Here is a 503,629-nt window from a genome sequence, read left to right on the forward strand (position 1 = left end):
AAAAATAATAATAATTATTATTATTTAAGAGAAGTCGTCGGTGCAAGGGACGACAAGAGGAAAAGAGTCGAGTGCCAGAGAGAGGTCGCGAGCGAAAAAGGAGCTGGAAAAGTTGTAGAGAGGGGAGAGAAGTCGCCGAAAGTCGTCGGTACTGGGGGACGACGAGAGGAACAGAGTCGAGCGCAAGAGACAGGTCGCACAAAGGGCGATTGAAATCGCCGAAGATCAATTGCGAGCAAGAGAGAAATTTTTTGTTTTCCAAATCCCGACAACCTGAAACCGATGTAATTGAGAGAGGGAAAATGAATTCAGAGCTCGACCCCCTCTTAATTCACTTTTTCTCTCTTTATGCCTAAAATGGGAGAAAATAAAATATATTTGTATTTTACTTTCCCCCCTTGTACGTAGGCTGCGCAGTTTTGGCATATTTTACCCAACGTAAAAAGAAAATCCTCGTGTGAAAATCTAATGTGACCACGAGGAAGAGGCGCATATTTAAAAGAAGGTAGTCAGTGTACATTACTGTGAGCCACTTGTGATCTGGATCTGTGGATCTTTGCTTTCCCGATCGGCCTGCTCCATTCCCGATGTCTAATTTTGTCTTCGAAAGAATCGAAACGGTAAAAAACGAGGGAAAGTTGGGAAATACTTACCCGCCGTCAGTTACCGAGTGTTCTTCGGGCCCCGTTTTCTCTTTAAATTCCAGAACGAGCTCCATATCCCCTTAGTCTCGGTCAAATCTTCCTCGCTTCCTGTCCTCTTCCATGTAACTTTCCCCTGCCTCTCCCTCTCTTTGTTTCCCAGGAACCCACAACATGTGCGCCTTGGTGTCGTCCCTGAAGAGATCCTCACCGTCTCTCGTCCGGAACTGCGAAATTCACCGCCTTAATTCTCACATTCGATTTTTCTCCGATCTGCCCAGATCCTCTTCTTCCTCGCTCTTCGAAGAATCCACGCAGTGCGAAGATTCGACTAAAGGACTGTCGTTTCTCAGAGCTCTTTCTGGAGTGGTGGTGGTCTCCGGTATTGGAGTTTGGTTGTCGTACTCTTCCTCCTCCATATACGCTGATTCCATGGAGGTCGTCGGAGCTGTTCAGCCCAACCAAGAAAAGAAGACGAGATATCTTTTTGCAGGTAACTTTATATCCCTCTTCCCGCCATTGCTGTCTCTCTTTGATTTCAAGTTACTTTGGAAAATCGTTTCAACGGTAAGTTACAGTTTTCGTCCGACATGGTTACTCTGAAAAATGCAAACTTCCAAGGGATATCGTGGGTGCCCTTTTAGACATATGCTTACCTTCTTGTCGTACTGCTTATAAATGATTTCTTTGTCTTTATTTGTTTTCTTTGCTTTGTTCCTCAATTGATGTTTGTTTTGGTCAAATCCTCTGCTTAGTTTTTAGGTTGATATATTTGTTATTAGATTGCCGGTGCAAGAAAAATGAAACTCTTAGATTGAGATGTCTCTTAAGATGAGTTTTCCTATTGCGTTTGCTCCAATCGATAACCCAAAATTTCCTCCCTGAAAGAAACTTACGACCAATTATAGTATACGGAAAAATCCATTATCTGGATGGTGAAAGAAAGATGAATTTTTGTATTGAGATACTCTTTGAAAAAATCCATTTGGTCTTCTGAGTTAGCCTATTTGTTATTAAACTGGATGGAGAAAGAAAGATGAAATTCTTATAATTGAGATGCTCTTGAAAAGATTCTTTGATTTGCTCCAATTGGGTGGGACTTTCCATTCCACGTTTCATTAGATTAAAATTTTGAAGGAGTTGTAATCTTGTTCTTTTGAGCTTTTGATTTAATAAAATTAAGCATCATTTAAAAAAAAAATTGAAGGAGCTTCTTTAGAAACCCATATCGGCAGCTTGCAGACACAAGCCTTCAACTTGGAAGCAGTGACCATTCTCTCACTTTTTAGTCTTGTTGGTGGGGTTCATACTTTATAATATGGGTCCACATGTGGATTGAGCTTTTGGGCCACATTAAGAGATCCATTAACGTGACATTTCTCGTTCATCCTTTTGGGTATTTTGGGTACCGTAGGGGTGTGTGTATGTTAAAAGATGCTTGAAAATCGGAAAGCAGAATTAGTGGGCTTCTTGTAGTAGGAAGAGATTCCAGAATGTTTTTCAATGGGCTGCTATGCCTAATATCTGGCATAGAAGCTTGTATGCATGTTCCAGCAGATTTAAGATAATATATATATATATATATATATATATATATATATATATATATGCGGAATTGAATACTTAATATGTTTCTACAAAGCCTAAAGTGCAAGGAAGAATCTCTCCAAAAAAAGAAAAAAAGAAAAGTCAACAGGAGAGCAAATTCACATACTAAGGAAGTGCTTCAACAAATTTCTTGTTTTCCAACTGTAATTTGTTTTAGCACATCTTTCCCCCTTTTTTCCTCACATGCTTTGTACAGTTCTGTATCTCTTTTTATTACGGATACAATGTGTACATATACTCCTCCATGAGTTGGTCTGATTGTGATTTACTTGTTTTTAATATTATGCATTGTATTTTGTGTTAAATTTCATGAAGTGGCATGCTTGATAAAGAGGAGCACATGAGAGAGGAGAAAGCATGTTTGAACACAATGAGAGGAGAGAAAGAACATGTGTTGCGTGTTCTTCCTCATCTACATAGCATTATATTAAAAAAAAGAAGTTATGCAATTACAATCTAACTTAACTCTCGCAGTCCCCCAATTACTCCCAAATATAACTTGCTGTATTGAACATAAAAGAGACAAAACACAACCTCTTAATTCCAAATTTTTTCTTTGAGATTTCTCCTCTTGTGAAACTTATATTGCATTAGATTTACCTTGTACACGGAAATTGTGAGATAATCTCTGCATGAGACTCATCTTAGACTTTTTGATATGACTTCTTCAACATTACCCTATAACTTCAGCTTATAAATAAAGATTTCCAGCAAATTGGCAAATTGTATTCAATCTTCAATTCTTCCTTCAATACTTTGGTGCTTCAGTCTTCAATTTTCCCCTTGGATACTTTTTACCACAATTCGTGAAATTTTTCATTGTCGGTCACATAAAAATTTTCTTCATATTAAGACCTCATTCTTTGTATTTTTTTTCTACTTCTCCCCCTCAAGCTGGGGATCAAAAGGACAAACAAAACCCAACTTGGACAAAACAAATATGGGAGAAGAAAAATTACTCCTAGCCAAACGATAAAACTTCATACACCAGTCAAGATAATCTAATTCTTAAAAAAAAAAACTCAGCTCAATTTCAAATGTGGAAAAGAAACCCAATTTCAGGGCATGAAAAAGAGAGTACTCACTGTTGAAACGCTAAAAAAATACCACTTGGGTGAATAAAAGGATTTCATGCTGGATGTTGGGCTCTCTTCTATTCTTTGTAGGTAGTGGGTCTATAGGTATTGCTCCAACGTAATGAAAAATAATGACAAATTTGAAGAAATACTAGAGGTTTTATATGAACTCAAGAATGTAACTAAAAAATAGCAGCACTCATACTTCAGATGGAAGGAGACACACAATGCAGTACTCATAACCAAATACGGAGGTGTTTATCAAATCAATAGATTATAATGAGAATGACCAGTCTTGACACTTAAAGGGGAATAAGCAACTCAGTATTTTACTGAATTTGAGAAACAATATGTGATATTCAGAGTCCTAATTGAACTTAATAATCTAGAATAGAAACTCAGAAATTAAATTGAAAACCAAAATTTAATTTAAGACATAAGGGAGTTGCTTCTTGTTGTAGAGACAAAGCTTCAAAGAAGAGTTGCTGCTTGTTGTAAGAGGTATAATTGGGTAAGAACTCTGAGGTAGGACTAGAGATAAGGAGGAAGCCAGGTTCAGCTGAAAGCCGTGATGATAACCCTAGTTCTACTTGGAGAAAAAGATGCAAAGGAAGATGTGAGAAACAGGCTGCTAGCAACTTAGAAACTTACATAAAAAACTTAAGAAATTCAACAACTAGAAAGTGATATTAAGTAGGACAGTTTCAGAAATAATAGACACTTTGCATGACTTGTTTTGAAAATAGAAAGTCTCTCTTAGTAGCCCTCTTCACTCACATAAGAGGAAACTTGCACAAATAAGAAACTTGAAAAAAAAAGAAACTCTTGGAAATAAAAAGGAACTAACTTTGTTAGAGATTAGCACTAGAGTTTGAAATCCAATAGGAGACTTGGCAAAGCAAGATAGCAACTCAAAAAAGAGAAGGAAAAATCGGCTTAAAATTCTCATTTTTGCATGCAATAAGCTTCCAAAATAACTTTTCATTCTTCCCATATTGATATCTCTCTCCGGAAACATCAAATTGGAAAACGATTTGTGGAAAAATAGATTCACAAAGCTGTCTTTTGACATATAATACTCTTATATAATTCTCATTTTTATGGCACAAGCCATCCTGCAAATTGAAGCTTTCACTTTGTAGAAAACTTTGATTGCTAAAATTCTTTTTGCTTTGGAGACTAGACTTAAAAGTTCTGTCCTTTAATATATAATTTGTAATATGAAAAGTGTTGTATAATAGTTCAAACTCTAAGGGAAAAGGGGGGTGCTATAAAGGGTAGAGCGAAACACTTCTCATTTTCTTTTCCTTCTCCATCTCAGAACATTGCTTGTTGTGATAGTATGCTAAACTTCATTAAGTGGGCATAATTGAGGCAGAAGAGAATGTGAAAGAGAGAAAGGAGAGAGAGAGAGAGAGCTCGTTTGGACACAATTAGAGGAGGAGAGAAAAGACGTGTCTTGTGTGTTCTTCCTCCTCTAGACAATGTTATATTAATAAAAAGATGTTACCTAATTAAGATCTAACTTAACTTTTCAAATCACCCTATTACATGCAAATATAACTTGCAAATATAACTTGCTAAAATAAACATCAAAGAGACAAAACACATCCTCTTAAATTCCAATTTTTTCCTTTGAGTTTACTTCTTTTGTGAGACTTGTCTTGCAAGAGATTCACCTTAAACTTCATGAAACTTGTGAAATATGCTCTGCGTGAGGTTCGCCTGAAACTCTTTGATGTGGCTTCTTCAACATTTTGTATTCTGAATATCGTACCATTCTTATTGTTTTGTTTCCCTTTATTATAATGATAAATATTATTGAATACAAAACGTTGTGTACAATTTATCTTGTTTTTGCACTAGAACGTATTTAAAATGTACATATGAATCAAACATAATGAGTAGAACATGCTCATCAAATCATTAAATGGTTCTGGATGGTTAATGTTCCACGCCCCTGTTGAACATATACCAGCCTACTACAAACTTCGTTGTCGTACTCGACGCGAGATAAATAATTCTGCCGTATCCGTATACGCAGTAAAACCCATTGAAGCCTTTGCCATTTCTGGCAATGGAGAAGTCCTCCACCAAGTCTTCAAAAAACATAGCAAGCGTGGCGATGAGGGTCCCCCCCCCCCCCCCCCCCCCCCCCCCCTGGAATCTTCTGGATTCCACTTGTTCTGAGAAACCCTTAGAATGGTGGAATAAATAAAAACCATATGCTGACCTCAAACTTCTTGACCCTGAAAAAGAGATTCGAGAAAAATCTATGGTTTACACGCCAACTGATGTTGAAGAATTCTCAACTCAGATAAATGACTTGCTAACCCAAGGGTTAATTCAAGCAAGTTATTCTCCACACTGCCTAATTTGTTGGCACTTCGATGAAGAAATAACATTAAGGAACGGTATAGAATTCTACTCTTCAAATAAAACCTTTAGTTATTTCAAGAAAGCATCACAAGTGAGCCTTTAACATAGCTTCTGATAATAGAAAATCATGATATGTCTCTTTAATTTCCCTCAAACTGTATCATCAATCACAAAACTTGATGAACCATACAATTAGAGATTTGACCCACAAACACAATTACCAAATATTTGATATGAGACTAAGCACTGAATCTAAATCAACTTCCTCCCTTGGGAGATTTCTTAGTGGAATCTCCTTTTTTTATAAAAAAAAAATAAAAAATTTGAAAGGATAAGATTGAAAACAGTATTTGCTAAATATTTCATATGAGACTAAGTTGTGAATCCAAATCAAGTCTTTGATAGCTGTGAAACTGTTATGAAAATGATCTTCATTGAATAAAAACTATTCAATTTGAGTTACTTTCCAGAAAAAAAAAAACAAAAATCTTAAATCAGGTATGTAACTTAGGCGGATAAGGTTCTGCTAAGCCGAAAATTCAGGAATACAATTTAAGATGTGGCTTAAAAAATAAATAATTCTGTTGTTGTGGAGAGCATCATATCTTTACTGTGCTTTTATAAATATGGTAAGACTAGTTTTATCATGAAATTATGAAAGAAACTCCATTTTGGCAGCACTGCTCTCATACCTCATGCATTTCATATTAATTAGCTCAGAAGTCTTTCCTTATGAGAGTGAGAATCTTTTTTTCTTTTTTTTTAGGAGTTGCGGGGGGGGGGGGGGGGGGGGGGGGGGGTGTGTGTGGTCGTGGTAGCTGAAAAATAGCTTCTTTACAAGTTTATGAAGGTTCACCTATTTATTTGGCCCAACCACCGAGTAAATTAAAAAAAAATCTTTCAGTATTATTGACAATGGCCTTTATTCATTAGTGTTTTTTTGTCATGTGCAGATTCATATAGGAGAAGGGTTTTCTTTAATTATGAGAAACGGATTAGGACACAAAGTCCTCCTGAAAAGGTACTCATAGAACCTCTTTTAAAAGTCAAATATTATCAAGCCAACAAACTGGAAGGATCTAGCTTTTTTTGAAACATAACTTGACACCATTGCCATTTATGCAAGAAGTGATGTGAAATGCCCATGTTTGTATATTCATCCCATTAGTCATTTTAAGAGGTGAATTATCTAATGTATCAACTTTGCCCCCTCCCCCCGAAAATATCTAATGTATCACAGACACTGGCTGGGCCACGATGGATGCATATGCAATTTCATTAAGCCTGAAGGCAACAACAAACAACACAATCAAAGAGGGGGGGCCTCTTACAATGAGGGATTGGAGTGTAATCCCCTCTTTAGCAAGAGAATGAGCAACTCTATTTGTTTATCTAGGAATAAGAGAGCAACTACAAATGACATCTTTGGACAAAGTCTTGAATTTCAGAAAAACAAAAAAACATGATGCCAAGGGAGGGTCCTTCCACATGAATCTTACCTGAAAATGCTCATGAAAAATTTACCACAGCGGTTGTGGAGTAGGCCCGACATAGGATTCAAGGGTTTCCCGTTTGAATTTCTGAAACCTCCACTGAAGTCGGAAGGGCCAGGGTTACCTAAGGAAGAACAATCAAAAGTTTAATTTAATGAATTCATCCTCGAGTGGCTTCTAATCATCATAGGAGGATGCTTGGGCAGAGAAATTCTTGCCACAGACTTCCAATTACTCTAATAAGACCACCATAAATATCCTCAAAAGCATTGAGAGTGCAAAGCCAGAATATAACATTAGCGAGAATCTTTTCAGCAATGATAATCTAGGCTATTATTATTGTTATTATTATTATTATTATTATTATTATTATTATTATCATCTTTATCATTATTATGTTCTTCTTCTTCTTATTTACTGTGTTATTATTGTTATTTACGGTATTAGTTTTATCTTCTTACTATTACCAATTTTATTGTAGTTATAGTTGCTGTTGTTGATATTATGTCACTATTGATATTATGTCACTATCACAACTACCTTGTACTATCTCCTTTTCAACTTTCACTAAAATGGGGCTTTAGCTATTGTTAATTTTAAATAAATGACACCGTGCATGTTGGGTTAGTAAAATTGAAGTGTAGGAGATGTTCACCTGTATAGAGTTTTTATGTCTGTATCTTCTTCTCTTTTTCTCCTTGAAGTGGATTGATATTAATTTTCATTTCTGTTAATGAGGATCTGATCTGGTTGACTTTGCATCTTTCCCGGAAAATTTCTTCATGACATCATTTGCTTCCAGGTTTTTGAATACTTTGCATCTCAACGGGCTTCAGATGGAGAGGCGTTCATGACCCCAGCAGACTTAATGCGTGCAGTGGTTACTGTTTTCCCTCCTTCTGAATCAGACATTGTTAGGGATGGAAACCTGAGAGGGGAGCGGCGTCCTGGAGATTTGAACTGCACTCCGTCAAGTTTTTTTATGCTTTTTGATACCAACAATGATGGACTTATATCTTTCCCAGAGTAAGTCACCAAAACTACGTTTTTTTTTAGAACAGTAAGAATTGGGAAACACAAGAAGGTAATCAATCAATGCCACACAGAGCAAAGGACAAAGCAGAAAAAGGAAAAATCATAGTGGGAGGAAGTTGCCAAAAGCAAGCTGCTGGCTGGTTACTCCCTCCCTTGCTATTCTATTTGCTACTCCATTGGCACCCCTGAGAACATGCCATCATCTAAACGGTCTGGATCTAGCAATATCTTCTATCTTGTCAAATTACTCAAAGAAATAACCACTGCCCTGTTCCGTTGACCACTAGAGAGCTGGAAAACCTCTCAACATAGAGCTTGAGCCCCTGAAGAAAGGCCCTGAACTCTGTCTTTATGTTTTCCGATCTTATGAGATTGTTGCTGACCTGGACTTCCTCAGTCATGAAAAAACTTATTTTATGTATTTTTTATGATGATGAGCATGGCAGATTTTAAAAAATCCTACATAACATTGGTGTAGTATATAGAATCTTCAAACAATTCAGCACCATTCAGAAGCTCTTTATCTTCAATACTGCACCTATATATGTATATCTCTATATGATCTTCATGCAGTTGTACATGAAGATTATGATTGTAACTTCTCATGTCTCATGTTGAAGCGCAACTTAAGTAGGTTAGCCATGACGCATAGGGTGAAATTCTGGTTCAACCAGTTCAACAGGCCTTGATTATCCATAGCCCAAAGATATCGACTTTTTAGCCACCTCATTTTACCATTTTCTTTGTCAACTGTCAAGATTTCATCCTTAATCTAGTGTTATTGATGACAACCTACTATGAAGATGCTTGCACTATCGTCCATCTTGGTGATCCATGCCTAAATTTCTAGGGCTGATATCCATCTTACTTTGCAACAGGTACATTTTTTTTGTCACCCTTCTTAGCATCCCTGAAAAAAGCTTCTCCGTTGCATTTAAGATGTTTGACCTTGACCGCAATGGGTATGTGTAAACTGCTTTCTAACATTAATCTCATTAGTTTTTTTTTGTCAAAACACGGTCATAATTCCATAAAAGTTAGAACTATATCATTGCTATGTTAATTTTCTTGGGCTTGCCCTTTTTTCTTTTAAATTTTGCTCTTTATTTTAATGGAATCTAATATTTTTAAAGTAGATGCAAACTATGGAAGAAGAATTAGATAAAAGAAATCTTGCATACATCTAGCATTTGACATAGTTCATTGTTTGATCAGTGGCCATACTGTGCGTTTTAAAGTGGGAGGTATTGGGGTCAAAATCTTGCAGAGTGTGTGTGTGTGTGTGTCTAGAGAGCATAGAGCAGAATCGAGCGGTGACTCTCTTCATAGTTAACATTATGATGATGTCATGGTCCTGGGTTAAGTACCTATGCCTTCCGCTCCTCACAGGCCGGTCTTTTGGGTAGTATTAGCTAGGTCCATAACATTTGGTATCAGAGCAGGCGCTATGTCGCAAGTTCGAATCCCGGCGAGAGTCCTGCGTGGAGGGGGCGACCTAGCAGAAACTAGAGTGGGCCACTGTGGACGTCGGCTCGTGAAGGTGGGTCTGATGTTATGGTCCTGGGTTAAGTACCTACGTCTTCCGCTCCTGATAGGCTGGTCTTTTGGGTAGTATTGGCTAGGTACTCAACAGATGATCAAGATGAGGTTTCTTTAGAGGGGGGGTTAATTCCTTATAATATTTGCTGCCAAAGTAGATCCACTTAGACTTGTGGACAAATTGATATTATGAAATTTTAGTAGTATTTTTTGACATTTCCTTTGTATCATAAGCCACAAATAATAGTTTCGATGCCTAAACAAAGCTCCATAAATTGATATTATTTCTATCATATATTGTTAAGGTCACTCTTGCTTCTTTGCCTTGTAAGGATTGTTTCCAAATTAGTTTGTAGATTTAATCAATTATATCTTTTCCAGGGAGATAGCACTGGAAGAGTTTAATAAAGTGATGGCTTTGATGCGGTCTTTTAATAGGCAAGGAGCTCTTCATAAGAATGGAAGGCGTCACGGTTTAAAAGTGCAAAAATCTGTGGAGAATAGCAGTCTGATAGAGTACTTCTTTGGAAAAGATGGCAATGGAATCCTCCAACACGAGAAATTTGTTCAATTTCTGAAAGAATTGAGGGATGAAGTATGTCCTCATTGCTTTGAAATTGATTTGTGTTGTTCTATTAGGTTATTTTTTGTGACTAGCATCCTACATCTCACCCTGTTAATTTTTAGTAGCAAATACATCCTTAGTTATGGTATTTTGTGATCCCTTTGTAGTTAGATGAGAGATATTTGCCACTTGTGGCTGAACTGTGTATGATAGCTGCACTATGTATTTTAAACAAATGTGTAGTTTGATTGTTCTGTGATGGGTTGCGCTATATAAGGTTGTATCTTCTGTTTTTTCCTTGGGAATAGAACATCTTAGCCCCCAAATGTCACCAAAAAAGCCTCAGGGATCACCTTCCCAGTTTGGGGTCCCTTTTTGGTTGAGATATTTGTAGTTTCTGTTTGTGCTGACACAGAAAGCTGAAGCCAAACACTTGGAGGAGTATGACGTGTTTTAGAGATATTTTGACGTGTCAACTAACTTTGTTATCTTGCTCCCAGGAGGATTTCAAATTCGTCATGCTAAGATGACTTTGCCATGAAATGGACCAAATTTGTTGTCTGAAAGGAAATTTTCAACATTTACCACATTCAAGTAAAATATTGATTTTAGAAACCATCTGTAAGGTTTTAAGTGCTCTTTATTATTTGTGATCCCTCTGAGTCGACCATTTTGTGTTCTGAGGGCATAAGATGCAATTTTAGTGAATTTTGCATTCATGTCAAAAGCTTATATGGGTGCCACTGAAAATGATTTCTTTTAAAGTTTTCCGTAAACAAGGAAATGAAAAGTACTCAAAATGATGCAAAGATAACTGTTATTTTCTCAATAATAGTTACTTTTTTGTTAGGATAATGACCATCATTTTACCTGGAAACCGTGATTCAACACTTGCCATCTCTGATGTCTCATTTACTGTACTTAGTTTATCATAGATAACATTGGGTCTTTTGTTGTGCTCTCCTTGCTTGTCTTCCAATGTTTGGTGATTTAATCTTTCTTTCTTTTACTAGACGCTCTTCTTGTCTTTGGAAATTGTTGTCTTCATTCATGTTGTGATTGTTTGACTATGGTCTCTTTGATTTTGATAGATTTTGCGCTTGGAGTTTAGTCATTATGACTATAAATCTCGTCGAACAATATCAGCCAAGGACTTTGCAGTGTCAATGGTTGCTTCCGCTGATATGAACCACATCAACAGGTTTCTTGATCGAGTTGATGAACTAAATGATGATCCACATCTCCAAGAAGTGCGGATCACCTTTGAGGTGATGCAGGTCCCACATTTCTTTCTTCATTCCTGTAGGCTTTCTAGTTACTAATTTCCCTTTGTACTCTGTATTGGTAATATAGGAGTTCAAGGCCTTTGCAGAGTTGCGTCAAAGATTAAAGTCATTAGCTCTAGCTATATTTGGTTATGACAAAGTTAATGGATTGCTGACAAAGGAGGACTTCCAACATGCGGTATCCCATGTACGTGTTAGTTTTTGAAGCTTTTGTTTCTGTTGGCAGAATACTATGCTTACTCACCTGCTCCATTTTTTAAGCCTCTCAACTTCTTGGCCACGTGGTTGATATTTGGTGAGATGGTCATCAGGTATCTGGTGGACCATCTTGCCATTTTCTCCTGGTCCAGAGTATATAAACTGCCTATTCTTGTTGGCTTGCACACTACTTATAGAAAATATGCAATTAGACCATAGGCCATGTGTTTTCTAGTTCTCTCTGTGGGTTCATGAAATCATTCCAATTACGGTTCACATGCCACTTGTGGTCTGTGGAGTGGGGAAGCTTAAAAAATCCAAAATGCAGCAGCAGTATTAGTTGGCTCCCTTTTTTCTACGTTATAACCTAACTGCCCATTCTGTTGATGCTAGGTATGCGGGATTGACCTGACCGATAATGTGGTTGATGTTGTATTCCATGTCTTTGATCGTAACAACAATGGAAGTATAAGTTCGGAGGAGTTCCTGCATGTTCTGCAGAAACGTCAGTGGGATTTGGCACACCCAGTAGGGAGTGGTTTCGCTGCTGTTTTCTCGTGCTGGTTAAATTGTTCAAAATCATGCTCTGTTCCACAGATGCTTTATGAATAGGATCTCTCACCCATGACCCTCCGTTTGTGTAAATATTGGGAATCGGGACAGGTATAATTGACCGGAATGTTGTACAGTTTTACGGCCGGGAGTTTATGGTTTCGGTACTCACTTGGATATCCTTTAGATCGACCATTTCAGAAGCTCCTTCAAAAATGTATAGCAGGTACTGGTTAAAATTTTCATATCAGACTTGACTTTTTACTATGACATAGCAGTTTTGATATTAATATCATGTTTTTATGTGTAGTTGCAGGGGGACTACCAGATACTTGGTCATCCACCTGTACAGCAGCAGGTAGACTCCAATCTATATATTTTAGATTTTTTCTTAGTTTTGTGACCTTGTATGCTCTCTTGGTCTCTTTTTGGCTACCCTTTGTATGCTTAAACAGTGAAAATCGTTCATATCAGTCATAGTTGGTGTACCTGAGTGTATGAAACTCAATTGAGTGACACAAACAGAAGATTTCTTGCTTCTTTTATCATTAAATAAAAAAAAAGGCAGTTGAGACTTGAGAGTGAGAGTCTGAAACTCTTCAACTGCAAGTTTCTGGTCCCTTGGGTTGATGAAACAAATGATGATTTATAATGCGGATCAGGTGTTATTGCATAGATCGCTTGAGTTGAGAGATGCTCAAGCGCAAGTTTTCTTTCCTTTTTTATTCCAAGTGGTTGGCTCGAATCTGGTTCCCAAAAACGAATTTTTCGATAATGGCGGTCACCTTATCCAATGAAAAACAATTGGGTTCGTTAATCGTTTACGTAGCAGAGCCAAAGACTTTGCTCCTCGATGCTGAAACACAGACAATTGTTCAGTTCTTTATATGAAAATGCACAGAAGAAATCAACAAAGAAACGAATCGTGTCAACGAAGAGAGCTTACTGTTTCATTTAAATTTGAGCAAAAAGTTGGTCGTCGTCATCGTACTTCCCATGCATAAACGTCGAGAGAATTGGTACAGATTGAGAATTTTAGTTCCAAATCGACCAAGTCAAGTCCAGCCATTAAAAAACCAGGCATTCACTTCGCTCATCTCCTATGTACCTTTCGATCTAATAAACCAAAGCGTTATAATTCGGCCAACTGGGAATTAAATAACTCCGTCCTGCTCCGTTCATTTATCTTATCACGCGTCAGAGCTCAGAGGACTGAGAAGATCGGCAGTTAGTGGAGCTGAGCTACTTCATTTACGCGCGGAAAATCGGACAAAAAAGGAAAAGGGTACCTTGGAAACGAAGGTCTGTGGGTCTACTGAGTTCCGACCCAAAAATGAAGTCGGGTTCTTATTGTCGTCTTTCTTCTTCCAACTTGTCTTTTCCATTCGAGCTTCATCAATCTCTCTTTAGTACTCTCGTTGGCACGGAGATTGTCAGCTTCCTTATCGATAATCCCTCTCTATTAACACTCGTCGATGCCCGGTCCCAAAAAGAGGAACTTGCAAGAAATTTTATTCTCTACTTTATACTAAAAATTTTATTTTGTACACTAATACAAGAAAATATTTTACACTATACTTTTCATTGAATACACTAACAAAAAAAAATTAATTTACTTTTACTTTCAACTACACTTTCAAAGTGTACTAACTCAGGAAAATCTTTTGGTAGTTCTCCCACTCATCAGCTGCTGTGGTCCTAGGCTAAGTACTTATATCTTTCGTTCCTAACAGGCCAGTCTTTTGGGTAGTATTGGCTAGGTGTTTAACATTTAGTATTAGAGCGGACTCTACGTCGCTAGTTTGAATCCTAACGCTCGAAGAGTCCTAAGCGGCGCTTGAAAAGTCCTACGCGGAGGGGGCGACCTAGCAGAAACTAGAGTGGGCCGCCGTGGACGTCAACTCGTGAAGGTGGGTGTGATGTTGTAGTCCTGGGCTAAGTACCTATGTCTTCCGCTCCTAACAGGCCGGTCTTTTGGGTAGTATTGGCTACCCAATTACATTAAAGCTTTGTTTTCTTGTTTCCCTTTTTCCAGTCTTTCGTATTAGCCACCGGGCGCCTATCTATTGAGATACATCAAATTAATATGATCTTGAGTTTTGGTAAATTGAATGCAAAAATGTAAATTATAATTTTTTTAAATATAGACAAAAAATTTCAGCTAAGGTTTTTTTTATTAAAGAGAGGATAATTAAGATTTTTGACGAAGTCATTGTGGAAAAAAGAAAATAAGAATTCAACCATTATTATTTTCCAAAAAAATCAATAAATTCTTTTTTTATCATTATCTATTTTTATTAACTATTTTTTAAATAATAATAATCAAAATTTTCTTTTTTTTTTTATCAAATAACTGCAAGCTAAGACCTGACAGGGGGCCCACCTGTACACTCCCTTTGATTGCGCTTGTACACTCCCTTTGATTGCCCACTTTCCATCATCTTCCAATCTCTAATACAGACATAAAGGCGCGGGATCGCGGGCCAATGCATTAACGACTTCACCAGCGAGGACTGAGACAAAGCCTTTCTGCTCCATGTTTCTACAGTCGGTCTCCATTTTCATGGGACCCTCCTTTTGTCACCTTCACCCTTCAACAACTACTCTCTCCCCATTGTTCAACTGTAGAAACAAACCCAGAAAAATCAAGCGTCCAACCACTTCGAGGCGAGTCCATCCTCTTTTTCTTCTTCACTAACCTTATAAAATCTCTTGAGCTCCTTTATTCCCCTCAAACGATCCTCCTCCCTGCATGCTTTGAGGTCATGGACTGGTTTTCCTGGCTCTCCGAGACCAATCTCGAGCCGTCGCTTATCTACGAATACGGCCTGGCCTTGGCGCACAATGAGCTCGAGGAAGAAGACATCGGTTTCTTTAACCATGAGTTCCTCCAGAGCATGGGCATTTCTATCGCCAAACACAGATTGGAGATACTGAAGCTCGCTAAAAAGGAGGTGGGTAGAGGGCCTCCTCCCGTTAAGAGGCTGTTGGGGGTGATCAAGAAGACCAAGAGGTGTATTGCGGAGTATCTTCACGCCTGGATTCGTCGGGAGGAGTCGGCGATTATCGTCCTGCCGACGAAGAATAGTACTCTTGGAAGCCGATGGAGGAGCGCTTTGTTGAAGAGGAATAGGACGTTAATGGGGGTCAAGCAGGGGGGGTTGATGATCACTGATGGGAGTGCCAGAGTCGCTAATGGTGGGAGTCCCATGGTTTACGATCAGTTCCAAGACGATGAACAAGACGACGTTGCTGATGAAGTCGATCCGTCCAAAACCGGAGCGGAGGAGATCCGGTGGGCTTCTCTCTTTCAAGATCTGAAACCCACTTGAATTCCGTGAATATTTCTCACTTTTCGTCACTCCTGCCCTTTTTTTAGCTAGCTTGGCAGGGGAGACCGGAGAGGTCAGAGATGATTCCTGCTTTTGGTTCTGGGTCTGTTCTTCCACTAATCATTATTTGCTTGAAACTTGATGTGCTTCTATTTTTTTTCTTGCCTCAATAAAAAAAAATTAACAAGGATCCCTGGCTAACGCTCCAATATTATCACTTCCTGCACAAAAAAAAACGAGCTCCTATGTGCGATGGATCATCTCGAGGCATCCGCTGCTTCAAAGTCTAGAAAGATTGAAAACTGAGTTTTTTCACCCCAAATGGCACTGGGCTTCATATTACCACGGTTTTTTTCCCAGAGCTCTTGGGGTTTAGTAATAATCGTTCAAGAAGGAAGAGCAGCGACAAGGCAAAACAATATTTAAACGTATGTCCATTGGCCAAACTCTCGAATAAAGTTCATGCAAGAAAATTTGGCGTCTTCTTCTTCTGAAAGACCAAGCGTCCGAACTCCAAAAGGGAGAGGCCATTGAAGAAATTTTGTATTCATAGAAGATACAATTCACCAGAAATAAAGAAGGAAGACTTGTATGAAATCGTACTATATTGTGAATCAAATTCATGGAGAATAACAGATTGGATGAAACAGTGCTCACCACCAGCCAGTAAGGCATGGATGCAACAATCATACTCACGGCAAACCAACGCCGTAGCCCAGAAAGCAGGCGAGACCACCGGTCAAGAACATGATCCATGGAGGAAATTTACGGCCAACCATCCCAGGAAGAAATCCCACGTCCTCTCCGATGTTGTTTGCGACGCCCAGAACGGTTAACTGCTGCTGGTCGTGAAACTATTTGAATCTACAGTGAAGCTCCCAGCCCCCATGTACTCGGTTCACCTCCTTCACTTGCCCAATTCCGTTGTGATTTTAACTAACAAAAATTCGCAGTTGATCAGGCATTAGCAAGGCTTTCTGGATGCCTCGGTTGCTTTGTAGCCTGCAGAGAGTAGATTCCAACTCATTCCTTAATTCCCATATCCACATTAGCTTCAGAATCTATATTTAGTGATGGTGGTTGAGTAATAAACTCGTATCATTCTTCCTTGCACCAAATATAGTTTGTGGCAGTGATTAGGTTCGGGCTCTTTACAGTTTAAAGAAAAATCAAAAGGTGAATTTCTTTGATTAATTATTTATTATGATATTTTTTAGTATATTTTTAGTTTATTTATTAAAATTTTATTTTATGATTATAGCCTGGGAAGAAGAGTGTAGAGATAATACTACCAGCTACATGATTTTTCGTGTTTTTCTCATTATGATAATTTTAATATTTTTAACGACATTAAGTAACTAGTAGTGGAAGAGTATTTTTTTATCTGAAAATAACTAATTTATTTTTTTATTTTTTTCATAGGTGGAGATTTTGCTCATGTAGGGACGTATATTATTTTCTAGCATGAAGATAAACAACTATAGTTTGTAAAGTTATAATAGATTTATAGTTTTTATTTGGGTGATTGTAAATTGATAGTGATAATTCATTTAATTTTGTTCTGTTTGATTATTGTATGGAGTTTATTCATAATGTTATGCAGTATATGGAGTGTTTAGACTATTTTGTGGAGTGTATGGAATATATAAACAATTTCATGGAGTGTTTATGGAATGTAAAGATTTTTTATGGAGTGTTTATGCAGGTATTATGTATATTGATTATGTCCAATTTTAAGTAAAGGTCATGCCAAATTTTATACAGGTATTATATACATAGATTATTCTCATTTTTAAGTAGATGTCATAACCAATCTTATATATGTATTATATATATAGATTATGTCCAATTTTATGTATACAATGTATGCATAATTTTATTTATAATTTATTTGATATATATTTTTTAAAAAATTTTAAATGTATGTTGAAACTCGAGTTCGACTCGAACTCGGTTAAAATTTTTGGACTCAAAATCGATAACAATTTTAAGCTCGAGACAAGGCTCGACTCGAACTCAATTAAAATTTTTGGGCTCAAACTCGATAACAATTTTAGGCTCGAGACGAGGTTCGACTCGAAATATTTAAATCAGGCTCGGCTTGAGCATAGGCAGGTTCGGGCTCCGCTCGGGTCGATGCCACCACTATAAGAACACAAGCAAAATAAATAAAATAAATATAGAATCTGTATTACCTCAAACCCTAAACCTAAACCCTCACAACAAAGAACACAGGATTTTTTATAATTTTAATTTTAGTATTATTTTAAAAGTTGATTTTCTTCATTTTACTCTATCACCATTAGATAATCGAGTAAGTAAACAGATAACAAAGCACTTCTTATGCGTCTTTCCAGCTCACAGAATCTCTTTATTTCTGAGTTTTATTTTTCTCTTTCTTTCCTATCTTTTGAAAAGCTGAAGAACCATAAAATAATCCGTTACGCTGAACCTTATCGGATGACAGTTGTGATTTTTCAAAAAGTTGTAAAAGCAGGGTCCCACCTTCTATCCTTAAAGCAGTAGTGGAAGAAACGCACAACTGCCATTTTTGGGCGGTGGCCTATTGGGTCCCTCTTCTTTTGTTTTTTTCTTAATTCTCAGCTTTGGGTGGTTCAACGTCCTCGCACCAGATGCCCCCGCCGGTGGTCATTGGATGAGGAGAATATCCTCTCACTCACAGAGTAAGTTCTCCTTCTGTGAAGTTTCTATTCTTCTCCACATCATCTCTTTCTCCCATTTTTAACAATTTTTTATATTTAGATTTAATAAAGGATTTTAATTTTTTTTACGTTATCTTCCCGAGCTCAGGGGAATCACCAGCTTCTCCTGAATTCACGCCGCCGGTTGATGTTCGACGATCTACAGTCGCAGAACCAGTCCGATTCCCACGACGAGAACAATATCTTTGATCGTGTCTCTGAACAGCGCATCCAATACACCCATTACTGATCCTTCAGTCTTTCAGTTTCCACCTAATTTACTACTCTGCACCGTTTCCTTCCAAATAAATCTGTATGGATCCTTTTCCACTTCACGGAGGGTTCTCGTCCAAATTTAATTCTGGAAGACAAGCAATACAACAACAATCACCAGCCGCTGTCGTCTGCACAAGAAAAAAAACACAAAACACCAAACCAAAGCAGCCAAAACTACAAACAAAAGTCATAGAAACAAGCAAAAACAAAAATCAAATACTTCACCTCCACGAAACGTAACAAACCTTTACGGCATACGAATACTTACCAGGACGACGAAACGCACCACAGAACGGACGGAGAACATCAATGCACCACCGCATCACCGACGGGAAACGTAACGGTACACCGAACGGAACGAATCAATGACACTGCAAATATGACTGGATGTGTTACTTGTTAACGGAAATGGTGCTGAGATGCAAAAATTTCCAAATTAGTGAAGTTGAGCCTTGCCAATTTTAGGTTAATTAGCCCTTTAGACCAATTTAATCTGAAGAAATGAATTCAATCTCTTAAGAGTTCTCCTTCAATAGCCACTACTGGCTCCAAAAGATATGTACAAGAGGGGTATCTGGTATCTGTGTCCGTCTTGAGTGCTGCAGGGGGGCTGTTTCGGTCTCCAAAGTACAAAAAACATATCTACTCTGGAGATCGGTGGAAGGTCTTTCCGTCTCCTTTCAGATCTAACGCCTTAGGGAGATCCGACTTCTTCAGTGCAGCAAAACCGCTTTCCGTCAAAAAAGCTGTGAGACAGAGAGATCGAAAATATGAAAACGAACCTGCAGGAGATTCTGACGTTCAGCCATCGGCCTTGGACATCACCGACAGCCGACTCGGCCGTGGCCGGAACGCCGCTCTCCTCTTTTGCTGATGGGAAGAGGGACGAATCAAGGCAGCAAGAGCTCTTCTAACCCAATCTCCTTCCACAGTGCCAATCCGCACAAGAGAGTTGGTCATCGCCGATCGCCGGGCATTGAGCCGATTAGAAGAGGAGGAGACCGCGTGACTACTACCGAAACCCTTATGCAGGCTGCATCTAAAAGAACCGGGATGCGTCGTCGGAGAGCACATACACGTTCTCTTCTGCGGAGCAGATAAAGGCTTGGGCTGATTTTTCACCACCTGGCGGTCGCGAGGAGACACAGCAAACGATCGGCGAGGAGAAGGGGCCCGATCGATCGAGAATCGCACCGAGGAAGCGGACGGAATAGGCCCACAGAGATTGACTCGGGTCGGTGAGGCAGATCTGTGAAGGAAACTAGAAGAAGGAGAAGAAAAGGTAGCCGAAAAGCTGGCGGAAGAGGAGGCAAAGGCCGAAGATGAACGGGTGTACGAGGAACAAAATTTTCCAGAAGGGGAAGTAGAACGTCGGAGTCCACCGAGAGGAAGTACCGGTCCACAGGATCTGCTTCTAGAAGAAGTCGCCATAGAGGTTGCCGACGGAAAGTAGAAGAAGACGGCTGGGCAGAGAAGAAAAACACTAAAGGAAAGGGAAGAAGATTAAAACCAAAGAGGGCTTTCGGCTCTCTATTTCGGCAAACCTAGTTAGCCTCCACCGCTTCATTTATAGGAGAAGGGGAAGGGGAGGCAGTGAGGTTAACCAAACCCGGCCGTCGAGTGGTTTCGTCGGAACCCTGGTTAAGAGTGATCCCTCAGAAGCCGTGGGCTAGAGTCCGACGTTTTGCGGCGACAACTTCTGGGGCCCCCAAACATCCGCCACGTATGCCCTCCCCCGTCCCCACAAATGACACTCCACATTGCACAATTTACAAGATTGTAACTCAATGGTAGGCGAAATTACCAGAATACCAAGACGAAGGTTTTGAATATTCGAACAGGACTTTTTCGTCAGGAAGGTGGGCCCGAAGCCGCCTCAGACCTCGCACGCAGTTTCTACGCAATATGTGAAGTCCAGAATGGTAGCCACGAATTTGGAAGATCCCCAGAGATTTTTCGGCGACTCAGGCAGAAATGGAAGGGTAATTTCTCAGAATTGACGCCTTCGGTCGGCTCAGTCCACTCTCCTCGGAAAAACTTGATTTGGTCATAGATAACCCAGAAAAATTGACTTAACCACCATCTAATCTCATAGTCTAATCCATGTTAACAGATGGGATCAGATATGGGCATTTGTGATTCGACTGCTGGTGATAAGGAAGAATGGATTATATCCTTCAATTATGTATATTTAGAAGAGGAAATGGGATGGTGGTTGAACAAATCGCTTGCTTCTTGTCTCTAATAATTTAGTTAGGTGCCGGCCAGTTGCTACACTCAACCAACTTGTCAATTTCAACTTAATATTAAATCAATCAAGTTCTCTTTTCCCTCCCTCTGCTTAAATTAATGGAGGCTGTTTTAGCCTAATCCGCTGCTCAAATCCTTGTATTCTGGTAACAATAATTGACAGCCACTGGAATGAAGATAAGTTTAGCATTATCTTCGACTGGAAGCATCTCACGTTAGTTTTATAATAACTAGGCATAAAAATAAGATTGAAAGGGGCCAAAGGTGTCTTCCTCAAAGTTAGCCACCACACCTTCCATCATTTGCTTCTTTTGACCCCAAAAACAAAAAAGCTCTTCTGAAATGAACCATTTTGTGCTTATTTTTTGGTATCAGTCACACCATCTTTTAGTTAACATATTATAGAGCTCAGCCACAACAAGTTATTATCTTTGTTGATACCAATGTGTGGTTCTTTTTCTTTTTCTTTTTCTTTTCATCCTCATCTTTTACTTAATTTAAAGCTACACTTGTTGTCACTTGACATAGCACTTGAGTTACTATTATCTATATTGATTGTTAACTACAAGAAAATCCAATTCGTGTTCTTCCTTCTCCCTCTTTCCTTCTAGAGAATTTCTCAATTTTGTTGGGAGAAATCTAATTCCAAATTTGATGGGAGAGGTTCTTCCTTTTTTTTCTCCTTTTCGTGTTCTTCCTTCTCCTTCTTTCCTTTATCCCTTTTTCTCTTTTCCCTCTATTTTTGTTCTTTTGTTCTTTCCTCTTTTCTTTTTTCTCCTTTTTCCTTATAGAAAAGGAGAGAAAGATTGGGAAATTGGAGTTCTATTAGCGAAATTGCAAAATTAACTAGGAGAGGGTACTTTCTCACAAGCAAATTTCCCAATTTCGTAGGGAGAGGTTCTTCATTTTTTTCTATTTTTTTCCATTTCTTCTTCCTCCTCCTTCTTTTCCTTTTATTCTTTCATTCTTTACTTCCTCTCCTTTTTCCTATTCTTCTTTCTTCTTTTCCTTCTTCTCATTTTTCCTTGTACAAGAGGAAAGAAAAATTGGAAAATTGGGAGAGAGGTTTTTCCTTTTTTTTCTTCTTTTGTTAAAGTAGTTAACGACATATCTTATAATTAAGGGTTGAGTGGCCCATCTTGTAATTAAGATGGGCCACTACTTTCATGGGATTTCTAGCAAAATTTATCTCCTTCAATTGTTGTTAAGTGTCTTACTAATCCATTCTAGCTCATGCTTGTTGGGTTACTTAAAAGTTTGTTGTATAAGCCATACACAAGAGTATGTTTTTTTTAACACTTGTTTACAAACTATTAAACTAGTATTGATTCCTACTTCTTGTCTTCAAAAATTGTTGTTTGATCCAAAACTCTCTCAACTATAAAAAAAAAAAAGTTGTCCTTTTTGGTTGTTTAAGATGTTGGAAAGTTCTTCGTATTCCTCTTCATATGTTGATTTTAGCAAACATAATCCTTTGAGAATCACCACTATTCCACTCAAAGATATGAGTAGTTATTCCTCTTGGTCACAATCAGTTAAATGATTCTTGATTACAAGAGACCTAGCTAATTACTTAACATAGCCACCAATTACTAAAGTTGAGTTGTTGAAGAAAGAAACTTTGGTTATGAGCGGGTTGATAAACAATATGGACGAGTCAGTTGCAAATAACTTTGTGCACTTAGATACAACCAAGGTTATTCAGGAGACATGTTTCAAGTTATATTCCACTCCTGATAGGTTACAAAAGATTTATAATATTTTTTAAAAGATGTACATGACAAAGCAAAGTCATAATTTTCATGAATACTTTGCAAGATTCAAAGGTTTGCTACGAGTGAAAGTTACTCAACCATAATTAATTGATATAGAAACTTAAGAAAAACAAAGAAAGACCCTTGTATCTGTGATTTATCTTGCCGATTTAAACCATATTTGGATGTTGCCAAATCTCAAGTACTTAGCTCCTAAATTAAACCTTCTTTTTATGATGTTTGTTATATCATGCATAGGATTTCAGTCAAAGCCTATAGAAAATTCAGCCATGTTCTCCCAAACAGGGAGCAACAACTATGGTTGAGGAAGAAGAAGAGGATGAAGTAGTGCTGACCCGGTCCCTGTAGCTGTGTTAAGGCTGCTGTGTTTGTCGGCTCGGGAGGGCGAGGTGTACTGTTATGGTCTTGGGGTTAAGTACAGTACTTATGTCTTCCACTCCTAACAGACTGGTCTTTTGGGTAATATTGGCTAGGTGTTTAACATGAAATCAACAAAGAAATCACTTCAAATTTTTCAAAAGGGAAGGCCATAATAGAAGAAGATTTTTTTTAGAAAATTAGAACTTTGATGGTTTACCCTATGGTTTACCCTCAAAGTAAACCTATGGTTATGGTTACTACTACTAGTGAGTACTCTCTCGATTCATGTTCTAGTTCTTCAATTTGGATTACTGACTTTTGAAGCTAATGAATTTTTTGAAAAGAGATATATTTCATTAACTAGAGGTAATTTGAGTACAATGAGGTTCTATTTATAATAGAAAAAATAAGTAGAATTCAATTAAAATTAAACTACCCATGCCCGAGGTACACCTAAAGTCTAACACCCAAAGATATATCTTAGAACAATTAAACAACTAAACATAAATAGAAGACTAACATAACTAAAACACATTTAAATAAACTATTTTGTGTGGCTTCCTCCTTTGAGACTCTTCTTAAACTCCACCATATTAATTATAACTCGTGTGAGACTTCTTGTTGTAAAAGTCATGGAAGACCATTTCATACTTGTTCTTTAAGATCCTCCCTCAAATTAAAGTTTATAACTTCATCTTACAATGAAAAAAAATTTGGTCTTCAATTTTAGTCATCAATCTTCATTGGCTAAATTCGTTTCATAGATGCCAATTCATCATCTTATGTTCTCCCATTTCTTGAATATTTTGGTCACACAAAAATTACCACAATATGTGGAATAAAGTACATGTTTCTATTCATCTTCTATTTCTCACCCTCAAGTTAAGGATAAAAGGGACAGAGACCCAACTTGGACAAAACATAATATGGGAGAAAAAGTCAATCCTAACCGTACCCAAAGCTCCTTACACTAGTCAAAATAGTCATAGTTTGAAACACACTCCGCTCAATTTCAAAGATGGAAAAATGACCCGACTTTAGGATACGACAAAAAGACTACTCAATTTTGGGAAGTTCAAACACAAATAACCTTTTGGGTGAAAAACGACAAAAAATTGATTCAAGTTGGACATTGGCCACATTCTTATACTTTTAGGTAGTGGGTCTAGGTATTGTTCTGAAGTTATGAAAACACAACATGATTAAGAAAAGAAATACAAGAGGGAGGCGCCTATGCAACACTCATATTTCCAAAAAAAATCTAGAAAGGGACCTTTTTTTTTTTTTGAAATACTAGGGGATACTATAATTGTAGAACTTGAAAAATAACTTAATAAACTAGTTTGACCAAGTATGACCTCAATGAAATTTTCTACGAGATGAGTTAAAATTTTAGGAGTTGATAACGGGGAGGATATGCAATTGATGTAAACAAGTAAACCAACACAAGAGAAGGCATCCCAAGCCAAATCGACTCGTGCATTCGCCTCTCAAACCAAAAATAGTAATTATATTAGAGATGGGTATGAGGATACATAGACCGAACTTACACTATCGGTTTGAACCATGTAATTCAAGTGAGACCCAGTTATGGACCCAGAGTCGAACCCGATTTCAGACCTGGAGTCAGACCCGATTTCTTATTCCGTGTCGTGAATTAGCGTTTTAATTGCTGGCATCTCCCTTTCTCTCTGGTGCCTCATCTGATTAAACCTTCCATTGCATTAGCAGATGCCGACGAAGCAAAGAGAAAACTCGACCCAGATAATGACGCCAAATCTGGAAATAGAGAAGAAAGGAAATGGCGTTGGAGGAAGTCAAAATTTCTTTAAAAGCATATTCAAAAATCGTATTTCAGAAACTCGTTGGTGTTGAGGCTCTCCCCTCTATGAACAAACCATACCGAGTCATAGCAGCTAACCAAGCTCTCATCATCGTCTACCGAAGAGTCCAAGAAGTCATAACCGCTGATTAAAGAAGTGAACGAGAGCAACAATGGTGAATAATCAACTTATACCAATGAGAAACATTAATGTACTCCGTTGGTGGGCCTTGAGAAAGACCTGAATAATCGACGAGATCATCTTTTGAAGCTCAATACCGAGTAATGCAATCATTTCTAGTTTCCTGTCTTGTAAATAGAAGGATGGCTGTTGTGAGAAGACACAGAGGAGCCAGTGCAAACTGCTACAACAATAGTAACGTTGGTGCTGTTTGCTGAGATACAACTTTGTTTCTAAACCGAGAAAGTGACCTTGATAAGATTAATTACAAAATATCTTACCCTTGTCTTTTAATACCCCCCCTCAAACAATCAGTGCAAACACATTATGCACTCCCAACTTGGAGCACGTAGTAGTCAAGTTCGTCGAAGCAACCAGTTTTGTAAGCATATCGGCAACTTGTACATCTAAAGCTTGTGACTCTTGGATGTAGCTTATCCCTGACAAAGTAACAAAGGACCTCAATATGCTACCTGCTCATTGAAGACCTTACATGGAGTTTCATTGGAGTAAATCTATTGAATCTCAATTCGGTGAGGAGTGATTTTATCCATATTAGTTCACTGACCACATGTGTTATAGCTTTGATCTCAACTTCTGCAATGGATATAATAACAATATTTTACCAATGGCAAAAAATGCAGTTTTGCATAAGAACAATGTGTTTTACTTCAAACTTCAGTCCACATTTTATTATATAATCATCAAAACTTTCGGTGAGTTTGTCCACGGTTTTTTTCCGTGTAGGGGAGTGTTGGAATATTTATTTGTATCGATCGGGCCAGTCCTTGTATGAGATCTGTGTGAATGTTTTCCTAAAAGGTTCGAGCCTTTTAGCCCACTAGTTTCAACATAGTATCAGAGCAGGTTGGTCCCCAGTTCGAGTCACGCTCCCACCAAATTTGTCCCAGTTATTTCTGGTGAATTTGTCCCGGGTTTTTCTGGTGAGTTTGTCCACGGGTTTTTCCCGTGCGGGGGAGTATTGAAATATTTATTTGTATTGACCGAGCCAGTCCTTGTATAAGATCCGTGAGGATACTTTCTTAAAAGGTTCAAACCTTTTAACCCACTAGTTTCAACAACAATTTTAACTAAACTCCAAAAGTGTTAGGGGGGGTTAGTCAACTTGAAGGACAAGATGATCTTCAACCACATAATGCCCTTCTCCACTTGAAGTCGTTAGTGGAGCGCAGATGAAGCTTCATCTCGATGCAGGGGATGAAGGGGCCCTTCATCTCCACGGTTTAATTTCAATCATGTGGAAGAAGGCCCATTTTGATCTTCTTCCAATTGAAGGGCGGGCGACGCCCTCGGCCTCGCTCTCTCTCCTCGCACCCCCCCCATCGCGCGTCGTTTTTTCTTTTTTCTTCCTCTCGCCCGCACTCCCTTCCCTCTCTCGTCTCCCTGCGCCCCCGACATTGTTCTCGGCCTTCGTCTCCCTGCGTCCCCGACGTTGATCTCGGCCACTATCTCAGTTCCCTCTCGTCTCCGGCTTCAACTCTCGGTCTTCTCTCGGCCTCGCCCTCTCTGTCGCACCCCCTCTCTCGTCTCCGTGACTCCCTCTCTTCTCTCGGACAAGCTCTCTCTCGCTTCTCTCTCTCTATTCCCTCCCGACCTCCCTTTCTTCTCTGTCTTCTCCCTCTCTTCTCCCTTTCGGCCTCCCACTCTCTTATCTCTCTGGCTAGTCTCGATTAGACATCGATTAGGCATCGATTTCACCCTTCGGCTTCGGATTTCCCCCTTTGGCTTCACCCTTCGCCTTCGGATTTCCCCTTCGATTTCACCCTTCGGCTTCGAATTTCCCCAAATTTCAGAAGGTATGCCTAAACCTGAATTTTTTTTCATTAAATTAGTGTTTTATTTGATTTAAATTTATTTTCAGTGCGTAATTGGGGGTTATTTGTGCATTATTTTGGGATTTAGGGTTACGGTTTAGGGTTTATGGTATTTTAGGGATTAGGGTTTAGGGTTTAGTGCGTAATTAGGGTTTATGGTTAAGGGTATTTTAGGGATTAGGGTTTTAAAGGTTTAGGGGGTTTAGGGTTTTTAAGCTATAAGGTTTTTTGGGTTTAGGGTTTGGAATTAGGGTGTAGGGTTTAGGGCTTTTAATGTATTAAGTCCTGGAATTAGTGTTTAGGGTTTAGAGTTTAGTAGGTGATAGGGTTTAGGGTTTGATGGTTTAGTTTTTTGTTTTATGGTTTGTGTTTCGGGTAAGGTTTAGGCTAGGGGTTTATGGTATTTTAGGGATTATAATTTTTAAGGTTTAGGGGGGTTTATGGTTTTTAAGGTTTATGGGGGGTTTATGGTTTTTAAGGTTTAGTGGGGTTTATGATTTTTAAGGTTTAGTGGGGTTTATGGTTTTTAAGGTTTTGGGGGTTTTGTGTTTTTAAGCTCTAGGGATTTTTAGGTTTTTTTTTTTGGGGGGGGGGGGGGTGGGGGGTGGGGTTGGGGTTTAGGGTTTTGGGCTTTTAAGGTATTAAGTTCTGGAATTAGTGTTTAGGGGTTTTTAGTCCAATTCAAACAAGGTTGAGTCGCCTACACGGGCGTCCATTAGCCAACGAAACCCGACCCCCATCACTGACGAGGTACAGTTCATAGTGACTGCGAAGTTATATGGGGCTCTACCAGGGGTCTTCGGTGAATTTGGATTTGATGTGTGTGTGTGTTTTCATTGTTTAGTGCATATGCATTAGTGAAAATAATTTAATTAATTTTGAAATGTGTGAGAATGTTGTTGAGAATTTTTTGAAGTGCTATGAAATATTTTTGCCATGTGGTGAGGAGATTTGGGTATTATACATATCCACCACATGGTATTTTTTTTATGGTTTGTGTTTCGGGTTTACGGTTTAGGCTAAGGGTTTAGGGTATTTTAGGGATTAAGATTTTTAAGGTTTAGGGGGTTTATGGTTTTTAAGATTTTGGGGGTTTTGTGTTTTTAAGCTCTAGGGTTTTTTAGGTTTTGGGGAGGGGGGGGGGGGGGGGGGTGGTGGTTTTGGGCTTTTAAGGTATTAAGTTCTGGAATTAGTGTTTAGGGGTTTTTAGTCCAATTCAAACAAGGTTGAGTCGCCTACACGGGCGTCCATTAGCCAACGAAACCCGACACCCATCACTGACGAGGTACAGTTCATAGTGACTGTGAAGTTATATGGGGCTCTACCAGGGGTCTTCGGTGAATTTGGATTTGATGTGTGTGTGTTTTCTTTGTTTAGTGCATATGCATTAGTGAAAATTATTTAATTAATTTTGAAATGTGTGAGAATGTTGTTGAGAATTTTTGAAGTGCTATGAAATGTTTTTGCCATGGGGTGAGGAGAGTCGGGTATTATACATATCCACCACATGGTATTTTTTTTATGGTTTGTGTTTCTGTGACGAGTAAAGGTTGTCTAATAAAGTTTTTTCCGTGAGGACCGTATCGGATTTAGATTATACATGGCTGCAAGAAGACAACCAAGTGGTCGAACATATGATATTTGGACATTCGATGATGATAGCAAAATGCTCGATCTCTTGGTCGAGCAGGTCAATCTAGGGAACAAGTTGCCTAACGGGGTGTGGAAGCATGAGGTATACATGGACTGTGTAAATAAGTTCAATGAAGACACAGTCATGAAAAAAACTGTTGAGCAGGTGAAGAATCGAACAAGAGCATGGAAGAAAACATACCAAACGGTAACGAGCTGTATCAACACTAGTGGGTTTGGTTGGGATGCAACCACACAACGAGTTACTACATATAATTCTGTATGGCTTGATTACATAAAGGTCAGTAAATCTGTATGGCTCGACTATATGATGTACTATAAAATATTTTTTATGTTTTTCGCGTTAGTATAACTCTATTCCAAGACGTCTAAATGGTGTTTTATTCTTGTAGGAGCATAAAGATGCTGAGAAGTACAGACGTGAAGGCTGCCCCCTATACGACAAATTAGCTGTGGTGGTGGGAAACACAATAGCGGTAGGGTCAGGAGCTGCAAACTTTGTAGATCAGGGCGATGAGGTGATCCGTGAATCGGAACATGTCCCGATGGATGAGCCAGCGGATGTTGATATAGTTAGGGATACTCCATCACCATTATTAAGCATGGATGAGTCTCTAGGTAATCAATCTGAAAGAAGTAAACGGTCATCTTCAAGTCGTCGTAGAAAGAGAACCGAAATGCCCGATAACGACACTAGTAGCAGAATTTTTGATGCAATAGATCGAATTGCTCAGACATTTCAGAATTTCATGATGAAAGACGATATTGTAAGAGGTTGCGTCAACGCCCTCAGGGAAATCCCGGACTTGCCTACAGAATTGAAGTATCGTGCTCCTTCATGGTTGGATACACCAACTAAGAAGGTCATGTTTATGGAAATGACAGTGGAAGAGCGGGTTGAGTGGCTTAAATTTTGTTTTGAAAACTAATTGTAATGCGTTATAAATACACTATTTTTTTGGAATATTTTTATGTAGTAGACATGATCTTTGAATTATGATGTTGCAAAACTTATTAGTATGGTTTGTATTTAAATTTGATATGTTGTTGTGTTTATATATTGCATAGATAAATATGGTGTTTTGAGTATGGATGTGGAATGTGATTGAATGTAGGATGTGGATGTGATTGAATGTAGGATGTGGAATGTGGATGAATGTAGGATGTGTGAATGTGGATGAATGTAGGATGTGGGAATGTGGATGAATATGGTTGTTTATAGGTGTGATTGCAAATAGGTTATGATTGAAGATTGATGTTTACTCGTGTTTATGAATTTTAGGCGATTGAATTTGTGGATTTCCATGGATACTATGACAGACGATGAAAAGGTTGCAATTATGGTTGCATTCACAACTTTGATGATCGCCATGGAAAGATACTATATGTACCATTGCAACAAACGTGTACCACGTTCTTGTGGGATGAATGGTCCATTGTATTTGCAAAAGGCACTAGACAAATCTCCAGTTAAATTTCGTAAAGTGTACAGGATGAACCAACTGGTATTTCACAAATTCGCAGATATACTTTCTAGTAAAGGGTTTTTATCAGCCACAAAGACCATTTCAGTTGAAGAACAACTTGCATATTTCCTCCTAACTGTTGGTCAAGGACAAGTGTATAGTGTCACAGCAGAGATGTTTGATAGATCAAACTGGACGATAAGTAAGTATTTCAACAAGGTGTTGGATGCAATCCTCAAACTTCACTCTGATTACGTCAAACGGCCTTCGGAACGCACACACTCGAAGATTTTAACAAATTCAATGTTTTATCCCTACTTCAAGGTAACATCACTTCCTATAACTAAATAATTTTACATTAATATACAAAGTTAGTAAATATTAATTGAAAATGTATAATTAGGATTGTATTGGAGCTATTGATAGAACTCATATCAAAGCCAACATTCCACTTGAAGATCAACCAAGGTTTTGGAATAGAAAAGGTTATCTCTCACAAAATGTGATGGCTGCATGTTCATTTGATATGCAATTCACTTATGTACTTGCTGGATGGGAGGGGTCAGCAGCCGATTCCCGTGTATTGAAGGATGCATTGACTCGTCAAGATAAAATCTTTGTACCTGAAGGTAAGTAATATATTTTTATGCAGTACTTTTTTATCTATTTTATCTTCAATTATTTTATGTGGTATATAATTTTTATTATAGGAAAATATTATCTAGTCGATGCTGGTTATGCAAATCTTCCAGGATTTTTGGCTCCATATCGAGGAACCCGATATCATCTGCAAGAATTTGGAGATAATATTCCTAGAAATGAAAAAGAATTATTCAACCGAAGACATTCATCTTTACGGAATATTATTGAGCGAACTTTTGGTGTTTTAAAAGCTCGATTTCAAATATTAAAAGGCACTCCTCCATTTTCTTTTAAGATCCAGGTGAAAATTGTACATGCTTGTTGCATATTGCACAATTATATACGTGCAGAAGATTATGATGATATATTTGAAGATGAAGATGATGATTCGGGTGGCGAGCTCGGTGGAGGAGGTGATGCGGTCCAATTAGGTGCAATGGATGATACAGACAGTGACGATTGCGATGATCTTGAGGATGTGGGTAGCCAAGTAACAAGCATTCGGAGGCAGAGTGCATTAGAATCCACAAGAGCCGCACAATTTCGAGATGCCATATCGACATCCATGTGGAACGATAAATGATAGTTTACTCTTATTACTTTTGAACATGCGTAATTTATATGTACTAAACTTGTAACTCGTTGATTGTAATATTAAAGGCACGAACTCGTTATTTGAATAATTTTTTTTAGGTTATTTTAAAAGTTGTATATGTATTTATTTATTATTTTATTTTATTTTATTACTATATTAAACTTCATATTTAAGTCTCTGGTAAATAAAATATAATTAAAGTATGCATTTGATTAATATATCATCATTAATTATGTCAAAATATATTATTAATTAATACAATACAAATCTATCTTATGTTAATAAAATATTTTTTATTCATTAATCAGAATTTTTTTTATTCACTCTATTGTATTAGTGATTTAATAGTGGTAATTAAAATATTGTTAACTCAGACACTTTGGTTTAATTAGTTCATTTTTATAATTATTAAAATCAATAATTTTAAATTTCTATAAGATGAAGATGAAGATGAAGTTGTCTTGACTAACACCCTATTTCAAAGATTTCGAAGATGAAGTGTCTTGACTAACACCCATTTCGAAAATGAAGATCATGTAGATACATAAGATGAAGATGAAGATGAAGATCAAATTTTCATTTTGTTGACTAACCCCCCCCTTAGTCCGTGACTTCTCACTCAACACATGAACAATGTCAAAGATTTATATAATTTTTTAACACACACAGACAAAGAGTAATTCTCAATACTGTATTATCCGATTATCGGCGCCTGATCTCTGGGAGAAGCCAAAGAATCTAATTCAATCTTTCCCCAACCATTAAAAACCTCGGGAACACTCGAGCCGACATGATTTTTTTAGTTTTACTGCTCATACACGTGTTCTCTCAAGGAGATGCCTAAACCCTAAACAGTTCAGGTGGTGTGACCTGTCACTGGTGTGGGAGAGGGAACGGATTTTCGGGTAAATGATTTGAAAATGCCATTTTGTTCGACAAGAATCAAGCATCTTAAGGAGTTCTAATAAACTTATACTAATTGCGTTCGGTAGTACTTGAGCTACGGGACTCTCCTCAATCGGAAAAGAAAGAGAGAGAAAGGCATCACAGTTTGAGACTCTGATATGCAGATTTTATCCATTCTAGATCTCAAATTGGTTTCACATAAATAAAAAGGAAAAAGAAAACATCAATCATTTCTATTTTCTACTGCATTATCATTTGTATTTTCTACTTCATTATCATTTCTATTTTGTACAGATCTGAAAATTCTAAACGTACTTAATAAAGATGGCTTCCTGACTTGCTACACAAAGATCAGTAAGTAATACGCCAAAATCGCGTACCGAATTCTTCTCAATGAAAGGATTCAATCGACTGTTACTCCATGATCGTTGCTATTCATCACAAAGAATCTCGACGGCTTTGGATGGAAATTTTTGCGCCTGCGAAGGTTGTGGTTCGACGGTCTAATGATCTGAAGAAGGATGGCCCTCAAAGATCTCTGCAACAACTCCAGCTGGTTGACAGAGCCCGAGTCACCGTGGCTAGCAGGCCGATGACTCGAATTTTTACGTGCGTTTCTGTGCAGGCTGCATCTGAACGAGCCGGGATGAGTCGTAGGAGAGCACGAGCAGGAGCGCAAAGGAATCTGAGGCCTAGCCGGAAAAGAGGACGTAGAAGACGAAGAGGCCATGGCGATGTGCTTGGTTTCGAACTATCTGATTTCCGAAGCTCGGAGAGGAGATACGTGAGGCTCCATTGCGGCCGCAGGGAATTTATATCTGAAAATCGACAAGGGAAATTACGTGGGAGGAGGGACGCGTGTACAAAAGGAGAGGAAATCATTTCAAGTGAGTCCCAGCGATGATGGACAATTTAAAGGAAGACACGGGAAGGAGATAATCCAGCGGGGTGGCTCGATCTTGAAGTCTCAAAAATAAAATGGGCAAAACAATTAGATGTGGTCAATTCAGTGTTAATAAGTTTTTTCAAGATGTATGACTGATAGAGGATCACTGGTATGTGAACCAGATGTTGCCTAGTTATTCCCGATAGACCTTTAATGGTGAGTAAATCGATACCTATAAGGAAACTCTTCAAAGATGAAATTCTATAACATGGACTGATCGTCATATGGGAAATGAAGACTCGGAGTATGCAGATCGGGTTCGAAAAGAAGCGCGATTTTGTGCCCTGGTTCTCCAGTCTCCACCTGAGAATCGTCCGAGAAGTTCATTTTTTCAAGTCTGGGCGTTTCATCGCTGCTCGTTGCAACTTTGAAAAAAAAATCAGTGCCGGGGCCTTCTGGGTAAGCCACCTGCTGCTCTAAAATGGAACTTTCTTTGTCATATTAAACGCTAGAGTGGTGAAAATCTGAAAAAGGTGATCAATTCAACTGCTCGGTCTAATTGGTTCCTTCCAGTTAGATGATGAGAGTGAATAGAACCGACGGGAAATGGTTCTCGTGAGAGAAACAGCCTTGATGCTAGTCCATGAACAAGCTGACGGCCTTTAATGAGAAGCTTGACGTGAAAATCACGGGAAGAAGGACGAACACAGAGAAGCTCCGTGAGACTTTTTAGAACCAAATTTGCAGAGAATGCTTGGATATCGCTTGCAGGTACAGATCAAGCAATTGTTTCAATTTTTAAGAATGCTCCAGTACTTGAAGTAAGCATCTCAAGGACTTCTGATAATCAATCAGAAAAGAGAGAGAGAGAGAGAGAAAGAGAAGGCATAACAGTTTGAGACTCTGAAATGCAGATTTTATCCATTCAAGATCTCAAATTGGTTTCACATAAAGAAAAAGGGAAAAGAAAACATCAATCGTTTCTAATTCCTACTTCGTTATCATCATCAGTGATCGTTGTACGGATCTGAAAATTCTATATGTACATAATAAGATCGCTTCCTGACTTGCTACACAAAGATCAGTAAGTAACTTACCAAGATCGCGTACCGAATTCCTCTCAAAGAATGGATTCAAGCGACTGTTACACCGTGATCGTTGCTATTCCTCACAAAGAATCTCGACGGCTTTGGATGGAAATTTCTGCGCCTGCGAAGGTTGTGGTTCGACGGTCTGATGATCTGAAGAAGGATGGCCCTGAAAGACCTCTGCAACGACTCCAGTCGGTTGACAGAGCCCGAGTCACCGTGGCTAGCACGCCGATGACTCAAATTTCTACGTGCGTTTCTGTGCAGACTGCATCTGAACGAGCCGGGATGAGTCGTAGGAGAGCACAAGCAGGCGCGCGAAGGAATTTGAGGCCTAGCCGGAAAAGAGGACGTAGAAGACGAAGAGGCCATGACAATGTGCTTGGCTTTGAACTATCTGATTTCTGATGCTCGGAGAGGAGACAACTGAGGCTCCATTAATGCTGCGGGGAGATTATATCTGAAAATCGACAGGGGAAATAACTCGGAGCAATGGAGTGGACAGTGGACAGTGGGCACCACACGGACGTAATGCCTAATGGTGACAGTGGGCAAATCACTTTTTAACTAATTTTAGGTGCGTGCACCGTGCACGTATCGTCTTCCCATCTTCTACTCAACGCTGCAAAACCCTAATCTCTTTATGTGTCTCTGTATTCTTGTAACAGTAGAAATCCTTCATATGGGCAGAACAGAAGGAATCCAAATTGCTAAAAAGGTTAGGATCGGATCAGTCTTCGTTTCTTTCTTTCCTAGTAGATGATGCATCCAATTTCGGATTTTAGTACATAACGGAATTAGTTGCGGAGAAGCAAAGAGGTTTTTGAGACTCAGAATTTTAAAAAATCGAACTGGGTATTTCGCTTTGCTGCATGATACATCCAGGAATCGGTACAGGAAGATTTCGGAACGCCATGTGCAATTGAAAGATGAAACAAGACATGCATGACGAAAAAGCCGAAGAACTCCTATTCTGGCGTTATTTACAATTGACGACAGAGGAGTACATAGATGGCGACTGCTTATCTGAAATGGATCGAGTTCATCTTCGATAAGACATTGCTTGGGTCTTTGTTGTTTGATAAGAAAAGATGACGACGACGTTACGGAAAATTATCCTTGAAAATGCAATCGGATAAGAAAAGACGACGACGACGTACAGAATAACAGTACCGGTGCCTCGAAGAAAATTGAGATTCTCCATTAGAATCTTTGAGATTTGTGACCATGGGTAAGTGAAAAATCAAAACGTGTAATAAAATAGCTTGTTTTTTTATTATGTAGCCCACGAAGGAATAGAACCATATCTCAAAAATTTTGACGATCCAATGTTTGTGCAGAAAATCCACGGATTTAGAAGGACAATGATTTCTTGATCCCTACTTTATTGAGATCCAAACAAGCGATTGTCTAAAGGAATCAAATTTCTCAAGGTCTTTTCACAGTTGATGAGAATAACGTACACAGGTAATGGTTAAAATGAACTCAAAGAGCTCCATCTTAATTGAGACATTCTGATAAAGAAGTTCATTGCGTTACAAGCAATAGAACACTGAAGACTCGAGATTTTGTCAAATAAAGCGGCAAAAGAATTAGTAGAAAAGATGTCAAGGCTCATCAAACTTACCAAAAGGAAACACCGGTGGGGGTGTTAGAGACTCGAAGACAAAAACAGTAGTAGAAGATCATTGAAAAGAGATGAATTCTTGATTTAAATATTTCACACCGTAGCCAGATTGCATTCAATACCCATCTCTGTAAATCTCTCTACTGATCATCCTTACGTTAGTACCCAAGAACTGAAAGTTTCAAATAGATAACAGATGAAACGTGAGGGCAGAAACGGTGAGAAGAAACTAAGAGAGTATCAGCTAGAACCTCAACTGACTGGGAGAATGAAGTGTAAGAATAAATCGTAAAATCCTGCAATAGAGACAAGTTGAAGACGGAATGGAATGCACTAAATTGTCCATAAGACATGCAGCTTCGAACACTTCCAGTATTCACAACAACTTTCAATTCCAAACGAAGGCCTACTGAGCTATACACTATTTACCAATGTACAACTGAGCACCAGTTCTCCACCGAATCACCATCATTCTAGATGTCTGAGACCTCTCTTTCATTGTTGGTCTTTTCTCAGAAACTTGTGCTTAATTTTGAATAAACTGTTTGTTGTACTTCCGATGCCGCCTCTCTCTAGCATATACAACCCAAAATATTAAAGAAAGCATTACCGAAACAGAGACCATCACCAAACCGATGTAAATTCGTTTGGTATATCTTCGTAGGCTGGGGCATTTCTGTTTGCTAATGGTTGTGAATGCATCCCGCACAAACGTGCAATCTTCCAGTTGCACAAGGAAGGGGGTGTAGCGATACAAACCGTAGCTCAAAGTCACCGCAGATCTCATCTGATCGTATATCGAAGGAGTTACTCGCCCCACTGTCACACACACTCCTGCTGAGGAGACCTTGCACACGTATTTCTCCCAGACCTGTCAGAAATAAGAACAATGCCTTTCAGAGGGTTTACACTTTTTCTCAGGGGATTAATTTGGTCAACTTCCAAACATAAAATGTCAAAAGATTTGAAATTCTTAAGTATAGTTTGACAACAATATCCAAAAGAAAAAGGAAAATGCAAAAGCTATTGATAACGATTGTATCACAAGATCCTTGGACAGGGTTTAAACCTCCCTACTGTAATTTTTTTAATGAGGATTTCTTCACTTACTTGAGATGCATTGTTGAAGCTCACTTCTCCGGTCTTGCATTCACGATCACTCAGGTCGGCATGCAATGGGTTGCACAGAACAGGCATCAATGGTCCAGACTGGTTGAAATAAAGTGGGATAAATGGAGGGAAATTTTGATTAGAAACATTATTGATGACCTGGTTAACCACATTGATTAGTTGGAAAGTGGATTCCTTGCTCTGATACAAGGACGCATTAGCAGTTGCATTGTCCACACATGGGAGTATATCATCTAAAGCAGTATGCTCAGCAGGGTGCAGGACCCACTCATCCATGGCAACGCAAGCATCTGCAGCCACACTAGAATAACAAAAATCATAGACAAGAGGTTAAACAATTGACTCAATAGAAATCATGAATGAAACTTCAAAATCTTTCAATGTGGTTAGTACAGTGGAACTTGTTACAATTTTTCAAAAAGGGGTCACAAGATTAAGTTCATCATTTCATGCTTACTACAATGACCCAACAATACTCAGTAACTCGTATTCAAAACCAGTAATGCTTGTTGCTTACGCCATTAACCTATGATTTTGATCACATGCGTACAACTCTTGCGGTTGATCAGTTCTGAATACCTGGACAAAAAGCTCAGCAACATAGCTTCCACAGTATTTAGTCCTAACAGCTTTAAAACTGATTGAATATTCCTTAGAAAGGAATGTTAGCACTGTCTGAAAACAGCTTCAAATGATTGAACGTTGCTTAGAGAGAATTGTTAGCATTGTCTGAAAACAGTGTCAGATAATGAAAGCAACACGTGGAAAACACATATCACTCACACATATTAAGATCAGCTTTTCTACTCTCCGCAACCGCTATTGCAAGGTGACTCACTTTTTCACATGTATAATAAACTCAATGCATTTTTGTCCACCTTTTTCTTCTTCTTGTTCTTTTTTCTTTTTTATTTTATGAATTGTTTTTTTTTTAGGGGTGGGGGGCTCAGCTGTTTGGTCCATCTTTTTGTTGCCAACAATAATATTACAAGAACTTTAAGCCACCTCATTTCCTGTTTGCCAACTACACGATGAAACCAGATTCAAAATGTTTTAGAGCAAACTCATCATTATCATCTTCATTGGGGTTTTCCACATCCAAGATCAACTCACAACCAAAATAGCAACCGATGCAAAAGAGTATCAAGACATTGACAAAATAACATTAACAAAAGAGAACACCCTATAGGTACACACTCTTCACGTGGTTCAGTAAAAATTTCCATACATCAATAGAGAAAGCTAGAGAAAATTTCCTCTATTTTGGGCCAAGCATTAACGAGAAAAACAGGTCAAATTAACTTACAACTTGAATAAGACTAGTAATTTTCCCAAAGTTTTCTCTTTCTCTCCTTTCTTTTTTATTTTTATTTTAAAAAATTGCCTTTCTTCTTTCTTCCTGACAAAATTGTACTAATATCCTTCCTTGGTACCTTTCTTAATGGAATCAAATTTCTCTCTTATAAACAAATAAAACAAGATAAAATAAAAGACTTTAGTTTCACCACTTTGGTGGTCACTCCCCATATGAGCGATCCACTTTCCTCATTTTGCGTTATGGTCACTTTTTGTATTTATCTTCTTGTACTATCCTCCCTTGGGACGTTTCTTAATGGAATCAAATTTCTCACTCTTATAAACAAATAAAACAAGATAAAAGAAAAGACAATAGGATATTGCACATCAATTAATAACACTTACTCTCCACCTTGGGTTAGGTTCAGTGAGGAACAAACCTAGAAGCGAGGGGAGGGGTAAATAGGTTCATTAACTTTGCTGCTAATTTGTACTTTCTTTTTAATTAAGTTAATGTGTGTTTATACTTTTAGATGATTAATGTGCAAAATTTATTTTATAATCAAAATTCAAGCACAAGTAATAACTTAAATAGCAAACACACAATAAACACTATGAAATTTATTGTGGTTCACAATCCTCTTCACAGATTGCTAATCCACTGCCATGGTGTTTGCACCTCGGAATTAATTCGCTATGTTTTGGGTTGCCCAACAATACTTATAAAAAATACTCTCAAGGCCAATTACAATGTTGTATACACAAGGACTCACACCACTCAATTGACCACAATTACCTATTTACAAAAGCTCATCCTTACATAGATTATCTGCAGTGTAACAAAACAAGGGAAGAGGACAGATTGAAGAGAAACTAGGATAAGAGGAAGAAGAATGAAGAGAAGAGCAAAAGAGAGAGCCTACACCATGGAGAAACAAATCGACCCCATCTCTCTTTTATTACTTCACTTAAGATAGGTTACAAAAAGACTAATTGGTCCCTTATGTGGGGAAGTGTATATTAGTAACAGAAACTACATTCTAAACAAACTACATTCTTCCTACCCTTGTCAACGCCAATCCCCTCCCGTCCGCTGTTGTGGCAGCCTCCGTCACCGTCCACAGCTGCTCGTCGGCCACCTCAGCCGTTGCTCGGTTCGATTTCTTCCTCCCCTCGCCTGCCTTCGTCGTTGCTTTCGTCGCCGCCGCAGCCGTCAGCGCCGACAACAACTCCTCGCCGGCGCCGCTAGACCCCCCTGATCCCCGCGTCGTCTCGGCGAAAAACAATACACCTAAGTTAGGGGAGAACTAATTTTTCCTCATGTGCGATTTCGCACGTGAGAGATCATAAGCACGTGAAAAAAAAAAAACTATTTCTTGAACTTCGGCTGTCTCTTCCTCATGGCTCTTGAAGAAACTCAAATTGTTTGAGGTACTCTCTTAATGCTAACTCCACTCAAGTTTTTCAAAATAACAAATTCATAGCATTTCAGAACTGTTGATGTATGAATCCATGCTCCGAAGAAAAATATGGAAATGGGCATACAATTAAGTCATCCAAAACCATTTTTCTTAAACTTTTTCTCTGTCTCCATGATCTGGTTTTCTAGTCCTTGAATCAGAACAATCTAATTGAGTACAAATGGACAAAACTAACATTGCTTTTCAAATGAATGTTTTTGTGTTTGACTATTGAATAAAGTTTATGCATAATTATGTAATTTTTATAAATAATTTTATGCAAGGTTAATATATAGAGGTTATGCCCAATTTTATGTAAAATGTGTGCATAATTTTATATATAATTTATTTGACTTGTATTTTATACAAAGTTTTAAATGTAGGTTATTACAATTTTAGGCTCGAGCTCGAGTTCGAAATATATAAATCAGACTCAGCTCGATGCCACCCCTATGACCAACCATGCAGGAGTATCACCGGTTTAGCTCCTAAAAGCCCATATTCACATAGCATGTTAGTGATATATTTCCTTTGCGAAAGAATTATTCCTTGTTTACTCTTAACAACTTCAATCCCCAAAAAATATTTTAGAGAACCAAGATCCTTGGTTTGGAAATGTTTGCTTTGACAGACTCACCTCTTCAATCCCTTGGAAATCACTACCAGACAACATAATGCCATCTACAAACAAGGAATGATTGCAATGGCTCCTGACAAACCCTAACACCATGACAACCTTGCTAAACTTATCAAACCAGGCCCAAGGATTTTGTTTCAAAGAGTGATTTATGCAACTTACAAACTTTTCTACTCTCCCCCTAAGTAACATGCCCAAGAGGTTACTCTATGTACAACCTCCTCCTAAAGATCACCATAGAAAAAAGCATTTTTTTATGTCAAGCTGAAGCAAAGGTCACTTCTCAATGACAGCAACAGAAATTAAAATCCTGAGAGCAATCATAAAGGCAATTGAAGAAAAAAATCAAAGACACCCACATCATATGTTTGGGTGTAATCCTTAGCCACCCGCCGTGCCTTCTTTCAATAGTTCCATCAACATTATATTTGACAGCGTACACCTAACGACTACCCACAATGATAGCATATGTAGGACGTTTAACCAAGGTCTATGTATTCCTAGTCTGCAAGGCATCTATCTTATCATCCATTGCTTTTGTCACTCAGGCGAACACAAGGCATCTTGCACTTTAGTAGGGATAGAAACATTGGACAACGAAGCAACAAAAGACAAGAAGGAAGAAGATAAATTATGGAAAGAAACATACTTTGAAATAGAATGAAGGGTACTTTTTCTTACTGCAATGGGAAGATGAAAATCAGTAATGGCAGGATGTGCAGGTTGGGAGGAAGATAATTCAATCATGTCAGAAAAGGCTATAGAGGAAGATAATTCAGTATAGGGCAATAAAAAGGGTAGGGTAAGGCTTTCACTGAACTGACTTGTGGCTTATGGCTTATAGTGAGGATCAAGCCTTACCCGAACCTTACCACCACACTAGGTAGGTAAGAGCATTAGTGCAATCTTCTTAAAAACAAAAACATATCACGGACAATGTATACAGATTGCAAGCCAGAATTTGTCTTATAGAAACACAAGGTAAAAAGTCAACCAAAGTGATCAGTCACAAATCAAAGGGTGTGCTCAAATAAGTTTAGAAAAACAAGAGGCCAAAGATGAGGAGTGTGATTAATGCTCAATATTCATCCTTTTTGTATTTTTTTAGAGGAGCGTGGCGCGATTTGAACTCGCGACCTGACACACCTAATGTAAACAGAATACCACTAGACCAAACGGCCTTAGGTGCTCAATATTCATCCCTAATGTGTCTTAACCAGTTTTGTTCAAATTTAATAGACACGAGCAATGCAAATGATTGCTTGCACCTCATTGACATGTTGACAACCTATCCAAAGTAGTTTGTGACTATCTGATCTTTAGTCTAGAATTGTCTTATTCCATTCTATAAGAAAATCCAAAACATTTCACTTTCCAACAATCCTTTATACAGTTTGATTTTTCTTGTCATGATTACATAATGGCATAGCAATATCGAACAATCAATAAATGACTGAGCTACAAATAATGTTCATTCAAAGAAACAATTAAGCACCAATTCATGGTCATTGATACTATAATAAAGGCTGAATTGACAAAGGAAGCAAAAGAATTATGGCCCTTACTTGTGTAAAAGAAGAAAAACTCCACACAGAATAAATGTTCCCGCAACAAGAAGCCAACCGACTAGAACAAGTCTGCAACAAGAAAATCAGAAATTATTAACACCCTTAGAAACCAGAAAAAAGCTTCAGTAAGAAAAGTGAGTAATTAACACTAATATCTTACTGTTAAAAGGAAAACTAATATCTTACATATAAACAAGGAATTGAAGACCAAGTACAGAAAACACTGCACATATAACCACAATGAAGTAAGTTAGACATCTAAAAGAGGAATTCACATTCTGTGGCAAAACTTAGTTTTAAACACAAAAAATGAGAACGTCACTTTACTAGAGACAAAAGAAAACTTACAGAAACCAAGAAGTGCCAGAAGGAGCATTACAGCAGCAACAATGATTAAGTCCAATCTCCTGCAAGTGAGAGCAACATTGAACCACATCAAAAACAACACAGAAGAACATAATCTTCATTGCCACTTCAAACTCAAATATATCTGAATAAGAATGTATAAAATCGGATAACCGAGAAAATTAAAGTTTTAGTCTTACACATTATCCAACACGTCCTGTATTTTATCAGAATTATCATCTGCACGATGCGCCAGAGTATCAGCAGATTCATTAACCTTAGTTTGGATTTTGACAATCCTGGCTTGGACATCAGAAGGCATAAAAACTTGATCCACTCCAGCCTGCTTAGCTGCTGACAAAGTTCTTGAGAAATTCCTAAGATTCGCCACAGTGACGTTAGCCTGGCCCACAACATAGTTTAAAGTATCTGTGGTACTTTCATGTGCTTTGGCTTGCCCGTGGTACAAAATTATGCATCCAATGCTGGAAGAGGAAATGGAGCAACAAATTATTACCTACACTTGGAATCAATTTGAAACCAAAGTTTTAACACAGCAGGGTAAGAAAGTTTTCAATGTAGTAGAGTAATGTGGAAATCGTCTCTCTTCACGTGACCATACTTATATCAATCAGGAAACAGAGAGAAGTACTCAATCAACTAGGAAACACGAAAAACATAAAGAAAAAATAAATGCTACATTAAAGCACAGGAAGCCAGTGTGGCCTCAATTGAGTAACCAAAATAACCTAAAAGCTGAAAGAAATAGAGCAGAAACAATCAGAGACAATGAATTTTATGTTGAGAACGGTAACGGGTTTTAACCAGAAAATTTATTTGCAATTATTCCTTAAGAAGAAAATCTAAATGGCTTAGAGACATGACAGACAACAAGGGAAAAGAAAAGGAGGGAGAAAGCTTTGTTATTCCATCAACTAAAACAGGATTTGAGCTTTGACAATAAAGTATGAGTATAAGAACATAAATCACTAATTAGTTAACCAAAAGGCCCTGAGAAATAAAGGTTAACGATAAAAATGGTCCAATTAACAGTTTAGATATTCAAAATGTGTGGAAACACACCCATATGGTTAACAAACATTAGGAATGAATAAAAACATCAAGAAATAACTATTTTGACAGAAAAAGACCTAAAAGGGTAAAAATTGATTATAAAAATTTATAGAACAAGGAAAGCAAAGACAAGAAGAAACTCACATTGCAGCACATGTAAACAGTATGAGTAAAATAAGGGAGAGCGCATAAGCCGTCCTAGAATAGGAGTAAGTTCTTCGACGGCAGCAGCAAAAGTAACAGCACATTGACAATAACACCAAACCAAAGAGGACGAACCATATGGCACCAACAAGGAATGGAGGGGCAACAGTAAAACCAACAGACTGCATGGGAAAAGAAATTAGTTAGAAGGAAACTAAATGTGATAACATTTTTCTCGAGTGTTCATTACACACAGACTACATCTCATGCCCAGGTGAGGCTTGAAACCAAGGCCTCACATTGGACAAACACCCAAGTGGCCACTGAGCCAAAGGTCTAATCTACAAAAATATACTAACATATTGACAGAAACAAATAGATAATGATGCAATTCGTGAAGGAAAATAATTTGGCAGTCGAGGAACTCACAGCCCAGTAATGCTTGTTGCTGATATTCCATCCACCTTCATAATATTTTAAGTTATCCAAAGGGTCTTTCCTGCGTGTTCTCTCCGCAGCTAATACGAAAGAGGAGTTCCCTACACTGCTAGCTGGAGGTGATGCTTCAGCAACAGACCTCCTTGATAAAACCAAGTGATGTATTCCATCTGCAGAATCCCCAAACAAAAGGAAAAAATAAAATTTTGTGAGCATGTTTTAAAAAATTTCATTAAATCATTTCTTCAGTGTTCTAAAGTTGATTTTTAAATTGTAAAAAATCAACCAATACATGATGTAGATAAAGTCTACACTCAGCAGAACCAAAAGTCTTCATCAGACGAACCAGAGGGTAACTCATTTACGATGAGTACAGCTCCTACATAACTATTATGATGAAGAACTCGGCGACTCAGAATTTTCTTTTAGATACAATCCCACACACAAAGAATACAGATGACAGAAGAAGGAAGAAAAGACAAAAAATATAAAAATAATATCCAAACCAAACCATTCAATGCAAAGCGTCAGGACACGAAAGTTGTATGCAGACATCTGAAGACCAACTTACTTTTTAAACTGGAAATAGAGGCCGAGAAGCAAAAATAGATATAGAATCAAACAAGAAAAAATTGGTTCCAGCTTCAAAAGCCAAAACCTGCCTGTTCGGGTCTATAGTCGGGGAAACAACTTTTATCGGCATAGCACCGAACAAGAGCCATTTATAGAATATCGGAGAAGAAAAACAAGTTTCATAAGCCAACTAATCCCAAAATGAACAACCGGAATGACTATCTCCATCTCATATTCTGACGCAGATAGCCTCTCGGACCACAACATCACACAAAAAATCAAGGAAAGTCAGTACAAACAGTCAATGAAAAGAATGTGAGCCCAAGAGAGGAAAACCTTGAATGGGTGTGCTCTGAAAGCGCTCCAGTGTAGAAAGACCGCAAGCACAGATACAAAACGTGGAGAAAACAAGAAGGTAAGCTCTGAGATACATGGTTTCCCCTGTAATCTTCTCCTCTTCCTCTCCGAGACCTCAACAAAAGGACCTACCCGGCTTCCGCCGCAGAGAAAACAGTAGTACAGAAAATAACGTTTCGGACCTTGGGTAATAAAGAAAGGTGACAAGTTTACGCAGAATGATATTTTTTATTTATGTTTTTTTTTCTTCGAATTTCTTTATGGTTCCGGTGAGATCTTTCCTTTTTTTCTGATGCCCACGTCTACTCTATTGAGGGTGATGGTTGAAGACGCGCTTCTGTCCCCTGGCGGTGCTGAGATTACAGGAATGGCCTTCTATTCTATTCAAAACAGCAACGGTAACCACGCCCTTTATTTATACGACGGAAATACCCCTTCTAGGTTAGGGCTTGCACGTGATTCGAAAATGATGGGAAATGTCTTGCTTGGCTTCGAAAGTACTTTGGATTTATTAATTTATATCCATTTAAATATTCCAAATTTAATTATTTATTTTGCACATCGAAAACTTCCATGAGAAATTAAAGAAGGGTAAAAGTGTCAAAGAAAGAAATTCGATTTTCGAATAAAGAAGCCGCATTAAATAAGAAGACAGACCGACTGAGGGCCAATCAGATCCTGGAACAGATCCAACTCCCTCTGGGCCCACTTTAACACGTGTAACGAAGTACTGTGCGCGTGTCACAACTCACATGCTCGTGAAAAGGACCCTGGGGCCTGGGCGTCGTCGTGCTCGACAGGTCAGGGTTTTGCTGTCTTCGTTTCTTTGCGTAAGGGCTTCGTTCTTCGACTCTAGGTAATTAAATAATGTTCGCTGTATCTTGTGGCGATGCTGAAGTCATGACAACTAGCAGCAATCTACGATCTGGAGTCCACGATCATCGGTTTTTTAGTCCTTTAGCGAAGAGGTAATGAGGAAGATCAAGCCATCTGTTTTCTTCGCGTCATTTTTTTTTGTTAGGGTTATCACATGGGCGGATGATCTCCAGAAAAAAGTCGGTAGATTTGCAGCTTCCTCACGTTGCATTTAATTATAAAAAGGGGCGAGCGGTGGAGGAAGAAGGAAAACAATCATTGGCAGTTGGGGCATTGCTTTGAAGCTTCGGTTCAGTGAAATTTATTGAGGAAAGCTTGGTGCAGCATGTGCTGGGGAATAATGAGGATTGAAAAACCGAAACTCTGTTTCTGAGAAGTAATTGCAATTTCGGACAAGAACATCTCCAGGTTGGCGGAAGGAGAAAAAGAAGGCTCCATGTGGAGATATTTGCAGGATTAAGGAATCTTTACTCTGGTGTAGACGGCTTTTGGACGGTTTTGTAAAAAGTCATTCGAGATACAGTTCTTTAGGGTTTTTTTATCTCGATCCCAAGTTAAGATTTTTCCAACAATGCCAAAACCACTGAAGAGAAAAACGAGATTATTTTCTCTTCTTTTTGTTTGTTTTGTTTTTATGATCTTAATTTTTTGTTTAATGAATTCAGAGACGCTCAATTATATGAATCTTCCACTAATGTTTTAATGTCAGTAATTCTGAGTTACTTTCAAAAAGGTGATCATATGAATAACGAAAGAGTAGGAGATAATCCACATTCTGATTATTATGACTCCTCGATCTGGTTTATATCAACTACATTTTGATCCTTTGTTGAAAGCTATCCAAACATTATTGGCAGACAGTATATCACGTCACTGCAGATTGCCGACAACGCAATGCTCCGGCCAAAGAATCCCAAGGTCATACTGTTGGACGCACTCTAAAAGCTTTCTTTCTTTTTTGTTAAATTTTTTAAAACCAGAAATCAGGTATTGAATTTCGAATTATAACATAGTCCATAGTTTTTTCGACTCTACCTTTCAATCACCTTATTTATCTATATCTTTATCATGCCCTTGCGAGATGGAGCTCTTGAGAGTAAAGTTCAATCTTGGTCTTCAAGAAGATAAAGCGAGTTCATGGAAATGGTAATCCAAAACAACTGAAACTAGTAGCGGCTGGGAAAAACAACGGCATTGGAAGCAGTTGGGAAGAGCAGTGACACTAGTAGCGGTTGAGAAAAGTAACAGCACTGGTAGCGGTTGAGAAGAGCAATAGCATCGGTAGTGACTAAGAAAAGCAGTAGCATTGGTAGTAGTTGAGAAGAGCAGTTGCATTAGTAGCGCATGGGAAGAACAACGGCATTGGTAGCGGTTGAGAAGAACAACAGCATTAGTAACAGCTGGGAAGAGCAATAGCAGTGGTAGCGACTGGGAAGAGTAGCGCCACTAGTAGCGGTTGGGCCAGACGGAGTCGAAGAGAACGTATTATCTGGAGAAGAGATTTGGAAGAACAACATCACGGTAGCAGTTTGGGGCTGACAGAATCAGAGAGGAAAGTCCAATCTTGGTCGTCAAGAAGATGAAGCGAGTTCGAGAAAGTGGTAATCCAAAGCAACTGAAACTGGTAGTGGCTGGGAAGAGCAGCGGCATTGGTAGCGACTAGGAAAAGCAACGGCACTAGTAGCGGCAGAGAAGTGCAGTTGCATTGGTAGCAACTGAGAAAAGTAACGGGATTGGTAGCGGCTAAGAAAAACAGCGACATTGGTAGCGGTTGGGAAGAGCAGCAGCACTGGTAGTGGCTTAGAGGACCAGCAGTACTGGTAGTGGCTGGAAAGAGCAACGACATTGGTAGCGGCTAGTAAGAATAGTGACATCGATAGCTGTTGGGAAGAGCAGCGACACTGGTAGCGGTTGGGGCAGATGGAGTTAGCGGGGGGGGGGGCAATAATTTTCATGCTGGACTTGGGTTTCAATTGGTTATGTTGAGACAACATGGTGGGAGTCTAGTGCGGCATAGGCGAGGGTGGTTGCCGGTAGGTGGCAGCGGGGAATAATTTTCCCACTGAACCTACCTATGTTTGAGCTAGGTTTGATTTAAATATTTCGAACTCGAGCTCCAGCCGAGCCCAACCTCGAGCCTAAAATTGTAATCAAGCTCGAGACCAATAATTTTAATCGAGTTTGTGCGCCAACCTACATTTAAAACTTTGCATAAAATACATGTCAAATAAGTTATATAAAGTTATGCATACATTTTACATAAAATTGGGCATGATTTCTACCTAAAATTCTACTTATACCTACCCTTTGATCTAACCTGTAATATGTTATAAACACGGACATAAGGTCTTATTCATTTTGAGAGCATATAGTGGAAAACTATGGTAACAAAACAAAAATCCCATAGACAACCTGGTGTAACGACATGTATGTATGATGCAAGGTATAAAACAATTCTATACATACCTAAACGTAAACCTTTTTTAGCAGTATTCACACCAAGTTAATGTAGAAATCAAAGATGAAACTAAGTTAATGTAGAAATCAAAGATGAAACTAAGTTAATGTAGAAATCAAAGATGAAACTAAAAAAATAAAAAATAAGCAGAAACAATCTTTATGTGAATTTATCAAATTCTAAAACCACCACTATAATTAAAAAAAGATCGTCAATAATTCACAAAAAAATAAGTGATGGGCTGATCTTACCTATGGGTTGCATGTTTGCCTTTCTTTTGTCTCTACAACTTGGTTTTCAAAGAAGGCTTTCACTGGACCAAAGACCTCGAGAACACCTGTCGCGAGAATTCACAGATTCGTTTTTGTACCTTAGCAAGCAAGTTGTCGTGACCTCAGGTCTGCAAGCACCTCTAGCCGAGAGATAAAGGGAAGAGAGGGGGCAAATGAGCTTCCGTAATTTGTTCCTCAGTTACAAAAAACCGATTGACAAGGAAGATCGAAGATCGAAGATGACGAAGAGACTGAGGAAGAAATCGTAGAAAGAGAGGATGAAAAATCAAAATCTACCTAAAGGGGCAGATTGAAGACCTATTTCTTCCCTGTTTGAACTTGGGAAAGATCTGGTTGAGGGAATTTTGCATTGCCATCATCGATTTTCTTCCGATCTTTCTCCGATTTTACCGAGTGTCGAATCCTTAATTCCCCAAAGCCTGAAGAGTCGAAGAGTAAGGCTGCCTAATCTCATTGCATTGCCGAATCTCCTTTTTGCAGATTTTTCTTGGGTCCTCGTTAAGTAAGAGTCAGTTTGTGAACTTTTAAACCTAACCATGGTTCGCTCAAATTCGACTCATTAACTTAAACGAAACCAATCTTAATCTCAAATCCGATTCAAGATCAAGAAAAATCAACCTAGAACCCATCTGAGCTTGAGCTACGCGAACCGAGCATCGATTCCACCCCTAACGGCGACGACAGAGATGAGGAGATTTCTGAGGTTGGTAAGCAGGGACAACAACAGAAGTAAGAATGGTCATCGAAAGTGATTGTCTTCGGCTACATATAGGACTTATGTACTAGTGTGACCCGACCGGGTGAGAAGTGTGATGGCTTGAGGAGAGGGCGACGGTGGAGGTGAAACGACGGCTTTAAGAAAGGATTACCGATGCTTGTATTATAAAATTACAACACATTGGGTAGCTTTTACAACTTTTGAGTCTAGCATCAGGCCCTCTTACCGGTAATCTCAATGGCTTCCGAATCTGTTCAGATATCCCATCCAATGTTCATAGCTTTCCGCTTCAAGACAGTTGAACGCCCTTTCAATTACGTCATCAGCCATTGACGATGACGCGTGTCGTGATTCCTTCACTGTTTGCTTGTCATTTCACTTTGACTGGCATTTAACTTGAAAGTTCGTGCAAGGAAGAACGGCAGGTATACTCGTCGGTCACAAGTATGACTAGTGGAGTAGCAGCAGGAATCAATCGGCAGCCAACCAGTTCATCGTCTCTTCGAAACTCGCTGAAATCCGTTAGTTTCTGTGTCGAAATCCGTTATAAATCCCACCCACTTCGAAGCTCGTCCGTATGAGTGTATTCCTCCATCCGCCATGTATTCTGAAGAGCCGGGAGATCCTTGGGGGCTGCCGCCGCCCCCACCACCAGCGTACGGAGACGAAGGTTGCTGTGGCTGCGGAGAGTGTCTAACAGATCTGTAAGTACCCTTTGGCTCCTTTCTTCCCATTGAAGCTTCAAGTGAATGTTTGCGTTGAGTTGATTGTGTATTTTGAGATTGTTTTCAGGTTGAAGATACTGTGCTGTTGTTGGCTGCTGGAGATGGTATGTGGCGGCTGCTGCCCTCAATTCGGCTATGGACCGCCTGGTCCTCCTTTTTAATCTAACAGCTCCATTTTCGTTTAATCTCACGCTTCATCCTCGATTTTGAATTGAGAAGAAGCTGTCGGGCAATTAATGAGAAGATGAGTTTATCTCGAATCAAATGAACAATGACCAATTACCAACTCCCTCGCTTCTAGCTAATTAGTTATATCATTTACGGCCTAATCGAATGAACTATATAATGTCCGTGAACTTCATTTCGAGTTCATGGTTGACTAACTCCCCCTCGGTATATAACAATCTCACAATCTCAAGTCTCGATGCATCATCTAACAGTCCCCAAACAAGACTCCATTTAATCTACTTGATTGTATAATCTGCTACAAGGAAACTCGGCCAAAAAATTATTTAAAACGAGCGTGGCGGGGAAGATTAAAAAGAAGTTTTTCTTTTGCTTGCGCTGAGTTCACCGTCGAGTTCGAGAAAGCTACCAGTCAAAAGCTTTTAAGCTGACGGCCTCTTCCTGTTGATTTATCATAGATTGCTGACACTCTTCTTATATTTGTTTCCGTATCAATGTACAGAACCAATTTGCTTTCAGACTCGATCTCTCTTGCAACCATCTTATGTCGAAAATGAGATCGAACAACAATATCCAAGCTAAACTGGTGCGTATGTTCTTCCCTTCTCCATTTTTTTTTCGTTCTCTCATCATATGACCAACTAGGTTTCTTTATGAATCAATAAAGGTCATTTTAGATTCAAAATGGCGCCGAGAACTAGGGACCATCATCGGTTCTTCTTCACTGGAAAGATTTTTTTTTCTTCTTCTTTCGAATAGCATAAACGGCTGAAATTAAAACTGGTCCGTGGAGTTGGCATTTGATTTTGTCGTTGTTTTAAGAAGCACGGATCGTAAAAAATTGAAGGATGAGAACAAGCATCGAGCATTGTAAAATCAAGATTTTTTTCTGTTGTGGGGGTTGCATCTCTTGTTTCTCACTGAAGAAACATATAAGTTTGGATCTAGGTTCATCCAGGAATAACTGGTCCAAGATTATCTCAAACATGAAAAAATGAACGGAGGAAGCAAAAATATGTACGTAAAAGCTCAATAAATTATCATCAGAATACGAAACAAATGAATGGTAGAATGTTTACACATTCAAAAGAAGGATATGCAACGAGAAATCATAATTTTGATGAAACCCTAAAAAAAGAAGGCCAGGAACCATAAGAGATGGCTGTGGGCATTAACTAGGTTCACTAAAGATTCTAATGAGAAGTGGAAAGTGGTAAATTTTGTAGAGGGTTACAATCAAGTCTTATTGACTCCTCTGAAAGGCATTTTTTGCCCTTAAATAGGTAAACTACATTTGTGCATAAAAAACTAGTTTTATACATTTAAGAATGTCAATGTTTCTACATCAAAAGTGACTTCTTTTTTTGAGGTATTGTTTAGATTTTTGAAGTTCAAGTTCATGTCCAACATGAAGATTATGTCAGTCATGTACATGAAGATCATCTTCGCACTTGGTGTTAGTGTTGATGACTTCATGTGCACTGGAAAACAGTTTCCAGTGTAAGTGCCCTAACATGAGAAAAACATAAAAAACAAGAGAATCCCTAAACCCTTATAGTACACTTAATTACAACATAATCCTTAAACCCAAAATTAGGTAAAATAACCATTATTACTACACGAATAAGTTATTTAATGTATAACTAAATATATTAATACATGTATTAATTGAATTAGATATTTTATTGTGCATTAATATGGTAATTACATGAGCCAATGAAATATGCACATGATTAATTACAAATAATAAATAAATAACGTTATAAATAACAAAAACAAAAGTAATACATGGAGTTATTAATTTATTAATAACATATGATATAATTTAACCTAAAAATAAATAATTTAAGAGAAAAAAATGATCTAATCATAACTTTAACACACTATATATTTGTACATAATATATTTTATGTATTATTAATTAATAATATATTATCACAAAATTTAAAATCATTGGTTTAATTAACTATAACAATCAGATAATTATGCCAAAATAATTTATCAAATATTTATTTTAACAATATTTTAATTATGACTATTAAATCAGTATTTTAATATAGTAATTATAAAATAAATATATTAAATAAATAAATAATAATTATTTTATAAATAAAATTTATAAATTTATGATTTTTATGTTTAATTTTTCCTAACTTAGGAAAAATTAAACCATTGTCATCTTCCTCAGCGGCGAGCCAGCGGGCAACGACGACGACGACGACGGCGGGCAACACTGATAGAGGTGGCGCTCCGATGGTACACCGAGAGGGAGAAGTGAGGGAGGTCGAGAAGCTCTGCAACAGATGTTTGACCTCCCATGCTTTGCCACGGAGGTTGAGAGGGAGAGGAGAGAGAGGACGACCGACGGGGGGAAGAGAGAGGAACGTCGAGAGAGAAGAGAAGTCGTCGCCGAGGGAGGAAGGCCTCCCTCCCTCTCCTCTCCCTCTCGACCTCCGTCATAGAGCCTCTTGGTTTATCGTACTCTACAACGGAGGTCGAGAGGGTGAGGCCGTAGAGAGGGAGACCAAAGAAGGACGATGGAGACAAGAGAGGGAGCAGAGAGCTCGCAGTTTAGGGAGACAACAGAGGGGCTACGGGAACGAGAGAGGGGTGTGGGATCGAGACGGTGTGCGCCAGAGAGATCCCCGTGTGTGAGTCATGTACATGATTCTCAAAATCAGGCGGAAAGCACTTTCCGCCGTTTACTCTTGGGACATGAACTCCTGAGTCATAGATGATCATGTACATGACAAGAAGTTTGGCACTCCCTAATGACATCGGAACATGAACTAAGTAATGCGCATGAAGATCATGTCCTGAGTCATGTTGACTAACCCCCATTAGGAAATTCTTCATTTTCTATTCGTATGAAATGGATAATGAGAAGAGGTTAACTCATTGTTTTTCAGTAGATGGATAAGCTTGAAAGGCATATTGTCATTTTGGTGAAACAATGGTTTTTTTATACTACTTATGATTCTAACCAATGTAAACTTATACTTGTGCCTTTTACTGGAGTCAACCATGATGGACGGTCTACAAATTTGGTTGTGGGTTGTTAAAGGATGAAAATTGAGATTCATTTATTTGCCTATTTAAACAATTTCTCATTGATATGTCAAGCCAACACCCTCGTGCCATTTTTAATAGATCAAGTTTCCAAAATAGCACATTCAAAATTATATTTCCAAATAGTTTTCACTGGTATTATATGTGGCATATAATAAATAGGGTTGGTGAGAGAGTTGTAACTGTTGCTCATGATGAAAAATTCCAGTAATGGAACTCTAACGTGTCGGAAGAATTTGAAGATAATTGGTTATGTATTAATGAAACATTTCAATTAAACCATAATGATTAGTTGCACAAAATCTTTGGTGAACAAAGTCAATGGGTTCATTTACAAGAGACATTGCAGTCATAACGATGCCATTGGTAGCTCCTATTCTGTCTTGGCATGTCCTTTTATGTTAGATAACAAATGGATGATTGTCATTGTAGCTAATTTTGACACTAACTAAGCTTAAATATAAAATTCAACAAGGAAAATATATAAAGAGTGAAATAGTTCTTACCAACAATACTAGTTCTCAAGAGGAACAAACATTGTTATCATCTAAGATATCATGTTTATATTATTCTTGCAACCACCCTCACATATGACTCTTTATGAACAACATAATAACCACACATTTTTATAAAATGCCAAAATTTATATCGATGAAATACGGTAAGAGAAGATATCAAAAGGGTCCGGATAGGATTAAAATGTTTCCACTTTGGTGTTTAGGAACTCTTATCCTCAAACTGTTTATTTTTCTCCTTAATTGTGGCCTACATGCATATGACACTCAATGTTCTTACATAGCCATGTCTTTTATTTACATCTGACATAATTAGAGAACTATTTACCTCATTTTGATTAAAGGAATCTTGTAAATGTTTAATTTTTCTCCTCTAAGGAAGTTTAACGTCAGTAAAACTATTAGAGAGGTCAATTTTGTCTCTTAGTAACTAAAACTGTGAACGTGACAATGACTTGGTAAGAATATCAACAAATTGGTCAACTGAAGCAATATGAGTAACACAAAGTAAACCAAATTGAACCTGATCATAGATGAAGTGATAATCAACTGCTACATGGCCTTTGGACTTTCCGACTTCGACTTAAATTTGCTTCAAGATGACTGCAATTCATCAAACTTTCTCCGTTACGAAGCTATTCATTCAATCTCATATGGAGTATCGTTACAGACAGATATATTAATCAACCTGTAGCCCTCACTCTTCATATCACTCCGGCGCCCTTCCCACCATAAGAGAAAAGTCACTTTCTGCAAATTAAAGGAACTGTCGGGAATTCGTCTACCTGGTCCCCAACAACTCCCGGTTCCTATTATAGAACAATAAAAGGAATCAGGATCACCCCTTTTACCAATAGTAGATGTGCCGACGGTTGGCGCGGGTCAATGCCGGCGACAGCATGGCTCTCACTTTCCTTCCAACTTGCAAGCTTTCGTTTCACTTCAAAACCGTTGATTCTTTCGTTGTCGCGATCCTCCTCGAGTATTCTTTATTCTGATTCCAAAACATATTTTAATTGGTGCGGTTTAAGAAATATTTTTATTCCTGATAACTCTCGTTTTTTAGTGGTTAAAGGTTCTGAAACGTGAGATGCCCGAGCACAAGAAGCCGAGGCAAGGCACTCTTATATCCGTCACATCACAGAAGTGACACATAAACAACTTTAGCTGCCATGGATTTTCATTGATTTTAGGTGATTTCATTTAGTTCTTATAAATAAAGCAGTAATTTTCTTCTAATCTTGATACGCCAATCCTGACTGTGTAGATGTGGAGCCGTTACGATTTGAAGATCGGGCCATAGGGAGCGCTGGGACTGGCTTTGATGAAGAGTCTCATGGTAGGAGCTTGCCATAGGTGTTTGTCCAGATCAATAATAAGATACTGATAATTAAAGAGTATCGTGATGAAATAGTTGATTATAGTTGTAGATGTCTTAACCCCACTACCTTATGACCGACGTTTTCTTCCTCTCTCCAATGGCGTCCTTTCGGCGATTTCCCCTTCTCTGATACGCCCAAAATAAGACAAGAGAGAAGGTGACCAGAACTACCGTCTCTGCCTCGCGCTTCCTCTCTTTAGCTGCGAATTGGCCAACATGGGAATCAAGTTGGATAGAGATCTGAGTGAGATCCTCTATTTTTGATTTCTCTCTCTTTGTTTATCTATCTTCATTGTAGTCTTGGGTTGTCATGGGTTGGAGATATAAAGCTGGACTGTTCCTAATTATTGCTGTTGTCATCATATGGGTCTCCTCTGCGGAGGTCACGCAGGTGAGTCTTAAGTCATGCTCCTCTCCTTGATCTGTATATTTTTTTCTTTTTGGGTGAAAATTTGCTTGACCCATTGCTGAAGTCTTTTAATGAGAATTTCGGTTTGGTATTGATTACATTTTTTCGCTGAAATTTGCATTCGTGGAATGCTGCTTGCTGTCACTTCCGGTGTCGCTTCTCGGTTTTGAATTTATTTATAATTTTCTATTTATGTTTTCATTCGGTTGTTTTTCTTTTGCCTTGTTTTGTTTACCAGACGCTCACAGGACGACTACTCTTGAACCATTGGTTGATTTTTCTCCTGCACCTAAATTCGAGAAACAAGTTTCTAACTAGATTGAATGTTTAACTGGCTGTGTTCTATTTTAGGTCAATAGCTTATATTCTTTGAAGTTGGCATTTTTTTTTCCTCAAAGTTGGTATGGAGCCATGAGACAATTAACCAATAAAAGGAAGTTATTTCTTCTTTTATCATTTTCTGGATTATTTTTAAACTGAACTCGCCATAATCTTGTTAGTTAGAATCATTAAAAATCCATTGAATTCAGAAGGATATGCAACCTAAAAGTGGTCTATCCTTGAGCTAGCTGGTTAGACCCTGGCTTATGTTCTCTCCCTTATGTTGCTGTATGTTAGAAGATTGCCAACATTGTAAGCGAGAGAAATGTTTTATGTCTTCTTTCAGTAAATGTTATGAAAAATTAAGAAAACTGAAAAATCTAGTCTGTGGGGGGTATACCCACCTTAGCTCTTGTGTGTTTTCAATCTAAACAAATGAACAACATCAATTTTTAAGCATTGAAATTGCTGCCACTATGATGGGTCTTTTTCATTGTTGAAATTGTATTTGCAGTGAAGTTTGCTTTCTGAAACTATATACAGGGAGTGACCGTGTGAGTCACTTTCACTATAGCTCTATAAAAACATGTTCCTTCTTTCCTGAGGACAGTTGATAAGGACACAAAGATGTGATTCAAATATGTCTGTATGGTAGATGGCCAAACTCTTCTTACCTGCTAACTTCCCATAAGAATATTGCTTTTGATTTTTTACTCTGTGATGTCATTTCCTTTAGAAAGGACATCCAAAATATTAATGTGAATGTAACTGCCCACATGTTTATTGTGATGGATATGTAAATCAAAGAACTACCTTTTACTAATGCTATGGCTGACCATTTTGCTAAAGGTGGATGTTTCTCAACATCTTGTTGTAAACTCCATTTTGTTGGCCTTTGACTTTAATAAAAGTTCCTACTTTCAAAGATATGAAGACCAAAGTCTGACCTTTGAGATGAATGGCTTGGCTAAAAAATCGAAGAAGAAAAAGTCCCTTTTACGTGGTTTCTTGACCTTAATGGCCTTCCATAGTGAAGGGATTCCATCCGTCTGCAGATTATCAGTATAGGTTGGTATCTCATGATTCTTAGATATTCCCTTTTCTATTATCCATACATTGTTCATTAGTTTCTATAGTGATACCAATAAAGTTCACTGATTATAAAGTGCTGCTAAATGTGATGCAAATGATGCCACACTGATAATATCTACTACATGTACCTTTTCAGCACAAATAGTGATCTTTTTTTTCTGGCTAATGTATAAATTATTGTATCGATTACTTTGAACAGAATGCTTGCTTGGATTGGGTAAATCTTCCAATCAAGTCAGCTTTATGGACTTTAAGTGTTTTATTTATTTTTGCCAGATTTTGATTCTAGTGAGAACCTCTGATTTGTATTTTTGTGTTAAAAATAAATATGAAATTGTTTAGATCTCTGGCCCATGTTTTAACCATGAACTTTTGATGTTCTTCATACAGGGTATATTTACAGACTACAAGCAGCCATTTGCAGTCACTTATTTAGGAGCCTCTCTTATGGTAGTTTATCTTCCTATAGCATTCATTAAGGACTGGTTATGTAGCTCGTTGAGAAAACACTCTTCTAAAGGTGGTAAAAATGCAGAAACTGATGATAAGTCCTCTGTACTTAATTCTCCGCTAAAATTTAATGGAACGCAAAAAGTCTTGGAAATGGAAATGCATGCCTCCTTAAATAGAAAAGACAGTGAATCAGATCTCTCTGCTCAAGAGGAGGCAAGGCCCTTTATTTCTAAAGATTTGGACTTGATGAAACCAAACAAGGAACTTTCTGCAAGGGAGATAGCTAAATATGGATTTTATATTGCTCCTATTTGGTTTGTAACAGAGGTGAGCTATGATTTTGTTTACATTATTCTTTCTCTACTATTTTTTGTACTTTCAAAAGTTCCAATTTACTGGATTTGATCCGCAAAAAGGATCCCGAATCGGATCCCGAATCTTAAAATATAAAAACAAATGGCTACTCAGAACCTCATGATATGTGTGTTTCAAATTTTCTTTGGGTTTATTCTATTTGGTATGGACTTGGGCCTTTGGTTCAATGGTCACATGTAAATTTTATTTTTTTTATTTGTACACCTATTTGATTTCTTGTAAGCTGAAATTAGTATTTTACTTGAACTTACTTGTGAAAGTTTAAAGACTTGCAGATATCCCTGCTTGAGGAAGAGTTTAAGTCACATGTGTTAAATAATTGAGCAATTGGCTTTTAAAATGCTGCTGTTTTTATTAGTTGAAAAATAGATGTATTTCATCTCACGGAACATGTTTCTTATTTTATCATTCTGAGATAGTTAGCAATTTTGTCTTTTATGTTTTTCATTTGTTGTTTCTTAGGTAAAAATAAAATAAAAAATGCTTCTTACAAAAACAGGCTAGTAGTGAAAATTGCTCCACTTAGATAAGAGTTAAGAATAAAAATCTTTCGGCTAGTCATGATTTTGGGGCTGGACTGGGACCCAATTTTAACATGGTATCAAAGTAGGATGTTTGCCTTGTTATACTCATTTAGTACCCCTTTTGTGTTGTCGACATCTCAGGCCCGTTTTCCGTTTGTATAAGTTTGGACGTAGGAGGAGTGCAGATACGAATAATCCCATACAGATAAGTTGTGAAAAAAGACTTCTTAACTTTGGTGGGTAGTGATGATTTTATGATGGACTTGGATTCAATGTTCAACATAGGCATTACTTTTTCATTTTCTGTAGGGGTGGGGCAAGGCCTTTAATATTTTATAATATGTTAGTAAGTGTAGACCTTGTTTCTCCTAAGAATAGTTTTTAAGTTTGATAGACCTGTTTATGCCATTGCATTTTTCATCCTTGAAACACAGGATTTGAGTTCTAATTTGTTTTGATTTTTTGGCATAATTGCAGTATTTATCAAATGCCGCACTTGCACGCACAAGCGTTGCTAGCACTACTGTGTTGTCTTCAACTTCTGGGCTCTTCACTCTTTTTATTGGGGTTTTGCTGGGACAAGACTCTCTAAACATAGCAAAAGTTCTAGCTGTTTTTGTCAGCATGGCTGGTGTTGTCATGACAACTCTTGGGAAGACTTGGGCTACTGATGAGTCAGAACTAAATTCATCTGGGTATTTTTCTTTCTCACATGACTGACCTTTTTAAAATGCATTATTTGGTTGGGTGGATATCCCTTCTTTTTTTTTCTCTGGAAATGATTAATGCAGTCGCTTCTTTCCTCTAAATGATTAAAAAGCTTTTATCTTTTGTTGTAAACAACGTGAGTAGTGTTTAAGGTGAGTTAATTTTAAGAAAGAAGAGGGAGAAATTTACATGTGCTAAATAGAAAGGCAGTGAACCTTTTTTTTTTTTTTTTTTTGAGAAGTGAGAAAATTTATTTGAAGGCAGAAAAGAGACAATAAACATTGTAGGAGAAATGTACAGCATAACTTTGTAGCTCCATAACTGCTGCTTGTATTAGATGGTCAATGGTTGTGAACTTCTCCAACTTTTCAAGTCTCTTTAAATTCACTCCTTGTTTATATGGTAAGTTGGATCATCTGTACTTCTTCATCTTTAATTTTGTGAGATAAAGCGGCCCAGTAGGTGAAAAAACCATAGTCCCTGCATCCAGATAGCTCTCTAAGTATCCGTTAGATGATTTGTATATAGCGTATCCATATTCTATGTGGACAAGGATCTTTGTCTCAATTGTTTGAAGGTAGCTTTGCTTGTAAAACTTAATGGAGATTGTGAGGGATACATGCCAACCAAGACCAGTTTTATCCAAACCATGATCAGATATGTTCAAACCAATCTTAGGTACTGTATTAAGATACACAAAACTGGAATGTCTTGGATCAGATGCTAAACATCATTAAATTTTTTTTTGAAACTATAAATATAATAGAAAAATTAAAAAATAAACCTTACCTAGATCTTTGCTACATTTATCAAATATATAAGTCTAATTTTAAGAAAAGTAAAATGTGCATATGCAATCTTTGCTTCAATCCATATAGTTTACGTATAATTGAAGCTGTAACCAAGTCTACTGGCTCTAATACTTAAGTTTAAGTCATTTAGTAGGGGCTAAGTTTACCGGATTGATGCTTGGTTTACTTGAACATCCTTTGAATTTTTTCAATAATATTTTTATAATCTTGCACATTGTAACATATAAAAATGTTTGGGGAAGATATATGCTGACGATGAGACGTGTACTAAAACCTTAGTTTTAGTTTATTTAGATGGGGAAATTTTATGATGGCATTATATAATTGTTCATCAAGTTTTTTATTTTTTAAATGTGCAAACCTCCCAATAGATTAATGTCTCTAATATGAGTATATTGATAACTATGAACATCTGTATTGCATTGAGACTTGATTGTCTTGGATCCGAGCCAATCCCTCTTACTCGTCTTGGACTTAGTCAGATGTGAGGTACCTTCGCGAACAGACAACCCTGAACAAGATATTTGCCTAAACTATATAGTGGGCTTGAGATTGCAATAAGGTGACTATAGGGAAGGTTCTTGATAACTCCAACTCGTATTGGTCCTGTTCAAATGCAAGTTCTCTTAATGAATTAAACAACCATGCACAAGATGTTTGTGTGATCTATGTAGTGGGCTAGGGATGGCTACGGGCAGATTCTTGAAAGATCTTGTGCTGGACCTGATCAGATGCGAAGTCTCTGAGCGAATAAAACAACCATGAACAAGATATTTGCTTAAATTGTTTACTAGGCTAATGATGGCAATGGGTGAGATCGAGGTGGGTCCTCAAAAACCTGACATTGCTTCACATTCCCATCATTGCCCTGCCCCTTGCTCATCCCCACCCGAACCTGAAGAGTGGAGCAAAGAGGCCTTCCTTTCTACTTCTTTGCTAATGAAGAGAAGAGCATGCGCATAGAAGAGAGGTTCCTTCCAGAAAAGGTGGGAGAAGAGCTTCCTCAACACCTCTCTCCAAGAGCTCCTCTTTGCATGAGCATGGAGGAGGAACTTCTTTTCTCATGTAGGTGAAGCCTTCTCTTTGCACAAGCATAGTAAAACAAACACGGAGGGAGAACAAGGGTGCAAATGTTCTCTCTTGCACCTTGGAGAGGAAGGTAAAGGGGTAGGTGGGCTCTTCCCCATTTCTTCTTTTCTGTTGGGAGGGATCCATTCACACAAACGGAGTTATCAAAAGCTACCTCCGCCTTGAAACCTTGCTGTGTGTTTTTGGATAACCTTTCCCAGCCCACAGGATAAGAGTAGGATGCCATCCCTGCATGGAGTAGGGTGGTGTGGGATGGGTTGGGTTCCCTGTTTAACTGCTGCCATCTCTAGGTGAGGAAAATCTTTAAGTAATTGAAAAAGAATAAATTATAGAATCCATAATTATAGGGTTGTGTCTAGGTGATTGCATCATGAACACTTACCTAGATTGTATATTGCTCTAATAAGTGTCATTCATGTTTGTTCTCTTTTTTTTTCATAAATTATATATTCCATTAATTATTTTATTTTTTTGTGTAAATCTGTTTATGTGCTTGTATCATTCATTTGTATTTCTCCTGTGCAGAAATGGGGAGCGTTCTCTCGTGGGAGATCTTTTTGGCCTTCTTTCTGCTATGACATATGGTCTTTTCACTGGTCGGATTTCTGGTTTTGTGCTACATTATTCATCTTTGGTTTTTGCATATATTTAGAAAATGTTTTGCTTTTAGATGTTAGTTCCGTTGATGTTTATTTGAAATTAATGATGCTGCAGTGCTTTTGAAAAAGTTTGCGGGGGAAGAAGGAGAAAGGATAGATGTGCAGAAATTGTTTGGATATATAGGACTTTTCACACTTGTTGCTCTTTGGTGGCTTGGTTGGTGCCTATCCCTATTTACAAAGTTTCTCCAAAGTATCACATTTTCTATTGCAAGCTTTAGTGTGATTGAATGATGAAATATTTGCTTTTCAGTGTGGCCATTGACTGCCTTGGGAATTGAAACTGGGTTCAAGATTCCTCGTTCACTTAAAATGGATGAAGTTGTATTGGCTAATGGATTTGTTGGAAGTGTACTTTCAGACTACTTCTGGTTGGTACCAAAAGCTTGTGGACTTTGCACTCTATTGTCTTAAATATTGAATTCAATAGTGACTTGCATGTTTGCTCATGTATAGGGCTTTGTGTGTTGTATGGACTACTCCCTTGGTAGCCACATTAGGCATGTCCCTCACCATACCGCTAGCTATGGTTGCTGATATGGTGATTCATGGACGCCACTATTCTGCTGTCTATATACTTGGTTCGGCTCAGGTACAAAAGCTTCTTTTTTCACTCTTTTTAATGATAGCTTTTGTTATCAACTTCTTTAGTTGCAACTTATATCTGTATAACCTAAACATTATCAGATGAGGTGTGATAGCACAGCATTGAGTGTATCATGACATACATATATGTGCCTGTATCACTGACTTAGGGGGTCTTTCCTGGACCATTTTCGTTAAATTCACATAAGCTGTCACTAAACGCTACTTTTCATTTTTGTACAGAATGTTTGAAAGTTTTATGCATGTGAACAATGTAATTTATTCTTTTGAAAAGATGAAATAAAAATTCAATCAAAAGATGAAACAAAGTATAATTTGTAATTTGTGTAATTGGATATTTTTACAACTTTCATAAAGCCAATATAATTGTAAAATTTGAATATGATTGCTAAAAGAGCTGGAAATTGAGGAGTTTTTGTTGGAAGATGGGCCGAAGCCCACACGTCCAAGTGTGTTATGAGATGACTCTTTATTTACCATCATGTCATCACTTGTCGGCCTGTGGGCCTTTTCCTTGGTCTATGGGTTTGAACCCATCTTCTACCTCTCTTGGATGCGTGGGCCTTCATTGGTCTTATGGGCTTGCGCCCATCTTCTAACACACTTGGAAGTGTGGGCCTTCCTTGGTCGTGTGGGTTTGGGCCCATCTTCCAACAATTTTTTCTTAGTCCATCCATGCTATAACTGAAATTCTTCATGGCTAATCTGTCCAAGATTTTCAAAAGTTAAACTTTTCTATTTCTAACTTCTCTTATTGACAATTTGCTATTGACGCACCACCAACCGCATGTATTTGGGGCTTGGAGTCAGTCAGGTCAACACCTACTCTTCAGGAATTTAATAGATCAACAATCTTGATTATCAATTCTTAGTCATATTTTGGCCATACATTTGAACCTTGTTGACCTGGACTAGCTTTGCGACATGAATTTATGTTAAGGCCCAAGATTTTGGAAAACTCAAAAAGGTAGCATATAAGTTGTTTCAGTTGAGGTGCTCTGTAGCATTCTCTTCAGAAAGTGTTAAATGATATTTTGTTACCAAAGCTAAGAATAGAACTTCTACAGCTCTTATCTGACAACTTATAGTTGTTAAGCTTAGATAATAGTTATATATAAGTGTTGCGAACCACACAACCATGAGAAATTCCCTTAGGGTCTGTTTAGAGCCTCATGGAAAAGAAAATGAGAATTTGACCATTATTATTCCCAAAAATAGTCAGTGAAAAGGAGAATTTGATCATTATCTCATTTTCACTAACTATTTTTGTGAATAATAATGTTCTATTTCTCATTTTCTTTTCTTTTCTAGGGATTCCAAACAGACCCTTAGGGATATTACTAGATTGCCTTGGTTGCCTCGCCGAGAGAATTTGGGCAACATAGATAAGGAGCAGTTGCTTTTATGTCCACAAGTTATTAGCCATATCGGTCAATGGGAGGAGGATTTAAAAACATTTATTGTGAGGAAGCACACGAAAAGAGTGGTTTGCAGAGGATTTTTAAACACTTATTGTGAGGCCTGTTTTCATTCAGAAGAAAGGGGATCTATAAGATAGAATTTGCAGTTTTTGTGTTGTTTAGTCCATGGTTTTACCCTGGAGCAGTGGACTCTCATGAACAGGCTACTGAAAACTGTTTGATACACTCATGCTATGTAACCACATCGAATGAAAGCTGTTGACATTCATGCTAAGCAAATATTTACACTTATTATTTGTCATGCTGCAGGTATTTGCAGGTTTTGTAATTGCTAATCTTTCAGACTGGTTTTCAAAACTATTGGGATTGTAGCACTGTAAAGATTGGTAATATGGAACATGTCATTCTTTTAATGTTTGCATTCTTTACCTTTGGTGATTCTTTCTGTGTATTTTAGGTTTCCAAATTAATGGAGAGAAAAAGGAAGGAAAAAGATTCTTTCAATTGGGTTTTTCCTTCTTCCTTTTAGGCATCATGTAGGAGTAAAAGGCTAGTTTTCCAAATTAATGGAGAAGAAAGGGAAGGAAAAAGATTCTTTCAAGTACTAGTTAGGAGTAAAGAGTAAGCCCAATTTTTTAAAATCAATATCGGTTTTGGATAACATTAAATATTCCTAGATACATTAATAAGCTATACCACTAAGTAACTTAATATGATACTAATTTACTACGAGTACGTTAATTTAATTTGAATATTTATTGATATTTAATATTTGATAATTTCTATTTAATGTTGATATATTACAATATTTTTATAATAATTAATATTATTTTATAAAATAATAATATAATCTTTAATATTTATTATTTACTATTTATCACGTTAATCACAAAATTTTAATAAAATGAGCAATTGAAAATTAATGTTATAATGGGTTATAAAATATAATTTAGTAAAAATAATAAAAAAATTGCATGATTATAAATAATAAAAATAAAAATACAAAGTAAATAATTAAAAATAAAGAATTGTGTTGTGGATCAAAGCAGAGTTGAATGACTAATCAATATCATATGGCCACTGGGCAAATGTTCTGTCAAATGGCTTCTCATAAACAATCAGAAACTTTTGAGTAAACTCCAACAAATTATCTTCCATGCATCCATGAAATGAGAGGTTGCTGAGAGCTTCATATTGAGATAATCGAACTTGTAAGCACTGTGAGGTAGAATTTTTCCCCTATGCAGCCTGTTGCGGTTTGCCATTAACAACCCAAGCTGACTTATCTGCAATCACAAAAGAAACTTCAAAATTGCATCCCTATGACAAACCAAGGGGTGGAAGGATGTCGACTTTCTCTTTTTTCTTTAATTTCTCCTCTACTTTTGACTTATAGTTTGTGACCACTATCACTTCCTGCAAGTTTCGGATTGACTGTAGTTATCAAACTCTTTGTTAAATAAGGAAAGAACAGAACAAAAAAAAAAAAAAAAAATCTCAACCTTGATAATGAAGATTTGATCTGCAGTGTTCAATTTGGTGCACTGCTAACTACATCTTGAAGACGTTGCCGCTTTTTGAAGACCTGTGGGAAAAAGAATGGCCGATAACCCTTGAACTTGCATTCCAAGAATGAATATTACCATTTTAACAGAAAAATCATATAGCTTCCATGATTGAATTTTCATCTGCCGAAGGAGTGCCTCTCAAAAACTTGGGCTCCCATTACCTCAAAATTGAAATGATATTTCGACTCAGACAAACGCATGGGCTCAGAGAGCTTCTTAAGCTTCTCATTGTGAGCACCAATAAATTTGGAAAGAGCTCATGAAAGTTGGCCTCACTGATTATCCCTGTGGAGCAGAACTCAAATGCTTCGTCATTCCTTTGATGATCTAGAGACCACTAATTTCCATTCCTACTATAATGAAGTACCTTCTGCACGTAAAACATCATATAACCCTGAGAGGCCCTCACAATATTTTCACTTACTTGTGTGATCCAGGCATCATCACATTTGTACCATTCATTATTTAACCGTAGGTAGGTCACATAATGGCCTGCATCAAGCCTACCAGTGTGAGTAACCACAGCATATAATTCAAACTCTGAAGACGACTCTGTGGGGCAATCTGACTCATCACAGTCAAATGCGAAGATGCGATTTCCAAACCTACCCCTTAAGATAGAAGATGAGAGGTACGGTGCCATGTCCAAGGAAAACGGAAACTGCAAATACCTATCCACCTTCCGGGACATCTTCTTAGTGGAAGAGTGTTCAAACCTTTTGATATGGAAACAAGAAACCACGGGAAGCTTCCGAATGGACAACTGTTTTAGGGATTCTTGCCTCACTTGACAGTTTTGACAGAAGAGCTTCTGGTCAGACCCCAGCCTCTCAGGCCTTGTGAACCGATCTAAGCATCCCATCAGAGTAGATACACCGCCACCTTGGCTTGACACCATTGACTCCGTCTCCCCATTGCAAGAATGTGGTTTTGTGGTATTGCTCTTCGCAGGGCCATGATTTGGTTCCAAGTCAAGCGAAAAGTCAACGCATGGGTCATATGTGGTGGATGTGAAACCGCAGACGGTGCAGGTGACATCAGACCTTAAAATTCCCGAGAATACTCTGTGGGCAACACAACAGTCTCCACTGCCTGTGCTGCCAACCAAATAGGCTTGTCAAAAGTTTAAAACAGAATAGCAGTGATTTCTAGACCAATGTAACTCGCCAAATGACAGCACATATACATATTACCTAAAGCATGCTATACACAAACCATCACTAAGAAAAAGATATGACTTTTAACATATTTAAATATTTTAAAAGTATATGCACGTGTAAGAGAAAATACTAGTAAAGCAGACAACAGTAGCTAAGTAGGCAAGAATCACCTTGGCTTTTGGGCTTTCCTTTTTCCTGTTCCACCTTTTCATGGATGCCATCAAGCATTGAAATGAAAAACTCATGAGCATCTTGTTGTTCGTAGCTAGCTAGGTTTGCAGCATGTTGCCACCAACTGCACCAAAGCAAATTTCAGATTTCACAAATCTGATTGAAAACAACAACTATCTGAACCAAAAACCTACTTGAGAACTAGTTTTTTGCAGATGAACTAGTAAGAGTAAAAATAGCTCAATAAGTTGTAAATACAAAAGGTTATGCATAAATTTCATAAACATTGAATAATGCAGTTTATGAAGAGCCTGTAATTGGAGCATAGTTAAGAGTTGTGGAATTTCTGAAATACATTATCATATGAGAACTTTTTAATCAATTGGAAAATTAGAGGAACGAGGTTCTAGAGGTCTGGATTGCTTTGAAGATAATTCAATCAATCAAGAGGTGGGACGGTAACAAACCTCTTGGGAAAAGAGGGATCAAGAATCAAAGGATTAGGTTCGGAGGAGAGATTTCCAACAGGAGAAGGTATTGCATTGGCTAAGACCAGGGTTTGAGGGTGCGGATGACATGGGAGTGAATGAATAAGGAATGCCTATAAGTGAGCAGAGTGCCAATTCATTTTCAGTATCAGAGCAAAACTATAGCACGATCCTTGGTAGCATTAGTAAAAGAGCTCACCCTCAGCTTTGAAGTTATCAGGATGATCTAAGATCACCCAAGACTTAAGTACTCTAAAGCAAACTGAACATATTCGTACTATAGGAGTTGTGATGCATGTAGAAGCAGTATATAATGTAGAAAGACTCCATGACCATTGAAGATCCATTCGGAAGCAGCATATTTTCAGTGTAGAAAGACTTCATGACCATTGACATGTGTGATTTGATTAAGGCATATAATGTTAATCTAGAAATGCTCATTTAAAGGCCGAAAGAAAAGTGAACTCTTATAGACAGTGCAACCAATGAAGCCTATTCACTCTTTTGCATCAAATCCACAAACACAAACATGGCCAAGTCAACTTGTCTTCACAAATTTCAAATCAGGTGCGCAAGCTGTAAGTAGACTTGTAGAGTAAGAATGAAACTTTAGTAACGCTCAAAAATATGGTAAACACAGAATTTTGACAAGAAATTGACAAACGAATTTTTTTCTTTTAAATAATTATGTATAAAAGGTTCGGCATTCTCCAGATATTCTGAGAGAGATGAGAATAGCAGGTGATCGAACTGCATATCAATACAAGTTTGATCTGCAAGAACAGGAGAATTCCCTTTCAAGTTTCAACTTCCATCTCGAATATGTATGAAGTTTAAATAATATTCACGTATAATCAGGAGACAACCAGAAGCTCCATATCTTTAACTGAAAAGCATTACTTTTATAAGAAAGAAAAAAGGGAACAAGGAATCAAGATATAGCCTAACAAACCCACCTATATAGAAATTTAGCAGGACTACAAGGCCTTCTGTCCCCTGAAAATACAGCAGAAAACATGGCGTCCAAGTCGCATGCCAGACACAGTCTTGCAGCCATACTCTTGGCATTATCAGTAGCAGTGATTTTCACTCTTTTGCGCTGACAATCATACCGATTGTGCCGATCGCTCAAAAAATAATTTCTCAACGGCGGAGTATGCAACAATGCTTGCAAGACAGAGTTCATAAAACACGTATTTCCGAGGTTGTTCAAACCTCGCAGTCCACAGGTGGAATCGGGGGGCAATGGACTAGACCCTCGAGCTATGCACATCCGTTCGTGCGGGTTTGGGGACCATGGCCGATACTCCACCGCCCTTCGGCGTTTCTTCGTGTCCTTGGGATGCGAAGTGGGTGGAGGGAGAGACCGAAAGATGTGGTTGGCCCTGACGACGACTGTATCGAAATCTGAGTGGTAGACCTGGTCCCGACAGAGGCAGCAGAAGAGCTCGGCTCTGCCGAGGTCGACAGCTATCTCGTGGCCGCCGCCTGCGGCGACAGCGTGGGCGGCAGCGTGTGGAGGGGAGTGGAGGTTGGGGGCCCAGCAGGAAACGGCGGCGCATGCGAGGCAGGCGTAGAGACGTGAGGCGGCGGTGGAGGAGCAGAGGGAGCATCGAGGGACGGCGTCGTTGAGATCCCGGCGGACGGACGTAAGACCGAGGGGCCTGGACTTGAGGCAAGGCTGGAGCGATCGGAAGGGATAGGGTCCGCGGGCCGATCGGAAGGCCGACAGATGAGGACAAGACTGCGGCGGGAACCGCTGGCGATGGTGATCCATCTGGACTATTTGCCCTAGATTTGTAGAACACAAGCTTCATCGATCGAACGAAATTTCTTGGAGTTCTTCTCTACGATCAGGCTATTCAAATCTTCCTTCTTCTTGATTCAGCCGATTTACTTGTGAAGGCGATTTCTTCATTTTTTTTCTATCCTCAAATGCTCATTTTTCTCTCTGCGAGCAAATTCACAAACTTCCCTTCAGCGATTTAATTTGTTCGTTATACTTTCCTTCGTCGTAACAGAGAAGCGACGAAGATGAAGGAAGAGAGACCGCCGTGGCTTTTGCTTCCTTTTACTTCAGGTCTACTTTTCTCTTTTCCGCCGCTCTTTCTTTTCCATTTTTTTTTTTTCCCCTTTTTCCTTCCCTACCGCTGTATCCGATCCAAACAATTTCGGAACATTTCGGGATCCGAACGGTTTCGATCCTCTTAACCCTTAATCTCTTTCGATCATCTTTGTATACATAGGATGAGGTAGCTTGAATTTCTCCGGGAGAACATCTCTCCAAATAAGGGTGTAACTTTTTCTTTTATTTTTATAAAATTATAAAATATTCGTCTAGAACTTGTTAATCTAGATAGAATTGCATAATTAGAGTTAGAATCTAACAACAATCTTTTGGGGAGATTGGTTTGTGTAAAGTTATGTATTGAGCTACACGTAGCCAAAGAGAGCCAGAATCTCTTTTGTAATTGAGTTTTCCTAAGGGTTTTTGGGCGGTGATTACCATTAGGGGAACATCGAGAACAAAAGAATTATTTGTCCATGTGGTGTGTACATGTTATTCTTTCATTTGAATTGATTTTAAGCATGTTTATTTTAATCATACACAAGTTATTTTAAATTTGATTATTTCAATTTACCCCAATCTTGCCTGGGCCAACAATACCCTTGAACATAAGGGCTGAAAATAAGAACTAAAAATAAACACAAATTACAATATGTCATCTTTCTTCTTTTCTTCTAACATACTCTTTTCTTACACTTGGCTACATAAGAAAAAAAATTAATTTCACCCAAAAAGTGTATATTTTTTAGGGAAATTGATTTTGCCAAGAAATGTGACTTTTGTCGATGAAACTAATTTTGCCTCGAAAAATCACATGAGAAAAGTCAAATTTCTTATAGTGCTTAGCCAAGCTCAAGCAGATAGATCAGATTCAAGAACACCAGGCTGAGTTTGAAAGAATTGAAAACAAAGTTCAATGGTTGAAACACATCCAAGCTGGAAGTTTTGCTGGAGGACTTTAACTCAAGTTGGTAGCCGAAGAGAGTATTTCATCCGAGAACTCTTATTGAGGCAATTTACCATACAAGTATTCAAGAAAAAAAATTGTCACTCCTATAATCTCTACCCAAAGGACTTAATTTCCAACCACTCCAATCCCCCACACAATAGCGAACGTAGTTGCCCTAACTATCGGTAGCTTCCTTCAGAGACTATTCAAGTACTTCTCTCTTAAAGAGATGGAAAAGAGACGAAGCAAGGGTTTAAGCTTTTATTGTGACGAGAAGTTTGTTCTAGATCACAAGTGCAAACGACTTCAAATATATCTTTTTTAAGGAGGAGGAGGAATCGTCACCTCAAACCGTTATTATAGAATAAGACTCCTTACAACCATTCCCCAAAGTTTAACTTTGAGGACAATGTTGGTCTTATGGGAAGTAGAATGTTAGAAGTCATATTATTAGTCTCATGTAGACCAAATAAGGGATAAACTAGGGGAAAAAAAAATTGGACAAGCAAGAAAAAGGGTAGGGGTTGCCAGTCCAAGGGTATTTTGGATATTTGATCAAGAAAAGTCAAAGAAAAGGGTAGTCAATGAAGTATTTAGTAATAAGGGTGTGAATCTTAGTTTCCCATTAGGAGTTCTAAATTTCCTAATTAATGGAATCTCTAGAAGTCGAATCTTAGTTAAAGTAGGAGTTTCCTATTTGATGTAACAAAAAAATATAAATAAAGAAGCTTGGCTAGGGTAAGGGATGTCTAAGCCTTATTATTATTTTTTCTTGTTTCTCCCTTCTCTCTCTCTACTCGTGCCCTATCACTAGGGGTGGCTCGAACCGAGCCGGCTCGGTATACCCGAATCTCGAGCCAAGTTTGAAATCCGGGATCAACTTGTTTAAATTAACTAGCCGAGCTTGACTGAATCAAGGTTCGGCTTGAAAGCTCACGAGCGGCACGGGATTCGGGACCGGAGTGCCGAGCGGAACGGGAGCGAGAGCGAGGGGGAAAAAATTCTTCCTCCCCTCGTCACCGTCGAGCCCCTCCGGCAGTTGCTATGGTCGCCTCTGTTGTCGTAGACAACTACCTCGCCGACCTCCTTCTGCCTTTCTATCGCAACTTCTGTGGTTGTCGCTCGATTTCTTCCCCCTTGTCTGCCTTTGCCTTTGTTTCCGTCGCCGCTGCCTTCGTCGTTACCGTTATCCCCAGCGAAAGTTCCTCGCCGTCGCCGCTGGAAGCTTTTCCCTCGGCGTCGTTCTTCGTCTCGACGGAAAACCAAAACCTGTAGAACCCCCCCCCCCCTCGCAAAGATGATTTCGCATGTACGAGATCATAAAGTGAAATAAGTTTCTAGGGACTCATGTTTTTTGTAAACATTTTTCTAACTGAAAATTCTTATTAAAAAAATCATATAATTTTCTAAGTAAGATTTTCCTGCCAAGATGAGATAGAAAACTGTATAGAAAATTTTTGAATAAGTATTTGACTGTTGATGCTGTAATACTTTTAGCATGAGGCAATTTTCATAACAATTTTGTGTTTGACATTTTATGTGATTAAAAATTTATCGATAAGTATAGTAATATATTTGATTGATTATTAATTTTTATTTATTTCCCTAGAAGAGGTAATAAGAGGTCCATTTAACTTTCCTAAGAAAATTTTAAAATATTTTTTGTAATTTTATAATAAGTCACTAATAGTAATAGGATTTTATTTAAATTTTTTTTTTGGAAATATGTATCGTAGGAAAAATATTTCTAGTTTTTCCTATAATATAATTTTTCAACTAGGGGCACTAAAAAGGCCATAGTAAATTTATGGCCAGATTCAAAGATTACAAAATAATCTAGACAACATTTGGAGTAAAAAGATTAATATTGGTGCATTCTAATCCATTATTGAAATTCAATCTTGAATTCCCCTATCATTATTTTTTAAAAATGTATGCATAATTTTATATATAATTTATTTGACATATATTTTATGTAGAGTATTAAATGTAGGTTAAGCTCGAACTTGGCTACAGCTCGAGCTTGAACTCGATTAAAATTATTAGGCTCGAGGCTAGGGTCGGCTCGAGCTCAAGTTCGAAATATTTAAATCAAACTCGGCACAAATATAGGTAGGTTATGGCTTGGGTAGGCTCGATGCCACCCCTACCTATCACCTTCTTTCTCTCCCTTCTCTATTCTCCTCTCTCCACCCGAGCTCGCTCTCTTTCTACCTCTCTTCCCTATTTTTCTCTCCTCGCAAGCCTCTTTCTTTCTGTCTTTTTCTTTCCTTCTCTTATTTTCTCTTTTCCTATTGATTTACCCTTCTCTCTGCTTCTAGTCTTCTAAATCTTCCTCTTTTTATTCTTTCTTTATACTTAGGCTAAAAAAAAAAAAAAAAAAGTGAAATTAAGGGTTCTATCAATCAACTACAACCAATTTTTGATTTAATCATCAAATTTGAATCTAATGACTAAAAACATTTTTTTCTTATTCTATATGTAAAAATGACTAAAAACATTTTTTTCTTATTCATCTAAGCTTAGGTGTATCCGGTTTTAATTTTAATTTAATTAATTTTTAGTTTAATGACTTAAATATTAATTTTCTTATTTTAAAATTCTTAATTATCCATGCACTCATATTAATATTTATAATAAAATAAATAATAGATTTGTAAATAAAACAAAATTTAAAAAATAAATAAAATTGGTGCGACAAGTTTGATGTGCCGGCTGCCCAATCTTCCCTTCGCTCAATATATGCCTAGGTAGGCCACTGAACTTGCCATAACTGTAGAACACCGTGCCCGTGCTTTGGGAAGCCAGCGACCCGCAGCCCGCAGTATTGGTGTTCTCTATTATTCTCTTAATTGTTTGCCAACGGGTAAAACAGTGGACCTCCCAAGCGCCCCGTCCGTTCTCTTCAAGATGTTGCCTAGGATGGAGAAATCGATGGCGCTTCTACACTCACTGCTGTTCCTGCAATTCTGCTTTTGTTTTCTTCCATCAGCCATTGCTATCTCCTCGGGGTGTGTTGTCGTTCATGCCGCTTCACTTGGCTTTAATTTAATTGCTTCTCCCTATTTAAAAAAAAAAAATTGTTTCTCCTGGAATTAGGGTTTCAAAACACGATTAGATTGTTCACGTTCCTTTAGTGTTCCAGGAATGGAGAAGGTTACACTATCAATGGTCGGATCAAGGTCGAAGGTACGCCGTTTTCTTCTATTCCATTAAAAAAAATTTTATTTAGTTTCTTGTTGTTCTAAGGCAAGTTTTCTAATAAAAATGAATTCCACTTGATCCCCAGCAAATTTATCGGTTGTATCATGGTGCGCTCCGGTGGTTAGTTGATTAATTGTTTAACATGTTGGGGTTATGATGGGCATTCCTCTGAAGGCAAAATTTGATTTGAACTAGTTGCACCTGCATTCGTCTTGTTGCACGAAAATAGACAGCCAAACTATCGTCTTCTAGCTTAATCACTGAAATTGCAAATACAAATGAGTCAAATAACTACTCCGTGTGTATTTAGATCTACCTAGGAATAAAAATGGTAAGAAGTCACTTCTAGATCAGGATAATGCGAACTACTTGTGTATAATACTTAACATCTAAACATGAAAGTGGGACTTGAGAATTTCAGTTCTTGGAACTTCACTAGAAAAGTGAAAGTGGAAGCATTTATCTGCTTGGCCATCATATTGGAACTAATGAAATGTGTAAAGCTGGCCTTTATACATGTGCTTGGGTTTCATTGTTGAATCTGGTTGTTCATGATGCTCTTACTGATAATAATATTGACAATTTAAGTGCCAGATATATGATTCAGTGATTCATGAAAATGATAAAGTGGTCAGTTACACCTAAGGTTCACTGCAATTAACTGTTGTGGAGCTAATGTCTGCAATTGTCATCAGTTGGTGAAGTTCAGTAACCAAATATGTTGGTCGAACTGATGTCTCACACCTAAGTGCTGCAAGCTTTATTGGTGCAGTGCAAATACTGCTATCGGAAGGATTTTGTTGTATACTTCAAGGCAATATGGAAACCATTAACAAGGCATCATTTAACAATCTCATTGCTACAAGCTCACTTGGTAGAAAATTTTTTTAGCACAATGATTCTATCTATTATAACATTTCTTCTACATTTAGCACACTTTGCTACTTTTTCTGATTGATTTTGTACATGAAGATTTCGTCTATATCTGAAGGTGCAGATCATATATGAAACTATTCAACTTGTTGATATCTATATCCTGTACATGTAAGAGGAGGTTGATGAACTGGAGTAGTACATGAAGGATTTTGAAGATGAGCAGAGGATACATAAGTGTGGATCATAGTTCATAATAATGGGTCAATCAGGATGGAGTATAACCAGCATTATGGCCATTCATGAATCACAGGTGCCGAATAATAAGTTCATATAATCTAGTAATTATTGATGCCAGAAATTGGTTAAATGTTATGAGAAATTTGACAAATAACAACATTGTTTTACAATCAGCAATATAAGCTATGAATCTGGATTGGACCTTGACCACGTAGGAGGGTTTCTAGTGTGAGGTCTTGGTTTCAAGTCTAACTGGGATATATGGAACAGCATGTCTGTAGAATCATGGCACGTGGGGGTCTCTAGTTTGAGGTCCTAGGCTCAAGTCTTTCCAGGGTAAGGGGTTTTAACATTTAAAAAAAAAGACCAGTTAGACTATGTGTGGTAGAAAATTATGTTGATTTATGATCAAGAAGACCAGAAAGATGAGGTTTAAGAACGGCTACATTTTTCTTGAGTTGTTTAGTTGTTTGGTGTAAATTGGCTATGGAAAGTGCATAGATGATTGTTGTTTCTGGATTGGACAAAGCTTAAAATCAGGAACTTCTTCTTCATTAAATTAATTTTAACTGTTAAGGCGTTTCTCCTTTATCTGTGCTTGGCTTAATTGATATGGAGCATACCCAACTGGGGGTGTCAGACTTTGTGATCTTACATGAAATTAGTACTGGTTAGTAGAGTCGGAATCAGTTACAATTATGCCTATATATTGTCATTCATGGTAATATCCACTTCCCCCTGCTTCCTTCAAGTGCCAGATGTTTAACTGTTTTGCATCATTTGTGATGGGAAGTTGGATTTGGATTTAGATCTTGTTCGTACAAGACAGAAGATGAAAGGATATACAGATGCTCTCAGTTCAAGACAGCCAAATTGACATACCAGTTAGTAAGTAATTTGATTACAGGTGTCTTTGAGCATGAGCACAACACTGATTGGGTGCCACCAGCATGTGGTTGCTGTGGTTTTCACAGAAAAAGTTTGTGACTGAAATTGGGTGGGTCCAGGATACTGTTGACTGATTCTTAAAAAACATCAAATATATCTAATTGATATGATTCATTATGAGGATTCATGTGCGATACTGTAACAATCAAATAATCTTTTGTATGTTATTCCTTCTTGCATACTTTAGTGCGTGAGACTTGGCATCTTCAACCTAAAACTCAAAATGAGGACAAGCCGACAAGTTCAGTTATGTGCATAACAGTCCTGGGTGTCTCGTTATAGAAGATCATGCGTATGTCTAGGGATGCAATCAGGTTGGGTCCCAGCGATTTTTGAAAACCCAACCTCGCTTCTTGAACCAACGTGAAACTTGAGCCAACATGAAACCTATCCCTGTGAAATTTTTTTGACAGGGTTGGGAGACCCAACCCCGTTTGCACTTCCTTGGCTCATGCCCACTCCAACCTTCTTCCCAAAAGCACCCTTATTGAGTTAGTTTATCTTCTTTTAATGGTATATGATTTTTTAACAAAAAATTTCTTTTCCTCAAATACCCTTGTAGAAATTCAGAATATATATTTTTTCTATATGAAAAGCTTTGTATTTTTTTAAACTATATGAAAGTTAATATAATAATGAAACCTTGGGGTTGAGGTCAGGAAAAACTATCCCCACCCTGAACCCGCTTAGGTTTCTTGTCTTGCTCCATCCCTACTTTTCAAATGTAGGTGTGCTTACAGGCCTGTATGTGTCCCTACATGTATCCTTCTTAGCCTAGATGGAGAGTTAAACTTTGCTTACTACTATTTTCCCTCCTTGCACCTTTTAATTTGGAACTTCTCATATTTATTGTCTAGGACTGTAGGTAACTTTCTAGATATGGGAGATTAATAGTTTTGGAGAACTTGATTATGATTTCATTGACAAACTCGTGCTTGATGTTTATATTTCTTCTTCTTCTTCTTTTTTTTTTTGCTGATGCTTATGCTTCTATAACTCCTCTTTTTGGAGAGCAGTTTATGTTTTTTGGTCCACTTCAAGTGTGGTTGTATATTTTAAACTTACTGCTTGCTTTTGCAGCTATGGGAGCAAAAGGCCTTAGTCTTCCTGGGAAATCAACAAATACAAAAATCATACTTAATGGTGGCCAAAGGGTTACTTTTATTAGGCCTGATGGTTATTTTTCTTTGTATCCTTTCCATTTCGATACTCTGCTTTTGAGCATGACATATCTCTCCATTGTTTATGCCTAGTGAATTGTGATTGTCTTGCTTTCCTGAAGAAATTATGCTATATACTTATTTACTAACCCTTTTCTATAATTGGAATTTTTACCTGACTAGCTTAATTAGATTCAATCATGTAGCGGATGCTTTTAATTATTAATTAGAACTTTGTTTTGTGTTTCTGTCATTGAGCTCTTGGATATTTTGGTTTTTTTCTTTTTTCCTTCAATTGACCTAGTCAATCTAATGTCATGTTACTTTGTCGCCTATGGCATCGTGATATCTTTCTTCAATTTAAAAATCTCATGAGGATCTCCAAATGTTGTACATTTTGTAGTACAAACATTTCTTTCAATCAGGAAGAAAAAGGTAGTAACAAGTATTAAGCTATGCTATAGTTCATACAAAGGTTTCTCTTCCTTTGGAAGACAGTTGTTAGCTTTGCAACTCAGGTTTGCTATGGTTTGGGTGTTTGTGAACCTTGACCCAATCTAACGGTATCGGATGGCAACCTAATAGAGGCATGCTAATTGTCTCTACAAATGTCCATGTGCTCTTTATGTTGTATCCTTGAGAATAGTATCACAATGAGACAAACTAGCATAAGAATTTATGTTGGGCCTCTCTACTCTAAGCTTGAAGTTTTGAGTTGTATCTTTTTCTTCATGGTATCTTACATGCCACAAAGAGTGCCTAGACATTAGTGGGGTGCATTGAGAATAGTCCTACACAGATAGTTGTACAGTCCACAACCTTGTATAAGAACTTGGATTGGGCCTTTCTACTCTAAAGTTTGAACTTTTGACTGGGAAGCCTTTCTCACTTGTAATTTCATGTTGGGAAGGGAAAAAACTGATTTTTTGCAGCAAAATTTTGGGTGTCTACTTCAAAGCAAGAGCTGATGAGAATTCAAAATTAAGAAATAAAAAAAATTACAGTTTTCATAATATTCAATATGAGTTTTCAAAGAGAAAAATCAATTTGGCGATCTCATGAGATCTCTCAAATGTTTCTCCTTGTTTTTTCATTGGCATCACATACTGCATGCATATATCTCTGGTTACAAGGCTTGTCTTATCCATTTTCTAATCGATATAAACATATGATTTGATTAGTGGTCTTCTCTTCTTAGGGCTAGTATTGGATAATCTGCAAACACTTGCACTTCTTAAGTGCTTTCTGGTTTTCAATATGAAGGTTGAAACACATGTTTATTCATCTGTGCTGGATAGTGTTACTATTGAGCTTCTTGCTCGTTACATTATACTTTTTTCTTAATTATTTGTGCTATGTAACAGTAGTAGCTGGGAGTATTTCTCCCAACTCTCATTGTGACTGGACCTCCTTAATCTGTAATTTGCTCTCTTGCTTCAGCTTTGAATGAAATTCGCCTCTTGCAAAAAAACAGAAGTAGAAATAGTAGCAGTGACCTTCCGCTCTCTGTTGAAACTGGCCCATATCAAACTCTTGGCTTGAACTTGGTCAATTGGAATTTTTACCCCATCATGATCTTAATGATGTGGAGATCTTAGCTATCAATGAGTTGTCTTAGTGGCCAATGTGAAGAACAACTGGTCTGGAATGGAAGTGTCTCTGGTAATTCCACTTTGTCCTCCTATGCTTTGTACCCTTTTTAGGAAATCCTGCCTTTCTTGAAAACATCCACTTTCTTTGTCTGCTATTAAGGGTAAAATTCATAACAGTTATCAGCTAAATTGATGACAGGCTCTGCAATCTTTGTGCTGATGCTGAGAATGCAATCTATATATCACTTATATCTGCTATTGCTTTCCTGCAACCTTCATTGTTGCCATTCCAACAGTTCTGCAATTGGTTTGCACCCAACTATGGGGAGATCTTCCTGGTCCATTTGGGAGGAAGGAAACTTCCATAACATTTATACAAAAGCTCCAGTACCATTGCTGGGATCTTTGGAAAAACCTTCCCCACATTCTTTTCTGGACAGTTAACTTACTTGAATTCCATTACTTCCCCAGTGCAATTATTTAAGACAACTGGAGATCAGTGGTTGTTTCTTCTCACTCACCTTGGCAAGGCCCATTACTGGACCTCGCTAGATGAGGGGTGGTTGAAATTAAATTTGAAGGAAGCTCTAGAGATTTGGATCCAGCTGGTGGTGGAGGTGCTATTTGTGAGTACATGGGGATGATCAAATTGTGCAAACTCTATTCAGGTGAACTGTGTGTTCCGTGTTCAGGTGTTGAGCCTCTTCCATTTGTTCTTCATCACTTATGGTTGAAGACAGCTTGTTGGTGGTGCTTAGTTTCATTTCCAGCCACTCACCCTTCCTCAAGCCTTCTTTATTACTTTGATGAGATCATGGAAATTGTCTCCCTGGTTGGTAATTTATGGCTTCACACGCACCATGGGGTCAATTAATAGGTTGATTCCCTTGATGTGGAATGGGTTCTCCAACAAGTGGCCTCTCTTTGTTGTTGGAGACATTTTCACGTGACCCTCTTTTTTCAGATGTATATATTTCAGATGTATCTCCTTGTTTCCTTCTTAATGAATCTTTTTTTGCCATCTTCAAGAAAAACTTGGAGGCTTTTACTTGTTTAGAAGAATAACTTAGAGGAGAGAGAATTTTACAGAATGCAAGGTGATCGCTAGGTCAGTTATCAAAAAATAAAAGATAATCCTAGGTTTTGCTTGTCATTGGTCTGATTGGATTCAAATATCTTGATCAAGTGCAATCATTTGTGAACAATTTATGCTTTTATTTTTCCTGTTTCTACCTGCTTGTGCCCTCAATTGGGCTTCAATTTGCGTCCAGCAGAAGGTTTTCTTTTGAAAATATGGTGCTGTAGTCAATGTGTCTGATTTTCCTTAACCCTGTTAAAGCCACAATGTTCCGGCTGGAACTCATTTGATTGAAGTTGCCGCAGTAGGGTACTTCTTTTCTCCGGTGAGATTAATTTCATGGCTATTTCTAGTTTTAGTTTTTTTTAAGATTGATTTCACTTTCGTATTCTGATAATCCTTGTGTCTATCATTCGTACAGGTACGGGTAGATGTGAGTGCTAGAAATCCTGGTAAGGTTCAGGCAGCCTTAACAGAGAACAGAAGAACACTGTCTGAGCTGGTATTAGAGCCTCTGAGAGAAGAGCAATATTATGATGTGAGTCAAATACTAAGTGCTAGCCTCTATGTACTGTTCTTGTCAACAATATTATTTCATTAACTTTCTTTTGGATCCACATTTTCTCTTTCTTTGTTGTCTTATTTCGCAGAAAAGGGAACCATTCTCCCCAATGGCTCTTCTGAAGAGTCCTATGGGTCTGATGATGGGTTTCATGTTGATTGTGGTGTTCCTCATGCCAAAGCTGATGGAGAACATGGGTATATACTCTCTAGACTTTGAGTTCATCTTCCAAAAGTTAACTGAGCACATCCATGATAGGTTTTAAGTGGGTGTGGCAGATGTTCACCCACCTGGACGACAACTGCCTCTTCAGTCTTTCTTAAAAGAGATTGCTTTAGTTGACCAGTTCTGCCGTTCTCTCTCTACCTCATGGCTTTAAATTTGTTTCTTCCGCTTCTCTTTTTATGTTCTACTTATTTGCTATTTTAATTCCTTTGTTTAGGTTCATGTTCTTTTTTCACTATTTGCCTCTCTGAGTCGGTTCCAGTTTTTTGAGACTGGAAACGTTTTACAAGTCATATTAGATAACCTGAGAGTAATCTGTTTCTTTTTCTCTATCAGATCCTGAAGAAATCAAGCGAGCCCAAGAAGAAATGAGAAGCCAAGGGGTCCCTTCCCTCTCCAATTTGTTGCCAAGGAGCTGAGACATTTATTGTTTTTGTAATGGAGCATGACAATGTCATGGCATCCTCATAGCTTAGTTTGGAAACCTAATGCTTCCAAAGTTATCGGCTTGCTAAAGCTACCTGTGGGCAATGGGTTTTGAATTGTTAAAGAAGATCCTCACTTGTTCGTAAGCTTAGTGAAACTCTCTACTTTTTATATGCTGAGTTTGTATGATCTATAAAACTTATTTTCTCTCTAGTTTTGATTTCTTTTCTTTTCTCTCTAAATTTCATGAGAGAAAATTTATTAATTTGATTTTCTTGTTTCTTTTTTTTTCTCATAATGATTTTATGTTGCCAAACAACGAAAAATAATTTTCTCTTCACTTTTGGAGGCATGGAGGTGAGAGGGTTGAAGCACCTCCCTGGATCTCTCCCCCTTTCATTTGACACTAAGAGAGGGGTGAGTTTAGATTCTATAAAATAAAAGTTAAGTTCTTGTGGTCCAATCGAAACCAAATAGATAAATAAAATAAAAACACATGCACACAACCACAAAGAGGCAAAATTATTTTATTATCAATGTTCTACTTGTGGTAATCACCACCCAAGAGCTATTGTTTGGAAAACTTTCACTAATATGTTTTATTAGCGGATATATATAAAGATATTCAAACTCTTTTCAAGCCAAATGTAATTCCCAATTACAACATTTAATCTCTCGCCAAGAGCTTTAATACAAATTAGGTTTCGGCTCTAGTTGGCATTCCCTTTCTAAATTCCAAGCTCCAGAATGCCAATTCTTCTATCTTTAAAGTATTAGAGAACTTCTATCAAAGAAAATTAATATAAAAGAATAAAATCAAACTTACAACTTTCTTTTCGAGGGATAACCCTTCTAGTAAGATCCAAAGCACGTGAAATGAAGTGTATGGGGCTTGATGGAACTTTTAATGCAAAAAATATAAAAAGAAATTGAAAATTTAGGCAAATTTGGAGTTTTGCTCTTCAAAAGAGTAAAAATCAGACTTTGAAGTACAAATTTTTTTCTAGAAGTTTGGTATGGCAATATAAGTTCACTTAATTATCCTCTATGAGTTCAAGAGATTATTTATAAGTTACTCAACCAAACTAGCCATTTTTTTGTCCTTTAAAAAAGTTGCACAAAGTGTTGACCAATTAACCAAAAAGTATAATCAATCAACCATACATAACAACTATATTTTTTTAAGTTCCCCAAGCCTGTTAACCGATCCAGGTATTCAATTCATTGATTATGCTTTATAGAACTGGATATGCAATGTTTTGTTTGACCGATCATGCTATAGAGGATGATCGATCATGCTTTATAACCTTTACTGGCAATATTTTATATGATTGATCATGCCTAAATCAATAATCAATCACACTTTATAAGTTCTATCAGACTGTATTCTAAATGATCGTTCAAGGCTAGACTAAGGGTTTTAGCAATATAAATCGTTTATATGCATTGATAAAATGTGGTTTTAGAAATATTTCATGCCCTAAAGCTCCATTACATACTTATGCTTAATAATTGGAATTTGGTTGGTTATTTACTTATATAGTAGAGTTCATGAGATTTTTCTAATGATTGGTATCTAGTCTTCAAATCTTTAATCTTTTTTTTTGTGTAAGTTTTTTTTCATATCAACAATCTTCAATATGACTTGGCAAATTGATTGATCATTACATCACGTAGCAGTGGAGAAAAGCATATTGCACAAGGAACTGAATATGAAAAAACATCATAAAAGGTAGAAGGCAGCCTAGAACATGCTTGATGAGATCTATAAAGAGAGAGATGGTATGCAAATGGTAAAGTTACAATCTTTCCAACTTGAATTTGAAACCTTGAGAATGTCAATCTTAGCGAGCATTTCTAAGTAAAATCCAATTACAATTAAACACTAACATGATTAAAACACCTTTCGGCATATGGTTTTCAAGAAATGACTGGTCATCACTATCACTGATTTGGGTATCAATAATGGCTCGTAGATAGGCCCGTTTGCCCCCACAAACGAATCATCTTGCTTCTCTCTTACGTTTGGCAGTAGAAATTCTGGAGTACTTTTTAAATCTAGAACGGGCCCCAAGGGTCTCAACCGCTTCGAAACCGTTACTCGCTCTTACATGAGTTCATCTTCTGTTTCATTTCCTATTTTAAACGGAAGATTTCTCGCTTCAAATGGTTCTTTCTTCTTCTCAGTGAGATCCTTTTTATGGAGATTAACTATACGACCTTGGCAAGCACGATGAAGCACGAGGGACGATGGAAATCGAAGTCTTTGCCGTCTAACACGGTTTCCTTAGTCATGGCTTTCTTTTCATCTCTCGCTTGGCTTTACGTTGCGGGCCGGTAAAAGTTCTCATCCTCTGTTCGTCTCAGTTGGCGGTCGTTTAAATCTTTTTCTTCCCTAATATCGTGGCATTGTTGTTTTTTCAAATGCTCAATAGATTATGGCAAGATGCTCAAAACAGAATGCTGCTCACTAAGCTCCTTGAGAAGAATTTAGGCCAGGTCCTCTTTTTTTCTATTCTCTTTTATTTCTTTCTGACACTGGTTTCTTTCCTTGCATTTTTTAAGTTTGGATCTCACCTTCTATGTTTATCTTTGAAACTCCTGCTGATTTTTTAGCAGCAGCCGAAAGTTCTTAGTGTTGAAGATAAGCTAATGATCCTTGGATGCAAGTAAGTTATTTTGAGTTCTTGTTATCGAGAATCGTTTGTCCATGTTGGAATGTAAGTTGTTCAAAAAATATGTTTTGCATTGATTCGTACCGTTAGAGATTTGGAGAGAAACTTGGTGGAAGCGGAGATGGACTTAACATTGGCAAAGAGTCAAGGCTTCCTTCGAAATCGGCAAAATGTATCTTTTTCTGGGCAAAGGCATCTCGCAGTAGTAGGAATTTATACAGGGTTTGGGGGCCTTTTGAAAAGAAATGCATTCAGGGCTTCTTGGATTCCCAGTGGTAGGTTGACTTGACCTTTATCTTTTTCTGTTGATCTTTATTTGTCCCTGGTCAAGTTTTTTTTTTTTTTTTTTCTTCCTCCAATTGTAAGCAAGGCCTTGCATCTGAATATCGAATTTCAGTGTGTTCATGTATGCAGAAGTGTATATGTCCCTTATCTGGAGCTTCACATTGTACTGGATTTTCTGTTTAGGGAGATCAAGAAAAGTGAAGACCAAAATTTGGGTGCAAAATCAATTCTATGGAATATACTAGGCTTGCATTCTGGAAGATTAGTTGTCTTGTTGGAATTGTCCCATCTAACCATAAAGAGTTTGAGGAAAAGCTGCACATTTACATGTTTTGCAGTAGTTATTCTGCCTTTCAGTCTTTGACCAGTCCAACTTTGTGGAAGTTTCCAGAGTTGGATACAATAAGTCATAGGATAATCTGTTGTTAAAAATCTCACAAGGCTATACTGTTAAAACATTTAGAGGGTCAGATTATACTGGATGGACTTAACAATTTGAGAATAGAACTTAAAAGGTCTGTAGAGGCCTTTGGAGGTGTTGAGTTGTTTCATAAGACATAGTGGAGGAAGTATTTTTTCTTAAATGATTGTGGAGGAATTATTTCTGCCACTGACCATACATATTGTGTGAGGGATCAACTCACATACTATCAAACCTTTAATCCCATGAGATGGTTTTGGTGTTGAACTTTCTCTGCCATCGCTCATTTTATTCTCAATTGCCGAAGTACTTTGCTGAATTTTTCAGCTGCGAGTTCATGCTGACCATACAAATTGTGTGAGGGATCAACTCACATACTATCAAACCTTTAATCCCATGAGATGGTTTTGGTGTTGAACTTTCTCTGCCATCGCTCATTTTATTCTCAATTGCTGAAGTACTTTGCTGAATTTTTCAGTTGCGAGTTCATGCTGATAAAGAGTTTCTTCTGGTGTGTACCTAGCATACAAAGGGACTCTATGGTTTCTTGATTAGTAGATGTTGGTGACATGTTTGAATTGCTTGGTTTGCTAATTTAGTTTGCGCTTAGTATCTACAATAACTGTAGCTAGAATGCATGAAGAAGAAACTAGATGGGCACTTTAACATCAATCTCTGGTTCAATATACTAGACATGCTTCTCAACATTTTTTAGAGGTTGGAGTGTTTATTGTATGGGTGTTTATGGGTGCTTTCATAATAGAAAGTACCAATCTACCGATACAGCCAAAAAAATATATATAAATAGGAACAAATAAATCCTTGACACAGCTCTTACACTCTTTCAACCAAATAACCTTGCTTTTGATATGCTTGTGGATCTGCAGGCTTGTCTATGTTTCTCCAAAGCGGTCCATTTATTGAGTCTGTCTTGGTGACTGCTGAGGGATCAGTTAAACTACAGTTCATTGTAAAAAGGGTCTTAGCTTGGTCTTGAATCCAGACAATCAGTTACTTTTTGTAGCCATGCTACTTATACTTTTTGTTTTGCCTGCTACTTATACTTAGTTTTGATATGTAGGTGATGCCTTAAGGAAACTTGAGGAGAGGGGTGTGCTTGTTCGTTTTGTAATTGGTCGGAGGTTATTACAAAAATTCAAATTGTTTGGCTTTTAAACTAGCAGATTTGTCTTCACCAGGCAGACACTTGTATTTTGCCTTTATTTTCAGTTTTTCAACTTGTGTGCTTACTGGTTATTTTGGAGTTGGCAGCCCAAACCGTGGTGACAGCTTGGATCGTACCATTAATGAAGAAAACCATTCAACCAAGGACTTTTTAATTCTTGTAGGTTCTCATAGAAGCTGTTCACATGTTTTGGTTTTTCAGAACTTAATAGAGAAGCTTGATGTCTGCACATCAAGGCATTCTGGAATATTAACTAAAAAAAGCGAGGCACTTAAGGTTTATGTGCTTTCCTCCAATCAATATGCCTTAATAAACATTTTAGCAGCCTTCAGCTTTGAACACAAATCAGAATGTGCAAAGCTTATGGTTTTACTGAAACACAGGATTCCTTCAATTTGCAGGAAGCCCATGAGGAAGCTTCAGAAGAGCTGCCAAAGAAAGCAAAGTTCTTCTTCAGCACAGCTTTTGATACATGGGATGCAGAGTTTTATGTCAAAGTTGATGATGATGTTAAACTTGACCTAGGTGATAACTTTTCTAAATGCTATCATATTTTGTGTCTAAGATTATTATATTATATTATAAAGTAAATAATGGTATTCTTGTGGTTTTTCAGATGGACTTATAGAGATTCTTGAAAGCCATAGAAGTAAATCGAATGTCTATATGGGCTGCATGAAGTCTGGAGATGTTATAAGTGAAGAGTAAGTAGGTTTCACATGTTCTTCCCCCCTTTGTGAATTTAAATCATGTCTCTGCAGTTTTACGTTATTCATTTTTATGTTTCTAAAACGCTGTTCTTAATTTAGTTGTCATCTAACATGCTAAATAAGTTATCTCCTGACTAAAAGAATTGAAAGAAAAGTTGCAAAGAGATAGCTGGTTTTATGGGTTTTGATGTTTTTCTTCAAATTCTTTGACAGGGAAAAATTGTGGTATGAGCCAGAATGGTGGAAATTTGGTGATGAGAAGTTGTAAGTACCATGCAAGTAGATGCATTGGTGGTTCCATTTCTTTTTCCACTTGCCTCATTTTTATAATACTAGTGTCAATCTCATTTGATTTATGTATGTATAACTGTCGAAGCTATTTAAGCTTCTAGAAATGAGCCTTGCGGATTCTAGATCATTTGAGCTATGTTGCTCAGGACTTTGGTTCAATGGTCACATGAGGGGGTTCTAATATGAGCTCTTGGGTTTAAAGTTTTACCAGGGGATTAGGAGACATGCTTGTCTAAATCAACATTCAAAAACACAGACACTAGACCACTTAGTTATGACTGTTTTTTTTGTGAGAGCGTGAAGGTAACCAGGCCTTAGGTTATGGTGGACCGATTTTGCTTGTTTCCTCAAAACATCATTGCTACATTAGTTATATAAACCAAAATTAGTGCAAGAGTTCCATAACTTTTTGTTATTTTGAATCATAGGCATTGAAAGGTTTTTTTGTCTTTGGAATGATGAGAGTATTATATCGAGTAGTCGAGTCAATACATGGCTTTCCGAAGGAAAATGCCATGTGTGGGCCAACAAAAATAGGGAATAGAAAAGCAATAATACGGAAAGAAGATGTTGAACTTGTGCAAACAAGGAATCGGTCAAGTGAGCAACACTACGAGGAGTGTGGGCCGATGAAGTAGTTGATGGTTTATGTAGGTCCACGATATCTTAATAATACTGAAGGAAGTGCCAAGAAGCTTCCTTGTAAGATATCTAGCTTATAGTGACCGCCAAATCACTATTCATACTAAGGGACTCATAAATTATCACAATTCTATTACAATGGTGGACGGCTCTGAGTTTTGTGTCAGTGAGGTGTGGTGACCAAAAAGAACAAATTATAAGTCACCACCACCACAGGCATCCGGGATGCCGTTAGAATTATCATCAATATTGAGGCTAAGCCTACTCAATAGTGGGGGAGACCATTGGAGCTTGTCCTCCAGTTATACCTAAAAAAACTAGGAACCTTACTAGACTGAGGGACTTTTTGTCCCTCAACAAATAAGGTTGAATAACTTGCTATGTAGAATTTCTGGAAAGAAGAAAAACTTCATTGACTTGATGTAATTTGAGTACATAAGCCTCAATTTGTAATAGAGGAAAGTAGTAGAATCCAATTACAATTAAATAACCCTTGTCCCAATTACACCGCAAAGTTAAACACTAAAAGATAAGTCCTAGAACAATTTAACAATTACACATAAATAGAAGACTGACATAACTAAAAAACCTTTAACTGAGACTCTTCTGTGAGACCTCCTCCTATGAAACTCCTGTGAGATTTCTTATTGTAAGAGTCATGTAAAACTCTTCCATACCTGCTCTTCAACACTTTTCTACTATTTGTTTTCTTTCCAAATGCACCAAGGAACAACAGTCAAATGCTGCTTCCAAATAAACATTCCTGATCTACCCATGGTAAAGGAGGCGAAAATGCTTTAAAAAGTCAGACAAGGAAGACAAGAAGCAACAAGAGGTCAAACTTAAGATGTCAATGAGCTATGTAATTCACCCTTTCATTCATCTTGTTGCATAGTTTGCAGGTTTAAATTGCTTTATAAAGCCTCTTTTATAGAGCCGGTCAATAGTTGAGTTCTTAAGCATGCACCGTACATCATATAAAATTAGAAATTTTGAAGAATCTGTAGAAGACCAGGAGATAGTTGCTATGGGACAATGCATGAAATAGAGCTAGATATGCATTCAAAAGATTGTGTTTCACTAAATTTTGCCATGAATCCATATTTTAGTACAAACCTTTTGTACTTAGATGCTGATAATTATTACGTTTGCTGAAATTTGTGTTCAGGTACTTTAGACATGCAGCAGGTTCCCTGTTTGTACTCTCAAGAAGTTTGGCTCGGTACATCCACATAAACAGGTACAAGAAATTCTTTGCCCAGTCTATGCTTTTCCGGTGTTCTTCAACTGTTATGAGGAAAACTATTTCTATTGTGTCATGCACTTGGGAAATTATCAACAGAAGCAGTCGTCTGTGATTACTTCATTCTGCTGTTTACACCAAGCAGATCAATATGTTTCTCTATCTTCAAAGTCAGTTCATTACTAGTTGTTTTCATTAAGTTTCTCTGGGGTAGGTTGTTCTTGCTTCTTCTTTTTTTAAATCTTTTTCTTCATCTCATTTTATTTCCCATGGTTGTGATTCTTATTGCTTATGTGCAGTGGTTTTCTGCAAACTTATGCTCATGATGACATATCAGTGGGTTCTTGGATGATTGGAGTTGAAGCAATCTATGTTGATGAAAATCGTCTTTGTTGTAGTAGCTCCACACAAGGTTGGTCCCCAAAAATACCTTCATTTTCCCAAGATCATTTTTTCTTTCCTGGGCCACGCACATGAAATTGTTGAAATCTTATCCTCTTTAACAACATCGAATGTCTTCATGGATTATGAATTTATAAACTTTTGCATGTTCTTCCTTCTTCCCAGACAAGGCGTGCCCCATTTCTTGATAACAGGTAGACGATCTCCGTAAATGTTGCTTCACTTCCCATAGACAAATACAGTTACCTTCCAAAGCGAACAGGGGACAGAACAGTTTTTGACTTAGATGTATCCAATACAGTAATTTAGACCAAGCTGTCTTGGAGGATCATATTCTCTGGAAGGAACCAAGAGAGGCAACTGCAAGGCGACAGCTCAGAGAAATCCTTGCAAGAGCTAATTAAACCCAAGCTTGTCAAATTTTGTGACAACGTAGCAAGTGTTCTTGCTTGCAAGATGCGATTGTGTTTCTTGCATCATTTGTGACTGGTAATTCATAACATTTACGTACAAGATATGGACAGATAATACTCACAAACTAGCTTTCAAACTCAATGCTCTTTGATGTATACAAAATCAAAAACAGGAATCGGAAATGCGTCTCAAAATGCAAAATTTCTGACTTATAGTAGATGATAGGGACAAAATGATCTTCAAATGGGTGATATACAAAATATTTCATTTAACTTGAATTTTAATTTTAAAAATGTTAGGAGAAATGAAATAAAGGACAGAAATTAATATGTTGCTTTGAGTTCATCAATTTATTTTGGTTTTCTAGTAACAAGCCAAGTCTACATTGTTGCTTATGTTATTTTTTATTTAGATTAGCCTTTTGAATGAATATGGGAGGCTTCATGAGATCCAGTATTTTAAACCCTAAACCCTAAACTCTAAACCCAAAATTTTTGTTATATGTTTATCAATGCTTGTAGTTGTTGCAGGGGAAATTAAGGAAGGAGAATAAGAGGGAGAAGAAAGGGAATAAGAGATGAGAGACAAGGGATGGGAGGAGAGGAGAAAAAACAAAGAAATTGACAGGATACCATATGAATGAGGGAAGAATTTATAAAACTCATCCCTACTATTGGTAGATACTTTTATTATGTGGGAAACTTGGAAGTGAGATTGCTTGAAAAAGGAAATGAATTTACTTCTTGGGGGAAGAATTTATTCTCAAATAATGTATAATGGAGGTGGGGTTGGTTTATATCATCTTACATCTAAGCATTAAATTCATGACAAATGTTCTAAGTATCTCACAATGTTATTTAACTTATCATATTTATGTTAGTATTGTTATCTTTATTTTTCCCTAAGAGGAAAATTTGGCAAGTCACATTGAAACTCATCAAGCCAATTGGAACTGGTCTGTGTAAAGATCTAATTGAAAAACTAAAAATAAAGCTATTTCTTATACATCAATATGGAATTAATATAATTACTATATGTTGAAGAACAGGTATTAAAAAATATTACATGACTCTCACAGCGAGAAGTCTCATGGAGCTAGAATTATTATGTTATATTCTTACAAAAGTCTCACAGAAGAGTCTTAGTTAAAGATATTTTAGTTATATTAGTCTTATTGGCATTCGCACTTCGATACTGAAATTTTCATATTAAAAAATATATATTAACGAAAAGATATTCGAGTCTATTTTCTAACGCAAAAATAATTTTGGAAATCAGAGTTTTCTAAAAAGAGAAATCGACATTTGAAACAGTAAAAATCATATTGCAAGAGAGGTTAGTCCTGCACTTCATTATCAATAGAAAATTCATTTGATGAGAGAGAAAATCATAGCTATGGCACCAAAAAGTTAATTAAACATCTAATAATTTTATATTCCTGTATTTTTAAATTGCTTAAGAATTTCGAATTCGGCACTCAGGGGCAGTATTATCATTGACTCCTCCCTCAAGCAATTGATAAAATGTGGTTTTTCTTTAATCAACAATAATGATCCTTTAAAGATTCAACTTCCATCTGAAAATCAGTTACCTTCCAATAGCAGTCTATCTTTCCTTAACACCAATATTATCACAAAATACCAAGTAAACACCAAGTGTTTTTTTATAACAATGAGAAAAAGGGGAATTCCATAAAAATGACCTTTTTTTTTTTTTGGTTTTTTGAAAGCCACAGGTGTTACAATAAACAAGGAAACATAGAAAAGTACTGAAAATTCTACAAGCTCTATTGGCTATCCTATATTTATCATCAATGACATCACACACTCTTGAAGGCATCAAATGACTGAAATTCTATAATTGGACTTCCAACCAGAAAATCATATGCTTTCACTCATGTCCTTAAACGTTAGCTGACAAAATTGCATTTGCAACTCATCAAGACTATTTCTTGAGGGATTTCAAATCCAATAGTAGATACAACTATCAGTGGAACTACATAACAAACAAAACCAAAAGTGGCTCATTCTAACCTTAGCTTAAGCAAGTAAAATCTTAGTGAATTGTATAACTAATGTCACAAAATTCACATTTATTAAAAAATGCTGATAACCAACTTGAGAAGTAAATGTTATTAGACCTATTCCAACAATAGACCTGGAAAGGTGGCCTGGTCCCATCCAGCCTGTTCAACCAGAAAAATCCATCATTTGAACTAGAATGATGCCATATAATGAATAACAAAAAAATAGTCAGGGGAGGAGCCTCCCCACCTATATGTTTCTTGACAAGAAAAGTAGATGCAGGGAGAAATGGCGCATGATCCGCCCCTCCCTCCTTTTCAGCTTGCAACAGAGGATCCTCCCCCAAGTGAAGAAAGAAAAACCCTTTCCTCTTTTCTTTGCTTCTCCCCATTGTTTTCTAGACGTCTTTGAATTGTATTTCAATTTTTTCCAACATGAAACGGATTTCAGTATCCTGCTGGTGTGAACAATCCCCAACAAGAAATTCATGAACCACACCATCCACTTCAATCATGCTGCATCCGGGCACTTTTGTCATTCCTTTTTCTTTCAGTTCTTTCCTTAGCCTCGTAACCTGATTCCACAAACATGCTTCAGCATATATATTAGATAGCATTATCCTGACCCATAAGTCATCTGGATCCAACTCAAGCATTCTTTCTGCTGCAACTTCACCTAGCTCAACATCTTTGTGAACCCTGCAGGAGCTGAGTAAAGAACCCCATATGACTGCATTGGGCTTCATTGGCATCTTCATAATAAGATCATATGCTTCTCTCAGGTGCCCCATCCGACCCAGAAGGTCAACCATGCAACCATAGTGTTCGATCTTTGGTAAGATATTGTAAACCTTCTCCATTGCTTGAAAGTGTTGATATCCTTGTTCTTGCAACCCAGCATGAGAACAAGCAGTAAGGACCGCCACCAATGTAACATCATCTGGTTGGACACCCTCTTCAATCATTCTGAAGAAGAGATCAAGCGCATCTTTGGCATGTCCATGCATTGCAAGTCCACAAATGATTGAGGTCCATGAAAATAAATCTTCTCTAGGGACTTTTTCAAACACTTGGAGAGCTCTCTCAACACACCCACACTTGGCATACATGTCTATAAGTGCTGGATCTAGGGACCCATCTCTGTTCATCAAATTCTTCTCTGCATAAGCATGAACCCATATGCCTGTATCCAAAGCACCTACATTAGCACAAGCAGAAAGCACACATGATAAGGTCAATGTGCTGGGTTTCACACAAGATGTTTCCATTTCATGAAATAAAGACAGTGCCTCCTTGAATCGACCTGTTCGAGAAAAGCTCCCAATAATTGTATTCCATGATACAACATCTTTCATTGGCATCTTCCTAAATAATTGGATTGCATGTTCTAAATCATTATGTTTGGCAGACTGATGAATCATGGCATTCCAGACCACGACAGTTTTTGCAAAGGGCATATCACTGAATGCAGCCAGAGCAAGATCCAGATGACCACAGTCGCCATACATACACAACAATCCACTGTTTATAAATGGGTCCCTCTTAACACCACTCTTAATGACAAAACCATGCATCTCTTTGGCAGTATCCAAGTTCGACATTTGACCACAAGCGGAAATAGCAACTGCCAATGCAACAGAATCAGGCATTAATCCCTCCTTTCTCATCTCTCCAAAGAGCTCCAGAGCTTCCTTCGGACGGTTTGAGCACATGTAGGCATGAATAATTGCGGTCCATAAAACCAGCCCACGTTGAAGCATTTCATCGAACACTTTGTGGCCACTTTCCAAAATTCCACAAGCAACATAAAAACCTACAAGCACACTAGAAACAAACTGACTACCCCCAAACCCAAATTTCACAACACATGAATGAACCTCTTCTCCTTCTCGTAGTTCCTGTCGAGTTGTTAGACTCTTCATCAAATATACAAATGTATGACCATTAGGTCTTGTACCAAACTGAAGCATCTCTTTATAAAGCAAGAAGGGCCTTGGGATGATAAAATGATCATCTGGGTCTCGGTATTTCCTGATCATAGTGTTCCATACGAAGAGGTTTGGTTCAGGAATTCTCCTAAATATAGAAAAAGCATAGCTAAAATCTGATAGACCTGGAGAGGAGAGCAATTGACTTGCAGCAAATGGGTCATTGACAAAGCCAGAGACAATCATACATGCATGGATTTCACGGAGTTTTCTGATATGAGTAATGGTCTCCAGAAATGCAAGTACATCAACAAACAGCAGCCTCGAGTAGTGAGGACGAGAAACATGGAAGTTACGTACAAGGTAAAAAGGAAGTTGTTGCATGCAAAGCTTCACATTTAACATCTACATAACAACATAAACAGTGTTCGATAGCTGCCAGATTTTATAAGAGACAATTACGATTCTTGGACAAGCACATGGGTATTTCCAGTAATTGTCACCACAAGGGAAGGCCCCAAAGAACTGAAGAAAATAAATAACTAATAATATCTGCAATATCTGAAATTAAGCTTGAACAAACTTTCACCAAAACCCCAAATACTTGAATGATGATTTAAGCTGGTATATTTGGTTTTGTTGGAAATAAATTAGAGAAAAAGCCCATATGTAATGTATTCTTAAAGGTAGTTTATTTCAGCACTTATTTTAGCCCTTCTTTAACAAGGGTATTCTTGTCAATATAATTTTTTAAAATGATTACAAAGAAGATAATGGAGGGGGCATGCACTATGTCTGTGCCCTAATTCCACTTTCCCTCTCCCTTCTTCTCTTCCTATCTCCTTCTCTTCTCACCCACCTTCATCTCCTTTTCTCTCTAAACTCTCTTCTTTTCCCTTTTCTTCTAATTCACACATAAAGAAGGTCATCTCAAGCTTGCAATGACATGAACCCTAGAATCTAACATGGTATCCTTTGGTTCTTTTGTTACTGATCGATACTATAACGTGCTGTTGGCATGACTATCAAGTTGGTGCCTTTTTAGTTTGCTACGCGAACCATGATAAGTTTCTTCATTGCTTGCAATCTTCTCCAAGACCGAAGTCTATTGTTGTCTTAATTGACTAGAATTTATCAATTTGTTGGGATCTCATGCTTGGTAATATTACACCTTTTATTGCTTTTTTTTTTTTAGAATATCTCCGACAAGATTGCATGAAGAAGAGGAAGAGAAAAGGTACCAGGGCGGCGGCAGTGATCTGTGTCGATGAAGGCTGCTTCTGATAAGGATTTCTAGCGACAACAGACTGGTTTTGATTAATCAATTGGGAACTCTAATGCCATGTTGAATATAAGAATAAAGAATAATATTACCGTCATTATCATTGATCAAGTGTAAACTATTTATAGAATTACACAAAGACTGTAAGTGATTAGAATTCTACAATTTGAGTTTATCTCTAATTCAATTACTAGTTATTTTTATTTCTATCATTATCTTTATATTTATCACTATGTTTATATTTATCTCTATCATCTCAAACCCGAGTTCAAGGCATTGGGCTCAACCATCCATGACTATCTCCTAATAATATTTTCTTTGTGCCTCAATTAACTAAGCAACTTAGTTGGCATGTAACATGTTTTTCTTTCAGCTATGGCAACATCAAATCAACATGCTCTACAATGGCATTATAGGCTTCGCCACCCTTCCTTCCCTACGTTGCTGACTTTAGCTCCTTTTGAAGTCTAATTATATTATAATAATTTAAAATAACACAGAGCTCCGCAAGAGCCCTTACCTTTTCATGGAATTACATCGAAACCCTCGGGTGTTTTTAGGACATTGCTGAACCGGAGGGAAGAGGACAAATTTTGCGGGATCTTATCGGTCGCGAATCAGGTAAAAGCCGGGAGGAGCGAAAAGTGTCGTTTTGGATGCTCTAACGGCGTACGGTGACCCGTGACGCTCCGGGTGGACCCGGGGCATCGGATATATACGAGAATAGATACGCCTCCCACTGGGCGCGAACTTTTCTCTCGCGCCGTTTCGCTCGTTCGTCTTCGTGCAGCCCTCTGGGGACTCGGGTCCCCCCTTTTTCAGCCCTGAGTTGCAAGCCGACTCTTGGACGTGAGCTGGGAAAAAGAGGCTGCCTGCTTATTGAACTCCTTTCGCTGTCCCTCGCCGTCTCTGCAAATTGATTTTGTACCAGGTCAAAGTCTTCTGAAACTTCTATTACTTTTACCCTCTTCCCCGTCAGTCCTCTGTTTTTTTCAAACAGAAGCATCTGAATTCTCACCAAAAATTAAAAACAAAACACAGAGCACATCAACTCTCCTCGCTTCTCATGGCTTGCGTATCAGACCAGAAACCTTCCCTTATAAACCATCCTTCTACTTCAACTTCTATCTCGGAGTTCTCTGATTTATGTGAAGTTGATGATCAATCGTCCGTGTCCATGAAGCCGTTCAGTCCCCTCCGCCTCCGATGTTCCGTACAGAATTACGATTGGGGCCAAATTGGAGAAGAATCGCACGTTGCCAAGTTGTTCTCCCGTAACTGTCAGGAGCCCATTGATGCCGGGAAACCATATGCGGAACTTTGGATGGGAACCCACGACTCTGGGCCGTCTTTTGTGATGGACAGCGGAATTCACGACGAAATGGAGAGTACCTTGTCTTTGAAGTCGTGGATTCGTGAAAACCCTAATGCATTGGGCGAGAAAGTGTTGGCGAAGTGGGGGAGCGATTTGCCGTTTTTGTTCAAGGTATGATTGTTGACGAATTTCCAGCATACTCGTAGGTCTGAAAACGAACTTTTATGTAGTTTATCTTCATTTCTCGCTTGCGTGTTTAAATTTTATCTGTTCAAAGTAGCCTTCTAACTTCATTTTTTTTTTTTTTCGTTTTGCTTTGCTTATCTTTTGTTTAAAAAGAATATTTCTACTTTTTTCTCATCCATAGGTCTCTTTGATTTTGAACTTTTCGTTTTTTCGCACACCAAATTACTTGTGTTATCTTTGGTTCTTATTTTTCGTTTTTCGCACACCAAATTATTTTAATCGTGGAAGAGTGACTATTGTTTGACGCTCTGATTTCATTTTCAGAAGTTTGCTCCTCGACGTGTGTTTTTTATAATATTTGTTTAATATACTTTTATCTTTCTATTAGAATTTTGAACATCTTTTCGTTCTTCTTCTTTTTTATGTTAGTTTTTCCCTTCAATTTTTTCAGTGAGCCCTTCTGTTCCGTTTCAAGCACGGACGGTACCATAATTATGCTATATTCTAGATATTACTTCTTTCTGCTGCTTCCGTTTAATTTCGATCTAATTGGCATGATTTTCTTAATATTTTTTTCACCTGTTTTGACAAAGTTTTGGTTTCATTGAGTACATGTGTTATTTTGTAACATAGTCTGAATGTAAAAATAACTATCCAAAGAAAGAATGTCTTGTTGCTGCTTATTTTATTTGCTTTTGTTCAATTTTCATTTTATGGGTGGTAGGTTCTATCAGTTGCAAAAGCTTTATCTATACAAGCTCATCCAGACAAGGAATTGGCTCGGCTTCTGCATAAGTTTCACCCAAGTAATTACAAGGATCCCAATCACAAACCTGAGATGGCTCTAGCCCTCACTGAATTTGAGGCCTTGTGTGGATTTGTCAGCTTCGAGGTAACAACTGATTTTGCTTTGTAATTTACTTGGTTTAGACTCAATATTTCGTTTTCTGTTCAAACCAAATAAGATTGTTTCAGAATCATTATGTTGTGCTGTGAATAAAACCTACTTCCAACATAACATCATATCCGTAGCAGACCAAACGTGCTAGAAGAATTTCTGGGAGTATTGAACATGACCAAAGCGTTTGATGTAATGAACCCTTTAAATGTGAGATTTAAATGATGGGTTCCATTAATCTTCTCACGTGCACAACATGAATGTTCTGTAAAGTTGTTTCTAAAGGAGCAGTTGGTATAAATAATTTCTGATGACTTAGATTGTATTGAAGAGCATTAGTAGTTGTGCAATGAAAAATTGGCTTTGTCTCTGTATATGTTGATTTAGTTTGAAGTTCACGAAGACTTTCATCTTGATTGCTTTTGAAAGATTTCATTGTTTTCAAATGCCACCGTAAACCTTATCTTAATTCTTTTGCTTGATTTTGTTTTATATACTTCTGAGTTTTTTGTTCTCAACCACTTCTATCCATCAAAGAGATGAATATTCCAAAAAAAACAAGCTTTTCCCTGTGTATATTTAATTTTTGTATATTCCAAGTATTTATTCATTGTCTGAAAGCAATTTCTTGATATTGTAGGGTTCAGGTCATTACCATTTTTCTCCCTGTTATTTTTACCCTCCCATTGTTAGGGCATTCAAGCACCCCTTTATGCTGCAATTGATTCCTGATTTTGCGTCTGCTTTATATCATAGTTTTTCTCTTGTCTACTGCCATTCATTTCTTTTCTTCTCACTGCTGCTATTACTGAGTTATATGTCTCCAGAAATTTAATGCATAAGTTTCTGATGTGAATACTGATCAATTTGGAAATGGCCTTCAAATGCATTCTCTGCTGTAGAAAGTATGTTTTGTAGTGTTGATGGACTCCTTTACCATTTTGCTTGGGATTGCTGTGCTGCACAGGAGCTTAAGAGTGTACTTACTACTGTTCCTGAGATCGTGGAACTGGTTGGTAGCTCTGCAGAACAGTTTCTCAATATAAAAGAGCAAGATGAGGTGGATAAAGTCAAATCTGCATTGCAGTTGATTTTCACCCAGCTTATGTCAACAAGTAAAGATACAGTCTTAGAGATGGTCAACAAAATGAAAGCCCGCCTGGACATGCAAACTAAGGTAACAAGATTTTGTAGTGATTTTTTTTCTTGCTGCTAGTAAGCGTTAACAAGTAGAAACTGAACTCTTTTTTATTGGCTGTTTTTTGTGTATTGCATCTCAGGTGAGGGCATTAACTGATAAGGAAAAGCTTGCATTACGCCTTGAAGAGCAATATCCAGCTGATGTTGGAGTACTGGCAGCCTTCTTTCTTAACCATGTGCAACTTGAGCCTGGGGAAGCATTATATCTGGATGCAAATGAACCACATGCCTATATCTATGGCAATTGTGTGGAGTGCATGGCTACCTCTGACAATGTTGTTCGTGCCGGTCTCACCCCGAAGTACCGGGATGTCCAAACTCTTTGTTCCATGCTGACATACAAACAGGTAAATAATATTGACTCTTATCTTTTTCTCAGGAGGTTACCCTCGAACTTTATAATTTTTTCATGAGAAGTAAAGCATAAGATAGGGTTGAGATGCAGATAAATTCTGCAAGATGGTGGAAGGACTTCGTTTGGAGGCAGAATGTAGGATTGAATGTTCTTGCCTTTTTTTCTCTGGATGTACAAGTCCAGCGTTGTTATTGCATGTTTGACGCCATGTCAATCATTGCACTTGCCTGCATATGACTTGTTTAAAGTTCTTAACTCTGTCTTGTTAATATATAAAGCTTTCTGCCCTGCATCCTTCTAGCTCTTGGGTTTCTGCTGAATGGATAAAGTTTCACATGGAACAGTCGTTTTCCCTTCTTTCAAGTGTGCTGCCCCTGTTTTCCTGATACTCTGGAAAGTAGGAGGTTTCTTTCCTTCTTTAAGCTATGCTATCACTATGGTAAGAATCTGATCGTGAGTTAATGCTTCAAATAGTAGTTAATTAGGCAGTGCACCTCTCCCTTTTGATTGATACAAGTTATCTTGAACATTTGAAGCCCTTGCGCTTAAGACCAACTTCTGAAGATGCTGCACCAAATTAATCTACTCAATAAAACTCTTAAATGCAGTCATGTTTTGATGAACCATAGAAAATACGTTGCTTGATTTGGTGAATGGTCCTCTCCTGTGGAACCTTGCCCTTTACGCTGGATGAATTGCCCATGCCTCTTGTGAGTCCTTCCATCTCCCCTGTAGGGATTTGATATATAATGTTATTATGTGGTTAGGTTGAATAGAGCTATCTCGCTTAAGCTTAACAGTGATTTGAAACATCATTCTTCTGCTTGTAGATTATAATATCTTTACATACTACTCCACATGCAGGGTTTCCCTGAGATTTTGCATGGATTTCCGGTGAACGAGTATACAAGAAGGTACTCTCCTCCATTTGATGAGTTTGAAGTAGATCAATGCAACCTACCATTGTCTACGTCTGTTGAGTTTCCATCCACCCCTGGCCCATCTATTTTCGTGGTGGCAGCAGGGGAAGGTTCCATGCGGACAAGTATGGCTGAAGAAATGATTGTACAGGGGGATGTTTTCTTCTTACCTGCCGGGACCGAGATTACCATTGAAGCTTCATTCACAGGATTGCTATTATATAGAGCAGGAGTAAACAGCAAGTTCTTGGTATAACGTCCTTACTTTCAATATATGATAATTTAGCTTGTAATTTAAAGTTGTTTATAGTTTAGGGTTTAATCAAAATGGAATAAGCCAGTCTATTGGTACTTAAGGATACTTGTTGGGTTATTCAAATGGAAATAGATGAATACTACAGGGAGTTTATGGAGACTCAAGCAAACAAATCCAGAAATAAGATGTTTATTTCCAATGTATTTTACCTTGGTCTCACTGAAGGCAAAGAGCATTTATGCGTAGCTTGAGTTGCTTGAGTCCATGTATCGACTCCAAAAATCATGTTTTCTCTTCAATACTTGATACCCATCCATATCTACTTTGGTAAATTCCTCCCCTCCATATTTATCTCTAGAGCTCTTCTTCCATTAATTATTTCTTCCTTCTTGCTTGTTTGCTTCCATCATTGCTCTGTCCTAATCAAGGAACAGAGTCATGTACCATTGACGACATTCAATTGCCGATGAAATCAGAAGGTCATGTCCAGAGGATCAAAGACCGACGAATTGCAAGAATTTGATGCCCTTCCATCATTCCAGATGCAATTTGTTGGCTTACGAATACACTGATAGAGGAAACTTAACTGGAATATTACTGTAGGAACGAGATGCAATTAACACAATTAAAAAGCTGACGAGATCACTCCAACAGTCAGTGCGATCTAGTTGACTTTACCATGAATTATTAAGTTACACTGGTTGGTTCATGATTTTAGGCTTCTGTCACTGGAAATTTCTGCAATTTGTATTCTGTATTAATGCGCTCCTTAGGATCCAAAAACACCTCAAAATTCCAAGTGTCCGACGCTGTCAATCCTGATTATGCTGAGATAACTTCCCAATGTGATTTGGAAGATTAAGAGATGTCTTCGAAAACATCTCTTAGAGCCATCGAGGCGGTACCTGACACGTTTCCCAACAATTTCTGCAGGGTAGACAACATCCTCCAATGTTGCATCATGCAGGGCAGTAAGAGTGCGGCTTCGAGGTCGGACAGCGGCAGAACCCTTCTTGGGTGGCCTCAATATCCTTCGAGTGGCAATAAGGATCACATCCTATAACAACATATACACATTAGACTACAAGGTGGTGAATGAAATATGAAGAAAGAAATAGAAGAGAAATTGCAGTGAAAAGAAAGAAAAGAAGAGAGGAGAAATTAAGGGCACAGCCTGTATGATGAGAAAAGGTTAACCCCCCATCCTCTTTTATTACTCACTTAAGTTCTGAAACAAAAAGACTAATTTGCCCCTACCAAGAGGTCTTATGCATAAATAAAAAAAACACCCTTTGAACTCCTAAAATTTACACAATAACCACAACATTTCTGATAATCTAGACCCTTCTATGAACCAAATTACAGACTTACCCACATAAAAAATTACTAAAAAAACTTTGATTTCTAACACTCTCCCTCAAGCTAGAACATATATGTCAAGCAATCCCAACTTGATACAAAACTATTGAAGTCTCGCTTTCAAGGTTTCATGAATATGTCACCAATTGCTTAGTGATCTATCATAATAGGGTAACTACTTTGCCACTTATCACAACATCCCTCGCAGTGAAGATCAACTTCTATGTACTTTGTTCTCTCATGAAAAATAGGATTACTTACAATAAAGATGATTGCTTGATTGTCATAATTAAGGACCATAGGATCTTCATAAGCAAGTCTTAATTTCTTCAATACTTATTGTATCCACGTGAGCAAACTAATTGTATGAGCCATTGATCGATACTCAGCCTCTGCACTAGAACGTGCCACAACGTTTTGCTTTTTACTCTTCCAAAACTAAAATTCCTCTAACAAAACACAAAAACTTGTGGTGGATTTCTTCTCCAGTTTTGAACCAACATAATTTGCATTTGAGTATCCTTCAACTCTAAGGTGATCCCAAGGAATATATAATAGCCCTTTTACCAAGACTCCCTTCAAATAATACCACTTTTGAGATACTACAAAAAATTACTTAAATATCCTGATTTCTAACAATATGCATTTCTTAACAAATGCAGAACAATAACAACACGTCTTAGACAACGTTAATAGTCAAGGTTAGCAACAACAAAAAAAAGAAAAACTATAAAAGCTAAAAGAAGGATGAACAAGGTAGATATATCAATAAATGCACTGCTATTCAAAGGAAACCTGAATCTATTCTTTCTTGTAAGGAAAGCCTGAACCTACTTTAAATTCCTTTGAATCAAAGAAAAAATAATGTAGTCATGTTATTTTTCAAAAAATAAAATAACAAAAATAAAGTTGTTGGAAGATGGGCACAAAAGTAATCCAGTTCAAGGTGAGGGACATGAATGCTTCATATAAAATCTAATTTCTCCACAAATAAATGAAATTTCAGTTCCAGTGGTGAGACTCAAATCTATGTCCTATCCTAGTGACAGTTCAGTATGAAAATGATGTTTTTCTTAACATCTCAAAAAGTAATTAGCATTAAAAGTGTTGTTTGAATATGAACATTGTCATCAATAAAAAATAAATAAATAAAGCTTTAACGATAAACAACAAAGATGCCAAATGGACAAGCTGAATCAGGTTCATTGAAGAAGGCAATATAACAACTCGATCCTACCTTTCCACTGAATTTCTTCTCCAACTCTCTCACAAGCCTCACATAAATTTTCCGATAACCTTTCCTCAATCTATAAGGCACATGTACAACAACAACTTTCAGATTTCCAGAAATATCAATTTGACTGCATAAAGTAACAGTCATTTTGATAATTCTTTTAAGGCGGCAAGATTTCATAACATAAAAAGGAAATACAAAGAAACTCCCTTTTTTCTTCAGATAGAAAACTTCCAATTTATCTCAAAAGAGAAAAAGAAAACCTTCTTCGGCTCTTTTCCTTTGGAATCAAAATATTCTGTTCTATCCTTCTCTAACTCAGTGATACATTTAAAAAAAAAAAAAAAGGTAGTTAGTACTGTTGTGTTTTAAAAGAGAGCTTTTATTCAATCTTGTTAATTCTACTAACTCAAAAAACAATACTAAAAGATGACATTTCATGATGATGAAGAAAAAATTGCACATAGAGAGGCATTATGCAAATTTAATAAGATTTTTCAAGGATATAAATACGTTTAAACATTGAGACTCAAAAAACAACTAGCAATTCCATATGTCACCTCAAATAATATACGCATTTTCAAATGTTTGCCCACAAAACTGAATGGGTGAGAAAAAATAACACATCATTTAAACATGGTTAGTTGTCACCCTGAGATCATCCAATGAGTTCCACATAAATCAAATAGCTCACATAGGGGGGGTTAAGTCAACAAATTGGAAATTTGATCTTGATCTTCATCTTCATCTTATGCATCTACATGATCTTCATCTTCGAAATAGGTGTTAGTGTGGACAAGTTTATCTTCGAAATCTTCGAAATAGGGTATTAGTGTATACAAGTTCATCTTCATCTTCATCTTCGAAATTTAAAACCATTGATTTTATTAATTATAAAAATAAGTTAATTAAACCAAGTGTTTAAGTTAACAATATTTTAATTACCACTATTAAATCACTAATACAATAGATTAAATAAAAAATAAATATGATTAATGAATAAAAAAGTATTATATTAATAACATAAGATAGATTTTTTTACATGGTATTAATTAATAATATATTTTGACAAAATTAAAATTAATTAATTAATCAAATGCATACTTTAATTGTATTTTATTTACCAGATACTTAAATATGAAGTTTAATATAGTAATAAAATTGAACAAAAATAATAAATAAATACATATACAACTTTATTAATAACCTAAAAAAGATTATTCTAATAATGAGTTTGTGCCTTTAATATTAAAATCATCAAGTTACAAGTTTAGTACATATAAACGACGCATGTTCAAAAGTGATAAGATACAACCATCATTTATCGTTCCACATGGAAGTCGATATGGCATCTCGAAATTGTGCGGCTTTTGTGGATTCTAATGCACTCTGCTTTCGAAAGCATGTTACTTGCCTACCCACATCCTCAAGACCATCGCAATCGTCGTTGTCTGTATACATTTTACATAAAATTGGATATGACCTCTACATAAAATTAGGCATAACCTATATATATAATACATGTATAAGATTGGGCATAACCTCTTCTTAAAATTGAGCATAATCTATGTATATAATACCTGTATAAAATTCGGCATGACCTCTACTTAAAATTGGGCATAATCAATATACATAATACCTGCAAAAACACTCCATAAAATTGTCTATACATTCCATAAGCATTCCATGGAATTGTTTATATACACTCCATACACTGCATAACATTATAAATAAACTCCATACAATAATCAAACACAACAAAATTAAATGAAATATCACTATCAATTTACAATCACCCAAATAAAAACTATAAATCCATTATAAATTTATAAACTATAATTGTTTCTCTTTATGCTAGTTGTTCCTCGCCCATTTCCCCCTATGAACTGATCTCCAAATCTTCCCCTTGATTGATCTTTCTCTTGTAGAGGAGGCAACTCCTTCAATTGTTACATCACCCGCATTGCCCTGACATGCAAGTAAGAACATCCAGAATAAATCCGTGATTATGGTAAAAAAAAAAGGGCCAATTCTTTACTAGTTTACTTTTAACAATTTAAAAATTCTGAATAAGGATATAAATATTGCCCTGATGAGACATTTTCAAGCAAGCCTCCGGATTCAAAAGTCTCCTACTCCAAAAAAATAAGATTGGAAAACAAAATCTTAGAATAATGGTTGAAATGGCATTGGTCAACAAGTTCTCAACAATATCAAAAGTAGGATATATCAATCACAAGTAGTTGTCTATAAGGCAAATCAAATACAACACTAAATTAAAAAAAAAATAGAGTTTAGACTTACCTTATGAAATTTGAGAAAAATCAAAGCCGAAGGGTTAAATCGAAACCACAAAAAAAAGAAAATACCATGTGGTGGATATGTATAATACCCGAATCTACTCATCACATGGCAAAAATATTCTATAGCACTTCAAAAATCCTCAACAACATTCTAAAATATTTCAAAATTAATTAAACTATTTTCACTACTGCATATACACTAAACAATGAGAAAACACACACATCAAGTCCAAATTCACTGAACACCCCTGGTAAAGCCCCATATAACTTCGCAGTCACTACGAACTGTACCTCGTCAGTGATGGGGTCGGGTTTCGTTGGCTAATGGACGCCCGTGTAGGCGACTCAACCTTGTTTGAATTGGACTAAAAAACCCCTAATGAAACCTAAACCATAAACCATCAAACCCTAAAGTCAAACCCTATCACCTACTAAACTCTAAACCCTAAATACTAATTCCATAACACAGTTCCCTAAACCTTAGAAGCCCTAAACCCTAAACCCTACACCATAATTCCAGACCCTAAACCCAAAAAAACCCTAGAGCTTAAAAACACAAAACCCCCAAAACCTTAAAAACCCTATCACCTACTAAACTCTAAACCCTAAACACTAATTCCATAACTTAATACATTAAAAGCCCTAAACCCTAAACCCTACACCCTAATTCCAAACCCTAAACCCAAAAAACCTTATAGCTTAAAAACACAAAACTCCCAAAACCTTAAAAACCCTAAACCCCCTAAAACTTAAAAGTCCTAGTCCCTAAAATACCCTGAATCCTTAACCATAAACCCTAATTACTGGACCCTTAAATACCGAGCAGCAAACCCTAAAAATAATCCATACACGAATAAAGAATTTAGACTATAAACCGTAACCCTAAATCCCAAAATAATGCACAAATAACCCCCAATTACGCACTGAAAATAAATTTAAATAAAATAAAACACTAATTTAATGAAAAAAATTAGGGTTTAGGCATACCTTCTGAAATTTGGGGAAATCCGAAGCCGAAGGGTGAAATCGATGCCTAATTGAAGTAGATATTAAGCAATCGATACCCAAATGTCCAAAATCGAAGAAAATCGAAATGGAAATGGGGAAATCAAACTAAATCGGAAGGTATTTTCGGGGGAAAGGAGACTAGCCAGAGAGAGAAGGGAGTGGGAGGCCGAAAGGGAGAAGAGAGGGAGAAGAAAGAGAAGAAAGGGAGGTCGGGAGGGAATAGAGAGAGAGAAGCGAGTCCGAGAGAAGAGAGGGAGTCACAGAGACGAGAGAGGGGGTGCGAGAGAGAGGGCGAGGCCGAGAGAAGACCAAGAGATGAGGCCGGAGACGAGAGGGAACTGAGATGGTGGCCGGAGACAAAGGACGAGATCGATTTTGGCAGCAGTGACGTCGGGGGCGCAGGGAGACGAGAGAGGGAGTGCGGGAGAGAAAAAAATGAGAAATGATGACGCGCGATGGGGGTGGGGGGGGGGGGGGGGGGTGTGAGAGGAGAGAGAGGGGAAGAATCGAGCGTCGCCCTTCCTTCAATTCAAAGAAGATCAAACAAGGCCTTCTTCCACATGATCGAAATTAAACCGTGGGGATGAAGGACCCCTTCATCCCCTGCATCGAGATGAAGCTTCATCTGCGCTCTACTAACGACTTCAAGTGTTGAAGGGCGTTATGCGGTTGAAGATCATCTCGTCCTTCAAGTTGACTAACCCCCCCCCCCCCCCCCCCCCCCCCCCCCCCTCCGATATGAACTAATGACAAGAGTACATCACTTTTTATCATGACCTAATTCAAACATCAATTTTCGTAATATAGCCAAAAACACGTTGTCAAGGAATCAGATAGAACTATTGTAAAAAAATAAAATTAAAGAATAAGTATTTGTCGTGTTTAAAACATAAACTTCGTAAATCAAGTAAATTCAATTTGAATATTACCACTCCAGTTTGATCTTAATAGCTTTTTCTCTCAATCACATCTTTGCTACGCTATGTGGTGAATAGTCAAAATGGCTGGGATCACATTATGCAATGCTAGATGCAGAAATTCTCAACTGAATGTTAATAACAATTAAAATGATAACAAATATATATAAGACTCCGTGGAAGGTATGGCAAGCCAAGTGTAGGAACTATTTAAGTGCATTTTTTTCTTACGAAGTTAACAATAGAGATAACTCCGATAGGTTAACTTTGACAGCAGAAGGGCAAAATTATTTAACAGAACGAATCGAAAAATCTTCAAGGACAGAGTGAGTTATATACCTCAACCACCCAAGACCAGTAGACAGTATGATGTGGGAGAAAAAAGCACAAACCCTGCCCACCTCCCTCAAAACCTTTGCAGCGGCATCGAGCCGAGTTGAGGCAAGCCCGAAGCTGCCTATATTTGAGCCGAGTCTAATTTAAATATTTCGAGTTAGAGCTCGTGCATAGCTTAGACTAGAGCCTAAAATTGTTTTCGAGCTCGAGCTTAATAATTTTAACCGAGAGTCGAACTCAAACTTCAACGTTCATTTCAAAATTTTCAAAAAATATATGTTAAATAAATTGTATATAAAATTATACATATATTTTACATAAAATTGGGAATGACTTCAACATAAAATTGGGCATAAGGGTGGCATCGAATTCAACTGAGTCCAAACCTTGTTCAAGCTAAACTTGATTTAAATATTTTGAATTTGAGCTCGACCGACCTTAGCCTCGAACTTAAAATTGTAATCGAACTCAAGCCTAATAATTTTAACCGAGTTCGAGCTCAAACTCTAGCTGAGTTCGAGTTTAACCTACATTTAAGACTCTATATAAAATATATGTCAAATAAATTATATATAAAATTATGCATACATCTAAAAAAAATAATGATAGGGGAGGTTCATGATTGAATTTCAATAATGGATTAGAACGCACCAATATTAATTTTTTTACTCCAAATGTTATCTAACTTATTTTGTAATTTTTGAATCTGGCCATAAATTTACTATAGCCTCCTTAGTGCCCCTAGTTAAAAATTTATATTATAGGAAAAACTATAAATATTTTTCCTATGATACATATTTCCAAAAAAAAACTTTAAATAAAATCCTATTACTATTAGTGACTTATTAGAAAATTACAAGAAATATTTTAAAATTTTCTTAGGAAAGTTAAATGGACCTCTTATTGCCTTTTATAGGGAAATTAATAATCAATCTAATATATTACTATACTTATCGATAAATTTTTAATAAAATAAAATGTTAATCACATAATTGCTATGAAAATTGTCTCATGTTAAAAGTATTATAGCATTAACTGTCAAATACTTATTCAAAAATTTTCTATACGGTTTTCTAACTCATCTTGGCAGGAAAATCTTATATAGAAAATTATATGATTTTTTTAATAAGAAATTTCAATTAAAAAATGTTTACAAAAAACATGAGACACTAATAGTCCCTAGAAACTTATTTCTACTAAAATATATTTTCAATTTCAATTTTTTTCAATTTTTTTTTCACTTTATGATCTTGCACGTGCGAAATCATCTTTGAGCGGGGAGGGAGTTTTCTACCGAGACGAGGAACGACAACAAGGGAACCAGCGGCGCCGATGAGGAACTTTCGTTGGGGATAACGGCTGCAACGATAGACGAGGGGGAAGAAATTGAGTGGCGGCCACAAATCGGCCACGATGAAAAGGCAGAAGGTGGCAAGTGAGGCAGCTGTCGACGACGACAGAGGCGGCCACAACAACGGCCGAAGGGGCTCGGCGGTGACAAGGGGAGGAAGAATTTTTCCCCCTTCGCTTCGCTTGGCGCTCCGGTCCTGTTTCCTGGCCCTGACTCCCCCGAGTCCCGTGCCAACTCGTTAAGTTAACGAGCCAACTCGTGAGCTTTCGAGCCAAACCTCGATTCCTTCGAGCTCGCTCGTTAATTTAAACGAGTCAATCCCGGATCTCCGACTCGGCTCAAGATTGGGGTATACCGAATCGAACCGAGCTCGAGCCGCTCACAAATCGGCTCAATTCGAAGCCACCCCTACTAGTAGGGTTGCAAATTACCTTTAAAAGTATAAAGAACGGCAAAGCTACCTTATTAGTAGATATCCTCAACGGCTTAGATTGATCTCTGGAGTCGCTAGAATGACTCGCGAGCAGCGAGCTATGATGCAGCTCTATTAGGAGGAATGTGGAAGAGAATCATTTTAACTCCCTACCTACATAAATCAAGGATGAGCAAATCACTCGATTTTGTGGGGCAAGGTTGTGTTCTCGTGAAAAAAAAACTGGATTTTAGATAATCTTGCGGTTCACGTACTGTCCCATTCCAGTTGACCGTCGCAGATTCCTTTGCTTACCAAGAAAAAAAATTGAAGATTCTTCTTAGCTTCATTGACACTCTCTCTCTAAATATCCCCCAACTGGGAGTTGTTTGTCATCATCACTTTCATCCCCCAATTGGGTTATATCCTCGATTCCCACGGGGCTCCGATTTTATTTTCGTAGATTGGGAGGTTCTTGGAGTATCGAGCCTGTTTTATAAATATGGGAGTTGATGCGGACGTCAATAGAGAAAAAATGGATTTGTTCGTCAAGATAGGTTTGGACGAGAGGACTGCTCGAAATACGCTCGCTAATGCTAAGGTTACAGCTAGTTTAACTGGAGTCATTCGCGAGGTGGGTCCTTCCTACATTGCTCATGTTTTGTGGTATATCACTATGATGCTTTAATTCTTGTTAAGGACTGTCTATCATCAGCGTTATCTGTCTGGATACTTCATCTATTCGGTCAACTTCAAATGCTGGATGAACTTGTTCTCGAGGGGAATTCTTCATTTGGCTTCTTTTCTCCCTGGCTATGGAGATTGCTAGTTCTATTTCAGCTTGCTTTCTTATGTTGGTTCCTGTTGTGGTTTCGATTACTTACTCTTTTCCTTGAGTTTCTTCCTACTCCAACTGCTACTAAACTAACAACCCATTAAGGAACTCCTGCATCGACACCAAAGACTCCTGTTCCTAATAAGAGAAGAAGCACTGCTCCTAAGAGACGAGAGCGAGGTGATCCAGTAACTCAGTCAACTAGTCTTCCCTTCTTTCATTCCCGCTGGAAGGGCCGAGTTGTAGTCTAGCAAGCCCACTCTTGTTATTCTCAACATGAAGTCATTAACATTTCTTGCTATATGAAACCTCACAATCTCATGCTATTTTTTTTCTTATTTATTTATTTTTTTTGGACATATTAATAACCTAATTGATTCGAAGATTTCTGTCATTGATCTTACGCATACCTAGTTGAACATTTATGTGGCTTTTACTCTTGACTAGGAAAGGCGCATCATGTCTGATGAGCCTCCATTAGACATGTTTCTTCGTACTTATGTACTTACATTCCCGTGTCATATGGTATCACTCCAAATACTTTTAGTTAGTTAATTCCACTGTACTTTGACTGTGACTATGCTTGATTTGATCTTCTGGCATCACTACCGTTTTGGACATGTCTTAATCTATGCTCCAATTGCATGAACTCAGTCTTAAGCCATTTCTGATCAAGATGTTTGTTTTTCTCTTTTTCATTCTTTTGTGTCTGAATTTTACAGGCAGGTGTTGTTGATGGATGTGAAAAAATTATTGGGAACCTTCTTTACATGGTATATTACTAATTCCAGAAAATAAATTCAGCAATATCAATATTCGGTGCCCTTTTCAACATGCTTGAACCTCTTTTTCCTTTCAAAACAGGTGGCCACAAAATTTCCAGTTAGTGCACTGAAACATCGGCCAACTATGCTCCAATATGTTGTCTCATCAAAGGTGATAATTTCTTTATTTGTTGCATGTCTTCAATCCTTTTTACTGTTTCGTCAGAGGACAAGTGAAAATGGTATCTTGTGCATTTTCTTGATCTTGAGTTCCTTTAGCTGTTTGTTATATCATACAGATTTGATAGCCCTTGTAGCTCACTCACTGTAAAATATCTTCAATTTTTTTTTTCATGGCAGATAAAGAACCCAACTCAGTTAGAAGCAGCATTATCATTTTTGGGAACTGTTGGTTCAGAAAGTTTTAACTTAAATGATTTTGAAGAAGCTTGTGGTGTTGGTATGCTCCCCTCTAATAAAGTTTCTCTTTAGTCACTGTCACTCACAGACATCAGATGGAATGTGTTGGTCACTCTTTGGAGCAGATTTACTTTTTTTAAGGTGTATGAAACTCCTTGAACTGATATGGTGGCTCAATGGAACCATATCATTGTTTGGTAAAGATTTGCTCGTGTATGTTTGTCATCTATAAAACTGGCACCTGTACTCTTTGAACTCGACATGTAAGATTTGTTTGTGTCTTATCAAGCATAAAACATCGGCAGCTTGCAGCTGGTGGGTCCAGTTGCTTTGTAACTATGTTAAGAAAAAAAATCTGTATAACCATACTTCAAGTTAGTAGCTTTTTGGTTACCAAAATCTAGCTTCAAGTTAATAGAGAACTTTTTCCTTTTTGATGTGTGAGTTAGTCAGTTAGTTGATGTGTAACCCAAATCTTTTTTTTTTCTCCTTTTGTCCCTATTTATTTCATACTCTTTTTCTTGAGCTCCCTTAATGAATTGTCTTTCTCATTGCTTTAAAAAAAAAAAATTGATATGTGGATTAAGCCAAAATGCCACGTGGCATTTGGGGGGGATGTAATCAACATTCAAAGTCAGAAAATTTTTGTTGGGAAATGGACAGGCTGAGAGAAATACACAGATCATCATGAAACGGAGAGTGATATCCCAAAGCATGCCCCATAAAGATTTGTGATTGTGATAGTTTAAATAAAAGAGTTGTGAATTATTGGCTTGAAAAATCACTGCAGTGGTTTACTAAATCAGAGATCTAAACTGATCATCATGAAAACCAGACAGTGATATCCCATAGCATGCCCCATAGAGACTTGTGAATTGTGATAGTTTAAATACAAGAGTTGTAAATTATAGGTTTAAAAAATCACTTAAGTGGCTTACTAAATCAGAGATCTATGGTATGTACAAGTTGTTTCTCTTTTCAGTATGTCTATCCATTAACCATTCCTTTTTGGAAATGGTTCCTCATGTATCCTCGTCCATTTTATCCTTCGTTGATGAACATCTTTTATGGAATACATTTATGACTGACATTGATTGTTCTCAATCAGGGGTAAATGTTTCTGTTGAACAAATTGAGTGTGCAGTTGTGGAGGTTTTGAATGAGAACAAGGAAGACATTTTGGAGCAGCGTTATCGAATAAATGGTCATTATTCTTTTATTTTCAGTGCTTCAGAATTGGGACATGTTTATTTTGTAATAGTATATACTTTTTCTTTAAAATTGTATTTTTCATTATGTTGTGGTTGTCACTTTCTGGTCCTTTTCATTCCTCATTCATGTTTTGATTTATTAGTATCCATCACGGGGTGGATGCACTCATAGTAGACCATCAAAAGACAGCAAATATACTAACAGATGGCTCTGATGTTTGATTTCTGCTCTTTCGGTCCAGTTGGCAATCTCTGTGGACAAGTTCGAAAAAAGCAGCCATGGGCAGATGCAAAAATTGTGAAGGTGATGTGTTGCACTTTGCATTAGTTATATGCAGTAAATGTTTATTCTCTGAATTATTATTTTTCCTTATGTATCCATCGAATGACAAAGTGTAGTGATAAAACTAGCAAATGATAGACAAAGACTAGAGGAGAGGGATTCATGTACTATACCTCACCCTGTTTGGGATGATGCTCTGATAATAATAGTGGTGTAACCTTAGCAGGAAATAGCATAATTATAGTGCTTGTGCTTATGGTTCAACAAGTGGACTTGATTGACAGTAGTGCAATGAGCTTTTTTACCCTCAACTATGTACAGTATTTATTGTATTTACTTGTTTCTAAAGGAAGCACGGCACAGGCACACTAATGAGAGTCTTGTTGTTATTTGTTGAGGGATCAAACAAGTAGAAGAAAGCTGAAAATATATGGATGGAAGTGGTGAAGCTTTCTGATAGAATAAGCTGAGGGTGAAGAGGAATGATAATAATATTTACACATTCGTAATGATGTTGAAAAATTATTTACTCTATGATCAGCTTATGAATAACTTCTATGTAACAAAAACTGCTTGTTGAAGTTCTAGGATTAACTTCTGCATGTAATAAACTGCTTGGTATTATACTTCTGTTGTGCATAAACTATATTTCTTTGTCTATACATGAATGATGTCTAGTGTTACCAAGAGACTTGATTTCGAATTATTTATACTTCATGCCATCTTATTTTATAATTATCTGCTCTTGTTATGTACTCTTTTACAGCATATGATAGATGATAAACTTCACGAATTGCTTGGTGAGAGGACTGCTGCTGATGATGAAAAACCTTCCAGAAAGAAGAAGGAGAAGACTATTAAAGTAGGGGTAGTGCACTTCCCTGCACCTATACTTGTTTTGTCATTTTTCTTTTGATACCAAAGAAGTACTTCTCTTTTCAAATATGTAGGAACAAGTTGTTGCAATCAATAGTTCTTCTGCACAGTCATCTGAAGAGGAATTGAATCCTTTTACCATATTTCCCCAGCCTGAGGAAAATATGAAGGTAGTTTTGCTCTACATTTTTCTTTTAATTTGCATCATGTATCGCTTTCTGTAAAAATTTCTTCTTTGAGCTGTTGAACCTTTTGTGTCTAGTCTGGCGAAGCCTTTCATTTCATTGGCACTTCTTTCCCTTTTTGTTGTTGGGTGTTTAGTGTTGTTTTCTGTTTTAAATGCTTCGCTCTCGACCAATTTACCCTTTTTTCCTATTTGAAGGGGAAACTTAGTACTTGTGTTCATTGTGGCATTATAATCATGTGATTTGTACTAGCAGCTAATATATAGATTTAATCTCATTTTTTCATTATTGTCTTACTTAAAGTATCTGTAAAAAGTAAGAAGAAGAAAGGTTGAAGAGAGAGAGAATCAGAAGGAGAGAGCTTGGAGAAGAGAAATTGAGAAAAGAAAACTCAAAATTCGTGGCTGGACTTCTTCCAACTTCTATTTATAGATTTAGAGTTGAGTAGGTGAGGTCAATTTACAACATTGCCCCTATTTTAAGTGAAAACCCTAATTCTCTATATCTCCTATTCTACGTGTCCCCTTTGCATGAAATTTGGTCCGTAGACATAGTTTGACATGTAGAATAAGATTACATCATGAAAAATAAATAACGACAAGGTAAAATGACCACAATGGCCCTATTTTGTTTTTCAACACTCCCCCTCAAGCTGGAGAATATATGTCAAACAATCACAACTTGCTGTAGAAATTCAGGTTTCACGCTTTCCCAGTGCTTTAGTTAGGATATCGCCGAGTTGATCACCAAACCGAATATACGGAGTAGTTACTTATTTTCTCAGTATCGCATCTTGGATGAAGTGACTATCTACCTCTATATGTTTTTTTATTTAATGAAATACTGGATTATTTGCAATGAAGTTTGTTGCCTGATTATCACAATACATAGTCATAGAATCCTGCCAATCGAGGCCAAATTCTTGGACAATAGATTTTATCCACATTAGCTCACTGATAGTGTGGGCCATTGCTCTATATTTTGCTTCTGCACTAGACCGAGCAACAACATTCTGTTTTTTACTTTTCCAGCTGACTAAACTTCCTCCAAAAAATACATAGTATCCAGTGGTTGATTTCAACTTACCTGCACAGACTTAAATTGTCTCAATATGAATATGCTTTACATCTAGCATTTGTGTGAAGAGTATGACGACTATGATTAATTTACAAAAATGGCCATCACTATCCTCTGGTATCCATGTTAACTTCAATTACATTGTTGGTCTGAACCTTGTTGGTGGATAAATGTCAACATATTATGGGAATGAGTTTACCTTGTCCTCAATATAGTCTTTTTTTTCTTGTTATAAGAAAATACAATGTTATTTCTCATTGTTCAAGTAAAATGTTCACATACTATTGACGTATAAGAAATTGCCCTGTAATTCTTAGAGAACTGAAATCTTTGAATCGATGTTAATCTTATGCTATCTAGACCAGCAGCCAGTAAAGAACCACAGATTTAGTGTCTAGGGGCCAGTACACATCTTTTTTTTTTTTTGAAAAAGATGTATTAATAAAACAAATTTTACAAAATTTGGGGGAGCAAATCCCTTACAACCAACGATTGTAGGTTGGCTCCCTACCTAGCAATCACATCTGCTGCAGAATTAGCGGATCTCGGAATGTGAGTCCAAATACAAGAAACAATTGAGGTAATATCTAAAATTTCCCGAAAGGTATCCCAATGCCACCACGGGGGAGGATAAGCATTCTCACACCAGCCGATAACCACTTTTGAATCACCTTCGATATGAAGAGGGCCGCTGCAATTGTCCCTGAAGACGCGGAGACCGGAGAGGAGGCCATGAAACTCTGCAGACGTAGAGTCAGATATGCCCAAAGGGCCGGCATAAGAGAAGAGCTGATTGCCGGAATGGTCTGAAATAACTCCTCCAAAACCCGAAATCCCTGGATTACCAAGAGACGATCCGTCAAGTTTAACTTAAGGTAACCAGGGGCAGGAGGAGTCCATTCTTGCAAAACTGGGATCTTTGTCCTAGAATGCATCTTAGCCATATTTTTCCAGTTTTCACGGATAGGGGTTCCCAAAAAGGAAGAGAAGGCTTTCTTAGGGGGCCAGTACACATCTGGTTCCTAGATGAGTAACAAGTGTTAATTATATGCACATAGTGCAGTCTTTTGGACAAATAGATTGTGCCAACAAGTAGCAAGTGTACAACAACCTAGATAAAGGTTGTGAATAATTCGTTTTAGTTCTGTTTACCTATCACTATTTTTAAGTGATTATGTTGAACCTTTGAAAAAATTGCAAATCCTGATTAAATACTCATCTGGAGAATATTGTCAGTGTGTAGAAATTGCTCTTTTTCTTTTTTATCTTTCTATTTAAAGTATATATTGCTTATTTTCTGATTCTCTTAATTCTGATTTTCCTTCATGGATAATTGCCTGCTTATACCTGTTCGGCGTCTTTGCTGGGATTTTTAAACTGGATTACACTGGTCCTGTGGGTTGTCAGGTGCATACAGAAATATATTTTAGCAATGGGTCCATTTGGAGGCCTCATAATACAAAACAGAAACTTGAAAGGCATTTGGCTGTAACTGGGGGTAAAGTCTTCACTCGCTTCCCTCCTGAACCAAATGGATATCTACATATTGGTCATGCCAAGGTAAGTGAAATTTTGCTGTTAGAAAACATTAGACAGCATAGATTTTCTTGCAGTTGCATCTCATAAGAATTTTTCAGGCTTTGTTTGTTGACTTTGGCTTGGCTAAAGAGAGGGATGGTTGTTGCTACCTTAGGTATGAGTTGCTCTGTTAAGCACTTTTTTTCTGGTGTCTGCTAATTTTTTTGACTTTCTGTATTTAATAAATCTTTAGAACTTTTTAAATTTATGTAGTGAGCAATAACTTGCAGAAGGCCAACTTTGCAATAAAGATAGCAAATATGTAATAGAAGGAAGATTCATGTGGCCCACATCAACATGGCTGGAATAAAACTATGAGGATGATTTATTTTTTTTGTTTGGAATTTAGTAGATTTATCTGTCATTAGAGGCTGATCTCCTTTTGTAGTGGATGGTTGAACTTTACCATGCAAATGTGTCATTACATACTTGATTAACTGATCTTGGCAGCAATAATCACAATATGAAAAAAATGTTTGGACTGCAAAGGCTTTTTAAGAATTAAAACAAATAAATGTTTTTGACTTATTTCTGTGTATGATATTAAAACTCTCTTAAAGTTACTTTTCATTAAAAATTTCTAGAATATGCAAATTTAATTTCTTTTATTAAACATCTTTAATTTTTCCTCTTTATTAAGGAATTGTTGTTGTTGATTCTAAAAAAAATTGGGAATGAATTTCTTATCTATTATGGAAGTGGGTTTCTCCTGATAACCACTTTCAGAAAACATATATAAGAGGTAAAAGAAAGTGCATTTACAACTTTATATCCAAGTCTGGAAGGTATGGCTGCATTTGAATAGCTCCTTGGAGGGATCTGTTGGACATAGCTCCTGCAATGGGTCATGATTTCTCCAAGAGGCTGTTGGGTACTGAAAAATCTTTCTGGAGCTACGCCATTCACATGATCGAGTATACTGGCCCTGTATTGTTATTTAATGTCACTACCTCCCCGTGTCAGGATTGGGTAATTTGCATGCCTGTTACCTTCCTTGGATGTGGTAGTACTGGTTGAAACATTTTCTGACTAAAGCTTTTTGAAATGTAAAGACCGAGTAGTTTTCTTTTTGAAAAAGCTGAGAAGTTCATTGGTGCTTACGTTTAGTGGTGCTTCACACTAAGTTTTTATGAAGTTGATAATTTGTTTTTCCTGACATTTAGGTTTGATGATACAAATCCTGAAGCTGAGAAAAAAGAGTATATTGATCACATTGAAGAAATTGTCCAGTGGATGGGCTGGAAACCTTTTAAGGTAAGCTAATTGTCCATGATGAAGAGTGTTGATTAATTTTAGCTTTGCCAGACATAAACAGGTTCCTGATAAGCATGTTTGATAGGCATAGTAATATGTTTTAGTGAAATAAGGTAATAAAGGAGATTGAGAGAGAGGAAGAGAAAGAGAAGAGGAGAAGAGACAGCTGCAAGAGAGTAAGAGTGGCTCTCGTGATTAGAGTTCAAGTCCACACTTAATCCTTATATATAGCTTAAGTTAAAAACAAAGGTACAAAGATAAATATATCCTCAGTCACTTAAACCCTTGTAACTCCTACATTATACCTCCTAATAACATGAAACTCGAACTACATAAACTCTCAAACATGCTGAATAAGATAAGGCTATATCTAGGAGGTGTAGACAGTGAGAAATTACCACATTAACCTTCACACTATTTTCTAACAGTATTTCATATGAATCTGTTTGGTTGTTATCATTGTCATTGTTGTTAAACAGTTTTTATCGAGTTCATGAACTTCAACAGATTACTTACACCAGTGACTATTTCCAAGATCTTCATGATCTGGCTGTGGAGCTGATACGAATGGGCCATGCGTATGTTGATCACCAGGTTGTAATCAAATAGAAACAAAAGAATATGTGTTTCTTATACATTTATGTATACCTGTAATCTTCTATACTTGTGGGATAATTTGATGTTAAGAGGCTGAGATATCTATTTGGTTTATTTTGCTTTTACCTTTCAGTTGCCAGAAGAAATAAAAGAGTACAGAGAAAAAAAAATGAACAGTCCTTGGAGAGAGAGGCCAATTGAAGAATCACTGAAACTGTTTGATGATATGAGAAAAGGCAAAATTGATGAGGGCAAAGCAACACTCAGAATGAAACAAGATATGCAGAGTGATAACTACAATATGTATGATTTGATTGCCTATAGAATAAAGGCAAGTCATAATTTCAAAATCTTTGTATGTATCTTGTACTCACTTGCATTACTCATCAATGTTGTTTGGTTGAAGCAGTTTACTCCACATCCACGTGCCGGTGACAAGTGGTGTATTTATCCTAGTTACGATTATGCTCACTGCATAGTGGATTCTCTTGAGAATATCACACACTCAGTGAGTTTTTTATTTTTCCATTCTCATTACCGATCCATGATTTCACATAGTTCTTAAAAAATTTGAGGATATTCTTCCATTGGAATTTAAGAGTTCCTTTTTGTAAGACTGATTTTCGTCATATCACTTCTTTCTCTTTGCTCTTCTTCTTAGGATTGGTGGCAATTGATCTGTTATCTTACATTAATTATTTTTATACTCTGATTTAATTTTTCATATCTTACAGTTACAATTTTACATATTGGTTGTTTTAGTGAAGTTACTCAGTCGTGCTGAAACCTAAGGCAGTCAGTTGGCCAATTTGGGATTGACAGCCTCTTTTGACCATATGAATGGCTTGAACCTGATCCTAACTTCAACTTGCAGCTATGTACCCTTGAATTTGAGACTCGACGGGCATCATACTATTGGTTACTGGAAGTGCTGGATCTCTACCATCCTTATGTTTGGGAGTATTCGCGTCTCAATGTCACCAATACTGTGATGTCAAAGCGTAAGGTGCAACATAAAACTGGAACCTTTACAATATGAGAGATTTTGTTTTTAGAAGTTCTGGTAATATTATTACTTTCTTAAACTGCTGCAGTTAAATCGGCTAGTTACAGAAAAGTGGGTGGATGGTTGGGATGACCCCCGTCTAATGACGCTTGCTGGTTTACGTCGTCGAGGAGTGACTCCAACTTCTATTAATGCCTTTGTTCGAGGAATTGGAATCACTAGAAGGTTCATACAAAATACTTTTTGTTTTGGATCTTGGTTATTTTACCTACACAAGTACCCCATTAGCTTTGGGACTTGAATTCATGACCTTGTAATGGAAACCCTGCCTGTAGTCATTGAGCCAAAGTTTGATGTGAAATATAGATTTAGATCTTTATCATCTGTCTAGTTGTTTTGTGTTTTATATTATCTATGCTATTTATATATTTGCATTATTCTGTGTTAGATGGTTTAATTGAGCCATCATCTCCCATTGTGTGCTAAACTCCCTAGTGTGGCCATTAAACTGAGGCTCCAGCTGCAAATCACTAGTCTTTGTGTCATATGTAAATGTTAATGGGGAAATATATGATAGTGTCAGTAATGTGGCTGCATGGTGCCTTTTTAAGAGGGGCCCATGTGTATGTTGAATTAGAAGTCGAAGTAATTTTCTGTCCTAAGTATGAGGGTGACACTTTATTTTCTTAGTTTTTTCATTGTTGTATTTTTTCTTTAAGGAAAGTGATAGTATACCTTGAAGATATGGTGATGAAACTAATGCTTATTATTCATTAAAAATATATGCATATCTTTGTGTATCAAATCATTCTCACATCCACCTGTATCTGATGTGGCAGTGATAACAGTTTGATCCGTTTAGATCGTCTTGAATATCACATTCGAGAAGAAATGAACCATACGGCAGCTCGCACTATGGTGGTGTTGCATCCCCTTAAAGTACGTCAAGAAGTAGTTCTTTAATGTTGATGTTGATTTTGACTTGTTGTTCATTTATTTCGGATATGTAGTACTTGTAGAGCTAATTGGCTGGAATATTTTTTCAATTTGGAGTATAGAGCCCTTCCATGAATTCTGGATTTCAGAGCCTTTTTCTGTTTATTCTTTGTGCAATTGGCCCAGTTGTGTAGGTTTTTTTATTTTAAAGTCTTTTAGAATAGTTTATTTCTTTTGATTTCATATGGTTTGGCTATATTATGCGGCTTTTCTTTTTGTTCCATATATATTTTTATTAGCTATTATTTTTAGTTTTAAGCCCCTGATTTGTGTAGTTTTATCTTCTGTCAAACATGATCTCACTGATAAAAAAAGACCTTTTTATATTTCACTGTTTTTGGGGTTATTTTTCTATATTTTTTCAGGTTGTTATAACAAATATGGAAGGTGGAACCGTACTTCATCTAGATGCCAAATTGTGGCCGGAAGCAGTGGCAGACGATGCATCAACATCTTATAAGGTGATAAGGATTATAAGCTCTGCAGCTTGAGTGATTTTATATTTTTCAGATGTAGCTGTTTTTGTTCAAGCCAATGATTAATATTTCTATCCCTTCAGGTTCCTTTTACAAATGTTGTTTACATAGAACGCTCAGACTTCCGGATCAAGGATTCAAAAGATTACTATGGACTTGCTCCTGGAAAATCGGTCCTCCTTAGGTTTGTTGTTTTGATCTTTGTTGTCTCTTGTGGATACTCCTAATGTTTCTTTGTCTTGTAATTTGAAGTACATCCATTTTCCTTCTGTCTTTTTGATACACAGATATGCTTTCCCTATAAAATGCACTGAAGTTATATATGGAGATGATAAGGAGGCAATTTTAGAGATCCGGGCAGAGTATGATCCTTCCAAGAAGTCAAAGCCCAAGGTTTAGGGTCTTCTTTCTTGTTTGTTCTATTTTATCTGAGTGCACTATATTTTCTAAAAGTAGTAGCAAAATTGGGATGGTTGAGAGTTATCTGAGCAACTGAATATTGCAGGGTGTTCTTCATTGGGTAGCACAGCCTTCTCCTGGGACCGATCCCCTTAAAGTTGAAGTGCGATTGTTTGACAAACTATTCAAATCAGAGGTGTGTAATTCATTTTTGTTTGTTCTTTCTCATTTTGAGGTTTGGGAACTGTCCCTCAATTGTAATGATTTAACTAGGAGCTGATTATTGCAACTTTTTTCTTTATCTGCACCATACATGCGTGTGCAAAATGTAAGGTTGTTTTAGGGTGTCTTTAGTCTTATCGTACTGGAGTGGCCCGTGCATAAGTCTGTAATGTTAGGATAGGCTACTGCTCTAATCAAAATTGGGCCCAATGCACAGATTTGCATGGATCCTAGAAAGAACTGATCCGGGAAAACAAATACAGATTAATCTGACCTGATTGGTTTGGAGAGACTGAAATGTAACAATCATTCAGTTTGAAAGCGCAAAATAAAATATATCCAGGTTGGCAAAATCTGGGCAAGTCTGGATGATTGAGGTGTATAATACATTCAAGTGTATATGGGTGTTAGAATTAATGCTAGAACTGTTTCACCTTCAAAACTTCTAATGTGAATCAGGCTTCTGTATGCTTCTAGTGCTCTTGCTTCATTACTTAACAGTTTCTTTTATCTTTTGATTTTTTATTTTTTTTTTACTTTGCATCACATAAGAAAAACATGCTTCATTCCACAAGGGAGAATCTGAAAATCTAGAGAGTGATGGGATGATTGAGGTGTATAATGAAATAAAATATATCCAGGTTGGCATAATCTGGGCAAGTCTGGATGGTTGAGGTATATAATAAATTCAAGTGTAAATGGGCGCTGGAACTAATAGTAGAACTATTTATCGACCTTCAAAACTTCTAATGTGAAGCCTGTATGCTTCTAGCGCACTAGCTTCTTCACTTAACAAATTTTTTTATAGTTTTTTAATGACTTCCCTTAGCACACCAAGAGCAACAAGCTTCATTCCACAAGGGAGAGAATATGAAGATCTAGAGAATGATGGGATACCCCATCTTTGCAAGCATATCTGCTGAAATATTTGCAGCTGGTAGTATGGGCTGCCATGCAACCTGAAGATCTTTTCGAGGTCTTGTCCTTCCTTGGGGAGGGAGGGGCATAGTGCACCACTGTAGTATCCCAACTCTGATCCGAATTTAGTTTGTTTAGCAAGAGAGGAGCCTGTTTTGGGGGGGCATTTTTTATCCTGGAGGCATAGCTATTATGTCATACCCTGGTCCTCTCGGCATTGCGGACTCGACCACTGCTGAGCTCTCTGGCCTCCTCCACAGGCTTCGCATTTTCCGTCATCGTTTCGGAGGTCCGCTTATCGTGGAGGGTGACTCCAAAGTTGTCATTGGTTGGTGCTCCACTGCCTCTTTCCCCCCTGTGGCGTCACTGGCAGTTTTTTCTTGATATTATGGATATTGTTTCCACTACCTCTTGTACTTGGTCCCATGTTCTTAAATCAGCCAATTCGACCGCTGATTTCTATGCTGAATTGGGTCCCTCCCAGAAATCTCTTGATGTAAGGGGAGGCCTCCTTTGATGTATTCTTTTGCTTTTCTTCTTAATAAAATCATCACCGTTTCAAAAAAAAAAAAAAAAAAAAAAGAGGAGCCTGTTTTGGATGTTCTAGCTATTTGCTGGCGAGTTTGAAGAGGTTTCCCAAAGGCTCAACGCTTGTGACTGATTGGGGGAATCCATGTTTTTGAAATTGGAAAGGTTTTGCATAGTGTTTATCTGGTGTTTTTGGGGTAATGGAAGCAAGGGAAGGGAGTGGGTCTGCTGCCTGATTCAAAAATGGGTCAAAGGCGGGGCTGGCACAGTGTGTGTGATTGTTATCAGTGGGGTGACATTTGTCAGTTTCAGCCTCGGTTTCTTGGGTGGATGGTTTGTTTTTGTGTGGAGTGGGTGCTTTTAGGGAGGGTGGATTTTTGCCTCGTAGTTCGGTGTGGTCGGTGGGACATGGTTCTACTGAGAAATCCATGCCACTTGGTGAGCTGATCTCCGTTGGGGTAGCGAAGTAGGGGACAGGAACAAGTTTGTGTCAGGTTGATTAGGTTGGTGGGTTGGAATTTCGCTATCAATCTGCGTTGGTGCAAGTTCAGGTTTACGAATTTGGCAACAGGTGTGGGTTCACAAGAGTTGAACTTGGAAGCAACAGCATGTTCTCCTCAAATTTTAACTCTTTCAGCAGTTATCTTGATCTAAAATTTCTCTGTTCTTGCCAGGATCCAGATTGCGTGTAGGTTTGAAATTGGGATGGTTGCGTAATCCAGATTCAGGCATAATCTATTTGACTTCTTTCTTTCGTGTGTGTGTCCAATCCTCTTAGTCCTCTGAATTTTCGGCAATCTTAGAGAAGACTTCCTTGCACCTGAGTTCCGCCAATAATCCCCAGATTTTAATCCATTGCTTTACCTTCTCACCATTTTTAGTTGGTGTCCAGTTCTGATGTGAGGTGATTGGCTGCTGGAGGAGCATTCTGCCATGAGTTTGCACTACCTCCTTGTCTTGAGCATCTTAGAATATGGCAAGCCACTGATTTTCCGTGAGGGAGATCAAAGGTGGGTGTTCTAATCCCTTGTGTTCTTTCATCCAAATTCTAGCTTCAGCTCCTGTTTTAAGTTCTGCTTCTGTTTCCACAATGAAGTTCCTTTCTAGCTTTTTCCTTTATTAGTAAGAAAGGATTCTGGGATGTCGATTTTGTAGGTGGGTCTCATGGTGGTGGTATCTCCGTTTACTTGTCTTATGAAGAAAGACTGGAAATGAGCTCTGGTGATGCTTGTCTAGTTGACATGACTTGCACTAAAAAGAAATGTTGGAAGGAAATTTTGGAAATACCTGAATTAGTTTTTTTGGGTATGGATGATCTAGTCTCAGATGCCACTGTAAGGGTGAGCCTGCTGAGTGTAGCGTATGTAAGGTATTATCTGGTAGGTCGCTCCCTAAATAATATAATCCTCCTCTCTCATGAGCTGAACAATCGTTGTCCTTGCCATGAGATCTTGAAAAATAGTTAAGAAATAGTTTATAACCTTTGCTAATTGACTCATAGGTAGTAAATCCAGAGGAAATTTAGGGACAAGTAAGGCTAATTGAGGTGATATGAAGGACGTTGGCGTGACATTAACCACTCCTTGAATTGGTGAAACAGACCCATCGACAAGATTGACATGTTTTATACTCAAGGTCTCCCTCAAGTCGGAAAATAGAGAAGACATACCTAACAAATGTTTGGTAGCCCCTAAATCGAGAACCCAGGATGGTGACGGGCACACAGGGAAAACAAACATACTTGAATTGGTCCCGGTGGTAGTAGGAACAAAAGCAGTACCATAGATGCAAAAGGGGAAGCAACAGAGATCTGAGCTATACGTTTTGCAATCTGCTGTTGTTGCTGAATTAATTGTTGCATTTCATTAAGGGCTCCAGGTGTGATAGGTGCTCCAACATCTAACTCATTTCCACTGCCATCATGAATAGTGGAGTTGGCCTATGCGGGTTTTCCAAACTTAATCCAGCATCTATCGGAATGGTTAATGTGTCCACAATGAACACACTTCCTTTCTGATTTACCATCCCCATGGCCTCTTTCTCGGCCTAGGTCATCTCTACCTCTACTTTGGCTAGTACCTGTATGTCCTCTAGAAGAATCTGCTGAACCCGATACAATATCTTATGTAGTAAGAGCGGTCGCTTTACCCGTCTTAGCATCTTTCCCCACCTTGGGTATAATTGTTTTTTCTAGTCTCATAACCCTATTAAAGGTTGTGGATAGAGTGGGGATCTCATAAGAGGTGAGGATCTGGGCCTTGATTCCATTGAATTCAGCACTTCAACCGTTGAGGAATTTTGCTACCAACAACCGATTTTGTTGTTTCCTTAACTCATGTTGATCCGTAGTAAATGGATGGTAGACATTAATTTCCTGTCAAATGCCCAAAAAGGAACTATAGTACTCTGTAACTGTCTTGTTTCCCAAAGAGCTGTGTATAGCTCTTACACCCGTGAAAGTTTGCTCTCTTGAGCATATAAAGACTCTAAAGACACCTACATAGCCTTGGCAGTCTCATAATTCATTACATGATTCCGAAGAATAGAACCAATGCTATTGACAATCCAAGTAATAACTTGACTGTCTTCTGCTTCCTAGTCATCATCAGTGGGAATTGGGGGATCATCCCTAATGAACTTCGTCTTCTTTCTGGCCTTCAACTACATTCTAACTGATTTGGCCCAATTAAGATAGTTTGAATCATTCAATTTTTTAGAAGTTATAGTAATAGTATCGTTTCCACTAGATCCTGAAAATTCTCTAGATGGAGTATATGCTTCACTAGAATGAGCCATATTGATTGTATAGAGCCACAAATCTGCCCAATTTCATTTTTCAAACTAATTCTGATAGACTAGCTATGTGGGCCGCATCATGCAAAATTATGGTTATGGCAAACAATGTGACGTGCACACTTCAATCCCCTCTAATCACAACACAGATCTCAATTTCCAAGAAAATAATTTCAAATAAACTTCAATTAGGACTGACATCAGCCTAGATTAAGATGTCACATGCAAAAAAGGAGGGATAGGTGGCGCACATCTCAAGACAAGCATAATAAACCCTTTTAGGGCAATTAAATCATAGAAAACTGCTTTAGGAACAACAGAACCAGTAATCCTAGGGTTATGGCAGAAAAAGGAGATAAAGAGTCAAGTTTTTACCAACCAATAACCAAAAGATTTGAGAAACCCTTCTACTAGGAGATCATCTTCTTCAAAAGATGATGATTGTTGTCAAAGAGCCTTTTCTAGATGTGATCTATTGCTCTGATACCATGAAAAAATCAAAGATTGATAGAGATGTGAAGAGAGAATGAGAGAGAGAGAGAGTGGGAGAAGCTCAAAGAAAGAGCTACATTGGGGGTCGTAAACAACCCCTAATTAAATTAGGGAGGGGGAGGGGTTCGTGCACTTTGAAAGTGAATTACCTAGTGAAAGTGTGCGAAATGGAAAGTATGGTGTAAAGTAATTTTTTGTGTTAGTATGCACAATTTCGTATAGCAAAAAGTTCAGAAAAAATTTATTAATAAATATATAAAAATTAATTAATATTTTTATTTAATTAATAATATAAAATAAAATATATAAATAAGTGCTTACTTTTATAATATCCAAATGCAAGAGTGAGAGCACAGAGTGAGCAGAGCATGAGCGAGTGAGTGTGTGAGTGAAAGTGAATTTACTAGTCTTGGGAAGTGATTTCACTTGCACTTGTTTTTCTTAAGAACGAGTGAAAGTGAAATCCCTAGGCACTTTCACTCGCCACTTACAGTGTACACTAACGGGTTTTGAGTCACTTTCACTTTCAGAGTGCACTAACAGGACCTAAGTGAATTTGGTACAATTACATAAATGCCCTACACTTCAGTTAAACACCGTATCTCCATATATCTCTCATTCTAAATGTCCTATGTACATGTAAATTGAACTATAGACATAATTCAATGTTGGGAACAAGATTACATGGAAATATGAATACACTTATAAGGTAAAATGACCAAAATGCCCATGGACGTGTTTTTCAATAGAAAATTTTCTAATTTTATAGATAAAAGATAGTTCAGTCGACAGGTAACCCTTCTTTAAAGTGTTGAGAGATCTACAAATATTCAAAATTTTAAAGATGATTGTGTGTTTTTGTTAATAGTTTATTATCATTGCAAAACTAAAGTGAGTTTTCACCATGTCTTTGTGCTTACAGAATCCTGCAGAAGTTGATGACTGGCTTGCTGATCTGAATCCACTCTCCAAGGAAGTGATACCAGAAGCATATGCTGTGCCCTCTCTTTTTTCTGCTGTAATGGGAGACAAGTTTCAGTTTGAAAGGCTTGGTATGCTCTTGAAACCTGTTGGACCCTTGTTCTGTTGCTTGTTTTGAAATGCATTTCAAACTGCTTTGGGTTATTCCTTAAGTTTTTGGCATGCTTCTCTATCACCATGGTCAATTGGTAGTTGTCATAGATCAGCCAACTCTGTAGCTGACAGTTTTGCTAGGTAGAGGACCTGTCAGAAATCTCTCATTGTCTTGGGGTCCCTTCAGCCCTTGTAATTATGTTGTTTGGAATTCGTTAAGTTTTTGGCATGCTTCTCAATCACCATGGTCAATTGGTAGTTGTTATAGATCAGCCAACTCTGTAGTTGACAGTTTTGCTAGGCAGAGACCTGTCAGAAATCTCTCGTTGTCTTGGGGTCCCTTCAGCCCTCCTTGCTCAAAAACAAAAAAAATTGATAGTTGTCGTATTTTAAAAAATAGTAATATTCCAAATAGACGTTTACTAATAAAACATATTCAGGAAATAACCTTTTTATTTTTTTTATTTTTTTGGTTTCTCCATTATATCAGCTTTACTCTCAAGCCTAGTGAGACTCAAACTTTAGACCTCAATGTCACAAACCCTACAACAGACCATTGAACTGTTTGCCTTTTGTTTATTGAACACAAGAAAAAGCTGTTTTTATATCATGCCCTTTTTGCAAGATAAAATAAAGGAAAAGGTAAAAAAAAAACCTAAAAGCATTAACTATGCGTCTATGACATGGGCATATGAGCTAATATTTCAATGTCAGACCCACTAATTTGATGTCGGATTGTTGCTCCAATTGGGTACCAATATTTTAATATTGGGTTTGTTTGAGGTTCCCATCTAAGATAGTTGAAATTGTGGGCTCGTAAAAGAAGCAGGGCAGTTACTCTTAGGGGCAACTTTTTTTTTTGTTATTTTGGCAATACAAAGTGTGTATGCTCATGAATTTGGCAGATGTTTTTAAATTGCTTGTCGAAAGTGGGCTGTGTAACACATGCCACTCTCTAGAGGGATTCTGTGAAATAGTTTCACATCATCATTAAATTCTGATTCACAATTTTGTTAAGGTTTGCTACATGCAGCCTTCACCTGCTAGATTTAAAGTCTTTAACACACCACTACTGTCCATGTCATTTTAAGTTTTTATTTTATTTTTTTGAAACTGTGGTCTTTCTTTAATCTCATATTTTGATACACTAGTCTTAATTATTCAAACTTTCTCAAATCATCTGAAGTGAGATTCTCTTATTTACTAATCTAGTCTTAAGTTATTTGTAGGCAATGGTATAAGAACCAGCCTGCACCATAAACCAGAGTCTTCTTTAATTCTGAGTATGTTGGCAATTTGGAAACCATAGGAAAAACGTTTGGCAGAAAAATTTCTGTTTGACCAATTTTTTTGGTGTTTGTATCATTTTTGAATGGAAATTGGTTCCTCTTAATTCCCCTCGTCTTTAAAAAATGTTAAAGAAGATAGGAAAATGACTAAGAACCATTTTCAGTGGTTCTTGATCACTCACCTCTTACTTCTACTTTTTCTTCATTATGTATAAAACCTTTTATTTTGTTTCTAGTATACACAAGCACTAGAATTATTTTTTCCATTGCATTCTATGGCCGCACAAAGTGCTAAGAACTTGGTGAAAGGGAATTTTTCCAATAGAAAAAGTTTCCAATGAGAAAATTGGTTCAACGAAAAATGATTTTTTTTTTTTTTTCATTTTGTTTTCTTGTTGTCTCAAACGGTCCATTTATGTTCTTAGAAACCATTGTTCCCGACAAACAGGCTGCAGCAGTTAGCTGAACTGCCCCAATTGGGTGATTTGTTGGAAAAGGGTAATCTACTGAAAAGTTGATTATCAAGTATGAGTTCATACTTTTGGTGCTTTTGCGTGGTTGAATCAGGTCAGAAGGAAACCAACCATCAAACCCAACTGGTTCCTGTAGCATTGCTTCCAGATTTGCATTCTTTTGGATTTTTTCAATAAACTATCTGTCTACATATTCGTTCTAGGACAATACAGATCTGAATTCAGAGACATTCTGCTGTTTCTGAGATTTCCCAATGATGTGATCTTGTATGTTTATTAGCTAAAATGTGAGTATCTTCAGAAAATGCCTGATATGAAATGAGAGTGTCTGGAGAAGTTTTGCTCAGAAACAGTGCAACACCTGCATGTGACATTGAAGGGTAATGCCATAAGGGAGTTTTCCTTGCTCATGTTAATTCTGAGTAAAACTCTAGTTGCCATGACTGCTATCTAGTAGGAAAATTGTTGCTGTACGAGGGGAAGCAGTCTTCAATTGTCCTGTTGAGGATGGATTGATCTCTCCACACACTGGAGAAATTGATGTAGCCGGTGAGCGGCATATTCAAACAATATTGAATTGAACACTCGATTTTTTATTGTTTCAGGTTACTTCGCCGTGGATCCTGATTCAACCGCGGAGAAACTCGTCTTCAACAGAACAGTCACCCTCAGAGATTCCTATATCAAAGCTGGCAGCAAGTAAGTGCGGCAAGTGCAAGTTTGTGATCTCACAGCTTACGTGCATACCCAAACTTTTGGCTTTCTCACTTCTTTAACGAGTTTTAACGGGTGAGATCACAAACACTGTTATAAATCTTAATATGTCTTTTAGTAAAAAAATTGAACCAATTAGGCTATTTTATGTAATTAAATTATATACATGTATATTAGTAAAAAAAATATTTATATTAGTAAAAGAATAAACTAATAAGGCTATTTTATGTAATTTTGTTATAATGGTATTTTGGTCATTTTAAAATACATTTAAAATTATTTTAATTGGATCATATGAATTCTTTATAATGCAAAATATATATTTATGAAAATTGTAACAATAAGGCTATTATTAGCTACTTTTGATGGAAGGGTATTTAGTAATTTTATTAAATTCAAGAAATTATAATTCAACCTTGAGATGTGCTTTGATCATAGAGACATGTATATAGGTAAAGCATTGAACAAGGGTCTTTTCTAATTTTTAAGTACGAGGATAAGAGCTTGGTTCTAACACTAGCACCAATGCACACTCCATTCGTCCTCCCACCAAGCTCGTCACTCATCGAACGAGTACTGGGCATCCCACCTCCTTTTGATGTAAGGGGAATCCTCGACTAAGGGAGGAGAAAATGCATTTTGTTGCAACGTATTTCTCATTGAAAATGTTTATATAGAACAGTTAATTGGGTACATTGGCCCTTGTTTTCCTTACCATGTTTGTCAATTACAAAAGGCTCTATACGGTCTCAAACAAGCCCCTCGTGTTTGGTTCCAACGTTTCAGCTCTTTTATCACTCAACTTTGTTTTTTACGTAATTGTGTTGATATTTTTTTGTTTGTCTTTCATAAACACTCTAACATTATTTATCTGTTTTTTTATGTTGATGACATCATTGTTATCGGTAACAACTCAACTCTTATAAATTGTTTCACTTGTAAGTTCAATTCAGAGTTTGCCACGAGGCTTTACCAACTACATATGGACTATTTATCAGTCTACTCAAATATGCATGAGATATTTGTACTCAAGCTCTGTTACTTGATAGAAGACCTGTCCATACGTCGATGGTCATTTCCCATCATTTGTTCGCTGATGGTTCTCTATTTTTTTATCCCACTATTTATAGGTCTCTCGTTGACGTACTTCAATACTTAACCATCACGTGCCCTGACATTGCCCATTTGGTCAACTCTGTTAACCAATTCATGCATGTTTCCACTAAAGATCATTTTATTGTTGTTAAGCATATTCTTCCCTATGTTAAATGCACCATTCACTTTGGCCTTACCTTTTACCTATTTGTTATTTTTGGTGCTCTAGTTGTTTACTCTGATACTGACTGGGTAGGCTTTCCTGATACTCGTCATTCTACCTCTAGTTACTCTATTTATCTTACCGATAATTTAATTGTTTGGAGTGTTAAAAAACAACCTACAGTATCACGTTCCAACTGTGAATTTGAGTATTATGCTTTTGCACACATTGCAACTGAACTTTTTTTGCTTACACATCTCCTTTGTGATTTTCATGTTCTTATTCCACAACGACTTATTCTCTTTTGTGACAACAAAAATGCAATCTTCCTGAGTTCCAATCCAGTTTCTCATAAGCGAGTCAAGCATGTTGAATTAGATTATCATTTTTTTCGAGAACTTGTTGTTGCTAACAAACTTCACGTACAGTTTGTGCCATCTCACATGCAGGTAGCCGATATTTCACAAAAAATATTTCATGCCCTCTGTTGAATTTTTTGTACTCCAAGCTTCATGTCTGTTCCAATTTGAGGCTTAGGTTGCGGGGCGGGGGAGAGAGGATAACACGACATAATAGAAGCCCGAAAATCAGTTCCAATTACCGGAATTAGAGGTAGAAGTCCAGTTCGCCGAGAGTTAGAAAAAACCCGATTTTTTGTTGTAAATACTCTTGTAAAATCAGTATAAATTCAATGTAAATCTTCACCATCAATTCATGGTGATTACAAAAATTGAGTTAAATCTTACACTGAACAGGTATATCAACAACACCGGGTACAGAGGAAGAAGGCTACGGCGACAAGCACCACAATAAATCCCACTGCTTGCGGTAGCCGATTTGAGTTGTTGTAGATGGAAAAGAGTCAATGCTAATTACCACGATTTCCCCAGGAAACATGCTCGTAACATTAGAAGGAGATTGTAACGGTAACCTATAAAAATAATAAACAAGTTTGACCAAGAAATTCAACCATAAATTGACCAGAATTAGACAATGAAAGTCAACCAAGAAATTAAACACTGAGGGGAGAAATACCTGGCTTTTCTCCCACTTTGAAATTCCCTGCAGACCTTTTTGCAAGATAAAGAAAAGGCTTCTCAAAATTGCAGTTTCTCTTGGTAAAGATCTCATAGTACTGGAGATTCTTCTTCCTGTAGAAAGTAGCCTGCTTGGCTTTCACTTATCTGTTCTTGACATCAACCTTCTTGTTCCTCAGTCACCAATGATCACGGGCTTGAACCTCGGGTAATCAACCTGTTGCTAGTTCGGCAATGCCATCTATAGAAAATCCGTCGAAGCAAGGGGAGGTCCTTCTTCCGGGTGCAAACAAAACTGTCAGTTCGAATACAGACTTCGAAGAACCAGATTGCTCTCTTCATACGTTCACAGCTCTGTTGGAGTTCTCCTGCAACTAGGACTCTACTTTCGAAAAATCAAAAGAGGCTACTAGTTAGAGCCCTTCTTCATGAAGAACTCGGTTTGACAAATCCTTTAGTATTTTTGAGGGACTTCAATCTTATAAGTGAAGTGGGTTGCACTATCCTAGTTGGATTAGGCAGAGTCCTTCAAGAAATCTTCTGTTTTCTCAGAGCAGCTAGCTTCTTTCTTTTCATCCTGTGCAGCCTTAGGTGCCTCTTCAGTCTAGCTTTTAATTACAGACAACTTGTCAATGAGGTCATCTGCATGATTGGCATTATCTTTCTCATCTTTCTGAACTTGAGAATGATCAATCTCTTCTACCAACTCCATAAAGTTCCTGCAGTTTTCATTAGAACCAAATCTAATACAAAAAGAGCTCCTCTTTCTGTTCACCATCTCCTTATGCTTTAGAAGCTTCGCTGTACGAGCTCCATGTTCCTTCCACTGATCCCCCTCCTTGTCAAATCGGTAAAGCTTTGATTTAAGATCGAGGAGGACATCTTCTTCCTCTTCACCAGTAGTAACAATCACCTCCTCTAGTCTGACAATGGGCACGACCTGAGCCCCAATGTCCTCTTCCTCACCGAGAGCTTGGCCCCAAGTCTCCTCCTCGTTGCACTCCAGATAGGTGTTTGCAGTCAGAGATACGAAGATCTTCCGTTTTGAACCTTATGCAGGCAGAGAAAGATCCTCCATTGTCAGTTTGACCCTTACCGAGATGGAAGAGCTAATTGAGGAGAATCAAGCCGTTTTTCCTTCACTACGTGGGGATTTTTTCCTTTGTTTATAAGGATCAGCTTGAGCCAGGTTGTGCTATTCTCATGCAGAATAAGGTTCTATTCTCACGCAGATATGAAGATCTTCCGTTTTGAACCTTATGCTGGCAAAGAAAGATCCTCCATTGAAGAGATTATATAATTTATGATCTGAGTTTGACCCTTGATCATGCCATTTTGCCTTCACTAGTCGGACCAAAATATTACGTGGGGATTCTTTCCTTTGTTTATAAGGATCAGCTCGAGCCAGGTTGTGTTATTCTCATGGAAAATAAGGTTCTACCCGTGTCATAGTTATACGCATGTCGTATCACCCAAAGTCTTAAAGTAATTAATCAACTGAACATAAATAGAAGACTAACATAATTAAATCTCCTTTAACTGAGTTACTTTTGTGAAACTTCGTCCCATGAGACTCTTATAAGAGTTCACATAAGAATTGTTGGTCTGAGACTTTTTGCTGTGAAAATTATGTAAGACTCTTCCATATCATCAACAATTTGTCAAAAAAAATTAAATTACTTCATTTCAATGGACAAAATTTTGGACCAATGATAATTAGGTTAAACGAACCCACACAAATTGGTTTATCCAAATCGTAATCAAAATTATTGATGCACGAAATATTTTGGCGACTAAATTAGCCTATCCATTTTTGAGTCGTTCTATGACCTTTTCAGTTATAAGAGTTAAAATTAATATTCACATTGTATAATTATAGAACATATACATAACATTGATGTTAAATTGACGGTTTATTTCACCAAATAATTTAACATCACTAATTATATAAATTATGGTTCAAACTTAAATTGTAAGTTCACCCTTATGTAGAATTGACATTCTTCTTTTACCAAAATTTGAACCAAATTAATTTCATAAGAATAAACTTTTGATTCCTCCTCTATCTCAAACTACCCACTCAAACTCCAATAATTGATTTTGATCCCAAACATGACATCTAATAAGCCAGGTCCACTAGGTCCAATTCCCTAAACTTTAAAATAAAATAATTTAAGAAATAATTTTCAAAAAAAAAAAATTATAATAGTTATTCGTAAAACCATTTATGAGAATCAAAATATCCATAATTTTGAGTATAATCAATAATTTCCTAGGTTTATTGATTTGATTCTCAAAATTAAAATTTTACCTTTGGGATGAGTTTCTCTTGGAATAAAATCTCCCAACCATGTAGAAAATACAAATTGTCCACAATGGCTAGGTGCATCAATAAGTTTCATGTGATCATTTCCAAACTAAAAGAATCATGTATCTCACACAAATGTCAGGCCATTTTCTAAGATGAAAGGAAGTGAAATCAAGAGGTGGTTGAGTTCATGGACTCAATGTTCAATTACCTAATCAAGTGGTCACCCATCCTTTGTACTATACAAAACTTTATTGTATGATGATGTGTCATCAAGTCAGTGTATGATTCTATGTCTGCCCATATGTGACCATCTAAACATATAAAGGTCTAAGTGAACTGTCTTAATTTACACCATTATAGGTCTCGACAAAATTTTGAGCACGAGGCTCTTGGCAACCAACAAAGGGATGAAATCCATGAAATTGAATAATCAACCAACTAGGAAAAGCCATTCAACTTAACCCTATACACTATGAAGGTTAAGCATTCTTTGAAAATATAGAAGAGAAGGGGGGTAGAGGGTCCCCTTGTTTGAGTCTTTGCATCCCTTTGAAGTAGCCATAAGTAGTCCCATTGAGTAGAAGGAAAAAAGATGCAAATGATATACATCTCATGATCCATGCCTGCTACTTCTCCTTGAATCCCATTTTTTTCTTAGAGAAAGACCATTCAACTAAGCTTGCCATGACCATTGATATGCACTGGAAGCTCAAATGTTGAATCCCTAGCCAAACGAAAAGATCTTTGGTGTATAAATTTGAAAAAATATCTAATTAGCTCATTGGTAATGAGAGACCTATCCAATTTTACTTCTCCATTGATGTTCAAGGAGGCAATTCAATTAGATATGCATTTGGCAGAGGTGATGGCGTAGAAGAATTTGATGTCATCAACTTCTTGAACTGGCCACTTGAAGCAAATATTAGTTTGGTTTGAAATATTAGAGGGAGAAAGAGACCTACTTTCCTCAGCTTCGTCTAGAATGGTGATTTGAGAAAGGAGGGATTCTCAATGAGTAGTGTCGGACACACAACCTTGTTTAGACCAAGAATTGAGTTCAGACTTTAATGAATTGAGTTTGTTGTTGAGTTGAGAATCACACCCACCCCAACGAGACTATCAAAGCCCTCAACATGAACAAGGTGTTTTAAACAAAAAAGTTGTGCAACACTTTGGTCATGACTATCATCGTGCAAGTGTTAGGAATTAGACGCCCTAATTTTAAACTAATGACAGTAATAATAATAATCGTTGAAGCAATAAAAAAAACAACGAACAATAACAAACAAGATTTATACAAGTTCACCTCAAACTAAGACTACGTCCTGTCTTCCGCCGCTGCAGTAATCCACTATGAAAATGAAATAGTTTACAAGAAAAATCACATACACTTACAGGTGTTTTCTCTAACCTCTCTCGGGTTGCAACTCAAGATATTCCTTAGATGATGACCAAACCCTAATAGCGGTGCCCCAAACATAAAGAGAAAACTAGGGCAACCACGATACAAGAGTAAAATTTCCAAACTACCCTTAATGAAACAACAATTAATATATTGATCCACATACCAACTTAGCGTAGGGCATTGATTAGGCTCCACAACTTAACAACAAGTTTGCTCTAGTTAATGATTTTGCCTTTTTTTTAATTTATAACAAGGATTCATTTTTCATAGTCAATCCATGATGTCTTTCCATGGTTTCTTCATAGAACTCAATATATTCTTGCATTTGGCTGTTACATAAGGGTTTCTACATTGATTTAAGGGCAAAAGAAAGTTTGGGAGGCCAAAGGGAAGCCGGAGATGCTACGACAAGGGCTAAAAGCCGGCAGATGGAACAATGAACTGTTCCTCATATCTTTGGTAAGTTATTGCTTTATTTTTCCTTTTTCATTGTAAGTTACATGAATATTGTATCTTTGATGAATGTTTGTTGATTTGACTCATATCAGACTTCAACATTGAATATTACATTTTCCGGTAAGTTTTCTTCCTTTTTAATATAAGTTGTATGAGTATGTTTATCAAATTACATCAAACTTGATAAACTTGAGTAGGTTGCATGAAGTTGTGATTTTATCTGAAATTTAAATGAAAATTTATGTTGTATTAGTTTTAAATTTTTAATTAATGTTCAGATTAAGAACATATAATTGAGAATACTTAGGTTATATCTCGTTTGGGAGAAACCATGATCACTCCAAGTTTTTACAAAGGTTCTTTCTTTCAAACTGGTAGCTGAATGCGACAAAGATGGCATGGAGATATCAAATCTTTGCTTTCATATGTGTGGAATAAAACTGGGTCATTCTGCTGGTTATTTGAGAGCCGCATGATTCTACAGGACTCGATAATGGTGATGAAAGTGAAGCTAACTGGTCATTGAGAGCTCCCATCAACTCAATCAGCAGACCACCACTCCAATTATGGTCGCACTTGTTCGGCCTTTTCTCGATCCAAGTCCGTAGACTGGAGAAAATTCCGACTGATCATGCAAAAATAAAAACATTCTCCCTGTCAAGAGTCCTGACTGAGGAAGTAATCTCAAAACCAGTTTCCAGTCGCGCGTCTTCTATTATCAAGTCACCAGCGGTGTCAAATAATTATGAGAGTAGATGTCTTTCTCTGCTGCTCTCTTCTCTATCCTCATCATGCAGATGCCAATAATGGCGTAGTGGGACCTAAGAGAGACGACGTACTCAACGGCTTCGCCTTTCTGGGAATGGGAAAGCTCAATCGGTTGATAATTCTTCGGAGTCTTGATAAGCCCTGGCGAATTTGTTTCTGAAAAGATGTAAGAAAGGACCAAAGGTAGACTCGTCGATTCCTACCCACAACCTCAGCACCTTTTTCCGTCTTAAGCTTTCATCTATCTTTCAGGTAAATCGAACAGCTTCTCTGCAATCATCGTTTGGATTCTCAGCTCACAGAAGCTTATTGGCGGAAAAGTCTGACAGTCGGCGGCGTCGTATTATTGATACGCGCATGCTTCCTAGGTTCTTTGTTTCCCACCAGGTTGTTCCTTATTTTGCTCCACCTTTTCCTTTTTTCGCGTTTGTCCTCTCTCGCTCTCTCTCTCTCTCTCGTTGCTGATTGGGAGAAGATAAAGATTGAAAAAGTGAAGTTCCTTGTCTCAGTTAATTAGATGCTTACTACTCCAATATAGGGTTGTTTCTAGGAAATTTTTTAGTCTAATTTTTTGAATAATTATCAGAAACCGGGTTTTTTAGCATATTCGATTCCAATATAGGGTTGTTTCTAGGAAATTTTTTAGTCCAACTTTTTGAATAATTATCAGAAACCGAGTTTTTGAGCATATTGGATTCCAGTATAGGGTTGTTTCTAGGAAATTTTTTAGTCCAATTTTTTGAATAATTATCAGAAACCGGGTTTTTTAGCATATTGGATTCCAATATAGGGTTGTTTCTAGGAAATTTTTTAGTCCAATTTTTTGAATAATTATCAGAAACCTAGTTTTTGAGCATATTGGATTCCAATATAGGGTTGTTTCTAGGAAATTTTTTAGTCCAATTTTTTGAATAATTATCAGAAACCGAGTTTTTGAGCATATTGGATACAAAATCAAGTAAGAGTTTTTGGCTAAGTTTTCTCTCTCAGTTTCCATGGGTATCCAAACAAGAAAAAAAAAAACATCTTTTCTTTTCTTTTCTCTCTCTCTTTTCTTCCTTGTCATTTATGTCCACTTTCTATGTTCCAAACACAACCTTGGAACAGAGAAAATAGAAAGAAAAAAAAGGAAGAAAAGAGAAAGAGAAAGAAAAAGAGAAAGAGAAAAGAAAAGGGTTTTTTTTTCTTGTTTAGATGCCCATTGAAAATGGGAGAGAAATCTACTTTCTCTTGTTTAGATGCACGCGGAAAAAATAAATAATAATATTTTAAAATTTTAATGATTAAAATTTTCTCTCAAGTTTTAAGTCATTTTCTTTTCTCCCCAAATTCTATCATTTTGTGAGAGAAATTTTATTAATTAAGCGAGATTTTCTTTTCTCTCAAAGATTCTCTACTTTTAAACAACAAAAAATAACTTTCTCTCCCTTATTCTGTTTTCTTTTCCATGGGTTCCAAACAAACCCTTAGAGATGTGATTAATCAAACATCCTAAAAATTAAAAGGGGAATGAATTAAATCCAATGGAACAGACATGTACTTTGACACCAATTTAAAATTTAACTCCATATCTATCCTAAAGATGACTGCCAAAATTGTCGATTTTTGTCTAAATAATAACCATATATATATATATATATAAAGGGTTGATCCAATACGAAAAATCATTTAGTGCAAAACATGCGAAACGCTATCTCCATCGTCCCATCAACGGTTATATCAGCCGTTTTGCATGTTTCACACCAAATGTCTTTTCGTATTGGATCAATCGTATATATATATATATATATATATATTTGATCATGCAAGATTATTCTCACTAACAAGTTGTAAGAATATCAATATGTACATTTAACCCTCTTCTCTTGCTATGCAAGGTAGGTTTCTATTCAAATTTGGATATCATCTAAGGGGGGGTTAGTCCACAATGAAGTGAAAAATTGAATTGAAGTGAGATGAATTGCTTCTACTTCAACTCATGTTTGGGTGTTAGTATAGACGAGTTCAAGTGGCTGGAAAACAGATTCCAGTGTTAGTGCCCCTAAATGAAAAATATGATATAAAAAAGAGAATAAGTAACATTTTATAATATACTTAAATAGAACATATACCTAAACATATAATTAACAAAAATAAACGTGGTTACTACACTTATAAGTGATTTAACGTGTAGTATTAGAATATATTAATATCCTAATTAATGAAAAATTATATTATATTACTTAATGATTATAATTTATTATAAATTAAAACAATAATTATGGTTTAATTAATTATAACAATTGGATAATTAAACCAATTAATTATTACAGTTTATTATCAATTAATATACTAATTACGTGTGACTAGAATAAATTATTTAAAATAAATAAATAAAATTAAAAATAACATAAGTGAATATAATAAATAAATAAATTATTCTGTAATAACATAAGATATAGTTTAACATTAAAATTCATTATTTTAATAAAAATAAATAAATACATAATAAATAAATAAATATATTAATTTATCAATAACATAATATACATTTTAAATATTATTATTTAATAATATATTAACAAAAAATAAAAACTAATGGTTTAATTAATTGGATAATTAAACCGACGATGTTTAATTTTTCCTAACTTAGGAAAAATTAAATATCGTCTTCGTCTTCCTCTACAGTGATCTTGGCAACGGCGACGGCAGCGGGCAACGGTGATGGCGGTGGGCAACAGCGACGGAGGCAACGCTCCGACGGTGGGCCGAGAGGGAGAAAATAGGGAGGCCGAGAGAAAAGAGAAGCCAGGAGGCCGAGGGGCTCTGGCCTCCCGTGCTCTGCGACGGAGGTCGAGAGAGGGAGGAAGGAAGGCCGACGGGGGGAGAGGCGGAAAGAGAGGGAGGACGGCCGACGGGGGTGGGGGCAGAGGAAGAAAAAAAATCGCGGAGGAGGGGGGGGAAGAGAGGGAGGTCGAGGGGGCTCTGCGTCTAGAGAGGCTGACGAGAAGGGGGAGGGGAAGAAGCAACGCGCGTCGCGCGTGGAAAGTAGATGATTTGCAAAATAGGTAGGAAACAACTTTCCCTCGTTTTTGCCTCAGCGAATGAAATGGTGTTATCTCACTTCAATTCAAGTCATTCTAAACTAATGCCATAAATGGGATGAACTAAGTAATGTGGGGGTAATTCATTCAACTTCATTGTGGACTAACCCCCCCTAAAGCAAGTTAGAGCTGGACAACCATTTTCCTCTCCTCTCAGATTTATGATATCCTAATTTTTACAAATGGATAGGATTCATTGAATATCATATATCCTATCAGTTTCTAGTTTCTTTACAACCTTATCTCAAATCAAAGAGAGAATTGCTTGCATATGCTTCCCACTGACCAAATGATGGAATGGTTTCTTCTTTTAGTAATGTTCTTTAAGCTAAAAAAACAACCTGCAACTGTCCATAACTTCAATGAGGAAATTTCTTTTCAATGGTGGCAAGTTTTTCTTCTGTCTTTGCAACCATTATTCCATGCATCTGACGTAGTTCTCACTAATTTCTTGATGATCAAGCGCATATTAGTTTACTAATAGTAGAATTCTTAAAAAAAACTGTTAAAGATTGGACATTCTGAGCCATCGTGAGTGGACCTTCCGTTGCTGACAGAGGTCAATTTTTATTCACGAAGGCGACCCACCATCACTGCAGAAGCCATCATTCATTGGTGAGCAGGCGTTCGATTTCCGAGGGGATAACTACTGTTTGGACTGATTAAAAGTATCGTTTCTGATCCAAATGTGACTTTGCCCCGAGCACTGAAAGCAGAGTTCATGCAACGTGGGGTTGGCTTGGTTTTGGTGGGGGAGACGACGAAGGGGGTGGAGGCTCTTTTGAAGAATAACCGTGCCGTGGTGAGAGTTCAGTCTCTTCACGGGTCTCTGTGAAGTGAAAGGCGACCGCCGAAAGCTCAGCTGCTTGTCACTGTGTGACAGACGAAGTGCGATCGTCTTCTGGGATAAGGTTCCTGAAAGTGACCATCTTTTAACTTCAAAATCCCTTTTTAAAGACGAATTTTTTCATGATTCTTTTAATGGCGTTTATGCCAACACTCCACTGCGGAAGGGTATGTCTTAGTGGCTAAGACAGTAGAGACCCACCCCATGAAGCTTGAAAGTTACCTTCCGCATTGTTTCCGCTTTATGATGATGCTCGGTGGAAAATATAGACTTCTTGTGGAAAATTTCTGCTTCTTCGCACACCATGGAACCTCTGGCAGTTGAATGTTTCTTGGCTCCTGTGCTAACAAACTGATCTTTGAATCGCTCATAACTAAAATTTCACCAAATTATTCTTTCCGAAGAGTAGTTGGACGACTGGTTCCCTGGATTAGGCTGCTGAAGGAAGATGATATAAAGCTAATCTTTCAAAGCAATCAACGGACCGGTTCAGGTTCAGTGAAGCCAAATATCTCCTTAAAAGAGATTCTTTGACAAAGGCATACGCAATAACCGCATACATCGGCACCAAATACGTCTGCATGATGAACGCCTCGCGTGGCTCGTGGGGACACGAAGACAATTGCCAAGGGAAAAAGATTACTGAGTTGTGGGTGGCTGATCATCACTAGAGTCCAATCCTCCATGATTGATTCATCATGTAGTAGCGTCATCAGTCGAGAGAATCAAAATCCATTCTTGTGGAATGGAGCATCTTCCGTGAGAGGAAGCATAGCAGCACAGTGGCGACCAGAGCTGGGAACCCTTTGTTTCCTTGTATTAGATCAACAAGTTGCCAGGAATTTTGTGGTCCTGAACGTTAAATGGGGAATAATGTTCCACTGATTCGGAAAGAGAACAGAAAAAAGAAAGCAAAAACAATTAGAGAAGGCTCCACCGATTCCACTTCCAAACAATCACATTCTCTTAAGATTTACATGAAGTGACTTTGTACAGGATCCTCTTAGTTGGCAGAGGAGCATCAGTCAAGCAACCATTGATTCGCAGTTCTCAAGCTCTGCTACTTCAGTCCGAAGAACCTTTTCATTACAGTGACAGCAGACTTTAGGGGAAAAATTAGAAGAAAAGGATTCTAGCTAGGTTTAGCAAACTCTTTTTTACCTGCAACTTGCAGCTTTGCAGACTAAGATGTACAATGGGATTTCTCTATCCTTGAATAGCACTATGATATGGTCCTTATGATTGGCCTTAACTCGTCCATTTCCCACAGATTCTCTGTCATTTCGTGAACCCAGCTGCTCTCGCCCATGGAAGAATCGGTGGCGGCGTAGTCCATTCCTGTTGCTGATGCGCACCCCATGTTTAATGACTCGAAATCGTAGCTGGTGTCTGCATAGTAACCTCTGAGAAATGGGTTGTACAGAATGCTGTCAAAGGCATTGTGAGGACTCGTTGGAAATTCTGGGATTTCTGGGAATTGGGTGAGTTTCTTCGAGTCCGAGGAGATGCTTGGACTGCAGTCATCTCCCGAACTGTTGGAGTTGCTCAGGGTTTTGTTACACTCGCTTGTTGGGGAATCCGGTAGGGATGACTCAGGGGCTACTTTGAGAATGGCGGGCGTGGAGTTCAACGCGTCAGTGGCTGAAGAGGACTGCATCTGAGTTGATTGCATCTGTTGGAGTAGTCTGGGCATCCAGAAGAAACGGATTGCGTCACGGAACTTTGGGCAGTTAGCATCGATCTTTAATTGTCTTGCCTGCTTTTGAACCCTTGTTCTCCAGTAATTCTTGATTTCGTTATCTGTTCGTCCAGGGAGTTCTTGTGCAATTCTAGACCACCTGCAAGATCAAAAGAAACACATCTCTTTCAATAACAACGATCATCTCTTGGGTACCAAAAAAATTGCAGAAAAAAATTGATTAAATCGTGGTGCTGTTACTGAAGTACTTCGAATGCTCTCGCTTTGGTATTTCATATCATGATCAGTAAAAGTGTAAACCATCAAAATCATAAATGCAAGTGTTGCGGTCTTCAGCACGGCGGGTAAAATTAAAAATCTTGCAGCAATAGATGATGATATTACATATTGGTGATGTTTTCCTCAATATTTCTAGCACATGGTTGCCTTCTTCAAAGTTCAAAGTTGGAACTAATTAACATGAACGAAGAAAGAATAAGACTTTCCTAGTACTTCTGAAAACAAACACAAACAACTCGAGCTCCGCATGAAACTGGTTTACACTGGATCAGAGTTTCTGAGTTCATTTGTAAGCCAAAAAGGCAAAAAGAAAGAAAGAAAGAAAAAGAGAGTTTTAAGGAACTGGCAGGTTCAAAAGTTTTTCGTTGGCCTCATGACAATAAATTGATAGCAGGACTAGGTAAATAGAGAGAAAAACAAAAAAAACAAAAATCAACGAACTTTACACAGCTAAACTTCTTACCTGTTCCCCCATTTGGAATGGAGTTCAAGAATTAGAATCTGTTCTTCTGGTGTAAGGTTTCCGCGCTTCACATCAGGTTTCAGGTAATTGAGCCATCTCAATCTGCAACTCTTTCCAGTTCTCTTCAGACCTGTGAAAAGAGTAAAACCAGTAGAACACATGGAACGAAGGGCGGCATCAAGTAATCAAAACACAGATACCCATTCAATGAAACTCGTCTCTACCTGAACATCTTGCGAGAAGGTTCCAACGCCCTTCACCATGAGAAGAAATGTAGTGAATCAGCAAACTGTCCTCTTCGAGAGTCCATGGCCCTTTCCTCAGTTCAGCTTCTCCGGAGGCCATTGCTGCTGCCTTTTTCTATATCCAAAGGGGGACCAAGAAGTGTTATAAAGACGGCCTGTAGATGCTGGAAAGATTTATAGGGACCCAACAGGGAAAGAGTAGCCAAAAGTAAAAGCCTACTGGAGTTTCCACTTTTTCTATCAATTTCCCTGCTTAAAACGATTGGAGTAGAATTTCAAAGACCAAGACCCAAATGCCAAAGTGTTTAGAAGCTTAGTTGTTTTTGTTCTCGGAAAAGAAACCTGACTTTCGTGGGGAATCGACCATTCAACTTCCTTAGTTTCTAGATTCTCTTTAATATAAAACGTGTTTGACTGAACAACAGAACATCGAAATTAAATAACAATGTAATCGAGTAGTCATTTTCTCGTTTTTGCCTGGTTTGTCCGCATTTCAACTTTAACCAGTTAAAAAACTCAGAAACCACCGCACACATTTGCTTGAATTCCAAAAGGATGTCTCAGTGGATATGAGAAAGCAAAGAACACTTCATTTTCCAATGCGGTTTCTTGTTCCTTACAGCCATAGACAGACAAGGAGACGGTAAGTGGAATGGCAATTCGCCAATGTAGTGCATAATTGTGTCAGTGCAGCAAAATTTGACTTGTGTCGCTGTTCTCTGTGGGAGTAGGTCAAGAAGCGGCTCAACATCCAAAAAAAAAACAATTCTAAAGTGACCACAGCAAGTTTAAACACTTTCAGATGATCCAGAACCAGAAAAAATTGAATTTGTAAGTGTAGAACATCTGGAAATGGCGATGCGAACGTTATCCGGGTCAAGATGATCGTGTTCTCTCGTGCCAACCAGTCTTGATCGTCAGGAAAACATCAAGTGATTTGATGAAATAGATGGACGAAAATCTTTTCCAGTTTTATTTGTACAAGCAAACAATTGAAGTTGTCTTCTTGCATTATTGATCGGCGGTAGTCCCGCCAAGGAAGAAGATGACAAATCTCAGTGTATTGAACTGCTAACCTCACCCACAGTTTGGCAAATTGAATTCCGATCAAAATTTTGATTTTTTTAGAGCTCCAGCAAGACCTTTAAGAGTGTTGAATTAGAGCAATCTCTGGGTTGCCGAATGTAGAAGCTTCGATGAAGTGGAGAATCAAAACTTCTTTATTTGCCGTAGATCCACCAAGTCAGCCGCAGTATTAGACAAGTGAGTTGTTTGAATTTAAGCAATTCATTCTAAAATGACAACATTACTCCCACCGAAATGTACAGGTCGTCGTCTTTTGCTGATTGTTGCTGCTTGGTAGGGAGAAAAAGCATACCCTGTACTGGAGAAGCTTGACAGAAGTGGATTGAGTTGGGTGCATGAGAAGCAATTATTGCTGGGGTGACTTTGAAGTCGAATTTCTCGTATGGGGATGGCTGATAACACTTCTGGGGTCACAGGAAGAGAGAGAGAGAGAAAGAACCAAAGACAAACAGCGAGTTTGAACCGTGTGGCACATTCCAACAATAATTGTCATGATTATGACAAGACTGATACCAAAGGTGTGGATTCTTGCGACTGTCAGAGTCGTCGCTCCCAGGGGAGTGGCAAAGAGCAAGAAAATAAACAGAGGAGTTAACTGAAAGTGAGATTCACCAATTCGATCGATATTTTCGTTGAATTTTGATTTTGTCGTGCTTGGTTTCCGACTTTGATTCTGGAGGCGCTTCTGCAGAAAGAGCTGTATAATTCAATGAGCAAGACAAAGAAAGTTGTTAAACCTCCTGCACTGCTTAAGACCAAATCAGCAACTTCTTTAAAAGACCATTAATGGATATCAAAAGGACTAATTTTCAGAATTCTAAATTTGTAAGCAGTGGGTCCTTCCACAGAGAATCCGTAACATCGTTTCTCACGAAGTGAAACGGGCTCTGAATCCACCAGCATTTCATTTTCCCGGCTATCCTTAGGGTTCCTCCGTCACATTAAAGAGAAAATCGTAAAATCGAGTCTCTGTCAAAGAAATGGGCCAAGGGAGGCCGAGGCAGATGGCCAACCTTTGACCATTTTATTAATTTCAATTCTTGACCAGTCTTCTTCAACAAAGATCTACTCCTCTGATACTCTTCAATCCAGTGACAATATACTAACTAGATCAGATGGTGACCAGTAGAGGTCGCCTTGGATTCGTTCATTAATGAAGAAAGAGAAGCAATGGATAGAACAGGAGGAACCAAATAACATAAAGAATTAAGATTGAACTAGTAAAAGATGCTCTCTAACTCTCCTATTTGTCCAGACTATTCAGCCAAGATAAGATTACTTGAGCTCCTTTCTTCCATGAAACATCGAGCATCATATCATGTGCAACCCCGTCTATGCAGACTGGTGGCACCCCATAATGTCTGGCAGTTTCATTCAGTCCCTCTACATCCTAAAATCATGATAGAATTCCCATCACCAACAGCTCATACAAAATGGAAGAGACCAGTTTTTCATGCTCAGTTATCTGCAAATAAGCTATACTCAGGAACTTCTCTTTTGTTTATTTTCACTTAGTTTTTTTTATAGGTTACTTTATATAACCTTCTCAGTAAGTAGAAACACTATATACCGGTTAAGATTATCCAATGAGCTGCTCACAGTTTCAGGAACTTCCAGTAAGAGATTATGTATCGCTATCATGCCTTTGCTAATGTCTTCAAAGGCCCTTTGTTTAGGCAATTCTGATTGGCTCTGTTAGCTCAAATAAACCTTGCTATTGTTTGGGTAATCCTCTGTTATTTCATGCTGTCCTTCACCTAGGCAATTGGGTAACTGTTCAAGTCAAAGAAAGTTTATTTTTATTTTTATTTTCTTATTTATTTTTTCTGGGTCGTCCAGATGACCAACTAAACCACCAATGTCATTCACCAGGCTTGTTAATCTCTACATGTGTACAATGGTCAATGAATTGCATCCTAAATTAAAATAAATTATACCTCAGCACTCACCACTATGAAGTCATCACTTGCCCCTAACACGAGTAATTCTATAAAATCTCCTGGCACTGAAGGAGATGGCAATGACACATTGAGCTTCTTGAGATCAAACAAAGGAACCTTTGAACTTCCCTTCATCAACTCCTGATATCTGTAAGAAAGAAAAAGAAAAAATGAGGAAACTACCACCTAGTTCAAAATTCAGATTCAAGAGAGCTGGAGAAGGATTATCTTTCTGTATAATAAGAAAAAGCATTGTTTACATTGAGAGAAAAAAAAAAAAAAGCATTGACAAGCACATAAAGAAAAGAGAAGCTACCATATTTAGCTAAGCGAGAATTGTTATGAAAGAATAAAAAAAGGGTCAACAGACATGTTCAGTTGTAGCAGGAAGAGCATCCTAACCAGTAATCACAATAGTGCTAACTGAAGGTGACTAAATTTACCCTCAAAATATAACTGTACCGTAAAGAAAAATGTTATAAAAACTTATTATGTGTATAAATGTTGCATTCAGCAAATTAATGACTCCTTTTCTGTTTTACTGTCTCCACCATAACCAAAACATATAATTTTGCATTTATCTACCAATACAAGAAGCTTGTTTTTGGCATTTCAGTTCACTTAATAAGTGATTACATGTCACTCTTTTCACGTTTTTGTTCCTATTCATCTTCAGTAGCCCTATCAGTCATCATGAGTTTGTCTGTATGATTTTCCATAGCCATATTAGATGAAAAAACATTAAACAAAAAGATGCAAGTTTTACAACCAAACTATTCTCACAAACTAAGGCCTCATGTCCTATTGTGCACCAGATTTTTTAAAAGCTAAGTAAAATTATATTTCCAAATGATAGAAAAAGAAAACTAAAAACTTTGACAAACCGTTTCACAATATTGTCTTCCATTCCTGGTGAGAAAAATGTTTCCTTGCAAAGAGGCAAAGAAATTGCAAAGGCTTTTGCAGCCAAGCTGAGAGTCACCTGGTAAGAGAATGAAAAATTAATAAAAGCCATGAATTGATGAACTACACCCTCAATCTCCTGGTACAAGAAGCTGAGTATTTAACAAAAACAAAGTTTATAAACTATACCAAGCAAACTTCACTGCTTGATTTTTTATTTCTGCAATCAGTGGCAATAGCAGGATTGGTTTCTCACCTTGATGGCAGCGACTGGTTTAGACAACAGGTACCGCCAAACTAAGCCACTACATAACAATAGTGCAAGGCATATTTGAGCTCCAGGGAGACTTCATATGCAGGTAAAGAAAATAGATCGATATTAATGCTGAAGAGAATGCTTATATTGCGTCTCACCCATTTCCAGAAGGAGGGACAGAGCAGACAAGCACAGCTCCTGTAAGTGCAGGGTATAAATTATCCTTATCTGCAATTATGCAAAAGAACTTTGAGCCACAATTATCCATTTACCAAAAATTGTACGCAAAAAGTATACATACATAGCAGGTCTATATAGAACGGGAGAGAGAGAGAGAGAGAGAGAGAGAGAGAGAGATGCGTAAGCTCAGGTATTCATGAATTTGAGATGTCACAATTGAGTGAAATACAATAGCTTTAACATAGACAACAGAAGTTTAATCACTAAAAAGTAAAAATTAACATCTACAACAAGATATGAACCTACCATAGCTAAAGTGATTATGAGGTTCATGTGGTGGAATCATATTTGAGATGTAAATCTGAACAATGAGTCCTCCAAATGAATGCCCAATCAACACTGGTGGAGACCTGACTTCTTTGAGAATGAAATCGGCTATATTACTTGCATGTGTCTACTGAAGAGATTGGAAGTAACAACAAGAGATAAATTAAGAACTAAAAATGTCCCAATAAAGGTTTTCAAAGAGATTCAACTGACAAATGTGAATTCAAGACTGCCACAGGAATACCTGAAGTGTACCAGCTGCAGGTCCTTCAGGCACGTTACTTTCACCCTGGGCATATAGCAAAGCAATGTAAACATATTAGGCACTGTTGTCCTCCACAATCTAAATCTAAACAGAAATTTACTCTGACATAAAACCATAATTTTGCATGCAGCAAATTCTTGGGAGAGCCCAAGCTGACCAATTGAAGGATCCTAGTTTCAGGCACCTGAGTCGAATATCATTACCTTTTTGACAGTAATGGTAATTTAATTAAAGTTTTAGCAGTTAAGACAAAAGCTTGTTAAACTAAATCCCTAGAAGTGTTCTCTCAGTAAGATTCTGGACCACAGATTAGCCAACTTAAGTTAAAAATGGATAGTCCCACTTTATGTGCTAGAGAAGTATGCCATCTTCAAGGAACTGCACCAAACACCAAAACCAAGCCTCAAAGATGAGATTCCGGATGAATTAAGAAACTAACAACAACTAATCCTTCATCAAGAACTGCCATCATGTTCCCTTTTTATGCTACTCAGAACATGGTATCCTTGAAGTATTAGTACACAGTTGAACAATACAAAGTTGTATCTTTAGCAGTTTTCAGGTATGTCTATAATATCACTGCTTCAAATAAAACGTAAAATGTGTTGTTAGTAGCTGAGGAATAGGAACAGGGAGAAAGACAGCTGATTGCCGCAAAGTTTTGGGGGTTTTACTTATTAGAGCATCCTTCCTCACATAGTGTTGGCAAAGCTTCAACAAGCCTATTAGAACCCATAAATCCACCCACAGATCACATAAATGACTATGAGATGCCATACTTTGGGGGTCAGGTCAGACTTTTTTTTTTTGTGAAAATGATCACAATAACCCTTTCAGTAAGCGTCTATTTTTAACTGAAACTCATAGGATTCCACTATTCCTTAATCAGTAAGTCATGTGTTGTTGTCGATGGAATACTGAAGCACTTTCAAAGTGATGATTTTTCCATACTTGTTGTTTCATTGAGTGATGAGGAAGTGAAATAGAATTCCAGAAGAGAAAGTTCTCACTCTTCTCCTTCCCATTACTCTATTTCTTTATCCAACATCCTCTCTCTATTGTAAGCAATAGATCCAGAGAAAGATCAACTCCAGCATTACCCATCTGGAAAAGAAAAATATGCAAGAAATCTACAACTCGTTAATAAAATTTCAAAATATGATCAATGAATACAATCCCAAATACAGTGTCTTCAAACGTCAACTTGAACTACGAGAAGGACGTATTTATCCAAAATTCGCACTGACTACTTCTGTAAAAACGAATAACTTTTAAAGCAAAGCTTGGCCAACGACGGTTAGAGCCAAATGACTTCCTTGTTTCACCACTATACACTGAAGAAAAACACCATATAATTTCAAATTTCAAAGGGATCAGTGCCAATTCCCAATGGACGCAGTACGCGTAAAAAGAAAAAAAATTTGAACGTTCAAACAACAAGTACCCAGAGAGGTTACCTGACCCAAGAGGCTGAGGGCATAGCAATCGTACCCAAACTCCGAAAAGAAGGGTAGCCAGTGAGGCGCCCAGCACCAAGCTGCATGAAAGCTTCCATGGACGAAAACCAAGGGTGGTTTACTGAAGGTGCCATTTTTATGACCCTTTTGGGAAATGACCTCCATCTTCAAACCAGATGGCAATTGATGGAAATGGCGGGTCTGGCCCTTGTCAAGCTCGTAAGCAACCTGCATTTTCGTGGCTGAAAAGGGCTTCTTGTGGCGGAGGTCGAAGCCGAGTGAGAGACGGGGTAGATGGTAAGCAGATAGAAGCGCAGGCATGGCTACTTCTCTATCCTGGTCTGGATGTTGCTCCTCTTACGCTTACCTTGGATGTCCAAGAATGGTTTCGTTAAACTAGAACTCTAATGATGCTTCAGACTTTCCTGCCTCCTTATTTGTTCTTCCTTCCCTTTAGAGATTTCATATCCATTTGATGCTCTCTTTTTACTTCTTTTGAGGTAGTTCCACCTCTTCCAACCATCATATTTTAATTTACACATTTATTTATGTTCATGAAACTCTTTGTATAACGCGAATAATGATTTTTTTTAACTCCAATAATTTTGGAGGAATTAAAATCTTGAGAAGAAATGAAAAATCACTTTCTATAGTCGGCTGAGGTAGTTATCGATTGAACGGTTGAGATAGCCTTTCTCATGCTTCGCACTATACACCACCTCATCCCAGATTTTTTTTTCCCGTGCTTCATGTACTTGTGATTCTGATCAAACGGAAGCACACCATCACTCATCTTCAGACACCTCTCCTGCTACATGTCAGGCTCCTGCTCCTGTCATCAGCCTGCAGTTTCGTTAATGGTTTTCCCTGGGCAATGGTTTTCTCCGCACCGATCCACATTTTTTTTTCTGGGTCTACATGAGCTTCTTCTCTTTCCTCGATACCAATCCGACAGAGCAGTTATCCCCATCGATAAATCGTAAATCACCGACCCCAGTGCGACCATCCATGGCCATGCAAATCATCCCCTATTATCACTTATCCACGTAAATACTTGAAAAGGCGTTTTTTTATAAATAAAAAAAACACTACTTTGTCTCGAACATTCTTCCATGCTACAAATATTTCCATAAATTCTCCCATGTGATTCTTATCTTCTACCTCTAACACAGTCGGCAATCTCCAGAACTGCCACCATTGTTTTTTTTTTTTGGATAAATATGTCGTCAAATGAATACGTACGCAGCCCGTAAATACCGCCGTGTTCGCGGATCCATCTCGCTACTCGCGTTATATAAGGCCGTCGGGGGAGTCGGCCCTTGCTTGCGGCTCTCATCGACTGAGACTCACCCAAATCCCTGGCGGAGTTTTCAAACAGTCTGCAGAGTCTGAGACCCGCCTTCCCTTTAATGGAGAACGATTCAAATGTCGAATTGGTGAACCAGTTCTTGGAGCTGAGTGGCGCTGCTGCCACGGAGAATCACTCCTTGAATTTGCAGAATCTGATGGTTTTGTCGAACGTGTTCGATTTTCCTCCCGCCTTCTCCGAGAACGGTTGGGGTGTTTTTGCTTCTGAGTGCCCGAATTCGTCCGTCGTTTCCAACCCCGCGCCTTGTATTGGGGTTGTCGAGAGGGATAACAAGAAGAGGAAGGCCCCAAGTGTGTCGGAAAGTAGCTCCGGGAATTCTTCTGCTCCGGTATCGGAAAATACGTCGAGGCAGGAGGAGAAGACCAGTAAAAGGAGAAATGTATGTTTGTTTCGTTTTGATGAGACGGGTTTTTCCTTTGTCACCCCTTTTTATAATTCAGTATATTCAATCGGGTTCTCTTTCTCTGTTCCGTATTTGCAGAGTTCGGGAAGAGGAAAGAAAAGCAATGAGAAAGTGGTGGAGAAACCAGAGGAGGTTATTCATGTCAGAGCAAGAAGAGGCCAAGCGACTGATAGCCACAGTTTGGCCGAAAGGGTGAGTTAGTCACTTTCTCTAACAGAAACAGCGACTTCAATTTATCTCTAAGATAAGAAATTTAATTCTTTCATAAAATGTTTCAGACAGAAAATTACAAACTGGAGTTTTATACTTTTCTCTGCATCTTTGATCAGGTGAGAAGAGAAAAAATCAACAAACGAATGCGATGCTTGAAGGACCTCGTTCCTGGCTGCTACAAGGTATAATCAATTCTCTCTCTTCTCTCCCTTCTCTTTTTCTGCAAAACAATAATATGATATAGAGCCAATACTAAATGTTTGTTCCCGCAGACAATGGGGATGGCTGTAATGCTTGATGAAATAATCAATTACGTGCAATCGCTTCAGAATCAAGTCGAGGTGCGCTCGGTTCTGCTCCACTCTTCAATCAGTACTTCATTTATTTAAGTTACGATTATCCAAAACTATCAAATCTTGTTTCCGCTTATATCTCTATTCCATCCATCAGTTCCTCTCGATGAAGATATCGGCAGCCAGTTCGTTCTACGACTTCAATTCGGACACAGCGTCCCAAGTACTGTCGCAGTCCAGTTCCCTACACCAGTGTCTGCTTGACCAGCGGCACATGATCGATATGGAGAGAAGAATAGGAATCGACAACCACTGGCCAGGGCCAAATGGCCTCTGACTGCGACGACGCAGACCCCTACTTGTAGCTCACAGCTCCGACAAATGCAGCCATGGAGTACCCATCTCGATTATTACTTCTGAACCTCACCAGAAACAAACGAGACATTTCTCCATCTTCTTCCGGCTAAAAAAAAAAAAAAAAAAAAAAAGATTAAATTCCGTACCCTTTATTTGTATCTAATTCATCGCCGTGAGGAAAGAATATTGTAATCTATTGTGTTGACAATAAATGAAAGAGACGATTTACAGCCATTGTTGCCTGTTGCCGTGGGAGTGGAAATTTTAATGAGGTAAAGAGACAAGCGCATATGGATACAGAGGCTTCACAAGCTTCCACTCAATATTTTCTCCTTTTTGACTCCAGTTTTGGCCCATACTCACATGGATCATTGCCAATGACCGAATTGGACTCATGGACACTCTCTCTCTTCTCTATGGTTGCCGACTCGTGAGGGAAACATGAATATCCTTGCATACACGTTTGTGATTTCATAGCTATGTCCAATCTGGATGTGTACAAGTCTGCATCAAAGAAGCAGATTGCATGTAATGTGACATGTCGGCTTAGATTTGGAATTTGGTTTAGAGGGACACTTTTTGTTCAGGTTGATGGGCCCCATCAACCTTACTTCTCACCGGAGTATCGATCGTTTGAGCTCTAGCCGGATTCGAGTTCAATATATATTTAACGAGTCTTATTTCAAGTTTGAACTCGAGTTGAGCTCAAGTAAAAACTCAAGTGAATTGAGTTTTTTTCGAGCCGAGTTCGAACGGTTTGCAAATTGTTGATCCATCCCATCGGGGGACCGAGGGCTGATATTTTGGACCGACCTATTGGATGTAATAAATTGTTGAACAATGGAGGGAGCGAGAGAAATGGATGGGTCCCTCGTTCCTGGTGTTATGGGACCTGAAGGTGTCACAGGGGCTGGTGGAACAAGAAGAACAACAAATATGAGAGTGATGTGGGCAATTCATCGGGTGAATGATTGAGACGAGGAATTTAGGAAAGGAAAAGGAGATTAGGGAAGGTGCATTGCATCCAAGGATTTGGATCATGTTGCCCTTTGTGAAATAAAGGAGGACAGCTTCGTTGGGTTCCACCACCCCCACAAGAAGATGGGAAGTGCCGGATCTCTCCAACCATGCAATGTATGGTAATGAAGAGCATCGACAAGGAAGCCTAGCTTTTATGTTTGACCCCTTTTTGACCAGGCTTCTTTCGAGTTCCAATCCCGTCTTGCATGCATGCACGAGGCGAGGGGGCGAGTCCCTTAGGATCAGATTAGTCGACTGAGGTTAGAAATGAGGTGTTCTGGGCAAGTTCAAGGATCCAAAAGTGGAGGATCTGCTGCTTTCTCCATTAAAGATCGTTAGAGACTCAGATACCTGAAAACTGGCCACAGAGATAATGAGATGTGTCCTTTTGTTCCTCCTTTTTTTATAAAAAAATCAAAAGAAATCCAAACTAAAAAACAAAAGGGCCTCTTTTTAATCCATTTCTTGTGGATAAACTGGAGGGTTTCGGCGTGGGTAGAACGTGGACAATCCCCCACTTTCGTATCATACAAAAGCGAGAACCATCAGCCACAGAGAGGTGAGAGACGGAGCCTTCTTCCCTGTTTTTCTCTTCATCTGGGTGTTGTGGCACCTCTGGGGCCAATCAACCCCACACTACGGCGACTGTGGCACCTCTGGGGCCAATCAACCCCACACTACGGCGACTGTGGTTGCTTTTCAGGGGCGGAGACACCTTCTTTGTCGATTTACGGGCATTTTTCACTGTAACCAGATGCGGTTTCAGAGTTTCATTCCAACAAGCCCCGAGGTATAGGCGAGCTCCTGTCGAGGAGCAAAAGGGTAATTTTTAAATATTATAATTTCATATGCAATTATGTAAATGTCATTTTATAAATATAACCAAAAATTTTAATATAAGTTATAATATTTGTTAAATAGGGGTAAAAATTAAAATAATTATATAAATTTTTATATATTATTAAAAATATTTGTCTTCTCTATTTAAACTAGGAGAGGAAATGGTCCCCCTTCTTAGGAGGGCGTGACCCCTACAATAATGAGATTAGTATCGTTCCTCGTCTCTGGGCATTACGCTACTTTCTTGGTCGTAAGGTAAATGGTATTGCTCAGTCATAAGAAAAAAACTCCGCCCCACTCCTTCCTCTTACCCCCTCGTTTTTTCCGACATGGTAAAATGATGTCATTACGATTGAGACAAAAAAATAAAATTAATTACACAAAAATAATATAATGTGTAATACTAATTTAAAAATTAAATATCTAGCACAAATACTTAATCACACAAAGAATGCATAGGAATTTATAGTGGCTCACAATTCTATCTTTGCTTGCTATTCCACTCTCATAGAGTTTGTACCTCAAAGTTAATTCGCTATATATGTTCAAGTTGCCAGATGACAATTACATCAAATTGTCTCTACAACCAATTATAATTACTACCCAATTGACCATAACAACAATTTATAATACAAACTAGATTTACAGCAACATAACTGGGATATCAACCTAGATCCACAAAAGAATTTTTTAGTAGGTAACTCTCTTACCTAGACCCACAAATAGATTTACAGTACGCCACTTGGCTACAAAAGTGAGAGTCACAAAGAGATTTTAGCAACATCAGCCCACACAAGGACTTACGATCAATAACAACTAGATATAGTTACCTAAAACCACATAATTTTTATGTGAGTATGGAAAGTGATATTTTCCTTATGCAAATCTCTTTGAAATTTCGATTAAAAATCTCTTTGAAAGTTTCTTCATGAACTGTTAATCATATAGATGGGTCACTTACAGATCTTGGAGACCTATTTTAGCTTAATAAAATCCTTTAATTTTGTTCTATAACTTTTAAGGAACATGTCATTTGGATGGTTGTGGACCAGCCAGATAGTCTTCCATAGGTACCTCTTTGTTCTCTTTAGTCTATTATGAGGAATGGTCAGAAAGTATGTCATAGCGCCTTCTCTCTCAGCTTCTTTGGCCTAGTCATTCAGATGAATTGTTGAATGACTCTTTCCTAAGGTTTTTCTCTTTCATCTCCATGTGGATGGTCTCTGTCCAGTCGAATCTTTAATGCACCTTTGTTCAATGCAACCTGACTAGGCTCAATTGGGCTAACCATCTAAAAACAGTTCTTGGGCCAAGTGTGCTCGAGGGAGTGGCGCAGACTGTGATGGAAGACGAAAAGAGAGAAGATGACTCGAACATCAATCACGTGCGTTAAGGATTTAGTTGACAGAGATTAAGATAAAGCTCAGAAAACTTGAGATTATCTCAAATCGTAACTCTTATGTAAATCTTGGCCACTTCACGTATTTTTAGGTGAGTTAAAATGACTTTAGTTTTATAATTTGAGGCAATCTCAAATTATCTGAGTTTTATGTCTATATCATTAGCATCCTGCTGCGTTAATGGAAGCTGCACTGAAGGCGATAAAGCCGGAAAAGCCGCGAAGACCAAAAACTTCGATTTTTCGTTCTTAGGCAATTTGAAGGTACGCTCCGTATGACTTCGTAGATGGATCTTAGTTTAGTTTAGTTTTTTGTTTTTTTTGTTTAGTGTCGATTCTGTGGGTTTGATTTCTAGGTTTTCCTATTTGTAAATGGATTTTTTGGGTACATGAACTATGAAACTAGTGATCTAGGGTTTAAAACGTTTTCTCGTTTAGTACTGTTTCTTTGATCCTGTTATTTTCTTTGTGAAATCGATCAATTGCTTCTCGGTGTTTTCAATACTTTTTTTCTTTTTTGAGCTGGATTTAATACCAGTAAACTGAAATATTAATATTCTCTCGTTATTGGATGGATGAAATTCGTTTTCGCTGGTGGAGCAGAAATTGCTGTACATTCACCGGAAAATCTAGTCTTTCAGAAAAAACTTTGATGAAGTTGGGATTTATTAGAAATGGGAAAAGTATCTAATGAGGCTTCTTAGTCCTCATTTGCTGGAATATTTGTTTCTGTACTTCCTGGTGCAATGTAAACTAATTTAATATGATAGGTATAAAAATTCATATGGATTGGTCGTTGCATATTTGTCACGACAATGTCAGTCCTGGTCGGCATTCAAAAGAAAAAAAAGCTTGAGGTACTCCAGTTCCATGCCTCCATATTCGAATACATTTTCTAAATAGGATCTTTCGGAGGCCTTGACTATCAATTTCAATCATTACAAAATTGGTGTTTGTTTTCAGCGAGACACAGATCAAAGAAGTGCAAAAAATATTTCCTAATTCACTGGAAAAAATTAATTTTTGGTGATTGCTAATGGATAAAACTAGATTTGGCTACATTATGTTGGCCTTCTTTGTCGACATCAACCAAAGAAAGAGAGATTCTGATAAGGGATGAAAATATTACTTCTTTTCATGAAGATTGCATCTATAATTGTATGTTTTGTACTCTTTGCTGACATTCTGCTACTCATTTGACAGGAATTTGAGTGACTGACAAGCCCTCTCAATGAGCAATGACATTCTATAGCTAGTGACGTTTGGCTTCTCGTCATAAAACTGAAGGACATCAACGGTTAGTTCTGGGGACCCTTCCCATCATTGAATGACGGGAAGTGGCCCACACAGCATTTCTCTGCAAAAATGGACGAGTGTGATCAATCAGGTCCTGGTTGGTACTTCTCAAGAAAGGAGATTGAAGAAAATTCTCCTTCTAGAAGAGATGGCATTGACTTCAAGAAGGAGACTTATTTTCGCAAATCATACTGCACCTATTTGAAAAATTTAGGCATGACTCTTAAAGCGTAAGTTTCATTATAGTTCTTTTGTCTTGTAGGATGTTCTTGTATGATGTCAACTGGTAAACTTTTAAGATTTACGTTGTGTATATATCCTTGCCATGGGTCTTATTATTTCCTAAGAATTTTGACCAAACATCTCACTAAAACTGCAAAAGAAAAGAAGAAAAAGAAGAGGAAAACAAAGAACATGTGTAATGGAAATTGTAAGATTGTTTTGTGTTTTGATTATTGTTCAAACCAATTCATTCTTGTTTTCACTGGTTTCTGAACAAGAATAATACTTATGCTTTTAACCTATTCTGTTTGTCCTTTTTTTACCTTCCCAAATAACTCACATTTTTACTTCTTCTAGTTTATTTTTATTCTGTTGAATGTTTCCATTTCAACATTTCAAAAAACAAAAATGTTTCTTTCCCTTGGATAATTTTTTCAGTGACATTTCCAGTTTTGTTGTTTACCTTCTCTTCTCTGTTGTTTTTTCTTTTCAAGTGCTCCAAATCACTTCCTCGCCTAGTTCCTACAGGGACAAGCGGGATTTTTGGTTTTGCATTGTGTAGTATGTGTTACCTTTAAAATTTTCAAAATTCATGATGTTGTGGGGTTGACCTCTGTCTATGATTTCTTCTGTAACTTGGCCCCGCTTCTTGGCTATGGTACTTTTTCTGTTAAATCTCTTCATTATGTTGATTAAAACTTTTCTTATCTGTGCCTCTGTGATTTCATCTTTTATGGGATTTAGAATGTCCTCTGTTCTTGTTCTATCTAAAATAAAGTATTAAATTGTCACTATCACCTGTTGTAAAAAATCTTCTAAAAACATTGCCAATAACTACTATATCCTTTTTTTTTGCATGTTTGTCATTTATTTCTTTTTTGTTGTGTGCTTGTTGAAGGTGGTTTCGGCCCCTCTCAGGTTTAGTATCTGGTTATTACTTTGAAAGTTTTTATATATGTGGCTTTTTGTTGTTGAAACTCTGGAAAATATTCTGGATTGCATGATGAATACGATTGTTCTTTATGCAGCCCTCAGGTGATGATAGCTACTGCAATAATATTTTGTCACCGATTTTTCCTTCGTCAGTCACATATGAAGAATGATAGATGGGTGAGTATCTTTAGAAATTTTTCTTAAAAGGATATTTGGCAGATATTTTTGTGCAGTCTTTCATCCTCCTTGTGTTGGATTTATGTTTTTTTTTGTGTGTGATTAAAATGATATTGCATCTGTTGCTTTACCTAAATAAGTGCTTTACATAAACCAGTGCAAATATGGTCTGCAATAAATTGGTTGGTTTACTTATAGATTATAACATTGTTCTTCCTGATTAAAATGTAAATCACTATTGCAGTATAAATATAAAGACCATGTCAATGTAGGACCATAAAGAGGTTGAAGTTATGATGACTAAGGTCATGGGAAATAATAAGCTAGCTGGCTATTTGCAAATTTAACAAAGAAGAAAATAATCTAAAAAGAGTAGGTAAATCAACCATAATAGCATCTAGATTCAAAAGAGAAAAAGATATTCTCATGGTTGAGTCTTCCAGACCATTGGTAGAGGATAGCAAAGATATTTTATTGGGAGGGATCACATGGATCAATTAGACAGTGGACATGGAATGGTATTTAAAATATTATTTCAGCATATGAATTTCTTGTTACTCATAAAAACAAATAACTTATTCTGAAAAAAATACACTTAATGTTCATGAACATCTAACAAGGTACTAGAGAAGAAGGAAAATTTTTTATGGTGGAGAATCTTCAGTGCAGATAGAGTTTTGTGATATAATATTATTTTTTTTCCAACGTAGAATAATCCCAAGGGGACCCGAGGGTGTAGGTAGTACAGTACCCTTATGATTTCTAAAAATGCCTCCACAACTGGCTACTTTAGGATTTTCTATGGATGAGCCACCAAAATTAAGCTTGATAGAATTTAAGAGAGGAGAAATCCATACACAAAGAGCAGTATGCTTGTGCTTACCGAGAGCAGCAGTAGGTTTCCAATCTCTACGAATAAATTACACTTGAAAATTTCTTGAATTTTTCCGGCAACTTCTACCAAAAAATAACTGAATGCATCAACTTCTCTACCAAACATCCAAAGGTAGTGTATTAATTTGAAGATATAAGCCAGTTCTCTTCCTTCCAAAGAATGCCTAACACCATGGTTATGCAAATTTTCAACAATAATAGGCCCTGTTTTGGGAAAGGTGGTGAATAATTTTGTGAGTATATTTCGTAAAGAGAATTGGGCAGTTATAAATTCCAGTCAAACAATGAAAGAACAGCGTACTCACAAAGCTGAGCTACTGAACATAAAATGAGTATGTGTAGCCCGAATTCAACCCCATCATACCACAGCTTGCAAACTGAGTTTAAACCTCTCATTCCTCTTCTTACTAAAGTATCAACAGTGAGAATTTTAAACCCTTCATGCAAAGAAAATACTTTGGGGAGCCAGTCAACTCCCAAGACCACACAGCATCCATAGGTTGCATGTGATCAACTTTTTAATAAGATTTTCTAACAAAAAGACAGACTGAACTTTCGATTAGGATACGACTTCCAAATCGGTACATCCCCCCTGTTTTGGTGAAAGTAAAAATCCTTCGAGGGGTTTTGTTAGATAGCTAACATTTTCAATCCCAATTTGGAGAATTGCTCTTGTGAAGTTCAAATTTCCTTTTCAAGAAAAAGTTCAAATTCCAAGATTTGATACTCCAAAGAATCCTTTACCATGGTATATTGGTTTCTACCTGGCTGACATAGACAAGGAAAAGAATGTGTTAGTGCCTTCTCACCTAACCAGACATCCTTCAAAAATGTTGCAAAATCATTGTAAAGCTCACAAATAGCCTTCCAAAGAGGGGAAGACTGCTGATTCATGTGCTTGGAGGCCACCAGCATGTGCTAGTGAATCAGTATTTACAAAATACAATAGATCTCTGAAGGCTGCTCTTATCAGTGTAAAGTTTCCATTGTCATTTCATAAGCATTGCCTTGTTCACATGTGATGGGGGCACCACTCATGTACCGCCGATGACACGAGTGTATACCAGGAAGCATCAGGCCACAGCTGGTCCCACTACATTGTGGTTGGGTAGTGATTCATTTAGAATTGATTAGATGACATTTTGTAATTTCATTATTCATATTTTTCTTTGTTTTTTAGGTGTTAATTACTTCATTTGATTAGGGGTGTTATCGTCATTCGAATGATCAATTAGGGTTTTGAGTCATTATTTAAGAATTGTAAGACCTTGGAAAGATTTAATGAATATTTTGGGAAAAATTCTCCTTCGACTTCTCTCTCTTCACCATCATTTGCCTCTTTCCCTCTCTGTTCTACTTCTTCACTCTCAATTTCAGGACGAAGCATTATTGTGCCACATCAACATGTCTGATCTTCTTTACCTTAGGCCACCGAATTTCCTTGGCAATCACATTCCGGCCCTTCTTACAAGATGAAAACCCAAGGTTCCAGTACTACCACACCAAAGAAAACCATGTTCCTTCTCAATTCTATCCGGCCACACTAGTAGGGCAGCATAAAGAAGAAAGAAAGTAAATTTGGAATACTGGTAACTATAGGGAGGTAAGCCGATCAGCATTTCATAGCAGTTTACCCTTCCATTTGGCCAGCTGACTCTCAAGTTTTTCTAAGATGGTAGTCCAAATGAGACTTATCTGGCTGCCTTTGAAAAGGGATGAAGACCAAGGTGTGAAGAAGACAGTTAACTTTTTTTTCTTGAATAGTTGGGGGCTATGGCCATCCTACTTGAGTAAGGAGTGCTTCTCCCATAATATAAAAAGAAGGGGGGAGGGGATCACTTTGTTGAAATCCCCATTACATGTCCTATTAATTATGGGCGAGAATGAAGCTGAAGAAGCAAAACTCTTAATTAACTTCTCCACTTTGAAGCAAAACCCATTTTGAGAAGTAGATTATCCAAAAAAGGTCTAACAAAACTCTGTCAATTGCTTTCATTTAATCAATCTTGATTACCACTCTATGATAATTCTCTCTTTTATCGAAATGCACTTTGATTGAAATGGGGCATATCAGTTTCAACTTGCCCTTTCTGCTTGTGACTTCTTCGGAATAAGAGATTAGTGAAGCTCACATCAACCTGCTTGTTATACCCTTATTATAGAACTCGGCAAAGACCACAATTATGTCATCCTTTGTCAAACTCCAACTCATTCTCTAGTATTTCTCATTAATCCATTTGGACCGCAGGCTTTATCAGCTGCATGGTTAGAGTCGCTTCCCATTGTCTTTATGCTTGACATGCAATCAAGCATAGCTTGCAGCTCCGTAAGTTGGTTTTATGACACACTGAGTTTTCTGGTGACTCAGCTGGGTCTACTCGGATTCGAGATGGGTTGGGCTGGGTCAGGGGTCAAACTTGACCTTCTATTCTGGCCTGACTCTCCCCGAGTCTGGCCACTGAACTTGTGAGTCCTGATCATACGTGGGCAACCTAACCTGGGTTTTTGGGTATCCCAAATCTTGGCCTGAAAATCTTGCTCTGTAATGCTGAGTAAAGAAAAAGGAGTTGGGAAATGGCCTGTCAATAATCTCTTTTCTATAAATACCTTAAAAAACTTGAAATTTCATAAATAATCAAATACCTAGCCAAAGTCAACCTTAAAATCAAGTCCTCACACTGGAAAACCCTATGTGTCCACCCAGCCAAAGGCCGAAGCCATTTCTGTTATTCTCTTTTGACAACCTGAAACGTGCTCTTCACTTCTAAAGAGCACTCTCGTGATTGGTGATATGGGTGAATTCATTTTTAAACCAGTCACACAAAGAAAGCTCATCAATAGAGAAAGTCCTACTTTTCAGTGAGATCAAGATCACAGATTTGAGTGAGACTAGAGTCACCATTTGGTTGCACCAACTTTAAGTGATCTTTAAGAAGCTTCTAAGTGAATCCAGATTTGACAATAACTTTATGATTGTTTTGGTACAAGATTTTAGTGGTTTTATCGGTACTAATCTAAAATCCAACTGCCCATATTAAAACATCATAATAGCTGTAAACTAAGTTAGTGGTGGGCCATGTAGCGCCTATACATGTCAGATTTTGCCTTGAGGAATACGGTTGATACTGGAGTGTATCAGCTGATATGGGGCAACGTATTTGCCAATCCGTAGTGTTCTTCTTTCGTCTCTAGAATCTACAGAGGGTTCGAGTTACAGCGTATTGGCCGATACTTAGTGTTACTTGTTTTCTTAGTTTTGTTTTGGTTTTAGGTAAACATCAGCATGCAACTAATTTTTTTCAAGCCTAAATGGTTTATTTCTTAGTTTTGATTAGTTATTCTGTAAATTCAGAATAAAACTAATTTTCTTCAAGTCTAAATATATTATTAGTGTAGTATCCTCTGTGTAGTTAGTTCCTTTCATTATCATTTCCAAGTTAAATGTCTTTGTTTTTCTGCATGATGAGTAATTGGGAATTATTTTTAGTTAACGGTATCAACTGTGCAAACTAGTTACTGAAATTACATTTGTGTTTTTTTTTTGTTGAAAATAGAATGAAGTATTTTATTTATTTACTTGTTGGAATTGATATAATGTAGCCGGGATCAATTCATTGCTATAATGCTTGCATAGCCGAATTTGCTCTTTTTTATAAAAAAAAAAATCTAGTTTTAACTTGTTGTAGTCATCAGTTAAATCACAAATATTGTTAGGTAGTTGTCAGTTTTGAACAGGGAAAGAAGTTTAGTGACAATTTACTGGGTTATTCCACAAGTTCCTAAAAATATGATCTATGTTCTGTTGTCCACCACAACTTTTCCTGACTGCCTCCCGCCTGCTCAGTAAAGATCCTGGGCGTGGCATCCAACTACGGTGTCTGAAACCATACATGGGTTGTGATCCATTGGGGAAATTGGTTTGCCACCAATATGTGGGAACAAGTATCAATTTACAAAAAGTATATATTAGTCTCCAATAGTTGAAATAAATAAATAGAAGAAAAAGAGGTATATTAGCCATGGCTTCAATTCACAATTTATGATTTGTCTGTTAGGGTTTAGGGTTGCTCCATGTTTACAGGAATGCCATCTTGCAGTCCCCCACGTCATAATTTGCATCCAGGACAATATTTCCATTTTGGTCAAATAAAAAAGATAAAATTAAAATTTTCATATTTATATCATTTCTTGTTCCAGTCAATGATGCTTATTTCGTGCTAATGATCTCTACAGACCATCGCGACTGCATGCTTGTTCCTTGCAGGAAAAGTTGAAGGAACACCTTGTCCACTGAAGGATGTTATTCTTGTTTCCTATGAGATAATACATAAAAAAGATCCTGCTGCTGTCCAGAGAATAAAGCAGAAGGTACCATAACTTGGCAAGTCAACTCATGACTCAGCTGAGACTTGGCCCAGTCCTGGTCAAGTCAAGAGGTCAAACTTGGACTTAACCTGATTTGGTAAAAAAAAAGTTAATCTAGCTTGAGGAAACTGTGAGACTTACTCTAGATGCTTTAAAGTTTTTTTTTTTTTCATTCAAGTAATTTGAGGAAGTTACATAGAACCTTTAATCATGAATTGTTCATGAGAGTGTGCTAAAAAGGAGGTTAGCTTTTTTTTGTGATTTTTCAGAGTTTTTGTCATGTCTTTAAGGGTGACCAAGATTGATCCAAGTCACTCTTTTGGTATTAACCGATACAAACTATATCAAATGATATGACTCGGATTTTTGGGTGCCTGATATGGTCCCAAGTCCGAGGCGGAAAACTATGGAAGGTACCATGTAATTTCTATTGCCATGCTTCCTGCCATTCTAATGATCACCAATTTGACATTTTCTTTTTCATCCATATTTTTCTTCTCTGCCAACTTGATTTTTTAACCAAGAACTAGTGTTATTCAAACATTTACAGGAAACATCTGAACAACAGAAGGAAGTTATTTTACTAGCTGAGCGGGTTGTGCTGGCAACTCTTGGCTTTGACCTAAATGTCCAACACCCTTACAAGCCCCTCTTTAAAGCAATAAAGAAATTTGAAGTTGCTCAGAATGCGCTTATTAAAGTTGCATGGAATATTATCAATGATGGGTACGCCTCTATTGCACTGAGTATCTTCTTTTCCCAAAATTTCATTTCTGCAAAAAGTTGGTTCTATGGACTCTCGTGGGAGTGTAATGCAGGCTTCCGACATCGCTCTGCCTGCAATTTGAGCCCCACCATCTTGCAGCAGGTGCCATATTCCTTGCTGCAAAGTGGCTAATGGTGAAGCTTCCCTCTGATGGTGAGAAGGTGTGGTGGCAAGAATTTGATATAAACAAACAACTATTAGAAGGTTCGTAAATCCTGTTAGATTGGGTTTTGTCAGATAGTTATCAATAAGGTAAACTTTCATTTTCAAAAATGAAAAAAGATAGTACTATTGTATTGGATGCTGGTTTGTATTTTACAGAGGTTAGCAATCAAATGTCGGAACAGTATGAGCAAAATGGGATGCGTCCAGTGCCTTCTCATGGGAGTGAAGTAGAAGGAAGTGCAGGTGGTGCATCATCTAACAGTCATAGAACCTCAACTAAGATTTCATCTGTTGATGAACCAGTGCTAGTAAACAATCAAAATGGTTCCCAGAGAAATGAAAACCAGAATGATGCCCTTGGCAGCACTGAAAGAAAATCAGATGGCGTGAATATCAAGTCAGATTCTGTAAGCAAGGAGCCTCAGCACTATAATGATTTGGAGCCCTTTTGTTCTGGCAGGGGAGACATTCTTGATGCTTCTGACCAATCCAAGAACGTCGGCTCAGAGCAGCCTATAGATGATCAACAAAGGGATGGAAAGGGGGAAATTTTAGAAGCAGGAGAGTGGAAAAAGAATGAGGGTTCTTTGGGCGAGGCTTCGGGTGTAGGTGCATCAAATTCTTCTTTATATAATGAAACCACAAATGCCATCAAGAAAATCGACATGGAGAAGGTGAAGGCTGCACTGGCGAAGCGGAAAAAAGCACGAGTTGCAGAGACAGCCCCCCGGAAGCTGGATCCCATGGATGACTATGATCTGATTGAAAGAGAACTGGAAAGTGGTATAGAATTGGCTCTTGAAAGTGAAAAGTCGAAGCGGTCTGGGAAGTAGAGCTGGCCCCTCATTCGTCACAGTGGATAGTGAAGAAATAGATGAGTGGGAGGTCCCTTTTTTTAATCCTTGGTGTTATGGGCAATCCCATTCTTGAAATAACTGAGGCTAAGATAGCAGCATACCTGTGATGCGGCAAGACGCTGAGGAGCTGTGCAAGTTGAAAGAGGCAACAGATAACCTGTGTTTTTCGACGAGAGAGAGAATGTTCCTTCCGTGCATTTGTTTTCAGCATCGAAGACTGCTGTTTTAGAAAGCTGTAAAATAATTTTGAAATTTTTCCAGAGAATCTAATGGAGAGTGAAATCGTTACCATTTATTTAGCTCGCCAATTATGGATCTACCAGGCAATGTTAATTATTGGAACAGAAAGAAAAGTACTCGATGTGTGCCAAATCTGCAATCGTCTCAAACGTCATCAATACAAACTCAACCACCTAAATAGGCGAACATTTTACCTTGAGAAGTGAGTTTCAGAGAATGGTAGCTCGTGTAATGGATGGCTTTGGACAAGATGGGGTTCCATGAAACAACCACCTACTTCCAAATTCTAATCGCCTGCAATCATTTTTTGATTTTTTTCCTTTATTCAAAGTTATTAGAGGTGTTAGTCCTATCTTCTCTTCCTGTCTTTCACCAACAATAGCCCAAAAGTTCAAAATAACGGTAAACTGTGACATGAATACAGTACTGTAAAAACATATCCTAGTATTCCAATAAATGGTCCTCCAATTCCTAAAGCAGTTTGGTTGATGCCTATAAAAGCTGCAAGCATCTCAATTCTCATATACCAGTAGAGTTCTGAATCTCTGAATAGCAATCCTATCAGATATTTTTATCAAAATAAAACAACTTAATAGAAAATGATTATATATGAATCATTCAAAAACAACATTTGTAATCTTCAGAAGAAAGGTAACCAATGCATTTAAATCAGCTCTGTTTTATAGTTCATGGCTCTTATACACCATATCATTTCTTTCTGAGATCAATGAGCAAGAGATAAATAAATAATGGCCCTAAATGAAGGACCTTTCTTTTGAGTGAATGGCTCTTATATGCCATATCATTTCTTTCTGAGATCAATGAACAAGAGATAATAATGGCCCCTACTTTTGACACAAGCTCATACTATATAGGGATGGTGTTTTCTGGGAGGCATTTCCATAATTGGACTTTCAGAAGCTGCCTCATGTACTGACATTTTGAGGACACTTTGGTCAAGAAGACTAAAATTGAAAGTGTTACCACAAACTGCAACTAACACAAATGGGATGCAACCTTAGGAATCTCTTAAATTTTCTTTCAGAAATGCTTTGCATAAGACTTTAAGCTCCGCTTGACCCAACTCATCTTGTTCAAAGCTCTGGATAGCTTCATTTGCAACCTCAACCTACAAAATAGACAGTTAAAAACACTTCAAACTTCAAACAAAACAGGAAGCCAGAGGGCACAAAGACTAAAACTAAACAAGTAGAATACATGTATGCCAGAAACAAATCTGTATGCAAGAATAGTGCCGAAAATATTTTTTTTGAAACAGTTTTTTTTCTTTTTTTTTTTTTTTTGAAACGGTGTGGCAAAATTATAGTGCCAATATTTTTATCAGGAAAACCTATCACCGTTTAGCAGAGAGTAAAAATGGTATGCTACAACAGAAATGATCAATGACATTAGCTTCCATGTCATGGTATCTTTACAAACTAATATAATGACAAAGATTTACAAACTTCTAAGGAAAAACATTACATTCAGCATGCCATTCAGGATGATAAGCTAGTTTTGTTGTGAACCACACGGCATCTTACTGTCAAAGTGCCAATAAGAAATGGTAAGGAAACTAATTCACTTCATTGAGTCCTGACTCGATGCATTTTGGAACTCTTTTTTTTTTTTTCTGAAATGCTATGCTGTACTATTGAAAGCTAAAGAGCAACAATAGTACAGCATAGCATTCAGCATAGCATTCAGCATAGCATACAGCATACGATACAACAAAGTATACAAGCCTTATAAATCCTCCTCTAGAGGTCTAGAGAAGTCCAAAAACAACTTTGAATCCAGTTCCTCCATTTTCCAGGGAAGTTCATCTTGGTTAAGAGGAAGTCAATGAATGACCAGCTTAATTTGTCAAAGGCATTTTCAAAATGCAGCTTGAGGATTAACCCTACCATACCCTTTTAGTATCGAAATGCATGATCTCATGAATAGTGAGGGCTGAGTCTAGTATTTGCCTTCACCGCAAGAAGGCAGATTGGCTATTACTTATCACCGAGGGTAAGACCTTTCTCAATCTATTTGTTAGCACCCCAGATAGCAATTTGTAGTGGCTCAATATGAGGCTGAAGGGTCTGAATTCTGCTGGGCAGCATGCTCCCTCTTTCTTGGGGATCAAAGTAATGAAAAAAGAGCCCATACTCGTGGCAGTGATCCCCTGATCGTAGAAATCTTCAAATAAATTTCATGATGTCCTCCTTCAAAAAGTCCCATCCAGCCTTGTCAAATTCAGACATAAAACCATCCAGGTCAGGTGCTTTATCTCTTGGCATAGCTTGTATGGCCTCTTCTATTTCCTCCACCGAGAACTGCTTTGCTAAACTTTCGCCTCTTCTACTGATAGAGTTTTCAGGATTAGTGCCTCTAGAAAAGGCTTTGTGTTTGTCTCCTCTTGATAAATTTTTCAAAATGTGAGATAACTTCAGAGGTGATGGCTTCTTTTTGCATTATGGTTTACCTGTTTATCTTGATAGCTGTAATCCAGTTTCTTCTTCTATGCGCTGAAGCTATTGCATGAAATTTTTGTATTTCCCATCCCCCTCTTTCACCCATTTATATCTAGCTCTTTGCTTCCAAAAGGTTATTTCCTGGTTGACCGTCGTTTCAAAAGCTTCTTTAAGTATGTCTTTCTATATTCTCCTGCACGGTGGGTGTTTGTTGTTCCTCTTTTCTATCAAGCACCTGTATTTTGTGTAGGAGGCAGCATTTTTTCTTTTCAAAGTTCATCTGTCTTCCACTCTCCATGCCTTAATTCTTTGCTTCAGCATTTTAAGTTTTGTGGAGAATTGAAAGGCTGTTGAACCTGCTGAGCTGCACTTTTGCCACCAGGATTTCGGTGTCTTTTGAAGCCCTTTTCCATAAGCCATGCATCTTCAAACTGAAAAGGGGAAGGGCCACATGTGTCAAGGGATGTTTCAAGTAAAATCGGGCAGTGATTCGAGGTTGGTCTGGGGAGAATTCTTCCTACTGAATTTCCATATAGGTCGAGCAATTGCTGGTTTACCAGGAATCAATCTAGTTTAGCCATTATTGGATGGATCAACAGTTGGACCAGGTGAATTCAGCCACAGATAAAGGGGGTTCAATCAAGGTGTGATCTGCTATAAAGTCGGAGAAGCATCTCATTGCTGCAGATTGTCTATTTCTACCTCCCCTTTTCTCAAATCTAAATCTGGTTACACTGAAATCACCTCCAATCACCCATGGGAGAAACCATAGGTTCAAAAATAGCTGCAAGCTCCCCCTACAGTTCCTGTCGTTGAGAGTTACAGTTTAGTCCATAGACCTATACTGCTGCCCAGTGAGCCCCCTCTTTGACTGATTTGAAGTGTAATGCAAGTATATGTTGTCCTACCTCTGAGCTTAGCATTTCAACTGCTGATGATCCCCAAAAATGGCCATTCCACCAGCCAAATCCTTTGCTTTGGCTTCTATGCAGTTTGAGCTCCTTGTGTACTAGATGCCTTTGGCATGTCGCATGGATATTTCAGCTAGTTTGTTTCCTGAAAGAGAGCCACTGCTACATTGTGCTCTTTTAACGTTTCTCTGGCTATTGCTCTTTTATTGTGTAGCCCCATGCCTTGCATGTTCCAGGACATAACATTCATTGTTTACCGATTTTGGTGTTTTCATTGTCTTATGGCTTTCGGATTCTCATCTGACATGCTTCAATGTCTCTTTGTGCATTTTGAACGAGGCTCCAAATTTGTCTGTTGCAGCTTTAATGAACAGGTTTAGTGTTTTTCCAGATGACGTTAATTGCTCTCTATCCTCCTTTGTAGTTGTAGCTTCTATCCCCTTCTCATCATAGGGCTCTACTACCCCATACGTTTTCGTCATTGGCTTTCTCGATTTACTTTTGCCGGGCATTTTGAATATCTTCACTAGCTGATTTGACTTTCTCCAACCATAGGTGTACCTCAAAGGTATTCCTCTTATGTTCCCGGCTAGTCGTCCTTTTGTTTTCTGATGTGTAGGAGAAGGTGAAACATGTGATGCCTCTTCTCTGCTTTTGCTCAGGGACGACGAGCATTCCTACCTCGCCTTGAGGCATTGAGGATCAATTGGGTTTAACGGCTCAAACTCAGCAAGACTTGATGCGGAATCCAACAAAGGTCATGCATGTTGCATTTTGTCACTCGTCTCAAATACTGGGAAACGCATCGGATTTTCATCGAGTAAGGAATGGTTCACTTCTGCCTCTGCCTCCAGGGCGTTATCCGAAGAGACAACCAGGTCGTAGATCGGATCCGGGTTCTCTTTATTATTTTTGGTTTGTATCGATACAACCTCCACCTCCAGATTCACATCCAGATTCGAGCTCTAACCGCCTTTGGACACTTCCTTAGTGTTTTAAAAGTTGAATTTGAGTTCTTCTTTTCATCCGAGTTCAGAGATGTTGCAACTTCTTTGTTTTTTGTGATCCCTCCATTGGTCAAGGCTTTGCTCCTGTCAACCTCTGTCTCGACCTTCGAGCTCACAGAGATAGGGTCAAGAACTCCGTCACAGTCTCCAACGCAAGCTTTGGCCATTGAGCAACCGCTTTCTCTGCTTCTTCCTCGGCCTCCCCCTATCAACTTCGTTTTTTGCCAGTCTTTTGTTGCGGTTGGCGGTGTATGCTTCTAGTCGCTCATCTGCTTCAGCTCGCGCCTAGTAGATATGACCTTCGACTTAGATGAGTATTTCCATCCTACCTGTGAACAACCCCTAGATTAAGATGCATGCTCTAAGCCGATCAATTCTTTGACTTGAGGTTGTGTCTTCGTCGAAATTTGTGGCTGCACATATAATCCCTATGATGGCTTGGGAAGACTTCCATGCACCGCATATGGGCAAGAATTCCGCATGATGCACAACATTCGCTCGAGTCTCCCATTCATCTAGTTTGTAGTACTCATTTCCCTTTATTTCTTTTTTCCACACTAATATTCGTCTTTTTCCTCTTCAGATTCAAGAGATATCAGCCAAGTGGTCGGTCTCATAAAGAGGAATCCAAGGGATGATGCTAATCTCCAATTGCGGTGAATCCAATGTTGTAATATTTTTCAGTCTTCCTCTTTTTTGTCTATATGTGCCACTACACATTTCGCTAGTTCCTTTCTCCAGGGTGGGTTGAAAACTAGATCAATCACTAGTGTGGGATTTCAATTCACTTGGTTCACTGCGATGCCCAATGATTTTGTTGGTTCTTGACTTGGGGATTAGAATTCAGCGCCTCACGGTATTTTTTTTTTATTACCTTTCGGAATTCATCTGAGGTTGCAGTTCTTGGTATTTCAGCTGAGCCTTCCGGGACTTTTTTCAATGGTTTGGGGCTCATTTTTTCTCGTATGAGCATTAGCATAGTTCTAAGCCATCCCCAACCGACTCTGGCTTTTAAATTTTGGGGTATAGCCATTGCACCAATGATCATTCTGCCACACATCTTTTTATCCAGCAGATATGTAAGCCTTCATCATTGTATATTCCTATTTGAAATTTTGCATTGTGTGTGGCTGCCAATCTACCCAGCATTCCATCTTTTGTTAATTTGTTGTATAGATCCAACAATTCTTCCAGCTCTCTTGCCCGGATTCTAATATATTATCAGCGTAGGGGACTCTTCATTGCTATTTTTACTAGGAGCCCTTCTCCGAGCAGAATGACTTCTAGATAGTATCTATCAGCACCATTGAGAATGAAGAAAGAGGTTCTGGCTTCTTCCAGGAGATCTGTGTTTGCTTCCCATGGCTGTTGAGTGGCCCTCCCATCGCACACATTCTCCCCACTCTGGTGCTCGTCCATGCTCAATGGCTGCTGATATGACCAATTCCTTTTTGAACCCTAGATAGGTTGTATGGAACTTTTTATTTCTCAATTATGTGAATCATAAAAACTTGGTGGAAGATATGATGTAATTAAGGTGGCACTAATGTAATTAGTTTATGTTTCTTGTCTCTTTTTCACTCTTACTAGGGTGAAGGGCATAATTGTAATATTTATATTTATTCATTTATAAATAGAGCTTAAGGAGGGTTTGGATATAAGTCTATAACCTCTTCTTCCTCTCGTTTTCTCTGAATGGGGCCTCTTTTTTTTTCTCAATGAGCTAAATCATGGAGTCTTGAAAATCAACAAAGCTTAAACTCGATAAAGGATTACAAAAGCTTACATGACATTTTTTGGTTCAATTCCCTTACACATAAGAAGACTCTCAATATAGAAAACAATTTAATTTCCAAACTACTTCCAATAAAAAAATAGTCAAAGTTTGTTTGTTTTCCCATGAAAAGAAATTCCTCAACACCCATCTTAATTCCTTGATCACTTTAATCTCCAAATTCATTGAATAGACACACTAATTTGATAGTTACATTTCCATCTTCAAGTGAACCCCATTAGCCCATTACTCCAGATTTTCCTAGTGAATAGATAACGTTTGTAGGTAGTTTCAAGTATCCATAGCTTTATAAAGTAAAGGTGATACTTGTTATCAATAGAAAAAGAAATGACGAAAGTAATGAAAAAAATAGAAAAAATTATAAGAGATGCATGTACACTTATTGAATTTGTTGCCAGGCGTTGTTGTATGATATCTAACATCACATCCTTCGAAAATTCTGGGTGGCATTGTATGCCAAGAACATGATCTCCAACTGAAAACATTTCAACATTTGTTTTTGCTGAAGAAGCTAAAATCACAGAGCCAGGAGGAGCACGTGATACCTGAAAATTATATAATTATTTTAGTGGCACATGTTTGAGATATAGAAAACCAGACAAGGAAATAAACATTTTGGCACAAGTTGATTAGTTCTAGCTTTGGAATTTCAGAGGTGGTAAAGTTCAAACTCAGCGGCTTGACAGCTCTAGGAGGCAAACTACGGTATGAAATGTTTAGAAATTCCCTCGATTTCCCTCAATTTGATTTTGTAAAAGAGTTAACAGTTCCCGGATTTTCAAATTTCAAACCATTTCTTTCTTTAGAAGAGTTGAGAGACCGGAAAGAACATGAATTGCAATGGAAATCAAAATTGGGTACAGAACAGAGTACCTGGTCTCGATGACTTTCAATTGCATTCAGAGGGGAAGCTAGCTGCACGCCGTAAAGTTTAGATACAGCCTCCGTGTCAATCTGAAGGCTCTTCACGCCAAGCTCCCATCCAACAGCAGCTCTTCCAGTTTCACCACCTAGAGCGCGAGCTAAGATCTAGTTTAAAGGGAAGAAACGATTATGATGCCAATAATGTGACGAAACAAATATCTAATAGAAAGCCATATTTAATTACAGCATACCTGATGGCCAAAGCAAATTCCGAGCAGCTTTTTCTTGTTATGGTATAAGGAGCGGAGGAGTTCACAGAGGCGCAAAATCCAAGGGACGTCTTCAGCGTGAGCGTCGGCACTGCTTCCGGTGATGACGAATCCACTGTAAGACTGGATGAGATGATCGTCGCCCTTTTCCTGGAAAGAGAAATCCCCGTCGATGACGGAGAAAATATCCCATTCCTCATTGTCTCCGTCCCTCAGAAGACGCTCCAACATACTACCATACCCTCCGTACGTGCGCTCCGTGTATTCGGTGGCATGCCCCGTCTTGAGCACGGCGAAGCGCCGGCGGCGATCAGGAGACTGCGCCGGCGTCATCTCCACAGTACTACGACGCTCCCCTTTGTTCGCGTCACAAAATAAGGGAAAGTTTTGATTTTTCCCGCTGAATTTGGTCGGAGGCGAGTAGACGACCGAATTGATTTGCATTTCCTCCAGACGGTAGTGAGGCTGTAACTCGAACCTCTGCAGTCGGCTTCTTGTGGGAAAACTATTTATAATCGAATGAAAAATATTTTATTATTCAATGAAAAACTATTGAAAAAAATCTATTTTTAATGAGAAACAAAAAATTAATAAAAAATTAAATAAAATTAATTCAAACTCAATAATAATTTTAGGGTTTTCCAAAAAACATTTTATGAAAAATCAGTGAAAGAAAAAATGTTATTTCTAATAAAAAATTCGGTTAAAAATGATTGAAGAAAAAAATATTTTTATTTAAAAAAAATAAATAAACATTTTGAATGAAAAATAGTGAAATAAAAATTATTCTTTTATTTTAATAAAACAAAAAACTATAGTTTTTTGTAATATATAATTCAATGAAAATTATTGAACAAAAATATTTTCTTTTTTCAAAAATATGTTTATTTCATCTACGTTTTTTAGTTTTTATTTTTGTTTAATATCATTTCCTCAACTTCATTCTTCACTTCCAACTATTTTAAGGCCTAAAAGCCTTCAATCTCACGTTCACAAAACAATACATCTATTTTACTTGCCTCCATGATACTCTTTGAGACGAAGCCTGAGAAAATACCTACCCCTTTGTTGCCAACTGTGAAAGTGCTCGTGCCAATTTGACATTTCTTCACAAAAATAACTCCCTTTGACCATGATTTTCTTCTTAGCCTGCACCTCCATTCTCACCATGGTGGGAAAGTCAAACTTGATAGAGATTTGGGGAGAAATAAGAGTTTTAGCCTCGTATTCAAACAGAAATAGGTAAAAAATAAAAAGAAAATGGAGTATTTAGGCTTTGGAAGTCTGATAACTTGTTGGAATAGGGTTTGGAATGATTTGGAGTGACGAGATTAGGTTAAAAATTGTTTTTGTCTCTTCGACATATTTGTCCCTGTTGTGAATAATTGATCATTTTGTGTCAATTGATTGATCAATCTTTCTAGTTAATCGATCAATCAATGAGTTAGTCAGAGTGACATAAGGGGGGGTTAGTCAATTTGATGCAAGAGATGAACTTCAGTTGCATTACTCAGTTCATCTCCTGATGTTGTGAAGCGCCAGACTTCAAATCATCTCGATGACTAAGATGAAACTGAATATCATCTCCACATTATAATTTATATAATTTGGTTTTCGACCCTTTTTGCTAATAATCCAGATGAAGTAAACGTCAGGGTTTGAACCCTCAACGTTTTTTTCCCCCTCCCCGCACCCCCCTCTCTCGCTCTCTTCTCGTTTTCATTTTTTCTCCCTCTCTCCCACACCCCCTCTCTCGTCTCTCTACGCCCTCGAGGTCTCTTCTCCCTCTCTTCTCTCAAACTCGCTCTTCGGAAGATTGATTGATCAACTCAAATGGGAAGATCGATCATGCTTTATAGCATGATATGGTCATGTTTTGGATGATTGATCAATCAATTAAGGTTGATCAATCATGCTTTATAGTATTGGGTTCCACACTCCTTAATGATTGATCATTGCAGTGCCAGTTTAATTAAGTTGATTTTCAAAGCATGAAAATAAATTTTGTCTAAGTGCTCTAAAATGTTCTAATAGATGCATATGATGTTCGTAAATATTTTATATAGAATGTATGTCATAAAACTCTATATACAGCATTGTACATAAAAAGAAGGGAGTCAGGAAAGGTCTCTTACATTTGTAATTGAGTTTTGACATATGACTTTTACACTTAAACTCTAGTCTTATTGTTGTCTTATTCCTTGTGAATGTTTTTTCAATAAACATTCTTCAATGTTGTTTGAGGTCCTGAGTAAGCTTGATCGTTTTGATGCTTTAGACCTTGAGATGCATTGATTCTTGAAGGTAAAATATTTAAAATACTTAGTTTTGTAAATGGTCAGCTCTATTAAGTTTTTTTATCATAAAAAAATAATAAGGGAGTAAACATAAAGTTTATGCAACATGAGAAGCCTTCGAGGCTGAGATTTCAGAGTTTTAGAAAATCCCAAAGTGAATTTATGGTATCAAAATTGAAGGAAGGGAAGCTTGGCTAGAAAAAAAAAAAGATTTTTGCATGCATATGCTCTTCTAACATGCATTTAAGGCAACAAAAAGAGGAGAGATTAGCGGCAACAATGTAAAAGATTCATGTACATGCAACAAAAAAAAACATGATTCAACACGGATGTACTTGATTCCTAGACCTAATAAAGTCTTAAAAAGGAGAAAAAAAAGGGGGTTGAAAGACATTAACTTAGTTTGAGGAAGATGTTAGACAAGCTTCTTTTTATCATCCATTATCTCTTAAACAAATCATCTTGAGTCGTGAAAAAATACAAGTCCTAAATGTCTTACTCTTTTACCATGTTAAAATCTAGGACTTCAAAACATCTAGTATTGCCTCCACGAAGAAGAGAAACAGTGAAGAAGGTGAAAGAGAAAATATGTAAAAGAAGAGATGACAAGAGAGACAGAGAGATAGATCCTGGCAAAAGGAGTTAACAAATATTAGGAATCGAGCTCCCCTCTCTTATTTATATTATGACTGAATATTGCATAATACCAATAATACCCTTGTTCCTTCTAATACAACAAAGCTGGTTTCCACTATTTCAAGTGGGACAATTGGCTCCCTCATGCCTTTGACTCTACCCTTGATTTCACCAATTTGTTTTGTCATAGAAGTTTTGAAAGATTTTAATGATTCTTAATATGTCAAATAACAACCAATATTAAAGAAATTAATTAACTAAAAACAAGTTCAATCGTTTCTATAATTGAACATGTTAATAATACTACCAGAATAAGTCAATTTTATGCATCCAAATACTTAGTAACCACTAAATGTACAATTCACTCTAGGTCACTATTAGACTCCCTAAGCTCAATTTATCACTCCAATACACAATTAGTCATAATCATCATCACCTTCTATCCTAGTTTCCACCCTGAATCATATAAATCGTTTTATTATAGTATTTATGAATTTTTTTAATAGTTCTTGATATGTTAAGTCACAACTACAATAGTGAGTCAAATTTCATGCATCCAAAATACTTAGATACCGAATGCACAATTCACTCGACATTATTGGTAGACCTTTGAAGCTCAATTTCTCGGTCTAATTCATTTATTTACTCGTAACGATCATCCCCCTTTTGTATCTAAGTTAGATAATGATTATTTAGAGAGAAACTAAAAATTGATTAGTATTATCAGCCCTTGATGTAAGTGACAAGTGAGAAGCTAGAAACATAGATGGGACAAAAGAACAAGAAAGAGTTGTGGTCAGGAATGGACAAAGCATTAGATTAGAATGCTGCACGTGCGATAATAAATAGAGAAAGGGCTCTAGCCCCTGCCGGCAACAAAAGGCGCAGCGGTTCGGCCGAGCCGCAGTCCTCCTGGCTCCACTTCTGTATCCGGAATGAGATGGGTTAGTCCTTCTAGTTTCTGATTGGATGGGTTAAAAGAGGAATTAAGTGATTTGTGAAGGGTGGTTTTGGGGCATTAACTCATATCCCCGTTTACTATCGTCGTCCTCGTCCGCAAGAATCAAATAGCTTGCTCGAAAACCCCAAAACCGATAAAAAAGTTTTTAAACGGCGGTGCAATATCAAAGCTCAATTCCTTTTTCCATATTTGGAATTCTCCTGACGCCAATTCCCGTTGGACCGTCCACCGCTCCGGGGTTTTTTATTGTGTTTTTTCGTAATTTGGTTTTCCTCCAATTTCGCTGTGTTCGATCGGCCGTGAATTAGGTACCGTTGCTCCGTCGTACATCGGAGCTCCGATCGCTCGGCTTACGGGGTTTTTCCTGTCTTCCTGGATTTTGTCTGCTTGGCCAGGTTAGTTTATTACTCTGTCTGGTGATAATTTCGTTATTCTTTCTAATTGTAGACTTTAGAGACTAGGGTTTGCTAGGGTTTCGATTCTGTAGAAATTTTATGGTCTTTTACGGTGTTATTTTGCTTATAAGGTAAATTTTACATGATTCAGTGGCATCTTTGCGACTAATTGGGGCTTTTCCCCGATTCGACCTTTCCCGACACACTAGGGTGCTTTTCTGATTCAGCTCGATCGAAAGCGCCCGTTTTTATTATTTCTGTGTCTTACTTTGTGTATATTGCTATCACTTTAGTGGAAACCAGAGGAAGTACATATTCTTCAGGAGGATCGCCTGCATTCAGGTAATCAGTGATCCTCGTTGAGGTATCTGGACTCTTTTATGTTGCAAAAGAGCATGGATGTGGACAATTGGGTGTGAGATTTTAGTCGTTATTCAGTGGTTCCGTTTCAGGTGGAAATCTGCTGTTTTAGCTGCACATTATTTACCGTTATGGTTTATGCCTTCCTGTCTTGTCTTTTGGTTGAACTTGTGCTCACTACTTACTTTAGCTGGTCTTTTGTTTAGGACCCCTCACCTTCCTTTAAAAATACTTTCTTTTGGATAATTCAACGCTCTCTGTACCTTCTTGTAATATTGCTTTTGCCATTGTGCTATGAAATCTATGTTTGTTCCATTTGAATCGTAATTTGGTTTTATGAGTTTGGATTGGGTCGGCGGACCCTACAATTGGCTTCTCTTTGCTCAGCAAATTGAACAGCAGATTTTTTTGTCTCTTCTACTTTAGTTGAAGAAGATCAGTAAAATCTTCTATTCAATGGAATGCTAAACGGTTCAAAGGGATGTGGTTTTTCACAAGACAACATGTTCACAGTTGGGGTAGTTTCGGTCCATGTTCTGTGACAGTAGCTTGTTCACCTAAAGCGGCTAATAGGGGGCTATTGAAAAGTACCTTTGTTGAGGCATAACATTGTACTAGACGACCTGTTTCCTGAGTTTAGTACCATAAGCTTCTTTATATTCAAGTTGGAGCTGGCCCCTTATTACCATGTGCAAGTTCTGATTCTACTTTCTTGCTTCTGTGACCTCCATTTCAAATCTCAAACTTTTTTTGCTGCTATTTTTATGTTTGGAGCATTATTGAAATTTGTAAAAGTTTAGTTCAGTGATTGTTTCCTCTCTTTCTAAATGTTTCATGCTAAAGTATGCTTCTTTGCCAGATGCAGCTTTGACTGATTAATCACCTGAAATTCAAATATTAAGCCCTGTTGTCTTACTACTGATGGTGCCAAGGAATTATTATTGGTAATGTAAAGATGAGGCTTTTGGTGTCACCTGTTCGATATAGGTGTTCCTGTTGCTTTGGATTACTCTGCTATGATAGTATTACGGATTTTGGTTGGTGCTGGCGATCTCTGTGGTGGAAGAGTCTTCTTCTAAATCTTGACCTAGTTGCATAGAAGTACGAGGAAAAATGCATGTACATATGTCTGGTCAGATATCGGGACAGGTGACTAATCAAGCTGGGTCACAGTTGCCTGTGTTACCCCAGCAGAATGGGAACTCCTTGCCTTCCCAGATGCAAAGCCTGACTGGTTTAAGGACCATGGATCAAGACCTTTCTCCATTTCGCCAAATTATGAAAGACAAAATGTAAGTATTTCATTTATTTTGTACTTATTTCTGATCAGGGTTCCTGGGTCATTTTACACATTTCAGTTATGAAGATGGTCCTGAATTTACCAGTTTAAAACTATTTGTATCCATCTTTAGATTGTTTTGTTTTGATGAGATAATTGTGCTGGAATGATGTACATAGAATTGTGCAGAGAATACAGCCTTACAATTAATACATCATCACAATTAGGACTGGGGAGATCCCAATTCATTAATTTTGGTCACAACATTCTGCTATATCTTTGAAGTTCAGAGCTAAGCTAAAACGGTAGCCTCTAAGTTACTTTAATTATTTAACTTGCTCTCTGTATAAAGAGCGCGCGTGCTACCTCTTTCTTGTCTTATTGTGTTTATTAATCTATTGGTCCAAGATAAATTTTTAATTACTTTTTGTATAGAAATCTCAAGATTGCATCATGTAAGCTTGACATATGCTCCTCTTTTTCTATATAATGTCTACTCCCATAATGAAGAATTTTCTTAATGTACACATTCCTAGGTGGACAGATTTATTTATCGATTCTTTGTCATCTACATTTTAAATTAATTTGTTAGATCTTCTAACTTTTTATTTGTTTTCAGTGCACAGCTTTTACTGCAGAGACAAACAACTCAGGAAATGTGCCATAGACTTCCTGATGTTGTAAGGCGGTTGGAGGAATGGTTATTCAATCATGCCTCTTCAAAGGTTTGTCTGCTTTTCTGAGTTCTTGACCTTTATTTGGATTTTAGCTTCAGAAAGTTGGATGTGCTTCCTAAAGTCAGTCTCTATTATGATAAATGAAATTTGGTTTAGCTTGTGGTTTTTTCTCCAATATAATGTGTTTTTTAGTGTTGCCTAGTTTATATCTAAGATACTTGTCTCTTCTTTTGTTAGGAAGAGTATATGAACATGGAGTCTCTGGAGCACCGTTTGCAAACTTTGCTCAAACGTTTATACCCTCATAATAACAACCAGCATCAGCAGATATCCCATCACATGTCTTCTTCATCATCAATTGGCGCAATGATTCCAACTCCTGGTATGGCCCATAGTGGTAATTCACATTCAACAATTGCTTCTTCTGGAGACAACACTATGACTAGTTCTAGCATGGTTACTTCAAATACAATCAACTCGGTGCTTTCATCCACAAATGGTTCGGTTGGTTTGCATGGTGGTTCCTTCAGTGCATCAGATGGTAAGCCCAAACCTGTGGTCTTTACTTTTTAGTTTTTTTCAAATTAACTATTTTATTTTATTTTTATCGTTATGTTACCCCTCTCCACTCTCTTTGTCATTATCTAAATAATGAAAGTGAGTGAGGTTCATTTCAAAAAAAGAAAAGAAAGTGAGTGAGGTTATCTTCTTGTTCAGGATCTCTTGGTAATGGCTATCAACAACCGTCCGCCAATGTCCCTATGGCATCTGGTGCAAATATGATGTCGTCTGTGGGCATGCCAAGAGCTCAGATGATTCCTACTCCTGGACTGAATAATACTCAATCAATACCTATGAGTTCAGACCCTGCTAATGGAAGTGGATTTTCTACTGTTGATTCTGCTTTGGTAACACAACAGCAACAGCCAAAGCAATACATAGGAAGTCAGAACAGCCGTATTTTGCAAAGTCTTGGTGGTCAAATGGGTATTGGTGTGAGATCTAATCTGCAGCAAAAGGCCTCTTCATATGGTTATGGAAATGGGGCCATTAATGGTGGAATGCCGTTGCTTGGAAATAATATGCAACTGATTAATGGATCCGCTTCTTCTGAGGGTTTTCTCAATGTGTCTCCCTATGGTATTTCTTCAAAGCCTGTGCAACAGCATTTTGACCAGCAACGGCAACAACAACTAATTCAGTGTAACTCTCTTTCCCTTTTTATCTCTCATACTCTCACATGCAATCTTATGTTTATCTATTTTTCTAGTGAAGTATGTGCATATGCACAGGTTGAGAGCTTCTATTAATTTTTGTTTCTATGTACATCATCTAGTTCTTTCTTCTTCTTCCTCTTCTTCCTAATCTTCCCTTTTAAGCATTTTTGAGGTTCTGATGCCAGTGTTTTTCCCTCCCCTTCAGCATTGCCTCAACAAATGGTTCCTTTGGCTAGTGACATGTATGGGATGAATGAAACTGACGTCGCTGGGTCTGGAAATTTGTATAGCCCTGCTACATCTGTTGGAGCTACCATGACTAATCAGAATATGAATCCTGTAGGCTTGCAATCTAAGCCAAAGACGAACTCGGGCATTCTTGGTCATCAAGCCAATTTGCAAACGGTGCAACAGTCATCACATCTGAAGTCTCAGACACTTGATCAGTCAGCAAAGATGAATTTTCAGTCCTCCCATTCAACCCGGGAGCAATTGATGCAATCCCAACAACAAATGCAAAGATTTCAACAGCAGCAAATTCATCAACAGCCTTTCTCACAGTTTGCACAACATCAGCATCAACAGAAGCAGCAAAACCAGCAGCATCAACAACTATTGCGCAAGAATGATATTTTGAGGCAATCACAACTGTCGTCCAATATAGCAGGTCAATTAATACCCGAACAGGGATTGGAATCCCATAATGACGTTCTGCATACTCAACTTCCTGAGCAGTATCATCTATCTGAGTTACAAAACCAGTGCCAGCAGCAGAGCTCTGCTGTTGAAGATGTCCCTAGAGGTTCTCAGATACTTTGTCATTCATCTAATACTCAGGAGTACAATGTTGCTGTATCACAGACTTCCCAGCAAATTCAGTCACAGCAGACTATGCAACCTCTTCAGCAGGTTGTTGAGCCACACAATGATTTTAGTGGCCTTTCTGCAGGATCCCAATCTGAGGCACTTTTGCAGGGCCAGTGGCATCCTCAAACACTTGAAAAGCCTGAACAACTACTGCCAGATCAGTCTTCATTTGAGCAGCATGTCCAAGAGGAGTTCCACCATCGAATATCTGGACAAGATGAAGCTCAGCAACCACGTGTGACCTTAGAAGGGTCCATAGCTAGCCAGACTGCAGCTCCAAAACTCACTTCTCTGCAGCAAGCTTCTAGTGGAGCCACTTGTCAACCTGTGGATGCATCACGGTTCAGAAAACAAGTGAAATGGTTGCTTTTCTTGTTTCATGCTCGTCATTGTCGGTCTCCAGAAGGAAAATGTATAGAAATCAACTGTATAACAGTTCAGAAGCTGCTGACACATATGGGTGAGTGTAAAGGGCCACAGTGTGGATATCCCCGTTGTTGTGAATCTAAGGTACTGCTAGCTCACTACAGGAATTGCAAGGGCGATTGTCCTGTGTGTGGTCAAGTACGTAAATTTTTGCAACAAACAGCAGTGCGTCTGTGCTCTGTGTCAGATGATGGGTGTGCAGCAAATCCAGTGAATGGCTCCTGGAAACGTGTGGATGCTGGAGATGCTTCTAGAGTGAAGAAAAATAATGGTATACTTGCAACTGAAACTTCAGGAGACTTGCAATCTTCAAAACGCCTGAAGATGGAGCATCCTTCTCCATCCATTGTACCAAAAACTGAAAGTTCACCTGTATCGTTTGTTTCCTTGAACCAAACACATGCCATGCAGGATGTGCAGTCACAGGTCCAAATAGTCAAGCAGACGGAATTGCATCATTCTCTGAAAACTGAGGTTAAGGAATTGAAAACCGAACAGTCTTCTGCAAGTTTTGGGCAAGCAAAACCTCCTGCTTTTATTGATGTCAAGAAAGATGACTTGGAAGCTGGTCATACTGTGAGACTGGATTCTGAGTTAATTATTCAGAATGAAGTCTCTGCTCTTGCTAAGCAAGAAAATATGCCTATCAAAAAAGAAATGGATCAAACTCTTGTAGATGTGAGACAGGAAAACACTGCACGTCCAGCCGAAACTGCAGGGACAACTAAATCGGGGAAGCCAAAGATAAAGGGTGTATCTATGACTGAACTTTTCACCCCAGAACAAGTTAGAGAGCATATTAGGGGGCTTAGGCAATGGGTTGGCCAGGTTAGCCTATGAACTTCCAATGATCCAAAAGTTTTATCTTAAAGTGTATTATTGTTATTATATCTGTACTGCCGTAGTTGTTTGATACTGCTATTCTTCTTCTTGTAAATGATTCATTCTTGATCTTTCTGCAGAGTAAAGCAAAGGCGGAGAAAAATCAAGCAATGGAACATGCAATGAGTGAGAATTCATGCCAGTTGTGTGCAGTGGAGAAGCTAACTTTTGAACCACCTCCTATATATTGTACACCATGTGGTGCTCGTATCAAGCGAAATGCAATGTATTATACGGTGGGAACTGGTGATACAAGACACTACTTCTGTATACCATGCTATAATGAGGTTCGTGGGGATACAATTGAGGTTGATGGAATTGCTATTCCTAAGGCACGTTTGGAGAAGAAAAGGAATGATGAGGAAACAGAGGAATGGGTAAGTTCTCTCTTACTGTTACTTTTTAGTAGCAATGTCCCTGGTCTACAGGAGATTCCAACTGATTTTTTTATTTTTTTTTATGCTCCTGTCCAGTGGGTTCAATGTGATAAATGTGAAGCTTGGCAACATCAAATATGTGCTCTATTTAATGGTCGGAGGAATGATGGAGGGCAAGCTGAATACACTTGCCCTAATTGCTACATTCAAGAGATAGAAAGGGGTGAGCGTAAGCCCCTACCACAAAGTGCAGTTCTTGGTGCAAAAGATTTGCCAAGAACAATCCTCAGTGATCACATAGAGCAACACCTGTCCAAACGACTGAGGCAAGAGAGGCAAGATAGGGCGAAAGCCCAGGGGAAGAGTATTGATGAGGTGATTTTTCTTTTACTGAAGTATAATGACTGGTGTTTGTGACATTGACAGCTAGTCTTTATTTTGCCTCCTTTTTTTGAAATAGTTCATTTTACCTCCTTTACCTATAACATATGAAGAATCTACTACAATTACTCTTTGTTATTTAAATGCTTGTATGATGAACCATTTCAGGTGCCTGGAGCAGAAGCTCTTGTCATCAGAGTGGTGTCATCAGTGGACAAAAAGTTGGAAGTGAAGCAAAGGTTTTTGGAGATTTTTCAAGAAGAGAATTATCCAACAGAATTTCCATATAAATCCAAGGTGAGCTGTTGCTTTTGTATTACAAAGATGTGAATATAGGATCTTTTCTTCTCTGTCAGGCTGTACCTAAGGTATATGTCTTGTGAATGCTCATTAAATCTCTTGCCCCTCCTTTCTTAAGATGATTTTAAGAGTCCAGCTCCAGCAGGATGTACTAAGCCTATTTCTTGCTTCAGGTCATTTTGTTATTTCAGAAGATTGAAGGTGTAGAGGTATGCCTTTTTGGGATGTATGTGCAAGAATTTGGTTCAGAGTGTCAATTGCCAAATCAAAGGCGTGTCTATCTTTCATATCTGGACTCTGTGAAGTACTTTAGACCTGAGATAAAGACAGTGAGCGGGGAGGCTCTTCGAACTTATGTTTACCATGAAATTCTGGTACCTCGTTCCTCACTTCTCATAGTGCAATTGCTTTTGTTTTTTTTCAGTACTGATTTTTATTGGTGTAGTTAGTCTCTTATTTGTTATTGGTCTTCATTGGTGTTGGGCTTATTTTTTATGTCAATCCGCTGTTTGTATTTCTCCTGCAATTTGAATAAAGGGGTTACTTGAATGAGCTTTTCAATTACTTAATTCTTTGATAATGAAACATTCATAATCCCCAGATAGAAAGAAAAATCTAGAAGGAGATTTTTCTTAACTAGTTTTAACTATCATATTTATACAAATAGTTTGTAAATTAAAAATTGAGACAAGGCACTCCATCAAGAGTACTGCCAAAATGAGAATTTAAAAGCAAAGAATGGCATCATCAAATTGTTGGCAAGTTGTTTTCTCACTATGCTAGATGTATCTATTTCTTTGTTTCTTTTGCTTATGTTCCTTAAGTTACTTCTGTAGATGAATTTCTTGGAAATTATTAGTGATGTGTTAACAACAGCAATACTTTTTGTTGGCCAAACTACTACTGGTGGCTCGACTGTTCTGATCCGGACCATTTGTCAGTCATGCCTTGTTATGGCTTTCATGTGAATAACCAGAAGAATTTCAAGGATTTCTGTTGATTTTTATAGCATTTAATGTGTAAGATGAAGTTATTTATAATCATAAAATAAAGGTAATTATTATTGTTCAGTTGGAGAATATACTTATTTTATTTTCTGGTTCTGCAGGAATTTATTTATTTTTGTTTTTTGAAGAAACAAGTTACTAGATTTTTTCCCATCGAGTGAATACTGTTTGTACTTACTCTGGGCTTGTCTTACTAAAATCCAGTTGGTTTTGATGAAATTTCAGTCACTGTTCCAATTGAATTGTAAGCATTTATGAAATATCCAGCATCTTGTTGACGTGTATTTAAAATGGGTAATATATGGTTGTTGTGCTAGGTGAGGAGAAAAATCCTTAAAAGTAAGTGGCTGGGATTTCATTTTATCCAGGTTTTTCAAGGCAATGACTGATTCAGTCTTTGACTTAATGGTCCATGATATGGAACTTTTGTGAAGTTTTTCTCCAGGAAAGAAAGTGGGAGGCTTCTGAAAAAAGCCTCTTGGAAGTTGCATGAATTGACCAAGCCAAATCCATTCATGGATTCATGGACTTCAATCCACAATTTGCTGAACAATTTTGTTTGCTTTAACATCAACATTAGTTGATTATGTTTCTTTTGGAGAAATAGTATTCCTCATTATATATTTGTTGATGATGGTTTTTCTTCTATGTTAATGCTTCAGATTGGATACCTTGAATATTGCAAGTTACGTGGATTCACTAGTTGTTACATATGGGCCTGTCCTCCACTTAAGGGAGAAGATTACATTTTATACTGCCATCCTGAGATCCAGAAAACACCGAAATCAGATAAGCTTAGGGAGTGGTGAGTCTACCACCAGAAATTTTTCATGAATGATCTTCTCTATCTTTGTGATCGTGTAGTTTACTAAACACTATGTGTATTGCATGGATTGGTCTCTGTCAGGTATCTAGCCATGCTAAAGAAAGCTGCAAAGGAGAAAATTGTGGTTGATCTTACTAATTTATATGATCATTTCTTTACACAAATGGGTGAATGTAAGGCGAAGATAACTGCGGCTCGCTTGCCATACTTCGATGGTGATTACTGGCCTGGTGCTGCAGAGGACATGATCAATCAACTTCGCCAAGAAGAAGATGGCAGAAGACAACAAAAGAAAGGAAAAACAAAAAAGACCATAACAAAAAGAGCATTGAAAGCTGCTGGCCAAGCTGATCTTTCTGGCAATGCCTCAAAAGATGCTCTACTGATGCAGAAAGTAATTTCTCTGCTATTTGAATACCCATTCTTTTGTCTTAATATTAAGTTAATTTTTTTGGAGTTAAATGTACAATTGATGATCGATAATGTATCTATAGTATGCTAATACAATTATCCTTTAGTAGTTGTTGTTAAGCTTGTTTACCTGATGGGTACTTGAGTAGCAGGTCTGTGAAGTCCCAACAGTTCAACATGCTATCTGATAATTGAGTTTGATCTCTTGCAGTAGCAGTTGGCCACATGTATGGGGCAATTGTTTAGGCAATGAATATACTTTTTGAATGCAGTATAGTGAGTCTCATTGCAAAATTAAAATTTTCAAGATCAGGGATATGAAGAAATATCTATGAATTGGTTGTGAGAATTTTAGCACTCTACCCGAAGCTTCAACATTTTCCTGCCATCAGAGTTACATAAATCTCATTTTTTTTAGCTTTTTGGGGCATGGCTCTGTTGTGGACGACTAGTGTGATGAAGTCTTGAATAACCTATGCACTTTCATGCTCAACTCTCTGAGATACTGTTTTTCCTGGAAACTACTGCAGGAGATATCAGCCTATATTTATAATTATTATCCACTGCTCTCTGCTCTAATTGTTTTTCTAACTACTGCTTGGTCTTTACAAAATCTTGTTCATTTCTCAGCTTGGTGAAACTATCTCTCCAATGAAAGAAGATTTTATTATGGTTCACTTGCAACATGCATGCAATCATTGCTGTCATCTCATGGTCTCTGGGAATCGTTGGGTTTGTGGTCAATGCAAAAATTTTCAGCTTTGTGATAAGTAAGTATTTCACTTGATGAATTTTCCTTTATTTTTGTATTTTCTGTGTTTATCATGGTGATTGCAAAAAATTAATTTTATGACCAGTAAGTTCATTTGATTTATCCTTTTATTCTTTTGCTTTTCTGTGTTGTAATTTGTGTTTCAAGGAGATGCCTCAGTGATTTTTTGTGAATATGCCTATATGATTTTCTGATCTTGTTTTCTGTGATCCATTGAATTACTTGTATTTTTCACAAGAAATTTAAAAAATTATGAGAAGTCTAGTTACAATTGTAGCTGTATTATCATTTCAAAAAAATATTGTAGCTGTATTAAATTTCTTGTATGTTAGTTAGTTTCAGGAAATCTTTATTATGGTAAGGAACTTGTTACCCTGAATCAGAAAGTATTTTTTTCTGAATTTAGTTGGAAATGCATCTGTGGAAAAAATTTATAGGAAATTTACTATCCCAAATACATTTTTACAGAAAGTTAGAAAGCATTAGGAGCTTTCTAGAAATTTATACAAGACTATTTGCTGGGTATCTTTTTTAAAGTGAAGGTAACTTTATTATTACTTATTCCATTGAGTAGTCATTAATTAAATTATTTGTTTTAGGCCTCCCAAGGGCTTGGCCTTTGTTTCCTTCTCTCTGAATCAAGTTTCCAATATTTAAAAAACAATTCATCTAGCATTTATGAATCTTTATTATTAGTTTTCTTTTTCTTTTAGAAAATGATTTTTGAGTTGTTTCTGTCATGACTAGTTACGTTCTCAAAACTTTCCTGTTCATTTCTGTACTATGTAGTGATTTCTTTTCTATTACCTTTCCCATTTCTGTTCATCATTTCATTCCTATCTCATTTCCTGATTCTACAAGCAACGTCTAGCTTGGCATACTTGTTGCTCTTGAGTCTTGTATACATTTGTATAATTGCCTCTCTAATATGAAACTTATATTTCATCATATGTACTATCTGCCTGCTTTTCCTCACTGGTGGAGATAAAATTTCTTGTATGGGCATTTTAGGAACTAGTATGTAGATTTGTGCTGCAGTCTCAAAGTTTGATAACTGTTTAATAAATTCTTTTTATCTTGTCTGGTGGGCTTTAGTATGAACGATACTTGGGCTTTTGGTAAGCAAAAGTTGGGTATCTCACTTGTTTGTTGGAAGCCCATTTTGTGTGGGTATCTAATGATCCTGTGCCTTTTTTTTAAAATAAATTATGTAGTTTTTATGTATCTGTAAGGGTTGTTCGTCTTATTACGAAATTTTCTGTTGATTCTTGTGACTCATCTTATGGTCAAACAACAAAGATGATAGAACGAAGACCTTATCTAGCTCTTTTTTTAATTTTTTTTTATTCATTGTTGGGCTAGGCTCTTGTGGTATGACATTCTCATAGAACTACATTTGGAGGAATTAATAATTACAGTGGACTGCTGCTTGCTTATGTCCTGTTTATGATTCTTTGAGGATTTAAATCTCTGGCATTTTCCCTCAATGTGGGGATTATATGATCATTGGCTTAACTTGTATTTTATATTTGTCATTTTATTCTATTGAAGGTGCTACGATGCTGAGCAAAAGCGTGAAGACAAGGAGAGGCATCCTATCCATAGCAAAGAGAAACACTCATTCTCTGTGGTAAGTTCCTTCAGATATGTACTTTGGTGTTTGATGGTATAACAGTTTCCCTAATTATGGGTCATCATATCCATTGCAGGTTGAAATTACTGATGTGCCTGCAGATACAAAAGATAAAGATGAAATTCTGGAGAGTGAATTTTTTGACACAAGACAGGCATTTTTGAGTCTCTGCCAAGGGAATCACTATCAGTATGATACTTTACGACGAGCTAAGCATTCCTCCATCATGGTTCTGTATCATCTCCACAACCCAACTGAACCTGCTTTTGTGACCACTTGCAACATATGCCACCATGACATTGAAACCGGTAAGGGATGGCGTTGTGAAGTCTGCCCTGATTTTGATGTGTGCAACGGTTGTTACCAGAAAGATGGTGGCATTGACCATCCTCATAAGCTGACAAATCATCCATCTTCTGAGCGTGATGCACAAAATAAAGAGGCTCGGCAAAAACGAGTCCAGCAGGTATTTGTTTGTAATTATTTCATTGTGCTTTAGTTGGGTAGTTTTCATTTTCATCTGTTGTACTCACTTGGTTTTGGTTCAATGCAGCTTCGGAAGATGCTGGATCTTTTGGTGCATGCTTCTCAATGTCGTTTCCCCCATTGCAAATACCCAAATTGTCGTCAAGTGAAAGGGCTATTCCGTCATGGTATCCACTGCAGAACCCGTGTTTCTGGGGGCTGTGTTCTCTGCAAGAAGATGTGGTATCTCCTACAACTGCATGCCCGGGCTTGCAAAGAATCAGAGTGCAATGTACCACGTTGCAAGTATGTAATTGTTAGTAACCTTATGCGGTTGTTCTTTTCCTAAAAAATATGGAAAAACCTAATATGAATTTTGGACAGGGACCTGAAAGAGCATATGAGGAGGCTGCAGCAGCAATCTGACTCTCGAAGGAGGGCTGCTGTAATGGAGATGATGCGGCAGAGAGCTGCAGAGGTTGCAGGAAATGCAGGATGAACCAATTGTACAGTTAGGGCTTAAGCTGTGAAAAGAGAGTGGTTTGGCCTCAGAATTACTCCCCTGGGAAAGAGAAATATTGGGACACCGATAATCGGTTGGTAATGCCCCGCTCGGTTCAACTGGTACAGAGAAGCCGGCAAATTCATGAAATTTTATGCCAAGGAGGATGTCGGTCGGGATTCGCCTCCTGTGAACGATGGAGCTCATGCTGACCACAGGTCCCCCCCTCTTCAATGCTAACCCATATATATATATATATATATAAACATGATCTCCATCACACTTGCACTAGGCGCTACATGTATTGATGGGTCTGTGTCTGGATCCCACTCAGGGTTGATTCTTTGATTTATCCTTGTATTCCGCTGTACTATACATGTCTTTTAATTTGTCCTAGTCTTCTTCCGAGGGAAATTCCAGAGGTGATCGTTCTTTTTCCGTTTTTTTTTTTTTTTTTTTGTTCTTATTTTTGGGAAGAGGGGTGGGGACAGGCCCCTTCATTTGGTTTTGTAGAATGTTCTCACTTGGAAAGATGAAAAGGAAAAAAATAAGTAGTATCTTTTTTTTTTTTTGAGTTTTGCACACAGCAATTATCGTGTTCTTGTACACTTGGGACTTGCCCAGTTATATTTTGGATACAAGGAAAAGGTTTGAGATTGAACTCAGAATGAAACTGCATGGAGTACCAGATTAGGAAGCTTTTGCAGGTTATATAAATGCAAAATGGATGCCTAAAATGGTCGGCTTTGCAGATCCTCAGAGAAGGCAGATGACAGGCCTAGCAGAAAGAGGAACTTCCTTCTTTAATGTAATATAAAGCTTAAACATCCCTGTTGTGGCGATGCAACCTGCCTGCATGGGTGATAATCGCCTAAACTGGCCATTCTAGTGGGAATTAGTTTATACCAGCTTCAGTTACTGTCTATTCTTTTCTGTGTCAATGCTAAATCCTACGGGTCCGTTAGCCCATCTCTTTTCCTTCTTTTACTTGGTTTTTTCAGCTTTCCATTTCTGTTTTTATTTATTTTAATCAGAGCCAAAAAGCTGGGAGTGTTTCCTCCTGTCGCATTGATTCTACCTTTTTAAAATATTCAACCTTTTTAATAGAAGCGGAGGCCTGAAGAAAACATCAATTGAATTTGATAGAAAGAGACATCGTTGATGAGTTCATTGCTCAATTGCCCCAAAGAACAGCTTCACGAACATCACAAGAAACATCTCATCATTGACTCTACAGGAGCTCACGTTGAAGTCGTAGAAAGAGGGACATCAATTGATCAATTGATCCTTAATCTGGCCCAAAAGCTTATTGTTACTTTTCTGGGTGGGAAGCAGGAATTGAGAGCGTAAGGCTGTAACAACGATCAGTAGATGCGACTTGGAAGGGCAGAGATAAAGAGGGAAGAAAGCAGGAGGGGGCGCTCGTGGGCAGAGAGAAGGGAAGATGCCAAAAAGCAAAAGCACTTGCATGTGACTGGACTGACCTGAGAAAGAACGAGTCGGCGGTCAATTTGAAACGTTAAGCGCAGGGCTTTCTGTCTTTATTAGTTTATTTGGAATGGGTCGACTGCCGTGTGGACAAGAAGAAGCAGAACAATGGAGCGGTCGGCGTTGCCGTGCTATAGATGTTCCGCCGTTTGTTGGTTTGTAATTGGTTGTTTACAGTTTGTTTATTGGGATCGTTTTGGTCGGGACTCGTGAGAGACGGCTTTTCATTGTCGCACAGTGAAAGGACGGGCTATTCCAAGCCCGGTCCCCATCCTCTTCGTCAATGCTAAGAATGCCGCCCTCGCATCTGTGAGTTCTTCTTCTTCTGTCTGGATTTCCCCTTGCTGTGGCGCTGCGTCCTTCTCTGCTCCTGGGAAAGAAGGAAATCAAACAGAATGGGGCAAGGCTCTTCTTCCTCTTCTACTCCAAAACAGGGGACGGTCGCAATTTGGCGCATCCGCGAGGGAGGCGACCTCACCTTGTCTCTACCGGACGAGTGCCTGTCGGCGGTGTTCGCCAAACTGGGCTGCCAGGATCGCAACGCCTGCTCCCTTGTCTGTAAACGGTGGAACCTCGTCGACGCCCAGAGCCGGCAACGTCTCGTCCTCGTTGCGCGCTCCGACCTCTCTCCTCTCCTTCCGGCGCTCATCTCTCGCTTCTCCGCCGTCTCTGCTCTCTCTCTGAAATGCTCCCGGAAGCTCGTGAGCGTGGATGACAACGCCCTCTCCCATCTGGCCCGAGGCCTACCCTCTCTCTCCAAGCTTAAGCTTAAGGGTTGCGTCGACCTGTCCGACGAAGGCCTGAGCACCTTTTCCCTCCTCTGTCCTTCCCTCTCCAAGCTCTCCTGCGCCTCCTGCTCCTTCGCTGCCAAGGGAGTCAACTCCATCCTCACTAACTGTCCTCGCCTTCAGGACCTTACCCTTAAGAGGCTTAGAAAGCTCGACGCTCACAATATTCCCCTGGGACAGTCACCTCCGCAAGAAGACGGCATCAAACAGTCCATATGGTCGGAGGCTTCTATTTTTGCCCCCTGTTTGGAGAGACTCTGCCTGAAAGATCTCCACAATGCTCGCCACTTTGCTCCCCTTCTCCGTGCCGCCAAGGCCCTGAAGACTCTCATTGTCTGCCGGAGCTCAGGATCGTGGGACCCAGTACTCGAAAACCTTTCCACCTCTCTCACTGATATCCAGGTGGAGAATGTCCAGCTTTCCGACAATGGACTCGTCGCCATCTCCTCGGCCTGCCACGGCCTCGAGGTGCTCTATATCAGCCGCGTCTCTGACTGCTCCGACGCTGGATTCTCCGCCCTTGCAGCTTCTTGCCGCAAGCTCCGGAAGATTCACATTGACGCCTGGAGCAAGTTCGGCAACCTCAATTTCGTCGGAGACAATGGGGTAATGTCAATGTCCGCTAAGTGTCCCAACCTGCAGGAGGTGGTGCTCATGGGGATTCCCATCACGGTGCTGTCTCTCAATGCCCTTGCTTCCAACTGCCTTGCTCTCGAGCGCATGGCGCTGTGCAACACAGACTCAGTCGGAGATTCTGAACTTGGGTTGGTGGCAGCCAAATTTTCTGCATTGAAAAAGCTCTGTATCAAGAATTGCCCCATATCGGATTTGGGAATCGATGCCCTTGTGGTGGGGTGTCCTAATCTGGTGAAGCTCAAGGTGAAGAGGTGCCGAGGGGTCACGCAAGCAAGTGTAAGCAGATTGAGATCAGAGAGAAAATCACTGGTTGCTTCAGTGGATCCTGGTTCGTTTTCGTTTGAAGAGGATGAGATGGGAATTGAGGAAGAACCAGCTATTGCAGAGGCAGATGAAGACAGAGGTCGACCGCGTCGGTATCTCACCACAACTACAACCCATCTTGTTTGCGGAAGTAGGGGAGCCAGTTTTCTCAGGTCAAAACTGAGGAGCGGTAAAATGCTGCGCAGGAGGCCTAGTCTCCCTTCCACCTCCCATCCCCGATGAGGGTGCTGCTCACGCTCACATATGACCTTCAGCTTATTGCTTAATTGCTAAAGCGAAGCGAATATTCAGACAAAAACATGTAGTATTCCTTACATGTTTTCACTTTTGAGGAAGGAATCGATGACTGGAAACGACTCTCCTCTCTTCGCCGCTGCTTTGTTGGGAATGAATTGGAGCTTCTGGGTTCGGTTTCAGTTTAATTTTAAATCGGAATTGTTGGTGTCTGCGGTTGAATGTCTGGATCTACCGATCTTCTCACCGCTTTGCTTTCTTTATCATGAAATGGGACAACCCAGTACGTGCTTACTTTGTTTCCCTTCTTCTACCATTATACTGTGAATATGAAGAGAACAGGCATTTCATATCTGGTTCCCGGATTGATTCTTTAGGTGGGTAATTTGTTTGTAAAAAGGAATACACAGTAAACTGAAAATTATTCAAAAATAGTATTCCATATTTTCTCTCCTAGAAATAAAGTTCCTCTATTGGAGCTTAGAGGAAAAAAATGGCCAAATGAATAACAAACAATAGCCATACATGAAATTGAGAGCTTTTGTGTTGTTCAAGTGACTCTATTGTAACAAGGGACTGAAAAAGGAGATCAATCGGCGGTAGAGGTGATAAATGTCAGTCCACTTTCATCTGGTCTTCTCAATTACTCTAAGCTTAGCGCTTCTACACCTGCGATTCAGTTTCTCTTCCTCTTCACTGGGTGTTACTGGTCTTTTTGTGAGTATGATACCCCTGCTACCTACTATTCTCTGCTTTATCCATGGTTCTGTTTCGTTAAACCCGTTTCTATCTTTCTCCATATTAGGAACCACTGTATCATCACAGTTTCCTTCCTCACTGATGATGTTAAGGAAAGTCTTCTTCACAATTCTGTCCTCTAAGCTGTGGAAAGAGATGACAGCTAGCCGGCCACCAGAGGAGAGGCAATCAAAAGAAGCATGTAAGGCAGCTTCCAATGTATTGAGTTCATCATTGACAGCTATCCGCAGTGCCTGAAATACCCGTGTTGCTTTCTTGATCCAACCATGCCTCCCTGTACTTTTATATTCATTAGATGTTCCTCAAGATTGATGATGGTTAGTCTTATTAGTTAAATCTTTTTTTCTCTATGAAGTTGAGTGAGTAGGATATGAGCAAAAAGTTGAATAAGATGATAGGAAATACACTACAAGTAAGGGTTGGCCCTACCTCCTGTCCTGGGAGATGCACTTCGGATAATATTAACTAGTTCACCAGTAGAATGCATCCCTCCATGTAAACGAGCTTTCATGATCTTGGTCAGAAGATGATACCAGTCGTTTTCTTCACCATATTCACGTAGAACTCGACCTACTTCTTCCTCGTGCCAAGAGTTCAGGATGTCTTCTGCTTTCAAAGTTGCCTGTCATAGACCTCCTGACATCAGTTGTACTAGGCAATACATACATCAATTTCAACCTGTCATAACTGGTTGCATTCACTATATTGAACCAAATTATGGAAGGCATTGAAAAGATGAGAACTGAAAGGAGGGGATAATTTAAACCAAAAATCAAACTGCAGGCATAATAATAATCACAAGTACAATGGCAATAAGATAAGCCTTCAGACAGCACTGAGAGACAGATGTGCTGGAAATCACAATGCACACAAGATGTGGTGGAAATCACAACCCACACAAATGAACTAACAAGTCATTTTGCACAGTTACATTTGTTTTTCTCTTTGAACGCAATGAGAAAGGAGATGCTATTCAAAGGAGAAGAATAGAAGGGGGTGCCGGAGGGAAGTACAGGGAAGAACTGGAACAAAATACAGCAATAAGTGAAGCAGCGCTTAAAAGAGTACTAGACAGTCAGAACTGAAGAACAGAAAATCTTGTTGTTAGGAATTCCCTCCTGCTTGATTAGGTCTTTTGTGCCTGCATTTTTTGGAAGCATCTTTTAACAAATTGAACCATACCTTAAACTCAAGCAAGAGTTTACATGGTCTTGGCTGAAGAAACAATTAGATTACCCAAACAAGCCAAGACACCCATAACATGAGCTTGAAAAGGACTGGTCGGTAGATGATAAAATCATTAAAATCCAAGTGGTTTCACTGATGATAGATTCATTTCACAAGAGAAAAAGATATAAATACTAGTAAAATAAAAAATATGAAGAATTCTTACCCCTGGATCCATTCGCATATCAAGCGGTCCATCATTGAGCACACTAAATCCTCTTCTGGCATTGTTCACCTGTGTAAGATAAAGCTTTCAAATGCTTAGTTTTCCACCTAGACAAAAAATGAAGTTGGGATCGTAAACTGAGATGAATTAAAAGAAATAACAAATGAGAGTTCACACTAAATCTAAGTCAGTGTTGAAATCATGCCCAACAAACACAAATCTAAGTGAAGAGGGTTTAGATGAGGTGAGAAGATATTTCTACCAGGAAGTTTCTGTGGGCTTGCATAGAATTAGGTGATAAGTAAACAATGAGAGAAAAAACAGAAGATGAAAGCAATTATGATGAGCATCATACAGTAAAGATAGAAGGTAAACCTGCATAGATGACATTCCAAGATCCATTAAGATCCCATCCACTCCATCATTTAAGAGATCTTTGTCGAGTTGAAGCAGAATAGATTTTATATCTCTGAAATTTTCCGAGAGAATATTTGCTTTGAGACTTGGATTTGCTGACTGTGGAGAATGACTCAAGATAGCATTGATCTGGGATTGAGCCTTTTCATGTGCAATAGGATCAACATCTAGTCCCAAATACAGCTGTAATTCTGGGTGGGCCTGAATTATCTGATACAACATATCATACGAAATTCTTAACAACTACAAAATAATCCACTTAATGAGTCCTCGAAACATAGAAATACATACCCATGCATGGATTCAAAGGTGAAAAGGTGAACAAGTCAGATGAAGCTATATGAAATTCCTGTTTGCTGATTGGAGATGGAATAAGTCCTACACTGCAGCTAACGGGATTTCAGTCGGAGAAAGGTTTTACACAGGAAATGATGGGATTGCCTTATTGAGCCAGCTTCTCCCCGCAAATAGTAGTACAGAAGTTTACCTTTCAACATTTCAGACAGTCTCGATAAAGAATATCCTGTTTCCAGGGAAAAAAGAGAGGAATAATTTTGCCCAACTAAAACTACCCTTTGGCTTTAATCCTCTCATCCACAAGTAATCTTGAGCTACTTGTGCTATGTTGGTATGATTGTGCTTAGAGTAAACTCCTAAGTTTTCTGCTGACTTTCAAAAGCGGTCCAAAGAAATTAGAAAAAGAAAACTTGAGGCACTATAATGCTCATCAGCGGCAGCCTGGCAGAAAAATCCTATACAGATACTAAATTTCAATGATACGGGAAAGGGCAGTCTTGGAGCTCCATCGAGGAGCTGCAACCTTGATACTTCTTAATCTGAAATAGAAACGTGTGTCGCCAAACCGCTAAATACAGACAAGATCAACGACAGGGGATGGAAGACAAGAAGAAGAAGCGCATGTAGATACGTTCTTCAAAGCTAAAAAAAGAAAAGAGTTGCGTAATGACTGACCGCAGAAGAGTGCCCCGCAGCTCCGACGGTGCAATCAACAAAAGAATGCAAATTTGGCCGTCCAAATACTTCAAGAACCTCCCCGAGCATGGCAGGTACATGTTCGCCTTCAGAGACATATTGTCGAACACCATCATGGTCGAACACCCTAGCGGATCGCGTTCTTCTCTTCAAGTAAGAGTCCGGAGCCACTTTTGCTCTCTGAGCTTGCTTCCGCACATTACTGCTGCTAGTACTAGCACTACACCGAGTACACTGGACGATACTTCGCTGCGATCTGCTTGAGCTAAACCAAAACAGCGACGCGGCCGCCGATGGAGGGCGACGTAGAAAGAGCCTCATAGACTCAGCAAGTAATGGGCCACCACCCTGAGCACGAGCGTTGTTCGTTGGCTGCAACCAGGCAACAAAAATCTTCATCCTGAATAACTGCTAGTTGAGACTGTTTAAAATGAACAAAATTCACGCTCGCTAAAGTTGGAAGTGAAAGACATCTGGATAGACTTGATTTTGCGACGCCACCGTAAAATGACGTTTATCCAGAGAAAGAAATTGAGTGGTTGCGTCTGCCACGTGTGAACCAAAGATAGAGGCGAAATTTACGACCACGTGTCACGCTTCTTGGTCTCTGGTCTCTTTCCCTGTTCTTCTTACGTGTTTATGTCTGTGTCTGGATTTTACTGAGGTGAAATGTCACCTATTATGTGGTGTAGCTGCAGATACAGCTGAGCTTCTCCACCTTTCGCTTTATAGTTTCTGAAGAAACTAAAATCTACAAAGAGAACTTGCGGGGTGTTTCTTCGATAGAAGTTGCGGAGGGAAAGGGAAAGAACAGTGGGTTTGATGTATGGCTCTGACGGGGAGTAGCATTAGTCCATGTCCTAGAAATGGTGGATTGAGCAGTCCCTTCCAAAAATTGAACAATTCATCCTCGAACTTTCTCGGGATCTCTCTTCCAAATTCCAATTCGACCGTCAACGCTGATTCCAATTTATGGAGGCGGCGGGCCCTTGTTCCGCGGGGCGAGATGGAGAGGGAAAGGGTGAACAAGGACGAGGAGGCGAAACAGCCCTCTGTTTCAATCACTCTGGACGACGTTAACCCAGTTGGACTTGGAAGAAAATCCAGACAGATATTCAATGAAGTTTGGCGGAAGTTCTCGGAATTGGGCCAGATTTCCCGGACTCGAACGGATGAGAGCCTTGATCAGGTTCTCATTCGCGGCCCCATGTGTGAATTCACGGTGCCTGGGGCTCAGGACACTACTGTTCTGGTTGTGGGAGCCACCAGCAAAATTGGTCGACTTGTTATCCGGAAGTTGATGCTCAGAGGCTACAAGGTCAAGGTACCTAGAGATGCGCTAGTTCTTTCTGTCTCCTTGTTTGTGACCTGAATTCACTAAAACATTGCTTGTCAAATTCTCTACCTAGTTAAGAAATGGAGTCTGGCCAGTGTTGAGAATCAAATTAATGAAGCGTGGGTGATTGACTACTTTAACTCTGTGGTCAGGCTTTGGTGAGGAGAACTGATCAAGAAGTGTTAGACATGCTTCCAAGATCAGTAGAGGTTGTGACAGGAGATGTGGGTGAAACTTCGACGCTCAAATCTGCCGTGGAAGGTTGCAACAAAATCATCTATTGTGCCACTGCTCGTTCAGCTATTACGGGCGATCTCAACAGAGTTGATAACCTAGGTGTATATAACATCTCCAAGGCTTTTCAGGTCTCCGGCTATTAACCACTTCCCTGGCTGAAGTATTTTGGTTATTTTGGGTTATATTGTTTCAAGTTTTGTGGATAGTTGATAACTTGGTGAAAATATCAAGTTTTGCAGGACTACAACCACAAACTAGCACAGCTAAGAGCCGGAAGGAGTAGTAAAAGCAAGCTTGTGCTTGCGAAGTTCAAAACTGCAGAGTCCTTACAGGGGTGGGAAGTTCGACAGGGGACTTACTTTCAAGATGTTATTGCAACCAAGTATGATGGAGGAATGGATGCTAAATTTGAGTTCACAGAAACTGGCAATGCTGTTTTCTCAGGCAAGTTTAATGGTTGACTTCACATCAGACAGTTATTCTTGAATCATGTTACTTGTCATGAAAATAAGTTGGTCGCTGACTTAGAACCTGCTCCATCTTTTTCCCCATTAATTCTTTTATATTAGTAACATTTCAGTGATGTCTTGATGTTAGATTGGTTGTTTGTGTAGTGAAGTTCCTAGGCTACAGAGCAATGTGTCAAAGTTGAATAAACAGATGAATTAGTCAAGAAATGAAAAGTTATCTGGTAGTCACAGTACAAAATTACTGTCAGGAGAAAAAAACAATGAAGTTGGTCTAGTCACTCTCTACTTTGGTCTTTCTATGACAGGTTATGTTTATACTAGAGGAGGCTATGTTGAACTCTCCAAAAAGCTTTCTCTTCCACTGGGATCTACCCTTGACAGGTAGTGGGTACTAGACAAACACTTCTCATTTACCGATAACAGATGGATGACGGGATAAATATTTCATCACACTTTTGCTATACTCTGGTGTTTTAGGTATGATGGATTAGTTCTCTCAGTGGGTGGGAATGGGAGATCATATGTTTTAATTCTTGAGGCAGGTCCAGCAGCAGATACTTCTCAAAGCAAATTGTATTTTGCTCGAATGACCACAAAAGCGGGCTTTTGTCGGGTTAGTAGCTTTCTCATTACACAAAAAGGCTGAGTTGGTTTGACTTCCATACCACCACTATGCACTGGGAAAATTGAGAACTTGACTCCTTGTGAATATATCTAAGCAGGTCAGAGTGCCATTTTCATCATTTCGTCCAGTGAAACCAGACGACCCACCATTGGATCCTTTTCTGGTTCACACTTTAACTATTCGCTTTGAACCAAGAAGACAGGTTTGTCTTATATTAATACACACACAGAAATTAATTTATGGAAGAATAATCTATTTACTCATTTGCATTGTCTAATTTTATTTGTCATTTTCTACTTCCTAAAGAGGCCTGCAGAAGGACCCACAAAAACCAACCAGGACCTAAGAAGCTTCAAGGTTATGTTCGAATATATTAAAGCCTTACCAGTAAGTAGTTATTTTCATTTTATATATTTTTGAATTAAACAATTTCTGGAAAGAACCGTTTTTAGAACTTTTGAGTTCACAGATTCATGCATCCTACCTTAGGGAAAGAAATGTCTAGGAACAACTGGTCTAAGAGGTGGAGTTTGGATGAGCTATTTAATAATACTTGCAAATTGAGGGTGGTGCTGTATTACATATATCAGTTAACACATCTTGCGATAAATGTTTGTTGCAAGTTCTTACAGAAACTTCCACATCTTTAAAGTGGAAAAGGAATCTATCGTCAGAAAGCTTGAATTTCTCTTAGTGTTCTTCTTCCAAACTGACTATCCTCCATTTGTTGTGTAAATTTGATGTGTATACCACTAATTTCATCCAACTGGTGATTGAATGAGGGACGTGCTTATTGTTTTACCCTTCTATATTGTAACTTTCTGCTACTCGTTATGTTTATCATGCAAAAAACCCTCCTATAACAAAAATATTGAATATTGCCATGATCACATTGTGCCCGATTACATGTTCTGCTAGTCAAATCATGTAGAGAAAGGTTAATTGTGGATTTTTTTCTGTGGTTTATGGTGGTCGCTATGAGTCCAGGCCATTAGGCCCAATATGGATCTGTTTAATCTTTAGGGATCCGTTTAGATGAGGGCATTGTGGGATGTAATTTTGTTTTCAAGGTAAAATAGTGGTCAGGGCTGAAATCTCTTTTGTAAGATTTGCTGAAAGACTTCTGTATCTCTTAATTGTGATAGTGTATCTTTTCTGTCTTCACCTGGCGATGTAGGCTACACGGGCTGAACATGTTAAACTCTTTTGCATGTTTCTTTTTCTCTATTTTGAGTGAATCTTGCTTCTGTTTTAACAAAAGAGATACTGGAAAGTTGTGGCTACTATTTTCAAATCCAGAATCCCTACGATGAAGCCACCTCCTCCATCGGTCTCAATTCTCATCTTTGATGAAGCTCTGATGGCAATCCTGGTCCTTCAGGGATCTAAAGAATCTTTGCTATTGCAATTAGCTGGATGAAGAAAGCCTTCCATCTGCCATGGTGTCTGATGCACATCTTTGAAGAGCTTTGTAACCTTTGATCTTGTCTGGCCATTTCTTGGCATCCCATTCCCAGATACTCAAATTACCTTGCTTGGACTTTAGCTAAGGCTGGAGTGGCCCTGCAATCTCTTGTTGTGGGTGATATGGGTTGTTTGTTGTCCCTTTATTTGGGGTTGAGTGTCTTTCCTTCCCTAGCCTCTTTGTCCTCATTTTTTCTTGATCAATATGAATTCCATCACTAATTTTTTTCCAAATGGCAATTTTAAATGAGATCTTAGTAGATCATAAAGACAATTTCCAGGTTTGCTTTCTTGTTGCTGTGTATAGAATGGTAGTGGCTCAAACTGACAGGTTTCATGTGGTAATAAGACCAATCATATGGTTAATGGGATAATAGAACTTGATGCACCTGTTTGCTAGTAACTGTTGTGGAAGCACTTCTAGGATCTAGCTTTTTTGCCCTTTGCATGTTCACTTTACATTGGAACACTTTATCTGAAGCATAGGCTTATGATAGACGTGGCCTACTTGAGCCTTTTACAATCTGATAAAGGTTAGTGTACCACGAACAAAAATTAAATCATGATAAGTTTCTCTATATATTGCCTTGATATCTAAAATCTTACTTTTCTCTCCCACAGAAATTAAGGCTTACGTCCTAGCATGATGTTTTCATACCTTGGTATAAGTGAATTCAATAATATTCTACGGATGAAAGAATTTTAATATAGTGCCTCAAAATTGAAATCTCAAAGGGTCCAGTTGTTCTTTTTTTAATATCTCATAAATGCAATTTGCATAAGCTCTTCTTTGCATTTCTGTTGTTCCTATTTCAAAAATTCCAGATTTTCTGTTTCTTCCTTTTTAAACTTTTAATCCAAGTCACTTCATTAACAGCTGTATCGCATGCTCTGAGGTTGATACTGTTCTGGTATTGTGAGCATGACTATACAAATCTTCATTTCTCATCTGTCTTGTTTCTGGTTTGTCTTTTTCAATTTGTTCATTTTATATGCTTTGATGATTAAACTTCTCTTTGTCCTTACTGAAATGAGATTTTGCGATGTGCAGACAGGCCAAGAAACAGATTTCATATTGGTCTCCTGCACAGGGTCAGGTATTGAACCAGGCAGAAGGGAGCAAGTTCTTAAAGCCAAAAGGGTCTGTTACATTTCTCGACATTTGATCCTAAAATCATACTCACATTACATTCAATACTCTCTCTACCCTGCTGTTTTTTAACCTGGAGTCATGTTTTAGGCTGGAGAGGAGTCATTAAGAAGATCAGGTCTGGGGTACACAATTGTTCGGCCTGGTCCTCTTCAGGTACTTATGTTCAAGAGAAAGGATACATTGTGAAGATTTGTTCCTTTCCAATATCCTAATCTTGTTTTAGAGTATTTGAACTCCCTGTAACTTGCTCAAACTTACACTCGTCCAGGAGGAACCTGGTGGACAACGTGCTCTCATATTTGATCAGGGGAACAGAATCTCACAGGTACTACAGGCTTTAATTCATGACCCACTATATGATGTACTTACATGAATGTGCCCTCATGTTACTCCTGGTAATGCAGGGAATCAGTTGTGCAGATGTGGCTGACATTTGTGTGAAGGCATTGCATGATTCCACTGCAAGAAACAAGAGTTTTGATGTGGGTATTCTTGCTTTTTTTGCCTTTGTGATGAGAAAACTTAAAGTCTGGACTAATGGAATCTGGATTTAATGGCAGGTGTGCTATGAATACGTTGCTGAGCAAGGGAATGAGCTTTATGAATTGGTAAGGGAATGAAAGGATGTTTTATCTTCGTAAATATGGCGAGTTACATAAAAAGGAAAGAAAAAGGAGAGGAGGGATGGGAGCTTTGATGAATGGTTTTGGATCATTTATATTATTGTTTTTGGTGCAGGTGGCGCATCTTCCAGACAAGGCAAATAACTACTTGACCCCAGCACTCTCAGTCCTTGAAAAAAATACTTAAAGAGTTGAAATTAAGGTTACCTAGTACCTGTACTTAATGTATCTTCTGATACTTCACTCTCAACCAATGTTCTCTGTGAGTAGATCATACCTCAGGTGGCAAATTGCCATATACGAGCTTGATCATCTTATTAATGAGAAAATTTTAAATTCTGGTTCTCACTCCTATTGTGTAATCTCAATGGTGAAATGCCTTCAGAGAAGTGTGCTGGAAGGCTATTTCTTGACAGAAATCATTCAGTAAAAAGAAAACAGATTTGAAACCTCAGAACTGAAAACAGTTCCATTGGCCATCTATGGAAGCTGCCATTCAATCGAGTACTTAATTCTTCAATTAGTAACCTATTAACCTATTATCAATCAGTAAACTTAAATTGCTCAACCACCTTTTATCCTCATATGTGTGATGTCCAAAACCTCTAGATGAAGAAGAAGATTGGATGAGGCCTTGGGAGGTGTCGTCGTCCCTGTGAATCCAACTGGAACCAGCAAAAGTCCGCCGCCGGGTTATGACCGTAAATGAACCCAGTTCTCCCATTTATTAATCCTCATATCTCACTTTGAAAGACGACCGAAGCTTGACTCTCTGAGGATATCTCTGTATTACAAATAAATTTCTGTAATAATCAAACTAACAAAAACAAGATACGCCCATCTTTGCCCGTCCATTACCATCATTCCCCCCCACACCCACCACCAATCCCAAAACCCGATTTGAACTGTAAATTTTCTCTCTTTTCCTTTACCCACTTGCCGTATTGGATTTGAAGTTTCCAGTCTCAACCGGCCGGAGGAGATGACGGAGGAAGAGTTGCAGCCCCCATTGAGAGAAGACAGAGCAAAGGCAGCTGTACGCTCGCTTGCCGGACCTGACGTTTTTATTGGGAAGCATCGGATGGCTACCGCAATCGCTCGTCTCCACCAAGAAATTCAGTCCATCCAGGTATTCCTCGTTTTGATACCAGATGGAAGAGCTACTCATAATATCTTTCCTCTTTCAATTGGATCCTAAGGCAATGATCTTCTCTGATTCTTTTCTGGGTCTAAATCTTTCTAAGGCACTTGATTTCTTTTGCATGGTTGTGTGTTGCTTGTTACTGTTTATCTGATCCGTTTGGCGGTTCGATCCCAAATGCCGCGCTTCTGCTTCTAGTCTTGTACAAGGACCTGCTTCCAGTTTGATTGACTATTATTATCGGCTGGAATTTATTCAATTCCGCAAAATCTGACGTTTTGATTTGTAGGGGCCGGAGTTTCTCTATGTGATTGTTTTGTTCTCTGTGTAATTCCTGTCCAGACTAACCGGTGTCCACTTTCTGCTTTCCAGAATAACTTTTTTATGGGTTTCCGAGACTTTTTTAAAGAGTTGCTTTGTTTCTCTTTTTCCAGGAAGAACTGAAGCACCTGGAGACGATGCCTGCATCATCAGTGGTGTGCGAGGAGTAAGTACCCATCATGTGGTTCAACCACTCCATTCTGAATGCTTTGTCATTTTCCTCGTTTTGTAGTCATTCTTACACATCATCTTCTGTTCAGAATTATTGCGAGCGTGGAGGACAAACCTGACGCTCTCCTCCCTCTGTATGAAGCCATTTTCTCTGCATCTTTCACCAGTTGGGTTAGCCCTCTGTTGGTACTAATCACACTCGTCTCCTTCATCCTGCAGCACTGGAGACCCGGCTCACCCTGCTTGGGATCGTTGGTTTCAAGGTGCTCAGAGCTCATGCAATCACAAATGGTGGATGCAGAAACGGTCTGATTGAATTTTTCAGAGTCGCCGACTAATAACAAAATCGTTTGGTATTTTCATGTTTGGAGCTTCGGCGAGCGGATGAAATGAATGGTCACTGATGTCGACACAGGAGAACACGCGCCAAGACTCACGACCATAACTTCGCATTCACATTTACTGTAAATGCAGAAAATCCTGCAAGTTGTCATTGTCTTCCTTTACATAGATCACAATAAGAAAAATGATCTGTTCACCCACAGTCGTCCTCTGTCATGTCATTCATCGAATGTGATCTCAGCTTCCGTGGATATCCAATCAAGGAACAGGAACGAGTTAAGATTCACGCGTAGGCTCACGCGGTGGTTGATGAGAATTGCCAACAATTGCTGACTTTGACCACTCACGTCTCAATTTGAGATGACTACGGCGACTTTCAATTTTCAGAAATATCTGAGATAGTGTTCACACAGTACTCTTTCGTTAACAGCCGCTGGTAGGGTTTGAACACCATCTTCGCGGCATTTGCTCACCCAAAATGATGATCAGATTATCAGACTGAGTCAAAGGAAAATCTTATCTGTTTATCAACGGTTCAGTCCTCAAAATGGGTTCCTTCTTGATGCAAGTAACAACGATAACATAAATTAGGAGTTTGCAATTTTTTGCCAGCCAAGGTATCACTTCCATGAATAAATCCCAGAAGAAAGCTGACTCCTGACTGTAATATTGTAAGTTTAATATAATCGGAAGGATTTTTCCACATATTTGCAAAATGGAGAAGATGATCTCCAGTTGACTCAAGATCATATACCAGAATCTCAAGTCGACTCAAGCTAGTCAATGGGGTAGTTCATCCAATTGACCAAATGTCAACATGGCAATGCAAAACTTTATCTTCTAACATTAAAGATAAAAGGAGAACTACCAACTCCAAATTATCCTTTACATGCATTCAAGGAGAAGACGGCAAAGAGCCATCCCATCAACAGTGGATGGTTTGCAGAATCAATTGATGCTGGAGCTAACAGACACAATCGTCTACTCCATGAAAGAAGAGGGGATAATTTTACAGCCAAATAGACGCATAATGTCACTAGACATATTAGAATTCTTCTTGTTAGCACACTTGAGGAAATTTAGTTTTTTTTTTTTTAAATTCCATCAGCCCATTCAAGATTCCGTCCGACGAGTTGTCTTTTGTCTTTTGAATACGTCTTGGCCTGCTCTGCTCTTGCTTATGGCCGGCGCCAAATCTTTCGGCAGATTTCATTTGATGTTTTCATTCAATCGTAGCAAATTCGCGGGAACCAGGTAAACGAGCTGTGGGAAACGTATTAATTATCACCCCTTCAAAGTCCAAAACCCAGCCCCCCTGATTTTCACAGAAAAAAAAAAAAAGAGACGAAAAACAGATACAGAAAAAAATTGTACAGTGAAGCCGATTTTTTTAGGTCATTGTCGTGGGTGTTGAACTGAATTTTCATTTTAAAGGATGGTTTAGGAAGTCCGCCTGAGAGGGAGAGAGTTTTTAATGGTCGGTCGTGATGATACTGGGCTAGTGGAGGGCGCAGGTAAGTCAAATCCGCGTCGGAAGGTTCGAAGAAGGAGGCAACCATGGTGGGTCCCTCCAGAAAAGACTCCAGGAAGCAACGCGAATTTTATACTATCAGAAAACATTCATAGAATAAATAAAAGTATTTCTTTCATCACCCAAGACTGGCTTCTTGCTGAATTTTCTTGCGTTCTTCTTCTTGCTGTTTCTATCGAGCTTGCACCCTTTGCTAAATATAGTTCTTTCAGTCAAAGGCCGAGAAGGAGATCTTACTCTTATGTTTCAGACATGGAGAAACAATCAGTTGCAGCAGGTTCTACCTACCCCAAGAAGAGGACCGAATTCCTCAGTATGATCAAGGTAGATTCAAGAGTTTGCGGCAATCCTCCCGATTGTGGCTTTCTTGATTTTTCAGAGCTGAAAGTTTCCTTTTCCCGGTTTCCAGTATCAAACCCATCCGGTGATCTAATTCCTGAGTTGCCATGGTTTATCTCTTGGTTGGATCTGAAGAACTTGAAACTGACGGTCCTTTAGCCTGCCCATCTTTCTCCCTGTCGAGATATTGGATTTTTTTTTTTTTTCAGCATGGGTTTTATACAACGTATTACATGATTGTTGTTTTTAATTGCTGGGGGGTTTCATGTTGCTGTTCTGAGAGATGATTTTAGGGAAACGATTCTTGGTTAGCCGGTACCTGCATAGCTACCTCTTGATTTTGCTATATTTTTCACTTTTTCGATTCCTCTGTTTTCGTTTGAACTGAGATTTTACCCAAGACTGATTGTTTTCAGTTACCGGAGTTCTTCTGTCTTAGTTTATACTTAGGTTCTGTATCCGATCAAACAGAAACTGTAGTACGATATGCATCATCTTTTCCTAAATTCTGATTAGGAGTTTGGATTAAGGTGATCTGGAAATACTCTACTGATTTTTCTTTCTCTGGATGTTTCCATGTTCTCATCACTGTGAAGAGCGTCTTTCTAAATTCGTCGTCACCGGATACTGGAAAAGGGCGCAGTAAGTTGTCAAGTAACAAAGTGACTCATGGATTCCATTTGGTGGAAGGGAAATCAGGTCACGACATGGAAGATTATCACGTTGCCGAGTACAGGCGTGAAAAGAATCATGAACTAGGATTGTTCGCAATTTTTGATGGGCATCTAGGGGATGGTGTGGCAAGTTATTTGAGAGACAATCTTTACAATAACATACTTAAAGAGGTAATTTGGCTTTTCGAAAATTTCTGTTCTTATCTTTCTGGTTTTACCTTGCATTTCTTCTTTTGTTCAGTTCATTTTTGTAACCGTCTGTAATATTCTTTGTTATTTCAAAGGACAAATGAGTTGCAGGATTTTTAGTTAACTATTGTCCTTCAGGGAAACTGCTAATTCTCTGTTGGTTCCTTGGATTGACAAGTTTTTGGGTACTACTAGACTTGTTGTAATGGACTGTTTGGCTTTGCTTGACCCCAAAAACAAAAAGCTAGAGCTAACCTAGTGGGAGGTTGACTCATGTCATGTTGGAAATCCATCAGCCAACAATTCAAATGCCATTATATCTGATTCTAAGCTAGTTACAAGCTTCCTAGGACTTTCTGAGTTTCTGAAAAGCTGCAGTATTTGAGAATTGGTTAATATTTTCCTTCAATTGTTTGATTGGATTTGTCATCATAGCAGGACGGTGCCTTGAAGTTAATACTTTTAATCTAGACATCTCTGATATACTATATCATTCTTCTCTCAATTTGGTGTTACTCTCTTTTTAATTTAACCAGTTCTTCTCCTGAACTCAGCCAAGTTTTTGGGAGGACCCACAGACAGCAATAAAAAGTGCCTACCGCTCTACAGACAAATTCATTCTTGAAAACTTAACAAGGTTAGGGCCTGGTGGCTCAACGGCAGTTACTGCAATTGTTATCGATGGTAAGGATTTGTGGGTGGCAAATATCGGTGATTCAAGAGCTGTCTTATGTGAGCGCGGCTGTGCTAATCAGCTCACAGTCGACCATGAACCACATTATGAGAGGAAAAGAATTGAAAAACAGGGTGGTTTTGTAACAACTCTTCCAGGTTAGAATCTCTCTCTCTCTCTCTCTCTCTCTCTCTTTCTTTCTCTCTTTCTCTCTTTCTCTCCCTTATGCCCGTGTCCTTCAAAAGTAAACGTATGCATGTCTTATGTTTTTTAACTTAATTACAGGAGACGTTCCCCGTGTTAATGGCCAACTCGCAGTTGCACGTGCCTTTGGTGATCATAGCCTCAAAGCACACCTTAGTTCAGAGCCTGATGTAAGACATGTACCAATTGACCCAAGTATTGAGTTCGTCATTTTGGCTAGTGATGGCTTGTGGAAGGTTTGTCCTGTTCTCTTCCTGTCAATAACTCTTAACTTGATTTGCCACATTGTTACCTTGGCAATTGAAAGACAGTGCTCAACAAAACAGGATCATACTAGAAAAATAACAAATGAAAGAGTTTAGCAGAAAATAGAAGAAAAACCTCTCCTTATTCTATCTATTCTTTGTGGATATTTTATCCTTTCATATTATATCTCTTATCATCTTGCCACATCTTTTGTCTTATGATTGTACCACTATCACTAATTTTACCCCGTATTGAAAGTTGGAGGTTGTTCACATTGCACTGGTGTTCAAGATTTTATTATAATTATCAGACGCCGAGTTTCTAAGACCATAAATGATTTGTGGTATTTCAGGATGATAAAATTGTTGATGCCTCCAATACTTAGCTCATAATTTAGACCCAATAGAAAGACTCTTTCTATACCAGGTATCATGATATGAATATGTTTTCTTTTAGCTTTCATGGAATCAATGGAGCAGAGGTAAAATGCTTCAATTTCGGAACATTTGGCATCTGGGGTGAAGTTCATAAACATGCAGCATTGGTTATTGAGGCTTAGTGGTCCTATCCAGATTGCTAAACCCTTTCTTTTCTGTTTTTCGATTACATTGGGTTTATACCTGGATCTTTTAGTGAAGTTCGAACCCGAGACATTAGACTAGAAAACCCCTGATTAAACTCAGCCGCTGGCCAAGTCCTGCAAATAGCAACTTACTAATGAGTTTTAGGAGTTCAAATACTGCTCACGTTAAGTTTGAACAATTTCTAACAGTTGGCATTTTTGGATATATAAAGCATGGTGTGCCAGTTGAATTTTCCCTATGTATATTGTTGATTTTGCTGTTGTTAAGGGCCCCCATAACTAGACTGGAAACACTCGACATTTACATAAGATTGTTTCTGCATTAACATTTCGACCAATCGACTGCTCTAGTCATAGTGGCTCATGAGGGCAGACTCTGGATTTGGTTCTTTTTGTTTGTTAGTTTGTTTACGTCGGTCTCTTTCATTACTTGATGAGGTATCTGTTTGTGGCTAGGTTCATGTAATTCTTAGACAACAAATGTTGGGCTTGAGACTCTGCTTCTCTAACATGCAATGGTGTATGAAAATTTTCAGAGATGTTTGGAAGTCCGACAATAGAATAGCACTGTATAGTAAAGTAACTTGATTGTGTTTCTTGTAACATGTAAAGGTTATAAAGAACCAAGAAGCTGTCGACCTGGTGAAACCCATGAAAGACCCACAAGCTGCAGCAAAGCGCTTGACCACAGAAGCATTGGCAAGGAAGAGTAAAGACGACATCTCATGCATCGTTATTCGTTTCAACTGCTGAAAGTAAGAGTAAGAGGAAGGGCCATGTTTTTCTACCTCGTACCACCACTATATTCAGCCAGCCATATTCTCAGATGGAGGCAAACGGAAAGCCCTCTTGGGTGCCAGGACTTTGAGCTGCTGCAGTGCCCGTCAGTGTTAGTGAAGAGAATTGTCATTCAGTTTATTATTAGCAGTGAGATGATCCCATTGACATGCTGATTCTCCTGGTTCTTAGTAGGAATTTATTTTTGTATCTGTGTGTATATAGAATATAATTCATATAAACTACAGATTCCTTCAAGGTACGGATCCAGGTTATTTTGGTCCGTTAGATTCCTTGAATTATGGAACCTTCTGTCTGTTGATGGCTAGAGAAACACTTTGAGCAGTAACAAGTACAAACAAAGAGTGGTTATTGAGGTTGTTTAGGGGCTCCCTTGCAGTAAACTCTTCTTCCCATGGAAATTTCGGAATAATTGTTGAAATGTATAGCTGTATAGCGTGATCGGAGGAAACTGTATAGCGTGATTGTTTCCTCCGATCCCGTGATTATATTCTTGATTCTATTCCTTGATTTTAGGATCTAAATTGATCCTAAAATCAACTTGTAATGTATTATAAATAGCCTCCTAACGAAGAAGAACAAACTCATCGGAAAATCATTCGTTCAATCTCTTTTATTATTTTTGGTTCTCTGTTTTACATGGTATCATAGCAGGAGAATTATCCTTTTTTCCGTCGCAGAAAGTCGAAGCTAAGTGCTCCTGTAATCGCTGAAGGAGGAAGCCGGAGGAAGAAAAAAAATTCGTCGGAGTTGCAGAACTCTGTTTTTTCTACAACTCCATATTCCGGCTGTCTCGACGCCAAAAGAGCGTCGCCAACGCCGACGACGGCACCACCACCCTGTTCCGACTGAAGCCGACGCTCCGCCGCCGTTGCCGAAGACGAAGGCTGTCGTTGCCGAAGATGAAGCGTTTTATGTAGTCGGAATCACGTTGCTGACGAGTTCCGACGAGCGCCGACGACGGCACCACCACCCTGTTCCGACTGAAGCTGACGCTCCGCTGCCGTTGCTGAAGACGAAGGCTGCCGCTGCAGTTGCCGAAGACGACGGTATTGATTTTTTAACTTAGGAACTATTCCTTTATTTTTTCTGTCGACCCAGACCGGTGGGTCGGCTGAATCAAACCGAACCGGTCTAAACTCGAACCGGATCGGACCAGCACTGGAGCGGACCAGAATTGAATCCGCCCAGATCGTACCGAACCGGACCAGATCGAACCGGACAGGACAACCGAACCGGACCGGATTAGAAAAAAAAATAAAAAAGTTCAGATCGATGGCGACCACTACAGGCGCATCCACCAACATTATCCCATCACCACAGATTATAGTCCACCAAGATAATTCTGCGTTTCTAACTGGAATTATCCTCGATGAGACCAATTATTCATTATGGTCCCAACTCATGGAGATGCGAATTGGTGCACGCAACAAAGCTGGATACCTCACTGGCGAAACAAAAAAACCAGCATCTGGTGATGCTAATCTTGGAGCATGGATTACTGAAAATCAAAGAGTCAAAAGTTGGCTTATTGACTCCATGAGTCCATTGCTCATGCAGCGATTTATTCGCTTCTCCACTGCCAAGGAGATATGGGAAGCAGTATCAAAAACATTCTATGATGGATCCGATGAAACTTGTATATTTGAGTTGAACCAGAGATCTTTTTCTACCAAACAAAATGGTAGACCGTTATCCACATACTACAATGAACTGGTTGCTATTTTCCAAGAGATTGATCATAGAACTATATCTCAGGAAGGAACAGTCGAAGGGCTAATCCAGTTGCACTCTGCAATGGCTAGGCTTCGGGTTCATATTTTTCTCAATGGGCTTGACTCCGAATTTGATCAAGTTCGTGGAGAAATTTTGCGAAAAGATCCCAAACTTGATTTGGAAAGTACATATGCCTATGTCAGACGCGAATATCAACAGAGACAGACAATGGGGAGCTACCGCCCAGTCTCCGAGAACTCGGCAATATTGGTCAACCAAAACCGACAAGGATCATCAAGCAGTCGGAACCCTCAATCCTTTGGCAAAGGTAACAATCGTGTATGTATTCACTGCGGGAAAAAAAAGACATTCACAATACCGGTGTTATGAGATTATTGGTTATCCGGAGTGGTGGGATTTCTCGAAAAATCCCCGTAACAAGACTGATGGAAAAGCTATGGTGACATCCATGGAAGAGAATCAGGAGCTACCTACTGCAAATGTTGCCCGTCCAGGTATTCTCGATAATGCATTAGTATTTTTTGTACATTCTAAGAATAGACCTTGGATTATTGATACAGGTGCATCCGATCACATGACAAGGGATCCCAGTCAGTTACAATCCATCCTACCTTCTCCACAGTCTGTTATTTCAACAGCCAATGGTAGTACCTCTCCTATTACTGGGGAAGGATCTGTTATCTTATCCAATAATCTAACATTAGATACTGTCCTTGTGGTTCCCTCTCTTGAATATAACCTTTTGTCTGTTAGCCAAATTACTTCCACTCTTGCTTATACTGTAACTTTTTGGCCCTCTTTTTGTGTCTTTCAGGACATTCTAACCCGGAAGATTCTTAGTTATGGTGTTAGACGGGGCAAACTCTACTATTTGGAGTTGACAGAGAACGGAGGATCGAAAATCAGTCAGACAAATCAAGCTAACAGTGAAGATAATGCTCAAACAACTGTATGGTTATGGCACCGACGATTAGGCCACCTTTCCTTTGGTTATCTTAAGAAATTGCGACCTCAAATTTTTTCAGGTTTGACTGATGTGCATTTTCATTGTGACACATGTGAATTGGCTAAAAGCCACCGTATTGCTTATTTCCCGAGTTTGAATAAAAGTTTCGAACCTTTTGCGGTTATTCATTCTGATGTTTGGGGTCCAGCCAAGATTCCCTCTATTTCTAGAGCTCGTTACTTTGTGACATTTATTGATGAATGCACTAGAATGACTTGGGTATCTCTGCTTATCCACAAAAGTGATGTGTGTCTAGCATTTCAGAAATTCCATACAATGATACATACTCAATACCAAAAGCAGATTTGTGTTTTGCAATCTGATAATGGTACTGAGTTTGTTAATGCTTCTCTCGAAACTTTTCTGACCACTCATGGAATTCGTCACCAGACTTCTTGCACCTATACTCCCCAACAGAATGGATTGGCAGAAAGAAAGAATAGACAACTTTTGGAAATAGTACGTGCCTCTCTCTTTGGCATGAACATGCCTCGATTTTATTGGGGTGAAGCTATCACATCTGCTGCCTACCTCATCAATCGAACACCTTCTAGAGTACTAGATTTTCAAACTCCTCTACATAAGCTGCAATCCCTGATTTCAATTCCCCATCTTCCGAATCTTGAACCTCGAATTTTTGGGTGTACCGCTTATGTTCATATCCCAAAGATCTTGCGAAATAAACTTGATCCATGTGCCAAGCGATGTGTATTTGTTGGCTACTTTGATCTTCAAAAAAGATATCGGTGTTATGATCCACACACCAACAAGCTCCATGTGACTTTAGATGTCTCCTTCCATGAATCAGTCCCTTATTATTCAGAGGGAGTTTCTTGGACATCTCTTCAGGGGGAGAGTTCAAATGAAGAGAATGTTCCACATAAAACTAACGGAGATGTTGAAAGAGGTGCCGAATTTATTGAGTTAGAAGCGGTGAATGAATTTTTTAAGTGTCATGATGTGCAACAAGACTGTGATTCAGTAATTTCACCTGAAGAACCCCAGAGTTGCCCCCGTCTGCACCAACAACTGAAGAATCAACCCAGAATGTTCCTCCTTAGGTAAATACGAATCCTGTGTTTGATGAGTCTAATGAAACATGTCTTCCTATAGAAAACATAACCTCTAGATATACACAAAGATTGAATAGGGGAGTTCCAAAAAAACAGTATGAACTGATCTTGAAGCCAAGACCAAATACTCAATCAATAACTATGTGTCCTCCCATAGGTTGACTAAATCATATGCATTTACTGTTGATCAATTATCCAGGGTTTCTATTCCTAGTAATGTGCAGGATGCATTAGCTGATCCAAAATGGAAAAAAACGATGAACGAAGAGATGGAGGCTCTACAAAAAAATGCCACTTGGGAACTTGTTCCCCAACCTAAAGGAGTAAAAACAATTAGATGTCGATGTGTGTTCACATTGAAACTCAAACCGGATGGAAGCATTGACAGATATAAAGCTCGGCTAGTTGCAAAAGGATATACGCAAAGGTATGGGATAGACTATCAGGATACTTTTGCACCAGTAGCTAAGATCAATACAATTCGTATTCTTATATCTATAGCAGCAAATCGAGACTGGCCTCTGCAACAATTTGACGTTAAAAATGTCTTCCTCAATGGAGACTTAGAAGAAGAAGTCTATATGGAACTACCACCAGGTGTAAAAAGTGGTTCTTTGTCTCAAGGTAAAGTTTGTAAATTGAAGAAGTCATTGTATGGGCTGAAACAGTCACCTAGAGCATGGTTTGGGAGATTCTCGGCTACAATGAAGGAGTTTGGTTATAAACAAAGTAACTCAGATCATACTTTGTTTATAAAACACAAAGAAGGAAAGGTAACAGCATTAATTGTATATGTTGATGATATGGTCGTGACAGGAGATGACCCAGGTGAAATGCAAGTTTTACAGGAGTATTTAGCTACTAAATTCGAAATGAAGGATCTCGGACAACTTAAATATTTTTTGGGGATTGAAGTTGCAAGATCGAAACATGGAGTCTTCCTTTTACATCGAAAATATGTGTTGGATCTTCTAGCCGAAACCGGAATGTTTGACTGTAAACCAATAGAGACGCCGATGGAAATGCATCATAAACTCGAAATTCTTCCAGATCAAATTCCAGCAGACAAAGGACGTTATCAGCGATTAGTTGGAAGATTAATCTACCTATCCCACACAAGGCCCGATGTAGCATATACAGTAAGCGTTGTGAGCTAGTTCATGCATGCACCAAGTGAAGAACATATGGAAACAGTCTATCGGATCTTGAGATACTTAAAGAGTGCTCCAGGAAAAGGTTTGTTATTCTCAAAAAAAGGTATCTTTAGTATTGAAGGGTATACAGACTCTGATTAGGCAGGTGATCAGACAACCAGAAGATCCACGTCGGGTTACTTTACTTTTGTGGAAGGGAATCTTGTCACTTGGAAAAGCAAAAAACAGAAGGTAGTATCAAGATCAAGTGCTGAAGCTAAATTTTGAGGTATGGCTCATGGTGTATGCGAGTTGTTATGGATACGAAATATACTGAGAGACTTAGGGATTGAATACGACAAACCTATGAATCTTCACTGTGATAACAAGGCAGCTATCGCAATTGCACAAAATCCAGTTCAACATGATCGCACTAAACATGTTGAAGTTGATCGTCATTTCATCAAAGAGAACCTCGATGCAAAGATTATACAATTCCCCTTTATTCAATCTACGAGTCAGATGGCTGATATGCTCACAAAGGCAGTATCAGGGAAAACATTTCATGGTATAATTGACAAGTTGGGTTTGACTGATATCTATACACCAACTTGAGGGAGAGTGTTGAAATGTATAGTTGTATAGCGTGATCGGAGGAAACTGTATAGCGTGATTGTTTCCTCCGATCCCGTGATTATATTCTTGATTCTATTCCTTGATTTTAGGATCTAAATTGATCTTAAAATCAACTTGTAATGTATTATAAATAACCTCCTAACGGAGAAGAACAAACTCATCGAAAAACCATTCATTCAATCTCTTTTATTATTTTTGGTTCTCTGTTTTCCAGTAATAATCAACTGGGTGCTTCTTTGACTGTTAGTGCAATTCCAGACGATCTAAAAATAATTACAAATAATTTACTTTCACTCGTGATTTTCGAATGATTTTTTAGGTAAAAGCGAAAATAAATTCGAATTAACTTTCACCGAGTGTGCGTCTAAATTAAAAACAAATTGATTGGTGTAGATTCAAAAATTGACCAAGAGACATTGAAATTATTACGGACAATCTTCTTCGATGACCCGTGATCGGAATAAGTACTGGATCACTGCTCCATTCATCACGGATTCATCGAAAATCTTGACGCGCCTTCCTACTTTCTCCACCGCAAATTGCAGTCTGAAACCATTCTTGGAGGAGTCCCACTGACAGACAGAAATACGGTGGACATGACAGATGAAGCAGCAAAAGCTGTATTTATTTTTATTAAACCATAATTAATACAACATCTATTATACAATTACACCGAAATGGACAATCGGCACATTCTCCGCGTCGCAGGTGAGATGAGTTAAATTCAGGATTACAAAAAGTTGGTGTCTCCCGATTACATTGAATAAAACAGCGATGACATCCTTTTCCTTCCAATCGATTCGAGCTCTCGTTTCTGCATAAGAAATCTTGGAAGTTGCAGAGCTTCGACCAGTAATGGTTTCTCTCCCTACTGTAATTTATAACATTGCATAACTCTGCAAATCTATTAAGTACTCTTTTTATGCACCCATTAATTCATAGAAAAAAAAAAAAAACTCGAAAGAAAACCATTTTTTGCTGCTGCAATGAAAGAATGTCTGTATGTGGGATGCTATCCCCCATTGTTGAACGATCAGATCTCATCAATAATAGGGTATTACTGGAGGAGGTGGCGATGCATAGGATACACCCTTGATCGGTGGGAGGGGTACGTCGGGATACTGTGGTGGTGGCGGCGGCGACAATTTGGCTTGAGGTGGTGGAGGAGATGAGTACGAATATTTAGGTGGAGGAGGAGATGAATACGAGTGTGTAGGAAGTGGAGGAGATGAATACGAATGTGTAGACGGTGGAGGAGACGAATACGAGTATTTAAGGGGTGGAGGAGATGAGTACGAATACTTTGGAGGAGGCGGAGATGGTGGGGTTGAATGATGAGGAGGAGATAGTGGTGGAACCTCGCATCCGGATGGTGGTGAGGGAGGAGGGGAGACAGAAGGTGCCGGCGAATAGGATGGTGGACTCTCCTTCACTGGCGGCGGTGGCGGTGAAGCGTAGTGATATGTCGGCGGCGGGACATGGGTAGGAGGTGGAGGTGAAGGTGGTGGTGCTGAATAATGATGAGAAGGTGGGGAAACGTGTGGAGGTGGAGAGGCAGTCACGGGAGGCGGAGGTGGCGATGAATAACTATAGATAGGGGGCGGCGGCGGCGATGTATAACTATAAGAAGGTGGTGAAACCATTACCGGTGGAGGTGTATGATAGTAGGTTGGAGGAGACACTACGATTTGGGGTGGTGGGGTAGAACCATAATGGTGAGATGGAGGTGGCGAAGATTGATGATAAGTTGGCGGAGTAACCTTCACCGGTGGCGGTGGTGGGGGAGATTGATAATGAGTGGAAGGACCTTCAACGGGTGGCGGAGGAAGCGGAGGTGGGAACTTTGTGGGCGATTCTGAAGGAGGGGGCGGAGTAATGGAACGACGTCTAGACCTGCTCGGATTGTTACCCACCGGCGCCGGAGGTCTCGATGTTGGAATCGGCCTTTTCTGACGAGCTTGTCGAGCATTGCAGTTAAACTTGCTGCAATCAACCGGCTTGGCTGCGTCCGATGAGCAAACTCTCGCAGTCTTTTGCCCGCTCGCGCCTGCAATGCAGTTCTGCCGTCCGTCTTGCACCAACCCTCCACCGCTCGCCAGACATGGCGGCGCTCCGGTAAAGAAGTTGAACGAGTACGTGAAGTTCTGGAGCCGGGGCAACTTGCACACGCTGGACGGAATCGTCCCCGTCAACCGGTTGTGCGCCACGTCCAACTGCTCCAGACTCTTCATCTTCCCAACAGCATTCGGCAAAGGCCCCTGCAGATTGTTGAAGCTCACGTCGAAGACAGTCAATTTCTTGAGCTTCCCGATCTCGGGGGGCAGGCAACCCGTCAGGTTATCGTTCATCAGTATGATCTCGTTCAGCGTCTTGCCCATGTTGCCGATACTGACCGGAATGCAGCCACCCAGGTTGTTGTTCGCCATGACCAGAACAGAGACGGGTGAGTTACCCAGGTTTCCTGGGATTCCGAAGCGTAGGCGGTTGTCGTTGAGAAAAATAGCATCAAGATCCTTATCGAAGAGATTCGACGGGATTTGGCCTTCAAAATCATTGAACCGCAGGTCGAGGTACTTGAGGGAAGGGAGGGAGAGCACCACATCCGGAAAACCCCCGACGAATCGGTTGTTGCTGAGATCGAGCTCGAAGAGAAGCTTCAGCTTGCGGAAGGTGTCGGGAACAATACCACAGAAGCGATTGGAGTTGATGTGAAACAAGGCCAGGTCAGTGAGGTAACCCAACTCAGTAGGAAGGAACCCAGCAATGTCAGCGTGGTTAAGGTCGATACCGGCGACGACCCTTAGGGAAGAGTTAGACAAGGAGGGAGCGCAGAAGACACCCTTGTAGGAGCAGACATCGGCGCCATTCCAGTTGGCAGTGATGTTGGTGGGATCAGAGAAGATGTCGAGTTTCCAGGCTTGGAGGGCAATATAGGCCTGAAGGAGCCTGGGGTTCTCGAATCTCAAACTCGGGTCGACGGTGACGGCGTTGGAAATGGTTTCACCGGCCCAGGCAACCGGGATCTGATAGACTCCGGCGAAGAGAAGGACGAGGAGGGCAAGAAGGGGAGGAGGCATGGTGGGGGAGAAAATGCGCAGGCGACATGGGGGAGTCAAGATGACAACCCTTATTTATAGTGTCGGTCACTTATTTTTAATTTGTTTGGCTGATTATGATTTTATTATTTCCTAACCCTCCCCTCCCGCCCCCTTATGATTGCACGTATGGAGAGAGTCAATCCGGTAATTTCAAAACGTTAGACTCGGTCAGTAACTCATCCAAGTGGCGAGTCCAGCCATCTCTGACGACGAGTCAACTGTAAAGAGTAATAAGATCCATAGGATACGAATTTCAAACGCGTTTTCTACTAACCCAAACCGGGTGGCGGGTGGCGGGCCGCCATCGTCGCTTCCCCCGAGAAGCCACGCCTTGGGGCCTCCACGGACAGAGCAGTCATCTTCTGTCTCCATCACACCGTCACCATCACACCGTCACCGGAGCCTGAGAGAGAAAAATGTTCCGTGCTTTAGGAGACGGAAAAGGAGCCACCTGCGGAGGCCTAAGGATTCGGGAGTAACGGCTCATCCATACGTTTGTCAAAGTCACGCAGTTTCCAGTTTCGAAAAGCTTCAAAAGGTTTTAAAAAGGTACGTTTGTCAAGGTCACGCAGTTCAATTAAATACTAGTCAGACTTTTTTCTCCAGTCCTGTTACCGCCACCTCCGTCTCCGGTTAAACTGAGATAATAAGAGCAGAAAGATAAATGCAGCATAGTGGTCCGAATTTATGTGTGGCCAACAAGAATGATGGGGGCAATTCACGACATTGTGGTCAAGAATAAAGCAAAGAATTTAAATAAAAGTTGAAGAATCGAGCCCTGTGATGGGGATGTTAAGGCAGCCTGCTGCGCTTTGATGGACTTGTTCAGGAACCAACCAGAAAACAACGAAGGCTTCTTTTTAAAACATTACCCAAGAACACGCCTTCATTTACAGCTCATTCCGAAAAAGGTTTTTTTTTTTTTAATTCCCAAAGCCGTAGATGCTGTTCTTGCTACCAAAATTAACTGCCTCCTTTTTTCAGTACTTAATCGGCGATCACCAATAGTCGATGCCTCAGTTCCTGTGGACTTTCCTCTCTAGCAAAGTCGATGTGCCGACGTGCCTTCTCTCTTTGGAATTGATACTGAGACGCCTGGTAGATAAAATACAGAGAATGAAATTTCAAACCTCCTGCTTGTCGCTCTGCTCGAAGGTTACCCAGCTTGAGAAACATTTCATGTGAATGCACTTGGAGGAGCTTCCTCAGGAATCTGCGAAAGGAAATGTAAATGTCAGACATCAACAAGCAGCCCAATTGGAGTTATGCAAACACGACTTCAACTTACCTCCTTGGAGTATGAAGAATAGCAGAGGCAAAGAGAATAGGAAAATGCTAGTAATGTTTATATTACAAAGAAAACTAAAAAACTGATAAACTGAAGTTGATTTAACAATAATGGAAGTAATATCTGAAGCTACATCATTTTTACAAAACACTAATAGTGAAAATTTACTAAAAAACCTGAATGCTGAATCCAACACATATTGGGTTATATGGCATGGAAGAAGCTTTTTTTATTTTTGCTAATTATCCCAGATCTATATTTATTAAAAGATAAATGAAGAACCAGTACAATAGAATTAATATGTAAATTGTGCCGTTTAACTGTGAAAGTAACACTGTTCCAACGAGAAAAAGGCAGCTGAACTGAGTGAAAGATTGATGAAACTGGAATTTTATCAGGTATCTTGAGTTTGTATCATTTAGTCCTTCGAAACACACCACAATTTGACCCAAGATGCTACTCTTAATCCAAGGGATCAACCAATATAAACTCTATCCAGTGCAAGTCAAGTGGGCCCTATACTTTGAAATTAGGGCATACCCACAACAACCACAATAAGAATAAGCAATAACACAGATAATCCTCAATTCAGATATTAATCACCACAACAAGCAGTTTAAACCTCGATCATAATGATGATGCAGGCAGACGAGATGCAGATAAGAGATTATATTAGACACAATGAAGATGGCGCAGGTAGGGATGAAGCAAAGGCTTCAATGGAGAACCCTCCAAGGGTACAACAACAGTAGTAGTGATAGCCTCTAGAAATAGTTCAGGTAGACATTCAAAGAGCAGAAATAGTGCAGCATAATCTGAGCCAGATGGCCAAAACAAAACGAAAGCTGGGAGCAGTGGGTCAGGGAGATGGAGTTCTGTCATCTGATTAGGCACTGTCTTTCTTTAGTTATTGAGGGAGAAGCAGCACTTGAGGCTGTGTTGAATGAGCACTCAAAAGCTTGAGCCCTCCTTATCCCATTCACTTGAGTGAAATTTACATGAAAGAATCATTCTGCCCTTCATTACAAAGATACTTATAACTCCATAAATACAAGTCAGAATTCAATGAAAATTAAAATCTAGAGTGCTCATATGTAGCCTAGCTTGCTGTAACTTGATGAAACCCATATGAGATTGTGAAATGACCAAACCTCTATACCAGTATTCTAACAAAACAACTACCATAATACTGAAATCCACCATTAGTCAGGTGTTAATTTCATTGTAGCACAGAATAAAGGCTATCCAAACATTAGCAAAATATTTACAACCCTCACGATGCTTAGAATCACACCGTAAAGAACTCAATACCAACATAATAATATGCGTCTTTGAGTTAAATATATCCCCCTTGAACAATTGTCAAATTAGTCTTGACTCTGATTTGAAATTTTAATAAACCCTCACCCCTTCTTTTTTCTGTTGAAAGCAGACAAAAGTACCACTTTAAAAAGGTGTAATTGATTTATAAATTAACAATAATATGATTAAAAAATGTAAGTGATCCACCTTTTTCCCTCCTTTTCTACCATTGCCAAGAAAGGAAGGGTTGGTAAGAAGAAGGGGGAAGGAGGCCCCTCCCTCTATTCTTCTCTATGAAAGAAGGGGGAGCAGCAATTTCTTCAACCACTCTGTTCTGGAGAGGAGGATGGCCTCCACATTACCCCTCTCAGGGACAAGTGAGGTAAATGGGTGAGAAACCCACCTTTTACTACCTCTCTCCCATGAGAGCGCTTTATTTGTTTGAAATAAAAATTGTAAGTCAAATACGAGTAACTTAATACCCTATTTTTGGGGTTGTTTCAGTGCTTTTTCATTGGAAAATGAAAGCACACGATTGAGTATGATAAAATTTCAAAAAACAGGGATGAGTGTAACATAGCAACTTTTGGGGGGATTGTGTATAATTAACCCGTTATCCTAACATGCATAATAGCCACAATCACGCCCATGAAAGCTTTAGGTTTTGTCATACTCCAGCTCTGTAGTCACTTTTGATGATTTAGGTCACTAAGAAAAGCACATCCTTGTCCTATGCTATGAGTCTATTAGAGAGCAAAACAGGCTATAAAATGCCCACAAGCAGCAAGGAAAGGACCCCCACATGCATATCAGCCCCGCACGAAGTTCTTACCTCTCCTCGTTTCCATTCTGTCTTCAACCAAATGCTTGTGTCTTTTCCACTCTCCTTAGCATCCCTGCTTGTAGAAAAAGACCACAAATTATAGCTAAAGAATCTGATAATGATGCATTTTGTTAAAAATAAGAGGTTCAAAAAATAAAATAAGAAATATTCTTTCACTATTCATCCTTGCATATTTGTTTATAGGGCTTTATATAAACTTACAATGACTGAGCAGCTAAAGATGCTTGACCAACTACATTAGTATCAGATGCTTTGAAGACACTTGCCAACTGATTATTTGTTGACGAGAGAAAACCTGAAGTGGCAACTGGAGATGTGGAAAAAGGGTTGCTTCCAGCATCCATGGGTGTCATGTTGAGATTCTGAACATTTGATGTTGGCCCACTTCCAAAGGGTAGAATTGAATGTTGGCTACCAAATGATCCTGTACAGGCGAGAGCTCAATAACTAGCATCCAATGTAAATAATGAGCTTATATTTAGAGAAAACCTATAAAGTAGGTTTTACACACTTAACAAAATTTGTTTTTCATAATTTAATTTGATATTGTCATACTCTACCAGGAGATTTTAAATGTTAGCCTACTTCCCTAAGGGTTGAATTAGCTGCTGCCTCCTAAATGATCCTGTGTTTGAGAGAGCTTAACAGCTACAAATGTAAATGAGCTAACATGAAGCATACACCTGTAAACAAGGCCTTAAATACTAACTAAATTGCCTTGCATGATACAGTGACTGACACTCTACCTGGAGATTTAAACATTGGGCTGCTTGTTCCAAGTGTAGCCGATGATGGATTTGGAGCTGAAAAAAGATTAGATTGCCCAAAAGCATTGTTGGATGGAAAAAAAGTCCTGCAAGAATACTGCAAAGTTATCCAAGAATGGATTTAAACATCTAACCAGAGGCAGCCAGTCATTTCAAAAGAATCTAGGCAAGTAAAAGATAAAGTGAAACAACAAGATTTGCCTGTTTCCAGATCCTGAGTTAAGCGTTGACCCAAGTTGACTAAAACTTGTTACAGGAGGGACACTGTTTTGACCACCAAAAGGGAGTCCAATGGAGCTGGTCCCATTGTTCATGTTGGGTACAGAAGAACTAGGATGTTGTGGAATCGCGTATGGATTTCGGAGCAAGTTCTCAAACTCAATTAACTTTGAATTGAGTAAGCTTCTTTCTCTATCAATCTGCATGACCCACCAGAGAAAGACTTTAGAAAGAGGTTAAATCAGTCAACAAATTCCTTGAAACACCTAAATATCAAATATGAAAGGGCCTATAACAAGCCAGTCCAATACATCACTGTAATACCAGTTATAATGAATTAAGAATAAAGAGGAGAGAGTGGAAAGGAAAAAAGAAGCAGATTTAAAACTGTCAACACCTAAACAACTAAGGATTGGGACAGGCCTCGATTATCTCCTGCCGGTGCACGGACATCCATCTTAGACAACAAATGATGACAGCAATAATTTGGTGAGGCTCTCATAAATAAAACACGAGGAGGTTTAGGCCAGAAAATATACCCAGCAAAATCATAGAATTAGCAGCAATATGAATTACTGGAATGTTAGTAATTTGAGTTATTATTATATGAAACATGTGTTGGTGTAACGTGTACTGGGCCTCTGCATTGGTTTGCTGTTGACACTAGGAAATAATGCACTCCTACGAAGGATTTGAAAGTAGTTAAGTAGGAGATGGGTAGTAGAGAATCGGTTGAGCATGGAAACATAAGGTGGGTAGTTTCTTGGGGCTTGAACTGGCATGAATTAGTGTTACTGGGGATGCTATAACACACCAGGACCAAGAAGTGCAACTAGCATCATTTCACCTTGGGGACAAGGCCATACATGTCACCGATATTTTGCATTGATTTAGCTCGATATGTATCGGGATATCTTTGTCTAGGCCACATGCATTTGATTTGACCCACCTAAGTGTGAAGACTTTGAATTTGACCCATCCTCTACTACCAATCAAATTTAGATCTTTCAGTGTCTTTAAGTAAATCGACTAGCAAAACAACCAAACAACCATCTTCAAAAAAACTAGCAAAAGAGAAGTGAAGCTAGAGAGTGGCTCTCTTCCGAACTCAACTTCCAGTCAAATGGAATGAAATCAAGAGAAATAAATGTATATGGACTGCTCAAAAAGTTCTCAGTAACCATCAAAATGAGAGAAATTAATCAAAAGAAGTAAACAGATGAACTTCTGAGATACTTACAATAGATTGCAAATTTAATCCTTGTTTAGCATCCTCATATGCACACGCTCGCAGCTCTTCATAGCTTATATCACCATGAATATCACATGGATGACTAGACACAAATGAAGTAAAAAATTTAGACCAATTATCACAGTTAACTATTTGAAAGAACAACAATATGATGATGATGACGATGATGACAACAACAATGACAATGATGTTGATGATGAAAAGTAATGTTTATATAAGCAAAAGTTTAGCACAACCTAAAACCAAAAGCAGAAAAAATTAATAATAAAAGAATTGCAAAAAAATTAATGATAAGAGGGAAGTTAAACTTTTGCCAGTCAAAAGTAGAATGACTGATATGAGCAAGAAATCTTGCAACTCACAGTTGTACTGGTTTTGTATCCATGTAAATGCGTGATCCTTCTCCATCAGCAGTTAGTTTAATTTATAAATAAAGGTGTTAAAACAACTCATACAAAAAGTAACAGTCAGAAAACAGATTTTAATTGAATTTTCCAAACCATTGCAGCATTCACTTCTATGGGAGAACAAGGCCAAAAGAGTCTCTATATAGTTCTTACTTTTTGACACCAAAAATAAAAGAAAAAAAAAGGACAAGCAAAGGTCTTCTTTTAGATAAATAAATATACATGGATCAAGTCTGAGAGGGTGCTATATTCTTTCATTTAATGGTAAGAATAATTCAAATATATAAACATGTATAAATACATATGCCAAGAGTAAAAGTTATAGTCAAGAGGAAAAATTAAAAGATACAAAAAGTGGATGGCATACACATGCAAGGCAAACCCTAGATTACATTAGTGAAATGCGCATTTGCACCTTTATCACTGGAAACTTAAACACATAAATGAATTCTGCATAAATTCTCTCTACATGATCTCAATAAGCTATCTCATGGATTACCATTTCTTTTCTGGGTTTCACCAACTACACGCATGACTACTGTCATAAGTTCAATATTAACTCATTAAGCATGCGACATACAAGAATCAAGGGACCTGAAAGCCACTTATTGAAGTTGGAAAAAAACCTACTTTTTACAATGGCCATAGCATGTGAGCTTCCAAAGTGGTCTCTCATTTTGAAGATCTTCAATAATTTGCTGCTTGCATACTTCAGGATCTGTACACCTACATTTCCATCCATTAGTACAGTATATATCAATCAGACCGGTCTTTGAATTCATCCACTGAAATAATAAAAAATAAAGACCTCATACAGCATTATAATGTTGTAAGTAGAAACGCATATGTCAAGAAGAGAGAACTTACTTATGATTCACTGCCTGTGACTGAGTATCATTCTGCTGAGTTGGTGCAGAGGCACCAGCAGCCAGAGCTGAGAAACGGTTCCACTTGTTTTCAAATGGCTGAAGAGTTAAAGATTACATGAAATAAGAAGTAATAACAACCGTTCTTAATAAAACCATCAGTGTACTTGTTTCATCTTCTGCATTTAAATCATCGCCATTCAGCATATCATCAAAGTCTTGCCCCAACTACGTTGTCATAGGCAACATCGATTCTTTTATGTTGTGCTTTATCATTGTTTCTTCATTTAATAAGGACAATAATACTTTTCAAGAAAAATTTAATCCAATTATAATAATCTTTTGAGCATATGATGATATCAATAACCACAAGAGAGATAAAGAAGAATGGGTTTATGATAGAGTAATGATGGTAAATATAAAGATGCAAAGGTTATTAAACAAGTAATAGAAAGGCATCTTACTTATTAACCATAGTAGAAAGTTTCATTGATTGACAAAGACTGACACCATCAGGTATATCATGAAAATGCTAACTCCACATATGGACCTGTGGAGCTTTTCATAAGTGAAGTGGCAACTTAATAGGTATGCCATGTCACATCTGTAAGAACAAAGGTGGTTAGATCTGGAGGTTGAGGTTGTCTTGAACCTCCATTATATGGGAAAAACCTTTATCAATATTAGGTCCTTTGCTCCAGATAAAACTATGAGGCAGCCCCAGTTATACCACTGCACTTCACACCAGCCATCTCCAATAGTTCTTCCACTTCTTCTTGTTTCCTTTGTTTTTACCTTAGCCACTTTCACTGCTTTTGCTACCACCACCACCATCCCTCTAGTTATTGGCAGGTGCAAATGCCTAGCATCTTCATCTCCTACAGCCACCATCATCAAACCTTGCTAAGAGGTGATGGCAGCAGCTGTAAGAGGTGGCAACAGCAGTGGCAGTAGTGGAAAGAAGGGAAGAGGAGAAAGGAAAAATCACAAGAAAAAACCAAAAAGAAAAAGAAAAAGGTGGAGGTGGTGGCAGCAGAAGCGGCAAGAAAGATGGACAATGAAAGAAAAAGGGGAGCTTCACTATGGTTTTGCTAATTCGGCATTGTCCCTACATGGCATGCTATTTAGATGACACATCAGATGTGGAATTTTTCAAGCTACCATATCTGTTGAACCTCAAAGTTCGTACTAATAATAGCAAACATCAAGCTTCTGTTATTTTTTATTTTCCTGTTAGGACTATAAAGAGACCTCTAAACTTCACAAAAAGAAAGTTTGTGCAGACATACCTTGACTTGGTTCTGATACCTGTGGCCAGGATCTAATCCACTTTTCGATTGTGTGCTGCTATGTGCACCAAAACCAAAAGGGTTTGGCTTTTGTTGTTGTTGTTGATTTGTGGGGAATGACTGAGAGCCATTTTGGACACCAAATCCAAATGGATTGGGTTTTAGCTGTTGTTGAGGCTGTTGTTGAGTCACATGTAGAAATTTGCAACGATCACCATATTGACAACTGGAAGAGGGAGAAAAAAATCTCAAACATATTATATCAAGAACAATATCATGAATGTTCTCCACTACAAAATTAAAATGAACTTACAGATTAGGTTTTTTTAAAGAAAATCAACCAATAACTTAAGAGTGAAATTTCAAAATTTTAGGCGTAGTTGTACAGGATTGGAAGAAAGTAAAAATGTAAAATCAAGCAAAAATTACAGATATTTTTGCATTAGATTCTAAAATAGAGTTAATCTAGGAAGAACCCCAACGAATCCCCCCACCCCACATTTTATGAAGTAAGAATTCGCATGAAGAAATACCCACATGGTCCCTGAGCTAAAAACTCACTCGGTCCACAGGATCTTGGAAGAGTTACCAAATCTTGCAAGATAATTAGCAATTATAGAAAAAGAAAAATTCTAAAGAATTTTTATTAATTAAAAAAAATAAGATACATGTTAGTCTCAAGATCCCTATTGAGATAACTTTGATGATAACAAGCACTTAAGCTACAATGATGTGTATTAAGTATGTCTTGCAACTCAAAAAGCCCCAAACAACCAAAACAAAAAGTGATAACAATCAGCTCATGCCAACAAATCTAGTTGCACCATCCAATCAAACAAGAGAGCTAAGTATAGCAAGCAAGACTAAAACACAAAGCCATCCAACCAGACAAGAGAGAGAAGAGGTTTTGTTGTGTTCACCCAAAAAGAGGAAAAAAAGAGTAAAAATAGCAAAAGGAATCGACCACATAGCACAGAGTTGACCAATTTAATAGGGAAACTAAAGTTTTAAAGTGCCAAAGCCCAAAGAAGTCACTACAAATTACAAAAATTCAAAGAAGTCAACCACATGCAAAGGAGTCAACTACATGCACTTAGAAAAGCTATGGAGAAAAGCAAAAAGGAGTGTACCATTGTCAAAAGCAGTCAACCACTAGCAGAACATGGCAGAAAGAAAAGAAGCTGACCATTGTCAAAGTAGTCGACTACATGCACAAAAATTCAAATGGGTAAATCTTTCAAGCCTAGATCCGAGAGTTTTAAGTCTCCAAAAATGGTGACTAGCCTACCATTGTGTTCAAAAGAAAAAATAGGTTTTATTCATACTTTCAGAACTTTTAGACCTACTTGTCCTCTAGTTTTGCATAATGACAAAAAGGCATTTTCTAGCCATAACGTTTTTTTTTAACATTAAGAGAGCTTTCTATTTAACTTGCCCCAAACGTTGAAAATTTTCAGCCATAGTGTTCTTCAAGCCCATAAGCTGTCAGACACAAATTTAAGAATTTATGTCTCCTCCAAGAGTCAAATAGAAGACAAATTGGGGAGTTTTCTTCATTGAGCTGAGTATATCTGGGCCTTTACTTTGAAATCCTTATTTACTTAGCATATCTTGTGTTTAGAGTAATTGATCGTATATGTTGAAACCATAGTACTTACTCTAGTATTTGACTTTGAAGGACCTTTTACATAGCTATTAAGATTTGGGGGTAGAATTTAAAAAATCCAAGTATTTGCATACACTTACTTTGAAATCATTTAGTCATACTTGGTTGAGTACTCTATATCCGAGTCATTGCACTTTGAAATCGCTCATTAAAGTTCAAATAAGTACTCGTGGGCTGACATTTGAAAACCATTTAACTGATTGAGCTAATTAGTGTGTGTTTTGAAATTTGAAAAACCAATCCTAGATACATTTTGAACTTGTCTTTAAAATCAAGACATTCAGGACTTATTGAACTGATATCACATAAGTAGACACATAGGATTAGGTGTGCTTATTATTTGTACTTGAATTGTGATATTTGCCTGTACTAGAGGCTTTTATATTTAGGTGGACTTGCAAGCAAGCAATCCTTGCATTTTTAGGTCAAGCCTTGGAAGGCAAGACCAAACTCATCTCAATTTGATTGAGAGCAACCTGTGTAGCTGAGTAAAGGTTCGTAAATCTTGTTAGTTGCTCTAAGCGATAAGTCCTTGTGAGTTGTTGCAAATCCAACGTGGTGTCTAGATTAGAGTGGCCTAGATAGCTGCAGAAAAATCCCTTTGAGCTCTAGGTTGGATAATCTAGTTTGTTGTTGTATTTATATGTGCAGGTGAGCTTTGTAATTTAGTTGTTATGGTCAGTTGAGTGGCTTAAGTTCCTAGGAGGGCAGTATTGTAATTGGCCTAAAAGGCAACTTGCTGTAAGTGTCATTTAGCAACCCTAATATGGTGAATTAACACCAAGGTGAAAACACCTTAGGAGTGGAGTAACACTTCGCAGAGAGGATAATGAACCACTATAAATTACTGCATGTTTATCATGAGTTTGTTGTTTAAATTATCATTTGTGCTTGAATTTTGATTTCAGAAATTACAATGCACAACAAACTTATACAAGATTATAGACACATTTAAAAGGGTTGAATAAAAGAATCAAAAGAAAGTTAAAAATTAGCAATGAATATAACAAACTTATTCACCCTCTCCCTTCTAGGTTTGTTCCTCACTGGATCGAACAATGTTTAGTCCAAAGCATGGTATGGGTTTCTCTAACTTAAAAGAACATTCACCCTGAAGCTAAGAGTGGAGATGCCTAACCGAAGTTTTAATACTAGGTTGAGGATAATCCTACAAACAATGTGGGACCATTCTCAACTCACCCTTCTCATTTGCAAGCCATTCGTTTTTGCTCTAAACACATGGACAACTTTGGATATATGGCAAATTATACATGGAAGCCCATTGACTTTGCTCCAATATCATGACGAGGGGCATCCAATTCAAAAGCTCAAGTTTAGAGTGAAAAGGCTTAACACAAGTTGTTAAACTAATTATGGATTGTTCTAGCTATTCTTAACAGTAACTTCCTCCTACTAACCTCTAATTTAGAAACTTATCAAAACTAGGATTCTTACTTTCTTAGAAAGGAAGCGCTGAAAACACTTGCCGCTAGAATTCTCATCCATGTGACCATCGTAAGAGTGAATCAGGGGCAAAAACACTATGAGAGGACTTAACAGAGCAAGTACCTAGTCCCAGGAGATTGTATTTCCAACCAGTTATGCTTAAACTAGAACCTAATAGAAATTTCATTCTACGTAGAACTGAAGTTCAAGAAAACCGTTCAAGACATTAATATTTGAAATGAAAAAAGAAAAAATCAGTTACAGCAGCTTGCAGAAGCAGAGTTTACCAATAATCCGAAAGTTCAAGGGAAGTAGCTAGTAGAAAAATCGAAAAATCATATTAAACAATGAAATCAAGTGGGCAGAATTTTGGGCAAGATACAAGGCTGATGAAAAATCAACAGAAGGCAAATTGAACCCTCAAAAAAGTGTGCTACTCCAGAAGCATCCTTGAGTTTTGAGTTTAGCGAGGCGACATGGAGGGCCGCAAAACGGATCAAAAAGGTTATAAAGATAAATAATTTACAGATAATAACAGAAAGCATTAGTTAACACAAACCTGCCGCGCTGAAAGTTTCGACATGGTTCTTTTTTCCGATTCATCTGTTGTTCATTCGGTTTTTTCTGCCCTGGTAACACCCAAAACGTCCTTACGACTCAAAGAGGTGAAAGACCGAAGAGACTTTCTTACATGCGAACCTAGTCCCTCCACAAGGGAACTACTGGAATTGTTCGGCTCCTCCGTGGTCACCTGTCAGAGAGACAGAGAGAGAAGGAACTTCGAGAGAGAAGAATAATCAGGTAGCCCGCTGGTGAAAACTAACCGGAGGTGTGCAGCGCGGTGGCACCGAGCTGAGCCAAGCTCAAACCAGCAGTGCAAACTAACCGGAGGTGTCCAGAGGGTGGTGTCGACCTCAGGTTTGAGCATGGTTTGATCCGAATACTTCGAACTAGCCTCAAACCGGAGGTGTGCAGCGGAGCCGAGTTCGAACCTGTATATGTTCGAGGTTAGATTAATCTGAATACTCCGAACTTGAGATGGTGCAAACAAACCAGGGGTGTGTCGAGCTGAGGTTTGAGTTTGGCTTTCTGAAATTGGAATCAAGAGCTCAAAAGCCAAGTTCGAGCTCTAATTTATATTTAAAATTATAAAAATTATAAAAATAAATAAATAGAATATTATGATGAACTTAGTACTATTGAATGGCAAGTTATTACGGTATAATCCAAGACTTTATAACGGAGTATAGTAATGTATAATAACAAGCTTAATAGACCTAAAAAATTAGCAAATATCTCTATTAATAATATTTATTTCACTAACAAATAACAATATTAGAAATTGAAGGACCAAAAGGGTTCTGATCGATTGTCTTTGAGGTTGAGGTAAATAATTATTAACCAACTAGAGAGGGAATTAACGAGAGCAATTCAAGTAAAGGGTATTTTCATAAAAAAATTGTGCTAACGAGTCGGCTCATGAGTTAACAAGTCGAGCTTGGAAAATTTAAAGTTTGGTTTATTATACATAAAAACACCTTATTTCAAGTTAGAGTTCGAGCTGAGCTTAAGTAAAAATTGAATTGAATAGAGTTTTTTTCGAGTTGAGCTCGAACGGTGAGAGAGTTGATTTGGCTTGATGTCACCCCTATGTGCAAGGGTTAGATTAAAAATGGATAACCCGACCCATTCAAGTCGATTAGAGGGGATGAATCAACCCCTTACTCTGTGAGAAAAAAAATCCTATATAGATTCAGGACACCCATATAGAGATTCGATAATCTTTACAACTATTTTGAGCCAAAAATCATTTGATAACAAGCAATTTCATAACAATAGATTCTTTGGTTCAACCTAGTTAAGAATGTTACTTCTCTTATTCAAAATTTTTAACTTAAAAGAATATTTGGACATTTATTCCTAATAAGATCAAATAAGTTATTTTGGACATTTTCCTCCCCTTTTGGAATTGTATTTCCATTGAAAGGAAAAAGAAAGTGCTTCAAATATTCCAACTGAAAAATTAACACTTGTTACACTAATATAAAAAATACTGCTTAACTAGTATTACGATTTAATTTTAAACCACTAGCGGAAGACCCGTGGTGGCTCCCCTTGGTTCTTGAACACTTGTTACAAAATATTGACAAGCTATCGACTCAAAAGGTGAAGCGTTGTAACAAAAGAAGAAAATAAGATCTATATAAGATACCAGTTAAAAGAGAGCTTTTTCAGTGACTATTTTTCTTGTTGTTATACCTATGTCAGTTATGATGCCCTTGTCGATATCAATTCAATACATACATTTGTGTAATAAATTATTGTTTTTCATTTAAATAAACCAAAACCCTAATTGGGTATTTAATAAAAAATGTGATTTCAAGTAGAGTAACAAGTTATTGTGATTATTTTATAAATTTATAACCCTATCTTGAACTTTGTTCTATTTAAACATGAAAATGCTTCTAATAGGTATTCCCAATTGAGACTTGAGAAGGGAGGTCCCTTTTTTAAATTCCCAAATTACCCCGCCCGCCCTTTTTAATGCCTTGTAGAGGGAGTAGAGTGGCAATTCTGAAATATATTTAAACACGTACGTTGTTGAATGCGCTCTTGCTTATGAGCCAGATAAAATCGTGATGACTAGAAAAAGGATAATGGAAAGAAATCATACGAGGAAAAGCACCATCACCGATGGTGGTTCCAGGCATTCTTTCCGGCTGCAATGCTGCCGTAGGCGTCCTTGCAGCTGCAGTAATACTCTCCGCTGCCTCCCAATCGCCGCCGGATCCTGAAACTCTCTCCAACATTCCACAGACTCTCTCAGGTAAAAGGATGCCTTTCAGCTTTCACCTCTCCCCTTCCATGGACCTGAGCAACTGTTTTCGTTTTTTTTTTTTTTTTTTTCCGATTGAATCTGCAGGAGACGATGGCAAACCTGCAAGAATCCAAAGGCCAAAATCGCGTAAAGCAGAGTCCTGTACTATTAAATGTGTCACCACATGTATACGCGGTGGTGCTGGGTCTCCCGGAGAAGGCCCTCTTAACGCCAGAAGGTACCGCGATTTCGGCTTATTTTCGTCTGCAATTCCTTTTAGGAAAATTCTGATCGATTCACTAGATATGCAGCTCGGATTTGGCGATCACTGTTTCCTCGAATTTCGAAAATGTAAAGAGATTCTGGTTTAACAAACCTATACGTTTCATATTCTGATTCGTTTTGTTTTTCTGCGAATTTCCTTAAAACTGGACTTGATGTGATCTTTCTTGACTGTCTTCCGGTAACAATTCTATATACAAGGAGATTGATCCATGTGCATCATTGATTCTCCGATTTGCAGGCCGCTCGTAGTTTTCAAGGACGGTTTCACAAGTCGTAATTACTGGTAATTATTCTTTCAATGGGGGATTTCTGCATGATAAGCGATATGGTTCAAACTCTGATAATCCTTTCTTCCTCTAATGATCAAATGCCCTATTCTTAGTTTTTCTTTCTTTCGTTTTTTGCTTCAGCCTGGTGGAGTGCTCCGATATCTGCAACCTGATCAAAGACGGCGAAGAGGGGAACTGAGATTCTTTCTTCACCAAATACCATTAGAATTGGTCAGAATCACGATGCTTCTGTTCAAAGGGATATGTTTCAACAGAAATTGTAAATTCAATTACTGGGGAGAAAACAAATTTGACAGATAGAAGAAGCTAATTGATCTTTGTCACTTTCCTTGTTGGTTTTCTAATGACTACGAGTTCTTAAAGTGCCTCTAAGGCATCTAACTGATCTTTCAGAATCCACACTAAATCTACTCTTAAGATCACAATTCAAGCTCATAAGTCTCTTTTAATTACTTGATTTCAAAATTAAAATGTAATAAATCTTGGATTTGTTTTTGAAATGGGAGACAAACATAAAAAATGACATAAATTCAAATATTGATTTCACAATTCAAGTTCATAAATAATTATCTCAGTAGTTTTGACGATTTCAAAGTAGAAGATCACTAGTTCAAATTTACTCGACCCCAAATTAGAGGAATTATCAAATTTGTTCAAATTAGTACAAATTTACTAGTTTTGAGGATTTGTACTCAATTGATATCAAAATAAGAGGATAAGAGCACTTAGATTTTTGAAAATCAACCCCAAATTATTAATACTGCATAAATGCCCTTCCAATTTCTATTGGTGGACTAATGATATGATTTCAAAGTAATGGTGCAAGGTTTCTAGCAAGGAATATGTTGTGGGCCAAAAAGGATTATGGGATCCTGAGTTAAGTACTTAGTTTTCTGTTACTTACCAGGCCGGTCTTTTGGATAGTATTAGCTGGGTACATAACATAATATACCTAACGATTAAAATTTTCCAAATAAATGCTTAAATTACTTAGCTCCTCAGAGGATGACTTCTCAAGTCTTCAAATATGAACTCCAAATTGTTTTGAAAACTTAAATGTGCTTAGGAATAGTCATTGCAGCCTTTTCAATTGAGAGTCTAAAATTTTGGGGCCAAATGTACTTAAATAAACAAGATTTCAATAAAATATTTTACACTGGTAAATCACTTAGAATAACCTATATTATACTTAAATGTCAAAATAGTACATTGACATATGGTATGATCGATCATGAGTTTGATCAATCATCCCAAATGTAGTAGCATGATCGATCATACAAAATGTTGCTAGGAAACTTCTATAAAATATGATCAATCATCCTTTATTGTAAGGTCAATCATATAAAACTCTGCATAGCTAGTTCTATAAAGCATGATTGATCAATCGAATTTACCCAAACCTTCCAATCTGCTAGAAAGATGCTATCAATCAACCTACATGATCGATCATATAAATTGCTACCAACAAGATGCTATAAAACACGATTAGTCATACAATAAGGGATGATTGATCATATAAAATTCTACGTAGTTAGTTCTATAAAACATGATTGATCAAACAAATTTACCCAAACCTTTCAATTTTTCTTCACATTCTTTGTATAAAGTTCCATCAAACTCCTATATATTTCTGTTCACGTGCTTAAAGATTTGGTAGTTTGGATCTGACTAAAAGAAGAGTTATCTCTCCAAAAGAAAGATGAGTTTTAAGTTTATTCTTTTGTATCATAACTTTCTTTGTTAGAAGTTCTATTAGCCAAAGCCTAAATAGGATTTAAACTGTCTACGTACCTCTAAAATTTCTCATAAATTAATACCTCATGCATGCATTGTCACCAAAAGCACTTGCTCTCAACGTTTAAAGAAGCCAAAGAGAAGCTTGGCTCTTGCTTCTGCCTTCTCTATCACATTTCTCCACCGACTCAAAACTCCCATGCCGTCAGAAGAACACCTCGCCTCATTTCAGAAGCCACACCTGCTTACGAAAAAACACTTCCTCGAACCTGCAAACAGCGTTCCGCATTTCGTCGCAGCAGAGCTCGTCTCGTTTTTCTTTTAGTAACCATCTCCGCTGACCTCCTCTCCCCCTGCAGTAATTCCCCCCTCTCAAAGTTAGCAAAACCCATAACCTTTTCTTCCTCTAGAGTAATCTCTACGCCATCGCATCTGAGTGGGTTGACGAAGCCAGACTCTTCCCGTCAACGTTGTAGCATTACCGAAGTAGCCGAAGTCGGACGCGAACGGAGCAACTTTTCCCCACTTCCCTCTTTCTCCGGCGAGTCTGGCACCATCGTCCCCCACCACAAACTGGTAGCCGATCGAGATGCTTGACACGTTTGGGAACTGATCCATCAGTCACACACGCTAACTGATAACTGATGTGATGGTTCAGGGAACGTTCATAGGGGTAATTTGGTTATTTTAGGTTACGTGACTCTTTTTACGAATTTACCATTCTGGAACTACTATAAGACGCCTTCCCAGCTGCTGCAAATCCTGAACAGAAGATTGAATAAGAGACAGATCGCTCGCTCATTCTCTCTCTGCCGCGAGCCCGTGAATTTCACTGGTTGTGGTGTGGCGGTGACAATCTCCTCTTTTCATGGCTTCTTCTATGGGTGGGTCTGCCTTTCTGAGTCGAAGCTCTACGTCGAAGAAGCTTAAAGGCGGTTGTGGTGGCGGTGGGATTACGAGGCGTTGCTCGCGGCTGGTGAAGGAGCAGCGAGCGCGGCTTTATATCCTTCGCCGGTGCGCTACCATGCTCCTCTGCTGGTACATTCAAGGGCAAGGGGATGACTAGGGGGAAATCGATTATCTCTCCATTGTTCTCGCCTGAGATTGAAGCAAACCGTGTAAAGAAGCAAAAATTGTGGCTTTTCCCCCCCCTGTTTTCTGTCTTCACGACGGATTAGAGCGCTCTGCGTCTGGATCTTGCGGAGATCTTTTTCTGTGGTTGTCTTTCGACGTCTGCCGGAATACGTCGGTGATCGGTTTTTGGCCATGGTGATATCTACATAACTCCGTCGGGCGTTTTTGTTTTCTTTCTCTTTTGAGGGAAGCGAGAGGAAATAGCTACCCTCTTTGATTTTTTGTTTCTATTTCTTTCTTTTTCCATGAAATCTTCTTTCTTTTGTAAATTTCAATATAATTTTTTTGAGTATTTTTGAGTATTGTCAGCATAGATAGGAAACTTGTAACATTTTCTCATTCCAATGAATGAAAAATCAGAGAGCATGTTCTCCAAATTTCCTGGCTGCTAGCGGGAACCCGGAAGTTATTCAAATGGAGCCCCGGAGGTAACTTGGAGTAGTAAAAATTTTTTTGGGTCGCGAGTTCTACAAGACCCGGTTGGAGATCACCAGAAGAGATTTCTCCGCCTACATGAAAAATTCCCATGTCCATTAGTAACAAAATATTTATCCTGATTGGCTTGCCTGCGGACAGAGGCATCTTATCGTCCCATCTTGCTGGATACTGGAATGCAGGCAACAGAGAGCTCTGGATTTGACGAGGACTCACCCTGAAAATTACTTAATTATCATAAATGGCAATACAGCATGTTCAAATCTCTTCCGAGCGCAGTGCCTTTTTCCTGGAAATTTTCCATGACAGATCTGAGTAAGGGATATCATCCCCACCTATTTACTTTTCACCCAGATTAATCCACTCCAGTTGTCCCGATCCTCTCTTCTATTAAACCTGGAAGACCAATCAGTTGCTGCTAAAAACAGTCGGAAGCCTGACCAGCAAAAGTGTGCAATCTCTCTTAATCCAAAACGTCTGTTCTTTCAGGATCTCACTGCAATAGGAACGGAAAAGCGAGCTTCTTGTCGGCCAATTTTTCTCTTCTTCAGATAAACAAAAAGAATTGACCATGGTCAACAGTTTCTATTAAAGGTAAAAATGGCGTCCCAGAAGTACTCCACCAACATCAGACTTACCAACATAAGAACATTGAATCTGACTGGTCTTCAGTCTCCACGCTTGCACACAACGAACAATGGACACTGATTTTTGAGCTGCCGCATAGAAACTACCGAGAGACACGACTGATGCAGACTCGCTCGACTGAAGATTACTCGATTTTGACAATGGCGGCATCCCGTGTTAGTCGCAGAGAGGAAGTGCAACGCCAATTTCAAATGGAAGGGAAAAAGACTGGAATAGAGATATGAGCTGCTTCACCTGCACGTCGCTAGCTTCCAAGTGCGACGCTATTATTACGGGTGGAGGCTGCAACGACGGATAGCATCATCCGTACTGGTAAGGAATAGTTAAAAAATCGGAGAGAGACAGTGGGCTTTCGAGCTGCACTAACATCCACATCATTTGGGTGTACTTCCAGCTATCACTCCGGGGCTTGTGGCACGTGGTACGGATTTTCTTGCAAGGCTGTACATCGTCACTTGTCATACCAGATGAAACCCCCCTGGGCCTTTCGCGAGCTTTTCTTTAGTCATATTGCTGCATGTGGATTGTGTCATGAACAGTTGAGGCCTGTAGACTGAAAGTCGAAAGAGGGATCCGGCACCCATTTGAAAGCAACTAAATGGGTCACCCAGATTACCAATTCCTTCACAACAACCAGGGTTACCCCTCTTCTGTGATGATTATACGAATAAGAAAATGGAGCAAAACGCACCAACTTTGGAGCAAAGTGGTGTCAAACGGAATTATCAGGTGGAGGTTTCCGGGAGGAATAGGTACCGGAAATGGGAGTCGAAAGGGAGGATGCCACAGTTGCGAGAAGCAAGAAAAATTTGCCTCCTTTGAGATAAGCATTGTTCCACGAAGGCAGCCTGTTTAGGTGGAAGAAATCGGGATATCCACACAGCCAAATTTGCATCCTTTACGAAGCCCCTAGCAAAGCAGTGTAGCAGCTTTGGCACAAGAAGCTTCCCTTTGAAGCTTAAACCAACTGATGCACGAATAAAATCACGATGCGCTTCTTGAAGCTCCTCCCTAACATTTGCAGCAGTGTAGATCCTTACCTGCAAAACCAACTCGTGTAATGTCCAAGAAACGGCCAAATAAATGCTGTGACATTATTCTTTAAACACCTGGGCATCAAATCGTGTCTCAACAAGCCACTTAAAGGTAAAAAAAAGTGATAATTAGCAGACAATGAATAGACATAGCCCAGCAATTACCGCAGGTGAAGAGTACATCCCAGAGCTTAGTGCAAATGTAACTAGTGGATCAAAGGTATGAATTGCAAACTTTCTTTGCTCTTCTGTCATCTTTAGCTTGTGCAGAGCCAGAAGAAGAGCCAGAAGAAGAGCCTATATGAAAATAAACTTGAGTGATAAGCTCAACTCAGAATTTAATATAACGACAATGAAATATTTTACCCTAACCAATCAAATTCAAGTACTCCTTTAAGCCATCAAATTGTGTCATATTTTGAATTGGCAAAATTAGAAAGTTTATCCATTAACTAAACTAGGAAGCCTGACTTCTGACGTTCAATTCCGTTCAATTCCAGACAGGAATTTGAACTATGACGATCAAAACATGGAAATATTTTAGTCATCTATTTCTCTTTCTTTTTTGTGTATTTTATAACAGATTATTTGCTTAGTTTCTCTCACATGTGCTAGGGTAAGCTTCTTAAGTAGTTTGAAAGCTTCATTTAAAAAAAAAAAAAAAAAAAAAGGCAGAGGAGCATAACATCAACCTTTTGTACATCCCTTCCATATAAGCTATGAGTTGGTCCTTCAGTTCAGGCATTGATTTCGATGTTATATTGATACTAAACTTTCTAAAGCAGATCCATAGTCACAACTTGTTTATAAATTATAACATAAAATCATAAAACTTTCTTACATCATACTTCGGTTCAAGGGCCAGTTCGGTAGGTAGGTGGGTTGGAGAGAGGGAGGGGGAGGGGAGGCTTCTATCATGGAGTCTAGTATTCAAGTCTCAAACGGAGAAAGGGGTGTGATATGCATCAATATGCAACATTAAAAAAAAACAGTAACTAAAAACACAGGTTTAATCACTGAAAAAATAGGACTTCTTTCAATCATTGAACATTCTCATAGATGCGTTATAAAAAAAAAAATGCAGACCTACGTTAGAAGACCATCCATCCCCCACCTATAAAAACTCAATCATCATAAGAATTTTCTTATTGAACATTACATAAAAACCAAGTTTTTAAGGAACTATAATTATTAACAAGAGTGAAAATAGATCGATACAAATATTCATACATAATTGCCATCAGAATCAAACATACACATGAGCAATCCAAGGAGAGTGAGCACTATCAGATTTCTTACATTGTATATGTGGGAATTGTTAGACGAATGATATTATATTGGAGGATTGTTAGAAAAATGAAACAACTATCATGTATCACAAGGTAAACCATTTTTTTTTTTTTTTGCATTATCGATTTGTAAAATTTCTAAATGCACAATTACTAATCTAAGGAAAAAAATGTTCAACATGCAAGTCACTTACAGTTTGAGGTCTATGAAGTGGGGGCTTCATCTTTAAAATCACATACTCTATTGTAGCAGCATTGAAGGAGTGGCCCCCAACTGTGTATGCAGCCTGAAGAGACACATGTTGCACATAACTCAAAATCAAAATAAGGTCAAAATGTTGCTCCAGTGACAACAATTTTTCATAACACAGACTGAAAGCAAACCAATGAGCTGGAATACCTTTCGCATCAAAGAGAAAAGTTATAGATCACCCCTAGGGACACCATATGCCAAGTAACCCTGGCATAAAATCTAGATATCAGATCACAGCACTCATATATGAATACTCTACTTCTCTTCTAATCAAATTCTTCCTTGACTGAAAAAAAATAAAAACAAAAAAGCCTCCTTTCTTTTTATGATGTATAATTTAACCTTCAAAAACATAACTCAAAAACATACATGCATGATTAGTGCATTATATAAGTTGATCCAAAAAGCCAGCTTTTCATCACTTCTCAAGTTGATTGGGTTCACTTTAGCCAATTGCTCCACCAACAATCTGCCACTCCAAATAAATGGTGTATCAAACGTCAATATTAGAAGCAATGTTTCTTTTAAAGGAAATCTGAAAAAAACTAAGCAATTTTTGAACTCTCAACTTGAAAATGACCCTATTTTAAAAAAATTTAGAAAAAAATTATATTAATAAGAGGACTCTTTAAGGGGTAAAGACTATGGAAATCACTCTTTTATTATTCAATATTGAAGAAGAGCAACCTAATGAAGGACAAGTAAAATCTATGTGGGATTCAAACTATCGAAACATTGGAATAAGTCTCTGACTAGATGAATGATAACTTACCAAACAGGTCTCTGATTGAAGAAAGAGGAAAACTGATGTTTGACAATTGCACAAAAGGACAATTTTTTTTCCGTTGCTTTTTCTTAGTTACATGCTATAATAAGAACCATAGGACCAAAGATTGACTATGAAATTAAAAAGGTTTCATATAGAAATTTCTAGTCATAGAAGTTCAATTACTAGAAATCATCAGAAAATAGCATTCTGTAACCATGAACATGAGGCTCAAATCAAGAATTTTCTAATTCTAGAAAAATAAACTTTCCACCACTTCTCCAGAAAGCATTATTCAACTTGGCCCTTTGCATATGACCACGACTACAATAGGATTTCCATAAAAAGAAACAAACCAAAATTATTGCATAATAACAAGTGATTTAAATATCAATATCGCTTTTACAGAATATGCACACACACCCACACACACATAAAAAGAAAGAAAGAAAAAAAAAGAAGGAAATACAAATGCATTAATGTATAAACATATACAAAATGAGGTAGCAGGTCTATTTTTTATTTGTACATTATATACAAAACTGTAATTAATTGAAATGCAATATTCAGTTATGTACATTCTTTCATCAGCTAATAAATCAGTTCAAATAATGCCACATGAAGCATAAATATGTACAAAATGTAAAGTTAGGAACCTCCATAGCCATACAAGACATGTAAGTTCAATTTAGACATAGATGTAACAAGTCACTACCTGAATCTCTGAGATGACCCTGCAGCAAATTCAAGCTGCTTCTTTCCCACTGACATTTAAGAAACTTCAACTGCTGAGCTATAACTTCCTATGTCTTCCCAACTTAGTTTTCCATGTACTCTATAGGGATCAAAGACAATTTCCGACACCAATACCTCATTTTTACACTTTAAATCAACATAAGGACTCTGTACCCATGAGTCTGCAGTTGAAGGTTCAGACAACGACCACATCGAAGAAATGGAAAGAATGCCATGGGAAGAAACAGGGGACAGGTGGTGCTCAGAAGCATAAGATTTGGATGAAGCAGTTGAAGAGTCTGACAGAGAGATAAATATGTTTTTCATACAACGAACCATCTCTTCTGATAGTTTATCAGGTTGATTTGGGAGCCCGTTTATTGCAATAGTATTATTAACTTCGCCCAGTTCATCTGATTGAACTAACTGACATAATGCTTTTTTGTCAAGAGAAACCGAAATGCCATCTAAAGTGTTCTGCCCAAAAAATAAATAAATGAAGTCATGGCCTGCAAACAATCAACAAAATCAAGACGCTTCATGAAACAATCTAGATAGCAAGTCATTGAGGACAGAAAGATAGGACATAAAAATAATTGTAATAACATAAAAGGTAACAGGTCAGGATTGAAAAATATTCATATCCTCCAGTGAAAGTCAAAAGTCAAAACCAGAAGATTTCGAATCTCAATTTTTCTTTCGATAAATAAGTAATTATGCTATTGAAACTGTACTTAGCACTTAGATGTCCAAATGTCAATGGGAATTTGAGAACATTTCGAAGATAAAAACAATTGAACAAATTTCATAACTTGCATGACATTATTTGCACTAGTTACTAGTTGAAATGAACATAACTCCAGTTGACTTGTTGGGCCTGTAATGACAATGGAGCAGATGTGATTACTGACACAAGTCAATAAAACAGTCTCTCGCTACAGCATCAGATGACCCACACCAATTAGACTCTAAGATAACCCCGCATGCAGATGACAAACCTACCACTATTCAAGCTGATGCAACTTAGTGAAATAGACAACTATAAAAGGCCCCAAACTAGAAAGTGAATAAATTTCTCTCACAGGTTCCCTGCACATTACAACAATAGAGCAGCCAAAGAAACAGTTGTGATGACCAAAAACATTTTTTGCCAATGATCTTTAAAAGCCGAACCCAACCACAAAACAGGGTTGAACCACCTAGTCAAAATCAGTACGATTTTGAAATTTTTATGAAGGTGAAAAAATCTTCTTAATGACTTTTTTTAGATGAGGTTTGAAAAACCAAATTTTTTGTTTATCAAGTATTTTTAAATAATGTAGATTTTTCTTTATAAACTCTATCAGACCTTCAAGCCTAGACTATCTTTAGTAAAGACATCAAATACTGTTTTGAATTACGTAATGCATGAGGTAGACAACTAATTATCAGGATATTTCAGGGATCCAGATTTGAAACAGAATTAAATACTTGAGAAGACTGTCTTACATTCTCTGGAAGACATGATACACCTGACAATGATCCAGCAGCATTCTCGACGGCATTTTCAAGTACAACATGCAGCTCCATCTCTTCACGTAATTTTTGCTGTAATCTGTGAACCTAAACCCAAAAAAAGTACAATTTAATTGACGACCATTTGAGTTAAAAAGAAGCAACATAATTGAGACAATTAAAAATATTCACATGTTATTATGTTCATATTGTTGCACCACTTTTGAGAAAGAAGATTCAGATAACCTGAAACATGTATATTATTTTAAAACTAGGAACAATCAAGACTCACCATCAAAATAAGAAACATATATTTCCTTGATGCTGGAAAAGATCATTTCCATTTAATGATTCCATGCTAAAGGTAACTTCAGAAAATCTAAAAGCAGCAAGGATGTAGCTGTGGTCAATATAGATAATACTTACATCCTGATCAAGCTGCAATCTGTAAGGACCAGTGCCACAGTTTCCATCACATAGTCTAAGGCTTGTAACTTCTCCACTGGAATTTATCACCTATATAGCAGAAAGTGCAAATTTTGGGAGAATTCAGTAAGAAACCATTAATCTCATATACCCGAGAGAAACAAGGAACTATGTTTCAACTTTCTGTGCTTTGCATAGGTAAGAGTTCCAATCAAATACAAAGCGACGAACCCATCAGAGAGATTTTAAATTAATTGACTTAACAAACCGTTTGATTAGATGGTTTGATAGTGAGATTCAGAAATAACGATAAACAACCAAGTAATACCAACCTCAGAGTTTACAGAGCAATCACATTCAATATCATCTTCAAAATTTGATTGTGTTTTGGCATTACAGAGTCTATTTGCAATATAGAAGTCTTTGTGGAGAGAAACACCTCTGTAGGATAAAGAAGAAACAAGAAAGAATCAATGAACAAGCAATACTCTTTCAAGATGCCGCACAAAAAAAAGCCAATATGCATTCGCTTCCAAAAATAGCATAAACACAAAAAATTGGTAGGGCAATCCATCAGCAAGAACGACCCACTTACAGTTTCATGGTGATTTGACCAGAGGGCGGGCTACAATCATTTAATCAGAAAGAACACCAGCAAGATACACGAATCAACTTCCAAAGGAACTGTCCACTGACTTCTGGAGAAACAGTAAAAGAATTCACAAACATAAGCCTCACTTCCAGGAATTCAAAAACATTAACTGAAGGAATCTGATGTTTCAAAAGAAAAAAAAAAGAAAAAAAATTCTTGTAGGAGTTACCGCCTGCCACAATTAAAATCCTGAGCTACACTTTTACTAGCTTTTCAACAACAAACCAAATTTCAAACAACTGAAGCAAATAATGATCAGAAAACAGCCACTGAGCCTATAACTGCTCCGAGTGCCGTTAGGTAGTGTAAACAAACTTTTTAGGCAGTAGGTGTCAACAAAAGTATGTGAATCTTACGGTTTTTCCTTCTTTCTGGTCACCTAGGAATGAAGAATCTCACTTAATCCCAGGGCCCGTATACAGTAAAGCAAGAGCGGAGCGTCATGCCTCGAGGTGTTACGTGGTATTCTCTCGAGAACGACAATCAAATGATGTACTCTGATACTGTTAAGTCAGTGAACCAAGAACGACAAAGTCATGTACAACAAAAGGTCCTTTTCGCTTCAAAATCGAAATCAATATCAAAATAATGCTGAAAGATGAGACAAAAGGTTTTTCACTTGCCGACAACTCGTAACTATCCCATCTTAGTCAAAAATAAAATGCGGCAAATCTCAACTCAAAAGAAAAGGTAAATGGTAATCCGTAATTCACTGCCTGCAAAAACACCAGAATTGGCTTTCGGCTGTTAAATTTAATCCATCTTGCTTTGCTTCTCAAATGAACAAAGTACATCTGAATGAATTCGGAAGGAAAACTGCAACAATATGTTACACATCGCACTAAGACAAATTTGGGAAACGGACAAACAAAAGTTCAAAAAAAGTGGTCTTGCAGAACCGAAGAGCGTATTTCGACTTTTCACAGATAGTGTCCACAATTAGTCATATTCTAAAAGCAAAAAGCACAACAAGTCAATGTGCTTTGCCGTAATAATGAGCTTAGAGATCAAAGGCCATATTAAGAAAAACTCAACCCCTTCATCAGAGTAAGCCGAAAAGGCGAAAAGTAAATAAGGCAAGTCTAAAAAATTGCCATCATGTATAAGTTTTGGCTTTCATTTGCTCGATAGTATCAGCCTAGATTCCGCTAAGCCCAGGACCATTTTACAACAAATCAAAAAGTATACAAAAAACTACTAAAGTTTCTGCCTTTTTTAGATTGCCTAAAGTCTTTTCGGTTGCCTACTCATTAGAAGACAGATGCATGTAGAAAACAAATGCACCGGAGACTCTGGCAAAGTGACATCATAACCTTGGATTGAATGATTGAGGGCACAAACAGCAGGGTATCTCACCATGAATCATGATGCTACCGAAAAAATAAAAGCATAACTCTATGAAAGATTTCGAATTTCGTTTATCGTACACAAATAAATTTCAATTGGAAAAACGAGGTAAAGAGAAGGAAATAACTAAGTGTTTGCGCTGCAAAACAAGTAAAGGGCATTAAAATTCTGATCGAATATTGGGAACACACAGCAAAGATAGAACGGGAGACTGAGAAAGAAGCTCGACTCTTAAGTCATTAATGGTCGCAGCCGAACGGCTTAAAGAGTTTTGAACTTCAGAGTTTGATAATGTGAAGAATATCAAAAACTAAATATCAAAATTGGTAAACGACAATTATAGATTCTAAAGAGCTTTAAACTTTGGATTTCGAGCAGAAAGGTAATACAAGATACAGAAAAAAGAGCTCTACTACTGACAGAGAATTCGGAGTGGAAGACACGAAAAGTAGCAGAGGTAAAGCCTCTTCAAGCGGGCAGAGAGAATCTCCGGCGGCCACTTCTGTTACAGACCATTCGAAAGATAGGAAAGTAAAAGAAACAAAGCGAGTTATTACTACATACTGAAAGACTTCATGTGTTCGATACAACTTTGGATCAGATCCTGCATTCCCAAACTGAAAAACTTTACTTCCACTCCACCCTCGCCGAATAGAAGCAGCGAAATTTCAAACAAATAAAAAAGAATGATGAAGACGAGTAGTTTATATAGCTAGCGAGACGGAAAATACCTCAAAATTTTGAAACAGCTTATTCAAATCGCCAAGACCGAATCAGAGTGTTGTTAGAATTATGGTTTCAAATAGATAATTTATAAAATAAATTACCATGATATTAGAGGCGTGGGACTCACTTCTAGATGTTGTCATTGGATGTTCAGTACAGGGAATAATGGCCAGTACATCCCTTTGTAGAGGTAGATTAAATGGATACATTGACTTAGTGGACACATCCCTTGGGACTAAGGAGATATGTCTCTCTTAATGGGATGTATCCCTCCTGAGAGGATGTATCTCTTCTAAGAGGATGTGTCCTTATGAAAAGTCATTAGTGCACCCTTTGAAAATCTATATAAACCTCCATGGTCTTACAAGTGAGGTTAAAGCTATTTGCACACCCAATCTGGCTGAACGGGAGCAAGCTTATCACTTGTAAACGAAGTATAAAAGATTATCTTGTGCACTTCAAGTTCTGTTTATATTCTTCAAGATGAAAGGTACGCTATCTTTATTCTTCTTATTTCAATTCTATGATATATGTATGGTTTTCATGATAATGGAATTATGGAGGATTTAATATCTATTTTCTATGATGTTTATATTATTATTAGACATCGAGTCTAAGAAGTGCATGCAGCAAACACTGAGTAACAGCCTTGACGTAAAACAAAAAGCAAAGTACAATAAAATGGAGCTCCCGGATCGAGAATTTGAAAAAACTGAAAATCAAGGAAGAAGAAAACAAAAGAATCTGACAGTATCTCCCACAACCAAAGCACAAGCAAGCAGCATACTACCTTTTAAGTAATCCCTCGCTGCGTCCATTTACTCCCCGACTTCTATCTCCCTTGTGATGCGTGTCCCCCTCTCAGACTTTCAATAGCCTCCATTTCTCAGATCCACAAAGCTCGTAAAAGAGAACCACAAAAAGATCCAGTAAAACTAACATTTATCCTCTCTGTCTCAACTGCGTACGGCCAACCACACGAGGCCAAGAGATCAGAAGGCGGAAAAGCCAAAAAGAGAACCTGTCTGGCGTCTGCTTCTCTCTGTGTCGTGGAAAATCGAAACAAGAGAAAAACAAAAAAGTACGAGATCCAGATTTTTTGAATTTCCGACGTTGCCTTTACAGTTATTCACATGTGGCTGAACCAGCCTCCCGGAGCAACGGGCTCATGGTAGCGCTGCCAGGAAGAAAGTAGCGAGTGAGCCAGGTGGGTCCCGTGAGACTCAATATACCCAATGAATTATAAATGAAATATACTGTTAAGATACTTCTTTCCCGATTACTAAAGTCAACATATTTGTTTTCATTTATCCATGTGGGATTATTCTTTCACATAAAAGTCCAGTGATTGGATGGAACTCAAACTGTCAATTTCACAACTTTAAAGAAAAATCGAATATATTCATGAGGCGAGAAAGGGAACTAAATGAAGGTTCGAGATCGCCACGTAAAGAAGGAGCTGGAATTCGAGTTCGAAGTATTTAAATCAAGTCCAATTCAAACATATGTAGGTTCGAGTTTGGCTCGACACCACCCCTAATTTAGAGCATGGAGATAGAGTACACCAGATGGGCGATGGATTTAATTTTCATGGAAAATGGTTGTGGGGTGAGGTTAATAAGGCGGGTAATTAAATCCCCCACTTCCCTCCCCTTCTCCTATTGTAACCCTCTACCTCTATGAGGACAACAATATTTTAATTTTTAATTTTAAGGTTTTTAATTTTATTAGATTTATACTTTTAATTTTTTGGGTTTAATTTAAAATATTTAAGGTTTTTTAATAATTCATTAACCATATTTATCAATATTTGAGTAAGAGAAGACATATGTATTTGAACAAACTGAAATGTAATTAGATCAATTAAAATATACTTTATTAATATCTTTTAGATATTTTCTTAAGTGATCAACAAATAATATACACTAGCAAAAGTAAAAAAGGTTATAATATATCATAAACAAAGTAAAAACAAGTGAACACAAATGTTTAGGGTTTGGAATTAGGGTTAAAGATTTAGGGTTTAGAGTTAGGGTTTAGGTCTTAGGTAATTTAAGGTTAAGAGTTTAGGGGTATAGGGTTTGAACCTCACAATAAAAATAGATAACAATGAAAAATCACTAGGGAGTTTTAGGATTAAAAAAATCAATATAAAAATCAAAATCAATGGGTCGACCTTAGATAACATTATTTGATGTGATTAAAAAATATATATAAGGATAAAGATATTATCACTTAGTTTTAGGGTTTAGAAGTTTTTAGGGAATGTAGGGTTTAGAGTTTTTTAGGGGTTTTAAGGTTTAGGATGGGTTTAGGGTTTAGAGTGTTTTACAGGTTATATGGTTTGCGACAAGTTCAAGGTTTAGGTTGTTTTAGGATTCTAGGATTTAGGATGGGTTTATGATGGGTTTAGGGCTTTTTAGAGATTCTAAGGTTTAGGAAGGGTTCACAGTTTAAGGTTTTTTAGGGTTTAGACATTTTTTAAGGGGTTCTAAGCTTTAGGGATTATGGGTTTACGGGTTTTTAGTGATTATAGGGTTTAGGATGGGTTTAGGTTTTACGATTTTTAGGGGTTTTAGGGTTTAAATTGTGTTCAGGGTTTAGGGTATTTAAGGGCATCCAAGGTTTAGGAAGGGTTTAAACTTTTGGGTTTATGTTTTTTTAGGGTTATGAGGTTTACTAGGATTACATGGGTTTAGAGTTTAAGGACTTTTTATGGTTTGCGGTTTTTAGGGTAGGGTAGATTTAGGGCTTTTTGGGGTTTAAAAGTATCATTTGTAGGATTTTTTAGGGTTCTAGAACAGTAATTGAATTTGAACCACAATCCAAATCTGATTCTAGATTCAAAACAACACTCGGTATGTGCTCTCCTTGCTTCGATTGTTACTCTCTTAGCTTAATTATGGATTTTGCACCTTATACATGACTCCATGTTGATTATCTCTTGGTTTTACTTCATCTTTTGGCTTTAAAACCAAGAGGATTGTGGTTAAGAAATTGTTGTCCCACGTCAAAGAAAAACAAAGGTGCTGAAATTTTCAGCTAGCATGACTGATTCCCAAAGCTACAACTTCAGCTCATAAACTCTTTGAGTGGTGATTTTTTGGTTTAGTGGATAATATTTCATGGCTGAAGATATTGGATTTAATATGGTTGGATAAAGTGACCTACTCAAAATCACCACATTTTCTCTTAAGGGGTTATCACATTACTTGAGTTGGTAACAATCCGTTGAGCAATTTCTCATCACTCGTGACTTATTGAGTCACTTAAATAAGCCGCCTCCTCTTCTAGAAAGATAGTGCATATACCAAGTGGCTTAAGGAGGATACATTAGTCCTTAGTTGGTTGATCAACAACTGTTAGAAGTTAAGATCGAAGTATCGTGGCATGATGTAGTTTACCTTTGTCTGTTACTTTCTCTCCCTTCTTAGGGTAAAGGGTAATAATGTAATTATGATTCTTCTCATTATTATAAATACATATTGAGGGAGAGGATTATGTACGTCACCCAAACCTAATCCTCCTTCCCTCCTTCACTCTCTCCCTTTCTCCTAGCTGATCTCTCCTTCTCGTTTCACTCGTTCATCTCTTGTTTCTCTCTCTCTCTCTCTCTCTCTCTCTCTCTCTCTCTCTCTCTCTCTCTTGTTAGTCTCTTTACCCTTAATCTAGTTCGTTTATTACTTACAACATGGGATCCTAAATCTAACAACTACATAGAAAAGACCATTGCAAATAATGTGGTGCATCTTGAGACTGCTAAATAAGTGTGGGATACTTGTTCAAAGTTATACTCCAGTGCCAATATCTTGCAAAAATTATATGATGTTTTCCAAACAATATATAATACCAAACAAGGAGATAATTTACATAACTATCTTGCAAGGTTTAGAGGTCTCATTTAAGAAAATAAACTTGCTCAACCCTATTCCACAGATATTTCAATTCAAGATTAACAAAGGGAAGCACTAGCAACAACCATCTGTCTTGTCAATATCAAATCGTGTCTTCAGGTTGCCAAACTCAAATCCTTAGCTCAACAGTTCTTCCCTCCTTTGATGATATTGGTGCTACACTTACTCATATCCCGAATCCATCCAGCACTTCCCAAGTAGATATCTTCTCTGCCATGTACTCTAATAATAGAGGTGGTAATTCTAGTAATCGGGGGGACAAGGAAGAAACAATCGAGGTGGTCATGGAAGAGGTGGTAAGAATGGGGAAAACGCTTCTCGATCTGAAAATCAAACATGTTCTCAATGTGGAAAAATAAGTTATATAATAGATACTTGCTAGAAAATCCATGGGAAACTTGACTAGGCTACAACCAATCAAGCTTCTACCAATAATAGAGATAAGGTAGAGAAAAAACCTAACACATCCAGAGGCTAGAAAACTATATATGAAGAAGACTATAATTTACTTCAACGAATGAAGAGTATAATGATATCCCCCTCAAACAAGACCTCTTCCACTATTATAGCTACAACTATCTCTGGTCTGATCTTAGCTACTTCACCCTCTCCATCCTGGATTATTGACTTTGGGGCCTTTGAGCATTTGACAGGTAATAGTAATCTTCTGAGTTCTATCTCCCCTTGTTTGACTAATAAATTTGTTTCTATAGCAGATGGATACCAAACCAAGGTCCAAGGAATGGGGTCCACATATGCTACAGTCACATTACACTTACAAGATGTGATTTTTGTTCCTCAGTTTCCTTTAAACTTCTTAAGTCAGTCGGCTAACAAAAAGATTTGACTGTTCTTTTAATTTTTCTCCTACCTCTAGTGTCTTTCAAGACCTGTAGAAAAAATAGGTGAGTGGTGGAGATCGTGAACAAGGGGGTCTATGCTAGCTCAACCAGTCAATAGTCTCAGCCGCAACCAATTCACAACACAAGGCCCTATGGCACAATAGACTAGGTCACCCATCTCTGTAGACCCTTAAACATATAATTGCCTCATTACAGTCTATTTCTCATTTGGAATGTGAAAGTTATCAACTGAGTAAACACTAGCAAAGTACTTATTCTCCTCGAGGTGAAAATAAAGGTGTTGCTCCTTTTTCTTTAATTCATATTGATGTGTGAGGACCCTTGAACATATATAATATTTCTCATTCTAAGTATTTGAGTACATTTGTTGATGACTTCTCTTAGGTTACATGGTTATTTTTACTTAAAGATTGATCGGAAGTATTACTTACTTTCAAATCTTTTTGTGTTATAATTTCTACTCAGTGTAATACCACCTTAAAGGTTCTCCAATCCGATAATGCCAAAGAATATATGTCGAGAGAATTCCAATCCTTTCTCTAGAATAACAGAATCATACATCAAACCTCATGAGTTTATACACCACAACAAAATGGTATGGTTGAGAAAAAAAATAGACACCATCTTGAGGTTGCTAGGGCCCTCTTTCAACATATGCATGTGCCCCGCTTCTATTGGCCCCATGCTATCTTTATGACATGCTTTCTCATCAACTTGTTGTCATCTTCAGTTCCAAATGATGAGTCACCCTTCTCCCACTTTTGCTTATATTTTGAATTCTTTTTGCTTATGACAAGAAGGGGAATAAAGAACAAACTAAGTACAAAACTAAAACTTGAAAATAAACATGCATGGATTCGGGGGAGCTTATTTTGAAACTTGAATTCACTCAATTTTTCATGCTCCTATGGATTGTTATTTTTTAGTTTTTCTGTATTAGGTTTTGTCATCATAAAAAAGGGGAAGATTATTGAACGAGAGTTGACTCTTATCTATATTTTGATGATAACAAAACTTAATCAAGCTAACAATTAAAAATTTAGTATTTTGGGGGCTTTTTCTTCAAGATACACAATTCAAAGTCTTTGCAAAAGAATTGGTATATGCATTTCAAGACCTCAAACTCCATCGGTGTGTCAAGTCATCTTGAAGAAGCATCCACTAGTGAGGAAATGAAGAACGGAAGTTTAGAGTCAAAATTATCTAGAAAATCTCAAGAACTCTAGCCATGTAAGAGAGCAGCCCCAAATATTCAAAATTGAGGTACAAATGAACTTTTTAAAGCTATAGGATATTGCATTAAAAACATGTTTTCCCAATACATATCCAACTTTTAAACATGTTAGAATCACTTGATGATTTTTTTATAATGCTTTGAAGCCTAGATTAGAAACCTGGCTTTGACATGATCAATCATTGTCTATCAAATGATTGATCATCCAAAATATACAATGGCTCTAAATATAACGCATGATCGATTCAGGTTGATTAATCGATCAAACAAAACTTGGGTAGAATGTGCTATAAGGCATGATCTAGCAATCCCTTTGAACTGATCGATCAATTTTATCTAGATATTAAAATATTATAAAGCATGATGGATCAATACTGTTGGTATGATCGATCATGCAATAATATGCCAATGACGGACACAACGCATGATCAGTCAGACACATATCATTGATCAATCATACATGGTTTTACACAACCAGTAGGATCAATGCATGATCGATTAGTCTAGATGGATTAGTCGATCAACTTTAAAATTTTAATCTGCCAGAATTGCATTGATCGATCAATCAGCCCAAAGTCTAAGAAAAATATAGGCGTTATATATGATTGATTGATCATTATTTTTCATTGATTTATCATTGAGTTGTCAACTTTTTGTTATTTTTAGGTTGATTTAGGACCTTAATTCTAGATAGAAGAACTTATTCAAGCTAGAATCTAGTTGTAAATCTTAGGAGAGATTGTTATAATTGTGTATTTGAGTATTTGAATTTTATTTCAAAGTCGATTTTGAGAGAAAAAGAGCCAACTACTTTGCAAAATTCCCTTCTCTCTCAAATTTCTCCTTGGGGTACATTTAACCAAGCTCCAAATTCATTTTCATTCATGCTTCAAAATTGGAGACTTGGAGATTCCAAAGGAGAATGTTATCTCTCCACATAATACGTAGTGCAAACTTTTCTTCTTTTGTAATTTACATTTATATTTGTAGGTTGATTTAGGAGCTTAATTCTAGATAGAAGAACTTATTCGAGGTAGAATCTAGCTGTAAATCTCAGGAGAGATTGTTATAATTGCATATTTGAGCATACTCACCAAATATTTATTTGCAAACCTAGCATATGCAAAGCATTCAACACTTGAATTTTATTTCAAAGTTGATTTTGAGAGAAAAAGAGCCACCTTCTTTGCAAAATTCCCGTCTCTCCGATTTCTCCTTGCGGTACATTTAACCAAGTCCTTATGCTCTTCCGTTCAAGCATTGGAATTTGGTAAACAGAATCATTCACGGGTAATAAAAAGGGATTGGAAAGTGATGTCTCAGTTGGAAACGCACTTGTGGATCTTTACGTGAAAAATTCTTCAAGGAATCAGTGAGGATCTTCATAGGAATAGTGTCACCAAACGTAATTTCTTGGACATCACCGATTACTGGATATGCTCAACATGGACGTTCGCAATAAGTTTTCGTAGCTGTAGCTACTGGAGTTCAGACCAACTCATTTACCATCTCCTCCATCTTCAAGTCTTGCAGAACTTTAGAAGCTGTAAAGTGGTAGCTGATGCACCAAATATGATGAAAATGATGACTCGTAGAGATATCATCACAGATACGAACCTAGCAGCAGGAATGAATCTGATGTATCATCATGAGATGGCATTAACCATCTTGCCGGTGATGCGTGAGCATGATGTATAGATGGACAATTTTGTTCTTGCCAGCTTCTTGTCTGCGGCAGCAAACTTCACTGCTATCCAGTAACATCTGGCTTGGTCAACAGCCTCGTAGACCCAGAAAGCTTTTTCTTTTTTTCTTCTTTTTTCTGAAATCCCTTAGCCTAGCGAGGTTACATGGAATGGCTTCACTCGGTTTCTTCTCTGAAACTCTCTCCCGTGTTAAAGGCACGGGTTTATTTGGAACACAACCTGACGGCATCACCTTCAAGTCGATCACTGCGTGCGTCTGGTTGATGTCATCGGCAGGACTGGTCGGCTAGAGAAGGCTGCAGATGTAATAGAAACCATACCTTTCCACCCAGAAGGCCTGATTTACAAAACTTCATTTTAAGTTCTTGCAAAGATTCACCGGAATTTGGTTCTTGGGGAAGAAACAGCGCTAGGAAACAGATTCACCGGAGGGCCCCAGAATACCATCGTATATTTGGACTGATGAAAGTCTTTGATGATGGCACACAATTACGCACTTGGACAAGTCTGATTTTTCCTACGACGCAGGAATCTGAAAATGGTCCCCATGTTGAAGGAAGATGCCATCGATGATAGTCAGAGCATTCATGAATAAGCATCCGATTTAAGCTTTGTTGGCCGAAACGTGATTTCGGGAATTGGGCTCGGAGGTAACTTGACTTTCTCCATTCAAGGCCTTTATGATATCTGTGTTATAAACTAAATCTTCTTTCTTAATAAAGGTCCTCTGTCTGCCCATTTAGAGAAAGATTAATCTGTAGAGGCTCTATTCTCTTGTGTTTAATGTGTTTGTAAGTAAGAAAACGAAAGCGAGCAGGAAGAGGTAGAGGAAGAAGTAGACCTGTCTTAACCATTGAAAGCAAAAGCCAGCTGCTCAGATACATTGACCAGACGAAGCTCCTCTTCAGATGGCAAAGCTTGAAGGTACAACCTGAAAGGTACAAATACTATAACTTCAAAGAGATAAGAATACGTTCCAGAACTGACGAGGCAAATGGTAAAAAAGGTTGAGATAGCAGCAATCCTGCCATGAATGCAAAAAAACTGAAAAGAAATTGTTGTTATCAAGAGAAATTATTGGATATAGATGATTTATGGTAGGCAAATTACCGGTCTTACAGTTGATTAAAAAAAAAAAAAAGGGTGGTAATGCCAATCTCGGCGACAGTGCAGAATTCAAACTACGAACTGTTTTCACTAATGAGTTCCCCACTTTTGATGGTTCTTTCTTTTTTTCAAAAAAAAAATTAAAAAAAAAAAAAAAAAAAAGTGTTGGACACTGGCTTAAAAAGTAAGCCACCCTTCTTCGTATTTAACCGCTTGCGATTGTCTATATATCCCTGTGGTGTCTTATTTGTTAAAAAAGAGAAATCACTATTTGCAAAAAAGCTAGAAGAGATGACTCTGAACTCTAAAACTGGACCCATCAAAGGATCAAAATTCGCAAAGCAGCAGCGCTGGGAAGAAAGATATCCAAATTGAATCGGAGCCGATCATTGTCCTGGAATACCTGCCCTGTTCAGCACCCTGTTTTGAGTGCAGAGTAAATTTTCGTTTCCGTTCACGGGCAACTCCAGTTGTTTCACATAACTTCCTCATAAAGGCGTTGACAAGCTTCTGGTATTTCATGAGTTCGATTTTAAAAATCAAGATTATATCGGGTGAGCAATTCCGAGTCCAAACCGCCACTTTCTCACACTAAATTACCAGACCACCCGAGAAAACTGCGGGAAAGAAGGGAGCGCCGTTAGAATTTAGAAAGAGAGATAAGAACAGGTGCGACAGCGTTCGTTTTACAAGTCGTGGCAGTTACGTGAATACCTGAAGAAAAGACTGCTCAAAGGATAAGACCGAGAGCGTGAAACAAAATGTAAAAACGACTTGAAAACCTCCTTGTGGAGCGAAGTGAACCGTACCGTTCCTCGCTCTCCGGCTTTTTGAAATATCGTAGATGTTTCCAGAAGCAGGCAAAGAGACGGAAGCTGCATTATTTTTATTTTTTTATTTTTTTATTTTTTCACACGATATGGTAACGGAGTTTAATGAAAACATAAACAGACTTCGAGATCATTCCTAGGGTTGAACATTAACAACTAGTGCCACATCCATAGGGCCTTGATTTATTTTCTGTGCCTCTTCCCGGATTCTTTTAATGTTAAGGTGGAATATAATGCTTTCTGCAAAAAGTTTTAGCCTAAAATATCGAAAGGAAATACCTTCACGCCGGGAATTTTATTGGTGAGAGATTCGCCGGGATGTAGAAGAGAAAGTATGAAAGCAACAATCAACACATGTAAAATATAAGTCAACAGCCAGAGTGTCAGATTCTTTCTTGTTCTTCTTTCTTCATTAAAATCGAATTCCGCACGGTGTCCGGATCGATAGGTTCATATTACTAAAAGACGACAGCAAGAACAACGGCAGCAACCTACCTATTTTCCATCGAATTTGCGACTAACATGTAACGATCTCAGCAAAGAACATCGGCTAGAAGCTTGTATCTCCTGCAACCGAACCTATTCTTGGTAAGATTCCTCCAACGATCCAAGGCTTTGTTCTTCTCTACGCAGCGAACGTTCTTCTTCGCCGCAGTACTTTTGTTCTCTTTCGGCACCGATACGTGTTCTTTGCTTGGGGCAGCGGGATGTTTCTCCTCAGCTACCCGTTCCTCCCTCCGGCAAATCCGCTTCTCCTCGTTTTCGTCCGAAGAATTTTCCGGCAAAGACTGCGCGATCTCGAGAAGAAATTCGAAGACCTTACTTCTCCTACTTGCCTGCTTCTCTTCTTCGTGAAGACACCACTCGCAACACCATTTCTCCATGTCTATGTTCGGATACAATCTGCTGCAATACCTGAAACGAGTCATAAACAGATCAATACCAAGAGAAACAGAAAAGCAAACACGACGACGCTTATTTTCAGCCTTGGAAAACTAATACGGGATATTCACAGAGGAAAAACTTAAAACGCGGACTCGAAGACAACAAGGCAAAGCTGCTACAACAAAACAAGCGACAAAAACAGATCCTTCTCCGTTTCATGACACAAAACGAAACCTAGATGGAAGCAGCACGGATTATGAACAGAAAAGAAAGAAATGTCAACTCCGGCTACAAGAAACGGCGAAATCAAATCACAGATCCGCACTCACGTGTGCTGATGTCGGAAACCACATTTCCTGCAAGGAATTAAAGCATTTCGGAAACCGATATCCCCGCACAAACTGCAAACTGCCTCCACTTCGCCATCACTCAGCTCTCGATCGGATTGTGATTCCATGAACGAGCGACAGACGAAACGAAAGAAAAAAAAACAGGTGGAGAAAGCGAGAGCTTTCCTTTCTCTCTCGGAGCAAAACGAAAGCCTTCTTTTCGCTTGGAAAGTCGACCGATTGTCCTTTTAAAAGAAGTAGTAAAGGCTGCCGAATCGAGAGCCTCTCTAAACCACCGGATCAGATTTTTATACCCTCGCCAAAGCGGTTTCCCAGTTTTTGTTCCCGCACGAAACCACCCTCTCCCTGCCGCTTTACCGGCTACTTGCTACGGGTCCGTACAGAGATCCCTGTATAACCTGTATTTTGGGTTACGTGTCGGTAGTGCAGCGGTACGACTGTTTGTTCCTCCGAGTGAGCCCACCTAGATTTTGTCCGCTCTCCGGTATTTCTAATTTTCCTTTTTACTGATTTTCAGTTACGGAGCTTACCACACGTGGCACATCCAGATTCCAGACAATCGTACTAAATGAAAAGCCCCGGGTCTGGGCCAATGAACCAGAAAAGTCCCGCATCGAGCCCGCGGTTCGGTTGAAACAAAATGCCAACTAAAATTGAGATAACTCCTGATCAATAAAAAGTCTCCTTCTCTAATTAATAGTGTTACTTGATACACACCAATTTGTTGGGTTGAGTAGGATTGAACCGGACTTGGTGCATTGTTTGAGTTTGTACGATAAATTCAAAGAAAGTAAAAGTTCGACAAACTAAGTTCGGTCAATTGAATGATCGATCAAGCCACATGAATTGGTCTACCTCTAATTAATAGTTAGGTTGGTCACCCCTTCCCTTTGTTAGAATTGATAGGGCATAGATTTCCTTCTTTGTGAGAGATGAAACTAGAAAGGGGTCACCCTACACCTTCCCCTCTATTTTACAAATTGAAAAATTTATGGTGAGTTCCCACTTTTTGACGACTTAGTGTAAGCAATATCTTTCTCATCAATGGGTGACCTAAGCGTAGTTAGGTGACCTAGTAGATCATTTGTAATAAAAAATCGTCAAACTGATTTGGACTAGTTCAAGTAGTTAGATATCCCTTGCAATGGTAAAGTAATAATCTTCAAGTAGTCCATAATGAAGTGGAATGAATTTCCTTCTGCATTACCTAGTTCATTAGATAAATGGGTTAGTGTAGAATAAATTACTCTTCAAGTGAATTAAGTCACTTCATTTTCTAGGGCCTTCCTCCCTCTCGACCTCCATCACAGAGCACGGGAGGTCGAGCCTCTGTCGCAGAGCTTCTTGGCCTCCCGACTTCTCTTCTCTCTCGGCGTACCATCGAAGCACCGCCTCCGTCACAGTGGCCCGCTGCTGAGGAAGACGATGGTTTAATTTTTCCTAAGTTATGAAAATTAAACCATCGTCATTAAAATAATAATTTATAAATATTTGTATTTATTTAATATATTTATTTTATTATTATTATATTAAATTAGTGATTTAATAGTCATAATTAAAATATTTTTAAAATAAATATTTGATAAATTATTTTAGTTTAATTATCCCATTGCTATAATTAATTAAACCAACGGTTTTAAATTTTGTGACAATATATTATTAATTAATAATACATAAAAAATATATTATGTTATTGATAAATATATATTATATATATATATTATTGTATTAAATTAGTGGTTTTTAATGTTAAAACATATCTTATGTTATTAAAAAATAATTTATTTATTTATTATATTCGCTTATGTTATTTATAATTTTTATTTATTTATTTTAATAATTTATTCTAGTGACACATAATTATTGTATTAATTTATAACAAAATATAATAATTAAGTAATATAATATAGTTTTTCATTAATTAGGATATTAATATATTCTAATACTACACGTTAAATCACTTATAAGTGTAATAACTATGTTTATTTTGGTTAATTATCTGTTTAGATATATGTTTTATTTAAATATATTATAAAATATTACTCATTTTCTTATTTATATCATACTTTTCATTTGGAGGCACTAACATTAGAATCTGTTTTCAGTGCACTTAGAACTCGTCTACACTAACACTGAATGATGAATTGAAGTTAAATCAATTCATTTAAGTTCACTTCAATTCAAGTTCATAGTTGACTTACCCCTCCCTAAAATGTCATTCTTATTACCCACGTAATTTTGAATGGTAATAATTTAAATAAGAGGCTCGAAGAACAAGTGAAGCCAAAGCTCTTTGCACAGTTGTGGAAGAGGGTAAGTACCCTTACGAAAAATCCAAGATGTCTCACCCAATATGCTAGATGTAATGGCAAGACACCCACCCAGCCTCGGAAAGGGAGAGGAACCGGAAGGGAAAAAGGTTTGGAGTCCGACAAATAGCTAGAGCTAGAGCTTCTTACGTTTGTTCCCTGGACTTTCGTTGTCGCAGAGCAGCGGCTGCAGCTCCGGCTGCAAGTGGTCGTACAACCCATACGTAACGTAGTGACCAATGACTGCGGAAAAAGGTAGGATAACTTAATTTGTCCTCTAGCAGATTTACCAGGTTGCAGGCGTTGGACTCCGAAGAGTTCAATGAGAACTCAGAGCTGCTGTCGTCTGTGCGAGATTGGTCGGGTTTGCAGATACAGGGCGGCCGTATTGTGACGTAACGCACCTGAGAAAGAGGAAGGGAACTATGAAATATCAGAGGCTTATGGAAGAATATGCATCGCGTGCAAGGGACAGGCGCAGCTCTGTTTGTTGGTTTTATATTCGACCTGCTTCCAACAACGGAGGCTCTGATCCCCGACGGACTGCAACAAGTTTGTCGGATTCCTTTGAATCACGAAACAGTGTATGAACCAGAATCCAGATTTCACCATTTTCCCATTACAAAAACAAATATCAACATTTCGTATTTACATCCCAAAACGTAAAATAACTTCTACTTTGTCTTTTGATGAAACTAACCTCAGAACAAAGATACATACTGTTTTTCATTTGTCTTGCACTATAACTCTTCTTTCACTCTCACAATTGAAGTTTGCTTACTCTCATCTGTAGCTGCATCTATTTTGCTTGTATCTGTAGTCCTTCTGTCATCTTCATTGTCATAGGGAACCACCTTGGGAGTTTGTCGAACCCATTCATCCTTCAGGTCAATTTCATCCATGACAAATTGATATTTGCGACCCCGAAGTTGAAGATTGTAATGAACGAATACCAAATCAGACAGCCTTTCATCCTCTATGCCATTTGTCTCGCTGTGTAGCTTCTCTAACACACTCCTCTTCAAGTTAAACTTCAGGGAACCAGTACATGTCTGGTTTAGTATTCGAACCGCGAGTCTTTGCAGTTGAGGGCTGTGGTCTGCATATGATGACCACCACAAACCTGCAACCTCGGATTAAGAAAACACAGTAAGAAATACTGAAAGAGACAATCAACCACGTGAAAATTTCTGATTAGTCGAAACAAACTTGGATGTACTCGATGAAACTAAATTGAGATGATAAGCAATACACTGTATTTGCTTTACACAACATGAGTCAGCGAAAACACAATTCTTTAACCTGGATGTATTCTTCCTATTTGTTCAACAGCAATTGGCTTATTAAAGCCTCCACGGCATCCCCTGTAGTCTTCAAGCTGTAGAAATACATGGTTCTGGACTGCAATATCTTTGGCCATTCGTAGTATACAACACATGAGACCACTACTAACCTCAGCATCTGTCAAGAAGTTGCTCGAGTAACATAAGCTTGGATTCAGAAAATAACCTGCGGAATGAAGAGCACTATGAAGTTGATTGTCCCATACTTCATCTATCACTTTCCAGAATGGAAGATACTTTTCTTTCATATTTTTAAAATTTTTCTTAATGCTTTCTTTTGCTTGATCCATTGTCTCATAAACGTTTCCCATAGCAGGCTTATCACCATCATTTAACTGTTGCATAAAACAGACTAGTGGCATAGTTGCATTTAAGACATCAGTAACTCCTGCCCAAAAGAGGCGCTCTTGGACCAATTGGGCAACCTTCTTTCCTTCAACCTTAGAAGCCCAAACAGAGTTGTTCCAAGTTGATGATCCAAACATAATCTCTAATTTTTCCTTTTGAGATACAATAGCCTCCAATGAAACAAAGGGCGTTACAGTCTGGAACTTTGAGCATCTAATTATGTCCTTTCCACCTGTATAATCTTTCATCAATTTCAGAATTGCTTTGTGGCTATAAATGAACCTTGTGATTGTCTGGGCTTCACCGAGTGACTCTGTCACTTGATTCATCTTTCCAATATTCTCTAAGATTAGGCCAATGCAATGTAAAGCACATCGATTCCAAAAGAGCATACGGTGCTTCTCTGATATCCTTTTGCCTACGGCTTCCATTGTACTTGATGTATCATGTGTGATGACTTGGACCACATTATCAACCCCAACCTCTTGTATAACTCTGTCATACAACAAAAATAATTTATGAACATCTCCAACAGAATCAGAAGCATCAATAGATTTTAGAAATATAGTCCCTTTTAGGGAATCTACTAGAACACTAACCAGGGTCTTGCCCTTTTCACTAGTCCAAGAGTCTAACAATATACTACAGCCTGTCCATTCCCATGATTTCTTGACCATTTCTACATGCTCTTGTACCTCTAGCATTTCCTCCTGAAGTAGCCATCCTTTCAGCTCTTCATAACGAGGAATTTTGTATCCCCGTCCATGACTAATGGCAGCTTCAATCATGTTTCGAAAGTAGGGAGAACTGAAAGCTCCAAAATCAATACCAGAATCATAATAGAATCTGCCTATGCATCTCAGAAGATGCTTTGCTGAACCCTCTAGCTCACATCCAGCAGAGATTTCTTCATCTATTACTGCGCATCCTGTACCACTACCTGTTTTTGCTTCATCTGAATGCCGGTCTACAACCTTCCTTCTCTTCCCTAATGAAGTTGAGGGAGAACAGTAAACCCAATCCAACTCATGTTTTGACATGGGGGAATCAAGATTCCTTTCTGGTGTAAGATTTGAATCCAATTTTGAGCCAATATTTCTCTCTGGCGTAACACTTGAATAAAATAAATTGACAGCTTCCCTGTTCATTTTCTGTTGTTTCCTCTCAAGGATCAAATCTCTCATTACTGACCTCAAATTGCATGGCACTTTTTCACACGGCAACACATCCCCACGAACACCTCCTAAGTGGTATTTAAGACGGCTAAAACCACTCATCACTTTGTCGCAGTAATTGCATTGGACCCTTGACTTCTTTTTATCAATAACAATACCATGGTTGTGCATATTGTGTGATTCATTATTTACATCCATTCTTGCTGAGATGAAAATTTACACCATTCAATGTGGTAAAGTTTTAGCATTCTGTTAGTAGAGAAGCAAAGTTAGAGAAAATACGACAAGAACAAATAATGTCCAAAAATATAACTGTGATAAATACACACAAAATCAACTAGTATCTCCGATCTTTCACATACACAGAGTACTCAAGTTTAAGAAATCCGCAATATATCAACTGAAATGGTATGGCCATACTAGACATGGAACCGATGAAAAACTGCATCCTCCAAATTTTTAACTAATTTCTTCATTTGCCAATTAAAGACAAAAATTTCAGATGATGAGTGTATGATAAATTCTGTACCAGTTGGTAGTAAATAAATTCTCACAGAGTTTTCTTTTCAGTAATCTGAACTTTCAGATAATAATTTAACTTCCATTTTTGAACTAGTGATAAACATCTTCTTGAGCTCTGAAATATACTCTAAATCTTGGAAATATTCAGGAAATTTCGAACATTATATCTTACTAAACCTTTAATCTCCTACTAGGACAGCTTCTGCATGTATATATTCTCGTTCTCCCAGCAGTCGATGACCCATATGGTATTTGCTGATAAGAAACAGGATGAGACAATCCCAGTGCCAACCTTGGCGAAATCGAGCTTAGGAAGTACCAGACGAATACAGGTAACAGTATTTCAGGAATCGCGAAAAGAAAAAAGCAGGCGGCGGGGAAGCAAGTAAAGATAAAAGAGAACTCCAAATCCCAATGCACACCAGTACAGCCGCTGGCTTCTTTCCTCTCCCGGTAAATTTCAAGTAAACATTTTTAAGTGCTAACGTTTTTATGATCAGTTACTATACTTCGATTGTTACATATCCCACATATTTTGCCTTCAGGAAAAAAAAAATCTTCTTCTAAAAGTTGTTTTTCAGATATGAACTACAAGCAAAAAAAGAAGAAAAGAACAGAAAAACGAACACGATGAAACTGTTAACGTCATAAACCAAACGCAGGAGCTTACCTTCAGTAACATTCCTTCCATAACCCTGCAAGAAGCACCACATCTAAGCAAGGCCCTTGCGCATCTATCATACCCATCAGCTTAGTTTCCGTCTTATCATCATTCCAAACCCATTTCATGAATGACGAAAAAACCCATTTCAATGACTTTCCGCTCCCACCATCGAGAGGCAACACATCAGAGCACGAAGTTTATAGAATGTACCAACAGAATGCAACTAGAAAGTAAAAAACATCACAGGTATGGATAGCCAAAGACAATTTCAATGCCCTCCTGGATATAATAACAAAGCAAGCAAAATCTCCAGTAGGTTAATTACCAGGCAACCAGTCAAATTCGAAGACGAAGAAGCTCTGCGGAAGTGGATCGGACGACGAAAAAGAGAAGGGTCCCACGAAATCTGAGCACAGAAATCAAAAGAAGGGATGAAAAGCATCAACTTTACCTTTCTATTAGAAGCTACACAAGAGGAGTGACGATGTACACTGTTCCTGAGGAGAAAAGCAACGCGACTCTTGTAGCTGCTGGTTTTGGGCACTGCGTCCAACAATCAATACGTGGCACATGCATATTCAAAACTAGAGAAGGGTCCCACTACGGAATGGGACGTGCACTGGAATCGGAACCATACTCGTCCGGAAAAGCGAGAAAGCTGCAAGAATCCCCATTTCTTCCCGTGGACGTGCACCGGAATCGGAACCATACTCGTCCGGAAAAAGCGAGAAAGCTGCAAGAATCCCCATTTCTTCCCGTGGATGCGTCCAAACTAGAGGGAGGCGAGAGCTGAGAGCGGAGGATCATATAGTTTTGGGAAAAATTCCATTTGATTGATTTTTCTCGCGTTTGTGCCCGCCATATAAAAAATAAGAAAAATAGTTATAGTATTAGTTCATAAAAAATAACAAAAATTTAGAGCCATGGCGGGGACGTAGAATTGTTGCACCGCCGCTCATACAGGTGAGAGGCCATGGGAAGCATCATCACATTAGCATGCGTAGAATCCACTGGTGCAGACATAGTTTGTCGTCCAAGATTTGCGAGAGGAGCGATCAGTCCCTTTTCGTCCCTAACGTAAACATTCATTTCACGCAAAATAAATAGCAAAAGACGGTTTCGTTACAGGCGGTTGGAAAGCATTTTTGAAGCTTCACAGCCAAAGGAAACTTGGGCATTGCTTTATTCCGACCAATCCTCTCTTCCTCTCTTTTCCGTTATATTCCATCGTCTAATTTTTTCGTCGTTTCTTCTTTCCAAGACTCGGTCTGTCGGGAAAAAAAAAAACTTATCCGATCTGCTGCACCTTTGGAACTTCGTCGGTTTCATGGAGAAAGATCGCAGGCGGCTCCCCATGAAGTTGCGGTTATTATAGGTAAGGTACTTCGTAGTCATTTTGATGTTTCCGCATTTTGCATTGGCTTCCTTGCTTTTTATTTGATCATATTTGTCTGTCTTGCTTGCTTTTGGATGTTTGATTTTCAATGATTCGTTATGAATCCTTTGTTTCGCTGTTAATATTGTCAGATTAGCAACTTGGCATTGCCCCGAGAAATGTTGATGGATCTTGCTATGCTCTTTTGGGACAATGGAACTATGTGATTGCCCTTTTGGAACAAATAATCTTTTTTCTTCTGACTGCGATCGTGTAGATGTTTGCTCCGTATCCTGAACGGGTTGTTGCACGAGAAACGATATCCTGAAAATTTTCTGAAGTAAAATTTTCAAATTTTTCTACCAAGGCTTCAAACCCTCAGATAGGTTTGCTGCTTGACTTCCATGTGCTTAAGCTGACAAGAGCTTAACAAACTCAGCTTACTTCTGTAATCAAACGCTGTTCTCGCATCTTCGATTGTTTGTTTAGTGTTACGAACAAGATACACCAAATCCCAGTGAGACATGAACGCAAGTCCTCATACCAGTTCCTTTTTGTCCTCATTATGGGTTTATATAACTACAAATGACATACTCAACAAATTCATTCATCTTTGGTTTATGTCATTCTTTCCATTTTCTTAAAAATAGAGTTTTGTTCTTCAATTCTTCTTTTATTCATTTCTTCTAATGCCACTTTCCTAAATTTTGTTTTTTGCAGTGATGCTTGTATCTGGAAAAGATTTGTTGTTTATCTCGAATGACAGATGGACAAATTTGGCAACAAATCAAAAATTGTTCCAGTCCCCAATGAGCTTGAAGTGAGCATTTTTTACGTTTTCTTTGCTCTTTAGAAACAGAACCAGCATGAATATGAATTTAAAATCAATAAAATTTTATATATAAACAGTTTGGGCTCTTTATTTGTCCCTTCCATTTGAGATTTCTTGTTCATCATCATGCAGATGGGGTCACTAAATGGCAGATTAGAACATGAGTTTGAGGATGAAAGCCTAGTTAGCCCCTCAGCAGCTTTCAGAAAAGCACATTATTTGAACCAAGTTCAGCATGACTCAATGTCTCGTGCTCCTCAAGAATGGAAGAGCCATAACATAAGGAGTAGGTTGTTAAACAGCATCAAGATTGTTATATTCTCCAATAGACTCAATCTGTTAATGCCTTTTGGTCCTCTAGCAATTGTGGTTACTCATTTTAGTGGTCATCATGTGAGTTGAACATTTTCTTTTTATTGATTGTTGCATATTTTGTATCTTGCTTGACTCCAGTTGGTACTCTGCTTGGTTTCTATGTTATGCTTAATGAGTGAATAATTTTTCAAGCCAACTTCAGGGTTGGGTTTTCTTTCTAAGCTTGCTGGGAATAACTCCTCTGGCTGAACGTTTAGGATTTGCTACGGAGTATGTTTCTGATCACTCCCCTGAGGGTTTTTTTGTGACCTTTCCATTAGTGCCCATCTCAAAAGTGCCTAATATTTGTTGATTGCTCCTCTGTTCGTCTAATGTAGGCAGCTTTCTTGTTTCACTGGACCTACAGGTAACTTTATTGTGAAAATTAATTATTTTTCTTCATTTATTTCTCCCTTTGGCAAGATTATCTTCATACCATGAACACAGTTTTTCATACAACTGGTTGATCATTTATGTAAGTGTTATATGTGGTGTATGCAGTTGGAGGTCTTCTTAATGCAACCTTTGGAAATGCAACAGAACTGATAATATCAATTTATGCCATGCAAAATGGAATGATACGCGTTGTTCAGCAATCACTCTTGGGATCAATTTTATCAAACATGTTGTTGGTCCTTGGTTGTGCTTTCTTCTGTGGTGGAATTGTTTTCAATCAGAAGGAGCAAGTTTTTAACAAGGTACATTTTTTGGGGTTGAGATTTCCTGAAACAAAAAAATGAGAGCCTCTGAAAAAGAGGACTTTCATTGTTCTTGTGATTGGGATCTATTCAAATGGTGTGAATAAATCCTATTTACATGAACCAATGAGACTCGGTTTCAGAGGCTCTTACTTTTTCTTTCATCTGGTCTAGTCCTTTTGTGGGTAGGTTTATGGGAGTCTTTTAGATTATTGTTTTGTATTGGCTATTGAAAACTGTGATGGTCATTCTCTTATGAACAGGCAACAGCTGTTGTGAATTCAGGACTATTGTTGATGTCTGTCATGGGAGTACTATTTCCTGCTGTTCTCCACTATACTCACACTGAAGTGCACTTTGGAACATCAGAGTTGGCTCTTTCAAGGTTTAGCAGTTGCATCATGCTTATAGCATATGCGGCCTATCTTGTATTTCAGCTGAAGAGCCAAAAGAATATCTATGCCCCTGTCAATGAGGTTGGTCGTGAACATGTAGTGTGAAGAACCATATTTCTTCTCATGATCTTTCTAAGAGTTAGCTAAGGCTTGCATGTTGACACAAATAACATTTGGTAAAATGTGTAATATTATTGGTCTGGAGAATTAACTTTAGCTCTATTGCAGTATGACTTTCGTTTTAATTGCATGCACACAATTCTGTGCTTGAGTATTTTCCTGGGCAATCATGGATAAGTGATACAATTGCCTCTAGGTTTGATTATTCCATTCCTAAATGGCAAAGAAATGCTTGTCAAAGATTTGAAATAAATCTTTTTAGTTTTTGTTTTATTTCTTTCTTCTTTTGTTTGGTGGTTCTGTGAATTAAAACTTTTGAAGCTGTTCATCCAACTGTCAAGATTTGACTATATTTTGAACTTGGAAACAAAGCGAAAAATGCTTTCCCTTATTTTTGGCTTAAGCTTCAACTTACTAATCCATATCTCAAAATTTTGTATTTTCTATTCAGATTTGTGTAGAGAATCACCTGGCTTGATTTATGTAACTGTTCATTTTATGTTGCTTATGATCTTTTGGATTTACTAGAAAACATAACGATCATATTCTGAGACTTAACCAAGTCCAACTGGGCACCTTCTTATAGCTCTGAAATATAGGTTGATTTGGATTTAGTGACCATGTTTTCAGCTGCTTCAATACCCTAGTGACATAGCCCTTGTTTTTCAGCTGCCTTAGTAGCCCAGTCATATGGTCCTATGTAAGCATGTCACATCATAAATCACTTCCCCAGTTATTCAAATTGATTATTCCTTGATTACATGTTTGTGTTTTATTTATCTGTTTCTTAACCAAAATATATGGTCTCAGGAAGGGGATCAAAGTGCAAGGAGGTCAGATGATAAAGAAATTCCTGAGATCTCCAAATGGGAATCCATCTTCTGGCTTGCAATAATAACTGCATGGATCTCATACCTGTCAGGATACCTCGTTGATGCCCTAGAGGTATGGAAACTCATTCATAGCATGGAAATTGATTATTTTTCAATTGAACCATCTTTATTGTGTCCTGTTATCGACCACTAACGAGTTTCATCCTGGTTTTACTACTAGCAGATCATGGCTGCCCTATGTGTTTGTTAATGAGCAAACCACATTCATTTTTTTTATTTTTTATTTTGAAAAAGAAGAGAACGAAAAGGAAAAAAGAAAAGAGAATGAGCACCTGCAGATTAGTAAATTTATACTGCTGTTGTTTATGCAGTTTGTGTTGAATTTCTGCTCACTATTTTGTCATATTACTTTATTGATTTGTCTCTGGTTCATTTCACAATTTCTTGCAGGGAGCATCCATTGTTTGGAAAATGCCAATTGCATTTATTAGTGTTATTCTGCTTCCAATTGTAGGGAATGCTGCAGAACATGCAAGTGCTGTAATGTTTGCAATGAAGGACAAACTTGTAAGCATATATTATGCATGAAATTTTCTTGTAACCTGAAGTGTTTTTGAATCTTCAGAGAGTTCTGTTCCAGCTACTTTGCGAGTTCCCCTTTTTGTTATATTTTAATTTTTTGTAGGACATCTCTTTGGGAGTTGCAATTGGATCCTCAACACAAATAGCAATGTTTGGGGTTGGTACTTGAATATTTCATTTATGCAGTTTCGTTTTACGCTTGATACTACACTTGAAAGTATTCTGCACATACGTTTGGTAGGTTTTCAGTTGTTTGAAGTAGATGAGTGGTGCAAAATTGCTCTATCTTATTTCCATGTTCTAAATACTGTTCCAGGATTAGATGTGTAATCAAAATCGAGGTGTTTTGGACTATTTTCAAATAATTTCTATATCTTTCTCATGTTACATTTCATCAGGACTATTTTTCAGGATTGTTTGTTAGTTCCATCTACTTCATCACATTGCTGTATAATTAACTTTTAAATCACACTGGTTTTGTTGGCTGCAGATTCCTTTCTGTGTAGTTGTAGGGTGGATCATGGGGCAACCAATGGACTTAAATTTCCAACTTTTCGAGACAGCCACTCTTTTCATAACTGTCTTAGCGGTGGCCTTCTTGTTGCAGGTTAGTCTGATAACAAGGAAGAAAGTCTCCAATTCCTTGATAAACGAAATTGCAAGCCTTGAGCTGAGGAAGTTGAATCATTGGTTCTTTTTTTCTGATTTCTTTCTTTAAAAACTGTTTACCAGTTTGCAGTGGAATTTTTTCTTAAATTCCATTCTATCTTAGAACTTCAATGCATTTAATTTTTTTCGAATAGCAAAAATTCCCTAAACTTAATTTTTGCTTTTTCTCTCTATGCGATTACTTTCCGTTCTATTTTATATTATTTGTTGTTAGATGGGATGATCCTTCTGCCAGAAGATTGTCTAGCTACTGTCTGCTTGTGCTTGACAGTTATTTGAAATTGTAGGAGGGAACTTCTAACTACTTCAAGGGGCTAATGCTCATATTCAGCTATCTCATAGTTGCTGCTAGTTTCTTTGTACATGTAGATCCTTCTGCTATTGGTGAGTTCTCATGAACAGAAAGCCTGAACTTTTGACCATCAAGTAAGTCATTTTTGCAGCGGAGTTCTCTAGCTCTACTCTGAATGGGCCAAAGCCTTCTTCAGGAGTTCTGGATCTGGAACCACTGACATTTTACTCATTCCCAGTTGTAATGTGAGGCACCTAAAAACAACTGAAACAGAGATTGTGGCACTAACGATTATGTGAAGAAGCATTTGGTCAGCAGAGTCCTAGTTCCTGCATAGTATATCTTAGTGAGCATTCTTGGCTTCTGTGCGTGACTTACTGAAAATATTCTGGTTTTGCAGAAGATCACCAACAACCTTGAGAGCAAAGGCTATACCCTTTTTGCTTCTACTGAATAGATTTCTTATTGCCATTGCCTGTGCATAAGATATACACAGGGCCCTTTGTTTTCTTCCAGTGTCAACACCAATGGTCTCCAAGACAACTGGGTAGTACGACCCACTTTTTCCTGTGTGTATGTGCAGCAGGAGAGGAGGGGAATTTTTGGTATATGTAGAAACAAAAAATATTGTATAAATTCAGATACTTTAGGAGGAAATTACCTTCATTTCCATGTTAGTTTTAAAGTCCTGTATTTCACCCATTTGCATTTGAAAGTGGAGTCACTTCTAAACATACACTGCATTTTGTTCTCAGCTTTATTTTCAAATTTGTTCATGTTATCTTGTATGCATAAATGTGTGTCTCGGATTGTGGTACATAAAAGACCACGAAAAATCCTATAATCTGTTGCTGATATCATGATGTTCAGTGAGGAGAGGCTGTAACGGATGTTTTCTGGATAATTTCCTCAGAACAAATGCAGGACCATGGTGAAGAATCATGGTGGATTGTGCATAGATTCTAAATGATTCTCGAATCATTCTGCTCGAAGTCAAGGAAATCATTCTATCATGGATGATTTCAGTGAAAGGATGCATTTTAGTCACATTACATCTGTTTCAATAGCTGCAAATAAGTATGGAAAATTTCTCAGGAAAACTGCTATTAGAACTGAAAACCTTGGAGAAACTGCAAAAAGCAATGTGAACAGCATAATATTCCCATACTAGATTAAAAATCTGAAGCAAGCCAATCATAGCTTTACATGGAATTTACAGGGGTAAAAAAGTCCTGGAAGTTAATGCAGTTACCTGTCATAGTACTCTCCAGAAATCAAAGTTCCCCACTTGAACAAATGGCCAGTCTCGAAAGACCCGAAGAATGATACAAAGTACTTGTTAGTGCACACCATTTCCAACTGTGAGCTGATCAGAATCAACTTCAGGTTTGGCTTCTGACCGTGGTCGTTTCAGATCCAACTTGATTTCAACTTCGATGTCGGATTCTGTGGCATTGGCTGTTGGTACAAGGTCTGAAGTGGATTCTATCTTGGATTCAGTTTGCTTTTGAGAAGTATCAGCAGGTGGGGACCCAGGATGTACTTCAGAGCTTGGACTGCCAACAGGCAGGAGGGTGTTTCCAGCTTTTTGTTGTTCTTCTAGCATCCTCTGCAAGTATCTTGCCTGCTCCTCTATACGTAGTTGAAGCGCTCTTTGCAACTGGCAGCAAGAATAAACCTTTATGTCAGCGACAAAGGTTCAACTCTTGATTAAATAGCTCTGCTTTTTTGTTTTTTCTTTTAATAGTGAACTCTCACATAAACAATTCAAAAGAATCGTTTCTCATACCAAGATAAGACATTAGATAAGTTTTTAATTTTAAGAACATGCATCCCCATAACAGCACATTGGTTATCCATGAGAATGGACAAGATCATAACACACCTCAAGCTGTTCATGAAGTTGTTTCTGAACTTCCATTTGAATGCGTAGAGCCTCAATGACTTGCATGCTCCTGATAAAGAGGGAAAAAGTAAAGTAAATAGAATAGTTTAGAAACATTTTATCAGCAAAAACATGTAGCAGTTGGGAATCACCTTGTGATGCCTACACCACTCTCACTGTTGATAGGAGCTGATTTCTTGTCTTCTGAGCTGGGGCTCTTATTTTCTATACAGAAAGAACAAGTTTAGTGAAATTTTCGACCAATTTTTTACAATAACCAGATAATATCCACAATCATAATTAATGAGCCTATCAACTGAACATCTGTAATCATGTCCAGCTGGTGTCCTGCATGTCTTCGTATGTGGATCCAGTGGAAATAAATCAATCATCATGCAGGAAAAACATTTGGTCAGATCAATATTTCTCACTACCTTCTTTCTTCTCTGGTATATACTTGGCAAGGCGATATTTCTGCAAAACATTGTTACAGAAAATTATAAAGTTCACATAGTAAAGGCTTGAACTAAGTATTTAATAAAATTGGGATAGTCAATAAAAGAACTTTCAACATAAAATACCTGCAAGTGACTTTTTATATGATAAATTGTCAAACCTTCGACGTGCATTAGCTGTAATATACCCTTTGGAGTTGCCTCTACATGTCAGAATGGCCTTAGTGAGTATTGAAACACATTTCGGTACATAATTAGATGCTTATGTACTCACTTTCAGCCCCATCCAGCTTTTTGACAGCTTCAAGAAATCGCTCATGGAGGTCAAGGGTCCATCTTAGTCTTGGTTTATGCACAGTTTTTGTAACTGAAGTGGCAGAGTTCAAGGGGAAGTGATGGCTAAGAGGAGGATGAAGATCCTGATATGTCTCGACGTTGCACTTAGATCCGATTCCGGGGTTAGATGCTTGTGAGGGTGTCTCATAAATTTCCTTCAGATACCAAAGTGATTAAAACAATCTAGATTAAGTTGGAAGAGATTCAGATTGTTTATCCATCATTAAGTAGAGAAAAAATATAAAAGAGCTTACATCCAAGCCAGGACTTTCTCCATTGTCTATGATGGCTATATCAAGCTCTTCTGACAACATCTGTAGTTCCATCTCCTTGCTCAATGCAATGTTATCCAATCCATAATTTCCAGTATAAAAATTACCGTCTGTAGCACCTCCAGTTAGATCAAGAAAATCCATCAGATTATCTGATTCAGTATCCCCAGGATATGGATGACCATCTCCATGTTGTAGCAAGGGGGACTCCGTCTTTGGAATGGGTTGGTCGCGTTTACAGGGATGAGGAAGGAAGGGTAAGCTGCCAAGCTGAAGAGTCTCAGAGCTAGTTGAAGGCGAGGAGTATAGGCTGGCACAGAAAGTAGAAGAGCGAGTAAACTTAGGTTTAGGATGTGGGTGAGAAACAAAAGCATCCGGGACTTGTTGGGTTGTGAGTGAATCTAATGATTTTGGTTTAAAGTAAGGTCCTTGAAGATGACTGCTAGAATTAACTGGCCTTGTCTCCATACAAATGGATGAACATGCAAAGTTGTCATCTAGGAGCTTTTGCTCACTTGGTCCTGTACTGGAAAGATCATGAACTGAAGATGGAGAGCCACAACAGGTATGTCCGACTCCTGGAGATTTGTTTTGTTTCAGAATGACAGTTTGACTATTCATTGACTCCTGAAAATGTTTTATCACCAGTGCAACATACAAACTTAAGAAAGATAAGTGTTAACTGATGAACTCTTTACAATTTTTGTGGCACAAAATACGAAGAGAGAAAGGTTGATGAACTCTGAATTTGTGTGCCACAAAATACAAAGAGAGAATGGTAAAGAGCAATCTGTCTGCCTCCAATGGAGGAACAGAATTAGTAAAGGTTCGCCAAAAGCCTGGAACATTCCCTGCAAGTTAACAAACAATACCACAAAATAAGAATATGGGTCATCCGATCGAATTTCTTGAAGAAAAAGGTAAGAATCAATCCAATCCATCTAATATGTAGAGCTTCCCCACAAGAGATGATGGACATAATAAGTGGACTCAATGTAGCAGAAATGCACTCATCAATGCATTTGGTTGAAGAACTCTCTGGATATGAAACCAAAGGAATGCATAGTTGCATAGTAGAAACATTTCATTGAAACCAGGTTAATGCACAAAGGAAGTAAATTCATAAGATACACCTTTCATTCTCAAGTCAAAAGGAATAATTAGTAATTAATTCGGCAAATATCCAGTTACTACATAATCTTTCTCACACAACTAAAGGAGATCGTACAAATTTGAATCGGAGTCTCTTAACAGTTGGAGCCTGGTAGGAAAAAAATGAAGCGAGTGTCTATAATCCAAACTGGGTATCATTCTCATGGAAATTCTGCAGGCCTATGGCAAACATTTTAATCCAAACTCCACTTTAATGGGTCTCAGACACAAGTCTCGAATCTCTTAAAAGGCCGAATCAGCCATCTGAACTATACAAACTCGGCCTATACTATAGAAGCCACGGAAGCTGAAAATTTTAAAACAGAAAAGAAAAGAATCAAACACAAAAATCGACTCCAGATTGCAGAAAACAGAGAAAATCAACGAGGCAGTTTGACCAACCAAACAAAAATAACGAGTCCATGAAGCTAGAACAGGAAACAAAAACTTGCATTTCCCGAAAAACAAAAAAAATAGAAATAATCGTCCGGTAAAACGAGGAGAAGCACATTGATGTAATCCACCACGAGACAGAAGGAAGCAACAGAAACTTTCCAGTAACAAAGAACCCATATCAATACCATAGATCAACGAACTTAAATCAGAAATAGCAGAAGCAAGGAAAATCTGGGAACACCGGCTGACAGCAGCAACAAAAACTGAAAAGAAGAAGAACAGAAACACCAGAAGAAGAAGAGAAGCTCTCACCTTCCGACCACGTCAGAGCTTAAACACCACACATTCAAGCAAAAAAGAAAACCAGGCTGTAATCAATTTCTGCTCCTCCGTTTCAATGTGGCCAGCTGAGCTCATCACGGCTCTCAACCGTTCCTCACAGTAATCATTAAAAAAATCAATTCATTTTACACTTTAAATATCATCCCACAAGAAATACACGTCTTATGCGACGTGAACCAGAAGAAAGCGACTAGACCCTTTCCAAAAGCGACAAAAAACTGGAGCCGCTCCGGCACCAGATTTGGTAAAAAACACCAGTTTGGCCTTGAGAGTGGGAGGGATACAAATGGAAGCATTTTCTTCTTTAGTTCTCTCTAAAGGTCTTCATTTCGTACAAAAATTAACAAGAGAAGCGACACAACAGATCTACGGCATTTATATTTTAATCAGGGGACGTGCGTATCCGTTTTGTTTAAATTACGGAGTAGAGATAATGCGTTACGTAAAGTCATTTCCGGTAAGCCGATATGGAGATCAACATTCAAAGCTTACAAAAAGACAAAAAGCATACTAATGAAGCACTGTATCTCTATTAGACCGCCATTAAAGTCGAACCAGATTGGACAGGCTTTACATATGCCAAAACGTCACAGCTTCACTTTAACAAAAGACCTCAAACCTCTTCCAAACTTTAATTTAATTAACGAAGTCAGATTTGCGAATTCTAATTTAAAGCCGCTTTTCATCAACCAAAAAACGTGAACAGAAGGATGACTGACCAGGTTTCTGGGACGAAGGTAAGCATCCATCCGTGGGCAAGTTGGAGACGATGACTGACCAGGAGTAACGAAAATTGCGTCTTTCAAGTACCAAAAACTGATATTCTTAATTCGTCAAATCCTTCGCCCAATGGATTCTGGGTAAGAGGAGGGAAAGAAATAATGCAAGTGGAGCTTCCATGGGACCCTGATGGAACCACTGAGAGAGTCTGACAACATTGCCGATTAAAAAGCTTAACGAGGACTAGACTTGATTAAACCAGCAATCATTTTCAACGGCACCCATAAAACATACGACAAAGGTTTAGAACGTCACGATCTCCTCCTTTCGTGGATTTGTAAGTCGACGTTACCTTCCCCTCAGGGGTCAATATTCCAAGGGACGTTACGGCTCGTTTCCGTCCAACCTATTATTACCTCCATAAGATTCCCGCCTGGTGGTCCCTCGCACAGCCCGGCCACTGCTTCCCTGAACTCTTCCAAACACACTAGGGCACGAGGCGCCCCACCACTTCCTGCTTCAGATGCCTCATTAGTCGGCCAAGACAGGAGGAGCACACGAGCAGTCAAATGGGTTATTCACGATAATGAAGACAAGCACCCCAACTTGGAATATTCTTTCGAATCTTGGAATATTAACAATCGTCTGTGACCTCTCGCTTGGATATTGTAAGAGTAATAATTTGATTAACATTTGGATATTATAAAAGTAAGAATTTGTTTAATTATTTTATTTTTATATATTTAATTAAATAAATAATGTTAATTTACTTTATTATTTAAAATAAATTAAAATAATTTGTAGTTTAGTTAAATAAAACAATCTTACAAAAATAAATCTATAAAACTAATTTTATTTAAATAAGAATTTAGATATTAAAAAATAACAATTTGATGAAACATTAATTTGTTAAAATATTTTATTTTTATATACTTAATTAAATAAATAAAGTTAATTTAACTTTTTGACAAGTTAAAATCTATCTTAATTTATTAATAAAAAAATTAATAAAAACTATCTTATAAAAGTTAATTTTATTATAATATTTTATTAATAAATTCCTTATATACTTTCCCCTATATTTTTCACTATACGCTCATATTTTTCATTAAACACTAACACAAAAAACACAGTAAACTAACCCCCCCTAAATTATTCAGGAATAATAATACATCCCTACAGAACTAACAAGACGAGTGTGTACCTGCTTTCTCTCTCCTGCAATAGATAAAGAGTAGGAGACTCTCAGTTCTTTCAAATCTCGAGTCTTTTCGTGTTAAATACCACTATGACACAAGCTAAAGGTGCTATAGATAGAAACATCTACTAGTACAGAAGAGTACAGAGACCAAGAAACATAAACACACCTTGTTTTGCCCGGTTCAAATTTTTTTACTAAATTTAAGTTGCATGACATGCAGAGATGACTAGAATCAGGATGTTCTTCGGGCCAAAACTGTTAATGGGTAAAATACAAACTACTATGACACGACCTGCCCTCCTACAACACTACCTATCTTTGAGCTCCTGTTCGAATTGCTGTAACTTTTCCCGTATGGGTGACAAGAATAGCTTCACATCCTTTGCAATCTGCTGCTTCTCTTCCTGAATGAGATCCTCATCATCACTTACCCTCACATCAATCTGCAAAGAAATCAGCTACTATTTAGACCAGGGAACTCTGACATACTACTATTTAGCACCCCTGAAAGACTAATTCCCATCTAGAGGACTGATCCAATACGAAAAATCATTTGGTACAAAGTATGTGAAACTCTATCACAGCCGATCAACGGCTACCTAGCCGTTTCCTAACCGTTTCGCACTAAATGGTTTTTCGTATTGGAGCAGTTGTGTTCCCATCTGTTTTTGTTACTTCAGAGAGAAAAAACAGGCATCATATCACTACAAACAAGCACAAGATTATGTGGCACAAACCTGCAAGTCTTCTAATTCACCAAATGAGAACTCTGGTATATCGAGATGGCCCTTGACCTTCTTTTTCTCCTCTTTAACTTTCCATTCACCTATTCAGTTTGACATTTAATTAATCTTCGACTTGGTTTCAAGAACACCAAAGTAATATTATATCAAAGCCAAAACAGAGGAGAAGAGCACTTCCCAGAAACAATCACTTGCCTTTGAAAATCAATGATAACTCATACGTGTAGCCTACACGTTTCTTGTTCCGCACAGTCACCTGGAATGCCTGCTCAAATACCTTGTCGTTTGTCAAACATATTCATGAAGTAAACTTGCCTGCTACTTTGTCTGATATCACCTCAAGTTTAATTCAAAGTGAGCCCAAACAGTCGGGTGACAAGTGCAAGAAACCCGGAACTTCAAAAGCTGGAAATCACTGACCTCAGACAGGTAAAGAATATGGCTACATAAAGACCAAAATATGGTCTTCAATCAGATGAAATTGCTCCTATCAAACAGCCGAAAGTACAACTTCTATTGATTATAAAATATCACCAGATCATTTTCATTCAAACTGTAATTCTCTTTTCTTTCAATAATGTTCACACTATATTCAAAAAAAGAAAATTGCCAAAACAAACAAATGCAGCTCCGGTAATAGTTGAAGGAGATCATAGACACCAAAGAACATACTGAAACAGTGAACAGAACAGAATATAACAGAAACAAGAAAAAACAAAGAATTTTTTTTCGAATATTCCTCAACTGTTTCACCAAACTAATATCTGTCTAGTCCTTTTATTTAGTTTTTTTAATCTTTTTCTTGAAAGGTGAGGGTGTGTATTTCTTGCACCTCAAGTGCAAGTTCAACATTGCACAACACGTCTACATCTACTTAATTGAATTCAAACACCTCCAGAAGAATCTGACAACAACAAATTTAAATAACAACAGCTGCAAGTGGAGTCACAAACTTACGTCGCCTGAACATGTAGTTACTTCTGTTATATTTGCTTTGCCACTAGAAAACTCCAAAGAGGACACAGAAGTAAGCAGTTCCTGAAATTCAATAAAGAACTCAATTAACCACTTAGTGACATGAACAAGGAATCAGCTTTTTAAAATTATGAACAAGAAATTTTTTTGACCATTATAATAAAAAATTTAGAAATCCCTTGACCGTAACAAATGAAAAACAAACCTTTATTCTACTGCTGGCCCATAAGTTAAGATTTTTCTCCTCCCAGGTTCCAGCCTGTGCAGTCAAATACAATAATTATCATACACGAACGTTGAGCACTCCATATAAAGGAAGCGAGAGGTAGAAAAGCCTCTCTTTACAATTACAAAATTAAAAAAATTAAAAATTAAAAAATAACAACCAATATCACTAAATTCACTAAATTCTCTACACTGCTCCAGAATTTAGAATTTAGCTTAGAAAAAATTTAGCATGCATTAGAATAAAAGCTTGAGTTCACTGGATTTATATGGAACCTTAAACTTGACATTATCTATGTTGCATTTAGTATATTTATGACATCTTAAATTTGAGTTAACTTTAGGTAGGTTAATTTGGAATTTATTAGGGTGACATCTTGTATAGCATTAATCTTGGATCCATTAATTTTTAATGTTTTAGCCCTTAGTTATTAGTTATTATTATGATTTTTTAACATTAGTTGGATTCACAAAACCTAACAGAAGCTAGTAAAAAATCAATTTCTGGAATAAAAACTTACAGGATCTTTTTGTGAAACTAAACTGATAGCTCCTACAATTTTGATCTCCTGAATTAAGGAGTTATATCTCCTGCCTGCCGCTTTTCCTACTCTCTTTATGCTCTCCCACTTTATTTTATCTCTTTCCTTTTTTTCATTTTCACTAGGGGAATATTCAGAAATATTGCAACCCAGATACGAAGCATGGAATGCTTTTAACCCAATAAATGTGTAGTATTTCTTTTCTATCTCCTCCTAACCTTTTCCTCTAGTTTCTAGTTTTTCTTTTCTCTTTCTTGTGAACTCCTCTTTCGCCGGTCTCCAGCTTTGTCTTTCCAGGGAACCCTGTTGAATATCTTTCTGCCAACCTTCACATAACTGGATTGATTGTTTAAAGAAAAATCCAGAAAGATGTGGGATTTCCAAACTTTTCCTAGACAATAACTACTACACCCTGATGATGACACAAGTCTAAATAAAAAATCCACCAATCGGATGCTTAGAGAACAACCGGTAGCTGTGCATTCATAAAGTAATTTTTTATTCCGTTATGCAGCAAAGAATGAGCGAATACAGCAAAGATGACTAAGAAAAACAGAAAAGAAGATGAAATCCAACCTGAAGGTGCTCTGAAGTTGTACATGTTAAATTGGGTCCAAAGTCATTTGGGATAGGGCCTTGGACCCAATTTAACATGGTCTCAGAGCAGGTACTCATATGTGGGTCTACACCTAAAAACTATCTACTTATAGAACCACAAAAGAGGGCCTACACCTAAAACTATCCACTTGTAGAGCCACAAAAGAGGGCCTACACCTAAACTGCCTACTCCTAAATTATCCACTTGTAGAGCCACAAAAGATGGTCTACGTGTAAGGGGAAGTGTTAAGGAATAGTCCCACATGGATTACTGAGTACAAAGATCTTGAATTTTATTAGTTGGGAAAGAAGTTTCCTAAGTTGACTAGTCATTTTGGGATAGGGCCTTGGACCCAATTTAACAGTATTAAAATCAATCTCATCAGAAGTTACAGCAATTCCCTTCAACCTTTATTTATAACCCTTGTACATAAATTTCCTACTAAAATCCAGTCCTTGACTCACAAAACTGACTGATAATACCATAATACAGCTTACTTCCTCTGGATTAACTAACTACAACTCAACATTGATTTTTCAGTTGAAATAACTACTTACAAGACTTCCAATATTAAAATAAGAAGAGAACAACAAATTTTTTGTTACTAAAAAAAAAAAAGAACTTCCTATCCATAGAATTCCTATATGCTTTGTCAAAACAGAGGATTATAATAAATGAAAACATGCAAGCAACAAACTTTCTGTTAGAATTCATGGATAGGGGTAGTTTGGTTATCTCTTATAATTGTAAGTTTCTCATTAATGGTTGGAGTTTCGATCTTCATTTAATTCTGAGCTGTATTTAGGAAGTCATGAGAGACATTGTCTTGAGGGCAATTTTGTCCTTTTATGTTATTAAGAGGGCTCGAATTCTGAGCCCTCAATGAGAGTGCAGCCCCACAACAATCTCTTTCTTTTCTCTCCATCTTTCTTTTGTCCTCGATCTTACATTTTTACATGAGCAATAGATTTCGATATTGGGAGGTTATTCTGCAAGTTTTCTGTTCCCTCTACAAATGCTTGATCCCTAGAGAAGGTTTCTTCAAGAAGTTCTTCTACTGGTTGGGTACGATAAGATTTTTCCCTCTTCTGCCATAACTGTTGGTTGATGGCTCCTGCTACTAATTAAGTAGTATATTGTGTTGCTGCCCATAGGGTGTTCTATATTGATGTTATGCTAAATCCATTCCTGCTTTTCTTCCTGCTTCAAGCCTAATTTCTTGTATTTGTGATTGATTTATTATAATTTAGTGAAATTGAAGATATGTTGATGTTATTGCTCAATTTTGGTTAATATGGTTTTGTGCAATTTAAGAAGTGTAGGGTCACTTGACATGTGCAGGTTGATATTTTATGCCTTTTGTTAATTTGGATTAAGCATATCATTTTGTTAGTAGTTGTGGTATATTTTAAAATTGTCAGAGAATTAGATGGCTGACTCAAGCAAAAATGTGGCTCCAATTAGTTCTTTTGAATGTTCAAATAGTAGGGACTCTCATTCTGTTCAGATTACTTCTATGAAGTTGAATGAGTAAAATTATGCGAACAAATCCAGATCTATCCGTATGTTCTTAAAGGCAAGGTCAAGTTCATTAAGGATGATCCTCCCAATCCGATAACTAAAGATTGGGAGGTAGAGGGTAATCAAGTTGGAATCAAAGTTCAGTGATTAGATTTTGACTTGTGGAATGTCAAAAAAATATTTGCTTCTATCTTATCTCAAGAGAGTAATCTATCCAGGATATATGAGTTGTATGCAAAAGGGTGATAGATCAATTACTGATTATTTTATTGAGATGCGAGGTATTTTGCAAGAATTTAGTACTTTCCATCCCTATACTACAAATACTAATGAATTGGTAAGGAGAAAAATCAAATTCATTCTGGATGGCCATGGGTCTGAGTACGACGTTATGCAAGCACAATTGTTGGCTAATGATGATGTGACTACCCTTAAAAAGGTGTTTAATCATGTGGTTCAGGCTGAAGGTATAGTGGCTAATAAAAATGAGAAAGATACAAAAGTCTTTGATGCTACTACTTTTAACCTGAATTCGTCTTTTAATAAGTCTAAAGCTAAAGCTCATGGGGGCAACAGTAAAAGCCGTGATAGAAATACCTCTTTTAGAGGAGGTGAATGCAGTGACATAGGAGACAAAAAGTGCATTCAATGTGGTAGAAGCAATAGTTTTTCAGATAAATGCTAGGAAAAGTTTGGGACAGCATGGCAAATTCTAGTACAACTAGAAGAAATAGTATTCCATATGCTAGCCCACAAAAAGAAATTAACTACTTCAAAGGTTGGGTCAATTGACTTCTACACTTACCACCACTACTTCGAAAGAATGAGATTCCACCTCCTCAGCAAGTGCAACAATGGCAAGTGCATGTATACAAACACTAAATGTGTCTTATTCATAATCCTGGATTATTGATTCAAATCATTCACACACATGGCAGATATGTCATCATTGTTTCAATCTATAAATCTCTCTTAATCCTATAGTACTGTTACTTTAGCAGATGCCTCTACCTCTCCTATTCAAGGGGAGGGTACTGTTCATACTACTCCTCAAATGTCCTTGAACTTGGTTCTTTTTGTTCCAGGCTTTCCTATAAATCTTTTGTGTTTTAGTACTACAATTGAATCTCTCAATTGTTCTGTAACCTTTTCTCTTTCTTCTTACGTCTTTCACAATTTGTAGGCGAAGAAGACAATTGGTTCAAGACATGAGAAAGGTGAGCTCTACTTTCTAGATGATGTGTCTACTCAGAACACAATGGCTCTAACAACTTAAGATTCTCCATACCTTTGGCACCTACATTTAGGACATCCATCATCAATTGAACTTTGACAATCTTTTCCATTTTTGCCAGCTGATCTTACTTTTTCAATGTGAATCGTGTCAACTGGAAAAACATCGTGGAGTGAGTTTTCCAACTAGTCCTACGCATAGCTCTGAGTCTTTGAATTAGCCCATTCTGATTTTGAGGACCTTGTCGAGTCCCTAGTTTTTTGGGTTTCAAGTATTTTGTTTCTTTTATAGATGATTTCAGTAGAGATATGTGGGTGTATCTCTTGAGGGAGAAGTCATAAGTATTTGATGTATTCCTGAAATTTTTCAATGAAATATAAAGTCAATTTGGTGTCAATATTCATTTTTGTACAAACAATAAACTTAAATTTCTCAATCATATATTTAATTCACTCTATCATCTTCATGGTATTACTCATCAAACTTCGTGCATATACACCACTAAGCAAAATGGGCTAACTGAAAGGAAAAACGAGCACTTGCTTGAAGTTGCTCGTACCTTACTATTCCAAATGAATGTTCCCAAAGCCTTTTGAGGTGATATGGTTTTAACTTCATGATTTTTAATAAATCGTATGTCATCATTTGTCCTGCATGGAAATGTCCCTATGCAGATTTTAAAACCACATTGTAAAATCTTTGGTGTTTCTCCTCTGTTTGGTAACTTTGTTGATAAATTATCTCCTTGTTCTGTTAAATGTATTTTTTTGGGTTATTCACGTAATAAAAAAGGCTGTAAATGCTATGATCTTGTTAAACAAAGGACATACATTTCTACTGATGTGACATTTTCTAAAAATACACTATATTTTGTGTCATCTAATCAGCCTCAGCCATTGTCTAATCCATTTGGGGATAATCCTTTGCCTATAGCTATTATGGATACCCAAGTGCAAATCCCTCAAAATTACTACAAGTCTATAGCCAGCAATCTTGCAACTTGTTGCCAACATCAAAGGGTCCACTCTTTCATGAAATTCCAGTTCGTGAGCCCCCTCCTCTAGATCGATTATCTTTCTCTTTATATGTTGATCCAATTCCCTATGATTTAGATTTGCCAATTGGGCTCTGGAAAGGTAAATGGTCAGGTACTTCTTATCACATATCTAAATATGTGTCCTTTGATTCTTTGTCACCATCTTACAAATTGGTTGCCTTCTTATTATCCGTCTCCTATACATAGATCAGAGTAGAATGCTATGGCTGCAAATGAGTGGAAATGAGTTATGGACAAGGAGATGGATATTTTGGTTTCTAGGGAGGCATGGAATCGGTCTGATCCTCCTATTGGAACCACTGTTGTAGGATGTCATCAGGTATGCACCATTAAGTATAAAGTTGATGACACTATTAAAAGATACAAAGCTCAATTGGTGGCCAAGGATACACCCAAACATTTGGCCCCATTGTGTTTAAAACATTTTCTCTAGTTGTGAAACTTACATCTATTCCCATTTTGATTTCTATAGCAGCAAACAAAGGGTGGCCGCTATTTTCAATTGGATAATAAAAATGCATTCCCATATGGTGATTTGAAGGAGGAAGTCTATATGGAGCAACCTCTTGGATATGTTGCTCAAGGGGAAACATAAAAAGTTTTACAAGTTCGGGACGGCTATCTATGGACTTAAACAAATTCCTAGAGCGAGGTTTGAGAAATTTAACAATGTGATTAAGAAGTTTGGATTTTGTAGTAGTGATCATTCCATATTTGTGTTGAAAAGACAATTTGGGATTGTTGTTCTTGTATATGTGGATGACATTGAGTTGCCAAGAAGTAACTCTTTAAGGAATCGAGAAAGTAAAAATTTATTTGGCAACACATTTTCAGATAAAGTACTTAGAACAACTAAAATATTTTCTTGGTATCGGGGTGGCTTGAACTAAACAAGGTATTGCTTTGTCTCAAAGAAAGTACATTTTAGATATGCTACAAGAGTATGGTCTCTTGGGAGCTACCCAATGGATACTCTCAAGGAAGTTTATACTAACCTTCATTATCCTCAGTACTAAACTTAGGGATAAGATATAGTATAAACATCTATGGGGAAGTTAATTTATGCTACGATTATAAGACCAAATATATCAGTTGTAGTGGAAGTGGTTAGTCATTTCAGGAAAAACCCAGGAAAACCCAAAGGATTCTGAAATATTCGAAAGGTACTCTTGGAAAAGGGTTTATTGTACAGTCCTCATGGGAAGATTGATGTTTTGGGATACTCTGATGTAGATTATGCATAATGCAAGATGAATAAAAGGTCCATCTCTAAGTATTGCTGCGCTGTAGGAGGTAATCTAGGGAGCTGGAAGAGTAAGAAACACACAGTAGTGGCCAGATCCAGTGCTGAAGCAGAGTATAGGGCAATGACTCATACAATGACGAACTTATGTGGGAGAAATCAGTTACTGGACTTGGGTTTCACGTTACAGAGCCTCTGGTTATGAAGTATGACAATCACGCAACCATCTTTATAGCCGATAACCCAATCTTTCATGAAAAGACTAAATACATTGAGCTAGACTGTTACTTTATTAGAGGTGCTCATGCAAGGGGAAATTCTTACACCATATGTGAAGTCACCCAACAACTTGATGATGTATTTACTAAACCCCTTGGAAGACGTGAGCATATGGCTTTTTGTGACAAACTGGGTTTGTTTACCATTTATTCTCCAACTTGAGGGGGAGTGTTAAAATTCAAGTAGATGAGTAGCTTAGTCATTTCCTATAATTGTAAGTTCCTCAAAAGGGTTGGAGTAAGTTGGGCTTCATATTATAAGTCTATGTTCCAATTTTCATTTTATTTTGAGTAGAATTTAGGAAGTTATGAGGGATATTGTAATCAGTGGCAATTCTGTCCTTTTGTATTATTTTTTACTTTAAGAGAATTGATAAAAGAGTAGGGCTTGAATTATGAGCTTTCCCTCTCTTTTTCCGCTTTCTTTTCTTTCTTTTTTTTTTTTTTTGAAAAAAATGTATTTATATTAACAAGAGAAAATTTACAAAGGATGAGGGAGTAGATCCCTTACAACAAGAGATTGCAAGAAGGCTCCCTGCTTGGCAAGCACATCAATTGCCGAATTTGCAGATCTTGGAATGTGAGACCAAATACAAGAAAATCTTCTCCAACTTCAATCTCATGCTTTTTACACTTTCTAAAATATCACTCTCCTAAAAGAGACCATAATTTTAAGTATGACAACAACTAGAACCAGATAAATTTTGCATCCCAAAGATGGGCAGATGCAGGATTTCCAATGTTATTGTTTTTCCCTAAATATGTGTTTCCACCAACTTTGCCTTCCATTTGCATTGCATCACTCTGCCTATAAACCAATTCTGTGGAGACAGCCAACACTCTCAACCACATCAACACTTTACTTTCGCTTTATACCATTTTTTTATTTTCTCGTAATTCCTTCATTTAATTTCTTTCTTTGTATTATTTTTTTAAACGTTTTGCATGAAAAATAGCTCTAGCCCTCCAAACTTATTTACATTCCATGATATTTACTTTATTTTGGTGTCTTTCCTTCCAAATTTGGAGTTTTATAGAAAAGATATCCATGTACTTGAAAGCACAAATGGAGTTGAGAGGATAGGAATAGCCTCCACAATTTAGGAGGTGAATGTAACAACAAATGAGCAATATTAACATCAAGAAGAAAAGCAGAAAGTAGATTTCATATCTATGAGAAACCATCCACTATCATAGAGCAATAGAGTTTACAAAAACAGGTTAAAACATTTTCTTAAAATGAATAGTTCCATATGGAATAGTGAGTCATAAGATCTCAGGTTTACTAGTTCAGGAAGAGGTTTCCTAATTTGACTAGTGATTTTGGGATAGGCCTTAGACCCAACTTCACACATTTAAGATTTAAAACATAATTACAACAAGTATATACCAATTTTCATGCTTGATCACTAAATGTATATACTTGACTAGAGAGAACTAACAGAATTTACTGCATGTTTCATACTAGTTATCTCACTACACCAATTAAATATGGGACCAGTGACAAGAGGAAGTGCTTCCAGGTTGAAGTATGCCTTTTTAGTTGGCCTCAGCTTATTTAAGCTGCAAAAGGTTGTTATCAAGTCGATTTGTATTTATGTATTTATGAATTATGATAAGGGAGGGTATTATTGTAATTTTCTATAGATTATAACTTAACCTATGTATATCTATGTATCGGGAGGAAGTAATCAATATCGAGATCAATCTTTGGGAAAATCCTTTTGTCATGGTATCAGAACTTCATTCCGCGCCCTGATTTTTTTTCCGAGCTTTTTCGGCTGTCTCGATTCGGTGTTGGAGAAATTGGTTCGGCGTTGTGCTCTCAGAGGTGAGTTATCTTTCCTCTTTCTCGTTTCTCGATTTGTAGTGGATTTCGGAGGGTCTTGTGGGTTTTATTTCGGATTTCGGAGGTTCCTCTCTCGGATTTAGCGGATTTCGGCAGCTCCTCTCTCGGGTATTTCATTTTTTGGTGTTCGACGGGAACATCTTCATTTTGGTATTGGACGGTTCGTTTTTGGTGTTTGTCGGGGTCATTGGGTTCGTTTTTGATGTGCGACGGGAGCAAAGGTCCACTCCACGACGATTCTTCTACTCGGTACCCGTGTCACAGCATCTGCAGCGGCCCTTTCTACCGCTGCAGTCACGAAGGCGTGGGTGCGCCCACTTGCTGGAAACCTTTCATTGCTGGGTTTTGCCGCACATCTAATAGTTTGTGCCCAAGCTCACAGGGGCATCTCAAGTTCTAATCTCTCCTTCTGGAGCCATCTCTGGTGTGGAGTTCCCTCACCACTTCTTGTCATTGCAGTAGGCTTATCATGTCATCTGATAAGGACGACTCGTTCCCTATCCGTTTCATGGGTAAAAATTACAGTGCCTGGGAATTTTAGTTTCGTTTATTTGTTATGGGCAAGGAGTTATGGGGTCATATAGATGGGACCGATCCTGCACCTCGGGAGGTCGAGGCTTTGTCCAAGTGGACAGTTAAGGATGCTAGGGTCATGACTTGGATCCTTGGCTCTGTTGAGCCTCACTTTGTTCTCAATTTGCGACCTTATAGAAATCCGGTTGATATGTGGAGTTACCTCGCCCAAGTTTACCATCAAGACAACACGGCTCGGCGTTTTCAATTGGAATATGGGATAACTAATTTCACACAAGGAAGTCTCTCCATTGAGGAATATTTTTCTGGTTATCAAAACCTTGGCTGACTATGCCAACATCGTTCATTCTACTGTTCCCATTACAGCTCTCTCTGCTATTCAAGCAGTGCATGAAACCAGCAAGAGAGATCAATTCTTGATGAAGCTCCGTTCCGATTTTGAAATTGCACGATCTAATCTGATGAATCGTCATTCTGTACCATCTCTAGCTGCTTGTTTTAGTGAACTTCTCTGAGAGCAGCAGCGTCTAGCAACTCAGGCTGCATCGAACATCGGGCTAACATTAGTGCCCCTGTCACTGTGGCTTATGCAACCCCGGGGAGGAATAAGGGCCGAGACATGTGTGTTGTTCAGTGCAATAGTTGTAAAGTTTTTGATCATGTTTCTCGAGATTGCCCTAGAAAGTTTTGTAACTACTGTAAGAAACTAGGTCATATCATCTCCATTTGCCCCATTCGACCTGCAAGGAGGCCGGATACTGCTTATCATGCCTACGTTGGTGCCTCTAGTTCTGTTGCATTGCATGCTGCCTCGCCGGTTGTTCCTACTGCACCTACCATTTCTGCCCCACCTACCATACTCACTCCTGAGATGGTACAACAGATGATCATTTATGTTTTCTCTACTTTTGGGCTCTCAGGTAATCCTAAAGTTTCTTCTAAGGCATGATATTTTGACTCCGGAGCTTCTAATCATATGACCAATACTGTTGTTTCTCTTTCTAATGTCCACAATTATGATGGAAATCAGAAAATTAACACCGTTGATGGCAGTTCTCTGCCTATCAGTGTTGTTGGTGATCTTTCCTCTTGTTTAACTGATGTTTTGTGTCTCCTGACCTCTCCACAAATCTTATTTATGTTGGTCAATTGGTCGATAATAATTGTAATGTCCATTTCTCTCGATCTGGTTGTGTTGTGCAGGATCAAGTGTCCGGGACGATGATCGCGAAGGGGCCTAAAATGGAACGACTCTTTCCTCTTTATGTTTTTCCTCCCACCATTAGTTCTAGTTTTCCTTTCCTTTCCTTTGCATGTTATGTTGTTAATTTTGGACCTAAGATGTGGCATAAACGTCTAGGCCACCCCAACTCTAATGTACTTCGAAAATTATTTAATTCAGGTGTCTTGGGACATAAAGCGTGTTTTTCTCTTGATCTTTCTTTTGATGTTTGGGGCATTGTTCCTGTTGTTTCTCATGCGCATTACAACTACTTTGTCACCTTTATTGATGACTGTAGTCGGTTTACTTTCTACGGGCTAAGACTGAAGTTTTTTTCGCATTCAAGCGTTTTCTTGCGCTTCTAGAGACTCAATTCTCTGCCAGCATCAAGGTCTTGCGCTATGATTTTGGCGGCGAATGCATGTCTCATGGGTTTTAGGACTTTCTTCAACGCAAAGGGATTGTCTCTCAGCGCTCTTGTCCTTCGACACCGCAACAAAATGGTGTTGCTGAGCAAAAAAATTATCATCTTCTTGATGTGATCAGAACCCTTTTACTTGAATCCCTTGTTCCTCCTCGTTTTTGGTGTGAAGCGCTTTCTACCTCGGTGCATTTGATCAATCGTTTATCTTCTCCTACATTACATCATGTTTCTCCTTTCTTTAAGTTGTTTGGCCATTCTCCTTCATATTCTGATCTTCGGACATTTGGTTGTGTTTGTTTTGTGCATCTCCCTGTTCATGAACGACATAAACTTACAACTCAATCAATTAAGTGTGTTTTTCTTGGTTATGCTATCCCTCAAAAGGGTTATGTTTGTTATGATCCACATGCTCATCGTATACATGTTTCTCGGAATGTGGTTTTCTTTGAAAATCAATCATATTCTGATATTCGGACATTTGGTTGTGTTTGTTTTGTGCATCTCCCTGCTCATGAACGACATGAACTTACAGCCCAATCAGTTAAGTGTGTTTTTCTTGGTTATACTATCCCTTAAAAGGGTTATGTTTGTTATGATCTACATGCTCGTCGTATACGTATTTCTCGGAATGTGGTTTTCTTTGAAAATCAATATTTTTTTCCATCTCATGTTGAGCAACTATCTGACTATTTATCTCTTCTACCTTGCTTTGATGATTCTCCGCCAATTGTGGAAAGGTTCAAACCTGGTTTTGTGTATGGCAGACGTAGTGGCCATGAGTTTGGTTCTACTTCCTCTGTGCCCCCTCACGATCTTGTCCTGTCGCTACTTTATCTTCTATTTCCATTCCCACTTGTTACAAACAGGCCATGACACATGAGTGTTGGCAGCATGCAATGCAAACAGAACTTCGTGCACTTGAGGAGAATCACATTTGGGATATTATTGTTCCTTGCCCTCCTCCAATTAAGCCTCTTGGGAGTAAATGGGCTTTCTCTGTCAAACTTCGCTCTGATGGCTCTTTGGATCGGTAAAAAACTCGCCTAGTAGCTCTGGGCAACAAACAAGAATATGGGATTGATTATGAGGAGACATTTGCGCCGGTTGCCAAGATGACCACGGTTCGTACTATATTCGCGATTGCAGCCTCTCAGTCCTGGCTGCTGCATCATATGGATGTGAAGAATGTCTTTCTCCATGGTAACCTCTAAGAAGATGTATACATGAAGCTCCCCTCGGGTATGACTACCTCCTCTCCTGATCAGGTTTGCAAGCTTCGTTGTCCTCTGTATGGGCTTGGTTTGAGAAATTTTGTGGCACCCTTATTCTCCACCGGTTTACACAGAGTCAGTATGGTTCATCTTTATTCTATCATAAGTCTGCCGCGGGCATGGTCATTCTCCTGGTTTATGTGGATGACATCATTATTATTGGCACTGACTCTGGACTGATTATCAAGCTGCAGCAGGTGTTACATGCCACTTTCCATATGAAAGATCTTGGCCAGCTCACGTACTTCTTAGGACTGGAAGTCCATCATCGGGCCAATGGTATTTTCTTAAACCAGCATAAGTATCTTCAAGATGTTGTTACCTTGGTTGGTTTGGAGGACACTTCTTCTGTTGATACTCCTATGGAGGTAAATGTCAAATACCGGAAAGATGAAGGGGACCTTCAAGATGACCTTACTCTCTATCGGCGCTTGGTTGAGAGTCTCATCTATTTGACCACTACTCGCCTCGACATCTCCTATGCCGTTCATCAGGTCAATCAGTTTATGTCCTCTCCTCGTCCTCTCCATATTGTTGCAGTTCGACGCATCATCCACTATCTTCGAGGTTCTCCTACTCATGGGTTATTCTTTCCTACAGGCTCCTCTCTTCAACTTATTGCTTATAGTGATACTAATTGGGCTGGGTGTCCGGATACCCGTCGCTCTACTACAGGTTGGTGTATGTTTTTAGGTGATGCCTTAATTTCTTGGAGATGTAAGAAACAAGATCGTGTATGGCTACGTGGTCTTCTTGCGGAGCTTGAGTTCCATCAGACTACTTCTACCCCTCTTCATGTTGATAACACTAGTGCTATTCAGATTGCCACCAACCCTGTTTTCCATGAACGCACCAAACACATTGAGGTCGATTGTCATTTTATCCTCAATACCTTGGATAGTCGAGTGATATCTCTTCCTTACATTTCTTCAGATCTCCAAGTGGCTGATGTCTTCACCGAAGCCATGACTCGGCAACGACATCAATTTTTGGTTGGAAAATTGTTGTTTGTTGACTTACCAACATCAATTTGAAGGGGGATGTTATCAAGTTGATTTGTATTTATGTATTTATGAATTATGATAAGGGAGGGCATTATAGTAATTTCCTGTAGATTATAACTTAACCTATGTATATCAAAGGTATCGGCTTCCCCAAGGACTTGTTCAACATATTGGAAATCCAATTCATTATTGGTATTGACATGATCAACACTTCAATAAGATGCAATCCATATGCATTGAACATCACAGTAGAGCCAAAAGAAAAAAACATAATAAGTTAAAATCTACCCACTATAATTTCAGAGAGAGGGCTCAGTAGAACACCAGATTCAGAACAAAGTAGTAACATGTTATTCACGTAAAATCTTCGCCCAATGTTACGACACTAAAACAAAGGACCCTTGCAATAAATCTAGCGAGTATTATTCCCCACACATTATTTCCGTTGAAGGAAAACACAATCTATTGCATGCAAATGAGCAACTTTACTCCTAGTTCCTCTCTTCTCTTTTTTTTTTTTTTTCCCCCGAGACTTTTGATTTCATTCAAAGGTTAATAGCCTAAAAAACAATTATAAACCTAAAATGCTGCAATGCAGGTTTAATACGAGTTGAATTTAATTCCAAGTTTAATCTTACAAAACTAAATGTGCCACGCTAGGAACACAAGTCGATCCAATTGACATCGGCCATAAATTTGCAAGAGGCACAAGTGTACTCAGTTACCTCTACAGACAGGAACAGATCTACCTATCCCACTAACAGAAAACAGGAAACAGGAAAAATGAAATGACAAAATGTTAAGAAAAATCACTAGAGCAAAAGAACATTATTCGCACGGATAATTAAACGAAACAAGCGCATTAAAAGAAAACGAAAAAGACGTCGCCTACCTGATTCCATACTGATCCAAGCACGTTAGGCTGCGGTTGATTCGACATATCCTCCCCCGTCAGCTTTCGAGGAACTGGAAGGGGAGCCGCATCCTCCCTCGCTTCCCGAACCCAATACCTGTACGATGACTGCTTCTCTGCCACCTCCGTCTCCATTTCTAAACCCTAAATTCCAACTAGATAATGATCCTCCGACGGAGATCAAACGATTCGTGAATTCTATCTTGCTAGAATCTAGAAGATCAAAACTGTCGGAGGACCTGAAGGGGAATCCTACAGAATCAAAAAGTTTAAGAGTAGAGAAACCTAGGCACACGCACAAGAATGCAAATCTTTGCGCTCGCCGGGGTGGATTGATATAGGTCCCAGAAAAGTTGGGGTAGGCTTGATGCTGCCGCTCACTATTCTTGACTCGCTAGATTGGTTATTTATTAACACCGATGTTTCTCTCCTCTTTTAGACTTTACTACATTCACGTTTCTTCGCGAACCTTCCTTCATTATCGTTGCCATGTTCCAACGGCTTTTTTATATCCAGTGAAGTTATTCAAACATCCCTGGCATCCCTGGTTTAATTTTACACTTTTTTTTCCTTTTATTATTTTATCATAGATTTATATTTTTATATTTTATAAGTTATATTTATCTAATTTATTATCAATAAATTAACAAATAACAAAATACTATTTGTCTGTTCCAAATTAATTGATTGGAAAAATTAAATTTTAGATAATTAGAGCAGCCCATTAACATGGAAGCAGGATTTCCTTGATCAATGAAACCGTTGGTAAGGGTAGTGTGGTCATTTCAGTCTGCCTCCATTTCGAAAGAGAACGTGGAGTTATCGTCGGATCCACGTGAGAACTCTATTTGGCTTGAGAGGGATCGGTCAGGACAGAAGTAGCAGCCGCAGAAATTGGAGTCTGGGTTGCTGACCGACGACCTGCCTCGTACACCAAACCATTCAGTTTATTCGGAAACTGGTCTCTGACGCCAACTCTTTTTCACCTCCAAGTTCGTACAAATCGATTGCTCTCCTCTGACTTCTCTTTCTTCCTCAGCTTTGATTACTGTTCCAGGTATGGCTTATCTTGCTTCCGTTTGATTTTTCGTTGTTGGGGTCTCTGATCTCAGATGTTTCATCTTGTTCTTGCTTGCCTCATTTGATTAATCCTCCGTGTCTGGTATTGTGTGTCTCATTTTGTATCTTTGGTTAGTATGTGTTTCCTTTTGGCCCATTATGGTCTATTTGTAATCAGAATTTTTCAAAATGCCGCGTTTTCTACACTGGTCTTGGTCAACGACTCGGTCGTGCTCTAGATTAAATCTGTTATCTTGTGGGACTTGTTCAATTTAATAGAGCTGTGTTGCCTCTAGATCTAAATTTGGTTCGCGGATTCTAAATCTGCTTCACCTTGATTAATCTGTCTTTTTTTTGGGATTCTTCAGCGGTCGTTTGTTTCTTCTGTTCTTCAAACCGGTGCATTTAATCTGAGATGCTGATAAAGGATTTCCTGACATTTGGTTTAAGTTGATGGATTGAAACCTTCCTATAAACCGACATAGATTGATTACCCAGCTTTTCTTTTTATTGGCTTCATTGGGGGGTAGTTGCTTTCAGTTTCATTGAAGTTTTTAACACTATCTAGATAAAAGGTAATTTTGAACTTCTTGACCTTAAAGCTCGTTGTTCCCTTCACTTCGACAAGCTTTGAATTTGAAAGTTGTGGAGATGGGGAGTGCTCATGTTACAAGTCCTCGCTACAATAAAAAGAAGAAAGAAACCCGAGCTTCTCCTGCGAAAAAGTTTTTCTAGTTATTGGAGAAGGCTCTTAAAGTAAACTGAATATTTAAGCAAAGAACTGATACATCTGCTACAATCTGATCACTTACTACTTTTGGTTAGGTTCTGCGTTTTTAATTGTGAAAAGAATATACATGTAGCTTCATGTTGGTAAACTTAATCTGGTGGCTTCTTTATCTTTTGTTCTAAATTCTACAGGAGAATGTATTTCCCTCTTTTCAACTCCATTAGTCAAGTACTATGCTTTCAACTTCCACATGTATAACACAAAGTTCTATTCCAGCAGCGGAAAAAATAAAATAAAGTTAAGGCTTTACAACTTGTTATTTTCTGGCAAGGGGATACGGAAGTCTCTTTGGCTCAGAAAATGACATCAGTTCTGAATGATGAGAACGCATGCTTTGTTGTTATGGATGATATCCGCCTCATGGTTTGCCTTGTTTGTTTCCAGATGGGAGCTGATAACAAAACATATACAGTGGATGAAGCTCTTGTTTATATGGGGTTTGGGAAGTTCCAGGGCCTAATTCTTGCCTATGCTGGAATGGGATGGATTTCAGAAGCAATGGAAATGATGCTTCTTTCATTTGTGGGGCCAGCTGTTCAGTCTGCATGGGGTCTCTCTTCACATGAGGAGAGCTTCATCACAAGTGCTGTTTTTGCTGGCATGCTAGTCGGAGCATACTCTTGGGGCGTAGTTTCTGACAGCTATGGAAGGAGGTAAGCTCTTCAGTTTCTCAATTTGGCATTTAGGAATTAGGATACTTCTGATTTGGTAATAGAGATGGTTACAACATTTGGCATACTTTTAATTTAATGAAACTGTTTAATTTTGTTCTGCAGGAAAGGATTTCTCACTACAGCCGTAATTACAAGTGTAGCTGGTTTTTTAAGTGCTTTTGCCCCAAATTATACTTCATTGATTATACTCCGTTGTTTAGTTGGTGTAGGATTGGGCGGTGGTCCTGTGCTTTCGTCATGGTTCTTAGAGTTTATTCCTGCTCCTAGCAGAGGAACTTGGATGGTTGTCTTTTCTGCTTTCTGGACTCTTGGCACAATTTTTGAAGCTTCACTTGCTTGGGTATGCTCATTTATTTTCCTATATTTCTAGTTTAGCTGAATTGGTTCCTTCTAAATGTTTTGGCTAGATATGAATCATCTTTTCAATTAATATGCATATAATCTTTCTAATCGTAAACCAATGCAGGAGTGTCCTCCCACAATAATTCTCACTCTCAACTACAGAATGGTGGGAGTGGTGCTTTCTACCCATCAACAGTTCCCTACATATCTAGCCCCAGTCAAACAAGTTGGCTCTAGATGTGGGGAACACGCATAGGCTACTAAATAGGAAGAGATGAGCTTGAATTTGCTCAGACACCATGTTTAATCTTGGCTTGTTCATCCTTGAATGATTAGGCGAAGTTAGGAGGCATCTTCTCAACTAAGTAGCATAATATTTTTTGAAGCGCGAACTACTGCAAAAACTATTCTTACACAACAATTCTCACTCTCAGACAGCTAACTTGAGATATAGAATGCATGTAAAACCACACAACAAAAGGACTTTTTGCCCACCAATACTTCAGATTTTTTCTGATCTTGTTTTAACACTTCTATTAGCCACAAAACCTGATTATTCATGACAACAGTATTAGGATATTTGTAAAATTGTTATCCAGAGATTTACAGCTTCTTCAACATCACTGATAGCTCTGTATCTGGAGTCATGGGGGCAAATTTTTACTGAAACCAACCAATCTTATTGTGTTCCATACTTTACTCGAAACAGATTTACCCTTATCCGTTAATCAGATACTAATAGCATTTAGAGAATAGAGGATGACATCATTTATTTATTTATTTTTACATATGGAAGAAAGGTGTGCTGATCCCATTATAGTTGGGGCGAAGTTATAACAACATAAGTAGAAGAAAGGTAGTCTATGCATGCATTCCTCAAAATTTGGGGTTTGGAAGATTCATTGTTGTCATTTAAAAACCCTGGTTTTTAAATTGACTACCCTACCGTTTTTGGTTGTCTCAAGCAGGAAATATATTGAATCATTTTGAATATTTTCTACTCTGTTCCAGATTATCATGCCAAAATTGGGTTGGAGATGGTTACTTGTGTTGTCTTCTCTACCATCGTCTATGCTGCTGCTGTTTTATAATGTGGTACCAGAATCCCCCAGGTATCTCTGCATGAAAGGTAGAACAGCTGAAGCATTTCAAGTACTGGAGAAAGTAGCTCGAGTGAACCAAAAAAAACTTCCTCCTGGCATGCTTGTTTTAGACCACGATACTGGAAACCCTATTCCAATGGAGAGTATTGTATTACTTTCTGAAGAAGTCCATGAAGCTGACAAGGTGGAGAAGATTGAACCTAAAGTGGAATGCTTCTCATCAGTTCTCATATTATTATCACCAAAATTACTCAAATCGACTCTTCTTCTATGGATGGTTTTCTTTGGGAATGCATTTTCGTACTATGGGCTTGTTTTACTGACTTCCGAGATAAGCAGTGGGCACAAAAAGTGTGCACCAAATGCTGTAGTTTTGGAGAAGACAGAGAATGCAAACCTTTACAGGGATGTTTTTATTACAAGTTTAGCCGGTAAGTTTGTAAGAATCTTCCTGTGGATTGCATGATTTTGTTGAAAATTTTGACTAGCTTTAAGGTCTCACAAATACTTCCCTTTTGGGAAAATTAATGACACACTCATTCTTTTTTCCCTTTTCTTTAATTACTATCTTTACCATTGAAGCCTTGTCTCAGCTATGTTGGTGTCTGCTGTTCGGATCCTTTTCTCCCATTTTAGCTTATTATATGTCGGGCCAAATGTTAAGTTGATATTTTGAAGTCTTTCAATTTAGTGAAACCGTGGGCTTTTATTCTTTCTTTGAAGTCTAATCACGACATAATTTCTGCTTCAGAGGTACCTGGGCTTCTGTTATCAGCAGCAACAGTAGACAGGATTGGTCGCAAGCTCTCAATGTCATCTATGTTTTTTTTATGTTTCTTTTGCCTTCTCCCGTTGCTGTATCAGCAGCCTGAGCTCTTGACTACTGCCCTTCTCTTTGTGGCCCGAATATGTATCACTGGGACTTTCACAATAGTATATGTCTACGCACCTGAGGTTAGTCATTGATCAGGTTTTATCTTTGAGACCTGTTATATATTTTTTTCTGCATTTATTATCTCCCTTTGTTTTTCTTTAAGTCCTTTATCATTGCCCCAGCTGACCCTTGACTTTCATGTTATTGCTTTTCCCAACAGATATACCCTACCTCAGTAAGGTCAACTGGTGTTGGGGTTGCCAGCTCTGTAGGAAGAATTGGAGGGATGTTATGCCCTCTTGTAGCAGTGGGTTTGATGCATGCCTGTCATCAAACAATGTCAATTGTTCTCTTTGAGATTGTAGTATTTCTTTCTGGATTTTGTGTTTTCCTCTTCCCTTTGGAAACCAGCGGACGGGAATTGAGAGATACTTTATCGAGTCCAAAATGAAACTTTATGCTAGTAAAAATTCTTTTTCACCATTCCTTCTGTTATCTGATTTTTGATCTGTTTTCCAAATGCTCGTTAGTAGTTGTCTACTTAGGTATGAGTCTCTTATTCCAATAATTAGTAGCAGTTTTTTCATTTCAACCATGTATAAGTTGCCTATTACAATTATATGGGTTTCCTGTCTAAACATTCAAAACAAGTCAGTGTCACTCTGAGGATCTCGAAAAGAAAGAGAAACATATATTAGGCTCCTGCGATTCTTCAAGTTATCCCTCATGCTGGATGATGTCAGGGTAGACTGGGTAGTTCGGAGGGTTAAAAAAAATTAGAATATGGAATAGGGTTACTTTAGTCTTAAATTAAGTATATCTCCCTCTAGTAGTTGCCTAGTCAACCCTCCCTTTTCTTGAAACTCTCTTACACCTGAATTACCAGGTCGATCCTCATATGTTAAATTAATAAATTGCAGTTAAGGTGGCTCCTAACAGATGATGGTCTGATTTGTCCCATATTGGAGAACTCCCTTTATGTAATAGTTGTTTCTTTAAGTTTATTTGCTTTGAACATTAACTATACATAAAGAAAGGTGTTTGTGTAAAACAAACCGCCCTCAAGTTTGAACCATCTAATTGTTAGGAACAAAAAGAGTTCTTTGTGTTTATTCTGTTTATTTACAGCTTCTTTGATCAGATTCTTAAAGTTCAGGCCAAGAATTGTTGCAGGGAAAACATTGATTCCTAACAGTTGAACAACACTAGCTTGATTATTCTCCAGCAGAAGCAACCTGGCATGGAAAAGAAAAGGTGAGATTAAACAAATGAAATAAGAGTTCAAGCATTTGAAGAAGATCAATGTTTGCTTAGAATTCTAGTTTCTTCTTTTAAATCATTTCGTCTCAATCTGAAGAGGGTGTCCTCAAATTGTATGTTTCATCATAGAGAAAACCAGAAAAATAAATCAAAGCAGGATAAAAAAGGGAAACCTTCATTTGATGAGCTTATTTGACTATGGCTAAGATTTAACTTGACCCTTACTAAAATTTAGTAATAAATTAAGTTTATATCATCCTAAGGACTTCACAATTCGTAATTAAAGATTGAATTTCTGTCCAAAATCATCAATTTGACATTAAACACTTTGCTTATCTCTCCAATATTACCATAAATCTTTGAAAAAATAATGTGTTTCTCTCTCTTTCAGGCAAAATTAGATCAAACTCACTTCATCTGAGTGAACCCGGCATAATTTATATTTACTCGTATACATAATATGCAAGTTAATTTTGCAGAAGATTATTTTACGTATTTCTATGCTAGATTCGGACTTAATTGATAGGATCTAATGATAGATTCAGATGCCACATTTACAGATTTATTTTATTTTCAGTTAATGCGCGATCCCTGTGAAATGGGTTAGTGGATCAGGTCCCTCGTGGCAGCTTCGTGATTCGCGTCGACGGCATTAACTCTTTCTGGCTTTCTTCCGGATGGATTTATTCGTGGCGCCTCTGCTCGACTAGGCACCGGGGCATGACCCTGATTCTCAAATTTGGTTCCATGAAAAATCCTCCGACTACTTCCTTTCTGCTCTGAACCACGCGGCTGAGCTGATAATCCTGCCACTTCCGACTCCATTGGAGTGGTGGCAATGGGTTCTTTATGCAACCGCTCTATTGCAAACAATGGCTCCAGCTTTCTCCCTCGCACTTCTCAGTTTCCTTCTCCCTGTTCGATTACGAAGGTATTCTTTTTCTTCCATTCCATCTGTTTTACACCCGTCTGGCGGCGCTAAAGCTTAGACCGCGTTGCTTCGGTTAGAGAATTTCGGCTTTTTAAGCAGACTATAGGTAGGTGAAGTCGGCCCAATCTGGCGAACATTGAGGGATGTGATTTTTTTCCTCCTGCTAACATAGTGGAATTCTCAAACAAAATAAGAGTCGGTGGTTTTCTGAGTTTCTCGGGAAAATGCATTCAGAATGAACTGCTCAAGAAGTTGCGCTTGAAAGCATGATAGTGAGAGTCATGAATTGTGCTGGTTGCGTCGGTTGATCGACCTTTTACGTTCTTTTGTTAGTGTTCGTAGTCTGAAAATGCTTCTCATTCGCCAGAGCTGCTGTGCGTCAGATACATTTGGGGTAGATACTGCTCGATCTTATCTAAATCTGTTAAAATACGACAAGTAACATCCATATTGAGCTAGTGAAATGATACCATGACTATTGACGGGGAAAATAATTATGTTTTTTTAGGATTTGATCCGATCAAGACGTGTGGTTTTGATTAAGCAATTTGTTAAAGAAAATGACTTGTAGAGACTGTATGCTTAAAACAAGGAGAAAATAGATATGCATTTTAGATTTGTACTTAAATTTAAATTCTACCTAAAAAGGCTTTTCAATGAATTCTCTTGTAGAAATTTTTAAACTCCAAACTCAACCACTACCAGAGCTTCAAAGAGAAGCGAAAAAATAACTACAACCAAACTTATTTTATGATAAAAGATGATGGAATGTGGTGGTCCTCTTTTATAATGGTGTTCACTTGAGATCTCTTGAAAAATTTAAAGAAAGACATTATATATCTGCTGGAAGTTTTATGAAACACATAGTATAATTGTTTTTAGTAAGCACACTCTGAAGCTAGTTGACTTTGAAACAGAGTCTCCTTAACGTTCCTTTGTATTAATGTAACTCATCCTTTCCATATGACAAGCCAACTTCGATTAAAATACAAGTTGTGGAAGTTTCCAAACTGAATGTGCTTATTTCTAAATATGCTAGTGCAACACATATACTGATTCAGGAAGCTAATATATTTAAAGCTCTTGGACCTTATGCTCCGTGGCACATCCTCCAAGGCCCTAGAACCTGTTACTAAGCTCCATATATGTGGATTGTCCAACCCCAGTTGTTCTGTATGGGCTGCATTGTCTCCTGACCTGTGACTACAATACCTCCTTATGTGTTTCTTGTGGCAATGATCTTCATGCACATTCTGCTTCACCTTGACCTGCTCATCTAAATGATCCTCTCCCATTGTTTTCAGATTCAGAGATAGGTTTGGGTATGCTTTGATTTGCATGAATCCTGGCTTCTATATAATTTACTAAAACAAAGTGTTCTGTATTTACTAAGATATTAAGTTGGATGACAGGAGACGTGGAGACGTCTAACAATTTTTGAACTTTGGGTCTCCCGAATTTATCTAATTTTTTCTCATCTTTGAATCCTAGTTCCTCTTTGAAGCCAAATCTTATATTGAGATAGTTGTTTCAGCTGATATCGTGTTCTTATGTGAAGGGATTGCTTTTGTACACAGCCACCTGTCACATGCAATGTGCTAATTGTGGAATTAGCAACGCTGCACTTTCATCTCATATTTCCTCAATGCTGAGGTTTGTTCTTTATGCTCACCTTAGCCTATTCTTTTTTGAAAAAGTTCTTATCCTATTCAAGCATCAATATTCATTTTAAACGATTATTAAACCATGTTGTGTTCTCTATGCTTTCTAATTATTTATTTCTTGCTTTTGTGTTTAGGCTAGAACATTTATCGTGTTCACCCCCTCCCCTCCTCCTTCTGAGAATGCTTTTTCCTTTTTCAAGTGGTAAAAAATATTTGTGACTTTGTTGTTGTCATCAAGTGGTTTTTCCTTTTACTTAATTTCATAAGAGGGACTAGCTGCGTAAGCAGGCAATTATATGTACCACAGGGTCTTGAAGTCTGCTTTCCCCCATTAACTGTTGAGGATCTCATAATTCTGTGGAAGACCTGCTTCTGATTTCAAATTCTGTACATCTGTAATTCGTTCATATTGTTAATTATCTGGTTTCAGGTGGACAACCAAAAGAGCACAAGTAGTAAAAGCAGATTCAACAGAGACAATATCTAAGAAAGCAAACTTGTTTGCCGAACAGAAGCAAAAGATAACACTGCCAAGTTATAGTTCTAGCTCTGGCAAGGTTTATTCTTTCCGGGAATTTCTTAGTCATCCATTGGGCATAGAATCATTACTGAACACAAGAGCCCTGCAAAGTTTTGAATATCTGGATTCAAATACGTACAGGTGTTCAGCCTTCACCCTCCTTTTCTCTTTTATTTCTCTCTGTTTATTTGTATTTGTTATTTAATCCGGGTTTTTGAAAGAGGGCTCAAGTTCGAAAGTGTGCCAACAAAGTATGTTAAGTTTGGCTTATTTCTCTAAAAGGATGAGAACTTCTAATTTCTTAGACAAAGGAGTGTTGTTTCAATGTTGACCTACCAGATTGACAAAGAGAAGTTAGAAAGAATATGAAATAATGATGTGTACCCTTAATTTAGGATGGTGATTTTGTAAATAATGTGAGTATCATTAGTTAATTTGAAAGATTTTCATCTAAATCATGTAAGGTTATTTATTAGTAATGGTATGTTTTTTATTTTACAAAATCTAAAGTGTCCCAACAAAGTATGTTAAGTATGGCCTATTTCTCTAAAAGAATGAGAACTTCAAATTTCTTAGTCAAAGGAGTCTTGTTTCAATGTTGTGTCCAACTAGATTGACAAAGAGGAGTTAGAAAGAATATGAAACAATGATTTTTACCCTTAATTTAGGATGGTATGTTTTTTATTTTACCAAATCAAAGTCCGTTGCTTAAGTTACAAATTTGGCCCTGCTCGTGCGTGCTAGGATTCACTTGATGTTTGTGTTTGTCTTCTGTAGGCAATAAACCATAGTTATGTCTTCTTTTTTGAAGTTTTTGTTGGAACTTGAAGCCTCTTTTAGAAACCTTTTGTGTTCACATGCTAGACAAAAGGATTTGATCAACAACTATCAACTGACATTATCAATCTTGTAAAACTCAAAAACACAGTGATCTTTCCACATAATTCATGTGTCATATATTAAAAAAAATTCAAGTAGGCAGTGTTACCAAAAGGATCCTTTAACAGGTACTAATTGCAAAATGAAGATTGCCGAAGCTCTATCATAAAATGTTTAACTAAATTTAGGAGGTGTTTGTGCAACTAATAAGCTTAGGGTCTTCCAAACCCTTCATCATTATGGGACTATTCACGTAGTAATAACCTCCCATCCTGTCAATGCTCACCTAATTGCCAGGCCTAAACCGACATGCTAACCTAAGATACATGCAATCTACTTAACAGACACACCTGGACTTAGACTTGCTTTGATAACATGTACAGTTGGGAAGGTATTATGCCGAAGTGACCAGCTGAAGTTAAGAAGCCTACTTCCCTACTATTATGCATAAGCTTCAGTAACTGACAGGGGACTGTTCACCAATAACAACTTTGTGTCCATGCTTAAACAGACAACCTGTTTGAACATGCAGTATATGTAGGAGATGTAGACTGATGAGGCTTTCATCCACCAACATAAATTATTTATTTCCCTGATCAAATTGATATGGTTGTCTGAAAGTGATTTAGTCATCTTTGCAGATGCACTTTACCAAAAGTTAAGTTTCTGAAGTTTGAAGTATCTCCTATTTTGGTCTTACGAGTCACACCAGCAAGTGAATATTGCATGGTTGAGATGTTGTCTTGCAAGGTGAGTTTATTTACCTTTTACACTCAAAAAAAGTTGCTATGATTAAATGGTTTGACCTTTCAGAGTATTTCCATCCATGTTGGTTTTCACCCAATATTATTCTGATATGCAACATCAAATTCTTATGTAATTTTTTTCTGGAAGTGCGTGTTGGCAAAGGGAAAGGGATAATGCTAATGGGAAATTTTGGAGATGTTTGAACCTGAGAGGCATTTTTGTTTTCTCTTTCTTAGCCTAGCCTACTTTTTATTGACGTATTTCATGTCTGATATACTTAGTTCTGTTTATCATTTCCAGTTTGAGGGTTCAAAAGCCTTGGAGCGTCAAAATGAGCATTTCACTGGTATGTATGCTCTTTTTCTGCATTGGTTTGTCAGTGAAGATTGATATGGTCTTGTATGCGGTCTTGAAACCCCTGTTGTATTTTCATTTTACCACATCTCCCTATATACCTTTTTCCATTTTTTTTCTTCTGATAACAATCATCTTCCTTTACACTCATTTGAGTTTAAAATTTGTGGTTATGTGATGCTGGACAAGTATCTTTCTTTGATGTGCTGAACATCACTACCATCTCTAGAGACCCCTGAAAATTGTATAACAATCATCTTCCTTTACACTTATTTGAGTTTAAAATTTGTGGCTATGTGATGCTGGACAAGTATCTTTCTTTGATGTGCTGAACATCACTACCATCTCTAGAGACCCCTGAAAACTGTCATAAGGTCTATCTATTTAGTTTCAACATCAACCCCAAGAGATATCTAATTTGACACTTATCATCTTGATCATGTGGTTCAAATATGGGTTAAGAAATTGACCTCCATATTCATCTTTCATTCTTTGCGAATGACTTCATGTGCCAACAACATATGCCACACTTAAAATAAGGTTCTTGCCTCATTTTTTTTTGAAACGTCCTTGCCTCTTATGTCCCTATCCCAGGTTGTATACATCTGTTAATGAGTGTTGTTGCGCCATGCCAGATTTGGAAACCATGGTGGGCTTGCACCAATGAATTTAGCACATTCTTGTGGCAGATAATGTTACATACATACCCATAGCTATGGGCTAGTGTAGAAAAATAAAAAGCTTTGGAGCTAATAAACTTTTTCCTCAATGTTGGTTATATATTTGCACCACACGCCATTTGGCCAATGAGCCAAAGGACCACCTAGGTGCTAAGAATCAACTGAAAAAAAAAAAAAACTATACATTTCACAATTTTCTGTGGGATCACTCCATGTCAAGTTCCTTTGGAAGTTTAGTTGAAAAATGTGGTCATGATAAGGGTTTGCTGCTTGTCTCTGGTCTAAAAGCTATAGCATGTTTAATATATGCATAATATAAAGTGCTGATATATTTAATGTGGGTGACTATGTCATGGTTTGGATTAGGCTTGAGCGGTTTCCTACGAGATCTGCTCTAAAATTGCAAGTTCGTAGTGACCTTTTAAAATGCTAAAAAGGGGTAGGTTAAATGTCTATGTTGTTGATTTGCCATCAGATTCAGGCATTAGCTCCACTTTTAACATTGAAGACTTGATAGCATATAGGGATCACCCCTCTACTCCTGATGACCCCTTTTTTATCACTTTCTGACTTTGCCTCATCGCCCGATACACCTCCTCCTTCCTTGCATGATACCTCTTCGGATCCTGTTTCATTACCCATAGCACGAACACATAAAGAACTTATTGATGCTATTTTAGATGAACAAGTTGTATTACTAGGAGTGGCACGGTTCCATGTTTCCTAGTGCTATGAACAGGGTGATCAGATTCCAACTGCATATGGATTACAAGAGACATATTACAATAGATGGATCCTGATTTGTTGGAGTACTATTAGAGTCATCAGGAGCTCTACTAGACAAGGTCGAGTTTTTCCTAGACCGGAAGAGTTGGGGTGGACACCTCTCGTGTACCACCGATTACACAAGTCTATACTCAAAGACACCGGACTATGACAAGACCCACCACGTTGTAGTTGGGGAGTGAGACATTTAGGACAAATTAGTTGTTCTTTTATTTATTTATATTTTGTATTATCCTTGGGAGTAATTTTTTTAATTTTTTCAAGGGCATTCTGGTCTAGGGGCATTTTTTCATCAGGGGTATTTTGATCATTTTGAAATATCCCTAGGGTTTTGGTCTCTATTTAAACTCATGATGTTTGGAAATCAGTATTATTGAACGAAGTTGAAATTTTCCTCCCTCGACTCTTCTCTTCTTTCTTCCCTCCTTGCTCTCGGCTGCTTACTTCCCTTCTTCTCCTTCCTCTCTTTCTCCTTTCTCTTCTTCTCCTTCCTCTCTTTCTCCTTTCTCCTCTTCTCCTTCTACTTTCTCTCTTCTCCCTCACGGCAGCAACACACCACCATCGTCCCCCATCAGGTTGAGTCACCAAGCCAGCTTTACAAAGGTGACTGATATCATACAAATGCCTGTAAACCAAAAAGAAGAAGTCCAAAGTGCAGTTGAGACAAAAGTTGCAACAATCTTTAGCAACTTGGTAAGGTTCCTGACAAGACAATACTCCTCTGGAGGTTATAAGTTGCTACGGTGTATAAGAGGACTAGAAATATGGCTACAATTCAAGGAGTTGACAAAGATGGAAACATTACATGCAACTTCTTGGAAGAACCCAAGGCATTCATGGACTAGGACGGTAGATGTGCACAACGGAAAAAGAAGAAGACTAACAATTGAGAAGATAGATTGTTGCTTGCCACACAATTGTTTTGAGGGTCTAAGAATACTGAGTACATTAGAGGATGGAAAGAGCAAGTGGAAGTAGTCGACACTGAAGAAACCCACAAGAAGAGACAAGCAATTGAACCTTGAGGCCAAGGTTGATCCTAAGAAGAGGGAATTGTTACCAACCCCATCATCAATTTGGATTAGGCCATGTTGGCCAAGACTATCCTATTCTAGACTCCCTCTCTCAGCCAACCACCTTCTTCTTCCCTTCCTTCCACACATCAGCCCTAGGAAGTTTCCTAAATTCCCCCTTAACCCATGCTCAAGCTATCTCACACTCTCCTTATCCTACTACAACTCTCTCTTCACTCCCACTTATCCTAATCCTATTCTCCCATAGTCTATAAATAGGTTCTCTAGCTCTCTCATTCACACACATCCACATCTCTAGTCCCTCTCCTATCCCTAATTGAGCCCTCTATACCTAAATGTGAACACAAGCCAATTCTTCGACCAGTAAATACCAGCCCTAGCCTACCCTAGACCCTCACTAGATTCTAGTCGAGCCATACGATCCAACCTAAATCTCTCTCTTTCATCCTGCCAATCAATTGAACTAAAAAAATTTAATTCTTCTCTATCGTAGCCTGATTTCCTTTAAAAAAATCTATGAAAAATCTCTCCAAATCCTCCATGTATTACTTTTGTTATGCTTCCAATCCTCTAAGGTAAGCCCTCATGCCTTTGCATGAGACTGAGAAAACAAAATTTTCACAAATGTTGGATGATAGGAAGGTTACGAGCCGCAACCGGAAGCTTCAATCTTTTGACAATTTGAGCTATCACTGGTGCGATTTTATAAAGCTAATTATATCACCAAAGTTTGATGAGTCTAGTTTCTAACACAAAAGGTGGTTTCTCTTTCCGACTTTTTTACAAAGTGAAATCAGCATTGAAAGATGCAAAAGTAGTTCTAGTAGTAGGTACGAGTGACAAGATAGGAATTTTTTTGGTTCATCTATTGTATTGGTGACCCGTGCTTTGGAGAAGGAGGAAATATTGTAGGTCGTTTTGATGAAATCAGCTCCAAAATCGCTCTCAAAAATGAAAGAATATCTAGAGTTGAGGAAGAAATTTCTAATATAAGGCAACCATACCAAACATCGAACTAACCTTAAAAAGACTTCATATAATTGGAAACAAAGGTAGATCAGCATAGCCAGGTTTTACAATTCTTTGATATTCTCGCATACAAGAAACCTTTAACTCTCAAGCAAAATTCAGCAAAAAATCAAAAGCTCTTGCACAAATCTGGGAAGAGACTTGCTAGATTCCACCACACTTTGTCTCTTCTTCATAGACTACAAAAGCGCCATTGCTGCAAGGGCAACAATCTTGGAGGATGGCATGCACAAGATTGCAGAAAAAACTAGACCAGGTTCTCGGCTGCCATTTTCAAGCCCACAAATCAGGGATTATCATGACATCTGGCCACAGAGTTTTGAGTCCAGGTCAATTTCCACTAGTTTACCCTCACAAAAATTCGAAGACTTTCCACTTGAGCAATGGTGGATTGTAAAATCTCTTGATGCATTTTTGTGAAAATCCAATCATTGGAAGGATCCTGAGCAAAAATATGCAAGATCAATGAGAGATTTACTAGGCCATTTGGAGGAAAGGCATGATGTGCATTTAGGGTGTTGTTTCATGGAGAAAAAGGGAACTCCAATGTCACATTTTGAAAGAAGAAACTGAAAGAAACCAAATCCCTACTACAATCTTCTCTTTTCTTCATCTCTGCCATTCCAGGATTCATGCTCGTAAACCCCTTCTTTCTCCATGAAATCAACACCTTAAATCCGCGTCCTATCTTTCACTCTGAATGGCTCGATGAAATGTCTTGTTGCTCTCGTTACTTTTTGTTCATAATCCTACCAATGATTGGATTCGTTACTTTTTGTTCATAATCCTGCCAATGATTGGATTTCCACGAATGTTGGACAGCAGGAAGGTTATAGGCAGCAACAACAAGTTTCAATCTTATTGCAATTTGAGCCATCAATGACACAACTTTGTAAAGCAAATTATTCTCCAAAGATTGATGAGTCTAGTTTATAACATAAAAGGCAGTTTTTCAATAAAGAGAAATCAACATTGCAAGATGCAGAAGTAGCTATGACAGTAGGTTGCAAGCTACATAACATGAATTTTCCAATCCATCTATGCTAGTGGTGACATGTGCTTTGGAGGAGGAAAGATTGTTGGCTTTTTTTATGAAATCAACTCCAAAATGCTGTCGCAAATGAAAGAATGTCAAGAATTGAGGAAGAAATTTCTAATATCGAGGCAACTATACGAAATATCCAACATGCCTTAAAGAAGTACATATTACAATCCCAATTGGAAACAAAGTAGATCAGCATAGCAAGGTTTTACAATTCATTGACATTTTGCAAATTCGTACCAAAAACCTTCAACTCTCAAGCCAAATTCAGCACAGATCTGGGAAGAGACTCGCTAGATCCCACCACACTCAAATTCCTCACCAGAGACTGCAATTCACAACATCTTGGAGAATAGCATGCACAAAAGGGCAGAGAAAGCTAGACTAGGTTCCCCATTGCCATTTTCAACCTCACATCAGGGATTAGCATGACATATGGCCACACAATGGAAACAATCTAGGGACAAAATTTAGGGAAGAGACTAAATTGAGCCACATTGAGCCAAATTTAGGGACGAAACAACTCCAATTCTAGCACTGATCTGGGAAGAGACTCGCTAGATTCCACCACCCTTTGTTTCCTTATTAGAGACCACAAAAGAGCCATCTTTGCCATGGCAACAGTCTTGGAGAATAGCATGTACAAGAGGGCAGAAAAATCTTTACCAAGTTTTCGGCTGCCATTTTCAACCCCACAAATTGGGGATCACAATGACATCTTGCAACACAAAGGAGAGGCATCTGAGTCTAGGTAGATTTCCACCCATTTGGCCTCACAAGAAGCCGAGGATTTTGGCTTCGTAAAATCCAACTCCTGCAATCACCTAAGCATGGCATACGGTAAAATCTCCAGATGTTGTTTTGTGAAAATCCAATCATTAGCAGGTCTCCAGAAGAAAATATACAAAAGCAGCGAGAAATTTCATTGGTCCATTTGGAGGAAAGGGAGAGCACAGATTTAAGGCATGGTTTTATGGAGAAAGAAGGAAACTTCTATGCCTTGTTTTGAAAGGGGAAGTAGAAAGAAACCAAAAGCCCCACTAGTCCTCTCTTTTTTGTCTCTGCAATTTCGAAAGTCTTGCTCATCAATCCGTTCTTTCTCCACTAAATCAATACCCTAAAATCCATGTCCTGTCTTTCACTCCGAATGGCCCAATCTCATTTGTTTCCACTTGTAATCCTACCAAAGATTGGATTTTCATGAATGTCGGATAGCAGAAAGGTTACAAGCAGGGGTAGCAAGCTGTAAGCTTTTAACTATCTGAGCCATCAATGATGCCACTTTATAAAGCAAATTATACCTCCAAAGTTCAATGAGTCATGCAAAAGCTAGTTTCTCTATTCGATTTTTCTATAGAGAGAAATTAACATAAAAAATGCAAAGGTTGTTCTAAGAGTAGGTTGCTAGCAACAAATCCGGCAATGCCAATGGTGACACATGCTATGGAGAAGGAGGAAATATTGTTGGTTTTTTTTATGAAATCAGCTCCAAAATCACTGTCGTGAATGAAAGAATGTTTGGATTGAAGAAAAGTTTCTAAATGTCAAGGCAACCATAGGAAACATCCAACAAACCTGAAAGGAGTATATTCGTACCATTGTAGCCAGGTTTTACAATTCATTGACATTCTTGCATATTCGTACCAGAAACCTTCGAGTCTTGAGCCAAATTACGGGACAAAACAACTAAACTCCAACACAAATCCGGGAAGAGACTTGCTAGATTCTATCACACTATTGTCTCCTCATCAAAGACTGCAAAAACACCACTGGTACAAGGGCAGCAATCTTGGAGAATAGCTGGCACAAGAGGGTAGAAAAGTCTAGACCAAGTTCTCAGCTGACATTTTCAAGCTCACAAATGTGGGGTTATCATGACATCTTGCCACATAGAGGAGAGACATCTAGTTGCTGGTCAATTTCTACCTATTAAGTGTCACAAGAAGTTGAATATTTTGGCTCTTCCCAAGATCCTACTCCTATGGTCGCCAGAGCGATGGCAAACTATAAAATCTCTTGATGTGGTTTCGTAAAAATCTCTTGTAATCTGCTTGTTTGAGCTCTCTCTTAATAAAATTCAACATCATTTAAAAAAAAAAAAATGTAATCCTTGGCTGGATTCCAAATGAAAATATTTGAGAGCAAGAGAGATTTCACTAGGCCATTTGGAATGAAAGACAAAATGCAAAATTAAGCCACTATTTCATAGAGAAGAAAGGAATTAGTGCCTCATTTTGAAAGGAGAATAAAAAAGCCCCACTACTGTTCTCTCATTTCTTTGTCTTCACCATTTCAAGATCTGCACTCGTCAATCCCTTCTTCATGAAATCAGCACCCTAAATCCATGTCATGTCTTTCACTCCAAATGGCCCAATTTAAATGTCTCACTTTTCTCTATTCTTTTTTTTTTCATTCATAATCCTACAAAAGATTGGATTTTCACGAATATCGGATAGTAAGAAGGTTATAAGCAGTAGCAGGAAACTTCAATTTTCTGACAATGGGGCCCTCAATGGCATGGCTTTATAAAGCAAATTCTTTCTCCGAAGGGTTAGCATGACATCTGGCCACATAGAGGAGAGACAATTGAGTCCAGGTCAATTTCCACTCTTTCAGCCTCACAAGAAATAAACGATGGCTTCTCCTCAAGATCTACGCCTAAAATTTCCTTTAGACTCACAAGAAGCATAAGATGGCTTCTCCTCAGGATCCTACTTCTACAATTGCCCAAGGGTGGCAGATTGTAAAACCTCTCAACACGGTTATGTGAAATCCAATCATTGGCATGATTCTAGATGAAAATATAAGAGTTGAGCATTTGGAAGGCAAGATGTGGATTTAGGGCATGGTTTTAATGGAGCAAGAAGGGAACTCCAGTGCCTCATTTTGAAGGAGAAACAGATAGAAACCAAAGCCTACTACAATCCTCTCTTTTCTTCGTCTTCACTATTTCAATGAGTTGCATGCATCCCTTCTTTTTCCATGAAATCAATGCCCTAAATCTGCGTCTTGCCTTTCTCTCCGAATATCCTAGTGAAATGTCTTGCTACTTTCGTTTGTTTTTATTCATAATCCTACCAAAGATTTGAACTTCACGAATGTCAAGCAATAGGAAGGTTATGAGCAGCATCAAGAAGTTTCAATCTTCTGACAATTTGAGCCATCAATGACGCGACTGTATAAAGCAAATTATATCTCCAAAGGTTGAAAAGTATAGTTTTGTAATGCAAAAGCCGGTTTCTCAGTTCAATTTTCTACATAGAGAAATCAACATCGGAAGATGCAAAGGCCATTTTGATAGTAGGTTGCGTACGACAAAACAGGAATTTCTCCTAGCTGTCTAGTGGTGACATGTGTTATGGAGGAGGCAATTTGCTGGTCGTTTTGATGAAACCAGCTTCAAAATTGCAACCAGGAATGGACGAATGTCTAGAATTAAACAAAAAAATTCTATGAGTGAGGCAACCATATGACACCTCCAACTGACCTTAATGGAGTTTATATGACTATTCTAATTGGAATGCAGTTAGATCAGTGTAGCTAGGGCTTGCAATTCATTGACATTCTTGAATACTTGTACCAAAATCCTTCAACTCTTGAGCCAAATTCAGGGATTAAACAACTCCAATTCCAGCACAGATCTGGGAAGAGACTTGCTGGATTCCACCACAATCTGGCATATGCAAAGAGTTTAAAGCAGATTATTTTCTGTTTTGAAATAATAAGGAGATTTTAGTATCGTAAAGTACATCAACAGCAGAGCTGTGGTTCCAAGGTCTTAAAACAGATAATTTTCTGATTGGAAATAATAAGTCATGTGAGCATCCTGTCAGAGTGAATATCTCTAGAATACAGACATCAATTGGTTAAACATTGTTTGTGTTGAATTCCTTTCTGACATAGAGTAGACTAGTATTTCATTCAGGTGAATGTTTCATATTTTATTTCAGCTTCATCTTCTATTTTATTTGTTTATGATGACTTTCCACTACAATTTAAGATGGTAGGTTGTGTGCAGGATAACTAAAACAAAGTTTTTTCGTAAATATGTGCAGCATTTATGAGAAACTGCATATCATGGGATGCAAGCAGTTCTGAGCCATCTTTGGATGTTAATGTCAAGTTAAATGTAACTCTTGAGGTTGTCATTTTGTCAAATATTTTAACAGAATGGCTTCTCTTTTGATTCTGTTACTAACATGATTATTTCCAACATTACATACAGGTGCACACACTTCCATTTACATTGCTTCCAATATCTGCTATTGAGACCCCTGGAAATCTGTAAGCAGGCTAAGTCTGAACCCTTACTAGTTTCTGTTCCATAAATTCATTCTGTTGTTTGTCTGATCATACTAACTTCAACTTACGAGACTAAAAAATTTTATGTAGTCAAAACTTACTCTAAATTTTGAAACATGAATTGGATAATTGGTGTGATTGAATGAGACAAAGCTTTCTTTTGAAAATTGTTTTCTTTCCTGGCAAATATAAGACAATTTGAAAGACGGAGTAACTATTTAGAAGTACCTAACCCTTCTAGATCCATACAATGTTTTGTAGTCATAACACAAGACAGGTTCTCATCTGAAAAATTATTTATAGTAACGAAGTTATAATTGTATATAAACCTGTGTTATTTTTCTTGAGTGCTGCCAGAACATGTTGGATATGGTATATTTTTTTTTGCATGCAGAGCTGTGCAGCGTCTCGTTGATAGTATGGTTCAACTGCTTATCCAGCATCTATGTGAAGATTATGATAGATGGGTCCAAGAGCAGTCAGAAGGTTCTTCCTAGTGCCCACATCCATCTACCATTATAAGCTGCAAGGAGTTTGTTGACATGATAGGTCTAATCCTCTTCCATGCTTTTCTAATTCTTTTAAATATTTGAGAGTTACAGGGCGACTCTCAGAAAATAACTTCCTTAACTCCTGGAAAGATTCATATCTCAATTAGAAAGACGATATTGTCTATTCTCTCAAAAGAAGAGCAATGCAACGTTAATCCTTCACAAAGGGATGTTGCTCGCAATTATGAATTATACTAAAAAGTTACGACTGCCCAGTCCTGTGCTTTATTACCTTCTCTGAATCCCACTTGCTTCTTGAACCCCTTCAAGTTTGATTAACAACCGGCAAGCAATTTTCCCATTCTGACCACTTTTTGCAATTCAACCCCTGGTTACGAATGATCAGAGACTCAAACATAACACTGCTGATATGCTTTTGTCATCTTGATCTTCCAAGTCTAACATCGCACTGTCATTCTCTTCTTTTTTTATAAGATTCAGGCTTTTCAAAGAAAAGAATGATACGCGTGATGACTTCAGCTGGCAGGAGCTATAGGGCTGTAAGACATGTTTATGAATTTTATGCAATTTAATCACATCTATGATATATTCCTTTCTCCATTTTGCTCTTGGTGTACATATGCTGATAATGTGATAGTTGTCTTCTTTCTTTTTTTTCCCTTAAAAACTTCCTAGAGTATAAAATGAGAATCTAGTGTATTTGCATAAATTGACCCAGATTTTAAAAGACAATAACATTTTGTTTTTAAATTGATACAATATCGTCATTAGTTGAAATTCCCTCAACACTTCCCTAATTCATCAGACATCAATACACCACACTGAACAGTTTCTCCCAACGCTGAAACTCATCTCTATCACATTGAAATGCCTCGCCACCTGCTTCTCATTCACAAATATTATCAGCAACTCACACTTTAGAAACACTTCAAATCGTTGGAAGGGGGGCTGAGTCAGTCACCCTTCCACTCTTCATCGGTGTCGAGGAGAATTATAGCCGATGGACATTTAAGTCCATCTTTAGCTGTGGATCTTCAAGAGCAAACATTAAAAACGGGATGAGATGTAAACTGATTTCCCCTTGTCTACCTGTATTGCGCCTGTAGATGTTACAGACCAACCCAATACGAACGGCCATTGCTGTTATGAATAGGCAATGAATGTGGCGATGTGACACACCATTCATACCAAACCTAAGGCAGAAGAGAATGATGAGAGAGAGAGAGAGAGAGTGATGAAGCAAAGATGTTGTTAATTACCTTGGTGGAACCGCAGCACCTCCAGAAATGAACTTCCAGAGGAGATCCAGGAGGCACGCATAAAGGTGTTCGAAGTGGGAAAAAGATTGCAAACCTAATCAGAAGATGCATATTAATGACATAGTTAAACACTAATCACTTTACCAGAAACATTTTACACAAAATATGCTTCAACAAGCTACGTTTTCTGACTCTTTTTAACATACCAGCTAAACATGTTTGGAGTTGCAGTTGCTGGTTCAATCCCAAGATGAACATCTTTATATAGTTTTGCATCGAAATACCCAGCAAATCCTGGAAAATCAATAAATAAAGACACCATTATCATCTGGTAGAAATTTACTATTATCAGAGCAAAAAATTGCATTAACTTCTTCAGCCAGCATTTTGATGATCCAAGCAAGATTTTGTCCAACAAAATCCTTTAAAAATACTGCAAGGCCAAGGTGATTATCAGAAGTAATTTCATATCCAATTACCACACAGGTCGAAGCAGTTTGGAAAAGTAATTCATGCTTTTCTTTGATCAGCTTTTACATAAAACAGTCTCCTCTAATTTTGGAAAGATGCTTGAGGCATTCAGCTACAAGACCATATCATTTACTGTTATTTCTAATATTAATAAATGAAAATTGCTTTTTCAGCAATTAACGGGAACTAGAGTTTAATGAAAGTTTGGGAAAACCATCGTGCAAGGCCTGAAATAAAACAGTATGACCTACCAAACAAAAGCATAAATCATACTTATGCAACATGACCAGCAGAGAAGCCAAATGCAGATCATTCTGCCACATTAGTCCCTACTCTTGTGGGAAACAAAAATAAATGTCTCTAAGCTGCACTAATGCAAATCGATATTGAAGAGTCTACTACCCACGTAAAGACAATTATAATTTTTCCCCAAAACAAGATCAGAACCAAACACACTGCTAAAGGACTCGAGCTAAATGCCATCGGAATCATCAGAAATTTAAAAAATATCATATAATCGGCAGTTTAGTTAGGAAGCAAATTCATAAAAAATACTTCAGGATTAAAAAGTACAGTCAACGATCACTTAATAAAAAAGATGAACATTTTCACACCAAAGCCACCATGATCACCCCTCAGTAGCAGACGTCTCAGTATTGCAAGACATATCAGGACCCTTGAAATTGCAATACACATCAGCCAATACATAACATGAATAGGACTGTAACATCCTGTTTCAGACTAAAAAATAATTGAAACAACAAAACAGTAAGACAACATATTAACCGATCGTATAGATACCTCATAAACCTGGATGGATGGATGGCTATGTTGGAAAATATCTCACCCAATTGAACCACAATGCTCTGATTCTAATAATTTTAGGAGTTGAAAATAACATTCTTTAATGATTCAAAGCTGAAAACTCAATTGGGTAAATAAATCGCTCAGTTGCACCAATCATCAAATTTTGCCGCCTATGGTCTTTCACATTGCTGGTTTTAGATTTCAAAGATCTGATGAGGCCTCCACATGTAATTGAACTCACTTCGCCTGGCTCACATGGAATTTTTATAAAAAAAAAAAGTGGCCTTAATTGTATCAACAAGTAATGCTTTAAGTCCTACCAGCCAAATATTGTTTGTAGATTGAGCACATGTCGTAAGTTATAATGTAATGTGTTTTCCAACTGATTTAATATAGAAAATGGAAAATAGTTTTGCATCTTTACCATGCACAATGGCAGATCCAGTATCAGGAGGTATTTCAAATCGCAATCTCTTATACCGCTGATTACTTTTCTTTACTGTGTAGTCCGGATGTTCAAACGTGAAAACCTATGCATAGAATCACAAAATAGAGTTTAAAAAATGGATACATGCACCCTAAAACAAAGGATTAAGATCAAACAAAAAGCACATTACAGCAAGTAAAAACTACTATGCATTTTGGAGAATTTTAGATTGTGTAGAAATAAAAATCATATTGCACCATTTCAAAAAAAAATAAAAAAAAATCATATTGTCAATACCCATAACCATATTCTTCACAAGGAACTTAACGTAAATTACAAGATAATAGAAAGATTTCCTTTTTTAAAAAGAATGAAAATTTTAAATTAATAACAGAAGCTCACAGGTTGTGTAGGGGCAAGCATTGCCACACTCTGAAGTTTGACAACGTAAGCAGTTTCAAAGTGTGCAACATCTTTATGTGCCTTTACCTGTTGCAATTGGTTACAATTTAGCTATGTGTCTTAGCAGGAAAGCTAAACAGCATACTCTAGAACAGAACTAAGGCTTACATCATTGTATAACTTTGATGCTGTTATTGGTTGAAGAAAGCTTGTATAACTGGGAAGAAAAAATGAGTAAAAATTTAGTCATGTAACATATATAAAAATTATAGTAAGATAGTTCCTAATAATATTTCAAATAATCGTGCATTAATAAAAAGGAAGAAAAGAAAAGTATTGTTCAAACAGGGAGATCTAGCATGGACTGGTTACATCAACAGGGTTAAATAGGACCTGGAGGCCTGACCAGGTTTTATAAACCTTAAGACCAGGACCATAAATAGAGAGTTAATCCAAAAATACATCAGTGCAGAAACATACGATGATGGAATAGAAATTCCGTCATGTTTCAAGAATCTCTGCGCTCCATCGAGGCACTCAGGAGAAAGCTCATTATCACCAAAAGATCCCAGTAGCTCGCTCACCTAGAGTTATGACCTGCACCATGTCAGCTGAAAGAGGAAAAAAAGAAAGCAAAGGAAATTGCATCCAGAAAGAGCAACAACGAGCTCCTGCAGATGCAGTAAGTTTCATGTATGTACTGCGATTAAATAACAATGCATATAAAATAAAGAATACAAACAGTCTTGTTCTTAAATATTCCAGAATGAAAGTTGTTTCCAATGTCAGAGCTAATTATTTGCCTATTAATCAAAAGAAAGATTTCAAGAATCTACTTACCAGAATGTCAGCCTTCTCAGGAGCATTCCAGCAACGCATATCACTGGAAACTATGGTAACCATGTTCTCCCATCCTTCTAGTTTAATCAGGCTCTGTTTTAAAGATGCCATAAAGACCTTGTTATATGGGAAAATGGATAGTTCAAGTAAAGTTTTTCAAAAAGAAAGTCCATGGAATGTGATAGATTTGATAGAATACATGGAGTGTCACAACTGCATTTGGATTTTTCTCCACCGCATAAACTTTCAGTTTTCTACCTGTTTCTTCAGCTGCCTGCATTATTTTATATAATGTTTATGTTTCAGTTTAAATTTGAAGAAATACAAACAAACAAACTTTGTTAGGAATTTGTTCTTAGTATTTTGATAGTAAAGCTCATAAACTGAATATTAACAGGATGAGTAAATGAACCTGTAATGAAACCCTTACAAGAGGCCCCCGCCCAGCTCCCACAACCATCAGCACCTTTAAATTACATGAAGCGAAGTCAATTTATATTGCCATATGTTATTGCAAGAACTCTTAGGGTAGAATCATGCTTTGGATCAAATTAAAATTATGAAGGAAAAAGTTAAAACTCAATACTTAATCTATCTACAACAATGACTAAAAACTCCCACATCTTCACTCACAGTGGTTACTGTTGATGCCTTCACATCAGGTACTCTATCAAGCAAAGCTTTGTGTACTGCCCTTTGATACTGCAAAGTTGAGGAAAATGTTGGAACCAGAACAAAGTTTTGAAAGTAAATGGGGACAAAGCTCAAAATAGAAGCATCAGAAATCTTTGGAGGAATAAATTAGTGCCAGCATATCCTTTCTGCAGAAATATGGAAAGACTATTTTTCAAGTGTACAATTTATAGAGAAATACAAAATAAACTAGTTATAAATCTAAAACTACATCAATATCCACAAGGTGCAAAGCAGAAATATGATAAGTAGAAAAATAGTGTCAAATTCATACTTTACCCATTTTCATAGTTAATTATGTAAAACAAGTATTGAACCAAAAAGGACCTGACCACTGGGAAAAGTAGCATATAGACAGGGTTCCCTATGACAGCCCCTATGAGAACCATTAATACAATAGGTAAAGGGGCTGTGAGTGGTTTCAATAACATAATGACCATAATCATTGCTAGAATGGATGTACATGATCTTTGCTGCAGTCAGAAAATAATAATTTTTTAATGAAAGAGTGATAATCAGAAAATAAAAATAAAAATTAATAGAAAAAGCTTTTTAGGGGAGTGGAAACTCCTCATTACCTTGACTAACTTATCTTACTTTCATATAATAATGATATATATAATTTGTGAAACTGAGCCAACTCAACAGTCATCTGGTTGAGTCGCATTGGAAGCTAAGTCGGAGTTGAGGACTTATGCATTCGCATGGGTTTGAAACAGTAAACCAAATCTAGTTACAATAAAAATAAAAATCATATCAATTAAAAAAAATCCATTCCATCTAGGGCTCTTTCAGTCATTTTACTGATTCTACTTTTTTATGAGCTAATTTCTCTTATGAGCATTTGTCCACATTGTCAGGTAGTACGACAACAATGTGGCAGTTGTAATTTGTTGATTTTCAACACTCCATGAATTAGGTCATAGAGAAAAAGAGAGACACATGTTGGAGAAAAAACAGAAGGAAGAAAGAGGTTATGGACTATCCTAACCCTCCCCCTGAAGCTAAATTTATGATGAATAAATTATAATATTATAATTATGCCCCTGAAACTTAAACTAATTACATCAATGTCATCTTTATGAGATGACTCTTTATTTACCATCATGCCACCACTGTGTGGGCCTTCCTTGGTCTGTGAGTTTGAGCCCATTGCCCACCTCTCTTGGATGTGTGGGTTTGAGCGCATCTTCTAACACACTTGTGCTTATGGGCCTTGGTTGTGTGGGTTTGGGCCCATCTTCCAACAATCCCACTCAAGTTGGGGGTGAGAGAACATCATAAACGCCCAACTTGCAACAAATGGTAGATAGGATCTTTCCGTATAAAATGACAGTCCACAATATCTTCCAAAACTCCCCCTCAAGCTAGTGGTCTCTTTGCTCTTTTCAAGAGACCCAACTGGCATAATAATGGTGAAAGAAAAAAATCACTCCTAGTTGTATGACAAAACTCCATACTCCAGTCAAATGGTCATAGTCAGAATTACTCTCCATTCAATCTCAAAGGAGAAAAAGTAGCCCAACTGTGGGACACAGAGTCTACCCACTCAAGGCAACTAAAAAAACCTCTTGGGTGAATCATAGACTTGACTCATGTTGGATGTTAGGCATATACCTATCCTCTATAGTTAGTGGGTCTTTAAGCATTGTTCAAAAGTGATAATAAGAGGGTAAAAGGGAATCACCGGAAGATAATATACTCGGGCTACCATGTGCTTTCTTATTCATCAAAATAACCAATGCTGATAATAGTCAGCAACCGAAAAATCCTTCAAATAATAATATCTCAGTCAGAGAGCACAATAGCAACGACTGAAATGGGTTGGGCCCAATAACATGTACCAAATAATGAAAGTCCTTAATAAGGAGACGTGAAATAATCCGCAGAGAGTCCATCCTTGAATAAGGAACCGAACAATAAGCTGCCAAAAAATTCAAGATAATACTCCAACCGAAGACAAGGCATCGAGTCAGACTGAGGCAAGCGACTGAGTCGAGTCATGGGAGGAAACAACAGAGCACTTGGGACCCAAACCCGTATACAGAGGCAATAAGCAAGTGGGCAGAGTCCGGTAGACCCAACCGAGTTGACCCGATCCGAGTTGGTCCGAGTTAACACGGCACAGTAACTCGAGCAATAAGCCAAGTAGTAATAATCGGAAAAGTAACTCCGCTCGTTGGTTTAACCCAAGCATTGCTTGACTCAGCAAATTTCTCAAAGTGACTCGACAGATTAAATGAAACAGAAACAAAGTCAGCGGCAGATTAGTTTTAGAAAATCCAGCAGTAACAATCCGAAAAAATTAACTTGACGGAAACAGCAGAGTCGTTGTCCTCCAGAAACAGCAACCAAGTTGGCGATGGAGACCTGCCAGAGGAGTTTCTGAAAAACAAAACAACAGTAATACCGTAAGCCAGGATGATATCTTTCGTGTTTGTCTCTCGGCAAATTCAAGGAAAGACAACATGAAATAATCCGATTAACAACGATGATATCCCAAAGCAGCAGCGAACGGAAGTTAAAAACAGGAAATAACAGTAGCAAGAACATGATCTGGCAAGAGAGATAACTGTGACAAATCTGAAGACCAATAACATTCCAAAAATAAACCAATTCGGCATAGAGAGGAGCACAATATCACCGGTCTGAGATTACCGTCCAGCTGGGTTATGAAGCAGCGAAAATTATGACAACAAGATGATTGAGCTGCATCAGCAATGTGGAAGACTTCCAGCAAATAGAGCAATACGAGATTAATGGGAGTTACCATTCCCCTACATAACTGCATCTCTAATAAAGTGGCAATCAACCTTTATGTGTTTCGTTCTACAATGGAATACAAGGTTACTGGCAATAAAAATGGCTGCCTGGTTATTACAATTCATAACCAAAGGGTCAGGAAACGTAAAACCAAACTCAAGAAGCACAAACTTAATCCACATAAGCTTACTAACTGTATGAGTCATTGCTCAATACTTGGCCTCTACACTGAACCTAGCCACAATTGTCTGTTTTTTACTTTTTCAACTTACCACGTTGCCTCCAACAAAACAACAGTAGCCTAACGTAGAATGTTTGTCCATCTGACACCCAGCATAATCGGCATCAGAATAACCAAGTACATCAACTTTCCCATTCTAAGTATGCAAGACATTTTCTAGGTGCACCATTCAAGTACTTCAAAAACCTCTCAGCAGTTTCTAAACGGACTTTTTAAGGATTCTCTATAAACTGAATCACAACTCCCACAGCAAATGAGATATCTGACCTGATAATTGTAGCATAGATCAGTTTACCTTGAGTATAGGACCCTGGGTGTCATGGAGATTACGATTAACTTCCATGGGGGTATCTATGGGTTTAGCACCTAATAAACCATACTCTTATAACATATCCAATATATATTTTCTCTGAGAAATAACAATACCTCACTTGGTACGAGTGACTTCAATGCCAAGGAAGTACTTGACAGAGCCCAAATCCTTTGTCTAAAAAAGTGTAGCCAGATATTATTTAACTTTTATAATACCATCAAGATCATCACCAGATAACACAATGTCATCTATATAGACAACCAAAACCACCATACAAGTCTTCCTTGGTTGGGTGGGCTTGAGCCCATCTTCTAACACACTTGGATGTGTGGGCATTCCTTAATCGTGTGGGCTTGGGCTAATCTTTCAACACTGAATAGAACAAATAGCTTACAAGTTTTAATTTTGAAGTAACCAATATTCCAGCACTGAATAGAACAAATCTTGTGAGTACTGATTTCATTACATAGTCATTCAGAAAGTTTTTTTTTTAGAAAATGGCATTATTTCAGTGATGAATAGAACAATTTTTTTTTGTTTTTTGAGGAATGAATAGAAAAAATCTTGCATGTAATGATTTCATCATAGTCATTCAAAAAGTTCTTTTTTTTTTAGTAGGATGAGATTTTATTAAATGCAAAAGCCAAGCAAAAAGATCTTTTTTAGCAAATGGCAAGGAAAGATTTCATTAAGAGAAATTTTCATGAAGATTTCATTGCACAATAGTGCAGAAATTAACATCTATACCCCTCGGAGGACAAGGTCATTCCAAGAACCAATATAATTACTCACTTGGCTATATTTCACGGTATCTTTTTCAAATGTCTCATAAGTTTGAGCCTCCAGATTATCCATGAGAGGCTGTAGTTGTATGACACATGTTAGTTGTCAAATCTAAACTGAAATTACTAAATTGAAAACCCATGAACTCAAAGTATTGGGTTTACCTGCAAGGGAGATTGTAGGAAGTCCCTGTATGCAAGCTTGGATAAGAGATGAAAATCAGGTGAAAAGACATAACACTACAATCCTAATTACTTGCTTATCAATACGAATTGAAAGAAGAGTACCTCAAAACGTTCTTGCTCAGAAAGTGGATCCATTCTTTGATACAAAAAAGCAACATAATCCAAGTAGCACCTTAATGAATGTCTAGGCATAACTATATACAAAGGCCAAAACCATAGTAAGCCATGCATAAGATGACATAGTAATACAGATCATGAACAGCTGAAGCTCAAAAAAAAGTGTCCATTTTGCACCATCAAAAGAAATTTCAATTTAATAAAGCCCACAATGATTTGGAAACCTGAAAAAACCAAATTCACTAGGTACAAACCAGAAAAGAATTACACACATAATCATATGAAATAGAATAAAATTATTTCAAGCTTACATAATGATGAATTCCATATCTCCTAGGCACACAATTGCCTCAGACAAGCATAAAGAAAATAACAGAACAGTTTTTTGTACCTTCATTTGGATCATCATCATGCTTTGTGAATGAGCTTCCTAGTGAGTCATTGTGCACCAACTTTCCAGAAATTACTATCTGTCAGAAAGAGGGACATCACACCGTGTAATATGCTCTATAAGCTTCAAAAAGATTATCTTCAATGAGAAATTCAACAAATATCTTAGTCAAGCTTTGGGCAGTAAACAACTAACTTTCACTGGAAGCCATTTATAGTCACTACCAAAGAAGCAAAAAAATTTACCCTAACAATTAATTTGGTCAACTCCAAAGCTAGCACCCCAAACAACACGACTTCTCATGTCGTTGGCCTCATCTCGAGCTGGCTTCATACGAAGAAGGATTTTGCCACTCTATCGGGGGTTTCCCTACGAGAAAATTGGAATTTGATAGCTCATATGTCTGGCTCCAGCAGAGCTCCGAGTATGGCTATCTGGGATTCTCCCCCTTGCGACTGCATAAAACTGAATTTTGATGGTAGTGCTATTGGATGTCCTGGGCCAAAAGGAGCAGGTGGTGTGTTCAGAGGTCACAATGGAGACCCTATTCTTTCTTATGCTGGTCCGGTGGGCATTGCCGATGTTAATACTGGTGAAGTTAGTGCTCTGCTGTTCGGCCTCCAAATCTTCAGGGATCGTCTCCATGGCAAGTTAATCATTGAAGGTGACTCGAAAAAGGTTATTAGTTGGTGTTCCAAAGACAGCCTCCCCCCTTGGCGCCACTGGCTGACATTGTATCTTCTACACATTGTAATTGGAATCCCATTCCTCGATCAGCCAACTCTTTGGCTGATAAATTGGCAAAATTCGGAACTTCCCAACAATCTCTCATTGTTTGGGAAAGCTTCCCTCCTTTGTAATATGCTCTCTTGAGATTTTGCCTTAATAAAAATCAGATTCATTTAAAAAAAAATAAAAAAAAAAATAATTTGGTCATAAAAATAAAGCAACTAAAGCTCACAAAAGAAATGACATCAACAAATAAGTTAAATTCATGAGAGTTTTACTGACTTCTTCTAAAAATTTACCCATAAGATAATGGCACATGACCACAATGCTTAGCTGGGTCAAAGACCCTTATCATTCTAGTCAAGCCTTTCTCCCAATAAAGGGCAATTGCACCTAACAACCTTCAGAACCCATTCCTTCATGCTTTAAGGATTATCTAGAAGTATCAAGAATAGCCAAAGAAAGGACTACTGATTGTATACTATCATTTAAGAGTATTTACAAGCAAAATAGAGAACGTCAAAAAATAGACTACAAAAACTATCAGAAGGAACAGATTAAACCAACCTGCACAGAATGATTGAAAAAGCCAGTCATTAGCTTTTGATGTTGTTTAGATAAACAAGGATATCCTCTTGCATTTGTTAGAAATGACTGTAACATCAGTGTTCAACCCATCAGAAATGATAAACATTTTCAGCATTTCCAAGCTCAATCAAAATAACTTTGAAACAGAAGCATGTAACTCTCCACACACTAACATCAGTGTGGATGATGGCTGCCCTAACAGGCTCCCCAAACCAACGACCAAGTGAAGTCAGAGATGGCAGAGAACTCCTGACAAATGAGTAATAGTAATCAGTCTCAACTTTGACAATAATATAAGAATAATTAAAAAAAGTAGCACTCAATAGGCCATCACCCAGAAACATGTCTGCCAATTAATGTTATCATCCCCCATGCATAATTAGAGCACAATAAAGTTTTTGGATCAACCTGATAGCACAGATAGATTATAAGTATGGTAGAAGTTAATAGGTTAACAAAGGGTAGTGTTGAAAAACAAGTATCAGAGGCATTTTGGTTATTTCACTTTACCCTTATTTATATTTCTTGACATAATATTATTTTGTATCTCCAATTATGTCTATGGTTCAAGTTTCATGTAAAATGAACATGTAGAATGAGAAGGAGATTAGGGTTTCACTTAAAGTAGAGGCATATTTGTAAATGTACTCAATAGTAGGGGTGGCATCGAGTCGAGCTGGGCTCGAACCTGTTTATGTTCAAGCTGGCTTGATTTAAATATTTCGAACTCGAGCTCGAGCCCAGCCCAGCCTCAACCTTAAAATTCTAATCGAACTTGAGCCGAGTAATTTTAACCGAGTTCGAGCTCGAACTCAAGCCAAATTCGAGCTCTAACCTACATTTAAAATTTTGCATAAAATACATGTCAAATCAATTATATGTAAAATTATGCATAAATTTTACTTAAAATTGGGTATGACCTTTACATAAAAGAGAAACATATCTTTAGTGTCTTCCCTCCAAAGACAGTAAAAAACCTACAGGCCTACCCAGTATTTACATTTTTGTACAGCTGCAACAATAAAGAATGTAACAAAAATTCAACACTTAACTTCCTAGATGCCAAACTAGAAGAAGAGAAGGCATTCAACTTCCTCCCCTTATGGCTTTGTAGTATAGGAATCCTGCAACCAGAATCTCCATCTCTAAAACTTCACAAGAGAATCTGTTCCGGCAGACTCAAAAACTAAAACAGATCTGAAGATATCCTAAAAAATAAAAAAATCATACTGCCCACGAGAATCGTAATCCATCAGTTGATGCCTTTCCCATAGTCTTCAAACTGCATATCACTCAAGCAATGGTTGTTTGAGAATCCAAAAAGTCTAAAACATAAAAAGCAATCTTCGGCTTAAAGCCAAGGGCGAGCATCAACAATAAATTTCACGAAAACCCAAATCCCAGAAATGGGAAAAGAGGAATTGCAAAATCGCCTGTCAAACATAAGCCTCCGGAAAATGAAACACGTGTTCTTAAGAAAACCTCCCGAACAAAAATTAAACAAAATAACTAATAACTTCCCATCCCATCCCCACTACAAACTCAATAACTCCCCATCCCATCCACTGAACTAAAAACTCAATAACTCCCCGTCACATCAAAATAAAAGAGAAAACAAAGGCACCAACACGAGTACTAAAGTATAGCTCAAAAACATCACATACAACTTGTAGAAAATTCCAAAATTTCTCCTGAGCAATCGATGCCGCCCCTCAGCCCATCTTCCTCAAAGCACCATTCTCTCGCTGCTACAGTTTTTTCACCGATGCCTGGTAGCTTCTTGATGGAATCGCATAGCTTGAGCGTCTGGGAGCACATACGAACCGTGACCCGAGAGGCAAAGTCGAAGAAGCGAATTCGTATTCTCCATTGCTCCTACTTTTCAGAAAAAAATCAAAACCTTGTTTCACCACAAAATGTAAACCTCTCATGGCGGTCGAATCATGACAACCGAAATCAGGAACTCAGGATAGGATTATGGAGAATAAAGAGGGTTTTCCCCCTTACGCCTCTATCGCCAGTTGCTGACTCGAGACTTTCGCACTATCCTGGCACAAAGGTTTTTCAATTTTCACTCTCCATCTCCTCATCTGTGACTCCTCCCGACTCCAACTCCTTACCGTATGTTTAAGTAAACAAGCCGGTTCGCGAGCTCGCGAACCAAACCGAGTCGGAAATCCGATCTCAAATTCAATTCGAGATCGGGTTTATTCAAATTGAACTGAGACGAAACAAAGCCCAGCTCGAGCTACTCGCAAACCGGCTTGGTTCAATGCCACCCCTACTCAATAGCATTACCAAGGAGAAAGCCCATAGGCCCACACAAGTGATGGCATGATAGTAAATAAAGAGTCATCTCATAAAGATGACATTGATATAATTAGTTTATGATTTATGTCTCTTATTCACTCTTACTAGGGTGAAGAGTATTCTTGTAATATCAGTACTTTTGATATCTTTCCATACAACTTAAAAGGGGAGGGTTTGGATAAGTCCATTACCCTATTCTTCCTCCTCTTTTCTCCAAATTCGTCACTCTTCCTCTCGTCCTCTTAAAACCTTCTGTCCACAACTCTTTTTCTTCTCACCCCTTAATCCTTTTCTACTATGATTATACATCATGGAATCCTAAGTTTCAACATGGTATCAGAGCAGAGAAAGATCCAAGATGGTTTACCTAAGGTAGCATTTATTTAGTTTAAACCAATGTTATAAAAACCAATAAGTCATCGACTTGATGAGGTGACTGGGTATGGTTCAACCAAGTTTGACTACAAGTTGAACCGAGGGTTCTATTAGGGCTACAAAACAAGTATGACAAGGAGAAAAGTAGAGGAGAGAGAAGGAAGAGAAGAGAAAGATGAGAGGATAACGAGAAACAAAGAGAGGAATTGGAAAGAAAAACAGAGAGAACGAAAGGAAGAAAAGGAATGAAGAATGAGGAGAAGGAGAAGATGAAGGCGAAAGAATAATGAGGAGAATAATAGAGAGGGGGAAGAGAGGAAGAAGAAGAAAAAAGGCATCGTTGCAGCATGAAAAAGGAGGAGAAGACACAGTTGTCCCCTTGATTATCACGCGGCATTTAAAATTTAAACAACTTTCTAAAACATAACGGTAGTTTACTAAATACATAAGAAAACAAGCTGGCTCGCCAGCTGACAAGCAGAACTAGGAAAAACTTTGGCTTGGCTAGTTAAAGATAAGAATCCTGACTCCCAGCTCAAGCTTGGTTGAAGCCAAGGAAAACTAATCCGAACCGAGACAAGCTTAAGCTGCTCGCTAGAAGGCTAAGCAAGATGCTGCCCCTACAGATAAGGGAAGGGGGTATCGTGACCAGCAGTGTGTCCCTTCGTGCGTGAGGAGCAATTCTCCCTCACCCGATCCAACAAATCAGCCTGGATGGGTTTTTTTTTTTCTTTTTCTGGATTCTATAGCTGCATGACCCGGACAAGGGCCCAGGTCTGGTTTAAACTGAGATGTATTTCTGTACTTTTAACTGAAGTCAAGTGCTGATAAACAAGAAAGTGGGATTGGTCGGCAGCACTGTACAATCTCTAGTCATCTCCCTCTCTTTAATGGTTTGTTACCTATTTAACAGGTACATTTTCTTTACATTGATTGCATGCCCAATCCCCCCCCCCCCCTGGTGGGGCAACTGAGCCAAATGCCCAATCTACGATTTTACATGTTAAATAAGCATTATTTTCATGTCCATGTTTAGGTGACCGTATGTCTAAATCTTCACCAAATGATACGGTAATATGATGACCTAACCTGAAACAAACAATAACTAATCTCAATTCAAATAATTCAAGGTGTTCTTTCATTACAAAATAATCCCAAAAGCAATAAAATGAATAGAAACATAAAGCATTATAGTACTCACAATACATCAAGGGCCACTGCCAACTGACTTGGATGTTCACATAGCAGACGAAATGAATTCCACCATTCCCATGTATCAACTGTATGCCCTCCACCCTATAGGGTCAAGAATGTACATTGAGATAGGCAAGCCAGTTTTATGTCAGTTGTACTGGGAATGCGATAAATATAGGCAAATAATGGTAGGCTTTCTAAGAAATTGAAAATCTCACTTACAGAATCATCATCCATGAGCTTCGACTTCTTCAATGGGATCCTAAGCCACAACTTTTACATCAAGTAGATGATAAGCATAAGAAGTGAAAACCAGACAACACATAAGCAATCCATTTCAATAAGAACCACATGAAACTCACCTGCATATTGTTTAGGCCTTGCAAAATCTGATTCACACATCTTGCATAGTTACCACAAGATGGTCCTCGAGGAGAAGGAAGAAGACATGCCTATCATAGCCATATAAAAAACAAATAAGTGCTCAGGCAAGTCTTAGCATAACTGCACCTTGCCAATGCAGAAAATACTAATGGAGAGAGAGCACTAAAAAAAATTAGTTAAAAAGTTACAAAATATAGAAACTGTGAAAGTAAATGACTACTCCTACAAACAATAGAGAAAAATAGAAAGAAAAATACATAATATGACATGCCTACATGCCTTCTCTTAAAAAAACATTCAGAAGCTAAGTAAAACTGTAAAATGAGACACAGTTTGAAGGTTTTTGCTGAACAAGTCAATAGAGTTTAAGAAATAATATTCGGTATAACCAAAATCATTAGCAGCATCAAGAATTAGAAACCAACCTGCAAGGAAAGATGAGACGCCCATGCTATTTCTTGTTTCAAAGCAATTTCAGAATTCATTCGAACATTTTCATCCTCTGAATCCAAGTCAATCCATGTGCTAATTTTTCCTGGATAAATGATCAAATTCCATTTAGAAGGCAATCACCAATACCTTACCTGAGTAAAAACTTGTTAAAACCTGCATATTCTAAATTCAAGAATTACTAGTAGTAACAATTATGACAAATTTAGTCACCTATTTCATCAAATTAAATCATGGATTCAAAATCATTATAACAATTTGTTTAAAGTTGGGTCCAAATCCAACTCAAAATGACTACAAGATGTTAGAAGGCATCTTCCCAGGTACTATTGTGGGACTATTGTTAACACTCTTTCACATGTAAATCCTCTTTATGAATCGATACGGGACTATTTCTAACACTCACCCTTACATGTGTCTCCTCTTTATGACTCCTACAAATGATCAATTATGAGAGGAGGCCCTTGAATAGATACCTACTCTAACCCAGTGTTAGTTGGGTCCATGTCTACCTCAAATGACTAGCCGAAGTTAAAAGGTCCCTAGGTAAAAAACACAAGATCTTCCCATTCCCAGATCCATGTGGAACTATTCTTAAAACAATTAAAACTTTTTTAATAAAATTAATAAAATTATTTTAGAAAGTAGATTACGAGGTAGGGTAAGGAAGATTAATTGGCCACATAATAGCTAAAAGTGAGCCCAATGTTAAGATATACTTAAATCCATTCAGTTTTGTTGAATTTATGCAAAAGAAAAATAACTCATTGACTTGATTATAACCGAATACAATGAGCCTCTATTTATAATAGAAGAAACAAATAGAATCAAATTACAATTAAATTACTCATGTCCCAGTCACTCCCAAGGTCAAACGCTTAAAGATAAGTCTTAGAGTAATTAAACAACTAAATAATAATAGAAAACTACATAACTAAAACTCTTCTAACTGAAATACTTCTCTGAGACCTCCTCTCATGATACTCCTATAAGCTTCTGCCATGTCAATTATTGCTCTGTAAGATTTCTTTCAATGGGAGTTATGTAAAACTCTTCCATATCTGTTCTTCAACACCCCCCCTCGAACTGGAGTTTATAACTTCAGCTTATGAGGAAAAATAGTTTTGGTCTTCAATCTTCTTTTGCTGAAAAAATTCTTTATATATGAAAAATCTTCATATTTAGTTCTCCTGCTTACTTGATTATTCTGGTCACATAAAATACAATACCTCTTTCTTTATATCTCTTTTTTTACTTCTCCCCCTCAAACTGGGGATAAAAAAGAACACAAAAACCTAGCTTAGACAACACAAATATGAGAAGAAAATCACTCCTAGCTATGCCACAAAACTTCATACACCAGTCCAAATGATCATAGTCTAGAAAAAAACTCCGCTCAATTTCAAAGGCGGATAAAAAAACCTAATTTTAGGCATAAAAAAGGCTACTTACTTTTCAAGGTAGCTCAAACAAAAATACCTATTGGGTGAAGAATAAAATACTCCTCAATCTGGATGTTAGGCGTATTCTTATACTTTATAGGTAGTGGGTCTAGACTTTGTTCCGAAGTGATGAAAATTTGATAAATTGATGAAATACTAGAGGAACACAAAATTAAAACAGAAGGAGATGATGATGCAACACTCTACAACAAAACCGACTCTAGAAACTTTGGATAGAAGGAGGCAACAGTGCAACACTGTACTTTAAAATGAGTATCTAAATAAAACAATAAGGACTTGCTTATCAAATCAATAATGAGTGTGACCATTTAAAAAAAAAAAAAAAAAAGTCAGGGAAGATTGTAATGGTAAAACTGTAAAAAATAATAAGTTTGACCAAATATGACCTCAAAGAAATTGTTGGGGGTGAGCATAATTTTTTGAGATGACGTTGCAGAAGGTACACAACCAATGTAAACAAACAAGCCCACATCAGAGAGGAGATCTTGAGCCAAATCGCCTCGTGTGATCCTCCCTCAAAACCAAATTGATAGATGCCAACATGGAGTGCTTAAGTTTGACCAAAACTCTTTGATTAGAAGGGAAACATGTTTAAAAAACTAGGATTATGAGAAAAAAAACTTGATTCAAATCAATGCATGGAGAAGTAATAGGAGAAAAAATAGGAAAAATGAGAGATTTTCGGTAGAACTGGCCTTTTTTTTAGAAAATGATAATTTTATTGCAAGGAAAAAGAGAACAAAACAACCACTAAGGGAGCCCACCCCTTTACAATAAGAGATTACAGGGAGGCTCCTAATTTAGCACAAGAGTTAGCAATAGAGTTTGTTGATCTAGTAACATGAAACCAACAACATAAAATGGAAGAAACAATATAAAAAATATTTAAAATTTCAGAGGTTCCAAAAACACTATAGCAGCAAGGATCTGCTAGCTCCCTTCATTACATGCAAATTAGACTTCCAATACTCATCACTGATGGTTACTTGACCCCGTGAAAATGGGAAACTAAACTCTTGCATAGTTACAGCAATACTCTAGACAAGTTGCAAAACATGCAAATGTAAAATCAAAGAAATTACACACTTTCACCATCGCTTTCCATTAGTTTACTTAAATTAAGACATTAATTAGGAAAAAATATGCACTTGATAAGTAGACCCAGTACTTGATACCTAAATATTGTTGTGTGAATTAGACATTATAGCCTCCATACAGAAGCCTTTTCCCCTAATAAAAGAAAAACTTTCATTTCCTCTTTGTGTTCACTAGGAAAAAGGGTGTAGCATTTTTTTGAATAGTAAAGACTTCAATAACAAAGGAGAACAAATACAAAAGAGGGGGAAGAAAACCCCAAGAGAGAAAGGGAACAACTAACAACTTCTTCCTTACTAAATATGGAAACTTTTAATGTAGTGGTTCAAATAAACTCAAGTTAGCAAATAAAAGAGCAGAGATGAAAGCTTCATGTAGGTAACCAGATGTGAAAGGTTCTCATTCATTATCAAGAAAACACAAGTCAATAATATATGGTTATATACTAATAAAATTCTGGAGGAAGGAGTTGAATAGAGAGAAGGAGCGGCATAAGGCGTCTGGTGAAAGTGGATGGTAGTGAACAAGCTAACAATGACCAGAGTTCGCATGGAGAGACTGAGTGAGGACAAGTAGGAGTTCCATCAGAGGGATACCGAGCAATGCCAAAGGAAATGAAACACTCCTTCGCCATGGAAGGGCAAATATGATATTAGATACATAACATTGCCATGGGGGAAAACTTAGCAGCAACAGTAGCAATGAAAAGCTAAGAACACGGACCTTATGTCCGAATCCGGTAAATGCATTGGGCAACCTGTTGGAGGTTATCAAAAGAGTTAGCAAAGATGAAATACATGGCAAGGCAGTGCTGACGAGTAGTAAGAAATGAGAATCAAGAAATGCTAACTTGAGAAGAAATTAACCTATAAGATTGTACAGCTTAGGGGCACAACCGTTATAAGGATTGTAAACATACCAAAGGATATGAAGTCAAGAGCTGGGTGGCGATGGATCTTAGAGAAGCTGGCAATTTGCCATCAAAAACTAAATAGCACAGTTGAAAAGACAGGCCACACTCCAAACATGACGAACACTTCAACATAGATTCCTATGATGTGGAAGCACAAAGCAATTCAAATATCTATTGATTCGATGGAACTAGGTCTTCAAAACCAAAAAGAATGAAGGACTTGGGCTTAAGCACATCAAACAAATGAATTTAGCATTACTAGCACAACGGTTATGAAGGTATGCCTCAAAGCAAGGCTCATTATGGAGGAAAATGATGAGAATCAAATATGAGTTTGATCAAAATGATTGGCAGTCGGTTAACAACCCGTCTCACAGAATCTCTTGCATTTGGAAGGTAATCCTAAAGGAAAAAGCAAAATTCCAGTAGCATTTCAGGCTCTATGCAAGAGGAGGAAGCTTGTGATAGACCCCAAATTAGGCTACTTACTTTAGACGGAGTAAACAGAAGAATAATTAGAGGGTGATTAATGGATCAAGGGTATTTTGGGAATTTTACAATGTTAAGTGGTTTCAGGAGGGAATTTAAAGAGGGAGCCGAGGGAGAGGAAGGGGTGCGTCGTTTTGTCTTCAGAGCATGGCTCAGGGAGAGTACTGGTCTCTCGAATACCAGTGGTTATCGGCAACTATTTCTGGCGAGTTCTACAACGATTTCGACAGAGGAGTTTCTGTATTTTGTCTCTATTATCATTGTGCTGAGTGGTTACGGCTATCGGGGGTTCAATAGCACTATCGAGGATTCATCGTCGACTCGAAGAGGTTCATTTGTCTCAATTTCCGTAGTAAAGGTTCGTCGATTATTTCTCTTTAGCTCAAAAATCTTTATACTGGTTATCGGGGTGTATCATTTGGTATCAAAGCATTGGCTGGGTTCGCATCTAGAGTTCAGCAGTGAAAAGGAGTTTCTGTTTTTCGATTTCGGTTGCATTCAAGACATTGGCTTACTGAATCGAAAGTATATCAAAGGTTTCGGTGCGTCGTCTGCTTGAAGGTGGGTTCTGTTACGATTTCAGCAGTAAGGATATCGGAAGCGTCATCTGCCGGGAGTCGAGGGTGAGTTTCGACTTCAACAATTGGTAGAGAAGAAGAAGAGTAAAAATAAATAAAAAATCCTCATGGCTACTACTAGAATGGAGTCGAGGGTGGATTCGGTGGAAGGAATCGTTAGCGCAATAAGTGAGGAGGTTAGCTCGATGAAGGAAGAGGTCTGGAAGATTTTGGCCATGGAACAAGGGTTGACGGCGCTGATAGGGCGTGTTGAGCAACTCTTGTGTACCCAAGAGGAGTTCAACAGAAATCTGAATGCGCAGAGTAGGACAACGACGGCGAGACAGGGGCTGGACTCGGCAGTGGGCGATAACTCGATCCAGAGAGGTATCGGACATGGAAGTGACGGTGGCGAGGTTGATCGGAATAGGCAGAACCGATATGAAGTGCGGTCCAGAAAATTAGAGTTGCCAATTTTTTAGGGAGAAGACCCAGATGACTGGATTTACATAGTTGAACGCTATTTCTCGCTTAACCGGGTATCTCACGGTGAAAAACTGGAAGTCGTCGTAGTATGTCTGAAAGGGGAGGCATTAAAATGGTTCAAGTATGAAAATAATAGGAAGGAGATCATGCACTAGGAAGAATTTCAGTCCTTATTGCTCAAACGGTTCCGAAGACGGCTCTCCTTATGAGAAATTTTTGGCGTTGAAGCAGGAGACCACCGTGAGAGATTACAGAAGGCGGTTTGAGGATTTGGCTTCCACATTGGAAGAGTTTCCAGAAAAGGTGTTGGAGTCCAACTTTGTTAATGGGCTTAAACTCGAAATTCAGGCCGAGGTGAGGGTGTTGGAGCCAAATGGGTTGGGAAGGACCATGGAGTTGGCCCAAAAGTTGGCAGAAAAAAATAAAGTTATCAAGCAGACTCGGTTTGGGCTGGGTACTCCAAACCCAGAGGGGACCATAGTTGGGAGTAATGGGAGCACTACGGCCAGGGCAGAAACGCTGAAACATGGGATGGAGAAGAGGACGCCATTCAGGAAACTCACGGAAGCCCAAATCCAATCCCGGAGAGAGCTGGGTTTGTGCTACCGTTGTGATGAAAAATTCTCAGCTGGGCATAGATGTAAAAACAAGGACCTACAAGTGCTGATTTTACAGGAACTGGAACAAGAAGTTATGGAGGATAGCGACATCGGCAAGTGTAAACAGCAAGAGGAAGAGGTTAGAGCGGCTGCTTAAATAGTGGAGGTGTCGTTGAATTCAGTAGTTGGATTAACACTTCCGAAGACTCAAGATTGCGGGAAGCATCGGAGAACAGCCAGTCGTCGTACTTATTGATGGAGGAGCAACTCATAATTTTATTTCCACCACAATGGTCACGAAACTGCACTTGCCTTTATCTCCAACAACCAAGTATGGCGTTCAATTGGGTACAGGTGCGTCACTGCCCCGGGAAGGAATTTGTAAGGGGTTCGATTAACTCTTCAAGGAATAGAGATTGTGGACGATTTTTTGCCTTTGGAATTGGGAAGCACCGATGTGATTTTAGGTGTATAGTGGTTGACCTTAGGCGGAACATATATGAATTGGAAAACACATGTTATGAAGTTTAGATCGGGTAATGAGACGATAATGAGACGATGGTGTTACAAGGAGATCCCTCATTGCACAAAACTTTGGTTTCACTCAAAGCGATGATGCAAACTATCAAGACTGAGGGTCATGGGATTCTTGTGGAGTTGGGCAGTACCACAGTGGCAAAGTCACAACCTGCTGCCATTCTGAATATACGACGAGTGGAAGAAAAAAAATGAATGGGCCGCAACAGTTGGAGGTTTTGGTGCTATGGAAGACCTACCAGAGTTTGAAGCCACTTAGGAGGATTTCGAGGCAATGAGGCTCCAGTTTCCTGTTTTTCAGCTTGAGGACAAGGTGAAAGTTTGGGCAGGGGGTAATGATTGACCCCAAATTAGGCTACTTACTTTAGATGGAGTAAACAGAAGAATAATTAGAAGGTGATTAATGGGTCAGGGGCATTTTGGGAATTTGACAATGTTAAGTGGTTTCGGGAGGGAATTTAGAGAGGGAGCTAAGGGAGAGGAAGGGGCGCGTCGTTTTGTCTTCAGAGTGTGGCTCAGGGAGAGTACTGGTCTCTCGAATACCAGTGGTTATCGGCGACTATTTCCGGCGAGTTCTACAGTGATTTCGACAGAGGAGTTTCTGTATTTTGTCTCTATTATCATTGTGTCGAGTGATTACGGCTATCGGGGTTCAATAGCACTATCGAGGATTCATCGTCGACTCGAGGAGGTTCATTTGTCTCGATTTCCGTAGTAAAGGTTCGTCGATTATTTCTCTTTAGCTAAAAAATATTTATACTAGTTATCGGGGTGTATCAGTGTGTTACCTTTTGGCTAGACCACTGGATTGGAGAAAGGCTAATAAAACAAGATTTCCAAGGCTTTATACATTAGCAAGTAACCCACAAAGCACGGTACAAGAAGCAAAACCAAAGGAGGGAGAAATTGGTTGGAACCTCATCCTACGAAGAAACCTATATAACGACAAAGTGCGAACATAATTAGCCTCCTTAAGATGTCGACACCAGTATACCTTCAAATAGGTAAAGTGATGAACCAATTAGGAATCCCTACCCCTTAGGATCTTCTTGGTTGTTGTTGATTTCTAGGGCCAACACATAAACACAAGAGATCTCAAGGGAAGGAGAAAAGAGAGTAATTCTAACTCTTGGGAGAGGGGAGAGAGGAGAGAAGAAACCAAGGGAGAGAAAGAAGAGGAAAAGAGAGAAAAGGATAAAGACAAATTTGAGCTAAGAGGAAGAGGCTTGAATGATAGACCCCATGCCTTGAGGTTGTATTTATAATTGTGGGAATGTGTTTACAATGACTAAAATGCCCTTAGGGCTACATGATTTAAAAGGAAAAGGATATAGGAGGACATACACAAACTAACATAATTACAATTTTACACCATCTCTAAGGAAGTTCTCCTTATTTACTAGCCATGACACCCCTACACATGTGGGTGTCTTTTAACAGTTGCATCATATTATAGTCTAAAAAAACCAGCCACCACCTCTTGATACATCAAAGAGTACTAACCTAGCATGGGAGCTAATTGCACCAAACAGGGTACTGCAATTCCTGTGGGCAACAGCACGTGATAAAATTGTCACCTGTGAAGAATTATCACAAGGCACCCAGCCAATCATCAACAACTTATGTAAGCTGTGTGGAACCTTGGAAAAAAATGTCAGCCACCTCTTACTCCATCATACGTTTAGCACTGAAGTATGGGGGGCCACATGTCTAAGTTTAATGTCCAAATATGCAAGCCCAGGTCCTACACAGACTTCCTACAGCGAACACACTCTTGGCCATTACCAAAATATGGAAAGGCAGTATTGAAGGCTGCAATAGCCGCAGTCCCTATGGCACCTGTCACTGGCAAGAAACAGCAGAACATTCAAAGGCAAGTCCTCCTGCATTGGTGGGGTCATTGAAAAAGTAATCCACGCCTCCCTACAATGGGCTAGCAGCATTCATGGCAAGACACCTTTCCAAAGCTCATTTATCAAAAAATACTGGCATAAAGTCATACACTTCAGCAATTGAAAACCTCACACTTGGAGCGTTATTGAAAAAGTTATATTAATGGCATTGTTGCCCTTTTTCATATAAGAAATAGGACAAGGGGAGGGTCTCAGGAAATTTGAACATCGGCGCATTCTTAAAAAAAATAAAAGAAATATTTTGCATTTTATAGGGATGAGAGAGTAGTTTAACTAACAATACACTACATGGCAAAAACTGAAAGAATGACAATAACATGGAGTTTATTTCCACAACACCATGTTTTAATTTATTCTATTTTTTCCACTCTAGCATAATCTCAACAACTATATCATCCTAGAAAGCTTAAAACATATAGAACACAACAGCAAGGACATTCATTCAGCATATAATTGCAATGAAGAAACAGCTACAGATCCACATACCTACAACATGACTACTCCACTGTGAGGGACATAAAACTAAATCTGATGCTACAACCGGGAGGACACTAGATCCATCTGCTTCATCCCTGGCTAAGCTAGGCCTATAATTGGGGTCAACCTGCATCATCAAGTATAACAGCAATATTAAATGTACTGGAAAGGTATTTTGGCCATTTTACAATATTCCGATTGTATCTAGAAGAGTGTCATTAGTTTCAGGAAGTTTAGAAATGTTGTATGGACCTATTTTCATAATTTTTGGACTTGTATGTATGGAGATATAAGGTATACACGTAAGAGGGGTAGAGGAGTCTTTTCCTCTACAACTCACTTAGTTAATTGTTGAAGAGCAGGTGTTGAAGAGTTATATGGAAGAAATCTCACAGAACCAGAATTAATACGGTAGAGTCTCAATTACAGGTGTTTTAGTAATGTTAGTCTTTTATTTATGTGTAGTTGTTCTAAGACTTATCTTTTAGTGTTTAACATTGAGTGTGCTGGGACAAGGGTAATTCAATTGTAATTGGATTCTACTTGTTTCCTCTATTATAAAGAGAGGTTTATTATACTCAAATTACAACAAGTTAGTGAAGTATTTTTCTTTTAAAAAAATCCAACATGGTCCCAGAACGCATTTTGTGAGTTGACTCAACCAACCCACAAAAATGTTTGATCTTTTTTCTGATTTATCATCTCTAGTAGTTTAAATTCGTATTCAACCTTTATCTTCCTTTATTATCCCAATCATTGTATCTTTGGCGTTCACACTGAAGTTTTCATATTGCAAATTATATAAAGATGAAAAGATCTCGAGTCTATTTTCCAACACAAAAAGAATTTTGGCAATCAGAGTTTTCTACAAAGAAAAATCGATATTTGAAGCAACAAATGTCAGACCACAAGAGAGTTTCGAGCAAAAAAATTTAATTTTTTTCCATTTTGGAAATTGAGAACAATTTTTTTTAGACTTGACCGTTTTGACTAGTATATGAAGTTTTTGTAATTTGACTAGAAGTGAGTTTTTTCGACTAGAAGTGAGTTTTTTCTTCTCCCAAATTTATTTTGTGCAAGTTGGGCCTCTTGAAAAAGAAAGAGTATAGGCCTACAAGAAAGTACAAGAAAGAGGTATTTGTGGTATTTGATATAGCCTACAATGCAGAATTCACATGTTGTGGTATAAAACTTTTATATGACCAGAATATTCATGTCAGAGGCAGAACAAGATGAAAAAAAATTCAGCCAAAAAAAATCGAAGACCAAAATTTTTTTCTTTGCAGGCTGAAGTTAGCATATATGAAAGAATCTCACATAATCCACACACACGCACAAAAAAAAAAGTCTGCCGCAAGGAGAAAAAATATGATGGAATTTATTAAGAATCTCATGGGAGGAAATCTCATAAAAGAAGTCTTTCAATTTTATTAGTCCTCTGTATTAGTTGTTTAACTTAATTCTAATTTTTAGTTCTATTTTTGGGTATAACTGGGACATTGGTAGCTTAATTTAACCATGATTTTATGTATCTCTCAATTATAGATAGAGATTCTTGTACTCAGTTTACTCATAGTAATGAATTATTTTCTTCTCCTAAAATTCCAACAAAGACGATTAATAATAGAGATGATTTAAGCTTCTAGAATCAGTACATTCCACCATGCAAACGTTTGTCCCACCAAAGCCAACAACCTTTTTCCTAGGAAACCAACATAATCTATAACTTGACATGTCCGTAAACACCAAAATGGAGAAATCAAAACATTGCTCCAGAGTGGCCAATCCAGTTTAATTTAGGTGAGCTTACTGACCATTCACATAAAAACAGCCATAAAGCTGTGATGTGCCTGGCTAATTAGCCACCAAGTAAATCCACATAATAACATGAAGATCAGTATAGCCATGCAATTCTCGGGCTTCAAAAGGGGATAAAGCAACTTAAGATGCGCACAAGAAATTCAAGAATAGGTTCCTTGCAGTGACGGGAATATGCCGATAACAAGCTGAAATAACATATTAATGATGGTACCATTTATAACCATTAGTTTCAGAAATATTTAATTTCATTCTTCATAATTAATTTCAATGTAATTTCTCCAAAAAAATAGTTAATTTGGATGTAGGTGATTGCATTTTAGAGAAAATGCAAAAATATTTTCTCTACAAGATGAAACAACCAGACATTATAGGTGAAACTACTGACCATTCACTCAAAGTGACAGCCAATTGGCTGATGTGTGATTGGCTAATTGGCCACCAGATAAATATACGTTTTAAAATAAACTAACTTGCAAGAAACGGCAGAGATACCAAAACCCTTATGAATTCAGTCCACACAAACAGACTTATTTGTGAATGGAAAGAATGTGGAAGCAGTCTGAGATACAACAAGAATCGGATAGAAATAGAAGAATACATAAAACTAAAAATAAATGCAATGTTATAAAATGGATGACATGTTAGAAAATAATAACCACTCAACCATGACAAACGGAAACTCTGTATTAGGCTCTTAATACTTCGTTTGTTCACCAAAGTAAATATTCTCCAATTTGCAAGACGCAACTAACCCGGCCGTGACTTCTAAAATAAACAATGCTCTTAAAAGGGAACCACCTACTTTTAACAGCCTCTAAAAAAAGCATAGAAAACACACAGAGATGATACTGATTCAACTCACCAGCGGAGCCACAACTAAGTCGAAACCGCCAGAAAGATTGAAAGCCAACGCTTGGGGCATGTCATCATCAAAATCGGTCTCAACTCCACAGTAACGAGAGTCACTTTTATCACCCGACCTTTGTCCAAGAGGCATCTTCGAAACCAAAAACTTCAGAAAATTTATTGAGTAGTACTCAAAACTACCGGATAACAAAACGTAGTGACTTCCAGGAAGCAATCAACGAACAAAAAGGCTAACGCTTCCAATAGACAACATCCAAGGTCCTAAACCCTTCACAAAGAGGACCGCATTGTGGGTTGAAGTACACAAAAATGCTACTACGAAGCAGAAACTGTAAACGAATCAAACGCGCCGCCTCTCAGTCAAAACTGTAGCAACGATATTTGATAGCACAGTTGATGAGAAAAGGAGAGACAGAATTCCGCGATGGAAGATATAAAAGTGTCGGCGCCACACGTAGTGTGGTATAAGAAGAGCACCTGAAGGGTTTTGGTAGGGTTTTTCGTCCAACATGGTAGTCATTGGGGAGCTTTTAAATTAGAAATGTCTTCAACTAATGGAAAAAGAAAAGGAAAAAAGCTAGCGTGTTACGCTCAAGCATACAAGCAAAGCAACCATTTTTAACTATTAAAAAAATTAATATCCATTATTATTTTAATTTTAATTGCAATAAAAAAATTAAATTAAATTTTTTTCCTGTGTCTTAAACGAGTTAATATTTGTATAGACCGAACGAATTAATGGCTCTAAAGGGGAAATCAAAGTCTCACTTACCCTCCAACAAATATTTCTGCAAAGCTCATGCCAGTTCCAACCTGCAATTTGCCAATACTACAATTGCATTTCTTATGGCCTATACAACTAACCATGCTTTTGAGTACAAGTAAAGAACACGAAAAACAAAGGAAGCCTGACATAAACTGGTCATTGGCATATTTTATCATCCAAACTGCTGATGTGAACTAAAAACCTATAGCTGCCATGTCTGCACCAGTAATGTACCAGTGTGAATTTCACTTATTTCCTTCTAGGAAACAATTTTTCTAGTAACCACTCTAAACACCATCCCTACGTGCTGCATTTGCATCAAAGTCGGTTGTTGTCACCTCGCCATACTGACCTTTTGGGTCATCATCATTGAGGTAATCCTCCCTCGTGTTGATTGTCAACATAATGCAAATCAACCAGAAGAGTGAAGCATCCAAGGCCACAAACGCAGCTCCACCAAAGAGACCAGTCTTGGCAGTTGCACAATCAGTCTCAAGATTGTGGTGAACGTTCCGTGTCCGGTGTAATCCCTCGGAAACTGTGGCCCATATCATCATAGCTTCTCCCATCACAGTCAATCCCCTGAATGCATTCAACAGAGGAAAGTTTATTTTCATAAAGAGATGGGTAAAGACGCTCAGTCAATGGATTGGATTCATCCACAAATTAAGTAGCTGCAACAAGTATGATGTTTAGTGAGGTGACTTACACTGAGATGGCAAAGAACACAAACAGGGAGGTGCTTTTGAACAACACAGAGCTGGGGACGGTTACTCCATTGTACGGGTAAAAGACGGCAAACCAACCAAGGAAAGCAGAAAGAAGAAAAACAACAGCACCCAAGGATCCCAATGCTATAGTTGGATCAGAAGGATATCTACAAGTCACAAAATCTTTTCCTTTTATTGGGATTCCAGCTACAGGCTGCACACCAAGACAAGAACAGTAAGATAGGTGACACAACTTCCAGATAAATAAGGCAGTTCACAACATAGATGAACACAAATAGACCCCAAGAAAGACAGACCACAAAGAAGAGAGACTGATTGTTTGGCCAGTAAAAGGAAAATAAATTTTGTATTATGATATTTTCTAGTCAATTATATGGAATCTATACTACATGGAACAAAAACTGCTGAAAATCAAATCAAAGGGAAGTATTTTGACAGTACACAGTTTTGGAAAAACTGAAGCATGAATTGATTGTCCAAGTAGTTTTAAATAAAGTTTGGAAAGCCACAGATAGCAAAAGAAGATATGTGGACTTGCGCCATGTTGATGATGATAATTTTTTTACTTTCGTTCAAGGAGTATAAAATCTAAATATCAAGCCAATCAATCTTCCCCATAGGTTTAAAGTTCTCTTAAGTTCAATTTTACTAACAATGTCACTTGGGTGTCCATTACCTGAAAGAAAAATATGCTAGAAAATGTACTTTCCAAGAAGAAATCCATTGACTTGAATATTGATACAGCAAAATATCTAAGGTCAAAATTCCCCATTCTTTTGTGAAGAAAGGTAAAATTATGAGGTTGGGTTGATCCCCAAAGGAACAACCAGAGATTTTGAATCTCACACGGAGTGTGCAAACCCTATAAGAATTGAAACAAAGAATATACACAAATGATGATGAACAGTGATAAAACTAGTAAATTCAAGTAGCAGTATTTGCACCTAGTTTATCCCGGAGAAAATCTCAACATGACAGCATAAGATCCAACAAAAATATACCTTCTTATTCTCTGCAACTACACCGAATACAAAGGCTAGTGCACCCAACACAAACACAACACAAGCGAGCTGCGTGCTCCTACTGACAGCCATGTCTCCTTTGATACACTTAGTGCTGTAACCACAAAAAAAATTGCATAAGATCCAGCACACTAAACCATATCAAGAAAATCAGACAGAAAGAAATAATCTCAAAATTTAGAATGAAACATACAGTGATGAACGCCATTTCACTCTGCAAAAACACAGCAGTCGTCCATGTACAAGACAAATAAATACAATCTAAATAAAAAATAAAATAATAGCCATACGCACGAAATTAGAAAGATCCAACAAGAGCAAAAAAACCCAAACTCCATCTGGTTAACAAGTCTTCTCCAGATATCACACAAAAACAATAAGAACTCAAAAGCGACTGATACTCTCAGTGTAAACTAAACAGAAATAATTTGAGACCTTGTTCCTCAAAAACGAGGATCTGAATTTAACCACAAAGATACGGAAGAAAAAGGAAAAACTTCGAATGAGCCAAATTTTCTTTTAAACCTTCGTAATAGAGACCTGGCCTATATCCCCCAAAGGGACAGTACGATCGCCTTCAGAGCGTAGACTACAAAAAAAATCAGATAAAAGAAAATGAAAAGGAAGAAACGAATTTGACCTTTAGAAGAGCACAAGAGTCCAAAACTCTCAAGACTCTTCTCCCCCTCGCGAAGCGGCTCTTTCAAATCGGATGAAGGATCCGAATTTCGGGAAGCAATAAATAGGAGGGCTTTTGGGATCAATAGCAAAGCTGGATTCTACGAGTCCTCGATGTGACTCCCTAATTTGAGGAGCCTCGGCTGGGCAACGGCGAATGAATCTACCATAATCAGTCGCAAATATTGCAAATTGCCCAAAATCTGCTCGCCTATTTTCCCCCATTTTTGTCAACTGAATTACATCCTCGGCATTTCTTCTCCAAATATGGACGTTTCATAGAAGATACGTACATTGAATCTTGCCGTGTTTGACAGCTTTCCGAGTGTATCTGACCTTCAGTAGGGACTCGATTCCATAACACTTGCAAAACTTCAAACAACCCCTGAGTGGGGGTTAGTACACATGAATCAGGACATGATCTTTATGCGCATTACGCAGGTCATGTCCTGATGTCGTTAGGGAGCGCCCAAATTCATGTCATGTACATGAATATACATGAATCAAGAGTTCATGTCTCAAGAGTAACGGGCGAAAAGTATTTTTTGCCCGATTTTGAGAATCATCTACATGACTCTTGCGCGGGGCTGTCTCTCGGGGCTCTCTCTGCCGCACACCCTCTCTGCCATTGCATTCCCGCAGCCCTCTCTCTTTCTCTGCTCCTTCTCTCGTCTCCGTTCCCGCAACCCTCTCTCGTCTCTGCAACCCTCTCTCATTTCCGCAGCCCTCTCTCATTTCCGCAGAGCACGAGAGGTCGAGCATTTGCAGAGCTTCTCGGCCTCCCTCTCTTCTCCCTCTCGGCGTACCGTCGGAGCGTTGCCTCTGTCGGCATTGCCCGCCGCCGTCGTCGGCCGTTGCCTTTGCCTAGCCGTCCCTGTCGCCATCGTCCCGCTAGCTCGCTACTGAGGAAGACGAAGATGTTTAATTTTTCCTAAGTTAGGAAAAATTAAACTATCTTCATAAAAATTATTATTTTATAATTTTTATTTTACAATTACTATATTAAAATAGTGATTTAATAGTTATAATTAAAATATTATTAAAATAAATATTTGATAAATTATTTTGGCATAATTATCCGATTGTTATAGTTAATTAAACCAATAGTTTTAAATTTTGTGATAATATATTATTAATTAATAATACATAAAATATATTATGTACAAATATATAGTGTGTTAAAGTTATGATTAGATCAATTTTTTCTCTTAAATTATTCATTTTTAGGTTAATATATATCATATGTTATTAATAAATTAATAACTTAATGTATTACTTTTGTTTTTTTATTTATAATGTTATTTATTTATTATTTGTAATTAATCATATACGTATTTCATTGGCTCATGTAATTACCATATTAATGTACAATAAAATATCTAATTCAATTAATAAATATATTAGTATATTTAATTATACATTCAATAACTTATTCGTGTAGTAATAATGGTTGTTTTACCTAATTTGGGGTTTAAGGATTATGTTGTAATTAAGTGCACTGTAAAGGTTTAGAAATTCTTTTGTTTTTTATGTTTTTCTCATGTTGGGGCACTAACGCTGGAAACTGTTTTCCAGTGCACATGAAGTCGTCAACACTAAACACAAATTCTTACCTGATCTTCATGTACATGACATGACATGATCTTCATGTTGGACATGACTTGATCTTCAAGAATCCACTTTGGGGCACTAACCCCCGCTGAAAATGTAAAAAAAAAAAAAACACAGTAACAAAGCTATCAAATTGTAACAAGAAACGGCCTTTGACCTCTTTTCGAAAAGTTTATTTTAAATAGTAAACCAATTTATAAAGAACGTTATGATCCTCCCCTTCCATCTTTGTAGAAGATCATTGAGAAATTTTTAAGACAACCTTAAAATCCATATAAAAACTTGGCAAAGTTAAACACATAATCGACTTATTTCTTGATATCAAGACATTATACAATTTATATTTAACAATCTTAAATGAAGATATAGAATTACAATCTAACTCACACAAACATTTCATGGGGTAAGAAAGAATTATTCAGACTATATTATTATCAAATTGGTAAACTTATAGAACTAGCAACTCTAAGAAACTGTTTGAACTATACTAGTTTTGTCAACAAATGGTCGAGCCTGAAGCTATGTCCCCAAAGGAGGGTTAGTGCACATTATAAGTGCAGGCGGGAAAGTGGAAGGGCAAATGAGAGGGAAAGTAAATTCTTTGTGTTAGTATGTCATCTGGATCAACAACTGGTTTTTGAATTATGGCAATTAAACTAATTGACCTATTATAAAGAATTAAATTTGATATGTTGCTTACTTTGACAATTTTGAATTCAAGAACTTGAGATGGATTGAGATAAATTTATATTGTACATTGCATCGTTACTTCCTAATTGTATATGTCACATGCTCAAAAAATTGTTTTAAGTCAATCATTTTGATATATAATTTTGAGTTTTAAATTTGAAATCTGAATTAAATATTGGGTAAACCTAGCTTAAATAGAGTCAAGTCTCGTGCCCTTATTTCTATATGTCAAACTATCAATTAGTTTGAATTTTTAGGCAAACTAACTTTACAAAAAACCCTAAATTTCGGAAACCTTAAATTACCCTAAACCCTAAAAACCTTAAACACTAAAAGCTATTGCTGAAATTCTAAATTACCCTAAACCCTAATGACCATAAACCTTAAACCATGTTGTTGATACCCTAAAACCAATTTCTTAAACCCTAAATTACCCTAAACCCCAAATGACCCTAAAATCTAACCACTAAAAACCTTAGACCTTAAACCCTAAACCCTATTACTAAAACCCTAAATTATCCTAACCCTAAACCCTATTTTTGAAATCCTAAATTACCTTAAACACTAAATCTTATTTTTGAAGCCATAAATTACCCTAAACCCTGCTTCTAAAAACCTAAATTACCGTAAACCCTAAATTACCGTAGACCAATTTCTTAAACTCAGGAGCTGCTGAAGGATATACACCATGAGATTGAAGAGTCTCATCATATAACTGAAGAGTCACTGAACTCTTTACAAGTACAGTACGAAGAGAAGACGAATATTATGCAGCTGGTTCTACAGGATGAGATATGTTGGTTCTTTTACGTCGAATTATTTACCGACAAACAAATTATAATGGTAAACACACTTGCACATTTCACTACAGAAGTTGTCTTCTTCCCACAAGTCCCACTCGCCTCTTCTTGCAGATCCTCTTCTTCCTCCGTTTCTGCACATGGGATTGACACAGTTGTGCTCGTATCGGCATAGATGATTATTGAACCATAGTTCATGTAAAATCTTCTTCGATCTTTCACGACAATTATCCATTTTTTCTGTCTCAATTTTGTTCAAAAGCTCCATGCCTTCGCGTTTGAAGTTTTCTTGACTGAGGAGAATGATGCCCAGTACATAAGTAGCTTCAAGATGCCCAGAAGCTGAAGCTTCCCTCAACACTTGTTCACTGATTTCCATATTTTTTAAGGAAAAGAATTGAACCTGAGAAAACGGATTAAAAAAAGGTCAGAATTTAGAAATCGACATGCAAACGATTCGGGATGAGTAACAAAAATGATGAACTGAAACTTGCCATTCCAAGCTTGAAAAGTGCCTCAGGATTCCCACTTTCTTCACATTGTTGTCGAAAGGACAAAGCATGTACAGACTTCTTCCAATCCACAACAGGCAGATTTTCCAAAGAAACGTGTCGAAGAACCTGTTTATCCTCTGCACCTTCGTAAAATTCGTTGCAACTGTGGAATAAAGATTCGTAAACAGCAAACCGATTTGCGTAAGAATGTGCATAGTCGAATCAGATTCATGAAAGAAAGAAATTAAAACATCATCAGGGATCAAATTACCTTAACTTCAAGTTGATCAAATTGGCCAACGAAGAAGACGCAGCGCGGGTAGTGATTTCTACGAGCAAATCCTTCGGAAGACACGTTATGGGTGGAGAAGGATTCACCACCCTCTTCATTGTGAGACACACCGATGAACAAAAACCTGGAGAAAGAAAGATAAATTTTGATTACCAGACACCAAGACTACAGACATAAAGCATACTTCAAACTTAAGGTACTGGAAGGAGTGCTTGCAGGAGAAGAGAAAGAAGAGTAAAAGGAACACAGGAGCCACTGCACCCGGTCGATCGTCCGACAAGGCGAAACTGCAGCTAGTAAAAACTCGACGAAGGCACTGCGGAGACCTAGTTAACGTCCACCACTATCTTCATAGGCGACAAGATCAGCAAGCGCGAGAAGAATCCACGGCCAGGTGGAACCAGAAAAGGAAAAAGGAAACGATGGATTTTCTCTCGGGGAAGCGTGAGCTGTGTCTTTAATTCGAAGATGAAGAAGACTGAACTGAAGAGAAGAGTTTGTGTTAAAACGTCCCGTTTCAGCCAGCAATTTCCGCGTTTGAAAAGGGACTGAATCAAAGTTTCTAATTAGGATGATACGAAAAGCTATGTTTCTGTACACTGCTTTGTTTTTTCGGAAACTCTTTACAGTAGTTTCTCAGTGTTCGAGAGGGATTAAAATCAACAATCCTGACCACGTAATTTCCAGCTTCCAATAGTTTTTAGACGATTTTGCTGACTGCGTTTCCTGCTTGCTGTTTATCATTTTATGGTCTCCTGTACTTGATGCATTTGCCATATAAATTTGAAAAGCCCAAAAGACGAAGCTTGTTAACTTGTGAATACCTTTTCATTTATTCTTTATTCCTATGTCAAAGTAAGATACAGAAACTCCATTTTAATGGAGAGCTAGTCTCCTAAAATCTGAAGCATCTCTCAGATTACTAAAACAGGTGTTAGTCATTTGGAGGATAAGAGTTGATTTCGAGTTGGTTATGGAATTTGAGTAAGAAAACTATGGTGCAAACTAGGAGTGGCAACAGGTAAGGTGTTGGCTGTAGGTTGACTCCCATATTATTTTTTATGGTAACAAAACTTAATTGAACTAACAACTTGAAAATCTAAGTATTTCAGATACTTCACCTTCAAGAATAAAAACATCTCAAAGTCTAAAGTTTCAAGACAAAACTCAAGACTTTAAACACAATTGAAGAATGTCTCTTGAAGAAGCACCCACAAGGATAAAGACAACGAGAAGACTACATCTCAAGTGTAATACACAAATGTCTAAAAAAGAGAGTATTCTAAACTCCATTTTCTTAAGTGCATATGTGAAATAGGAGTTTTTGGTTATAATTCACACTTAGAAGTTTAAAATCATCATAAACATCATATAGAACATGATAGAGCACTTTGAGAAAAGCATTCTCATGCTTTAAAAGTCTACACTTTTGAATATCATTTGAATGATCGATTAGCCACGAGTAATGATTGATCATCCAGAACTGTGGAACCCAGAAATATAAAGCATGATCAATCAACCATAGCCGATTGATCAATCATCTAGTACATGGCCATTTCATGTTATGACGTTTGATCGATCAATCATCTCTGCCTTGGCAAGCTAATTTCTCATGGAATGATCAATCATCCCACCTGATTGATCGATCAGTCAAAACCTTGTCAGTAGGGGATTTAAAACATCATTGATCATACTTGTAATGCACAACCAGAGGGAATCTCAATTGATCGATCAACTTTTTTGGACCAACGGTAGTATATTGATTGATAATCCATCGATCAATAAGTCATTATCTGACAGAAAAGTAGTCGTTATGATCGATCAATCATTTTACAGTGATCGATGAATCAAAGTATGGATTTTTTAAAACGGGCAAATAACAACTAGTTTAAGTTGGGAAAGCTATAAATACCCCATCAAATCATGTGTAGAGAAGATAATGAGTATAAATTGGCAAATCCTCAAGCCATTACTCTCTATCTTGTAAATTTCCCTTAAAATTAAGCAAAGAACCATTAATATATCCTTTTTTTCTTATACTTTCTTTATTGGATTCATCATTGCAACATCTAGTCAACATTCAAATCCACTTCCTCTCAACTTGCTAGCACAAGAAAGCTTTAACTCAAAATAGGGAGCATGTCCCTTGACTTTCCATATCATGTTATAATATACAAAAAAATGTATATTATTCAATATGTCCTTCTATTTACAGGCTTTACATTTTGCCTAAATTAAACTCTTGACGACAAAGAAGTATACTTCTCTTCTCTCATCTTTTTTTTTTATCCACTCTACCTACCTAATTCTCTTGAGGACAGCATCCTTGATAGCCTCTGATCACTAGCAAAAACTATTGCTCCTCTCCCTCCTCTAAAAAAACATTGTATACATGTGTGAGCGAATGTGCAATAAGTTCTACTCCTAGTTAACCAAGACGTTCAAAACAAACAGGAGAGAGTAATCCATAGCCAATAGATCAACACATTCTAAGTAGGGCGTAACTTCAAACTCCTAGATGAATTTACTCATGTTTTCAAACATAAATATCACCTCCAAACCTTCCTAAGAAATCTGCCCTTCTAGATATTATTTACTCATTTCCAACGACACAACAATCATGCAGTTATAATTCCGAACTACATTACTAGATGATACTATAATAAGGACAACTAATCCACCAAAGGTACCTCAAATATAAAGTTTATCTAACATGATAACACCATACATCAACATGCCTGACATGAACACATCATAAATCTTCATCATTTTTTCTCCCCCTTTCTTTAATATTTTGGTCACATAAAAATTACCACAATATGTGAATCAAAATATCTTTTTCTTGTACTTCTTATTCCTTTCCCCCTCGAGTTGGGGATAAAGAGGACATAAAACCCAACTTGGACAAAACACAACGTGGGAGAAGAAAATCACTCCTAGTCGTACGACAAAGCTCTATACACCAATCAAAACAGTCATAGTATGAAACACACTCTGCTCAATTTTAAAAGCAAAAAAATGGCCCAATTTTGGGGCTCAACAAATAGACTACTCACTTTTTAATGGTAACTCAAACACAAATCACCTATTGGGTGAAGAAAAAAAGATTTGACTCAAGTTGTATGTTGGGCACACTCCTATACATTTTAGGTAGTAAGTGTAGGCATTATAGTGATGAAAAATAAGAAGATAAACTAAAGAAATACTAGAGAAAAATAACTTTAACTGGAAAGAGGAGAATATGCAACACATACTTCCAAACGAATTCTAGAATGTGACCTTCTTTTTTTGTAAAAACTATGGGATGCTATAATGATAGAACTTAATAAATTTTACCAAGTATAACTTTTGTGGATGGGTGATCACAATTTTCAAAGTTGATGTTACATGAGATACACACCAAGTAACAAAAACAAATCTTGAAAACAACATCGAAGTAGGAAATGTTTTCATACCTTTAACGAGCACATCATGTAGTGATTAATTCTAACAAAAAAATCCCCGATTAGAAGAGAAATTTGGATAAAAATAAGGATTCTATGAAAAAAGGAAACTCAATTCACACTAATGCATGGAGAGATAAAAGGGAAGAAAACAAGAAAAAAAGGGATTTTCAATAGAAATGACCTTTTGTACTTCTCATTTTAATATCTCTCACACTATAGATCAGAATTGCAAATTGTTTGTTTCTTAAGAAACCAGATTCAATGAGCTTTAAAAATTGACACCTAATTTGACATAAAAAATTGTTCTTTAATTTATGATGACTTATTTATTTTTTTATTTTGTAGCTTGATGGTTGACAACTCCAATGCGAATATCTCCTTACATACAAATCGGATTGACATGAAATTTTCTCCTTTTGAACCTAAAATTTGATACCTTTCATTCAAGTATGATGTACTTCTTTCTAGAGAAATAATTTGATAAATTTTAGACTTTTTAATCTGGCCAAACTTAATACTCTTTTTTCTTTCCAATCATGACCATTGACTCTTCTTGTATTTATATATCCCTCTAGAAAGCTCATATTTAGAATTGGTGTGATAGGTATGAGAATAGACTTGCAAATATTTATTTTGGAATATAATTCTCCATATAAAGTTTCATTCTTGATGGCATAAAATGCCTCCAAATTTGAAGTTTTTTGCTGTTACTTAAACCTCTCTTATAGTTTGGCATTTGGTGCTTCAAATATTGATTTCTCTTGTAGAAAACTCTGATTGCCAAGCTTCTTTTTGTGTTAGAAAGTAGACTTGAAGATATTTTCATAAATATATAATTTGAAATATGAAAAGCTTAGTATAGAGGTACGGTTGCCAAAAATACAATGAGTATTAGGACTAGAATGAGAGAAAAAAGATAGAACGTAAACCTAAACTACTAGAGATGATAGACTAAAAAAAGATCACATTATCTGTGTAGGTTGACCAAGTCAACTCACATTACCTACTCTGATACCATATTGAATTTCTGGAAAAGTGAAAAACTTCATTGATTTATAGTGATTGTATGAGACCAAATTTCAAACATCTCATGGCAAAAAAGCGAACAAAAACAGTTATAAGGATCCTTCTAATTTCAAAATTTTGCATAGATTTATAGTAATTAACCATTTGAACCCAAACAAAGCATGCAATTTAATCCAAATGTTGAGAGTTATACATTTCAGCAAGCACCTAAGGGAAATGAGACAAAAAGAAAAAGAAAAAAAAAACCTGAAAGAAAACATCTCAACATTCTAAAATTCGTATAGAAAACCATAAATTTAGAATTTTCTCAATATATGCCTATAACAACTCTCATAATTTTTTTTCTTGGCAAAACAACAAAGTTAGAACCTTAATAATCATAAACTAAGCATAAAGCCTCTCGTTCCAGCACCAAAACGCATCGATTGAGGAAAAAAATAATAATAGAGGAAGAGAGGAACAAGAATCAAGAAATTGATGATGGGGAAATAGAGAAAATAGGAAGGATGACCCGGAATCGAATTTACCTCTTCCTTTTCCCTCCTTCCTCTTCTCCTCTCATTTTTCTTGCCGCTCTCCTCCCCCTTTCTCATTTTTTTCTTCCCATTTCTCTATTTTTGGAACTTTCTCCACACCACTCGATGCCCCCTCTTTTTATATAATGAGAGTGAGTGGAGAGAGGGGCAAGAAATGGTTGGAGGGGATAGAGGGTTGAGAGGAGAGAGGATATGAGAAGGAGGAGGCGAAAGGGGGCTAGAGGGGCTGGTCGAAAGAGGAGGCATTACAACAAAAAATATTTTTGCTTGCGAATTTAAATTCACTAGTGGAAACAATTCTCCCAACAAATTTTGTCCCAAAGAATTGTAAATTCACTAAGAAAATCAATACCTAGGAAACTTTCCCATTCGTGAGAAAAGCTTTTCCCAATGAATTTTAAAATTCGTTGCTAGAAAATGTAAATTTTCTAACAAATTTAAAAATTCATTGGGAGAAAATTTGTTATCAAAAGTGTAAAGCTGAAAATTTTCTCAATAAATTTTTACTTTTCTTAGTGAATTTTAAACACATTGTGAAAAGATTAAAGATAAAAAATTTCGAATGAAGTTGAAATTCACTGTACCTTTCCGTTGAACAAATGCAACTACCTCACACACTACTCCCAATCCACACTCCTCCCCCCTTGATGAGTTGGGGGAGTGGGTAGGGGTGAAGGAGGGAGAGGGAGGAAGGGGAAGAAGGGAGGGGAGGAGGGGGAGGAGGGTCTAGGGGGGAGGGGGCTAGGGGGTAGTGGAGGAAATGGATTCTATATCAAATAAAAACTACTCAAGTTGTATTGCTAACAGCGTGCTTATCCACAATGAGCAACTTGAGGTAAATTTATCATTCTAAGGGGTACTACAAAAATAATTACCTTGACTATTATGAGGTCGTAATTGATACAATCGAAATACGATACTTAGAAAATAATTCTATTTATGTCCTCAAGTGCAAGTGGTTTGATATAAGTAATAGTAAACAAGGTAGTAAGACAAATGATAGGTTTATCGATATTAATATCTTGCAAGCATGGTGCAATAACGACTCTTTTGCATTGGTGTTTCAAAAAAAATATATTCATCACATGGAAGACCCTAAAATGGTGGTTCGTGCTGTGTACTTCAAAATGTGGTTATGAGAAGCATGTTTGATGTATTCAGAGATGCATAATAGTGAACTACTTTCGGGGGAGGGGGGTTGTATTCCACAAACACAGTGTATGGAAGTCTAGTCATTATTATTCCTCATTTATGTTAAATTATATTTATCTGCAGATAATTTTTTTTCTTTGGGTATTTAGATCCATCCATACCCTCTCCTTATACATCATCTCCATCCACCTCCTCTCTATCAATATGCTCATTAACGAGGAGAGCATGTAGCTTGACCAAGGGCTCCAGAGTGGATGATGTTAAAAGAGCACTCATAAGGAGGATCCTGGTGGAGGTTAGAAATTCGAGTAGGAGGGCATCAAGGCCCTACAATCCACTTTATACTAGTTAGGAGGGCAATATCCTTGGGACTCACATAGTGGTGAAGGTGGGCAAATTCAAGGCCTACATCAAAGATTTGTTAGCATGTGGGTATCCCTATACTGAGGTAAATATTACTAATTACTTCATTAGATTTTTCTTCTTATTTTTTTTGTAACTTCTAATGTAAAGTTTGATAACATTTATAGTTATTCCTTTTTTTTTAGGGAGAAGTTTGATAGTGATATGCAAAGTGATGTGGTGGTATGAGCTGTCGTGTATTCTATATAACGTGTTGCACTTTGATAACAATGAACTACCATGCACTCCTAGTATAGAGAGCATGGAGGTTCCCCCACAACACTGTCCACACCTTATAGAGGGGTTTCCCTCGAGGACAAGCTATGGTTGTGCGTGAACGTATGTCAAGGGGAGAGTTTCCAAGTGATTAGATTTCAAGGGGTTGTGTTTCAAAGTATCAATTATTTTCTTATTTTACTCATGTCTAATTTTTATTTGCAGAGACAATCCCGAATAAAAAATATTAGCAAACAAAATGTTCAACATACTACAGGATCAAAGACATTTTATGCATATCAGAGAGGAGATGGTATATACCTAAGTTGGAGTATATTTTCTTTCAATTGTATTAACATAATAGTTCACATCTATGTGTCCTTTAAATATTTCAGGTACAAATTGCTCTAATACTTAGCAATTTCATATTACTAATCAGTTGAAGTACAAATGAACTGAGGGATCTGAACAACAACATATGAGTACAATTATAACTTTGACTTTCATAATATATTTTTTAAGAAAAATAATTATAAATATCTTATTTTATTTTTTAGAGGAGGAGATGTAGCAATTGGTACGAGAGGAACAAGGCACTGTGAGCAGGTTGATGAATGTGCCATTGTGCATAGTGTTCATGGCCCTAGGTGTGTGTTTAGCGTAATGGCCTGTAATCAGGATGGCCCAATCACATTTGTCTCAGTCAACTGTACATATGAAGGATTTGCAACAGACTAAAAACGTGTTGACCCAAACTCAGGAGCAACTGGATAATTTACAAAATGATAACGCAAAGCAGCGCCAATTTCTCGTACTTGCGGCTTTTGCCCTGCCTAGTTCACTGGGCTATTGGCCAACCAAGACTTGCCTGTTGCTCCTGCCGCCCACCAAGCGGGTTCCGTGCTTGTTATCCTTATTGTTTTCTCTCTAGGGGGCCCTCCCATTTCTCTAGCCATAAGCTATGGCAGCTTCAGCTTTCACCCACTGGGTCCCACTAGCGAGGCCAGAATGGGCTCAACCATCAACCACCATTCAAATTACATTAGGAGGTCTTTCGCTTTTGCTAGATCTAGAGAGATACTATCAGTCCTTCGTCCCAAAATCCCTCTGACTTTTTGAGTCATACATCAACAACCATCTTTAAAGTAAGGTGAAATACTTATCTTTCATTGAGCAAAAGAGAGCTCAAAATTGATTCTTGATCAATACCCAAATTTCACTGAAAAGATTAAAACACTTTGATCATGGGTACCATAACTTCTTGATCCTAAACTTAATGCTATGATACCATGTAAGATTTAGGATCCCATGAGTAGGTCCTTGACCAAGGTGGTGAAAGAGGAGAGGAAGAAAAAAAGGAGAATAAAGGAGAAGAGAGAAAGAGGAGAAAACTCGGCTAGAGAGACGGAGAGAGAGAGCCTGGGAAGGGAAAATCTAGGGACGAATTTGATAGAGAAGAGGTGAAACTTAATGATCTACCCTATGCTTTGAGCTGCTACTTGTAATCATGGAAGGATGCTTACAATGACTATAATGCCCTTAGGGCTAAAATCTTTGTAAAATAAGAGAGATAAGTAGGCATATTACATCTTCTTTAATTACACTTTTGTGTCGTCCTTATGAGAAGATCTTTTAATTACATCATTTGCCACTTCTTGACTTGGGGGAGGTGTTTACTTTGATGCCACTTTGAGATGTCTTCCAACAAATGGCTAAACTTTTATTGATGTTAATTTTGTAACTTTTTCTTTTTTTTTTAACTTATGATCGATGTTCATTAAAATTTTATATTTTAATCATTTAGAGATAGAGTAAAGATAATGGTAGTGTTATGAATATAGTAGAAAAATGACATTCTTGTAATCAATATAACTTTTTTGAGGAACAAGATTCATCTAAGCTAACTCAATTTTCAATTATGTCATAATTTTTAATAATTGAAAAATATAATCCAAATTCACTCTATTAAACCCACAATAGATCCTGTATTTAAAGTCATATCTTTTATGGATTATTTAATTAAGAGTTGCTTTAAGGAACTGATCAAGGTTTTATAGATGCCATCCCGGTTTGAGCGTTGAGCAAGCAGTCAAGAGGATACTCGTAGCGCGGTGAAGATTTTCTTCTTCTGCGTTTCTCTTCCAGACTCGACTCACACTGCAGTATTCAGTGTCAATTCCACTTCGCAAGGCCTCTGCAGAAAGGGGTTTTGAAATATGGCGGCGATATCGATGTTGCGACCATTATCCTGCTCACCGCTCCCTACGCGCTCCAAACGATCAACCGCCACGAAGCGCGCCACAAAACCTTCTTCTCTTTCTCCTGCAATCTCTCCCTCTCCACTAAAAAAGGTTCACATTCTCTCTCTCTCTCTCTCTCTCTCTCTCTCTTTCTTGCCCTTTTTCTCTCTCTCTCTCTCTCTGCCTTAATCAAGGAAGTGAGGAAAATTTCCAGGTTCTTGTTCCAGTTGCGCTTGGGACGGAGGAAATGGAAGCGGTTATCCTAGTTGATATTCTGCGACGTGCGGGAGCTGATGTGCTCATTGCGTCGGTCGAGCCGGGGCTTGAAGTCGAGGCATCCACCGGCACCAAGATTGTTGCTGATGTTTCGATAGCAGATTGTGCCGATAAAAAATTTGACCTCGTTGCTCTACCCGTAAGCTCTCAACTTCTTTCTTGAGTATGACATTCTTCTTTAAAAAATGATCAATTGAGTGATCGAATTGTGATGCTCGCAATTTTATGTGTAAGTGGGATTATTAACTGAAATTTTTAAATATTTGATCTAGTACCAATAGTTATCAAGAAATTTCATATTTGACTCGAATCTGGCTGAAGGAGATTTCCGAGTTTTAGTTCCATGACGACGTTTGGTTACAGGGGGGAATGCCGGGTTCTGCTCGGCTTCGAGACTGTCAAATCCTTCGAAGTATTACATGCAAACATGCGGAGGCGAAGAGACCGTATGGTGCTATATGTGCTGCTCCTGCAGTCGTTTTGGAGCCATGGGGTCTCCTTAAGAGAAAAAAGGTATCTATACTGTCTTGCCTTTACTAATGGAGGTTTTAAAATGTAAAAGATCTCTTGTTTCTCACATCCGTGTTTCAATTGCGAAGATGACTGGTCATCCTGCCTTTATGCACAAACTTCCCACTTTCTGGGCAGTTGCATCAAATATCCAAGTATCAGGAGAGCTCACTACAAGCCGTGGGCCTGGCACAGCTATGGAGTTTGCTTTATCATTCATAGAACAGCTATTTGGGAAGTCTCTAGCAGAAGAGATTGGGGGAACTCTGGTGAGTGCTTTTAATGTATCTTAAGATGCAATCTTTTTAATGAAATGGCATGGTGTAGTACGTTTCTTTGTTATAATTGTGCGGTCAATGCCAAATTATTTCATTTTTGTGTTATTTTACATTTTCCTGGAAGGTCTCCAATCTCATCTAACATTTATAATAATCATACCAACAAACTCAATAAAACAGGTGATGAGAATCGCTAATTTTCTTAAGTTAAATGTAATATCTGTATAAGATAGTATTCTAATTTTCTCTATGAACTGAATAAAATAGATTTTCTGCCTATGCAACTGATACTTGTCAAATATTGACTGAACTGGTGGCAAAGTACATTGGCCTTTAATAAGATGTATTTGAGGATTATTGGAGTCATTATAAATAGGGTTCCTGTGCTAATGTTGGAATTGTCATCTTACATTCGATCAGCTTTTGAGCCTAGTTCAAGGAACCTAATACAGCATGTTTTGCTTGCACATTTCTGTTGGTTTTGTTACTTCCAAATGAAAACGTGGAATTGTGGGTTATTTGTTCTGAAATTGCACTTGGGATGGAGGAAATGGGAAACCTCATCTAACATTTATATTGAGAATACCAAAAATTAAATGTAATATCTGCATAAAACATTCTGTTTTCTTTTTGAGAAGAATAAAATTGTATTTTCAGCCTATGCAGGTGATTCATGTCAAATATTGACTGGACTGGTGGCAAAGTATACTGGCCTTTAATAAGCTGTATTCATGGATTGTTGGAGCCATTATAAAGAGGGTTACAGTGAATATGTTGGAAATTCTCCTTATATTCCGTCAGCTTTTGGAGCAGAACCTAATATAGCTGTTTTGCTTGCATATTTCGGCCTTGTTTTTGCTTTTCAAAAGAAAATGGAGAATTGTGGGATCTTTGTTCCGAAACCCCACAATTTTGTTAAGCAAAACCTCCAAACTCCAGGGCAAAAATTAAAGAAAAAAGAAATGATAAAAATGTGTTAGTAGCACTTACAATCAAATGAAAGTTGGATTCCTTGTTTTGTTTTACACTAGGTTCCAAATGTCTCTCTCTTTCTAGTGTAAGGTTTCATTGTCTACTGAAAAGGGCAACAAGGGGATCGAGTTTTGGTAATTTGTCGTAATAGTGTGTTGCAGATTATCATGACTTGGGCTTTTTGCTCAATCGTCAAAAGGGGGGGAGGGGTGCTTTTAAATGTGAGGTCCTGAATTCAAGTCTTGCTGGGGGGTATGCCTATGTGTAATCAACTTTCAAAAAAGGAACAGATCATACATCTGCCATGCTTGAGTTCTCATACATCTACTACTATGGAAGTAACTACATTCCCATGCTGATAGCTTACTTTTATTAAAGGTTTATTCCAGTACAGGCAACAACATTGTATTTTACATTTTGATATATACATTGTATTTTACATCTTGATATATATAATTTTCTACCTCTTGGTTGTGTAGTTGATGCATGTGGATGACAAACTCCCCAGAAAGGAAGAATTTAATCTGGTTGACTGGTCTTGCAATAATATTCCCCAGGTACGTCTTCTATTAGAGTATAGCTCATACTGTTTTCTAAGAAGAAGGTATAAACTTGCTATTTTTTGTTTTTTTTTACAATTACATTAGTGTTTCTCTCATTTTACTGTGTATACATGAACTCCATGTGAGCATCCAGTGATCCTGTTCTGGATTCAGCCTTTTACTGAAAAATGCTTTCGTGTACTTTATTATACTCGGTCATCACCATTATGGTTTCTATACTACTAGTCAGTAAATTAATCCCTCCCCCCACCCCCCCTCACACACACACTCCCAAAAAAAGTATTGGATCTAACTTTATTATCATGGATTTCCTACCTCATATAATCCTGAAAAGGCTTCATGAGTGTACCCATTTTTTCTGCTATCCTTTCTTAATCATTTGGATATTGTTGGGTGCATTGTTACATTCAGTGAACCTTCTCACTAATGATTTTTTTTTTCTTTCACAATTAATGGATCCTTCTCTTCTTGTTGAAACAAAGAAATAAGCTGACATTTCAAGTGAATTTTGAAAAAAAAAGGTTTTCCTGCAAAGAAATTAAAAGAAGAACATTACAGAAAGCACTATTAAGGGAAAGTTAAGCCTATTGAATAGTTACAAGAAAACCAGCAAGGCAGTTAGAAAAAAGAAAATCAGCAAGTATACCATTTCGTTATGGGTTGACTGTCATTGTGGCTTCCCTGCAATCTGAGAACAGCACTGTGTTGTTGGTTTTGCATCATAAAAATTGTCTAAATAAGGGAATAAATGTGCTATGTTTCAAAAGATTAAATGCAAGAACCTTTATCATTGTTCTGGGTGGAATATGAACCATACAGTTTGGTCCTCAAGTTTATACACATGTCGATCCATTATATTCCCATAGAAAACTTACACATGTAAAGGTGATTAGTCACTTTATAAGTGAAAGTGTTGCCAAAATGTCTGAACCTCTGGATGTTCTATGAGCCTTGCTGGTTCCTTCAGCAACATCCATGGTTTTACATTGGATCCTCTGTTCATTTTTTGTGCTGATGGTATTTGTTGTAGGCATTGTTAAAAATTTGATATTGCTTTTATTGTGCAGGTGCTAGTACCAGTTGCTAATGGCTTCGAGGAGATGGAAGTGGTAACAATTGTAGATATTCTAAGGCGAGCAAAAGCGGATGTGGTGATTGCTTCAGTTGAAAAATCTTTGCAGGTAGTAGCATCCCAAAAGACAAAAATTGTTGCTGATAAGTCTATTGATGCTGCCTTGGAGTCATTATATGACTTGATCATTCTTCCGGTGAGTTAAAGTAGTCATATCTGACATCAAACTTTTCTTTCATTTTCTCTTTCTTAGAAGAATCGTTGAAGTAGATTTGTCCCAAAATGACTAGCCTGTGTTAGGTGGTCTTTTTCTAACTAATAATCCCAAGATTTTTCCTAACATTGACTTATTCCGGAATATTCCCACTAATACTCTGCCTCATGTCCAAACTTACCAATGGACAAAATACCTAAGAGATTGAAAAGAAAGAAACTAGAGAAGATATGAGAGAAAGAGAGGGAGGAAAATGAGAGAAATTGAGAAAGGAAGAAGCAATCAAGGCTACATTGGAGTGCGTGCCTTCACTTTTTAATTACTCAAGTGATATTTACATAAAAGGAGAGAAATACCTCTAGTTATAAAATCAACTAGAACTCATAAGATACAACTCAAAATTGAATGAAACTTAAAACATAAGAACTGAATGAAGGCATCTATCTAATAAGACTAAGCTGAGAATAATCTATGTATACCCCTAAACTGGTATTTTAATACTCCCCCTCAAGCTGGAGAGTAAATATTAAATAATCCCAGCTTGTGACAAAATACCAAGTGTTCACGTTTTCCCAATAGCTTTGCAAACACATCTCCAAGATGGTCTGACGACTTCACATACGAGGTAACCACCTTTCCTTGCATAACCGAATCTGATTTTTCTCTTTCTATTTATTATCCGCATTCATAGTGAAGGGATGAAACGTTCTGATCTTGAAGAACACCCCCTCTTCTCTGTAAAATAATCAGTGACTGATTTGTCACTCCTCTTCATGTTGAAGTACCAAATATATAACTCATAAGTACGAGACAGGTTGCTCTCCTGAGACAAAATAGAGGCCAGCATGGTTCACATCTCCTTGGCTGTTCCACAGCTCAAGATCTGGTCACTAAAGCGTGACTCTATACTATTCACCAACCAATTCATGACTTGGTTATCTTCAGCCTCCCAATCTTCATTCAAAGGAATAGGAGGATCATCTCTAATATACTTAGTCATCCTTCTGGCCTTCAAGAACCTAAGTACAGACCTTGACCAATTCATGTAATTGGATCCATTCAATTTAATGGAAGTAATCTGTACATGTTGAGAATTTCTATGGTCTGAATTCCCAATAGGTTGAAGAGCAGCAGTAGCTGAACTGGGTTCTGCCATGAAGTCACCCAACATAACACCACAATTCTATTCAAAGAGGCGCTCTTTAAACTCAACAGATCAGTATCCAAATAAATTTCAACCTCTGCAGGTCAAGTGGGCTCCACAATTTCGAAATTAGGGCAGAAACTCCACTTCCAAAACACAATCCAATCAAGAATGATCAATCAGTCTTCAAATCAGCATATAGGCTTGAGAGGAATCAATTACACATGCAGCAGCAAATAGGATGATGCAGGCAAAACAGGATGATGCATGCCCTAGATGGGGTGCACAGGCAGATATGCCTGTAGGGCTTCAAGTATGAATCCTTCTAGGGCAGTAGAACGTAAGGGCTACTCAATCAGTAGCATAGGTCATCAAACAAATTATAGCAGGAAGAAAAGGAACAAAATTTGATTTTTAACCTACCAGTCCAGAAATTTCTTGAAGTACCTTCAATAGGGTTGAGAGAGAGGCTCAGACCTGTGGAAAAACTACCCAGAATGGTCTTCTACTGCGCTAATACCATGAAAAGAAAAAGATTAGAGAAGATTTGAGAGAAGGAGAGGGAAGAAAATGAGAGAAATCGACAAAGAGAAAAGCAGCCAAGGCTGCGTTGAGTGCATACCTGAAAAGCACGAGCTCCCCTCTTTTATTAACTCAAGTGAAATTTACATAAAAGGAGAGAAATACCTCTTGTTACAGAATCAACAATAACTCATGCAATACAACTCAGAATTGAATGAAACTTGAAATAGAAGAACGAATGAAGGCATCTATCTAATAAGACTAAGCTGAGAATAATCTGTGTATTGAAATGAGCAAAATACCCCTAAAGTAGTATTTTAACAGAGATTAACAACTCAAACACGGTATGGACTAAACGGAGTACAAACAAAGGAATAGATGACCTCCTCTAATACCATGATGAAGTTGGGTCTACATCCAGGTTGATCCCAAAAGGACTAGCCTAAGTTAAGAAACCTTTTCCCAAGTAATATACCCACAGGATTTTCCTGATGTTAATGTGATTTTTCCACTACCAAAAAATAATTGATGTATGCCAGTCGGCAGCTCCACGCTGTTGCCAAAGCCATCAATAACTCTTGCAACAATATGATTTATTTGAACATAGCATTTGAAACCGTAGGATTCTTCTAGATTGTAATAGTAAGGAATGATGCAATTGCAAATGTGTCAAGTTCCCTGGAACTAAAATTTGGAACCAATTTCAGTTTCATTCTTTAGCACTTCTCTTAGGTACTAAACACTAAAAAAACATAAGCCAATATGTTGACATCTTATGGAGAAAATGGTAGATCACTAGGTATATAGTTGTTAGAGTTGAATCTTTCAGGTTTGAAGTTTAGTTGTTTGTCTGGTTTTTTGGCATTCTCTTGTTTCACCATGAATCTGATTGGATTATGGTTACTGTGATGTCTCGAAAGGATTGAACTTTGAATGTTTAGTTGATCTAATTGATGCTAAACCTTTAGGGAGGTGTTACTGGAGCAGAACGTCTCCACAGCTCAAAGACCCTAAAGAGGTTGCTGAAAGAACAAATATCGACTAGAAGGATATATGGAGCTATGTGTTCTTCTCCAACTGTCCTTCATAGACAAGGATTGCTTCAGGTATGCTTTACTTTTTATGTGCATTTTTAGTCAAAGAATGGAGCATCCTGTCATTGGTCTTTTGCCATTAAAATTCTAATCTATCAAGTTTTTATTTTAAATTTTCAAGGTTCCCAAGGTATAGTAATCACCCTGAAATTTTGGACCATGGCAAGCCGATTTGCACACTAATTGTGTTATGTAACAGGGTAAGAGATTCACAGCTCATCCGGCTGTTATCAACAAGCTTGAAGGGCAAGTAGCTGATGCTGCTGGGGTTGTAATTGATGGTAACGTGATAACGTGCAAGGGCCTTGGGACTGCAGTTGATTTTGCACTGGCTATTGTTGAGAAGTTTTTTGGTCATGCAAGAGTTAGAAGTGTAGCAGAGGGGATTGTTTTTAACTATCCAAGAACCTAGATAGGCTGCTGTGTCTGGAACTGCAAATACCAACGGACTACTACCTGCAGCAATGTCAAATGAAGAATTTAACGACATGGAAATTGAGGCCAAGTTTCTCCACAGTAACTAATCTTGCTCATTGCTGGTTTCTTTAACTATATATAACAAGTGAAGCCTCCGGATTCATTTCTATTCCCTTATTTATCATTTTTGTAGGTTCGAAGTTGGCAATATCTACGACGGCTGGTCTATGGCATGGGCACTTCAGAGGAACTGAGAACCAGCCAAAGATAAGATTAATATGTCCAGGAAATACGAGGCAACATTACACTGCAAAAAAGAAACAAGGAAGATTTTTGCTTCAAGCAGGGTCTGGCTTAGAACTATCGTTGCCTGAGTACCTTTTTGAGTTTGAATAGAATGGTTACAAGGAATACAAATAGCACACAACAAATGTGCTTACCCCCTTTGTGTGCTTCACTGAATGATACATCCCGAGCAAAAATTAAAATATAAACAGAGAATCTTCGGACATGCCCTTGTCCCGTAATAACAACCTCGCAGGCACTGCATCCAGCTTTTTTTTTTACAGGAAGTAGAAGTAACTCAAACTGCATGAAACAATACCAGAATGTCATCTTAATAACGTTTGGTAGTGCATAGATTTGGATTTGCAAAAGTGCCAGAGAGAAGTAAGACGACCATTATTTATTTGAAATGGCCCTTCCAGTAATGGGGATACATGTCAAGACGCCGCTGTACATTATTTGAAATTCTCACGCCTGTCTTAAGAGGTAATGCCAATCTAGATCTCCACAAGAAAACTGGATTGTTGATATCAAGACTCTGATTTCATTCTTCTAACACACAAGAAATTAATCATCCAACACATGGCCGATCATTCATATAGAGCCCACCTTGCTCGTAGACATGCAAAGCACAGGTCTTAGGAAAAACAACTACTATCTGAATTGGACGGATCCAAACATCAGGATGCAATGAAATCTTCGTACTTACTAGCTCAAGATGGCGCAAGGGATGCACAGGCACTAAAATGCATGGCAAGTGAAGCAATCACTTAATGAACCAATCTGGCCAGCTTTGCGGAATGATATAATCCTCCCAGACCTGGAAACCTGATTTGCCATGCTAGCTGATGCAGAACTACGCATTTCTTGTCCTTTTTTTTTAGCAGATCTAAGTTTGTTCATAATCTTGTCCATCGAGGAAGTTTTGATCTTCTCCAGTTTCATCTGTACGAGTTATGGCTAAAAATGTCAGTGGAGAACTACAAGCAAAATACAGGCAAATGATCACGAAGTCCAAAGTAGAACCTCCAGTTTTCTTATCTCTGCCTCAGCTTTTGCTTTCTGCAAGTTCTCCCAAGCTGTGATCTTTGCTTCCTCCCTCTTGAACCTTAGTGAAGCAGAGAAACCCAATAAATCCTACGAATTCACTTGGAAACAGCTTTGAGCTTTCAAATCTTAGGTCTAAAGGTCATAAGCATCCCCCCACCCCACCCTTGTAACCTTTTGTTTGAGAATTGTGTAAGCATTATTGCTATAAGCCGAAGCTGATTACAAAGCTATAAAATACAAACATAAAGGAAAGCAAGATGCTCTTCTTCGCAATGGTAGGGATTGACCTAGAGAAAGATGCTCAAAAGGATACCTCTTCTTCAGCTAATGCATCTTACAGGCTATTGCCCTATCTTGGAGTATGCTTCCACTGTACCATCCAAGACAGGCTGTCTGAGATTTCATCAAATAAACCTCCAGAGAGGAGTTCATTTCATTCAGAACCAGCATATGATGTTAACTGAGTTCCCTTCCACTTAACCGTACATGAATCCCTAATTTCCTGCTCATTTAAACTAAAAGTTGAAAAATAGAAAAATGCTACAATAACACTTACTTTGAGACTGATTTAGCTGTTTCTGATACATCCCAGGCAGAACAGCGAGCCTCCACAACCTTCCTCCTCCACTCCCCAATGTTGGATAAGCTCTTATCAAGCATGCGTGACCCATTTTTCTTAGACCACCTAGTCATGGTCACACAATCATCCACCTGCACTTCTCTAACTTCCAATTTTAGTGACCTCTGATTCTGCAGCTCTGTGATGGGGATTGCTGAGGAAGGTGAAGGAGAACCAAGAGGCCCTTCTTTGGGAGATGAGTGCCCACTCCCCTCAGGACTCATTTGAGTCGCCATGTCCCTTCTTGAGACAGCTGGAGAGATCATCGTAGCAGCATCTCTCGTCACATCAAATTTCTCATCTGTGTCAAATATATCAAAAGTAACAAAAAACACACGTAAAACAGACATAGTAGTAATTCCGACCCGACATTTCTAAAACAAATATGTAGATCAAAACTTTTCTCTTTTCCCAAAGAACCACATCACTTTCAAATTGTGTATGCCATAGCAATTCTTCATGGGTCAGAATGCATGAAAATTCCTTCTCACTGAGCTCCAAAGGAAAAAAGTATTTCTATGATCACAGGTATACCTTTTTTTTTGTTCTATGAATAACCATTGAAGTTAAAGAACCAAACAAAGGCATATCCATGATGACACAAATATTTTTTTCTTTGGAGCTCAATGAGAAGAACATTTTGTTAACAAGAGAAAAAGAACAAGAGAGCGTTATCTTGCAATTAGCTATCAGCATAACACATCCATAAGGCTCATCGGTTAAGTTTCTCCATAAGGTTGAAAATGGATATAAATACCATAATGAATGTTTTCTATTCCCATTCAATGGAATAATTTGCTGAATGGCTCAAATTAGTGTGAAATTAACAAATTATATATGCATGAACAATCATCAGATTAAAAAGTGTAAAAGGTAATTTCTTTTATCTAATAGAGGTATTATAGTCATTTTGCTTTAAGACAGTGTATGGGTGACAAGTACTCTGGAAATACCTTCAGAAAAAGAATGACAAAAACGTTTTATGTCAAAAAGAGAAAAGCACCTCCAAGAAGAGTATTTTTCATGTTTCAATTTATGCTATGAAGAATCTGTTGTTACCTAACATAAACCATGTGCAGGACCCATTGCATGGGTGTTTAAGCTACCCTTGCCTAAATGAGAGACATAACCAGGGAAGTAATATAACTAAACTTTTTCAACTTCTCACAGGAGAGTCTGTGCAACATCAGCCATTATAGCAGTGTTCAGTTCACATGAGCTATGTGGAGAAGGAAAAAAATAAACAAAAAGACCCTAACTTGCACCTTGGTACCTGCCCTTGCTGTATAGTGTTTTTGGCAACTACCCCTAAACCCTTTCATTTCCAAGCAAGTCAACAACCACACCTAGCAGTTCAAGAAGCTGCTATATCTCTCAAATACAATTGCTGTTATATTTATGAAACAATTGAAGATTGTCTCAAGTGATAATAACAGATTACTCTGACCTCCATACCTGAAAAAAAAAATACTAATAATAATTCTTTTCCCTCCCATGACCAAGTGAGAGTTCATACTCTACATATCAAATTCGCTTTCAGAGGTTACCTTCTCACTTGCATTTGAAAAAGGAAAAAGGTGATACAAACTTTTAATTGGTCGGATCTACTCACAATCCTATTGGAGCTCACAATGGCCAAAAGAGAAATACCAATAACTGAAAAAAGAAGAAGAGAAAAACAGACCCTACAATGATTGTTTTACCTAAAATAAACAGAAGATGACACATAATGAAGAGAGCAGCCAAAATATGAGGATGACTGTTTCATAGTTCACTTTTGTATAAACATCTGAACACATGGAGGCAGATGTAAACACAAAAGGAAGAACCATGTACCTTGTGAACTAGGCAGAGATGCTAGAGTTGATAGATCTGACCACCCATGCACGCTAGCTGAACGTGCTATAGAGGGCTCTGCAAGCCCACCATATGATCCTACCTCTCCACGAGTCCCACAACAGACCCTCCCGGCCATTGGATCTATGCTCAAAACACCAGCACATAAAGGCGAGTTCCCCATAAAGTTCCCAACCCTCCCACCATCAAATACTGGCATCAACATAGGAGAAGCCGCTGCATAATAAGCATAGCCTGGTGGACCAAGTGGTCCACTCTTTGACTTGGGACGCCGCTGAGGTGGTGGGGCCATAGAAGGCTTACTGCCTCCATCTCCACTAGCTGGACTAAAAATCCACTTCTCCGCATCTTCCCATTTTGATGGTAGGCTCTTCCCATTGTTGAATGGCAAAGGCGCAAAATTTGTGTAACGATGGCTATAATTTGCTGGTAATGGCACACGTTCTGAGCTCCAACCTTTCTGATGTGCTCCACTGCCATGGTAATTAGGTGTTCCAGGGCTTGGAAAAGTCCCGGATCTAACCGAATTTCCTGATGTTTTCTTCATGACTGTGAACCTTGGAGAAGAACTTGTGGCATCAACAGCTCGACCATTAAGATCTAGTGAAGCGGGTCTTTGCCTCTCATGTTTCTTAGGTGGTAGAGATTCAGATCTATGTCGCCTGTTTTAGCATTCTGAAGAAGAATGAAGAGTCAGGGTTAGAGATGGAGATCTTGAAATTAAGGCATTCGCACTTCGGTACCTTTAAGAGCTTCAGAAAATGTATTTTTCGCCGAATCTCTTTCCTCTTCGTCTTCTTCTGGAGACAATTGAAAAGAAAAGCGAATACCTTCAAATACTAACGGGGTTCAAATCTGAAAGAAATTTTAAGCCTCTACATTATCGCTGCACCACCGTACCTTGTCCTTTCTCCTGATTCTTGATAGGGTTGCTATTGCTATGCGTTGAGGCTCTTCTGGGATCTAGATCTGGACCACATGAATGCGGAAGATCACGTCCTGCCAAATGCTGAATCAAATCGAAGACTTTAGCTCGTTCAGATATCTCAGCGTTAGAGCCAGTTACAAAACTGAACAATAAGGAGTCCAATGCAAGAAAAGGTCGAAAGTGCTAGCCGTTCACATAGATTCGGATGGACTGCGCCAGCAGAAACACGAAGATGAAATTTTTCTTTTCTTTGGAAAATACACTAAAGAAATTCTGCTCCAGCAGCAAACAAAATTTATATTTCAAAAGATATTTCGCTTGACAAATGTCAAAAGTACAAAACTACAAATTATTGAAAATTACACTCCCTAGCCACTTTCTACGCGTTCGAATAGTGAACAGGGAAATGCATTTAGATCGGAGAATTCGTACCAAGAAGCTTGACTATGTAAATAACTTCAGTCGGAAGGACAGTTAATTTTCCTTCACCTTAATCAGGACCAGCAGAAACTTCTTTACGTAGCTGGATTGCAGGCAACTGCATAGGTACTATGAGGCTAAAACCAACAAAGCTCGTAAGGCTTAAGGAAGGCATCGACACTTCCATTTTCAGATGCTAAAAAATGTCTGGCTTCCGGAGCTGAAGTACTGAGCTAACAAAACGAGCAACAACACACACACACACAAAGAAAAAAAAAACTGACATTCGAAACCTCTACGAAGAGCTCCTTGAAAACTTGAAAACAAACTTTTTCACAGTTTACACTCTCACACCAAAATAAAAAAAGAAAGAAAAGAGAAAAAACAAGAAGCTTAAAGACAAAGAATGAGTTTGAAAAGCTATTTAAAGACAAGAACTTCCATTTCAGGCGACTAAAACCGAGAATACCACATTATTATCTCAGATAATGCAAATTCCATCCCCGAAAAACGGTCTGTTCAAAATCCTTCTTCTTAAGAAAGCCAAACTCGATCTTGATGCCCCCACCAGCTGCAGAGCCGACGCATCGCTTCAGCCTTGAGAAAGATTACCTTAGAAATCTCCGAAAAGAGAGATTCATGGTCATGGACGTCGGATCCGAAGGAGCAGCGACCGCCACTTCCGGAAGCAGAGGAGAAGAGGCTGAAAGTCGATCCCTGGTGGAAGATGACAGAATCCGGGCTGTCGTCTCGAGCTCTAAAACCCGATATCGACAACTTTTGGTCTGGAATCCCACTAAAACCTCGCATTCTCGGGTTCTTCGCATTTACAGCGATCACATATGGGGAAAGCGATTTGCGCTTCCTTTTAAGCTCCGAACGCCAGCTCCCATGGCGGTGGGATTTAGATGACCGGCACTTGCTCTCATGACATGTGTCTCAAGCAGACGCCTTACGGCCTTCGCCGCTCGAAACGTGAAAAATTCGGTTTTACTACCTACTCGGTCAGAACCGACCCAATTCTGAACTGGTCCGGTTCATTATTTAGAGTTCAACGGATAACACGAGGGATAGGAGGCTGGACCGACATTCTCTCATTTATAAAAATATCAATTATTTTAGTAATTTATAATAATATCATTATCTATAATTTAATATTAATAATAAAAAACAAATAAATTATCTAAATTAAACCTCGATTACAAATAAATTGGCCAGGTTCAAAAGCAGAGTCCAACCCGACCGGTCCCTATTCGCGGGCAACCTTGACTCACGTCTATTAGACCGTCTTATAAGGCAAGATGAAAATCCAGACTTGAGAGCGCAAGGCCCACCATAATGCCGCCATAACCACGTCACAGTGTAGCGCATTAAAATGCGGGCCCACGTACTATTTTGAATATGAACCATTTATCTGCCCGTCAGGTGGGTCGGCGAGAGATGTCTCCTATACCACCCATCGTACATAGCCAGCTTTGTGATGTGAGTGGGCCTAGTTTGAAGCGTGATATATGGTCACCTGCCGTTGATCTAATCCGAAAAAATCTGCAGGTGGGGCTCTTCTGAGTACTCATTGGCCTAGGTGGGCCACCCTGGATACAGGACGCTTGGTCTGCTCAAAGACCCAACCCTGGAGAGCACATGGGAAGTCCTTCGGTTGGGAAGCATCTCACACGTGAGTACAGTGGTGCCGGCTGGCTCAGGTGTGGTAATTTTGTATTTGATATTTTATTTTATTAAAAACTTATTTAAGTATTGTAATATATGAGATTGATTATTAAATTTTATTTATTTTCCTAGAAAATACACTAACGTATCCATTTAATTTTCCTTGGAAATTTTTAAAATTTTACATATAATTTCCTTGTAAGGCACTAATTAGGATTTTATCAAAAGGTTTTTTGGTTGTGTATCCTAAGAAAAACTATTTTTAACTTTTTCCTAGGATATAAATTTCTACCTAGGGCACTAACGGATATTATAATTTTCCCAGTATTATAAAAATCCGGCCCAAATCCGTTGATCAAGTTTTGATTGAGTTTGACTGTAGGGCTGATCCAATATCAAAAGCTATTTGGTAAAAAATATGTGAAACACTATCTCAACCATCCGTTCATGATCAACGACTATCAAGTGATCCAGTCATGATCAAACAGTTTAGATAACAGTTTCTGACCAAATAACTTTTCGTATGGGATGGGAGGCTCCACTCTACTAATCATGTCACATATATGCAAAACCCGGATGACACAAACCCGGCTGACCCAGCCGGGTTTACCTCTTACTCCGCTAAACCTTGCAACTTGGCGAGTCAGCGTGAACCGAGATGAGAAGGGCGTAGAAAATGGGGTCGTGAGGGTCGGGACCATCGAGATTCAAAACTTTTCCCTCTTTCCCGCTCTTTACTGTTCTCTGCCTGATGCAGACCCTAGCCCCGAAGAGGAAACTGGTGGAGATTTCGGGCCCCGGCTACTTGGCGAGGGCTCTAACGGCGATGTGCGGCGGTCGTTTGATAAAAAATCAGCTCCGCTAGGTAATTTTGCCCACTTTTTTAATAAAGATGGCAGATTTTTCATTGTTTTTTCATGTGAGTTCATATCTTCTTGCATTCGGCTGTTGAAAAAGGGTTTCTGCATTGATATCAAGGGCAAAGAGAAGTCCGAGCGGCTCAAGCAATGGGTGACGGCCTGCGGTCAACGGAGCAGCCAACTGTTCCTTATTTTCCGGTAAGTTTCTTGCTTTATTTTTTAATTTTTTTTTTTATAAGTTACTTGAATATTGTAGCTGATCAGTTTTGTTGATTTGACGCTAATCAAACTTCAGTGTTGAATATTACATTTTCTGATAAGTTTTTTTTACTTCTTCTTCCTTTTGTTATATCAGTTGTATGAGTATGTTTGCAAGTTATTTCGAACTTGATAAAGAATTCTTTTGAGCGGGCAGTCTAGACAGTGACTTTCTTCACTTTCTTCTTGTGCTAGGTTTTCGTTATTGACGCTGTTTCGATTTTGGCATTGAATGCCTTAACAGGAAGCAGCACCCACGACCTCCATGGAGATTGAACGGGAATCCCAAACGGGTACTGCACTGCCGCCAGCAAAGCCTAAATTCACGCCCCTTAAAGCTCATGAAATCTCCGATGGGAAAGTTCAGTTTCGAAAGGTTTCAGTCCCTCCTCACCGATTTACACCTCCGAAGAAAGGAAATTTATACTCCTGTGTACGAGCAAATGAAAATTGATATACGTATGGATCTCAACGTATTTTACATTACTGTTCTTCTTTCGCTTCTTTATTGCCATTACGTGTTTCTTTATGCCTCCTTTTATTTTTTCCCTTCATTTTTCTTTTTGGGCGTTCGAATTTTGGGTTCGTTTGTTTTTACTTTGTGCACAAGAGTTAGGTCTTTATGAAACTTGAGTTTTAGTATCAGAATCTCTGGTAGTTGGAGCCACTAGGTTCGTTTTGTTGGTTAGAAACTGGATTTCAGCTTCCAAGTTTTGGTACGTAACCATGTTTCAGTGATCTACTTCAGATTAGTTGTAATTGGCTTCTGGAGGTTCCCACCGGAAGACATGTTGTATTCTGATATGGGAGTATGTTACATCTAGCTCTTGGTTTTCTTGCTGAATATGACCAATGTGGTGTAATATTACTCTGTTTTATATAAAATTAGGAGAGAGAAAGACAGAGGTGAAAAAAAACCCTAAGCATAAACAGGCTTCTAAAAGAGAGGTTCATTTTCCTAGCTTGTTTCACTAAGTTGGCAATTAGAAAGTGTGTCGTGCAAGTTGTAATGTTGTGTATGGGACTTAGGAGGGCTATAACTTGTTATCTATTTTTTCATTTGAAAGATTATGTCAACTTTACACATCCGTAATGTCAACTGGACATTTCTGTGATATCAACTGTATTAGCTTATTTGCATCGGAGAAGCTTTACTTAGATCAGTGCATACTGCATAGACCCATTATCTTGTTGGTCTTGTGTACATACTTGTAGCAGATGCTTCTTAAACATGTCAGACATGCTTTTATCTTGGGTTCAACTAATCATCTTTAACAAAGAGGGAATTAGTGTCAATTGGGCCTTTGGCCCAATGGCTACATGGGAGGGTTTGTAGTGTGAGTTTTTGGGTTCAAGTTTCACCTAGGAAAAGGGGTGTAGTGTGCGTGGAATAAACATTAAAGAAGAAGAGGGAATTAGTGTGTTTGGAATTGGAATCCTTAAAATTGTATTACCTGCTATAGGGCAAGTGGGCAAGTGTTTATGTGAATGAAAGTTATATAACAAGCAATTTTTTATTCTATGTGGGATATCCATTCTATGAGAAAGAAAACGGACTTCAAAAATATAGGAAGGGCTTCCTTTATTCCATTTTTCTCTTGTTCTTGCACTCATTTTCCCATCATTTATATTTCTTTATTTTCTCTCTCTTTTGTATCTCTCTTTGTCATGTATTGTAATTTCTGAGAACACTCTGAAATTTGTGAAAAAGACAGTTCTACATCTTGGTATGGAAGTCCAAACCTATATATCAGTGTCAGAATTTGAGATAAGTGAGTTAATGTGGATGAGTCCAGCCTACAATTCCAAAAGTCTAAAATGATGTTTGTTGTGGATCTGGGATTCTCTATACTCTTTTGTATGTATACTTGTGACTTGACAGTATGCATTGTATGGACACCACACTAGTAGTGTAGAGAAGCCTAGCTAATTTTGGTTGACGTGTGTGTGTGTGTGTGTGTATGTATATATATATATTTTGAGTGTTAGTTATGCACACACAACCTTATCCCTGTGTGAGACCTGAATCCAGGACCTCACACTAAAAACCCACCCATATGTCCATTGAGCTATTGACAATGGTGCCAACACTAGTTCATAGTCTTAATCATTTCTTCGTCCTTGCTGTATAAAAAGGATGATTTATTTGTTAGTGATCTATCATTTAGAATAGTGATAGACAGTGGTTCTAAGCGCTCAAGTGTGCTTTGCAATCATTTCACATTCCTCAGTGAATGATTAAAGACTCAAAGTACTAGACAAGGCTCTGACACGAAGGGCTAGACAGTTGCTATCATGAAAGCCAGTGTCTGATGTTGTGTTACAAGGTGTGAATGTGCTAACAGGAAACCATAAAAATGACTGGCAGAAAATTTTCTGTTTGACCAAAATTTCCTACTGTATTTGCCATCCTTGGGGATGAGAAAACGTCGATTCCTCTTGGCTTACAAAAAGATAGAAAAATGAGTTTCCTCTTGCTCAAATGGGAAACTATGGGAAAAACTAACTAAGAAGCTCTAATGTGGTTCTTGATCACTCCCCTCTTTAAACTTTTATTCTATCAATTTCCAAAAGTTTTATTTTGTTTCTAATGTAGACACATACTTCAATTAATTTTGATGTTGTTTCTTATGGTGGTGCAAATGCAAGAGAACTCTTCAAAGAGGATTTTTCCCAATAAGAAAATTGGTCTAATGAAAAATGATTTTCCTGTTATTTTGTTTCCTATGGCAGCATAAAAGGTCCCATAGCTTGCTAAAGTTTCTGTTTAATGTCTTGAGACTTGGTATCTTTAGTTTGTGCTTGACATCTCTACCGGGGTCCTATACGAACATTATCATTGTTATTATATATACTGTATGTTGTGGTGGGATGAAAGAAGGAAAGACCTGTAGCTTGAAGTATAATTCTTTGTTTAAAGTCATTTCTCTTCTTGAGGTGCCATTTTACTCTTTTCTGGATTCTGGTATAATTTGCTTATCATATCTCATTGTGTTTCCAATTTTCTGAAAACCAGTCTAGAAAGGTTGAATTAAAGACAAGATCAGACACACCTGACATCGGTAACCTGCAGAAATGTGCTGACTTTGTCCATGCGTTCATGCTTGGTTTTGATGTCACTGACGCAGTTGCCCTTCTACGTTTAGACGATCTCTATGTGGATTCTTTTGAGATTAAAGATCTGAAGACACTTAGAGGTGAACATCTCTCTGGTGCAATTGGCAGGCTATCTGGTAAAGGCGGTAAGATCAAGTTTGCTGTTGAAAACTCTACAAGAACCCGGATTGTGATAGCGGATTCAAAGATTCACATACTTGACTCTTTCTTAAATATCAAGGTAGCCAGAGATTCTATCTGTAGCCTCATTCTTGGATCGCCAGCAGGTAAGGTCTATTCAAAACTTAGGGCTGTTACTGCTAGATTGGCGGAAAAATTTTGATTTTCCAATTTTGTTTTACACCTTTGTTAAGTTTTCGTAATCTGTTTCGTGTATATGATGAACGAGAATTCTGGTTAAATTACGTGGTTGTCTTTGCAGGGAAAAAAAGAAAAAGTTTATTTCTACTAAAAAAACCAGAGCCAACGGCTGCAGCCTAGCATCTTGAAAACCTATTTCTTGAACCACATCAATAGGAACCCAACCTATCTAATTGGAGGTCCCATGATGAAGATTTAATGAACAAAACAAACAACTTACACATAAAATCAAATTCCAAGACTTGTTCATTTTGGACCAGGTTCAAGTTCGAAAGATACCTTTTTATCACAAGCTATATTATAACAACTTCTCGTGTCTTAAGTTTTTGAAATTTCTATCTTTTCAAATATATATGAAAATCAAATCATACTCGAGACTTAAATTTTGGGAGTCTTTTAACTGCTGTGAAACAGAAATGAGAGTGTTTTCCTGATTAAGTTGGTTTAAGCCTATCCCTTCTGTACTTAGCTTCTAACTCATTGTGAATCCCATAAAGAAGCTTCTTAGAGGATGAAAAGAAGGCATTGGGTGACTGAACAGTGCAATCTAATGTATTCCATGGCAAAACCTGCACCTGTACTGAGAGGACTCCCTCATTGCCAATTTTTGAAGGTAAAGCATTGTTCAATATTTGTAACTTTAGATTAAAGGAAAACAACATTGTGGCACTAAAGTTTTGCTACTTGTTGATGAAAAGTTGGATCAATGGACACGACAACCTGCAAATTTTAACAACAATGAAATAGTTAGAATTATGAAATGAAGGTAGAATAGACTTTATATAAATTTTTTATGTCTTAAATTTATGTACCTTTCCAATGCTTTTACCAGAATGTAGATATTCGACAGCATCTGCCACAGCACTGATGCCCACAAATTTCGTTGGATCCACAAAAACCTATTATATGGGCAATAACAACAATAAGAGCTTCATGCACTGTTGAAAAATAGTACCAGTATTACTGTTGTCAGGATTCTAGTGGACAGAACCACTCCCACTCTTTTTTTTTTGAATGGTTTCTCCACCCTTCAATTACAAAAAGACTACTGCACTTGTGAATAGTTTCTGGCTTCTTCGGTAAGCATCAGACCACTTATGAACTACGTTTCTAGGCATAGGTATTTGATCCATTGTTCTGCTTTAATATTTAATCAAGGAATAATGTTACCTTGAGCTTTCCTGAAGAATACAGATCAAACAGCCGATCCAAATGCTCCTGCCATAAGTGAACATATTGGACGAGAAAGAACCCAGACTGCAAAATAGAAAACCCATTTAGAAACTACTACAAAAGAGTTGAATGTTTACATAGAATTAAACTAAAAAAACAATTTTTGTGCCTGTGAACTGCCAGAAAGAAGAGACGATTGAATGTTATAACAGGCATAAAAAAAGAAATCCATGTCCTTGGTCACAATGGTCCCATGTCAGGGACAACTTAATGCATTTGTAATTTGTCTCATCGGTACTAATCTTCTTCAAGTTAAAAATTTGTATGAGGAAGCACTTAAGAGGAAAATATATTCAGCTTTCAACTCCAAGAAAATAATGGACTCAAATGTTAATACCCATACCCTTCTGCAGAGTACCATAAATAAACCTACTACACCGACAGGGAAAAGAGAAAAAAAAGAAAGTAGCATCTGAACAAAATCTCAGAGAGTGTTGTAGTATTTTGATTCATGGGATATCTCGATCAATGCAACCATGGTAGCTTCTGAGGTAAAGCTGATTTTCTCTGAATAACAAAGCTCCCTAAATTGAACTTTAGGTTCTTTTCATCTGCCACAGTTCTTCACTCTCATGTTTCTTGATTTTCGAAAAAACTCTAGTTAGACGAAATTCGATTACGTAATGAGCTCATAAGAGTACAAATATTTAAAACATAAATTGCCCTCTATTCAATGTTGTAACTGTCATGGACACTACTTTTTTATCAGGAACAGATAAAAACCATATCGAGTCTACCCTCTTATAAGGAAGTTCTTAAAATTGACTTACTCAAACCGACTAGACTTTATGTAAGTCCAAACTAATTTTAGTTCATCATGTCAATTAAGGTTCAGACTACATACCACAGTTTGGCTTTTGGCAAGTAGCTTTTCACAGAGACCAGTATAAGTCAAAGGCTTCCATCCGTCTTCTCCCTGATACTAAAATTCAAGAAAAACGTATTATTATAATCAATGTTTCAGTAAAAGACCATTTGTACATCTAAAATGGACATATGGAAGAATATATGATATCAAAGTACGGATAATAAAAAATAGTATGATTTGTTTAGTGGTGTTGAGAGGTAAAAAAACCCCACCATTCATTTGACTCTACATGTGTACCATGTCTCAAACAAGCTGTCTAAGAGACAGTTCTTGAGGGAGAATAATCAACATGGTAACAAAGTGAATGCAATCCTGTATATTTCTATTTGATCTCCAGTGGACATGTGCATGTCTTATGCTAACTGTCTAAGAGAGAGAAAGTAAAGGAGAATAGTCCAATGCTTTGAGCTGGGAAAGGTAATATGTTATTAGTTGGAAAGAAGCTCCTAACTTTGTCTAGTCATCGAATTCAACTAAGAGAAGTATTTTGTCCTGCTGATTAAAGAATGGTAATCCTATGTGAACGTAACTCTCATGTGAAAATGCAGAAGAATAAACATGAAAATTATAACAAGAGCGAATGCTTTTTACTCCAAAAAACAAGGAAGAATGAAAGATGGCAAGAAGGGAACTGAGTTATTATGTGTAAAAATCAAGATTTGGGTGAAGGAAGAAAAGAAAAATAAGAGAAAAGGAGAAAGGAGAAGAAGAATTTTCTGAAGAGCCTGAAAAGGGATTCGTTGGGAACTTTTCACGAATTCCCAGACTTCTTAAATAAGTGTTTTGAGTTATAAATTACAAAAATGCCCCTATACACTCACTAAACCCTAATCTCCTAATATCTCCCTAACTACATATCCTATGTACATAAAAATTTAACCACTAATATAATGTAACATGCAGAATAAGATTACATAAATAAAATTAACCACTGAAGTGATAAAATGACCAAAATACCCCTAGAGGGTAAAATAACCAAAAGTACCCCTGGGTATATTTTCTAACAATATGACTAACTGAGATAATCTTGTTACATCAGAAGAAGATTATGATATAAGAATCAAATGTTTCAACCTGGGATATCATTCCGATAACAACAAGATGCCCATACATAGCCAACGCATTTAAGCATACGTTAAACATTTCTCCTCCAACAGACTCATAAACAATGTCCAATCCTTTTGGAAATTCCTTCTTTAATACCTGGACCACACCAAAGCTGTTAGTATAAATTTAATCACGTGAAAGAGTAATTCTATGAGTAAAATTACATTGTGGTTTGATAGAAAAGATGTAACAAATAAAAATTCACAAGGCAGTTCAACTGAGGTCCGTTTGTGTAAATGGTAAAGCTGGCTTCCATGAAAAAAGGATTATTCACCATAATAGAAAAAGGATTTTTTAGAGTATCATTGTCCATGCATCACAACATTAGTAAGTGGCTGGCAAAAGTATAACTTACACAATTTTTGTTCAAAAAATGTATATTATCCATCATTGAGAATTTTTAGAGAGGGCAGACATACTTTTTGCTGCATTCTGTTTAAGAGAGATAACTTGAAATAAATAGTGCTTAAGAGAGATTAAAACTCTAACAACTCTCTTAAGGAAATCAGAAAAGATCTGTTGTCTCTCTGCTCACTCATCTAACTCTTCTCTTCACTTTGATCAATTATACATCAAATAAGAAAGAATTTCACAAATTTGTAACAATCTGGGACTTTTTTATATTTATGTTCCTGCTTGAGGGGTAGTATCAAGAGTTATCAAAAAGAGCATACTTGAATAGTTAGTCTTACCTAATAAGGTTTTTTAGTGAGGGTATTTAGGTAACTCTAAGAGGAGAGAATTGCTCTACTCTTACAGGGCAAAGGGGTTGATTAGAACCCTAACTACTTGATGCAGTACATGTGGAAGATCTAGCTAAAGAATATCTAAGGACAAGAGCTCACCTCAAAATATCCCATGTTTATCAAAGAAGAAGAAAGAAGGAGACCCATTTTAAAGAGACCTGAATTTCTTATTTTGGGTTCAAGTTCCAACAATAGAGAATTCTAAAGTAGAAAGTCACTCTAAATTGCAATTTTTTGTTTGAAACTTGCTAAAATTAAAAGTTTTATTGGATAAGTAACTTTTTTTATAGGAAGCATCACTCAAATAGCAACTTGCTATTTTGTTTAGAAAGTCTTTTCAAGTAGTACTTGTTTTAAGTTAAGGTTTTGTTTTCAAGTAAGTGTAACCTAAAGTTGATAAGTCTTTAAGTAAAAAATTGTTTCCTATTTTAAGTTTCTTTTCCAACTAGTAGATCTAGATTTTTTAAGTCCTAATTGAATTTTATTTTCTAAAATAGACAACATAAGAGTTTCCTATTTAGTTAACTTATATACCTATAAAAGGTTTTTATATGTAACAGAGAAATTACTATGTTACTATTGAATAAAGTTGTGGTCTTTGTTCTCTATAAACTTATCCTTTCTATTTTTTATATTTTTTATTTTATTAATAGCTAAAACAACCTAGAAGGACAAAAGAAGAATAAAAAAAAATAGAGACTTCAGAGAAGAAAGAATGTACAGAAAAACTCCTTACAATGACTCCATCTTATTATCACGTCTATAAACTAATATGGTGTATTAAAATGACCAAAATACCCCTACATGAAATTTAACACTCCCCTTCAAGGTAGAGCATATATATATCTAAAAGCCCCAAGTTGTTACCAAATATCCCAAATTCACACTTACTCAATACTTTGGTAAATATGTCATCAAGTTGGTCGCCAGACTAAATATAGGGGGTGATAACTTCTTTCCTCATCACAACATCTTGAATGAAATGGCAATCAACTTTTGTATGTTTAATCCACTCGTGGAATTTTGAATTACTTACAATGAAGATTGCAACTTGATTGTCACAATTCAAGGTCATAGACTTTGTAGTAGGGAAGTTTAACTCCTATAGGACAGATTTGACCCACATAAGTTCGCTTACTGTGTAAGCCATAGTTTTTTATCCTGCTTCTGCACTAAAGCAGGCCACCACCTTTTGCTTTTTACTCCAGTTAATAAGTTTCCAACCACAAATAGACGATTATCTAATGATAAGATTTTATATCCAGCTTTGACCCTACATAATCTACATATGAAAATGCCTCTATCAGCAAGTGATTGAGGCTTAAATAAGAACCCTTTTCTTGTTGCCCCCTTCAAATACTTCAAGATTCTTTGAGCTACTTCCAAGTGAACTTTACGTGAAAACTCACCACACTTATAGAAAATGATAGATATCAGGGTGTGTAACTGTAGCATAAATCAGCTTTTTAACCAACCTCCAGCCTTACCTCAAGCAACTTCTATCCCAAGGAAGTGCTTGAACAAACCCAAATCTTTCATTTGGAAATGTTTAGCTAGATGATCCTTGACCTATGATCCTTCTTTTGTAACTTCTTGATAAGATAATATCATACAAAACTAACACCACGACACTAGAGGATCCCTTCGCAAAAATTAGTGAATGTTCATAATGACTTCTAGAAACGCCAAAAGACATTACTATCTTGTTGAATTTGTCAAAGCATGCCCTAACACTCTGCTCAAGTCCATAAATTGCCTTCCTTAATCTACAAACCTTCTAGAGTACAAAGACATTTGGGAGTGGCACACATAGTATGCATGTACCCCGGTTATCTAGGACCTCTATCCCCTGAACCCTATCACCCCTCTTGAGACTAAACAATTTATTTTACAACTCATAAATTCTGGATAAGTTACTCTCCTGTACATATAAGGATTCAAGAAAAGTTCAAATTTCCTCCGTAGTGTCACAATTCATAATTTGACTTCTAAACTTCGAATTCATGCTATTGAGTAACCAAGTCATTACCTGGTTATCCTCTGCTTCACAATCATCTATAGTAGGAACTAGTGGAACATGTCTTATATATTTAAATTTTCTTTTTCCTTGAGATAAATACGAGCCGATTTAAACCAACTAAGATAGTTGTAGCCATTCAATTTCTTGGTAGTGACAACAATAGTATCTTTACCTTCTGAAGCCCCAACTTCTCTTGTAGGCACAATAGTATCAGAGTTAAGGTTTGCTTTTTGGGTTAGATTAAAAGCATCTTTCATGCCAGTCAAGGGAATTGCTTATCTCATTCCTACACTAAAAATATGGAGGCAAGTCAAAGTACCACCCACGAAGAATTCCAAAAAACTCAAGATGAGATAGAAGCGGATACAACTAACAAGCTTGACTTGATTCTTCAACAATTTTAAAAGATTTATAGAATTGGAAGTTCTCAAGTTGGAGATAAATTAGTGGAGTTACCCATCACCTATGAAGGGCCCACAACCAAGTAAGTTGTTTTACTTATAAAGTTATGATGATAATTTTTCTAAGGAGTCCCAAGATACTCCAAATACCCAATGTGATTCTAGTTTTAAAGTGGAGATTCTTGAATTCAACAGTAGACAAAAAGCCGATGATTGGACATATTTTATTGACAATGAGTTAAGAATCAAGAAATTTTGGTCTGAAGTTAAGAGTTTCCCTCATTGAAGTAGATTATGATGACATGCTAATAGTTGGTCCTACTCCTGTGGAAGATGTTCCTGGTCAACAATAATCAATCATTGCAAAAAAACCCTTGCAGGTGAGCCATGGTTCCCTCTCTCATAGGTTCAAGAATCCTCATCGCCTTCAGATCATGAGGTAACTGATCTCCATCTTCCAATTACTATTCATAATGGTGTCTATTTGTCCACTCGTCTTTCATTGTCCAATTATCTATCCTTTGATTCATTATCTACTAGGTGTAAACAATTTACTTTGTCCTTGTCTTCTTGTACCGTTTCTTCTTCTGTACAGGATGCTCTCTTGTCTCCTCAGTGGAAGCATGCTATCGATATCGAGATGGAGGCATTGACTAACAAAGGTACATAGAGTTTATGTCATGCACCTTCAGGTGCTACTATTGTGGGTTGTTGTTGGGTATACATTGTTAAATACATAGTGGATGATTCTATTGAGAGATATAAAACTCATTTGGTTGTTAAAGGGTATACCCAGACACGATTTTAGTGTTTTTTAGACATTCTCAATAGTTGCTAGATTGACCTTTGTCCGTAATCTTGAATCTATTGTTGTCAACCAAGATTGACCTCTATTCTAGTTAGACATTAAGAACGCTTTCTTATATAGTGATTTAGAAGAGGTATGCATGGAGCAACCTCCTAGGTATGTTGCTCAGGGGAGACTAGAAAGTTGTGCAAGTTGAAGAGGTAATTTATGGACTTAAACAAAGTCCTAGGGCATGGTTAGAAAAATTCAGCCAAGTAGTGATGTCCTTTGGGTTTTCTCTGAGCCACTGTGATCATTCTCTGTTTGTCATGAAAAAGCCATCTAGAATTTTAGTTTCTTCTAGTGTATGTTGATGATATTGATCTACCGGGGAGTGATACTAAAGGTATTGAAGATGTAAAGTAGCACCTTGCAAAACATTTTCAGACCAAAGATCTGGGTTCTTTAAAATACTTCCTTGGAATAGAAGTTGCTAGAAGCAAGACAGGAATTGTGGTAACACAAAAGAAGTATGTTACAAATATAGTACAAGATTATGGTCTATTGGGTGCAAAGCCTGTAGAAACACCCATGGAAGTTGACAATGACCTTCAACATGAAAGGAGTGACGAGCACAAGTATACAACCATATTTCGAAGATTAGTTAGGAAATGCTACTATCACTCGATCTGCGACATCTTTTTCTATTAGTGTGGTAAGCCATCTCATGGAACATCCACATAAGGTGCATTTAGAGGCTGCTTAGAGAATACTAAAGTATTTAAAAGTGTCACTGAAAAGGTTGTTCTTTAAAACTAGCAATTATTTGAAAATAGAAGCTTTTTCATATGCTAAATATGCTGGATACAAACTTGTTAGAAAGTCTACAACTGGGTATTGTGCATTTTTAGGGGAAATTGTGGGCTAAAAAAAGTAAAAAACAAAATATAGTGGCCCAATCTAGTACAAAACTGAGTATAAAACTATGACTCAAACTGTCTGTAAGTTAAAAGTGGGTGAGATTGGTACTTAAAGAGTTAAGATTGCAAGTTGATGAACCTATGACCATGTATTGTGATAATCAAACAGTTATTATTATTGTGGTCAACCCAATGTTTCATAAGAGGACCAAACATATAGAAGTTGACTATCTGTGAGTTAAAGTGGGCGAGATTGGTGCTTAAAGAGTTAAGTTTGGGGGGGGGGGGGGGGGGGGGGGGGGATTAAATGTAGTGTAAAAGGCAGTTTGGTCATTTTACATAGTTTGTACATTTTAAATTGAGTGTCATCAGGTTTAGTATGTTCAGATGAGTCTATGGTCAAAGTTTTATGTTGTTTGGAGGTGTAGTTATGGAGATATAAGAAGTTATATGTAAGAGGGGCAAAGTGGTCATTGTTTCTCTAAAACACTTAAGTGAATAAGAGGGATGGGGGTCGATTTTTTGATCCATGGAGAGCAAACTCACGCTCTCTTCCAGCACTTCTCCTCCTCTCATCGTCATGCTCTCTTCTCTCATACTTCTAAATTCTCATAACTTCACCCTTATCATTTCTATGTTTTTATCTATTTGCTATTTTTTTAATAGCTACAAAAAAAATACTTTCTATCCTTCAAGTTTTACCAATTAAACTTGAATCCTATTTGTAGTTTTCTTAGTTGTTGTTGAAATCTATGTTACCCACATTCTAAAAGAAGTATTCAATTGGTCACTCCTTGAATCTAAAGAACCATGTTGCATCATTACCCTATTAGGAAATCTGAAAAGGAGTTGTCTCTTTATTCTTTCATCTCACTTTTCTCTTCAAATTGAACTAAGTTTACATCAATATCCTTTCTCAAACTGTTTTCCAACTGCATAAACAAGTATGTTAATTCTCATTGGTTACAGGAAAAACACATGGGATACTTATTGGTTGCTAACGAGTAAGGGTGGGAATCGGGTAAGGTTTTCACAGGGAACCTAACCCGAAAACCTCGGGTTCGGATTTTGGGTTTCACCCCATGGGTTGGAGCGGGAAGGAAAAAAACCTGTTGGGTTTCAGATTGGGGATGGGTTTTCCCAAACCCGACCAGCAAGGAAGAGACAAGGGTGGGGAGGGAAATGAGTCAAATTTACAGGGACGAGGCAAGGATGGGTCGGGTTTAAGTTAGGTTTATGGGAGCGGGGCGGGGATGGAGTCGGGTTTAAGTCGGATTTATAGATACAGGGTGGGGTTGGGGTTGTGGGGATGGTGCTCAGGTCGGGGTCAGGTTTGACGTTTCGGGTTTGGGTTTCATGGTCGGATTCGGGATTGAATTCGGTTTTCGGAAAACCCCACCCGCGCCCACCCCTACTAATGAGCAACCGGTGTCGATTCCCTTTGCTTTTATGTATATCTAAGGTTGAAGTTATTAAACGACAGAACTCATTTTGAAATTTTACTCAAACCTCAAACAGCAAACATCCAAAATGGTTTCTAAAACTAGATTAGGTAGTTAGAAATGACAGACAAGAGAAGATCCTCCAATCAAACAATAAAGAATATCAAACTACATAGGAATTATAATACATAAGCAAAATAAATGAAGAAATGAAAAGTCTAAACATACAGTTTTCACATCTTCAGTTTTATAATCTATGACACGATCAACTCCCAGCTCTTTGAGCATTGCAGCCTTTTTCTGACCACCACAGGTTGCAACAACCTTATTTCCAGCTAATTTTGCGAGCTGCATTTATAATTTCTCAATATTAGCAACAAAATCTTACCAGAAAACATGTCTAAAATTTGCTGGCCATGAGCAGACATGGAAAAATCAGTGACATATTGAACGTTATGCAGCAAGAAAATGTCAGGAAGGGTGAAGAAAAAATACTGCAATGCAGATGTTAGACCAACCATGTTCTATGGAGCAGAATGTTGGACAGTGAAGAAACAATTTCTATGTAAAATGAGAATGTCAAAGATGACAAAGTTGGGATGGATACGCAGGAAAACCAGGAAAAGTAATAGATAAACAAAGTAGAACAATAGCAAATGATAAAATAAGAAAGTCATTTCAGATGGTTAATGCATGGTCTATGGAAGCTTAATTATGAACTAGTGAGGAGGATTAAAGCAGGTCAATTGACAGCTGGGAAATAGAGGAAGACTCAAAATAAGAAGGATGGAAGTTGTGAAAAAAGTCTCGGAGAAGGAGATTTAACAACTGAACTATAAATAGCAGAGCAGGAGGGGAGAATAATTTACGAAGATGATTCTCACATAGTAGGAGTGAGGCTCTCTTTCTCGGTGGTGATACTTATATACCAGCATATATAGTAAAACTTATTTTTAAATGACGTGGAAGAACAAAAAGGAAAAAGATTCAGATAGATATCCTGTTAACCTGTAAAATTGTAAAGATTTATTTGGAAGTTGATCTACAACAGAAACATTAAAAACACTCTTGTTGACTACATATTTACAAGTTCATAAAATACCTGGACTGCAAACTGTCCTGTGCCACCAGCCGCAGCAGTAACAAGGACCACTTTCCCAGATTTCATACGTGCAGCCTACAGGTTCAACTTGTGACTAAAATGTTTTTTAATGTATAAAGATAATATATATAACTTGCAATTAGAAATATCAAACCTTCTCAAAAGCAATAGATGCTGTGAGCCCAGATGTCAGCATGGCTAACACCTCTGGATCAGGTCTTGGTACCAAAAGGATATGCTTTGCAGGAACCTAAATTTGAAGATACCCAAAAATAATGTTTGTAAGATCCGAGTGCAAAGTAATGAGAGCAGTAGTTGAAACGAAAAAAAAAAAAAAACTGTTGATCTAAGTTGAATGTTCAAAATGAAACCAACTAAAGCATATAGAGATTTACAAAGAAACTACTTACCAGCATGAACTCTGCATAGCCACCAAAACTCATGGTTGCAATAGCCATGCCCACTTTCAAGCCTTCCACTGAATCACCAATAGCAGCAATCAAGCCCACAGCCTGAAACATATATTATGAGATAATGGTTGAATAGTTAGTCCAATTTTGGGAGCACAACAGTGTCCTGGTTTTTATAGCATTTATGTCTTGTGCCAAGAAGCTAATTTCTATGCCCCTCTGAAGCCGTAAGACTCATTCATCAAAGCTTTAACCCACTATTCCTTTTTAGTTTTTCTTTTCTTAATGGCTCAGGTAAAGTCACCCCAACGACGATAGAATGTGGTATGCCTCAATTTTTTTACACAAATCACTCCAAAAAGGAGTTTTTTTCAGCACAACGGGATGGTCTAGATCCTATATACATGCTTAAATTCTATAAATATTGAGCAAACCATCTACTACATAAATTAAAGAAAAAGAGACCTGTGTACATTGTAAAACATCACATATCATGGATAAAGAAGTCGTTACTAAAGCAGATCCTTCTTATCTAGTCACGGCCTTACAGTTTACTCACTTCAAATCCAGCATCAAAAGGAAGATGAGAAAGCTGCTCCTTGTCCGAACTCTTGAAATAACGTCCAGATGTAAAATTCACCTGTCAGTTACATCTGCCAGGTTAGTTGCGGTAGAAGTTTGATACAAGTATCATTACATTGCTAGTATAATTTTTCCAGACAAGAAAAGATTCAAACACAATGTTTTATTGTTTAACTAGATAATCAATTCTCTCAGAATCAAGAACTTACATCACTAGCATTTACACCAGCATGCAGGATTTTTACAAGCACATGTTGAGATTGAACGGGGAGACTTAGATGTGTCCGTACAATTTTTGTAGCTCTCCGAAAATTGTGAGAGAGGGTATGAACAACTCTAAAAAACAGATAGCATATTATGGGTTACCAAACCAACCAAAAAAAAAAAAAAAAAAACCACAAATGGAAAGAAACATTAAAGGGTTTATAAAACTCAATAAATGCAGTTTTCTTTTCTGTTAAAGTTCAGTCAGTCACAAAACTAACCAAAAAAAATCACATATTGAAAGAAACATTAAAGGATTTATAAAACTCAATAAATGGAGTTTTGTTTTCTGTTAAAGTTGGGTCTGAGTCCATCCCAAAATTGTTAGCCAAAATTAGGAAGCCTATTCCAAAACTAATAACCATAGAGTTTTTCCTAATAGTAACCGATATGGGATTATTCCCACTTACATTCTCTCTCATGTCCAAACCTAAACAAATTGACAACAAGTCTGAGATGTGTACAACATAAATGGGGCACAAACTAGTCTTAATAGAACAAACAGCCTTTTCTACCATGTTAAAGATGGATCCAGGTCCATTCCAAAATTGCTATCTATAGTTAGGAAGCCTTTTCTCTAACAAAAAATCATAGGAAAAAAGGAGTATTGACCTAAATCCATCTAAACTAGGTGCACCCAACTTTTAGTTTAACAATCAAATTAAAACCAAATGATGCAAATCTTATTTATTTTTATTCTATATTTACTTCTTGTGAGAAAATCAGCTCAAAGGCATTTCGGTCATTTTAAATGTTTGGTTATTTTATATTGTTGCACTTTCTTATTTTGCATGTTTGATTTAGTCTATGTATAAATTTTTACATTCATAGGAAGTGTATAATGGGAGATATAAGGGAATAAGTGATTTTATGTAAAGAGGGGTATTTTTTAAAATTGTGCAATTAAGCTCAATAAATAGTGCACGACCCCCAAAGCAGCTCATTCAAGAGCTCCTCTCAAACTCTCTTCTCCCTTTCATTCTCTCTCTACCTTCAAGTTTTTCATATTTTACATTTCGCATCCCATACAAACATGATTCATGTTCACCTAAGTTCTTTCTTATTTTTATTAATTTTTAATGATAAAATAGAGGAAATGGCATTAAAGTAAATATTATAAAATAAATAGCATTCTTGTAAAATGTGACTTTAAAAAAAAAAGAAAAAATCGGGTGCAATCAATGTTGCCTGGACTTGAGTCCAGCCACTTTTCCCACATAACCGTATGAAGAATGACTCCCATTAACATTTTGAATATATTGTTCTTCCCTTCAGAAATACTCCAATAATGGTTTCTAATTTTTTCTAGGTTTATATGGTGACATATCATAATATACATCCAAGATTTGAATTATAAAACTCAGAGACAGAACTGATAAGAAAGAGGTCCTTACATCTTTTCAAAATTCTGAGGTATTACCAAACTAGAGCTGTTATAGGAGGAGGATCTGCTTTTGGATTGTCTAGGATTTGCTAGGTACTTTTTTTCTTCCTCAGGTGTTGGCCAGTACTCAAAACCCCTACGTTTGGTGATCCACAAACATTTTCCTGTTTTGCTTTCATCTGTTATTAGCTCAAAAGCACCTGCAAATAAAGCCAACTATCATGAATAAATTGGGATGAAGAACAACAGAGATTATTCGTCATTCCATAAGTGCCATTAGTCAGTGCACAAAGTAGTTTATGTGGTATATGGTGTGTACAGTAATTCAGCATAAAAGGGGTCATAAAGTAAAAGGTCAATATAAAAAGCTTACAGTCATGGAAGACAGCAAGGTTTGAGCCAAAAGTTAATTATTTGAATCATGCCCAAAACACCTCAGTAATTTAGTCAACTCAATGTGCCACAGAGTCAAAAGAGGATTTGTGAACTAATCAAATGACTTAGACATTTTGGCTTTACCCCAACCATCAAAATGAATATCATCTCATAAATGGTTCCAAACAGTACAATAAATTGATGCTCTAGGAATTTTGGAAAACTAACATTGTGTGCACAGAAATTATCTGTGGTAATATTTTTTTTAAATAATATTTGGTAATATAGCATGTCTGAATCACATCGGCATCCTTTTTTCATTTCTAAGGAGATAAAAAAGAATTCATATTTTTATATTTGTTAAAATACAAGTTCAGGGGTATTTTAGTCATTTCCTATATTATATTTTTCTCTCATATTATGTCTATTAGATAGACAATGTCTTAGTATGTCTATGGTTCAATTTTTATTCGATTTAAAGGTGTATTTAGAAGATATATAAGTTTGTGGATGCCCCCTTTGTTCTTTTATAAAGTTTCACTTAAAGCCCTGATTAAAAGAAAGGAGACGTGCTTTGTCCATCACGTACTCCAAGGCAGCAAGGCTGCTCTTCTCCCTTTTTTTCTATTTTCTTCCCCAAATCTTATATTTGTCCTGGTATTAGAGCAATAACGCACATCTTGGACTGTTTTCTTTCAATTTTATGGATCTTTTCTCCATCTCCAGCAACTCCTTTGAAGGTCCCAGATTTCTAGACCAGTAAAGTAAAAATTTCAAAAATTTCCTTTTTTTTGTCTGTCATAACCTCTTGGTTAATAGCCCCTGCTTCTAATTGAATGATTATTGGGATTTAGAGTCTTTTGATGATCCTAATTTAAAGAAATTCTTCAATTTTGTTTGCGTCATCATCCCTAATGCTTGTTTCATCCTGATTTCTTGAAACTGGACCATTCTTTCTTCAATTTGTGGTCATAATTGTTGATCTTGAGTGCCAATCCTTGGAAATTGACTACATTGGATGCTGAATTGCCCTAATTGACTCAGTTGTGGGGCCCACTTAACTGCATAGGCATAGAATTTTGGGGGAGAAGTGTTCCCATTGATTAATTGACGCATTATTGTACTGAATTATGGTAGTTTGTGGTGTTCAATGGCTGAATCCAACAGACAAGTTGCTAGCCAGAGGACCACTGAGAGCTTAGATGTGAAATTCTCTCAACCTGTTCAAATAACAATGATCCAGTTGAATGGATCCAATTATGTGAACAGGTCAAGATTAGTTTTGATGCATTTGAGGGCCAAAGGGATGGCAAAATACATAACAGATGATCCTTTGATACCTATTACTGAAGAGTGGGTGGCAAAAGACAATTTAGTGATGACCTGGTTGGCCAATAGTATGGAGTCATGCTTCAGTGACCAAATTTTGAGTTGTAATACCGCTAAGGCAATGTGGAGTACCTTAGCATTTATTTTATTTCAAGAAAATAACTTGTCAATAATCTATTAATTGTAAGTGAAATATTTTTAACATTGTAAAGTTGGGTCCAAGGCCTATCCCAAAATGACTAGCCAACTTAGGAAACCTCTATCCCAACTAATAAACTCAAAATCTTTGTACTCACTAATCCATGTGGGACTATTCCTTAACACTCCCCCTCACGTGCATGCCCTCTTTTGTGACTCAACAAGTGGATAATTTAGGTATAGGCCCACTTTTGTGGCTATACAAGTGGGATAATTTAGGTGTAGGCTTTTTTTTTTTTGTGGCTCTACAAGTGGGATAATTTAAGTGTAGGCTTTTTTTTTTTTTGTGGCTCTACAAGTGGATAATATAGGTTTAGGCCATCTTTTGTGGCTCTACAAGTGGATAATTTAGGTGTAGGCCATCTTTTGTGGCTCTACAAGTGGGTAATTTAGGTGTAGGCCCACATATGAGAACCTGCTCTGATACCATGTGGAGTTGGGTCCAAGGCCCATCCCAAAATGATTATCCAACTTAGGAAGCCTCTTTCCCAACTAATAAACTCAAGATCTTTGTACTCACTAATCCATGTGGGACTATTTCTTAACAAACATGAAGTGTGGAAGTAGATCACCGACATATTACTTCACTAAGACGAGAGAATACTACAGAAAATCAGCACATTCCATCAGTTTACTGTGAATGTTGAAGACATTCATAAAAAAGAGAATCGAATTCAACTAGCCTAGTTTTAAGATGGTTTGGGCTCTAAGTATGATGCCATTCGAGCTCAGTTGTTAGCCAATAAAGATGTCACCGCCCTAGAGCAGGCTTTTAATATAGTTCTTCGGGCTGAAGGTGCAGTAATGAATATAAATGACTCAAGTGGAAATCTCTCTGATGCAATTGCTCTTAACCTCCAATCGTCTACTGGTAAGCCTGATGGTCAGTTTCTTGGAGGTAATAATTGAGGTAGAGGTCGCTCCTTCTCTACCTGTGGTCGTAGTTAGAATGATGGGGGGGGGGGGGGGGGGAGGATAGGAAATGTGTTCACTAGGGTGGGTTAAACCATACTTCTGAAAAATGTTGGGAGAAATTTCGTAAGCCTAGCTGGGCTAATTCTATAATCACAGACAAGGGTGCCTCTTGACATATTGGCTCTTATGAAGAAATTCACCAATTAGTAGAATGACTGGGCTAGCTGACTGTATCATCTACTAGTTCTTTGACTGTTGAGACTAATCCTTCATCAAGTGCCACAATGGCGAGTACAGGTCTGATTGCATTGCATGTGTCACATTCTCCCTCCTGAAGATTCAGGATCCTCTACACACATGTCAAGTATGCCCTCCTAATTTCAGTCCATTAATCCGTCTCATTTATATTGTCAAGTTACTTTAGCTGATGGATCCACCTCTCCTATTCAAGGGGAGTGTATTGTTCACACTACCCCACATATGTCCTTAGATTCCGTTCTATTTGTTCCAAAGTTTCCAGTCAATCTCTTGTTTGTGAGTCATACTACTAAATCATTAAATTGTTTAGTAACATTTTATCCTATTTCCTGTGTTTTCCAGGACTTGCAGACAAAGAGGACAATTGGTTTAAGACATGAAAAGGGAGGGCTCTATATACTGGATGATGTATTTGTTTCTCGAGTTGTTGCAATCACTACTGCAAATTCTTCCTACTTGTGGCATTTGTGTTTGGGACATCCATCACCAGTTAAGTTGCATCAGTCTTTCCCTTCTTTCCCAATAAATATTTCATTTGATCACAAGTCTTATCAACTAGGAAAGCATCCACGATCTAGTTTTCCTATAGTTCTAATCGTGGCACCAAATTATTTGAATTAGTTCACTTTGATGTAAAGGGTCCATGTCGAATTTTTAGTCTGTTTGGTTTCTGTAAAAGATGTGAAACTTGAAGATGGAGAGAGAGAGGAGAGGGAGAGAAGATGGAAGTAGCTTTGAATGAACTGGTTTCGAGGTCGTGCAGGACCTCCAATTCTATTTATTAGGTTTAGTAGGACAAATTACAAAAATGTCCCTCTTTACATAAAAATCACTTATTCCCTTATCTCCGATTTTACTCTTCTTATGAATTTAAAATTTTGTACATAGACTAAATCAAACATGTTGAGTAAGACGGTGCAGTAATATAAAATGTCAAGCTAGAGTATATATATCCATGAGGCCTACTTTTCACAGAAAATCATGAATTCACGCTTCCCTAATGCCTTAGTAAAAACATTTCCAAGCTGATCTGCCGATCGCACATACAGGGTGATCACTTCTTTTTTCATCGCAACATCTTTGACAAATTGACAATCCTCTTCTCTGTGTTTTATCCTTTCATGAAAAATTGGATTGTTGGCAATTAATATAGCGGCATGGTTATCAAAAAGCATAGTCATGGCTTCCTTTTGATGAAAGCCCAACTCCCTAGATATTGATCTCACCCACATGAGCTTGCTAACAATATGTGTCATAGCTTTGTATTTCGCTTATGCGTTGGATCTAGCGACCATATTCTGCTTCTTACTCTTCTAGTTGATTAAATTGCAACCTAAAAGGACACAATAGCTTGTAGTTGATTTTATGTCTAGCTTTGACCCAATACACTCTACATCAAAGAAAACCTTAATTTTCAAGTGACCATTATTTCTCAAGAAGAGAAATTTTCCTTGTGCTCCCTTGAGATATCTCAAAATTCTTTACGCTACTTCTAGGTGGACCTTCCATGGGTGTTCCATAAATTGACTTACTACACCCATTGCAAATGATATATCAGGGCACAAACTATAGCATATATAAGCTTCCCAACTAGTCTCATAAATAGTATTTTATCATTCAATTCTGCACTCTAGTCATCATGCAGGTTATGTCCAACTTCCATCGGCGTATCTACTGGTTTAGCTCCCAATAATCCATACTCATGTAGCATATCGGTTATATACTTTCTTTGAGATAACACTAGTCATTTGCTTCTTGCAACTTCAACTCCCAAAAAAATAGTTCAACACCCCCAAGTCTTTCGGAAGTGAGTAGCAAGTAGGCTTTTAACTTCTTCAATTTCAGAGGTATCACTGCCAAACAATATAATATCATCTACATATACAAGCAAAACTATGATCCCAGAAGGCTTTTTAATTACAAAGAGCGAATGATTGTAGTGGCTTCTAGAGAAGCCCATAGACATATAGACCACTCTTGAGTAATAGCAATAGATACCAGAATACGTATTAAGGACAGCTGAGCAACTAGGGAAAGGTTTCAAACACATCTACGCCATAAGTTTGTGTGCACCCTTTGGCCACCAAACGAGTTTTATATCTCTCAACTGAACCATCAACTTTGTATTTGACTATATACACCAATCTATAGCCAACCATTGCAACACCTGAAGGTAACTCACATAACTGTCAGGTTCCTCGCTCTAATAATGCAACCATCTCAGCATCCGTGGCACTGAAGGAATAGTGCAAACAAAAATGGACAATGTAAACTTCCTGTAGTTGTCAGGAAATGGTCACATGACACAAAATGAGACAATGGATGACGAGTAACTTTCCGAACACTTTTCCCTAAAACAATGGGAAGGTGTAAATCACTTACCTCAGGATCCGTAGATGAAGATGAGTCATGCCCTGCATGAGAGAGAAGGTCGTAGGTTGAGAGGGATGCAATTGTCGAAGCTGATAGACCTGCAATGGTTTCTCAACAAAGGTATTTAGCGTAGATCCAAAACAATCATCAACCGGCAGAGGAATAACTGACTCAGGAACTGGGGAAGAAGATGGTACATTAATAGAAGTAGTAGACTCAAAAAAGGAAGTATCCTTAAAAAAGGGGACATTAGCGGATATAAATGTTTTTCTAGTAGATGGACAACAACATTTGTATACCTTTTGTGTACGGGAATACCCAAGGGAGATACTTTTAATTGCTTGAGGAGACAACTTATCCTTAGATGATCCCAAAAACGTGAGTAAAACAAATACATCCAAAGACACGAGGAGAGAGAAAACAATGGAGCCAAAGACAACACAAACTGAATAAGAACTTTACCTATTGATCAAGAAACATGCCATAAGCATCGTGTCACCCCAATACTGTTCAGGAACCTTCATTTGCTACATCATAAGTGCAAGCCACTTCTAGTAAATAATTATTCTTATGCTCCGCTACTCCATTTTGTTGTGGAGTAAAACGCACACGAAGTCTAATGAATGAACCCTTTACTTCGACAATAAATATCAAACTTATGATTCATAAATTTAAGACCATCTTCAGTATGAAAATTATTAACGGAGGCCAACAATTGATTCTTTATTTCATTGTAAAATTTTTTGAATACATCAAATGTTATCAAGTTGATTTGTATTTATGAATTATAATAAGGGAGGGCACTATTGTAATTTCTTGTAGATTATAACTTAACCTATGTATATCTATGTATCGGGAGGAAATAGTAAACATCGAAATCAATCTTTGGGAAAATCCTTTTGTCATGGTACCAGAGCTTCGTTTCGCACCCTGATTTTTTTTTCGAGCTTTTTCGGCGGTCTCGGTTTGGTATTGGAGAAATCGGTTCGGCGTTGTGCTCTCCGAGGTGAGTTCTCTTTCCCTCTTTCTCGGTTCTCGATTTGTAGTGGATTTCGGAGGGTGGGTTTTATTTCGGATTTCGGAGGTTCCTCTCTCGGATTTAGCGGATTTCGGCAACTCCTCTCTCAGGTATTTCGTTTTTTGGTGTTCGACAAGAACATCTTCATTTTGGTTTTGGATTGTTCGTTTTTGGTGTGCGACGGGAGCAACGGTCCACTCCGCGACGATTCTTCTGCTCGGTACCCGTGTCACAGCATCTGCAGCAGCTCTTTCTACCGTTGCAACCACGCAGGCGTGGCTCATATTGGCGTGGGTGCGCACAGTTGTTGGAAACCTTTCCTTGCTGGGTCTTGCAACACCTCTAATAGTTTGTGCCCAAGGTCGCAGGGGCATCTCAAGTTCTAATCTCTCCTTCTGGAGCTATCTCTGGTGTGGAGTTCCCTCACCACTTCTTGTCATTGCAGCAGTAGGCTTATCATGTCATTTGATAAGGTAGACTCGTTCCCTATCCATTTCACGGGTAAAAATTACAGTGCCTGGGAATTTCAGTTTCGTTTATTTGTTATGGGAAAGGAGTTATGGGGTCATATAGATGGGACTGATCCCGCACCTTAGGAGGCCGAGGCTTTGTCCAAGTGGACAGTCAAGGATGCTAGGGTCATGACCTGGATCCTTGGCTCCGTTGAGCCTCACTTTGTTCTCAATTTGCGGCCTTATAGAAATGCAGCTGACATGTGGAGTTACTTGGCCCAAGTTTACCATCAAGACAACACAGCTCGGCGTTTTCAATTGGAGTATGAGATGGCTAATTTCACACAAGGAAGTCTCTCCATCGAGGAATATTTTTCTGGTTTTCAAAACCTTTGGGCTGACTATGCCGACATTGTTCATTCTACTGTTCCCGTTACAGCTCTCTCTGCTATTCAAGCAGTGCATGAAATCAGCCAGAGAGATCAATTCTTGATGAAGCTCCGTTCTGATTTTTGAAATTGCACGGTCTAATCTGATGAATCGTCATCCTGTACCATCTCTAGCTGCTTGTTTCAGTGAACTTCTCTGTGAGGAGCAGCGTCTAGCAACTCAGGCTTGCATCGAACATCGGGCTAACGTTAGTGCCCCTGTCACTGTGGCTTATGCAACCCCGGGGAGGAATAAGGGCCGAGACATGCGTGTTGTTCAGTAGCATCAGTGATCTTTCCCTTACAATTCTATTAAATGCAATGGGTAACGAGGGCACGTCTTCTGAGGTTGGAATCTGTGCCTTAATACTGTCAAACTCAGCACCTAGACCATCAAGAAACTTCACCACCAGTAACTGATTCTGTTGTTTCCTCAATTCCTGCTCATCCATAGTGAATGGATGAAATACATTAATTTCTTGTCAAAGTCCCAAAAAATCACTATAGTATTGTGTAACTGTCTTGTTACCTCTTTTGAGACCAAAGAAATCAGTATATAGTTCATAAACTCGGGATAAATTGCTCTCTTGAGCATACAAGTACTCTAAAGAAACCCACATAGCTTTTGCGGTTTTACAGTGCATCACCTAATTTCTTAAGGTTGAATCAATATTGTTGACAATCCAAGTCATAACTTGGTTGTCTTCTACTTCCCAATCATCAATTGTTGGAATTGGAGGGTCATCTTGTACTTTGTCCTCCTTCTTCCCTTCAAAAACATTCTCACTGATTTGGCCCAATTAAGATAGTTTGGTCCTGTCAACTTCTCAGAGGTCATAAAAACAACAATTTTACCATCAGATCCAGCCATCTCTCTAGATGGTACATAAACTTCACCAAAATTAGCCATTGAATAAGTGTAGAATCACTAAATTATTCAATTTCAATAACCAAACACATCCACGAATTCCAATTATGTGGGCCCCACTTCATAAAAAAGTTAGGCTTAGGGCAGGAATGAGATGTGCACAAGTAAAATATCCATATTAATACAATATTGTTTCAGATAAAAAAATCTTTAAAAAATAGACCTCAATTAAGGCTGACATCAGCATCAAAGTTGATGACACTGGTCTGGGGTAGGTGATGCACATCCCAAGATCAATAAAAATGATCCTTTTTAGGGCAGTTAAAACATGGATAATCCATTTAAAAAAAAACATGGATAATCCTTCAAAAGATGATAGAACCAATAACCCTAAGGCAGGAGAAAGGGAGAAAAATCAATTTTTTACCAACTAGTCACCAAGGTCATCCTGATCAAAAGAAGAGGTTTACTGGCTAAGAAGCACTTCCAGCAACAATACTCTGATACCACGTAGAATATGTGAAACTTGAAGGTGGAGAGAGAGAGAGAGAGGAGAGAGGAGACAGGGAGAAGGAGAAGAGATAGAGTTGAGAGAAGCTCTTGAATGAGTTTTGGGGGTCACGCACAACACCCAATGCTGTTTATTAGGTTTTGTTGTGCAGTTTATAAAAATGCTCCTCTTTATATAACATCACTTATTCCCTTAGAACTCTCATTCTACTCTTCCTATGAATATAAAAATTTGTACATAAGACTAAATCAAACATGCTGAGTACGATAGTGCAATAATATAAAATAACTGATCATGTAAAATGACCAAAATGCCTTGAGCTGATTTTCTCACACAAAACATGCACATGAGAAGAATAGATCAATCACACATGAAACTAGCATAGCCAGAGACGACAGCACAACTTAAGGTATTCATTTTGTCAAAAACTCAGAAAGCTAATCTCTGGAAGTGAAGATACCTTTTACAACCATCTCAATAGGTATGTACCCACCAGTACTTTTAATGAACTCCTGGTTCACCTTTGACGCCAAATCGGTTTCAACAAACTGCAACCAGTCACCATTTAAATGGGTTAATATAGAAATATGGAAACATGTAATTCTCTTCTTACAAGACAGGAAGATAACTGAACCACAGTCATGACCATGGAGCCTTATCCCAACTATATTGGAGTCAACTACATATATCGTACTCTCCATTCTTGTCGATCATTTGCAAACTCCATGATTAGAGGAATCTTCCTTAAAACTTTCATCAACACTTCCATGTCATTTCTTTTGAAAGATCAAGCCGAGGTAAAATAAAGTCTCTTTGGGGTATGGACTGGCCCTCAAGTCTGTAAAAAATGCATATTCTCCTGGTTTTTTTAGAATGGCGAGAATTGCATTTAAAGAAAAAAGGGAGTAAAAATTACAAGTGAGGAACAAGCTAATAAGAGAAGCTAGCTAAAACGAATAACAAAGACCAAAAACTAAGTTTCCTGCTTAGGCCATCTTTAGATTCTTCAATGAATATATATCATCAGCAAAGAAAATACAAAAAAATGGCTTTCTCTTGTATAAGGGTAGTAAGTATAAACATGATAAGTGTGAAAATAACAGGGTTTAGTGCCAGCCTTTGGTGCAAAACCAAAAAGATGAGAAACTCATTTGCATCCCTAGCCATTCGTTTCCCACTTATGCAACCTTATGCATGCTAAATTCAAAATATTATGAACATTTTTTTCTCCATAGTCATAGATGAGGCTAAATCGGAAACCTTTAAATTCTAACCTCTAAGGCCGAGCACCAATTCCTAGTTTTCTTTTCACAATATCTATATCTCCTAACTCGTGATGTAAAACTAAAAGAACTGTAAAATTAATTCTGATAGTAGCTATTAATTAAAAACTGAATGTTATCACTAAAAGAAGAGAGTTCAAGCCAAAATAATCAATTAATCTCACAAATGTAACTTTGTGTTTTTACGATAAATGAGAATTTTTTTAAGAGCAGGAGAAAGGACTATAAATGGGGCACAAAGGCCTAGGACAGTCAAATGCAATTTCAGAATTGAAGAAATTAAAGAAATTTGGCTTCTAATAAACTTATCCCTGATACTAGTGTCATTTAGAGTCCATGAGCTTGATCAGTTCTTTATATATGAATATCCATCTCACTCATACCCGTTTCCCTCATCCAAAGATATCCTGGACACCCATGAGAAGAAAATCAAATCAATCAGCTGCTAGGAGGCAACCCTTCACCTTTTATGAAAATTATGTTCGACAAGGTCATTGGCTTCATTTTTTGGTGTTCGACGGGAACATCCAAAGAGGGTTTAGGGCACGTGTTTTCAGATTTTCGTTTTTGGTGTTCAATGGGAACACCCAGCAGTACAGAGCCTCTATCTCTTGCTGCTTTGTCCGATTCAGTTAGTGAAGGATCTCGGTTGTGCGTTGCTTAGCAGGGCCTTCCCGGTGCATACAGTGAAGCTGCTGTAGAGAAAGCATACCCGGGCTGTGAGCCAGTTCCGTGTGAACAATTTGATACTGCTTTCAATGCTGTTGAAAGATGGCTTGTTGACCGAGCAGTTTTACCTATTGAGAATTCTCTTGGTGGGAGCATTCATCGAAATTATGACCTTTTAATTCGGCATAGATTGCACAGTGTAGGAGAGTTGCAGTTGGTAGTGATAGGGGGTTCCGCGTGATGTTCATTTGATGTTGCTCGATATTTTTGAGCTCTGTGTCTGTAGATACAGAACACCAGCCAAGTGCGTGTACGTAAAGAGAGCAACGAAAGGAAATACAACAGGGTGTTTCTGTTCTGCAATTTGTGGGTTTCTGTCCAGAGAGGGGTCATCTGGATTTTATCATTTCATCTGATAGGTTAGACTCGTTTCCTATCCGTTTCACGTGTACAAATTACACTGCCTGGGAATTTCAGTTTCGTTTATGTTACTAACTATTGCGCCAAAAGACCGGTCTGTTAGCGAAGGCACAACATGCATATTAAAGACAAACACTCCCCCGCACGGGGAACACCCGTGTACAAATGCAAATGCACAATCCCACCTATACGGGGACGGCCAAAGACAAAGTCCCACCTATGCGGGGACGAAACAAACGGGGGGAGCGGGATTCGAACTTGAGACCAACCTGCTCTGATACCATGTTACTAACTATTGCGCCAAAAGACCAGTCTTTTGGCGCAATGGTTAGTAACATTTTATTCGTTATGGGAAAAGAGTTATGGGGTCATATAGATGGGAGTGATCCCGCACCTCGAGAGGCGAGGCTTTGTCCAAGTGGGCAGTGAAGGATGTTAGGGTCATGACCTGGATCCTTGGCTCCGTTGAGCCTCACTTTGTTCTCAATCTGAGGCCTTATAGAAATGCGGCTGACATGTGGAGTTACCTCGCCAAGGTTTACCATCAAGACAACACGGCTCGGCATTTTCAATTGGAGTATGAGATGGCTAATTTCACACAAAGAAGTCTCTCCATTGAGGAATATTTTTTGTGGTTTTCAAAACCTTTGGGTTGACTATGCAAACATTGTTTATTCTAATGTTCCCGTTGCAGCTCTCTCTGCTATTCAAGCAGTGTATGAAACCAACAAGAGAGATCAATTCTTGATGAAGCTCCGTTCCGATTTTGAAATTGCATGGTCTAATCTAATGAATCGTCATCATGTACCATCTCTAGATGCTTGTTTCAGTGAACTTCTTCGTGAGGAGCAGCGTATAGTAACTCAGGCTGGCATGGAACATCGGGCTATTGTTAGTGCCCCTATTACTGTGGCTTATACATCATAGGGGAGGAATAAGGGAAGAGACATGCGTGTTGTTCAGTGCTTTAGTTGTAAAACTTTTGGTCATATTGCTTGGGATTGCCCTAGGAAGTTCTATAACTACTGCAAGAAACAGGGTCATATCATCTCTGTCTGCCCCATTCGACTTGAAAGGAAGCAGGGTATTGCTTATCATGCTTCCGCTGGTGCCTCTAGTTCTACTGCATTGCCTGCTGCCTCGCCGGTTGTTCCTATTCCTGATGCACCTACAACCTCAGTAAACCCGAACATATTCACTCCTGAGATGGTACAACAGATGATAATTTCTGCTTTCTCTACTTTTGGGCTCTCAGGTAATTATAAAGTTTCTTCTAAGCCATGGTATTTTGACTCCGGAGCTTTTAACCATATGACCAATACAGTTGTTTCTCTTTCCAATGTCAAAAATTATGATGGAAATCAAAAAATTAAAACAGCCGATGGCAGGTCTCTCTGCCTATTAGTGTTGTTGGTGATCTTTCCTCTTGCTTAACTGATGTTTTTGTGTCTCCTGACCTCTCCAAAAATCTTATTTCTGTTGGTCAATTGGTGGATAATAATTGTAATGTCCATTTCCCTTGATCTGGTTGTGTTGTGCAGGATCAAGTGTCAGGGACGATGATCGCGAAAGGGCCTAAAGTGGAACGACTCTTTCCTCTTTATGTTTTTCCTTCCACCGTTAGTCCTTGTTTTCCTTTCCTTTCATTAGCATGTAATGTTGTTGGTTCTGGACCTAAGATGTGGTATAAACGTCTAGGCCACCCAAACTCTGATGTACTTCGAAAGTTATTTAATTCTGGTATATTGGGACAAAAAACATGTTCTTCTCTTGATCTTTCTTTTGAAGTGCATCATCGGGCCAATGGTATTTTCTTAAACCAGTATAAGTATATTCAAGATATTATCATCTTGGCTGGTTTGGAGGACACTTCTTCTATTGATACTCCTATGGAGGTAAATGTCAAATACAGGAAAGATGAAGGGGACCTTCTAGATGACCCTACTCTCTATCGGCGCCTGGTTGGGAGTCTCATCTACTTGACCACTACTCGCCCTGATATCTCCTATGCCGTTCATCAAGTCAGTCAGTTTATGTCCTCTCCTCGTCATCTCCATATTGCTGCAGTTCGACGCATCATCCGCTATCTTCGAGGTTCTCCTACTCGTGGGTTATTCTTTCCTACAGGCTCCTCTCTTCAACTTATTGCTTATAGTGATGCTGATTGGGCTAGGTGTCCGGATACACGTCGATCTACTACGGGTTAGTGTATATTTTTAGGTGATGCCTTAATTTCTTGGAGAAGTAAGAAACAAGATCGTGTTTCTAAATCCTTTACTGAGGTTGAGTATCGTGCCATGTCTACTGCTTGTTCTGAGATTATATGGCTACGCGGTCTTCTTGCGGAGCTTGAGTTCTCTCAGACTACTTCTACCCCTCTTCATGCTGACAACACTAGTGCTATTCAGATTGCCACCAACCCTGTTTTCCATGAACGCACCAAGCACATTGAGGTTGATTGTCATTCTATCTGAGATACCTTGGATAGTCGGGTGATATCTCTTCTTTACATTTCTTCGGATCTCCAAGTGGTTGATGTCTTCACCAAAGCAATGACTCGGCAACGGTATCAATTTTTTGTTGGCAAATTGTTGTTGGTTGACTTACCAGCATCAATTTGAGGGGGGATGTTATCGTATATTTGTATTTATGAAAGGGCATTATTTTAATTTCTGTATCTTATAACTTAAACTTCTATATCTATGTATCGGGAAGAAATGAACAAGAGATTGAAAAACAAAATCAATCTCTTGGTTCGAAGAAATCTATTGACATCAAGTTCGTAAATACAGAAAATGGATATCAAAATCCTAATTCTTGTTGGTTAGTAAAGCAGATAAAATGAAAAAAAGAAAGATAAAAACATCAAAATACTTTTAAGTAAAAAATCAATCTCCTGTACTGGCACCACAATTCTCTTATTTCATTCTCTCCCATCTAAATCTTCTTTGCTATGCATCAACAATGTTTTTTTTTTCCTTTTCTGTATGGCTCCAATATGTTTTAATAATCTGTTTCTGCTAGTACAAATTACAGGCTGCACATAAGCCAAACTTTACCTCAGGGCAAAGAACATTAACTCGAATCCCTTTCTGTTTGAATGGCACAAGTGATCGAGTAAATAAAACCACACCACCTGAGAAGTATCAGATAGAGATTGACTACAGGTTATTATTTATGAATGAAAACATTTTTCCACAAGAAATGTGAAAAGCAAAATTTTGTCGCCTTGCATATCAAGTGGCTCATATAGTGTACCAGCAGATTCAGTTGCCCATATTCTTGACAGAGGGTACCACAAAGTGCTAACAAATAATCAGTTTTCCATGAGTTGACCAAAATATGCAGAGGTTCATTCATCGTTCCTTCTCATTTTATGTCAAGTTCTTGGATGAACTGAGTAACAACAAACACTAGCCAAAGATGCAAAATTAATTTCAGGTTTCAATACATGCTCAAAACTTCTCAATGTTGACAAACTTCACAAAAAATTTCAGGATTGTAAACCTTAGTTTCTTTCCAAAAAAATATTATAAAGCTTATCAGAAATAAAAGCTTTTAGACATTATGCTTTTTTTTTTATATTTCCGCTTGAGAATGTTATACATCAAACCATGGAGAGTTAAGTGCTTACATCCTGTACCATTATTAGAGATATTTGGTCTCGTACCATGTACAGTAAAAGTATTCAGGAATTTGCCCAAGAAACATACTAAATGGTCATTCAATGAGCAGGATTTCTTTTTGCTATCCTTTAAAGCAATGTATTTTGTCATTCCATTTTTTCTCAAAAAACGAGAGATGTCAGAAATCAATCTTAAACCACCATCTACATTCATTTTTAAAAGGAGAATTTGAGCTGAATTTTCATGGTTCAGGATTGCTTCTTACTAAAGTTCCGATATTCAACTGCTGCAACAGAAACCAAATAAAGATGCCTACTATAAATCTTTACCTTTTGTAGCTGCATATATAGGATCAGCATACATTGGATAAAGACCTGAAGCAGAGCCAAGGTTTAAAATAACACCAGGCCTACCGCTTGCTTGGAAGATATCAATCTGAAAGAAGAAATCTCTAACTAATAAGGAACACCGACAGACTCAAATGCCGGGTAAGATTTGCATGAAAAAAAAGTCACTATAAAGCAATGACCAAACTTATTGTCGTGAGATGCATCATTTTTACCCAACAGAAACATCAAATATTGATACTGTTTCATACTTTGCCTATACGACCCAGATTTGTACAATTTGAATTTTAGTTTTGTGAACCAACAGGAACCAAGCCCTACATGGCTTCCAAAGTTTGTGAATTTTTTTATAACAATTTCAGGAGATAAGGAGGTACCATGCTACATGTTGATCTGCTTACAATTGGTTAAAAAACTAAAGTGTTTAGACCTTTAGCTCAAAGGTCTCATGGGGCGGATTCCTATTGAGAGGTCTTAGGTTCAACTCTCACCAAGGTAAGGGGTGCTTGAGCATGTGTAACCAACATTCAAAATAAATAAATAAAAAATGAACATTAGAAAGATTAAAAATAAAATTAAAGAGTTGATACATGTATAGCTCCTTTTCTGCCACCAGTTTGACCCACGCGCACTGGATATAATAGGTTTTACTTGGACTCTGTCCTCTAGGGTACTATAATAAATTAACAATTTATTGGGAATCATCTTGCCACCTTGTGAGTTCTTAAAGCAACATAATAAAATCTCAGAACATCCTTTGCACCACACATTGTGCTGCTACTTCTTTAGCTAGACAAAGAGCCAATCTCCAACTTATTGAAGTCAAACAGCACTTTCAGCCCTCATATATCTTCTTAAATTCTGCATAATTCACTTTGCTGTTGAGCTGCCTTTGCCTTCTTGAAGGTTCTTATTTGCATTTTTCTGTCTTTAACAAAATATTCAAATATTCAACTTTAAAAAAAAATCTTTAAAAGTCAAACGTGGTTCATGTACCGCTATTCGAGTGCAGTCAATAACTGCAATCAGATTAACTCGAACAGTTTTTCTCCATGAATCTTCACCATCAGTTTCATCTTTATAAAATGATATAGGGCAGCCAATACCAGCTGAGGTGATACAGATATCTAGTCCTCCATACGTCTGTACATGCTTCTGAAAAGCAGCAGCTAAATCTCCTATTCACAGAAAGACACGATAAATGATATATTGAGCTGCAATCATATTACAATTGCATCGAGCTGTTCATAAATTAAAGCCTAAATAAATGGCCCATAAGTCATTATTTTCTTTGGGCTAAAAAGTATCAATAAATACCAGCCTCTTTACTACAAGTTTTTGACAATTTTCACGTTGAGAATGTTAATGCCAGGATGAAACCCAGGGACCTAAAGCAGTTGTTGGACAGAAAGGCAGAACCTATAGTTATTTTGCAAAAGAATAAGTACTTACTTGTGTTGGTCACATCACACCTTATAAACTGAGCTAAAGGAAGTTGTGAACCAGCATAAAACTTTCTATTCTCTTCTTCAATCAGCAAAGCAGTTTCCTTGCCCTTCTCTTCAGAAAAGTCTATGATTGTAACAAGAACTCCTTTTCTTGCAAGGGCCAAACTAAGTCCTTTACCTACAATACATAAAACATTTATAATAACTACATCATAGCAGTCAAACTAAACCCTGGTATGCAAAGAACGGCAGAATTTAAACTTGATTAAATTGCTTGGAAGTCATGATTCTTTGAGATATATAATCTTATTAACCCTGTCAAACTGTAAGAAAGGAAGATCAAGATAAAAAAAAACAGCTAAGCAGCAATATTTGAGAAAAATTAATATAGAAACTACCAAGACAAAAAGGCAGCAGCTATAAAAAGCATTTAGTCATCCAAATAATCATCACCGCAATAGTTGGGCCTAAGCTAAGAAAAGATGTCTGCATATTAACGACGAAATCAACCAACTTAGGGTTACTAAGTTAGGTTACAATAAATTTAAGTTTGGACTTGTGCTGAACTTTCAATAAAACTATCCGTCTGCAAACACCAACAAAGCAAGTTACAATCACCAAGTTGGTTCACTTAGCTAATAATGATCAAAGACAGCACAATTCTCTTTCCAGTGGATGCAGCTTAAGGAACATTTCACAGTGAAAGAAGTATAATAATAAAAAACCTGGAATCAATTAAAAAAAATCACAACTAATTATAGAACTTCCGATACGCACATGACCATAGTCCAATCGTATTAAAACTTTATATGTAATGAGTGACAGAATTTAAACTTGACTAAATTACTTGGAAGTCATGATTCTTTGAGATATATAATCTTATTAACCCTATCAAACTATAAGAAAGGAAGACCGAGATAAAAAAACCAGCTAAACAGCAATATTTGAACAAAATGAATGTAGCAACTACCAAGTGAAAGACAGCAGATACAAACAGCGTTTCGCTATCCAAATAATGATCGCCACAATCTTAGGCCTATGCTAAGAAAATATGTCTGCATATCAATAACGAAATCAACCAGCTTAGAGATGCTTGTAAATCCGTCTGCAAACATCAACAGAGCAAACTACAATCACCGAGATGGTTCACTTGCTAATAATGATCGAAGACTGCACAATTCTCTTTCCAGTGGCTGCAGCTTAAGGAGCATTTCATCGGTGAAAGAGGTATGACATAATAAAAAAACTGGAATCAGTTACAAAAACCACAACTAATTATAGAACTGAAGATGCTAACATGACCATAGTTCAGAGACCAATCTTTAGTATTGCACTCAGCAAACATCAAAGTTATTTTTTCGATGTGATTTTATTGCATGTACACAAAGCTCTCCAAATTTATAGACATATAAACCAAAGGCACCAGTCTCATTGAAATAATCCAAAAGAAAGTTGATCGATGAAGCTCCTACCGATTCCATTTGCTCCGCCAGTGACTATGGCTGAGAGACCGGGCTTGAGTTTCATCGTCTTCTTCAGTTCTTCTTCCACTTGAGCTCCAAATTCGATATAGAAGAAGAGTCGGGTGGTGATCTGAAAAATGAAGAGAAGAGCAAAGGGAATGATGCGATCCTCTTCTGGGCGTCCTTATCTTCTTGTTTGCATGGCCCTGACATCAGCTTTGGTCAGACCGAAGTAGCAGGAGGTGGCCGTTATGTACAGTTTGACTGGGCATAGCTTAGCTCTCAACTCGAACCAAATCTATCAGTTGAACAGAGTTTAACCGGTTCCCATCCGAGTCGATGATCAGGAATAATGATAATTACAATCTTAATAATAAAATTTTCATTTTCTATATATTTTATTTAATACAATTTCTGTATTTTGGTTAATATTTTTATATAATAACTTCATTTATTTTTTCTATGTCCCCTTAAGAAAAATCAGCAAATTCCCTTCCTCTGTTTGACTTTGCATTCTTCCTGTGGGTATTGCTAATTTTCCACCTCATTTCGAACTTGTAACAGTTCCAAACCAGCATGATCCCCGCAAACCCTTCGTTTCTGATTGCCGAAAGGGATTTCGAGCAGGTTAGTAGCTCTCTCTCTCTATTTGAATATCTATTCGTGTGTTAGCCTTCGTCTCCGTTTCCGGTTTCTGTTTCTGTAGCTCTCTTAATGGACTCTATTTCTGTGTTCTGTAGCTCATTTATTGTATTCTCTATTTCTTTAGGTTATCGTTAGTTTTGGTTTAGGTTTAGGTTTAGGTTTCCATCACTGTTTGTGTTTCTATTTATATTGTTTGTCGCCAGAAAAGGAATGGGAGAAAGCGCAGCTTCCTTCTCTTCTCTGATCTCCGTCCCGTTAAAGCTCTCCGCATCTGAAGTTTCCTGGCTATCACTTTCCGCATGTCTTAAAAAGTGCATTTTGAAAGGGCAATTTCCGGGCTTCTGAAACTCTTCCCATACCTAATTGCATACACAAAATAAATGAAATTGAAAGTAAAAGTAATAGTGAATTATCAAGCCATGGTAAAATTGAATTATCTAAAGTGAAAGTGAAAATGATTTCTTTTTCTTGTGTAAGTGTTGTAATAAATTAATAAAATAATAAAAAAATTAAAGAAAATAAAAAAAGAATTTGACCATTATTATTAAAAAACATAGTTAGTGAATTTTTTTAATAATTATCTTATTTTTATTAACTAATTTTTAGAATAATAACAATAATAATAATCAAATTTTAATTTTTTTCTTTTTTAGGGTTTCCAAACAGGCCCTTAGTGTACATACTCCATTGAGTTTCTTTGTTTCATAAAAATTTATTAAAACAACATTGGTGCCAAAATTGCCATGTCATAATTGATTTACTCTCGTATTCCATTACTTTTTTCAATTGTTATTGTTCATGCATGCAAAATCAAATATTTCCTACTATTTCACGGATTTTGGAATCGCCTCTAACCCATCCATAACCTTATTTCAGAAGGTTCATTTTTTTCCCACAAATTTACTTATTATGATTGATCAATCGGAGTCACAATGATTAATCATGCAGATGAACATACATCTATTATGCCCTCTGGTTTGTTTGATTGCTCAGACGTTACAAACCTTGTCTATATTATTCTATCTAATGCAAAACAAAGCTCTCAATGGAACACGTTGGAATAAAAAAGATGTTTCCTAGTTGTGTTTTGTCACTTTATGTTTAATTTAACAAGTTAAAATTGGATAAATGGGAAAATAAAGTTAATTTATAATTAAGAAACTTTTTTTCTCTTTGTTAAAAATTGTTAAGGGAGATATACAACCAATAAATTTCATCTCTCTTTATAGAATATAGGAATGATGAATAATATTGTGGTGAATATTATTGATAAGGTGTAAACTATTTATAGAATTACACAGAGAGATTGTAGGTGATTAGGACTCTACAATTTGAGTCTATCTCTAATTCAAACACTAATTATCTTTATCTATATCATTTATCTTTATATCTATCACTATGTTTATTTCTATCTCTATTATACCCCTGCAAGATGGAGCTCCGACAAGAGAATCCAATCTTGATCTTCAAAAGGAATGTTCTTGGAAGTGGTTTAGAGAGAGCAGCGGTACTAGAGGTGGCTGGTGCGGACGGAATTTCATCTTCAGGTGGCATATCAGTGGCACTGGAGGTGGCAGGTGCGGACGGAATTTCATCTTCAGGTGGCAGAGCAATGGCATTGGAGGCGGTTGGTGCTGACGGAATTTTATCGTCAGTTGGTAGAGCAGTGACACTGGAGACAGTTGGAGCGGACGGAATCGCATCGTCTGGTGGAAGAGCAGTTGCACTAGAGGCAGCTGATGCGAACAGAATGTCAGGTGGCAAAGCAGTGGCACTGGAAGCGGCTGGTGCGGAAGGAATTTCATCGTCCGATGGAAGAGCAGCAGCACTAGAGGCGACTGGTACGGACGAAATTGCATCGTCAGGTGGCAGAGCAACAGAGGGTTTCAGCGACAGAGTTGTTTTTTTTTTAATTATCTTTATCTTTATCATTATCTTTATATCTATCACTATATTTATCTCTATCTCTATCACTTTGTTTGTGTTCCAACATGTCTCTTACCTCTTCCTCACATTTCTATCTCCTCCCTCATGGTTTCATCTCAAGCATACCCACCTTATTAAAGCTAACAAGATATTTTAAAAATTTTACTTTCTAAATTAGTTTAGGCTTAAATTATTTTTCATTTTAAATCCTATATATTTTATAATAGTAATTATTTAAAATTTTAATATTACTTCTATTTTAAAATTTTTAATATGTGTCAATTTATTTAATATTTTCTCACTTTAGTAAATCATTTTTATATAATAACTATTATGCTTGTTGTTTTATTTTTACTTTATTATATTTATATTTTATTTTTAATTTCATTAAAATATATCTAATTTTTCCTATTTTATCGACTATTACTATTTTTTAATCTTTTTGTTTCTCTACTTTAATTGATTTATTTTATTTTAAAATTATTTATAAACATTAAAATTTTAAAATAGATTTATTACATTTCATTTATTATTTGCTTTCTATTCTATAAAATACAAACTTTGTCTTATTTTAAACTATAGTATAAAACATAAAAAAAATAATACGAAAATCGGTGGACACCATTAGAAAGGTCGGGTATGTCGATAAAGGATTGGGTTTCTCAAACCAAACCGCAACTTATTGCCATAAGAACACTCCTACATCTCATAAATTATATTATCATAAAATATTTATTATTTTTATATAATTACTCAAATAACATACATATAATGTCAATAAATTATTCATCTCTATTTTTTTCCCTTGCATTCTAGTGAATAATATAAAAGATGGTGGACGAAAGGAAGGTACATGGTTAAGAGCCAATTTTTGGTCACGAACATGGTAACATGGATGTAATATTTTTCCGTGCAATTATGTAACACAGCCGACCTATCATTAGCTGTTTATGGTCGCCGTCATCAGTTTATCCCAATCGACGACAATTCCATGCAAAACGTGTAAAGAAAAACGGGAATGATGGGAGGCGAGACCAAAAGGTGAGAGCGACTTAAGACGCTCTGGCGTTAAGCTTTTGGCCGCTGTGTCGGGCCCGGCCATGTGCGTGTCCTGTCTTGACGAATTGGAGCGAAACTCGCGTCCGGTTCAATCAATGGAAAATGGGGCCGACCGGAGACAGGGATATTGGTGGGGTCCACCTGAAAAGCTGCTTGCCGATTTGCGGGAGCCTGGTCTGGGGCAGTCTAAAGTCCGGCCCCTAAAATTCGGTGCGTTGTTGACATGTCAGCACGTGTAAAAAGGCGACAGCCCGTCCTTTTAATTGCTCTTTTCTCTCTCTTAAACGCTCCCCTTTCTTTCTCTCTCTCTCTCTCGGGAAAAAATGGAATTTTTGCGGGTTGCCGGGATCCGCATTTCTCGATCCCTGCACAAACCTCGATCTCTCTTTTCATCCTTTCGCGATTAGGGCAGGAGGGAACGACGAGCTGAGACCGAATTTCTCCTTTTTGTCTGTAAGCTATTCTTTGTTTTTTTTAAAAATTTTTTTTTTCGTGAAAGGAGAATTGGTGAGTATAATTTTTGTCTCTCATGTTAATTGTTTGCATTGTTAGATTCTTTCTGTTTTCCGTGGTTTGTTTGTTAGGGAGATTCGGCAATTACATGACTCTGTGGTTTTTCTTTTCTTTTTTGTCTTTTTCAGTTACTACTTTCAGTTAATTGTGGCTATTTCACTTTTTTTTTTGCGGACAATTTTATCGAGAATTTGATATGTACTTTTTTAAAATTTTTCTTGAGAAAAAATTCTACTTTTTATCGCTCAACAACGCGAGAATTACGAAGAATTGACCTTTTTTTGCGCAAGTTTCACGTGATGTTAAATATGCATTTCGATATTGGAATGAATAACACTTGTGTTCATTTTGTCTTGATTTGGATTCTTCCATAGATTATTCCTTTTCTTATAAGAATGATATGCTCGTTCGGTAGATAGTAATTTCAACGAAATTGGTCTACATTCTCCAGGAAATGATTATTTACGCAATGGTGCCTATGCGAACTTTCATTTTTTTACTATTTTTATTTTTTTTGTAAATCACTAAATGAGAATCTAGTTGTAACCGTGTAAGTTCTGATTTTTTAATTGCTACCAGGTCTCTGTTGATCTTTGCCGTCTCCCGCAATCAACAACATGTTTTCATTTTTGACCGCTTTAGGCCTAAGGTTTTAGGTGCTGCTCTTTTTCCGTATCAGTATTCTTAGTAGGTTTGAGGAAAATGTCCTCCAAGAATGGCATGGTCCCATTGGCTGTTCTGCTTAAGCGTGAATTGACGAATGAGAAGATTGAGAACCCGGACAACTTACATGGTCAGGCCAACCAGAGCAAGAAAGGAGAGGATTTTACTCTATTAAAGACAGAATGCCAGAGGGTACCTGGTGATGGCTCGACTACATTCTCAGTTTTTGGGGTAGGATGATATCCATACTGTCAATTGTTACTTTTTTTTTTTCTTAATGAAAATTACTAGTAATTTTGGTGCTTTTTTGTAATTTTAATTCAGAATAGCATAATAATTGTTTCTTAGACCAACAGAATTATCTGACCATTGAGTTAATTATATTTTATCTATTGAGCTGCTACATTTAAAAAACAAAAGTTACATGTACACTGTTTTTACGCTTTTAGGTGGGCTTGTGTACACAAATAAACAAATCTGCATCACTTAAATTAGTTCACATGCCTATCTTCTATAACTTGCCGTGGAAATCAGAGAAGTGGTATAGTGGCTATGTTTCAACTTGTTTTGTTGCCTGCTGACTAAAAGAGAGAATGATCCAAAGCATTTCATATTGAGTCTTAATAAAAAATGTGTCAACTGAGTTGGAATTCATGGGATCTACCGATAATCTGTGGTGGGGATCTTTTGTTTCATTTTCTTCTTTTTTCTGAATAGCTTATTGGGACCTTGGAGCATGAATGTACCTTTGTCCATGCGGAAGTCAACTGGCAAGGTGAAGAGTGTAATACTGTCATTTAGCATTATTCCTGGAGTCAGTGGAAACTGCAGGTATTGGGGACAGCCAAAGACAAAAAAATGATACAATTCCAAAATGCCAATTCCATCTGTCACTTTAACACTGTTAAGCTGCTCATCTAAGTGTAAATACAACTAGGAGTTGCTCTTACATATGATTCAACATCTCCACTGCAGCCACTTATATCTAGATTATTTTTGTGGATAAACTTATATGTATATGTACCAGTCAAAAGGCTCAACAAAGTGAACAATTTGTTAGGTCATTTAGAGAGTTGGCCACTTTTTTGCAGGAAATCTTTAAGAAGTTATAACAATTGGTATAGAAGCTAATGCATTTCATTGGAAAGTTGTGTTTAAAGGATGTTTCTTTTTTGTTGCTCAATAGTTTTACATAACCGAGCTCTTGTGAGAAGCAGCCCCTTTTATTCAGTTTTCAAAAGATCCACTGTTAGAAATTTCCTTTTTTTGAATGTATATATTGTTTTGGGGTACACAAAAATCATGTTTTGATATGCCAAAGTTTGAAATGCTTAAGTTGTATTTTTTCTGTCGTTACTTCTGCTACCTGTGTCTGCTTTCTTTTTAATTTTTTTACTAAATACATTTTTTAAAGAAAAACTGTGATAAAGAATCTCACTAAATAACAGGAAGGCCTCTGATTAAGAAGTGTTAGAAATATATTCAATTTTTTTCTCATCAAATAATAGAGCAACCTCAGAATATAATCTTATGTTATTGTCTTCATATGTTGCTTATCATCAATGAACTTGGTTCTGTTTGGCCATCATGAGAATAATCCATTCTAGATGCCTACCATTTGTTTCTTAATGGATTTGCTTTATTTTTTTTTAGTTTTTATCAAAAAGGGGCTTAATGCATTGACTTAGTTGGTGCATTTTGTTTTCTGCAGTTGTTTGATGGGCATAATGGGTCTGCTGCTGCTATATACACCAAAGAGAATCTCTTAAACAATGTTTTGAGTGCTATTCCTTCAGATCTTAGTAGGGATGAGTGGCTAGCAGCACTGCCAAGGGCTTTGGTTGCTGGGTTCATTAAAACAGACAAAGATTTTCAAGATCACGGTAAGGCACTTCTGTTATGTATCTGTCATGCACATTCATGTACACATTAAGAACTGCCAATGTCAGATATGACTCACTAGCTGAGCAAACTGTAACTCGTCACTATGTATTAGTTTGTAGTTCTTTCCCCTTGGTCCCGAGGGCTGGGGGACTTCCTCTCCCTTTCTATATGTAAATTATTATTTTTTATTGGAAAAGTACCATAAATTCATAAAAATCAAAACACTTAAGTGTTCCTCCTTTGTGGATCTTGTTTCATTTTTTCTTTTACTTGTTGTAAGTTCTATCGTGTGGGTGGATTAGGTTTATGATTTGGTTTCTTTTTCAGCACAAACTTCTGGAACAACAGTTACGTTTGTGATTATAGATGGGTGGGTTGTAACTGCTGCATCTGTTGGCGATTCACTTTGCATACTTGAATCTGCTGAAGGTGCAATTTACTCCCTTTCAGCAGATCATAGACTTGACGAAAATGAAGAGGAGTAAGTGTTTGGGTTTAAATAAATAAGGTTGCTTTATTTCTTAACAGTCTTTCACCACACAGGTATTTACTCTTCTATAATCTAACAGGGTGCAGCGTGTAACTGCTAGTGGGGGGGAGGTTGGTAGACTCAACACAGGTGGTGGTACAGAGGTATTCTTTTGTACAATACTAATTAAGTTTCCTCCCTACTTACAGTTACTTGCTTAATTGTAAAATGCATGAAGTACTTTGGATAGTTGATGTGATCTCACTGGAAAAGGCTTCTGCTTTAGTTGGGACCAAATCAGACCGGTTATGAGTGTATACTTAGTTTCTAGAGGGGCCTCCGAAGAAGATTAGATCAACTTATCTTTTGTGGAAACCAAGACTGTCTGGCTCCCAAATAGTTGTTGGTGATTTAAGAACACAATTAACTAGTGTAGTCATAAGCTTCTTTTCCTTAGAAATTATGGAAATTACGGAGATATGGAAGATCTTTGGCTCATGTTGTCTATCTAAACAAACATGTCAATCTCTTTTCTGCAGATAGCATTCCCCTCTGTTGCCTACTTTATCTTGTTCAAAATCTAGACTCTAACTGTCTCTATGAAGAAAAACCTCACTGAAATTAAGAAGAGCTAATTAAGTAGTCACTATGTTTCATAGCAAATACTTATCTTCAACTCGCCAAAGACATGCTTGAGTTCATGAGATGATAGTGACTGTGAGACAATGTAGTATAGGATGGCTATATGTAAAATATTGATTGTGCATGCTGTTATTATATTCTATATTTGTGTTTATATTATTTGTATTATCATGATAAAGCTTTCTTATTGAGTCTCTTACATTTGTCTTTCAGATTGGCCCTCTAAGATGTTGGCCAGGGGGCTTGTGTCTGTCAAGATCTATTGGAGATAAGGACGTTGGAGAGTTCATTGTCCCAATCCCCTATGTAAAGCAAGTGAAGGTTTGCTACTGTTCATCCTTCCTTACATGTTTTTTCTTCTAAAACTTTTCTGGAAGCCACATATAAATTGGTGAAAAACTTTTCCAAATTATTTTCATCTAAATGGTGCATCATCTCACTGATTCAGTCAATTTCAAGAAGAATGGGTTATCCTTGATAAGTAACTCTACCCTACGTAACATATACAGATTCATTGATGATAGAACTCAAATAAAAATTCTTAGGTTCTTGCATGTCTTGCATTCTTAGGATAGTTTTTCTGAAAGGATTATCCCATCACTGTATATGACCAATCATATGAAGTTTATTATTTTACTTGTGGATTTTCTGTTTTAATTTTTTATGGGATAGAGAACTTTCTTTTGTTAGCATTGTTATATTTGTGGCAACTTAGGTGCAGCTGCTTGTTTGATATAACATTTTATGTGATTCAACCTTTTCTCTTCTCTTTTATACTTCAGCTCTCTACTGCTGGAGGTCGACTTATCATCTCAAGTGATGGTGTTTGGGATGCTTTGTCTTCTGAATCGGCAATAAATTGTTGTCGGGGACTGCCAGCGGAGGCTGCAGCTGCTCAAATTGTTAAAGTAATATTTTCTGATCAGATGTGAACATGTAGTTCTTATTTTACAACATTTACTAAATTCCATCTCCTGCAATCTATATGCAGGAAGCAGTACAAGTAAAGGGGCTTCGAGATGATACTACCTGTATTGTGATTGATATGTTACCCCCGGAAAAGTTGGCTCCACCATTGCAGGCACACAAGAAGCCTGGCAAAGGGGTGTTCAAAGCCATGTTCAAGAAGAGATATTCTGAATCTTCGAGTAGTGATAGAGATTTTTGTGAGCCAGATGTGGTGGAAGAAATGTTTGAGGATGGATCAGCCGTACTCGCTGAAAGGTTTGTGCAACATTGTTTCAATAAGACAAACTTAGATATACTCAAAATTTGGAGAGAAATTAAGCACACTAATTTGGTTATAAATGAGAGAAAAGTGTTTGGTGTGGATCCAGTAGTTATTCAGTTTGTCAATATGCTGCTTTACCCATGACAGGCTTTTGACAAGATTGCTTACAATTTGTAACCTAGTGCATGTTGATGACTGAAAGGGTGGGGAAAATGTGAAATGTTGTAAGGTACATTCACATAGTGATCAAAACCTTCAAAAAGCATGCATTTACAAAGGAAAAGGTTCTAAATATAATTCAAAAGCAAGCGAAATTTGCTCCTGCAATTTGAAATAGATGAGAAAGATGTTCCATGCTGAGAGACTTTTTCGTGTTTTGGGTTAAAGCATACATGAAACATTCACTGGATATTCAATTTTACATGTAATTCTTTAATTACTTACAATTTTTAATTCCTGCTGATTGCAGCATAGTTGGGGCAACGTTCTTATCAATTTTAAGTTTTTTAGGATATGATGGATTCATTACTCTGTGGCTTTTGCAGGTTAGATATGGAATATCCCTTGTGCAATATATTCAAGTTGTTCAAATGTGCAGTTTGTCAGCTAGAGATGAAACCCGGAGAAGGTATTTCGGTTCATGAAGGTTCATCTTCTCAAGGTAGGTCACGCCCATGGGATGGTCCTTTCCTTTGCAAAAGTTGTCAATTAAAGAAAGAAGCCATGGAGGGGAGAAGGCGGCATGGGGGTATAATATCTTTCAATGACTTCTATGATTTAGTCGTGTGATACTTGCATTCTGATCGTTTAAAATAACTCAGGATACTATTTCATTTGAAGGTTCAGATGGTGATTCTGGAGATTGTTACGGAAGTGACTAGACATTCCAATCAAAGGTTTCAATGTGATCTTCCTGCACATTGGCTTGCTAGCGTTTGTAGCAGAGTTAACCAAGCTGGGAAATTTGAAGGCCTCACATATTAAATTTATCCGTTCATTTGCTAGTGACTTGAATGAGCGGTGCCATCTCTCATAACATTTAGTCCTCAGTTGCATCTGGTGGAACAGAATGCACATTTGAAGATTTCTCTAATTTGAGAGGAAAATCAGAAAAATTGGTGCGTCATTCAATTGAAACTGCTGCATTCTTTCGGGAGACCCGTGTGAGAAGAGTCCGTGATAGCTCAAGCTCTTTTTTCTGGGTTTGCTGCCATATATAAGAATTCATTTCTATAGAGGTATAGTTGGAGACAACCTTCTTCTTGTAATTTACTATACAGAATTTGGTGGAATATCCCCTCTGGCTTCGAGCAATATTTGTTAAAATCCTGGTTCCAGCAAACACATCTTGCTGACTCAATTAGGTCCTGTGCATGAAGATACATGATCAATTGTTGCTAACTAAATAGGAGAGCAGAGTTGTTCAAGTTTAATGTCTATAGCCCATACTATTACAGTAAAGAGAAGAGATTGTACTTATTTTTCTCATTTTTTTCATTCTGATTTTAGAAAATTTAGGAGTTCCACATTTCTTTCATCTCTTGCTCCCTCTCACACATAAAATGCAGCTTGACTACAGACTCTCTCAGGTGATTTTGGACTAATTGCCACAACATGTCTTTGTTATTTTCTCTTTCCTCTTATGATGACGAACCAGGCTTTAAATATTATGTGCTTCTATTTGGGGAATTGAAGAAACCAGGTTATCTTTGAAGCGCTTATCAAAGTCAACCTTGACCCAAACCTGACCTTTTAAAAAAGCCTTGAGTTGGAAAACCAACCCTAACCCTATCCTGTTATGTTTTACCTCGACCCTGATCTCGCCTAGTTTGATTGGGATTAGGTTTTCAAAAACAAAACTTTTACTTTGAACCTCAAACTTTGACCTCTAAACCTGACCTGAAAAAACTTAGGGTTGGAAGATGAGCCCCAACCCATTTCGTTTCCCTTTTCTGGACTTGTTCTCATCCAAAAATCCAGACCCCTCCCAAACTCGAGCTTGAAACCTGATCCTAAAAACACAACGTTGAAACACCAACCCTAATCCTACCTCCCTTTTCATTTTCCTCAACTTTGTATTCATCCCAATTGATTAGGGATATTTTTTAAAAAACCTTTAATCTAATCCCAAACCTCAAAAGGACTGGTCCAAAAGCCAACCCCAACCCTACCTTGTTTGCCCAATAAACAAATGAAAAAGTTGGTTTCCCATTTTATAACTTACACATTCTATTAACATATAATAAATAATGAATGACATGGAAATGATTAAATATGATATGAGTTTCCTTAAAGACCCAAAAGTAAAAGTAAAAGATATGAGTCTCTTCTCGTTTTTTTCTCCCAAAATTTCTTTCCTGATTTTTTAATTCACTTATTTTTTTATTTTTTATACTATACTAGATTTTCTTAGATTTTAAATATTTGGAAGAGAAGCTGATAAGGTAACCAAAGTTGGACCTTGTTGCCACACTATTTATCTATTTATCTATCTATCTATCGATCGATATATATATATATATATATATATATATATATATATATACACACACACACATTAGTTGCTAAAAAATAATTGATCAAGCCTTATGACATAAAGGAGACGAGCAAAATTTCTATTAAGAAGGTCAAATCTCTCTTAGAACACACTGTGCCGGCTTAGACACATGGAATACAAGACATGTTTCTATCTCTTCTCCATGGAGGAAAGACAGTCTAGACAGGATTGAGACAACTAGCTACCTGTACAAGGCTAACTTTTAGTTAAATGACAAAACTTCAAACAAGTGTGTTGACTACTGCCTAGGACTAATCTTAATATAAGCCATGAGCCAAAATAATATATAAATCAATCAATTCAGTAATGCCGAAAGGTTGCTGATCACAAAATAGTCTCCATATCAAGAAATTACATTGGGTGTAATTAGTTATTTTATTTTATGGGACGTGTATCAAATTGCTTTTCTTGGGATATAAATTTTCAACCAGGGGCATTAACAGGGCCTTAGACATAACTATTTAATCGTATATGGGACCTTACCAGATATTTTCATAAATTAACATCACTCCTATTAAAAAAAATTATAAAATGATTAAACAATTTAAGAGTTTCAATTCACCGAAAATATTTTTTTTGGGGAGGGAGGGGAGTAAAAAATGAATTGCTTTTCTGTGTTAGTGAGTTCAATGAAAAGTGTAGTGTAAAGTATTTTTTTGTGTTAATATGCATAATAAAAAATATAGTGAAAAGTGGAGAATGAGTTTATTAATAAAATACTCTGATTGATTTTACTTTATTGTTAGTTTTATCCAACAAATTTAATTAAAAAATAAGCTATATAATTTAAAAATAAAAATTAAATAATTAAATATTAAAATAACGTACCTAAATAAGCATGGTTACTTTAATAATGTCTAGATACTTAAAAAAAATTCTTACTTTTACAATATCTGAATTATCACTCTTAAATTAGAAAATTAATATAATATTAAAAATAATAAATAATTAAATAAGGTATTCTATTAATAAAATAAGATAGATTTTAGTGTAATCTAAATTAATATAATAATTACAAAGTAAATTACTAAGTGAAAGACTATCACTAGGTGCACTTGCACTCTGTCCCGTATCAGAAGATACAACATTAGAAGAAAATGGTGCTTGATGAGCAAGATTTCTTCAATACCAAGGATGCCAAGTAATAAGGTTTTCTAAGGCATTTGGTAAACCAATTCCACCATGTGTTATCTTCTAAACCAGAAACATAGAAAGGAGGGATATTGGGTTTAGTCAAACGTAATGTCTAGCCAAACTTCCTAAGAGGTCACCCATCCTAGTACTACTCAACCTCAAGCTCACTTAACTTCAAAGTTTCGAGTTAGACACACCCAACCAATACAACCCAACAAACCGGTTTGTTAGGTGGTGCGGAAAACAGAAACTCTAACAATCCAGAAGAGTCCCCTTCATATGAGGAGGCAAGGCATTGACAGCGTTATGTAAATTGTGTAAATGTGCTGATGGTGTAAGCGTGGAATATTCAATGATTATTTCCTCTAGAAAAGATGTTACAATAACGGTGAGAAATTTTTTTAAAGAAAAAGCAGAGTGAAATATTTCATAAGAAAATCTACCAGAGGAGAGTGGACTTTGATGAGATGGCTGGTTTCCAATTCCATCTCCATCTTCATTAATTTAAAATGAATAAGACATAAATTTGCTCCAGTGTCTTCCGAAGGCAGCACGCCCATGTGTGGCATTAACACTTTGAACAGTTCTGACAGTAAACGCAAGCTTGAAAGCCACAGGAGTGCTCCTTTTTAATGAAAAGACAAAGAGCTTTTTGGGGTGCACTTCAGAGTCAAACGTAACGTTTTGCTTGTTCATTTTCTCGGTGCTGGCTGAATAGGAAAAGGGAGGGGAGGGGATAAGAGTTTTGCTATTGGTTTGGAATTATTTTGTTTCAACCCACTAAATCCTCTTTTTGGATGCGTTTTCTCATTTGGAGTCCACTCTGATCATAGTGGCTGTCATTAGCTTCTGCTTCACTATTTCATCAACTTCGAATAAAAGGAAGGAAGTCTTTATGGCTTTTAATGGAGAACGTTAATGGCTCTTCATTTGGGGTGGTCTGTCATAAGTTTTTTTTATAAAAACTGAGAAAGATGCCTCTAACCACAAATATTTTCTAGTATTTGGTGGGAACGAGGTGCAGAGGTTAAAATTGAAGTCATCGACTAGATATATTGGGTTAACCAGTGCATGGGTATTGACCAGTGATTGATTTTTGAAGCTATTGGTGATGATTGATGATTGATGTCCAACATCTCTCAATATCTTCAGTCTCTTTCCCCCTTCATTCGCAGTGAAGAAGAAAACCATTCATGCAAGGCAACTGAAAGAGAGAGTTTTGTTTGATCACTTTTTCTCTTCTTCCTGGTGTGTTTCAGATGCTCTTTTTTTTTCTTTTTTCTTCCCTTACCACCACCAAATAATGCATCCGTGAGTGAGATGCTGACCAATCATAACCAGGACCATAGAGTTAGAGAGTTAGAGATTGAGCCGCAACTCACATGAAGGGGGGGTGGGGGAGTGGCTGAGGCAGGGTGTGGCCAGTTGTTACCTCACCCCTTCAGTCTGGTTTCCAAAAGACAGAGAGTCCAAATGTTGGTATGAGAATCTTGGGTGTAAAGGTGTTTGTGCTTAGGCCTCATGAGAAGCTGTTTGTTCGAGATGGTATCCTCTGCTTCTTTGGGTCCAGAAACTTTAATTAGCACCTCTCATCTTCATTGTCTTCTTCGTACTCTGTCTTCTCTTAGCTTTCCACTCAATCCAAAAGCTCACGTGGTGGTTAATCCACTGGGACTTCCCTTCTATAATCTTCTGCACCATGTAATACCTCTGCTCTGCTGCTGGCCACATTTATTAATGCAATTCAAAGCTGTCCCTCCTCAATGGATCTCAAGTACGGTGAAGATCACCTTTAGCTGCTGCTGGAGCCCTCTCAGACCCTTTTGCAGATACCCAGAAAGGAGAGAGAAAGAGAGAGAGAGAGAGGAACAAGAAGACTTTACTAGTCTATGGACTGGAGTTTGGACCATGGTTTTCAGGTCTGGCTGACATGTGAGTATAGAGGCCGTGAATGGTATTGTTTTTTTCTCCATGGCTGACACAAAGATACGGTTGGAGTGATTGCAACCCTTTGTTTGGACTTAATTGAGCTGCCAATCGTCAAAGTCGACCACAAGATGAAGACCTTGGTTTTCTTTTACAAGAACAAGTCTTCTCAGTTAACAAACAAGAGAAAGTCCATCCACTTACAGTCAAGCAAGTGCCCAGCAGATGAGAACCAATGAAGAAACAAAAACCCATTTTACAGAATTTGGTAACAGCTTTTTAAGTAAATGTGTTTTCAGTTGTCATGTAAAACAAAGAAACTGTTTGTTAGTTTTCCTCACAGAGATATCAAGATGTTGCTAATTGTACAGTTTACTTTTTGGGAGAATGGTATCTCACGTATGAAACATAAGGATGAGACAAGGAAGCTCTTGACAGGTTTCCACGAAGACAAAATGACTTCTTGTCAATGGAATGCCAGACTGCAACTTAATTTAGAGGTGGGTTCAGTTTTTGCAAAATCTGATAAGGAAATGATTTCCAAGGTTAATCCAATTCAGAATTGAAGGGAAATTCCATCGCCATTGATCTGTTTAAGAAATACTACTAACGGGGATAAAAAACAGAAAAGAAGCAATGATAACAACTGTGCTGGAGACAGATGACTGAAACTATTTGCCTCTCTTTATTAATCTTCTTGAAGATTGATCATTCTATATCATATTCTGATCATACACCTGTCCTACCCAAAGTGGGCCCATGCCACACGTATGGAGATAGGTCATTGAAGCCAAACGTGTCAATTACTTTGCTCAAATGATTTTTAGTTTTTTACACATGGATAAAACCCACTACTATACATCAGACAATTATGATGAACTACTCATCCATCTCCCTCTCTCTCTCTCTCTCTCTCTCTTCTCTCCCAGTTATTCACAACCTCCCAATACCCCTCTCTCTCCCAAACCTTGTTAATAGTCATAAACAGCAAAGGAAGAGCCAGACCCAAGTCTCCAAATTCTCAAAAATCCAGTCTCCCCAGATCTGAAACCATTGAACCATCTTCAGCCATGGAAACCCAGTATTCTTTGCCATTCAAGAGAGAGAAGCTTCAGCACAAGCAAGGAGGGACAGCAGACCAAGAAGTTTCAACAACAAACAGGACTCATCCGAGGTCTCCACCACCTTCATCTTCTTCCTCTCCTTCCCATGAATTCTCCTTCACCATCTCTCTCCACCCTTCTACTGCCACCAGCCTTGACAAGTGCAGGCCTCCACCTTCCTTTGCCATTGATTTGTCTCCGGCGGATGAAATCTTTTTCCACGGCCACCTCCTACCTCTCCATCTCCTCTCCCACCCCTCCATCTCTCCCAGAGCCTCCACCACTTCCCTGGACAATCTCAACCTTCCCATACACGAGCTGTTCGACGAAAAGAAACCCCACAGCAATGCAAACAACAGGAGTAGTACCATAACCATTCCCGGAGCTAACAAGAGCGCTGCCAGTCCCAGCAGGGTAGCAAGAGGAAGAACCAAAGCCAAGTCTTTTTCCCTGTTCCGGTTCTCCAAGTGGAGAAAACTGCTCGTGATGGGCGAGAGGGAGGAAGAGAAGAAGAAGGTGAGGTTAGATGTGAGCAGGGTGTTGAAGAGGTACGCCAGGGTGGTTCGGCCGCTGTTATCCTTCAGAGGAGAGAAGGAGAAGCAGCGAGAGTTCAGGAGACAACCGCACTCCTTCTCGGGGAACTTGAATTCTAGGTGGAAGGAATGGGGAGGAAGAAAAAAAGAATTCTCAGATCCTGCTTCGTTGACCACTTCACCGACGAATAACGGGCTTCTGGTGGCTACGGCCACAATCTCTTCTTCTAATGATAGTACCATTGAAGAGTTACAGAGTGCAATCCAAGCGGCCATTGCATATTGTAAGAATTCTATTGCAGCAGAGGAGAAGTGCAAATGCTGAAACTTTTCAGTTTGTAATCTCTTTTCTTTCTCTTACGATATCTTCTCTTCTTTCTTTTTCATTATGTATTTAGTTGTATTTTTCCTTTTTTATTTTTATATATAGCTCTGTATAGTATGATATATAATTATAGGTTACTGGGGTTACAAATTCATGAGAAAAAATGATTCCGTGACTCCATATTTGTTCTATTGGGAACACGATAAGAGGATCTCAGACTACCTCAAATTTGAATGAGAATAGAGGATTCCAAGAAAGTTGTACTTTTTCACTAATTTAAAATGAGAGTTCCATTCAACAATGGCAGTCACACAGCTCCCTCCCTGTCATTTTTGCCTTAGGAAAAAAAACTAAATAAAATAAATTAACTCTCGAGCCAGAGAGAGAAAGAGAGAGAGAGAGGATGTCTTTATTTTCTTTGGGAACGAGGTACTCTCAATTACTAAAACCAAAGTGATAAACTTGAACCAGACTATTTTAGTCACAAAAATGGCTGTTTTTCTCATTTCTTCACACAAATCACTTTCATTCTGCCAGTCTGAAGACTGTCTGAGCCCTGAAACTACAGGAATACATTGGCCAACATTGCCTGCTGTTAACACATTGCTGCTGTTTCTCTTTTCATAGTAACTCTTTTTGTTTGTTTTGATGAAATTTGCTTAGAAACGAGTGAGATGGATCTATAGCCGGATATACTTGTCAACCTTCTGTAAAGCTGGAACATTATACTTCGAAATCAAACCTTCTTCCCTTAAACCGTTCGAAGCCAAAGCTCGTAGAAAGATAGAAAACAAACATGGCCTACGACTTCCAAAGTGGAAAAGCAGCCAAGTAGCTTTCAAACAGGCCCTGAACCAATACCCACTTGGATACTGCAGAACTTTCCTTGATATTTCAATGGGGTCCTGTGATGAATTTTATAAACCAAGAACACCTCTGTGCATCAATAATAGTGGTGCATGCAATCGAACTCAATCTGGTTTTGGGTCTCCAACAAAGCGAGAGACACAAGGAGACGATGAGGGAGATTTGAGCTTCGAATGAGGAGATCATGGAGTGTAGGAGTGTTGGGAAACAACCCTTTCATTTTGGGTCCATCTTGCATCACTAGTGGAATAACTCACCAGGCAATGTAGCTCTGCATATGAAGAAATTTCCTCCGGAATGCTTCATCAAGCTATAGATCCATGCTTTGCTTCAATCATGATCTCTCAGCAATCTCTATTGTCTTTTCTTCATACATATACAGCACATATGTTTAAATGTAGGGAAATCTGTCAAAGAGAAGTAACTTTAAGTATAATGCTCAATGAGAAAATCAATTAAAAATTAAGTTTTTTTTTTCTTCTGGATTCTGGGTCATGAAGAAACAAATATTTAAATAATTTTTTTCTAGGTTGAATCTTGGTTGTCCTATCGCCCATGGGTGATTGATGTAAACGACTTTTTAGGGTTTGTTTGGAACCCTAAACAAGAAAAGAAAATGAGAATTTGACTATTATTATTCCAAAAAAAAATTAAGGTCTTCTCAAGAAGAGAAGATTGACACAGTGGGCTCAACAAATAGATTTTCACTCTCCCATGGCGGTAACGTCGGCACCCCTTCTCATGCCCTCTTCCAAAGCATAAATCAAAGAATCCCACACTATGAAGTCAAACCAAAAGGTTTGGATGATATTCCTGTTTGAGATAAGCACTAATTGGTTAACAATCATGGGGATTGTGAAATATTCTTAAGCTTCCAAAAGCAGTGATAAGATATGGACGGCAAGCAATGGAGGTTTCGACCTGTCTTGAAAAGTTTTCCATTTCTAATAATATTCCACTTGATCTTCATTTGTGAAAAGAGGGGGACTAGCTGTTCTTTTTATGAAGCAAATCGTGTTGAAACAGATGCTCCCTACACTATGAAGTCTATGATTATGTTTTGTCCAAAGAATGAACATGTCATCGAAGTACTTCCAAAAAGCAGCAGTTGTTTGTAGAGTAAGTTGATGCATTTCTGCACCTCGTAGACTCCTTGTTTCCACTGATTCATTTACTTATGAAAGCAAGTAGTTTGGCATAGATTCTTACACGCTGTAGTCACTAATGAGAAACGATTACTGGGATAGTCAAGAATAATTTCTTGAGGCATTGCAGAAAAATAATGCAGATTGCATACGGGTATAAAAGCTATAAGAGTATGGACATATTCCACTTAGAAGGAGATGTCATTGGTTGTACCAACCTTACCATTTAAGTAGGTTCTATTGATTGGTCTGAGAATATCAGGAGACATTATAATGACATTGATGACATTTTGGTGTGAGAAGCAATCTAGTTCTTTGGTTGGCATGATCAATATGCAGGGAAAGGTGTCATGGCTTAGAGAAAATGATCTCACCATTGTCTACAATAAGGGACTGAAGAATAATCATTTAATCTACCCACCAATTTAAGAGTGCTATTAATGATCAATAAATTGGGTGAATTAGTGAAATTGTCACAATGTTGTTTCCATAGGTTGACATTTATTGGTTTCAAGGTCTTTTTAGTACGCTAATTTTGATGATAATAAATACTAAAATATACTTGAATGAGCAAAACAGGTAAAAAAACTAAAAAAAAGAAAGAAAATTAGTAGAATGGCTCTTTGGATTCATCCACCTCTTACGTTCGAATGGCCAGGATAATGAAGGAAGAAGGGAAAAGAAGAAAAGTTGGAGGACTATTTGATAGGGCATACACCATCCAAACGAATATGAGAGAGAACACTTTATGTTAAGAGTCCATTCGCCTAGATGTTCGAATGTCTAGCCCAATGAAGGCAAAAGGAGAAAAAAAGAAGAAACAAGGATAGGACAGATTCCATTCAAATGGACAAGAGAGAGAGAGAGAGAGAGAGTTCTATTAGGAACCATTTGCCCATCAGTCTAAGCGGAGTAAAGAAAACAAAAGAGGCATCTTGTGAAGACTGTTTGATTTGTATCCCAACCATCTGACTATCTCTTTCTAGAAAAAAATGTAGATAGATTTTTAGAGCTTCGATTCAACCACGGTAGGTTATTAAAAATTTTAAACAACCTACTATTTTTATTAGCAGCTCAAATTGAAAATATTAGGGATTTTTAACATTCAATTTTACCAATATTTTTTAAAGGATAGAGTAATTTTATTCCAAAAACAAATTTTTTTTTTTTTTTTTTTGCCATTCAGTTGAGTTTTGTGTAATTGATTTTGTGGCCTTGTTCACTATTAGTAATTTTTGTTTGAACTTTGTTGTTCTTATTTTGAAATCGTTTCATTTAAGTTCAACATAAGTTTGGTTGTGAGTCTTTGAGTTGTACTCTTAATTGTGGGCTTCGACAACCTTTTTATAAAATACCATTTATCGAGTCAATCCCATTGTCCTTATATTTTAAAACATTTTCTTAGATGAATTGAATGTTATTGATGTGGTAGCATTACCTAGGATTGTGTGTATTTTTGTGCATTAATTATTGTAATATTTACCTACTAAGAGGCTTTTACTACAATTGTAAAACAAGCAATCCTTTCAACTTGTAAAGGAGTCAATCAAGCTTGAATAAAATAATTTGTAGTATGAGACTCCTTTACCATGAGAGTCTCATAAGAGTTCTCCATATTTGTTTCTTCAATACTCTCTCTCAAGCTAGTGCTAATTTTAGCTTGCAAAGAAAATTTTCTTCAATTCTCCAGTCTTCAATATTCAATTGCTTTCAACACCTTTGGTTTTAATTTTCTTAATTTCTTAAATTTCCGTGTCACGTAAATTTTTTTATCACAACTTGGAGAATTCTTCATAGTAGGCTTCTCAACACCTCTTATTTTGTACTTCTCCTTTTGAGTTCCTCCCCCCCCCCTCCCTTATCTCTCTTTCTTTTTCCATAAGACTTAGCTTGCTCAAAACAAATGTAAGAGAAGAAAATATCACTCCTAGCCAAATGACAATAATCTATACACCATTCAAAACGGACCAATTGAAAAAAGCTTGGCTCAATTTTAAATACGGACATGCCCAATTTTAGTGCATGGAAAAAGTGCTACTCATTATTTTAAGGGTAGTTTGGAAAAAAAATTATCTCTTGGATGAAAAGTAAAAGATTTAACTGAAGCTAAATGTTGGGTCTATAGGCATTACACCAAAGTGATAAAAAAAATGTGACATTGATAGAAGATGTACCAGTGAAAACAATGACAATTTTTTTTATAACAAGGAGGATAACACAAAAACAAACGGGAAGGTTGGTATAGAAATAAGTGCAATAAATATGAATAATAAATTGAGACGAACATAAAAAAAAATAACTATGAAATTGAATCCTAATTTTGACCATGAAAATTATCATGCAATTTGAGCAACGAAATGGATAGAAAATAAACTTGACCAAGGATAAAAAAAACCTTGCTAAGTCAAATAAATTTTTGTGGGTGTTATAACTAATAACTATTTGACCAATAAGGATGCATCAGAGGCCTTCCCACCATTCCTTTCCATACAACTTATGCACAAAATGGAATTCATGGAGACTAGAGTATGATCTTGAAATGGAGGACAAATTAATATTATGAAAACAACAAGGAACAAACAATAAACAAAAGGAACTATAGAAGAATGAGAAACTCTTAGTTTTGAGGAATAATGAGAAAAATGAGGAAGGACAAACAAGGGAAATCGAGGAAGGACAAACCAAGGAAATTGGAGAAGCACAATGTCAAGATGATTAAATAATGGGGAGACTAGTAATGGTACAAAATCACAAAATCCAAACTTGAGGTGAACGACATAAAAATCAAACATGAATGAAAGTAAAAAACATAAAACTAAGAGTAAAAAACAAGAAAGAAAACTTTATTCTCTTTGCGGGTGATCAAGTCAATTCAAATATCATACTTTGATACCATATTAACATTTTGGGAAAGAAATAAATTTATTGATTAATTTATGTCCTAATCACAGGTAAATAGAGAGAAGGCAAAAAGATATGCTAGAAGAAGTTGGACCAATTGCACTCCTAAAGAAAAGAATGAGCAAGTTTAAGATCTCAAAGGATTAAGACTTGTAGCATTGGATGTGCGTAGATACATGGATGAAATAATGACAAAACGTGAAGAAATAATAGAGCTAATTAGGATAAAAATGAAATACATTCTTGATAATTGATTTTTTTTGGCCAAAGAAGCAATACGAAGGAAGAAGCACAAAATGAAATTAAAGAAGGTGAGAACATTAAAATTTAATAGGGAAAATGGATATAATTATAGAATAGTTGGGCAAGAAATGTAAAGAAGGAATTGGGCAGGTTCAAAATTGAATAGAGCTTAAGGACATATTTACAAAAGTCATGGATTTAGAGAAGGAAGAATTTGGGAGAAAAGTAGCAAACGAATGTGAAGGAAATGAAGATGTCTTACACAATGAATCTATGTAAAGAATTTTTAAAGAAATTAACAAAGAGATATGTTAGGAATTAGATGCCCTAATTTCAAACTAACGAGAGCAATAATAATAAACGCAGAAGAAGAAAAATGAGCAGTAAGAAATATACAAGATTTATACAGGTTTACCTCAAGGTGAAACTACGTCTTGTCTTTCGCTATTGACATTCCACTATAATGATGAAATAATTTACAAGAGAAATCACACACACTCATGTTTTTTCTCTAACCTCTCACAGCTACAAATGATAATTCTCCTCCGATGATGATACTCTAAGTGCTAAAACCCTAACTACGGTGCCCCCAAATATAAAGAGAAAATTAGGGCACTCAGATTACAAGTGTGAAATCCCCAAACCACGTTTAATAAAACAACAATTAATATATCGTGGACTTGATGGGGGCTCCCCCCCCCCCTTCCAACCCACATGGCGATCCACGTACAGACTCAGCGTAAGGTGTTAATTAGGCTCCACAACTTAACAAGACGGAGCAAGAAACCAATAAGGAAATGGAGCTAAAGAAAGAATTCAAGCTCAAAGGAATGCAACAAAGGAATAGCCTTAGTTAATTTTCTCATGTTGGTGGATTCATATAGCTATTAGGGGAGGATCTAGGTTAAAAGACAGTTATAAGCTAGTTTTTGTCTATCTGATTATATTAGGTTCCTTAATTATGTGATGTTGTAGTCATCCCTAATTTTTTTTAAAGGTCACATTCTAGATTCATTTGGAAGTATGAGTATTACATAGTCTCTGCCTCCGAGTTAAAGTTATTTTCCTCTAGTATTTTTTAGTTTATCAATTTGTATTTTCTTCACTTCAAAGCAATGCCTATTAGAATTTCTTTTTTAAGTAGATAACTTTCTTGACCAAGATTATTTGTAAAATGAAGTTACAAACACCAACTGGGGAGTGTTAAAACACACCCACATATGTAGGGGAGGCATGGCTAGTAAATAAGGAAAACCTCCAAAAAGATGATATAGAATTATACTTACGCAAGCTGGTGTATGTCCTCTTATGTCTTTTTTTCCTTTTGAAGCATGTAGCCCTAATGGCATTATAGTCATTGTAAACACCTTCCCACAATTATAAATACAACCTCAAGGCATGGGGTGGAGCATTCAAGCATCTTCCTTTTGGCTCAAATTCGTCCTTCCACCTCTCTCTCTTTTCCTTTTCTTTTTCTCCCTTGGTTTATTCTCCCCTCTCTTCCAAAAGCTATAGTTCATCTCTTCTCTCCTTCCTTTACGATGTCTTGAATTTATGTGTTGGCCCTAGAAATCAATAGTAAAAAATCATCAAAATGGTTCAATAATTAAAAAGGGAAACAAATAGCTCATGCTAGAAAGCATACCATCTGAATAGCCTAACAAAAAACCATTTGAGCTAACGAGAGAGAGAAAACTCTTAAGAACCCTCTACCTAGAGTAGTGTACAAGTGGCTTAGAAGCCAACCATTAGAACTAAGCAGAAAGAGAAAACTTTCTATTGACTATTTGTCCAAACATCTGAATGTGAGCCTAATCAAGGCAAGAAGAAAAAAAACATAGTGAAGAAGTACATTTGATTGGGCATAAAACATTTTAATAGTGATCACAAAGAAAAGGCTTGGGAAACATTTATTCAACATAAGTTAGGCCCAACTAACATTTTGAGGTCTGTTTTTATCACGATCAGATTCTTGGTTAACAATAAATGCTGCAATAGAACTCTTTAAGATAGCTCTCTAAATTCTCTAATTGACCCATTTATGTGATTAACAGTTCATCATAGAATTTTTAAATTTTTATCAAGAATTTTGGTCACGATTTCAACAAGATTTACAAAGGATAAAAAATCCATTTCCAATCTCAACAACTCAAGTTTAAATTTTTTAAAAAATAAGTAAAAAATTATCAGAAAAATTATTTATCCTATTCACACATCCCTCTAGGTTTGTTCCTCATTGAATTTACCAAAGTACAGTGGCAAACTATAGTGTTGAGGTAGAATATCTAGTTATGGTTCATACTATGTGTAAAATTGAATGGTTAAAAGTGTTTTCAACTAATCTTATGTTTCAAAAGTGAACAAAGTATATTGAAGTTGACTATCATTTTCTATCTTCACAATCTAAACAAAAGTTTTAATACTCAAATGAGAATTAAGAACGCTCAAAGGATGTGGAATAGAATAATGGGTAATATCAAATATTGATGATAAACTAGCATAAACTTAGCATTCCTTAACTCAAATGAACACACTTGGCTTAGGTAGACCTCTAAGGGTGATATTACTACCTTTAAACATCAACTAAAATGGGCCTAGGTAAAAATATAAAACACTGAAGTCGTAAGGAACTAACCTCTAGTTGAGAAAATTCTCAACACTTCTCGATGCTCCAAAAAAGTGAAAGTTGAGTTTATGAGCTGCCTTTCATATCTCTTGCTCTGATAACATGCGAAGAAAAAAGAAAGAGTGAGAAGAGGATTAGGGTTATGGTTTAAACAAATAAAAAGAGTAGTAGAAGAAGAAGAAAGAAAAAGCTTGCATGATTTCGGGTTTTGAGGAGATGCTTCTCTACATTGCCATTGCTCCTCATCCCCCTGTGTTTATTTGTCATACATGAAATGATAAAGATTGTATCATTCTCCTTATATTTTCTCTAGAAAGTAAAATATTATGAAAGATTATAAATAAAATAAAATTACATCTTCCCACAATAAGTAATTTAATATTTATACTAAATGACTTGTTTTTATCTATTTAATTATTGAAAATGTATGTCCAAAATTTTAAACATTTCATACCTATTAAATAATCAGATTATTTTCATATTATTTTTACTTAAAAATAACAAAGTGGAGTAGTTGTTTTTTTATTTAAATAAATAAAAAATTATTATTTTAACATTAAAATAATAAATTATTTTAAAGGTGTTGTTAAATAGAGTATCTACAAGGGCCGTGTTTAGAAATTATCCAAAAATTACCTCATGCAACTCTGCAAAATCCAGAAAGAGCGAAGAGCGCACGTGATCTGTGTTTCTAGGGGACGGGGATGACTGTAGGGAACATTTCACCTCCCGACCAGATTTCGTGGATGGTCCTTTCCTCTCATTGGGCTTTTACCTTATTCATCTAAAATTATCGGTAATGCGGAGGTAGGGTCATGATTTTGGTCCGTAGACCGACAAACCTCAGGTTTCATAGTAAAATTGCGTTTCTCATGCTGTTGTTTGCTCTGTTGCTCTTTCAATTTTCTTTTCTTTCTTACGGTGCTCGGGATGTCTTCGAACGGTGAGGCGGGCATCGGCAGGCGAAGCAGCTGAGCGAGGCAATTAAAGAATTGACAGCGGTTGTCTGTGGCAGTTGTTGCTTTTGATTTGCACCGTCTCTTTCTTCACCACGATTGGAGGAAACGGGCCAGCTGTTCGTTCGAAGGTTCGTTTTGCCTTGTTGATAACTGTCATCATGGATACTTTTAAAGCTACGAATTTGGCTTCTTACGATCTAATATTCTACAGTTTGAATGGAACTCGAGTCGTTGCAAAATGTATGCTTATTTCGTTTAAGTACTCTTGGTTCACACTAAATTTTGATATACGCTATTGATTTATTGCACCAGGGTAGATTAGTGTAGATTTAAAATCTGTACTATGTCTGCGAAACTACGATATTGTAACCAGATTTGGTTGAGTCCTTTTTAAGGTCCATTAACTTTAAGATCCGTGTTTTTTGTTCCCTAGGCTTTAGATGTGGTGGAGTTACATTGACAACAAATAGATGTTTTATGGCTTACTTTTTGGCCTTATGATCAGATGATAATGCCGTTGCATGATTGCTCCATAGCATTACTGATTATATTTTTTTTTTTCTTGGACTTGAATGATCTGTGGGAAATTGCAACTTCTGAAGGTTGGATGTCATCTTCTGCTTCACCATCTAATTGGCCTCGTACATGATATTGTCTGAACTTTGGAATATTTTTCTGCCCTTTGTATGCTCATATTTTTCTTTCCTCAATTGAACTGCAAACTTCTCCATTTATGAGATGTATCTTAGGATCTTCCTCTTCCCCCTCTTAATGCAAGCTATTGCATTCAAGTCTTGGGGTGCATGGGGATCTTGTTTGTGTTTGATCAACATTATAAAAATTCTTGCAGCTCTTCCAGATGAGGGTAATGGTTACTTGCATGTTTGCGGCAATGGTGATCTAAATAAAAAATGCAGTGTGGTTTTTATCATTCTGTTGTTTACATTGTCCATCAAGGTTTTTCTTTCACCTGCATCAATTTTTGTTTTGTTGGATAACAATGGATATTTATTTCATTTTTTGTGTAGTTGTTCTTAATCTAGCCACTGCATCCTTCTTAAATAAACATGAGGAAATATTTACCAAAAATACATTTGGTATAATGCTGTAACTTTCTTTTTTGTGGTTACATTGATTCTTGAGGATTCTTTTTTTGACCAAAAGAAAAGTCAAATCTTCAAAAGTATATTCTGATAATTAATTAATTTGAGACATGTTTAGGTCTATTTGTGAAGAACTCAAAGAAGTGCTGTTGTAGGTAAGAATTAGGGAAAATACTGTAGCTTGAGTTAGCAGCCATGAAACATTTTTAGGAAGCTCAACGGGTCTGAGAAAGAGTACTGATCCAAGAGAGGGTAAGGTGAATGAGTCTATCAGTTATCTGTTCAGTTGTCTCAAAGTCTTTTTAAAGACTAATTTTTCTTTCACTCAATATGCACCACAGTATGATGGTGATGACTATAGATCCAACGGAGCTTGCCAAGAGGGGGAAGAAGTTAGAGGAAGCAATGCAGAAATATATGAATGAAGGAATGTGGAAGGCAAAGGCTCAGATTGAAATGTTGAAGAATGCTGTGCGAAATTGCACAATGGTAGTGGAGAAGATGGTTGCTAGACTCTTCCACTCCCTGTCCGGTGAAGGTTATAAGGGGTTAAAATGAGATTCTTGGCAGCCATCCAATTGAAGAAGAGGACTTTAGGGGGTCTAAGCATTTTCCAAACCAAAGCAGCACCTCTAACACTGGGTGGACCTATCGAGATCTCCACTGTATAAGGAAGCAACCAAGAAATAGCCATTTAAAGTCCATTTCCAGATGATTTTGGCTTCACCAAAGCCTCTAATATAGTGCCTTTGAAGCATACTCATTAAAATTGCTTGCATCAATTGCTTCGACAACTCTAGATTCCTTTGGATGAAGATTCCAGTTATTTTTCTTGTAAGATGAGGTAATTTATATCTTTTTCATGGGTGATATGGAAGAGAGATGGGAAAGGCACAGCAATAGGCTATTCTGCTAGCCATCACTCGTACCAAGTCCTCATCTTGGAGCCAATTCTAACTCAGAATTGGATATCTTTCTGAACTGTCTTTTTTAAAATTAATTTTTTTACGATACTTTTTTGAACTCTGTCAGGTGGATTTTTTTTTTTTTTTGCTACAAGAGAGGCTCGCCCTCTTGGGTTGTTTGAGGGCAGCCAATGATAAATGTTGTATCCATATTTAGCTATAATGACACCTCTCCAAAGAGCATCTTCGGACTACAGATTTGCCATATCCATTCAACAAGATGAGATTCATTCATTTTCTTTACTCTCTTTATTTTCTAGTCCTCTCTCCTGCGTTGCCACACAAATATCTTCTCATTACACCAGATTGTATTTTTTTTAAAGGCTGAAAATTTCCAGATATCCATTAAAATATAACTAGATAACATAAATTAGGAGGTCTCGGTTCCAAGTGAGTGAAAAGTAGCTTGTGACACAATTCATTTTCTAAAGCTATCTCTTCTTACAAACTATCAAATGAGAAAACCCCATATACCAAATCATTTCATTTGAAGCAGATTCCGGCAAGCTGCTGGTGTCATCATCCTGAAAGGAATGCTGTGACTTGGAGGTCTCCCGGTTGAGTTTCCTACATTTAATGTTAATATGAAAGGCAATACCTGCGAAGAAACACTGCCAGCCCCATTTGATAGCATTACTTGAATAGCCTTTTTTTAAAGAAGATCTGCTGCACTGCTATTATTTGAATCCATTTCATTTTCAAGAACAGCTCTTCCATGAGAAGGAAAGCTCATAGACATGGAGAGGCTGTATAGTACTCCCTCCAAGAATCAGAACAATTCCAGATACTGTAGGATTTCATTTAGTACTAGCTCAGAAGCAGAGAGTAATCTGAAATGTTCTTCATCAATTTCTCCGGACGCCTGATCTGCCGCTTCACATCTCTCACTCTTGTATTGTTCTCCCTTCTTGAAGTTGCCTTAAGTTGTGTTTGCACTTGAACAGACTGTTATTGACAAGGAGAACAAGGCCTTAAGAAGCGATTTGTTCGCGCATATAGAAGATGAATCTGTCAATTTCTTTCACGAGGAAAGATTGTAGATCTCTCTACACCAGATTGTACTTGAATTTGTTTATGACCCCCTCCAAAGAAATCTTTTACCTTGCTGGGATTACTAGCCGGGCAGTATAAAGGAAGGTTAATCACAGTACATTTTAGTAGAGTTGGCCAATTGGCTTTTATATTTTCCCCTTCCAGTTAGAAAGCTTTTTATCAAACTTTCCATGGATCAGGGCACAAAGTGACTTACTTGGCTGGTAGCAGGACAACGACAAACTGAGGTAGGTGGCTGGGAGCTGAAAGTGGTTACAGTGGAGGATCTTACTTAAGATAATCAAATAGTCATGATCAAAATGGATCTCACACAGCGCAGTTTTCTCTCAATTGATTTTCTACACTGAAATTATCTCATGGATCATGAGAATAGCTTTATGATTACTTATCTGCTCCACTGAAGCCTTAAAAAAGCATAGTGTGTCATAAGCAAACTATAATATAGGGGTATCAAGACCCTCAACAACAGCAATTGGAAGCAATTGCACCCCTTTGACCATAAGAAGCAAACCGAGGAGAACTTCTCGAATGAGACTAAAGAGCATCAGGGGAGGGGGGCTTCCCTAGTAGGAAACCTCTCTATTGAAGAAACTGTGGGCACCCTCATTAACAGTGGTTAATTCTTTTTCAACCGCATTAAATAGTAGTAAATTCATTTGACAAGTTTCTTGTTAGTGGAACAGGTTCCTAATAGTGGAATCGGAGCTTACTTTCCTTGAATCTCTCGTCATTAGTATCTTATACTATTTTACAAATTATACCTTGATGAAAGTTCCACTGAGTCTACTTTTCAATGCAAGAAACATCTCATTAATTTGATTTTTGTACAAGGATAAATTAGTATTTAAGCAGCAAAGGTCAGGCAGAAAGAAAGATGTGAGTGGCAGAGTTAAGCTTCAAATCGACCAGAGCCTTGAAAGCTTTCTTTTTAGAGGGAGAATCAACATTAGAAGAAGCAAAGGTCATCCAAGAAGCTGGATGCATGATAATTAGAGTCGACTCAAATCCCCAACTCAACTCTCCCCCTGTTTGACAGCAATTGAATTTTGGCACAAATTTCAAACCATCTTGATCCTTCCACGAATCTACCAGACCTAGACGGCTACTGAAAGCATGATTATAACCAAATTTGCGAGCTTTGCGACACTGGTTGAGGAGCAAACTGGAAGCTACAATTAAATGCTCAATTGGAGAAGCTATTTTGGGATTTCTGGGCTAGAATCCCCATCCAATACCAAGAAGAAACATAGGATGTGGCCTTCACATCTTCAGGAAAGATTGTCCAGCCAGAGAATTCAAGAAGTTTGCTCTTGCAACCCCGTTTGGCTGAGAGGATGTCAAAAATTTTCTTCTGCCTCAACAGCGCCGGCTTGTATTGACTTTCTTGGGTTTGAGCTTGCCAAGGACTCGGTCCAACCTACCAATGTAGCTGACCCATTTTAATTTTTCTGACCTCGATCCACAAGTAAAATATTTTGTGGACAATTTGAAGGAAGAGCTTCACTAACAGCTTGATGACCCTCCCAGCTTGCTGCCATTTTGGCGTTCATATACCAGATATGCTAGTTGCTGCCGTGTTGGCGTTCATATACCAGATATGCTAGTGACTACTACTCAAGGATGAGTGAGCAATTTAACCATCTGTTGGGTGCAGACATCTATGGAACTGTGGGACCATGGCACAACAGATGACAAAAGCAGCATTGGTCATTGCCGAAACTTGAGGAAGAGGTTTTTAAAGGGGGGAATGATGTTAGGAACTTAGGGTTAAAAGAGTCCTTATCACTGTAATTAGGAGCTTTGGGGCAGTCTATGTAATAAAAAAGGGTTAAACTAACAATTAGGAGAGAATGTAGAGATTAACTTGGATGTGGGGATGTCCTAGTCTATGTAAGAGTCATAGTACTAGTTAAAGTCAGAGTTAGAATGAAAGAGGAGTTAGAGTTGGAGCAAAAGTAGGACTAGAGTTGGAGTTGGATTTCTTCCAAAAGAATTCATGTGGATGTAAGACTTTTAATTTTTAAATTGAAGATATCACAAGGGTAGGGAGTTAAATCAGAACCCTATTTTTTGTTTATCCATTTTATGTGTGAGACTTTCTTTCACTTTTTTCTCTCTCTAGCTAGAAAGATTCCTAACACATTTACTCTCTAGATATCCACCTATGAGAGAGGTACAACATAATACTGATCATGCCTGGAGTTACTCTCCCCAATTGTCCACATTATTGGATGTTTCGTAAAGAACATGAAGGTCTGCAGAGACCAGTAGAAGATCCAAGTCTTGGAGGTTTTTTATTACATGTTAGAATTGAGGCAGCTCAATGTAGGAGTGAATGATTTTTAAATGTCCCAATAAGTCATTTAAAAAAAAATGACATGTTCAATATGGACAAATGGAGGGATCATTTGACTTCATTCAACAAAAATACAAAGTTTTCATGTTTAAACTTGATTATCTCATTCTTAAATATGAAAGTAGTTACAATAGAGCATAGAAAGAAAAACACTTTTGCACTTTCTAGCAGATAATCCAATAAGTATGTAACCAATTTGTCAAACAAGAAAAGGGAGGAGAAGAAAAGAAGTATGAGAAACATTGAAAGCCAAACTGAAAAAGAAATAGTGACCTAAATGATCATGATTTCGGTAGTGCTTATCAATCTACTTCTTTGCCATTCTAGAAGCAAAACTTGTTGTAAAAAATCAACTAAACAAATGGAAGATGGAAATGTCTGAATTGAATGGAAAAAGGTAGAGTATGGATTACATGTTGAGCCAGATAAGGGAAGCATAATTAAGAGACTTGAAGTACAAATGAAGAAATTTGGACTAAACTTGGAACCTATCTGATCTGTTAGCCAAAGAGAGGAAAATAAATATGCGTAACATAAATTATTCAGATATGAGAAATATCTCTTGAGGAAGAAAGGCTTTTGAGCAGCAAGTGCAACTTTTCTTCATTGTAATGCTGAAAACAGGAGACCTGATCAACAATTTTGGTTATAGATCCAAAATTAACTAGGTATAATTCAGAACCAAGGGGAGAGAAGGAAAAAAGGGAGAAATTAGCAAAGATAAGAGGGAAAAACAGTGAATGCTGGAAAGAAGACCCGAATGAAGAGATGTGAATTTAGAAAAATCTTGGGTTTGCAAGTAGTGAGGGAGGGAATCCAAGTGTAAGATTGATTAAGAGAAGATAGAGAGAGATTTTCTGGGGGAAGATAGAAAGGATTTCTAGAGGGAGGTGGGGAGTTCGAGTGGGACCACTGGAAATATGTTGGGGGAGGGGGATGGCGGTTGTTACTTATTTCCTCTGGAGAGATCCATTGGAAGGGGGGTATGTGGAAGATAAGAGATCCTAGGGACAGTGGTGGGGTGATCAAGGGACTTCACTGGAAATATTTTCAGAGGAAAGTGTAACCTTACCCATGGTGTTATGGTCCTGGGTTAAGTACCTATGCTTTCCGCTCCTAACAGGCCGGTCTTTTGGTTAGTATTGGCTAGGTGCTTAACACATGGCCAATTAGAGTACTTTGAAATTGGGATCGTTATAGGTAAAATTTTAGTATCATGTTCTTCACTTTTATTTATTCTACAAGTGATGGAAGCATCATTCTTCCATAAACACCCCATTTTCTATTGGTTTGGTTCGTGAAGTGTGATTGGGATTTTAGGCTGAATGGTCAAATTCCAGTCCATGTTTGATTTTTGACACGTTGTGATTGTTTGTCACTCTTAGCTCTTTGTGCTAGATCCACTCAAATCCCATCACTCTAATTTCCCTTTTTTTTTTTCTTTTAGAAAGGATTATGGACAACAAGACGGGTTCACATCATAGTTTGACGATTCACCTAGTTCATCCATGATTGGGTCAACCTGGATTTTGAAGGGGAAGAGTCAGGCTGGGGGAGGAGGGAGGACTCCTCCCACTCGAATCACCCTGAGTCCAACTTATGGACTTGAGTTGGCCCGACGCGTGTAACCTGACATGGATTTTACCCGGTCTGTGTTGGGTCCCATAACCAAGTCGGAGAACCCTGGTTCACATTTGACAAAGGTTGAACAATTTCATGTACCCTTAATGATGGGTATTTTTTTCATTTTTCATTATATTATTTACAATATATAAGGTTATTTCTTTATTTTGTGTTATTCTATATACAAAGTATATTTAAAGGCATCTTGTAATTTTGTATTAGTGCATAAAGTATACACAGTTATTTTTGTCATGCTATATTATAATAATATATGTTTAAAGTGTGTACTAAGATATTTATCATTTATATCATGTTATATGCATAGCGTATATAAGGATATTTTTGTCATTTTGGTTACGTATTATGAGCATAAAGGGTATACAAGGATATGTTCATCATTTATATTATATTACACGCATAAAGGGTGTATAAGGGTATTTTGGTTATTTTGTATTATATTATATACATAAAGTATAACCTTTATAAACAAATATATACATAAAGTATATACAAGAATACTTTTGTCATTTTATCTTATATTATTTGCATTAAGGGGGTATACAAGAGTACACTCTGTCGTTATAATACATGAGGTCTTTCATTGAAATTAACCTTGTTATTGAGTTCTTAACAGGTTTCCAATAAGCTTATTGGGTTCTTAATGATATCCAACGTGTTTTTTATTGATTTGGGCTGAGGTCCTGCTTGTAAGGTTGAGGGTGAGTTTCTGTCTTCATATTGAGTTTGGTAATAGCACTTTGTAAGATGACATTGTCACAACTCAAATTAATGATCAATTTAGCAGTGTAAACGATTCTCTTCATCTTTCTTAGGAATAAGAGAAGTTTTTTTACTTACCAAAAATAATTGAGGACCATAGTGTTCAGTGTTGAAGGTAATACCATCAAAAGCTTCTTCTTCTTCTTCTTTATTTGGAAAATTTGTAATTTTATCTAGATCCTTCATACATAAATTACCCCTCTTTACTTCCGTTTTCATGTATTAAGAGTTGTTGCCTAGCTTGTGGCAATTGGGCTTTGTGACTACCAGTCTTTCCACACTTAAAACATGCATAAGTGGCTTACTTTGGGCTGGTCCAGAGGCTGGACTTGAGGGGGCTGATGTGGGCTTTGATGTTGAGAATGGAGGATAGGTTGTATCAAGAGGTGGGTTAAATTTATTGAGTGAATTATATGATTGAGAGGAGTAATGGGAATTTGATGCTCTAAAAGAGATCTTTTCGTCTTCGTCTTCATACTGAGCTTGGGTGAAATCTTTTGAAATAATAGTTAGAGCAAACATACATAATTTCCTATATATAAAGGGTTTTGGTTCACTTGCATACCGAGATACCAATTAATCTTGAATTTTTCCCATCCAATTAATTCCAGTTTAGCAATTTGTAGAATTCTTTAGTGTATTGGGAAACTGTGAGCTTGTGAGTCTTTCTGTAGTTAAAGGGAAGCAACTCTTCTCCCATTAACCTCTTCATATCTTGCCAAGTACTGCTTCAGGTTCAAAGTGTTGGTTTTGGTGGTACATTGTGGCTTGGCCCCTCAGGCATAAAACCACCCAATGTAACTTATCTATCAAGTGGAATCTCCTTTGAACTCGAAATGTTTTTCAACCATAGTCACCAAATCAAGGCTCCCATTAAATTTTGGAACCTCATGTTTTACTTCACCCTTCTTATAGCTGTTGTATATGGTGGAAGATTATCTTTTGTAGGGGCCTTGGGTGTGATTTTGTGGCTTTACAATAGAAGCACTTCTTCTCTACTTCTTCATAATCTCCAAGACCAGTATAGCCAACTCTGATATTAGCAGTAATACTTGTGGTTGCTTGCGACGGGTGCTTCATTAGTTGCTCAAACTTGTTTATGATGTCTGCCTTAAACTCATCAAAATCTTATTTTGAGACATTTTCCATTCTGGTTTTGTCTAGAGTCTTGATTGGGCACTAGTCTTGATTAGATACTAGCTCTAATTCCAAATAAAGCTGCAAAGCTATCGAAATATAGTTGATAGACAAGGCTGGAATATGAGTAACCCATCCACTATCTTCTCAACTCTAGAGAACTCCTAGTTTTCAAGAGAAGAACCTAAATTTTCAGGTGTCCTTTTGTGACTTCCAGTACCTGACACAAGAGAATGAAAACACTGAGAAATTATTCACAGCAAAATGAAAGAGACACAATGTTGCTCCAACAGAAAAGAAAAGATTTTATTAATTCTTCCAAAAACTAAAGAATAGATTCTACTATCTCCCAAAGACTCCCCAAGTTACAACAAATCCCCCTATTTATAGGCTACAAAACAACCTTGAGCTTGCCCAATAAGTTACTCAATATAACAGAAAATTCCTAAAACTAGAGCTATTGTGACTTTGTGGAGAAAGATTTCCAGTAATCAATATAGGTGTTGAAGAGCAAATATGGAAGAGTCTTACATGACTCTCACAATAAGTCTTACAGAGCCAAAATTATTATGGAAGCAGGTCTCACAGAAGAGTTTCAGTTTAAAGGTGTTTTAGTTATGTTAGTCTTTTATTTATGTTGAGTTATTTAATTATGCTAGGACTTATCTTTAAGTGTTAGAGTTTGGGTGTAATTGGACTTTATTACTTTCCTCTATTATAAATAGGGGTTCATGTACTCTGATTACATTAAGTCAATGAAGTTTTTTCTAGTATGATGGACATACTGGGACTGTTTATCATCTAGGAAACTAATAAATGTAGAAAGTTGTTGACTTTTCCAAGATAGAAAGTGCTGAAGTGCGTACTCTCCAATGAACTGCTTGCTTTCAGTCTTCTACTTTCTTTTTCTGCCTCCTTTCATAAAACTTCAATTGCTTAGGCTGGTTGTCTGTCCTTATAGGTTTTTGCAATATCTTCAACATTTGCCTATCTGCTACATCATTCCATGTTGAATTTCTGGAAAAGAGAAATACTTCACTAACTTATTGTAATTTGAGTACAATGAGCATCTATTTGTAATAGAGAAAACAACTAGAATCCAATTACAATTAAACTACCCTTGACCTAGTTACACCCAACGTTAAACACTAAAAGATAAGTCGTAGAATAATTGAACAACTGAACATAAACAGTAGACTAACATAACTAAAACTCCTTTAACGACGACTCTCCTGTGAGACTCTTGGAAGACTTCCTCCTATGAGACTCTTGTAAGACTCCAACATATTAATTTTGGCTCTGTAAGACTTCTTACTATGAAAGTTATGTAAGACTCTTCCATACCTGTTCTTCAACATTCCTATGATTTTTATCTTAAATAATTTTCTTTATATGCATGTTTGTCTTATGTCTAAAGCTGATTCATTTTGTTTTCAGTTTGATCTCTCTTTCTCATGAAATGTTGGAAATGATATGTGAGAATGTCCTATTTGATCATGACACAACATTTTTTTCTAACATAAAAATGATAAAAAAATTTGTTAAGATGGCAAAAATAAACTGATGCATGTGAGATAGTTGCAAGAGAGAGAGAGAGAGGTCACATTCTCTAATAATAAATGTTTTGTTTCTCTGTAAAATGATTGTCTATTTTTTTTTATCTGTTTCATCTTTTCTGCAGAAAGAAGCATCAGAGTTCTTGTGGTCATGAAGACATCTCTGCATGCCTCATAGCTGTTTCGGCCACTTCAGATCAGACTTTGTCATTTTAGTTCGTAGTTATGAAAGGAGGGAGTTTAAATGGGTTGAGAGGCAAATACTTCTTGTTTACAATCTTTGCTCTGGTTTGCACAAGCATTTTCCTTTGGGCATGGGAGAGAACCCCCATTGTCACTACGTTTCTTGCCCAGGAAGATCAGTTTGAGATCGTCACACCAGGTTTATCCCTTATTTTGCTATTTTTTGTGAACCATGTAAATCCCTGTTTTTGTTTATTTATTTTTGTTTTACCATCAGTATCTGGACTACTTTCAATTGCACCTTTGTTTGATAAATATTGATGCAAACCATTCACTGACAATGTTCTGTGGAAAATTCCCTTCCTATCCCCCAATACGGGTCAATATATATCCATTTCCACTGTCTAGGCAATGGTACTTGCACGTAGTATCCTATTAACTCATAAATGGACCTCTTTTGTGAGTTTCCTTAGCTTTCCATAGGCATTCATGAACTTCCTTTAGTTTCTGTCCATTTCCATATGGAGGTTGATAAATCTCGTTGAGTGCCATTGGGGCTCTCAATACCAGTAGCACACCAGTTACCAATTGCATGTATAAAAGGGGTATGCAGGTTGAGCTCAAATCTCTTGTTCACTGATCCTTAACATTACTAATAATCCTTTAGAAATATCTTTTGAAATATTTTGGGACAAATAATTTGTTAGAGATTTTTGTGTGTAAAGATATCACTACCATTAGGTATGGGCAAAGCCAATTCAGTAAACAACTTAGATATTATACACCTATTTATATTGCATGTTTGTTGCTTATATTATTATTTTATATTATATTTAACTTGTTTTAATATGTGTATACCATTACACTAAAGTTTCAGCTTGTGGTATTTAGATTTAATTGTTCTTTTCAAGATTGTTAATCAACGTGAATGTTCCTAATAAATATTATTTTAAGACAAATTGCAGTATGTCCTTAAGAGCAGAAGATCTGTTATAATTTAATGCATACATACATGATATTTGGTTCTTTTTACAGTTTTGTAGTCTTTGTTTTTGTGTACTTTATTCATTAGCTTCTCTCTGTTCTGGTAGAACATAAGCATGTTTGTTATAGTAATGAAAACATTGTGATATTATTTAAATATTTCATAGAAAAAGAAATCGTAACTGTATTTTTATTGTCTTTCTACTATCTGAAGTGTTTCCTAATGTTTCTATTTGTATCTATTATATGTTTCCATTTCCTCAAGGATCAATGCTTTCGCAATTCCCCGATACTTTGTACCTTGGAGGAGACCGTACACCCTTCTGATTTCACTGTCTGGTAGGGGGGCTGGTGTTCCTCTGGATCTTCAATGCTATTCATAATTAATCAATTACTTCTTTACAGATGACCATTTATCAGAACTTTTGGGCTTGGGAAACATTAACCCGATTAACATCCTCTTGGCAGTTGCCTACGAAATAATTATGCTAGTTGTATATTTTATGTACCATTTCAAAGTAAAAGCTTTTGGGTCACAATATCAATTGGGAACATCAGCTATTATATTGAATTTGCACAAATTAGCCAGATAAATTGAATCGTTTTACATGTGATACCAGCTGTTTAACTGAATCACTGCTGCATCTTGGACTTAATGTATTTGTTTTTATCATGTCTGGGTTCTGATTGTGTATCTTCTGGTTATTCAGTGTCCTTAAAACGTAATGCGGATATTATAGAGGATTCCTCAGATGAAGATGGGGAGAGAGGAACAAGCAACAATCAAAGAATTCAAGGTTCTAATAAAGCAGAAAGGGATGTAAATGAGGAAGAAGATTCTTCCGATGCAGCTGGGAAAGGACAAACAAAGTCAGACCAACATTCACTGGATGAGAGCGGCAGAGAAGTTGTATTAAAGGCGCCTAATGTTAGCGAAGCACGAGATCCAATAGAAGATCAGAGTATTGCACCAGTTGGCTCCACGACCATAACTGCTCTTGAAGGTCAACTGAAGGAAGGTTGTATTTTCACCGGTTTCTTCCTGGTGTTTTTATTTGGCAAAAGATATTTCTAGCTAAAACATGGAAAAAGGTATTTTCTGGTTGAAGATAATACTCTGTAGTTATCTCCTATTTTGAATAGGAGCAAGGGGCCACTAGCCTGAATTTTCATCGTCATGCATATTAAGAAAATTGCAAATGTAGAAGGAAGGGAACATCTCATTTCTCTTCCATTGAGGGTAGACCACTGAATATGTTTATCTTGCTTTGTAGTTTTGCCTGTTCTCTCTGAGCTGCAAATAAGTCAGTTATTCTACGTTTATTTTTCATCAAAAAGACTTGTAGCGGAGATGATAACCTTGTTTTGATCACTTAGAGCTTGAGACTATCTGTCTGTGCTTTAGAATTAAAATGACCTTGCAATAAGTGAGTTTACTACTGACTGATGGGTGCCGGTTGACCACTCTTTCAGGTTGTAATTTTGCCAAAGGCAAGTGGGTCCCTGATGATAGACGGCCACTGTATTCAGGATTTGGTTGCAGGCAATGGTTATCTGAAATGTGGGCTTGTAGATTGTCATATCGCACTGATTTCTTCTATGAAAGGTTCAGGTGGCAGCCATTCAATTGCGAGATGCCAGAATTTGAACGATCAGCATTCTTGAGGAGGCAAGTTTTCTGTTCATCTCACTGAACACTGTTTCTGGTCACATGATACTTCAAACAAACGTTGTTATAGGGAGTCAAGGGGCCTTTTACCTTGCAGCACATTCATGGAGACTGTATTGTCTGTATACAAGTGACAGAAGTATTGAATTTGAATCTTGAGTGCCAAGGAAGACTGAGTGCAAACCAACCTTGACCTGCGGTTGTTTGCAATTGGCAGCATTCTGAGATATCCTGAAAACCACTTCTTAATCACGGTTGATATCTTTGGGACCCAAGGTTATTGTGTGTTCTTGGAGTTGTTAATCCAGGCAATCCAAGATTTTATTATTTACTGTGTTTGGAGTGGGATTGAGTGGCATGATGAATAAAATCATGTTCAAGTCTGTCGTTGGAGATCTTTCCATGATTGCTGCCTCTGCAGATAACTAGTTCTGTTACCTCACGAAATAATGAGGTTCATTTGTTGGTCATTTGAAACTGATGATTGCTTTCATATTTCAGGATGCAAGACAAAACTATAGCTCTAGTTGGAGATTCTCTAGGGAGGCAGCAGTTCCAATCTCTCATGTGCATGGTTACAGGTGGAAAGGAAGACCTAGAAGTGCAAGATGTTGGAAAGGAGTATGGTCTTGTCAAAGCTCGTGGGGCCATCCGACCTGATGGTTGGGTCTATCGGTTTCCCAGGACCAATACCACCATTCTGTACTACTGGTCTGCCAGCCTCTGTGAATTGGAGCCTCTGAATATTACTAACCCAAATACTGAATATGCCATGCATCTTGATCGTCCTGCAACATTTTTACGCAAATATCTTCACAGGTTTGATGTCCTAGTTTTAAACACGGGTCATCACTGGAACAGAGGGAAACTCCGCGGAAACCGCTGGGTCATGTATGTGGATGGAAAGCCTAATCAAAATAAGGCAATTGCAGAGATTGGGAGAGCGAAAAACTTAACCATCCATAGTGTTGTTAAGTGGTTAGATTCCCAACTACCGCAGCACCCAAAGCTTAAGGCCTTCTTGAGGTCTATATCGCCAAGGCACTTTGTCAATGGCGACTGGAATACCGGGGGTAGTTGTGATAATACAACTCCTTTGGCCGGCGGCAGTGAAGTTGTAAAAGAAGAATCAGCCGACCCCATTGCCGAGGCTGCTGTCAGAGGTACGAGTGTCAAACTTTTGGACATAACTGCTATATCTCAACTTAGAGACGAATGTCATATTTCTAAATATAGTGCCAAGTCTGCTGAGGGCGTGCATGATTGCCTGCATTGGTGTCTACCTGGGGTCCCTGATACCTGGAATGAGCTACTAGCTGCCCAAGTATAAATTTAGTCTCTTTATCCATTCTTTCAGACGAAAGAAAAAAGAGAATGCATCAGGAGATGAAATTATCCCGGAGGCAGGCATCTTTATGTTGTATGTACCAATTCAATACCTCAAAAAAAAAAATTTCCCTTTTCCGAAGAGAATTTTTAATAGAGGACCAGCGGGAATTGTGAGTGGCCTTATGGAAAATTATGGAGGGAGGCGTTTGGTTGGCGATATTTTTGCTTCATCCGTTGGTAGCCCATGACGTGGCCCCAATTCTTACCTATTGTTGCACTTCATGATGCTGTAATCGTCATCTTTGATATGATATAATAATTTCTATGCCGTTGTTACAGGCAAAAGCTGATTTCTTGCGACACGATCATCTTGTTTACTTTTTGTTCAATTCGAGGGTTTTTTTTTTTTATTTATAAAACTGCCGAGTCAAGGGAACTGTCTTGTGGGTTCAGACAAATTGGAGCTTCTAGTAGTAACCTTGCTTGCTTCCTTTGGACTGTCTAGAGAGGCTCTTTGATGTTTCACATATAGATAGTTGTCAACAAGGTTTTTGAGCATCATTTTAGTTGAAATAAGCTATCCGATCATCCAAGTTCCTCTTTAGAATAATTGTTTTGTTTTAAAGTCTTTTTGATCTTCTGAGGCTCTTTGTTAAGTAATTTTCGTCGATCACTTCATGGGCACACAGAGGATTTAGCTCAAGCTCTTCTTCAGTATTCTTCCCTTCTTGGAATGAACTCAGTCCTCGAGTACAGCTCATCTTGCTCACTACAGAAACAAGTGTAGAAGATTAAAGGTATTATTTAATGTAACTCTGTATGCGTTGTCATTAAGTTTTCCCAATACTTCATAGTGCTGTACTTTTATATATTCCACTTCAAATATAGATTAAATTTTTTTTTTAACATCTATCTTCTTCTTTCTATTGCTTCAATATTTTCTCGAGTTTTCTTGACGGAAAGATCTTTATGAGTATACTTTCTAATGTGTTTGTTTTTTATATTTGTAATTTTAAGCAAAGAGAAATCGATATTTGAAGCAATAAAAGTATAAGAGAGGTTCGAGAAATAGTAAAAAACTTCAATTTTTAAGTCATTTTTTGGCATAAAAATGAGACTATATAGAGAGTTATATTTCAAAATAAATATTTGTAAGTCTATTTTTTAACTTATCAAACCAATTCTCTATCTGAGTGTTTAAAAGGGAGACGTTAATATTGGAAGAGTCAATGGTTATGTTGGCAAAAGAAAAAAGAGTACTCAGTTCAGCATGATTGCAGAGTCTAAAATTTATTAGATTCTTTCTCTAAAAAGGAAGTATATTTTATAAAGGCACATTATACTTGATTGAACGGTATCAAAGTCGAGTTTTTGAAGTATCAAATTTCATGTTATCCTTGTTATGTATCTTCCCCATCTTTAACTTCGAAAAATTGTGGTCACCCTAGAAAAATTGTACTCGGTTAAATTATTAAGTTCTACCTTTATAGTCTCTCCTACTTTTTTTTTTTTTAAATGTCACATTCTAGATTTGTTTGGAAGAATGAGTGATGCATAGTCACTTCCCTCTGGTTAAAGGTTTTTTCCTCTAGTATTTCTTCAATTTATCATCTGGTGTTTTCATCACTTCAAAGCAATGTCTAGACCCACTACCTAAAAAGTATAGAAGTGTGTCCAATATCCAACTCAAGTCAAGTCTTTTATTCTTCACCCAATAGGTGATTTATGTTTGAGCTACTCTTAAAAAGCGAGTAGTCTCTTTGTTATGCCCTAAAATTGGGTCATTTTTCCGCTTTAAAATTGAGCGGAGGGTGTTTCAGACTATGATTGTTGTGACTGGTTTATGGAGCTTTCTCGTACAGCTAGGAGTGATTTTCTTCTTCCATATTGTGTTTTGTCAGAGTTGGGTCTCTATGTCCTATTTTTATGTCCAACTTGAGAGAGAGCAGTAAAAGAAGTACAACAAAAAATATTTTGTTCCACATATTGTGGTAATTTTTATGTAACCAAAATATTCAAGAAAAAAAAGATAACAAAAGATTGAAGATAAAAAATCCTTTTCATTGCAAGATAAAGTTATAAACTCCACCTTGAGGGTGAATATTGAAGAGCAAGTACAGAAGAGTTTTACACGACTCTCACAACAAGAAGTCTCACAAAGCCAAAATTAATATGGTGGAGTCTTATAGGAGCCTAGGGTCTCACAAAAAGTGTATTAGTTATGTTACTCTTCTATTTATATTCAATTGTTCAATTGGTATTCTACGATATCTTTTAGTGTTTAACTTTGGGTTACTCTGAGACAATGGTAGTTTAATTGTTGTTGGATTCTACTAGTTGTCTCTAGTATAAATAGAGACTCACTGTACTCAATTAAAAACAAATCATTGAAGTATTTTTTTTTTCCAAAATTTCAACAAAATGCTTATAGAAAACCTATTTAAATGCCTTTACTAGAACAGAGAAAATGATTTTCAAATAAGTTGGCAATCTTGCAAGGATAAAGTTAAATATGGACTTCAAAATAAAAGATTCAAACACACTTTACTCGTTGAGGGTGGCTCTTCAAAGCGCTAATCAGAACTTCAAGTTTGATTTCAAACGATAAGGGTCCTACTTTGGTTAAGGCAACCAGAAGTATAATTATTTAGTTGAGAAAGAGATGTTTTGTACTTTTGAAAATTTATTGGAAATTTGGTTAAAAATCCAAATAAAATACTTAAAGTTTTTTATATGACCTATTAAACACATAGATTGGTCATTTATAGATTTTGGAGACCTATCTTGGTCGAATTTAATTTAAAAAATTTTTTTTATATCATTTTGGGTTGCAAAGTTTGAATGGTGTTGTTATTCGAATGATCACTCTTTGTAGTGCTCCAAAGTTTGAAAGAGGAGGAATACTTCGAACATTTTTGAACTTGTGATATTTTTGTTAATTCATTGTAATTCAAACATTGACTCTTCATTCAAGCATTCATTACTTTCTAATTTTCTTTGATTGAACCTTCTGTCATTTGAATGATGACTATTTCGTTCACATGATCTTCTCTTTCTTCGTTTTCCTTCCAATCAATCGTCATTCGAACAACTAAGCCTATTCCGAAATCTCTTTTGCCTCTCTCTCTCTTTTCTCTCTCAAATTCGTTGCCCCTCCTCTCATTTCTTATATCCTCTTCTCTCTATTACTTCTAGCTCTCTCTCCTTCCCTTCCTCTGCTTTCTCTATAAGAGAAAATTCGATTTACAAGAATGTTAATAATTTATTATATTTATAAGAAAAAAAATCACTTCTTCTAAATAATCTCATGCATTTATGTTGAAGTTCATTTGAGCTTTTATTTTATCAAATTTTAATGATAAAATATAAATATAATGAATTGAATGAAATTCTAGTAAAAAAATATTTTTATTAATACTATTATTTTTATTTATCACTAATTTTTTATAAAAATAATAAAAAACTCAAATAAAATTATTATTAAATCATTAATGAAAGGAATAAGAAAGAAATAAATAAATTTTAATATTTAATGAAGAAAAAATTATTGAACCTTTGCAGCAACAAAGACTCAATTAATCTCTTCCCTTAGCCACTTAGCCTTTTAGACCACGAGAAGTGACTCTTGACTACTAACGGCGTTTTCTAATTCTCTAGAATTCTGAAAAGCTGAAAAGTTAATCGGATCCCTGCAAGCGTCTGCCCCCGTCCCTCTCCTCCCACGACCTATCGTCTCGACACCTCCCTTCACTTCCTCATGCTTCTTAGTGTCCACTAAAGAATAAAGACGGCCTCTTCGCTGCGCTGCATTACGTCTGCTCTCTTCCTTTTCTCTCTGTGTTGTGTATGGACTTTTCTTTATTTCAATGCTTACTCCCGTAATTATTTTCTCAGCAGTTCGAGGCAATTCCGGTACATAAGTAGCTGGCCAAGTAGAGAAACAAAGGAAACGGGTGCCATGGCTATGTCTATGAATGCTTCTAAGCTGATCCTTTCTAGCAAAATTTCGCTCTTGCCTAATTTTCTTCCGTCGTTTCCCAGATTCTCGTCCCGACCGAATCCCTACATCGGTAACTCAAACTCCTTTTGCTATTTCTTGGTTAGCCTTTCCATTTTCCTTTTTCAACTTTTTGCGAACGTTAAAATGTTTCAGTGAAGGTGGGGATTCCGGAATTTCTAAATGGGATTGGCAGAGGCGTCGAGAAGCACGTGGAGAAGCTTGAAACGGAGTTAGGAAATCTCCAGAACCTTCTGTTCACCAGAACCCTCAAGCTTAAGAAACTCGAGATTCCCTGCAAGCACGTAAGAACGTCTCTTCATTGTCCTCGCTTGGCTTGTGTACTTAAGTTTGTTTTAACTGAATAATATGGAAGTCCATGATCAATGTGGGAAGAAAGGCTTGTCTATATTGTTCTTCTGTCGTGCAGGGGTTTATAGCCATTGTCTATTATAGCTGTCGACCGATGATTTGTAATGGATTGGAGAATATGCTTGGACTATTATTTGAATATATGCTAACGAGTAGATGTGCCTACAATCTTTTGTAACTAAATAGAATACTTAAACTAGATTATGTAAAGCACAAAAATGCTGTAGGATCTCTACCATAGGCTTTTAGTCTTCCCATATACAGGAGTTTTCTAAAGCCAAGTTTTCAGGATCAGTATCTGTTGATCCCATCTGTCCCCAAGTCTTGCTTGAAACCTCAAAAGAGTTACAATGTGAAGAAAAGCCTCACCAGACATTGGTTTGTGGATGTAATTTTACTGGTATGCATCTAACTTGACCAACTAAACTAACATAGACAGCCCAAACTTAAGACTTTGGGCAAGGTTTGTATCATCCAACAACAACAGACAGGAAATAGATCCATCTTTGTGAGTATGGAACTTGTTTTGGTCAGGTTCATCCAAGGAGTCAATCCTAACCAAACCTGCTCCTTAAATATTCAAACACCAATCCAATGAATAATTGGATTGTGTCATTCACATTTGCCTAAGTCATTTCGTGGTCATAATATGGGTTCGTCCTTGTATACCTAACATTAAAAAAGGGCCTAATAAACTGTAATGTTTTAACAATATTTTGAACCCAAAATAAGTGATATATAATTGTGAAGCATGAAAAAATTGGTTTTGGATCTGCTGAAATGGAGTTTGTGGTACCTCTGAAAAATGAATACCACTCATGGGACCAATCTGCTTACAGGTTTTACGATGATGGTACCCCATTTTGTCTTCCTTGTTTGTATTTGTGAATTCTGAAAGTTTTTCTTATTAAGCTAGGTAGATATTTAAATCTATGCTGATTCTGGTTTGAAATAATATACTGGAAATCAACAAGATAAAATCTAGGATTTCATATCTAAACCTCAGGTATTATCATGATCTGCATCTTTAAATTGTACATGATAAGTGATGCCAGAAAAGGCTTTGGTAAATATTGCAGTGAATTATTTATGTACCTGACAGTGAGTTGACTGTATTTCCAGGTGCTGAACCTAGGCTAGGTTTCAGACAATGTTAGTAGTCCTTCCTTAAGAGTAAGTTTTTAGAGTATGAGCTATCCTTAGGAGGGCCTTACCGGGCAAATTTGTGTTAGAGCGTCTGTTTTCAAAGTATACTGTGGTATACCTTTTTTTTTAAAAAAAAAAAAGCTATGCTGTGATATACCATAGTTTTTTTTTTTTAGAAAAGTGTGAATATTTTAAAAAATCTAAAAGGCAAGCATACAGGAATCAAGAGGGGAAATCTCTTACGATGAGAAATTGAAGGGATACCCCCTCTTTAGTTGAAAAAGCTAAAGCATTAGCTGATCACCCTTTTAGAATCCCCTTCAACATGAAGCTGCCATTGAAATTTGTGAGGAAAAATGCGAAGACCTTATCTAAGGGCAAGAAGCTCTGCAGAAGAAAAGTTAGAGATACCAATAGGCCTTGAAAAGGAGGTCAAGATTCTACCAAAAGTATCTCTACAGACACCACCTACACCTGAAGGATCAGGATTTCCCAACGATGATCCATCAAAATTTAATTTGATGAGATGAGAAGCTGGTGGAGACCATTCAACCATCCTTGGAAGAGAAACCGATTAATGTAAGGCAACCTGAGCCTAGTTGTTTCTCAGCATGTCACCAGAAATATCATTACAGAACTCCGAAGACTTCAGCCAACTATAATCTGAGAGAAAGCCTTCATAGCTAAAGACTCCCATGAAGAAGATACTTGCTAAAAATGTCTAGAGTTCCTTTCCGACAGATCATCTAAGGAATGAAGACTAAACAAACTTGCATCATGATTTTCCTGCACATAGGAAAGCAAATCCCAGAACAAAGAGAAAAGAATTGAGAACTAGATGCTGGGATACATAAACTTGTTTGAAAGAACCCAAAAAATCTGGTCCAAATGCACCAAGAAAATCTGCAATGAAGAAGCAAGTGATTGATTGTTTCATTCTCAGCTCTACAAAGCAAGCATAAATGGCTAGATATGGAGACCCCTTGATGAAGCATATTATCACGAGTGAGAATGTTCCCATGCAAAGCATTCCATAAGAATAATTTAGCTTTTGGAGATCCAGATAGAGACCAGGCTGAGGCAGCTGTATGATGACAAGGATAGCAAGATGAAACTGAAAAAACACTGTCAGCATCAGGAGTCCAAATAAGTTTACTAATCTGAGAATCTTGAAGATGGATATCATCAAGATTGCATATAAAATCAGCAAATTCCAAAGCTTCTTCGTCATTAAGATCTTGTCTAAAATGACGACTCCAATCAATGCTCTTAAATCTTCCTTCTTCAATAACATCTGAAATTTTAGTTTGTTGATGTCGAGCAAGAAGAAATAACCGACGGTAGTTCATATTAAATGGGGAATCAAGAAGCCAAAGATCAGTCCAAAAACCAATGGAGGGCCTGAACCAAACCATACATGAAAGGCAAATATGGAGAAATTTTTATGTATGTATCTCCATATTGGATTAAGTTTACTAAGACTAGTAATGTTATTTCCTCCAAAATATCATGATCCATTTGATATTCCAAGTTTTCATTGGACAAGAGATATCCAAGGTAAATCATTGTGAATATTTATTCCCCAACTCCATTCATTAGCAAAGCCTTGTTCATAATATGAATTCTGTTAATACCCAATACTCCCTGATTTTTTGGTTTGCAAACATTATCCCAATTGACTAGATGATATTTGAAGCCATAAAAAATTCCTTTCCTAGAAAAGATCTCATAATTTGCTCAATTCTGTTAGTAACATTTTTTGGACAGTGCATAAATGATAGAAATCATGCTGGAATACCAGAAAGACTTGATTGAAGCAAAATCAGTCTACCAGCTTTCAATATAAGCTGTCCTTTCCATGAAGAAAGATGCAATTGAAGTTTCTCTGTAACCAGATTCTGCAAACTGTTATCAATTCTTTCAGAAAATAAAGGTAAGCTCAGATAGGAGCTGGGTAATGTTGCAGTATTAGTGGCCTATCTAGTAGCCGATGCATTTAGATCATTTTGTTCAATATTGAATAAAAAAAGTGAGGACTTTTTGACAGTTAATCTTCTTACCAGATATGAGTTTAAAAATATGCAGTAGTGCTTTAATGTTCAGAACATGATCCAAAGACCCATCTCCAAAAATTATTGGGTCATACGCCAATTGAATAATGGGATTATACAGCCGACCATCAGCAAAGACAGGGGAAAGCCAGTTTAAATCACAAGCTAACTGAAATAAGCAAGTAATACCCTCCACAACAATATTGAATATAAAGGGTGAAATAGCATCACTTTGTCGAATACCTCTGGAACTTTTAAAGTAACCACACACAGAACCATTGTCTAGAATAGAAAGAACCGCTGAGGGGATACAACTTTGCATCCAATTGTGCCGTTTATCACCAAATCCCATATGAAGAAGAATTGAATCAAGATAATCCAGCATGCTCTATTGAAAGTTTTTTCAAAATCAATCTTTAGCATTATCCGAGGTCTGGTTTCCTTCTTGAAGCAATCTATAACTTCATGGACTGTCATGGCTGCATCCAAAGTGACCCTCCTTTTCATAAATGACCTCTGTTCTTTACTAACAAATATGCTGCATGATAGGTTTTAATCAAGCTTATTGGTCTTAGATCCTTCACTTTTTCAATTGTACTTTTTTTGGGCTGCAAAGCAATAAAAGATGCACCCATATTTCTGTAAATGATGCCATTTCAATAAAAATTAGTCATCATCTTGTAAATGTCATCAGCCATAAATCTCTAGTTGGTTTTCTGGGTTGAGCCCGGTTTCATCCCAAAATGATTAACTACTTAGGAGGCCTATTGCTGAACCTTATAACCCATTAACTTTTCTTCTAGATTATCCAATGTCGGATTTTTTCTCACTCAACACTCTCCCTCACGTCCAAGCTTACACGTAATAAGTCTGGGATGTGGGTAGAAACCCTCTAATGGGACAGAAACCTTCTAATGGGGCCTACCAGACTCCCACCTTGTGGATCCCACAACACACTAACTCCAACCTTATGGAGCACACAACACATTCACTTCCACCTTATGGAGTCCACAAATTACAAACTCCCACCTTATGGAGTCCACAAATTACAAACTCCCACCTTATGGAGTCCACAAAACAAACTCCCACCTTATGGAGTCCAAACTCCTATCTTATGGAGTCCACAACACAAACTCCCACCTTATGGAGTCCACAACATACTAACTCCTATCTTATGGAGCCCACATCACACAAACTTCTATCTTATGAAACCCACAACGCATAGATAACATGGGGAGTACAAACTGGTCCTTAGCTCACACACACAACCTGCTCTCATACCATGTTGGATTTTTGGATTGAGCCCGGTTTCATCCTAAGATGACTAGCCATTTAGGATGTCTATTACTAAACCTTATAACCCATTAACTTTTCTTCTCATTTTTTCAATGGGACTTTTTCCCACTTAACATCCCCTGCTCTAAAAAATTCACCATTAAAGCCATATGGACTTGGAGCCTTATCAAGTGGCACTGAAAGAACGACATCCTCAATCTCCTTTCTTGAGAAAGGCCTTTTCATCCAAGCCTGCTTAGCATCAGAAAGGTTTTTGAATGGCAGAAATAATAAAAAGCCTACTAAAGGATTAAAATTTGAGAAAAAAACATAGGATTTCATTAGTAATAGACTGCCTATCAAAAGTTAATTTGCCATTAATTTGAAGGCAATTAGTTCTGTTAGATCGTAATCTAGTAGCAGCAATGGAGTGAAAAAAAAACACGTGTTGTCATCTCTTTCTTTCAACCAATGATACCTAGCATGCTGCTTCCACTGAATCCTTTCATGACTAGTGAGGCATTGAAGAGAATTAGAGGCAGAGATACACTCATAGAATTCACATGTCAAGAGAGCATGACTTTCTTCAAGACGATCAAGTGCGTTAATTGTAACGGCAATGCATCCAATTGAGCAGAAAGAGATACCTGATTTGATTTGGCCCATTTCTTCAACTTTAGTTTCAAAAGTTTTAGTTTCATAGCCACCAATCCACCAACTGATCTCGAGATTCTCATTTCATTCCACCAAGATTCCATAAGACTGATATAAGTTTTGTCTTCCAGCCAATAATTCTCTAATCGAAAAGGTTTCTACCCCAATTGTTTTGTACCAAGAAGTATAGACCAATGGTTAGAAATAACTTTCCCCAAGACTAGAGAAGAAGCATGTGGATAAAGTTGACTCCAACTGGTTGAGCATAGAAAATGATCCAATTTAGGGAGTATAAGTCTTTGCTGCTGTGATATACCATGTTGCAATAAGTTTGATGTTTGCAAACCCAAACTTCTACAATTGTTTCAGCTGAGCAGTTTTGCTTGTTATTACTTTGTCCAAGAACTCTCAAATCTGAACATGTCTCATATTCTTGCATGTACCATTAAGTATAATTTGAAATACTTGGTTACTTTTTTATTTGATGCTCCTTTTACAACATGATGTTAACACCACTGCTGCATATCATCCACAATTATACTGTCTGAGCTATGGGAAAGCACAGAGAATCAGCTCCTACAAATACAGATTGTTTCAAGTGGGAGTTTAATGTCATTCCTGTGCTGGCATTAATGGATTTACCATGGCAGTTTAAAGCAAAACCTGTTTCCTGGTTTGAGTAAGCAATTATGCTTCCAGTAGAGAAAAGTACCTTCTCTGTCTCTTCAGTTGTGGTTAAGTAAGGGCAAATATCTATATCTGGGTCTGAAATCCCAAAACATATGTCAAAGTAATGCAATTCTAAATCACATGGCTGACCTTTAATACTGCCAGTCTGCAACTATAATCAATACAGGGGGACTTTGTAGTGTATCCGGCAGAATTCATATGCTTGTTTCTGAAATTGCTCACTGGAACTCTCCATGTTTTTCTTTTATATGATAGAATTTATTTATTCATCAATTTTATGCACATCAAGTTGGTCAAGAAAGTGTAGTATACTTAAACACATTTTATCAAATTTCATGCAGAGAAAGTTGATTTTGTCATACGCTCACAAGTACAGACTTGGGCTATGGAGACCTCGAGCTGACCTTCCAAAGCCGTCTTCTGCTCATTCTGCTTGAGTTTGGTGGATCCAAGTGATGACTATTGGGTGTAATGAGGTAAAATGTTTAGGTCTTTCCAACTACCCATTGATGATACAACAAAAGTGGTGCTATTGGTATTTAAAGTTGAGAGGTACTAAGCCGCCCAATAATTAAAATGGTGAAGTTAGAAATTTTGTTCTTGACTTTGTTTCTCTTAGTTAAGATATATAAAGTTTGTAAAACCTAGAGATTTTAAAAGGAACATGGATAGCAATATTTCATAGCAGTTGTGCATTGGAATGCTCTGTTAGAAGACTTTGCCTGTGGTATTTAGTTTCTCGTGTTTCTTTTCAAGTAGTTTCCAATACCAAGGAGACATGCGGTTTGGTAGAGGACCTTCTATGTTATCTGTCTCGTATTGGTTTTTTCCCTTTTCAAGGGAAAGTCTCCTGTTTATTTATTCAACTGTCCATGTTCATATTTTGACGATGAAAATGGAGCCAGGGGAAGGGGGCGTCTCCCATCTCCCTCTCAGTCGCACAGAGAATGGGAAGCAGCGACGGGCCCTTCTCCTATGTTCCATTTCTGCGACCAGAAATGAAGGGTATACTGGCTTAGAGAGTACCAAACCCATGCAATGAGGCTTGGCTACCACTCTGCACAATCGATAGCCAAAAATCATTTTTCCAAGTGCCTCACTGCTCAAGCTTGCTTATACTTGTTCCCCCAATTACATGGCAGAAAAAAACTGCAAAAATTACGTTCTCCACATTGAAGTGAAAATGGGGGTCTTAACCTATTTTACAGAAATTGCTCTACGAAAGTGAAAATTTGCATTTTATGGTTATCCGTGTATGGCAAATTGACCACGACTCTCCCTTCCCAGAATAGTTTAGCCATTATATCTGAAAATTATCACAGGTTATAAAATTAAAAAGGATGTTGTGAAACATTGAATGAATTCACATAAATGGAACCTTTTCAGAGTCCTAAATAAGGCAGCGGTTGAAACAGTATCAATAACAACAACCAACCTCTTAACCATAAGAAATTGTAATCACTATTTTTTTTTTTTCCAATTCTTCTGATTGTGTCTCCACTAAGCAATGAGAGGAAAGGCCGGTTGAAGATACAGACAACAGCTTTTTGCAAGTCCGAGTCATATTCAACTGTGGCAAATATCCTTTTTGCTATATCATTTACTTTGACAACCCAAATGGCGCCATCAAGTACCTGTCTTCTTTAAAATAACTAGTCATCTCTAAGTGCATCAAGTATCTGCTTAAAATCATTCTGCCTTGCTTTGCCTTGCGAGTTTTCCAATTCATTACCAAATCGCCCATGATGGGAAAGAGAACCTCTGTCAAGACCATATTTTGCAAACCCAGATCTTGAACCCTTCCCAGGATTTGTTGCAGCATATCTTGATACATCTTTTGTCTGATAATTTCTCCCAAATTTGTTATGATTATCATTAAGATGCAGGCTAGTTCTCCTGCCCCCTTCCTTGAATCTAAAAGAACTCGGTTTTCCATTTTGATTGAACCTCTGACCAGTTTGCATCACACTGGATCTTGAACTCTTTGAACCATACTCTGCATATTCGGTCGAATAATTATCCCCTAATTCATCATCATAATTATTGACATGTGCTCTTCCCATTTTGTTTTGCCTTCCTCCACTGAAACCATTAGCATTTGAATCTCTAATTCTATTAGCATAGCCATTGCTTTTGTGTCGAGATTGTTCATAATTTGCAACGGGCCAATTAGAGAATAGCTCGTCATTGTAACTCTGTTTCTCTTCGAAATCCATGCTTCTTGCTTTGTTTCCACCCTTGTCTGTGAATTTTGGCAGCTGCTAAGAATACAGATCGATGAAATTACTAAATTGGGACAACATGGGAAAGCATTAAGGATTTCAAAACAAAAAAATAATGCAACTTAGAGGGTGAAAAAGTAAACCCACAGGAAAAAGGGGCAGAGAAAACTGAGTTTGCATAAAGATATCAAGAAGTACAAACATATCTAAGAAATGACAAAAGAATTATATTCTTGATATTTTCCCCCAACAGAAACCTATTTGAGAACGAATAGTTCAAAATTGCCTCATGCAGTGCAATTATACTGCGGCCTCTTATGAAAATCATACCAAGCATGAGAAAAAGTCAAAAGAGATGGATGCCAAATGAATGCATACATGGTTAATGCAAGATCACTGGCCAAGTTTGAGCAAGGCTCATGCTAATTTTAGTGGATGAAAGCAAGAAGAAAAAACAAAAAGATAAACTTTTTATAGACTGAAATAGTGAAATTCGGGTCTCCCTCAAAAGCGAGATTTACCAAATATATGTATGATTAGGTCTAAAAGGTCTAAATTGTAACAGTTTTTTGATAACTTTAACAGGAGTGGGAAAAAATAGGGCAGGTTAGAAGTCAAGGACATACTTTTCCATGCTCAAATCACTAAGTCCTCTACCAGTATCAGACTTAAGAGTGACAAAGATGAATGGTCCTCTTACAGGGCCTGGGCTGCCTTTTGGCCAAATAATGGAAAACCTTCCAGCATGTTGGTATTCACTAATAAAGACAAAAATTCCTGAAAGAAAAACAGAAGTGATCCCCAGAAGCCATCCACTCACTAAATTAAGAACAGATGCTCCTTACCTCTTCAAATTTGCAGCCTAGATCCCTCTCAATAGTCCTGACTCCACGCCTTTGAGCCTCAGTGAACATGAGAACTGCAGTGCCCTTCTTTCCTGCACGTCCTGTCCTACCAGATCTGTGGACAAAAATTTCTGAAGTATTTGGCATTTCAAAATGGACCACCTGCATCAATATATACGATAAGCAGAAAATCCACTTTGCCAAACAAAAATTAACCATTATGTAGAAACTACTCATTCACTTCACATCCAAAAAATGCATAAGTAATTGAGTACCAAATCAACATTTGGAATATCAAGTCCTCGGGCAGCAACATCTGTAGCAATCAATACATTAAATCGTCCACTGCGAAAATCAGAAAGAGTCTTGTCCCTTTTGAACTGTTGCATGTTCCCATGCAAAGCTCTACTTCGAAGGATAGTCCCCACTGCTAGTGAAAGCGCTTCTGCATCTTTCTTTGTTCTCGTGAAAACTATACTTTTCCCTCCTTGTCCAAACTTCTGCAAAATTCAACATTTTATTCACATTAGTTGATTAGACAAGCAATAAGAAAAAAATGGCAAGTCAGATAAAGCCGCCTATCTTAGATTTGAATTGGGAAGGTAAAAGAAAGGAACCACTATTTGTAGCATTTAACTTACTGAAATCAAAGACAGTAGACTGTTTTGCTTTCCAGAAGCAGTTGAAGAAACTGAATAGAGAGAAATACCATCAGCTAACTTTTGGTCTGAATCTCCCACCTACATCCACAAAATCATTAGGCATTTTCACAACCAAAACTGATAGCAATTTGAATCAGAAAATGCATCAATATGATGTCAGAAGGATGAACTCACAAGATCAATTATTAAAGGGTTCCTCAGATACTTCCGTGACAGATCATTAACCCAAGAAGGCATCGTTGCTGAAAACAACAGGCATTGCTTCTTTGCAGGAAGATAATTTAAAATACATTCAACATCCTCCTGGAATCCAACGGCAAGCATTTGATCAGCTTCATCCAGCACAGCAAACTTGACTTCAGATAGATCTAAAGCACCCCTTTCAACAAGGTCAATAATTCTGCCAGGTGTCCCAACAGCAATGTCTATACCATACCCTAGCATACGGCATTGGTTACTAATAGGTATCCCACCATAAAGGCAGACACTACTCAGATTTGGTGCAGATTCTTTGAATTCCTTTTCAACTTGACGTGCCAGCTCCCTAGTGGGTGCTAGGACAAGAGCAGATGGTATTCGCTTTTGCCTTCAACAAATATGAGTATATCAAACAATAAGTAAAGCTAAATCAAACAAAATTTTGCAGCAATACAAACACTGCAACAGAAGTGGAGTCAACAGATTCTTAACAAAGTGTGCTGGAGTGAACTAGACTGGACAAATATGATACATGCAGGAGATAGTTGAAGGTTACTAAAGTCCTTTACTTGTTTTGGTAATCCTTCATTGAGTTAAAAAAAAAACCAATGCCACAAAAGATGATAAGGAAACATCTGCCAAAAATGAAAAAGTCAATGGAACAAACATGAAAGTCTGAGGTATGAACCTTTGTGGTTTTCGATGTCGCATAATTTTATCTAATATGGGAATACCAAAGGCAAGTGTTTTCCCAGAACCAGTGATGGCTCTTCCAATCATATCACGGCCCTCCATGGCAGGCTCCAATACAGCCCTCTGCAACCATAGTCATTTTTAAGAAAATAGAAGTCGAGTACTTTGATTCAGACAAACAACATCAGATTTCACAAATCCACAAAACTAGCTGCAAAAAATTCCTACCAAAGTAACAGAAGGAAGTTTCATAAAAAAAAGAAAGTAACAGAAGGCAGTGCTCAGGAATCATCAATACATTTGCTAAAAACTAATTAAACTGGTTGATCACACAAAGTTGAAGGAATATACACAGTTATGGAGAACCAAAAAAATGAACTGCTCTAAATTGGTATTGCGCAGATGTATAAAATTTTAATTAAGTAATATGCTATTATGTGTTTTCCACCACTCCATAAGCAACTCACAACCCCAGGGCACACTAAATAGTCAATACTACTCAACCAACTCAGTCTCCATGAGCACACAGAACAAGAAGTAGTGAAAGATATTCCTAAAATAAGAAACTTATTGTCTTAAACTTATGCACTTCAGTGCCATACCCAGATATTGTAATGTCTTGCAAAAGAATGTCAAACATAACCTTTTCCCAACCAAAACTTTCCCAACAAAACAAGAAAGTAAGCGTTGAGATAATCAAAGCACAAATGTTGTCTACATGAAAACACGATAGGTACAAATCCATCAAAAGACAATTTAGACCAACAGTCCGTCATTAAATGGAATTCTCACTCCGTAAGTCCTCTACTGAGCAAATTTAGCTGCAACGGAATATACACCTAAATTTACTCATAAAAGATCAATGCATTATTCAATCCTCATTTCATAAGGGTATCTAAACTGGTAAGCCAACACACTAGCACACTTTTACAATGTTTATGCCTTCCAGTAATAATTCCTTTAAAATTTAGGCCAAGTAGTCGCTTTTGTACTTTCCACTTCCGTGCACAATTTACCCCCATCCTCCCTCCCCCCCCCCCCCCCTACAAACTAATAGTCTCCAGGCAGACATCAAAGATTTAAGTTAACTTGCCATAATGCCTCACCTGGAAAATAAACTCTCCCAATTTCAGACAAGTAATAACCAGAGTAAAGCTAAGTCCAGAAGAAAATCCCAACCTCTCGGAACTCTCGTTTGTCATACGACAAAAAAACAACTTCATTGAAAAGGCCATCCAATCGTATATAGTCAAAATATAATACTACGCAGTAGGGAAAAGAAAAGGGATAGGAGCACTTCCTCCTCCTTGAAAATACTCAAAGGAACACAACCAACTAAAAATAAGTAACAACTATAATTTCATCAAGTATAAACAAGATACGAAATTGTCGAAGGTACTTGAATGGGGAAGAGCTCCGTAATGCCCCTCCGAGACAGCGCAGAAACAATCTCCTCCGAAATGCCGAGCTTTGCGATATCAAGATTGTCTGAAGCATTGAACCCATTTGTTCGACTGGGGAGTTCATACTCGACGGCGGTAGCATAAGCAGAGATAGGCTTCCTATAGAGGAAGAGTTTGCTTTTTCTAGAGACGGGGATAGAGATAGAAGAAAAGCTGCAAAAATGGGAGGAGAACGAATCGGTATTGTGGCTTCTCTGGAGAAAAGCCGAGGAAGGGAGAGGAGTAGAGAGCAGACTCGCCATTTCGGAAAGAGGGGACTGGGGAATGAAACGGTGGGTGCTGCTTCTCTCTCGGCTCTCGTATTGGATTGTGATAACAGATACTACAAAAGGGGCTTCAAGGAGCCTCCTTTGAGTCAAAATGTCGAGTTCAGACCACAAAATCGACCAGTCCACTTGGATTTGGAAATTGGAGCTACAGCCCACAAGAATGTCATCCTATTTCAGAGAGTGGTCAATTTTTATGGTGCAAATTGCCTAGGCAATGTTTCTCTTAAAATATCTACCACGCGCAGGCAGCGTAAATTGCAGTCTCAAATATCATGCAATGCAAGCGTCACTCAAGATGGCGAGCCAAGGCGAGTGGCGATTTACGGACACGACTCGCCGCTCTGACTCATCAGATCCCCAGCGAATGTGCCAAAACCCTAAAATCATTGTTCTTTGTGTCTGGGGGTCGTCTCTCCCATCTTCTACTTGCTTCCACTCCATTTCCACGCCACTTCCGGCGTTTTTTCCTCCATTTTCCCCTCCCCTCTTCGCTGCTCTCTTCTTCTTCCTTTCTTCTTCCATTAAGACCCATTTTTTGTCTTTCTTCTCTCCTTCCAGCCATTTCTATATCGGACCATCGTCACTTGGTTGTCGGCGACAAGATCCGGTTGCGACCGATGCTTCCCCTTCTTCGATCTCCTCGGTTGACCCATTGCCTCTCCTTCTTCCTCCTCTGGTTCTTTCTTCTTAGGTGACACAATATTTTAGTCTTTTACCTTTCCTAATTTCAACTTAAGAATATTTCATTCATGATTATTTTTATACATAGGCTGATTTAGTGAGAAACATGTGAAACCTCATCATAACCATTTGATCAAATACGAAAAATCATTTAGTGAGAAACATGTGAAACGGTTATCTCAATCATAGCCATTGATCAAATACGAAAAACCATTTAGTGAAAAACATGTGAAACAGTTATCTCAGTCATAGCTATTGATCAAATACGAAAAACCATTTAGTGAAAAATATGTGAAACGGTTATCTCAGTCATAACCATTGATCATACGGCTGAGATAGTTGTTGATCGAATGACTAAGATAACTATTAATCGAACGACTGAGATAACTATTAATCATGATCGAATAGTTGAGATAGTGTTTCGCAAGTTTTGTACCAAATAAGATTTATTTAATGAATATGTGAATGTTGTTTACTAATAGCTTACCAAGGACCACGTGCCCCAACTTAGGGCATTAAGTTTTAGCTAATGATATATTAACAAATTAATTAACTTATATATTAATCTATTATAAAAGAATTGATTAATCAATAATTTAGAGTAATAAGTATTAGTTAGAATTAAAATTATAATTAATAACTAATAAATTATTAACTTAATACTTATTAAGAACTAATAGAGTAATAGTAATTATTAAGTATGATAATTATTTCTAATTAATATTAGTAGTACAAAATTCAAAAATAATTGCAAATTATTAATTTATTCCAATAAATAATTTAGCCCAATAATTATTGATTATAATACTCAATAATAATACACTAAATCTATGACTAATAGAAATAATAACCAATAAGTATAAAGTAATAATAAATATGAAGCATAATATTCATTACTAATTGTTTATTTATTTCCAATCAATAATTTTAGATCCATAATTGTTGATGGTAATAGTTAACAATAATAATAACAACAATAATATTGATAAATAATTAGAATAAATCTGCAATTAATAGAAGTAATAAGTAATAACCAATAACTAATAAGTAGTAATAGAGTAACGATAGCTATTAAGTATGATAATTATTAATAAATAATAATTTACTATTAGTAATATAGATTTAAAAAATATTTATTAATTTCTATTATTACTAATCGGCAACTGAGAGCAATAATTATTGATAACAATAGTTAATAATAATAAATAATAATTTGGATAAATATATAATTAAAGGAATTAATATAATTAAATTAAATCTAGAATTAAGTTTAATAATAACTATTTTAAATTAATACTAAAAAAATTACTAATAAGAATAATAACTATTGTTAAGTTTAATAATAGATAATAATAATAACAGTGAATGTTGTGTGTTTACTTTATATTTCAATGTCAAGATTTCAAAATAATCTCATAAATTTATAACTGTTGGAATTTCCTTTATATTAAGGTAACTATGCATAACAAATTACACATTAAGTATAATTTTTTCTTGTTAAGTTGTGTCTAAGGCCCATCCCAAAATGACTAGCCAACATAGGAAACCTATTTTCTAATTAATAAACTCAAATATTTGTACTCACTAATCCATGTGAGACTATTCCTTAATACTCCCCCCTCACGTGTAGGCCCTCTTTTGTAATTTAGGTGTAAACCCTTTTTTGTGGCTCTACACGTAGATAATTTTATGTGTAGGCCCTATTTTGTGGCTCTATAAATGGATAATTTAGGTGTAGTCATATGAGTACCCGCTCTAATACCATTTTAACTTGGGTAGTCATTTTGGGATGGGCTTTGGACCCAACTTCCCATGGTATCAGAGTATGTACTCATATGTGGGCCTGAGTCGATGATCCAAGATGAAGAGGATGAAGCAGCAGAAATTATACTTGAAACAGTGGTGACAACAACAATAGTTGAAGATGCTGGAGAAGATGGAGGAGATACCATCAGAGTTTTCATCCTCTGTAAGAGGTCACAATCATCATCGGTGATAGTTTTTTTTTCTCGTTGTAACTCAGATTAGGCAACATTCTTCTCGTTTTGAACCGAAGCTTGGTTGGCAGTAACCTAGTCCGATTTGCCATGAAGCTTGCAACTGGTATCCACCAGATGGTTTAGTCTACCACAATGAGTGCACACTCGATTGTTTGACCTTGAAGAACTGGAGCCACTTCTATCACCTTTTGCTCGGTCTCCTCTATAATTTCTATTGCACCCTCGAGTGGTAGAAGATGTACATCTATTTCCTGAATACATAGCAGATGATAATTCATAATGAGAGGTGGAGGGAGGATTTGGTATTTGAAGTAATGTTGCACTAATGTCATTGAATGATGGAAGTACAGAGGAGCTAAGGAGTTGAATTTTGGCCACTTCAAGATATTGCTTGATATTTGACAAACAGATAGCAATTGCTAAGGCCTCCCATTGATTTTCTTGAACCAATATATTGGTTAAATAGAGCTGACAATTTTCCACTCCTGAATCAACCCTCTAAACTTATCCAAGAACTCACGTAAATTCTTTCCTTGTTTGGTAGTAAACATGTTTTGAAACACATCATATAATTTTTGTAAATTCTCGATGCTAGAGTACAACTTGGAGCAAGTGTCCCATATCTGCTTTGTAGTCTCAAGGAGGACAATATTATTTGCTAAATATTCCTCCATACTATTAATGAGCCAACTAATGACAAATATCTCATACTTGAGCCATTTAATATAGGAACTATCATTTTCATCTATGGGTGGAGCTGGTTTAGCCAAATGTCTTAAAAGATCTCTAGTGATAAGAAATATCTTAACCGATTGAGCCCAACTTAAGTAATTTGATAGCCCTCTCAAGCTTAAGTAACTCACATTTACCACTCATATTCATATAATCTTCACCCATCACTAATGAATATTCTTTGTACTATATCAACCAAACAATTATAGAAGAGAGGAAACCAAGCAAGCCAATCCGAGTTAATCAACAATTCACACTAAGACAAACCAAACCAAGGCTTTAATCGTGCACATAATCAAGGAGATTATAACTCCAAGTGCTAATCTAAATTAGATGAAATTGATTCCAAATCTTTCTGAATTAAGAAAGAATTATAAAGGCAAGTGAAATTTCAAGGGATCTTGGACAATTTAGAGGATCTTCTTAAAAAGACAGTTTTCCTTCAATGTCACTTGTGCCAGCAAATAAGATTTCAATCTTTGACTTCCTTCTTTCCTAAACGATTTATGAAATAAATTATAGATAATAATCTAATATAAGAAGCATTTAAATAGATAAATCACAACACTTTATTTTCTTTAACTTTCATTTTTTTTCAAGCTCTAGAAGAAGGAACTTTCCTTCAAAGCAAAGTGTGCCAGATTTGTGATTTAAATCACGGCTTGATCTTACCTTTTTTACTTGATTTTTTAAGGTAAGATAATCCAGAGGATAATACAACCAATGGAAGATAAAAAATCATGCAAAAGGCCAACACCTTTTTCAAAAAATAAATCCTCTTCTCAGTAACCAGAAAATAACCTTCACCGAGCTCTTTTAGAAAATAAAACATACAAATAGCAACGTAAACCAATTTTGAAAGAATTTAATCATACTTTGATCATGTTATTTCACATATACAACAAGAGGACAAGAAAATCCTCATCAAGCATATGTTTTAGGAGAGAAAATCAAACATGTGATAATCAACATAAGCTTAAACCGAGCACAACAAAAATCTTGCATGAAATGGAACATTGATCTTTTATCTAGAGGATAAATAACCAGTAAACCTCTTGTCGGGAGCAAGACATTATCAAAATCATCTCATGAAGGGTAAAAAAAAAAAACTTATCTTGCTTGTAGAGCCTTTGCTTTACTAATAACAACACATGAAGTTTGATAAAACATACTTAATCACCACCTTAATGTTGAGATCCTAAACTAATTGCTTTGATACCATGTTGGATTTAAGATCCCATGATAAAGTCCTCGACCAAGAGGGTGAGAGAGAGGAGAAAAATAAAAAGAGGAGAAGAAAGAGAGGAAGAAGGAAGAGAAGAGAAGGGAGATGGAAAGCTAAGGAGAGGAAAAAGAAGACTTTGAGAGAAATGTCTCAGGATGAATTTGAGAGAGAAAAGGAGAAACATAAATATCTACCCCTTGCCTTGAACCTCTATTAATAGTTTATGGAAGGTTACAATGATTACAATGCCCTTAGGACTCCAAGCTCACAAAAAGAAAAGCATAAGTAGACATGCATCATCTTCTTTAATTACACCCTTGTGCCTTTTTATGAAAAAATATTAAATTACACTTTGTGCCACCTCCTTGACATGGATAGGGTATTTACCTTAATGCCACTTTGAGGTGTCTTCCAACATTTATTTTAATCACATAAAATAAAATACCTCTTTCTTTTACTTTTTCTTCTATTGCTCCCCCTTCAAGCTAGGGATAAAAGGACATAGAGACCCAACTTGGAGAAAATAAATACAAAAGAAGAAAATCACTCATAGTCGTACAACAAAACTCCTTACACCAGTTAAAATGGTTATAGTCTGAAAAATACTCAACTCAATTTTAAAGGTAGAAAAGGCCTAATTTTAGTCATGGAAAAAGAGACTACTCACAAATTAAAAGTAGCTCAAAGAAAAATAATATTTGGGAGAAGAATAAAAGACTTGACTCATGCTGAATATTAGGCACACTCATATACTTCGTAGGTAAAGAGTCTAGGCATTGTTCTGAAAGTGATATAAATGATAAATTTAATAAACACTCGAGGAACACAAGGATAATAGCACATCATTACTTGGATGGAAGGAGGTGACATTGCAACACTCTACTTCCAAAATTGACTTTAAAAACTTTAGATAGAAAGAGGCAACAATATAACACTCTACTTCAAACCGATTTTCTAAAGAAAACAATAAGGACTTGATAAAAAAAAAAATCAATAATGAGTGCGATCATCATTTTTTTTGGAAAAATAGAGGAGATTATAATTTAAAATGTAAAAATAACAAACAAGTTAGACCAAATGTGACTTCAAATAAGTTTTTGGGGATGAACATAAACTTTGAAGATGCTGATGCAGAAGACACATAACCAATGTCGACAAGAAAGCCAACACTAGAGAGGTTGCAATAGAACTGACATTTGCTACTTAAAATATAAGTATCTCTCAAATATAGCTCAAATTACAAAAAACTTTTGCGTATACACTCGTTCTTTCTAGCATAAAATGGGTCAAGAAATAAAGCATTATTATGTCACTTGAACCTTTCCTATTGCTTGACTTTTGCTACTTCAAATATCAATTTCTCTTTGTAAAAAACTTCGATCAATAAAATTCTTTTTGTATTGGAAAATAGACTAAAAATATTTTTTGTCAATCTATAATTTGAAGTATGAAACTAGTATTATAGATGTACTAATGTCAAGGGAAAAAGGGGTATTGGAACTGAAAAACATCATGAGGAAGAAAAAGAATAACACAAACCTACTAATAGAAAAAGGATCACATTATCTATGAGGGTTGGCTAAGTTAACTCACAAAACCTACTTTTGTACCATGTTAAAGTTCTATAAAAGATGAATAATTCATTGGCTTGATTATAACTAAGTAAAATGAGCATCTATTTATAACATAGGAAACAAGTAGAATTAGATTACAATAAAACTACCCTTATCCCAGTTACACCCAAATTCTAACTCCTAAAAACCTACTTTTGTACCATGTTAAAGTTCTATAAAAGATGAATAATTCATTGGCTTGATTATAATTAAACAACTTAACATAAATAATAAAATAACTAAAATAATTTTCCTATGAGATTCCTATAAGATTCCACCAAATTAATTATTGTTTTGTGAGATTTCTTTCTGTTAGAGTCAATAAGACTCTTCTATACTTGCTTTTCAATATTTATGCATAAACTAACTAACAATACTCATATAAAAATAAATATATGGTCTTTTAACTGTGAAATAAATTAATTACTAACCAGCCTTTGAAACTTATCAACATCCACACATTTCCCAATCGTACATATAATTTCATAGTTGGGTCCATGAGAATATCAATTGGTCTACATCCAAACATTCTTGTTTCCTCAAGTAAATTGAAAACATACTTCTTCTGAGATAAAAGAATACCATCTTGAGATTATAACACTTTAATGCTTTCAACAAACTAAGATTTTTAGTTTTGAAGGTTTTACTTAACCCCTCCTTTACTTGGTGAATACCACTTTGATCACTTCTAGTGAGAACAATGTCATCTACATAAACATCCAAAAGAAAGAGCTACATCTTGATTTTTGAACATATTGTTACTTACTATGAAGAGAGAAAGAGAGAGAGTAATCTCGTTGAGAGCGCATATTTGTGTAAACACAATATTGCACTTCAAGTTTGAGTAAGAGAAAGAGTTGATGGAAATTCGAGGATTACTCTTAGCTGGGCATAGATCAAAAGTGTTTTCGTTTTGTTTTTGTAAACAATTATGAGAATACTTAGAAAGAAATTCATGACTAAATTACCCTTACCACAAACACAAATCGGATTTGATCATTTATATATGGACTAGCTTAGAATCCGTAAATTAGCCATGGTGAAACGGATCCTCTACATTGCTGTGCTACAAACCATTGGATGCAATTAAAGGACAGCTCTTATCAGGGAACAATAACCAATTATGAGTGGAATCCTACTATCTCATGCTGAGATAGGGTTCAGATCAATCAATCCACATATAGTTAGTACCGAGGCTAGCCCAACCATTTCTTGTGAAGAAAGAGTGAAAGTGATCCCTTTACATGAGGAAATGGGTCTTATTAACTCTCCCGAAGTGATAGGAAAAGACCAATACATAAACTTGTAGATATGAGAATCAGATGTTATGAAGATCAGTGATTTCCTCAACAGAATGAGGACACCTCAATGCATTTTTTATTTTTTTTTAAATCTAAGCTTGTATTGTTTTTAAAGTTTTTTCTTTTTTCTTTAGCCAAACGGGAGAGTGGGGAAGGGGCCTCTGCCCTTCTCTGAGCCCTTACCTTTCCCATTGCGGAATTGAGTTTTTGCATGCCAATAGGGAGAGCGATAGTGCCTCTTTCATCAGAAAAAAACATAAAATAAGGGGAAGGTTGGGGTGGGGGTCCCCTCTCTACCCCTCTTTTAGGCTGACTGGGGAGAGAAGGGCCTCTTTTATCGACAAAAGGAAGGGGGACGGCCCCCTTCTTTCCCTTACTTCCTACCAGCAGAGTTCATGTTTCCCAACTGGTGTGCAGAGCTTTCACACATCAACAAGGATGACAGCAGCCTCTCCCTGTCCATCATCTTGACCGAGGGAAAATTTCGAATAGGTCCAGGTACGAACAAGCACAGTTTGAAGAAGGCGAGTTGTACTTAGAGCAATAAATGGCAGCCAAGAGGATAGGGACCACTGCATTAGGACAATCTTGTCGCCTTGTATTCAACTCTCCTCCTTTCTGCCACATCCATAAATTGAGCTTCAGTGTTGGACCATTAAAACCAGTAGCTTGCCCTAATTATCATCCTTCTTCTTTAGGGAAGAGAGCATTCCAGCGATGCTTAATTATTATTCAAATCTGTTTTTCCTTTAAACAATCCTGTAGTTTGAGATTCCAGAATCCCTTTATAAGATCGGAATCTGGCTTTTTGTTAACAAGTGATTCTTGCTGAAGATTTGCTCCCTAGAACTTGAGAGTTAAAAGTGTTTAAAAATGTTTAGAGATAATTGCAAGCTCTAAACCCAGTTGTCAAGCACGTGGACATCTTTATTATTTGTCTGGATACTCGGAAGAAGCCTATGACCTAATGAAATTACGTGTTGGTAGTAATTAATCAGGTAAGCCTGCAGAGAGCCTACTTTGAGTCTAAACTTGGTCCATCAAACTCACTTAGAGAGATTAGGGCCGGCTACCCAAAAGCCGGACTACGGAATCTTTGTCAATTTCTCATTGAGCTTCGTCTTCTTCTTCCTCCACCCACTCTCTTTTTTTTCTGATTCACGCTGTCATTCTGTCAACTTGTCTGTGTAACATGCTGAAAAGCCGACTCTCCCTTTACCATCCAATGGATACATTCTACAAAGATTACTACATCCATTGTCCTTGCACAGTATTCACAGATCTAAGCTTCAAAATTATCGAGAAGAATTCCTTAAAATGCCAACCACTTTTGTACAAAAATCATTGATACGTCTAGCTTAAAAAATAGAGCAAGAAAGGAGAAGAATCAGAACAGAGATAAGGGTGAAGGTTAAAAGTTAAAACCCATCAAACAAACAGAGAACATCCATGCTCACTGAAGCATCCAATACATCACAGGTCTTCCGCAGAAAAGTAAATCCTATTTTCGTTCGACACTCTATAGTCGTTCCTCTCTTCTGCTGCTCTTCAGATCATTAATCTTCATCTTCATTCGTAAGCACCTCCTGCAACTGTACGTAAAAGAATATTAGAAAGAATTCTAACTAGTTGGAACTTTGTTACAGTACTAATGAACTAAAAAAATGGGGAAGATGAGAAGCAGTCGGTACCTGCGATATCTTGTTAAGATGTGTTTCACTGGGACATAGTGTGGACTTCCTACCGTCTATTCTCTCCACAGACCCATCAATCTTCTCATGCTTCTTTCCAACAGCGTGGGTCTTCCTTAGCCCCAGGAGCTCCTTCCACCTCGTGGGTCCCTTAGGCGGCCTTGGGGAGATGCCATCGTCTCCGCCGTCGTCATCATTGCAGAGCTCGTCACGTAGAGTCATCTTCTGCAACTTTTTGGTGCAATTCTTCTTGAGAGGCAGTATCCTCCCCTTGAAGAAGATCTCATCGGCCGCAATCATGGAGTAGTTACTGACAGAGAATTCAAAGTTGGAGGCGTCCGGCGGCGGCGCAGCCAGTCGTTCGTGTTTGATCTTCTGATCCGGATCGACGAAATCACTGGAGAAGGAGATCCTGGGGCTCATAGTAGAGCAGAAGCTCTGGTGGTCCATATTGAAAGTGTCCAGGCATGCCATGAACGAGCTCACCCCTCAAACACCGCCAAGAATGAAGGAAAAAGAGGCGGGAGAGGTTCCTATTCTCTCTTCTCCGCCACTGCTAGTCTCTTAACAGAGGGTGGCTGGTAGGGGTGTATTTATATGTGAAGAAGTGAAGAGGGAGTTTGAGGGAGACTGTGAAATTAAAAACATATATTTATGCCTCTTTTTTCCTCGTTCCTATCTGGTTTGTAAGGGTCCAGCCTGCATAATATAATAAATGGTGGCAGAGAGGGTTGCATGGGAAGATCCTTAGACCACCCCTTGACTTGCATATAATTAGCTTTCTCCTGAGCTGGCGACGCAGATCCATCCATGGATCCACGTGAGAGACCCTCTTTCCTTCCCACTAAGCAAGTGAGCACAAGAGATCCAACGGCTGCTATTCTATTCTCCTCATCATCTTCTAAAACATTTACGTAAACTGCCACTGCCCTGTCCCAGTGTTTCAGTGCTCTTCTCCTTGGGAGAATTCAATGCTGGGGAAGAGAGGTTATTTTAGCTTCTTTTGGAAAGGTTTGGCGCAGAGGAGAAGGTGGTGAGTAATTGCTGCCTTGATGGTGGGTTGGTAGGGTTTTCTTCTGTTTTCTTATGTTTGTTTGTTTTTTTTTTTTTTTTTTTGTTCCTTCCTTTTTATGAATGTGTACGAGTCTGAAAAAGCTTCAGTTTGGACCTCGAAGGAGATGAAATAATGAATTATGACAGACAAAATTTATCTGGCACTTCCCTTAACTCCCCAAGAGTACTTTTGTTTTTTTTTCTTTAACTACGTCAGTGGCCTTTCCAAGGCATCTTAGACATTCAAAGTTTTTCCTGAACTGAGATGTTGACTCCCCTATCACCTTCCCTGCAGACTAGAAGAATTAAATTATGGGTAGCATTAGTTTCATCTGCTTCATGTTACTTACAGTTTTGCTTAGGACATAAGAGTTTAATTTTGTATTGTTTTTGTTCTAAGAGGATAAACCCATTACTAGTCTCCAGTTTCTTGTTTAACCAAAAGCCAAAATATAGGGAAGACACTGGGAGAAGTTTTTGAGGGTAGTTTTTCTTTCATTTGTTGGCATGAGTTGTTCCAAATGAGGAAGTCTTCCGTAAAATCAAGAGGAAGAAGTCCGATCCGAGAAATCAGAGAAAATAAACGAAAAGAAAGCTTTCTCCGGTGAAAGTTTACATCATTTACATAGAACGTCTCGGTAAACTTGTTTATGGAAGTTTTGTTAGGTAATCTAAAGAAAAAATAGGGCATGCCCATTAATCATCCTCAGTATTAGGCTCCATGCATTGATATTTTTCTTTGTCTAACACTGCGTAAAAGAAGCTTAGGTCCTTTAACAGAGTCATTATCTGGTGAAAGTTTAACTAGAAGCTTTAATAAAGTTCTACTTTTGGTAAGTTGGGAAGCAAATGAGTCAAGCTTTGATAGGATTAGAGGCAGGCTTTTACTTCCACCAAAAGCCATAGCAGAGTTGTCATTCACATGGCCTACTCTTTTGAAGTGGAGGGATCATGGGTTCTTTACATGTGTCGGCTACTGTGTAGTCTCTGATGACTGGTCAAAGGTTGATGGATCTCTTTGGATAGAGTTAAGTCTGGGGAGAGGAGCTATCACTCTTTTGGTCTGCTGTCTTGTTAGCAAACAGCCTCATGAGTGGAATATTTTTAGAATATTGGATTATTTTAGAGAGGTAACCCAATGTGTGCTCATGTGACCCTCTTCCCATTGTTGGATCCATGGGAGATAACGTCTTCTTGACTGAAGGGAGTTAAGCATCGGTATATCTTAATGAATTCTTTTGTTGTTTGTGGTTTTGGTTAGGTTTGGTGTCCCCTGAGCATAAGCATGCCTGCTGAGGTAGCTCGTCCGAGGAAAATGGTGCATTTAGCTGTTTTCTTTAATATTCAATGGTGGAGTCTAATCTTGTATGAAGGACGTGTCAAAACTTAAAGAGTATATTCGAATATTTTCCTTGCTAGTGTTATCATCAATGGCCTGGTCAATTTGTTGGTTTCGTTCTACCTAGAAGCCTAATTTCCAAACAAGTTTAACTGCACAGATTTTGTCCAATATCACAATGTTATCCTCCACTAATCAAATATTTCTGTAAAATTGTTGAAGTTATGAGCTAATTAGGATTCTTACGTTAGGTTTTTAGTTCAGTTCAAATTGTCTTTATTGGGTTGAGTCTGGTCTTACCCCCCAAAATAATTAATTGAGCCTTATAATTAAATCATTTTTCTTAACACTTTTCTATGTGAGACTTTTTCTCACTCAACATTCCCCTTGAACCTTCATGTCTAGGCTTACACATAACGGATTTGGACATATCCACAATATGCAAAGAACATGGCTCTCACCTCATGGAGCCCATACAAAATAAAAAAACCTGAGGAATAAGGGTGGCATCAAGTTGAGCTAAATTTGAACCTATGAAGGTTTGAGCGTAGCTTGACTTTGAAGACTTCAAGCTCGAGCTCAACCTCAATCCTCAAGCTCAACCTTAAATTGAACTCAAGGTTGAGATCGAGAATTTTAAATGAGTTCAAGCTTGAGTTGGAGTCGGATTCGAGCTCAACCTACATTTTCTTCCATCCATCACTCTACCATGACCACTCCATCGACAATTTTACCCTCCTATCCTCAGCCCTCCCATCCCATTTCTCACCATCCTAACATCCCTCATACCACCCTCAATAGATGCCTATTCTACCAACACTACCCTCATTCTCCTCACTTCACCATTCCACCTTCATTTTCTCCTGATTCTCACACTCATGAACCCATGAACACAAGAGGAGGTACCATACAAGTTTGGATTGCCCGAGTAAATTTTTCTAAATATAAGCCAGAAGATGACATGGCAGAGTGAGCCTATATGACTAAGAAAATTTTAACCTTCCATCAAACCGATGAAAGCCAACGAGTGCTTTTGGTTTCCCAACATCTAGAAGATGAGACTTCCAATGGCACAACAAAAGAAGCCCTCTCCTCACTTATCAAGCATTTGTGCAAGCTCTTTGCTAAATTTTGGGCTTACTTAATATCAAGACTTTGATATTCTTTTTGCCAAACTCCAACAAACCTGTATGGTCAAAAAAAAAAAAAAAATACCAAATGGAGTTTGAACATGTAGCCAATCGAATCCATTGGTCAAAAGACATCCAAGTAAGAAGCTTCATTGGATGATTGAAACCTGAAATTGCAATTGAGGTAAGAGTATTTCATCCTAATCCCTTATTGAAAAAATTTACCAAGTTCACATTCAAGAAGAAAAGTCATCCCTCCTAAGGGGCCTCCTTTCCAAGGTATGCAAGCTTCAAATACTCATGCTCTCAATAAATCCTTTTTTTTTTTTTTGGGAGAAGGCACCACATGGTGGCCCTTCAAGAAACTTACTCTCAAATAAATAGATAAATGGAGGAGCAAAGAGTTATGTTTTAATTGTGATGGAAATTTGTTCTAGCCCACAAGTGCAAAAGGTTTCAAATGTACCTACTTGAGAAAGATGAGGAAGACCCAAGGTTTCGAATGTCCTTGGATCATATAAGTGTTGGCCAAGGTGGCTTCTTAAGAGGGGGCTGAATTAGGATTCTAATTTAAAATTTTATGTACTTAGTGTGCTAAATTGAATTATGAGACAAGCAATAAAATGCATATACCACAAGGAGATCATTTTTTTTCTCAATGTTTCCTTAGTAGTAGTCACCACACAAGAACCCTTGCTTGAGAAGATTCCACTAATATGCTTTATTAGCTTAAAATACAAAGAGATTTTAGGCTCTCTTCAAACCAAATATAATTCCCAAACTAATCTCTTCCTAAGAGATTCGATACAAGCTAGATTTTGGCTCTAGTTGGCATTCACTTTCTAGATTTCAAGATCTAGAATGTCAATTGTTCTAGTTTTAATGTACTAGAGGATCTCTAACAAAGCAAGTTAAAATATAAAAGAACAAACTTTAGCTTACGATTGTTGGCCCAGGTGGCTTCTCAAGAAGGAGGTGAATTGAGTATTTCAAATTATAAGCTATGTAGGGTGTGTAATTAAAATATCATGCAAATTCAAATTTTCAATGGAAAATAAACATTCACACACCACAACACAAGGAGAATTTTTGTTAATGATGTTCTCCTAATGGTATTCACTGCTCAAGAACCCTTGCTTGGGAAATCTGAAATTTACACAAAGAGATTTTGAATCTCTTTAAGCCATGTGTAACTCAATACACGATTTTACAATAAAAATCTTCCTAAGAGATTGGTGTTAGATTGTAGCTCTAGCTGGCCCTTTCTATCTAGATTGAAAAGTTTCTAGATGAACCTTTCACAAAGTAAAATAAAGAAAGGTAAAAACTTACACCCTTGACTTGGAGAATTCATTCTCCTTGAAACATCCAAGCTTCCACTTTTTAAACAACACAATATGGAGTGATTAAGCTTGTCTAGTATGCAATGCAAGGAAAAGAATAGAAACAGAAGATGATTTTGCAAGGTTGAGGCTGTATCTTTCACTTTAAAGTACTTTTGAGAAGTTTTGCATGATTGAGAGTAAATGTTCAAAGGATTTTCTAATAAATGCTCATTAACTTCTCTATGCGTGGTTTGGTGAGGTATTTATAACTTCCTCTAGCCAAACTAGCCGTTTTTCCCTTTTGCAAAAATTAAAACATTGATTGATCGATCATAAGGCTCTTTTTGTGTCAGAATGTAACTTATTGATCGATAGACTGATTGATCAATTTGTTACCATTGGTCCTCAAAAGTTAAGTTGATCGATCATTGCAAGGGGATGATCCATCAAGTAGAATTTCCTCTGGTTGTGCAATACAAGTATGATCAATCAGTGAACTTTCTATAATTGATCACAATTTATGTCCCTGACTGACAAGATTGTACCTGATCGATCAATCATGTGAGATGATCGATCATTCCATGTAAAATTTGCTTGTTTGGATAGTATTGATGGGTCGATCAACTACGGTTGATTGATCATGCTTTATAGTCTTAGCCAACACACTCCTAGATGATTGATCATTGGTAGAGGCTGATCAATCATTCTAGTACCAATTCAACTATAAGTTGACTTTAAAAGCATGAGAATGATTTTTTCTAAGTACTCTAACATATTCTAAGAGATGTTTATGATATTCTTAAATATGTTTACATGCATTTTATGACCTAAAGCTTCATATGCACTATTGTGTGGAGAACAAATATTTTCCAAGTTATATTGTCACTTGGGATCTGAGTGTGATAGTGACATTGAAAAAACTGCCCCTCGGGCTCACGATGGTCAACATGAATATTTGGTCATGCCTTTCGGGTTAACCATTGCCTTAGCTTTATTTCAAAGCTTGATGAACGATGTCTTTCATCCACTCTTATGAAAATTTGTATTGGTATTCTTTAATGATATCTTAATCTATAATAAGAATTTTGAAGACCATCTACATCATTTGCATGAAGTCTCGAGCATTCTCCAACACCACCATATCTATAATAAGCCAATCAGCCCAACACACATCGACTAACATATGTGTGTGCACACGTGTGAGGGCATGAGTTTTGATCAAAGTTACATCCATGAAAAATAAATTGGAAAAAGAAAAGAAAATTAGTCTATGGATTCAAATATATGTACCAGGTTAAACAAAGTTAAGACTACACATGATACTCTTTTGGCTTTGTGTCCTTTGGTGTTCTTTAAAAATTGCTTTAGCAAATTGGCGATTCCTTCCTAACCTGAGACAAAGAAGTGGCATGTGATGAGGATAAGTACCAATTTAAAGTTGGATGCCTTTCACTCTGATCCCATCTTAATATTTCATCTTCTGTTTTGAATTGAAATCACTTGACTTTGTTTCAGGTATGGAGCTATAAGTAGAAAAGTGATTACATTATTTAATATACTCACTCATGACAGTCTCAAGTTAGCAACTCCAATAAGCTCTAGACAGCATTTGATACAGACAAAGACAACTTCGATCACTGTAAGACTCGATCGAAAGCACCCTCAAGGTTCGCTAAAATCCACCTGATTTTATTGATACGATTAGATCACTAGGGGATTGAACATGACTCACTGTGGGTCACCCCTAGACTAGTATAATCTGAGAGGAAAGTCATTAATCATTTTGTAATGCCTTAAGAAAAGACATTTTCATAGGCAGTTGAGACCTGCATTCTGTGCTCAAGTAATGGAAAGACTGGAAATATGTTGAACCAGTGCTCCTCTTTCGTTTGAAGAAGAGCTTACCTGGCAAAAACAGAAGCTAAGTGATAACTATGCCTATCCCAGTTCTGTTCTTTCTTCTCTACTGCCATTCACAACTGCAACTATGGAAGCATAAAGATTACAAACACAACTTGTTCCATGACTAACGAAATTACTGCTATTAGATACGACAAAGAGCAGTCGCTGATACCAGAAGGCCAATTCTGACTTCACAGGCTGATCATCATTCCCTGTTTTAGGTTTTCTTGGTGTACGAAGGCCTTTCAGAGACGGTTTTATTATTTTAGCTACAACTGCTTGTGTGGATTTAGACAAAGGAAGTCTTGAGTTCTCAATAAGATTTTCCTCGGACATGAAAAAGGGAGATCTTATCTGGGTAGTTGACAGTAGTAGAAAAGCTCACGAAGTGATGGTTTTGGGCGGTATTAGATAGAGCCGATGATTGCCAAAGAACCTTCGGTCTTATTGAATGGTAGCCGATGATCATAGTAAACCATCAGCGTTAGACATAATAGTCGACTTTGAGTTTACAAAGCCGAGGGTTAAAACCGTTGGCAGTATTCCCATTTATTTATTTAAATTTTTTACTTGCCTATTATGAGAATTATTTTACATTATTCAAATAATTGCTTTAATGGAAATTTTTAAGTTAATAAATTTATATTGTTTTATATTATTTAAAAATATAAGTAAAATTCAATTAATGATTTTAATAATATAATATAGTTTTATTAATGAAGATTTAAAAATACAATGTGATAAAATTAGTTTGTAATAATTAAAATAGTAAAAATTTTAAGATGAAATGACCTTTATAATTTTAATATAGGTATTATTCAATACTATTTTAATATTTTTTATTACAATTATTAAGTTAATAACTTTGGCTACTTTTATATTATGTAATTTTAAAATGAAAAAAATTAATGTGCTTTTTTAATAAATTATTTAATTTGAGTAATGAATATTTATAAATATAACATAATAAAAATTATTTTTATTAGATCATTAATGGAAAAACAATCTTAGTCGACGTTTTTTAGTCAACCATCGATAATATTTACTGATAGGATGGTTTTTACTTTGTTAACTATAGTTTAAAATAATTTCTTATTAAAGCCATCTGCACATAAATATATACGCCTATTGAATTTCTGAAAAAGAAAAATATTTCACTAACTTATTGTAATTTGAGTACAATAAGCCTCTATTTATAATAGAAGAAAAAATTATAATCCAATTAAAATTAAATTGTCCTTATCCTAGTTACACCCAAAGATAAACACTAAAAGATAAATCCTAGAATAATTAAATAACTGAACAAAAATAGAAGACTTTTAATTGAGACCTCCTCTTGTAGAACTCCTATAAGACTCTATCATATTAATTCTGGCTCTGTGAGACTTCTTAGTGTGTGAATGATGTAAGACTCTTCCATATCAGCATCCCCTCCCCCCCAAAGCTAGAGTTTATTACTTTAGCTGGCAATGAAAAAGATTTTTTGCTCTTCAGTCTTCTTTTGTTGAAAATAATTCTTCATAGATGCAAAAATTTCATTTTTTTTGCTTTCCCTTTCTTGAATATTTTGATTACATAAAAATTAACACAACATGTGGAACAAAATACGTCTTTCTTGTACTTATCCCTCTCAAGTTGGGGATAAAAAGGACCAAGAGACCCAGTTTAGACAAAACACAATATGGGAGAAGAAAATCACTCCTAGTCGTAGGACAAAGCTCCATACACGAGTAAAAAATGGTCATAGTCTGAAACACACTTTACTCAATTTTAAAAGCGAAAAAGGGCCCAAATTTAGGGTACAACAAAGAGACTAGTCACTTTTTAAGGGTAGCTCAAACACAAATCACCTCTTAGGTGAAGAACAAAAAACTTCACTCAAGCTGGATGGTAGGCACATTCCTATACTTTTTAGGTAATGGGGTTTAGGCATTTCTGAAGTGATAAAAAAACAAGATGATAAACTGAAGAAATACTATAGGAAAATAACTTTCTGAAGTGACCTTTTTTTTTGAAAACTAATGAAGACTATAATGATATAACTTAATAAATTTGAGCAAGCATCACATTTTTTGGGGTGACCACAATTTTTCAGAGTTAACCATACAAAAGATACACAACCAAGTAATAAAAACACAAAACTTGAAAACATCATTGAAGCAAGATATTGCATACCTTGAATGAGCACATCACAAAGTAACTAAGTCTAACCAAAACTCTCTAATTAGAAGAGAAATTTGGCTAAAAAACTTGAATTTTAGGAGAAAATAAACTCAATTCATATCAATGCATGGAGAGATAATATGAGAGAAAATAGGAAAAATTAAGAAATTTCAGCAAAACTGACCTTTAATACTTCTAATATCGATATCTCCAAACATATAGCTTAGAATCACAAACAGTTTGTTGATTAAGAAAACAAACTCAAAGAAATTTAAAATTATACCTAATTTGACATAAAAATCTTTGTTCTTGAATCTATTATGACCTCTTGATTTTCTTCGTTTTGTAGTTTTATCTTTGCCAACTCCAATGCAAATATCTTTTAAATATAGATCAGATTGACATAAAAAAATTTCCTTCTAAAACTAGTCTTTGATAAATTTCATCCAAGTATAAATTTTATTCATAAAATATACTTATTTTTTTATAAAGAATTTGAAAGGTTTAAGGCTCTTTAATATGGCCAAATTTAATACTCTTTCTTCTTTGGTCAGCATAACCATTGACTCTTATGATATCGATATTTCCCTCTAGAAAACTCAGATTGAGAATTGGTTTAATGGTAAAGAAAATAAACTTGCAAATATTTCATTCTCGTTCTTGATGGTATAAAATGGATTGAAAGTTGAAGCTTGATGCTGCTACTCGAACGTCTCTTGTAGTCTACCACATGTAATATACCTGGTTAGATGAGGTGTCCTATACAACACGAATAATTAGGGCACCAAAAGCACAATTGGTAATATCACTCTATTCTGATCTACTACTATGAGAAACAAGTTGAAGAGTAAATCAATTAAGGCTGACATAAGCTCTAGAACCACAAAAAATCTACAAGTTTGGATGACTTGCGTAGGCACAATATTGGGAGAGAACGACCCAAACAACCCTCTAGGGGCACAAAAACTTCATAAAGTTGTTAGATTGACACCATATACAATCAACCTCAAGGTTATGCCACAAATAAAGGGAAAAAGGCCTAACCTTTAACTTCAATCAATAACAATTCTTGAAAAAAAAATCGTCTAGAGGATTGCAAAGTTGAGGAGAGACAAAAACTCATTAAAACAATTAGATCGTTTACTTTCATACCATGTAAAAATATAAAAAATTACGAAGAAATAAAAAATTAGAAGAAAATATAAAAGAAAAGAATAGAGCAACAACCCTATGTTCTCTTATATACTCACTAAAGAAAAGAGGTATAAAATGTCATACAAGCCCCTCTTCTTATGTAGATGGTCCTTATTTACACCTTAGAATAAAACAGAAATTTAACAATATACCTTTACATAAAGATTAGCTAACAGCCATCCTATGAGGGACATGTGACCATTGTAAGTAGCCGAAATACCCTTTTATAGATATTTCAACAATATCAAACACGTATGTGCTTCATGTATAACGTATTTGTCGCATGTGACTAATAAAAAATGCGACAACAACCGATATTGCATTTTAATGTGCCACCAACAACAAGTGAATGCAACTGATAACAACTCATTAAATTGTTTTAACTAAGTTGCTCTCACAAAACATAATCAATGAACATGTTATATTTTGTGGCTCTATGTGCGTGATGGTTACATATTATTGTCTTCGTCCCATGCCCTCGTTCTCCTCCCCAGCCGTCACATCCTTCTACTCTGTGGGACACACAGTTTCCCGCTCATAAGTCGCTGTCGTGGAGTTACGGAACGTGGTCGTGTCGAAGGAGATGGGCTGACTCGTGCTCGAAGATTTAGTCGGTGCGACAGTGACGAGAGGAATCATTTCACTGTCTCCAGTATCTTAATTAGCTAGTGGTGAGCGGCTCATTTTCTTTCTGTTTGCCGCACAACTTTTCTGTGAGAAGCATATGAGATGAAAAGTTCCAAGGGTGACTCACTTGGGGTCGGGTCGGTCGGGTCTAGGTATGGAATTTGGCCTACCTATGGGGTCCGTTTTACAAAATTAAATTGGAAACATTTACCAAAAATTCCAAATTTACATTTTCATGTTAATTAAGAATCTCCTCCTTTAATGGAATCCAATTAGCATTGCTTCGAAGATTACCATACTGCCTTTAAAAACCTCATTAACGTATCTAAAAAGATAATGATAAAAATTTTCTATCTAGAAAGTATTAATCGACATGATACAGGTCAATTATTTATTTTATATTTATATTATTTTGTTTTTGCAAGTACTTTGGTAATTTAATAAGTATATCTAATAAATTTCATTATATAAAGATTATTTATTGGAGATGAAAGTTTGGGTTGCTAGTTTCTATTATAGATATGTTATTATATATTTTAAAATATTACTTAAGATGTTTAATCATTTAGTGAATAGTATTTTCTATAATCTAAGAATGAAGTGGTAAAATTTCTGGAAAAATGAAAAACTTCATCGACTTGATGTTATTTGAATACAACGAGTCTCTGTCTATAATAGAGGAAACAAGTGTAATCCAATTATAATTAAACTATCTTTATCCCAATTACACCCAAAGTTAAACACTAAAAAAAAAGTACTACAATAATTAAACAAATGAACATAAATAGAAGACTAACATAATTAAAACACCTTTAATTAAGACTTTTTTGTGAAACCTCTTGTGAGACTCCTGTAAGACTCCACCATATTAATTTTGGCTCTGTGAGAGTCATGTAAGACTCTTCCATATATGTTCTTCAACACTCTCCCCCTCAAGCTGGAGTTTATAACTTCAACTTGTAATGAAAATTATTCTTGGTCTTTTATTTTGGTCTTCAATCTTCATTAGATAAAAAAATTTCATAGATATTAAATCTTCATCATTTGTTCTCCTCCTTTCTTGAATATTTTTGTCATATAAAAATTACCATAATATGTGGAACAAAATACATCTTTCTTGTACTTCTTCTTGTACTTTTTTCCCTCAAACTGGAGATAGTTTGGACAAAACACAATGTGGGAGAAGAAAATCACTCCTAGCCGTATAACAAAGCTCCATACACGAGTCAAAACATTATAGTCTGAAACACACTCAAAGAGCCTTACTAGATGAGCACCACCTCGCTCTTGACTGTTGGACATGAAGAGCTCCTTTGCATGTACAAGTGGTTGAAATCCTCCCTTCATGAAGGCAAGGTTGATTATAAATTATAATTGCCACATGACTGTTGCATCCATCTAGCCATTCATTCGTCTCTAAACTTAAAAAGTAAATGGGATGCCAGGTAGCTTCTCCCACTATTCCACCAACATTTTTTTTTTCAGATTCCTTTCCATCTACCACATCCAAAGCCTTGCATGGGAAGCGCAGTGCCCACCACAATTGGGAGGACTTACCACTAGAAGAGGCTACTTGGGAAGCTGTAAATGAGCTCCTCTCTCACTTTTCCCTTTTTAAACCTTGACTACAAGGTTCTCTTATAGGGTGGAGTAATGTTAATCTCCTACCCCATGTACATGTATATATATTTTGTACTTAATAGGACAATAATCGATCAATGAGTATAGATCGGGTGCTTGTAAAACTAATGATCAATCGATGGGTATAAAATGATCGATCATCCCAGAGGGTTGTCGACTATCTGCAAAACTAATGATCATTCAATCATTATATGCAATGGTGGATCAATCTCCCCAATAGTTCTTGTTGGATAGTAGTGTTTTCTTTCAAACTTAGTAATTAGGACAAATTCCTGGAAAAAATTATATGCAATGGTTTCAACAGTCTACCTATTTTTTCTTCCTTTAATATAAAATAACCACATTTAAACATCAATTTACCCCATAATGCCATTACATATTCACTCCTAGAATTTCTGCCCCTAATTACTCCTAGAAATTCACCAGAAATACCTGGGACAAAATTCGGTGGGAGCAGGACCAACCTGCTCTGATACCATGTTGAAACCATTGAGCTAAAAGGCTCAAACCTTTTAGGAAAGCAACCCCACGGATCTTATACAAGAACTGACCCGGTCGATACAAACACAAATTCCAACATAGACTAGTACGAAAAATAGTAGTAATTAATATGATAGAATCTTACGAAAATCTCATGGAAGGATGTCTTGCAGAAGTGTTAATAGTTAAATGGTGTTTCAATTATTTTAGTTTTCTAATTATATTCAGTTATTTAATTATGCTAAGATTTATCTTTAAATGTTAGACTTGCCACCCATCTTCATATTTTTTATAAGGGGAAATCCATGCCTCTCACTTCCTTTCCCTCTTAGATATCGCGAAAGTAAAGAGGAAGAGTAAAAGAAAGTGAGAAAAATTACCAAGAGTGCAAGAAAGAAAGAGTAATTACATAACTTTTCGAAGAGAGTGAAAGCAATAGATATTGATTTTACATAAGCTTATATCTTCAACAAGTTAGTTGTTCTTAGAGAAATTAAAGCTTTCATAGTAGCTTACACAAAAATGCAAAGAAATGTAAATACCAAAAATACTATATTATCCATTATTTGTGAATATTAGACACATGTAACAACTTCTGAACACATAATGATGATAATTAATTCATAAAAATAAATTTAGTATAATAAAATATTATCATTTTATGTCACGAATTATATATTAATTCATAATTCATGATCAAGATGTTAAAATCATGATTCTTAGTTTTTTGGGACGAAAATACCCCAGTTCCCAGTCTTTCTCCAATATTATATTAAACAATAAAGAGTAATTTTAAGTTATTCTATCGTAGAATTCTATGTTATGCACTATTATAATCCTATATTATCAAATAGCCAGTGGGCTAGAAATATGGGCATTTTTGTCACAAAGACTATGAATCGTGGATTTATCATTTTTTATCCATAAATCATGAATTTAATAATAATCAATATCTAATCCATAAATTTTCTTTTTTTTTTGGGAATTTACTAAATTTTTAGGCTTCTCATGGACTCTCGTATTAAGTACGTCTCACGGGATCAAACGTTGGCAGAACATTGTTTGAGCGCGTTTGATCCTACAAGTCGCACACCCAACAACAGAATAGTTCCTGAGGTGGGCCCAGTCTCTTGAGAGTTTCCCTTCCCGAGAAAGAGACGGAAAAGTAGCCTCCGATTCGAGCGAGGGAACGGAATTAACGTTGATCTCTTTGTCAAGCATTCGAGGACATTTCATTTCAAAATTTTCGGTTTGAGTTCAGTTGTTGGCGTGCTATTGTTATCTCTTCGAACATTCTTCGGATTTATGCGAATATGATTTCGGGTATGATTGGTTTCTTTTTCTTTATTGGCAGCTGACGTGGTTTGTGGGGCAACTTTGTGGCGTTTTTCCATTTATTTGATGAATTTGATGGATTTTCTGGGCATTTTTTGTGGTTTTATTTTATTTTAAGTTTTACGGAATATTCAGTTTTGTTGATTCTGGTTGGGTTCTGCGATCAGGGGCTCGTAAGTTTGTGCGGTTGAGGCGGCAATTGAAATCCATTTCGTAGTGGCATTAAGAATTCGTGATTGGTTTGAGTCGTTTCCCATTAAATCCTGTGAATTTTTGTTTTTTTAACAAAATACTTCTAATTGGGATGGCGTTTTTGTTTTCTTCATCTGGCTTCATTTTTTTTTTTTTGGGTGGTGATAGGAGTTCTAATTTGGTGATCAGGGAATTAGGCGATGCAAGACATAATCTTCTTCTATAATCAAGATAAAAAAAATCAAACCTCTGGTGGGGATTTATTCTGGAACACTTTTCGTTCGAGTACAAATCTGCATTGTATTGCGTGTTTTACTACGGTTGTGTTTATTTTACTTGCTGCATTGAATCCAATAGCAAGCTTCTGCTTGATTTATGTTTTTCACTTGTATTTTTCCTTTGTTATTTTCGTTGGGCTTGCCTCTTTATACTTTTTCATTTTCTCTGTAGAAGACTTTCATTCATCAATTTTTGGGAAGAGTGTCCTTTAGGGATGATGAATTAGATGTGTATCAATTACCCGCATAACTTTGTAGAAAGAATGCGAATTTTCTATGCTGAGTTCCTATCTGAAGGTCTGCATATGTTTCAGACATTTCAGTGAGTTCATGATTCATGGGGAGTTAGTAGATATCAATTTCAGGTCCCTGAGAGAAGCAAACTAAAAGAATGTATGCTGTGGAGAGGTTAAGTAGCTACATTTCCCGTGGTGTTTACACTGTTTCGGGTCCCTTTCACCCTTTTGGTGGGGCTGTGGACATTATAGTTGTTCAACAGCAAGATGGGAGCTTCAAATCAAGTCCGTGGTATGTAAGGTTTGGAAAATTCCAAGGAGTGTTGAAAACAAAAGAAAAAATTGTCAAGATTTGCATCAATGGTACTGAAGCTGATTTTCACATGTACTTGGATCATAAAGGAGAAGCATACTTTCTCACCAAGGTGGAAGGAGAAGATGGGGATTCCGTATTCTCTTCTGCTTCTTCTGGAGATGAAAATGATGAGAATAGAAAATTAATAAAGACCCAAAGCCTCAATACCAATGACGAACATGCTAGTGCAGTCTCTCATATTGATATTGGTACGGGGAATGTATTAACTAGGAACTCTATGAAGGAGGATAGCGGTCGCAGATACAGAGAGAAGGATGTAGAAAGAGTAAGTTCCCTAGAGCGTGCAGAGGTTGCAGCTGATCTCTTGGAGGTGAAATGGTCAACCAATCTTAAAAATGATCGACGGAAAGGGGATAAGAGAGAATCCAAACCATCTGAGGAGCCTGATAAGAGTCAAGTGAAGCTGGTTGGAAGCGTGGATGCGGATAAGAATCTTGTTGGGCAGGTTCAAGACCATAAGGATAGGAAAGTTGCTGATATGACCGAAGGCTTGGGTATTTCTGTGGTCCCAAGCCCAGTGGTAGATGATGATTTGGAACACAATATGCCTGGTTGTGAGGTAACAGGTGTGGATAGCATGAACTTAGAAAACAACGATGAGACAAAAAATGTGAATTCTTTGCCTTTAAGAATTGATGAACCTGTTTTAGATGTCTCCCTTTTGGAAGAATGTGATTTCTCAGTTACAGGTGAAACTGCTCTGGAGAATCAGGCACCAGAAAATAGTGCTGTGGAAGTTGACAATGAAAAAGTATCTGAAGAGGAGAATGAAGGAGGTTCTTCTTATATATATTTTGAAGCAACAGAAAGCTCTGACCAAGGAATTGTAGGTACTAATGAACTATCCAATAGGACTTGTTCACAAAGTCCTAACATGGTAGAAATCTGCCCCCATAAACTAGTTTCAGAATTTAATAAATTGCCTGAATCTGGAATACATTTTTGTGAAAAAAGTACTGATGTTTCAGACAACCTTAGATCTATTTCTGACCCTCTGGAAGCTGAGGTAGTGGAAGTTATCCAACAGACCACACTAATTGAGGGACATATGGCAAGTAAGGCATTGGAAACAGATCCAGTAGAGAATGTGGAGACTCAACCGGAATTCCAGTTGACAGGCTTTTCCTCTACTCAACTCTTCACTGATGATGGGGGGGTGGTCCGTGTGAAATCTTCAACTGTCACTGATAATAGTGAGGCTGATCGGGTACTGGATTCAATCAATGAACCTGAGTCGGATGCCATTTTTTTTCTTTCCACTCCTAGGAATACAATGGATCAAATCCAGAAAATGGAGAACATCAGGGATGACACTGGGATTCATGAGTTTCAGTTTTCAACTGAAGTTGTTGGTCCTTGTGAATCTTATGTCAGTACTCTCAATGAGGGAATTGTACACCCTGATTTGTTGTCATTAAAGAATTTAAATGAGGAGCCACTCCTTTTCAGCAAAATGGATAATGTTGTGAGTGGTAGTGTGCATAATGATGAGATTGATATTTACTTAGTAGATGACATTGATGAGGCGGAACATGACTCTAGTGGTAAAAACCAAGATTCTCCCTTTTCTTCAAGTCATCAGTCCTTTGAATCCCCATTATCTCATGCTTCAGCTACATTTCCAGGGGAGCTTAGTCAGGAGTCACATTCACATGATAACATACCAGAAGATGTGAGGACACAAGGCAGTCCAATAAATATTCCAAGAAAACGGGCCTCCTTGGGGGAAGCTGGAGATTTTGTAGCGTCTTTGCCTCACATTTGGGACTGGACCCATGATGTTGGAAGGGCTGATACCCGTCATCCTCTGAGTCGATCATTTGATTCTTCTGAAAAGTCTAAATGGAACATGCTTGGGAAGGATTTATCAGGATCTTTGAAATTGTCTGCATCAGAGAGCAACTTAGCTGGGGTCCAACGTATAACTGAAGGTGTTGTTGCAAATGGTGATCGCCGGAACCTGAAGGAAGAAAAACTGGTACCAATCAACGGTCTTGTTGGTAAGAGAATTACTCATTTGCTTCTTATAGGCTAACATCCTTGGAGCACATAAAGTCCATCTTTGTTCACATTACATTTATTTAATTCTGGATAAAAGATGAAAATCTAGTTTTCAATTGTCTGAGCTGTTCATGAGAGGGGCATCTTGTAGATGGATCATGGTATAATACCCCATTGTCTCCCTTGACTCATATTATTATCGTACTTCAAGTGGAGTTTGATGGGGGGATTTCCATTCATTGAAAATTTTACAAACTTACTATTCTTCTTAGTAATGTTACAAGCATGAACCATCAATGGGAAGCTACTGGATGAATGGTTTGGGTTTTGGGTTGTCCATTAGTCAGCTCCATCTGTCTGGGCACCATATGTAGTTGCCCTTTGTGTAGATATGTCTTCCTTACCCATTCTTGTTATTTAAATTTTCAGAAATTTCCCTTTGTAGACACTTACTATTTGAAGGGATGGGAGCTGAAGCTGCTTCTGAAGCATTTGATTCTGAGAAATTGGACTTGAGGAAGTGTACTTCTTTGGGCTCATCAATTGTGAAGAATGATCTGCTAGTGGTTAGAATTAATGGCTTTTATTTCCCGTGGGAATCAGCTGCCCCCATTATTTTAGGGATGGTTTCCTTTGGTCAGGGGCATATATTTGAACCAAATGGCGCCATAACTGTAGAAGAACTAGAAAAGCCTCACGAAGGAGAAACTCTGCCTTCTGGAGGGAGCTGGAGGCTATGGCCTTTTAACTTTGGAAAGTCAAAATCCAAGTCTTCAGATTCACCTCCCCCAAACTTCAAGAATGTGAATGTTGGGGAAAACCAATCAACCAGTAGTGTTAGTATCACATCTAAGACAAAATCAACAAAAAAGAAGGTTCTATCTCTTGTTCCCACATCAGATCAACTAGCTTCTTTGAATTTGAAGGAAGGACGTAATGTTGTAACCTTCACTTTTTCTACTGCAATGCTTGGGAGGCAACAGGTTATCAGTTGTTTCGCTTATTTATTTCTTGATCGAGTGGATTTCTAGAAAGTTCGGTAACATGAATTTTTAATATGATGTATTTTTTATCAGGTAGATGCGAGAATTTATTTGTGGAAGTGGAACACTCGAATTGTTGTGTCTGATGTTGATGGAACAATAACCAAGTAAGACATTGTTTCTTTGAACCCTAGTGCTTATTCTTTTCAATAAGCAAAATTGCCAGTTCTATACTTGATGAGGTGATAGTTGGTGTAATGAAATTGCCAGTTCTATACTTGATGAGGAGATAGTTGGTATAATGAAATTTCCAGTTCTATACTTGATGAGGAGAAAGTTATCATCGTGATATTCAGTTAAGCCTCAGGTAGTTGAAGGTTTAATGTGTCAGAAGTCTTTGAAGTAATAGTGTTTTCATTTCTCTGAGTCTCAAAGTTTTCCTATCATGGTAAAGGATAAAATCCACCATCCCTTTATGTAACTTATTCTTTTTAGATTCTAAATGAATGGCAGTTGTGGTCTGTAAAATTATTTTCCTCAACAAGTCTCCCTACAACCCACCCCCAAAAAAAGAAAAGTCTTGAAGGAACCGAACACTTTTGTGGGAATAGACGGATTTCATAGAGCTAGGAGAGAAATAGTGCCAAAATTCTAGGATTGGACATGAGAGAAGAAGTTCTGCATGTGCACTAGCCAGCTACTATGGTGTGTAATGTACACAACATAACTTTTTGATTTTACTCGTGTATGTCACAGGTCAGATGTTCTTGGCCAGTTTATGCCATTGGTTGGGAAAGATTGGTCACAGACAGGTGTTGCACATCTGTTTTCAGCAATTAAGGTTCATGTCTCATCTCTTTTCATGTTTTAGTAAATGTAAACTTTTATTGTTTATAATTTAGAACTTGTTGTAGCATGTCCTGCTTGGTCTATCATTGCAGGAAAATGGGTATCAGCTTCTATTCCTTAGTGCACGTGCAATTGCTCAGGCGTATCTCACAAGGCAGTTTCTGTTCAATCTTAAACAGGTCTTTTATGGAGTCATTGTAGTTTTATATTTAACAAAACTTGTGGTTGCCTTTCTTAGATAAAATGTTTTGCAGCCAATAACATAGTTAAAGAGAAAAGAGTTCATTTGGGATAGCTTCGCTTAATTTGTTGATGCTTAATTCTCTAGTTCCTGAAGAAAACTAATGCTCTATTTGGTTTTGTAGGATGGTAAGTTGTTGCCAGATGGACCGGTAGTCATATCTCCTGATGGACTTTTTCCTTCACTGTATAGAGAAGGTGATAATTGGCTTATTCAAATCTTTCAATCTTATACAGCCACATGTAATGGTTGTTGATAAAATTTTGGGTTCAAATTACACCAAATCTTCAAATTGATGTCCAAAAAGAAAAAAGAAAAAATATGCCTCGAAAAGAAAAAGCAATATGTTACAAGTGATACAGTTCATTTCTTTTTCTCGACTTCTTAACTGTATAACTTCAACCATAGAAATATGATACATTGCTATTTGAATCTTGATTATTGCCCATTGCCAATTAAAGTAATCTGTCTGTCTGATCTTATATGTGTACAAGTGGTAGTTGCCAATTAAAATAACCTGTCTGTGTCTGACATGTGTACAAAGGGTTCAACTTGGAATAAGAAAAGTACATGTGTTTCTTTTGCAGTAATTAGGAGAGCTCCTCATGAATTCAAGATTGCATGCCTTGAGGTGAGTGCCTGGACTTACTGTTATTTAAAAATGTCTGCCATGAGCTTCTGAGAATTGGGTACTGTTCTTTTCATTCTCACTAACTGTTCCTTGAACAATGCTCACCATTAGATGAATGTGATTAGAAGGTGGATAAGGTCACCGAGATTTTGCTTACATGGCATATGATGTAGTTGCTCACCTGAATTTGCCAATTGAAGGTGTTTCTCATAGATGAAACACTTGTTAGCTCTTTCAATTGATGCATCTTCCTTTGCATGTTAAACATGCAAAACCTTTTATTATGACCAACATTTAGATGTTAAAAGTTGATAAGAGTAGAACCTGAATTGATATGGGCCTCTGGTTCAAGGGTCACATAGGGGTGAGGCGGTGGGCTGTTTATGTTTTAGTATGAGGTCTTGGGTTCAGGTCTCACCAGGGTAAAAGGGTTTCAACATTCTAGTATGAGGTCTTCGTGTTCTGGCATGTTGGATGCAGTTTACATTTCTCCTCTGATGCATTCTATTCTCTTATCCCAGGATATCAGGGCACTCTTTCCATCTGACTGCAACCCATTTTATGCTGGTTTTGGTAACAGAGATACTGATGAGATTAGCTATCTTAAGGTTGGAATTCCTAAAGGCAAAATCTTTATCATTAATCCTAAGGTATTGTTTGCACATTCAACTGGCAATTCTTTCTTACCAAAATGCCTGGTAGAAACGGCTAGAATCCACTCACTTCTCCACCCCAATTTCAGGGTGAAGTTGCTGTAAACAGATGGGTGGACACAAAGTCATATACTTCTCTTCATTCCCTTGTACATGGCATGTTTCCAGTAACACATTCCAGTGAACAGGTTGATTATCTTTTTTGTTTTTTTTTAGAATAATGAGTTATTTTGTTGTTTTTTGTTTTCCGTGTTCTTTTTGTGAACATTTTTACCTTTGCAGGTTCTCTTGTTAGTTAATAGTATCGTTCTGAATATTGACAAGTGCATTGGTTTTTCATTGGGGCTATTAGGAGGACTTCAATTCGTGGAATTACTGGAAAATGCCACTTCCTGACGTCAATTTTTGAAGCAAAAGTGGTTGTCTTGCAATGATGTGGTGATTAGGAAACTTGGAGCTGGACTTGGAAGAATGTAGCTTGCTGTCTTATTAGATCATTTCAGGTATCATTTGCATGTATATAACCCTCTGTTAAAATACCATTGGATGTGAAAGAAGCTCACGATATCTAGGTTCGAATTAGAGCTGTTGTGAGAAACACTTGTCGCCAATAAGGCTGTTAAACTGTTTGCTCAATTTGTGACATGTAGCAAAGAGGTTTAGAACAGATGCATACAGACAAGGTTTTTGAACTACCTCAAGAGTAATAGCTTAATGATTATCACAACTAAAATTAGCAGCATTGCCATTTTATTTGCTGTCACTCTTGGCTGTTGATGAAGGAAGACCGGTAATTCTTTCTGGAAAGTAGATGCTACTTCCATCAAATTTTTTAGTATCTTTAAATGCGCTGCTGAATTGGAATTACAGCTGTATTTGATTTCATTTGTATGCATCCACTGTTTTGATTTCTTTTTGAACAGGGTGCTATTCTTATCTTCCGATATTTGAATTTTTTTAAATTTGGTTTTGTTAAATGCATTCACCATCTTGGCCATCCCAAGAATAGTTTGCCCTTGCATATAATATATACTTTTATATAATGATTATCTGTCTTCTTTATGAAGTAGCTAACAAGTGTATTTTCTTGTTGCCTAAATTGTTGCCATTACACATAAGGTACTTCTCAATATTGAAATACCACTAAATAGCCCTTATTAGCATTTCAGTGAAGCATAGCCTTGTTAGCATTCCAGTAAAGTACAAATTATCCTCTTGGTTCTTTTATCCACTAAGATTCAGTTAGACACTTTTAAATTTCACAGAAACTATAAGAAAGATTTAAAGTGAAAAATCATTCTTTTTGTCCATAAAAAAATATCATAGCTGGAAAAGTTTCACACTCCCATGCATTTCAGTTTATGATATTGTTCTTGCTGTTGGGTTGTCAAATTCATTTTTCTGTGGAATTGCATGCAGGGAAGGTGGTGAAATATAAATTATTTGCTTCATCTCCTTGGCTATGGTTTACTCATAAGATATCAAGGGTTAGTGATTATCTGCACAGGAGAAGGAGTCAGGCATTTGATCATTGGGTAACCTTCAAAATCATTTTCCACAAATTTGTATAGTGTATGTCATAAGAGCTGTTGACAGCTTAGTTAATGGCGTAATGGATTCCACATTGGTAGGTATACTGAAAGAAGCAGCATCTTTTGAAAATTTGTATCAATTTTTTAATGGATTTATATGTTTATATTCGGTTACAGTTCTTGAGGCCTCCAGCCTGTATCCGCAGCAACTTCATCAAATTTGTTGTAGTGAAAGTGGAGTATTTATTTTCTTTGATTTATATTTATTTTATGCTCAAATAATATATTAGTCAATTTTAATACAAATTTCCAGTTTCTTTCTCAATGTATACTTATCGAGGCCATTTGTGGATAAATATTTATAATTTTAAATATAAAATAATATTATTTTAATTTATTTTCTAAGGACTCCACTTCAGTGTAAACACTGAATTCTTTCCTTCAAAAGCCATTATAGACTTTGTATTTCTTATTAGTGTCATGTGGACTAATAAGACTTACTTTAGGATAAGTATTTACATTACCTAGAATAATTAAATTTTTAATTAATTTTATAATTCTTAAAGACTACATTTCATGAATAGTAAGTTGTAATTTCCTCCCTAAAGTTCAAATAAATATATTGGCTCTAATTGTGGATGAATATATAAATAACTTGTTTAAATTATTCATTTTTATATTAGCTTTATGTTTCTTATCCTATAGTGTAAGATCTACACCAATCTAATTTTTTAAATAGTTCTATATATATGAGATAGTATTGTGTTCATTTGACGGGCATGGTTGATTTTATATAGGGTATAGAACAAGAGAGAAGGTTGATCCAATACGAAAAACCATTTGGTGTGAAACATATGAAACAGTTATCTCTCATCAGAAGACTTTGGACCAATTTCCTTTGAACAAATACTCTTCATCCAAATAAAAGTTGTTATTGAAAGATCCTTTGTTGTCGATGTGAATTACATTATAGAGTAATCTTTAGAAATTGGATAAGTTTTTCAAAGAGAAGATACTCTAACCGGTTTCTCTGCAAATCTCCCTTCCTCTTGCAAAAACACGTGTACTTAATACAAAATAAAGTATTTTCACCTTTTTTCCACGGTTTTTCCTTTGATTGGATTTGTTCAACCAATATGTTCATCAATCACAAAAGGCCAAGAGAGCAAACTCATTTTTCAATTGAATGTATCTTATTCATTAGTCATAAATTGATAAACTATTGTGGTTTGAAGTTGATCTTTGCTTCAATAAACTTCCTTCTTATTTCTATCTGAAGATAAGCTTTTCTATATTTTTTTGTGTTAGTTGCAATGTTGTAGATCCTTGACCAATATCTTTATTTATTACTAATTGATGGTGTTAGATGCCAAGACCGGAAATTGTTTTACATAAATTAGAGGAAATACATCAAAGTCAATACCAAATTCATGAATCTTCCAATGTGATTATTTCACGAAATGGTGGCTTAGTAAAAGTCGTAGAGTAATGAAAGGATAGTACTCGTGATACGAAGAAGTTAGAATTAGCTGGATTTCCATTAGCAAATTGTTAGTGTGATTGCTATTCAATTTACAAGGACTCAGAAGTAAATCAATTTTCTCTTGTTTAGATGCCCATAAAAAATAAGAGAGAAAACAAAAGAAATATTATGTCTCTTGTTTGAATCCATGAGGAAAAGGGAAAAGAAAATAATTAATAATTAAAATTATATACAAGCATAAGAACTAAAATATCTTATTTATCTCTCTTTTATTTTCTTTCCAAATTTCATAATTTTCAATAGAAAATCCATTTACTGAGAGAGAAAGTTAGTTTTTTCTCGTATTTTTCACTTCGCCAATGAGAATCATTTACGCAGCCATTCAATCAAAAAGACCATCAAAATTCCAGTGTCCTCATTTTGCAATGTCGATGAGTTGCATTGAAACTGTGTCGGCAACTTCTTAAACTAGAAATGGGTTTTGCAAACGTTTAAAAAAACGAGCGTGCTCTCATGTTTGTTTCTTTCTTCTCTCTTTTGAAAATCTATTTCAAAGAACTCCGCCATTATCGAAGCTCTCGCAAATAGGTTCTAGCTCCCTTATTGTTGCATTCAACCCAGAAATGTATTTTGAATCTTCTCGTCCGCACACATCGGAGTCATACCCACTGGAGCAGTACCCAGTGGCAGCTCCACCTTTTCAAGTCATTTTAGAGACCTCCAGTTCACCCTACTACACTACTTTCTCCGGTTCTGCGAATCTTCCTCTACACACCCCTTCCTCCAGCCCTTCGCATCTCTATTTTCATAGGTCTTCTCACCAGTGGTCAACCGGTCTTTGCACTGTTTTGATGATACAGGCAATTGTAGGCACACTCACCTTCCATCTCAAGTTTCTCGATGAATTGTTTTACTAAACGGGATCTTATTTTTTGCTTATGTTTTCTGTTGTTTAAGGTTTTATTACATTCGTTTGCCCTTGCATCACATTTGGGCAGATTGTAGCAATAGCGAATAAATCTCCCAGTAAGCACGAAAGTTTATGTTTGATAATATCAGACTGAAGAAGGTTTAATTACATAAGCTTAAATGAATCGATCTGTTATTTGTGCAGCATGTGTGACGAGTGGAGCAGTATATGCCATTCTAATGGGATTGACAGGATTCCCTTGGTTGTATTCCTGCTTCTATCGACTGAAATTGCGAAAACAGTTTGATCTGGAAGAAGCACCTTGCCAGGATTGCCTGGTGTACTACTATTGTGAGCACTGTGCATTGTGCCAGGAGTATAGAGAGCTCCACAACTGCGGATTTGACATGAGAATTGGTATGATTTCAGCCTTATTTTGTATTTTAATTTTATTTAAAAACCAAAAAGCACCATAGAGAACTTTAAATATGATTAGGGAAAAGTAGGAGTTTCTTTTAAAACAATTCAAACAAATAAAGTTTTTTTTCTTTGTTTTTATGAGTGAGCTCGAGTTATGATTTGTCGGTCACATGAAGCATCGGGAGGTCTATCCTTTCAATCGTATGGAGAAGTTGAATGGATCAATCTCCCATGGAACTAGTCCTCAAGAACAACATAAGGTACAAATAATGAGGGAATAAAACCTAATCTTACAAGAAAAGCAAATAAGAAAAGTTACAAATCATGAATATATAATATAAAAACCATTAAGAAAGTACTGAACTATAATCCAATCATATAGAGAGAGAGTTGTCAATAGTGAAATGTTGGGAAAAACTCTTTTATTTGCAAGTGAATTTACAAACATAGTTTGTACATCTATGTATGTTTTCCATATAACAGTCAATGATCAAATAATGTCCTTGATCTTATCAAACTACAAAAAAATCTTCTCGAGGAGCATTCCCCCTCGTACCTAAGAGATGACAACAACCAAGTACCCCCTCCAATATGAAAAGGGAGGAGAATCTCTCAAATAATAGTTTAAAGCTTAGAGGAGAGCCCACAATTATGTCATTGTGGACTCACATTGTCCAAAGCGTTAAAGAATAACCCCACATAAATGAGTTTAAAATTTTTGGTTTATCAAATGGGAAAGATGTCTTTCTATCTTACTTGTCATTTTGGGATGGATTTTCATTCAAAGTTCACATGGTGTGAATGCAAATACTCGTGCATGTACCTCCAATCAAATTGTGTACGTGAAGGAGCCACGAAGACGGCCCACACTTGAAAGAAAATGTTAAACATTAGACACATAGTTAATGAGTTTACAGATTTTGAGTTTATTAATTGGAAAGAGACTTCCTTATTTGACAAGTCATTTTGGATTAGACCTTGGACCCAAATTTCACATGGTATCAAAGCTGGTGTTGGTGCTGGTATCAGAGCCTTCACCCAAACTATACACATATAAGAGCCACAAAAAGAGCACATACATGAGTAAAAAGTAGTCTCATAAGGATTAATAAGTAAAAAGATATTGAGTAAGTTGAAAAATGACTTCCTATCTTGGCTAATTATTTTGGGATGAGCCTTAAACCCAACTTTATCAAGAATAAAAGACGTAGAGAATTCTCCATCTCCTAGTCCTAGGTTATCTCTATTAACATCATCATAGTCCTTAGTATTGGTCTTAAGATCCCTTTTGAAATATTTTTATGATAACAAACACTTAAGGTACTAATGATATACATTTGGTATTGTTTTTAACTCAAACCCCACCCCCACCCCCCCCAAAAGATTATTGACTACATACACATTTGATGGGCCATGATATGGCCAAATGGCTCATGCAAAAAATGGGGGGAGTTTGGTAAGCAATTCATTCTAGAAAACACATTGTCAAAATAGTCTTATAGCACTGTTTGACTAGATAAGAGAAAGAAGAGGTTTTGCTAAAGATTATTCGCCCAAATGTTAGAATGGTCAACCCAAAAATATGTAAGAGATTAAAAATGATAAAAGGAGTCAACCACATTGCCAAGATAAATGAAGAATTGAGGTATACAGTAAATAGGAGTTGACCACAAATAACGTAGTCAACTACATGAAGAAATAAAAAAAAAAGTCGACCATAAGGCAAAAGAGTTGACTATATGAAGAAATAGAAAAAAAAAGCAGTTGACCACTATCATTAGCAAAACTTGGTAGATAAAGATAAGCAGTTGACCACTATCATTAGCAAAACTTGGTAGATAAAGATAAGCAGTCGACCACTATCATTAGCAAAACTTGGTAGATAAAGATAAGCAGTCGACCACTATCATTAGCAAAACTTGGTAGAAGCAGTCGACCACTATGGGATGAGTCGACTACATTTACTCACAGAGTTGAGCTATTTGAACAAAAAAAATTGACCACAGGGAGAGTAATCAATCACTTTCTACATAAATTTGATTTTTTTAAATATCATAATCAAATATAGAAGATTTAGGTCTCCAAATATTGTAGGTGACCTAACAACATGTTCACTTTTGCATAATTTTTAGACCTAGTTTAACCTTTTTTTAAATGCCAAAAATAGTTTCATCCACTCATAGTTGTTAGCTTTTTCAATACTAGAAATCGTGCTATATAGCCCAAACTTGCCCTTGACCCTTTTTGCCATAGTAAAAAAAAAGTCTCCTAAGCCCTAATATTCATTTTCTAAATTTTTGCCTCCTCCAAGCCTTTAGAGGAAGCCAAATTTGAAAATTTTCACCATTCAACTAAGTATTTTAGTATTTATCTTTTAAATCATGATTGAATACTTATAACTCAATTTTATAAATGTATACCAAGTAATTTTGACATTTATTTGATTTAACTATTGCATTGTAAGTAGTTGTGTAATTGACGACCACTTGATTTAGAAGCTTGTTCTATTTTAAAATCTCATGTTGACATGCTAATTTTTGAAAATGACATTTATTAAGTATAGAACTTTTGGCATAAGGTTTCAAATAAAATATTAACATGCATATCCTTTGATATATTTTAGTCATACTCGGTTGATTAAGTTCATATTACTACTTGCTTGCTATACTTTGAATTTATTCATTACATTGAATCTTTGTGTGTTCATTCCTGTGTTTGAAAACTCAATCCCATATTTACAATAAGCCTACATTTTCAAATCAAGTAATTAAAGATTATATTGAGTTGACTATTTTTTTTAAATCAAATCATTAAGGACTATTGTAAGTTATTGATTACATGGGTAGGTACTAAGGAGTAGTGTACCTATTGGGTTGTGTTTTGATTGTTAAAACTTGTCTATTGAGAGGCAGTAAACCTTGCAAGTGGTTTAATCATTGAGTAGGTAAGACTGTCTTTACACCAAATTGTTTAAGAAAAGCTATTGCAATTGAGGAATAGAAGTTGGGAAGTTGTATTCGATGTTAAATGAGCCATAAGACCTTAATAGGTAGGTGGTACGGAAAATCCCTTTATGGTTCTAAGTTGTATGCCTAGTGAGCTACTAAAAATCTATGTGGGTCTAGGTTTGTGTAACGAGTTATTGGAAAATCTCTGTGTGGATCTAGGATAGTATTTCTAGTTAACTGTAGTAAATTTAAATGAGGAACTGCTATTGTTAGTTGGTTATTATGAGCAATAGAGTAGCATAAGACCCCTATTTTAGCAACAATATAATTGGTCTTAGAGGTGATTTGCTCGTAAGGTGACTCAAGCTTAGTAGATTCCCAAAGTGCTAAAACATCTTGAAGTATGTCTTGGCAATCTCCCAAAGGATTGAGAACCATCTAAAAACCCTATGTGTGTTTGTATGTGATTGCTTCTAATTGTACTCTGATCACTATGCATAAGCATAAGCTACAAAATTGACTTTGTACATTGAATTAATAAAAAAAACTAATACACACATAAAAATTAAACATAAGGAGTAAAATAATAATAATAATAATAATAATAATAAACCTATTCATCCCCTCCCCTTCAAGGTTTGTTTCTCATTGGACCTTACATTTAGCTCATGTTACTCCATTGGTGGCCATAGTTTGACACCTCAAAATCGTGCCCAAATCGGCTTTTCACAACCCGTCTTATTTTTTTATTTATTTGTTTTATTGAATATTTAGCCTGTTGTATTTATTTAATTTTCTATTTTCTATTAAGGGTGGCAAGCCAATATGGAAAGGCAAATCCGTGGGATTACAACACCTCCAAGCATAGTCGAAGGCATGATGAGATAAACAACGAGACAGTCCACTTTCATTTTATAAAGGATCATACACATCAGTTTGTCTTCTCAAGCGACAGCCTACTTGGAGATTGTACAGGATCGTCTCTTATCATCCTTGAAAACAAGGAAAATTGAGAGCGTCCATATCGTTTTCATACCTCAAGTCTCTACTTTAAGAAAGCCAAAAGATCAAGCGAGATTATCTTCTTTAGTTCAGATTTCAGAAAGCAAATTTTATTAAGATAGAGATTAAGACAAGCCTCCGTCTCCTTTCATTACGCCAGCTGAATGCTCCTCTGACTCATGGAATCCTGCCAGAAAAACCAAAACAGTAATGCCCATAATAAATAAGAAGAGAGAAAGAGAGGGAAGGTCTTACTGGTCGCAGTCGGTGTCCCCGCACTTGACGGGGAGCTCGCTTGCTGCTGAGGCCTTGATGCCAGCGGCTGCGTGTTTGATACAACCGCAGGCAAGGCGCTTGTCGGCACAACTCCTGCAGCATGCCTCCGACGGGGAGGCGACATCGCCGGTCAGGTATTTGAGGCGTTGTGCCAGGGAGGAGTTCACGTCACGGCCTCGCTCCTCCCCACCATCATGGCCAAGGCCAGCACCAGGAGGATGCACACTGCTACTCTCTTGGCCATCTTCTGCTGCTCAACTTAGATTGAACACTTCAACCAACTCGATCCGTATACGAGACTCTGGACGGGGTGGAGATGAGCGGAGCTTAACTGCTACCGATGATAACGATGATTAGCTCAGCCATTGTAGGAGTCGAAACAGAATTTGGCGCCATTGTTGCAGTTTGCTCAAAATAAGACAGAGGCTAATGTCTATGCCTCATATTATTGTCTTTTATTGATATTGAATAATCTAATTAATATTTCAATTAAGATTATTATCCAATCTGGATAGAGGCTTTGAACATTACATCTCTTGCTTTGGAAGTGGTTATTTCATGGTTTATTTTACACTCGGTTTGCAAGATTGGCTATACTTGATCAAAATCAATTATGCTGAGTTCGTTTGCATATAAAGTTGACTCTTTGTGCTTGAAAATTACATCTGATCAAACTCTATCATCCAAGTGTTAGTATCTGTGATTAACATGATCTAAACTTATTGCTCCATTGTATTTTTTGAGTTGTTAAAATTGCTTCAACCTCCATTGTATTTTTTGGAAGTGGTTGATTCGGAGGAATATCTTCCATAATTTGATTTATTGATTGATATTCCTTCTTGATTAAGAAAGATATGAGGTTTACCTATTTGATATTGATCAGCAATAGGAATCTTTTTTTTTTAATGCTAAGTTAAGCTCGGGTTGGTTCTTTTTCCTCTCTTGAGTTGGATCATCTTGTTGAGTTAAGCTCGGGTTGGTTCTTTCCTCTCCCGAGTTGGTTCATCTTAGGCTGTGTTCAAGTTGGTTTGCTTAATCATTTGAGAAATGAATTAGTGCATGATTAAAAGACTTTATAATCCTCAATTTTCTCCTCTTAAGGCTCAACTATTGAGTCTTGGTTATATAGGTTATTGAACCTCTTCTTATATATTGTTGCATAAGAGTATTGTTGATTTGATACTTGATGGATGATGTTATGAACTCAATAACGAGCCGAGCCAGGCAGAGGCTCAGTGGCTCAATCATTTAGTATTAAGTTAATTATTTTTCTTTCAATTTATTTTTACTTTACTTTTATTTCAGTTGAAGAGTTAATATGTCGTAGGGGCATTATTGTAATATTTTATCTTGAACCTTGTTAGTGTGAACCCTACTTAAGGGTTGAAAGAAATAAGAAAAGGGAAATCTTGATTTAGAGTCAAACAAGGGTTTTGTGTTCTCCTCAATAAGCCCAGGGGTATGCGTTCTCCTGAACGAACCTAGGGATTTCAAGCATCCCATTGGGATGATTAGTCTCTTATCTTCTTCTTCCCTACAAATCACCGTGTGAGATCTGGGATCGTAACAGCTGAAGATTACATGGGGCGTAAAAGTGATCTTCTCAAAATTACCATTATACCCTTGAGAGAGTTGTCTAATTATTTGAGTTGGTCACAATTGGCTAAGAGGTTTCTCATTACTTAGACCTCTTAGGACATTTAACCAAAGCAGCTCCACCTATTGATGAGGAGGACAATTCCTATATAAAATGGTTGAAGAATGATACATTAGTTATTAGCTAGCTAATAAACACCATGGAGGAGCATATGGCCAACAATGTTCTTCACCTTGAGATTATCAAATAGATATGGGACACTTGTGCCATGTTGCACTCGAGTATAGAGAACATAGAGAAATTATATGATGTTTTTCAAAACATGTTCAATACAAAGCAAGGGGAAAATCTACACGAGTACATGACTCGATTTAGAGGGATGACTTAGGAGAGGAAAATTGATTAACCCTACTCCACTGATATTTCGGTTCAAGAAAACAGAGTGAGGCCTTAGCAACTGCAATTTGTATGGCCAATATCAAGCCATATCTTGAGGTGGCTAAAACTCACCTTCTCAGCTCCTCGACACTTCCATCCGTCAATGACATAAGTGCATTGCTACTTCGAAGACCTAACCCCTCTTCCACCTCTCAATCTGAGGAATCATCTACTATGTACTCAGGTAATAGGGGTACAAATTCGACCACCAGAAGGCGTTGTAGAAATTATAGAGGAGGAAGAGGAAGAGGTAGTAGAACTGGTTCTGGACCTTCGAGGAGTAATAACCGGGTATGCACCCATTGGGGTGGACAGAATCATTTAGTGGACACTTGTTAGAAGTTTCATGGAAACCCAAACTAGGTTATTGCCAACCAGGCCTCCATTAATATCAATGAGAAAAAATGAAGAAAAACTTAAGAGTTACAAAAAGGCAAGAAAATCGTCTCAAATGATGATTATAATTTATTATAGAGAATGAAGACCTTGATGGTATCTCCTTTTACATCTTCTACTACTGTTGTTGCCATCACTGCATCAGGTATGATTTCTGCTACTTCCACTTATCCATCCTGGATCATTGACTCAGGGGCCTCCGAGTATCTTACAAATAATAAGAGTCTACAATATTCCATGTCTCCATGTTTATCAGACAAGTTTGTTACCATATCAGATGGATTTCAGACCAAAGTTTTTGGGAAGGGATCCCCGTCTACTTCACCCACACTTTCGCTTATTGATGCCCTATTTGTTCCCCAATTTCCATTAAATTTGTTGTCCCATTAGTCAGTTAACAAAAAAATTTAATTGTTCTATCTCCTTTTCACATACTTCTTGTGTTTTCTAGGATCTAACAATGAAGTAGATGATTGGTGGATGCCATGAACATGGGGACTTCTATTACTTGGACTTGCTTCCAATGATTGCAATTTTCACTTCTCAGACAAAGGCAAAATTATGGCACAAAGATTTGGACATTTATCATCTGTCATCAGCATCACTTCACCACTTGTTTCCTTTTTTGAAAACTTTAACTGGTCTAAATTGTGAAGTGTGTCAGTTGAGCAAACACTAGAGAACTATGTATTCTCCTCAACCTGAACTTAAAAGTTTTGCTCCATTTTTGTTGATTCACTCGAATGTATGGGGAACCTTGAATATCTCAAATATTTCTCAAGTTAATTATTTTGTTACATTTGTTGGTGTCTTTACTTGAGTTACATGGTTGTTTTTATTCAAAGATAGGTCTGAACTTTTTTAAAAAATTTAAATCATTTCATGCCCTGATGTCCACTCAATTTGGCAAAAAAAATGCAAGTCCTTCATTCTGATAATGCCAAAGAATACCTATTGGGAGAATTTCAATATTTTTTTAAGGATAATGACATTATCCATCATACATCTTGCGTGTACACCCCTCAACAAAATAGTCTAACCGAAAAGAAAAATTGACATTTCCTTAAGGTAGCCCATGGCCTACTCTACTCTATGAATGTGCCATATTTTTACTGGCATCATACCATTCTTACCGTTTGTTTCCTTATTAATAGGCTACCATCTTCAATACTTAGTCATAAGTCTCCATATTCACTGTTATTTCCAGATGAGGACCATTTCTCCCTTCCCTTAAAGGTCTTCGATTGCACATGTTTTGTTCATATCGGATCCACACAAAAGAGTAAGCTAGACTCCAAGGCTCTTAAATGTATCTTTTTGGGTTACTCTCATACCCAAAAATGATATGTTTGAAATAATCCTTCTCTTCAAAAGATAATTGTCTTCAAGGATGTCACATTTTTTTAGGACACATCATTTTATTCTTCTAAGGATGCACCTCAGAAGCTTGTTCTGCCACTTGATGCGGATCTCTCTATTCAACCCCATGAAGCATCAATCGATATCATCACATCTATGGAGTTTACGGATCCCTCCGAGGTAAGGCCATCTTCTCCTATTGTATTTGGTCCACAATTTGATACTAGGTCAATAGTTCTTCGGAAAGAACCTAGGACTTGTATTTGGCCCTCTACTTCTCATCCTATATCCAATTTTGTTTTTCACCATCATTTGTCTTCTTCTTGCAGTCAATTTTTGGCATCTATTTCTTTCATCTCTGTCTCACAATCATATCAGGAGGCTTTGAGGCATCCACGATAGAAGGAGGCAATGGAAGAAGAAATGAATGCATTATAAGACAATCAGACTTCGGCCCTAGTTCCACTTCCTCATGGAAAGAAACTCATGGGTTATAAATGGCTTTTTACTATCAAGCACAATCCAAATGGTTTTATGGCTCGTCTCAAGGCCCGTCTAGTTGCAAAGGGGTATACTCAATACTATGGAGTAAATTAGGAGGAGACTTTCTCTCCAGTGGCTAAGTTAAACTTGGTAAGAATCTTATTGTCACTCGATGCTAACTCCTCTTGGTCGGCATATCAATTGGATGTGAAGAATGTATTTTTGAATGGTGATATTAAGGAAGAAATACATACGCATCAACCACCTGGCTTTGTGGTTGAGGGGGAATTGGTATGTAGATTGAGGAAGTCTTTATATAGCCTAAACAAATCTCCTTAGACTTTGGTTTGGATTCAATTGGCGCTCAGTAGATCATTTCGTCTTTGTTAAGAATACCTTATAGGGAAGAGTATTATTGGCGGTTTATGTGGATGATATTGTTTTAACTGGCAGTGTAGACATTATAAAATAAGTCAAAGAGAAGATTTGTAATGAATTTAAAACGAAGGATCTTGGACTTCTGAAATATTTTTTGGGTATTGAGGTCTTCCAATCAAAACATGAGACCGTGTTATCTCAAAGGAAATATGTTATTGATTTACTTGAGGACACGAGGATAATAAGATATCGACCAATAGA

General features: G+C 37.4%; 45 protein-coding genes and 3 pseudogenes across 62 annotated transcripts; 25 read left to right on the forward strand and 23 right to left on the reverse strand.

Annotated features, from left to right (window-relative positions):
- The first annotated feature begins 744 nt into the window (after window positions 1-744).
- Window positions 745-12,944, forward strand: LOC137936713 (calcium uptake protein, mitochondrial-like). 4 transcript variants are annotated; one of them, XM_068781556.1, is made up of 9 exons: window positions 745-1,134; window positions 6,658-6,725; window positions 8,000-8,223; window positions 9,111-9,194; window positions 10,153-10,366; window positions 11,428-11,604; window positions 11,690-11,809; window positions 12,214-12,598; window positions 12,683-12,944. In XM_068781556.1, exons 1-8 carry the CDS (start codon window positions 816-818, stop codon window positions 12,430-12,432), a joined length of 1,425 nt encoding a protein of 474 aa, XP_068637657.1. In that variant the 5' UTR covers window positions 745-815; the 3' UTR covers window positions 12,433-12,598; window positions 12,683-12,944. The 4 variants fall into 4 exon arrangements, with proteins under 4 accessions (XP_068637657.1, XP_068637656.1, XP_068637658.1 ...); XM_068781555.1 differs by having other exon boundaries at window positions 12,689-12,944; XM_068781557.1 differs by having other exon boundaries at window positions 10,210-10,366; window positions 12,689-12,944.
- Window positions 12,945-15,137: 2,193 nt separating this feature from the next.
- LOC137936224 (uncharacterized) lies at window positions 15,138-15,704 on the forward strand. The gene has a single exon (XM_068780793.1). The coding sequence runs from the start codon at window positions 15,138-15,140 to the stop codon at window positions 15,702-15,704; it is 567 nt and encodes a 188-aa protein (XP_068636894.1).
- A 2,327-nt stretch (window positions 15,705-18,031) lies between these two features.
- Window positions 18,032-20,280, reverse strand: LOC137936843 (uncharacterized). Its single transcript, XM_068781757.1, has 2 exons — window positions 19,465-20,280; window positions 18,032-19,053 (listed from the first exon to the last, which is right to left on the reverse strand). The coding sequence occupies exon 1, from the start codon at window positions 20,111-20,113 to the stop codon at window positions 19,484-19,486; it is 630 nt and encodes a 209-aa protein (XP_068637858.1). The 5' UTR covers window positions 20,114-20,280; the 3' UTR covers window positions 18,032-19,053; window positions 19,465-19,483.
- A 15,800-nt stretch (window positions 20,281-36,080) lies between these two features.
- LOC137936536 (uncharacterized) lies at window positions 36,081-45,036 on the reverse strand. The gene is made up of 9 exons (XM_068781268.1): window positions 44,771-45,036; window positions 43,853-44,031; window positions 43,424-43,605; window positions 42,406-42,690; window positions 42,209-42,267; window positions 42,047-42,083; window positions 41,858-41,929; window positions 36,879-37,200; window positions 36,081-36,639 (listed from the first exon to the last, which is right to left on the reverse strand). Exons 1-9 carry the CDS (start codon window positions 44,865-44,867, stop codon window positions 36,295-36,297), a joined length of 1,578 nt encoding a protein of 525 aa, XP_068637369.1. The 5' UTR covers window positions 44,868-45,036; the 3' UTR covers window positions 36,081-36,294.
- A 10,049-nt stretch (window positions 45,037-55,085) lies between these two features.
- On the forward strand, window positions 55,086-63,984 carry LOC137936772 (uncharacterized transporter C405.03c-like). Its single transcript, XM_068781641.1, has 8 exons — window positions 55,086-55,403; window positions 57,225-57,614; window positions 58,664-58,881; window positions 61,321-61,391; window positions 61,510-61,611; window positions 61,708-61,825; window positions 61,911-62,046; window positions 63,791-63,984. The coding sequence occupies exons 1-8, from the start codon at window positions 55,323-55,325 to the stop codon at window positions 63,851-63,853; spliced, it is 1,179 nt and encodes a 392-aa protein (XP_068637742.1). The 5' UTR covers window positions 55,086-55,322; the 3' UTR covers window positions 63,854-63,984.
- A 1,116-nt stretch (window positions 63,985-65,100) lies between these two features.
- LOC137936442 (ubiquitin C-terminal hydrolase 22-like) lies at window positions 65,101-68,948 on the reverse strand. Its single transcript, XM_068781112.1, has 3 exons — window positions 67,825-68,948; window positions 66,380-66,504; window positions 65,101-66,141 (listed from the first exon to the last, which is right to left on the reverse strand). Exons 1-3 carry the CDS (start codon window positions 68,643-68,645, stop codon window positions 65,387-65,389), a joined length of 1,701 nt encoding a protein of 566 aa, XP_068637213.1. The 5' UTR covers window positions 68,646-68,948; the 3' UTR covers window positions 65,101-65,386.
- Window positions 68,949-72,669: 3,721 nt separating this feature from the next.
- Window positions 72,670-80,406, forward strand: LOC137936771 (ER membrane protein complex subunit 7 homolog). The gene is made up of 7 exons (XM_068781639.1): window positions 72,670-72,896; window positions 73,031-73,074; window positions 76,231-76,339; window positions 79,242-79,305; window positions 79,402-79,518; window positions 79,631-79,739; window positions 80,104-80,406. The coding sequence occupies exons 1-7, from the start codon at window positions 72,796-72,798 to the stop codon at window positions 80,184-80,186; spliced, it is 627 nt and encodes a 208-aa protein (XP_068637740.1). The 5' UTR covers window positions 72,670-72,795; the 3' UTR covers window positions 80,187-80,406.
- A 1,887-nt stretch (window positions 80,407-82,293) lies between these two features.
- Window positions 82,294-88,658, forward strand: LOC137936423 (hydroxyproline O-galactosyltransferase HPGT3-like). 4 transcript variants are annotated; one of them, XM_068781075.1, is made up of 13 exons: window positions 82,294-82,530; window positions 82,629-82,692; window positions 82,810-82,862; window positions 82,959-83,143; window positions 84,656-84,716; window positions 84,847-84,919; window positions 85,162-85,285; window positions 85,377-85,464; window positions 85,684-85,734; window positions 87,572-87,643; window positions 87,946-88,058; window positions 88,214-88,242; window positions 88,350-88,658. In XM_068781075.1, exons 1-12 carry the CDS (start codon window positions 82,394-82,396, stop codon window positions 88,234-88,236), a joined length of 1,044 nt encoding a protein of 347 aa, XP_068637176.1. In that variant the 5' UTR covers window positions 82,294-82,393; the 3' UTR covers window positions 88,237-88,242; window positions 88,350-88,658. The 4 variants fall into 4 exon arrangements, with proteins under 4 accessions (XP_068637176.1, XP_068637175.1, XP_068637177.1 ...); XM_068781074.1 differs by having other exon boundaries at window positions 88,214-88,658; XM_068781076.1 differs by having other exon boundaries at window positions 82,813-82,862; window positions 88,214-88,658.
- A 1,943-nt stretch (window positions 88,659-90,601) lies between these two features.
- Window positions 90,602-92,818, reverse strand: LOC137937631 (pentatricopeptide repeat-containing protein At1g08070, chloroplastic-like). The gene is made up of 2 exons (XM_068782736.1): window positions 90,736-92,818; window positions 90,602-90,647 (listed from the first exon to the last, which is right to left on the reverse strand). Exon 1 carries the CDS (start codon window positions 92,816-92,818, stop codon window positions 90,884-90,886), a length of 1,935 nt encoding a protein of 644 aa, XP_068638837.1. The 3' UTR covers window positions 90,602-90,647; window positions 90,736-90,883.
- A 1,677-nt stretch (window positions 92,819-94,495) lies between these two features.
- Window positions 94,496-99,044, forward strand: LOC137936906 (mannose-6-phosphate isomerase 1-like). Of its 2 annotated transcripts, XM_068781872.1 has the most exons (6): window positions 94,496-95,181; window positions 95,921-96,088; window positions 97,062-97,271; window positions 97,375-97,641; window positions 98,514-98,563; window positions 98,671-98,795. In XM_068781872.1, exons 1-6 carry the CDS (start codon window positions 94,762-94,764, stop codon window positions 98,702-98,704), a joined length of 1,149 nt encoding a protein of 382 aa, XP_068637973.1. In that variant the 5' UTR covers window positions 94,496-94,761; the 3' UTR covers window positions 98,705-98,795. The 2 variants fall into 2 exon arrangements, with proteins under 2 accessions (XP_068637973.1, XP_068637972.1); XM_068781871.1 differs by having other exon boundaries at window positions 98,514-99,044.
- Window positions 99,045-99,612: 568 nt separating this feature from the next.
- LOC137936225 (small ribosomal subunit protein eS7-like) lies at window positions 99,613-101,565 on the reverse strand. Its single transcript, XM_068780794.1, has 2 exons — window positions 101,422-101,565; window positions 99,613-99,882 (listed from the first exon to the last, which is right to left on the reverse strand). The coding sequence occupies exons 1-2, from the start codon at window positions 101,563-101,565 to the stop codon at window positions 99,613-99,615; spliced, it is 414 nt and encodes a 137-aa protein (XP_068636895.1).
- A 6,363-nt stretch (window positions 101,566-107,928) lies between these two features.
- LOC137936089 (glutamine--tRNA ligase-like) lies at window positions 107,929-128,348 on the forward strand. 2 transcript variants are annotated; one of them, XM_068780632.1, is made up of 23 exons: window positions 107,929-108,379; window positions 109,303-109,353; window positions 109,445-109,516; window positions 109,705-109,804; window positions 110,873-110,968; window positions 111,218-111,279; window positions 112,025-112,120; window positions 112,209-112,304; window positions 114,804-114,956; window positions 115,034-115,089; window positions 116,138-116,228; window positions 116,736-116,822; window positions 116,959-117,156; window positions 117,235-117,333; window positions 117,700-117,831; window positions 117,920-118,056; window positions 118,671-118,770; window positions 119,193-119,288; window positions 119,387-119,487; window positions 119,591-119,696; window positions 119,809-119,898; window positions 125,578-125,707; window positions 128,097-128,348. In XM_068780632.1, exons 1-23 carry the CDS (start codon window positions 108,248-108,250, stop codon window positions 128,192-128,194), a joined length of 2,379 nt encoding a protein of 792 aa, XP_068636733.1. In that variant the 5' UTR covers window positions 107,929-108,247; the 3' UTR covers window positions 128,195-128,348. The 2 variants fall into 2 exon arrangements, with proteins under 2 accessions (XP_068636733.1, XP_068636734.1); XM_068780633.1 differs by having other exon boundaries at window positions 118,680-118,770.
- Window positions 128,349-131,104: 2,756 nt separating this feature from the next.
- LOC137936226 (ran-binding protein 1 homolog c-like) lies at window positions 131,105-131,962 on the reverse strand. Its single transcript, XM_068780796.1, has 2 exons — window positions 131,959-131,962; window positions 131,105-131,550 (listed from the first exon to the last, which is right to left on the reverse strand). Exons 1-2 carry the CDS (start codon window positions 131,960-131,962, stop codon window positions 131,105-131,107), a joined length of 450 nt encoding a protein of 149 aa, XP_068636897.1.
- An 8,302-nt stretch (window positions 131,963-140,264) lies between these two features.
- On the reverse strand, window positions 140,265-142,156 carry LOC137936227 (MYB-like transcription factor EOBI). The gene is made up of 3 exons (XM_068780797.1): window positions 142,036-142,156; window positions 141,812-141,941; window positions 140,265-141,208 (listed from the first exon to the last, which is right to left on the reverse strand). The coding sequence occupies exons 1-3, from the start codon at window positions 142,154-142,156 to the stop codon at window positions 140,593-140,595; spliced, it is 867 nt and encodes a 288-aa protein (XP_068636898.1). The 3' UTR covers window positions 140,265-140,592.
- A 1,903-nt stretch (window positions 142,157-144,059) lies between these two features.
- LOC137936164 (uncharacterized) lies at window positions 144,060-148,855 on the reverse strand. Its single transcript, XM_068780723.1, has 8 exons — window positions 148,471-148,855; window positions 146,993-147,037; window positions 146,728-146,875; window positions 146,400-146,469; window positions 146,242-146,290; window positions 145,967-146,064; window positions 145,092-145,230; window positions 144,060-144,532 (listed from the first exon to the last, which is right to left on the reverse strand). Exons 1-8 carry the CDS (start codon window positions 148,789-148,791, stop codon window positions 144,386-144,388), a joined length of 1,017 nt encoding a protein of 338 aa, XP_068636824.1. The 5' UTR covers window positions 148,792-148,855; the 3' UTR covers window positions 144,060-144,385.
- An 845-nt stretch (window positions 148,856-149,700) lies between these two features.
- LOC137936228 (transcription factor bHLH62-like) lies at window positions 149,701-151,085 on the forward strand. The gene is made up of 6 exons (XM_068780798.1): window positions 149,701-149,719; window positions 149,815-150,218; window positions 150,321-150,434; window positions 150,572-150,637; window positions 150,728-150,796; window positions 150,906-151,085. Exons 1-6 carry the CDS (start codon window positions 149,701-149,703, stop codon window positions 151,083-151,085), a joined length of 852 nt encoding a protein of 283 aa, XP_068636899.1.
- A 3,056-nt stretch (window positions 151,086-154,141) lies between these two features.
- On the forward strand, window positions 154,142-164,334 carry LOC137936559 (cyclin-T1-3-like). Its single transcript, XM_068781302.1, has 8 exons — window positions 154,142-154,456; window positions 154,531-154,628; window positions 155,568-155,890; window positions 156,911-156,992; window positions 162,120-162,254; window positions 162,802-162,977; window positions 163,070-163,221; window positions 163,339-164,334. The coding sequence occupies exons 3-8, from the start codon at window positions 155,730-155,732 to the stop codon at window positions 164,013-164,015; spliced, it is 1,383 nt and encodes a 460-aa protein (XP_068637403.1). The 5' UTR covers window positions 154,142-154,456; window positions 154,531-154,628; window positions 155,568-155,729; the 3' UTR covers window positions 164,016-164,334.
- Window positions 164,335-164,918: 584 nt separating this feature from the next.
- On the reverse strand, window positions 164,919-172,050 carry LOC137936560 (gamma-glutamyl peptidase 3-like). Its single transcript, XM_068781303.1, has 4 exons — window positions 171,567-172,050; window positions 171,325-171,480; window positions 170,829-170,996; window positions 164,919-165,408 (listed from the first exon to the last, which is right to left on the reverse strand). Exons 1-4 carry the CDS (start codon window positions 172,026-172,028, stop codon window positions 165,298-165,300), a joined length of 897 nt encoding a protein of 298 aa, XP_068637404.1. The 5' UTR covers window positions 172,029-172,050; the 3' UTR covers window positions 164,919-165,297.
- Window positions 172,051-175,607: 3,557 nt separating this feature from the next.
- On the forward strand, window positions 175,608-188,822 carry LOC137935899 (histone acetyltransferase HAC1-like). 2 transcript variants are annotated; one of them, XM_068780302.1, is made up of 18 exons: window positions 175,608-175,873; window positions 176,025-176,215; window positions 177,093-177,525; window positions 178,132-178,237; window positions 178,427-178,730; window positions 178,907-179,392; window positions 179,612-181,527; window positions 181,662-181,958; window positions 182,055-182,333; window positions 182,508-182,636; window positions 182,813-183,013; window positions 184,309-184,451; window positions 184,554-184,866; window positions 185,514-185,653; window positions 187,207-187,285; window positions 187,365-187,754; window positions 187,842-188,059; window positions 188,138-188,822. In XM_068780302.1, exons 3-18 carry the CDS (start codon window positions 177,347-177,349, stop codon window positions 188,250-188,252), a joined length of 5,295 nt encoding a protein of 1,764 aa, XP_068636403.1. In that variant the 5' UTR covers window positions 175,608-175,873; window positions 176,025-176,215; window positions 177,093-177,346; the 3' UTR covers window positions 188,253-188,822. The 2 variants fall into 2 exon arrangements, with proteins under 2 accessions (XP_068636403.1, XP_068636404.1); XM_068780303.1 differs by having other exon boundaries at window positions 176,167-176,215.
- Window positions 188,823-189,837: 1,015 nt separating this feature from the next.
- On the forward strand, window positions 189,838-192,079 carry LOC137937136 (F-box protein SKIP2-like). Its single transcript, XM_068782207.1, has one exon. It carries the CDS (start codon window positions 190,139-190,141, stop codon window positions 191,711-191,713), a length of 1,575 nt encoding a protein of 524 aa, XP_068638308.1. The 5' UTR covers window positions 189,838-190,138; the 3' UTR covers window positions 191,714-192,079.
- A 49-nt stretch (window positions 192,080-192,128) lies between these two features.
- On the reverse strand, window positions 192,129-195,712 carry LOC137937137 (uncharacterized). The gene is made up of 5 exons (XM_068782208.1): window positions 195,267-195,712; window positions 194,253-194,504; window positions 193,878-193,946; window positions 192,914-193,106; window positions 192,129-192,758 (listed from the first exon to the last, which is right to left on the reverse strand). The coding sequence occupies exons 1-5, from the start codon at window positions 195,684-195,686 to the stop codon at window positions 192,352-192,354; spliced, it is 1,341 nt and encodes a 446-aa protein (XP_068638309.1). The 5' UTR covers window positions 195,687-195,712; the 3' UTR covers window positions 192,129-192,351.
- A 319-nt stretch (window positions 195,713-196,031) lies between these two features.
- On the forward strand, window positions 196,032-201,543 carry LOC137936694 (protein HIGH CHLOROPHYLL FLUORESCENCE PHENOTYPE 173, chloroplastic). Its single transcript, XM_068781525.1, has 13 exons — window positions 196,032-196,611; window positions 196,776-196,988; window positions 197,100-197,304; window positions 197,636-197,711; window positions 197,808-197,943; window positions 198,053-198,157; window positions 198,262-198,342; window positions 200,471-200,560; window positions 200,660-200,725; window positions 200,841-200,897; window positions 200,977-201,054; window positions 201,133-201,180; window positions 201,311-201,543. Exons 1-13 carry the CDS (start codon window positions 196,114-196,116, stop codon window positions 201,380-201,382), a joined length of 1,725 nt encoding a protein of 574 aa, XP_068637626.1. The 5' UTR covers window positions 196,032-196,113; the 3' UTR covers window positions 201,383-201,543.
- A 434-nt stretch (window positions 201,544-201,977) lies between these two features.
- Window positions 201,978-203,372, forward strand: LOC137937841 (guanine nucleotide-binding protein subunit gamma 2-like). The gene is made up of 4 exons (XM_068783023.1): window positions 201,978-202,324; window positions 202,771-202,823; window positions 202,918-202,962; window positions 203,048-203,372. Exons 1-4 carry the CDS (start codon window positions 202,178-202,180, stop codon window positions 203,142-203,144), a joined length of 342 nt encoding a protein of 113 aa, XP_068639124.1. The 5' UTR covers window positions 201,978-202,177; the 3' UTR covers window positions 203,145-203,372.
- A 797-nt stretch (window positions 203,373-204,169) lies between these two features.
- LOC137936680 (probable protein phosphatase 2C 44) lies at window positions 204,170-208,835 on the forward strand. The gene is made up of 5 exons (XM_068781502.1): window positions 204,170-205,025; window positions 205,637-205,885; window positions 206,458-206,734; window positions 206,862-207,016; window positions 208,222-208,835. The coding sequence occupies exons 1-5, from the start codon at window positions 204,645-204,647 to the stop codon at window positions 208,360-208,362; spliced, it is 1,203 nt and encodes a 400-aa protein (XP_068637603.1). The 5' UTR covers window positions 204,170-204,644; the 3' UTR covers window positions 208,363-208,835.
- Window positions 208,836-214,596: 5,761 nt separating this feature from the next.
- On the reverse strand, window positions 214,597-217,079 carry LOC137936922 (leucine-rich repeat extensin-like protein 4). Its single transcript, XM_068781893.1, has one exon. The coding sequence runs from the start codon at window positions 217,067-217,069 to the stop codon at window positions 215,036-215,038; it is 2,034 nt and encodes a 677-aa protein (XP_068637994.1). The 5' UTR covers window positions 217,070-217,079; the 3' UTR covers window positions 214,597-215,035.
- Window positions 217,080-217,721: 642 nt separating this feature from the next.
- LOC137936738 (zinc finger CCCH domain-containing protein 46) lies at window positions 217,722-229,371 on the reverse strand. 2 transcript variants are annotated; one of them, XM_068781596.1, is made up of 11 exons: window positions 229,261-229,371; window positions 228,996-229,187; window positions 225,325-225,550; window positions 224,037-224,134; window positions 223,800-223,895; window positions 222,751-222,844; window positions 221,493-221,710; window positions 221,271-221,377; window positions 220,726-220,948; window positions 220,513-220,579; window positions 217,722-218,303 (listed from the first exon to the last, which is right to left on the reverse strand). In XM_068781596.1, exons 2-11 carry the CDS (start codon window positions 229,037-229,039, stop codon window positions 218,268-218,270), a joined length of 1,209 nt encoding a protein of 402 aa, XP_068637697.1. In that variant the 5' UTR covers window positions 229,040-229,187; window positions 229,261-229,371; the 3' UTR covers window positions 217,722-218,267. The 2 variants fall into 2 exon arrangements, with proteins under 2 accessions (XP_068637697.1, XP_068637698.1); XM_068781597.1 differs by having other exon boundaries at window positions 217,723-218,303; window positions 220,513-220,576; window positions 228,996-229,369.
- Window positions 229,372-231,088: 1,717 nt separating this feature from the next.
- LOC137937869 (uncharacterized) lies at window positions 231,089-232,103 on the forward strand. The gene is made up of 4 exons (XM_068783052.1): window positions 231,089-231,263; window positions 231,360-231,492; window positions 231,778-231,822; window positions 231,950-232,103. Exons 1-4 carry the CDS (start codon window positions 231,131-231,133, stop codon window positions 232,005-232,007), a joined length of 369 nt encoding a protein of 122 aa, XP_068639153.1. The 5' UTR covers window positions 231,089-231,130; the 3' UTR covers window positions 232,008-232,103.
- A 4,310-nt stretch (window positions 232,104-236,413) lies between these two features.
- On the reverse strand, window positions 236,414-242,380 carry LOC137936230 (uncharacterized; annotated as a pseudogene).
- A 12,158-nt stretch (window positions 242,381-254,538) lies between these two features.
- Window positions 254,539-255,601, reverse strand: LOC137935857 (PHD finger-containing protein 1-like). The gene is made up of 2 exons (XM_068780242.1): window positions 255,371-255,601; window positions 254,539-255,071 (listed from the first exon to the last, which is right to left on the reverse strand). Exons 1-2 carry the CDS (start codon window positions 255,496-255,498, stop codon window positions 254,690-254,692), a joined length of 510 nt encoding a protein of 169 aa, XP_068636343.1. The 5' UTR covers window positions 255,499-255,601; the 3' UTR covers window positions 254,539-254,689.
- A 2,714-nt stretch (window positions 255,602-258,315) lies between these two features.
- LOC137937112 (uncharacterized) lies at window positions 258,316-262,242 on the reverse strand. Its single transcript, XM_068782175.1, has 3 exons — window positions 261,759-262,242; window positions 259,003-260,815; window positions 258,316-258,823 (listed from the first exon to the last, which is right to left on the reverse strand). Exons 2-3 carry the CDS (start codon window positions 260,762-260,764, stop codon window positions 258,441-258,443), a joined length of 2,145 nt encoding a protein of 714 aa, XP_068638276.1. The 5' UTR covers window positions 260,765-260,815; window positions 261,759-262,242; the 3' UTR covers window positions 258,316-258,440.
- Window positions 262,243-264,091: 1,849 nt separating this feature from the next.
- Window positions 264,092-272,118, forward strand: LOC137936231 (vacuolar cation/proton exchanger 5-like). Its single transcript, XM_068780800.1, has 11 exons — window positions 264,092-264,352; window positions 264,477-264,544; window positions 264,652-264,680; window positions 264,815-265,011; window positions 265,275-265,487; window positions 266,337-266,471; window positions 266,810-266,926; window positions 267,045-267,098; window positions 267,432-267,548; window positions 267,898-267,994; window positions 272,072-272,118. The coding sequence occupies exons 1-11, from the start codon at window positions 264,092-264,094 to the stop codon at window positions 272,116-272,118; spliced, it is 1,335 nt and encodes a 444-aa protein (XP_068636901.1).
- Window positions 269,014-272,870, reverse strand: LOC137935960 (protein PHOSPHATE STARVATION RESPONSE 3-like). 2 transcript variants are annotated; one of them, XM_068780407.1, is made up of 8 exons: window positions 272,711-272,870; window positions 270,833-271,701; window positions 270,517-270,733; window positions 270,369-270,445; window positions 270,222-270,261; window positions 269,940-270,012; window positions 269,788-269,857; window positions 269,014-269,562 (listed from the first exon to the last, which is right to left on the reverse strand). In XM_068780407.1, the coding sequence occupies exons 2-8, from the start codon at window positions 271,469-271,471 to the stop codon at window positions 269,242-269,244; spliced, it is 1,437 nt and encodes a 478-aa protein (XP_068636508.1). In that variant the 5' UTR covers window positions 271,472-271,701; window positions 272,711-272,870; the 3' UTR covers window positions 269,014-269,241. The 2 variants fall into 2 exon arrangements, with proteins under 2 accessions (XP_068636508.1, XP_068636509.1); XM_068780408.1 differs by lacking the exon at window positions 272,711-272,870 and adding an exon at window positions 272,584-272,643.
- Window positions 272,871-274,678: 1,808 nt separating this feature from the next.
- Window positions 274,679-290,717, reverse strand: LOC137937885 (uncharacterized). The gene is made up of 6 exons (XM_068783071.1): window positions 290,274-290,717; window positions 276,585-276,638; window positions 276,362-276,442; window positions 275,600-275,669; window positions 275,399-275,487; window positions 274,679-275,104 (listed from the first exon to the last, which is right to left on the reverse strand). Exons 1-6 carry the CDS (start codon window positions 290,427-290,429, stop codon window positions 274,970-274,972), a joined length of 585 nt encoding a protein of 194 aa, XP_068639172.1. The 5' UTR covers window positions 290,430-290,717; the 3' UTR covers window positions 274,679-274,969.
- A 471-nt stretch (window positions 290,718-291,188) lies between these two features.
- LOC137937656 (organic cation/carnitine transporter 7-like) lies at window positions 291,189-295,620 on the forward strand. The gene is made up of 6 exons (XM_068782768.1): window positions 291,189-291,351; window positions 292,528-292,796; window positions 292,920-293,157; window positions 294,171-294,693; window positions 295,014-295,216; window positions 295,357-295,620. Exons 2-6 carry the CDS (start codon window positions 292,528-292,530, stop codon window positions 295,585-295,587), a joined length of 1,464 nt encoding a protein of 487 aa, XP_068638869.1. The 5' UTR covers window positions 291,189-291,351; the 3' UTR covers window positions 295,588-295,620.
- A 1,388-nt stretch (window positions 295,621-297,008) lies between these two features.
- Window positions 297,009-311,531, forward strand: LOC137937884 (uncharacterized). Of its 3 annotated transcripts, XR_011109677.1 has the most exons (9): window positions 297,009-297,327; window positions 298,886-298,980; window positions 299,422-299,652; window positions 301,032-301,140; window positions 301,438-301,483; window positions 310,118-310,203; window positions 310,288-310,346; window positions 310,759-310,913; window positions 311,357-311,531. XR_011109677.1 is itself a non-coding variant. In XM_068783070.1 (8 exons), the coding sequence occupies exons 1-8, from the start codon at window positions 297,235-297,237 to the stop codon at window positions 310,859-310,861; spliced, it is 810 nt and encodes a 269-aa protein (XP_068639171.1). In that variant the 5' UTR covers window positions 297,009-297,234; the 3' UTR covers window positions 310,862-311,531. The 3 variants fall into 3 exon arrangements, 2 of the variants coding, with proteins under 2 accessions (XP_068639171.1, XP_068639170.1); XM_068783070.1 differs by having other exon boundaries at window positions 310,118-310,191; window positions 310,759-311,531; XM_068783069.1 differs by having other exon boundaries at window positions 310,759-311,530.
- Window positions 311,532-311,583: 52 nt separating this feature from the next.
- LOC137937883 (protein arginine N-methyltransferase 5-like) lies at window positions 311,584-338,292 on the reverse strand. The gene is made up of 23 exons (XM_068783068.1): window positions 337,811-338,292; window positions 335,137-335,254; window positions 326,574-326,683; window positions 326,127-326,216; window positions 325,987-326,037; window positions 325,772-325,866; window positions 322,059-322,134; window positions 321,865-321,951; window positions 320,569-320,647; window positions 320,163-320,254; window positions 320,040-320,075; window positions 319,885-319,953; window positions 315,716-315,784; window positions 315,495-315,548; window positions 315,282-315,356; window positions 315,083-315,175; window positions 314,723-314,826; window positions 314,411-314,459; window positions 314,243-314,329; window positions 313,838-313,943; window positions 312,342-312,429; window positions 312,136-312,229; window positions 311,584-312,069 (listed from the first exon to the last, which is right to left on the reverse strand). Exons 1-23 carry the CDS (start codon window positions 337,943-337,945, stop codon window positions 311,986-311,988), a joined length of 1,941 nt encoding a protein of 646 aa, XP_068639169.1. The 5' UTR covers window positions 337,946-338,292; the 3' UTR covers window positions 311,584-311,985.
- Window positions 338,293-338,600: 308 nt separating this feature from the next.
- On the reverse strand, window positions 338,601-344,997 carry LOC137936237 (uncharacterized). The gene is made up of 9 exons (XM_068780808.1): window positions 344,879-344,997; window positions 344,608-344,770; window positions 344,384-344,516; window positions 344,138-344,247; window positions 343,939-344,028; window positions 341,306-341,397; window positions 340,314-340,428; window positions 339,291-339,505; window positions 338,601-339,163 (listed from the first exon to the last, which is right to left on the reverse strand). The coding sequence occupies exons 1-9, from the start codon at window positions 344,995-344,997 to the stop codon at window positions 338,869-338,871; spliced, it is 1,332 nt and encodes a 443-aa protein (XP_068636909.1). The 3' UTR covers window positions 338,601-338,868.
- Window positions 344,998-353,755: 8,758 nt separating this feature from the next.
- On the forward strand, window positions 353,756-361,262 carry LOC137935965 (protein DJ-1 homolog C). Its single transcript, XM_068780416.1, has 9 exons — window positions 353,756-354,028; window positions 354,132-354,332; window positions 354,557-354,706; window positions 354,793-354,972; window positions 356,433-356,510; window positions 357,584-357,784; window positions 360,437-360,574; window positions 360,762-361,078; window positions 361,173-361,262. Exons 1-8 carry the CDS (start codon window positions 353,894-353,896, stop codon window positions 360,972-360,974), a joined length of 1,296 nt encoding a protein of 431 aa, XP_068636517.1. The 5' UTR covers window positions 353,756-353,893; the 3' UTR covers window positions 360,975-361,078; window positions 361,173-361,262.
- A 215-nt stretch (window positions 361,263-361,477) lies between these two features.
- On the reverse strand, window positions 361,478-366,977 carry LOC137935964 (uncharacterized; annotated as a pseudogene).
- Window positions 366,978-368,626: 1,649 nt separating this feature from the next.
- Window positions 368,627-372,456, forward strand: LOC137937820 (uncharacterized; annotated as a pseudogene).
- A 460-nt stretch (window positions 372,457-372,916) lies between these two features.
- LOC137936734 (uncharacterized) lies at window positions 372,917-403,891 on the reverse strand. The gene is made up of 18 exons (XM_068781593.1): window positions 403,658-403,891; window positions 402,190-402,363; window positions 401,734-401,915; window positions 400,720-400,825; window positions 399,824-399,900; window positions 394,853-394,940; window positions 385,678-385,867; window positions 384,229-384,355; window positions 383,997-384,077; window positions 383,438-383,539; window positions 383,182-383,277; window positions 383,028-383,102; window positions 382,154-382,273; window positions 375,577-375,705; window positions 374,479-374,556; window positions 373,572-373,658; window positions 373,214-373,300; window positions 372,917-373,121 (listed from the first exon to the last, which is right to left on the reverse strand). Exons 1-18 carry the CDS (start codon window positions 403,710-403,712, stop codon window positions 373,071-373,073), a joined length of 1,905 nt encoding a protein of 634 aa, XP_068637694.1. The 5' UTR covers window positions 403,713-403,891; the 3' UTR covers window positions 372,917-373,070.
- Window positions 403,892-407,583: 3,692 nt separating this feature from the next.
- LOC137936048 (probable protein phosphatase 2C 12) lies at window positions 407,584-414,351 on the forward strand. Its single transcript, XM_068780565.1, has 10 exons — window positions 407,584-407,731; window positions 408,371-408,685; window positions 410,166-410,337; window positions 410,666-410,819; window positions 410,908-410,971; window positions 411,663-411,770; window positions 412,232-412,357; window positions 412,441-412,673; window positions 413,226-413,428; window positions 413,521-414,351. The coding sequence occupies exons 2-10, from the start codon at window positions 408,494-408,496 to the stop codon at window positions 413,559-413,561; spliced, it is 1,293 nt and encodes a 430-aa protein (XP_068636666.1). The 5' UTR covers window positions 407,584-407,731; window positions 408,371-408,493; the 3' UTR covers window positions 413,562-414,351.
- Window positions 414,352-419,301: 4,950 nt separating this feature from the next.
- Window positions 419,302-420,408, forward strand: LOC137937704 (BRI1 kinase inhibitor 1-like). The gene has a single exon (XM_068782827.1). The coding sequence runs from the start codon at window positions 419,368-419,370 to the stop codon at window positions 420,256-420,258; it is 891 nt and encodes a 296-aa protein (XP_068638928.1). The 5' UTR covers window positions 419,302-419,367; the 3' UTR covers window positions 420,259-420,408.
- Window positions 420,409-428,749: 8,341 nt separating this feature from the next.
- On the forward strand, window positions 428,750-444,082 carry LOC137937019 (protein trichome birefringence-like 14). Its single transcript, XM_068782033.1, has 5 exons — window positions 428,750-429,127; window positions 439,698-439,954; window positions 441,450-441,758; window positions 442,213-442,408; window positions 442,910-444,082. Exons 2-5 carry the CDS (start codon window positions 439,798-439,800, stop codon window positions 443,736-443,738), a joined length of 1,491 nt encoding a protein of 496 aa, XP_068638134.1. The 5' UTR covers window positions 428,750-429,127; window positions 439,698-439,797; the 3' UTR covers window positions 443,739-444,082.
- A 3,306-nt stretch (window positions 444,083-447,388) lies between these two features.
- On the forward strand, window positions 447,389-454,766 carry LOC137937629 (uncharacterized). 2 transcript variants are annotated; one of them, XM_068782732.1, is made up of 4 exons: window positions 447,389-447,550; window positions 447,632-447,807; window positions 447,891-448,039; window positions 454,264-454,766. In XM_068782732.1, the coding sequence occupies exons 2-4, from the start codon at window positions 447,696-447,698 to the stop codon at window positions 454,357-454,359; spliced, it is 357 nt and encodes a 118-aa protein (XP_068638833.1). In that variant the 5' UTR covers window positions 447,389-447,550; window positions 447,632-447,695; the 3' UTR covers window positions 454,360-454,766. The 2 variants fall into 2 exon arrangements, with proteins under 2 accessions (XP_068638833.1, XP_068638834.1); XM_068782733.1 differs by having other exon boundaries at window positions 447,635-447,807.
- Window positions 454,767-455,211: 445 nt separating this feature from the next.
- On the reverse strand, window positions 455,212-460,440 carry LOC137936487 (DEAD-box ATP-dependent RNA helicase 53-like). The gene is made up of 7 exons (XM_068781202.1): window positions 459,942-460,440; window positions 458,538-458,665; window positions 457,826-458,237; window positions 457,631-457,729; window positions 457,265-457,489; window positions 456,990-457,151; window positions 455,212-456,180 (listed from the first exon to the last, which is right to left on the reverse strand). Exons 1-7 carry the CDS (start codon window positions 460,245-460,247, stop codon window positions 455,575-455,577), a joined length of 1,938 nt encoding a protein of 645 aa, XP_068637303.1. The 5' UTR covers window positions 460,248-460,440; the 3' UTR covers window positions 455,212-455,574.
- An 8,681-nt stretch (window positions 460,441-469,121) lies between these two features.
- LOC137936488 (uncharacterized) lies at window positions 469,122-470,131 on the reverse strand. The gene is made up of 2 exons (XM_068781203.1): window positions 469,518-470,131; window positions 469,122-469,418 (listed from the first exon to the last, which is right to left on the reverse strand). Exons 1-2 carry the CDS (start codon window positions 469,989-469,991, stop codon window positions 469,383-469,385), a joined length of 510 nt encoding a protein of 169 aa, XP_068637304.1. The 5' UTR covers window positions 469,992-470,131; the 3' UTR covers window positions 469,122-469,382.
- A 13,471-nt stretch (window positions 470,132-483,602) lies between these two features.
- On the forward strand, window positions 483,603-491,938 carry LOC137936693 (phosphatidate phosphatase PAH2-like). Of its 4 annotated transcripts, XM_068781524.1 has the most exons (13): window positions 483,603-483,694; window positions 484,352-486,332; window positions 486,414-486,788; window positions 487,219-487,772; window positions 487,866-487,939; window positions 488,529-488,613; window positions 488,687-488,800; window positions 488,987-489,059; window positions 489,450-489,493; window positions 490,015-490,143; window positions 490,236-490,334; window positions 490,499-490,649; window positions 491,566-491,938. In XM_068781524.1, exons 2-12 carry the CDS (start codon window positions 484,568-484,570, stop codon window positions 490,553-490,555), a joined length of 3,369 nt encoding a protein of 1,122 aa, XP_068637625.1. In that variant the 5' UTR covers window positions 483,603-483,694; window positions 484,352-484,567; the 3' UTR covers window positions 490,556-490,649; window positions 491,566-491,938. The 4 variants fall into 4 exon arrangements, with proteins under 4 accessions (XP_068637625.1, XP_068637621.1, XP_068637624.1 ...); XM_068781520.1 differs by having other exon boundaries at window positions 484,352-486,788; XM_068781523.1 differs by having other exon boundaries at window positions 484,352-486,788; window positions 488,714-488,800.
- Window positions 491,939-503,629: the final 11,691 nt, after the last annotated feature.

The sequence above is a fragment of the Aristolochia californica genome, unplaced genomic scaffold (assembly GCF_029961685.1).
Source record: "Aristolochia californica isolate CCGP_79_NKW_82.1479 unplaced genomic scaffold, dmAriCali1.0.hap1 SCAF_7, whole genome shotgun sequence".
NCBI lineage: Eukaryota > Viridiplantae > Streptophyta > Magnoliopsida > Piperales > Aristolochiaceae > Aristolochia > Aristolochia californica.

What these genes read in the sequence shown, in the direction of transcription:
- LOC137936713 (XM_068781556.1), top strand. Translation starts at nt 816, where the DNA reads ATGTGCGCCTTGGTGTCGTCCCTGAAGAGATCCTCACCGTCTCTCGTC. An exon ending in GGACTTATATCTTTCCCAGA is followed by an intron (nt 8,224 to 9,110) that starts GTAAGTCACCAA and finishes ACTTTGCAACAG; the next exon opens with GTACATTTTTTTTGTCACCC. An exon ending in TCCAACATGCGGTATCCCAT is followed by an intron (nt 11,810 to 12,213) that starts GTACGTGTTAGT and finishes TGTTGATGCTAG; the next exon opens with GTATGCGGGATTGACCTGAC.
- LOC137936224 (XM_068780793.1), top strand. Translation starts at nt 15,138, where the DNA reads ATGGACTGGTTTTCCTGGCTCTCCGAGACCAATCTCGAGCCGTCGCTT.
- LOC137936843 (XM_068781757.1), bottom strand. Translation starts at nt 20,113, where the DNA reads ATGGCGACTTCTTCTAGAAGCAGATCCTGTGGACCGGTACTTCCTCTC.
- LOC137936536 (XM_068781268.1), bottom strand. Translation starts at nt 44,867, where the DNA reads ATGTATCTCAGAGCTTACCTTCTTGTTTTCTCCACGTTTTGTATCTGT. An exon ending in CTTCAATTCCTTGTTTATAT is followed by an intron (nt 41,930 to 42,046) that starts GTAAGATATTAG and finishes TTCTTGTTGCAG; the next exon opens with ACTTGTTCTAGTCGGTTGGC. An exon ending in GCTTCAACAATGCATCTCAA is followed by an intron (nt 36,640 to 36,878) that starts GTAAGTGAAGAA and finishes TATTTCTGACAG; the next exon opens with GTCTGGGAGAAATACGTGTG.
- LOC137936772 (XM_068781641.1), top strand. Translation starts at nt 55,323, where the DNA reads ATGGGTTGGAGATATAAAGCTGGACTGTTCCTAATTATTGCTGTTGTC. An exon ending in TCAGAACTAAATTCATCTGG is followed by an intron (nt 58,882 to 61,320) that starts GTATTTTTCTTT and finishes TCTCCTGTGCAG; the next exon opens with AAATGGGGAGCGTTCTCTCG. An exon ending in GACATATGGTCTTTTCACTG is followed by an intron (nt 61,392 to 61,509) that starts GTCGGATTTCTG and finishes ATGATGCTGCAG; the next exon opens with TGCTTTTGAAAAAGTTTGCG.
- LOC137936442 (XM_068781112.1), bottom strand. Translation starts at nt 68,645, where the DNA reads ATGGATCACCATCGCCAGCGGTTCCCGCCGCAGTCTTGTCCTCATCTG. An exon ending in CCTGCTAAATTTCTATATAG is followed by an intron (nt 66,505 to 67,824) that starts GTGGGTTTGTTA and finishes GCTTTGGTGCAG; the next exon opens with TTGGTGGCAACATGCTGCAA. An exon ending in AGGAAAGCCCAAAAGCCAAG is followed by an intron (nt 66,142 to 66,379) that starts GTGATTCTTGCC and finishes TTGGCAGCACAG; the next exon opens with GCAGTGGAGACTGTTGTGTT.
- LOC137936771 (XM_068781639.1), top strand. Translation starts at nt 72,796, where the DNA reads ATGTTGCCTAGGATGGAGAAATCGATGGCGCTTCTACACTCACTGCTG. An exon ending in GAGAAGAGCAATATTATGAT is followed by an intron (nt 79,519 to 79,630) that starts GTGAGTCAAATA and finishes CTTATTTCGCAG; the next exon opens with AAAAGGGAACCATTCTCCCC. An exon ending in AAAGCTGATGGAGAACATGG is followed by an intron (nt 79,740 to 80,103) that starts GTATATACTCTC and finishes TTTCTCTATCAG; the next exon opens with ATCCTGAAGAAATCAAGCGA.
- LOC137936423 (XM_068781074.1), top strand. Translation starts at nt 82,394, where the DNA reads ATGGAGATTAACTATACGACCTTGGCAAGCACGATGAAGCACGAGGGA. An exon ending in GGCTTCTTGGATTCCCAGTG is followed by an intron (nt 83,144 to 84,655) that starts GTAGGTTGACTT and finishes TTTGATATGTAG; the next exon opens with GTGATGCCTTAAGGAAACTT. An exon ending in CGTTTTGTAATTGGTCGGAG is followed by an intron (nt 84,717 to 84,846) that starts GTTATTACAAAA and finishes TGGAGTTGGCAG; the next exon opens with CCCAAACCGTGGTGACAGCT.
- LOC137937631 (XM_068782736.1), bottom strand. Translation starts at nt 92,818, where the DNA reads ATGTTAAATGTGAAGCTTTGCATGCAACAACTTCCTTTTTACCTTGTA.
- LOC137936906 (XM_068781871.1), top strand. Translation starts at nt 94,762, where the DNA reads ATGGCTTGCGTATCAGACCAGAAACCTTCCCTTATAAACCATCCTTCT. An exon ending in ATTTGCCGTTTTTGTTCAAG is followed by an intron (nt 95,182 to 95,920) that starts GTATGATTGTTG and finishes TATGGGTGGTAG; the next exon opens with GTTCTATCAGTTGCAAAAGC. An exon ending in GTGGATTTGTCAGCTTCGAG is followed by an intron (nt 96,089 to 97,061) that starts GTAACAACTGAT and finishes TGTGCTGCACAG; the next exon opens with GAGCTTAAGAGTGTACTTAC.
- LOC137936225 (XM_068780794.1), bottom strand. Translation starts at nt 101,565, where the DNA reads ATGACTGTTACTTTATGCAGTCAAATTGATATTTCTGGAAATCTGAAA. An exon ending in AGAAGAAATTCAGTGGAAAG is followed by an intron (nt 99,883 to 101,421) that starts GTAGGATCGAGT and finishes ATGTTGTTATAG; the next exon opens with GATGTGATCCTTATTGCCAC.
- LOC137936089 (XM_068780632.1), top strand. Translation starts at nt 108,248, where the DNA reads ATGGGAGTTGATGCGGACGTCAATAGAGAAAAAATGGATTTGTTCGTC. An exon ending in ATGCGTATGTTGATCACCAG is followed by an intron (nt 116,823 to 116,958) that starts GTTGTAATCAAA and finishes TTTACCTTTCAG; the next exon opens with TTGCCAGAAGAAATAAAAGA. An exon ending in ACAAACTATTCAAATCAGAG is followed by an intron (nt 119,899 to 125,577) that starts GTGTGTAATTCA and finishes TTGTGCTTACAG; the next exon opens with AATCCTGCAGAAGTTGATGA.
- LOC137936227 (XM_068780797.1), bottom strand. Translation starts at nt 142,156, where the DNA reads ATGGCCTCCGGAGAAGCTGAACTGAGGAAAGGGCCATGGACTCTCGAA. An exon ending in CCTTCTCGCAAGATGTTCAG is followed by an intron (nt 141,942 to 142,035) that starts GTAGAGACGAGT and finishes CTCTTTTCACAG; the next exon opens with GTCTGAAGAGAACTGGAAAG. An exon ending in CATTCCAAATGGGGGAACAG is followed by an intron (nt 141,209 to 141,811) that starts GTAAGAAGTTTA and finishes TTGATCTTGCAG; the next exon opens with GTGGTCTAGAATTGCACAAG.
- LOC137936164 (XM_068780723.1), bottom strand. Translation starts at nt 148,791, where the DNA reads ATGCCTGCGCTTCTATCTGCTTACCATCTACCCCGTCTCTCACTCGGC. An exon ending in CTGCAGCTGGTACACTTCAG is followed by an intron (nt 146,876 to 146,992) that starts GTATTCCTGTGG and finishes TCTCTTCAGTAG; the next exon opens with ACACATGCAAGTAATATAGC. An exon ending in CAAGTGATGACTTCATAGTG is followed by an intron (nt 144,533 to 145,091) that starts GTGAGTGCTGAG and finishes TCATGATTTTAG; the next exon opens with GATGTAGAGGGACTGAATGA.
- LOC137936228 (XM_068780798.1), top strand. An exon ending in TCGTTCCTGGCTGCTACAAG is followed by an intron (nt 150,638 to 150,727) that starts GTATAATCAATT and finishes TTGTTCCCGCAG; the next exon opens with ACAATGGGGATGGCTGTAAT. An exon ending in CGCTTCAGAATCAAGTCGAG is followed by an intron (nt 150,797 to 150,905) that starts GTGCGCTCGGTT and finishes TCCATCCATCAG; the next exon opens with TTCCTCTCGATGAAGATATC.
- LOC137936559 (XM_068781302.1), top strand. Translation starts at nt 155,730, where the DNA reads ATGGACGAGTGTGATCAATCAGGTCCTGGTTGGTACTTCTCAAGAAAG. An exon ending in TTAGGCATGACTCTTAAAGC is followed by an intron (nt 155,891 to 156,910) that starts GTAAGTTTCATT and finishes TTCTTTATGCAG; the next exon opens with CCCTCAGGTGATGATAGCTA. An exon ending in ATATGAAGAATGATAGATGG is followed by an intron (nt 156,993 to 162,119) that starts GTGAGTATCTTT and finishes TGATCTCTACAG; the next exon opens with ACCATCGCGACTGCATGCTT.
- LOC137936560 (XM_068781303.1), bottom strand. Translation starts at nt 172,028, where the DNA reads ATGCAAATCAATTCGGTCGTCTACTCGCCTCCGACCAAATTCAGCGGG. An exon ending in GAATTTGCTTTGGCCATCAG is followed by an intron (nt 171,481 to 171,566) that starts GTATGCTGTAAT and finishes CCTTTAAACTAG; the next exon opens with ATCTTAGCTCGCGCTCTAGG. An exon ending in TTGAAAGTCATCGAGACCAG is followed by an intron (nt 170,997 to 171,324) that starts GTACTCTGTTCT and finishes TATAATTTTCAG; the next exon opens with GTATCACGTGCTCCTCCTGG.
- LOC137935899 (XM_068780302.1), top strand. Translation starts at nt 177,347, where the DNA reads ATGCATGTACATATGTCTGGTCAGATATCGGGACAGGTGACTAATCAA. An exon ending in ATGTTTACCATGAAATTCTG is followed by an intron (nt 183,014 to 184,308) that starts GTACCTCGTTCC and finishes TTAATGCTTCAG; the next exon opens with ATTGGATACCTTGAATATTG. An exon ending in AATTTTCAGCTTTGTGATAA is followed by an intron (nt 185,654 to 187,206) that starts GTAAGTATTTCA and finishes ATTCTATTGAAG; the next exon opens with GTGCTACGATGCTGAGCAAA.
- LOC137937136 (XM_068782207.1), top strand. Translation starts at nt 190,139, where the DNA reads ATGGGGCAAGGCTCTTCTTCCTCTTCTACTCCAAAACAGGGGACGGTC.
- LOC137937137 (XM_068782208.1), bottom strand. Translation starts at nt 195,686, where the DNA reads ATGAAGATTTTTGTTGCCTGGTTGCAGCCAACGAACAACGCTCGTGCT. An exon ending in CTGCGGGGCACTCTTCTGCG is followed by an intron (nt 194,505 to 195,266) that starts GTCAGTCATTAC and finishes ATGTTGTATCAG; the next exon opens with ATAATTCAGGCCCACCCAGA. An exon ending in TGCATCTCCCAGGACAGGAG is followed by an intron (nt 192,759 to 192,913) that starts GTAGGGCCAACC and finishes ATAAAAGTACAG; the next exon opens with GGAGGCATGGTTGGATCAAG.
- LOC137936694 (XM_068781525.1), top strand. Translation starts at nt 196,114, where the DNA reads ATGGCTCTGACGGGGAGTAGCATTAGTCCATGTCCTAGAAATGGTGGA. An exon ending in TGGCAATGCTGTTTTCTCAG is followed by an intron (nt 197,305 to 197,635) that starts GCAAGTTTAATG and finishes TTTCTATGACAG; the next exon opens with GTTATGTTTATACTAGAGGA. An exon ending in CAAAAGCGGGCTTTTGTCGG is followed by an intron (nt 197,944 to 198,052) that starts GTTAGTAGCTTT and finishes ATATCTAAGCAG; the next exon opens with GTCAGAGTGCCATTTTCATC.
- LOC137937841 (XM_068783023.1), top strand. Translation starts at nt 202,178, where the DNA reads ATGACGGAGGAAGAGTTGCAGCCCCCATTGAGAGAAGACAGAGCAAAG. An exon ending in TCATCAGTGGTGTGCGAGGA is followed by an intron (nt 202,824 to 202,917) that starts GTAAGTACCCAT and finishes TCTTCTGTTCAG; the next exon opens with AATTATTGCGAGCGTGGAGG. An exon ending in CCTGACGCTCTCCTCCCTCT is followed by an intron (nt 202,963 to 203,047) that starts GTATGAAGCCAT and finishes TTCATCCTGCAG; the next exon opens with CACTGGAGACCCGGCTCACC.
- LOC137936680 (XM_068781502.1), top strand. Translation starts at nt 204,645, where the DNA reads ATGGTCGGTCGTGATGATACTGGGCTAGTGGAGGGCGCAGGTAAGTCA. An exon ending in AATTCCTCAGTATGATCAAG is followed by an intron (nt 205,026 to 205,636) that starts GTAGATTCAAGA and finishes ATCACTGTGAAG; the next exon opens with AGCGTCTTTCTAAATTCGTC. An exon ending in ACAATAACATACTTAAAGAG is followed by an intron (nt 205,886 to 206,457) that starts GTAATTTGGCTT and finishes TCCTGAACTCAG; the next exon opens with CCAAGTTTTTGGGAGGACCC.
- LOC137936922 (XM_068781893.1), bottom strand. Translation starts at nt 217,069, where the DNA reads ATGCCTCCTCCCCTTCTTGCCCTCCTCGTCCTTCTCTTCGCCGGAGTC.
- LOC137936738 (XM_068781596.1), bottom strand. Translation starts at nt 229,039, where the DNA reads ATGAATCGGAAAAAAGAACCATGTCGAAACTTTCAGCGCGGCAG. An exon ending in GATTAAATTTGCAATCTATT is followed by an intron (nt 221,711 to 222,750) that starts GTAAGTATCTCA and finishes TGGGTCATGCAG; the next exon opens with ATTGATAGAGAAAGAAGCTT. An exon ending in CAGAATGGAAACGAGGAGAG is followed by an intron (nt 218,304 to 220,512) that starts GTAAGAACTTCG and finishes TTCCTTTCGCAG; the next exon opens with ATTCCTGAGGAAGCTCCTCC.
- LOC137937869 (XM_068783052.1), top strand. Translation starts at nt 231,131, where the DNA reads ATGGTGGTTCCAGGCATTCTTTCCGGCTGCAATGCTGCCGTAGGCGTC. An exon ending in CATTCCACAGACTCTCTCAG is followed by an intron (nt 231,264 to 231,359) that starts GTAAAAGGATGC and finishes TTGAATCTGCAG; the next exon opens with GAGACGATGGCAAACCTGCA. An exon ending in GGCCCTCTTAACGCCAGAAG is followed by an intron (nt 231,493 to 231,777) that starts GTACCGCGATTT and finishes TCCGATTTGCAG; the next exon opens with GCCGCTCGTAGTTTTCAAGG.
- LOC137935857 (XM_068780242.1), bottom strand. Translation starts at nt 255,498, where the DNA reads ATGGAATCACAATCCGATCGAGAGCTGAGTGATGGCGAAGTGGAGGCA. An exon ending in GGTTTCCGACATCAGCACAC is followed by an intron (nt 255,072 to 255,370) that starts GTGAGTGCGGAT and finishes GACTCGTTTCAG; the next exon opens with GTATTGCAGCAGATTGTATC.
- LOC137937112 (XM_068782175.1), bottom strand. Translation starts at nt 260,764, where the DNA reads ATGGATGTAAATAATGAATCACACAATATGCACAACCATGGTATTGTT. An exon ending in AATAGGAAGAATACATCCAG is followed by an intron (nt 258,824 to 259,002) that starts GTTAAAGAATTG and finishes CCGAGGTTGCAG; the next exon opens with GTTTGTGGTGGTCATCATAT.
- LOC137936231 (XM_068780800.1), top strand. Translation starts at nt 264,092, where the DNA reads ATGGGGTCACTAAATGGCAGATTAGAACATGAGTTTGAGGATGAAAGC. An exon ending in TTGCAATGAAGGACAAACTT is followed by an intron (nt 266,927 to 267,044) that starts GTAAGCATATAT and finishes AATTTTTTGTAG; the next exon opens with GACATCTCTTTGGGAGTTGC. An exon ending in CACAAATAGCAATGTTTGGG is followed by an intron (nt 267,099 to 267,431) that starts GTTGGTACTTGA and finishes TGTTGGCTGCAG; the next exon opens with ATTCCTTTCTGTGTAGTTGT.
- LOC137935960 (XM_068780407.1), bottom strand. Translation starts at nt 271,471, where the DNA reads ATGAATAGTCAAACTGTCATTCTGAAACAAAACAAATCTCCAGGAGTC. An exon ending in GAGAAAGTCCTGGCTTGGAT is followed by an intron (nt 270,734 to 270,832) that starts GTAAGCTCTTTT and finishes TGGTATCTGAAG; the next exon opens with GAAATTTATGAGACACCCTC. An exon ending in AAAGCTGGATGGGGCTGAAA is followed by an intron (nt 270,446 to 270,516) that starts GTGAGTACATAA and finishes TCTGACATGTAG; the next exon opens with AGGCAACTCCAAAGGGTATA.
- LOC137937885 (XM_068783071.1), bottom strand. Translation starts at nt 290,429, where the DNA reads ATGGAGACGGAGGTGGCAGAGAAGCAGTCATCGTACAGGTATTGGGTT. An exon ending in TTGGATCAGTATGGAATCAG is followed by an intron (nt 276,639 to 290,273) that starts GTAGGCGACGTC and finishes TTGACTGCACAG; the next exon opens with GCTGGAACCTGGGAGGAGAA. An exon ending in TAACTACATGTTCAGGCGAC is followed by an intron (nt 275,670 to 276,361) that starts GTAAGTTTGTGA and finishes GTATTTGAGCAG; the next exon opens with GCATTCCAGGTGACTGTGCG.
- LOC137937656 (XM_068782768.1), top strand. Translation starts at nt 292,528, where the DNA reads ATGGGAGCTGATAACAAAACATATACAGTGGATGAAGCTCTTGTTTAT. An exon ending in TTGAAGCTTCACTTGCTTGG is followed by an intron (nt 293,158 to 294,170) that starts GTATGCTCATTT and finishes ACTCTGTTCCAG; the next exon opens with ATTATCATGCCAAAATTGGG. An exon ending in TTTTATTACAAGTTTAGCCG is followed by an intron (nt 294,694 to 295,013) that starts GTAAGTTTGTAA and finishes TTTCTGCTTCAG; the next exon opens with AGGTACCTGGGCTTCTGTTA.
- LOC137937884 (XM_068783069.1), top strand. Translation starts at nt 297,235, where the DNA reads ATGGGTTCTTTATGCAACCGCTCTATTGCAAACAATGGCTCCAGCTTT. An exon ending in CTGGATTCAAATACGTACAG is followed by an intron (nt 299,653 to 301,031) that starts GTGTTCAGCCTT and finishes TCATCTTTGCAG; the next exon opens with ATGCACTTTACCAAAAGTTA. An exon ending in TTGAGATGTTGTCTTGCAAG is followed by an intron (nt 301,141 to 301,437) that starts GTGAGTTTATTT and finishes TATCATTTCCAG; the next exon opens with TTTGAGGGTTCAAAAGCCTT.
- LOC137937883 (XM_068783068.1), bottom strand. Translation starts at nt 337,945, where the DNA reads ATGCCTCTTGGACAAAGGTCGGGTGATAAAAGTGACTCTCGTTACTGT. An exon ending in TTGTAAGGGTTTCATTACAG is followed by an intron (nt 315,357 to 315,494) that starts GTTCATTTACTC and finishes AAAATAATGCAG; the next exon opens with GCAGCTGAAGAAACAGGTAG. An exon ending in CTGAGAAGGCTGACATTCTG is followed by an intron (nt 314,827 to 315,082) that starts GTAAGTAGATTC and finishes TCATAACTCTAG; the next exon opens with GTGAGCGAGCTACTGGGATC.
- LOC137936237 (XM_068780808.1), bottom strand. Translation starts at nt 344,997, where the DNA reads ATGAAGAGGGTGGTGAATCCTTCTCCACCCATAACGTGTCTTCCGAAG. An exon ending in TAGTTGCAGAGAATAAGAAG is followed by an intron (nt 339,506 to 340,313) that starts GTATATTTTTGT and finishes CTTGGTGTGCAG; the next exon opens with CCTGTAGCTGGAATCCCAAT. An exon ending in GTGTTCTTTGCCATCTCAGT is followed by an intron (nt 339,164 to 339,290) that starts GTAAGTCACCTC and finishes GAATGCATTCAG; the next exon opens with GGGATTGACTGTGATGGGAG.
- LOC137935965 (XM_068780416.1), top strand. Translation starts at nt 353,894, where the DNA reads ATGGCGGCGATATCGATGTTGCGACCATTATCCTGCTCACCGCTCCCT. An exon ending in CTTGCAATAATATTCCCCAG is followed by an intron (nt 356,511 to 357,583) that starts GTACGTCTTCTA and finishes TTTATTGTGCAG; the next exon opens with GTGCTAGTACCAGTTGCTAA. An exon ending in ATAGACAAGGATTGCTTCAG is followed by an intron (nt 360,575 to 360,761) that starts GTATGCTTTACT and finishes GTTATGTAACAG; the next exon opens with GGTAAGAGATTCACAGCTCA.
- LOC137936734 (XM_068781593.1), bottom strand. Translation starts at nt 403,712, where the DNA reads ATGAAACTCAAGCCCGGTCTCTCAGCCATAGTCACTGGCGGAGCAAAT. An exon ending in AAACTGAAGATGTGAAAACT is followed by an intron (nt 375,706 to 382,153) that starts GTATGTTTAGAC and finishes GGTGTGGTCCAG; the next exon opens with GTATTAAAGAAGGAATTTCC. An exon ending in TTGCCAAAAGCCAAACTGTG is followed by an intron (nt 373,659 to 374,478) that starts GTATGTAGTCTG and finishes TCTATTTTGCAG; the next exon opens with TCTGGGTTCTTTCTCGTCCA.
- LOC137936048 (XM_068780565.1), top strand. Translation starts at nt 408,494, where the DNA reads ATGTCCTCCAAGAATGGCATGGTCCCATTGGCTGTTCTGCTTAAGCGT. An exon ending in CAAAGATTTTCAAGATCACG is followed by an intron (nt 410,338 to 410,665) that starts GTAAGGCACTTC and finishes TTTCTTTTTCAG; the next exon opens with CACAAACTTCTGGAACAACA. An exon ending in CCTATGTAAAGCAAGTGAAG is followed by an intron (nt 411,771 to 412,231) that starts GTTTGCTACTGT and finishes TTTATACTTCAG; the next exon opens with CTCTCTACTGCTGGAGGTCG.
- LOC137937704 (XM_068782827.1), top strand. Translation starts at nt 419,368, where the DNA reads ATGGAAACCCAGTATTCTTTGCCATTCAAGAGAGAGAAGCTTCAGCAC.
- LOC137937019 (XM_068782033.1), top strand. Translation starts at nt 439,798, where the DNA reads ATGAAAGGAGGGAGTTTAAATGGGTTGAGAGGCAAATACTTCTTGTTT. An exon ending in TGAAGGTCAACTGAAGGAAG is followed by an intron (nt 441,759 to 442,212) that starts GTTGTATTTTCA and finishes CCACTCTTTCAG; the next exon opens with GTTGTAATTTTGCCAAAGGC. An exon ending in CGATCAGCATTCTTGAGGAG is followed by an intron (nt 442,409 to 442,909) that starts GCAAGTTTTCTG and finishes TTCATATTTCAG; the next exon opens with GATGCAAGACAAAACTATAG.
- LOC137937629 (XM_068782732.1), top strand. Translation starts at nt 447,696, where the DNA reads ATGGCTATGTCTATGAATGCTTCTAAGCTGATCCTTTCTAGCAAAATT. An exon ending in CCGACCGAATCCCTACATCG is followed by an intron (nt 447,808 to 447,890) that starts GTAACTCAAACT and finishes AAAATGTTTCAG; the next exon opens with TGAAGGTGGGGATTCCGGAA. An exon ending in TCGAGATTCCCTGCAAGCAC is followed by an intron (nt 448,040 to 454,263) that starts GTAAGAACGTCT and finishes AATTTCATGCAG; the next exon opens with AGAAAGTTGATTTTGTCATA.
- LOC137936487 (XM_068781202.1), bottom strand. Translation starts at nt 460,247, where the DNA reads ATGGCGAGTCTGCTCTCTACTCCTCTCCCTTCCTCGGCTTTTCTCCAG. An exon ending in GTCTACTGTCTTTGATTTCA is followed by an intron (nt 457,490 to 457,630) that starts GTAAGTTAAATG and finishes TGAATTTTGCAG; the next exon opens with AAGTTTGGACAAGGAGGGAA. An exon ending in ATATTCCAAATGTTGATTTG is followed by an intron (nt 457,152 to 457,264) that starts GTACTCAATTAC and finishes ATATTGATGCAG; the next exon opens with GTGGTCCATTTTGAAATGCC.
- LOC137936488 (XM_068781203.1), bottom strand. Translation starts at nt 469,991, where the DNA reads ATGGCATGCCTGGACACTTTCAATATGGACCACCAGAGCTTCTGCTCT. An exon ending in ATCTTAACAAGATATCGCAG is followed by an intron (nt 469,419 to 469,517) that starts GTACCGACTGCT and finishes TTTTACGTACAG; the next exon opens with TTGCAGGAGGTGCTTACGAA.
- LOC137936693 (XM_068781520.1), top strand. Translation starts at nt 484,568, where the DNA reads ATGTATGCTGTGGAGAGGTTAAGTAGCTACATTTCCCGTGGTGTTTAC. An exon ending in TCCTTCACTGTATAGAGAAG is followed by an intron (nt 489,060 to 489,449) that starts GTGATAATTGGC and finishes TTTCTTTTGCAG; the next exon opens with TAATTAGGAGAGCTCCTCAT. An exon ending in TAACACATTCCAGTGAACAG is followed by an intron (nt 490,335 to 490,498) that starts GTTGATTATCTT and finishes TGGGGCTATTAG; the next exon opens with GAGGACTTCAATTCGTGGAA.